This window comes from Parasteatoda tepidariorum, chromosome 6 (genome assembly GCF_982258835.1).
Source record: "Parasteatoda tepidariorum strain Cologne lab strain chromosome 6, Ptep-v5.0, whole genome shotgun sequence".
NCBI lineage: Eukaryota > Metazoa > Arthropoda > Arachnida > Araneae > Theridiidae > Parasteatoda > Parasteatoda tepidariorum.
In genome coordinates, this window is record NC_141760.1 from 84,589,616 (window position 1) to 85,054,113 (window position 464,498).

The window sequence follows — 464,498 nt, forward strand, 5'->3', positions numbered from 1 at the left end:
AAATTGTAAATGTTCTAGTTAGTGAGTGATAATATTAAAAGTGTATAAAATTTTTGCGTCAACGTAGTGATGATGAAATCTATAGTGACAGCTGGCACTGTAAAAAAATAATACAACTTGTATGCATGCGTATAGATAAAATCGATGATACCAGTAGATAAAATAATATAATTTAAACACACCGTGACACCATTGTAGAAACCTTAACATAAATAATAGAGATTACATATAAATTACAGATTTTTCCTTCTCTGTTAAATGAGATTTTTAAAGAAACTTAGATATTTACATAACGCTGTTTTCAAATCTTCAATTGATTTATTTTTTACTGGTCTATTTTCTGTTGAAATATACAAGCTTAAAAGCGTTATATATAATAGGGCGTTGATTGAACATTTCAGCAAACTTCTAGGGGAATTTGGGCATATTATCAGGATTAAAAATGCATAGAAACCCATGCCAGGAAATATCGTCATACGCCGCTAAAGGCGGTTCCCTATTACGAACTTCATGTGATTTTTGAACTGGTCATAATAGAGAAACCTCTTTATCTGCTTGCTACTACATTTCCCGACATGGGCTGTTAAGCAGTTTTAATCTTGATGATGTACCCTAACTACCCTAGAAGACTTTCCCTACATTTACCCAACCTCCTGTTAAATGCAACGTTTTTAAATTAGCTTATTTCGACAAAAAATAGACAAAATATGCCATTTGCAAAATCTGTAGCTTTTGGAGTAGCAAAACTAATTTTAAATTTAAAGTCTCCATATCCAAATCATATAAGATTAAGTATTTGTATAAATGCAGCAAAAAATTTATCAACTTATTCTTGAAAACTTTACTGAACACCATTTTCTCAAAAACGAAAAAAAAGAGGTTTAGAATAACTTGAATTAGTGTTAGCCTTCAAGATATTTATCAAATAGTTAATTATTTCTACTCTGCTTTCCTTTTCCATTTATAATACAAAAGCAAAATTAGTTTACTGTGCCGGAAAACATAATGGTCAAAGCATTTATTTTCACGAGCAGGTTACTTAGAAGATTAAATTAAAATGAAAGATAAATACTTTTTTAGTAAAAAAATACTGAAACAAGCATTGATAATTTGAAGAAAAAAAAAACTTTTAAAAGTATTTTCTCTTAAAATGCTAAATATATTTTGAGTTATTATTACCTTCAAAACGCTTTTTCAAGTGCCTAGATATTGGATAATATTTATCTCCAATTCACCCGTTCTATTTTAAATAACGTAAGCAGTATTAGTCTGTTGTGAGAGGAAATATAGAGATCGAAATACCTTTTTTTTTGCAAAAAGTGTCTTGAGGGTTTGTTAAAATATGGACATTTCTCTTAAATCTTAAAACATCTTTTGGAAAAAAATAATTAAAACAGGAATTTAAAAAATATCACAAAAAATATTATATCTTCAAATGTTAAATATATTTCAAATATTTATAATTTAAGTATTTTTTTTTCAAATACCTAATAAAATATTTATTCCTAATTCCCTCATTCTATTTGAAATAGCGTTAGCGAAAATAGTTTTTTGTATGAAAGTATGGGGCAGTGGTTCCTATTTTTTTCGCCTATGGAATCCTCGATGATCAATCATCATTTGATGAAGCCTAGTGACTTGATAAATAAATTTATAAATAAATAAAAAAATTGTAATGCTTGAAATTTTATTAATTATTTTGAAAATATTTAAAGAATGAATGAAAAAAGGAAAATGTTTTCATCGTATCGTTTTATCAATACTATTATGTCAGACAATTAAATTATAAGGTCTGAAGCGGCATGCAGTCTTCTAATTCGATTTTAGTGTATGTTTAAATTGGATACACGGATGAGATTTGGTTCTCCTTAAAATAAAGACGAAAAAGGACCGAAATAAACGTTGGAAATGCGTATTAGAGAGACATATTTTTTCGCTGAAGAATTTGGTTATTTTTATTCCATGCAAAATATTAATGCAAATTTTCATAAGCGTGTCCTTCTCATTATTGATACTATATATTGTTTTAATTTTGTTTTTATTTCTTCACAAGCATTTTAATTAACTTCATAAAAATAGCGAATATATCAATTAAACAATTTGTCAAAATCAGATACAAATTTAAACACAGGTTTCGAAAATCTTAACTGGTTAGAAAGTCTCGAAACCCTTTTGACCCTTCCACGGAACCTTATTGTTCCGCAAATCACAATTTGGGAACAGCTCGTAAAGAGGTCAGAATAAATTTTTTTCATGCAAGCTCTCTAGATGGTTATATTAAATGTGATTAACAGCAATTTATAAGAGAAAAATTAATAAAAAACCGCGTAAAAAAGTTTAATCTCAGTTAAAGTAATATTTTCTCCAAAAAAAAAATTTTTTGTATATATTTTGAAATATTTTTACTTTCCCAACGATTTCTTAAATAGCCAAAAATCTGAGATCATTAAATTTTTAATAATGCAATAGAATTGCTTTGGAATGCGGGTACGTACATTCGAAAATTAAATTTATTAAAACTAAAGTATATAAGTTAAAAATTCGAATTAAAAACAATATTTTTTATACAAAATGCTTATTATAGTTTGAATAAGTATTATTTATTTAGATCTTTCTCAAACATGGAAGTCATACTAATTTTCCTAAATACAGCATCAATAAAGTAGTACTTTTTCAAAGTGGAAAAGCGTCAGAGAGTTAAATGTGAAAGTTTATTAGATGAACATTATTAAAACGAGTTTCGATAACAATTAGATAATTAGATATTTAAAAATTAGATATTGAATAAAATTTTAAAAATGTTAACTGTATTCAGAACTAGTATAGAAATCTATAGGAACTACTATCGATCTAGTATAGAAATTGCTTTGGAATGTGGATACGTATTGAGGTCGAATTGCCTTTTCTACGAAGAAACCGTTAAAAGTTTGAAATAAATGTGAACACTTTTACTTTTTAAAATTAAAGTTATTGAAATTAAATTATATATGTTAAAAATTCGAATAAGAAAACAATATTTTTATAAAAATGTTTATTATAGTTTGAATAAGTATTATTTATCTAGATATTTTTCAAGCATGGAAATGATACCAATTTTCCTAAATACAACATCAATAAAGTAGTTTTTTTTCCAGAAGAAAAAGCGTCAGAGAGTTAAACGTGAAAGTATTTTGGATGAACATTATTAAAACGAGGGTAGGTAATTTACAAATTATTTATTTAATTTGAAAATTCGATATTTTGAAAATTAGATATTGAAAAAAAAAATCTAAGAATTTTAACTGTAATCGGAATTAGTAAAGTCCCTACTGCGCACTATCAAACACTCAAGTATTTAGGAATATTTCTCTCCTTCCTTTTGTAAAGTGAAAGCAAAATTAGTTTGCTGTGCGAGAAAGTATAGTATTCGGAATACTACGCACGAAATTGTTAGTGAGTTAAATATGAACATCAATACTTATTTAGAAAAAAAAAATATTAGAGGAGAATTTAAAATAAAAATCTTTTCATCTTTGATCGAATTTTGTGATCTTCTTTTCTCCGCTGAAACCGAAACTTCTGAACATCCATCCCAAAAAGATCTTCCGCATCTTTTCACATCCCGCACTACTGCCACCTACTTCAAATCACCTTATTTCTACTTGTAAAGATAGGGTAGAGGGAAAGGTACAGCAGGTAGTGAGCGCCATCTATTACGAGTCGATCGAACGAGCAACTCCGCCCCTTTCAAGAAGAACAACTCGGACCTCCAGTAAATGGAACCTTGTGGAGCCGGCTGCAATGGCAGACGATATTCTCAGTCTCGAAGCAGCCTTCGAAGTTAAAGGAAGCTCGAGTTGAAGAGTAGAATTTCTAGCCCCAGGGTAGGTGGCTTCCCATCGCAAATCCACAAACCAAACGATCACAAGGAAAAGTCGCTTGCAGTGGAAGGAAAACTAAGAGAAATCAAACGATCTCCGTCCGTTCTCCTCAGAGACGGCGGGATCATAAATTGTTTTGATATTTTGCTTCAGGTACAATTCAATTTTTTGTTGTTTTGGCGAACAATAAAGTGTAGCGATTCTTTGGTTGTGAACTGAACATCTGATATCAATGCAGACGAAGTGAAAACAATAGATTGAACATCTTTTCTTCTTTACATTTTTCTTTCTTTTCACTGAAGAATATTAGAAAGGATGGGTAAGTTTGAGATCTTTTTGTTGTTAGTTATTTTTTGAAGCACAATTTGACTAAAGTTAACTAACATTATTATTTGATTAATTACATCGACAAGTATTCTGACTAAAGTTCTTTATTCCTGAATTAATGTAGTTCTTCTTTTCTTTTTTGGAAAGAGAAATTATCTCATAAAGAATCTTTTTATTAGGCTGCGTTTAAAAATAGAGGCGAAATTTCTAAATAATTTTATGAGCCAAAACTAATGAATAATTCCTCCTTTAAGCCTAAAAATATAAATTTAAACTCGAAATATTTTGTTAGTTTTTATAGGTTTGTTTTTGCATAGAATTTTTTTCAAAAATACTATTGAATTTTTTTTCCTTCAAAAATACTATAGAAATAGTTAAAAATTTTTAAGAACTCTTCGAAGATTGAGTACGACTCATTGGTTCAAATCAACTCGTTAATGACTAAAAGTAATCTGTATATGAAAATTATTTTTTTGAAAGTAATGGCAGTACATATTTATTTCTTTACAAATGAATAACTTTTATCTGATAGCCACCAATTAGCTGTAAAGAAGCTTTTTGCTATGACTTCAGGTATAAGAATGAATCTTTATACCATTTATGTATTATACTAGACTTTTTCCCTTAAAATAATTTCTAATTATGAAACCATAGTACTATCAAAATTATAAATAAAAAAACTGATACTAGACACAAATGAATTAAGCGCTCTTTAAAACATGAAAGAAATTCACACTTCACTCACCTTTAATACCAACACTGGCAAATCTTTCCGAAATTTTGATAATATAACTACTATAGTACATATTGACTTATAAACGCCACAGTTGTTTAGATTATAAATCGTACAAAATAAAGTATTAGCTATAAATTGAACTGGTTATCGATTATTAAACATGGTGGTTAGTTTTGATTAAGAACTATTTTAATAGAATCGGAACGCACTCTTTATAACTTTTAAACAAATTGAGCTTTTGCAATAATGCGCAATTTAATTAAGGAATGAGAATTTTTATTTTAGTATAACCATTTCCGTTTTAATAATATAGCATACATTAAAAAAGCAACCGATACATTTGCTATTTTTGTTGATAATGGAGATAAACTAGGAGATATGAATAAAAATTATCAATGAAAATATTTCTTATGTCTTTTTTCTTTTTCTTTGAAATTTTTGCTGAAGTTTGAAGAGTAGAACTTCTTATTAAGACGCTTTGTACTCTTATTTGCTGCTATTTTCTACTTTTCAAAGTAATATAATGACTAAAGTTAAAGTAATATTTCAAAAGGATCAAAACTTGACATTTATGTTTGGTATAATTTAATGCAATATAACTGTAAGAAATGATCAAAAATTTAATATTTTTTATAAATAGTTAGCAACATAATTAAGAAATTTCCTTGGACACAAAACAATTGACATTTACAATGTTATTGGATCAAAAATTTCAATATTTTTTATAAATAGTAAACAATATAACTAAGAAATTTCCTTGGACACAAAAAAATTGACATTTACAGTGTTATTGAGGGAATGAATATGCATAATATTTGTTTCAGAATCATGCTACTTGGTTGAAATAATAGCTAATTGCTAAATTAAATTCAGTAAAATCCTAAGCATTTTTATGCGTCTTAATAGTTCAAGACATATTGATTTCATTCCAGAGATTTTAATTTAGGATTAGTTAGCTTTTAATTAAAAGAAATATAATTACTCAAAACATTTTTGATTTATTAATTCTGATTGTGAAGATAAGATGATAAAAATATGATACATATCCATGATTTAAGTGAATGATTTCAAAAATATTTTGATTATATGATATCAATATTTTCCACCAAATAAATTTTTATTCAATTTCAATCAAACCATACAATTATTATATATTGAACATTACAGACTTTATAATAAAAAATTGTTTTTTCGAACATGGAATCTTGTTTATAGGGTCAAAATTAACATACGCGATGTTTTTTTCTTCTTTTTTGCATTTCTCTACCTGGGCAAACAAATCATTTCCTTCATTAATATATTGGAAATAACAAAGCTTCACTGAAATCTTTTGAGTGAATTTAAATTGCTTGAACATAGACTGAGTCATAAAATTATTCACTCTTTAAGACATAGCACATTAAGAATGAATGATAAATCTTTTGAAATAAGTGATTTTTGTTATTTAACAAGAAAAACACTAAAATCAAGTATTTGAGTCTTTGAATTAACAAATAAATTCATTTAGATCAAAAGTAAAGTAATGAAACTTTATTTATCTGCCTTTAATAATTGTGAATTAATTCAACTATGATTAAGTCATAAAACTATTATGTATTTAATATAACAGAAAATAAATTTCTCTCAGAAAAACTCTCTCAGAGCATATGGTTTTTCATTATAATTCATACAAATAAATTCCATATTCGAGTACTTCTACTACTTTTCCCTGCGGGCAAAGAAATCAATTCATTCAGGTAGTACACGAAGTAACGTAACTTTAACTTGATGAGTGTATGTTGTATTGTAAGAAAGCGCGAAAGCATTAAAAATGGTCTAAAGGATAACGAAGTTGAAAAGTTTAATCTATTAACTTATTAGGATTTTCTTTGAAATACAGTTACCAAAGGGATATATTATTTTAATATAAACTAGTTGAATTATTAGATATTTTGAGACAATTCTAAATATTTTACTCATTTTTTTTAAAATCATTCAAAGAGTTCTTAAAATGTAACTTTATTGGTTAGAATTTATTCTATAATTTTAACGGAAATAACAGATTAGCAATTTATGAGATCCTGTTTTTAGAAATTATTTAAAAATTTTCGATAATCAGTTTGTTTTTAGGAAAAGCAAACACTTTCCTCCCTAAATTGCATCAATTCAACATTTGATCCTTTACTTTAAAAACAAAATATTCGGTTTAAAATTTAGGCTTTTTATGCTTTTCGTCTTTGATGTGCATTTGAATTTATGTTTTTTTAAGCTAATAGCCTTAGAAATAAAATCAGTTTTGAAGTAAAGTGACAATAAGCAGTTTGTAACGTTTATATATTGTAGAATACATCAATTTTCATTTTTCATTTTTTGCTTATTATTTTCTAAAATAAAATAAAAACGATTTTAATGTAGGGTGTATATTATGTATTTTTGCGTTAGTTATTATCCGCTGAAACCATACTTATTATGGTGTTTACTAAAAACTTGAAAAATGAATATAGCAAACAGGAAAATTATTTTATCAATGTTTCTCAAAATAAGGAGCTCTCTATTATGTTAGAAAAATTATATTTTAAATACATGAAATTATAATAAATTGCAGCAGACGAGTAATTCAAGTACGAATAATTAATGAAATATATTAATAACATTAATTACTAATAACAATTAAGAATACACAGTGCACGAACCCTGTAACATAATAATGCGTTATGGTTCAATACCTTTTTCGTATGATTCTTACATAACTCCATTTAAACAATTCTCCACAAATTTTATGCGTTATTTGGTTTATGCGTTAGATTAAGGTTTGGGCTCAAAATGTTGACGTTTTTTCTTCAAAAAAAATAAATAAATAAACGACATGCATAGCTCATGTACCACATAAAGAAAAAATATTCAAAATATAAACATTTTCATATAAAAGTTATCCATAATTACCTCCCAGCTTTTCGAAACGTGAAAATTGAATTTGTTTTATTGAGTCCTTTTTGAAAGATCGAAATGGAATTTGAGTACATTTACTTTAAAATTTATACGCTGACTGACATTTTAATATTTTCTAAATATATAAATAAATAATATGTATTAAATATATTGAGTAAAAATACATTGTTACTTTTTTGTCGTTTGCATCACTCAAAAAAATTTATCATAATTATAATACTTTTTTTTTAATAATTTCTCATTTTTTTTCATAATTGTAATTTAGAAAATTCTTCCACTAAGTTCATAAATTATTTTCTGTTTTTTCCCCCACAAAAGAAAAAAAAACATAGCTTAAATTTCAATATTTTCTAAACATATAAATAAGTAACATATATCAAATATCTTGATTTAAAATGCATTGTTACTTTTTGCTCTTTATTTTAACACCACTCACAGAAATCGATTATGCTGCCCGCCAGAAAATATTTTCCTCGAAGATGGAGAAAAAGTAGAGTTCATTTAAATAAATTATCAAATCCTCATAGGTTAGTAATGAATTACCATAAATGTTTGATCATCCACCCTCTCTGATAATTAGTCTTCTAAAATGGTGTCAGCAATTTTTTTTAAATATAATGTTAGTTTTTAGACACTTTGAACTGTTAGGAAAGATTTGGTGCGGGGTAAAAGAAATTTTATAAATCAAAAGAAGCCGATTCAACGGAGCGGGAAAGGAAAAGAAAAATTGTAACCATTAATCTAGTTCTGATAATCATCAATCAAAATGGTTGACTGAGATCTGAAGTTTAGGATAATCAGTCTTTTAGTGTAAAAATGTAAAAAAAAAATAAATAAATATAGTCGGTATTGATGAACAAGTACAGTTAAGAATTGGCGTTTAAATAATTTGAAAGGAAAAGTGTTTTCACGAAAATTTTGCTTCAGTGCTTTTCTTCTCTATAAATGTAGAAAGATTGAATAGAGTAATCAATTTCGAATAAATTTCAGTAGTAATTAATTATGAATTAATAATAAGTTTTCGTACTTAAGCTTATTTATTTGCTCTAAGTGCTTTTTTTTTCTTTTTTTTTTTTTTACTTTTAGTTTTTCTGTTTATCGAAAAAAGACAACAACAAAAAAAAAAAAATAGATAATCCACAAAATGTTTGCTTTTACGTGAAGTATAATTTTTTTTTAAATTTAGATTTTTTAGACTTTTAGACTGAAAAATTGCATAAGGTTAAAAATTAAACATAACTTATTACTTTACGATAAAAGATAATGGAGGAAAAAATTATAATAATAATAAATAAAAAAATAATGGAACATTTTCATAACCTTTTGCAGTAATGGTCAGAGATGGTCTTGCTCTGAGATGAAATCTTAATGGCTTGAACAGCTAAACTTAAATATGCTAACTTATTTTCGCATACTGTATTTAAACTTATTAAATCAAATACAAATATAGTCATCGAAAAATCGGTCACTAAATCCAGTTGTATTCTTTTAATAAATATAATTTTTTTCCTCGGTAGTATTAGATTCTTGACTGTAAGAACATGAGGTGTAGCAACATTCTGAAAAGTACAGTTAGGATAGTTAATGCCAGAAGATTCGGGGAATCGAGCATTCACTTCCTAATGAGGTTAAAGGTTCGAATCCCAGCGATGGCTGGTTGATACGAATCCTGCTCCTGTCTTGCACCAGCCACAGTTCTGACGCAAAAATATTCTCTGGGAAAGAATCCCTTTGTCGTCGGATTAACCAGGAGATGTTTCCGTGGTTTCCCTCACCATGTAACGTAAATGTGGGATAGTTTTATCAAAAGTTCTCCACGAGCTTGATTCAGGAGTCCCCTTGTCTTCTGGATTGGGTTCATAATTACAAGGCTACATAGTTGAACATTGTTAGAAGTGAAATCCGAATTGGGTCGGCTGTTCAACGTCGGTTATAAAATAATTATGGCCGAGACCGGTGTCTTATGGGATAGAGAGCTCACCTCCTTTTGAGATGACATGGATTTGAATACCAGGTTTGGCTAGTTGATACGAATTCTGCTCCGCGCTCATTGGCATATTCTCATTGGCATATGGATCATAGATTAGAATCTTCTTGTCATCGGGCTAACCGTAGGATGTTTTCACGATTTTTCCTCCAATTGTAAAGCAAATTCGAGATAGTTTTATCAAAAGTCCTTCACGAAGGCTAAGTTTGTCCCAAAGTTCCAAAATTCAGGAGTTTCCTTGTCTTCCGGATGTGGTTCATAATTACAAGACTACAGAGTTGAACATTGACAGTCGTAAACTCAGAATTAAGTCAACTGTTAAATGTGGGTCATAAAATAAAGTAATTATGGCTGAGACCGGTGACTCATGGGGTAGAGTGTTCGTTTCCAGTGAGATAACCTGGGTTTGAATCCCAGCGTTGGCAAGTCGATGCAAATCCCAATCCCGGCTCACACCAGCAACAGTGTTGAGTTAAATATTCTTACTGGTATTCGGATCATAGATTAGAATCTCTTTTTAATTGGGTTAACCGTAGGTTTTCATGGTTTTCCTCTCCATGTAGAGTAAATGCGGAATAGTTTTATCAAAAGTCCTCTACGAAGGCTTAGTTTGTTCCAAGGCTAGATCCAGGAGTCGTTCGTTAATGGTCGTGTACTCATAATTGGGTCTGTTATTCAATACTGGTTATAAAATAAAAATAATTTTGGCTCCGTAAAGAAACCTTTCGTTATGAATCAAATAAAATTTCCAAGAAACATTTTGCCCTTGTGAAAATAGTATATTAGAACATGAAAAAAGTAACAATGCATTTTTATTAACATTACTATTTTGTGTTATTTAATTTAAAAATGCATAGAAGATTCGAGTTATAAGGTATACCAATTGTACACCATTTTCAGAAATGAAATTTAAAAGACCAAATTTGGACAGAATTGGTGAAATAGTTCTAGAGAAGTGACTTTTTGAATTTTCATCTCGAAGAATACTTGATTTCATGTAAAAAGAAGAAGAATCTCTTGTTCTTTTTACATTTATAATAATGTACTTTAAAAATAAATAAAAATGTTCGCTTTTACCAGAGCAACCTTTTTGAGATTTTATTGTGCAATCACAAAGTAAAAGCACTTGAACAAGAATTTGAAATTTATCAATTGCGATTGACATAAGTTAAGTGAAATCATGATTATTCTAAATTCAAATATAACGTATTTCAACTGAAGTTTATTTGTTTAATCATTGGCTTAAATAGTGGTGGAAATAATATTTTAGTTAAGTTGCAAATTTACTTACAAATGGAAAATTTAATTTGTTTAATATCTGCAAAATACATACATTTGTGAAGTTTAACGCTTTTTTTACTATTAATTAAATGATAATTAAATTATTCTTTTATAGTTAAACATACGAAGGATTTGTCTTAGATTTATTTTGCTTGACTGAGCACAGTTACAACAAACCATATTTTATTTTTTTATTAGATTTTTTCTAGAGGAATTTTCTGCAATAATATACTATAATACAAGCATAATATTAATGAAAAACAACAATAATATTAATGTCAAATAATAAGAAGCATATTTTGTATCTAGTATCGTGCGTAAAAATAAATATTTAAACTCACCCTTGATTCAAATGTTCCAGGTTTTTTTTTTTTTTTTGGCATCCCAATTTGAACTGTGGTCATGTCTAAGGCAACATATAAATTGGTAGATTCTAATATTTTCTCATCTTCACTCTCAAATATTCACGTTTTTATGTAGTTTTTCGTTCAAATTGATGAAATTAATTTCATTTCTCATTAGAAAATGTTGAATCAGCCTGGGATTATTTTTTTACGTATTTTAAAATTACAATATTAAACATTTTGTAGAAATGTTTTGTAAAAACCGCATATTTCTTTTCGGCTTGGGAAATTAATCCATTTCTTTCTGCCCGCAGTGAACTGATCGTAAAGACATGGCTCCCAGTAGAACACCGAAATCAAGCTGTGGTCAGTAAGCGGGTGGGTGACTACTTTGATTAGCCTGCGTAGTGACCAAATTTGCACGGTTTCGGTCCTAATTAAACTGTTCTACCGTGAAGTGCTCGACTTCGCACGCAGGTCGTCAGGCTACCAATACAGGGAAGCTATCCTCTATATAGAAGATCAAAATTGCAATAGCATGTTTTCGGATCATCCTCGGGGATGTTTCCCAGACCACAACCAATAGCCCATTGTGCAGCTCTAGTGCGACGTAAATAAAGTACCTACCTACCGTCCCGCAGTGGACTGATCGTTAAGACACGGTTCCCAGCAGATCACCGAAGTCAAGCATCACTGGCTACGGTCAGTGCGTGGGTGGGTGACCACTTGGATCAGTCTGCGTGGGGACTGAGGGTGTGCGGTATTGGTCCTCGTTAAACTGTGCTACCGTAAAGTGCTCGACTTCGCGCTCAGGTCGTCGGGCTACCGAAGCTGGGGTGCCATCCCCTCCGAAGAGGATCAAAATTGTGATGGCATGTCCTCGGATCATCCTCCGGGAAGTTTCCCAGACCGTCGCCAATAGCCCATTGTGCAGCTCTAGTGCGACGTAAATTAACAACAACAACAACAGAAAATTCTAATTTAGTTATGTAATTATGTCCGTTTATAATTAAGTACTTCTATTTTTCAAGAGTTTATTAGACTTTTTTTGTATTAAGTACATAATTTAATTTATAAATAAATAAATTAACGAGATCCTGGGAATTAAAATTTTAAGTAAATTGTGGATATAGCGTGCTGGGTACTTTCATTTCTTAATGTTTCACAGTGGTAAACTAATCAGCCTTTAAAAAGGCTCAAAATTACAGAATAAATTAGTTGTCACATTGGTCTTTTTTCAATTAAATGTTCGTATAACATTTTTTGGCAAGCTCTGAGATATATTTTAGTAATTTCAATAATCGAACCTACAACCTATTTTGGTCATAGGCTCGTAATATTATTAAAAAGGCATGTAATAAATTTTAGCGATCATTTCATAAATTAATTAATTTTGTTTGCTTATTGAACTGCAAAATACTTAAACTACTCACTTTTAAGCACTGGAATTCTACACATATTTTTGTCTGTGAGCCAGTTACATTCTGCATCGTAATCAGAGCCATAATTTATAGGCCATTCCAACCTCTATTAAGGCTTATCTTATCAAGGAGTCCCGATAAATTACTTTTAATTGAATTTTGTAAAAGTTAAGGACCTAGCCAGAAATCAGAATTGCTAAAGTTACTTTCTAAGATTCGTAGAAACTAATGGAGTAGCTTGTAATTTTAAATCTTTAAACATAAGTATGTAGTTGGTATTACGCTACAGTTGAGCTCTATTGTTTGCGCTTGAATTTGTACGATTAAATACACGTTTTTTGAGTGGCTAATGATTGAAATAAAGAATTCTCAAAAAGTTTATACCCCAAGCTTAATGCGGAGTTTAAAAGAAAATTTGCTGGTGAAGGTTTCGTTACATCACTAATATTTGAATTATTGGATCTCTTACCTCTGGAATATTGTGCTTACTCAAGCTTATTCAACTCTGTCCAAATAGCGGATGGAGTCTATTGTCTCTTACGAATGGAGTTCAATTTTCCGAGTTAGTGTGTTTTTTCGAATTGCACATCCGTCGGTGGAGGGTTAGTGCTTCGGAATACACTGTAATGTAATCTATCTTGACGTTTCCGAATCGGTAAAGTACACACACGCTTACGCGGTTGAACAGTTATTACTATCTACTCGCTTCTCAAGATTATTGTTGTGTACTATATGCATGTACCAGTACTGTCTTAAGATCATCCTTTTGAATTTACTACTACTGTTGCTACTAACCCATCGGCCTATCTCTAATGCTACATTAACTATCAATCAAAACTATTTTAAGTCTCGTCAGTCCCAATGCATGTATGTTAGGAAAACATATTTAGAGGAAATAATTTAAAGCATTTCACAAGCACTATTCTCAGATAATATTCGCCAGGATAACCTTATACTGTTATAAAGAAAGGGAGAACAGCGAGTATAATAAATCTTAAAGATACTGTATGAGGCTGAATAAAGTGTTAAGTAACGATGAACATTTCTGCGAATATCTAAACTGCATCTGCCTCAATACTATCTTTAAAATACCTTCTAACAATCTGAATAAGAGAAATGTGAGAAGAAAATAAATTTTCTCACAGTTACTCTGAATACCGCCAAACGGCGTTTGTGACAGAAACAGTTCTCCCAAGCCATTAATAACCTTCCATCGTACACCCAAAACCACACGCAGACGACTCGAAAAGCGGAAGCCAACGTTTTCCCCTGTACCCATCGATAGAGAAGAAAAATGGACTCGGTCCACACATCCAGCCACCCATCCCACGATGCATATTCATCGTTGCACATATACATTACTCCTTGGCGAGTCTAAGGTAAGATGGAGTAAAGTAATGTCTATCCTCAGAGGAAATTTGTAAACAAACAATTCTCTATCATCTTGTTTCTGGAAGTAGAAGCGTTTTTCGCCAACCCGAGAAAATTCGTTGTCGCCAAAAACGAATGAATCCGAAAATATTTTCTGACACTGATTCACACTTCGCGTGACGAAAAGGGTGCGTGAACGAAGGAAACGAAGAATAATGGGAAGTAAGATCGAAAAAAAGGGAATAACACATAATTTTAGATAGGGAAAAAAGGAAATTAATTCCTTTCTCTAGGCATTTTTACCATGTTTATATTTTAGCAGGTGTTGATTTGTTTCATGTTACGTTAAATAGAAACTAAGTATTAGGATGAGCAGCATATTTTAAATTGACGAAAGTAGAAACTGGAAGTAACTGAGACTCAGTATTCTATGGTACCTACGATGCAATACGATCGGTATTCCATAAGTAATGTTTGCTTTTGTTTATTGGGATATAGACTCTTTGAAATTTAAGAAGTACGAACCTGTGACCTCCTCTGGTTTACGAACTTCTATTTTAATTCAACATTCGTTCGTTATTCGATTATAGACTCTTGATAATTTAGGAGTGCTAATTTGTGATCACCAGCGTTTATACTTTATTCGATTATTGGAGCTCGGATTGTTAAATGATTTCTGAGTACTTCTCCTATTTTGATTCAACGCTTGTACGTGATTCGTTTAGAAGAACTGAGATTCATAAATTCAGATTACGAATCTGTTACATCCTCTGGCTTACGATCTCCTATTTTAATTCAAGTCTTGTACGCTATTCGCTTATAGGAACTGAGATTCTTTAATAGTTTAAAAATACTCATATTTTGATTCATTACTTTCACATTATTCATTTATAGGAACTAAGAATCGTTGATAATTTCGGGGTATGAATCTGCTACATCCTCCTGTTTACGACCTCCCATTTTCAATTCAGCGCTGGTACTCTATTCGATTATAGTCCCGCAGTGGACTGATCGTTAAGACACGGTTCCCAGCAGATCACCGAAGTCAAGCATCACTGGCTGCGGTCAGTGTGCGGGTGGGTGACCACTTGGATCAGTCTGCGTAGGGACCGATGGTGTGCGGTATTGGTCCTCGTTAAACTGTGCTACCGTAAAGTGCTCGACTTCGCGCGCAGGTCGTCGGGCTACCGAAGCGGGGGTGTCATCCCCTCCGCAGAGGATCAAAATTGTGATGGCACGTCTTCGGATCATCCTCCGGTATGTTTCCCAGACCGCCGCCAATAGCCCATTGTGCAGCTCTAGTGCGACGTAAATTAACAACAACAACTATTCGATTATAGGAGCTGAGATATTTTAATAATTTCGGAGTAGGAACCTGTGTCCTCCTATTTTGATTAAACGCTTGTGCGTTATTTGTTTAGAGGAACTGAGACTCTAATTTCAGAGAAAGAACCTGTCACCCCGTCTATCGCAGTGCCTTCTAATGGAAATTTCAGCAAGATATATTTGATGGTCATTTTTGTTTTTGATTTGATGTTGAAAACAACGAGTATTGTTCACATTTCAGCAGATGTTTATTTGTTTTACGTTTCGCGAAAACCAGACTAAGTTTCAAGATGATTCACCTTGAATCATCCGTTAAATACCGTGAACTGAGATTATTCATTTTCTTCGGAGCATCTCATCTGCCATAACATCGGGCCCTGCTTTAACTCAAGAGAGTCGAATATTTTACCAGGTCAAACTGTCCAAAAACTGAATATCACTGATTTGAGGGTGAGTTTTAAATTCCAAATATATATTTTCATCAACATAAGTCGAATATTATGTTAAATAGCTTTTTTCTGTTGTGATTTTCAAATAAATCAGTAAGAATTTGTTAATAAACAGTATTAGTAAGTAGAACATAAGTTTAAAGAACTATTCAAATTTGAATAAAGAGAAAAAAATTCTGTTTTTGAAAAAAAAAGTTGAAATAAGCTCTGATTTTAATAGATAGATAGAATAAATAGATAACAAAATTAAATAAAAATTTAAATTACTATGCTTCCCAATTAAACTAAAAAGAAGAAAAAAATTCTACTTTTGTCAAAAAATTCAAATAATTCTTAAAATTCTATTCAAAATTTTATTTTTCATTTCATGGTGAAGGATGTTTTATCGAAGTATTCACAAATTTCACGCATTATTCTGTATATCCTATGCAATAGATACATAATTTTAATTATCATCGATAAAAATATTGAAAACAAATTAAATTTAAACTTATGTAATTAAACAAATTTTAAAACTCTAATAAAAGAATAGAGCATATGAATAGTTTTAAAAAGTAAGCAAAAAATTATTTTACAGAAATTCTGTCAAATTCCAGTTTTAAACCCTGAAATGCTGAGGGAATTATTCACGCGTTTTCACTTTATAACAACGGAGCTTCACAATGGCTTTAATCTTTTACTTTCCGTTCTAAGCGGCACAATTTGTTTTATATAAATATTTAGAAACCATTCAAATGGCATAAAAATAAATAAGACTTTCAGTTCAGCATCCCAGAATGTTCTTTTTTTTTTTACATAACGGCAGGCACTGAACTTTTCGTTCTTCGCCATAGAAGATGCCGGAATAGTTACTCATTTAGCGTTACCCAGTGGGCACCTGTGAACCAAAGTCACGGAGGCGAGCAACGTTACCCACGCCATACTGCCACAAACTCGTTCATAGGGTGGGCCGCATTCACTCATTCACACAACAGAAGACAACACAGAGAGAGAAACATCCATGCCCAGAGCGGGATTCGAACCCGCAGCCATTGGCTCCGCAGTCAGACAAGCTAACCACTCGGCCACCTGGCCGGCGCATCCCAGAATGTAAAAAGTTTAGTTTCAAATAAAATTTGTGTTACATTTGGTAAATTTTTCTTGTTAATATTCAATATCTTAAGTTAAATATTACATTGTATTTTAAAAATATTAATTCCTCTTCTATGACTAATCATTTTAAATGAAGAAATTAGTTTTTAAAAGAAAAGAAAATGATGAACGGCCGCCACAGTAAAGGAATAATAAATAACACGTGTTTTCTGTAAAATATCTCCCTAAGTTCCTATCTTCTCACCTTAAAACAAAACTTGCTCATATGAACGAAAAAATTACATTTTTGTTAAGATTTTTTACGTGTAAAATTGTATAGTTTTTCAATTTGATATAACATATTTGCTTAAATTTTAATATTTTATAAAATTGATCAATTTCAAAGTTTAGTGATTAAATAAAAAGCAATTGGTTTCAACTAACCAAATTCATAAATTATCTTTAACTAAAGCTCATCGTAATTAAATTAGTTGTTCTCGAGAAATTGGTTCCCAAACATCTATTTTTTTTAAATAACCTTTCAGATTATCTATCCTAAAATTGAATTTCCAATTGAGTAAATTATTTCAAGCAGAGCGAAGATTCAACTAGCTAAAAAATTGTTTATGTTTTTTAAGAAGGAAATTGCTTACTTTTTTTATTAATTAATAATCATATTTATATTTTTAAATCTTACAAAATTGTTATTAGGTAACTTTTATTTCTATAACAATATAAATAAAGAAACAAATTATTTCATATTTTAAACAATTATAATGAAAGTTCTACAATATTTATGACAATGTCTAATAGAATATTATCGTATTTCATTCAAGCAGCAGGGTACCTATTATTCTTGTTATTTTTAAATTCTCTTTCAGTTCAAAACGGATTTCCAAATGAGTAAATAATTTCGAGCAAAACCATAATGAAACAAGTTTAAGCGAGTTTCTTTTTTTGGCAGAAAATAGCGAAAATAGCAGGGTATTAAACGGAAATAACTGTTAACTGAGCACAAGGTCAGGGACGCCTGTTACGGACTTATTATTTTCCTTCGGTCAGATGAATCGGTTAGGACAATTGTTTAATTATCCAAAACCTATTTCGGAAGATTTGTAGAATGGTTTCCTTTGTCCTCATGAGGCTATAAATTAGTTTTTTATTCACGCGTAGTAATTTCTTATTTATTTCCTTAAAGGACAAAGCAAACGAAAAATTGGTTTTCTTTTTTGTGATACAATTAGATGTCTTTACGGTTTTTTGTTTTCCTTACTAAATAATTACGAAGAAATTACTTGTATTTTATGTGTTTACGATTATAATTGTTATCAAATAAAATATTAATTGCAAGCTTTATTAAAGTAACACCTTTTATGAAAAAAAAATATTGATTTTGTTTGTAAAATGAACATTTTCATTTGTAGATGTTAATATTTTCAAATACATTTATTGTTTACATAGATAGTTTAATGACTGAAAAAATGCTAAGAGGTCTAAAATGTTTGAGAATTTTAATGTTCCAAGAGTGTTGAATATCTAATTCTTTGAGATTAAACTTTCATGACTTCCTTATTTGAATTTTACGGAGAGGAACTCGCCTCTTTGTGTTTGACTTGCAAGTGTAAGTGTAAAAAATTTCAGAAAAGATATTTTATTTTATATTATTTTATAACCGTCGTTGAACAGCCGACCCAATTTCATGAGTTTACGACTACTTACGTTCTCAGATAGAGATTAACTTTAATATATTTATTCACCATCAGTTTCAAATTTGTGACTCAGTGACTCATATTTCAGTACGCCCCAATAAGCAAAATACAATTTAATACACTTGAAGTCAGACTGTTGTATTTCAAATTGCGTAGTGGGGAACATCTTAGTTTTTAGAGTAATAATGTTTTTACATTTTTTTGCAATAACGTTTGCCTCCCAATAGATGAGCAGGGTTCGAATCCCTGTGATGGCTGGTCGATACGAATTCCACGCCCGGCTCGCACCGACCACAGTGCTGACGTAAAGTATCCTCAATGATAGAAGGATTATGGGTTAGAGTCCCCTTGCTGTCTGGCTTACAGTGATATAACGGATGATAATAGAGTACTCGCCGCCAAATGCGGTACTTAGGTTCGAATTTATGTGGTGGCTTGTCGTTACAAATTTCGCACCCGACTCGCACTGACCACAGTGCTGATGAAAAAAATCCTCAGTGATAGATGGATTATGGGTTAAACTCCTCTTGTCGTCAGGATAACCGTGGGAGGCTTTCGTTACTTTCCTCTCCGTGTAACGCGAATGCGGGTGTTAGTTCCCTCAAAAAGTCCTTCACGAAGTCACCCAATACTTGATCCAGGAGTTTCTTGTCTTCTGGATTGGGTTTAAAATTACAAGGCTATGAAGTTGAACATTGATAGTCATAAACTCAAAATTGGGGCAGCTGTTCAACGACAGTTATAAAATTAAAAAAATACACAATTCCCAAAATATGTTTTCTTCTACAGAACTGTAATGTGTCTTCATCCATCCACAGCATCATACGTAACTTTTTTTAAAATTTTATTAGTCCTTCTTTTAACACAGTCCTTCTTTTTTTTCTTTAATGTTTGATTCTAAACGAGATCGAATCTATAATACTATTACGAAATTAGTTTTTTTGCTTTGTTTTATTTAGACACTTTTCTTAAATTTAAAAAAATAACAATAATTCTGAGCAGCGATAATTCTACAAACAGAATTAAAATATTCAAGAGATAGGAGAGAAAGAATAGCACATGCCAGTAACATACATACAATAAAGCGCATATCAACCTAAAAGTTTTCGCTTCAGTAGAAACTCTAACTTTCTAAATAAAAGCAAACTGTTTTCTTCTCCTACAGCACTACAGCCGGTTGTCCGCCTTGGATGTTTAAAGTAGTCTATGCAATCTTAATCTATCTGATGCCAGCACTCTCCATATATTTAAGCTAACACATTTCATCCGCATTATTAACACATTAACACATTTTATCCGCATTTAGTACTTGAACTATCTCTTTCGATCTGGCTCATAAAAACTTATATATCTGACTGGGTTATTGGCATATCTATAGATATGACCACATCGCCGGCCAGGTGGCCGAGCGGTTAGCGTGCCTGACTGCGAAGCCATAGGCTGCGGGTTCGAATCCCGCTCTGGGCATGGATGTTTCTCTCTCTCTCTCTTTGTGCTGTCCTCTGTTGTGTGTGTGTATGATGTGTGAATGTGGCCCATCCTATAAAAGGGTTTGTGGCAGTGTGGCGTGGGCAATGTTGCTCGCCTCCGTGACTTTGGTTCACAGGTGCCCACTGGGTAGCGCGAATTGAGCAACAATTCTGGCATAGTATAGGCAAAGAATCAAATTCAGTACCTGCCATTGGAAAAAAAAACAATATTTGAACGCATGCCACGTCAATATGTTAAATTAACTTAACAACCAAACATCTAACTTTATAGGAAAATTGAGGAATAAAATTGAGAAATCATAAAATATTATCCCCGAACGAAATGTCAACAGCTAAATTGTTTCATAGGTTAAGTTCAACTTCAAATAATTGTGTGTTGTCACCTAGCAATGAACAAACAAAAAGTAATATTACAGGGCATATTGCACAAACATATTACACAAACATATCACACGACATACTACACAACGCATTAAAGTCATATTACACAAACAAGACCCAATGGGATATTTTGTTCCGTTTCAATGCTATATGGAAATAATAATAGTGGGATTTTAGGAAAAAAGAAAAACAAAAAAAAACATATGACCACATCTATATAATATGCTGTATTTCAGTTATCTTTACCGTATTTAGCTCTTTAAATTTGTTGTGTTATTCAAATCTGTATCTTTTTCTGCATACTCTATTTTTCTCAACCACACCAAAGAATTTTTTCAATATCTATCGTTCGCAAATAAGCAATTTATTGTTTAATGATAAGAAATTTATTTTACCATTTTTTTTTTTTTGCAGTGAGTCAAGCTTTTTTCTTCTTACTCCCGTGAATCAAACAGCTCTTAATGGCTTCCAGGAAATAGATAAATCCCAAAATATCCTGTTTACTATACGCAACTGTAATGTTCTTTCATTTAAAACATTATACATTAATTATTTTTAATTTTAGTATACAAACCATTCCTACAAATCTGTATATCTGTTGAACACCCGATTCTAAATGCGATCAAATCTCTAATTCCATTAAAAGAATGGTTGAAACTTCCCTTTTCTAGTCAGGCACTTTCGTTAAACTTTGTAAGAATAACAGCAATTCTCAACAGCGATATTTCCGTCAATAAAATAAAAATATTCAATAGATAAGCGAGGAAGAATCGTTGGTATCTATTTAGGAAAGCGCATACCCACCTACAATTTTTCCCTTTTCTCTCCAGTAGAAACTCTATTACTTTCTAGGCAAAGGCAAACAGTCCTTGCCTGGAATAAAGATCGATAGCTCCCATTATATCCTGCAGCTGTACTATTTATTCTATTTAATGAATGAGCCTCATTTCCCTCAGTTTAGTATATCGTTGCATGATTTAATTTAGGACAAAAGGGATATTTTCCCTAAAAAAATCCTTAAGCTCACATTTCGATGAGATATCGAAATATACGTTTCATTTCTAACAAAAGAATTAATTTAAAATCATGAGGTAAATGTTTGGTTAGGAAATTGTAATTTAAATTATTTATTTATCTTGGAAATTTTTCCGGTTAATAAAGTTAACATTTGAGTTATTGATTATAAACTAGTAAATATTTTGTCCAAAATTAACTAGTATTTGTTTTAAATTTAATAATAGTTTTCATAATTAATAGGTTTAATTATTTTTTTTCTAAGGTTCTAAATTTTTTTTTCTATGACATTTTCTATAGTACTTTCGACTAAAGTTGTTGTAATTAGTTTATTTACAGTTAAATTTGGATTCCTCTGAGGTATCCTAATTTTTTTCTCCTCATTTTTCTCATTTTATGTTTTTTTCACATTTTTAATATACAATTTTGTAAGTTATAAGTTGAGCATATTTTGTAAGTTGGGTTATAGTAGAATTTGTTCATCGTGTTTTTGAACTCTACATTCTATAGATACCACATTCTTATTCTAAAAATACAAGGTATCCTAATTTTTTTAAAATTTTGTTTCCTCATCTTTTTCTAATTTTATTTTGGCTTTAGACAAGGATTTTAATTCCATTTGATTTCACTTTCTAAATGCACAATATTGAAATTTTTTTTTATTGAGTTGGGCTTTGTTGCTCTTTGTTGCTTTGTTGGGCTGTATTGGTCCTATAGTCAAATTTATTTCTTGTGCTCGACAGTTAATAAGTTCCATACTCGAATTCTTATAAAACCGAGGTACCTTAGTCTGTTTTTGTTTCCTCATTGTTAGCATTTTATATTTTTTTCTTCACTTTTTTGAATACACAGCAATGTAAATTATTTTTTTTCTCACGAGTTTGGCTTAATCTTGTTATATCGTGTATCCGTCGTATAGTAAAATTTGTTTTTTGCGCTTTTAAACTCTACATTAAATGAAACTCTTCATTAAATTAATTTCATAGTAAAGTAAAATTTGTTATATTTGGATTGTCGTATAGTAAAATTTGTTTTTTGCGCTTTTAAACTCTACATTAAATGAAACTCTTCATTAAATTAATTTCACACTCGTATTAAACAAATCCAAGGTATTCCAGTTTTATTTTACTGTTTCCTTATTTTTTACCCCTTTTGTCTTAGCGTCAGGCATAGTTTTTTGTCTCATTTGATTTTGCTTTTTTAAACACACAATACTGTAAGTTATTTTTTTTTAATCTGGAGTTGTGATTAGTCGTGTTATATCGTGAATTGAACGTATAGTCAAATTTGCTTCTTGTGCTTTTGAACTCTACATTTAATGCAACTCTACATTAAAAAAAATAAGAAAAACGATGGAAATTTACGAATTTTTGTAAAAAGAATAAAAAGAAAATTATTTACTTAAAGACTGTTCTTCGGAATCTCAGTCACCCTATGAAATAAAGATTTTTAGTAAATGATCTGTTATTTTTCTAACTGTTTTGCGTTTGTAACAGTTATTCATGAGTGTCAGTTTAAGTTTTGTCTATTTTAAAACAGCGATTTCTATTCTATGCTAAATTTCCTTAAACGTTTATGTGAAGAACAGACAATTTTTAAGAAATAACATTACTTCAACGCTGCATAGGTCATAAAAATATGTAATAAAATATACAATTTTTGAAAGTAAGATTAATATATATATATACCTGTATAAGTGTATATATACAATATAGATAGATAGATATAAATTTAAGAAATTTGTATATTTCAAATTCTAGACAATTCTTTCTTCAAGTTAATTTGCATAGTCGAAAATTGAATTTCACAATTCGACTTTTCTTCTTCACTTTCCTTTGTGATAGAGCTTTAACATTATCTTACAGGAATGAGAGACAAGAATATACGAACTATTCGCTTTAATCCTTCCAATTCCTTCCGACTTATTACTCGGCTTGTTTTACCTTTTCGATGTCCACGCAAACGAATTTTTTTCTTAAGAAATTTGTAAAAATGTACATTTACGCTTTCATGCTTATGACCGTTCACATGCTTGATATTTCAATTCTTTGTTGCCAAAGAAATGAGGGCTTTCTTTGTCACCGTGTGAGATAAAGATGGGACATGTAGTTTTGATGCTCTTGAAAAAATACAATCATTTTGGTTAACAACACTAATATTTAAACAAAATGTATTCAATGAAACTAATCAATATTAATTTTTTTTATCAAAATATGCAAACTGATTATCTCAACTTATTTTTAAAGCAGTAAAACAATATCTAAGGTAGGTACAATGATCGGAGCAGTTTTATTTCAGAATTAAAATTTAAGAATAAAAAAAAAAAAATCAGAATTAGAATATTTTAAACAAAATCTTTACGTTTCCAAAACACAATACTAATTGTTATTCATTGTCCCCTACGTGTTTTGTATTACAAGAAACTCTAGGTGCGAAAATCTGGTACAATTTTCCCACGAAGCCTTTCCTAGTGAACCTCGGCACTTTTCCCTGATCCTTATCGGCTATATGTCACCGCTTACGTGACATTGCAGATTAATTACATCATTTGTTAATATTATCTATCTCGTATTGTGAAAAGGTAAAGACGCAATGACCTCTAAATATGCAATTATTTATTTCTACATTTGTTAACAAGAAATTCCTTTAACATTTTTGGATGTATGGTTAAGAGAACTGTGTTTTGTAGCTTAATTAAATTTGTTTATACAATGGTAATTTCTAACAGTTTATATTTAAAACATTTCTTATGTTTTTTTTTTTAGTGTTTTTATGATATAATTAATTTATAGGTATTTTTATTTATTAGTGTGCTTGTAATTTACTTTACGCTTTAGATATATCATGAAGAGAAGTTTTATATATAATTAAAATTTTTGTAAACTTTGTTTTCACATAGTTTTTCTTTCGTATCATTATTATAAATTTATATTTTTCAATATTTTTATTTTAGTCTTATTGGTACATAATTAGTTTATAGTGTATTTATATTGCTAATGCTTTTGCAATTTATTTTATGTATTAGATGTAAAGTAAAGAAAAAAACTTGTGTATTAAATCAAAATATGTTTTTACAAAAGCTTTTCTTCAGTAAAAATAAACCTTTTTTTCAGTCTTATATTTTAGTGTCATTAGAATATAACTAGTTCATAGTGTAATTGTAATTTATAATCCATTTGTATTTTATAATCCACTTGTATTTATTATCCACATTTGTAATTCCTATCCATTTGCAATTTCGTTTATCTATTTTTGTAGCTTATTAAAGTTTGTTTCTTCAATATTTTAAGTGCCTTTAGTGCTTGAATATATATTTTTATTTTCATGTATTTTTAGTGCTTTTCTAATTTTTAAAGTCTTAAATGAAAGATGAATAAAAAAAATGTAGCGTATTAAATCAAATTTTTTTTACAAGAAAAGAAAAGCGTTTTTTTAAGTTTAGTTTTGGCATTTTTTTGGTCTCTTTTAGTGTCATTAGAATATAATTAGTTTATATTGTATTTGTACTTTTAATGTATTTTATAATTTCTTATACCCTTTATTCTATGTAGAGAACTTTTTGTAACTTATTAAAATTTGTGTAAAATTTCTTAAGAGTTTATTTTTTAGAACGTTTGCATGTTTTTGGTTCTCTTTTTAGTACAATTGCAATATTATTAGTTTATTCATAGTGTGTATATATGTACTTCAGAATATTTGTAATTATTAGTTTCTTTTTTTGTGTTTATAATTTTGAGCTAGGTTTTTCCATATCTGTATCGTTTAACTTCTTTTTATTCTGTATGTCTTAGCTTCTTTTTAGGGTATTTTCATTTGCAGCATAAACAATTAAAATTAAATTCGCTATAATTTTTGATAACCTATTGCGTTTCAATTACATATCACATTTTTAATTTCGCTAACAATCGCTTACTAATTTTCACCAAAAATTCTTAAAATCTCGGTGAACTTTCTAACCCAGTAATTAAGCATGGACAATTTTTTTTTAACATAATGACTTTACAAATAACAGATTTAACATAGAAATTTATTGAATCAATGTGCATAATAAGGTAGCGTATTAGAGTGTAAATTCTCATACCTGAAACCCGATCTTGAGGTGTTAAAATGAGTTATGATTAAAAGTACGCGATCGTCTAAAATCTCAAAAAGCATGCAATGTACGCATATGGGCAAAGCGAGGACAGCCAATTTAGCGTGAAAACGAAATATCAGCCTTCTCATAAACATAGGTTGTCAAAAAGGCGCCATGTTCGATATATCACAGTACACTGTTACTAGAGATGGGAGGGCCGTTATTCCGATGCCAAGCCTCCCTATGTGAGCCCAATTTAGCACCGGTACTAGATGATTTACGGCCAAGCATTAGTTCTTCCTAGACCGTGGCGTAACTTTATTAAGAGTTGGAAATTTTCGGTAATAAAGCCTCATTGATTAGCTCGAACGCTGTTGATGGCAAAGCATTGATTTTCATCGGTCCCCGGCTCTTGGCGATATTTTTTTATCGTTTATTTCTACCTTGGCGGTGGCTTATACTTATTTTTTATATATATTTTTTTATATATATTTTTTCATATCGAGTTTGTTTCTGTGTGTGCGTCGCTCTGATAAGAAGCTATCGGGCACTGAATGGTTCACCTGGAAATAGTTTTATTACCCGTTATCCGGTGAAGCATGTATGATAGAATGTTCTGTCGGGGGATGTATCAGGGTGAAATCCTCAACCTTCATTGATGGAATATGGCGCAGTATCGAAAGGTCATGAATATTTTAGCGGGAATGTGGAGTACGAGTGATTTCACTTTCATTTCGTCGCTGCCGGAGGCTTGTAAAAGTTGTAAATATGGAGTTGGATTTTTGTTGTTGTTGTTGCTCTTGCTATCATATGCTTTAGTTGATAGCAAAACAATCCCTCCTTTTTTTTTTTATTAAGGTTTTTTCTTTATTTTAACTATCGAAGACATTTGGCGACGTATTTTTGATAAATTTTTCGTTCGTATTTTATAAAATACTGCAAAAAACTAAGGCTTTACTTTTTTTGATATCATGCGTTTTCAATGATAGCAAAACATTTCCCTTGCCATCAATTTAATAGTTTAAACTTTATTAACTATCGAGGCCTTTTGACATAATTTTGATTTTTTTTCTCGTATTTCATAAACTACTACAAGAAACTAGTGCCTTTTATTTTTTTATTATTTTTTATCATACGCTTCGGTTGATAGTAAAACAATACCTTTTCAATGTTCGATATTTTTTTCCGTATCTATATATATATATTTCTCTTACACGGCGACAAAAAAAAAAGCCTCATTACAATTCCCCGAATGGCAACGCTACAAAATCGACCAATGATTGCTGCTAAGAATGTCACATGCCAAATCTAGCTGAGCTGGCTCAACATATAGTGCTTTTAAAAACGGAAACTGAAATAACCAGAGAGAGCATTCTCACCAAATGTGAAGGTTTAACGAATTACATGTCATTTATTTGAATTAAAATTTATTTTAATGACTTAGTATTTACTAAAAAGATGTAATTTTTTTTTTAAAAAAAAGAGTTGTTATATGGATTTGAATGATTATTTTGAATTCTTAGAATTCTGTGCATTTGCAATGTACCCAAGTCAGTAGCGAGTGAAGCGAGCTTGGTTTGCGAAGCAAACCATATAAGATTGCGTAGCAATTTTCGGGGGTTGGTGAGCGTTAGCAAGAAGAGGAGGCGCAGCCCACTAGTTTTGTAAATTGCTACAATAAACTTATAAAAGCTATTGCTGACTATTCAACTAAGTGACATTAATAACTAATATACCTAGTTAGTTAGAATTTAATTGATTAGCTACAAGGTTGTTTCAGTTTTTGAGTCATGCTTAGTTCTGAGCACTGTCTGATTTTCTTCCTTTGTCTGATATCGAATAAGCTTAGCTCAGCCAATATCAACTGTAGTGCCATTAAATTCGTCTTTAATCTCTTCATCCAATGAAAATAATTACATATGCTAATAAATGGAATAAGTTTATAATAAGACACACGTTATTTTCCACCACTGTATCAGACAAACTGTGACACAGCAGGAGATGCTGCTGATTATCAGAATATTTGAAGATTAATTTTCATCTCTGCTTTAAAAACAAGTCTATAATAATAGTAGAGAAACAAAAAAATAAGCTATTTTTTAATCTCAAAATTTTTCAATTCAAGGTTTGCCAATCTGCAGACTTGTAAGCAAAATGAAAATGATGACTGAAAAATTCTAAATGATGTTTTTTTTAATTAAATGAAATTCTGAATAATAAAGAAATTAAGAGATAAAACAAAATTAAAAAATGAATTCTTAATTTTAGAAAACTAATTACTTGTTTGTAGACTGTACAGGGACTTGTTCCATTTTTTAAATGTAACCTATTCATTTTAAAGTGCATAGAATGTTTTTATTAAAATAACAAATTTTCAACCATATTTTTTGGTGTATAATATTTAAATAGTTATATTTGCTTAATTTGCTCCTGCAGATTAAGCCTAATTTTTAAAATAATAGACTGTTTAACTGAGTTAGGCTCACTGTTAAATTTGTATTTATAAAGATTGTTCTAAAAAATGAACTCCGTACATTTTGTTATCAGGTTTTCCACTAGTTTCTAACAGAAAAGTTGGTTTAGAATGCGAAAATCGTAAGGCTTTCAGTCCCGCAGTGGACTGATCGTTAAGACACGGCTCCCAGCAGATCACCGAAGTCAAGCATCACTGGATACGGTCAGTGTGCGGGTGGGTGACCACTTAGATCAGTCTCCGTAGGGACCGAGGGTGTGTGGTATTGGTCATCGTTAAACTGTGCTACCGTAAAGTGCTGGAGTTCACGCGCAAGCTGTCGAGCTACCAAAACAGGGGATCCATTCCCTCCGCAGAGGATCAAAATTGTGATGGCATGTTTTCGGATCATCCTCCGGGATGTTTCCTAGACCGTCGCCAATAGCCCATTGTGCAGCTCTAGTGTGACATAAATGAACTACAACAACAACAACGTAAGGCTTTCATAATAGTTGAAAAATAAACGTTTTAATAGAAAATTAAATTACTTTATATCGATGCTTTTTGTTCCTTCAAGTATTATTTAGTCTTTTAACTTTCATTAATAAAAAAATAGTTTTTTCTACTATTCTGTAATTTAAAAAAATTCTGCAAATCTCCTGCTTTAGATACTTTTGAATAATTTTATAACTCCTACATTAGTGGCAGCGAAGTTATTACTAGCTTGTCATGTTTTTGCTTAAAATTTTAAGTCTCTACTTTTGCTTTATAGTGGGAAGTGATAATGTTTCACGCATAAAAGAGATTATAGTTCTCCTCTTTTGCTTCAGTAATTGTACTTCTACTCTGTAAAAAAGTAACAATTTGCTAGTTCGCGCTAAGGCTCTAAGCTTAGGAAATACACAAACATTAATTAAACTTGGCCGTTTCCTTACACCAGGCATCATTTTTTTAATACTCTTAAAATCATCTTCTGAAAATTGTGCACTCTTAAACAGATGCCACAAAACTTTAAAATAATAATCCGAGTAAAAACTAATTAAAAAAATTCACAGAAGTAAGTTGAATTAAAATTGGGTGAAGCAATCATGGAGTATCTTGTTTTTGTAATAAGTAGATGAAGTAGTATTTTGACAAATCCTTTCACTTGATGTATTTTCTAAAATAATACTTTTTTTCCCATTCGGTTTGACAAATCATTTCACTTGATGCATTTTCTAAAATACTTTTTTCGCATTCGGTTTGATAAAACATTTTGCATGATGCATTTCCTATAATAATAATTTCTTTTAGTATTCGGTTTGATAAAACATTTTGCATGATGCATTTCTTATAATAATAATTTCTTTTAGTATTCGGTTTGATAAAACATTTTGCATGATGCATTTCCTATAATAATAATTTCTTTTAGTATTCTGTTTGATAAAACATTTTGCATGATGCATTTCCTATAATAATAATTTCTTTTAGTATTCGGTTTGATAAAACATTTTGCATGATGCATTTCCTATAATAATAATTTCTTTTAGTATTCGGTTTGATAAAACATTTTGCATGATGCATTTCCTATAATAATAATTTCTTTTAGTATTCGGTTTGATAAAACATTTTGCATGATGCATTTCTTATAATAATAATTTCTTTTAGTATTCGGTTTGATAAAACATTTTGCATGATGCATTTCCTATAATAATAATTTCTTTTAGTATTCGGTTTAATAAAACATTTTGCATGATGCATTTCCTATAATAATAATTTCTTTTAGTATTCGGTTTGATAAAACATTTTGCATGATGCATTTTCCATAGTAATACTTTTTTCGCAATCGGTTTGACATAACATTTTGCATGATGCATTTTCTATAACAATGCATTTTTCACATTCGGTTTGACAAATCATTTTACTGTATGCTTTTTTTAATTTTATATATTTTTTTGCGTATTCGGTTTGCAAAACAATAACGGTCATCATCCATGACTTTTTTATTAGTTTCAAGAAAATCAAATCCAAATATGGTCTTGAATATTTGTGAAACTGTATTAATGAAAAGAAAAAAAAGGATCTATGCACAGTTTGTTAGTTATAAAATCTAAAAGTTAGATCCAACGATTCACAATATCAGTTTTTTTAATATTTATAGAGATACAAAACAAATCTAGATACATTTTAGTCACATTTTAACTATTAAAAATAGGTATAATTGATTACTAAGAAAGCAAAGGGCTTAAAACCGTCTAGCAAGTTCTGAAAATGAGCATCTATTTTTCAGCGCTGGAAACATGTCGACTGTTATTTCCAATTTGTATATTTTTGAAGAGAAAGATGTTTTTAATCAAGTAAAGGGCATAAGTTCAACGATGTTCAAATTCATTTTATTCCTTTTTAGAAAAGCGCAGTATAAATCTGTATATATTTTAATTTATGTGTTAAACTGTAATTAAAAATGCAAAATAGAACCAGTTTGGTGGAACACAGTATAGTTGCAACAACTAAATTCACTAAATAAAAAGAGGTTAAAATGGTGTGGTTAAAGAGGTAAAACAATGAAGAGCTTACATTCAAATCTGTTCAATACCTTTTTTTTTACTTTGAGATAAACTGTTTATATTCTAAATCGTTTGTAAAACTTAATTAAAAAGCTAAATAGGTATAGTTATTAAGCAATATTTCAAAATCTCGATTTTAATGATGAATAAAAAAAATCTCAATTATTATGTTCTTGTTTCTAACGCCACTTGCTAAATACCAGCAAGCCTGCTTGGTGAAACTAAGCAAACCTAAGGCAGATGGTGCTTTTAAAAAAAGAAAAAAGTGGTGGTATCTATGGTCAAGAATACGGCACACGCTTCACAGCCCGTTTATAGGGCGGATCCATTTATTCAACCGCAAAGCGTAATTGTGATCTTAACCAGAGAACTATCAATCACTTATTCAGAATACTTTGAGGCATTGATTTGTCATGGAAACATAGAGGACTGTGTGATTCGTCAGATTTAACGTGTAACAGTCACCATTTACTGCACGGTGAGTCTACGGCTTGCGGAGATCGAACTCACGATCCTTGAACTTCGACCTAACGCCCTAACTACCAGTTTATCCCGACCTCTCATTTATTGTTCAATACTCTAACAGAATGGATATATATATATATATATATATATATATATATATATATATATATATATATATATATATATATATATATATATATATATATATATATATATATATATATATATATATATATATATATATATATATATATATATATATATATATATATATATATATATATATATATATATATATATATATATATATATATATATATATATATATATATATATATATATATATATATATATATATATATATATATATATATATATATATATATATATCGCAATAAGCACAAAAAGAAAAGAGAGAAATATGAAGAAAATTAAGTTTTATTAACTGCGCATAAGCTGCAAGCATATAGAACTCATAAAATACGTTAAAATATTGAGAAAATATGGAAAATAATAAAAAATAATGACAAGAGAAGAAAATTATTAAAAATATTTAAAAAAATATTTAAAAAATTTTTTTTTTCTAAATGTCTTAAAAAATATTGAAAATCCAGAAGACAAAATAAAGAAAAGATATAATCTCTTCATCAGCTCACACGATTACATCCGCTAAAAGGAGTGCTTTCGAATACTGTATCAGTACAGCCAAAGCAAAATATATCAAAACAATAGTGTGAGGAGCACTAAAAAAATGGAAACGAAAATAGAACACATTAAGTAAGAAATATATACGAAATAAAGCATATTGTATTGATCCTCACACTATTCTGTTCCTCACTTCTGTTCCTATTCTGATCCTCACACTATTGATCCTCACACTATCTGATATATTCCGATATATTTTGCTTTGGCTACATTGATACAATATTAGAAAGCACTCCTTTTTGCGGATATAATCGTGCGAGCTGATGAAGAGATAATAGCTTTTCTTTATTTTGTTTTCCGGATATTCAATAATTTTTATTTAAGATAATTAGAAAAATATTTTTTTAAATAATTTTCTTCTCTTGTCATTATTTTTTTTATTATTTTCCATATTTTCTCAATATTTTAACTTTTTATATATATATACATATATCTATATCTATATCTATCTATCTATCTATATATATATCTATATATCTATATATATATATATATATATATATATTATATATATATATATATTCATCAGATTGAATAAGTGATGCTAGATTTTTATCCTGTTTTTAATCGCCACTTCTGATCTAACAGCTATTCTCTGAATATACGAATAAAATCATGTTTTATCTCTAGAGAAACTCCTTTTTTATTCTTCAAAAAAGAAGACTAATACTTCGTTCATTAAATGAAAAAAAATAGAGTGGAAGGGAGAAAAAAAAGTTACATAACCTTCAGTGATAGCGCCCACTTGAATAAAACTCAGAGTTAAGAGAATCTAATGCATCGAAACATCGCCTTGTTGTTTATTATTAAGGAGAAGAAAAAAATGTTCTTAAGGGAGAGGGGATATGATGGAATCATTTTCTATGAAGGTATAAATCGAAGGTTGTTAGATCCTTAGGTAAACGCTAGGGTCTTCTTCTAGAGTTTTATGGACTTAGATGATAAAAGTGTCTACTTTGCTGAAAGACCTAAGATCCCCTTTGTTGTTCTCTATTTTTGTAATAAATGCTTCCGGGCTCTGAGAACTTAGAATACAGCGATGAGAGTACATTGTGAGAGATAATTCTTTAGGTCTTAGAATATTGAAAGAAATATGATGTATTTTCTATCAAATTTTTATTCTTTATTAATTTTTCTTAAATTATTTAGTTATTTTCTTAAATGTATTTCTAAAAGTATGCAAATTTGATGGAAAATTCCAAACTATTAAAATTAAGAATCACGCTATATTTGTCTGCTTTTAGAAATGAGCGATTTTCGAACCAAATAAAAACTATTAAGGAAATGAAATTATAATAATAATAATAATAACAGTAAAAAAAATAATGAAAATGGAGCCACGTGATTTTTAGAGATTATGTCTACGTGAAAAAAAAAAACTCAGAATTAAGAGAATCTGTTACAGTGCAATGTTACCTGTTATTTACTATGATGGATAACAAAAAAATGTTTTTAAAATTTTTTGGATGAAAAACAATATATATATATTTTGAATTTGCAGTTTTCTAATGCTTCTTTTGTACTAATAATAAACTATTAAAATAAACACACGAATTCCATTATCTGAAATGATTGAATAAAATTAAAAATCAGAAGAATTATACCGTTTCAGTGCTACATAATTAAATTATTATGAAAAGAATGTGAAACTCTTTTTCTACGCTACATAATTTTGAACAGATGTTACTGAGCTTTAAAGCTTACAATACTGAGATAAAGATGCTTATTTTTCTTTAAAAGAGCTTTGCGTTGACTTTGAACTTTTCTTTTTCCTTAAAATGCTTCTGCTAAAAATTTATTCTTTTGTTTATAATTTTATTAATTTATTCCATTAATTATGCTATTTGTAATGAGAAAAATCTTTTACTGTAGACGTTTTAAGCTTTTGTATTTCATGTCTAAAGTATTAAAATAAATTTCGATTTTGTTTTATATGATAACAATTTTTTTCGAGCATTTTCTTAGATCTATGTCTAAGATCGATAATTCTCTATAATAAAAACTGATAGAAAAACTAAGAAAAATACTTTATTGATAAAAAATAATTTATATCAAGATAAATGTTTTCAGTGAGAAATTAATTCTGTGATTAGATAGGAGATTTATGACGCTCTAAGATAGATTTATGATTTTCTAAGAACTATGATTCTTTAATATAAAAACTGATAGCAAAACTACGACAAACACTTATGTATTGATAAAAAAATAATTTATATCAAGATAAATATTTTCAGTGAAAAATTAATAGTGTTATCAGATAGGAGATTAAAATAGCAATATTTTGTCTACATATAATGAAAATAAACAATTATCGTTATATTTTATGTTTTGCATCTGTCGTAAACTTACTAACAAGGCTCAGTACAGCGATACACTTATCTTTATGGTAGTTAGAATAAAATATTTTACGCTGCTTATTTAACTCAATTTTTAGGCAGTTTCGAAGAATGAAGACTAATTGTAAAAAGCCTTATTGAAAGTTTATTGCCATAAATACAATCGAATTCCGTCTGAGTAATTCTTGTAAATTTTCTTATTAGCTTAAATGCATGTATGTTGATTGTAATAAGCCTAAAAAGTATTGCTCCATTCCCTTGCTTGTTTTAATCAGTTTTCAATAAGCCCAGAGTGTGGTAAACTAGATATAAAGAGACTTATTAAAAGGTTTGAAACAAATCTAATCAAATTCAGTCTGAGTAATTCTTGTACATATTTTCATTAGCTTAAATGCATGTATGTTGATTGTAATAAGCCTAAAGAGTATTGCTCCATTCCCTTGATTGTTTTAGTCAGTTTTCAATAAGCCCAGAGAGGGGTAAACTAGATATAAAGAGACTTATTCAAAGGTTGTAAACAAATCTAATCAAATTCAGTCTGAGTAATTCTTGTACATTTTTTCATTAGCCTAAAAAATGCATGTTGATTGCAATAAGCCTAAAAAATATTAGATTTGAATGTACTGAAGACTTTACACATTAGCCTAGCACACTGAGCTATTTTTTTAAAAAAAATCTAGTTTTTCACGAAAATTAAAATATTTGATTAAAATACCTAGTTAATTTAAAATATCACGGGACTTAAGTGCGTTAAAAAAATCCCTTATCAAAGAAAAAGCAAACTTTCTTGAAGAAACTCTTTGTTCACTTTATATCTCTCCTTTCAGCGACGAACAAAAGCGGCAAAAATATTAAAAACCGCAGCGTCGCCCACAAGATCTTGTTCTAATATTTGAGCTTAGGTCACAAAACACTAGAGTTTCCTTTCTGCTTCTTATATATCTATTTTACTTTGCTTCTTAAGTCCCGAGACGAAAAATGTATGGTAAAAATCCAGCATGTATGCGGGTCTTATAACCTCACCATACACCTCACTCTCTTGCTGTGAGCTTAAGTAAGCAATGGAAAAGCGTAAAGCATGTGCACACGAATGTGTAAAAGTAATCTCCTGTGTAAATATGCATCAAGTTTTCGCTGCTTTTAGTTCTTACTTTTCTGTGTTCCTTCATGTTCAGGCTTTCCTTTTTCTTGGCTCTTAAGAGTTGGGAAGAAGGAAAAATATACGCAAATTTAGTTCCCACCAAAATTCCTCCAGAAAAAGGGTCTGGCAAATATGCTCGTATTACTACCTTTGCCTCTTTTTTTGCGTTTAAAAAATATTGAGTTCAGCATAATTTTTTCTTGGCAGAAATGGCATTGATTTGTATGGGTAATTGTATAGTGTACAGAATAAAAATTGGAAAAGCTGAATAATCTTTGCTCTAGTGATTGGATTTTCACTTTCTAACATGAAATCTTTAATGGCTCCAAAGATAGCCTTTAAATAGTAAGAAAAAATGTGCACAGACGATATTGTAAGTTACGTAGTAAGAAAAATCTGAATAAACACTCTTTTCTCAGTAAATTTGAATTTTCCACATTTAAGAAAAAGGGGAAAGGTACAAAAATTTGGAAGATATGGTCCTAATAATTTAATTTGGAGGATTATTGCTTACTTTTCTGGACTAATTTAAATAAATAAAAAAATTTGTACACGGCAATTATTAAATTCGTGTATACAGAAAAATCCCTATGAAAAAAAATGTGTTAAACGGAAAAATATGTATATTAAGTTTTGTGTAGATGTATACAACCAGTTAAGGTCCAATAACAATACTTAATATCCTTTCTATTTGCATGAATTTCTAATTTTTAAGTTTTTTCGGAAACAATTTGTCTAAATCTATAACAATGTAAAAATGATTCTCCGAAGCAATGTACCCTCTTATTAAATAAATAGATACATTTATAATATTTTATTTATAATTTATTATTTGTAGAATTTTATTTATAATTTATTATTTGTAGAATTTTATTTATAATTTATTATTTGTAACATTTTATTTATAATTTATTTGTAACATTTTATTTATAATTTATTTGTAACATTTTATTTATAATTTATTTGTAGCATTTTATTTATAATTTATTCGTTTAATGTCTTATAAACTCAAAGAAAATCTTTCGAAGCAAAATATTCCTGATCATATATATTCATTGCCATTCTACGAGAAAGAAAAAAAAACTAAAGAAGGAAACAAATTTACAAATAACTGCAATTCCAGAGCAGTTTCAAATCGATTGGTTAACATTGTACTGCAATACGTTAAAAATAAATACAAATAGGAAGTATATAAAAATATTCTAAATAAAAACCCATTACATGTACGCTTAAATATAAAAGCGTTGCATATAAACTCGTGCAAAACATGTAATTATTAAAACACTACAGTGCGTCGAATAATTCGGTCTAATTATTATAATATACTAAAATAATACCTGATATAATAAATATTCTCTAGTTGTATAATATATCGTCTAATTTTTCCAGTCTTCGAATTTATATTATAAATCGTCTCATTTAACCGATTGTATATATATATATATATATATATATATATATATATATATATACATATATATATATATATATATATATATATATATATATATATATATATATATATATATATATATATATATATATATATATATATATATATATGTATATATATATATGTATATATATATATATATATATATATATATATATATATATATATATATATATGTATATATATATATGTATATATATATATATATATATATATATATATATGTATATATATATATGTATATGTATATATGTATATATATATATGTATATGTATATATGTATATGTATATATGTATATATATATATGTATATGTATATATGTATATGTATATATGTATATGTATATATATATATGTATATATATATATATATATGTATATATGTATATGTATATATGTATATATGTATATGTATATATGTATATGGATATATATATATATATATATATATATATATATGTATATATATATGTATATATGTATATGTATATATGTATATATATATGTATATATGTATATGTATATATGTATATATGTATATATATATATATATATATGTATATATGTATATATGTATATATATATATATATATATATATATATATATATATATGTATATATGTATATATGTATATATATATATATTATTCTAAATTTAAGGAAAATAGAAATAATGGGAAATTAATCAAAAAATTTTCACTTTTCATAGTTAAATGAAAGAAACTGAAAACTGTGAGTTTTAATATTCGAGCAATAACTAAGGCAAAAGATCTAGCTATACAATAAATGATACAAAATGGTACGTTTTGTAATCGAAGTAGAGTTCAAACTGACTTTTAGCTGGAATTCTGAACAAGAAGAACAAGGAGAAATAGAAAAAAAAATGCATTTAAGCAAATGGCAAAGGGAGAAACGCAACATATGAAAATTCCAACTGTTTTCTTCATTTTATTCCGAGGTTTTAATACCATAAAGAAATATCCGAAATGCCTTTGATATTTTGGAATTTTTCTTCAACAAACTAAAAAAACAGAAAAGCAAAGCATTCCATCTCTTTATGCAGAAGTGGCGAAGTTTATCATTTTACTTTAGCGCGCGTTTCTCAAATGGAAAGAACAGAAAAGCACATAAAGAACTAGAAATGAAAAGAAAAACTCATTTTAGTAATTCGAAATATTTTTACGAACAAACATGGTTGGAAAAAAGCGGCATTATAATGGATTTTTAGTTAATGAATATTTTTGTTAAAGGCAGTGTATCTGACATTATTTTACTTTCTTTTTATATAATATCACAGAAAAATTAACTTTTTACTAAGTTTTAAGAAAGTACGAAGCTTCGAAACATTGTTTCTATTGGAAACATTAGTATTGTTGAAAGCTATGCATCTTGTTTAAATAAAATCTGAGAAAAATAAGCTGTTTATAAGTTAGAGAAAAGTAAAAAGTTTTAAAAATATTATTTTCATCAGCTGCTAAATTACTATTCTTATTAAGAGTTATATATCGGCTTAAGTTTGTCTTTTTTTAAAAAAAATATCATCGAAAATTCTGCTGTTTATATGTAAAAAAGAAAGCAAAAGCTTTGGTGTAAACGTTAAGTAAAGCTCGAAAACATTAACGTGTGTTCTTGTATTTATGAATTTAAGAGATTATATTATAGCCTGGGCTTGTTTAGGTAGCAATATCAGATGTGTAAATCGGGACAAGTACAAATTTGTACTTTTTGTACGTAAAATGCTTATAACTTCTAAACTATTTATTCAAACATCTTGAGATTGCTCTCATTCAGTTTAGTGTTAAAAATATTCTATCGGAGTATATATCTCATTTGCTTGTCAAGAAGAAATTAAGTGCTCTTTTCAAATCACCCTCATTTCCTTCAAAAAAGGGGGAGCTCACTAAGAAAAGTGAGAGTTTTCATGTATCTTTTATAAAAACCGCTTTTTCTCAACACAAAAAAATGTCTTGGGTAATAATTTTTTTAGAAGAAACACCCTTTTTTTTCTAAGTACTGGACTATTAGATTTTGAATGTAAATTGTTTGTTTCCCCTATAAAATACCCATGGTTTGCTCATTAATAGATTCTTAGTTTAATGTATTAACTACATTTAGATCTAAGAAATTTTTAATAAAGTAAATGTAAACATACAATATTTGACTCGATTTATAAGTATTAGAAAATACTTCGAGAATTTAATAGTTCATAAAGATGAAAATATAATGATTTTTTCGAAAAATCATTTTTTATTTTTATTTCTAACTTCCATCTCTATAAAACCTGTTTTTTTTTTATTCGGACATCAATTACATCACCGTAAATCTTTTTTTACTATATTTCATATTTTTTTGGAACTTATAAAAAAAGCATCGAAATTCAAAGAGCTTGCATCAAACCGATTGTGATGTTTTTGTCATATTTCTCCCAAATATATAACGGTCGTCATCTCTCATGTCATTTGGCGAGAAAACGTAACAAAGAAGGTCATAAAACTAGGAATTATTGTCGGAAACTCATAAATCAGGTTAGAAAAGAATTCAAAAATGAATTGTCGTTAAGCATCCCATCAATTAAAGATCTCTGCCAATATCAGGGTGGAATTTCATTATTTTTCTTCAAAACTCCTGTAACTGATTCTTGGCGTGATGAATGCCAACTAATTTATCCCAGCGTGACTTCCAGGCTTCATTTTTGAGTTTTATATTCACCCATTCGCATATATTTCACAAACTTTTGTTTTGACGTTCAAATTTTACGCCGTGGTGGTTGTGATTACACCGCCAAAGTTTCAAAATATGAAGTTACCGCATTAATCAAAATCCTTATTAAATTCCTAAAATGATAATTTGTCGGGTTTATTTTGGTTGCTTTCTTCTAAGAAAATGAAGCTAACTTACTAAGAAGCATTGATTTAATTATAATTGTGCATAAAATAGATTTCGATCAATGATAAATGAAAATAATGAAATGGTAATGAGTGTGTAAGAGATATTTAACGTATATTTTAAATACATCTTTATACGTTAAATATATCTTTATTTAATCGTAATCGAATCCAAACTAGACATAAAAACATAATTCCAAAACAATATTTACGCACGTTGCAACAAGTCATACTTATGCTCACCCTTGAAAATTTAACTGCTTACAAGTGGATGATTTATAATTATAATAAAGAAAAATTTAATTATTTTAATAAACTAATTTTAGGATTTTTAAGTAGGGAGTATATAAATACTTCAAATAATCAGGGTAATTTTAAATATGATATTTCTATAATTGACTCTTGTTTAGGTATTACCATTTCTCAATTCAAGAAGCGTCTCATTCTCAGTTATTACATAGTTTTTAGTATGTAATAACATTTTTTAATGTGTTTTTTTCAATTGAAACTTCTAAAAGTATTAGCATGATTCAAAGAAATCAATTTCAATCATTATAATAAAGTTTCAGAAAAGAGGTAATATAGTTCAACTTTTTTATTTTTATTTTAATGTAATAGTTTTTCCTTAATTGAATCTCGTATTGCTTGTATTACCATGTTTCAATTCAATTTTAATCATTTCAATTCAATTTTAGCCATAAAGTTTGTGAAGTGAGACAATATGAGGGTTCAACTTTACTTTCGTTTAACATAATGAGTTTTTTTAATTGAATCTTACATAAGTATCGCCTTGATTAAATTCAATTTCAATCATTTCAATTCAATTTTAGCCATAAAGTTTCTGAAATGAGGCAATATTAGGGTTCACTTTTATTTTCATTCAACATAATGCGTTTTTTAATTGAATCTTACATATGTATCGCCTTGCATTAATTCAATTTCAATCCTGGAAATAAAGTTTAAGAAGTAAGGATTTAACTTGACTTTATAATAAAGTTGAAGCAAGTTTAAATTGTATTAGCTCAACACGCTCTAAAATTTCTAAGAGTAAAATATTAAAACTGATGAAAAAGCTCAAAACCTTAATTGAACACATTTTGATTTTCTTAAAAAAATTCTGTTAAATAGGAATTTATTTTTAGTAGTAATTTTTTTCAATATAATATTTTTCATTCTTCTGACGTTATCTGTTATTTAGTTATTTGAAACTAAGGTTATTAATAATGTATAAATTATTTTTTATAACAAAAAGCATTAAAAACAAATCAAACTTTCAAAAAAGTCTAAAACATTTAAACTTCTAAACTGTTCTTACAAAAAAATATTCCAGAGCTATTTCTCTTTTAAGAACGAGTTACCAAAAAAACTCACGAGAGCCAAAATTTCAGTTTTCTCATTTATATCTTACTCTGTTTCTTTTTCATGCAAGGAAAAAAAAGAAGTAAAACTAATGTAACTCGACCATGGAAAACAAGCACACACACTTCCATTTATTTCAACCATAGAATGAAGTCACAGGGCTGTTATTGACAAGTCAGACTTTAGAAGAGAAAATGGAACACGAGATTTAATAACAAAATATAAAGAAGGAAAATAACTATGAAAAAAATATCATAAGGCGCATAACAGTTGTAGCTGGGTCACAACTTTGGCTTGGTACATTTAAAAAGTAATGACTAAAAACTCTAATGGAGTTTCGATTAGTTGAAAGAAATAAAAATAATTTTATTTTTATACAAAAGAAGAAACATGTTATTTTCTTTAGTGAAGTTTTGAATTAGGGCAAAGCTGTCTAAGGTAGAAAAAGATTTTAAAAAAATATTGCTGTGGTATTTGAAACAGTTGTTCCTTATGAGAATTTTTGTCCAATTTCCCGGGAATTTTTTGATTGTTATTGATCTTGAATCGTTTTGAAAAGATTTAAAGTATTGTTTGTTAGAAATCAGTAAGTTGTATTTGAAAATAATTTGGGAAATAATAACGAGTTCCATAATGATGGTTCTCTGTATAGTTTTTTTTAGAATCATTTTTAGTAAATGAAGTCAATAAGGTATATTTCTAAATTTTTTTTTTAAACATTGTTTTGTTATTTTACGTTTTTGACTTCATCTACTAGTATAGCATAAATATTGTATAAATAAAAGGTAAACTTTTTTTATACTAAACATAACTAAATCTTTTTCAAACGGAAGAAAGTTAGAATATACTTATTTAAAAAGTAGGAGATATATGTATTGTAACCAAAATCCTTCCTGTGTGATAATATCTTAAACAGCTTTCCTTTTTTAACATTATTTGTAAGATTTTTCTAACCATGCACAAATTGCTCTTAATAATAGTATGTAAGAATAACTAAATGTATGTATAACAATATTTTACAACACAGCACTTTCTTGATGTTTTTAATCATTAAAATTTCAAATTAAATCACTTTTTTTTAATCTGGACTGTGTGCAGATTTTTATTTTTATTTTCCGTGAGTTAAGAGCAATAAGAGAAAAATGGTTTTAAGTTTATTTAATCTTTTATTTTTAGTATGATATATTAATATTAAAAAAAATAGGTATCATTAAAATAGCGTTTAAGATTTAAAGCAATCTCGCTTCTATCATCGAATCCTTTGTTCGTTATATTAGTTAAGCGAAAACTGAATCGATAAAACAAATAAAAAATAAAATAAAAAACGTGAACTGTTAAGTTAACATTCAATGATTAATTAATAAAAAGAAGAAAGAAATTCGAAACAAGGAAGCTACTTTTCTGTTATCCACATCTGCTACCAGGTGCAAAAAATTGCACCATGCGCCATTAAAAAATTCCACGTACACAGTACTACTTCGATAAACGCATGAAAGATACATAAGCCAATTACACGCACGTCTTATTAGGGATGCGACTAACCAGTTTGCGGTACATGTTATGTGTCAAACTAATTTACAGCGCCAGTAAATAAAAAAAATTAATCAAAGAAGAAAGCTAGGCTCTCGGTTATCTTCCACAAACGAACCGATAATCGACACAAAGAAAAAAGAACATGATTATGCGTGGAGCATTGCGAATTTTGTTAGGCCTTCTGGTGTTGCGTTGTTTTGATTTTTGCTTCGTATCTATTGTTGAATCCGTAGAAGGCAATGATAATGATTTAGCTAATTATAATTATTATTTTTTGGCCATAAGGGAACAAATATTTTTTTCTTAAATTTTCTTTGATTTTTTATTTTATTTCTAAATAATTATTCAAATAGTAGAATCCCTCCGTGTGCCATAGTAATATTTTTATTTGTCTATTGTTTCTGTGTGTTAATGATTCGATGGTTTGGTTTGATTGTTCAAGTCGCGCTAAAGTTGCATTAATGGACTATTATAATAATTTGTAGTTTGAATTTTTTAGTTTAACAAAATAATTTGCAATGAAGGGACACTTTTATGCTTTTATTTGAAGACCTAAATCAATAATAAGATTGAAATGAATAAAAATGTTCGCTATTTATAAGTTGAAAACAAAATAAACTCTTAACACTCAAACAACTCTGCCATAATAAGTATCATATTGTTCCTTGCTTAACTCGGATTGTTTTTAAAAAATAGTTGTTTCTTCAAAAAAGTAAAGGCAAAAAATGAACTGAACTAGCTAAAAATGAAACTAGTAAAATAGTCTAAAAGGACAATTTCTTTCCTGTATTTTGTTCTTTAAAGAAACTAATAAAATATTATTTCAAAATTTAATTTGTTCGTGAGGATTTTTGACCTTTCACGTCAAAAGACTACATTAATGTGTTCGTAAAGTCAAAGGTTCACTCACATGTAGACCCTTAACCTGCGAAGAACTGAACAATTCATAATTCATCTTTAAATTCACGTGTTCCACTCAATATGTAGACATATCGCTATTTATTATATGCTTCTAGTTATTCGAAATATTAAAACAGTTTCATGGGTAGTGAAAAAAGGTATATATGACACACATAAATGGCAAGAAACTAATAAATTTAAATTGATTAATGAGTTTGTGCTGTTTTTTATGTAAGTTTTGTCTAAAAGAGTTTAAAAGAATAGAATAATTTATTTGTAGTATTTTTTTTAATACTATATCGTGAGTGTATTGCTAAAGTAACCAAGTCACTAATTGGAAGAAAAAAATAATGTTAAGTCATTTTTTGGGAAATAAAACTATCAGATGATATCCAGAGCGTTGCTATATACTGTAATGTCTTAAGCCACGGGTGATTAAGCATCTCAGGATCATTAAAACATTTTTTTAATTACTGCCTTGGTCACTTTTGGCGGCATATAGATGAACAATTGCTCTTTTAAACTATCTTACTGCTTCGGTGCTATTCGATAACTTATTTCAAGTTCATAATCTTCAATTATCTTCTTATTGTTTCGTATCTTATAAAAAAACATCTTGTGAAATATTGCTGGGTGTCAAACAGTGACGCCCACAATCATTCTTAAAGGTTCGTGACATTAACTCTGTAAAAGGTCAATATTGCGTGGATAAAGAGTACAAATGCGTGGTTCATCTTCGATCATTTTTCTTTTTAGATTTCGATTGATAAAGTTTGAAACCGATATCAATCAAGAACAACACCTTATCTGATTGAGATTTTTTTTGAAACTTTCAAGAACAAAAACGACCTTCCCGAATCTTATTATACACGTTTATGGGGAGGGGGGAATCTCAACGAGCATCTAACGTGAGGTTCTGAATGATCAATACATTACGCAAAAATGAGGTGCTTACGATCTTCTCTGTCCCCCAATAACTGAAAGGTCAAGTTCATGTATAAATATCGCCTCCAGTCTATATTTTCAAAATACAAGAAGGGAAGAAGAAAAACTCTCAATTCCGGTTTGCGGAGCGCTGTGATTTTATTACAGGTAGCGAAATATCTTATCACTTTTCGCGTCACGGTAGCTACTGGTAAAAACAAGTATGATTTAACATTTCCGCAACTGTCGATAATAAGGTAATTAAACTCGTTAAGAGAGTATTAAGAATCAGACCAATTTGCGGTATAAAAATTTTCTTATTAAAGAAATAATAATATTAGAAAATGATTTAGTTGACATTTTTATTATCTTCTTTTGGTTAATTATTTTCCGCTTGCTGTATTATGATCAATAAATCCACACTTTATCACGTGCAAATACGAGAGTAAATTTTTATTTTATAACCGGCTCCATTTTAGGGTTTACGGCTCTTAATATTCAATTCCATTTCCTTGTAATTGCGTACCTAAAGCAGAAGACAAAGGAACTCTATCAACTCGAATTTATTTTATTCAATTCAAAATAAAAAGTTTCATCTGAAAATCTACCTCATATACTCATATAGCCGTATAAGTTAAAAGTTTGCATATTTCATGTCAAAAATACTACTTTTTGTACTTTAAAACGTTCAAAACTTTTGATTTTATAGATCTAAGGACTCGTTTACAATTTCTTACGATTCAGCGTATAGAAATACACAGGAAACAATGTATCACTCGGTTAACAAGACAAAGGAACTCTTTCAACTCGAATTTATTTTATTCAATTAAATATAAAAAGTGTCATCAGAAAATCTACCTCATATGTTCCGATAGCCGTATAAGTTAAGAGTTTGCATATTTCGTGTCAAAAATATTACTTTTCATACTTTAAAACGTTCAAAACTTTTGATTTTATAGATCTAAGGACTAGTTTATAATTTCTTACGATTCAGCGTATAGAAATGCACAGGAAACAATGTATGACTCGGTTAACAAGACAAAGGAACTCTATCAACTCGAATTTATTTTATTCAATTCAAAATAAAAAGTTTCATCTGAAAATCTACCTCATATACTCATATAGCCGTATAAGTTAAAAGTTTGCATATTTCATGACAAAAATATTACTTTTTATACTTTAAAACGTTCACAACTTTTGATCTTCTAGATCTAAGCACTCGTTTACAATTTCATTCGATTCAACGTAAAAAAATGCATAAGAAACAATGTCTCACTCGTTTAGATTTTATCAGATTAGTAAATTTGTACAGGTACAAATTTGTACTTTTTTAAATTTCACTGAACTTTTTACAGTTTGATTGTCTTGTGTTTATTCTCAATCGATATAGAGTGAAAAATACATCAGAAACATTGCATCACTTATTGCCCACCCAGAAGAAATACAATGAAGCCTTCAGAGAAATGTAGGAGAGTTTTCAGGTATCAGGAAAATTTTCAGGAAAGTTTTCAGGATCAGTTTTCAGGAAAATTTTTTGTCATGAAACGCTTGAGTATGTCTGAGAAAATTGATATGCAGTTTACCTTAAAATAGTTTTGACAACAATATTTTGAACAAAGATATTTTTTAAAATTTCTTTTTTCAATTGTTATGTTGATAATACAAAATGTAATTTTATATAAAATTTCTTTTACTTTAGTTAATAAATAAAAAAAAAAGAAATATATATTTTTAAATTAACCTTAATATATTAATTAACCTTAAACCTTAAATTAACCTTAATATTAATGTTTACGTGTAATTTTGTGAAAACTTTAATTGCCTGTAAATCAGAGTCTAACTCTCGAAAAATCTGTTACTTTTAGTCGTATAGTTCAACAACCGACTCCAGAGTATTGGTTTCAAGATGATCAGGCATTGTGGTCTAATGAATTGGCCGAATCAAAACATAGACTTATGGATTTGACCTTTCTAGTCTAATTCTGACCTCATCCAATTTCAACATTTAAGTCAAAATATTATAGTTACAGTTGGCAAAGTACGTATTCTAATTGCACACGATCTGATATTATGGTTTAACCATAAGCCGTTACATTGGCGGAATCAAAACATTAACACTAGATTGCCCAAGGAAGTCTTTTTGACTGCTTTTTAATTTCAATTAGAAAAGCAATAATGTATATAATAAAATAATTTTTTTTGAATTTTGTGACATTTTGTACAACATTGTTAACAAATTTTTTTATTGTTGATATTTACTAATAGCTTGTTATATAACTGTAAATAATATAAACAATATTAAAAATTAATTTTAAACAAATTTCTTTACAAATTAGTTATTCTTTCACTATACAGTCATTGTGACTGCTTTTGGGCAATATAGATATATACTAAGTTTCAGTCTTTCTAGTGTTAACGTATTTATTTGACCATTCTAGTTATTGTCGACTTTGACGACTATCCCATTTTATTTATTGAATTTAAACATTTAAGTTAAAATCTTATAGTTACAGTTGACGAAGTATTTGAAGGACTGGAAAGTAATGTCGTTTCGGTGCATTTGATATTTGTTATCAAGATTTTATTTTTAATCAATAATGTATTCACCTTCGTTAGCAGCAACCTTTCAATGCCGGATCGTAAATGAATGGAAATGGATTAAAAAAAATGAATTGGTTTTTAAGACTAACCAATATTTAATGATCCGGAACGACTTTACTTTCCTGTCGTTTCGGATACGTATTTTAAAATAATACGTATTTTAAAGTTCTAATTGTACAAGATCTGATATTATGATCCGACACTGGTGAAATCAAAACATTGACATATATGTTTGACCTTTTCTGTCATTGCCGAGTTATGCCGACGGTTGTGCAATTTTATTTATTGAATTTAAACATTTAAGTCAAAATATTATAGTTGCAGTTGACAAAGTTCGTGTTTTAAAAACAATCGGTTGTCTTTTTGTTGAAATCTTTTTCCGATGCAGGATTTTTCGACTTAAAAAGAGAGCGAAGAGAAATAAAACTGAAACAATTCTTTTTTACCCTTTCACCAAAACGTACGTTATAATTAAGGTCGTCATCCGTCAGATAAAATAAACTGTTTTTCATTTTCTACTCTATAATTTACTTTTCAAAATCAAGAGGCGCTTTAAAAACATTTTTTTTAGAAACTAAATTGAAAACAGAAAGAGTGTTTGGATAAAATTGTGTTTTTAGGCAGAGGGTAAAAAAAGGGGTCGTTGGTGGTGAACCAATCAGTGGAAAATAATAATGCAAATGGTTTTTTTGTTCTTTTAGTTTTGTTTTGGAAACCCAAAAACTTCTTAATTGTTTTTCGCGAGATAGGGATAAAATAGCAAATTGGAAAGCAAGCCTCATGGAAGAGTTTTTGCTTAGAGTCAATAATTGCTGAGTAGACGAAAAACATTTTATTTTAGATCGAATTATCTCCCCAAAAAATCGATGGGTGTTAACGATTCTCGCTTATTTCTTATGATTTTTAGCGATGTTATATATTACTTGTGTTACTATTCTGCAAATGGGGAAAGTGAGAGTTTTGAGTATATTTTTCAGAGATATACTACTAACAAAAACAAAAAATTATTAATCATTTTATTTTTTCAAACAGTTTCAAAGGGACTTGAGATATCAGAAAGGTGTGCCACTAGCACAGCTGTTTATTCATATCAGTGACGGTCAGGAGCTTTTGGATTCTCGGGTCTAACTCTTCGATTAGATGACCTGAAAAAGGGCAGTGTAGACAAAAGGAAGGCCGCTGGTGGAGACAAAAAAGGAAGAAAAAAACAGAAAAAAACCAATTTAGTTAAAAAAAATTAGAAATATATTTTTGGAAATCTAAATTCAAATTTATTAAGCATGTGTATTAAAAAATTCTTCTTTGAGGCCTAACAGTACCAACCATTTTTTAACTATTAGTTAATAATGGTAAGCTAATTTTACTTGTATAAGTTCTTTGGAAAACAAATTGATAAATCATGCCCTTTGCAAAAACAAAAATGAAATGGAAATTTTAGAAGAAATATATTAGAAGAAGGTAAGAAACATCATAAGCATGCACACCTTTCCTTTCCATTAAAAGCTTGGTTGTAAAAATTAAATTGCTCAGCTTTTTTGTCCCTATCTGGGACCAATTAACAAATCGGTGCTTTTGGACACGCTGAAGACACCCAAAAGACAAAAACCATTGTGAAATTAACCTAAAACACTTCATTATAATTTATTATTTCATTTTATTTTAAAAAGATTTAATTAAATTTGCTTGATTTTTTGGAAGCTAACATGAGAATTCTTATATAAAAAAGACCAATGCAATAATAATTGTACTTTATATTATGTTTTACCCTAGACTAGCAATTTGTTCCTCAACATTGACAAAAGTGCTATAAATGACCAATCCGAGTTTGATTACTAGTTTGAGAAAAAATTAAATTCATTTTGAAAACTCTCAAAATGTATTGAATATTTCTATTAAATGACCACCAGCGGATAAACTATCAAGAAGCATATAATGTGTGTGTGTGTTTCCTCCACATGCTACGATTTAATGATGGAAAAAAATTGAATCTTGACCGTTTGCACTTCCTACATTTTATAATAAATCTAATATAAATAATCTTCATGAGAATGTATTAACCCGTAACGGTAATACGAAAAATAAAATTAATAAAAAAGAACATTACTCAGTTACAGGTTGAGCTATATGGTCCGTTAACTCTTTCTAACTTAGTGCCGAATAAAAAGTTCCAATTTAATACAACCTCGTCCTTGCCGGTGTCATGACCCTCAAAAGGCGAAATGATATTTTGGAAACCGCATTTTTTATTTCCATATAAACGATTCAGGTGCGCTTTTTTCATCTGTGCTAGTCCCCCCTGCGGGGTTTCCTTCCTTATTTTACGTGAAATATTATTTAGCGTCACGCTTTCCGTATACCAGCCCCGGTAGATATTTATTTATTTGATTTACGGTAAGGTTGCGAACTCAATATTAAATGGAATAAGAAATAATAAAGATAGTACATCAAGACGAGGAAAAATGATTACGCTGGGGCTGAGATTTATATAAGCAGTTGAAAAACGTGCGCTTTATTTAATGGATATCAGCTTTGTTCAGTGTATTTATTCCTTTTTTATGAATTACTATTGCATTGAAAAATAGCTCTCTCGAAAGTTATATGCTTTAATTTGTTTTATTTTCCTTCTGAAATTAATGATTACATTGTTACTATAAATCAAAGATGACGTTTCAATTAGCATAATATTGCTATCGTTTTACGGTTTAATCGAAGGGTATACATTACTGATATGACTTCGTAATTTTGTATATATGGAAATTTTTAGTTTATTTTTCTGAAATATGTTTAGAAGTAAATTGTTAAAACAGCACAGTTTTATACAAGCAAACGAAACTATTGGGTTGGCAAATAAGATACTATCGTTTCTTTAAATTGTAATGTGCCGTGAGTCTTTAAATGCTTTTCGCATAATGTTTTAGATCATTTGGAAGAGAATATTCTATTCAACTGCAACCAGCATTTTTTAAAATTTATTAATGTTAATTTTCAAATTATTAAAATAAACGCCTTTGTTTTGTTTTTTATTAATGTTCCAAGTTAGCAACAGATTAAAACAACTTTTGAACTAAAATTCACATCAAACAACAAGGGAAATGGTATAAAAAATGAAATGCTGCCCCACTTTAAGCTTTAAAAATTTAAGGAAAAAAATATGAAAAAAGAACGGTACAAAATTGGTTCCCAATCCAATAGTTTAGCGATAAAAAAATTTTTTATGCCTTAGAGCCTTATTTTATTGCGTAACAGCTAAAAACGTTGTTCTAAGGATAAGGGAAAAACTAAATATTTTTGCAAGCGATTTTATAAACGTGTGAAATCTTTTGGAATCATTTTCTAATTTTGATTTTTGAACTTTTTTTTGTAAAATTAAAATGCATCAAGATAATTTTGTGTTAAATAAATTATTGTATCATAGCAAATTGTTAGTTAAAAAAATAATGTTAATTTTAATTTATTTCATTTAGAAAAGGGCGAATAGGAAATTTATCTTAAAATAATTAAATCACTGATACGCATTTAAATTCTTTTCCAAACAACTTGTTTTTGATTGGTTAAATATCGTTTTACCCGAATAAAATAAATAAAAATAATGCAATGCTTTTTTTTATTCTGAACAAAACAAACTTTGCATTCCACGCTGCCTCATTTTAATCTTTAGATGCCTTTCAATTAAATCTAATGGTTTCCATTTTCTTCAAATCGTTAGGCATCGCCCCGGTGTTGGATTCATGATCTCTGGGCGAAGCATTTTAATTTCTAAAGCATTCATTTATTTCCGAGTTAGAAGGCGTCTATCTTGGAAAAAGAATTGTAAATGGATCAGCGTTCTTTTGCCATTTCTTTCTCTTCTCATTCCGACCGGACGCTCCCGGACACCGAAAATCTCTCCCCTAATGAAATTAGGACAACGCCAACCAGACGGCCCGTGGCCGGACGGAAAAGAATCCATTTTACCCCTTTTCCCTAATCGAACAATGTTCCGGAGGAAAGAAAAATAAGTTCTAGAACGTTTCTTTTCTTATTCTTTTAGCATGATATCAATTTTTTTTTTGTTCTTTTTCTAGGACTTAAGCCTAGTTTCAACCAAATGCGTCTCGGATTGTTTTGAAAGATTAAAGTTTAAGTCTTTTTATTTTTTTAAAATCTTTTTTTAAGGTTTTAGTCATGTTCGTGCATTTGGTCCTTGCCATTCCCTTTTTTTTCTGGGTGTTGCTTCTTGTTGGTCAGCACGAATTCTCAACTGCGTGAGGACCTGATTGCAAGGTTTGGTGAGAAACGTGTTCGAATGTGTTTTTGACTTCAAGTCTCAATATTTTTTGCGTTTCAAAAAATGCTATTCAGCGAATCAAAGTACTTGCAGAATTGGAAAAATTCCTTTTAAGAATAATATGATGTTATATGTTATTCAACTTGGAGAAAGTATTTTTTTAGATATCCAAATAATACAAATTTTTTTAAAAAAAAATAAACTATTCACAACGTCAATATTCTCGAATATATTAAGAATTATTTCTATAGTTAAAATAGCAATCAAGGTACGTTGCTTTAATGGAGCGACATCTTCAGTGTAAAATGATAGCTGCAGAAAAGTGGTGTGACGAAAAGCCTCACAAACAAGCAATAAAAAGCATTTAAATGGCTTTAGATTAGAATAAAGGAAATTATATTCGTAATGTATCAAAAATACTAAAACCAACAAAGTTTTAGAAAAATCTGTCAACTTTATGAGCGTATCAAAATGAAGTGATTTGGATAATATAATGACAAGCCACATTTTCAAAATATTTGGGAAACAGTTTCTTTGAGACTGATTTTAGTGAAAATCAGGGAGATTGTAACGAAGACAAAAACTGGTTTTGTTTATTCTATTTTCATCCAGGAGAAATTCAATATACTAGTAAAGAACGCATTTAGAAACAATATTAATGAAATGTTTGATGTAAAAATGCTCGCCATATAATTTTGGTTTATCTCTATGCACATTGAAGACATTCTAAAGTCAAAAGTTTTGAAAACCAGTAAGTTATAGGATGTAATTACATGTGCAATAATAAATTATGTGAAAAAGGTGAACAAATGTACAGATTTTTCGGCTTACTATCCACAGTAGTTTGTTAATTTAATAACTAAATTCGCAATTTATAACCCTGGAATAAATAAAGTATTTATTAAAACGGACTCTTAGTTTAAATTTTAAGTAATGTTTTAGTGATATTTAGGTGTGTTTGAGTAGTTTTCTTAATTTTTTTTCAATAAATAACAGAGATAATTTCTAATTACTGCTTTCACTTATTACTTATTTCTCACAGATTTTTTTATTTGTTTATAAATGACCCATTTAATTTCGAATAATCGTTTTTGCTTATTGCTCAATTCGGACAAAAAAATCTGATTTAATTTATTTTTGCTTTAATTATTTTTTTTTTATTTATAAATAATCAAGGTAAATTCGAATAATTATTCTTCACTTATTGTTCAATTCAAACAGAAAAGTTCAGATTTAATAATATGAATCTATGCTTTAATAGTTTTCGTTAGTTTTTTTCACTAAATAACCAAATTTATTGCCAATAAATATTTTCGTTTATGGCACCAATTCAGACAGAAAAATTCAGATTTAATGACATTAGTTATTTTTTTTTTATAAATAAATAACCAAAGTAATTTTGAATAATCGTTCTCGCTTATTACACAATTCAGGCAGACAAGACTTAGCATTAAATCCTTCCACTCCTATAGCCAATTTTAAACGATACAAATAATTTTTCAAATTCAAAGAAATTTAAAAGATCAAAAGTTTCAGAGCAGAATTCAAAAGGAAGCAATTAAAGATTTAGCGACGCACATGCAAAATTTCATTTCATTCAGTGCAAGAAAAGGAACAGTTAGTTCTCTACGTCTGGAATTGGATATCTTTGTCGGAAAATAGTTTTATTTCTTTAATTTTTCAAAATGCAATGTTAAAATGATGTAAAGAGTAGAAAAAAAGATCTATTAAGGCACCTTATTTATGTCATCTTATCCGTTTCTAACGAGAACGAAGCAAGAATTTTTCGACATGACATCGTTAGTGAAATGTCATTTCTCAAGTACGCACTTTCGTACAGGGAAGAGCAACAGAAAATGTCATGCATAGGTCCTATTAAATCTTTTTTCCAGAAGAAAGTTCATCATAGAACTGGAATTTCTTTTTTTTTTTTTATCCAATTAGATGTTCTACTATTTTTCTATTCGTCATATATACTTTGAATTGTTTCATTTAAAACCTGTGAGAGAATTGAAACTTGAAATTTTCTTTGAAATGGATATTTGCGATTGAGTCGAATTTAATAACAACAGTGCTTATTTTCAAATAAAAAATTGCCACGGATTATAATGCGTTTGACAAACTTTAGTTTCTTAATTGCTTTTAATGAACTGAATAGCCTTTTTGGAATTAGCTTCTTTTTCTGTCCATTTTCAAGTGCAATTAACAACTGATTTAATCTGAAATATCTGGTAGGGAAAAACGATTGCCATTTTAAGACTTCCTAATTTATTTTTAATAAACTTATTAATATATTCATTTGAAATTATACTTCAGGATGAAAGTATTTTTTCAAGATGTTACACTGTCTAATGCTGATATAAAATACCCATATAGCTGAACAAAACAGCGAAGTGGAAAACTCACCTCTTTTATAATTTAACACGCTTATACGCGTGTATAGCGACACAAAACTGATGATATTTCTATTCTCGCATTGGTAACTAACCAAAATAAGCTGAATGAACAGATAGGGAAAAGTTTTTTTTTCCAACGGCAGGCACTGAATTTGAATCTTTGCCTATACTATGCCAGAATTGTTGCTCATTTCGCGTTACCCAGTGGGCATCTGTGAACCAAAGTCACTGAGGCGAGCAATATTGCCCAAGCCACACTGCCACAAACCCGTTTATAGGATGGGCCACATTCACACATCATACACACACAACAGAGGACAGCACAAAGAGAGAGAGAAACATCCATGCCCAGAGCGGGATTCGAACCCGCAGCCTATGGCTTCTCAGTCAGGCACGCTAGCCGCTCGGCCACCAGGCCGGCAGATAGGGAACAGTAGAAGTGTTCATATTGGAAAACCTTATGCTACCTTTTATGTACTTGTTAATGTATTGTGGAGGCTTATTAATTGACGCACATTACATAATAATTCAGAAATTAATTTAATTTTCATGTTGTTTAATAATTTGCACATGAAAAAGAGACGTTTATATGACATTGCAAAACAGAAAAAAAGTATGGTTACATGTAGATTTTTCAACGATGAGTTACCCTGATATTGCCACTTATGTGTTTTTTAACTCTATAGGGGAAATAATGCTTTTTTTCCCGAAAAAAGAGACCCAGGTTCAAATCTCAGCTATAGCAAATTGATACGTATAATCCTAGACTATATCGAGAATAATGCTAACCATGCTGGTAAGCGGATTGTGGTTTTGAATTTTTTTGCGTTGGAGTTAATCGTCTCAGGTTTTCGTAGTTTTCTGTTTCCATGTATGGGGTTTGGTACTACAAAATGTGTTATTTAAATTCAAAAAGCCAACTACGAAATTAAGTTTGCTCTGCTGCTTGATTCCTAGTCTTCTGGATGCTTTTTAAAATTACTAGTATTAAAATTCCTTTATAGCTCATACATCAATTTCTCTTATCAGTTATTAATACTAATAGTTATTAATATTTAAATTTTTTTTTTAAATAATTCAGTTGATTAATATATTCTTTACCCTAAAGCTAATTTTTTGTAAAATTAACGAGGCATTTTTTGAGACCAGCTTAGTCACCTTTCGAAATTATCTTATACAACACATAAATTATAATCTTAAACAAGTTAGTTTTTAATTATATTTTTACTACATTTTTCCAACGAATAGCTTTTGCGCGTGTAGAAGTACTTTAACTTCGATTTTAACTATTATATAACTGCGATATTTTTAAAAAGTTCTCGGTGTTTTCAATTCCATTACAAATTTTAAAATCTTTCCGGCAGAGCACACAAGCAACCGTAAGTATGAGTTCTGTACAGCATAGTAGGTAGCAGAAGTATTAAAATTATTTCCGTCTCTTTTGTAATATAGGAAAAAACACTCATGCGTTCCAATGTTCCTTTACGTGCATTACTTACTTCCTTTTACGCACAATATATATATATATATATATATATATATATATATATATATATATATATATATATATATATATATATATATATATATATATATATATATATATATATATATATATATATATATATATATATATATATATATATATATATATATATATATATATATATATATATATATATATATATATATATATATATATATATATATATATATATATATATATATATATATATATATATATATATATATATATATATATATATATATATATATATATATATATATATATATATATATATATATATATATATATATATATATATATATATATATATATATATATATATATATATATATATATATATATATATATATATATATATATATATATATATATATATATATATATATATATATATATATATATATATATATATATATATATATATATATATATATATATATATATATATATATATATATATATATATATATATATATATATATATATATATATATATATATATATATATATATATATATATATATATATATATATATATATATATATATATATATATATATATATATATATATATATATATATATATATATATATATATATATATATATATATATATAATTGTTTTGACACTTATACGTGGCACCAGAGCACCGTTTACGTTTAAAATGCCTACATGCATTTTAGAAAAGGATCAAGAATATATCTAAATAATTACTTCACAGCTTAGATTGTATTACTACAAAAATACAAACTTATTCTAAATAAATACCTTAAGTATAACTAACTATTCAGCACTACTCAAATTATTATTTAAGACAATCCAACAAAATGAATATAAATAAATACTCATCGTATAACTAATTCTTTTTACGCTACTTCAGCTATTAATTAAGACAACCTAAGCAAATAAATAAAAGCTATAGTGTTGCCAATAGATAGAGAAATACCCTAGTTTTTTTTTCATCGTACAACATATTAATTGCTATATATTATTTTTTTATTTTATTCAGTGACACTGATCTCTATATTATTCATAAATATATATTTTTAAGGAAAACATATTCATATTTCATATAAAATAGAATTATGTAGATATTGTTAAACTATTCAGAATTTTATGAACGACTTCTAAATAAGAGCTATTTAAAATTTTCCATAAGAGAAATTGATTTTTGAATGGTGAGAGAGAACTGAGAATAACAAAGTAAACTAAAGCCTAAGCCTTTGTGTCGCGACACATTATAACGCCAAAGGTCCACCTCTTCGAATTACAAGTTGGCTTAAAGTGCTTGTTGGAAGGTCCTTATCAGGACCAGCCAGCATTTCTCTTACAATTGTAGATATCCCTTGTTTATATGTCACTTCAGGAAAGCTGTAGTTCCTTAATGAAGGTACAGAAGAGGATTGGTAGTTCGGCCTCTTTTGGCGACCTTCTGGAGTAGAACACTGGTAAATATATATTGAGTTTGCGAGTTTAATCCAAGTGGGCTTGCATCGGAGCGTACATTTTCCAACTCTAATTTTGAAATGGACGTGGTGTTTGGCATTTGGAGATATTCAGAGAAGCTGTAAATACGTAACTATATACATTCGTTTTGAACAACGATGTATTTAGTCCAAAAGGCAATTAATTTATGTGTTTCGTTGTAGGCAAATTTGTTTGAAAATTAATCTATTTGAGATTCGTCGCTGGTATTGAAATGAAAATAATTCGCTGGAATATTTTTTTATTTAACAGAAATGTTCCTTAAGTCATTTGTAAGCCTATTATTAGTTTCTTATTGAAAGAATAATTATATTTTTGATATTTTAACTTGACATTAAAAATTCATAGTTTTAAAATTATTAAATATTTATTTAAGTTCCACAGAACTCTACATTCTTTATAAATATGTATAATAAATATTTATAAAGTGAATATATTTAATTTCATACATTTTCCAACTCTAATTTTGAAGTCGCGAAGTTTGGCATTTAGAATTATTCAGAGATGGTGTAAATACGTGGCTTTGTATATTCGTTTTGAACAACGATGTATTTTGTCCAAAAGACAATTTATATGTTTCGTTGTAGACAACTTTGTTTGAAAACGTATATATTTGAAATTTAACGGTAGTAGTGTAATTAAAATAAAGTTTTAAAGTATTTTTTATTGAAACAAAAAAGCTCCTTAAAATATTCGTAACCCTATCATTAGTTTTGTATTGAAAGAATAATTACATTTTTGATATTTTAACCTCCCATTAATATTTATTTTATAGCTCCATAGAACTCAGCATCATTTATAAATATGAACAATATATATTTATAAAGCGAATATATTTATATTAATTTGAAATGTTATGATGTAGACGTTATTAATTCATTCAGGATTTTATAAAAAAATATTTCATACGATAAGTTTATTTTTGAACGAACAGAGAGAACTAGGAATAACTTATTTTGCTTGTGTGATGGTGTACCATATTATAAAAACCCATTCCAAAAATTGCGTTGAAAATCACTAAATGCCATTTATTTTACTTGCGTGATGGTTGTGCCAGATTATAAAAACTCATTCCAATAATTGGGTATACTACAGCCTACGTCACAGGTCATGTTTTTCCTACTAAATTTAACTAGTAAACAGCATTTTCTGCGAACCTGATTTCTAGCAACAAGTAAACATTAAATGAAGTGTGTTGTTATAAGTCGCTACTCTGCAGGTTGGAATTGTATTAGTCTAGTTCCTTTTGAAATAATTTATTTTGTTGTTTTATCTAAGTTTATGAATTTAGTAAACATGTTTAAAACTCAGCTTATTAATTAAACTAAAAGGTAAATGTTATTCCTAGTAAAATTTTCGAAGTGGAAGTAGTTGTGTTTTTTTCATATTATACCCAATTGTGTCAAAAGCCGCTAATATCACTTATTTTGCTTATGCGAACCAGATTATTAAACCAATTCCAATAATTGTGTTAAAAATCGCTAAATGCCACTTATTTTGCTTGTGTGTTGGTGTGCTATATGAGTAAACCAATTCCAACAATTATGTTAAAAATCACTTAATGCCACTTATTTTGCTCGTGTACCAGATTATTAAACCCATTCCAATAATTGTGCTAAAAACTACTTAATTCCACTTAATTAGCTTGTGTTATAGTGTGATATATTATTATATCCAATTGGATGGGTATTTTAAAAACGACTTACAATCACACATTTTACTTGTGCAATAATGTGTCACGTTTATATATCCATTCCAATAATTTTGTTAAAAATCACTTAGTATCACTTATTTTGCTTGTACTATATTTTGTACTATATTTTTGTACTATATTTTTAGACCCCTTCCAAAAGTTGTGTTACAAAATCAATTATTGGTGTTAAAAGACTACAATAAGTACACTTTGTTCATCAAATTCCCTTTTAATGTTCAAACTAATAGCTAATACAGTTTAAAGAATTGTAAATTGGGAAGTTATCAGCGACTTAAACTTTTAATGTTTTCTTTCCGATTTGAGTTTTTCAGATAATTCTTTCAAACCAGACGAAGTTTTCAAAATTTCTTAATTTCGTTCAAATTTGCAGATGGCTTCATAACATCGCATTATCATATTAATTCACTTTACACTTTATTTAGATTGAAGCAAATTTCTACGATCTTTGAAACATTACGGGTCAAATATTGAAAAAATTTTTATTAGAATAAAGTTTTTACTCAAACATGCAGAATAATAGCAATTAAGTTATATAGGCGTAAGCAATATTGTTTTAATATCAAAAACATGCAATTTTAGAGGATTATTTTACCTTCTGATTTATCTTAGTAGAAGAATGGAAGTTTCGAACACTCTTCAATGAGAAACCGTAGACTGAACTTGAATTTTTTTTTTAATTAAATGCCCTTTCACTATGGTATTTGATGGATCGTGAAATTGCTTACGGAAGCCATCTTCAAGAAATCTCCGGACATTCTTATTAGTTCCTATCCCTTCCGAGAACATTTAGGGTGTCCTCTTTGTTTTTGATCGCCACTAACGATCCAGATGGGGTTGCCGGAGACGGTCATAAGAGGATAGACTTCCTCTGGCAGATTCTGTACTAAATTACTAAGCCTTCCTCCGTGTCTTATTTTTATGAAAGTAACGGTCTTTTAATTTTCCTCATCTACTTGTTAAATGAGCAGATTATAAAAAGTAATGTAGCCCGTTTTAACTTAAAGATAATTAATGGCGGCATTTCAAAGACTCTGTTTCATAAAAAGATATATTTCAATAGCTAGTTCAGTAGTAACTTCAACAGATTAATGTCCATTTCAAGAAGATGTAAATTTAGTGTCTTTGAGCAATTCTTTAAGGTAGTCTCTAATTATTTGATCTTTAATAATTAAACACGAGGTAAAAAAATCGATTTAGAATTTTATTTCTGGTTAAAAATTCTGTTCAAAATTTTCACTGTTGGAAATTTTATTGTGTTTCGAACTGTCATATTGTTTACATTTTCTGCAACATTTAACTGGTTCTACATTCAAAGAGAGTATTGAACCATGTTTTTTACTTCTTAATCTTGATTACACGATCTTATGGTTCAACTTACATGAAAACGTGGTACAATTTACCAACTTGTTAAGGTTGCTGCATTATAATTTAAAGTTGAACAGTATTATTCTATAATATCATGATTTCGCACTGTATTTTGATTCAAAGTTGAACCGAAATATTATGTACCATTGTGATTTAAGACCAAATTATAATTCCAAGTTGAGCCACTTTTTCTAAAAGGTGATCATCAGATCTGAGATGATGAGTCATTGGTGCGAAAAATGTTGGCATTAAATAAGTTAAATTTATACTCAAGAGTACCACAAAGGACAGCAATAGAAGATTTCTATAGTTCTTGATAACTTGTTTCATGTCAAGATGTTTTATATCATATTCTTGATGACTAGACAGAAATCTTGAGTCATTCATATGTATTCCGATTTTCTAGTTAATGATATGAGTTCTTTACCATACCTCCATAATGCTTGGAAATACATCCTTCTAACATATGCATTTCATGTTATGTACACCCTACTGTTATATGCCTCCTGCTCACGACAATCGTCTTTTCTCTTGGTTTCTTGTTTAATTCTTCCATCTTTATTTTATTCCCTTAAATTTTTTTGACAGTTTTGTAATTCATCTTTTCAATTTTTTTTTAATTATTTTTTTATTTATTTCTAAATTTTATTATTGACGTCTGGTAGCTCTTGAAGATGTATTTCTTGTTTTTGAGTTCTTGAAACAGTCGACTTTTCCCAACTCAAAGATATATTCATTACCAAGCACAACACTGTAACTCTTAGTTTAACGATTTTATTGTTTCATGCACGTTAATCTAGCTTTGCACTGTATGTATTTCAGCTTACAAACCTATATAACTATTTAGTTAAACTTTAACAGCTTATGATTTTGTCCCAATCGTTATTTGATTAAAACTACGCCTATTTTTGCTCCAATAACTTTAAATAACAAATTTGTTTCTACTAACTGTAAAATTTTTATTTTAATCATAATAATTTCAAGCTTGAAATAATGTTCAAATGGGCCATAGTATCCCAGTACATTTTAAAATCCAACCAACTTCTCTATAATTACGAAATTTAATGGTGCTTGAATTAGCAATTGTTGATTATAGCGTATGCAGACAGACTGTAATTTTAAAACCAAACTTTGCTTTTGTTTTTTCGGATTTAAATTAAAACTTTTTACGCGTGAAAAAAAACATGACACTATACATCTTAGAAATTCCCACCATTCCAATGAGTTTTTTTTTCTATTGGAATATTTTTATCCTCAAACAGGCCATGACATGTCGGAAGCTTTCAGCATGCATCCATGTCCACTATAATTATGAAATCTAAAAAAGAAAAAAAAATATTCACGGCGCGTGAACCAACAAAAGGTGACTATATACATAAAGAAGATAGAACAAAATAATAAAACAACTATAGAACTATTCACTTCACAGACCGTTCCCCGTGGTTGAGCATAACGTGACAAAATAACAAACATCTTTGCTTAAAAAATCTTGAAAAATACCGGGTGGGAGATTTTGAACTCAGGAGTGGGCAAAGGACGGGAATCTGGGATTACGAGATAAAAGAAATTTTCTATTTAGACTTTCTACTTGAGGTAAAATCGCTTTTTAATTGACCGGTTCCCAGGTCTCATCATGGGTTTGGTTGGTGGTAACCTGTGTATTTGTTTATGGTGAGAGGCTTTGACTTAGCTACAGTTACGTGAAAGAAATAATTGAAAAGCTTAAGGGTATTTAAAATCGGCTGAACCACCAAGAAATAGCTAATTAAAAAGCTATTAAGTTCCCGTCCTTTGAGGAATATATACGATTACGCCCGACAAAATCATCAAACCGAGGAAAGGCATCCGTTATGATTTATTTTTAAATTAACTTGTTTCTCTGTCGTTTGAAATTTTGTAACAAACTTATTAATTTTTGTATCTTTTTCATTAATTTATGCTTTGCTTATATTTTACTGTAAATACAATCGATATTTATTTATTATTATTTAAAAAAAAAATCTGGAAATTATTGTTCATATTAGAATCACAACTTCGAGAAAACATTTCAATTGCTTTTCAAAACCTATGTCGTCACATTATTTTTTTTTTCAATCGCGAGTAATGTACTAATATATATTAATGTATATTAATGTGCTAATATATATTCGCGAGTAATGTACTAATAGTACATTACTCGCGTATTCAATCGCGAGTAATGTACTATTTTTATAATTGTTGTGAGTTTTTTGACATTTATTAACACGTTCACACCGGGAATAGTGAAAATACCGGTACGGGAAAAGAGAAAATACTGGTAGAAGAACTATTTCAATATTAGATAATATTCGGGAGGAGTTAATCTATTCTCAACAATAACAATTTACTGTAAGGAAATTTATCATGGCAAAGAGGCAATTCAATATAAAAATTGCATCCGTTAAAAACAATTGGTAGTTAGGAATTTTTACTATTCCCGGAAAAAAACTAAAAAAATGAAATTTATTGTTACCAGTTTTTACTCCGGTGCGCTGCCAAGATAAGACAATCTAGCGTGACCCACCGGTGGGTCACCCCGGCGTGAACGTGTTAATTACGATTTCGATCAACAACGAATAAATAATCAAAATAATTTCTAAATCAAAATTTTAGAAAAATTTAAAGCTTTAACTGGTTGATACTTTAAAAAGCACTCGATAAATATATTTTGTTTTTGTTTGTTTGTTTGTATAAAACATGGATTCATTTTAGAATTAGTATTAATACTAATAGAAATAATAATTATCGAAATAGTAATCGAAATAATTCATTATTTTTTAAGTATGCTAAGACTTCAAAAATTTACTCATCCTTTTTTCACAAAAAAAAGCTTGACCACTTTTTGTATTTTGACGGCACACCCAAACAACTTGCATGCTAATCAAAGATGCTCACATTGAGAGTGGGACGGTCGTCATTTTTGCAGGCATTGTGGCGTTCGACATTCGTGACAAAAGCCTTGTCTACCTTCCCGAAGTTTCGAGGCTCTGGACGCTTTAGGATGCGAACTATTCCAAAAACCAATAGAAGCTTAGCAACCTTTCTCCAACGAAATTGTGTGCTATGGACCATTTCGGTTTTTAAATAGCCATTAAGCACTTTTTGTTTGAAAAGAATCGCATAGTTTCATATGAAGAATAGGAAAATGCTTAAATTTGCTTATAATCAAAATGTCATATCAAATTGTCATATTTGTACAGTATATTTCCTGTATAAGTATAAGCATACACTTAAACATTATTAAAAGCAGCAATTTGTCGCATAATTTTCACACATTTTATATAGTGACATGTTTTCTATTCCAAATTTCTAACTAATAGTTTATCAATTATAAATGTCTACTAATTCGCATATGTGCATTAAACAATTCCATATAAACATTTCTTTGAAATATTTCTATTTAAATTAGAACTGAAACAAAAATTAATCTTTCTTCCCTAAAAGAAAAAATACAATCCTTTTGCAAAAGGAATTCAAACAAATTCTACAAAAATGCGTTTTGCAAATATTCCATTTATTAGAGTGCCTAAGGTCATCTAGCTCCTTTTCCTTTCCTCAATTTAAAGAAACTAGTTACGGAAAGAAAAAAAGAATATTCCTTTTTATTCCATTCTAACTATTTTTCTACTTTTTGGAAAGCTTAAATGTCGGTTGGATTAGAAATCCCAAGTAGTGAAAGCTGAAATGGAATTGTAGGTGAATTTCCATCGTCTAATTGCGTAACATTATGCCAAAACTCTCCCTTCTCTTGGACTTTAAGTGAAAAGGACCTCATTTCAAGATCGGGAATTTCGTAAAAGCCATTCAAGTGTAAATACATTTAGAGCTGAGATTTGCATAAGTGCGCAGTTTACTGTTCGAGTAGGGTTTACTTTTAAAGTTCTCTGTTTAGCACTTTGCCCGATCGAAATCTTTTACCTTAACTACGTTTTATGGTGCTGTCTTCCCAGCTCTGAATGATTTCAGTAGATCCAGAGACCTCTTAGTCCCTTGCTTGGAGTGAATTTAGTGCAAATTGAAATGAGCTTGGAACAAATGAGCAACACCTCCGATAAAGTTGTCTTGGAAATTTGGAAATGACTTTTACAAGTCATAAAGAAGCTCTAGAGTGTAACACTTTATTCATTGTTGTGTTCGTCACAATGGTTAGTATGTTGCCTCGGTCTTAGAAGACTACACGTTTTATTCAAGGAAATATCTGAGTTTAGATAATTTTATTTGAATATCCGAATTCCTGATAATAATTTTGTTTGGATATTCGAATTTTGTTTAAATAATAAGATAAAGAATTTGGATTAGTTTAATAACTCCGCAACTATTTGATATTCTTTATAATTTAAAACTACTTTACACTAATAGTCTCATTAAGTTTCTAACATAGTGCACCAGTTTATTAAATTTAACAACTGGGAACACACATATTTAAAGCCGTATTTATTTATTTGAATATCCAAATTTTTGATGATAATTTTGTTTTGATATTCGAAATTCGTTTAAGTAATAAAATGAAAAATTTTATTTTATTGTTTAAACTCTGCAACTATTTGATATTCCTTATAATTTAAAACTTCTTTACACTAATAGTCTCATCAAGTTCATCAGTTTATTAAATTTAATGACTGGTAACACGCAGATTTAAAGCCGTATTTAAATATTGGTTATTATGCGTATTTCTTATGCATAAGGTTTTATTATTTTCATAAGAATTAACAGTAAACATTTTATATTTTGCCAATGGGATTTTGTGGATTTAGGAAATATTTAACGATATTAGCATTTTGCCCGATCGAAATCTTTCACCTTAACTGCAATTCATGGCACTGTCTTCTCCCGTGTCATAAGAATCGTGAACTACTATACATTTCCTAATCCTTATGATGCGCCTTACATCCCCTTAAAATTTGTACGTGGTGTACAGAAACACCCAATTCAATAAATTAATTAAAATATCTCGTTAGGCTGGGAATAATCAGAATATGAAAAGTTGCATTTAACAGACGTAATCAAGTTCGAATCTGAGTTACTTATAATTTATTTCACTATACTTATACTACTCATATGCTTCACTACTCGTACTCATTACCATATATGGCAGTACTTTTACTTTCGTTACTTGTACCGCCGGTACAAGTAAAAAGTACGTACTTTTACTTGTACTTCGTTACTTTTTAAATTTAGTACTTTTACTTGTACTTTCGTTACTTTTTTAGGGAAAAAGTACAAGTATTTGTAACTGAAATATCGAATGAAATCGTTACTTTTTTCTAAAACTCGGAAAGCTTTCTAAAAAAACAAAAAATTAAATTTAAAAAAAATGCTTATGTTTTTTTAATTTATAAAATTAATGTGCAATATATATGCATTCACAGCTAACTTCGTGTTTAAATACCTTCTGTTTCAACTTATACTGCACATTAAATTATTTTTTACTAGCTCAAAGATCACAAAGCTATCTGAGACCCCGTGTTTGCTTTGTTTATGTTTGTGCTTTTAAAACGCGTTTCTAAAGAGTAAAACAATTTTAAATCAATGGCAATTTGAATAAATAAAAATAATAAATTAAAAATTAAAATTAATTGATAAAATTTCTTTTTCGTGCAAATTCATGAAAAGTTTGATATTAAAATTATGTTTGATTTTAAAATTATATTATACGATTATATTATAAAATTATATTATAATATTCTTCCGAATTTAAAAATAAATTAATATCCATAACTTTCAAAATTAAAAATAATTAAATAAATAACAACAATTTTGTAAAAACATTAAAGAACTTAAGAATATTATTCAATAAAATTTTAGGTTACTTTGAATCGATTACCTAGAAATGTACTTTTAAATCGTTACTTTTTTTGTTTAGTACTTGTACTTTTACTTGTACTTTTTACTCGTTACTTTTTAAAATAAGAACTTTTTACTTTTTACTCGTTACTTTTTTTAAAAATACTTGTACTTTTACTCGTTACTTTTCAAAAGTAACGTTGCCATATATGCTCATTACTTATAATTCTTATAATTCATTATTCCTAGTTCTTGCTGACTACAGTACTTGTTGTAGGGTTAACTATGAGAGAATTTTTTGGTTTTCCTCACGCTGATTAGTTAAGGCCGAATCGGTACAAAAAATCTTCCAAATAACAAGGGCGTGATTATAAACGTTAATATTTCGGATCCAAATTTTGAATAGATTGTTCACATGAATGGTGATAAAATAAAGCTAAAAGCGTATAATTTTGAAATAAATAGAAATGCTATAACTTTTTATTCTAAATCATTCTTTTATAAATAGATAGAGAGAGCTAAGTGAAAAATTTAATCCCATTTTATTAATTTTTTTAAACAAATAAAATATAAAAAAGTGAATGATCTGCCATGGAATTGAAGAAACAATTTCGAGAAAAGAAGCTTGACAACTTTTTTTTTACCTTGCTAACGATATAAACAACAAAATAAATTTTCAGAAAACTGATGGAAAAAAATTAAATTTTGAAAAATAAAATTATTGCAATATGTAGCTAATTATACAGAAACGCCAAATATATAAAAATTTCAATTTTGTATTTTTTCTTTTTTATCTCTTATGTTGCTTTTTCTATTGCACGGCAAGTCATCAGCGAACTAATTTTTACCGAATTTATCTTATGATTTTTTTTCTGCATTAGAACTTTAATATAGGTAACACATTTTCAAATTTAAAAAAAAAAAAAAAAAAAAAAAAAAAATCGTTACTGATTAGTTAAAGTGAATATAATCTAAGAAGAAGAAGAAAAAAAAAATTCGAAATTTGAATATCCTGAGCTAATTTCCTCTTTTCAAAATTTAATCAGGTCTCAAAAACTTGTTTGCCAAAGCCCAAATTATTAACAATATATCTAAAATGCGGAAGCAAAATCTATCGCAAGTTTTAATTTAAAAAACAAATTAAAGTAATGCGCATACAAAAAAGCTATTTTTTTCCCTGCTTGGAACCATCCTAATTTTGAAATCCTCTCGCAGAAGATGCCGTCACCTGCAGTTTTCCTGTGTCAATCAGGGTATAGAAAGAACAAAGAAAGATTTCATAGTTTGCAGTTCGGAAATTTAGGAGGGGTGCCACGAACAAAAGCATCCCTTTTTCCTGTCATATATCCCTTAGCCTTAGGTTTCAGCCATCCATCAAAATGTAAGCATGGCCCCATCTGGAAGAAAACTTTCAATTAGTTTTTCCCGCCTATTTTTTCGCCAAGTTCTAATTTCTAAAGCCTAATACATCATCAACCCAGCTTCCTCGTGCCAATTATTGTTCGCAGTGACAGCTTGGCTTTCAAAATATTTCAAAGTTTTCACTTTTTTGTCTCTCTATTCTTCTTTCTTTTTGATTTCAATAGAATGGAGAGAAAAAAGAAAAACTTAGCAGGTGTAATAATAAGTTTTTTTTTTCGTGCATGCTTATAAAATTTATTTTTAAAACTTGACTTAATTTTTTTTTAAAAATTGAATTGGGTTATACATCACCTTGTCTTGTTAGCATCATAAAAAAATGGCCAAATGTTTCCGAAGTATAAGTAGCGTTGAAATAATGAATTGTAGATAAAATCATATGTTTAGAGATTATGAATAACGAATTGAAGTACATAGAAATTAAGTAGTAATTCATAGTTTTATATTTGAATGTTTTTTTTATAACAAGAAAAGTTTATTCAACTTATAATCTTATTGCTTGACAAGGTTAAATCGTTTATAAACTGATTTCGTTTAGTTAGTTAATCCAATATAATTAAGTTTGATTTTAATTTTATTTGCGTTCTATTTTTATAATCTATTTTTTTTAATGCGATACACAATAACGATGATTTTTTTGTAAAAATTTCAAAATATTGGGGCATTTATTAAGCATAATATTTGATATCTCATAATAATAATCATAAATCATAAGCATAATATTTGATGGGTAAAAATCCTTTTTACAACTGAGTAAAGATGGAAAAATGCTTTTTCCTTATACACTGTCAGCATAATATTAAGTACGAGTATAATATGATATAAGAATATAATATTATAGTATAATTTTATGTAAAAGTATAATATTATAGTATAATATTATATAAGAGTATAATATTATATATGAGTATAATATTATAGAATAAGTGGTCTTGGTGTGCGAAAAATTTTGAAGTTTGAAATAAGACCATCTCAAAAGGCTACAATTATCTTTCAAAATGTTTTTGATGTTTTAAAATGTTATAAAGGTAAACTGAAGTACTCCAACCACAGCCAGTTGTTAGCAAAGAGGGTCAAGGAGGTTAAGACTTTACGATTTCGTGATCTACGGCATGGTGTCATGCGGTCAGCTTTACACATTGCCAGTCTTCAATTCCCAGACAAGCTGGTTCAAGCAATTTGAAGCTAGGTTAGTTATCTGAAATAGGAGAATGAACCGTTGTCCTGCACAATGACAGCCCAGTAATTTAAATACTTTGCCATTGTGGCTTCTATTATAACGTTTAAACGTGCAATGAACAGACACATTCCAAAACTTTTTCGTTCTTTTCCCTCAAACTCTTTTTCTGGTCTGTTGAAAGTTTTCACAGAAGATATCTCACTTTTAATTTTAATCGCTGCCATATTGTTTAAACTTTTAATGTAGTTGATGAAGCCATTTTTTTCTTTTTAATTTCAAAAATCATCTAAAAATGTTGAAAAATGTTTTGCTTTGCCATACATTGTAACATAAACTTGCTTTATAAAAGTTTACTTTGTTTTCCTAGAAGTGCAGAAAATTTCTTACATTTTTTTGTGTCAATATAGATAATTCTAATTTGAGATAATTCTAATTTAAATATAGCCATGTTGTTTATATTTTCATGCAAAGAGAGCGTTAACTGTGTGCAGTCGATATTAAAAGAAGACGCAAGGGGCAAGCTAAAAGAAATGCAACTTTTTAATCAATTTTAAAATCACATATAGCGAATTTTAATTATGTGAAATGTTTAAATATCTTTCATTACCGAAAAAAAGAAGTTATTTACGAATTGCTGTTGTGTTACACTTTTAATTTTGCCAAAAATAATTTAAACTTAAATATTCTTTTATTTGAAACAATTTTATTCATATTTCATTGTATAATAATATTTCAAATATTCACCATTTATAAAAGAAGTTTTTTAATTAATTCTGTTTCGTAACAAAGAGAGGCTGATGCAAACTATTTACTAACTGTCTTCGTATTGTGAAAAAAAAGTACGTTATTGAGAACTTAGATAAAGCAATTTAAGTGCAAGAATGTATATCTTTTGTGAAGATTTGTAATTAAACTGTCAGTTCAGCTGTACATCTCTTCTCGAATTTGCATTTTTATTATGCAGCCACCATTTATTTTCAGATCTTGTTTTATCATAAAGAAACCACAGAGCGGGGAGAATTTAAACCAAGCCAGAGTTCCTTCGAGAATTCCTTTGGCATTGTTTGTTTGTCCTTTTATTAATGGTCCCTTACTTTATCTTAAAGTTTAATTTGAATGTGAAATCATTATTTCTTCAATCCCTTGGACTCTATGATATTATTTGAGTTCTATTCTAGTTCTCTTTTTTTTAACAAGAATATTCTGCACCGATATTTGCACTTTATTTGCCATTTTTAAAATGCTATACACTAGATTAATCTCCTGTGCCCGAAGTTATTGTTCGAATTTATATTACTCCCAGTCATTATTTCTTATTCCGATTGAAGTTTTGAAAGAAAGAAAATGAGGAAATACTGCAAACGATAGTTTTTTTTTTTTATTATTTTCTATTCGCAGTACTTTTTTATCGTTTGAAAATTTTTTTTTTCCATGTGTATATCTTTCCCCTGAAGGAAGTTTAATCGATTGGGATTCTGGGAATATCTTCATCGAAGTCAGATGTCGCGCGCCAATTTCATTACGGAAATTTCCCTCGTCGAATGTCTTTTCGTGTTTGCAAAAAGCGATTTCATTCTTCGAATTGAAAATAAATTTTATTTCTCGAACTGAAAATTTTTGAATATTATTTAGTAGACTCAAGAATATTCATCATTCATTTCATTATTCTAGATTTTTGTTCGAAAAGTAACATAGTTTAAATGCGTGATGGGATTTCTTATTGTGATGAATTATTCAAAAGAAATAGCTCAAACAGAATTGGAAAACTTAAAAAAAACTTTAGAGGATTAATAGGAATAAAGAAATATTTCAAATTTTTTTTAAATTAATGGAATTTGCATTTTTTTTATAAGGATTATTCCGAATGGAAAGTTTTTGACATGGAATAAATGAATCCCAAATTTCAGTAATACAGCCTCCTTTACTGACATATTAAAAACAAAATTAGAAACTTACTATAAACTCAGTAGGACATGCTGCAATATTTAATATCATTTATCTTATTAGTTATCTATAATTATTAACATAAAAAGAAAAGAAAATCAAGCAATAACAATCCAGCAACTTTTTGTGTACTATAAATGATTTATAAAAGATAAAAATCTAGATTGGAATTCACAAATAATGTATTACAACAGTTAAAATAGCATACAAGTTTCACACCAACATCTGAGCATCATCTTCAGTGCACAATGGAATATAGAAAAATGGCGATAAAAACATGACAAATGTTTTTAATGTGTAGTGCTTTTTCTTTGTCATTCAGTTCTCTATTATGCTCTGAAGATAATATAGAAGAGCAAAAAATGGCAATTGCTTAAGTTTTTAATAATGAGCGGTTTCTGATTGTTATTTTTCTGTGTCCTATTGTGCTCTGAAAGTTATGCCGCAGCGTAGCATTAAATCTCATATACTATATTAAAAAATGTTTTTAACGTTCAGTGATTTTTCTACTCTGTTAATCAGTTCTATATTGTGCACTGAAGATGATGGCGAGGAGCGAAAAATGACAATGTTAAATAGCTAAAGTTTTTGGTGATGAGCGAGTTTTCATCGTTATGTATCTGTGTTCTATTGTACACTGAAAATTTTGCTCCAATATAGTAACTAAACTTAGATACTATTTCAACAACGGCAATATATTATTTGTGAGTTTTAACACTGGATTTTTCACTGTCATTATTATCAACACAGATTTTATTCCTTTTTATACCTTTATGTGATGTTTAGAATGGAAATTATTTTCAAAGAAAACTTAGAAACATCAATAAATGCATGGAAGCTCTAAGATGTTTTAAAAACTATCCATCTTTAAAGAGAAACAATTTACATTTGTTTTCAAAGCAAAATTTAATTTGTTTCAAGTTTTTGGTTGAATTTTGGTAAACAAATTCTTGCTTCTTTTCACAAGTTCGTCAATTTAGAATATACGAGGCCTGTCTAAAAAGTATCCGACCTTAATTTTTCCTGCGCAAAGTAGTGACTCTAAGGCGGCGCCTTAGTGCACAGCGGAAGGAGGAACCTTAATGCACATGACTGAATTTTTTCACCGAGTTCGCTTGTGCAACTCGCTGGCTGGTGGTCGCCAAGTAAGGTGCTGTTCGTAGTGTTCGTCGGATTTAGTTTTCTCGCATGATGACTGAACGAATTGAGCAAAGATACTGCATGAAATTCTGTCAAAAGCTTGGTGATTCTCAAAGCCAAACAATTCGTAAGATTCAGCAGGTGTTTGGAGAAGAAGCAATGGGTGTAACACAAATTAAGGAGTGGTTCAACCGATTCAAAGAAGACCGCACATCAGCGAAGAGTGAGCAGCTTTGTGGCAGGCCTCAAACTGCTCAGAGTGCAGTTAATGTTGAAAGGTTGTGAAATTTGGTGATGGCAGATCGTCGTTTGGCAGTGCGGGAGATTGCAGAAGAGGTTGGAGTGAGTAAAGATTCTGCACATGCAATTTTGCGTGAAGATTTGAACATGAACCGAGTGGCTGCAAGATTCGTACCCAAGTTGTTGTCGCCGGAACAAAAAGCACGCCTCTGCACATTCATCCCAATTGATCCTTTCTTAGCCAAACATGGAATTACAACCGTTCGACAACCTCTCTACTCTCCAGACCTGTCTCCTTGCGACTTCTGGTTGTATCCAAAATTGAAGACGCCACTGAAAGGATCCAGTTTTGAGAGTAGAGAAGAAATAATGCTGAACGCGACGACGGAGCTGAACACCATTCCAAAAGAAGACTTCCAGAGGTGTTTCCAGCAGTCGAAGGATCGGTGGGCTAAGTGTGTGGAAGCACAAGGGGCCTACTTTGAAGGGGATTAGGGTCCCAACTCCGTCAGGTATTCGAAATATTTTTTCCGGCCAAAGGTCGGATACTTTTTAGACAGGCCTCGTATATCTCTTTTTAAATTGATAATAATAACAAACATTTTTCCAAAAATAATGAAAATATTTTTTTTTATCTTATGTTGAAAACACCATCTCATAAAATCAATATCACTAATCAAAGAGAATACTGAATTTTAAATTGGTCTTAAATTGCAGAAATTATATATTTATATACATAAAATTTTTTTTTTGATAGCTCAAAGACGATAAAAACTTCGACCATTGTCTTTTAGGTTATGGTCGATTACCTCTTTTAAGATGGGAATATGGGAAAACATGTTTTAGTCGAGTTTGATAAGATCGGTATTTTAACAAGTGTCCATCCCTAAAATAAAATTGCTAAATTGTTTCACTTTTTTCCCTACTTTTGCCGTAAGAAAAAATTTTGTCTATCATTTTATAATTGGGAATTATGTTCTGTGTTTTAACATAAAATAATTTCGTTGAAATTTGTCTGATGAGAATAGATATTTCAACGAATTTCCATACTTAAAAGAAAATTTTGAATTGTTTTTAATTTTTTAACTGTTCACTTTTTCTGTTGTTGCGAAAAGTTTTGTTTCTTAAAAAAGTTTTACTTTTTTGTAAAATTATTTTATCAATACTACTAGATTTCGGGATTTATTTCAATATTTATTTAAAATTTTTACATAAAAGAAATTTTAGTCAGGTAAATAATTCTGCAGCAAATTTTTAGTAAAGTGTCAAATTTTTAAGGTACTATGTGCATATGGCTAAATAATATAAAATAATAAGTCTGAGTTATAAAATTCTTTTTTTCTTTAATATTTTCAATATTTTTTTAATTAAAATATTAAAGTTTTTTCATATTTTAACACTTAAGTAAAGGAAGCTTTAAAGCATTTTTAACATAAGAACTTTCCAAGAACATTAGGAGAAACTAAAAATTGCTTTAGTTAAAATCATATTTCAGAGGAAGAAATAATTCTAAGACAACTGAAGAAAAGATGCTCTTGAAAATCAAAACAGAAATCTTTTATAGTTAAAAGAGAAGAAATAACGATTCGAATCCAAAGCCTAAAGCACGAAGCATGACGTAAGCACGATTCACATGTCGTTTATTCACGAATTGTTTTGACTGAGAGCATCTTGTTTAGAGCGCTCAGAAAATGTCTCTCTTTCTTCTATTTCAACTAAAAAGTAAAATAATATATTTTTTTTTAAATAGAAGAAAAAATGTCAGGATATTATCTTATGGAAAAAAAATCCGTAATTGGGAAGAAAATTTGTTGATCTAGTTCCTTTAAGTTTTTAAGAAATCTACTAAATCTTACAAATATGGATAAGAGTGTATTTAAGTCCAATATTTAGTAATTTAGTGTCCAGCGTCGTTTATTCACGAGTCGTTTTGACGGAGAGCGTCGTGCTTAGAGCGCTCAAAAAATTTCCTTTTTCCAATTTCAACTGAAGAGCGAAATGAATTTTTTTTAAACCTAAGAAAGCAATTTTTGGTTACTCTCCTTAGGAAATAAATCTATAACTGGGAAGAACATTTGTGCATCTGGTTCATTTAATTTTCTTAGAAAACAGATATATTGCATATTATTTTTGTTATATTTTTTTACGAAAATTGAAAGCAAAAACACAGCAATTATTTTTACTTCGTAGTTTCATTCATTCACTTACTAATTTAGAGAATTAGCTAGAGAACTAGTTAGATTTATAGAACTTTTAGAATTATATTAACTCATGCAGGCTAGATTTTATTTAAATGCTTTAAATTATGCAAATCAAAGCCTAACTTGGAAAAAATATTTCTAAATCCATCTTATAAATATGGATAAAGGTTAATTTAAGTTAGATTTAGTGTTCAGCTACCTAGGGAGAAAATTTCTTGCCCAATATGTTATCCTCGCTGAAAACGGTTTTCTTTTCACCGAACATAATTTTTCCCCTAGGGGTCGTAATAACTTTTCTTTACAGTTACAAATTACAACAAAAGGCTTGGTCACACCTACTTCTTCTATGTAATTTGAATAACATATCCGGTAATAGGTCGTTGGACTTATTCAAAAAATCCACTTTGCAGAATTGCAATCATACGTAAGTCAGCAACACAGACAATGGCTGAAACGAATGGCGTGAAAGAAAGGTTACCCAAAAAGAGAAATAAAGAAAAAATAAGATCAAAATTGAAGGCTCCGAGGGGTCAAGTAGGTAAGTCAAATCTGTCTGCGGCACATTCTACCGCCCACCATGGGGTCAGGACCTGTCTCTGTCTTCTTTGGCTAAATGACGGACATCATATGTCCATGCATTTAGTATGGGATTGTGGGTTGTTTGCTTTTTTCTAGAAAAATGCTTGAGGGAACTTCAGAATATTTTTTGATGAAAGAAATTGATAAAATGAAGTTATTTTTTTTAAAAAAAAATATCTGTATAAGGAATATAAATATAAAAAATACATCAAAGTAACAGATAATTTTAAATATACATATTTACTGTATTTATTCATTTATGGGAACGCATACACAGATGACGTTTAATCTATAATAAATTTATGTGTATATATTTTTTTTTCCAGTGATATCAAAGATAGTGCATTAAAATTTTAGTGCAATAGAATCTCAATTTCTTTCCTCCACTTTGTATAAATAATTTGAACAATATATTAAAGGTCTGATAGAGAAATGATCATGCTCTTATCATGTTCTTATTATAATTGTATTTGTCGTTAAAATGTCGGCTATAATTTACTATCACTGATAAATGCATTTCTCACAAACTCAAATGTTGAAGGGTACCAAACGTAATAGAAAGTGATATATTGATATTTTTGGTAATTTTTAAAATTGCACCAATACTGAACAGTTTTCATACCGATACTGCGGCAATAAGTGACCTCCAAAGGGAAACGAAACTGAGAAAATTAGCTTTTAGTGGTAAATTTTGACAATCATGAGTAAGTGATGCCAAGTGATGGACGCCATAGCATCATGCCAAGTGATGCTGAATGCAGTTAATCTTTATTCTGATGCGAGGGACTAAAGATAAACGTGTTTGCTTAATTTGTAACGTAAAATCACCTGGGAGGGCAAAAAATAATAATAAATAAAATAAAAAAAATTATTTTAGCTTAATTGCGTAGGTATATGCTTTTCAGTTTTTTGCATGATTTCGTAGTGTTCTTCAGCCCTTAATTATTAATTCTTTTTTTTTAATCACCCCGTATTGAAGAACGGATAATCAGCTGGTTAAAAAATAAATCTAGCTAGTTTCGCGATTGATTTTGATAGTAATTTTCTTTTTAAAGTTTCTTTAAAATTACTATAGCAAAACTTAACGCTACTTCGTTTATTTTGTTGAGCAAATTTTTATTTTTTATTTTACCAAATGTCTTCAATATATTTTTTACAAATGATAAAACTAATTTCCAAACAGAAATTAGCCTGTTTTCTGTCTTAGTTTAGTAATAATTGAATTTTTAAAGTTTCCTAAAATTTCCACTACAAAGCTAAAACTAAATTCTACTTCATTTTGTTTTGATATATACGTAAAAAAAAAAGACAAGTGCGTGGAAAAAGAAAACAAAAATATTTTTAGTAACTCTTAAACTAGAATGTAATAACAACAAAAGTAATCCGTGTTGTTATAAGCCAGGGGTGGCGAACCTTTATACACCAACGTGCCATTTTCTCTAAAAAATTGCCTAATGAGGTCATAGACGTGCCGTCAAATAATTTTGACCTCGTGATTATTGGGAAAATAATAATACTAAATACTATCAACTCAAAACTCTTTATTTACATTGAAAAAAAATACATTGTGCAATGTCTCAGTTATACAAGTAATTCAACTTAAAAGTAACATCAGTGTGACTTCTGTTGTTGCAGATTAGATGACCAATAACTTATATTAGGTTGTAAGATGCTAGTTTAAGCAGGACTGTTGATTTTTTTTGCTAATTATTTATTGTTCGCTTGTTTTTACTGTTATTAATTGTTTTTTTAGTGTTAATTTTTAATTTTTTTATTAATAATTGTTTATTATTTTGTTTGTTTTTTGTGAATTTTAATATAATTGTTACATATGCTTCATAGCGATAACATTTGTGTAATGACAATTCATAGTGTAACAACAATTGTGATCGGTGGAGTGCCCAAAATATTGTGTCGCGTGCCATAAATGGCACGCGTGCCATTGGTTCGCCATCCCTGTTATAAGCGATTGTGACTCTATGCACACACGGTTATTTTTTGAACAAGTTTAAGGTCATGACAGGAAAAAAACCTGACCGAAGGTGTCGTTGCCATATCGTGGAATATACATTATTGTAGAGTTTATATATGGGAAGAAATTAAAAAAAAAAGTATAAAATTTCTACTCTTAAACTGTACTCTAAAACGGTCATCTAGATCAATGCAAAATGAAAAGCATTTCTTAAAATGCATAGAATGTTATTTTTACAAATGTAACAAATAAAACAAGAGTTGCCAATTTTCAAATAAAATAAGCCAGTTTGGCATGAATTCTTTTTTTTTTAATTTCTTAAGAATCACAACAACCCAACAAAAATGAAATTAAACTCTACTTCATTTTGTATTGATGTTATATGAAAAAAAGTGCATGGGAATAAAAAGGAAAAAAAAATCAGTAATCCTTAGACAAGACAGAATTTAATAGCAACAAAAGTAATCCGCGTTGTTTTTAGATAAAAGATTGAGTCTCTATGCACACGCGATCACTTTTTGAACACATTAAGAACATGACAGGAAAAAACCTGCCCGGAGGTGGCGCTGTCATTTCTGTCATGTCATGGAGTGTAAATTATTTTAGAGTTTATGTGAAGAGACCATCGTTTTTAAAGGGAAGCTGCTTGAAGAGACAGGAAATGGCGTTTTTGTTCAGAGCGGAAACTGCGCTAAAAGCAGTATTTAATCTGGATTAATGGCAACAGTAGAAAAAGTTTTATTCTGGAACGGGATAAAATATTGCATCGTCGATGGAAACTGCTTGAAAACACTGTATGGATTGTTGATAATGTTTCATGCAAATGTAAATTAAATTTAGCGTATTTTGCTTCAGCAAGATTTAAAATAAAAATTAAAATATCATTGACATTTTCAATGTGGAGCTAGTATTTTAACATTTCATCATCGTTTTGTTAGCCTTTTGATTTCTCAAAGAAATTTTGGGTACTTCTTTGGACATTTTTATTTTTATTTTTGATCTTTTGAGATTTTCACATGCAACCCATTGATGCAGAATTTTTATTAAACACATCTTTTAGTAGTTCATTATTTTAAGTAGTCATAGAGTAGTTAAGTAGTTCATTATCATAAGTGAAAAGTCCTATTTACCATTTAAAAAAATTTATGGTTTAAAATACAGCATAGCACACCGGTATCTTTTTCTGCGTTAAAGGTAAATTTATTCCATACACGGTTCTCTTTCAAACAATATGTTTTCATTATTTGCAGTTATTTAAATCTAAGAGAACAATTATTCATCATCGAAATTTCTTTAATTCATAAAATCTATTATAAAAATATTTTTGAATATAAATGAAAAAATATCAGAATTCCTTTTTTTTATTTATTTAACATTTTAGTACAAATGATTCCGATATTCTAACAGATTTTTTATAGTAATTGTTAGACTGCTTTTTACAATTAAAAAATACTAAAATATATTTTTGCTTGTAGTTAGTGTCAGAAAAAAAATTTATATATAAAAGGGACTCCCTTGTCCCCTCTTCGTATAAAGGTTGATGACCTATTATATGACTATTGTACTGTTTAACATAATAGAAAATTAATTTGACTAAATTGAATGTCTAGCTCGCAATTAATAAAAGTAAAGCAATTCCGCAACAACTCAGTCATCAACGGTATGCTTGAAACGATGTGATCAGTATAGCTCACAAGCGACTTTCACTTCTCTGAGAAGCTTATGAATATCCATTTAACGATGCATGGGCTTTAAGCAGTCATTGAGTTTCGAACCCCACGTCCCTCAGAGTTTCGAACCCCATCAAAGTGTCAAGATAATAATTTTTGTTTTACTTTATTCTAATTTGCTAAATTAATATTGGCGCTGATTTGATTAACAAAACTATATATAAACATCATGTTTACATCAGAACAAATTGTCAAATATAAATCAATCTTTAAGTTATATACACGGAGGAAACGGTGGATCTTTTACAAGGTGCTTTGACGTGTAAATCAAATAACATATACATATTTTACTCTTGTTTTTAAAAATTCTGTAGATACATCGTCAAAATGTCAATATTTTTAGCGAAATTCCAACACACTCTATTCCAATAATACGTCAAAGAAACGTTAAAAAAAGAATATTTTCCTTTCTCGCCTGACTCATTCTCGCTTCTGGAAAAAGAGGCCAGAAAATCTCTTGAGCCGATAGAATAGGGAAGTATTCATTTTAAAAAAAGAACCTTTTAAACACGTTTAAGAGTAGATCTCCCATCCTCTGAGATTCCGTCTTCCATCTATTTGAAACTTGACTTTGCGACATCGACTTAAAAGGGAGCGGTTTATATATATATACATTTAGAGATAGTGTGACGTAGATGCAGTAGAAGTCAGAGGGCAATTTGAATGTCTTCTTGGAACTGATGGTCGAAATTGGAAATCACAGGCTCTTCTTTTATTCGTTCTTTCACTATTCCAGCATTTTCCCTTGAACTACTCCTTTCCAAATCTGATAAAAAAAAGGTAACTTTAAATCTAAGTTACGAATAAAAAAGTGCGGATTTTGATGTAAACATGAATACTTTTCAACCCTGTTGCGGAAATTCTCCGGGCGCTGCAGATTATCAGAGAATTGACAAATAAATTTTCATCTCAGATTTTTTTTTCTTTTTAAATTATCCAGAAAATAATTTTTCATCTCAGATTGAAGAAGAAAAAAACAAGGCTGAAACTATATTGACAATGAGTGAAAAAACACGAAAGTCATTTTTGATTACTAAACTTACTTATTTGCATTGCAAATAAAGAAAAAGAAAAGTGATGGCTTTCAAAAAGCTAAAATAATGTACTTTAATTAACTTGAACATTAAAAAATAAAGAATTTAAAAGAGAAAAAATTAAAAATATTAATTTCAAATTTACTATAATTGTTTGTTTTAGACTGTATAAGGACTAATTTCATTTTTTTTTAAAATTTTAAACATTTATTGATATTTAGTGTATAAAAATTTGCAATTAAAATAACAAATTTTTAACATTTGTAACTCTGTATGCATCGAACTTTTCAGTAGAATAATAAAAACGAAGCATGGTTATACAATTATTTGAAATAATGCAAAAATATATTTTTTTATGTAGCATTTTGCATAGTTAAATGAATTTTATCATAGATAAAATATTTGTCGCTTAACAAAAGGACCACACATCAAAAATTCCAAATTGGAAAAAAAATCTTGATATATTTTTCTTTAATTCGGTTCATTTTTACTCTAATGTGTCAAATAGTTACGAATTAACTCATATTTAAAATCTAGTCATTATCTTTTACTGACACTGCATATTACAATTTAATAAGAGTCTGTACAAAAGTACTTCTTTTTTTTGAAAATTTAACAATGATGCTCACTTTTACAGTTTTTATCTGGATATTATAACACATCTAAAATATATCCTAAGCACATAAAGCAAAAAAATAATAATAATAATTTAAAAGTAAACTAGAATAGTAATTTTTTAAAAATCTCATTTCAATTATTTATATTAATACCTCTTTTTTAGTGCTTTTAAAAATATCTTAAACACATAAAATTATAGTAATAATAATAATTTAAAATGAATCTAGAATAACAATTTTTTAAAATACCCTGATTTCAATTATTTGTATTTATGCCTCTTTTAGTACTTCTCTTTTATCTATTTTGTTTACTTCAAAAGGAAAAAATGTTTATAAGGACATTGAAATAGATTTATTCAAATCACAGAGTTATAACTATTTGTTTTTAAACTTAAGTAATTTTGTCACGCAATTATCGAGCAACATGCCTCGGTGATTTTATTTTCCTAAATCAATTTTTTCCCGACAAGCACTTTTATTTCTCATATTTAATAGATAAAAGTGTGGCGTGTATCTTATATTAATCATGGATACAATTTTATAGTTATACAAATAAAATATTAAAATGATTATTGCTTGTTAAAAAAACCTTGACAAAACCTTGTTTCACTTTGATATTTTGCGCACATCAGAAAAGTAATTTTAGGGTTTTAATTTCCTGGACTAATTTAATAACTCGTGTTTAAATTATCAGAATTGAATACCCATTTAATGTGGTTCGTAGTAACCTCCTCCTAATTTAATGTACTTGACTGATAAAGTTCACGAAACAACTTTTTAAATCCTTTCTTTGGAGTGCTCTTCTATTCTGGTGTTTGGCAATTTTTAACATACTTATACCTTACGTGATAGAAAAAACTTCATTCGCTTCAAAACTATACAGACAGGAAAAGACAGCAACATAATATAGCGCTCGAAAATAAGCACTCATTTTCAAGATGGGCAAACTTTGAACTAAAGGAAACAAGATTGATTTGAAATATAAGACGTCAAGTTACCAACAAAAATTGAATAAATGTTAGAAACAAAACTAAAAAAAACCTCAATAGCGGAGAGAGAATAAAAGGAAACATGAAAGATCACGGCTATTGAGATTTTTCTAGTCTTGCTAAGAACATCTAATTTTGTGAGAACTTCTAATTTTGAGATGATAGATATTAAAAGTTATCTAAAAACGTTCATCTAAATTGGCTTATCAAAAATCGATGATATACGGAAGAAAATATAATTTTCAAAGCAATTAAAATATTTAGCAATTTTTAATGTTTTATGCAAAAAATAAATAAAAACATGTAAACCATAGAGTAAAAGCGAAATAAAGAATGTCAAAATTTTTATTATTGTAGCATTAATTCAATACAATAAAATATCTTCGATTATTTATTTCAAAAGACACATAAATTTCAAGTAAATCAATAAAATTACTGTTAAAACTATAAAATGTTTCTTTTAAATTAAAATAAAAGTAAGGGTCGATGTAAAACTAATCTAATGCAATTCCTATTATGAAGTATTTACTTATTGAAAAAATGAAAAGATATTGATATGATTGAATATAACGATAAAAGACGTATCTAAATAACTTTTACTATTTATCTTTAAACTAGTGTTTGTTTAAAAAATTTTTTTAATACCTGGAACATCGGAACAATAAAATTCAACATTCGATTCCTAGTAAATACTTATATTATATGTCAACTAAAATAATTTTAATACCGAGTATAAAACCTATATTTGGCTTATTTCTTCTAACGTGCTTTTCTGTTTATTATGAAATTAGCTTTTATTAAACATTTATATTTATAACGGAATGTGGTGCTTTGTCATGAAAACCTCCAAATGGAAATGATTTTGCCATACGCAATAGTGTTACATTTCGTATTGCTTGTTCAATAATTATTAAATACGCAAGACCATGAGACAATAAAACAAGAAGATGCAATTCTTGAAAAAATTCTTGTATGTTTATAGTGAAGAGTATTCGTACAATATATAAGAAATCGTTAAATTTAAATCAGATTTATTACTTAGAGATTGGATTTACAGTAAATATCAGCAATTTATGTCTATAAAAATGACAAAAATATTTTTATTGTCTTACAGTGTTTTACATTAGTACCTGTCCCCATGCATTTTTTAAATTTTTTTTAGCCGAAACTGTATATATATATAAATAATAGCCCATGGCATTTATTTTAAATTAAATTTGTGACAAAAATTTAATTCGAAAACAAAGAAATATAAATTATTTTAAAATAGTACCAAGCCTGCATTTTTAAATACTTGTTACTAAAAAAAGCATTTTAATTAATAGCTCTCTAGAAAAGATACATGGGGTCTGCTTTATATATAAATGCATAAAATTGATCTAATTTTATATATCTATTCTATTTAGAATCGATTTTTTAGTACATAAAAGCGATTTATATCAAATTTACCAATTTTCCAGTCACAGAGAAACTTTATCATATAAAAAAGAAAATTAAGAAATGCAGGAAGTTGAATACATACATATACATAAATAAAAAATCTTTTTAAGTCCATGGTTCTTTTTCAAGTTTTGAACACAGGAATATTTCTTTATGTAGTATTTTTAATTATTGATTTGTGTGATTATAAAATTCCACGTTTTAACTCTCTCGAGAATTAAACGTACTGTAGTTTAATTCAAGCTAAAGTGCTGGCAAAAAGAATAATAAAAAACTTTGCACTTTGAGTCTGTATCTTTGTCAAGATTATTTTTTGCTGGCTATAAATTTGATTAAAGGAGTCTATTTATAAACTATTGAGTTTTCTTAGAAGACTCTAGTTTTCGAATTCTTCATCGGAGTTAAGGCGAGCAAATGTTTTTCAAAATCATTTGAAGCATCATGAAATGAAATCTTAAAAGGGTGAAAAGCTCCAGGAATAAGACGTAGGCACTGCTTCCAACCAGCCTTCATTACTTGTTAAAGAGCGATTTCTGCACTTATAGCGATTCCCTGCACCAAATATTGAACTTACAAAACTCCTGTTTGATTTCCGGAGCCTCTCACGAGGAAGTACTTTTCTGGAGTTTGGTGGGAGCTTCCGCCGGGAATCATCTTTAAGAGACTTTCCCCTCGAAAAGATTGAAAAGGCTGGTCGTTCTCGGAATATTCTCTGGAGACGATAACTGTGACCGTATCTGAAGTGAAAACATGGCGGGAAGAAGGAATACGTTATTTGGATCTTTACATTTCTATAAAACTCTCAAAGTATGTTGGAATCGGATTACTTAAAGGGAATCTTTTCATACTGCTGGTGGTGACTTTTCTATTAACATATCTGGCGATGTTGAACTGATAAAATAAAAATAAAAAAACCTAAAAAAACCCGTTTCGTTTAAGCTGAATATTTTCTGATCTGAATAGGATGCTGAAGATTGAAAAGTCTTTTTCCAACATTTATCAGTGGGAAAAAATATTATCTGAAGATTTAAAAGCATTAATTTATAGCTCTTTAGGGATAGTTAGTACAAAAGCTTTATGTTTTGCATAGAACAAAACTAAAATCTATTTTACTCATTCAAGTTTGTCTTCAAATTTTGCGCAAACGTAAATATTATTTTGTTTTATTCATAAATATAACGAAGTTTGATGCTAACATTTCAAATAGCAATAGGCTTAAAAAGATACATTATGTCTAGGGTCTTTAAAAATGCATGAAATGGGTTAAATTATTATTTTTAATTTTATTATTGCGAATATTTACAGTAAGATTTTGTGAGTAATTAAAATAACTATAAACAGATTTATTTCAATGGCATAAAATTTTTTTCAACCTTTCTCATCTTTTTTGGGTAGGTTTAGGTCATAAAAATTTGTTTTGATAGAATATTTTGGAAGGAACAAAACAGGAAGATCAACGGAAAGGAAAAGAATTTTAATTATATTTTTATTGCAAATTTTTTTAAAATTATGTTATTAATTTTTTTAGCTGTCGGGTATATACCTCTCAGTTTTGTTTATTATTTTGCATTGATAATAATAACAATTGATTAAATAATAAGGAGTTCTTATCCATGCTACGAACGTGGTTTGAAATAGTTTATAATAGATAAATTTGTGATGAATAATAGTTTGATATATTTTTTCTTTTCTTTTCTAAGCGCTATGTTGAATATGCACCAATTGTGATTACTGACTAATATCTTTTTTGCATTTTTTTTATTTAAGTTATAATTTTTTACTTTATAAAAACCAGTACAATTTTTAATTGTGTGTTGATAATAGCAGAAAATTGCTTACTATCCGTATAGAACCTTATTGATTGTATTCAAAATACCTCCTCACGGACCTGCAAATATTTATTTTTGTAACAAAATTGTTGTTGTTTCTAATTCTTCACAATATAGTCTCAGCTATATCAAATTCATGAGTCCAAAACCTCTGGGAAAGTCACGCCTCGAAATTGGTCACAAAAGATTATCCCCAAGGAAAATTCCAGAGAAAGCTAATGCAGCAAAAAATCTTAATCGTTACTTAATAATTATTTGTAGAGTCAATACTTAATTTGTGTTGCATTTTATTTTGATTCAGATATTCTAATACTAGCAACGTTGAACCACCTATGTTTGCTCACTCATCTGAAATGTAAATTTCTGGAATAACAAAGATTTAGGAAGCGAAGAGAAGTAATATTTATGCATAATCGGCATTAAATATTGGATATCTGTATTTTTAATAAAATCGTTTTGTGTTCCTTAATGTTATACCTACTACAATCAGTATGCAACCTTTCCACTTTCGAAATCATTTTAGTGAAAATTCCTTTCCTGGATAAATTAGCTTTTCAAATACAATGCAGGGAAATTTTCAGGAAGCAAATGTCAGATGAAAAAAAGATAAAAGATAATATTCTAAAAATGAAGCACCGATAGTCGGCAATACTTCAGTAAAATTACTGCTCTGTGGGAATCCAGATTGCATTACCGAAATGTAGCTATATTGAAAAAAAAAAAAAAAGAATTCAGCGATTCACCAAATGCAAATGATTGGCCCTGCCACCAGCTATAAAAAAGACGGCTTCAATCGAAATGATGAGTCGTATTCTAATTCCCCAACGCGAAATCATTTGCTTCTGTAAAAGCATTAATACTTTCTCTTTTGTGATATGGATTTCTGCTAAAATGCAAATCATTCCGAAGCATAGTTTCTCTCCGCGAAATGGCATCAGATCGAAATTTATGGAGAGTGGGAAGAAAGCGTTTGTATAGAAACACACTGAAACAGCTTCTATTATTCCATTAACCAAGGTTTTCATTTCCCCATTAAAACCGACTTCCCTTAAAATAAATTTTCGTTCGAATTGGGATGTATAAGAACTCGCGGGGGTGTTTGCGCATTTGGTAAAACATTTGCATTAATCGCAGAAGAAGATTTCACTTCGAAATTCTCTGCCGATTTACAAGTCAAACAAAGGTAGAAATAAATTAGGTTCCAACGATATATCAGTCGTATATAACTTCGAGAGTTTTAAATAAAATGAGCAAAAAACGAATACAAAAAAATGGCGCAAAAAAAAATTCCAAAGCATTCCATCTTCTTTGTGAATTTTCTTATTGATTTTCCCTATTCATTTCAGAAGAGTCGTTGGTGCAAAAATATTGGAATTCCATGAACATTTCCGGAATATTTTTACGTAAACAAAGAAAGGAATGGTGAATTATTGAATTCCTATATACAAAAGAATTGGAATTCTATCTTCATTTGCATAAAACTGTTATCGAACGGCTAATGGCGCATGTACTAAAATCTATCTCGAGAAATAACGGATAGCTCCGTAATCTTTTTTTTTTCGTCACAATAAAAGATAATTAATTCATAATTTCAATATGGCACAACGAAAATGAACGTTCTTTCCTTTGATAGACGACGTGCACAACACAATAAGGGCTTCGTCCTATCTTCAGACAGCTGCACAATAGATGGAAATCTCTTTTCGAAATGTATTCGATGGAATTAATTTGTTCGAAATTTGAACGATGTTCTTCAACACAAAATTAGAAGATGCGTTATTTTTCTTTTGAAATGTAATCAGAGTGCGGTTATAACCTTTTTCATTTCAACGGAAATAAATTAATCTGTCGCCTGACGTTATTAATGAAATTATTATGAACAGAATTTTATTGGACAGAAAGTTGATTATTCATGAATTGTTTGATGCTAGTTTTTAATTGTGATTATTTGAATATATTGAATTAAATATATTCTTGAAACTGGCTTTTCGAATTTATGTGCACAACGGTCTCTATTTTTTTTTAAAGAATTTGGAGTTTAAAAAAAAAATTAAAATTTTACAGGCATATTTGTTTATTAATGATACGTATTAACAGGGTGTACTAAAATCACTCCCTCTATCCTTAATAAATTAAACTTAGAAAGAGAAAATAAAGAACGAATTTGTTATCAAAGTTTGACAAATCATTGAGGAATTCATTTCAGAAAAAAAGAAAATATTTACAATATGAAACAGAAAGTTGTTCTTCTTTTGTTAAAGACAACCGTCTCCTTTTAGCCATTAAGAAATAGTTCATAATGTATTCCAAATTATTTATTTTAATTTTCTTCCGATTAAACTCGTATAATACAGCATTTATGTTTGTTAACGAATTTTTTATTAATTTTTTGGTAAGTTCCAATGGCTTTTTTCAAAATCGAATGAGTAGAAGGACATATTTTGGCAAAACACACCCATTGGTTTCTTTCTCTCAACCTGTGAATATCTATTATATTCATGAAATGATGATAATCAAATAAGAGAGGTCTAAAATGACGCTACTTCACCTACCAGTCCACTGGCAATCCATGGTTTCTTTCTCTCAGCCTGTGAATATATATTATATTCAAGAAATGATGATAATCAAATAATAGAGAGGTCTAAAAAGGCACTACTTCACCTACCAGTCCACTGGCAATCCATCAATAAATCAATCAGTTACAGATAGTAACTGATAGGAATACGTTTCGATTGGGATGGGTATATAAGTATGGTGCAAATGACAGTTGATTGATTTATTCAACCCAAGTGATATTGCTCGGCCTCTGGCTTGGACTTGTCTGTATTATAAATTTTAATAAAAACAGAAATAATCATTAACATTAATAAACTACTCTGCTAAAAACATTTAGCTTTTTGAACCATGAAACTGTTCAAATTAACTGCAACCATATGAGAGTGCTAAATAAAACCATAATACCGAACTTATTAAATTTAAACAATGCTATGGTTTAACCAGAGTCAAAACGTGTTTTTCAACACTTGCTGCAAATTTGCAACGTATTATGGCTCAAAATTAAACCGATTTTTCTGAGATTATTATGCTGATATAAACTATCTTTTTCTTGTCATCTTTTCACGCAAACAATTAATTTTTAACATAAAAAAGAACATGGTGAGAATTATCTATGAGAGTGAGGTCTTTTAATGAGCATCGCCTGGCATCAAAACTCCATTAACGTTGATGTTATCTGTTGAATCGTTTTTGATTTGGTGATCGATATCTCGATGAGGTAATGGCATTATCGATATAAAAAAAATCATATCAGAATCGTAGAACAACTATTAATTTGGCTTCCAAGTTTTTTTTTTGCCTCCAATTAATTATCCATAAATGATGACTTATTTCGAATGAATCGTTATGTTTTTTGACAAAAAAATGTCATTGGTTGGAAGTTAAATATGGTCATGCCATTATCATTAGCTTTGATTTATTTGAACATTAGAAGATAGAAATGATCTGTCGCTAGATTATAATCAGGGAATATTTCTGAATTCTGAAAATGTTTACGAATAGTTAGGTATGGATTTGATATAGCAATTCAATATGTGTCACATTTGGAAAATACTTAGAGTTAATATTTTATGTGAATGTATATTTTGATTTGTTTAAAAAAAACTTGAGATCATTGGTAAATATTGCCATTAGTAGTAAGTAATTGAACTAAGTAATCTCATTATCATTCGTTTTTATTTGATTTTTCAGAAATAATCTGTTGTATCCTTGTCGTCATCGTCTTTGGATTTCTCGTAATTTGAAAACAGTTAAAATGGATTTTTGAGTTATTAATTATGCATACTTATCGATTTGAAAAATAGTTAAAGATGGGTAATTTTTCGTATGCCATATATTTTATCCGTTTTCAAATGTTTTCAAATCTTGATGGCATTGTTACAAATTCTAATATGGATATCTCATTTTCATTAGTTTTGATTTATTTGGTCATTCAATCTTCTAAATATTATGACACATGGTTAAAATCATGGCTTAGTAAATTGGATGACAAACAACTATTATGTAAAAATTAATAAATTAATTATGAAATATGCTTAGTAATTGCCTAGTAATATTTTTAGAAGTTAGTAAAATGAATATAAAACACTGTTCATAATAGTTCTATAATTTTTATTTCATTATCACTGCAAAATATTTGATATAGAAAAACGTGAATTTAAGCACTTTCGTCAATACAATTAAATATAATTTTTTTTCTTCATATCTATTTTTTTTCTAAATTGTTACTTAAGTTTTTGCAAATAATTGCAAAGATCAATTTAATGATATAATAAAAAATAAAACCTTCAATAATATTGCATAATTTTGTTTCAAAATATATATAATTCATTAGAGTATTTATTGTAAGTCTTTATGAATAACGTAATATAAATTTTCGTAGTTACAATTGATATTTAAAAATAAAACCTCGAAATAAAATATTTATAAAGACATATTTATACAAATATTTTTTAATCCTTTTTAATGATTCTAGTACATAAATTTTACACTTTAAGTTGTGTATGTAAAAAATGTACAAATCACAGCTGCATTTGAGCAACTCAACCATTTCGAACTCATTTCACATTTGTAAAGAAAATATTTGGATTTTTTGCTCATGAGATATTTTTTCAATCCAAATCTATATCGTTAAATAGCTGATGAACTATTTTGTCTTCCCCCATCATATGTGGAAAAGACCATACATCATTTTTATAAAAATCTAAGCACACGTATTTTAAAATTCTGCCATTTTTTAAAAAATAAAAATATTTTGAAATGTGTTGAAAAGCTTAAATATTTATTACTTATTCTGTCTGGGCTGTAGTTTCTCCTGATCAGTTCCCCAAACTGCTAGCCTTTATATTTCCATTCCTTGTTAAATCAATTTGCTTCTCCGGAATCCTATATCTTCGAAACAAGTTTAAGATTTCGTCACTTTAGGACGTTATGTGATTGAGAGAATAGCAAACCTGCTATTGTCGACACCAGATGTTAAGAATAGGCAACAGTGAAATCACGTTAGCACAAAAGCTCTTTTCTCTAAATCGAGTTCCGAGGAAGGTTTATTATACATATATATATTCCACAAGAATTTCGAGCCCAAGACGCGCATTCCTATTCTAGGCACGGACTATATTAATTCCTAGCGCGTCGACGAAAAGTTATAATAAATTATTCAGATGCCGTCTTTTATTTGGTTTAAGTTTTAAAGGTCTTAAAGACGACGGACTCTTATTGGATTTAATTTCGCAAACTCAGTCATTCATTCTCTCTCTCCTTCATAACGCCATTGCACCATGTCTCGTGGACGAAGTGGTGCAAGTGCTTTAAGCCTTGGCGACGTATTAACGCCTCCGAGAAGTCACCCGGGTGATAATTGTTACATTTTAAATTATAAGAGTTAGATGGTTGAATGTGACAAGCTTATTTACTGAAGGCATATGGCAGATATGGTAACGTAGGACCAGTTTAAATATTAATGAAAATTATGTGTTAGTAAAAAGCGACGGAAGAAAATAGAACGCTATGAATTCTTCATGAACTCGTTATGAACTTCCTCAGATTTAGGATGCATATCTTATGGTAATTCAATAAATTACATTGCAGCTTGCAATTATTGATAAAGTTGCAGCGTTAGTAAAAAGTGGCGAGAGAAAATAGAAGGTTATGAATAGTGAACCACGAATTTAAAATGAATTTCTGATAGTAATTCAATCATATATATATTGCAGTTTTCTAAGTGTTCATCGTTAGAAAATTTTACGTTTTATAATTTGTATTAATTAGAATGTAATTTTTTAGTATATATATATTTATGTTTCAAATGTTTAATATTTGTTTGAACTCGTTAATTGTTTTCCATCTGTATAACGCCATTGCACTATGTCTCATGGACAAAGTGGTGCAAGTGCCTTGGCGACGTATTAACACCTCCGAGAAGTCACCCGGGTGATTATTGTTTTATTTTAAAGTATAATTAGATGGTTGAATGGGACAAGCTTATTTATTAAATATAGATATGATAAAGCAGGACTAGTTTAAATATTAATAAAAGTATAGTGTCAGTAAAAAGTGGCGGCAGAAAATAAAAGGTTATAAATTCTCGGATTTAGAATACATTTCTTATAGTAATCCAATCATAATTATATTGCAGCATGCAATTATTAATAAATTTGTAGTGTTAGTAAAAAGTGGCAAGAGAAAATGGAAGGTTATGAATAGTGACCTTCGAATTTAGGATGAATTTGAATTCAATCATATTTATATTTCAGCTTTTTAAATATTCACCGTTAGAAATTTTTACGTTTTATCACTTACAATGTAATTTAAATATATATACATTACGTTAAAAATGTTTACTGTTTAAATAAACTCGTTAATTCTTTTCCGTCTTTCTAACACTATTTCACCATGTCTCATGGACAAAGTGGTGCAAGTGCTTTAAGTCTTGGTGACGTATTAACTCCTCCGAGAAGTCATCCAGGTGATAATTGTTACATTTTAAATTATAGAGTCAGATGTTTGAATGACGAGCTTTTTAACTAAAGACAGATGACAGATATGGTAAAGCAGCACTAGTTAAAATATTAATAATAGTTGCAGTATTAGTAAAAATGGCGAGATAAATTAGAAGGTAATGAGTAGTGAGTGACCCTTGAATTTCGGTTATGACTGAATTAATAGTAATTCAGTCATAATTATACAACAGTTTTCTTATCGTTCATCGTTAATCGTTAGAAGTGTTTGAGTTTGGTAATTCTTCTTAATCACAGTGTAATTTTTGTGAATATTATAGTTCATAAAGAAGGTTCACTATTAACATAAATTGATTATTTTCCTCCTTCATAAAGCCATCGCACGATGTTCCATAGACGAATGGGTCAAACCTTTATAAATCGATAGATCCTAAAATCCCACTAATATTATTTCCATATAGCATTGAAACGGAACAAAATATCCCATTGGGTCTTGTTTGTGTAATATGACTTTAATGCGTTGTGTAGTATGTCGTGTGATATGTTTGTGTATTATGTTTGTGCAATATGCCCTGTAATATTACTTTTTGTTTGTTCATTGCTAGGTGACAATGCACAATTATTTGAAGTTGAACTTAACCTATGAAACAATTTAGCTGTTGACATTTCGCTCGGGGATAATATTTTATGATTTCTCAATTTTATTCCTCAATTTTCCTATAAAGTTAGATGTTAAGTTAATTTAACATATTGACGTGGCATGCGTTCAAATATTGTTTTTTTTTTTTTTTTTTTTTTTTTCTTCCAATGGCAGTCACTGAATTTGAATCTTTGCCTATACTATGCCAGAATTGTTACTCATTTCGCGTTACCCAGTGGGCACCTGTGAACCAAAGTCACGGAGGCGAGCAACATTGCCCACGCCACACTGCCACAAACCCGTTTATAGGGTGGGCCACATTCACACATCATACACACACACAAAACAGAGGACAGCACAAAGAGAGAGAGAGAAACATCCATGCCCAGAGCGGGATTCGAACCCGCAGCCTATGGCTTCGCAGTCAGACACGCTAACCGCTCGGCCATGTGGCCGGCCGTTCAAACATTGTTAGACATACAGTTTTACATATAAGCGATATAAAAAATTTCCTTATTATTCAACTCTTTCCTTGAATTTTTAATTAAAATTTTCATTTTCATTTTTTATATATTTATGTAATTTTTTTCCAGTTTAGAAATACTATAATTTTTACAATGCGCTACTTAAAGGCTAACAAAAATACGTTAATAAAAGTAAGCGTTTAAATTTTCACTTCGTTTCTATAGTTTTCTATCGATACAACGGTAAAAGAAAATTCAGAAATCATGAAAAAACAGAAATTATGAAATAATAGAAGTTATAAAGTAAAATTTGATGGTTAACTATAATCCAGTTTACTTAAATGGCATTAATATATTATTTCTATAGTATTTATCTTAAATTCCTAATCCATATATATAATCTATTCCTTCGATGTATTTTTGGTCAACTTTTTTAAGATTCTCTCAAAACTTGTTGAGGAATAAATTTTTAAACAGAACTCTGTTTTTAACGCATGCGTGGAAAATTTAAATCGTAAGTGTGATTCAATTCGATATATGAAAGTGATGTCACTCATGTGTCAGCCAATCATGTTTGATATACACGCGTAATGTCTCTTGCAGGTATCCAATTAAATCTGAACCGAAAATTGATTCAACGTGATTATAAACCCAAGCTATAAAACTATAATGTATACACGGTATGCACAACCACTCGATTAGATACAACCGTGTGATTAGTGGCAGGTACCCAATTGCTTTATCGTTGAAAAATTCAAATACAGGCTAAGGGTTTGTCTTATAACTCAACTGTTTTCTGGTCAATCGCTGATCACTTCAGATTTTATTTGTTTGCTTAATTGTTGTTAATTTGACACATTGGAAATAATAAGAAAAATCTTGTATATAAGACAGTAGGTAGATTTAGTAAAAGTTTTAAACTATGGGATTAATTTATTAGAACAGGACTGAGTTTTCCTTGGTAACTGAGTTTTCTGCATTCTGACGTCTTTTGAAGGATTTTCATTTATTTATTTATTATTATTATTTAAATAACGGTGAAGGAAAAGGAAAAAGTGAAATACTTTCATCTGCCAGTTGTAAAATGTAAAACATTTTATTGTTCCACAGCCCTTTTCATAATTTCGAATGGTTTTTTGTTTAAAAATTATTTTTCAAGTATTTTCAATCAAATTAAGCCTAATTTTTTTCCAAATAAAAATGTAAAAATAGAAAGTAAGGACTTTTCTTTTAAAATTTGATTTTTTTTACAACACGGTACCTAAAACTAGGTGACAAATTCCATGACATATTCTTTTTATCATCAGATTTATTCCCACTATTCTATCAAAGACAGTGATGATAAATGTAGATAATAATGAAAAATATTGAAAATAAGAAAAAAATATCGATTATGATAAGAAACATAGATAATAATGAGTAAGATGAACTTGTCAGGGTGTAAATGTTACAGAAACTCAAAGAAAAAAAAGATCTCACTATTTTTTAAAACTTACTTTTACTTCTAAGTTGGTTAACTCTATAATTCTACAAATATTTCGAGTAAGTCATCGCTTAAATCCATAGACATTAATAAAAATTTCCCCTAGGAATTTTGATACTTTTGAGTTTTTTCATAAGAATAATTTAAACAGAATAAATTATTTTATTATCCCCTCATCTAATTTTTATCACCAAAATTCAGTAAAAGTATTCAGTACATTTCGATATTAGCATATTATAATAAGTCTACCCATTTCGAAATTGACATGCAAAGAAAAGATTAACTTACAATATATTTAAATGAGGTGAACTAAATTCATATTTAAAATTCACAAAACTCAATTTCCCACAATTGCATCTATTACATTAAATCCAGTATGACTAACGTTGTCTTGAAAGTTAATTATAACAAAACGTCTCCGAATTTCTCATAATAGACCATCGAAGCTCTAAGCAATTTAATGCCCTTCGCAAATTTTAGACAGGTATTAAATATTTAAACACTCATTCTTGCGTAAATGACTATTTCTAATTTGTCATAAGAAATTTGTTGTTAAACCACTTGTCCCTTAAAGATGCGAAATAAAGGTTTTAAATTCAAGAGAACGCCTTTCCCTGTGCCTTCGACAAATTACCATAATTTAAAAGTGAAAAGACGGACTAATTTAGTTTGAAGTATTTAACGCGCTTCAAAAATTTTTAAAACTCTCTAGACTTTGCGTTCCTTTCTAACAATTTAAACTTTTTATACTACTTACTCCTATGCTGTCTACTGTTTTCTTTTATCATAAGTGACGATATGAAATTTTACGAACTCTTCTTTTGAAAATGATGCCAGGAGCCTTAAAATACTTTGACTTAATTTAACAGGTAAAGACCGAAAATGAAATTGTGGGGAACCTAATTGAATCAATAACCTTTCTTCGCCGGTGGATGGGAAGGCAGAAACAATGGGAAGAAATTAATTTATGTGTTTATTTTTTAGACTTAGAGAAAGTTTGGCAGAAAAGTTAAGAGTTTTGTTGACCTTCACTTTCGAATTCCATTCTTTTTATATAAAATTTTTATTTTGGTACTAATTGAATCAAATATTTGTTTATTATTTCAATAACTTTATGCATATAACCAACATTTTATTTCAAAAAATAAATACACAATTTTAACTTCTAATAACAAATATCATTGGTCAAAATCAAACTTCAGCTAATTTTATGGTTAGGTAAAATGTTTAAATTTAAAACTAAAATTGCCATTTCCTTTTTTTCCTGTAGGCATTCGAATTTTATATAACTTATTTATAACTTTATTCTTTTTTTCCATTATATTATTTCTTAATATTTAATATTAATATTTTTGTAATATTTTATACTATTGCTAATTAATAATAAATATTAACTTATATTAAGTAAAAATTAATTCATTGTTAGTCAGTCAATATCAGCTATAAATAGGAACCTGATTCTTCGTGATGGAAAGTTAGTATTGTATGGTTTAGCCACACAAAAATGTGTCTTAGGATTTCCTTGATTTCTCACTTTTTGTTTGAAACCAATTGAAATTAAAAAAAAGTAAAAAAAGTATCAGGAACTCATGCCCTTGGGAAAATATCTTGGAAAAATTTGCCAGAATACAAATTTAAAGTATACATTTTCTGATGAAAAACTATCCTTAATTATTTAAATTGCGTGAAGAATAGTTAACAATAAAAAGTGCGTGAAAAAGTGTCCACCTGCATTAAGTACAGAAAAAAAAGACTTTTTTATTAAATTAAAAGATTTTATGTCCTTAAAATACAATTTTCTCCCTATCTGGCTCATTATATCTCCGAAATGCATTGCACTGCTAAAGCACAGTACACCAGATGGTGCAATATAAAGTGCAATATAAGGTCAATTCCGGTGCGAGGACTCATTTTTCTTCTATCAGATAATTATTAAATATTTGCGTTTTTGTTATTGTAGTTTCATCAAAAAATCGGTAGTTTTAATCACCAAGGCAAAGCATCTAGTCTAAAAGTGCTTAAAAAATATTTTGTTCAATAAATAGCTGAAAATACCATCTGCTTTGCTTGCCTCAAAGGCAGGGCGATACAAAATCTTTATCGGGCCTCAAGTAATGGAACATTTATTATATTATCAGTTGCATCAATATCATAACAAATAAATCGTAGAAGCAATTTTAAGTCTGGTCAAAACAGCCCCTCTTTAAACACATAATAGTAGATTTCAATCAGAGAAAAGTTCGATAACCGAAAATTAATTGATACTTAGCAAAAGCACTTTTTTTTTTATGGATGAGTCTTCAGAAGGGTCAAAATCCACTCCCGGTTCTCGTGTCGCAACGTCTTTCTAATCAAACGAGCTCTAAGCTTATATTTCCCATAGAAAACAATAAATGCTCTAGGGCTGGACATACTTGTATCGAGATTCGTTGTTTCTCAAGCTGCCAAACTCCAAAATGGAATAAAAAAAAGTACGCCAAGCAGTTTTTGAGCCTCTGGCTGCGAGAGAGAAAGATGTTTTTTCGCCGAAAGATATCATTATACGGTGTATTTTTTATTTTGATATTGTTCTTTAGAAAGTAAATTGTTTCTTTAAGAGTGGGAAGGTGAAATAAGTTATTGATTGGAGGGAGTGCGAAAGATATTTATTGAATATTTTATTTTATTTTGTTACATATATTGTTATTTAAATAAGCATGATTAAGTAACAGCTTAAGAATAATGGAGCTGAGATACACTTTCTTTAAATATCTTACCCTTATGCGTATTTATCACAATATTTTACCTCGCTTTAATTGTTATTGATTTTAGTTAAATAAAAATAGGATGTACGAAAGCTTAATCAATGCTTTACATTCTAACAGAATTTTTTAATGAAATATAAAATACTTTCGATGCCTTCTTTAGTATCAGTTAAATTTTAAAGGATAGAGATTATTAGTTTTGTGATTTACATTGAATACTTTGCAATAATTTTTAAATTACATATTAAATCAAGCGAATAAACTTTTAAAAATTCTGAAAATTTTCTATTTTGAAATTAAAGCAAATGCAATTCTTGAATTTATCTACGTTATAGTTTAGTATATTATCCTACAACTTTTACATAACAACGAGACATAAAACAAATTCATTTGCATGGTAATCATACATTAAAGTATGATGGTAATCGAGCTAAGTTATATAGGTTTTAATGATTTTTTTTTCAGATAAAACATGCGTTGGTTAGTTTAGCATACTTTTTTTTAAGCAAAATTGTTTTTTATCTTGTCACTTTTTTTAAAAGCTCATGAGATAATAAGAAAACTGGCACCATACACTGTAAGGAAAAATTGTGTATATTTGACACCAATTTTGGTGTTGAGGAAAACTAAATTTTAGAGTGCATGTAGTTACGATTTTTATTTTCCTGTTATAGTTTTAATTATTCATTTTTGTTTGTTTTTAACGATAACTGATATTTTTAAGCGCATTAGAATCGTTTCATTGCAAAAACAATTTGTTCATAAAACAAGCATATTTATAGTAATATATGCACATTAAATCTTTCAAACAACTGTTATTTTGTCGATTTTATACATTATTTTGCACAGTAACTACAGTTTTGTACTTAAAAATGTATTTTGTTTACCTCAACGCCAAAAATAGTGATAACTATACTCCATCATTTCTCACAATGTAAATATACAATTCATAAAATGAAAAATGTAAATATGTTATGAAATTCTATATTTTTTTTTATGGAAGCACAAAAACTTTATCGCCATATTTGCTTTAATCCCTTAGTTGTGGGACCCGCATTTACATTTGCAGGGTAAATACAGGCTCTTTCACCCCGGGGTAATTTTCCAGGATTTTTTCTAACTCTGTACAATTTATACCGGCTTTTGTTCCATTGAACGTGTTTTGAATATTCCAAAAATCATTTTTTTTTGTGTCTGATAAAAAAATGCCCAGAATATTTTCCCAAAGTTGAGCGAAGTAAAATTCCAGAGAAAAGTCTAGAATCTTTTTAGAAGTTCTATTTCATTTTCGATTGGCTGGGAGCAAAAATAGAACAATAGATTTACCTCGAAACTCTATTTTTGAAAGCAATTTCTTAAAGAATAATGCACCAATAGCGTTAAAATTTTGCACATTTCTTTATAAAATTGCTTATTCATTGATCGATTGAAGTTCTTTGTTTGAGAACAACTTATTTCATAATTAATTGAGAACTTATTTCATAATTAATTGAAATTATTGAGAACAACTTATTCATGTTATAACTATCTTCAAGTTAAAGGAACGCACATATCTAAAACAGTGAGTATTAAAATTTAAAACAAATTACTACTATACAATATTAGAAAAAATTATATTATATATTAAAAATTGTTTTACTTATGGTTAATATTATAAAAATATTTAAAAAAATAATTTAACTTAATGCAAATAATGGTTCATGAACTAAATGACAGCATAACCAAATAAATAAGTATGTATGTTAAAAAAATCAGTCTTTACATTCATATGACACGATGTAATTGACGACTAAAATGGACTTTAAATAGCTAATCAGTTTCGAATAGCTTTTTTAAGCTCAGACGAAATATTTTTTGGAGTTAATTTTTTCCTTTTCTTAATATTTATGCCCATGATATAAGACCTAACTTTGCTTTAATGCTATCTACATAAGCATATAATTTATCTATGTTTAATGCATCTAACCGCTGTTAATGCGCCATTAAAAAGTTGCATTGCTTTTAAGTTTTATTAGATAAGTTAATTGAATACGCTTTATAGCATTTTCATTTAAAATGTAGCAATATGAAGCAAGAGAATTTAAAATATGTATTTAAAAAAGATATCAGAAATAATTATCTTTTACAATTATCAAAAATAATTTTCAAAAATATTATCAGGGGTGAACTTAAATACAATTCCTGAGAAATCGACGAATTTTTAAAGTACGACCTTTGAGAAACCCGATCTCTCAGAAACTATTTGACGGATTTCTCTCAAGTTTTATACTTTGCCATGTAAAATTATATTTCTTGAAATAATGTAAAAAAATTGTGTAGCGTAGAATTCAAAATTGTCTCGAAAAGTATTAAACAAAATAACAAAGAAACGGTATATTTCTTAAAAGTTATTTTTGGCATGGGGTTATCTTTGGATAAATAAATTTTATATTTATGTGCAAAAATTTTTCAATTCGCTTAAAAAGTTCTCGAGATATTTGAAAAACGCAAAAAGTAAAATTAACATTAAGAGTTCTACACTTTGGACCGCTCTCCTGATCATACTAAAATGACTCTATTTCCCAGATTGTGGCTACCATCTACACTTTAGAAATTCGAATCAGTCAAAAAAGGTGTGTTTATTCATAGAAGTACGTTTTTGTGCCTTATTTCGTAACTTAAAATATCATTTGCTCTTATTATCCAGGATATTTGAGGTCACCCCCCCCCCCCAAAAAAACCATTAAGATTGACTCCTAGAGCGTGAAGATTCAATCATTAGATCAAAAGTTATTCAGGTAGTAGATCACTGTGCATTATGTACATCATTGTACATCTATACAGACTTTCGCTTTTATATATATAGAAATTGTTTTAAAAAGATTTGTATGTTTTAAACTTGAATAAAATAATTTTATTGTATAAAAAATAAAGAATATTTTTTGCCCTCTTCATTGGATCCCTTAAACTATTCATACAATCCAACATCAACTGTTGCAACTGAGGCAATTGATATTATTTATAAGAAACTATAGTTTACAGAACATTTTTCAGTTTTAGGTATCCCATACGCTCATATTTGTAAGTTCTCTGGTAAATGCGCTTGCGCAACTGGCTATGAAATATGCTCTCTTAAACGTCTAAAAAGCAATAAATTAGTTCATCAGCATGCGCAGTTACACTAAAACTTACGTATGATGTGATTTGAGTAAAAATGTGAAAGCTCACTATATTTGTGGTGACAAAGGGGTCGGTTACCTATTAGAAATCTCCACCATAGTGAAAAAAAAATCTATGTATAAAAACATTTCTGTGACGATTGTTCACGCATACTTGCCTTTTTACTCAGCACGAAACTATTCGTGCTCGCACGATAAAAAAAAGGAAACTTCTATTGTTTATAAATGTTTGCTGAAAACTTGTACTTGATGGGCGTAAAGACACTATTGTACTTCGGATCTTTAGAGTAACTAAACATATGTGAATAAAGAACAAAATATAAAATGTATATTTAAAATTGCATTCGTTTTGGTAGTTTTTATTCTTTCATTTGGACACGCGACAGCTATAAAGTCATTACAGAAAAGGTCTACAAAGATCAATATCTTGTAGTCGCATTTAATGCCTGTAAAATATAAACAAAACAGTGAATTTATAAATGTTCCATGGAAAATGCGGAACTAATTTCGCCATTTTTATTCTGGCAAACGATTTTTTTTTCTCTCTAGTCTTAATAGAGATATCGTTATGACATATGAGCAGTTTACATAGAAACATTTGTGTATTGCGAAAAGTTATTCTTTTGACTTGTCATTTTCGAATTTCTTTGAGGTAATTATACTTCTATACTTGTTTTAGGAATGCTAATGATCCGTTAAGAAATATGGCGTTTTTTAATGATACTATATCTAGCTAAAGCTACATTTTAACGATATTTTAGAATTACGACATTAGCTTCCGGAAACTTCATACCATATTAGATAACTTTTATACGTATTTTTTCCTTTGCTTTTGTCATAAATTCGAAAGTATCGTTGCTTTTATGAGATTATAAACTAGATAAGCCTTAAAATTGCACTTTACAACGAAAGGATTTTATTCCTGTAGTTATGATTAAAAAGTTAGGATTTAAACAGTGTTAGCAGTTTAGTTTTATTTATTTTATTTCGACTGCAAGGCTTTGCCGTTTACAGCAATGTCATTAAATGTAATAAAATGCTATTTTTTAGAAAGTTGTATTACCTAGTCAATATTGCATTTTTACTAACATTTTGCGGAACAAGCTTTGTAGTAGTTCAGTTTTATTTTCTTCAAAATAGTTCTTCAAAATGATTGCAGTTTAGTGCTTTTTCTGAAATAATTAGTACTTACTTGCAAAATAATTCAGTCGCTTTTTTTTAATTTATTTGATAATGAGGTATTATAATTTCTTGTGGATTTTAAATACGTTTTGACTTTTGAATAACCCAGATTAAGTTGAATTATTATCATAGTTTGTGATTAAATTTGATTTGTGAAATAAATTATACAATTTAATATATAATGTAAAAACAAATGTATTGATTTTAAAGAATGGTATATAAAATTGGTATAAATCGAAAAAAAGTTTTTTTTTCTAATCGAAAAACATTTTAAAAAAATTTTTTCAAGAAAAATCTTTTGCATTAATTTATTTTAAAATAATTTTTTCTTAAAGATAAAAGTTTTAAATAAATTTAAATTGAAGATTGTGATGTGTTTAACTTCGAAAATTCTATAAATCCCGATATTAAGCTGTAGGAAAATCCGGAAATTATTTTTACTCAATATAATATTTGTAAAATAAATGCTACGTTTGCTCAAAGATATAACATAATAATTTTATATAAATGTAAACACCAGTTTTTTTTTATAAAACACAATGAAAAAACCATTAAATGATATCTTTGTAACCAAAAGTCTTTTCAGAAAATACTTACATAATAGAATTAAACGATCTTGTTCCTTTAAAAAATATATAAAAAGAATTATGTTCAACAAAATATATAAACTTGTGTTTAATTATTGGAAAATACCATTTGTGAGGGCTTAAGAGAAGTGCCATTTATTATTTTCTTAGAACAGATAGAATGACGCCCTTTTAGAAAATAAATCGCTAAAATGTTCTTTTAAACGATCGAAATGACCACTAAAATCTTTTTCAATGGCAGCCTTTAGATTTTCAATCGACCGCACAAATCTCATCGAGCAGAAAACGATAAATAAGAAAGTGACTTCCCAACAATAATCGAACGCACCAATTTTGAAGAAGACTTCTAGTTTCAGTCAATAGAGAACATTTAACTCGTCTTTTCTTTTTTTTTCTTCTTCTTTTTTAACTCCATTTTGATCTTTTACTACTGCTTCTAAAAGAAGAAACAAAAGCAGATGAGTAGGGTGATAGAGCTCACAGATTTTTTGAATTGTAACTGATATTTTTTGAAAATAAAGAAAAAAATCGTTTGGTAGTTACGAAACGATAAAAAATACTCTCGAAAGATTGCTTCAGTTTTAAAGCTAATAACAATTCGCTGTTGCTTCAGAAAAAGCCATCTAGATTCATATGGTATATTATTAAAGCATGAGCTTTCTTGCCGTTTTGTTTACGGGTAATTTTGCTTCTGCAATTCTTTTTTTTTTTTTAAATATTCACGAATGAATACAGATCTGACTGCTACTTAGATTAACGATTTGGAGATAAGAGAAAAAGTTCTCCAAGAATGGACTAGATTTACGAACGTAATTTAGTGGTGAGAGGCTAATTTTCCTTTATAATGGAGTAAAATGTTCGATGATGTTGAATTTAAATTAGAACTTTCATTCTTGAAATTACTTAATAAAGACTACATTGATTGCTAGCCATTAAATAAAAGTTCATTTCTTCCTATTAGAGAATTTTCAAAATGTGCTATTCAAAAAGACATTCTTGAATTTTAGTAGTCTTTTAATGTTCTTTTTTTATGGAACTCTCTTTTTCTTAGGTAACTATTCTCAAATAAATGATTAAAAACCTTATCTTGAACTTAAATTAAGTTTGACAAAATTGAGTAATAAAATACAACTTTGTAAAAATATTATTACTGTTATTAAATTGAACAACGAATTTACGAAAATCCAAATAAGGTATTTCATTTTTTATTAGCAGATTTTTATTAATTTTCTTCTTTGTGTGTTAATTTTAAACTATAACTATAATTTTAATGCTTGAATATAGTTAATGTTTGAATTTTAATGTTATAATTACAAAACTAATAATTTTAATGCTTGAATTTTGTCGTGTAATTAGACATTCTTGAATTTTAGTAGTTCCTTACAGTTCTTTTTCAGGTATTTAATGTCAAATAAATGATTAAAAAATCGAATTTAAATTAAGTTCGACTAAATTGAGTAATTTCGAAAGATAATCTAGTAAAAAATTTTATAACTTTTATAAATTGAACAACGAATTTACGAAAATCTAAATTAGATATTTCTTTTCCTATTAACTCTGCTAATTTATGAATGAATTTTAAACTATAATAGCTTTAATTTTAGCACTTTAAAGTTTCACTATGTTCTTTCTTATAACGTAAATAATTTCTTTTTTGTAAATTAGTTTGCAAGTTAACAATTAGACTACCAGTATTATTATACATAAAACAGACCTTAAGACGCATCTTCTTTACTTTCTTATGTTATGTGTTTGTTATGTTATGTTATGTGTTTGATTTCTTATTACAGCATCAGAGGAAGATGCATCAGAGGAAGAAGCATCATAAACTTATTACTGATTATGATGCATCTTCCTCAGGAATCGATTAAATTTTAAGCCATAATATCGATACATTGAACCATAATAAGATACACATTTGTTACTTCCTTAAAAAAGTGTTAAATTGAAACGTGTGTCAGGTCAAGTTCATTTAGAGAATCGTATAATTAGGTTTCAGAAATGCGAAAATATGGTTCAGACTAGCTCCTTAATAAATTTGCTGCAAATTTGAACAGTACTATGTTTAAGCATACTCCAGTATTTCTAACAGTATAGACACCTCTTTGTGCTTAGTGCATCCATTTCTAACAAATACACATTTGAGCTAATAAATGGACAAAGATTTGAGTATGATGGTCCATATACCGATTTGAAGGTATTTTTCCGTTATCTGAGAAATATAGTATGGGCAATAATGAGAAAGAAATAGAGTGCAATACATTATGCGCAATAATAGCAAGAAATATAGCGCAGCATATTATGCGCAATAATGAGCAAGAAATGTGCAATCTATTGTAAATATGTTATTATAGTATTCTAAATGCTAGTTCGTTAATGTCATATGTGTTAAATACTTTTCGACGTAATAAAATAATTTTGAATTTGGGTTCTCTCAAGGAGAACTCTCTTTTCTTTAATAATATGTTGCAAATTTTGACTCAAGCATACTATGTAAGCAAATACTATATATATTTAATAATTTCATGTTCGGTAAAGCTTTTCTGGATTTCAGATTTTGATTTTCTAAAAATGACCTAGAATTTTTTTTACTTGCAATTTATTTGCAAATTTTAGAATTATAGTATTCTGAATTATGTTTAAATTTAAATAATCATTGACTCAGTGAATGACATATAATTTAAGTAATCCTAGACAGAGTAAATTTATTCTTAATTTTAGGTTTGGTTGTTCAAAAGTGACATCGAACTATTCTCTAATATAAATGCATCAATGTTATTTCGGCTGTATAGTATTTTAAATGTCAATTCAATTATTAACATTAATACATTTTCTAAAGTTAATTGCTGACACTCCTGCAACGTATGGAATTTTTAAAACAGTGAATATTCTCCACCAAAAAGAGAATATCCTTGTAAATAAAAAGATTAGATCTGTAATGGCTGCATTTAGACGTATAAAAAACTCATATTTAAGTGAATGAAAAAAAATTATAGTTAACTAATGCAGTTAATTTAGTTTTAAAAAATATCAGTTATTTAAGATATCTGAAAGGAAAAATCTAAATGACTTTTTAAGAAGCTATAAATTTCTTATGCAGAGTCTTAAAAAAAGAAATTAGATGTGAATCGACGTCTTAAAGAAAGAATATATTTTAATTTCTTTTCTTTTCTTATCAAAGAGAAATCGGAAAGAGTTTAAGGTAGAAAGTAAAATTGTTCCTCTTCTCCAATCTTATTCGGATTTATCGGATTATTCTTCAATTTTAAATTGATTCTCCAACTTTTTTTTTGTTCTAAAAATTCTGTTTCATTCTTTTTCCCATTAAAACAAGAAAATGGAACAGAAATCGATACCTTAACCTAGAAGTCACCTCTTCGAATTTTTCTGTTTAGAAAAACCATTAAAAATTTATATAAAAAAATCATCAAAACTCGTTGCCACCAGAAGGAATTAAAAGTTAAAATGACACTGATGCGTAGTGGGAGATTCGGGAAGGTAGAAATGGGGAAAAAAATTGTTCCAAAATGGCTTATTTACGTGCTCATTCCAAGGAAATTCGTTTGGAGAAGAATTTTTAATTCACTCGAAAGCTGGCTTACTTACTTCGTTAGGAATGTTCACTAAACACATTACGAAAGAATTTTTAGTTTTCGAACACATTACCCGCTAAATGATAAGAAAACAAGAAAAAATGTCGGTAAAAGCTTGCTAAAAGCGAGAAAGTAGTGTTTCAGTTAGGCTTAACACAATTACGTTCCGATTCTTTTAATTAAATTTTCCCTTCTAAAGATATTCTAAAGTGTCTACTACATTCATAAAGAACAGAAATACAAGAGCGTCGCAATAACAAAATTACATTTTTTTTTAACACAGGCGGAATTTAAATGGGTATTCAAAAGTACTTGAATGAGAAAGTAAAGTTTTATAATTATTTCTCAAAGCATATTTTTTTTTAATTCTGAGGATGAATATTTATTATTGTTTTGTAATACCGCTTATCTTACATCAATGCAATGTTTGATATCACAGTATTTTGTGTTACATCTGGTCAATTAACGTCAAGTGTTTATTTTATTAACCAATAAGCGTCATGTAGCGTTCTCAAGTTCTTTAAAACCGATATCAACAGAGTAAATGTTGAATTTAAAAAGAACATAAATTTAGGACAGGCTAGAAATAAAATTAAAATTTCAAAGATGGAATTTAAACTGTAATCCATTAGTACAATTAGAGGTAGTTGATTTTTTTTCTACTAATTAAGTTAATACAGTGTTTATGCAACTTAATTTAGTACAACTGCAATGTACTGGGGTATTAAAAGTAGTGATTCATTAAAAATACACTTTTAAATTACTATAATCTCAGAAAATACAATTTTGTCTCCTATAAGTTATTAATTTCAATAATATAAAAATTTATTTATTTATTAATGCTTTTTGCAATTACTAACTTTAAATAATTATAAAAAAATTCACAAAACTTGAATATGAAAAATACATTATTTATCAATGCACTTTGGAACTTAGCATGCTTCTGAAAATTGAACAGCATCGGTACGGAATTTTTTTCAAGAAAAGGCATTTATTAATTCAATATGATACAAATCAAAACAATACAAAATAAAACAAGAAGCAATATAACTTCTTTATCTTGTTTTATTTTGCATTTCTTGATTTGTTATGTATCGAAAACTTTTCTTTTGCTTTTGTACAACAAACAACAATGGATATTAGTAGTAATACTTCGTTAATGTAAAACAAAAAGCGTAATCAAGGAAAAAGGTTCGGAAGATTGACACAAATTAGCTTTCTGAAAAATTTATATAGCGAATTTGTGTTAAATTAATGTCTTTAGAATTATTTCATATTTTGCGAACTTTTCTTTTCTTGAATGAGTCTGTAGAAGTTATATTTTCAAAATCTAAGTTCTCCACTTCCAATGAGGAAAATAGATCTGCAATAATATATGCTTTTCTATTTTTTGTGCTGTAAAATTTAGTGTCATAAATTACACTTTGGATGCAATAATCGTTGATGTAAGTAGCTACCATGGAAAACAATGTAAAAAATTTATTGTTGGAATTGATATCAATTTGACGATGGGATTGACAAGCCCTTAGCAATAAGTAATAAAGTGATAACATAACCTACTTTGATAAAGTGATAACCTGGTTTTAAAATGATTACCTACTTCGTAAGAGATAAACACATTTTCCTGTAACAGATTTTGTAGAGATGTGTGACTTCTGATGAAAATGAACCAGGATTGTGTTTCAAAGATTTCACTACTTGAACAGAGTTCAATCTCTTGTTGAACACATTTATTTACGACAGATAAAAAAATAAATAAAATAGGTGTGAATTATTACTTTTCACTCCCTACGTCTTCATATTGGAATGCTGATTAATGATATTCAATCCAATTTAAAACATATGCGAATACTAAGGAAAAACGATATATTTCAATTTTCCTAAACTATGATAGTTTGGAAAAAATATCGCACAAACATCTACTTGACTAATAAACAACCTTTATGGTAAATATTTTCTTCTTGAATCACTATTCAAAATTTCTTATCTTACGAGAAAGTAATACTCAATTTTACTGCCATTACTAATCTTAAGAAAATGAAATGGATATTAACTGCCAAAAGCGAGAGGAAATTCCTGCTTTCTTTGTTTAATTACGCCAATAATCGATATCTGGCGACAAATAGGAGCAATTTTATTTTTAATCATCCTCATAACCTCTTCCTATAGAGTCATTCCATTAGAGGAATAGCTAACAGTTCCAAGAGGCTTAGTTCCACCATACTAATGACTCAGTGCCATGTTCCATGCTCTTTTCTATGTTCCCAAATCCAAAGATTATGAACGCCCTGTCATAACTCGTGTTTTTGTCTTTATACTCAAACTGGATTAATCCGCAGTAACTTTTGCGGATTACTTGAAGCCACCTCGCATTTCATAACCAGAACAATATTTTTCCCTAGACATGAACTATTCTGAAGGTGAAGGTGGCAACGGTTGATTCGACTTTCAGTTCATTAAGCGAGACAAATTGAAACTCTATTTTCAAAAAGATCGCAGGCATTTGCAAAGGGAGTTTTAATGCCCCTTCGGAACATTAACTCTGATTAGTACAGCCGTTGCTTCTGGGGGATCAGCATTACTTTCACAATTTATTGTGGATATTATATTTGTATTTTTCTCTATGCCAATGTACATATTTTAGGAGTTCCAAAGCAAATATACGCTTAGTTTATAAATATGCATTTCATGAACATACTGCTAAGTAATTGAGACTCATACATAAATAATAGTGTTTTGAATTTAAAATCAGTGAAAAATTCTTTAAGCTGTGTTAAAGAAATATTTCGATATCAAATAAACATTTAATATTGATATTAGGAGCTGAATTCAAATATATCTTTTATAGTGAGTCATATTAAATAATTTATAAGATATTTCAAAAACAACAACAAATAACGTCTAAGTTGCACTAAAAAAATGCAGCTGACGTGAAAAGTCAAAATCGAAGTTCCAAAGCAAATATGCTCAGTTCATGAATATGCATTCTACGAGCATAATGCTTAATGTGTTCGACTCATTCATAAATTTGAGTATTTTTAGTTTAGAAGCAATTAAAATTCTTCAATCTCTGTTAGAGAAATATCAAAATAAAATATTAAATAATGTATATCAAATCAAAATGTGCTATAGAATCAAATTTGTAGCTGATCAAATTTGCAGCTCTATTCAAATTTGCAGCTGAATTTAAATATGCATTTTACATTGAATCCTATTAAAGATTTAAAGAGATATTTACAAGAAAAGCACACAAAAAACGTTAGATTTACTAATCAAAAAAATGCGTTCTGCGTGATGTCAACTTAGAAGTTACAACGCAAATACGCTTAGATTATGAATATGCATTTTATGAAGATACTGCCTAGTGTTTGAGACTCCATTATAAATAAAGGTATTTAGAATTCAGTATTAATGGAAAATTCTTCAATTTAGGTTAGAGAAATATTTGGATACCTAATAAAAATTTAAAATATATTTCAACCAGCTGCATTGAGATACGTCTTTTATATTGAGCCAGCACTAAAAGAATTTTAACTAGCATGAGTTTAAATTCACAACACATGTTTTTACTTTCTGTCTTCAGGGTTTCAAGTTCAACTACCGCGTATAACAAAAATGCTTTTTAATTCATTGTTATACTTTCTTCGACAATTCATTATCTAGATGTTTTTCAATGCATTCTTGAAGTTTTTCATTTACTTTCCCAGTAGATGGGTTTTAAGAATGTTATTTAGAAATAGATTTCCAAATTAGTTACTCTCCAGAATTTCTCTTTTCACAAACATGAACGATTTTATATACTTAAGTTTTTGAGCTGTTCTCTTGTGGTGAGAAGAAGTGGATATTTTTTGGGGTCATAGAATGCCTCACGGAATACCCCACCACAGAATGGAATCTATATGCTTTTTTATATTCAATGGGTATACATGTTTTTTTTTTAAATATAAATAAATTCTTTAGATGTTTCAAAGCAAACAAAATATTATGCTTTATCTTCTCAAAATCTATATTAAGAAAAACATTTTGTTTGACAGCTTGTGTTAAGTTATAGTTTTGTTAGTTAGTCTCATTTTCAATTAGACCGTTTCTTTTAGGCGTGTGTGAAAGCTTATGCGATAGTTTTCTTTCTTTTTGAATAAAACAATCCAGTTAAGTTTAACACGCTTATTTAGTTTAATTATCAATACGCCATATTTGAATAAAGAACAGTTTGACGTCCCTATTAAAGGGGTTTTTCCCTTTCACGTGAATACAGCTAACACGAACCCTAAGATTTTTTTATCTGTTTCTTGCGCCAGAGCTTAGTTTATAGCACTGTTCGATCATGCTACTCAAATTGCGGAATTTACTTTACTTTTTTGTAGTTTAACTAGCTCCAGCCTATTTTTCTTTATAACTTTATACTTTATATTGAACTCTAATAACAACTTCATACTATATTAACTTTATACTGACTTTATCCTATATTAACTTTATATTCATCTCTACTTAATTTATTTATCCATTCATAATCTGCTCTATTGACATTGAATTTTTAATTTTAACGATAAATGCTACTTTGATCAAAAATTTGAATCAAAACTACGTTTCGTAATAACAAATGAGCTTTCTTTTTTGTTTAGAATCTAAAGTATCTTTAACTATGTACTTTTCAATAATTATTTAAAAGTGTATTTTAAAGCAGGTACATAGTAACGTTAGTTCAATAGAGTTAAAAAAAGAGAATAGAGTTGAGTGAACTTTTATGATTTTAACAAAAATAATTATTATCTGTGCTTAAAAAATGTGTATATTATTATTCATTTCTTTTCTAGGTAAAACTAAAGATCAACCCTCTTATATGTGGCCCATACTTTCATATTACATCTTGTATTTGCCTATTGGTAAGGAACTTTTTTTGCTTTTAAAATTTCTTATTATTAACATGATGCAAAGTAAAACTCGATTCTAAAAAGCCTTATAATGCAATCACAATTATTACGAAAATGCATGCATGCAAAAGCATACAAATTATAGCCATGATCACACCATAACTAATATTAACACGCAATCACAAATAATTAATATTATTATTAGTACTTCGTAAAACACAATTACATTTTGTGCAAAAATTACTTACTTTAGAAACATTTCAGCAAGAATATAATGAGCAAAAAATCTTTTTAGTGTTTTATTTATGCTTGGTAGAAATATGATTTAAAAAAAAAAAAAAAAAAAAAAACATATACAGATAAAATTTCGATTTTTGATATTTTCCTAAAATTTATTTATTAAATATTTATGAGAATACTTGTTCCTTTTCGTAACGGGAACGTCCATAATTAGAGAAAGTAGTCATATTAAAGAAGATTCGCAATTTCGCTGTCGTACATCAAGTTCTGAAGTACACTGCTAGAATTTTCATTCTGAAATTATGGTAAAATGACCAGCAGCAGTTTGTCCATCCAAATAACCATAAAGTTAATGGTTTGGAACATTTCTTTACCTTTTACGGTTTAAAACCAGTTACAGCCGGTACTGTTAAAAATCCTCGAACAGAACACGAAACTGTACGGTTTTTATAACCATTTAGAACTAGTATAGTTCATAAACCGTAAAATAAAACTTTAAGCGTACATTTTTAGCTCTGTGGCCATTTATGTGTGAATGATAGTTTCCTATTCTAATAGTCTAGGGTCACCGATTGAAGTGGGCAGGACACTAGAAACTTTTTAAAAATTCGACGAAGTAGTGTGGTTACTACTCTGGGATTCGAACCCTTTTCAGCCGGTCAAGAGATTGACCGAGTTGCCCTCTCAGCTACTGTATGTACCCAGTTGCACGGAGCAAAAGGACTTCATAGGGCGGGCATAGTTGGCGAATTGAAGAATTGAACATAAGTTTGCTGCACAAAACTAGTCGCATTTTAAGCTTAATTTTGAGATGCGATGAATGAATGGAAAAATAATCATTCCATAACATGTTTGGAGAATCTTTCATTTGCCTTTGTCATTAAATTAGAACATCCCCTTTTCTTAAGTAAATTTGTCATGCGAAAGCATTCCCTTGGATCAAAAGGAAATTGGAGAAATGTAAGTTTTGACAATGCTGAGAATTTTAATCATGATTTACCTAACTAAAATAATCATTCCACACACAAAAAGATACCCAAGACGATTTTCCAATTCAAAACAAGGAGAAAGTCTCGAAATCAAATTTTGAATGAACGTGACGTAATGAGTTAATGCAAGAAAATAAAATTAATTTAGAAACTAGTTTCTCTCCCACGACGTGTGAGTTAGCTAGGAATTACAGAAATTAGCGAAAGTTTCAGTTGAAGATATCAAAATTCCTGAGCGTTAAAATTAAAAATGCGGTTTGAAATTCCATTTGGTGAATTTGTAACATTATATGAATTTATCGCAACCAAGAATCAGTTTTGGATGATTCTCTAAAATCTGCCCGAGATTATATTTATATGTTAAAGAAAAAATGTATAGGGAAAATTACAAAAGAAACTTAAAGGAATTATCTTCAGATTCAATTTTATTGTTTTAATTACTTTTTTAGATAGTTTAACTTTGATAAAATTAAGATAATGAGACAATTATCAAGTAATTTCAAGGATTAATTCATTTTTCTGGAAATATTTAAAATTAATTCTTCGAAATATTTAATTGTAACAAAAAATGTCATAAACTCTTTTAGAACATGGTTATTTTATTATTTTCACTTACAGTGTAGTTTGCTAGATAACGGCCGTAAAAATTTATTTTTTGAAAGGTGATAGATACATACTAAAAAAAATTTAATCTAGATCAATATTACTATTGGTTTTAAATTCACAATTCATGAAAATTGCACTAAAACAAGATGAATCCAAATAACTTGTAATAAAAATTTGATAATTTAAATTAATATTTTAAATGATTAAAATTAATGTTTTCAATTAATGTGCAGTATTGTTTTAAGAGTTGTCTAGTTCTGGCACTTTCCGCTAGGTGGCACATATGGTTTGTTGCATAGTCTTTTATTATATAATTTGAAATATATAGTTAGATAATATAATTATAAAAAAAAGGCGCAAATAACTTAATATCAAAATATATTAAGTTAATTTTTTTTCTTCGATACATTCATTATACCATAAAAGTTTGGAATGCATAATGATTATAGACATTACAAACAAATTGCAGACGAACGTAAATTATTTTAACTTCGTGTTACTCCTTAAATATTACTTTATTCCCTCTAATAAAAAAAGGCACGACTCCATATAATATTACCGCCGTGTGATTTAGCGGACAGTCATTGTTGCATAGTTTTTCAGTAACATTATTTCAAAGTGAGAACTAGATAACTCAGCTCACATTTCAGCCGAGCATAAATTTATTTAACTAATCTTTTCTTATACACTATCCTACCCAGCTCAACAGAAAACGGAGTGATTCCATGCCATTACAATATTATCACTGGGTAACTTATCAGACTAACTTTGTTGTGTTGTTATAGCATTTCGAATCTATGTCTAGAAAGCATAGTTATAAAATTTTTATACACTTCATCTGGGCATAAATCCATTTAACCAAGTTTTGCTCCTACAATACTTTTTCATCTTCCTTAACGACGGGCATAAATCCATGCTATCACAATGTTATCAATGCGTAGCTTATCGGACTACCTTTATTGCATTGTTATTTAGTTATGACACTTAGTTATAAAAGTTCCGCATAATTAAGCCGAAAATACAGTTCATTAAACTAAGTTTTACTCCTACAATTCTGCTTTATAAACTTTAATGAAAAACAACCTATGTCCATTCCATAACACTGTTATATTTGTATGATTTGTCGGACTACCATTGTTGCATAGTTAATTAATTATAGTATTTCAAAACTGAAACTACGTAGCTCATATATAAACAATGCACACTGAACACGAAGAAGAAAAAATATTGATTTATCTTGATGTAATGTCTAAGATATCTTCATTATACCTAATTGTTCAGGATATAAAACGAATATAAACTTTATAAAGCAGTTTCGTCGGAGCGTAAATTGATTTAACTAAGTTTTACTCCTTCAATACTGCTTTATCCACCTTAATGAAAAAACGGCATGCCCCCATACCATTACAATGTTATCGCTGTATGATTTATCGGACTATCGCCATTACACTATTCAATAAGACATCACAGACCCAGCGGGTAGCGGGCCATAAAACGGGACTACGTCGGCAATAAAAACAAAATCGCCCGAAATACCTTCAGGGGTGATTGGGACGTGGGGTAGGACAACTTGATTGCTAAAGACAAAGGAGAGTAGCATGAAAACCCCAGTTCTTCCGTTGGCGTCACCTTCCCGTTAATGCAGTAGATTGAATTTGGCCCTTGGTGGCAGGGTGAGCAACAAAGCGGGCAGGGAGCGTATTCTCGTCGTCTGGAAAAAGAAATCACACTTCTGATCAAATGAGAGACTCCTGCTGCATTGGAAGATTACCCGGGTACGAGGGTGAGGGTGGATCGTTCCTGCTTCCAGGTATCCGGCACCGCCCCGCGTAATCCTGATTTATTTCCTTCACTGGAAACTGCGCTGAAAGAGTTCACGGTCTTGGTAATTTTAGTTGGTGATTTTTTTTTTCGCTTCTCTAGTTGGTGAGGTTTGGTGGTACAATTTGGTCGTTAACTGCTGCTAGGGGATGGAGGCCGTATTTATCAAGGTGTTCTTATTAGATTTTAAGATAATTATCTTTAAAAGAATCGTCTTCAGTTCTTGGCTTGTAAAAAGTGATTTTTGTTTGTTAATCTTATAAGAAGTAATTTTCTTTTTAGCTGTATAAAATAATGAGTAATAACGATGATATATGAGTTAAAAAATGAAAATTGAGTAATGAGCTGATAAAGGAGTTAAAAAAACATACTGTTTTACAGAATAAATAGATAATTATAAAAGAAATAAATAGATAGAAAATTAATATTTTGGCTTTTATTGCATTTAATTATATGCTAGTAAGGATAATATATTAAAGTTTTATTTTTAGTTTAATAAAAAAAATCATAATGTGTCAAATTTGTATAGATTTAAAGCCTGTCAAATACAGGATAATATAGTTTGATCGTTAAGTGCTGCTAGGAGAAGGAAGCCGTATTAATCAAGGTGTTCTTATTAGGTTTTAAACTGATTATCTTTAAAAGAATTGTCTTGAATTTTGGGTTTGTAAGATGTGTAAATAAAAGTCAAAATTTGTCAACTTCCTATAATTCGAAATGTAGTAAATACTTGATACGCTTTAAACGTTAATTGTTCCTATAAGATGGAAGACGTATTTCTCATCCTGTTATCTTGCTAGATTTCGAGATAAGTATCTTTTAATGAAAAGTCTAACAATCATGACTTGTAAAAAAAATGTTTTTGTTTTTTAATCTTTTTAAAAGTGGATGTGTATATATTCCTTCCTAAAAGCAGGAAGCTGATAGACAGATAAGTTTGAAAGGTAATTTTTTTTAACTTTCTAAATAGGTGATTATAGAAGATGGTATTCTACAAAAACTAATTTTTGACTCTCTAAATTTTATGTATTAATAATAGAAATTTAAATTTAATTTTTAGTTGAAAGATAAGGCTTGAATGTTCCTACTCCATCAATGCTTACTCGATTATTGCTTGTCTCGATAGGCAAACTGCATTACGATGAAATTTTTATTTAAATGGAATCTTCTCTCTTATGAGTATTAAGATTAAATAGTAACATACCCTATCGGAATTTTTACATGACCCGGGCATGTCGAATAATAAAATTTTCGACCCTTGGTATGCATCGTATTATCAATCTGCGTAAATGTCGATTGAGCTAAATTTATTCTTAAATCTTGGTTCCACCTCAGATGGATTGCTTTTTTCAAATAAGGTCTCTTAATTTCAAGGAGCTCCAACGAACTTCTTGGTTCATTTTTTTCGTTTTTAGTTTATAACATATGAAATTTCATTGCTTGAAATATGTGATGATTGAACATTTTAAATTTTAAAATCATTACGATTCTTGGATTGCTAAACTACGCATTCAAACAGTTTGTTCCATTGACTAGTGCCGTTCTTTTATATTCAGGATTTACGGTGTGGTAAAAAAACAGTAGAATTAAAAAAAAAAAAAACTTTTTTCCTAATGAAACAATGCTATGGTGCGGAGAAATACTTAATTTTTGTTAAAATCAGCTTGCAATACATGATATAGAAACCAGTAAGTTTTCAGTGTATATTAATAATTCGTAATTATAAGACAGTTAACATTTGTAATTTCTACGAAGTGTTTGAGAACATTTGTTACTTATTTCTTCCAAAAAGATATTTTCTCTTAGAATGCATTGACATGCGCTTGTGAAACTTGCGATAATCTGCTGTAAAATAATTATTACTTTATAGAATAACAAGCAGACTATGTGAAAAAATAATCATAATTTTATGATGCAATTTCTTCCAAACAACCCGTTGCTTATTGATTAAACAAAGTGTCCAAAAAAATATGGAAATGTTCAAATACGTAGATAAATTGGAATCGATAAATAGATCTCAATACAGACGAGGAAAACCTTTTTTAAAGATACATTCAATTTTACGAAACTCCTCCCCCTTCGCGGTGCCATTCAGACCTCAGGTGGCGTGGCGGGGTATCTAATTGGGGATCGAGTTTTTTAAAACATCAAACTCAGCTAATTTTATATTTTCTATCTGACATGCACATTTCGAGATATGTTAAAATAACTTGCATCGTAATAATTTTAAATAACTTGTATCGTAATGCTGTTTTTTTTTATTATAACTCCATTGTTAACCCAATTACTTTATCAACTAGCAAGTCAAATCAGAATACATTTTCAGCAAAATCCAAAGCTGCAGTAAAAAATATAGTGTCTCTGACCCCGGGGGCAGGTTCGGTATTTCATTCGTGTACTCTTAAATTCGTGATTCGATGAGCATTTCTCAAAAAAATTTATCATTTTCATACCTTTTTTGACTCTCTGCATATTCCATTCAGAGTAAATTAGATTTTCTTAAAAATTCTTAATATAGGGGTCTTCTGCGCGTGGACCACGACTAATAGTTCTCGTGCCAACAGTGATATTATACTGGTATTTTAGTGGCTCGCTGAATCATCTCATTTCATTTATAATAAATGTTTGATAAAAATATGATCAGCATCAGTGCATAATTATTAGCTGTTGCTCTATATAAGATTGACGAAGTGTAAGCTGTATATTGTTTTATTGAGACAGAAAAACATACATCTGACTCATATGGTCAAGTTTGATGAAATCGAAAGCAAGAACACGCTTGACTTTTCAGCGTTTAGAGCGTACTTTGAGAATTACAACTATAACTATTTTGAAAGAGCAGATGATTTTCTTGATTTAGTTTAATAAAAATTATGTTGAAATCATATTTGGTTTAAAATGACAAACATTCTTTTTGTGATTTTGGCATGTGTTATGGTATGTTTAGTGTTTCAGTATCACCATATTTCATCTGTTTCAGACAGCAACACATATGTATATAATAAATTTATTCTTCGCTTGTTTCATTTTAAATATTATCTAAATACGATCGTGTAAAAAAGTAAATCACTCTAAACTTTTTGTATTAATAAAATTATAAATTTCTATCACTTAATTATGTTACATGGCAAATGTGGAGTCCGTGGTGATTTTTTGAATTATTGTTGACGCGAAAGATTGAAGACCACTAACTTTAAAGGAATGTGTACATATACAAAAACTCAATTTCAATTGATTTTGTCCTTTCATGAACATTTTGTTCTTTTCGAACATTTTTCGAATATTCCGGAAATATTTTCCTTTTCTTAAAAATGAAAATTTTGAATCTCATTTATGAACAGCCCACAAACATTTACTGAACTAAAATATAATCCTACAGGCAGATGGCATAGTATTTACTGCTCTTTTCATTTCTTCCTGTAAAAGGCGCAATTTGCTTCCAGATTTATCTCAGGCGAGAATGCCAATTTAATTTCAAACCCCATCCGCGAGCTTTTATGCCCTCTTGATTCTCATCGACGCCAAATCAGAAAAGGCTCTATTCTCTCGAATCTTCAACGGACGTCTTAACTTTTAGGATTGAGGTAAGTTTATCCCGAGATCTTAGTGTCATTGATTAAGAGTCCCTACTGGTAGGGGCAGTGTTCCGCCAGGTTCAAACTTTCGGTTTAGAAAAAGAATAGAAAAAAGAACAGCAAGGCAAAAGCAAAAGGGGTGAATTGCCGTCGAAGTTCTGGGGAGAATAGATTAACTTTCTAATTGAATTCTCCGCGTCTCACTTCGAAAAGAGGAATGGCTCAGAATAAGAACAAAAGAAAGAAATTCGCAATTGGAACCACACAGAGTTTTCTACGGATGAGGAAGATCTTCATTTTCTTTTACGTTCTTTTTTTTTCTTCTGGAAGAAACTCGTTACAGACTATACCGCAAAGCCTCCCCTTCCCTTCATTCCCTATTCTAAAGAATAAATCTGCTGACTTCAAGTTAATCAGATATGTGTATTGTTATATGGTACTTTTGTCGTTGTAGGGAGGTGGAAGTGGTACATCCAGAAAGACAGGTAAATGAAAAATTCAAATGATTCGTCCATCTTTCTAGTTGACTTTCACTTTCCTCTGTGGGCTGATTCAATCTGTTTGGTTTTCGAGATGTTTCGATTTCATTGTTTGTTTTTCTTCTTTTTTATGGTCATGCAAATTGATAGTAAAATAAAGATTGATAAAAAAACAACAACTTTTCTTAGTAAAGTATAATTTTAATTATTATACCATGATTCAGATAAAAAATGTTCAATTGATGGTTTATTTGTTAATAATAAATCTGGCTCTTTTTGAACAATGGACTCAAGTGCAGTGTTAAAAGTGGGGGGGGGGGCATAATCGGGAAAAGAAAAATTAAAATTTTGTCCATAATTGAATTTGAGGTTTATTTCTCTGAGCGGGCTGATTCAATCTGTTTGGTTTTCCAGATGTTTCGATTTCATTGTTTGTTTTTTTTTCTTCCTTTTTTTATGGTCATGCAAATTGATAGTAAAATAAAGATTGATAAAAAAAAACTTTTCCTAGTAAAGTATAATTTTAATTATTATATGATGATTCAGATAAAAAATGTTCAATTGATGGTTTATTTGTTAATAATAAATCTGGCTCTTTTTGAACAATGGACTCAAGTGCAGTGTTAAAAGTGGGGGGGGGGGGCATAATCGGGAAAAGAAAAATTAAAATTTTGTCCATAATTGAATTTGAGGTTTATTTCTCTGAGCGGGCTGATTCAATCTGTTTGGTTTTCCAGATGTTTCGATTTCATTGTTTGTTTTTTTTTCTTCCTTTTTTTATGGTCATGCAAATTGATAGTAAAATAAAGATTGATAAAAAAAAAACTTTTCTTAGTAAAGTATAATTTTAATTATTATACGATGATTCAGATAAAAAATGTTCAATTGATGGTTTATTTGTTAATAATAAATCTGGCTCTTTTTGAACAATGGACTCAAGTGCAGTGTTAAAAGTGGGGGGTGGGGGGCAAAATCGGGAAAAGAAAAATTAAAATTTTGTCCATTATTGAATTAGAGGTTTATTTCTCTGAGCGGGCTGATTCAATCTGTTTGGTTTTCAAAAGGTTTCATTTTACTTTTAAATTTTTAATGTTCATTCAAGTTGATAGTAAAATAAAGATAATGAAAATTAGATAAAAAAAAAGACTTTTCTTAGTAAAGTATAATTTCAATTAATTATGTGATAATTCTTATAAAAAAATTTCAATTGAAGGTATATTTGTTAATGATAAATCTGGCTCTATTTGTGCAATGGACTTGAGCGTAGTATTAAAGGTTGAAAGTGGTATCTCAAATAATGAAAATTGGTACCTCAAATAATGGAAATTGGTATCTCAAATAATGAAAATTGGTATCTCAAATAATGAAAATTGGCATCTCAAATAATGAAAATTGGCATCTCAAATAATGAAAATTGTTATCTCAAATAATGAAAATTGGTATCTCAAATAATGAAAATTGGTATCTTAAATAATGAAAATTGGTATCTCAAATAATGAAAATTGGTATCCCAAATAATGTAAATTGGCATCTCAAATAATGAAAATTGGTAAGAGAAAAATTTTCGTCCATAATTTGAGTTTCCTTTCTCTCTGTTTGCTGATTCAATCTGTTTGATTTCTGAAAGGTTTCACTTTCACTTTTTTTTGAAATTTTTTATTTTATACAATTAATTGTAGCGAAAAGAGAATGAAAGATTGATAAAATGGGAACATTTTTCTTAGAATAGTATAACTTTAATTATTAATTAAATTAATTTGTACGAAAACTGATTTCATTGAAGGTCTATTTGTGAATGATAAATCTGGTGCGATTTGGCAGTGGACTTAAGCGTTCCAATAAAGGAAGATAAAAAAGGTATCTTAGAGAAAATTGGTAAGAGAAAAATTAAAATTTCGTTGCTCATTTAATTTGAGTTTCTGAGTGGGCTAATTTAATCTGTTTGGTTTTCGAGAAGTTTCGATTCCACATTTTTTTTAACTTCAAAGTGTTTGTAAAGATAAAACTTTGATTAAATGAGAATTCTTTTCTTGGAAAAATATAATTTCAATTATTACGAAATAATTGTGATAAAAAAATATTTAATTAAAGGTCTATTTGCTAATCATAAACCTGGACAGACTCTCGCAGCTTTTAGTGTTGCAATGAAAGTTGAAGTGGTATCTCATGGGAAATTGTAAAGAGAAAAATAGTGTCATTCCTGATATAATTTGATTTTCAGGACAGGCTAAATAGGTTTGGTTTTCGAGAAATTTCACTTTTTTTTGCTTTCAAATTTAGTCTCGAGTAAATAAAATATTGATTAAAAAAGATTTTTCGAGAAAATTGCACTTTAAATTAATTATACACGATTCGGAAATAAAAGTATTTAATTGAAGTTTTATATGTTAATGATTATGTAACATTGTTATAAAGCTAAAAGATTTTTTTTTAAAATATATTTCCCCATTTTTTTAAGTTTCTTTTGGTTTCTTTTTACGGGGTGACTCAATTTGTTTAATTTCAATGAAATTTTCTTTTAAACTTTATATAAACTGCATTTAGAATAAAGACAATTTTTCAGAAATTTTTCATTTAAAAAACATGGAAAATATAGAACTCTCGCTTCAACCTATTGAGGACTAAGAGGGTCAGGTTAGTTAAGGCTTCACAATTTTGAGATCGACATTGTAGAAATATGGTCATCATTGTGCACCAGCCGCTTTTACTTCTCAAACGCGCTGTGATTGAAAGACTGTTTATTCATTGATTAGTATAACTACCAAAAACAATGTATTTTGAATCAGAATGATAAAAAATAAAACTATTTATCACATAACGCTAATTACAAATATTGAAACGGTGGAAAAACTGTTTTCATCGAAATGCTTTTACAAATAATAATCAAAGCTGTGTAATATAATATGCTAAACAATTCGTTAAATATGTTTTTTTCTGTAAAAATTATGCTCTTTTTTTATAAAATCTCAAGTTAAAATTTTTTTTTTAATTATATAGACATATTTTATTCTAAATAATAGTATTTAACAAATGTTACTAATTAGTCGATAATTAACAAATTTTAAATAATAAAAGTAACAAATATGCTTCCTGTTCCTTCTTGAGTCTAATTAGTCGTCCTCCATATTTTTAATGTCTAGCTTTCTTTTATATCTTGAAGATATTTGAAAAGCTATCATCAAGAGTTTTGATTTTGTTAAAAATACTACAATCAGCCAAACTTAAGAATTTTTAATTGGTATACAATAAATAATTTCGCGTATTTAATTTATTTATTATTCGGCATAGTATGTATGAAATAAAAGGGGTTTTTAATTAACAGTCTATGAAGTACATGACTGAAGTATTGCTATTCAACCAAAAACTAATTTCCTTGTAGTTATAAGTAGTAGACATATTAATGAAATTTGTCTGGTTTCTGTTTCTTAGAAAAATATTATTTTTGTCTGGAATTTCTTGAGTATGATGAATAAAGCAATCACGACATTAAATATATTAGACTTAGTTTTGTAAAAATAATAATAAATTCCATTTAAATATATTCAAAAGAAAATATGACAACAAAATATGACAAAAGATTCATTTATCAAAAATTCGTTTTAACAAATAAATGTTCGCTATTTCATCATTCTTTATAATTTATTTAAAAAGCAAGACATTTGTTTTCCTCGAGGAGATTTGCTTTTGCTATGTTTTTGAGTTTCTGTGTATATTTATATTGTTTATTATATTTCCTTATTTAATAAATAACGACATTTTGTTAATTTATAATAATAATAGTTTGTTTATTAAGCAAATATGTGCTCAATATGATAAATTAAGTATTTAGTGCGAAAACGTAGTCAATATCATTTAAAGAACCTCAAAATTTTCAATGTCAAGCAAACACAAAGTTTAACCCTTTGACGCAGAATGCTTATCAAATATATTTTTTAAGCTTTTTCATTATTTTGTTTTAATTAGTTGAAATATTGAAGTTAGCGTTTTAATACATTATGGTTATGAGATTGTGATATACCATGTAACACCAGTATCTTTTTCTGCGATAAAGATAAAATGTTTCAAACCTGGTACACTTCCAAACAAGTTTTTTTTTTTCAATTGCATTCTCTTATTTCATTTGCATTCTTTCATTTGCATTATCTTATTCGCAGTTTTTCAGATGAAACAGTTATTCATCATTAAAATTTCTTTAATTTATAAAATCAATATTCGATACATTTTTTGGAATATGATCGAGAAAAAATGTCATCAGATAATCAGAATTATATTTGTACTACATTATATAAAATCGAAAAAACTACTTTTTTTCGGATTTTATAATGTAGTACAAATATAATTCTGATAATCTGACAAGATTTTTTTCAGTAACTATTAGACTGTTATTTTATCTAATTGAAAAATGCCCAAATATACACTCTATAACAAAAAAATCGACGCATCAAGAAGGAGTTGTCCGATTAAAACGAAAATTGGTGGATAGGAAGACGACGTACAGAATAGTGAATGATTAAAATTTCAGAACAATTGGATAATTTATTGTAGAGTTACAGTAACAAGTTCAATAAGGTGTTGACCCGTCTCTAGCCTGGATGCAATCTGCCACACGGCGTGGCATAGACCGATAGGGATCCCAGATGGTCTCTAGCGGTATTTCCTGCCAAATTTGATCCAATTGTCGAACGAGGTCATCAACATTCCGTGCCAGATGCAATCGCCTTCCCATCATATCCCAGGCATGCTCGATGGGAGAGAGATCCGGTGATCTGGCAGGCCAAGGAAGAGTTTGACAAGCTTGCAGACAGTTCACAGCCACACGTGCCGTATGCGGTCTGGCATTGCCCTGCTGAAAAACCAGCCCAGGGCGCTGCAAAAGGAACGGTAGCAAAACAGGTCTTAGGATGTCGTCAACGTACCGCTGTGCAGTAAGTGTACCTCTAATGACGACCAAAGGGGTCCGGGTGTCAAAGGAAATGGCACCCCAGACCATAATGCCTTGTTGAGGACTGGCGTGGGGTGCAATAGTGAAGGCAGGATCCCCCTCTGCCCTGTGCATCTCCAAACACGTCTTCGATGATCGTCAGGACACAGTTGGAAGCGGGATTCGTCGCTAAAGACTATACGTCCCCAGTCGGCATCATTCCAGCCATATCTGTTCAAAACATTCAAGCACACGAAATTTCAAAGCAATCGGATGATTGCTTCTTGGTGCGTCGATTTTTTTGTTATAGAGTGTATTTTCGGTTGTAATTAGAGGGTCAGAAAATATGTATGCAAAAAGAACACCGTTGTCACAATTGCGGCAATGAGTTAAGCAAAGCTTTTGAATAGAATGAAAGAAAATTCTGTATGCATGTAAGTTATTTTTTTTTATTTAACTAAAAGAAAAAACACTTTAAACAGAAAAAAAATAAATTTTAGTTATAAATTTATAGCGAAAAAATGCGAATCCCAACTGAATATTACAATGAAAAATATAAAAATCACTAAATCTTATTGCTTTAGGGTTATAATAATGTCCAAGCATTCCTAACTGGATCTCGCTCTCTGTCTCCCCCCCCCCCTCTCTCTCTCTCTCTCTCTCTATATATATATATATATATATATATATATATATATATATATATATATTCACAACTTTCTGTATTTTCTAGCTAGGTACGTCATTTTAGTAAATTTCGAATAAAATTTGCGAACAAAGTTCCAACATAAAAAAATTTTAAGTTTAATTAAAAACTATAGCATTGTGTGGAAAATTACAAGGTGTTCTAAATTCTATTTTAAAACAAAACGATAAATTTTTTTAAGCAAAATGCCATGTTTAAATGTATACAGCCTCTTGAAACCTCTGAATTACTGATGGGCAAATGCAGAAATTAGACGATGCTTGATGTGGTATGCATTCTACGATTATAGTGCACAGTAGCGTGAAATACCCCATTCTGTCCGGTTTAGCTCGATTCAGACATTTGCATATTATCATGTTCTCTACCGCAGGATACAATTCTCATTCCATCAAACCATCATGCTCCAACCGTTTTAGACTCTGCTCGCTACTACTAACTATATCGCATGCTTATTCATGATTATTTTATTAATGCTATGTCCCGATCTCATCATCAATTCTCTTCCTAACAGTTTCATCATCTGGCAACTGTACCAGTGGGCGAGTGACGTTTGAGAGGACGCCTGGACTGAGGTTGCCAGGCAACGAACTGGACCATGTTGGCTCGTTGGAATTCCTCTCCAAGACAGCACCGACAGCTTGTTACCGTAAGTGTCTGGAAAGTGACCTCTGTGAGGGTTATTTCATTGACCATGAGGATCAAAAGTGTGTCTTATTGCGGGGGGACGCTCGGACCCTGCCCCTAATGGGACCTTTGGAACATAGCAGTGCGTGGAGTTATCACCGAAAGATTTGCTTAGGAGGTAAGCTGATTATATTCTTAGTAGAGGATTAGGATGTAGTGGAGTTTTTCTTATCTAAGTAGTAATGTTTTGTTTTTATTAAGCATGGGAATTAGTAATGTATTAAATTATATTATGTAGTAGGTATGAAGGTCTTATCATGAAGGATTGGCTAGCTGCATGTGTATTTTTATTATTAGTTTTGAAGTTTACATCAATTACAATAATGCAAAGTGTCACATTTATAACAAACATCGGGATAATTTTTTTCTAGGTTTAGTTTTATAAGATACCAGCTAAATATAACTTCTAAAACATGATAAATATGCTACGTAATTCTATTAATATATATATATATATATATATATATATATATATACATTTGGACTTTTGAATTACCTTATGTACTTTAACATCCACCAACTATTATCCAAAAATATTTCTTTTTCAAATTTTTGTACAACGTCTAAAATTAAGTTTATAGAATTATTTATTTATATAGATATTATGAATAAAGGACTAGAAAACTTTATTTAAGTGATTCTCAATATATATGAAACATTCAAGGGTTGCGCATAAAAAAGTGGATGCCATGATTGTATTAAAAAGACAGTAGCTATAGCTGTCCCCCATTAAAGTTTAGGAATTTAGGTAAGAGAAGAAGCTACGGCTGTCCTAACATTGAGGGTTAGGAATTTAGGTAAGCGAAGTGTATCGCAGACAGCTTTGCCTGATTTATAAGTTCTCATGAAACCATTAAAAGTGTATGGAATGTCACGTTAAGATGGACCCGAAGAACAATGCACGAAATAGAATAATTCTCGAAATTTATGGAACAATTCACAGAACTTCGATTTCAGGATGCCAGAAAGGGAGCTCATTGTGGACATTTTTAGATGAGTGCCTGATATTACGAGACAAGCGGTTATGAACAAACAGTGTTAAAGCTTTCGTGAGCCGTGGTCTGCTAAAAAACAGAAAAGCTAACTCCGTGATCTGCAATGAATCAATTTCTTCCGACTATTGAATTTTAGGTTTACTACTTATGATATTTGTACTGCTCAGTAAAGGGACTGCGTAACCACTTACGTCCACTAAGAATTGTAATAGTTTGCGCACTGGATGCATTTTTTTTTTTGTACGACTTTACTGTATCCCACGTGAAAAAGCTAATCTTTCTTCTTACATTCTTAACTTTACATTCTTCTTACATTTCTTAATTATGCTGAAGTTTTGGTACTTCTGTCGATGACATACTTCTTTTGGAATCAAATGTCTCCATTTGTTATCTAAGCAACCCTTATATATTAATTTAAAGTGTGAAAGTGTAATTAAGCTCTTCATTACTTTGAAATGTGTTTTGAAGTTTGAACACAGAATGAAACAAAGGTAATAATTTTTTTCTTCTAAATTCAGGTATTTGATAGTATTTTACAGTAATTAAGACACTACTCCTCACACTACAGTATTGATATATTTTGCTTTGGCTATATTTAGATAACATTGGAAAGCACTCTTTTTCACGGATATCATCGTGTGAGCTGATGCCGAGATTATATATTTTCCTTATTTTGTTTTCCGAATTTTTACTTTTTTTTAAATGTTTTTTAAAAATGTTTTATTTTAATAACTTTTTCTCCTCTTTCAAAAAATCTTTATATTTTATCCGCGTTTTCTTTCTTTTTAGTTTTTATATATATATAAGATTTTTTTTAAAATGAAACACAAAATCATTTGTCGTAAACCAATTTATATTTGAAGAATATATCGTCAATGACAATGTAAATACCATTTTAAATTCCTGAGCATTAAAATTCAACTAAACCAAAAAATCTCCCCTTCTGATATTTCAAAATCATACCCAATACTGCAAATCCAAACAAACCTGAAAACTGCCTGTAAGTCTTGTCCAAAGTTTGTATTTTCCTTCTTCATAAGCATTGGTTAAACACTTAAGATGTCTCGTGAAAAGAAGGAGACACCATAGTGCCTTAAGGCTAACGGCTTTTTGAAGAAGTTTCATGCAGAACGTTCTGTTTATCTTCTTGGTTTCCATTGAACATTGTGTGTTTGAGTTGTCTGTAATAGCACTAAATGGACGAAGAATTCTTTTCTCTTCTTTTTTCTTTCTCAAATACAAAACTCGAGGGATTATCACATTTAGAGTGTGTCTTTGATTGTTTGTTTTTGTCCTCCCTAGCTGTTTTCTTTACATTACAGGTTCTGTTCTCAAGTTGTCTTGCGCAAAGGAGGATTAATTTGTTTGGGAGACAAAATGGTTTTAATAGTTTCCCCACTATCAACAAAAACTTTTAAGTGAGAAAATAGCTTTAATGAGATAAAGAAATCGTCGTTTATGTGCTTTAAACTGATTTTTGGTTTAAAGTAATATTTGGTTTGTTATCCAGCCTTATCGTTGTATTTATGGAGAAAGTGATTTTGAAAAGCTCGATAAAATCAAGTTATTTTATTCTTTTACTGCTTGAAGATGAACTTGTAAAATAAGACAATGCACAGTTTTTGTGTCTGATATAGATGTGACAGGTTTGGATCTAGCCTATGGAAGTTTGTTCAAATGAATTTAAACTTAAACAGAACAATACTGGGCAAAGCTTTAATTTTATATATTTCTTGAGAAGGGCGGAGCGATTCACGAAATTTTTTCTAACAGGTTTATCTCTTTATAACTTTTGAACGTTCTATATTTGAGTTTTGTGTAGCAGACTAAATGGACAAATAATTCTTTCTCTTATCTAAAACTCATAGAATCGTGTCTTTGTTTTCATTAATTTTCCATATCTGATTCAGACAGCCCAGCTTAGATACCTGGCTATGACTGATTATTCAAATGCTGGAATCAGACCACTGCGCTAGCATAAAACTTTATCTCACCTGAGAGCTCATCTCCCAATGAAATGTCCCAGGTTCAAATCCCAGCGGTGGCTGGCTGAAACAAATTATGCTTACGGCATGCACCGACCGCAATGCTGACTTAATATATCCTCAATCTTGGGTCAGAATCCCCTTGCTTTCGAGCTAACCTCTAAAGAGGTTTTCATATTTTGCCTCACCATGTAACGCTAATGTGACTCAAAGGATAGATCGGACGTTTCCTAATAAGATCACCCAGGTTCGAATCCCTGCGTTGATTGGTAGATACAATTTTTGCTCAAAGCTTGTTGCTCGCCTTCGCCTGCTCTCGTTGCTGACTTAAAATATTCTCAATGGTAAACGGATCCTGGTTTAGAATCCCCTTTCCAGCCGGCTAATCGGCTAGGTTAAATGTGTGTCCTAGATAGTCTTTTTTATCCTTCCGTCATTTTCTTGGATTTTCAGAATCCATTTTTTTTTAACGGATCCAATTTTTAACATAATTATTTTTTTGGAAGACAAAATGGTTTTAATAATTTTTAATATCATTAGGAACTTGACTTACGGAAATAAGAATACGAAAAAAATAGCCACTTACTGGTTTCAAATTAGGCTTTTGAAAAGATTTTGGCTTGAATTCAAATTTTATTTGTTACAAAATAGTGTAAAGTGATTTCGAAGTGTTTGATAAAATCTAGTAATTTCATAACGGTATATCTGAGATATCAGGAAATGTAGTGTTCTCTTTTAATACCAATGACTTAAGTTGGATTACCGCAATGCGGATCAATCTGGATAACTTTGTCTCGTATCTTAAAATATCATCTATGCTAATTAATTTGCACATTTGAGGCCAGATTCTTGAACCATTAAGATAGGATCTTAGTGCTAGATAACGAGATTTATAAATCAGAGGTTATTTAAGTTGTAGCACTGCTCTTTTTATCACACTGTATACATAAATATTTAGAATGGAGTTTTTAAAACTACAGTATTAAAACTTTGTGTACAAACAACCAACAGTATTGAACATTTAGGAGAAAAAAGGATCCAATTAATTAAAAAATTATTCCTCAGAAATGCAAATTCTACAGTAAATTCAAAAAATTGCAATCCTGTTATTGTTAGAATTTTTTTATTGTTTGCATTACTGTTCAAAGCCAAACATTAATATTTTTACTATGAAACATGTTGTGAATTGGGAAAATCAGCTTAGTTTGATTATAAAATGTAGTTAAGTGTGATAGCGAGATGGCGGGTATGTGTTTTTATTTAGGGTTGTTGGGGAATATTCTAGGAAGTTGCTTCATGAATTCACGTTCTCCCTAATTTTTATTTTTATTTTTTCCCAACTAAGCTATTTCTTTTCATGCTTATATTCTTTTGAAAATTAAACGAATTAAAAATTATATTTTATTCAACAATGATTGATGTGGTTTAAAATTACCCTTAGCAAATAGAATATAAATATGTAACTATGAAATTAGTTAAAGTGCTCTGATTAAATTGTTTGCTTTAATATGTTTGTTAGAGTTGCTGTGGCACTAGGGATAAACCAGATGCCAAGGTTCGATTCCCAGGGTTGATTGGTTGATACAATTTCTGCTCCCAGCTGTTCCTGGGCCCTCGCATGCTCCTGATGCTACCGAAAAATATTCTCAATAGTAAAAGGATCATTTCTTAGAATCCCTTTGCCATCTTTCAGGTTTCTGTGGTTTTAGTGAGGATTAGTTCCATCAAAATATCCGGCACGAAGGCTAGCTTATCCCAATGTTTGATCCAGGAGTTCCTTTGTCTTTTGGGTTTGGTTCAAAATTATAAATCTAGGGAGTTGAAGATTGATTGTCATAAATTCAGAATTAGGTTGGCTGTTCAGCACCGGCTATGAAAAATAATAAACTATGTTGATGACCGTTTGTTATGTGATGATCGTTACTTTCGATAACAAAACTAACTTGATCAACTACAATTTTTGAAACTATCTTTCAATATTTTCATGAGATTCTGGATAAAAATAGTTGTATATTATAGTTTATTTTTAATGTCTCTTTAATATTAAAAAAATTAATTTCTCTTTTAAATTTTTAAATTTCTTTTCATTTTTATATTTTTTTTTCTTTTTCTTTCTTTGAAAACATTAACAAAAAAATTTTTTTTTGATTTTTTTTTGTTGATAAAATAATGAAAAATATACCACCCAATCTTAACAAAACCTCTTCACGTTTCAAAATGCATTTTTCAATAAAAAAGGTTTGGTAGAATTAAAATTGATTTTAGTTTTGACCAAATGACAATCATTCATGACAGTCGTGGTTTTTGATACTTTGAAAAAAAAATCATCTAGTATGGAATTCACAGTTGTAAAAAGAAGTGTTTTTTGTTTTGTATCGCATTAATATCTTAAAATGAGTTGATCCCCAAAAATTTATTTTCAACTTCGCGAAACATCTTCAATAGCAATTTTTGTAACACCACATTTAAAAAAATAAATTTAAACCACGAAATGTGTTTATGAAAAAAATATTTTCTCATCCCTTAATGAAATTTTGATGTCTTTAAGTAACATTCAATCATCTTTGCTCCACACTGAAACATCCACAATTGAGCTCTTTATTTATTTTAATGGAATCGTTTCTTTTCATACGCTTTATGCATCTTTACGACAGAAAGAAAAAAAATACATCTTCAATACCCTCATGAGTATCAACCGGTGCATTTATTTCAAGAATGGCGAGAAAACGCAAAGCTAAGAAATGATGAAAAGCTATTTTTTGTGAAAGAAACCTACCTCGTGTTTCAGCGGAACATCTTGTCCTCGGTTCTTCACTTTTACTTTTCCATCAAGGCGTAGGGGAAAGTGGGGATTATTTACTTTCACTTCTGTAGTCGTGTTGCTTTCTATGTCTTGGGAAAAGGGAAAAATAGAACCACTCGGGAAAGAGAGCTCGTCTGCAAATAGCAGGCAATCTTTTATTTTTCTGGATAAGAGAGAAAGGCTTCATCTCCAAGAAGTATGTCTTGATGACGAGGAGGTGGTTGCCTGTATTTGATGAACGATCAGAAATCAGAAAAGGCAGTTAAGAATATTTTGATTGTCCACGGTTGAAGGGATGGAGTGTTTGTAGATGTTTAGAATTCTTTTAAAGTTAGAACGTATTAAATCTTATTTTGTACTAATGGTAGGGTGATGGTCTTTATATTGGGTTGTTTGGAACATTATTCCATTTTTTTTACAATATAGGAATTTAATTATATTTTTTCAGAGCTAATTTCATATTTAAGTCGCATAAACCTTTATATATTTTGATCGCTGATTTAGCAAGACTTGTTAAAAAGTTCGATTCATAAAGTAGTTTTTAGTTATAGCCCTTTCAAATATGTAGAGCCATATACTAATCGTATAAGTGAAAACCGGAATTTTCGGCATATTTTACTTTTTTTTCATTCAAACTTGATCCAGACTCCAAATTATGTAGAAAACCGAAAGCAAGTTTATTATGAAATGCTTTTTTATGTCCAATTTCGCATTTTAATACCAACTAGTGAGCATATTTAAATTTAATATTCAAAACTATTAATAATGTCCATGTTCGTGACAATATAAATACTAATTGAAAAGTTCTTAAATGTTTTGATTTTATTTAGCGCACTTTACGATTTATTCAATGATGTATAAGTAATTATTTATACGCTGTGTTGATGGTATTTCTGCAAATTTTCTTAAAATTTTTTTTAAAATTCTTAATGTGGTTAATATTTTGAACCATTATCGAAACGGAAATCAGGATATACGTGTGAATAGTCGCAAATTAATATTTAGGAGAAAAAAAACACACTCACTCTGTTGAAAGCAGACAAATTAGTATTAAAGAGGTCTGGTGTATAAGACAGCAAAAATGGTTTGATTGCCTCAGGAATAGAAAGAGGAGTTGAGAAACAGAAATTTGAAACACACCGGTATATCTGTAAAACTAGTTTTGATGTTCTGTACTGAGAACATCAAAACTAGAAAAAAGAAAGAAAGAAAATCGTATTTTCAAAATTCAATTTCTCAATTACTTTTTATTCGATTTCGCTCTAATTGTGTATTTTGCCATGTAGAATTACATTATTTAAAATAACGTAAAAAATTTTTATGCCTTTAATATTCAAAATTTTTTTTACTAAAATTAATAAATAAAAAATAAAAAAATATTTATTAGAAATTACTTAACTTTTTGCGTGGCAAAAAATCTCGAGATAGGCGAATTACGCAAAAAATAAAATTAACCTCTAAGCTTTCACTTTGTCAGGAGAGGAGTTCTAAGATTTCGACCAATCTCCATCCTCCTCCTCCGCTTTGTTTACGTTTACGAAAAATATTCTTTTCTTAGTCTGATTTTAGGACTTAAAATATAATCTGCCCTAATAATATATATATATATATATATATATATATATATATATATATATATATATATATATATATATATATATATATATATATATATATATATATATATATATATATATATATATATATATATATATATAATGAAGGCATATATATGCCTTCATTTGCGAAAAATTTACTAAAAATAAATACATAAATACTAAGAGTGGTCTTTAAGAAATATTCTGTACAATATTGATAAGGCTCTTGATATTTCTTTAGATTCCTTTTTTCTATTTTTCTTGGAAAATTTTTTTCCTTTTATTTATATTTTTATAAATAATTAGATTACAATTCAAATATCGGAAGATACATTTTTAAGTTAAATAATTTAGACCCAACAATTTACGGCATGATTAGTTTTAAATAAATAAAGATTATCAAATATTTACTGCCCTATTTATTAAATAAAGTAAAGTAGCACTTGCGATTAATAATATTTTCATTTAAACCTATTACTCCTAACTTAAATTAATAATGAAAATACATTGCTTTTTGCTAATTAAATTTATATTCATAATAAAAAAGTACTTGTAAGAAAACTGACGAAACGCAATGTTTGAAAAAAGCATTCCTTATTTATATTAATGCAATGACGTTTTCATCGATGTTTCGGTTCTAATAAATAAATCGCATGTACTTTATATATGTACCCTTAAATAATTAACCTTGCGAATGGATAGCTGTAATATTTTTCTTAATTTATTCAATTACTGCTACTGCCTTTTAATTAGGTAAATAATTAATCGCGTTATATATTATAATTAAGCATATTACCAGGATGAAACGTCGACATATTTCTGAACTTCTTCATATATATTGTTAAATGAATTCTTAGATATACTTTGAAATAAACTAATTATGAAAGTATTTTCTTCCAATCCAAATTAATTTACTTATCTTGGGTAATTTAAGTTTTTATGACAGAATTTCATAAGTAACATATTATATAACTAAGTTTGTAACATTTAAAGTATCGTTAGTTTTTTTTTCTCTTCATACAATGTAAATAGTAACATACGTATGGTGTATACGTATGGTGTAATAGTACGTATGGTGTATTTTACCATCGTAAAAATAGTTATGATAAGATGTGTTTAACAATCAATGTATATACATACTTTTAAGTTGCACTTATCATTAACTTATCAACGAAATGTATGATGTTTATTGAAAAAATTACTATATTAACGGGTATAAAAAGGGCAGTTGTGAATTAAATTTATTTACGCGCTAAAAATATTTTTTGTTTATTATAATTGTTCTCAAATTCAAACATTTTAAAATGCTGTTATTTAGGATTATTATATTCCCTTAAAATTTTAATATGTGTTTTATTTTATTTATTTATTTGTAGCAGCAGTACTTGATGTGTACATCATTCGCGATGGAGTGTAAAAACTCCGCACAGACCAGTAAGGAATAATAACAAATTAAAAAAACATATTTTAATGTATGTAACCAAATTTATTTACCAAATGTATGTAACCAAATTAAAATACTAATGCCTTTACTGCAAAAATTTAAAAACGAAAAGAAACCACGAAATGCCGCAATTCTCTTCTGAGTCTGATTTTGAATCCACATCAAAATTTAATTTATGTAGTTAGTTTTTATATGTTTCAATTTTTCTAAATGTATCTAAACCAAAATATTAATTCTAAAGGTAAAAAGTTAAAGTAAGAAATGATGGAAGTTTGTAGTTCAGAGCCTTGCATTGATTCTAAAATAAAATTTTATTTATTTAGCGCTCTTTATTATATTTTCCCTTAATTAATGATTTTTACTTACATATATATATATATATATATTATGTACACCAAAGAGAGAGTTCACATATATATACACGCGTATATGTATGTGAAACATGTGAGACAACAGCCTCTCTGTTAGTACACCGGATGTCGTTATTTTCCTAAGATAGAATTTCTTTAGATAGAGTTATTTTCTTTTTCGTATATTAGAATGCTTACTTGTACAAATCAAAATTTAATAATTTTATGAAATTAATAAAAATTAAATCTAATAAAAATCAAAAATTTAATAAAAAACTACTAGATTTTTTTTATCAACGTTTAGAAATTAAAATTTCTCCATATATAAAATTCAGAACTGCAGAGCGCAAATTTCAAGGACTAAGTTTTCATATAAGTTTCAATGAAAGAAAATGTGTAAGAAAAAATTAGTTAACATGTATTGAGTGATCCTTAATAATCATCATAATCATCGAGAATGAGATTTTACAATATTTTGAATTAAAGATTTATTTGGGAATATTACAATTTTTGTAACGAAAAAATATCTCGACTCTTAAACAAATAAGAGATTATATACATTTTTAAAGTTGCAAATAGATATCGTTGCACATACTTTCTATGCATTATATGGTAAAGATAAGCTTCATGTGTATCATATAATGTCATATGATATGCATCTCTTTATATGCATCATTATAGTTATAAATATATTTAAATACTTATGTTTATATTGATATTATGGTTTAGTCATTTTTCTATAAGTTCTACTACATAAATAGTAATTAATTTGAGTAGAAGTAACTTTTTTACATAAAAGCAACCAGAGTTAATTTGTCTTTACAGAGTTGTGTTTACAAATATAAAAAATAAAACAGAGAGTTGAAAGAAATATTTTTTAAGATCAAATTTCAGGAAGACATTTGGCGTTTATATTTTGGAATCTTCCTAATGAAACGAGATTTGATAAAAGATATTTTTTCAAAACCATCAGAAATAACAGATATATCTCCCTATTTTTCGATTAAATATTTTACAATAAAAACCAATACGTTTTTATGTTTGTGTATATTTTCTTTTCATAAAAACTAAATTAAAACTTCACTCTGTATGTTAAATGATTCTGTTTTTGTTATTTTCCACAACAAAAAATAAGTTTTAGTTATCGAAGTAATTTTTGTTTCAACAAAAGAATAGTTTTCAAATCAATACAAGGAGTACATATTTCTGGGAAATGTCTTCGGAATATCAATTTCCCTTATGTTATTCATGAATGCCATGCTTTTTTTTTCCTTCCATTTTTCCTGTTCATTTGAATGAAAGCATATCTTATTCTTTTCAAAAAATCTTATTTTTGCCGGTATCGATATATTTTTGGATTTAAATCCAAACATATATTCATCGCAAAAAAGCAAATTATGCAGTTTTCTTTTTCAGTTATGTTTCGATAGAATAGTAAAATATCTTGACTCTTAGATAAATAAGAGATTACACACATTATTGAATTTGAAAACATATAAAGTGTGTATTGATACATTGTTTTACATGCATTATATGATATCCATCTCTTTATATGCATCATTAGTATATGTGTATTTAATATTGGTATTTGAAACTAAGTTTTATTAAACTGTATTAAAGTTATTTAAGTTTATCATTTTTGTTTAATGCATGGACATGTTTTTTCTGTCGTTTCACTCACCTACCCCCGTGATTGTTTTTCAGTCATCATTTGTTTTTTCATTATTCAATTTTCATCATAATTGTTATGATTCAAGAGAAAAATTAACTGAATTGTAAAATAAATAATTGCTTGAAGAAAAAATAATTAATTCTGAAAGTGGGATACAAGAGGAAGAAACTTTTATTTATATAGACAGAAATGATTGTGCTCTGGAAAAAATCCGGATTTCCGTATTTTTCGCTAACCGCGATCCGGAAGTTTTCGGAAATCCAAGGTCCAGAAGTTTCAAGAAATCATCGATCACATTTATGTATAAAAATTCTTGTATATTTTATTTAAAAATATTAGAACTAGAATTTACACTTGGCATCTCTTTCATTTGTAAATATTTTTTCTGGTATAATAATAAATGTGATTAGAGATAAAAGTAAACTTATAAATAATTATTCATTTAAATTATGCTGCATATAATTTATTTAGAATTTCATGCTTTGAAAATATAAATGATTTAAATTTATAAAGGCATTAATTTTTTGAAATGCGTCATTAATAATTTTACTCAAGAAATTTTCACTATTTTTGAGTTAGGCTCACAATCACCCCTGTTTAGAGTTCTGTATCGTTCAGCAGTTTAATCATTGATTCAAATTGTTTTTAATAAAAATTGTATTCCTAACATGTAGAGTTAAGTTTAATGTAGAGTTAAACCGTAGCTCTCAATACTTAAACCATTGGTACAAACTGTTCATAGTGCATAATTTCAATCCTAATACTCTTAAAAAGCCGTGTAGATTTAAACTGTAGTTCTTAAGGGTTAAATCGTTGCTTCAATCAGTCCTTAGTGCATAATTGCTATTCTAAAACACTTATAAGATCCTGAAGAGTTAAACTTTAGCTCTGAACAGTTAAATCACGGCTTCAAGCTATTCTTTGAGCATAATTTCAATTTTAAAAATTATGGTGTGCTAGACTTAAAATAGCTATGAAGCCGTTCGTGAGCGATAAAACCGTGTTAATTTTTGGCATTTTTAATTTTGGTTTTACGCCAAACTTCTTAAACTTGATTATAAGGTACTATGGTTCAACTTATACGGAACCGTGGTTCAGTTGACAACCTTCTAAAGTTTCAAAAAATTTGCGCCGTAATAATGTTCAAACGACCAATGAATTATTTTTGGTTATGGTTCAATGTTGAACCTAATCTTCTAAGTGTGTACTTGGTAATTGGGAAACTGAATTTTATTTTTCCTTCCTGCAGGCAAACCTTGTCACAGACAGTGGGCCTTTGATCGAATACCCGGAGTTCAGCTATTCGGATATGATGATAAACCCCTCACTGCAATAGAATCCAGGGACATATGTCTGGAGAAATGCAGTGTGGAAGACAGTTTTGTATGTCGGTCAGCCAGATATGACCGACTAAATAAAACTTGTATTCTCAGCAGGCATGACCGAAGGACAGCACCTGAAGCCTTTCGTAGGTCACTGCATCAAGTTGAGTACCTGGAAAATCAATGCATTACAGGTGAGTTACTGTTATGCATTTCTTGCTTAATTTTTTCATTTAAATTCCATCAAAATAATGCATATTTTAAGAAAAAATTTACTAAAATTTGTAAAATATTGTTTCAACAGGTCGCTTATATGTACGTCTTCCTTAAGACTAACTTTTAACTCCTGAAACTAGTTAAAATTTATAGGGCTTTTGAAGGTAACTTGATCATGTACAGAAATAACAGTGATAGAACAAGAACATGTACAGAACTAACAGTGAAACTTTTGTAGAATCTACACACTTTTAATTCTCGATAAAAAATTTTAGTGATTGCATATTATATACAGATCTTATGGGCTGAATCTCTATTAAGTTTTACGAAATAATTTAGTGTACTTATTTCACCATCAAATTCCGTATGTTATAAGTATCTATAATTTATACTATACTTGCGATTTCATATCAACGATTTTTTATTTTTACTGCGATTTAACAACATAATTGAAAAAGTATTAAGCTTTTTGTTTCTCAGCTAGTTTTATGTTGGAACATCTTTCATGCAAATATCGATTGATTTAAGTTTGGTTTCATAAGTTTAGATATTCTATTGCAGTTTTAGTATTGAAACTATCAATATAACTCCATAATTGAAGAGCTAGGGTCAATATAGTTCTTAAGCCACTCTCTTACTAAAGGTTTTCCTTAGTATTGTTCCTTGATAGATACTTGAAACACAATATTCAGAGACATTTTTCTTACCTACCGAAAATTCGCAATGTTTTTTACTAAAAACACTCTTATGAAGGCTACAACTGATCAATTTGAAAATGTGGCTTAATATTGTTATTGCACAAAGCCCTTAAATCATATCACGTTTTCACGATAAATTAGTCCCCTTGAGTAAAAGCAGAAATAATCTGAAGCTGTAATAGTTGAGCACTACTCAACAATAAGGTTTGAATAGTATAAAACTTTACCAATATGCACTTTTTAAACTCCACTGTATCTAATCTGGTTTAAAACTAGTATTGAAAATGTGGGGGAATTCAACTTCAATATATTTTGAAGCTGAAGAAATCAATGAACTGAGCATTGGAGGAATTACAGAGTAAAAATTTAAAAACCTTTAACATTAATAACATTTAACATAACATAAGTAAAATTATACTGATGTAAATAGATTGGTTTATATATGTTACATACAATGAGAGAGATACTGGTATTATCTGCAAGGCTTTGAGGAGTTCAGGAACACTTTTAAATAGGTCAATTATTACCCACTTTATAATAAAAATTATTATTTACCTAAGAATTTCATACTATGTAAAAGCTCTATAAGCAAATAATAAAATATGAGAATCACGAAGAATGGAACAGACGACTAAGGAAAAATAAAATTTTTTATTGAGTTATTTATTCTTCAGTAACTCAATTTTTTCTTTAATCACCTAATTTTGTTATTGATAATGTATGTTTGTGTGCAACATCACTGTAGAGAATACTAATGGCTCTTTATTTTGAAAAAAAGCATCAGTTTAAACGTGCAAGAGTGTATCAGGCAATAGACTTGTTAAAAAAAATCACCTAAGTAGAGAATACCGGTCAATGTTCTGCACATCTCTACTAGATTATTAACTCGGGTGCATCAAGTTCCTGTTTCGGCCATAAAATATTTTTAAGTAACATTAATTCATTATAATCATACTATCTAAAATTGTTAAATAATTGCATTTCCTCTTTGAAAGTTTAAGAGTTTATTTGAGAGTTAAGTCCCCTTTGAGGAAATGTTTAATCTCTTTCTGATTCATTTATTTTTGAAAACAATTTCATATTTCCTACCTTGTTAACAACATATGCATAGAACCATGTTATTAATTAAAATCTGAACGGCGAGTTTTCTGATTACTTTTAACTAAATATCAAAAAAAAAAATCTCACATGATAACAATCAATTAATTCTACTCGTGAATAAAGTCAGATAAGCACACTTTGCGGCTAATGCAAGCTAAGAAAAAAAAGTAGTTTTAACCACCGAAATCAAAAATTAATGAAAGTTAAGGGAAACAAAATCAATAAAACTCTGAGAAAATAAATTTTCTCTTGTTATAAAGAGAGAAAAAAATTAAAATATCGTGGGGGATATCTTAACAATTAATTTAAATCCATCATATAGTTTAAGTAAAGAGAATCGGAGAAAAAAAGAAATCAAATAACAGTTCATTAAAACCCTTTCCTTAACAGCCTTTTCGTAAGATAAACTTCAGAATCTTGAGATCATAAAATAAACAGAGATTATTCTCAGTTGTGCACAACTGCAATTAAGGGGGAAGCAATTACTTTTTCGTGGTTTTAATTTCCTCGTAGAAGGGATATCAAGCCAAATAGCTTGAAGCTACGACTGACCAAATGCAGATCTGGAGTTGTGGATTTGAGGGAAAAGATAGCTATTACACGCCAATGGGGAAAAGTTGGAGAAATTTTTAGGGATTTTTTTCATTTCTTCGGTTCAAAGAAAGGGAATAATTAGCTCTTTGAACTCAGTTTTTGATTGCACGTACTTAGTAAATATTCTTTAGTTCGAATTATACCCAATAATTAGGAACTTTCAACAATGAAATGAAATATTAATCAAGGCTTAGGGCAGTGTAAAGAGACGTGATACTTTGTTTTTTTTAATCATTCAATGTTTTCTCTCAGGAATTCATTCCATTTTTTAATTAAATTTCATTCGCGAAAGTTTTGTAAAGAAAAATTGAATTGTAATGAAGGAAGAATTGGAAAGAATAAGGTTTTTAATCATCAATTTTATTTGTTTTAATTTATGTTTCTTTAAAATATGGATCTAGAGATTAATATTTTCTACTTATAATAAAGTTTCCGAAATTTATTGGCTTATTTTACAGAAGTTTGTTTTAATTATCTGTAAAACAATTAATTAACCCCTTTCTTAAATGTTTTGTTAAAAAATGTATATTGCTCTTCTGATTAAATTAAGCAAGCTATTTTTTTTAAAAATATAATTAAAATAGGAAAGAGTTTTACCGTTTTCAATTAGGGAAAATATTTTTCTTTTAATGAATTTTTCCAAATATCTATAAAAAGCCTTTAGATGTATATGCAGCAAAATTAATTACGTTTTTTTCGTGTTTATAGTAATTTGAATTATAAAAGAATTTAAGTTCGCGAAATACGGCTTTTAAATTCCAATTTCCTGTTGAAAATTGGTTTTCTCAGAAATAGAATTTCATTGAATGAAAAGTTTACTGAGAACTATATTGATTCAGGCGTAGAATTGAAACATAGCAATAGAAAATACTAATTTTTCAGGCAATTTTCTTGCTTGGTAAATTTTAAAACAATTTGTTACTGAAATGAATTTCATAAAAGTTTTGTGTTTCATATGTTACAAAGATGAAAGGCTTTTATAATGAAATATTTTTTTCCAGTTCCAAGTTAAATTATGCTTATCATTAAAAGTAATTCTTGATGATTTCAAGCATACAGATCTTTTAAAAAATACTGAAAGTAATCTTTTGAGAGGAAATTGAAATTGATTTAAAACGACGTGAACATTTAGTAAGACAATTAGTAAAATGTATTAAAAACTGATGTGAAAAAATAAATGATAAGGATGGCAAAGTAAAGGTAACGACACACCACGAAGTTCGATAAAGATACAAATAAAGACTAATAATATTAAATTGACAGTTAAAGTAGAAAAAAACTATCCACTTTTAAATTAAATGGTTTTTCTTACATTATAAACTAAAAGAAACTTGTAATGTTCTTCTTTATTAGCGTAGAAATTATTCTAATAATATTGTGTAAAATATAATGGCATTTTTTACTTGTTATTGGAATAAAAATTTAATCCACTCTTTAATTTAATTGATAGCTATTATTTTTTAAATTAATAAGTTTAATATTTTTGTGAACTTTGTTTTTTTTATTCATGGTGTTTATTATTGAAGACTATTATTATTTTGGTTTTTATTATTTAAATTTGTTATACGTTTTAGGTGATGTTAAAAAATATACATTTATCGACTATGCAAGTTCATGTACTTTATTTAAAGAAATTGAATTTTTTTACCGAATTCAGCAAAAAGGTCATAAATTTTTACTTATCAATGGCTTTTAAAGCAAAGAAAGTTTTGCAAGTTCGTCTATAGAAATTTGACAAAATATCCATGAAATGTTAATGCGTATTCGCATATTTCCCATAAAGAAAGGCAGCTTTTCAACCAAGTTCAAGAAACATATGTTCAGAAAAAAGAATAAATTCAATAAGTTCAGTATAAATAACATATATAATGTATTGCTATGTTTATTCACATATTTAATGTAGCAAAATCTCAGTTTGCTACTAAGCCCAGTCAAAATACATTCAGCAGAAACGTTATGAATAAAATTAAATATTTATCATATAGAATTAAAAATTTATTAAGTAAAATACAAATAGGTCAGCACAAAAATTTAAAATCCTTCATAAATTGACTATTTGCATTTTATGTAACGAAAATCTTTACTTAGTTTAGGAAAAATAATATTTTAGAAGAAAAATTATAAAATTACTTCACGAATTGTCTATGTTCATTCACATATTTTAAATTGTTTCGAAGTTTATCGAAAGATTTGTAAATATTTATCGATCAATGACTTCTGAAGCATTAAAAAATCTTTCATCAAAAAATTATTCTCCCATAAACCTTAATATGCAAAGTTTTGAAGTCAAGCATTTCTAATTATCTCCATAGACATTTACATATTTTTCGTACAGGCACGAAAAATAGAACTAGGATGTAAATTCTATCTCTTTCAAGGCCTTGGGAATTTAAAAGAAAAACGGGTTAACTAAGTACCCTTGATTGGCTGATTTCACATTCTCTTGGGTGATTTATTCGAGATAATTGCGCCAACATTTTTACATCGAGGATAGTTAAAGTACAGAGGCTAACACAGATCAAAGATCAAACTACACCACGTGGAGGCGGAGTTGGCTGGATATTAATGTCTCTAAAGATTACTTCTCCAACAAAATATCTTTCGGAAAAAAATAATATCGTTGATCTAATCATTTTAAGTACGGTTGCTGACTGCGGTGAAAAATTCTCGTAAAATAAATCTACATGTGAGTTGTAAGCTGTTATTGTTTTTAATGAGTACTTATTTAAGGTTCATTAGAGTAATTAAGAAAGTTTGATTATGATTTAAATACTCGTTGCTGAATGTATTGTTGATAATTTTTATGAGCAAATATTTTTTTAAGTTGAAATAAACAGATTTGGTTTTACAAATGTAATAACGTATTTAAAACAATATGTTCAGCAAATGAGGATTTGTTAAAGGTTCATTAGAGTAATTAAGGAAGATTGATATGATTTAAATACCTAAATACTTGCTGTTGAAGATATTGTTAATACTTATAAAACAGCTAAGATTTTAGTACAGTTAGAACAAATAGATATGATTTTAGAAATGTAATAATTTGTTTAAACCAATATCTTTAGCTAACAAGGATTTACTTATAGTTTATTAGAGTAATTAAGGAAATTTGATGCGATTTAAATACTCGGTTCTGTTGATTTTCTTATTATTTTTAAAGTAGTTAGGATACTTTTAATTGCAATATATATGCTTTTCCATATGAAATAACGTTTTTATATCAATATGTTTAGCAAATGAATATTTATTTGAAGTTATTTTTGAGTAATTAAGGTATTTTTTTATGATTTAAGTAGTTAAATACACGATGTTGAAGGAACACTTGATATTTTCAAAGCAGCTAGAATTTTTATGTAGTTAGAATAAATAAATATGATTTTAATTAAGTTTTTTTAATATTTTTGAATTGATGTTTCGCGTATGTATGTAACTAATCAATTTTTTAAAATGATCAAGTTCTAGCGCAAACATAACAGAAACTTTGAAATGAATTTATTAATAAATATACAGTCCCTGGAGAAATGATTTGATGCACTATGAGATTCTATGTAAAATCTTATTTATCAGCTATATTGTTTTTAATCGCTTTCACTAGTTTGCGTTCGTGTATCAATTGGTTAAATTAGACAATCAATAATATAAATTCAACTGTTGAATAAATTAAACGATATATTATGTAAATATAGCATTAGCACATTATAATAATTAGACCCATTGTAGTTTTTTAATGCTTGCATGTTTTGCACGAGTTTATATGCAATACTTTTATATTTAAATATACATGCAATGGGATTGTATTCATGAAATATTTTTATACACTTCCTACTTGCATTTATTTTTAACATATTGCATTACTATGTTAACCAATTGATATACGAACGTAGACAAAGGCAAACCGTTTTCACTCGCGTAAAAATAATAAAGCTTTTTTTTTCCTCAGATATTATGTGTTTCAGCTAGCTAATTTTTGTATGCAGTACGTTTAGTAATATTGATAGCCTTGATTGATAGTATAAATTTGATTTATATTATTGATTTTATTGATAGTAAGAACAGTTTTTTCATGTAACTGTCTATACCATCAATAACTAATTTAACTTGTTCAATTTTTATAAATATATTTATTTAAGACAAATGTGTGCTAAAAAATATTACTCTAAAAGCTAAATTGCAATTATCTGCAAATAGTCTTGTGATTAATAAGAAAAAATGCAGTTTTTAATTATATATTACAAATATTTCTAAGAAAAATAATTATGAAAAATATTGACTTATAAAAGAAGAAGACTATAAGAAAAACAATAAGACTTATTATTGATTGTAAGAAAACGTCAAGCGGCAACGCTCAAATTTAAAAAAAATCTATCACATGAAAAAAAATCTGTTCTAGTAATTCAATGAATTTAAATCTTAATAAATTTAAATTATTAAGCCATACTCTTTATTTTTCGTAAATTTTTTTTTACAATATGTACATTATACTCAAGTATATACCAATATATATTTGACAAGCTATTTCTGTTTAGTAAAGCATTAAAAGCTTTGGAGCTTTTAAAGCAATTCAAAGCTCCGAAATAAAATCTACTAGCATCTGAAATAACAACTTAAATATGTGTTAGCATTTCAAATAGCATTTCTTTGATATATTTAACATTTTTCTAGTTTAATGCGTGATAAAACCTATATATTGCCTGTTTAATATTTTCCCCTATTTATTGTTGATAAATTACGAAAAAATTTAAAAATTCCCTTAACTCTCCTGTAAATATTCCCTTTAATCTAACTGTTTTAGTACAAATATAATTATTCATCATAAAAGTAAAAATATTTTTTGAGAGAGTACTTTATTATTTCTCAAATAAATATGAGAAGTAATGATTTCACTACGCTATAAATTTAAAACTTGGTAATTTGAACATGTGCCTGCAAAATATTTGAAAAATAAATTTGAGTTTTATAATTATTCGCTTTTCCTAAGGTGAATTTAGGCAAGGCACTTAAAAAGCGTAAAATAAAAAATTTATTCAAAAAATGAGCACAAAACTCATTGAATTCGTAAATTCCATTTCTTGCTTACACATTAGCATTTATCCAGTTCAAAACGCATTTAAGTCCATTAATAAATACGAAAAAAAAAACTTACTGTAATAAAACATATCACGTATGGCGGGAGTGATATTTTCACCCATTTTGTGGTTGTTAATTGCGAACAAGCATAAAATGAACACTTTTAACTGTGTCATAAAAGTTGCTAATATTCCTCTTTAATCCGGAAACACTATTCCCAAAAGTAATTCATACAAGTGTTGAAACTTGTAAATTTCACTGTAAAGGTGTATTAACTGCGAAATGCGAACTTCGATTATATTTTTTAATGATTCCATAATTATTAAAAGGGGAAGAAGACATAAATGTTCTGCAATAATTACCCAGGGAAAGTAATTTTTTAGCCCTTTCCTAAGCCTTATTAGAATGAACTAAGTTGAGGAGAAAAATATCCATTTTTACACGATATCTACATTAAAAATTAATCATTAATGGATTCTATAGTTTTGCTGCTTCATTTAGTTCGGTAATTAAACTAACAGTCAATTTCCTCTTCTTTTTGGTTTATTATTATTTTATTTATTTTTTTATTGCTCTCAATTTTTCATTTTCTTCGGCTTGCGGGTATTTGGAATTTTGATTGAGAAATACACTCTGTGTTCGTAAAAGAGTTACCCAGTAAACTGAAGAGTAAAAAAAAAACGAGTCTTAAGCCGATTACACTTGAAAATTAGAGTTGGAAGTTTTTTTCTTTTATAATTGAGGTAGAGAAAAAAATATTTTACACATCGCTAAACAATTTGCTTCTCAAAATTGGAAGGTGGATATATTAAAATGAGCATTAATAAAACATCAAAAGTAATTTTCTCAGTTCCTCAAAAAAATATTTTAAGACTTAAGAGAAGATATAATAAAAATGTAAATGTAGTTTTATTTGTTTATATTTTAATTCTTTCCCATTTAGTATTGTCCTGTATTAATGCACATAGTTGGAGCTTCATTAAAAAATTTGCGTGCCAAAAGTTTAAATTATGAAGTATATGTGACCAAAGTTTTTTTTAATGAAAAAAATGGTTTTATTAGCATGCATTCACTAAATCTAGCACCGTTAAAGATTAATTTAAAATTTTTAATTAAAAGAGGGAAATTAGTTTATTTAATCATTTCTCTAGCACAGTTCTAGTTTATATAATATAGCATGTATCGTTTAAGTATTGTTCATTGAATTATTTTTTAATTTATTGTGTGGATTAAGTAATTAACTGAGTTTATAATGATTTAAAAAATGAATCAAAAGTGAAGATACTTGTTATTTAAAGTTCTTTTTATTTTTGAAAACTAAAATATAATTATCTCATCTTTTTTTCTGTTTTTAATTATTTTAGTTTTAAGGAAAACAATCACCAGAAAGATAATTTACTTTTTTTTTTGATAAAATGGAAATATAAAAAATATGAGAATATAAATATTTTTTTTTTAAAAAAAAGAAGTTTATAAGTTGAAACTTTACAAAATAAAAGGAGAAAAATGTTTAATTACATTTTCACTTCGATTTTCTTTTAAGTTTCCACATTGAATAAGCAAGAAATATAAATAAGGAAAATTTAGTAAATATTATTTTTTTAAATATTATTCTATCACTGGTATAGTTGCTTTTGTTATTAAAAATGCAAAATTTACTTGGAAATGTTGTAACAATTTTGAAATTTAATTTAAATAAGTAAATGTTATCTTCTCTTAGAAGTATGCGCCAATTTGACAAATTCTTGAGTTTGTCAGACTCAAAACTTAAAAATATTCTTTTTCAGTTCCTGCCATACTATAATTATCTAAAATATAGATATTATTTGTCATAAGTGTTCAAAACTTATAAATCAAAAAGAAAACTGAAAAAATAGGTTTTTACAATGCTGTTTTTATATTTTCTAGGATTACGATTACTCTAACAATAGATATACATTTCTCTACAATTACCTAGTGTTTTTTTTTGTCAAATTTCTTTTCAAATTATATTTATACGTAAAAATGTACTTAACTCAAACATAGAAACTTAACAATTGTGGATTGATGTTTTTTCTGTGTATATCATAATCGTAGTTAGAAGTAGCAAATATGTAAATGCTCGTGCATTATCAGAACAATGAATTAAAATTTATTCAAAACTTTCCGCAAATTAATACGCTTCAAACTAAATTCTTTAAACTTTCATCCACTCTGATCTTAAATTGTTAGTGCGACTGTGATTTGTTTTTAGTTTCACTTTTTATCAAAGTTACTACGCAGAAAACTATTTTCTTTTCAATTTTAAATAATATAAAGGTAAACCTATTAAACATTTTGCGATGTTAAATTAGATTATTAAAAAATATATGAACGTTTTTAAGAAGCAAAAATTGAGTCATCAGAACAATGAATTAAAATTTATTCAAAACTTTCCTCAAATTAATACGCTTTAAACTATATTCTTTACACTTTCATCCACTCTGATCTTCAATAGTTAGTGCGACTGTGATTTGTTTTTAGTTTCACTATTTATCAAAGTTACTACGACGAGAACTATTTTCTTTTCAATTTTAAATAATATAAAGGTAAACCTATTAAACATTTTATGATGATAAATTAGATTATTAAAAAATATATGAACATTTTTAAGAAATAAAAATTGATTCAAGTGTTGGAAGCATTCAAGAGATGAATGTTCGTACACCATCAGAACAATGAATTAAAATTTATTCAAAACATTCCTCAAATTAATAAGCTTCAAATTATAATCTTAAACTTTCATCCACTCTGATCTTCAACTGCTAGTGAGACTGTGATTTGTTTTTAGTTTCACTATTTATCAAAGTTACTACGCAGAGAACTATTTTCTTTTCAATTTTAAATAATATTAAGGTAAACCTATTAAAAATTTTATGATGATAAATTAGATTATTAAAAAATATATGAACATTTTTACGAAATAAAAATTGATTCAAGTGTTGGAAGCATTCAAGAGATGAATGTTCGAACACCATCAGAACAATGAATTAAAATTTATTCAAAACATTCCTCAAATTAATAAGCTTCAAATTATAATCTTAAACTTTCATCCACTCTGATCTTCAACTGCTAGTGAGACTGTGATTTGTTTTTAGTTTCACTATTTATCAAAGTTACTACGCAGAGAACTATTTTCTTTTCAATTTTAAATAATATTAAGGTAAACCTATTAAACATTTTATGATGATAAATTAGATTATTAAAAAATATGTGAGCATTTTTAAGAAGCAAAAATTGATTCAAGTGTTAGAAGCATTCAATAGATGAATGCTCGTGCATCATCAGAGCAATGAATTAAAATTTATTCAAATATATGTGCAGGCCTAATGAACATTTGAAGATGATAAATTAGAATATTAAACTAAATAGGAACATTTTGAATGAAATAAAGATTTAATAATTAATACCAGTGTTAGAAGCATCCAATACATGGTAACTCACGCACCATCCGAACATTGAATTAAAATTTATTCAAAACTTTCCTCACTTTAATGCACTTCATTCAAACTAAGTTCTTGTAGAAAACGACAGAACACCGATTGATAAATGACGCAATATCATCCTAAATTCCCATAAATTACCTTTACGAACACCCACTCTTTTCTAGCCTCTGCTAAAGCAGTCAGCCAGATTCAATAATTTCATGAGAAATTGGTTAGGGGGATAAAAATTATGCATCTTCCCTTTTCTCGCTTTAGTTCAGGGACTTAATAAGAAAAATCCCCATTTTCTCATCTCACCAGTGAGAAGAGCCACTGGAAATTTAAGATGGGAAAAAAAAGGTGATATCGAATATTGAAATATTACCTCCAGTAAAATCTCATCTTGGGCGACAGTCTTGCCTATAAATCTCATCTAAGACTCATAAAATGAATAGAGTTAGAGAGAGGAGGACCATTTACCTTTTTTTCCCTCAACGCAAAGTACCTCTACCTATTTTGGAAAGTTCCTTGTTTAAATTATTTTTGCGTATATATATATTTTTTGTCACTCTGCATTGAGAATAATTTATGCATGAAAAACAGGGGGGGGGGCACTAAAAAGTAATCTTTTGTAACTACTGCTTGGATGATTTATTTTGAAGTTTTGAATTTAGTTGAAGTTGTTCATAAGAAATCCCTGTGTGTTTTCATTATTTAAGTTCCAATCAATTTTCTTGAAAATGTTTTTAACTATTAAATAAAGTGTCTCCGAAATTATGTATTTTTTGAAGGTAATAAATGGGTAGCATAAAAGTTATTAAAAAGTCATATTTACAATGGCTTAACATTCATTATGAAATTTTAAATTAAGTTTATAAACATCAGATGCTTAGTCTGATGATTGCTGAAGAAATGTGCTTAATGTTAAGTCATTACCCGTGTTAATAAAAACTGGCTCATTGCGAAAATAATTATGGAAAACTGGAAATCGTTTCGAAAATTACGGCCATCATTTTCAATTTACTAAACATAAAAGTACTTTAAAAGTGTGAGAAAATTATAAAATAAAAAGAATAAGGAAAATCATTTTACATATTTTTACTGTATTTACGCACAAATTCCCGTTTACGGCCTGCAGAATACTAAGATGTTCGAAGTTATGACCAGTCTATTGCAGAAACACTATGAAGGGATGCATACGAGATACTTCTGGTATTACGCGATTAAAAATTTCATTCGCTTCAAAAATATACAAATTTGAAATAGCGACCAGCATGCTTCAAAAACAGGCACCCATTTTCTAGACGTGAATGAGAAGAAACAAAAGTGATTTGAATTAAAAACTACATTTGTTTCTCACCACCTCTCCATAGTCGCATCTACTCTAGTATCAATTTAAAAATCCTATGTCAGGTCATTTTTAGCATATAACAAAGAAAATTCCACATAATTCGCATGCCACACAGTCTACATAATGGTCCTGAATTAATAAAATAAATTATGTTATTCTTAAAATGTTCGATGTTGAGGCCTTACCTTTTGTTAGGACTCTTCATATTCATTAGTATTCAAGATTTAAGAGAATTCTCGAATTTGGTCGATTGAACTAGTCCTTTTATTTGCTCTTTTTCCAAAACTATTGAACTGACTTAATCTTTTTTTTGGTATGGACATAAGTTGATATGATGTAAAGAAAATGAAATAAAAAAAGAAATACTATTAAATTGATGAAATACAAGCGTATATTTATACAGAGAATTCATTTATGTCAAAGGGTATGAAACAGTGATTACCAAGTTAAATAAAAACTAAATAAATTAATAACAGGGCTGATTGTGATCCGGAAAAAATCTGGATTTCTGGAATTTTCGCTAACAGTCATTCAGAAGTTTCCGGAGATCGAAGGCCCAGACGTTTCAAAAAATCATTGATCACAGAAATTTCCGGAAATCAAATTTTCAAAGGTGGAACTTAAAAACACAGTTTATTTTATTTGTTTGTAAGGGAGAGCCAGAGAGATACTTTATAAGCTTATATTCATGATTAATATTCATTTTTTATCAGTAAATAGTTGTTATAATCATAAACTCCAGAAAGAAAGACATATTTGTATATTTTAATTACTTCTCCAGGTCATCATAGGTATGTGTAAAATTTTAAATAAACTAAGAAATATTGAGAAAAAGGAAAAAAAAACTTGTTTAAATTTTTTTCGAATTTTTAAATTTAAACTGTTTTTTTTTCTTCCTTTTTTTTCAACTCAAGAAATTTTCCGGAATGTAGACTTGGGCTAATAGGAAGTATAGTATTTTTCTTACGAATATACAGGTTCTTCATGGTGCTTTAACTATGCTTTTTTCAGTGAAATGGAATGGCGTGCAAATATCCAAAATACAAACAATCCTCCGCTGCCTTAGTGGTTAATTTCTTGAACGTTTAGGGTAGATAGTGAGCTCTTTCGACCTATATGAAAGTATGAATCTTATAAACCAACCCGCTGACTGCCACAAATTTAAACTAAGAAATATTTAGAATCTACCACATTTAGTGACCTTTTATTTATTAGTCTTTAAATTCAAGATTAGCCTCTAGGCTCAAGGTATCTCTTATGTTAGCTATTAAGTTCAAGGGATGCTTTAGGTTTATGATGTAGTACTGTCCTATAATGAATTTCACATAAAACCTATGAGAAGTTTTTAATTGAAGCATATTTCTGAAGCACATAATTTTTGAGAGACACTTTAACGTATCATTTCGCTGATTGATTTACATAAATTCTGTGCCACGCATTTATTTCAGAACGATCTTAATTCTTTACTGAGTTTTTTCAAAACGTAACGTACATCAGCATGCTGGACGATACGTAAGATTACTAAATCTCTTTTTTTTAATTTGAAATAGTGAGATGCACTTACCACACATTGATCCACCTAAATGTTTTTATACGTACACAGGTTCTGCCCAACCTTCGCAAAAAATGAAAGCTGTTTTGCGAAATGGAGAACTGCGCTTGCCCTTGATTACGCTCAAGGGCAAGTTAGTGGCTACTTGAAAATATTTTTTTTCTGTCTGTTTCTGTCACCCAGACTTATAACCAAATCAAATTACAGAGGAATTCCTTACGAATTCTTTGAATATTTCTTTCATTTGCATACGTATTATAATCATAAATACATACCTTATACATATTAAATTTAAAGCCTCAATTTAGATTATTCTAACATTACATTCGAAAATTCTAACATTACATCCAAAAATAGCTTAATCTAAAGTAAAATACGGTTACAAGTTAAAGAAATGTACTTTACATGAGATTTGGAAATATTTCCAGCAAAATTATTATTTTTTTAAATTTATTTTTTCAAACTAATGCATTAAATATACATGTTTTAGACATTTTTACCGACTTTTCAGACTAGTTTGCTCGAAAGTGAACTAGAATTACTTTGAAGGTAACGCAAAACTCTTGCATAAATGCAGGAATCAACATTTTTGCAAGGAAATTCAGTCATATAAAAATTAATGTAAAATCTTTGTTTATACGCGTCTAGACATTCATCATAAATAAAATTTACCTACATGTAACTTTTGAATGTTTCAATCTAAATTATTAAATCATATTCAGAATTTTAGAGTACATGATTCTTTTCTACTTTGCTTAATATTCTGGCAAGATCAGCTTCCTGGTGCAGTTATCGCATCTTCAACGACTTGTTTTCTTATTTAAAATACATTAAAACATTTTCTTGTTTTTCAAAAACATAATTCATTAGTATTTTTTTACCCACATCAGCATCTTCCTTGAAAGAATTGCGACTTAAAAATGAAAATTGGAAGTTTTTGTATTAATCGTACGAATGAATAATACTATTGTCATCAACTTTTTGTGTTTGCTCACAATCGTTACTGTTAATATTCTTGCGTCTTAACTGCCTCGTATGTGTCCATAGGACATTCTTGGAATTTGTCTTCATTTCTCTTAAATTGTCTTCATTTCTCTTAAATTGTCTTCATTTCTCTTAATATAATTTTGACGGTCCTCGATGAGAAGGTACCGAATATTCGGAAAGTACGAGGAAATCCCATTGTACCATAGAATTGTTTATTGGAGCTAGTTAATCCCATCAAAATCACGTTAAATCCTTCAAAAATATCAGTCTTCTCTTTTTTTAAAATAAGGGGATTTGTTGGATTGCAAAATCATCTTTACATTTATAACCCCAAAGTTAAAATGAACGAATATTATTATCATTGATATTACCTCTCGCAGGGTAGAATAGTAGTCAGGAATTTCCTAATATTATTGTTTTTAGTTTCTTTTATCCGGTTTATTTGTCAATTGTGTCATGATTGTACATCAAGGAAAGAAAAGCAACGCATATTTTTTCCCGATGGAGTATGGAAAACAGCAGTTATTTAGCTGGTGGGAGGAAGATAGTGAAGTTCAGCTATACACTCAAGCATTGCAACTGTTTTGTTGGACAAGAAATGAGGAAATAAAAACAAATTTTGACAGTTAGTAGACATTAACGAATCCCGGTGGCTGAGTGGTAGCGCTTCGCGCTCTGCTCCTGCACCCCAGAGCCCAAGGTCAAGAAAACTGAGATGGGCACAATAGGCTTTGGCCCTCTATGGGCTGTCACGCCACTGAGTTTAGTTTTTTTAGTTTAGTAGACATTAACAAACGCTTAAAACTTCGCTACTGAAAAGAAGGGTGGATCCTAATTAACACAAAAGGAATTCTATTTATCAATTACATAATGTTAAGTTAGATCAAGCGTAGAATCTCCCACGTTAAAATTTTAGAACCCAAAATGTAAGGTCAAAGACGTAGTATCTAATAAAATAAAATAAATAAATAACTGAAAAGGAGCATCTTAGTTTTTATTCTCGTTTCCATTCGATCTTTGTTTTTATTTTAAAAAGTCATCATGGTTTTGATCCTTATCATCATTCGATCTTTGTTTTTATCCTGGAAAATAAACTTGGTTCTGATCCACATCATTATTCGATCTCTGTCTTATATCCTGAAAAATCATCCTGGTTCTGATCCACATCCTCATTCGATCTATATCTTAAATCCTGAAAACTCATCCTGGTTCAGATCCACATCCTCATTCGATCTTAGCCATATATCCTGCAAAGTCATCCTAGTTTCCGGAGGACATACTGACCTCTCATAAAAACTAGCATTAATGAGATGATTTTACATTTGAAGTTTCATATTTACTAAGTCTACTTTTGTATGCTCGTTTCCAGGCACCTCTAATATAAAGTCTGTTGCAACTGAAAACAACGCCTAACATCTTTTATAGATTTATAACATAAAGATTTCAATGAAATGGCGTGTTTTACCTGGATTTAAAGCTCTATTATATCCGAAACGCATCCAACCTTCTTTAAAATCTTAGAAATTCCGTTTTCCTGGGGGAAAAGAGTTTTGGAACAGTTTTGGTCTGGTTATTCTGTAGAAACAGTATTCTACTAAAGATTACCCAAGCTATACTCAAAGAGTTAAAACTTGATATTATAACAGGTTTTTCGGAACATCTCAACTACATAAAGTTGTTACTGGTTTATTAAAATAAAAATCTAAAATCTAGACAAAACTACTTGTAAAAAGCAAACTACATTTCCAAAGATTTCCTCGTTTTTCATGTATTTATTCCTGAGGGAATAAAATGGTAGTTGCGCAACCTTAAGTAAATAAAAATTCGAACTTTTCCACCTTAAGGTTACGACAAAATAAACAGGAGCCTTTCATGCGTATGTCTTGTTGAGAAATTTCGGAAACTTTTATATTTATATATATCATCATAAAAAAGTTCAGTTTTTATTTAAAAGCTTTAGAATACACCCATACTGATAAAGAAAATAAAAAATGAGATTTTTGAAAAAGTTGTCATAAAAACATGAGATACGATTCTGGAAATAGAACATAAATAAAAGTAGCTCAGATATTTCTTCTTTTTTGAAATGATATCAAATTTTCGAGATCTCCGGCGGTCTAACTGGTACTCCAGATTTGAGACGAAATTCCATTATCTACTCTCTAGGCTGCCGTAATATTTACTTAAAGTATTTTTACTTTCAATTTTGTTTTATTTATTGGAGGTATATATGTGCTTTTGAATAAAGTGAAGTTTATAAGATTTTTTTTCTGAAGAAAAGATTCCAGTTGGATGCTTGTAGAACACACAATATTTTGCTTGTTGCAATTTTACCCATCAGCAAATGCTAGTAAACATCTTTAAGAGATTTTTAACATTATCTTGTTACAATTTGACTTATTTTTCTCTTTTTTTACTATACGTATATTGTTGTCATTGCCAAAAAAGTAGTACCTAATGGTAAGATAACTGTTGTTGCGGTCAGAGAAATACATATTTACAGAAAAATTTTTGTCTACAATTTAATTAGAAATAAATATCTTAAATAGATTAATAAGTATTTTTTTAAAGCAACTAAAAAATGAGTAGTAAATAATTACTGGTATTTGAACAGCACAATTATATAGCGATTCCGCTCTGAATTGCACTCCTTTAAAATGATTATAATTTTCAGAGATGTCAAGTAGTAAGTAGGATCGGTACTTACAACTCTAAATGAAGTTATGTACTTATACCTAATCATGTCATTTAAATCAAATCAAATTTAATTGGATACATGTAAGCCAAGCCACGCGAGTGTGTCGAACCTGATTGGCTTCTGAATCGACAAGTGCCGCGATTTACCTACGACGGCGTCACTAGTTGGTGCTCCATTATTTAAATATAAATTAAAATAGTTAAATAATATGCCAAAAGAAAATCAATGTTAAAAAATTCAAATGCTTATTTTTTTACTCGTTGCTTTTTAAATATTTCCTGCCATTTTAAAACCTTTCAGAGGGATAAGTAATAATTTAAGTTAAATCAGAAAATGACTCCAATTTACAAAAGCAAAAAAGAGATAATAAAGTAAATTAACTATTAAAACTTTAAATCAAAATGGTTTAATAATAATTGTTGCTTAAAAAATTAAGTTTTTATAATAATTAATGTTTTGGAAACCGTAATTTGTGGAGTATCGTCCATTACCTTCTAATATCGCAGAGAAAAGAAACGATTTACCAACAACATTTGGAATTAAGGCTAATTGATTAATTCTTTGACCATGTAATAAGTGCCTTCATTACAAAGTTGCACATTTTATTTACTTTTTGAAGTAAATAAAGTAAATAAATGTCAGAAAAATATACACATGATGCTATTTTTCTGATGCTATTTATCCCCGAACTTATATAGCTTCTGTAAATAACGTTCACAATCTTTACTGTTTTTTATATTTCAAATCTGTACGCAGATTAACAATGCCAACTTTTAATGGTTACAATGTTTTTAATTTATTTTATTTATTTTTTTAAGTTTTTTAATCTTGTGATGGAGCTACTAAAATTGTTTTTTAACAAAAGTCTGGGTTTAATTCTTAATGGATGTACTTACATATTACTGGTACAAACACCGTAATATGTTACCACGTTTTTTTAGATTGAGAAGCATTACCTTGTAGCAATCAACCGGAGTCAATGCAGAGCTCCCTAGTCTCAACCGTTGCATGACCTATTCGAATTTGAGGACGGGAACATTCCGTGAGAGAGTATTCTGAGTGAGAAAAGATACGATTAGACGCCCAGCCTTTTTTTTAGCACGAGAATCGAACCCTGGCCCAATCCGTAGTACGTAATGAAGTTACTTTCCACGCTGTTAGCAGATATCTAAAAAATTTTGAAAAAGTTTCTTCAGTATATGACTACGCTTTTTAAAAGAATTCTTTTAAAAAAAGATTCGTAACTGCGTATTTGCTACACATTTATATATTTTTCCAACACAAAAATTAATAAACTCATCATCAGTAACTACTGTATTAATATTGACTTTTTTAGTATTTTGATTATATGTGACGTTTAAAAATTGTATTTTCTGAAAAAATACGTTTTATATTAAGAAAAATCGGTATGCTTTCATGACGGTGAGGGATTCTGTCTGATAATCAGAGGTTTTCTTAAACATATTTAGATAAATGTAAAATAAAAATGTTTCTTTGAATTTTTAAAAGATAGAAAGATACATGCATGGATATTTGAAGCAAATAACTGCTGGTTTATTCACTGTTAAGCATGATACTACATTTTATTTAGAAGCTTCAAGATCTTTACAAATTTTCTTTCAATATTTGATTTTATGCTTGTAATAAACATTTATGTGTTTCTAATAAATGTATTTTATTTTAGCATCTGACTGTTTCCCTCTGAATCACAATTTCTATTTTATAAGTTATGCTCTTCTATGTTGATACGCATGTTTTTTATGTTGTATATATTTTGCATGCTTTCGCTTCTGTGGATGGAAGGAGAATAATTGCAGAACATATTCTTTGGTTGCAATGCTTATTAAAAATTACAATTAAAGACAAAACGGAAAGATAAAAAAAAAAGTTTTGAAGTTACAATAGAAATTATGATTTTATTTATTTTTAGTTTCCTTAAGACGCCTTCAAATAACTTTGTGTTTATGCTTTTAAATAAATTAATATTGAAATTTATTTCTAATTAACTACAAGAATTTTATTTTGTAATTAAAACTAGGGCAGTAAACTATTGCGTTTTGCTAACTAAATGTTTATGAAGCTAGCTAAATGCTTAGCAAAAAAGAAACAAAAAATAGGATTGTTAATACGCTCAATTTTTACAGTTTTTGTTAGAATGACAAATTTTTGTTTTGCTGCCATTAATTATTAGTTTTGTATTATCAGTTGAGAATTGATAATGAAGGTTTAAATATATATATATTTAAACTGTGGCAAATACTGTTTTTTTCCAGATTAAAAATCGCATTCCGCCGCACCACCGTTTCACAGAAGCGAAACCATCACCACCATTGACCTTTCAACTCTTCTGAAGCTATTTCCCCTTTCTTTTCGTTTTCTTTTCTAGAACCTTCTCGTTGCATGTTCCACCAACAGAATGGTCGGACTCTGGTGCAGGGTGGGCATGTGCACGTGCAGGGTTCCGCAATCACGAGAGAAGAGTGTGAAAAAGCCTGCATCCACCATTCCGACTTCACGTGCCGCTCGTTTGAGTTCGATTCCGGGTCTAACCTCTGTCTTCTAAGTCCAGATGATTCTTATTCCATCACAGATGGCCTCAGGGCACCCAGTGCCCAGGGACGATATTTCTACGAGAGAGGATCCTGTATTGAGGGTAAGGTTTATTGAATTATACGAGCGGCACTCAGTTTATCCGCATTATGTTACCTAGAACAATATCTGATTTCAATATTAAAATTTTTATATATTTACGTGCATATATGTACAGCTTTGGGCAATATAATGATAAAATGAATTTTTATACAAAACTTTTTCTTATCAGTGGTTTGATACAGGTACTCTACCAGTCCCTCTATTTACCCAATGCATAACAGCACTAAACACAGAAACGCCTTATTGTCTAAATGGAAGCTGTGGTGTTTCTGTACACCAAAAGCACTGTCATGAGAAATTGGAAATTGTGGTTTAATATTGTATTGCTCTAAGCCAATCATATATATACAGTAATAAATAAAAATTGTCTTGAACTTGCATGCTTATTTAGCCGATTCATTTTAAAAAAAGAATAAAAGTAAATTAAAGAAACTACTTTATAACAATTTCTAGATATAAGTGATAATATATAATAACTAGATCTAGATGTAAGATATAATGTATATAAAATCTCTAAACATAAAATCCTAAACATCATTTTTTAAGATGGAAAAATCGGGCCCAAGGTAAAAAAAGAAGAAATAACGTTATTATAAAAGATTTAAAACAATGATATGTGAATAAGAAACAGTATCTCCTTTCTCGCTATTTTATTTAGTCAAAGTAGTAGCGTTATTTTGTTTAGTCGAATCATTTAATGTCTTATATGATCATATTACAATGAGTTATAAAACTTCTATAAAATGCATAAAACTCCACTGATTAATCAAAAAAATTGTCGGTTTCTGCAAGTCTTTATAGCGATTTAATTTATTTAGAAAAAAAATATTTTTGCTATAATAACAATATTAATGGTAAGTTTTGCGTATGATACGGTTAAAAATACTTATTTATACTCTTTTAATGAATAAAAATTATTATTATTTGTTTTATTAAGGGGAGAAAAAAATATTTATAAAATGAACAACTTTAAGTTAATTCTCTTCTATTACTAAACAGCCAAAGTAGAAGTCCAGTGAAATAAAATAAACACACGATTGTTTTGCATACGTTAAATAGTTTTTTCAAAAGAACTTCCTTCTGAATTTCTAGAGAAATCTGTACAGATGATGTAACATATGATGAACAATAATATATGATATGATAATATGATATATGACATATAATATGATCTAAGATACATAATATGATATTATCACATATGAAATAACACTACTAATTTACTTTACGTCGGCCAATGTTTAAATATTTAATAATGCATCTTTCCTTGTACTCGTTTAATTATCTAATATCTTAAAAATATTTGCTTTGCAAAAAATCATATTAGTTTAGATTTTACTCAAGTCAAAGGATTAAAATTCTTCATTAGAATAAGGTAATAAAGTTGACGCATGGCTATTTTTACGAGCGACTTATATCTATTCAATAAGCTACTAAAATACATTAATTTTTAATTAAAATAAACATAAAAATCACTAAGCTTTACTATTTATGTCAACATGCATGCTGTTATTTCCCATTGTCTAAACTACACTAATCATGACCTTAAGACTTTCCATAATTGAATATTGTTGTTTCCATTTTAATAAATGTGGGCTTTAGACTATGAGACACAAAATATACGTGCTTGAAATAATGACTGTGGATGGGAAAAAACAGCCAAAGTAAAACAGTACTCGGCATTACTAAACAGCTTGAATCTGTTCTAATGGCACGGAAAAATTCGAGTTTTCCTCCGAAAAGAAAAATAGTACAGAGATTCACTAATCTCTTTAATTTATCCGCGGGCAAATACGCGGCGAAAGAAAAAGAGAATAAAAAATCACTCCACACAATAATGCCGCTAGGGACCTTACAAAATAAATTAACTTGTAGCTGGTGATCTCTTGCGTTTCGAATGTATACCCCGCACATAAGTCTCTTTCATTAATAATGGAAGTCCATGTCTTCTGTCCCTTGGGAATAGCGCCAAGATACTAAGTCTGAGTTCATTTCAGAGGTTATGTAGAAGTGATCAAAGTATCCGGAGGAATGCTGAGGGATTGTGGAAGCTGGTGGAATAATGCTGTTAAGTTCCGAAACATTGTTTGTTTTCAAATGGAACAGTGACTGCAAATCGACGAATTATTTAAAGAGGTCAATTGACAAAGAGTTCGAGCAATTATTCATGATGTCACTGTAAATTAATTTGTATCCCGAAGTTCAAATGTTTGCTTGCGCTAGAAAGTACATTTATAATGTACTTCAATTAATTTAAGGCTGAATGCCCATTTGAGGATTTAAAATTACTAATTTTATCAATGGTTTCTCTTTTGCTTGATTCAGATTGTTTATGAGAATAATCTATTTTGTCTACATTATTTTTTATATTGGGTTGTTCGAAAAGTAATTTCGATTTTTGTTTTCTTCATGAAAATGATTTTCTTGTTGTGGTTAAATATTTTATTGAATTATACATTGTCCATCCTCATTCTGAAACTTTTGCCGCTTGTCTGGCAGTAGCATTGCTCCAAGCTTCTAAAGTTTTTGTTCCTTTCTGAGAAAAAACTTGTTTTGGGTATTTTTTATTTCCTTATTTTAAGTAAAAAAAAAACAATTAGAAGAGATCCAAAAAATACTGTAGGCAGCTCATTTTTTGTACTCAGAGATGTTGTACTTTTAAACTGAATCAGTTTCTTGATATTTCAGAAGCAAATCACAGACGTGAATATGACGCACACATTTCTTCCGTAAGAGCATGAAGAACCCAAATGTCGAACGTCGAGACCAAACTTAAGCTTCATGAACGGTCGAATTCGAAAAACTGTACAGGTGTCTTACGAGTTATTCGCTGGTTTAATTTTTTAATTGCTAGCTTTTTAATTCCACAACAGCTATCTTCGCTTACCTCAGTATCTTCATTTAATGCCTTTTTGCATTTAATGCCTTCATAACGTCTTCGTCAGCTTTGGATATCCTTCAAGAAAGTGGTGTATCTTCTACATCAAAATTGATAACTAGTTTTTGATAACTACTTAATAAAAACTAGTAAACAAAATTGATAACTAGTAAATAAAAATTTTGAAACCTAGTTTAGGCATTAACGTTTTGTCACTGCGTTTCCCCCTTACACGTTGGGAAATTTTTTTTCTATTTCAACAGTATTTTCTTCTTTTCAATAGTGGAAATTAAAATCTGCTGAAAATGCTGTTTTACACTTTCCCTGTGTGAAAGTGCATCAACCAAAAACTACTGCATAGAATCAATCTAAATTATTCATATACAAGATACATAAATGTAAAATGACTATTTGTCTTAAGTGTGACTTTGGTTGTGCGAAAATACAATCAAGGGAAGCATTTGTTGGGAAAGAACGAAATTACTTCATAACAACCCAATCTACATCGTTGTTTATTTTTAAGTGAAGCATCGTCAGCTATTTGATGAATTTTTAAATGTGGTCCATTTACAAAGAAATTTTCACTTTTTTTGTACAAATTCAGATTTGCATGCTTCAGTTTGTGTCACACTTGAGTTGTTAATTCAATGTGGATTGTATCAATTAATTTTATGTTCTATGTTCAATTGAAAGTTTATAATTATTAATTTTATCTGCGGTTCATTTTATGCTGGATTCATATATCACATGAAAAAGAAGCAAAGTTTTAGTCCAACTATATTATTGTGATAATCACTCTACAGAATTGAGGCATTACAAAATAAGTCAGTTTGTAGCTTCAGAAATTTCGAATATTAAATGTATATGCCGCAAGTAAATCTCTTTCAATAATATTAGAAGTTCGTGTCATTTGTTTCCTGGGAACAATGTCAAGGCACTAAGTCTGAGGTTATTTGAGAGGTTATATAGAAGTGATCGAAGAATCCGGAGGAATTCTGAAGGATTGTGGAAGCTGGTGGAATAATGTTGTTAAGTTCTGATCATTGTTAGTCATAAAAGGGAACAGTGACTGCAAATCGACGAATTATTTAAAAAAGGTAAATTGTCTAGGAGTTTGAGCAATTATTCATGATGTCATTGTAGATTAGTTAGATTTCGGAGTTAGATGTTTGTTTCAGTGCATATTTATAACGCACTGTAGTTAATTTTATTCAAAACGTGCATATAAGAATTTAAATAACATTTGTTTTGCACCTGGTTTCTTTTTTGTTTAATTCATATCTCTTACGAGATTGTCAAATTGAAATTCGTATATTAGACTGGAGTTGCTCCATTCATATTTCATGTGAGCTGCTGGCCATGTGGATAAGCGGGGAGCATGCCTGACTGACAAGCCAATGGTTGCGCGTTCAAATCCATATCAGGGCACGTTTTACTTTGTGTTGTCCTCTGTTTTGCGAATATGGTCCACCCTATTACAGTGGCATTGTGTTGTGGGTAATGTTGGTCGTCTGTAGTTCTTACTGGATAACGTTAAATTAGTAGCACTTCCTCTTGCATTTTCCGAGGGGAAGAATGACAAGTTCAGTGAGCGTCGTTAGAAAATATTTCTTATGAGAATAAAACGCTTGTATTAGCTTAGTTATGCAATTGTTATGCTTAGTACAGTTCTAAATGACCAAATTTTGTCTAAAACACATGTATGATCTCAATTGCATAAGTTGGTTTAATAATGCAATAAAATTTGAATTGTTGATTGTTTTCAAATGAAACAACAGCAGCAAATTATTTAAACTAGTTCGGGGAGAAAGTTTATGAAATTATTATTTTTTTCATTGTCGATTCAATTATAGTCTGAAGGATGGAACGCTGTTGTTCATGTCTAAGACATATTTATAAAGCCTGCAACCAATTAAGTTCTTTAAAGGAAAGTTTATTTGTTTATCTTAAAGTAAATAAATCTGTCGATAGTTTCTCATTTGCTCGATTCATGCTTTTTCAGTGTATAAAATCCATGCATCGGCAACAATTATTTTTCCTTAAGTTATTGCGATTCATTCAGAGTTTTTACTTCATAAAATGTTTTCATTTCGTATATTGTGAACTATTCATTCACAGTTCTTGAGCTGTGATTATGGCTCGTTGAGATAGAAATATCGCAGATAAATTAAGAAACATGGTTTCAAGTCAATGTCTATGTCCCTATCTATTTTCAAGGGAAATAGAGACTTCTACTGGAAGAATTAAACAAAAAAGGCAATTTTAGGAAGGAAAAATTCACGAAAATACAAGCAAAATACTAACTTTGGTTTTAATGATCCAATTTTTATGTACTCAAGTTCAATCTTAATGATCCTATTTTCACATACTGAAGTTCAATCCAAATGATCCTATTTTCACGTATTCGAGTTCAATCTTATTGATCCTATTTTCACGTACACAAGTTCAATCTTAATGGTACAAATTGTTGATCCAAAATATGGTACTTAATTAGTTTGCTAACGGCTAATGAAATAACAAAATGAGACAAAAAAGTACTTTTTCATAATATGCACACATTTTTATTTACAATTTTAAATTTTTGACCATCAAAATATGGGCAGAGGAGGGTAGATGTAATCTGCTAGATAAGGACTCAATAGTTTATTGAAGAAGGTGCTTCTACGTATATATGCTTTTAAAGCAATAGTAGTACTTTTTAAACCAATCTAGAAATTTTTGCTTACATGTATCCATCTCCTTTATATGAAGATAATTCCAAGGAAAAATAATAATTTCAACAGTTATTTATTATCTTTATTATTATGATTTATACAGTGTGCGGCGAAAAAACCTGACGCGCAATTTCTAACATAGCTTTATTTTAAATAACATAAATTATCAAATAATAAGAGTAGACATTTAATAAAAAAAATAAATTTACTTGTTTTCAAAATGGCTTCCGTTTGCAACGATGCATAGGTCAAAGATTTCAGAAATGAACCGAAAGTCGGAACTGTAATAGATTCCCTTCACCGATGAGATGCTCTTTACCGTCTGATAAGCTCATAACTCCCAGAAAAAGAGGATCAGACGCTTCAAACATCTCAGCAATTATTGTGCATCACCAAAATCGAAAGTTTGGCATGGTCTGGGATGGAGTTCGTGGAAGCAGAAAAGCATCTTTCTTTTTTCTTCTTTTTTTTTAGAAGATTAGGAATCAATAAGTGTACCACCGGGAGATTAAAGCAGCTGTTTCACTTCCATTGGCTTTCAACAATGTAAACTGAAATCTTTAACAAGACCAGCTTTCAAGGACAAGAAGACACAGAAATGGTGCGAAGCGCATTTTCCGAACATAATATCAACTGAAGTTCGGCTGCCCTATTCTCCAGACCTCAATTCCATGGAGTACTGTGTTTGATCCATTTTGAAGTTAAATACCCTCATTCAAACACATATATTTTTGATAACTTTTTATAGCAATTTTTTCGTCTAGAAAGGAATAGATTGAATATGGAACACTTGCTGCCCAAGGTTGAAATTTTCAATGCGCGTCGGCCCTTAGCATCATCGCTGCGAAAGGCGACCACTTTGAAACCATTTAATTTATTAGTAAAAGTCTAATAGTATTATTATATGATATATTTTGCTAATTTATTTAATTTTAATAAAGATTTTTTTTTTGCACTTTATAGAGATCGGGAAAAGTTTGGCTTGAAAGGGGCATGCAAATTTTACATAATTTTAAATCGCGTAATTTTTTATATTCTTAAAAACTAATTAAAATAGCTATATTCTTGTTTTTTCCCTAGCTGATGCGTTTTATAGCGAAAATTCAAAGTTATAAACTGTACTAAGAATCAAAACATTTGTGAGATTAGAAATAAATTTATATATATTTATAGCATAAGTTGAAAATTATAGTCATTCACCATCAAAGAAACACTTTTATTTTTTCTTGAGAGCTAAACTAAACTCAGTGGCGCGACAGCCCATAGAGGGCCAAGGCCTACTGTGCCCATCTCAGTTTTCTTGACTTTGGGCTCTGGGGTGCAGAAGCAGATGTTCCGGTCAGGTGATCAGCCGAATGCGGAAGCCCCAGTGTTTAGTTCCCAAGCATGCTTGGTTCTCATTTATCGACCCACTGAAGGGATGAAAGGCTGAGTCAACCTTGCCCGGTTCGAGGATCGAACCCAGGACCTGTGCAGGAAAAGGCGAAGAGCATAACAATAACAAAGAAAGGATATAAAAACAAGTGATGTAGGAATACATTTATCTATTGACTTCAAACTTTTTTTATTTTGACCGAAATCTGGAATGTCACAATTTCTAATTCACAATTCTTGAGAGCTACTCCGTCGATTTCTAACATATTTAACGTTTTAGTATACGAAATTACGTTGATCAAAATTACATAATCCTATTAAACTACAAATTAATGCTATAGTTATCCTTTTCAAGATTTTAAGTAGGAAGCGAAACGAAAAAATGCATCCTCATTTTTTTTACATAAGATTATGCTAAAAATATTTTTTTTCAAAAGCATATATATTTTTATCTGCTTAAAATACTCTTATTAATATTTTATTTTATAAATCCCACATGTATTTTTCTTCGAATTTGCGTTTCTAAGCTAAATTATTCATATATTCTAAATTAATGGAGTCTAGGCTTCAAAATATCCAAGCCGAAACTTATTTAAGTAAATAATTATTTTTTTTATCAAAGAATTCATAATATATTCATTAAAAAGGTTCTCATTAAATTGAAGTTAGGTTTTCACTCTCATGAAAAAATAATGATACCCTGTCCCGTAGTTCAAAACTAAAAGAAAAAATACTTATATTTAATAGATAATTAAAACTTTTCCTCGTTATGAGTTTGAAAAATATATCTATATATTTTTTTTAGGATTCCATGTTATAATATGTAAATGTATTATAATCAAATTGAAATTCCATTTGTATAAAATAAATGTTATTGATATTAACAATTATTCAATAGCTTTGAAATTAAGCTGAATATTATTAAAGAATATTGTCAGCAGCTCAAACATTTTTCTTAAATATTTAAATAGTTGATTTTTTTTCTTAAAATATGAAGAATAATGAAATATGGAGAATAATATATTTTTAATGAGATATTAAAAAATATAGATAATGGAAAATTAGAAAAAAATGTAATTGTTTTTTGAAAACATTTATGCAGTTCTCAGTGTATTGCAGTTCTCAGTTCGGTCTGCTTATGAAAGAAAAATGTTGTACATTTACACCGATGAGCCATTACATTATGACCACCCTCCATCTATAACAATGGGCTCGCCCAGGTTTTCATGGTTTCTCGCCCAGGAACAATGTTTTCATGGGGCACATTAGGACCCATAATCCTCATAGAACAATCCCTGACGTCTGTAAGCTACTTGGACATGGTTGCAGACCAGGTTCAACCATTCATGGCAACAGTTTTTCCTGCGGGGGATGGTGCTTCCCAACAAGATAATGCACCATATCATAAGGGTATAAAAGGTCGAGGAACATTCCAGTGACTTTCAAGTCATGTCTTGGCCCCCAAATTCACCTGACCCTAATCCAATAGAGCATTTGTGGTCCCACTTGGAAAACCAAATTCGTACTGCAACGCTACTCCCTCGCAATGTGAGGGAATTGCGAGACCAGTTGATGAGCGCTTGGTACCAGATACCTCAGACAACCTATCAGCACCTTGTGGAATCAATACCATGGCAAGTGCTAGCAGTTTTGAGGGCTAAAGGTGGTCCTACTTGTTATTAGCAGGGTGGTCATAATGTAATGGCTCTTCGGTGTATATGTCGCATATTTAGTAATTCAATTTGAATTTGTGCGAACCTTTGCTTAAATAATAATTTAAAATATATTTAAGATGGATTAATATTCTCTTCTAAAGCATTTCATCATGTTATTTGAGTTGAAAATACTTATGCATATGGAAAATTTTGATTATTTGAGTTACTATCATTTTATCAACGTGTTTTATTCGATTAATTTTTAATATAAGGGAATGGAACGTGTGTGAATGAATTTTAACTTCATAAGTTTCAAACATTTACAGTTACAAATGTTAAGCTATTGAACCAAAAATAGTTCGAACTATTTTCATTTACCTTCAGTATAAGAAAATAAGCATTTTATTAATTAAAGGGTGATAATTTTAAGGTTTCTCTCAAGTACGAACAAAACATGAATTTCGGAGGTAGACCATGTCTTATATAACACATGAAAACTTATTTTTCTCAAATATTTCTTTCCCTGGCTTACACATGAAAACAATTGTATATCAGAAAAACATTTCGGAAAAAAATTGTTCTCTAAATAATAAACTAATTATTTCGTATATTTGCGAAAGCTGATGTTTTAAAGTTTTTATGTATCTTTTTAAATGTCACTTTATTACATTTACATCAAAAAAGAACGTGTTAGTTGCTGTCAACATGTGCATAAATGAAATTTAAATGGGTGTAAAAATTCTAAATATTCGATTAAAAATACTTTTCTTAGATAAAATTATTTTTGGACAGCTTTCACGGTGTTCAAATTTCAAAGAAACAAACAAACATTCAGCAGCGCTGACAGTTTCATTAAAAGCTTGGATTCTTGTCTAGTAACATTAAAAAGCTACATACATTAAACGTTTATGTTTTGACATAAAACATACTTTATATGACATGTGCGCTAACTTTTATTTCTTTCATTTAAATGTAAATTTAATTCCGTTATTACAACTAAATTGCATCTTAACGAAACTAATAAATGAGTAGAAAAGTTCTATAATCAGAATCTAAATAACTTAGAGAGATTAAAAAAATTGCTTGAAAATATTTTTAGAAGGTTATCACAGAAATCTTAATAAAAGCATTACAAAAATCTAAATAAACTATCAAGAACCTAAAATAAACAAAAACAAAAATCTTTAAAAAGAAATCTAGCTCAGTATTTAAATTTCAATAATCTAGCAATATAATTTCAAGAGAAATAAAACCACGCAAACGTAATTGCACTCGACAAATCTTCAAGAAAATCTAAAACTCAATTAGACACAAGCTCCTTAGAGATTCTTGTTAAAATGAGACAAGGTGAATTCAGACTGAAGTCTTACATGCGTAAAAGATTCTACGCGTTCCTCTTCATTAATGAGATCATGTTTCACCCCTAACGCCCAACGTTAACAGCAAAAGAGATGCTTTTGTAGAGGCAGTGGACACGATTCAATTTATCTGCCCTATCCTAGTGGTGGAAACTGTTATACTCATTTACAACTTGCCATAATGAAAGTATATGGCCATAAACGAAATACCACTATCTAGACTCAAAACCGAGTTTATGTTCTGCACCCTTCAAATACCTTCAGAGGGTTTTGAAAATTATTAATGTATGACCATATCTGATCTTTTGGAGCATTCCTTGTGATAAGATAGTTTCTATCCAGCAATGTTATAAAATTTAAAAAAAAATCTCTTTAGAAATTGCTTTCTGCTTACTTAAAATTCGAAGCATTCAATAAACATTAATTTGCAGTTCTTTTTGCCAACCATTAATGTTGTGGTTGTAAGATATTATACTTTAGATGATATTTAGAGTATACCATTCAAAGTTGACCGTACAGACCATTTAAAGTTAAGTTTAACCCTAATATTGGTTCTTTAAGCAAGTGGTTCCCAAATAGTAGTGCACCGCGGAACCCAAGCGTTTCGAGGAACAGTTAGAAGTTCCTACAGCTAAGATTTGTTTGAGTCCGCAATGATTTTGGAACTTTTAATGAAATTTAAATCTAATTAATAAGTCATTATCAAATTAATATTTCGGTTGTCTTTATGAAATAATTAAAGATGAAATTCCAATATAAACTAAATGACACGTTTTTATTTACAAAATATGTATTATTTAATAACAATATATATTGAATAAATTATGAAAAAGACATGCTTTTAAAAAAATTTATTCAGATCTTCCACTGGTTTTTAAAAATCAAAAATTAACTAAATTTTCTAATGAACAAATGTGCAGCAATGTGGTCGGTCCGAATCTGGTGTATAGTTCGCATTGGCCAGCCATCGCTGGGATTAAGACCTAGGTCACCTCTTTGATACCAAATTTTACACACAATCATTTTATTTTATAATCAGCGTTTAACAGCCGACCCAATTCTCAGTTACGAATATAAATGTTCAACTATGAAGCCTTGTAATTTTGAATCCAACTCAGCATCCCTGACTCAAGCATTAGAACAAACTAGCCTTCGTGGAGGACTTTTCGATGGAACTAATCCGCATTTACGTGGAGAGGAAAACCTTGTAAACCTCCCATGGTTAGCCTGATGGCAATGTGACTCTAACCAATGATATGTCAATCACTTAGGATATTTTATGTCAGCACTATGGTTGAGGCGAGCCGGATTCGGAATTCGAATCGGCCAGCCATTGCTGGGATTCGAATCCGGTTCGATTCATTGGAAGGCGAGAGCTTTATCCTCTCAGCCACCACTGTTCTCAGATCCAGATTTGTAGAGAAATCAATTTAATGCCCAGCGTCTTGTGCAATTTAAGGAAAAATTTCAGGACATCGGATGTGTCGTGAGAAAACCTGGTCAAGGTCTAGTTTAAAAAGGATTATTGTGAACACTTTACTAGTATGGTTATGCAATATAAGGATGGATGCAATTTAAGGAATTAATAATATGGAAATTCAATTTAATTAAAAAAATTCAGGATATCGGATCTGTCGAGAGAAAACCTGGTCAAGGTCTAGTTTAAAAAGGATTATTGTGAACACTACACTAATATGATTCAACTATTTAAAGAATTAAGGGTTTACAAATTTTGAAAGATATTATAGTTCAAAACCCTTCAAAACTTGTAACATTATACGTAGTCATTTATTGTTTAATAGTTACGAAAAAAATAATTATAATCATCTGAAACGAAATCAGTAGTCGATTAATATCCATTATCACTTTCAGAAATAACATATATATTACAAGTTGGTTATAATTTTCTTGATATGTAAACAGAAACGAAACTAAGAACGCACCAAATACCAGATTAAAAAACATACTTAATGGTTAAGAATATACATCCCATTTTAAAAAAAATCAGAGGAAATTTTAAATTTTTTTCAAAGCGATATCAGGCGCAGATCTCTTTTCAGTTTTAATTACTTGGAATGAAGTTTAAAAAAATTTTGTCGCTAGTGCTCAGTCAAAAAATTAATAGTTTTATCTGTTTACGTAAGAAAATTTTTATATTTAAATTTAATATATTTCATTAAGGGTTTAAAATTTTCTAGGATTCTCCACTAGGAAACTGCAGTTTTACAAAAGTATTTATCCGTGAATTCACGAAGAAAAAAAAATCTAAATTAATAAGATGCTAAAAGGGGTCATATTATCACACGGTCCTAGAACTCATTAGATTGGTGTAAGATGCAGTGAGCTTCATTTTTTCATGACTTAAATTATGTGCAAAAAATAGCATAGCATATTAATGATTAGTTGATGGGAGTTATGAGACCGCAAAAGGTGTATGCTTAGAAAAAAAAAGAGTAAAGCAGTTTAATACATATTCATGTCCGTAAAAATGACTTTTTTTGTTCCTCCAAAGAATGTTTAATATGCTCGGTGAATGTCGGTCCTTGTAGTTAATGGACAAAACTAAAAGTTAAAGCCGTAGATGGAGGTGAAAAAAAATTCACTGAGGACTGTGATTTTTTTAGCAGTTTCTGTCATATTTTTCTTTCATTTTAATATCCCTCCTTGTAGATTATTTTTTTTCTTTTAGCGCCAACATCTCGCCAAGTTTTTTTTTTTTCCTTTCTGTTAGAAATGATAAATAAAAATAAAATTCTAACGGCATTCGTAATAGCTGAAGTGTAAAATCCTGTTTCTTTTGGCCCTACGTGCAAATGATTAAAGATGGAGAAAGAAAAAAAAAACAGAAGAGAAAAAGAAAAAAAAACACATTATCTTGATTTTTTTGAAGCTCGTGCGAAAGGGTGTGAAAATAAAAATTAAAAATTTTCGGGTAGAAATTAATGAAATGGTTAATTCTCCGTGCTTTTTTATGAAAAAATATTTTTTGTCTTTCGTATTTTTTTTCTTCTTTTTAGCTTGTTCGTTTTATATTGGTAGGATAACTTTTAGCGGAATACTTAATTTGCTAAATGAAAAAATATTCTGCCGATAAAAAAATGGCAAAAAAAACTAAATTATAGAATTATGATTTGTTTTTCTTATTGATTTGGTTATCGGCTTCACAGAGATGTTATTGAAAAAGGAAGGAATTCGAAGCATTTATTTTGTTTTATTGATTAAATTTCATTTTGAAAGTATAAGAAATGAGGCTTGCAGATTATTGTTTGTTTTTTGTTGCAGTTTTTTATAGTATTTATTTCTGAAAGACATTTACTTTTAATCCTTGAGATTTCTTTTAAGAAATAACTTTTTTTCATAACTGTTTAAATGAATGCTATTTGATTCATGAATATGTTTTCGTTAACTATTGGTGTTGTTTTATTTTCATTGCAAACTTTATATTTTTTTATTTTATTTTTATATTTGATAAAATTGTTTTCTCTTTTCTTAGAAGTATTTTCATTTTGTTTAAATTTTAATTAAAAATCAAAAAGAAAAATTAAATCTTAAGTATAGTAAGGCAACTGAGTAGGACTTATAAACTTGAAAAATAAGAGATTAAATTATATGATAGTGTGATAGAATATGCATTAGTTCACATGTTTTTGTTGGTTTTTAATAAATCGTTGAGTAAGATAAGTAAATTTAGCTAGCGTAAAAGTTTTATAATGGAACAATTTATTTTTTCCAAGCATCTAAGTTACATCATTAAAGAAGTGATGTATGGGAATGTTTAATTCAGTATTTCTGTTATTTTTCTCTTTTTTCAATTTTATAATGATTGTGCGTTATCTATTCAAATGCATCAATTTGATTACGTAGAGTACAAATTATTCTATTACAAATATTGATTAAACAAAAAACCTATCTTATGCAGACATGGGAAAATATGATTGTTTCTTAATTTTTAGTTTTTATTTAAATTTTCGTTACAATATAAAATGAGACTCTTTTAAACTCTCTTTGTCTTAAAAATATTATGAAACAATAGTCTATACGCTGTTCAAACGTTTCAAGTTTATCAGATTACAGTTTTTTTTAAAAAGAAAATGTGTGAATGTAGTAATCACAGAATAAATGTTTCTAAGTTGTTGCTACTTTAATAAGATGCAAAATTGAACCATATTTTCCTTCAATTTGAAACGTTAAAAAAATTTATCACTTCTAAAATAACTAGTTGATGGTTAATGGGTCCATGACTTTCTAAGGGTTTCCGATTTTTATATCAATCGCGTTATGTACGCAATGTGGTCATTTTTGCGTATTAGCTCCGATTACTTTTCCAGAATAACTGGTACCAAAATCATCTCAAGCTGTTTACCAGTATGTTTCAGATGAGTGTTCGTGCTACCACGTAGAATAGAAATTCAGTTCTTAACACTTACTGCTCATATTTTCTTCGCTATAGAAATACTAATCGGGTAATAGTTAAAAAATACAAATTGCTTTTACAAACAAATATCACTGTGCTGTAACCACTTTGCTGTTGTGGGTCTTTGCAATTATACAGCACTCTGTTAAGGGGGCTACAGCTTTAACTGATATTATTGTTCAAAGCGTATCAAAGTTTTTGACTTTTGTATTTAATGAATATAAAATGATCATCTGTTGTTGTTGTCATAGGCTATTAAGGCAAGGGGGCGGCGATTGTTCTTGTTTTCCAGTGGCGCCATCTATGATCAAGAATTCGACTTCTGCCATTACCATACATCACACCCGTTTATAGGGCAGACCGATTCATACATGTATTAATTTATCCACAGATCGCAATTTTGACCTGAACCAGAGAACGATCAATCTCCAATTCAGTACTTCCAGAGGTTTCATTTGTTATGGGAACATGGAGGACTTCGTGACCCAACATATTTAAAGTACATCAGTCACCATTTACTACACGGCCGGCTGGATTCGAATTCCCGTTAGTCCAGCGCCCTAACAACATTTTTTTCCCGGCCCAAATGATCATCTTAATACGGTTATTACAAAAATATAGGTGATTATTATCATTCTGAGCATCCGTGAACTTAAATTGCGAAGAAATGAACCTGAAGAATTATTCGTTTTCTAATTGTCTCCATACATTTAGCAGCAGTAACGATGTCTTATAATAATATAGGAAATCATTATTATTCTGCTACCCAATGTATTAAAATTGTATGAAATGAAGTACGAGAATTATTCCTTTCTAAATGTTTCGATGCAATGAATAAATATACAGAAATATAACACTGTCTTATAAGAATGTAGAAAATCATTTTATTCTATTCTGCAGTGCACTTAAATTGGCGAGAAACGAACTTGGAGAATTATTCCTTTCGAATTATTTCGACGCATTGTGCAAATCGACAACAATATAGCAATACCTTATAATAATGTATGTAATTATTATCTTCCTGCGACCCATTGCATTTAAACTGCAAAAATGAACTTAGAGAATTATTTCTCTCGAATTGTTTCGATGCATTGAGTAAATAAACACTTCCGCTTTGTTATTGTTTTAAGATTCAGTGCGCCATTCTTTAATTGAATATTGTGGCTCTTTAAGTTGTTAGCTTTGAAAGAAAATTGAAAAAAAGGGGGGGGGGTAAGAAAAATAACTTGGAATACGAGTTAAAACAATAAATCAAATTAGCATTTCATTAAAAGGACTTCAAAGAAAGTTAATTAGCTAAATGTCAAGGACGATTAAATAAATTCAGTGCGAAATAAATAAGGAATAAATAAATTAAATTTGTCGAGAGCAAACTGCTACTAGCATCAAAGTAAGTATTTATCTTTCCGTATTTGTGAATTTGTTTAGATCAAAAAGTAAAGTTTAATTTTCATATGCTGTGAGAATACAAAGGTTTATTTAATTCCTTTGTGAAAACACTGAAAATAATAATTAAAGAAAAAGTTCAAACGAAGGTGTCAAAGTAAATTGTAGATTCCTTAGTAACATTTCGTGGCGGAACTTTGAGCCTAAATTATTCTGGCTAAATATAAGTCAGTTTATTTTTATTCAATTTCAGATGCTTTAATTTCTTAATTTAAAGTTTGTTCATTAGTTGAAAAAAAATTATTTTATTTATGCATTAATCAATAATGAAAGATAATTAGATAAAATGAATTATATTGTTGATTTCAATTTACAAATTACTTTTGTAACTCTCTAATGTGGCTAAATGTAGAAATACCATGTATACTGTTCTAAGTTTCCTGAATAGAATAGAAAGAAAATATTCCCAGTTTTTTATAAGCTTCCTGGTTGTTTGTTAAGAAATAACTTAACCACAAGAAAGAGATGAGTTATAGCACTTTACATATTGATCAGGAATTGAAAAATAATTTTCAAGCTTTAGAAAAATTGCTTAATTTTTTTTTCTTCAAAAATACGAAATAATTTTTAGCACCGTATGCGCAAAACAAAATTGTGGAAAAAATAAGGTAGGTAATTACTAACTAGGTAAGGTAGGTAATTACTATAGAGAATTTTTATTTCTAGTAATTGTTTTTTCGTTTTACTGTTAATGTTACTCTATATTTATTCTTCGTAACTTTAAAATTCTAATGCTATTTAAATACACGACATTGAAGATTTTGAAGTAAAATTACAGCTAAATTATTTTAAAAAGCATAAAAGTTGAACATTTAAAGCAATTTAAAACATTTACGAAAAGATCAAGTTGAAAAATAATCGAAAGATTAAAAAAAAAAATTACAAGAAGATAATAAAAAAGAAGTCGATTATTTTTTTTTTCCCTTTGCATATTTTTCTTATAAACCTAGCTTAATCTCAGCTCCATGCAAACAAAAATAAGCTGACCGAATTTTGAGATGATTTTAGCAAAAGAAAATGAAGTTATCGAATTTTAAAGAAAGCAAAAGTTGAGAAAGACAAAGAAAAAAAAATGAAATTTAAAATCGATTTCCACCCACGTGCAACGCTTAGGAAATAACTTTTTATTTAAATTGTCAGAACTCAAGTAAGTACTAAGAAATGTGGAACTCAAATCCGGGCAGTCTTAGAAAACAAATAACTTCAGAAAAGGATCAACGAGTGTACGTTCTTTTTTCGTTCATAAAAGTAGCTGCTAGTAGGTCAACTAATTAAGCCTTTTTCTCAGATTATTTTTTCCCGTGATTTGGTTTTTACATTGTATATACCGAATTTCAGTAAAATGTTTAATTCAGAACGATATCTATTGATTTTAACAGGGTGATACCACCTTAAGGTGAGAGCATGATGCCGGGGTCTTGTAGTGGTTTAAAAACTACGCTATAATACTCCTAACCAAAATTTTATCTGGGATAGAATTCGACTGTTTTGTGAGACGCTGGGAGAACTGTATTAAGATCACGACTGTGTCCTTGATCTGTCCTATGTTGTTATTAACAACCGTGTGTGGTCAAGACTGAGTAGTAATAGCGCGAGGGGAACAAGGTCACAGTTATAATTAGCATGTCAAATGTTCACTGTGTTCCTTCCCTTAAAGTAGGCGTGTTCATATCGAAGTGGGCGTTTCTGTTGAGGTAGGCGTGTTAAGATCACGTCCGAAAGTTACCAATGTGGGATTGGACTACCGACAATATCAACGTTATCTATCTAAGGGTGCACCCAGATCATATCTAGTTAACATGTGTCATATACTAGTGAATTGGAATTGAATAATTGTAGAGGTAGCTACGCTACACACTGATTCGAATTTTTTATAATATTTAACTGCGCATTAACCTCAAAGATAACAAATTCCATTTCCACAAGGAAATCTTCTGATACCTTCTTTGTAGGGTGTAGACGAAAATAGAATATTTTACATTATAATTAACACATTCATGTAAATTACACAACTGAATTCTTACACCTGTTGTTATGCTTAGTTTTGTAATTACATCAACAGCACAATTAGCATGTCATTAAAATTGTTCTAAAGTCCCGCAGTGGACTGATCGTTAAGACACGGTTCCCAGCAGATCACCGAAGTCAAGCATCACTGGCTACGGTCAGTGTGCGGGTGGGTGACCACTTGGATCAGTCTGCGTAGGGACCGAGGGTGTGCGTTATTGGTCCTCGTTAAACTGTGCTACCGTAAAGTGCTCGACTTCGCGCGCAGGTCGTCGGGCTACCGAAGCGGGGGTGCCATCCCCTCCGCAGAGGATCAAATTTGTGATGGCGGGTCTTCGGATCATCCTCCGGGATGTTTCAAAGACCGTCGCCAATAGCCCATTGTGCAGCTCTAGTGCGACGTAAATTAAAGAAAGAAATATAAACTTGTTCCAAATTCTAGATTTATCAATCCAACCAAGGGAAACATTCTAAAATGAAATGAATGAACGAATCTCAAGGAATTCTTTTTTTAAAAAAAGAAGATTATATATTTTATTTGAAATTTCATTTATACTAGTATTAAAGTAATTGCAGAAATATAAACTTCGCTTGTTCTAAAAGTTAAAATCTTATCTTATGTATTTTCTTTCAACTCGGAACGGAATACTAATGAAATTTCTAAAAAAGAACGTCACTCTGTGTCTGTGCATTTAATAGAAAAATAAAACTTTATACCAAACTTTTAATCGGGATTTATTTGTATATAAAGTTAAGAATTTTTAAAAATCAGAAACAAATCTTATCTGACGAAAGTATTTTTAATGATCTTATAAAAATAACTATTATTCCATGTTTTTAAACAAAGTATAAAGCAAGAAAAATTTTTTATAGCTAAGAGACTTAATAACAGCTATAAGAGAAAAATCTATTTTAAAGAATAATATTTTTAAGAAACTATAATTTCTTAGTAAAACAAATCGTGGTAAATTAAAATTTTTATATATTTGATTCCATCGTGTTTTGTATCGTCAGATTGTGTACAGAATAACACGAAGTAAAAATAATTAACTATATTAAAATTCTTTATTTGGTTAAAATATGAGATACTACACTAAAAATTAAAAATATGTTATTGTTTTGTTTGAAATTAAGATGAAGTATTTTTTTCCTTTGTGTTTTAGTTATTTTTCTATGCTAGTTTTTTTAAAGCCAAAAATAAAATATGTCAAGATGCTTGCGCAATTAGCACCAATAAATGAAAGTTAAAAAGTTAGATTTAATTTAAAAATCTTATCTTCTCGTTACGTTTTTATTGAAGATTTAAAAATTTAATTTACTTAATTTCATAGATTTTAAAAGTAACGTTATCTCCTTGCAAACAGGTTTTGATTTAAAGAGGATTTTGAGAATTTATGAGTAGGAAATTAAATACAAGCTTCATCAATTTTATCTTCTCTGACATTTTTTTTAACTAAGCAGTTATAGGACTTTAGTTACTTAGGTTATATAATATCTGACTTTATATAATATCTGATATCTGCTGTATAATATCTGACTTTGGTCATGTAATATCTGAATTTCATTTATTTTAAAAGTAACATATCTCCTTGCAAATAGGTTTTGATTTAAAGGTGAATTTGATAATTCATGTGTAGGAAAATAAATACAAGCATCCCATCAATTTTATCTTCGCTGAAATTTTTTTTAACTAAGCAGTTATAGGAGTTTAGTTACTTTGGTTACATAATATCTGACTGAACATGATAATATTAAGAAAAAATACATGTTTGATGACTTTACAAGGTTAGCGAGACTTTTAGCTGTTATGATGAAGAGCAGTTTTTTACGCATTTATTAACTCTTAAAGAAAGTTTTAATTATTATAATAGCTTATTATTTTATCTATATCTTAGGTATAATCAAAATATTTTCAACTTTTTCCTTTCTGTAAAGAAAACTAACTGTAAATTTTTCTATTTTTAACTTTGCATTTTTTGAAAATACGTAAGTAGCTATTATTTTTTTTTCTTTCAAATTGCGTAATTCTTATTTGAATCTTATTATGAAACGAGATGAAAAATAAAATACGTAACGTAAATATTTGTAACGTATGATAAGAGTTATTTGCATCATTATCTTCATAAAACTATCTTTTCCCTGTAAGAAAATGAATTTAAGTCTTAGTTTTTTTTAAGAAAGTTCATCATTGTAATATAGTTATATTATTATATATTTTCAAAAATGTAATTTTAAAGAAAATGCTTTTTTTCTTCATATTTTTAATATGTTTATTCACAACTTTTATTGTATTTGCTAATTAATTTCACTAAACCTACGGACAAATAGTGTTTTCCCTCTTGGTTTACTTTGTTGCATAGCTAGGAAATGCATGTTATAATTTTTATAGAAATTACCACACCTTTATTTTTCTTTCGCATGTTTATAATCGTTATAATTTTTCGCAAATTAGAAAATGAAAGAAAGTTATTGTTACACTTTAATTTATAATTACGTAAAAGTGTTAACTTATAACATTCCAAAAACAAATAAGAGAAACAAATCTAGAAAAAATTCTCTTTTGGTTGCAGTGGTTTTTTTCTGGGTTTGTTTCCCTCCATTCTTTTTCCTTTTTCGTTGGCAACTTTAGATTTTATATTTTTAATTACTTTTGTTTCATCTCGTTCACGTCTGTCAAGTTTTGAAAATGGAAGTCTATTTTTGAGCGCTTGAGACACGTCAACTGATATTTCCTTGTTTCATATTTATGAAATAAAATTTTTAATTTGGTAATACTACTGTAATGTCTATCTATGCGAAAGAAAATTGTTGAAAAAATCATTTGCAGCAAAATTGATGATAAATTCAAAGAGCGATAATTTAAAATCTGGCTTCAGATTGTGAATGTATTGTACGATCACAAGTATAACGTCCTATTATAAAACAGTCTTTTGGTAAAGCACTAGTTAGCAAACCTGCAATAGTTAGCTTATATAAAACAGGTTTAGAATGTGTTGAATTATCCCAGGTACAACATCAAATGATGAAACTGTCCTTTGGTAAACAGCTAGGGGGCCGTTCAAAAAGTACGTACATCCCGAAGGGGGGGGGAGGGGATTTGCTATTATGTACGGTTTTGTACGATGGGGAGGTATTATACAAAGTACGTACTTTATAAACATACACCAAATTTAAATTTGACTTTATCCTACACACTCCTTAAGTAAATATTTAATTTTATTTAAAACATAATTATTTTAATTTTTATGAAAAAGGGGGGTAGACTAATAAAATGTACGTACTCTAAGGGGGGGGGAGTAAGACCGTAATGTACGAAGGGGGGAGGGGTTTAAAATTTCTCAATTTTTGTGTACGTACTTTTTGAACGGCCCCTAGTTAAAAAACTTGAATAGTTAATTTTTTCAAAACGTTTTTACTTAAATCAAATTTTTCAAACATTTTATTCAATGTGATCTCTTACACACGTTCAAATGCGATATTTAATGCTTTATTCAAACCTGTGCAATTTTATTGCATATTACATTATGTAATGAAAATACCTGAAACTTTTTTTTTTGTTTACGAATTACTTAACCTCAATCTAAAATGCATCGTTGTATAACATCATGAAATATCTATTCTGATAATTCATTCCACACGGAGGCATTTATTTATTCAAAAATATCAATTCAAAAGCACGCCCCAAGCCTTTTGATTAGTCTTTATCTCACAGTTTTCTTGGACAAAGGTTATAGGAAGGTCTTCTGAAAAAAAATACAAATTATATCCACTCGAACTAATTCCGTGATTGTAAAACAACAAAAAAACAGAAGTAATATTTGCCATGGTCTTGAACTTGAAGGCAAAGCGAAAGTATTTTACCGATAAGCTGCTACACGGTGCATCAATTACAAGTGACAGCTAAATGAACTCATGGATCACAGAGTCAATGAGCGATCATTTAGAATCTTACTGGCTTCAGGTATCTAGTTGATTGTGTAAGATAACAATGTAAAGACTCAACCATTTACAGCTTTATGAAAGCTATCTTTGCTTTACTTTGTACTTCTCATGGTAGGGTGAATGACATAATATAGTCAGGGTGGAGTTGAGGAACTATCTTTACACTTTGGAATGCATCACTTGTTGTTGCTGATACAACTAAAGCCCCCGGGCGAGGTCGTTTCGGAAGCGTGTACCAACTTTGCTTCATTTTTTGAGTATTTAGCAGCGACAGGTTGAACTAATGGTCTTAAAAATGACAGGAGGGAAAAAAAAACGAAAGGAAATTGGGAAAAGTCAAGTTAAAGATTCGGTAATGATGTTGCGTTTGAGTTATTGTACTTGATTATCTAATGATTTGTGCGTTGTTTGTAGGAAATGATTCATATTGATATATCATAAGAAATCCTCATTAATGCACATAATCAAAGCATAATGTGCAGAATTTGTTTTTTAAAAAAATTATAAAAAGTTAATTGGAGGGCATTCGAATTTAAAATCACGCTTTTATATAAAAGTGTCAGCACCAGAATATAGTTCAGTATGTTGGTATGCTTATTTTGGCAAAATGAAGAAAAAATAATCATTATTGCATGCGAAATTAAATTGAAAATTGCAGGTATTTTAAAAACATAATGCCCCTCATTGGTCTGATTGTGATTAAACCATGCTACTATGTTCTCACTCAATGTAATGGTAAATCTGTAGTCTGTACACATAGTTTAAATACTGGGGACCCATTTTATAGTCCTATTTGTGACTTAAACAACATTATTTAAAGTGAGTCAATGATTTTACCCCTTTGTATGAAGGTCATGAAAAAAATATATTTGAATATCGCAGCTAGAAGATGTTGATTTATCATTCACAAAAATAATTTCAAAAGTTTCATTTGGTTTAAGTTTTTCATTATTGTAGAACATTGAGTTGCATCATAAATTTTTGTTGCATTTTAAAGTGGATACGATCTACGTGCGTCTTTAATACAATTTGCGTGACTTGATTCCTCAGTGGTTAAAGTACTAAGCTGTCATTGTAAAAGACTAGGGTTCGATCTTCAGTGGCGGTTTGTACGCAGTGCTGAACACATTTCTGCCATTATGCCTTTTGGTCACAAATAATCGATTTTTTTAGCCAACATGACCAAATGAACTAAGACTGTCTGCTCTAGAAATGATTTACTTTAATTGAACTCGCTATTGTGTAAATCGTTATTTTCAAACTTTAAAAGCCTAGTATGATAACAAATATTATTATCAAATGAATTGAAACATGCTTTATGAGATTAAAGTTTAATTATATCAAAAATATGAAAATGGTCATAAAAACTGGCATTTTTCGAGTGCTAAAAAATAGGGACACATTCGTAAAACTCGTTCGATTATTTTAGACCTATTTCGAGCACTGAAAACGTGTATAACTCTTATTACTATTTTCATATTTTGAAGCAAATAAAGTTTTATATCATCAAATATTTCATCCTTCTTCAGCTTCTTGTAATTGTTTATTTAAATTGGAACATGATTTTTCAAATATTTATCTCGTACTTCAAACATGCATGCTAAGAAGCGTTTTTATGCCATGGTTGCAAAATTTTTTTCATTTTCTTTTAAACGGAATCGTAGATAAGCCCAGTAAAAATCATTTCATTCAAATAGAATCTTAACTTTTACATTAGCATAGTAGATATGAAAACAAAACAAGAAACACATTCGAGCACGAACTATCACTTATAACAAATATTTCAGCCACTCCATTAAGTAAATCTATATTATTTTTCTTTTTCTTTTCATTTTACACTACTCGTATTTACTCAGTGGTGAATATTATACTGGCTCAATATATAAAGGCACATAAACAAACATAGGGAGTGGAATAGAATGTTGATCAGAGTTGAAAAATTCGCTCGTAATACGATCTGGCCAGAATTCTATGTGGTTAAGAAAGTTGATATATGGTTGGGAAGGAAACTCCCGATTCTGAATGGCCATTTTAGTCAAATGGCTGTAGGTTAGCAACATAAGGAATGAACCCTATTTACTCTTCTGACAGAAAAGAAAAAAAATTGAAAGGGCGAGTATTTCTTATCGAAATGGTTATACATTTGATTTGTGTTAAGAGATATTTTTATCCATTGATCGAATCAATACCAAAAGATATTAGATAAATATTAGTTTTATTGGTAGGAAAGCCGTGATTTTTCTAAAGTTTACTATAAAAGCTTTTGCTGAAAATTCATTTTTAGTGCTTGTATTTCAATAAAAAGAAAAATTATTAACTATCGTAATTGGCTTTTTCTTTATAATTCTATTTTATTCTGTAACCGGCTTTGGGCAGCTGACCCAATTCTGAGTTTACGACTACCAATGTTCAACTCCGTAGCCTTGTAATTTTGAGCCCAAACTCAGAAGACAAGAAAATTCCTGGATCAATTAATGCAGTGTTTCCCAAAGTGTGGTACGCGTACCCCCAGGGGTACGGGAACAGTTTAGTGGGGGTTCGCGTTCCTATGCGAAATATCTTGCAACAAACGAAAATTTCAAAATTTTTTATAAAAACAAAGCAGGCCATGAAAATTACGATTACGTATTTTTCTATTGGCTATTTTTTGCAGAGTTAACAGTTAATAATTAGTTGTGTCAACAGCCAGTTGTGATTTTTGATTTTTGAAAAAATTTTTATGGTAAAAAATACATTATTTTTTTTACTAGTGGTACACAGCGTTAAGAAAAATGCAGAAAGGGTACACAGAAGTCGTAAGTTTGGGAAACACTGAATTAATGAAAGAAATTTGCCTTCGTGGAACTTTTGATAGAAATAACCCGCATTTGCATTACATAGAGAGGAAAATCACAAAAAAAAACATCTATGGTTAGCTTGATGATAAGAAGAATCTTACCAATGATCTATCTAACACTGAGAAAATTTTACGTCAACAATGTGGTCGGTACCAGTCTGGTGCAGATTTCGTATCGACCAGCCATCGCTGGGATTCTAACCTGGGTCACCTCTTCGAGAGGCGAGCGCTCTCATCTCATGAAAAATATTAGTATGTAATGACAAAGAGCTTACTTAAAATAACTTATACTCCATTATTGTTTCCTAAACGAAGAAGTAGCTTTGGATTGTAGGATAAATTTAAATAGAATAAATAAAATATACCATTTACTTAAAAGGTATATTGCTTTTAAAATAAAGTAAGTACATTTAATGCAATACATACATTTACCGTTTTGCAATAATTATTTTGTGTCAGGTTTTTTTTCAAACAAATATTTAGTTTTTTGTTCGAACTCGATCATTTTAACGAAAACAAATAAACTGTTTGCTTTCTTAATTAGTTAATTGCATACACGCATCATCTATTCCCAACATTTGTGTGGTTTTTAAGATTATTTACTCTATTTTTTTCGATCCGAAGTAATTGATAAAAAAATACCATCTTACTTTGAATCATCTTTAGATGAATAACTTTAATTTATTTAGACATTCCTTCGAACGTTTTTCTTGTTATCAGCTTTGTTAAAAAATACATTAGACTTACGATAAAAAATAGATTTGATCTGTAGAAGCCGTGCTCCGAAATGATCTTCCATTATTCCTAAATTTAAAATAGAATAATTGCGCTTGATATGCTTAATTAATTACGTATTATAGACTAATTGAAATAAAAACTCAATGTTTTCACATCTTTAAATCAAAATTTAAAATTGTTCTTTTTGTTCAATATTATTGCGAAACTTTGTAGGATAATTTCTTTAAGAAAGTTTCATGATCTTAAAATTTTTAATGGGAAATGTTGCTAACTGAAAAGCAGCACTGACATCTTATCAAAATCAAAAAAAAAGTATCTTTTCCAAAGAAAGATCATTTATGGAAAATCATGAAACTTAGATTGTTCATCTGAATTATAATGTAAGAAGTTTTTTGTTTTATTTTCAAAATTTTAAAACTTTTATTATTTTAATACTCCCAATATTTTTTGTTCTTTAAAAAAGAAAAACAGTTCCAATAACGAAAGAACAGCTATTCAGCAATGGACGGTTAAAAAACGTAATAACAGTTGTTAAAATTATTAAAGTAGAATAAAATGACGGAACAGTATACAGCACCGTTCAGTACAATGAACAGAATTACCGTACAATGAACAGAATTACCGTACAATGAACAGAATTACCGTACAATGAACAGAATTACAGTACAATGAACAGAATTACAGTACAGTGACAGAAAGAAAAACAAAGTTCAAAAATTAAATTTCAGATTATGTAATTCCGAAGGAGAGAGTATAGAAAGTCGGAAAATCAATAGTTAGGTTAGATTTAGGAAACAGATATGTTTACATTCATGAATTATTAAGGCAGACACATGCAGCAGTAATACTAACTTTTGACGCATTTGAAAAGAAAGAAAAAAACATGCAACAGAAACTCCCACAACAGTAGAAGAAAATTGAAATAAACCATCAAGATATGCGCAAGGTATTTCTTGCTCTTGTTTGTTTTTATTCTCAAACGAAAAACTCATGGTAAAAATGAATGTCCATGGAGACTAAGGGTTACCACCATCCAAGTCAAAGTTAAGCTAATGATACATTCAGAATATTTGTTTGTTTATAACCGCAGAAATATGAATACGTAAGCAGTCGGAAAGTCTAGATAAGCTAGTAATATCCTTTAAGCTGAATTTGCATAGGAATAACGCCTTGCTTATTGGAAAGCTCAGAAAACAATTCGCTATGTTCTTTTCAGTTTTTAGAGAAATCCCTTTCTCATCCATATTTACGATTGAAAAACGAAAAATGTTTGTAAATTCAGTCTTTGGTATTGATTTCCACCTGCCTTTACGAACGAAAAATTTCTTTTCGCTTGCCGCCGCATGCGAATAAAAGTTGTTCCAGATAAATTGAATACAAAAAATAAAGGGGAAAAAAACCGAAAAAAATGTACGCGTATACAAAAGAAACAATAAAATCACACGAGGCATAAAATATGGAAACTGAAAAAACGACCAAGTTATCGCTCAATAACGGTTAAGAAGAAAACTCTATAGATGCATTTGCATATAGAGTGATTCAGTAAGTTTTTTTCTTTTATGTTCGTTTGAAATCGCGTGGCAAAAAAGAACAAACTTATGTGTAAAAAATATTTTATGTTGTAAGGGGAGGGATAAAACGCTTTTAACTGTGTTAGGATAAAAAGTGAGCATACTACAAACAAAAGGAAAAGATTACATGAAACCAACAAGTTCAAAAAAATTGCTTTCTCAGATTTTCGTAACTTTCATGCGATGTGCTTTTCGATTTGGTTGGAAGTGAAAACAAAACAATTAAAGATAATTTTATTCGCAATTTTCTTTTTCTGAAACCTTATGTGTGAAATTGTGAAAATTATTTGAATTTATTTTATTTTATAACCGTCGTTGAACAGCCAATAAATCAAGGAAATCAATCATGAGTCAAGGTGAAGATTTAACGGCTCAAATTTAAACTGTTTTATCTTATTTAATTTTATTTATTTATTTATTTATTTTGAAGGGAGAAAAAGGTCAGAAATTTTTCTAAATAAATTTTTTTAAATAACTTTTTTTCCCCTCCAAATTTAACTCAAATTTGTTTGCAAAATAAAAAAATCAGACTTTACATTTACGTATAATGAATTTAATTTCTTTTGGGTGCATTATCTTGATTGATTATATATATATATATATATATATATATATATATATATATATATATATATATATATATATATATATATATATATATATATATATATATATATATATATATATATATATATATATATATATATATATTAAATAGAGAGGGAGTTCAAAATTTATTATGAGTTCTGAATTTTCCTTTTTTAGCAACCTTTTGTAACCCCAGCAAACATGATGCAATATATTGCAGCCATATTCACGATCAAATTTGATTTTGGGACGAGTAATATATTGTAAAATTCATATACGTGCTAAAAATAAACGGAAGATCAATTTGTCTACCAATTATTGCCGAAGGTATGGTGCAAACTGTCTAGACAAATTTGCATATAGAGTGAATTTCACAGAATTAAAGTTCCTGCTTTTGATAGACAACTTGAGAAAAAATAACAAACATAATAAAATTGATTTTTTTTTTGGTATTAAGGAATTATTTAAAATAAAAAATTAACTTAAGGATTTTGAAACTGCGGTAAAATTTTTATATTTTCGGTATTATAATTGAAATACTTTCTCAATTTTTTTTAAAAATTGCTCTTAATTTTTAGTTAAAAATAGTAAAGGATGTATTTATATTTCCAGAAATTATTTAAATGTGTGAAAATGTCTTATTTTCGAGTTTGTCGTAGTTATTGTATATTTTTTCCACAGCATTTAAATTTTATGAATTATTGTCTAGTCTACATTTAGTTAAAACTGTTTTTTTTTAAAGCTTCAAAAGCTTTTTCAGATTTTGTATTTGTTGTTCAATTTTTTTCGCAATTTAAACTTTTAAACTATTTTAGTTTTAAATGAAAAGAGTATTTAAAACTATGTTTGATTTTAAAATTTTATTTTTCCTTATTTTTTTTACCCTTCTGTTCGTCACGAAGTCTCTTACTTCACCTTATCACCTTTATTGTTATATACCACACTATATAATTTAAACTTACGCTATCAGTTCAGTAACAAAACACACGCTTTAGATAATATTTTATTTTGAGGCATTATTTAATTATTTTAAAGACATTTGCAAACACCAACAACAACAAGGAAAGGATATAAAAATAAATTATGTAGAAATATATTTATCTCACTTCAAACATTTTTATGCAGACCAAAATATGGAATGTCACACTTTCTAGCCTTACTTATCTTCCCCTCGTTATAAACTGTCACAATTTCATGAATACCCTCTTTTTTTTTTAAAGAAGTTGCGGATGACCCTTAAAATCCACTGAAAATTTTTGAAACATCTTTGTGTATTTTTCTTTAAATGGGAGGAAGGACACTCGAATCAAAAATCTCTTACCCTTTGAAAATGCTCTATCCACCATGGGAAAAAAAACTGTACACCCTCCACCCAGGGTGAGTAAGGAAGCATTATATAGTGACAGCTATACACTTCTTTTCAGTGAACGTGAAGTCTTACTTGTCAGTCGTGAGCTCTTCACGAAACTGAGAGGCTGCATGTCCGTCAGTGAAGTCGCTACTCCAGAGCAGTTCGGGTCTTGACGTAGCAAACCCAGGCTATTTGTTTAACGAATCAAGACAACTATGGGACGAGGCAAAGTAGTGCAGTGCTGCCATCTGTAGAGTGAAATAGCAGCGTGTTCATTGTTCATAGTCACCAAGGTAGAGGGAGTGAGTGTTGTTTGTTATATTTAGCAGAAATTGAACTAAAGACCTCTGGGCTGTAGAAGGACATTGTAACCACCATGGAAAAGTGTTTAAACCCCAATCCATGGTTTAACAAGATATAGATTAGAAAATTTATATAGTGAGCCAAATGTTTCCCAGAGTCTTAAATTAATTAAATTTAAAATATAATTTCTTAAAAAGCTTTAATGAAAAAAAAATGATGTTTGTGAAATTTTAGTGTGTATTTTAGAGCAATTCCGGAAAACGGGCGTAGGTATTAATAGATTAAAAACAAACATTTTACCTCCAGATTTGATAGATTTCCTGAAACTGCAATTTAAAAGTGCTCAAGGAGCCATGATTTTTGTTTCCATAAATGCTTACAATTGCTATGTATTTGGATAATTATATGAATAAAAGACTGTAATGGAGCAAACTTAATAGTCACGGGGAAAAAGCATTGTCAAAATTAAAAAAACAGATGCTTCTCACTAAAAACCCATATTTCCAATCCATTGGTACGGTTCAAAGGCAAAAATAATTCTAGGGTAGAGACGACAGAGGAGAAAAATGCTATTAGTTACGACCACAGGGATTGTGTCACCCTAAAACTGCTCAGATCAGCATCACCAAACACGGACAAGACCACCAATTTCTCAAATATGAAATAACAATAATCATCTTGAAGTTAGGTCTGCGTGTGCTCTCTCCCATGCTCATTGACATTTTTCGGTCGTCTTCCTCTCTTTAATTTATACCCCTTCGACAGAGAAGCCCAAAAACGTTCTATTCAGGCTAAGCGGGCCATTGATCAAACAATTAGGCCACGCCCATTTCCAGCAAACGATTCTAATGTTTTGAAAATGAGCGGGAAAACACTCTGCTTTTCCCTTTAAAACAAATGCGTCCTCTTTTACCTCACTCTCCCCCTGTCATGGCTGTCCGGATTCGGCCGTAACAAATGTTTCGCTTGTCATTTATCGAGACGATTTGGAAGGTTGCCAATGTTACGGACTCAATCCGGCCGCATTTTAAATCCCATACTATCTATCTATCCGGAATTCGGGAGGTTTTTTTAAACTGATGGAACCAAGTTTTGGTTTTTCGTGTCCATTCCATCTGCACGCAGCGCTGCCGTTTAGAGCAACGAAATCGCTGTTTTGGCGGTTTATGGATAAAGGCTTAAAAATCGATGATTTAACGTTTCCTTTTGAAAATCCATTTATCTGGGGCTATTTTTGAAAGTAGTTTTCATCTACTTCATTCTAATTGCTGAAAGGTTTCTATATAAATAAAGAAGAAAATATAAAAAAATTGCTTTTAAAGTAAATACATGATTTTCCAATTTATTGTTAAATTCTATTGTTAAATCAATTTAGTAAAAATAAACTAAAGTTATAACAAAATTTAAATATTAGACGGAATAAATAACACACATTTTTTAGTTTTTCACTCATAGTATCAAACACTTGAAAAAAATGCTAAAATAATGCATTAAATTATAAAAAAGTTAACGTTTAATGCACCGTAACTAAAACGAATGGTTCAGAAAATTGATACCCAAACTCAGAAAATGAAAAAGGTTGATTGAGCTTAACTAAATTTATCACTGATGCTCAAGATTAGGTCCTAGATTTAAATTCTTCCGAGGAAATAACGAAATAAAGGTAGACATTGCGTTGAAGATAAAAATTTAAAACAGCTACTAAAATGTTCAAATTGACCAATTATATAACAACAGATGCTTCGTTTTAGGAGATAGTTAGTATCATTATCTATGTCAAAGTTGGATAGAACATCAAGATCAGAAATAACAACATCAGGATAGTTTCTTGCCTTAGGATTTTTAGTCGGTGCTTCCTATGTAATTTCTTTGTAATTTGTTTCCCTTTTTTTATATTTTTTCCCTATTTGGAATACCTACACTCTAATCTATCTTCAAACGTAGAAAATCATTACGAAGATACACTTTATTTTTTTATATGTTACACGGTTATATTATATAAATTAGCATATAGTGTATTATTTACATTATAAACACTATATGCTAATAACATTTTGGGACTTATTTTAGCATTCATTTATTTCTCTGCCTAATATGTTTGCACTGTAAAACATTTCACCTTTAATGTACAGACAGTGTCCGGAAAAAAGTGTTCTAGTCACGGACCATAAAGATAAATTTATGTTAATAAATCTATAATGACCATAAAAATTCTTGTCCTAAAAATTACTTCCGGTGAAAAATGTGGCTGCTGGCAGAAAATTAACATTATGCTCGTAAAAATTATAATCAGGCTTTCACATTGCCGAAGAGATTTGTGTTTTGATTCAAAGTCAACCCTATAAGTCAAAGTTATATAGTTTATCTTGTTGTCACTAAACATGGAGGGAAAACGAGAGATGTTCTTTGGTGTCAACATGGATCAAATCTACGACCTTTGGGACTGCAGCATTAAGCTGCACTCACCATAGAATGAGGTGCGAATACTTGAATTGAGTTTTGAAATTTTAATGAGCTGGCTGTTTAATTTATCAGTCGACTCGACTAATTTTGCTGAACTATTTTACAGTAATGGGTATTGAACTTTTTTTCTCGAAAAAATGGATCCGTAAATTAGCAGAATTTACGGAAATCTCTTAGAGTGCGTAAATGTTAAACAATTTATAAATTATATTCCTAATCAATCGCTTTGCTAAAAATGAACTCTTCTTTTTTTCTCAAAGCTTAGTGATAAAATGCTACTCAGGAACCATAATAGAAATATCTCCTCAGTCAAACTTTTCACACCAAAATAAATATTTGGCGATATTCCTTTGAACTGTCTCATCCCTTTTCAAAACTTAAATTCCGGTAACCCTTTTCTCAGTGAAGAAAGTCTACTATCGCTATATCGCACCTCGATATCGTTATTCATCGGAAATTCTCTAAGCGCGACTATTCCGATTTTTTTTCTTTTATTTATCCTTTTCCTTTTTTCGGATTCGATTCCGATTATAGAGCGTCGCTCAATCACTCTCGGCACAATGGATTTATTTCACGCATTCCAGGATTTTTCCCTGATCCCAAACAAAAATATTTCTAAATGGATTTTGACCTCGGCTTGAAAACTAAAATGCAACTTATCTCTGCTTTTACATTCTCGGATGGGAGATAGGGAAATTACAGCAACTAAAACGGAGGAAACTGTCATTCGAAAAATCCCGCTTTCCTTGTTAAGGATCAAAAATATGAGAGGAATTGCGAAAACGGGAGTCCCTTTTTTTATGTTTTTGCAAAATAAATAGGCTTATCTTCATCCGGGTGCTTATTGGATTTCGCAGTCCATGACATATGCATGAACGAAATATTATTTCCATTCGCAAAGCAAGCTTAATGTTATTTAAATTCATATGCTATATTTGGATCAACATTGGAACGAAACACTGATATTCATATTTCAGTACTTAAATTTTGAATCTGAGTGAAGTTTTATTACAGAATTTTGATTTATTATTGCTCTTGAGAATATATTTTTTAATGTGTTGTAAGCTAATTGAATAAACCAGTTTTTTTGCAACGTCTACTAAAAATCTCCAGTAATTTCTAATCATCATGGCACTTTTTAGACTTATTGTTGTGAGCCTGAATAAATTAAGATTAATTTTATTTTTTAACCGTCGTTCAACAGCCGACTCAATCTTGAGTTTACGACTATCAATGTTCAATTCCACAGCCTTGTAATTTTGAACTTAATCCAGAAGACAGAATAAACTCCTGGATCAAGTAGTGGGAGAAATTTGCTTTCGTGGAAAACTTTTTGATGGAACTACCCGCCCCTGTGTTACATGAAGAATAAAACCACAAAAACCTCCCACGATTAGCCTGAGGACAAGGAGACTTTCACCGATGATCTGTCTACCACTGATGATATTTTACGTCAACACTGAATTCGGAGCGAGCCGGGTGCGGAATTCTTATCGACAATCCATTTCTCTGATTCGAACCCTGTACACCTCATTGGGAGGTGAGAGATTTATTGCCTGAACCACCAAGGCTATTTAAAAACATATCATTGTGCAATCAACCTTATTTACTCCAGCATTTTCGTGTAGGCTTATTATAGTTTAAACTTTATTTTAACATCCTTTATATAAAGTTTAGTGCAATTAGCCTAACTGTATTAAATTAGAGTGGGTAATTCTTCGTACACATCCTAATCACAAAGGCATTTAGATTTGTCGTAATCAGCCTATAAATGGTCAAGCATGCTATTAAATACTGAAGAATTTTTGCATGAGCTTGTTTCAATGCAACATACCGGTAACATTTAAATTTTTTTTCTTTAGCCTACGGTACATATTATTTTTATAATTACATTACATTTAAATGTTAGAGTAAAAATTATTTTATTGCATTAAATATAAGTTATTCAATTTGTGAATATTACTCCTGCTTGTTAAATATTAAGTATATTGAGGAAAATGGCGAACTCTTTGCAATTTTTTCAACCACTTTAAAGGGCATTTTTGTGTTTAAATATACTACATTTCACTGTAATTTAATGTCAAAAATTTACTGACTATTTAAGTTAAGTTTGATTTTTACATTGCCATTTAGCAATTTAAATATAGTTTAACTGCCGTAGAAAGAACCGTTGATAGGGATAATTGAAAGAAATTATTTCATTGTTTTTTAAGTACAGTAAATAGCGTATTTTTTTAAAACAAGTAAAAGTTAAAGAGACGAAAGTTACATTTTGAAAGGAAAAATTCAATCGTTATTTCTCATTTCATCAGCTCCGAACAACTGGTCTCTGTTTTCAGCTTTACTGGTTATTTAGTAACTATTTCGACCAAAAGACACATGAAAAAAAAATGATTGTTACATTAGCATAGTTCTCCTCAGAAAATAAATGAATTACCATTTAAATCTAATAATTATTTTTTTTAGATATTTGAGCAATGAATTAGCATTCTCTACACATATTTAACAATGTACTTAGTAGAAAAAGATAAACAGTACGCCTTTCCATGATCAAGCATTAGAGTAACTGTAATGTGACGTTAACAATCAAATCAAATCAAACTTGATCAAGCAAAGCTTTTAGCACTCGTGCTGGGAAAGTAAATCCTTTTTTTTTCTCATTGTTGTCCTAAGGAAAGTTGATTCGATGAACGAAAGAACAAATGCGGAGGAAGGACTTTTATCCAGTTAATGTATGTTAAAAGCTAACCGATCTGTAAAAAAGAAGTGAAAGATGGAGATATGTAACATTAACGAAAAAAACAAAACATTCCTGGATTTTGAAAAAAAAAATCTATTGCCCTATTTTAAGAAGTTATTCTTGTTTGAAATAAAAAAAATGTAGGCTCTTTAAGACTGTTTTACGAATGGTCTGTCGGCGCAAGAATTAAACTTTTTTTTGTTGCTATTTTCATAACTGTTACGAGATTGCCACTGTTATTCTCTACTAATAGGCGTAGTTAAGCTATCTTTAGCTAGCGCCTTCTCTACTAATTCTGAAAATTAATTAAAACTTCAATATAAAGAAAAGCTATAATTTTGTGAAGTGGAAAGTGATTTTGAAATAGTTTTTATCTGTTACATATGAATTTGAAAAGGAATTAATAATCATCCTGAGATTTTGAAATTGGAATTTTTTTTTGCTATTTTAATAACTGTTGCAAGATTGCAACAGTTATTCTCGACTAATCGGCGTAGTTAAGCTATCTTTAGCTAGCGCCTTCTCTACTAATTCTGAAAATTAATTAAATCTTCAATATAAAGAAAAGCTATAATTTTGTGAAGTGGAAAGTGATTTTGAAATAGTTTTTATCTGTTACATATGAATTTGAAAAGGAATTAATAATCATCCTGAGATTTTTGAAATTGGAAATTTTTTTTTCTATTTTCGTAAGTGTTACGAGATTGCAACAGTTATTCTCTACTAATAGGCGTAGTTAAGCTATCTTTAGCTAGCGCCTTCTCTACTAATTCTGAAAATTAATTAAAACTTCAATATAAAGAAAAGCTATAATTTTGTGAAGTGGAAAGTGATTTTGAAATAGTTTTTATCTGTTACATATGAATTTGAAAAGGAATTAATAATCATCCTGAGATTTTGAAATTGGAAATTTTTTTTGCTATTTTCGTAACTGTTACGAGATTGCAACAGTTATTCTCTACTATTGGCGTAGTTAAGCTATCTTTAGCTAGCGCCTTCTCTACTAATTCTGAAAATTAATTAAAACTTCAATATAATGAAATGCTATAATTTTGTAAAAATGGAAAGTAACTGCGAAATAGTTTTCATCTGGTACATACGAATTTGAAAAGGAATTAATAATCATCCTGAGATTTTAAAATTAGAAATTTGTTTTTAAAAAATGTAAAAACTTTTAATATATATAGGTTATTTTTTCGTTCTGAAGTCAAGGTAATTATTTATAGAAAGATGGTATTTTGGTTTGAAATGATAGCTTTGCCTCAAATTTGAAGCAGTTAAATATTGTTTTTTTTTCTCTTTTTAGTTTTCTTGGCAAACGTGTTTGCAAAAACACTTTTAACGTTTTTTTCTTTGCACATTAAAAATACCCCTGAGACAAATATCTCGAATCAAAAACATTTTGTGGGATTATATGGAAAACTCACCGTCTAAAAGAAAAATAATTTCTGCCTCCAAGACAGATGTTGAACTTATTAATCTTTTGTTTACATAGTACTAGATAAAACAAACATTGAGTATACTCATTTTATCGGAAAAAATGAATCCATTTTCGTTTGAAAGAACTGACAAAGCGCAGCAAATTTTGCAACAAAAAAAGAAACGTTTGCAAAAATTAAAAATTTAGACGAGGGAAATAATCATAAGATCAAAGTGTATTTTCTCAGAGCTTATTATGCCCTAAAGAAAAGCAAATAGGTTTTATCCAGCATTGTACTTTTCGTTTTGCTCGAATATGTCTTTGAACTATTCTTAACTTTATCAATCAACTTACAGTACTTCCTGTGTCCCTCTTGAGGGACATTACTTACAGTACTTCTTTTTTCTTTTTAAAAAGAATGGACGTAATATTTCGCCACTTCAATTGTGTTACAACGTCAGAAGCAAATATAGAGAAAATTCTCTTCTGCGTCAGGAGCAAATAATCTAAATTACGTTAGATTTCGTGGTAGAAAAAAAAAGGTTCAATTCCTTTAAAGTTTTCTTGCCTACCGCAACAAATTCAATTTGAGTTGGGTTTCAGCTTTATTTTTATTTTTTTACTTTCTTTTATAAAAAAAAATATGTTATGAGAAATAAGAGTTGTTCGACTCAATATGATTTCTATACAAAGTATCAAGTGGGACTAAGGTACAAGATTCTCTTTATCGAATAATCTCAGATTTTTTTTTCTCTTTATTCAGGAAAAAAAATGCTTTATTCTTTCAGAGTAAAAATGTGTATACACCAATCACATTTAGCTTAATGCTCGTATAATTGTAAATTATAAAATTGCCTTTTGGATGGAGTTTAGTTTTATTAATACCAGCACCTTGAAATATATCCAAATCTTTTAAAAGAACTGAGGCTGTTTAAATAAAATTATGTCATTTGTACGCTTTCAGAAAATTCTATTCAAAGTTGTACCATAACCTTGAACCATAATTTCGAACTAATTTGCTGCACGTTAAAAAGTCTGGAATGGAACTATGTTTTCGTTATATTTAACCTAAATTCGAATGCTTGTGATAAAATTTTAGATTATATTTGGAAAAGTAAAAACTATATGATGATAGTAAATGGTGGGCCAGAACACAACACATAAAACCGGTGTTGCTCTTTCTGGCTCATCATCCTTATCGCAAATTGCAACACAATCTTACACTTTACACTAAGTATAGTACTTAAATGTAACATCAAAAACTTGTATCGTATATTAATCCTTTTAACACATTTGTGGTATCTTCTATATTAGTGTTAATTGTTAGTAAGTTTCAGTTGATTTATTTGGCAACATAATCTGACTCAAATTATTTTTCAATTTCAAATCAAATTTATTCAATCAATATTATCAAATTTTGCATTCGATCTTGTTGTTTATCGTGCTCTAGTAACATTGTATTTTTCAAAAAGTAGAATCCTACATAATAATAGTTTATTATTTCGTACCGTAAAGAACAGGCATTTTTAGCCCTTTACTTTCAACCCGGTACCAACCGATTGTTCCGCTATACACTGTAAAAATTTCTGGAACAAATTACGGTATAAAGTGCCGGTATTCTAAGTGCATCATCCGTAAAATCCTTATTTTCGAAAAATATTATTCCACTATTTTTGCAGTACTATTCATTTAATTAGAGTGATTCAGTGATTTTACTGTAATTATTGCTGTAAAAGTTACTGCATATTGGATTTTTTGTAACATGTTATGGTGAAAATGTACCATAATTTGATGCGTAATTTCTTATAGCGTGAAAGCACTATAATATGGAATAAAGTGGAATTTAAAAGTATGAATTCTAACTGCAAATTCAGCTTGAAAAATAAATTATTCTCAAGATTCAAAATGTAGTCTATGATGTGATTTTAGGAACTCGAACGTTAGGTATTATTGGCTTGGAACATTACATATTCTCCCTTTCGTCTTCAAATCTCTTACATCTACAATTTTTAAATATCTGTAACAAATTTTCTTTCATGCATAATTGTACCTTTTCCTCGTCAATATTTTATGTATTTGATAATGTTTGATAGCATTAAAGCCAATTTACAAACTTTATAGAATGTGGCACCAAGCATGGTCACTCATCACAAGGATACAGTGTCAAAAATTTAAAAAAAAACGAAAGGAAAAATTTAACTATGTTATGGTTGTAAAAAATTTGTACGATATTGTGGTTTACCACGCTCCAAAATTTCCGATAGTGTTCTGTTATCAAGACGTTATTCCGTAGAACATAGCATAACCTCCCCATTAGTCTTGAAATTTCTTACGTTTATAATACCTCTTAAGTAACAATTTTTTTTAATAAAATACATTTCTTTTATTAATATTTAGTAACACTAAAATAAATTTACAAACTATGAAAAAAGTCTTTAATTGCTCCATTTTCTTGATATGTTTATTTCGTGGAACACCTACGCTCCAATATGGCTCCAAACACGGAAACTCATTATGAAGACACATCGTTAAAAAAGTTTTAAATACAAATAAGGAAGAAAAAAAAACGAATTCATCACTATTCTATGCCTCCATGAGTGCTGAAAAAGTAATTTGCTGTTCGTTTTATTGTCAAGGGGACATCAGGAAGTAAGTTGTCTACTGTTGTTACTCTAAAAAACCAAACTGAATTCCCGGTGTCAAGCTAGTAAAGGTCAGTTTACGACCGACGATTTTCTTTTTCGAATATTAGGAACAAAAAAAAAAAGGAAGAGCTTAAGGTAATTACAAGCTCTTGATAGAAGAGATTCATTAGGAAGCAAAACTTACTGGGAGTGGCCGTAAAGTTAATAAAAAAAGAGAATCCTGTCTTTAAACATTTGACAGTTGATGAGACTGTCTCTTTTTTGCTGCCAAATATTCATTAGGCGACGGATGATATCTTTTCAGCATTCATTGGATGGTCATCTATCATCCGCAAGACATCTCAATCATGGCATTTTAATATAGAAATTATATGTTACTTTATATGCATAAACTATTGTTTCAAGACATTGAAATAATACCCTTTCTTTAATAATTAAGATACTTCGAAATGCTGCTTCTTCCGCATTTTTCCTAAGTCGTCATATTTTTAAAACAATGTTTTTACCTGCATTAAATTGTCGTCTTAAAGATATTTTTATGAGAAGTTTGAAAACTATGACATCATACTGTTATTTATTTGTAGATTAAAATTTCCGCACGATTTTAATATTCATAAATGATCAAACATCTTAAGAAAAGTTAAACTTGACAGAGTTTCTATGGTTTTAAAATTTGATTAATAAGCTGTTTCAAGTTGCATTTTAATATCTATTTATTTGATTAATAACCTGCTTCGAGTTAAATTTTGAAATCAAATTATTTCATATTGTTATTTGCTATGCTATTTTAAAGGTATTGGGAAATTAATGACAACATTGAAAGGAGGAGAAAAGGTGTTTGATCCCAAACTCAACTTTTTGTAGTAGTAATATTATATTAATGACTTTAAACAACTTTTAACTTTTAATAGGCTGCCCCACTTGTACGTTTTTAAAACCATACTAGCTCAAATAAAAAAGTGAAAAATATAAAGTGCTTCTTAAATTAAAAAAAAAATACTTTTTTGATTTTTAAAAAAAAATTTTTTTTTTGCTTTTTTCTTAAAAAATACTTTTTTTACTCCCTTAGAAATATAAAATATTCACCCCAAATGTTTGTATAAGCTAAAGCAGCAAGCTCAAACAAACTACCAAGTATTAACTTAATAAGTTCATTAGCAGTAGAGTAATTTGAAAAAAAAAATACAAATTTAAGGAAAAAATTTTGAACAAAATACTTCAGTTTGCAGTTGATTCCAGTTTAGAAAATACGTGTATTATTTTCTGTTTTCATTGAGTTGTTTATTATTTTAAAATTACTGAAAACTCCTTACGAGTCCCAGCCATTGTTTGGAATATCCTAAAAAATCATCTCCAATTATTTTCATAAATATTGAATAGAGTTTTCACAATGAAAACAATGCTGATCTTGTTTCTTATTCTCTTATCAACAAAAGAGCGGTAGTCGTTCAAAACATATCTTGTTCACATTTAGAACCGGCCTACGCAGAACTATGTTTCCATGTATCGACTAAAGGTTGACAAGAAAAAGTTGTTTGGCATACTTAAAATGCAGTCAACTTTTCAGTTGTTTCATTAGAGATTATAGACACGTAAAGCGGGATGCAACACAATGGGTCACTTATAGAAGCAGGTAGGCAGTCTTAGCTGTATGCATATTTTTCCAAGCCGCACTGTCAATGACTTAGTGACATTCAACTTTCAATGACCCATGATCATGCTTAAATTTGAAATTGAATTGAGATATTGTCTGGTTTGTTAAGAAAAAGTTAAGGTTTCGTGCAGTCTCAATCACTAATGACCGATAAATATTCCTAGCATAAAATTTCTTCAAAATTGTGAAAAATTCCCTTGAATTTAATTACTGTGGAAATTAAAGGCTGATATAAATCTTTTGTAATTCAAGCGAAACAAAAGTGGCATGTACTACCAAATATTTGGAGCGTTTTGTTAAATAAATAAATCTTAACTACTTCAAATCAACTAAAAGCGTGAAAAAATAATTATTAAATACCATTAATTACTGGTTCATAACTATAATAATTAAGAATAAGTATTTTGATGTGGTTTATTTAATATTTTTTAATTTGATTACAGTTTTGTTCTTTTTGAGTAGTTCGAAATATAACTTTATTATCGTTATAATTTGAACCGAGTTAAATTTTCTAGGTGTATCTACAAATATAAGTGACGTGTGGATTAAGGTAAACGTGATAGTTTTGCTAAAAGTACATATTTTCCAAAAAAGGAAAATAACTGTTTTTTAATAGCTTTGTTTTAGAACTTTGTTTCAGTTACTTATAAATTAAAATTCACAATAAATTACATTTTGCTCTGATATAGTGAAACGACTTTTAGAGCTGATTTTTAAATTCTTTCGCTTCATAAAATATATATTTTCTAGATTATTGATTTTTTTTAAAAATTTTCTTAGGTTCGAAATACTTCTGGGCTAAATTTGTCATATCGGTTACTTTTGCAAATAGTAGTATCAAATTTTCAGACATTTTGTAAGAACAAAAGTTATAAGTATGATCTCTTAACAGTTTTCTTTAGTTTATGATTAAACGAAAACATATAATGCGAGTAAGCACTCTGCGATATTTAAGATAAATTTTGATAAATAAATCATTTCTCTAATGCAGGTCTTTGACCATTTAAGGGCAACTGAGAAAGTTTTAGATTAAACGTTTGGGAATTTTTTCCTTATTATTGTTGGTAATTATAAGAATTATTGGAAGAACTCACAAAACATGCATGATAAATAAAATGACTTTTAATCTTGATATACGTTACGCAAATTAAGAATTCGATTCGAAAGGGACACAATGTAGCGTTTAAGGGAGGTTTTGACTATTGTTCCAAAGAAAACTCTCACCTATTAAAGGCCATAAAGGCAACTGAGAATTGATTTTCAGGCATTGCTATCCCTTTGATGCAGCTGGGACTCCGATGTTTCATATATTTTTGTCTGACAGACTAATTATAAGTAAAACTATATTTAGATACTTTTTATTAAAAAAACAATCTAATAGTTACTAAAAAAATCTATTACAATATAGAAATTATAATTGTACGAAAATGAAAAATTAAAAAATAGTAGTTTGCAATTTTCTTTTCATTCATATTTAAATATTTATCACTAAGTGGTTTTTGTGGGATAAGGAAATTTCAATAATGAATAACTGCTTCTCTTAGATCTAAATAAATAAATAATTGCAAATTTGGGAAAATTATTGCTTGAAAGTGAGCCGTGTTTGGAAGATTTTACTTTTAATTCAATCGCCAGTGTTCCATGCTATTTTTCGTAACCATAAATTGTTAAAATGTTAAATATATTATTTTTCACTAGTTATGACCCAAATTTCTACAAAATAAAAAGAAACAGCTTTAAAAATATATTCAATAAAAATTTTGCTTCAAAGGGTTAGGCTGATTAAAAAAAAATATTTGTCACTCTCGTAAAATTTACGCAAATAAAATGTTTAAACTCCAATTTCACAATGTAAATTAATATTTTATAGTCTGCTACATTTAAATGGAAGTTCGGCAGCGAAGTTGTCCTGGTGAAATATTACACAGTTCCCAGGCAACTGAATATAAATGTTTGTTACTAGAATTTAAATGTTTGATTTTTTACGTTCTTCTAGATTGTTGAATTGTAACAGTTACGACGTGCACTCACAAAACTTTGATAGATAAAAAGGAGGTTTTAACTTTAAAAAAACGTTATGTAGATTAAAATTTAATTAAGAAGATTTCGATCTTTTCTTTTTTTAGCATCTTTAAATAGCATATGTACTCTAAGAAATAAAAGTCTTGTCAAAACAGCCGGAATCTGGTGAAATTTAATGTATTTCTTATTCTATACGAAATTCTAATACCAAATAGTAAAGTAACGTTTTGGAGTTTCGGTTTTGATTTTGGTAAAATTAACAACGAAATATGGTTTTAATATACTTTATAAAATTTGGCAAAATCGGTAATTTTTTCATAGTACCTTAGATCATGGCACAAAAACTATTAATTTGGTTAAATTTACCTTTAAGTTTTGTGTTTTTTACTAAATGTGTAGTGATCAGAACTATAAATTTGAAATCAGGAATTTTCGGTAAACTGTTGCCAAATAAGCGGAAAAATTAACCCACTGAATGGTTTAAATATCACATATTTTGTTTTCTATTACGAGAATAATGATTTTTTTTACCAAAAGTTTCATTATCATACAATTCGGTAATTTTGAAAATTTTATTTCTTCGTGTTATTTAACACATCCATGCATTTAAAAATGAGCATGTTTTGTGCAAATACTAACTTAATTGAAATATGAATTCAATACTCAAAACAGTTCAATAAGCATATACTAAATTTAATCTTAATACAATTCAATATTAATTGAAAATAAAGTGAGGAACTATAAATTGAATCATTTTATGCAAAATAATTGAAGGGGAACAGCAGATGGACCAGATATATTGTCGCATACATTGAACGCATACACGTAAACATATATCAATTAATGAAAGCGAGACCAGATCTATTAAACGGGGTTTGACAACTTTTTTGCCTGCCCCCTTCGATGTAACATGTCATTCACCTTTTGACATTACCGCTTTTATAAATATGTTGTTTATTAGAAGCCTTTTTCAATATACTTCGCATGGTTTGTTACCGTTAATTATAGAATGTCAGTTTTTTTTTTAGATCATAAGGTAAATTATATCATTAAATTTTACAGTTTGTGGTTAGAGTACGACTTAAGCGTTAAAAATATTTTTTTATAAAGTAACTTTTTGGTATTTTTTTAAAAATTTTTTGTTGTTTAGGTTTTAATAATTTAATAAATTGAAGTAGTTGAATTTAAAATCATGTAATGTTTTGCAGTTTTGGCAGTCAAAGAAATTATTTTCTTTTTATTGGTTACACAGACTTCTTTTCTGTATTGTAAAAAATAAAATTTTGCTACAATTATAATATAATAATGATTAATGAAGAAAATATTGCTTAGTTGTTTCGTTTTCTATATTTAAAGAGTAAAAAATAGTTGAATCAAAATCATGCAGTGTTTAATACTCTTGGCTGGGGAACTATTAAATTAACTACTAAAACCTTAAATGATGTTGAGAAAAATCTACCCTTAATATAAGTATTCTAATTTTGTTTGAAAACTTCAACAAAACCAATGAGATTTTTCTTTTTCTGTTCTTTTCCCTATTTTTTAGTAAAAAGTGTAATATTTTGAGCAAAATCATTTCCAAGAAAAGTTCATAGACTCGAAGATATGATTAAGAAATCGAAATAAAAATCGGTATTTAAGGTAAAATAATTGTTATTGATAAACTGAAAACATTAATTTGGATAGAAATGGGATTTAAGTGGCTTAAATACTAAAAACCGCGTAAATCTCACTAAATTTCTCGTATTAATGCTACGAATGGTCTATTTCGAGGGCCAATATTCTAAATCCGTTGCAATAAGCATGCTTATTCATATAAAGTACGTTTTTTTACTTGATTGCTTTTGTAACTTAAAATATCGTTGAAAATAGTTCCTTGAATTAGAAAGATTGCATCTTTCTAGAAAATCCAGTCGTCAGATCAAATTTTTTTAAGATACATATTTTTTTTTATTTTGCGCATAATACATCTTCATAAATAATTCTGAATTAAAGTTCATCTCGTAAAATTGCGCAAATTATACAAATTACTCTAATTTATTTTTAATGTTTAACGGTAACACTCGTCTATCAGGCGCACCTACCTGTGAAAGCAAATATTCTAATATTCACTCTATCATCCACACCCACTCAAACTAGTCTTGAAATGTGTGAGTTTTATTCTTAGTTGTGATCACCTCTCCTCTATAAATCCATCACTCGCAAAATAATTGCCAAATTCGCCAAACTAATGTTTGTCTTCACTTTTTGCATTCAAATGATGCCGGAAGAAATTTGAAATTCTATTGCAGACACGTTTTCGCCTTATAAATCCTATATGTTTTCACACCTTTTTTCCGGTTTCTTTGAAGTTAATGGATGACTACCAACTAATTTAAAAGTTAATAAATAAAAAGTAAAGCTTCGGAGATGAAATTCTCAAATCAAATATTTATGTTGTTAAAATTTCTTAGTAGATCGGATTTTATATCAGGGCATTAGCTATAGAAGATTTTAAATGTTAGCTCTTAAATGTAAGTAGAATTTAGTAGCTATGTAAGCTATTATATTTATTGCAAGTACCTGAAAATATAAACTGTTGAAGTGCAGATTTAGAAATACTTGAAATTTAATTTTTAATGAGGATGTATATTTTGTGCCATGTAGGAGTCAAGTAAAACAATGTGAATGAGGCACATATAAATGTATAGAATTGAACATACTATAATTTCGGTTCGATAAACAAGAACCTTCCTTAGCATCTGACGGACAAAACGTCAGTAGAAAAATAAAGAGACAAACACTTTGTTATAAGAAAATAAAATTTAGAAATACCTAACTTTCAATTTTGAAAATTGGTTTTTATGAGGATAAGTATACTTTGTGATAGGTATGAGTAAAGAAAAACAGCGTGAATAAGGCACAAATACGTGTATAGAAGAAATGGTCAAAAGAAAAGTAAAGGGAGGAACAAGTTGCAATCAAAAAAGTGAATTAACTACTAAGGGCAGTAGGACAAGCTTACTCAAATGACAAAATAAGTGATATAATAAAATATAGAAGAACTAAACTCTACCACAAATTACGAAGATTTCGAATTTCAGGTTAACGTTATTTTATCCCTCTAAACAAATTAAATTTCACTGAACGTAAAGATCATATTACTATTGATAGTGGCTGGAATTCGTATCAAATTTCTTGCCAGTGTGGTCTTGTGCATATTGAACAAATTAAACATACCCTTTAAGTTCAACATAAGGAACATGCAACAAATTCATTACATTTGCATATTTGGTGTCATGTAACGATTCCTGCAATACTTTAGTGCATTAAGTACTAATTATCTCCGCATTTAATACCACAAAACCAGTAGAACCTATTACCACCAATACTAAGCATCACATGCCGTAATAATAGTTACGCCAATTTATTACACCCACTTTCAGGAAATAGTACCTAAATTTTAATAAGTGTATTTTATTTGCAAGTATATTTTAATTTCAATGCATATTTCATTGATACAGCCTGATTTCGTTATGTTTTATACCAAAAATCTATGCACCATTTAAAAATATTGAATGATATGGAACTATTCATATAACATTTAGATTTCTTTTATTTATCAGAATAAAATGTAAATGCTATATATTCTTGAATTTTTCTACGCGTTAAGATTGATAATGTGTTAATATTATATAGCAGGGATGGCGAACCAATGGCACGCGTGCCATTTATGGCACGCGGCACAATATTTTGGGCACTCCACCGGTCACATTGGTTGATACACTGTGACGCATATGTAACAATTAAATTAAATTAAAATTCACAAAAAATAAACAATTATTAATAAAAAAATTAAAAATTAATGCTAAAAAACAATTAATAACCATAAAAAACAAGCTAACAATAAATAACTAGCAAAACAAAAATTAACTATCCTGCTTAAACTAACATCTTACAACCTAATATAAGTTATTTGTAATCTAATCTGCAACAGAAGTCACACTGATGTTACTTGAAAGTTGAATTACGCGTATTACTGAGATATTGCAAAATGTATTTTTTTTTCAATGCAAATAAAGAATTTTGAGTTGATAATATTTAGTATTATTATTTTCCCAATAATCACGAAGTCAAAATTATTTGAAGGCACGTCTATGACCTCATTAAGCATTTTTTTTAGAGAAAATGGCACGTTGGTGTATAAAGGTTCGCCACCCCTGTTATATAGCATGAAATGAGCTCTTAATATTTGTAATATAACATTCGAACCTGACCAATCAATCGCCAACTGCAGCCAAATTGCTACAGTTCAGTAGAATTGATTTATCTTCATAAGTAAAGGAAAGAGACTTTTGACACTTACAGTTTAAATTTTGACATTTATTCTTATCTTTTGACAGCGAATTTTAGGATCATTCTTCCGTAACTAACGTAGCAGTTTTATTTTTCTTAATATTTCTATAAATATAAAAAAAAATATTTCGACCCACTTTTAAGAAATTTGGATCAAAAAGTGATTAGTATACAACTGAAAAAAAGGTGCAATTTTATTATTAATTAGTAATTGTTAATTTTCAAAAATTAAACAAGCGATAATGTAATATTTCTTTTGCTTAGATACACATTCCTCGTCTCATTTGATTTATGTACAAATAAATAAAACAATTTCTTCCGTTTTTTCTAGTTACAATAAATTGCGTTGGTAAATAAAATATTGATAAAAGATATCTTTTGAAATGAAAGCAAATCATTAGGAAACTGAAATATTGCGAATGTTCAAATCTAGAAGCACATTTTTACTTCTATAACTTATTTTTAAAATCGAAGTATTATGTCAAATTAGATCTTACTAGTTGTTGCTTGTTAATGTAGTCCTCGCGTAAGGATTTAAGATTCTTTTTAAATTTCACTCAGCATTCAATTAGCGAGTAGAGATGAATTTTCCTGTAACATTTTGTTTTGTACCCTAGTAAAAGTGTAATACTGATTTAATTGAAAATATGGAAATAAAGATATTTATATTGATGTTTATTTTATTTCTCTTGCTTTTATTTATCATTTAATGATAGTCTTGTGATGCTCAGAACTTTCTAGTTTCTTAGAGAAATAACTCAGAATTATTATCAATTTTGCACAGGCCTATATTTTGATGTCTTATATGATCTGATTTATGTTATATTCACCCGTTCATTGTAAAAAATTGCGGTATAAAGTACCCATACTTTTGATGCAAGCAAGTTATGAAAAGACCATTACGGCATAGGATTAAAGTAATTATCCGCGACTATAGATTTATTTTATTTCGTTATCAAATTATACAAATATGCTTTCAGAACACTATAAAAGCTTTAAAAAGTTATACATGTCAAACAGAAATATAATTTGCTCTGTCTTTTACGATATATATCAAAGAATAATTTAAAAAAAAAGATTATAATTTAGTTTCGTAGTGTTACTGGAATTCTAGACTTGGTGACAAATTTCGATAAACAAGGAAAACATTCGCTCCTCAAAAAGAAACAACTATATGACGTTTTAAGAGCAATCGTTTTGATTGGACAACTGAAATGATGACATGCCCTTAACAAATTAAGTGCGAGTTAAAGAAATTTTATTTTTGTTTTGCTGAAGAAGAAAATCGTCTGCAAGAAAAATGTTTTTTTCTTTCATCAGTTTCTTTAAATGCAAACAGAAAGATGTACATTTAATTGATATTTAGATATAATTTTAATTTATTTTTATTTATTCTTATTACTTGTTAATTGACTATTCAATAAGTTTTGTTTTCCTCATTTCACATGATTTAAGAGTTTCAAAAGTCGATGTTGATACCCTTTCACTCCGGGAGCTTGGTGTCCATTTGGTGTGCACTTAAATGCAAACAGAATCTCTCCATGGGAATAATGTTGTTTTTTTTAAACTTGCAAGAGTATAGTTTATTTTATTTTGGTATAGTATATCTTAAAATCTTTGTTTCAAAATACTCTCATGTTGTATTTTCTGAGGACCTTATCGGACGCAATTTTCTAAAGAACATTCTTCATTGTAATTTCATATTTTTTTTAGGGTTTTTACAACTATATACTCTATTAGTTAAATGCATCTCAACAATTTTGAAACTATCCAGTAAACAAATCAACACTTTTGTTTAATGGTCTATGATCAACGATTTTATTACTTTCCAACTTAGAAGTATTTAATTACTAAGATACAAAACTTTGTTTAGATTTTATGTTTATTTTATTTAGGTATCCCTGAGTAGACCTCCATTAAACTTTCAACACAAAAAAGAACTTTTCAAATTTAGCTGTAAACAAATTAATAACAATAAGGAATTCTCACTAAAACCATCTTCTTTAATTAATTGTTCGAGTTATAGCATTTTTATAACTTATAATGTATATCTAAATAATGTATTAAAAAATCATTATTAGAAAAGTATACCTATTTATTAATTCATTAAGCAGAATAAAATTATAGAGACGCAGTTCCTTTCGCCTTTATGATACCGCATCACGCCTAACGCATATAAAACTAATAATGTAGTTTTTCATTGAGCTATTTATCATTTAAAAAAATGTATTCGAATATAATAAAATAGAACATTCTCCTCGTCGAAAAGTCGAAAAGAAATCCCATAAAAGCCAAATATTCTACCCTTTTATGTACTTACCAAACAAGAACACCTTTAGCCATAAAGTGCACTTCATTTGAAATTCACGGAGTTCCTTATCGCAACATAAGATCACTCTTAATTACACTTCCTTATTAATGTATGCATTACCCTTTTTTTTCTCTACCCTTTCACCCTTTACTTCGCCTGATGGCAGTGGTAGAACAAACCTTCCTGATCTAAACCCGGAATTTCTGCATATTTCATCACCTCCGTGAGACTTGAAGATTAAAAAAAAATATACTGAACTTTTCCATTTTTGATTATTAATGACTTCCTTTATGTGACCTTTAACCCTCTTATACTCTGTCTGCTAATTACATGATTTGCATATTTCAGTATCGCTCTCTCTCCATATCCAGGGTTGTAATAATAGGTCGCTTCGGGACATATTTTTCTTTACTGTTTATTAACCCTAGTCATTGCTTTTGGAAATAGGGTTGTTTAATATTCCGGGAGCGTGCGCATTCATGGAACAATGGGTTCACTTATTGGAAATTAGAATTTTGGAGAAGTTCTATAAACTTATCATGAAAATGGGGTTCATTCGGGAGGACTAGGTTGGGGACGGAAATTGAAGCCCTCTCTTTTTTTTCACCAGTGTTATATTTTTTATAAGAAGAATTTGACATGTTGTTGATTGTTATTCAAGACCAAACGATAGAGTAAAATGCGTGAAATATCTTCTAAGGAACAAATTTATATCAAATTTGAGTTTTACATAGTTTACAGTAATGGAATAAGTAATATACTCTAGGGAGCAAATTTATATCACATTCCGCTTCGCATTGTTTACAATTTTGAAATAAGTAATATATTCTAAGAAACAAATTTATATCATGTTCAGCTTCACATAGTTTACAATGAGGAAATAAGTAATATACTCTGAGGAACAAATTTATATCACGTTCAGCTTCACGTAGTTTACAATGTTGAAATAAGCAAATTTATATCAGGCTCATATAGTTTACAATGTTGAAATTAGTAATATATTCTTAGGAACAAATTTATATCACATTTGAGTTTTGCATAGTTTACATCGATGAAATAAGTAATATATTCTAAGAAACAAATTTATATCACATTTGAGATTTACATAGTTTACAGTGACAGAATAAGTAACATACTCTAAGGAACAAATTTATATCAAACATTGTTCAATAATTTGTAATTAAATTGCTTGATTTCTTGAAAAAAATAAAGCCACTGTCGCCACTTTTCCGTAGAAATTTCGCCCAGTTTGCAACTTACGGCCATAAATCAGGCAAAATATGTCTTAAATATGGCAGTGGCTTGAATAACACCCCCGCAAGGGTGGGGCACGAGGTTTGAGGGTATACTTGTCAGAAAAAATAACATTGAGTTAAAAATAAAATTATTTTTTACTTACAGAATTATACTGTTAACTAAATATAATATTACTGAATGTAGTGCTTAACGTATTTAAGTATTTTCATGTAATAAGTGGCAATATGAAGATAAGTTAAAAACATGGAGTTTTATTACTAGGAAAAATGCTAATTCGAGTACTACCTAATTTATTAGACAGACGTGAAAATTTATTAAAAACATACCTTAGTCGACGGCAAATTTACGAGGTTTATAAAATTGGTTTTATAGGTTTTTCGTTGAATTACAAGTTCTTGAACGAAACGATTATAAGACAGTTTACACAAACCCGGTTTGAAATGTCATTAAAAGTTGAATGTATTGATAATAATTTTTTTTGCCCTAAATTGCCAAATCTGAAAAACATAAATGTTGCATCTTCTAATTTCAAAAAAAAAAAAAAAAAAAAAAAAAAAGATAATGACTTAAACCAGTATCTGATACAGTTTCAAATTTTCTTACAATTAAATGATTTAAAATCTCTATCTTTTATCACAAAAATGTTTCTTTTAATTTCAATTTAATATTTTATTTATTTATTTCACCCAATCCAAAAATGTGTATTTTTCAGAGATTTAAAATAAACATTTATTGTTTTTTTTTCGTTTAACTTGATCTAATATTTTTCGATTAGGTAAATTTTAAATATATATGATAAACCAGCTTTTTTTCTTTTAAATCAACAAATTATGCACCATGGAGCGAAACCTGTTCATAATCCTGTTGCCATTATTACTCAGTATGTAACAATGTTGAATGTTCCATTAACCTCAAAGTCGCTTGCTTTGTTTTAAATCATGGAATTCTCCTTTCTTTCACAAACACACGAGTGGTGGTAGAAAATGCACATTTAAGGAAAGTGGTCGTTAAGACTTGACTTAATCAACAATCCTAGGATTCAGAAAGTATCCTCGTAATGGTGAATTCGCGCTGTGATTCGCAATCTCCAGAATAAAACGAAGAAAGGAACAATGGGAACATACTCGATTTCTGGAAATGGCAGATAGAGTGAAAAGTTGAATGAGATGATTAACAGTTAAATGCGTTTTGTTTTCTAAGTGAGAGTCAGACTGGTACAGTCGTTTCTTGTTGGAGGGCACTGGAAGCGTAGTTTATAGCTACTTTGGAGAGAAGGAAAAGACTGTTATTTCCTGGTTTTCCTCTTTATCAGGTTGTAATTGACTCGTAGAATTGTTTTCATTATCGTTTGCATTTTCTTGATTCATAAGGCAAATTATATACAATCGTTGCTGATTTTGTAGCGTGCATTAAAACAATCTGAAGTGATTTTTAGTGAATACAGTACTCAAAATATTTATGATACATAATTAATTATATAAAATATTAACACGTAAGTTATCATTGTAGAATTATACTTATTTTATATTTCTTGCCGTGAGTTATGAACTTGCTAATCGTATAACTGTTCCCATTATCGTTTGCGTTTTCTTGCTTCATAAGGCAAATTATATACATTCGTTGCTGATTATGTACCGTGCATTAAACCAATCTGAAGTGATTTTTAGTGAATACAGTACCCAAGATATTTATGATGCATAATTAATTTTATAAAATATTAACACGCAAGTTATCATTTTAAAATGAAACTTATTTAATAGTTCTTGCCGTGAGTTATTAACTTGCTAATCGTGAAACTTTTTCCATTATCGTTTGCGTTTTCTTGCTTCATAAAGCAAATTATATACAATCGTTGGTGATTAAGTCATGAGCATTGGAACAATCTGAAATATTTTTGGTAAATACGGTACTCAAAACATAATTAGTTATATATTGAAATATTGACACATACGTTATCATTTTGAAATTATGCTTATTTTATGATTCTTGCCGTGAGTTACAAACTTGCTAATCGTATAATTGTTTCCATTATCGTTTGCATTTTCTTGTTTCCTAAGGCAGATTATATACAATCGTTGATGATTATGTACCGTGCATTAAAAGAATTTCAAATGATTTTTAGTGAATGCAGTACTCAAAATATTTATGATAAACAATTAATTATATACTGAAAAATTAACGCTCAAGTTATCATTTTAAAATTATATTTATTTCATTTTGTATTTCTTGCCATGAGTTATAAAGTTGCTAATCGTATAATTGTTTCCATTATTGTTTGTATTTTCCAGTTTCATAAGGCAAATTATATACAATCGTTGGTGATTATGTCGCTTTCATTGAAAAGAATCTTAAATCCTTTTTAACTGATGTAGTTCCCAAAGTATTTGTGGTGCTTAATTAATTATATATTTAAATATTTACCACGCGCGAATGTCATTATTTAAAAAATATATTTAGTTTGTTTTATATTTCTTGCTATGAATTACAAAGTTACTAATAGTAGATTTGTATCCATTATCGTTTGCATTTTATTGTTTCGTCAGGGAAATTGTTGTCGTTGGTGATAATAATGCTCAGAAAAGCACATTCTAAATCCTTTATAGCCGATACATGGTCTCAAAATATTTATGTTGTATTATTAATTATGTACTGAAATATTAAACACAATGCAGTACTTAATATATAATGATACGTTTTCAATTATTTATTGAACTGCTTAGTGCGCAAGTCATCAGGTTAAAATTAAAATTGTTTCATTTTATTTTTCCTGCTATTCGCAAAGACATGAAAAGTAGAACAGTTTTCATAATTGTTGGCATATTTTGTTTCATGAGGTATATTCTACGGAAGGTAATTAATAATTCGTGTATATTAAAATAATATAAAATTATGTATAACCAATACGGAACTCAAAACATTTATGATGCATTGTTAATATTTTAGGAATAAAAATTAATATAAAATATTTAACAAATAAGTAATTTCAGAATTATATTTATTTTATATCACATTCCATGAATGAAAAAGTCACAATAACTCAGAAAGTAAAAATTTAGTTTGTCTAAGAACATAAATATTTTTATATAGATCATTCAATATTATCGAAAAAAATGTTGGCAACGTATGAAAAAATATTAACACTTCCGCAAACGCTAAAAAAAAACATGTCTTTATATCTGTATTATTTTCAAAAAAGTACGAAAGGTTTTAGACAAATATGAAATGGTATTTCAGAAAAGAAAAAAAAAAGAGTTGAAGAACTTTTTCTTATGGATGACTTTTTAGTTTTAATATGTTATTCATATACTTAAGGATTTTATTCACCATTTATTCTCCATTTTCTCCTTATTTATTCCAATCTGCATTAAAAAAAACTTGGAATTAAATAAGGGTTTTAATAATTAATAAACTAATTGTTATGAATATTTTTCTTTGATTTTTCCCATTAGTCACATAAGAAAATGTTCTAATTTGTACATAAATACGTTTTAAGCAGTGATCATTTTAATCACAGAGTGATTTTTTTAAATGATAAAAATTTCTAAATGTACTTAAAAAATTGCTGTTTTTTAACTTTCTAAGTTTTTAAAATTTAAAAAAAAATGCTAAATAATAAGAATTTTTGAGCTTTCAATTAGATTTCAAATGGAGTTGAGTGCTAAATAGCCAAAATACTTTTCTTGAAAAAAATTGCTCTCTAGGTACTATGAAGCTCTTAAAGAACTTTAACACCATTTTTAGGGAATACTCTAATAGAAATATTTGCAATACTTTAATAATTATGTAGGGAAATATATAAATATGTAAGTTATCATTTCTATCATATACATGAGTGATGAAGTCACAGCAATTTAAATTGATTTTTGCTCTCTGTCTATCGTATAGCGAAAGAAATAATAGCACTGTAAAAATCCGCTTAATTATTAAAAAAAACATTATTTTTAAGAATAGTCATTAAATAGTTATTATTTTTTACTTTGTATACCAAAGTTTGAACTTACATGTACATAAATAACTATCTGAACAAATAATATCTACGCAATAATCATTTAGTAGTGCATTGAAATTAAAAGCAAAGTTTTGATCAGAAACTTTTTGCAGATCGAAAAACATATTTTGGAAATATTTAGCTTTAAAACAATCAAAAAGTTTCGCTTCATAGTTGTTTTTAAATAATTCTTCCTTGCATAAATTTTATTAAATGAGTTGCATTCAGCAAAAAAATTATGCACATAACATTCAGAAAAAGGAAATTTAAGATAAAAATATACTTTATACTTTCCTACGATTATGCATACTACTTTAAAGACTTTAAAATATAGAAATGCTTTAAAATAAACAAAAATAATTATGCATTAAAATGTGTAAATTTAGTTCATTAAAATTAATAAGCGTTATACTTTTATTTTTCGTATAAAAAATAAGAAAATGTAAAAAATTCTCAAATTAAGCTGTTTACATTAATGCAAGTACTTTTCTATTCGTTTGTGGCATCAAGCATCAAAATAATGTGTATAAAAAATAATGTTCAGTAAATGCTATTATATTCAATTTGTAATCTGTATACATTTTTAAAAGAATAGATATTATTTCGAATTCAAAGTGTACTTCGAACTGAAATAATTTATATCATCAGTTTTATTATTTATTTAGGAAATTTGTAATATAAGCTATCAATTAATTTCTGAGCAGTGCGAGACTATAAAATGGTAAAAGCTTAAATAAGAAGCACTTAATCTTTAAGGGCAATTCAGAAACTTAAAATGGCTGAGCATTTTATTGCACTCGTTTATCTTAGAGTTAATAAGTTTTTAAATATATTTATCTTTATGCTGATGTTTGTCTTTAAGCAGGCCTATTTAGTCGAAAAATAACATTAATGAAGCAAAATTTATTTATTTAAAGTTAATAATGTAAAATTGTTTCCGAAGATCTTTTTAGTTAACGATTCACTCTGCGCTTCCTGATTTTTATAAAATGTTACATTTGGAGATAATTGTTTTTCGTAAAATATTTTCTCTGCCGTATGTTTTTGTTTGCAAAAGGGAAGAATAAATAGTTCAATAGAAACAACAATTTATTTATTTCAGCGACTTATTTTAAAATGCCTTTACAAATCCAAATTCGCATTATAATTAAGAATTATATCTGTGAATAATTAATATTCCTCAATAATTTATTATGATTTGACTTAAAGGGTTAATTTTTGTAAATTAAAATTAGAAGTAAGTTTAAGTTCGAAAACTTCATTTAATTTACAATTATTGATTAACTGTTTTAAATCTATTATAAATTGGTTAACAGATTTAAGATTTAATCAAGTATATGTCTCAAATGTCAATCACCCTATATAGCTTCAAATGAAACATACAGGAGGTATTCATAATGGAAAGCGTTCACTCTGATTGAATTACTAATATTTTATAGATGTCCTCAAAGCCCCTAACAACAGCAGAAAATTAAAATTTGCAAAAAATATAGCCACAGTGTTAGTAAAAAAAATTATTGAGAACTACTCACCTTTGGTCGAAAATAAGTCCAGAAGATAAACCTTCTTTGCGGTAAATATTTGTATATGCGTTCATTTTAACGTTATTAAATTTAAATAAAAAATAGTAACACAATCACATTAAAAGATACATCATGGTTATCATATTCAACAGTAATGGAATTATCTATCAATACTTTATACTTTAATAGAGAAAATAGAACTCCAAACGAAGGATTAAAATTAAAAGCAAATTTATTTTACTGTCTAAGAGGAAAAGTGCTTCCATATATTAACCTTCTGTTTACATATGGTACAACATGTGGACCACATGTGATGGTGCAACATGGAACACCATAAGCAAAGGGTCAATTGGAACTACCTTTTATCTTTTCTTGAAATGTATATGGCGTTTTGATTGTTCTAATTCCTTTCTTGCTCATATTGAGCTAGGGGATGATACGTCATTCTTTGATAATTTTTTTCTCGTCTAAATAATTTTCAAGTTTGAACTGGTATCAATCATGTTACTTTACTTTATCAATCTTGAAAGCTTCTAAAAATATCAATTTAACATATTTTTGCATACATCATTGCATACATCATTGCATACTATTTAAGACAAATTTAAGAATTAATTACTTCTTATATTGATGATGGTTCTTTTGTATTTACAGTCCATATGCATTGTGAAGCCACGTCTATGACTGCCATTGTAAAAGTAATAACTCCTTTTCGAGGTAGACTGTATGCATTGGGTCACCCATATGAATGCTATGCCGTGTCAGTGAGATCAAATGGGGAAGTGGCGTTGACTATGCCACTTCATGGAAGGACTTGTGGCACAAAAAATCTAGTAAGTTTTATTCTTTCTTTATTTTCTTTTAATTGAAAAAATGCTAAATAGCAATATATAATTTTATTGGATATGTTTTTAGCACATTTATACATTGATTGAACTTAAGATGTGAAGTAGTTAATTACAGATGTACAGTAGTTAATTACAAAAAGGTTTGAACAACTTAGAATTAGAAGCATACTACTAACAAATTAAGCTCACTTAAGATGTGAAGTAGTTAATTACAGATGTATTGAAAGGCTTGAACAACTTAGAATTAGAAGCAAACTTCTAACAATTTAAGCTGACTTAAGATGTGAAGTAGTTAATTACAGATGTATTAAAAGGTATGAACAACTTATAATTAGAAGCATACAACTATCAATTTAGGCTCACTTGAGATGTGAAGTAGTTAATTATGGATGTATTAAAAGGTTTGAACAACTTAGAATTAGAAGCATACTACTAACAATTTAGGCTCCCTTAAGATGTGATGTAGTTAATTATGGATGTATTAAAAGATTTGAACAACTTATAATTAGAAGCATAATAGTAACAATTTAGGTTCCCTTAAGATGTGAAGTAGTTAATTACAGATGTATGAAAAGGTTTGAACAACTTTGAATTAGAAGCATACTATACAATTTAGGCTCACGGGATGCATTAATTTTTTTTGTTATAAAAATCTCAAAATAACATCACAGAATTGATTAAACCAACATAATACCCATACAAATATATTGCGATTTTTATCTTGGAAACTATTTTAAATTCTATTGTTATGTTACTCTTATGTACTCTTATGTAATGTTCTTAAAACATGAACTTTAGAAATTACTTATAATTTTAATTTGTTCTATTGCAATAAAATTTAGTAAAGATATGGACTTCTGAACAAACATTTATGCAACGTCATTAATAACCTGTTTTTAAAAATACCACTTTAATGAAATACTTATTTAAATTGATTTTTTAATGTAGCTTAAAAATTAAATATTTTTTTTAATCTTCTGGTGCTGAAAGTTAAATGTGTTTTTATGGAAAAAAATACACGAAACATATTCATCCGTTTCTTTTAAAGGTTTACATTTTTTATAACAATTACCTCTTTCTTCACTGCTTTGAGAATGCATACAAAAAAGCGTTTATTAGCTTTTTTAAAGGAAGAAAAGTTTTTATGTTAAATTTTTTGAGATAAAAATAACTTAAGTTAATGAGTAAAAAATTGAATATATTTTAAGATATTTCAAATTAAAAGAGGAATGCTTCAATTAAATTAAAACTTGCTTAAGGACTGTATTGGTTTTAATTTATTTTTAATAAGTGTTTTTCTGTTGTTTTTTTTTATCTAAAGTGAGGAAAAAAACTTTGAAGTAGCACCTTTTAAGGTGGGATTTGATTAGTTTTTGAGTTATTGTTTTATTTTTACTGTAATTATAAAACAAAATGTCCCCAAAGCAACTAAAGGTTAGACAAATCAATTAAATTGTTTTTTAAATCGGTGGTTTTCTGCTTAGGAATTGCTGCGTTCTACAAAAGAAACCAATCATTAACAGTGTTTTTAGATGTTTTTGCACTAAAGGAAATATAACTGCCACATTTTAAGTGTTTTACAGTTGTCATAAAGCTATAATTTTAAAATGTGTGCACCATCTTGCCAGATTTATTTAGGCTATCGAACGGGCCAATAACTTATATATTTAAAAAATTATTAAATTTTGAGAAGTTATTAATTTTTTTTAGATTTTCGTCAAGATTTTTCCATCTTAATGAAAATTATTGAGAATATCAAAAGCAACAACAATACTGCTAAGCACTGACATGATTCCGATATTTTATTGTACAATGTAAGCTAAAATTTTGTTATGAGTGAAGGAAATTTTTTTCCATTATCATAGTGCATGTAAAATTTTAATGTTTTGTAATTGCTATGCTTATTTTACCTCCAAAATAGCCTTACAGCATCATTTTTATTCCTAGTAGTGATAAATTGAATTTTTCTTTTAAAAAATTCCAATGATCTAAACAGCATTTATGACAAACTTAGACTAGTTGGATTCAGACTTTTTAAAATTTTTTAACTTTAAAAAATTTTACTTAAATGATAGTTTATTAAGTTTAATTTCCATTGTTCTGCGTAATTAAATACTATACAGTTTAAAAAAGGTCTGCACAACTCATTTTATTAGTTTCAACATATGTTTTTTAAATAAGATTTCTTAAATCTTTCTGTTAAAATTCTTTCAGTTCCTCTTTTACGTCAATATTCTTCAAACATATATATTTTATTCAATAAATTTTCTTTGATCCCACAATATTTTATTATCAAATTTCCGAAGATACACTTTCAACAAAATTTTACCCATGTTCAAAGCGCAAATAATCTGAACGTTATCACGTGTTCTATCCACATTCGGCATCGAGCGAATATGATTGGAGAATGGCTTTTTATTTTTTTTTTATTATTTTTTTTTCTTCTTTTATTTTTTACACTAAAACAATTTTTTTTCTCTTTTCCTAATATTTCTCTTTTTACTCTATTTATTTTTACTCTTCGTTCTCTAAGCAGGGGAGCAAGAAAATTGTGTCAACTTGTTCGGGCTTGGAAGAGCACCCCCTTTTCTAGAAGCAAATTCACTTTCCGAATCGTCGAACCCTACCCGGGTCTATTCCTGCACATTTTCTTTTTTACCATTCAGATAGTAATTCCTTTTCAAAAGTTCCTCGCTTTATTTTTTCCCTGAAAAATTTGAAATAAATACTCTTGAAGAAATGCAATTTTGCCCTTCCTTAACTTTCCAAAGTAGTCGCTTCCATTTGAGAATCGCATGTTTATTTATTTTTTTAGTTTTAACATTTTGGAAGAACACGAAATATAAAAGTGGGTCTCCAAAGACGGCAACGTTTTGATGGTGGAATTTTCTTAGTAAAGACAATATAATAGTTTATCATTTGAACAGAAGCCTTAGAATGATGAAACTTAGGGACGACTTGATAATATATTTTTCAATACGCTGCGAAAATTGTAAAAGACTCGTTGAAATTTGCACCCATTTTATGTTTCTTATGCGCTTTAACACTTTTTGGTTTTCTCTCAAAATAGAATTTCAATTTTGGAAAAAAGTAACGGAATTTTTTCTCTGCAAAAAGATAGTGAAATTTAGAAAAAGTAATTGCATATTGTAAGTTATTTTGAATATGATGTATTTTATTTTATCATGGTAGATATCAATAAAAATGACAGATTGGATAGATTTTTTTCAGAAAAATAATGATTTTCCAAGGAATAATATCCTCGAAGTTCGATTTCACTAGTTTATGAATATTATAAAAAAAAAAATTTTTTTTTTGACAGGAACGTAATAAGAATTTGTTTTAGAAAGGGTTTCTTTTTCTTAGAAAAATTGGCTTATTGCGTTCCTGATTTATAATTGGTTTGTAAAAGATTTGTAATTAATTTATGTTAGAAAATGTTTCATCCAAGAACATTTTTCATGCTGAAAAAGAAAACTAAATGCGTGAAGTAATCAAACAAGGAAGTTATTATTTATTAATTGATTTATTAAAAATATTTCCTGCATTTTTCATTTTTCTGCCCGAATGTTGTTATTCAAACTTGTGTAAAAATTGGTAATATTGCCTTTTTGCACCGAGTTAATATTTTAAAACCAGGAGATAAACGGAACTTCACACCATATTACTGTTAAAAGAATTTGAACTAAACTTCTTCTATGTGGCATTACAGCTCATTGTGGACTCTGACTTGATGAACAATACTGTTTCAAACCTTCCTGTTCTTAGTCTTGTTTTTCCAGTAAATAATTTAAATTTTGGTTAAATATTTTATTACGTCATCTGAATTCCGCAAAAATTAACATAAAAATTTACGCACTGGCTTTTATAGTATAACACGGAGTTGTTTAACTTGAAAAGATTCCTGGTTTTCTGAGTTAAAATTCAAAATTGTAAGGTCACGGTAATAAATTTTTGTTTGTAATATGGAACTGCTACATGTAAAATAAACATTCATGGGATAAAAGCAGGAGTTGCTACTCTAAGGTAGGACCCAACAAATCTTTCTAAGATTTAAGAATACTTATTGACTGTTCTAACTATATTTATTTAAAACTAATGTAATATTTGTTACATAATAATTAAAACAAAATGGTTAAATAAAATGGATATAATTTTTATATAAATGAAGCTTATTTTCCTTTTCAGTAGCTATGAGAGCGTCAGAAAAAAATTATGAAATTGATACCAATCAACCACCTGCTTCAAAAGGTTAATTAAACTTGAATCAGTCATATTTATGCACTGCAAAATGAGTTTTTAAATCCCGATTTATGAGCGCAAAATTTGAATTTATAAACTATGTTTCAGATTCATAAATTCAGAAATTTATCTTTGATTACATATTTAGTAAATAAAATTTTGCCGTGACTCACAATTTCAAAGTGAATCAAAAAGAAAAATTATTTCTTCTTTTTCAGTATTCTTTTCATAACTAAGGCCGTATAAATTATGCCGAAATATTTGAAAAATTTTAAAAATTATGCAGATTGGTTACGGCTGACCGTAATCAATAAAAGCAGGAGTTGCTACTCTTAGGTAGGACCCAACAAATCGTTCTAAGATTTAGGAATACTTATTGACTGTTCTAACTATATTTATTTAAAACTAATGTAATATTTGATACATTATAATTAAAACAAAATGGCTAAATAAAATGCATATAATTTTTATATAATTGAAGCTTACTTTCCTTTTTAGTAGCTTTGTTGGTCATCCGTAACCAATCTGCATAATTTTTAAAATTTTTTAAATATTTCGGCATAATTTATACGGCCCCAGTTATGAAAAGAATACTGAGAAAGACGAAAATATTTTTCTTTTTGATTCACTTTGAAATTGTGAGTCACGGCAAAATTTTATTTACTCAATATGTAATCGAAGACAAATTTAAGAGTTTAGGAATCTGAAACATGGTTTATAAATTCTAATTTTACGCTCATTAATCGGGGTTTAAAAACTCATTTTGCAGTGCATAAATATGACTGATTCAAGTTTAATTAACCTTTTGAAGCAGATGGTTGATTGGTATCAATTTTATAATTTTTTCTGACGCTCTCATAAGCAAGCAAAAATATATTTTATTATTTTTGAATTACAAATAAATAGTCTAATAGTTACTAAAAAAATCCGAATTGTTATAAAATGTTCTAAAATGTAAAATCCCTAAAAAAAGTAGTTTATATAGTTTTTTTCTCATCTACATTCGAACATTTATCAATAAAAGATTTAGTAAATTAAAAATACTTCAATAATTAATAACTGTTTCTTGTAGATCTGAATGACTACAAATTAGTGAAAATTTAGAAATTTATTGTTTGAAAGTGAGCCGTGTTTAGATGAGTTTACTTTTAACACAGAAAAAAATTACCTTTGTTTAATGCTGCATTTCATAGACATTAGTTATTAAAATGCTGACTATAATATTTTTAACTTATTTTGGCCTAAATTAATACAAAATAATGAAAAACATTATAAAAAACATGTTTAATAAAAATTCTGCGCCAAAGGGTTAAGCAATTATAAATCTAACATCAATTAATGTAATTCAAGTTTCAAATGATATTTTCGGACAAAAGTTTAAACTCAATCGATATCAAAATAATATTTATAATTCTGTTTAATTATTTTTTTTAATAATATGTGTTTCATTATAATCAAACTCCAAAAGGAAACTAAATATTAGTTAAATAAACTTTACGAACTCCATATTTCTAGAATATTTCTCTTTATCAAAAGAGAGAAAAATCTATCCTTTCTTGGCTCTATTTCGATCAAACCTTCATTCATTTGGCGTTCTGACTGCGTTCTGACACGTGAGTAATGTTTTGTTCCTACAAATGGCTTTTACATATGTATGACTGGTACGTGCATGGGGGTGAATGCTTAATTGCCCCTGAGCGTCAACTTCAATCATGCAACTGCGAGAACTCGTAGTGTTTTGGGAACAATGGAGTCATCAGTTTTCGGGAAATTTATAAACCTTTTGGTCTTGGAGTGCATTAATTTAAGAAGCATATTTCTTAAATAGAGTTTATAGTTTTCTTACACTTTAAAGCACACTCTTAAATTAACAGAAAAAATTCAAAAAATAACAAAAATCTAAATAAATTTAATGAAGTAAATTATTGCATTTTTTGAGGGATTTATGTTGCATTTTTTAAACACATTATAGCAGTTAATTTAATTATGTACATAAACTTGTTAACTAGTTTTTAATTATTTTAATATTAACATTTTTATTAAACACTATTACGGTTGTGAATTTAATTATGTTTCATAGTTAAATACAAAATGTTTTAGGTTAGAAAATAACAACAAAATAACATAATCTAAAATAACTATTAAATAAAATTTTTACAAATATTTAAAAACAATCCCTACTTAAATAGTGTTTAATTTTAAATAGTGTTTAATTTTAATTAATTTTTTCATGAAAGATTAATTTTGATTTAATTCTAAATTGACACTGATTATTAGTAAATTTAAATATACAACATTAAAATATAGAGTTTTTTTCATGAAATGGAGAAATCTATATTTCCTTCGCTGCATTTTGTCCAAATTTTTCATTCATTTGGCCATCTGACTCGTGAAAAATGTTTTGCTTATGCAAATGCTTTTCACGCATGTATGAGTGATACGTGCATTCGGTTTAATACTTAATTGTCCCATAGCGTCAACTTCTGTTAACTGGAAGTGCTTTTGGAACAATGGAGTCATCAGTTATCGGTTATCAGTTATTAGTTATCAAATATTTATCTGAAGTTTTTTTGTCTGGAAGAGCTTTAGTTTAATAAGCAAGTTTCTTAAATAGTCTTTATATCTTTATTTTATTTAAAAACTAAACTTTAAGTCACAGTGTAGTCTGTAAAAATTACTATAAATTAACTGAAACTGAAGTATGTGATTTCATTGGTTTGGCTTTTCTGTTTATTCATGCAATTTTTATAATGCAAATTTATACCAAGCACTTTTACAATTTAAACTATTAGTTGATTGTGTTTGTATTGCTGTAGATTATGCATATTTAAATGCACTTTTAAAAAGAAATCTCGTTATTTTACATTTCCTGAGTCATTAATACTGGATGATATATTGATATTATATATAATACAGGATGATATGATGCAAGGTGAAAAAGAATAAGCCAAACTTATCACTATAATTCTAATGATAATTGAAATGCCACCTTTATTCGCAACTGTAAGAGTTTCACGAAAGTTTGTGCAATGTACCGCCATTCACCTTCTAATATTCCGTCCACTGTTTGTACAAAAGTGTTTTTTTATTATAAACATAGTGATCTTATGATAAGAGTATACTTTTATTGAAAAGATGAACCAAACAAAAATATATTTTGGATTTAAGTTTGGTAAATAAGGTGAACATCTTCATAGTGTGACAAAGACCAAAAAATTTACTTTTCATACTTCTTGGGTGCTCTTAAAAACAACAAGGTTATCGCAGAATTCTGTTTCAAAGACCATTTTTATAAATCGAAGAAGTCCTGCGTTCAAAGAAACATCTTCCGAAATAAGTTAGCGATGTATTATAATAGAAATATTTGGTTTGAAACGTCAAGTTATTTATTGTCACACAGTCTATCGTACAAATTTGCATTATATCTAACGAATTTAAATTTTTATTCATTTAATGAAGAAATGAACTCAAATTTATTTCAATATTAATTTACTGAGATATTATAATTTCATGTATAAAAAGCGCAAACAACCGAGTGTGGGTTAAAGCGATAAAGCAACAGCAAAATAATGGCCATTTTATGCAACAGAATTTTTTAAAGGTTTCGCGTCTGCAATATCTTTTCAATGCTTGTGTAATAAACATATAAATTAAGTAGTTTGAGATTGTAGATTCGTTCTATTAATCGTCACATGTTTCATGATAGGTTTTCTTTGATCTAACATTAATCGAATGTTAACTTCATACAACTGTTATTCTTCAATGAGAAGATATGATTGAAAGTCCCTCGACCTTTTCTGAAATCTTAATTTATTTTGTAGACGAATGCGGATATAATTGAATGCTTCCCAATCAACTTCAAAATCATACCTTCTCAATCGAAAATCGAATTAAAACTCGTGAGCAGTGAGGTGCCAATCGTATTCATTAATCAGTGTAGTCTAATAAAGTAAGGGCAAAGGAATTCAAAACGTTGTGGAAATTTGGACGGCGCGTCAAGTAGATGAATTCATGATTTTTGTTTTGCATGAAAACCATAAACACGTGAAATTCTTTGCCTCATTTTTTCAAGCATTGTAAAAAAGGCAACTGAAAAATACCAAAAAAAAGAATTATTTTAAAACTTTTTTTAAAATTTAAAAAAAAAGTAAGAATTTAGAAAACTTCTTCTAAAATTCTTTTTAAAAAGAAATACATTATTAAAATTTATTTTATTCTTGTCATTTTTTTTTAACTTTAAGAGAAATTTTGAAATTTGTTATTTTTGTTAGTTTTTCTTCTCGTTTTAAATTTTTTTTTTCCTTTTAAAAAAATTGATTTTCCTTTGGGTTATTTGTACGATATGCAATCCAATTTAGAAATTATTCTTGCATTACTATTGGATACTAAATTCATGAATCAAAAATTTTGAATAAAATAATCCAAAAATACATTCCTTTTTTGATTTATTAATCTGACAGAAAATTTTGAATAGCTATAAACCATGGTTTGAGCAGCATTTTAGCTTATTTTTATCCAACTTAACAATTATACGTAAATTACTTTATCAAATAAAATTTACAAAACCGAAAATACGACTTAAGTATGTTCTGTGAACCAGTTTTGTATATTTTACGTCGCATTTAAACCAGGAAAACATTTACTTTTTGATTTGAAAGTTTGATTGAAATAAAGACTGTAATTCATTGCTTAATGCACATTTTTAGCTATTTTTTTATAATTACAATTTATACAGTCTAAAGTGTGATTGAATGCTGCACATTTGCATGAGTTCTTCCGACGTTTTCAATGATCCCAATCTATTTTGTATTTGACATACAAGCTGAATGCGAATAATTCCCGGATGCTTACCAATCAACTTCAAAATCACGCCCTTTCATTCAGATGTCAAATCAAAACCCGTGCGCACTCGAGTGCCAGACGTTTCCATTAATTGCAATGGCTTAATAAAGGTTGCGAGAGAGAAAGATTTCAAAACGCTATGCAAATTCGTAGAGTGCGACATGTCTGGCGAATGAGGCGGATGTTTCGGCTGTTGCCGCGTGAGAAATCATCCGGTCTTGAAGAGTAATTTTCTGGCACAATTCTCGCAAAGTTCGCTTTTCGTCCCAATCTATCAAAACGAGACCTCGGAATGTCTGCGCCTGAGATCTACCACCCAAGCCACTCGGATTAATTTTAAAATCGATGCACGCTTTTGAAGATTGGGACTTGTGCTTTAAAGTGGACGTTCATTATAACCCTGCGAGACAGCTCTGTTAAATGATTGGTCTGCGAGTCTCGAAGCGAATCTGTTAAATCAAAATAATGTAATTGCTGGGCAGCAAAGGATGAATTCTGATTTCATGGAGATGTTTGATTAATGGGGGTCTCAACGGGGAATAATTCTCTTATTGGATTTTCTAAGTTACTCGGCTTTCAGCTCGCAAAATTGTGATGGATTTGGAGAATAAAACTACTGCTGTTTTATGGATTTCTATTTTTCTAAATATTGAGTTGGTAACATTCTGCATGCCCTTAAATGTTTTCTGGCGAAATGAATGTTTCTAGAATGGCTCATAATGAATGCTTTTGGCATAATATTTGCAAGCTTTGATGACTCAGCAGATAAAGCGCTCCCCTCCCCATGAATTGACCTGTGTTTGTATCCCATCAATAGTTGGTAGGGACAAATTCATCATCGACGCGCACAAAACCAAGTGTCTCTCACTGACCCTCTGTGGTAGTCGGGTCGTGGGTTGCAGTTCCCATGCCGTCAGTCTAACCGTTGGAGGTTTTGTAGTTTTCCCCTCTCTGCAACACAAATGTGATTTAGTTCCATCAAAATGTCCCCCTGAAGGCAAACTTCTCCCAATACTCTTTTCAGGAGTTCCCTTGTCTTCTGGATTTGGTTAAGAATTACACGGCTACGAAGTTGAACATTGGTAATCGTGCACTCAAAAATTGGGTCGGCTGTTCAACAACTGATATAAAATCAAATAATATTTACACATATTGGCATAATATTGGCGATTATTTGGCATATTTGCTTCCCAGGAATCTCATCTTTTATTTTACCATTCGAGTAAATGTTGGTTAAGTCACTTAACTTGGTCATTAAAGTAGAATGACAAATTGATTAAGATGATCTTTTCCACTCCTTTCATTTGATTTCAATCAAGAATATAAGAATAAAGGCAGTAAGAGCTCATCGTGACATTTAGTGCTATATAAGGAGGAGATAAAAGTAATTAGTAAAGTAGTAAATAGTGATTAGTAAATAGTGATAAAAGTAATTTACCGTCCAAATTAAAAACGCTAAATTTAAATGTATGTGTTGTGCTTTTAAACCTAAAAAAATAGTTATATTTTAAATATTTCAGTACTTAAAGAATTTAATAATCTTGATTAATTATAATAAAATCCTTTTTTTTTAGATTTAGTTCAAAAATAATTTCTTGCTTTTTTTATACGTTTTTTTATGACTTTTTGAAAGATTTGTTCCTTTCATGGATAATAAAGCCTCAAAGAAAAAAACATTGTTCAGCTAGATTATTAAACATTTCTGAGATTTCAATACTCTACCAGATCCTTAGTATGCAAATCTTGGTTTTTTTTCCTTATTGATATAAAATAACTATGAATTACTAAGTTTTAATAACGCTTAAATTGAAATAAATAAAAAACTAGGTAGGTGTAATTCAAACAAATTCATTTCCAGCAAATTATTAAGCTAATGAGAAATTATTATTTAGCAATTTCAAGCCTCTTATCCACTTATAGTCTCTAATTTTAGTTATTTAATAGTCCATTTTGAAATATAATAATATACAAACATTTTCTTTTCATTATTTCTTTTTTAAAAACCTTCATTATCAGTGAAATCAGACTTTGAAAAAAATTACACCCTAAATACTATATTTATAAATAATAGTGCATAAAAATATTTTCTCCCTTAAGATTTATTGAAAAGAACCATTTGATTTAAATCAATGATTTTCTTAAAAAAATCATAGTTTGTTTAAATCATTAAATATTTTTAAAAAAAAATCAAGTGAATTATATCACGATTTTAATCATGATTTAAATTGATTAAAATCATGATTTTAATCATGATTTAAATCATGTTATTTAAATCATGTTAATTAAATCATGCCAACCCTGATATACACGTAATGTTAAATTGTTATTTTGAAATAAATTTTAATAAACTGTACATCATTCACAAATTTAAGATGTGATTATAATATTCTATTAGGGAGCTTTCTTTTCGTCTTTAAGGCTTCTGATAATAAAGTTTCGTTCAAAAAACGAAAAGTAACTTAAGTCGTTTTATTCTAAAATCTGAATAAAAAGCATAAAATAACGCTAAGATAGTTAATACTACTGTATCAAAACACAAAATGAGCCACCACTATCTGCATATCTGTTATATTTTAACTGTTATACGTTGCGTTACCTTTATTGTTTGCATTTTTGTTTCTTAGTGCATCTTTGAAATTCAAAATGTAATGGTGTATTTTTCACTTAAACCACAAGAGTATCTTTCTGAAGTACGTACTTTCACTAATTTTTGAAATAGTATTTTAGAAAATTCCATACACGTAATGCTTTTTTTTTCCTTCAACGATTCAAATTTATGATTTAAAAGAAGTTTTGCAATACCTGCAATTCCTCACCAACTATTAGCAAAACGAAATGTTTCTATTTTGCATAATTACCATTACTGGAGCTTCCATAATTTATATCTTCAATCATCAGTATGCTTTGTGATGGGATTTAGTACAAGTCTCAAAAGGATAATTTATTACTTTGGGAAACTGAACAATTCTCTTTTACAGAATGGTACTCAGTGGCAGATTTTTCTCTTTAATTCTCATCACGTCTGAGGCAGTTCTTTTAAATATTCAAATTAACTTTTCCAGGTAATTTTATTATATCTAGTTAACTTTTGACAAAATACTTTACAAATTAGTTTTTCCTATTTTGGTTATATAAGTATAAAAGAAAAGATCGAGTGAAAGTTTTAAAGAAAAATATATCAACCGGCTGAATGGCTGAAGATCAGTAAGAAATAAATATGTACTGTCCTCAGTCGATCTGGATTTTATCATTAGACTACGTTACAATAATACAGTCTTTCGTAGTGAGTTTGAAATCATTGTTAAAGAATTAACTTTAATTAGCGGCATCAACTCTTGACGAATTTTATTACTAATTTTAAAACCTGGTGGAGAAAAAGAAACAAAAAACGTGTTGTTATTTTGCTATTCTCGAACAATAATAGATACCGAAACTAAAAAATAAAAAATTATATATATCAAATGTGTTTTGAAGTAAGAATGTTTCAGAATTTCATGTCAGAAACCTTTCATTTATATAAATATTAGTTTGCTCTAAATAGTCAATATGATTGAATAAATGTAATAACTATGCTTCTTGCTATTGAGGCAGGATTGTACGCAATTGAAGAGGATCCGCTGCTAGACCCTATCTGGATCCTAACGGATAGTAGAAGCTCTATCCAATATTTGAGTGCATGGCTCAGAGTGGGCAATAGGGCTGGAATGACAATCCTTCAACTTCACAGTAAACTTTCCGTGAAGCGGGATATTTATTTGCTGTGGATTCCGTCCCACGTTGGTCTATACGGGAATGAGATCACTGACTCGCTGGCAAAACTTGACACAAATGAACCTCTGCCGGTAAGTTTGGCACTCACATCTTCGGAAATTCACTCTATTAGAAAGAAAGGTGACCAGCTAGCCTGGAATACTCCCCCAGTACATATCTGGTACTCTGGGGACAAGCCGCGTCGTGCTTTGGCCTTCAGAGGTAATAGAGGCGACCAGACCGCTTTCACTAGATTCATCAGTGGTCACATAAAGTGCATGAGGTATGGACAGAAGCGAAAGGTCTATTCCACCAGCAACAAATGTTTCTCTAGTGTAGCCAGCCTGGCCCACCTCCTTAGCTGTGTGGATTTCGAAAAGGAGGATTTTCTGCTCGACCCAATCTTGTTTTTTGATTTCCTGAGGGTGAATGGACTCATGGACCTGGTCTAGCTCTGCTAGACCAGTGGGGATGACAAACAACAACAACATGTAATAACAGATTCAGTGAATTGTTGAATGAATACATTCATTGAAGTTATAAATTGAATACTGTATTCAAAGTTATAAATTGAATAGATTATTATAGGTTTTAAATGAAATAATAGATTTAATATAGTATGTGAAGTTATACATTGGATAATGGATAGAATACATTGTACTGTTCTGTTAAAGGGGGCAGTAGGAAAATGCCAAACCGCAGTAACGAAATCGAGAGCTCAAAGGCCACCCTTCACTTCTCTGGCCAGGTTTAAGGAATACCGGCAAAATTCGCACTTAAACTTACAAAGAAAAAAATCAGTGTTTGTTATACCGGACATACGGTTAGCGGGCAGTGGCACGTATATATATATATATATATATATATATATATATATATATATATATATATATATATATATATAGTGTGTGTGCGTCACATTCCTTGATTAATCAAATTTTTTAAAACATTAAACTGCGATTATTATTGATTGATTATTATGTTTGATATAGAAAAAGAAGTTTATCTCTCGGCAAATGCTCCTTTTAACGGAAGAGTACCAAAAACGAATTTATAAATTCAATAACAGATTGAAAAAATACAAACAAATTTAATGATCAACTGCTTTAACTATTCAAATTTTAATGTAAGCTACGATAGGTCTAAAAAAGCGTCGAGAACTTACCTCGGTAAACACAAATGCACTCTCTGTCGTTATTGATTCAAGTTCTTGGAAAACGAAAACTAAGCAAAAAAATAATATGGACGGAAGAGTTAATAAAACACATAAAGATGAAAACAAAGTTGATATATGATATCGTTCCATTATGGAATTTTTCTGTTTCATCACACTACAAAAGATTCTTAATTACACCCATCTAAACAACCAATCAATCTTCAAAGTCAGTAAAAGCTCCCTGTACCTTATTTTTTTAATTAAAATCTGTAGTTAGAAAGTAATCAATACTTCACATCTGACAAGGCCGTGGCCACGATTTAATACAAAGACTACCGCCATAGATTGTAATCTGCGCTTCTATTGTACAGTTTGATTCATGAACGATCCTGAATATTAATTAAGTGTTTTAAAGATATTCCATCGTATGCCATTGTATTTTATTGTCGCCAAAACATATAGCCAAGCTTATGCTTTATTTAATGAAATAGTTCCATTATATATAACCGTTTTCTTTAAAAAAAAATGGCGAAATCCTTTCAGATTTTTGCAAATGGACAAGTTACCAGACAAAAGAATGTGTCTTTATGCGGCTGCAAGATAAAAATCTCCACTTCATTAAAGTTAAATGGTGATCCATTGTTTAAGAATTGATACCCTTAGGTAGGGATAAATTCAGCGAATTGATGATTGTTTTAAAATTATTTTTTGTACTCATATTTTACTTTTAAGATATCACAGGGGAATTTTTCGAATGAATAATCTTTTTGATGAAGGCTTAATTTGCTTATGAACATCCATAAAGAGCAATTCGAATTGCTTTACCCAGAGAAATTATTAGCTTTTGATTCAAGTAATTAGGGAGAACAGATGATGAACATTAAATATCTTACGTGATTGGGGAATGGGTGCATTTTGTTTTGGTCATGAACTTGTTTTGTTCGTGTGAGTAATCTATTTTTTTGCGTTTTGCATAAAATCAATCTCAGTATATTACACGAGTTATTGCATGTATTGAAAACTTATAGAATAAGTGTTACTGAAAACAAGGTCCGCTAATAACATCTTGTTATTTTTTACTGGTATTAAAAATATAATACCAATGAAATTTGCTTGCATAAATTTAGTATAAAAAAAAGGATTTTTCATAGCCCAAGTTACTTTTTATAAAACAATTTTCTTCCATTTTCCTTTCCTAACCATCACTATAGTATTTACTTGATCATTGATAATTGTTCGCATTATTATTCGCATTATTGTTAGTGTTAATTGTTTGCATTTTTACCAATAAGCTGAACAGGGTTCGAATGCCAACGATGGCTGGTCGATAAGAATTCCGCTCCCGGATCGCACCGACCACAGGTGAATACATTAAATCAGCCACCACACATAAAATCTGCCACCACTAGAAGAAAGTCTAACAAAAAGCGCAGAAAGCTGGCATTCCTGTTAAATACTCATACGTGAGAAAATAATATTTTTTTTTTTGCACAAAGATGAAGTATGAATAAATTAATTAAAATTTTATTAAATTTTTGCTCAGCACAATATTAAGTCTCTAGACTTTTAAAGTTATAACATGAAGTTGTAGAACATAATAGTCGATATTATGAACAAAAATATGGATTAGGACGATAGCCGTATCGTGATCCACAGCAGAATAATCTCAATCTAGGCAATTTCCAGGTAGCAACCCGTGATAAATTAAAGCAAAAAACTTTACAGCAGGGGGCCAGCTGAAAGAGTATAACTCGTAGCTAAAACGGGTAGACTTTTGTTTAAATCCTTTAGGTGCCTTGATAGTTGCAGTTGGCGCAACATATTTTGATACGAAAATATCTCCAAATATGGATTTATGATGCTAAATAAATAAATTATGTAAAATTAGATAGCTATCGAATTAAAAATATGGTTTCATTAATAGTTTTACACGTTAAATATGTAAAAAAACATACATCTATGAAAATTAAAAGAAACAAGTATGTGATTGATTTTTTCCGAATCATTTCTGGAAAAATTTGATTTAGAAGTTATACAGTATAAAAATATATGTATACTATAAACTAGGTATTAATTTCAAACTTAAAACTATTGACTGTTTTGTTTTTAAAATGATAATTTAATTTTACTATAACTTCAGGGTATCAACAGTTAATATAATCAAAATCACATTCCTTTTAAATTATTAAAATAAAATTAAACATTAAAACCAACAAAATAATTTGTGATTAATGCTTTAGATATAATGCCACGTTGAAAAATTACATATACAAATAAACCAAGGATTAATTTGTTAATAACGATTAAATTAATGCGAATTTAAGTAAATATTATGTGAACAAAGCGTTTCTGTTAAATACTAGCGTATCTATTAAAGCGCTTCTATTAAATTCTATTAAATACCAGGAAAGAAGAAAAACATTAAATAATACTTTCTTTTCATGCAATTAAATCTGTATTAAACGTACCCTACATGGAATAATAATTCAAGAATTATGTACACGTCTTAATTATATGAAATATAATTAAGATTAATTACTACTCAAGAATATGCATTTTAACATTTCTGTAACTGACAAAGACGTAAATAAAAGCAAGAAATAAGCAGAAAAATACCTTTACTAAAATATTTTGCCAGTCTTTCTATAATGCTCCATAGCTTGGAGTCTTAGTTCCAAATGCAAACAAGTAAACTTAAGTCGAAGAAAGCAACTTACATGTGATTACCTGTAAATTGAAACTGAGAAATGGAAGGAGATGAAAAAACTGATTGACCATAACATTCTCAAAAATTGGAGCGTTTGTAACTAGTTATAGATTTAACAAATCGTTAAAAATCGATTCTCGTCTTTTGCGTGGTTCCCTTTTGTTTTTGAATTAAACGCTCTTTTTGCTTTTTTAGGGTCAATTGAAAATACTGCTAACTGTATTGTTACAAAAAAATTATTTATTTCATTTAAAAAGTTTATTTTGCTTTTTGATCAAAATTTATTTGAGGCAAGTTTCAAAAACAGACTGAAATTTACAAATTTATGAAGGAAAGGTTAATGTTTGAAGGTAAAATGTTTGATATTTTGTATCAATTTCTAATTTATGTAAACAGAATTTTTTGCTCCTTTTCAAATTATTTGAGGCCTAAACTAATTAATTTATTTTTATTCAACGGATCGATAAGTTTAGTTTCAGTTAGGAACTACATAGTTACAGTTCAGTTATAGTAAAAACTTATTAATAGTATTAATTAATATTTTATTATAGCATTTTTTGTCATGTTTTCGAGTGAAGGTAATTTTTGTTAAATCAAAAAACAAATAAAAAAAATAACGATTATTTTATTATTAGATTGCTTTTTTTTATTAAATTACTTTCATTTAAATACATAACTTTAAACTGATTTTAAAGTAATTAAAATGTGTAGCAATCTTACTCAAAGGTTTTCTTCGCTCCGATATTATAAAACGATTTTAGTAATTACAAATATGCATTTTTTTAGTTAATGCATGTATATAAAAAGTTGTCATTATCACCACTCGTAATATATATGATAATAAATCCTTATCAAAATTTAGAAATTAATTAGCAGATTAATAATGACGAATTATTTGCGCGAGAAAAGCTTGTTTTTAAGATGTCAAATCCTGTTTGATTACCTGATGAGTATGTGCTTCCTGAGAGTTTAAAATAGTATACTGCTTAAATGCTCCCTAGTATATTTTAAAACCATTTCAAAATTTCCAACATGCTAATAGTTTTAAAAATTTCCAGTACTTTTTTATACTGGCTTCAAATTTTCCAGTATATTTTAAATATGGTATCAAAAGTTCCTGTTTGATCCATATTGGTTTTAAAATTTTTAGAATGGTACCATACTAGTTTTATAATTTTTAGTATGGTTCTATAATGATTTTAAAATTTCCTTTTCGGTGACATACCAGGTTTTAAATATCCAGTATGATTATGCTTGTTCTGGCATCATTTTTACTGGTTTTTGAAATTGATGTTTCGATTTTTTTTTCAATGGTGAAATTTTACTCACTAGGGCTATTATTTTATAACAAATACTCATAGCAAATTTTAACAAGTTAAAAGGAGCATTTAAATAATAAATATTAACATAGTTTTTTTTTTAACATTAAAGTTATGACAGAATTTTACAGAGTGGTCGACCGAGTGTTTAGAGTTATGAGATAGTGTTTACCAATTAAGGGATAACGGGTTTATGCGCATCTATCTTTATGAGAGCTGTTGTATGTTTACTGCCAATTTCCTAGTCAAGATATTTTTCTTTCTAAAATTTATGTTTATTAATAAAAAATGCTGTTTTTATTATTTAAAAGACACCTTGACTAAAATGTTGTCAAATCACTTTATTCAGCACAAAACGGGCACTGTCACAGAAAGAAAATTGGTCCAAGAATATGGAAAACAATGCAAAATATACAAACTGCGCTTGAAAATATAGCAGACAAAACCGCCATCTCTCTATCGTTGCTCAAACCAACTATCGTAAGCTTTTATGCTAGAAGAAAAAACAACTCTTCAAGTTTTAAGAGATAAAAAAATGAAGGGAAAACTATTTCCCCTGTGAGTTATAGAGAAAATATTTATCAATCCACATAAAATCTGGCTAATTATAAATAGAGCATTTCAATAAAAAAATCGGAATCATCTTTCATGCGTCTTCTAAAAGTTTAAAAAAAATGTTTATCAAGGGAAAATATTTTCCCTCTGAAACTATGGGAAATGTATTACTTAAAAATAAATATCCATCTCAAATCAAAAGACATTAAAAAAGATGTTAAGGAAATGTAAAGAAAAAATGGTGCAACAATTACCTGTGAATCAGTAACAACTAAACAAACAACAAATCGCTGATGCGGAAGGAAGAATAACCAATGCACCATAAAAATTATTCTTCCATCTGATAAACTTGTTGAAAATTCGTATAACATCATTCATTTTATAATCTTGCAGCCCCATCAATCCAATGTAACTCCCGTTCAATTTAGCATTCTTCAACGATGATCTACAAGTTTATTCCCTGTGGTCATCCTGTTCCGTAATTCAGATTAAAATGTCTTAGATTTTAATATTCTGATTTCGTGACAGAGAAAACAGACACTGGAATTACATAAAATTCTTGGTGATTTTCTAGTCATGATTCTTCGATAGTGTTTGAAGTTGCTCGCGGTGTATTTATTTTTTTTTTATCTCGAATTTGCATATGCGGTAGAGTTTTATTTGCTTTTGGCGAGATTTTCGCTCAAGGACACGGAGAAAATGGCATTATTACTTGCTTTTGGATTGAGGAAATGCTTTGGAGTTACACATTTAAAGTTATTTGAGAATGAGTTATGTTGCTTGGAATTAATTTTTGATTTTTGAAAGGCTTGAGATTACAATCTGGAATTCAGTAAAATCTCATTATTCTTTTTCGTTTGACGATAAGATAATTGTGATGGATTACCGCGATGCAGATAAAGAAATGTTACATTCAATATTTCATGAAAATTTTGTGTATGAGTTAATAAAATAAATGAATGGAAAACTTTTGAATACTATTGTTTTTTATGAAAATACCGTTTATATGCCTTATAAGGATTAGGCATAATTTTAAGCTGTTAAGAAGAGACTGTTTACATGATTCTCTGATAGTGTTTGGAGTCGCTCACGGTGTATTTTTTTAAATTTTTTATCTCGAATTTGCATATGCGGTAGAGTTTATTTGCTTTTGGCGAGATTTTCGCTCAAGGACACGGAGAAAATGACATTATTACTTGCTTTTGGATTGAGGAAATGCTTTGGAGTTACACATTTAAAGTTATTTGAGAATGACTTATGTTGCTTGGAATTAATTTTTGATTTTTGAAAGGCTTGAGATTACAATCTGGAATTCAGTAAAATTTTATTATTATTTTTAGTTTGATGATAAGATAATTGTGATGGATTACCGCGATGCAGATAAAGAAGTGATGCATTCAATATTTCATGAAAATTTGGTGTATGAGTTAATAAAATGAATGAACGGAAAACGTTTGAATTACTTTTAAATTTTATGAAAATACCGTTTATATGCCTTAAAAGGATTATGCATAATTTTAAGCTGTTAAGAAGAGACTGGTTACCGAAAAACTCCTTGAGTGGGAATAAGATTTCACTGTTTATTGCTCCGCCACCTAGTATATATTCTGGGAACTTGTTAATTACTTATTTCGAAACAATACAAAAGATGAATTTGATGCAAAAAGGCTTCTTATGAAAAAAGGTATGGCGTATTGCTATGTTGCCCTTTTTGTTTGCTATTTTGCAATCTAAATTTTAATACAGCACTATTTTCTCTAGAATATATGTTTTGATTTAAAATAATATTAATTTTGAAAATTATATTACGATTCATTATATTACTATTTTCTTATGCATTTTGAATCTTTAGGCGATAGATTGCATCTATGTAGATTATGTTCTAATTAAATAAAGAAAACAATTTTTAATAACTTTTAGCATCATAAAATATCCCCTTTGAATATGCATTCTGAATTGAACTCAAGGCACAATATTAACTTCATATTGTTTGAATTCCCATAAAATGACACATTTCGTATCAGTTTAGTTCAAAAAGTACAAAACAAAAGTGAATGTTCTGGGCAAAAGTATCTTGAGCTACAATTCAAAATTGTTCGAAAGATTGATTTGGGTTGAAAATGCCTAGTAACTTGATTAGGCATATTTTACTGGAAATTTCGTGAATTTGACAAGTTGTAACTTGACATCAATATTAGGGAACAGTTTAATGTTAAATAGCTATGATGCTCTATGCCCTACACTGATAGAAATTTTTAGGAAAAATTGTTTAAACAACAATTTAGATGGTAGTCAAGCTTTTAACTGTGAGAATAACCTTTTATTAACTGCTTTCCCCTAATACGATCAAAGAAACAGAATTTTATACCACCAACTAATGAAGCTACTTATTTCCTTGCATCTGGGCACACATAATAGATGAGAGGGCTAATCTGCCAATCGCATGAAAAAAAGAATGGGGGTTCGAGTCTCAGCGATGACACCACAATATTTCCTCATTCCCTTCAGCACGCGATGAGTTTTCAGTGTCATGCACTTTCCAATTTGTTACCCTGAGCTATTAGCATACGATGATTTCATTATTCTCATTCACGCATAGATGGCAGCACTGTAAAGTTGCTTAAAACAAAGAAGTCCAGTATTACCATGCCAGTTGTAAATGGTTAAAAAAAACTTATAATTTCCATCCATGGCTTCTTTCTTAACCATTCTAGTTGTATACGGTTTCAAAACCGTAACGATACAAAATGTTCTGTCCATAAACTTTACTGTTAATTGGATGAAAAGACTAATGTCGTTTATTTTTCCGTAATTTTAGTATGGAAATTCTAACAGTGTACATGCATGCTGCAAAAAGCTTCTTTGAAAGTGATACTTAATATTGTGCAATAAAAATTATACTGTTTAAAAAAATTCTAGAATGCTTTTGTTTAAACTTAGAGTACTAATTTTATAATTGTATCCATTTGTAGGGAAATGGCACATTTGTTAATAGCGTGGTCGTTCAGCATCATCCTTTTGTTTTACGGAGTACAGACAGACGAATTGATGTAGCATGTGATTACGAAGAAGTACAACGCAAACTTAGAGGAGGAAAACAGGTCTTGGAAGGGTAAGGACATATATAGAACATACTATAATAATATAGATAAACTCTAATTAATTTCTAAACTAAAAAAATTGGAAACATATTGTAACAAAAATACTGAATAAAAAGCAGTTGCATTGATTTGCAATTCCAAAGAAGAAAAAAAACAATTAAGACATTTTTATATTGATGTGCTACATAATACCACTGCCGCCAAGTCCCGTCGTCGCTTTACGCAATAGCTTGCAAATATTAAAATCGCTAATTCATTTTGAAAAGTACTGACATTTTCTAGGGAAAATATTGTCGATTTTTTTTTAATTATGTTGATTTTTTTGTATCAAAAATTAATTTTACTAATAAATAAGTTAAATAAAATTTTATGATTTTAATATTTGAAAACTGCTTAATTTTTAGATTTTCAAATTGGTACGATTCTTGTTCTTGCAGAATTTTCACTAACAACACAATCTCTAAGATTCTACTAATCTCTAATATTAGTACCAACCTCTTTTTTAATAACATAATTTTTTTAAATCATACTCATGAGGATTTCATTGACAAATTTTTCACGAGGCAATTTTAAATATATCTTTTTTATTTAGTACTCTAATTAGTAGAAATTCAATAGTATATACAAAGAGATTTTTTAATGAAGTTACTGATCAGGAAGTTTCAAAATAGACTATAAATTCAGACTGATCAGGAAATTTTAAATAGACTAACATAGATTTTTATGAATATTTCTAACGTTGTCCTATCAAGAGCTTTTGCGAATTATCTCGAAACTCAAGTTTAAGTCATTAATTAGGTTATAGTCTATTGTATACTGAACCGATGACATACTAAACTTGTGATTTTGAACTACAATTATGAAACTATAATGAAATAACTAAACAATTTAATATGTTGTTTTGAACTATAGTGAACTAAAACTAAACAGTTTCATACGTTTTTTTGAAATATAATGAACAAAATCTAAACAGTTTCATTCGTTGTTTTGAAATATAATGAACTAAATTCTAACAGTTTCATACGTTGTTTTGAATTATAATGAACAAAAACTAAGCAGTTTCATGCGTTGTTTTAAATTATAATGAGTTAAAGCTAAACAGTTTCATGCGTTGTTCGTAGATTAAATTTCTGAGCTAGTATATGGCATGTTTCAAGTTGATTTAAGTGAAAGGAAAATTATATTTTAATTATTAACCTTATAACTAAATTTTTAATGCTTTCATTTCAAAGAATAATTATTCAATTATTGTTTTTCGGCTTCCAAATTTAAAAACAGTCCCGACCCTAGAATCTCTGTGACTATCCATACCATCCTCTCACATAAGCAAATGTAAGACAGTCAAAGTCTTTGATGTTTCGAAACTAAAGTTTCAGACTTTATTTATCTTTCATTCATAGATTTAGTTTTTAAATCGATATTGCATTGACTTTTTCCACTCCGTAGCAAGTGAAAGCTTAAACATAAAGAAAGTGTGAAATATGATTGTTTTTGTGCTTAGTTGTTGCTGAATTTATCTCTGGCTGAGAAAGTATTTTTACTTGATCGAATCGAGTAAAAACAGCTGATTACTCTATCAGATTAATATCCGAAAGAAATTTCCACTGTTTCATCACGGCTTTTTAAAAAATGATGAAAAGATGATATTCGATATCGGCGCTATCCAACTTTAAAGGAATGATGAAGAAAAAAGAAAATGAACTAGATTTCTTTTATCTATCTTGCAGTGTTGTTTTGATTCGCCATTCTCAAGAAGCGAAGGCAATATCGTCGAGTGGCAAATTTATCCTTTTATCTCCAACGAAGCTTATATCGATATCGATCCATTTATCGTCATCGTTAGCTCATCGTCAACGAACCGTTAATCGGTGAATGCAAGCCGTAAATCTTTGAAAAACAACTAGACGAAGATCAAAATCAGTAACAGACGATATCTTGCCATAACTCATTTTCATTTTTTGTTTTTTTTTTCAAAATTCATTTAGAAAATGGAATTACTCTGCCTATTATAAAGACGTTAAAGATTTATTTAGAAAATTTTGAAATGAAAATTGAGTTCCAATTTCGGAGATATGTCTGCAGTTCTAATTTTTGAAATCCGTGAAAGGCTTATTTTTCTTAAAGATTTAAATAAATTACATTTTTCTACTTAATTAAAATAGCCATTAGATTGGGAGATTTGGAGTTAAGATTTATTAAGAAATATTTGGCCTGAAATATTGGAATCCGCTTATTTTATGCAGAATTCTGTTTCATTTCTCTACGATATATTTACTTTTCATTAATTTTCAAAAATTAAATGACATAAGAATAAATCAGCATTTCTTGGGAGTCTGAAAATTAAAAAGATGCGTAGTTTCTAATACACTAATACTGATACTAATTTATATAAATATAACGATTTCAATTTCTGCAAAAAAATACTCTTTTTTAATATGATAAAATAAAATAGAAGCTATTGATGAAAAATAACAATACAATAAATTAAATTCATTGTGAAACTAATATTTCTTTAACAAACAATAAATTTAAATAGTGATGTAGAAACAAGTAATATGTATAGATTAAAATTTTTTATTTTAAATAAAAATTTGTATTTGCATTTACAATTGCTATTATATGAACGTTAAAATGCGATATAATTCTAAAAAGACTTCAGATCAATTGCAATTTTTTTGATTAATAAATATTTAATTCAATTTACATACTATGCAATTTTATTCTTTCAAAACTATAAATTCTAGCCTTTAGAGATTCAGGGGATGATTGCGGGTGCTATATTTTTACGTAAACGCGTACATCTTTTTTTCTAACAAAAACTCACAAAATAAATAAAAACCTATGAGAAAAGATAAGAAAATGAAGAAAAAACATCATATCAAGCTGATCTTCGTTGATAAAACGTATCTTACTCCCACGGTAATAATTATAAAGCATCATTAAAACTGAAATATGTAAATATGTACATCTAATTTATTATTAAATTTACGTAAATTGGCAAATATAATTAAATCATAAATTTAGAACATTTCGTTTATTCATATGAATCGTTTGCTGTAAACTTTTCATGTTTTCCCAATTTATAACTCAGTTTGTTTCAGTTGAATTAGAAGAATTTCCATTCATAAATTTGTAAACTTGTATATATATATATATATATATGAACAAATACTTAAAGTATAATTATTTTTAAACAATTGCATATGAAGTTAATTTTAAGCATACTTCAATTTATTCTACTCTTAAAGACTAATGCACTTTGATCTATCTCGAAACGATAATACTTACGCAGGACTTGTAGTATAGGTAAGAAAGCAATATGTCGTCTTAAATAGCATTTAAAATATCATTAAAGTGATATTTCTACAGAATTAAACTGAAACAGAAAGTTAAGACATAATTTGAAACATAATTTTAAGAAATCATCCTAAAAGTCATATGTAAATCGGATAATTAAGTTTCACAAAAATATTTTCCTATGTAAATTCTTATTTTACATATACATTTGTAAAATAATTTTAGAAGATTAGAATTAAATTCCAAAAAAAATTATGACTTTAAGTTTTGAATTCTAATAAGTCCTTATTAGACAATGAAACATCCAAGTATTTAAGATAATCCTTAGAAAATTATGAATGCTCAGAAAAGATTTTCTCCTCATTACAAAAGGAATTTAAGAATTTGCTGTAGAGAAAATTATTTTTAAAGGTTGCGTGTGGTATTCTTCAGATTATTTCAGTTAGACTTATAAACAAAAGGCTTTTCCTCTGTTAAGGAACATTTTTATTCTAAACATAGAATTAAATACTTTGAAAACTATGTATTTCTGAAAACAAATTTGAATAATTGCTTTAATTTTCCTTATCTGAATCTTTCTTCATTATATTTTAAAATTTCATAAAAGAAATAAAGTATTAATATTTAATGTATTAAGTAAAATGTAAATATTGAACTTGATGTGAATAATAACTTGAGTCTTCTATAGAGAGAGATACAGGGTGTCATAAATGAAAACAGCAATTATAAAAAATTTATGACTAGAAAATGGCTTGGGTTAAAAAAAAGTTCTTGCAGCAAATTCATGAGACACAACGCAAATTATTTCACCTATAGATCCAGGTTTTAACTCAAATAATTTACGACAGATGGCGTTTTATGAAAATCAATATGTAATTGAAGGAAAACTAATTCTCAATGCTTCGATATCTTCAAATGATCGATATTTGAATACGCAGTTTCATTCCATAATTGGTAAAAAGAGATTAACAGAAAACAACGGAAGAAACAAAAGAATAGATTTGTCATCCCTGATCCATCTGTCGAATATTCCTTTGATTAAAATTATGAACTTAGGGGGGAAATACTACGATCTGTCCCATTCATTGCTAGTTTCTTTATTCTTATTCATTTTTCTGTAGCACAATTTGAACAACATCTGTCTAATTCAAACTATTCTATATTTCCTAACTATTAAACTATCTAAAAACAATTGAAATTGCATAAATTAATATGCAGTTTTTAACATATTGCCTGTACAATTTTGAATTTGTTAAACATTGCTACTACAGCTATTATCAACTGAGAATTCATATCAGAAGTTGTCATTAGTTTATAAACAGTACTAGTCAAAGCCTGAAATAAAAGTATGACCTTTATTAATAATTGTGTAATTTGTACATTAAGAACAATCGATAGACTTTTAAATAATTGTTTTTTTTTTTTAATTTTCTAAAGTGATTTTTATAACACAAGAATTAACCTATGACAGAAATTATTCAATTAAATAAATACACTCGAAATTAACTAAAGTATAATTTATTACAGTAAAGTGCGTACATTATAGAGTGCAATATATTTTTTAAACATATTGAAACTTAAAGTACTATTTTATTTACTTCGGGAACACTTCTTAAATACATTTGCCTTTTTTTTACATTATCGTGTCTTAATTTATGGTTTTTATATAAACTTTTAACTTCTTTTTTAATAAAATTGATTACTATTACAAATTAAATGTAATTTTTCATTCGCTATCAGTAGATAAATTTTAGTTTATAAGCCGCTTGTAAATCAGGAATAATTTATATATTTATTTATTAAAGTTTAAGTACTCTTATATGTTGTATTGAATCATTTGAAAGTAATCAAGAATTTACCATAAGAATCTAATAATTGAAAAACAATATTTTTTTCTACATATTTATTATCAAAATGCCTAAAATATTTAAATAAAAACATTAATATCATATTTAATTTTATTTATATTTTGTAGAACATTCATTAGAAAATCTACAAAGTTTTAACATCCATGTACATTTCAAATTAGTTCCAGAGTTAGAATATGCCTCATCTTTATTAGATAAGTCATATTTTGGAATCTTTTAAATAAAAAATCCTTAAAAATTTCGAAGTAGATAGTGATATAAAATTTATAAAAAACTCCGAATTTTGATGCAACAAATATTAGAAAAATACTGGATTCAGAAAGAAGGCTTGGAAAAAAATTCTTCTGGTATCATTTATCCATATCTTCACAGTGTTGATTCAACAATCAAAATCAAGTCCTGAAATAAATCAAAAACATCAAATTTAATTCCTACTAATCCCGGATTTGTGTATCTGTCAGAACTGACTGAATGATGACACACAGTAAATCACTTTTACATTATTATTCAAGATGCAATTTCACTTTTCTCAGCTGTTAAGCACACACTTAAAAGACAGTCCTCAGATCGTTATTTATCAATTCAAATACAAAAAAAAAAAAGAAGTCTAGCATTTCCTAAATGTCTCTCCAATTTTATTTCAATGCATGGCTAAACATCCGTAAACTGGCCAGTTTTTATTAAAAAAAAATACTCTCCTTTACTGCGTCGAGAAAAGAGTATCCACTTGATTAGAACTTTTTTATTCCATCGCACTATTTCAGCTTCAGTTGATAAACACCGTGCAACAAGCAAGTCATGTCGTCAGTTATTTTGTGCCAATATCCTTTCGCTTCAGCTCATGCGAGCAAAATTTGATTCGGCGTCACGTGATTTGCTTGAAGTGTGATTGCTAGGCGGTTGTTCTCTTTGTAGTTTTTCTAACTTAGGATAATCGTTACTAGATGGCGCGTGCGACTTAAGATAGTTGATATATGACGCCACGCTACGTTGATGATGTTTCATTTGTCCACGGTTCGTCGTTCCATTGCATTTAGTAACTAAATGTTTTCTTTGTTATTACTTTTGCTATTGCTGTAGAGGTGAAGATAATTTCATATCTTAATCATCGAACATACCGATTTTCTTAGTGTATTTAGAATTCCAATTATAACGATTTGGATTTCTAAATTATTTTCTTAATCATAACAATATTGATTGTCTTTATGAAAGTTTAAATTTTAGTAGTAATTTTTAATAGTGTGGCTTAAAGCTCTATCAAGAAACACGATCATTTTTAAACAACTGATATTTCGTGATGCGTCATTAACTAATTTATTATTAATATTAGTGCAAATCTAATCAGAAACATTACACGTATTATATAATTTTTAAGCACATTTAATGAGAAATTAGATTTGAAACAAATACAGTCATGATAAAGTTTTGTTGGCATTTTTTTGCAATATACAAAATTAAAGTAATATATTAATTAATATAAGAGTTAATATAAGTAATATATATAAGTATATATATATATATATATATATATATATATATATATATTAATTAATATAAGTCATATAAAAATTTAAGTAATACATAAATTTAAATTGCTAAATTGAATAAAGTTTTTGAAATATAAAACCATACAATATAAGGTCACAATGTTCGTTTTCTAGTTTTTTAAACTTTGGTATTATCATTATCGCTTCATAAAATGTCAAGTATTCTTTAAATTTTAGATATTAGATTATATTTAAAAAAAATATTTCGCATATATTTCTGTCATAAAGATTAGTAAATTAGATATTAGCAAAATGATAATAACTTCTAAAGTTTGTGAGCTTTATAATAACTACTTTGTTTCACAAAAATTTAACTATATTAAAAAATACTATTTTGATTGCATGACTATTCTTAAAAATATGTGAATATATAAAATTTAACATCTCAGTGAAAATCTTATTACACTACCAGTCAAATGCCACAGTAATAAAAATAAAATCAAAATGTAATTTTGAATTGTTAACAAGTTTTAAAGAATAGTTTTAACTAAGCCTTCTACAAAATAACATTTTCGGAATAGCTGTTCTGTAACGCGGGAGTTATCACAAAAATTGAATTTCGCTAATCCTCGAGAGGTTTGCCGTACCTAATCGGATTATATGACTAGAAACATAAAAAAAGCAAGAAACGGTACGTTAAAATCAAGTTCTCAATTTACATTGAAAATAAACTTTTGAAAAAAGCATTTTGAATTAATAAATTCATAACAAATCATATAAAGATTTTCTAATTATAATTTTTTTAAAATTTTTTATTTAGATGAATGCTTATATAGAATTTATTCCGTTCAAATTAAGTCTACTATAATAATGCTTCAGGCATATCAAACATTCTCTGTTTTAGAAAATCTAAATTAAAATAAATACTGTTATGTTTAACTATTATTCGTAAAAGAACTTTGATAAAATTTTGGCGTCGAAAGAACTGAAGTGGAAATTGTCTTAGTAAAGTAATTTCTATTCCATTTCAATTATTATTCGAGCATAAATAATTAGTTAACACTTTTTTTAATTTTATCATGCAGTTGTTACAACTGTATAAATGTATGTATATTCGCTTAAAATAGTTAATGGTAATTTTCACCGTTCTTAAAATGCTACTGATTTACTGTTTTTGTAATGATAATTTCATTTTTTGTTAAGTACTTCGTTGAATCTTAAGTTAAATCGCAAAATGATGAACACAATTTTTAATAACTAACCAAAACTATTGAATTAAATTTAAATAAACACAAAATTTAGTAAAATAATAATCTACTTCTGTATAGAGATATAAAGTCAGTATAAGCCATTTTTTGAAAAAATTTAAATTTTTTTACGTAGACGACATAAGCACGCAGTATTTCTATAGCTTTCATTCTCATTTTAGGAATCATATAATTTTCCTGCATGAAGAAAAGAGAATAATATTCCAATTTTGAATCGGAGTCAAAATTTTTAACTTACTTTTTTTAAGAGAAATGCGATATAAAGTAATTGTTTAAAATGTGAAATTTATACTTTTTTATAATTCGCATTAATATTTTAATATAATGATATCTATAAAATTATTTAGAGATTTTTATTTATCTTATCGTTTAATTGAGAATACAAAGTCTGTCGTATAAATTATGATATCATTAAATTTTATTGTTTTAGATAGTTAATATCCTTCTACTATTGCAAAATCTCATTTTATTTTAATTTTTTTAATACAAAATTAACGTTATGAACTTTATAAATTTTTACTTTTGTATTGGAGCTCGCAGGAAAGTATTATATGTAAGGCATAGTAAATAAAATATTTAATACAGATGATATATAGCTTAAAAATTTTAATATATCATAATGAATAAAACGATATTATATAATTATATTTAAAATTATTTAAAAGAAAGTCTGATCGTATTGATTTTATTTGAATTGAGCCCCATCTGCAGTTATGAGAAAAAGACGGATTTAGCCTAACCCTCATGTTCTTACCGATTTTTTTCATATTTATTTAAATCTCTCATACTTCTGACATCTTTTCAACGGCCAAATAGATTGTTCCACAAATTAAACAATATAAGAAAAACAAAACTCTCATTACAATGAACAAGAATACTATTCGAAAAAGGTTTCACGTTTTATAAAGATCAATATATTATTCATAATGATACTTCATTTTTATGTATCATTTTAAATTTCGTTCATTCAATTCATTTTAATTTTATATTCTATCTTAAAGGTTGCTAAAATCCATGCTATTTTTTTTTTTTTTTTTGATTACGCAATAGCTAAATTTTATAAAAGTTTATATAATTATCCTAAATATGTTTTAGCTCAATCAAATTTTAATGTTTTAATTTTTTCATGATACCAAGTGAGATAAATAATAAATAATAGGCATCCAATTATTCAAGGATGAAAGGTGATAAAAAAATTTTATTGACTGAACTGTATACTTCGATAAGTTTTTCATTATGATCAATGATCCTCAAATAAAAATTTATGTTTTGCTTATTCTTAGACTAAGAAAATAAATAATATGAACTACTGATAAAAAAAGATAATGTTCTTCAACCTATTTTAAGGAGCATTACCATTTTATCTCATCATCTTTTCATATATAATAGACTAATTTCTTAATATGTCTATGTAAAATTTAAATGTAAATTTTTTACCTCAAAATGGACAGCTGGTTAAGGGCTTCTATGCTTATGATGTCTTGCTGACCTGTGGCATACGTTTGTGCAATCACCATGCTCCAAACCTTCAACTAAATGTTTTGCATGAAAACTTTTCAACCAATCCTTTTTGCCCAACTTGTTGACAACTGTAGCTATATTCTTCATGTTATTTTTACCTCCATGCTGTAATGCAAGTTCACAAAAAGCCTTTTGAAAGCATTCACCTTTACTGAAGGCTTTTTCTCCCAATTCCATCAAGATCTGCAGAGTTGATTCCAGATTTTCCTTGTCAGTAAGAGCTCGAGCCATTTTGCTGTTGGCTATTGTTGTGATTGTTGATGGCATTCCTGGAGAGGGTTTGATGTAATTCATTATAACTGGAGCAAAAGTAGCTAACATAATAACCAGAGGAAACATCGCAGCTAGAGCTACTATTTTAGGCTCCGAGAAAAGTGTAGCTAAGATACCCTTTTCTTCCTTCTTTGAAGAACCTTGAAGTTTGTTTAGGGCATTCATCATTTCCATCATGTCCATCATTTGGTCTTTTGGCATTTCTTCTGTATTGTCGTCATAATAATAAGGTCCATAGTAGGGAAATCCTTTGAAGTTATAAGGTACTATTGGGTATCCCTTAGTGTACTCCGGAAATTTATAGTCGCTTTTGTCGGAAAAGGTTTTGTCACCCTTAGCAGGTGGCTTGGGAAGACCAGAATCAGAGTATACAGGTTTCTCTTCAGGTGCCTCGGTTGCATCGATTTTATCATCAAAATTTAAGTTGCTGTAGAAGCTAGTGTACTTTCTTCCATTACGATCAGGTTTCTTCTTTAGGTTTTGGTCGCCATTTTCACTCGTTGAGTTTTCTAAGGCAACTACAACTGCCAAACTGACAAAAAGAATGATGAATTGATAACGAGCCATTGGAGAGCTTTGAACTGCTGTAAGAAGATCGTTTCTGATACTGTTAATCGAAAGAGAACATATGTTTATATACATCAAAGTGCATCCGCTTTGTGTTTCAGTTTAAATTCTTGTTCTAAATTCCATACTTTGAAAGTGAGAGTGGAAGAAAAATTTAGGGTGTTGTTTGGTACTCACGAACATGAGTTTACTCATGCTTTGCAGTTTTGTAAAGTGTTAAAGTGCGTTATTGTAAGGATGTTTCGCAACCAATTTTTTGAATTTTAATCTATTATATCCTTGAATACTTTATCGTTTGTAATGCACAATATGTAATAAACTAATTTAAATACGAGATGTATTGTTTTATTTTTTTGCTGCAGTTAATATTCACATATTTGTTCACATCAGAGTGATTTTATCTCTTGAACTAAATGTGCTAGATCAAGGTGTAGCATTTACTTTTTTTGTTGATATGGCACACATATTTTATGGATAGTATGTATTACCTTTTAGTATAGGTAGGAATTGGTTTGGTAAACCGTTTTTCTGATACTACTTTCTTGAAACTATTTCTTGTCGAAACATACCTTTAATATATTTTAGGTACATATTTCTGAACTGTAAGACACCTTTACAGTAAACTAAATTAGCAACAAGCAAGGTAAAAAACAGTAAGGTTTGCTCTTCTGAAAATCTATTTCCTCTTTCCTCGAAGAGCTGTATTTAAGACGTCATAAGTTTGCAAAAAGCTTAACACAAATTTGAATGTTATCCTAATTATATTGACAAATTGTTTTTAAGTCTTAGAGTTATATTTTATGACATTTGTCAAGATATAAATTACTATTTTAATGCAATTTTACTTAAGTAAAATAAAACGTTACTTAAGTAAACTTTTATTTAATTTTTTTTATTGAAGCTTTATTGAAGTAGTAATAAACATAGACATTTTTAAATATGTTGTAATTCTTTATTTTGGTTGTCCAGTTTATCTATTTATTTATTTTTTTAAATGAGATGCAAATAAGTAAATTTTCGTTCTTTAAAATTTGTAATTAATCTTCCAATCTAATTAAATTTATTTTTCCGGTAGTAAGACATTTGCCCATAGTTTTTAGATAGAAATTAGACTACTTTTAACGTAACTTTTTTATTAGTAAGTTTAATAAATTTTAAAAAAAGCAGTTTTTTTTAATATAATTAGTTTAAAAGTAATAGTTAATACATAGACAATGGTGTAAACTTCATTTTGTAAAGAGTATCTACAAGTTCATTGGCGTATTTTTTTTTATGTAGGAAACGTTTTTCTGTTAATTTCCAGAGCAGCTGTAAATAAATTCGGGATTTCTAAACTAAAATAGTGCTAACTATTTACATGAAATTAAAATAAAATGTAATATATTTATTGCTTGATTGAAAACTTCATTGATTTAAAAAAAAATATATGAAAATTGCAATGAAAGTCAACATATTTTAAGTGTTTATAAGTTGGCACCCATTTAAGACTAGTCAGACGTGAATAAAAAAACCAAAAGTCATTTGAAATATAAAACGTTGAGTTGCCATCGTAAAGAGTAAAACAATTGTGAATAGTAAAAGTAAATAACGGTAATTGTGAATAGTAAAGATTATGTAAACTCATTTCTGTAGTTACTGACATTGACCTGGAGAACCAAAAGTGACTTGATCAATTTCTGTTTTTTGTGTTTGTTCGTTTAAAGAAATGAAGATGAAGAGACAAACTAGAAAAAAAAAACTCGTTACCGAGAGAGACAAATAAGGGCAAAATGAACTTCCACTCGATATGGAGAGGTGTTGCGATAGCTTGCTTAAAGCTCTTAGAAACAGCGCCCTTTTTACTTTTGTCAAATTTGCATCGAAAAACATGAGTGCAGGGAATTCAAAGATTCTTTCCTCATTTGCTACCACTATAATGCTAAAAGTCTTCTGATAAATGCATCGTAGCCCTATATAATGATACCAAAATTGCTGACACCAAAACTGGAAAAAAGTTACTAACTTCCTTTCCTCATTTTGATCGATCTATACTTTGAATGAATAAAAATGATATTACTTTAAAAATTTCAAGCATGATCTTTCAAATGCTATTTTATTTTTAGTGTACTTATTAATATCGAAGAAACATATCTGTATGAATACAATATGGTTTAAAATAGCACAATTATACAAAAAATGATGGATTTTATTTGTATTTATTTATTTAAACTCACAGAGCAATTAACACTTGAGCAATTTTGTATAGAAATTTCTCCTCAATATATAATTTTCTGATTAAATAAAAGCATCATTGTTTTTAGTTGCAACCTTGCACTCTTTATTTAAAGAACACTTTATTATAACAAAATATTTCGATCAGAAATATTTTGTTGTAAATTTAAAGGATAAACCTAAATGAGGAAGTAAATATCGAACCTTATTATCTTCGCAATCAAATCACCTTGGATTATTATGTTTCTCGAACTAAATTTATTACCAAATTACATTTGTTCATTTTTCTTCAGTTATTGCGATGCAATTTTTTACTGCTACTGAAAACTGTTTACGCACAGATAGTGAGTAGCATTGTTTAAACGACACAGCGTTTCGAAATTTATATAGTTCGTAGATCATTTTCTTCTCAGTAAATAATAAGAAAAAACGAAAAAACATTTTAACAAAACATTGTGAACACTCAGTGATGGTAGTTTGATTTTTAGATGAAAAGCCTCATTTACATCTTAATGCATTGCCTTAGAAATATTAACCTGAGTGTATTCTACGCTGAATATAACATAAAATATAAAATTTTACTTCGCTGTCAGAGATTTTGAAGTTTTGGTGTACGTTGAATAAAAATATCGAACAAATATTTTGAAATCTTCACACGACGGTGTTGAGTTGAGCAAAATAATTACATAGATTAAGCCTCCCAAAATATAATTATACAAAATATAGTTATGCAAAATAATTAAACACTTTGAACAAAAATATGGTTCGATTTAATACCTTTTTATGCTCGCTGCATATGTTCGATGTTCTGATTCAAACTTTCGATAATAGAGTTTAACGTTGTACCGGTGATTTTTCTGAAAGTGTGATTTAATAATTTAAGTACTTTAATTAGTTGCATCTGTTCATCTGGGGAAATTGTCCTATTAATCTTCTTTCTGTAACCAGATTCAAAACTCTTTTTTTTTACACGTCAGGTGATTTCGTAACATCTTTCATGTATTGAATGAAGCATTGCAGCTACATAATCATTACATGCATGAACAAAAAAAATTCCTCAGATATGAAGTATACCCAGAAGTATCCAGATACCGCAAATATCATCGATGATTCGAACAATCAAATAAAGAAAAACAGATGATATTAATGTACCGTTTCTTCGTGTTTTGTAAATGAATCCAGGAATTTTTTCACTTTAGATTTCAAAATAAATATAAGTTCAACAGCAGATGGCACTGCTGTCAGGAAAAAAATTAGCCGCTTTTTCTGCTGCATGTCAGAAATAGTTGTTATTTTTGTCGTAGGAGGGCACCAGTTTCTTGATGCAGGCGGCTATTATGAAAATTTCATTTTATATATTTTGTTTCTCAATTTGCAGTGCCATCATAGACGAACTATAAAATAATTTTGAAACTTGATGAATATTTATAATCTAGTTTTGAAACTATTTAATATTTCAATTTTGAGTTACTGTTTTACTGTTTTAATAATTAGATCTAAATTGCTTGTTAATTTCGGAAAGACAAACTTATAAGATACTCAAAAGCTTTATTTCCTTTCTGATTTTTAATATCACTTTATACTGTTTTTAAAACTATTTCTATACATTTTTAAATGTTTTCTTCCATCATTTTTAAAAGGGTAAAAGTCTTTTTCTATCTTTTACAATTTTAATCCATTCAGTCAATCGTACTTGGATGTTTTCCGTTGTAAGAATATAAATTCCATTCGTAAATCTTTTAACAGGATTGATGTTCGTAAACTATTTTTAAAATGTTTTGTGAACTCATTTTTGTGAAATGTTACTGTTTGACAATAATAATCTCTGAAAGTTACTTTTCTTCTAGTTCTTTTTAAGAAAGGAATTGAGAAATTTTAAAAGTAACACAAATTTATTTTATTATCAGCTGAAAGCATTTAAATGCATTTGTATTTACAGCAGAAAACTAACAATTTCTTCGAATTTTTACCCCTAAAGCGGACGAACGATCAAACTTAATGGATTAAAAAGTGTTAAATCAATGACATCTAAAAATTTATTTTTAAAATACATAAGTTACATCTTTAAAGTTAAATTTAAGTTAGTATACTCAAAAAAAAGTTAGTGCCATTTTCTTGCATGTAACTTAATATATTGTCTTAACAGTAATGAAGTTAACTTTGACTGGTACAATATAAATTATCTTAAGTACTTTTCATTTTAATATCAATACATAAATTTATGAAAGTATATCATTTTAACCACTTTGGTAGCAGATGAAAAATCAAAGTACTTATCAAATTTTTCTGATAAAATTATTTTATTTATTTAAGCAACAAAGGTATGATGTACAAGAAATGGAATTTTAAAAATATGTATCAAAAATCGTTGCTAATTGTAGGTGATAGAATTTAGCATTAGCTACTACTGTTTCTTGTTTGTGATTACTGAATTTTGAAGCATATTTTAAACACAAAAATTATTTGGTCAGTGCACCAAGAATTGTTAATAATATTCAAGCATAGCAAAACATATATTTTTTAATTGACATTAATTAAGTGATTGTGATTTGAACAAGCATAAATAAATTGTATCATTTCTTAAAAAAACAAACATAATTTTTTAGTTTATAGATATTATTACTGAAATTAATATACCTTTAAATATTTTAGCATTTTTTAATCATCATTTAAATAAATTATATGAATTGTTATATTTATGAAATTTGATGTTATAGTTAGCGCACAACAAATAGAATAAACATTTCTTAGTTAACTTCAGTAATTATTGTAAAACTTAGAAAAAAAACTGGAAAACAAATGAGAACACTATGTTTTTTTCAGTTTTTAATGCATTTAATATGTACATACATTTAACATAGTTAATCTCTATTAACTTCGAGCAATTAGAATATGATTCAAACAATTTAAAAATCTATTTTTGAGGTAAAATATAAAGTCAGAATAAATTATTTTGTAAGGAATTCTTTAACGACAAAATTGAAACATTATATATGCATTCTTTTTTGTTTCGATAAATTTAATGTTAGATACATAATTTCAATCATTAGCTTGCATACCAACTAAAATGTCCTTTGAGCCTTTACCATTGTTTCTTTACTTTAGATCTGTTTCTTTACATTGTTTTCAAAACCAGGCAGTTAAACCACTTAACTAAAACTAGTAGTCAAATCTTGAGCTAGTCCACAAATATTCTATGTGGAAAGAACCTTGGCAACATTTGAGAGATCTAAAATTTGATAATTTTAAATCTATTTTCTATTATTAGGAGTTAATTTCGCTCTGTTGCATACGTTACTGCAGTTTCCGTCTTTTATACCTTCTAGAATGTCCTTCGCACCTATGCTATTTATCCAGTCTTCCTTGACAAATCCAGAAACTGCATTTGCAGCTTTTTTTATGTAATCTACTCCGGGCATATTAGCATCACTAGAAGCCACTCTGCACAGAGCCATTTGTATACATTCATCCCCTTCTATAGCCCTGGCAAACTCGGCTATATTTTCCAGAACTTTCTCAAACTTGCTTGAGGCATCAATAAGGTTCCTGGCTTCCTTGTTGTTGGTGGCAGTAGTTGAAATAACCTGTTGCGATGGTGACATCCCGGTCATCATGTAATTCATGACAACAGGAACTACTGAAGCCAATATTAGTCCCAATGGCACGATGGCTGCTGTGGTCAGAGTCTTAGGGTCAGAAAATAACTTGGACAAGAAACCACCCTCTTCATCTTTAGAGTCTTCAGGATTGCTTATCGCTGCCATCATGCTCATTATTTGATCAGGTGTCATTGATGAAAGATCTGCTTGAGGTGCACTACCTGGAAATTTAAATCCTCCTTTGAAAGTGGGATAATGAGGGTATCCTTTGTAGGCTGGTACAAACGGTGGATAGTTATAGCCAAATCCCTTATATCCGTTGTATCCATTTGGGGGTTGTCCAGGACTTGAATCAGGCTGATAATCATCTTGATTATCCTCACTGTCATCGCCACTATCCCCGTAGTTCTTTGGTGATTTATAATACTTGTCATAATTGCGGCCAGATCGGTGTAGTCCAGTTTTTTCTGTTGAATCAGTTGAATCAGTTTTTGAAGAGTCCGATGCAAGACATAAGTACACAAGGGTACTTAACGTTACGATTAAGCACAGATATGAACTCATAGCTGGATATATCCGACTAAGCTGATTATGAGAGTGAATGTGATGGTGTAACTGAGGCTTTGGGTCTTTTTATACATTAGATGACATCCTATTTAGTGCATAATTTGTTCTGGGAGTTGCTGAACATTGAAGTCGTGACATGTGCGTTTCATCTTTCACTTAATTCATTCTTTTCAATAGAAGGTGACAGAATCACGCGTGTGAAATGCGAATAAAAGGAAAATTTATGGTCGAACGAAAAGAAATGTGGTTTCATTTAGCTCATGACCCACATGACAGATGAGTTAGTTGGCAAGAAGAATTCTCCCTGACATAATTCTGTTTTATTGTTATTATTTTGCTGGAATCCGTCGGAATTTCTTTTTATTAGGAAGCGATAAAGGCGGAATATTTTTATTTCATTGTTAAAATACTTTTAATTCTAGTTTTTCGTTGATTCAAAGGAAAATAGTAGAATACAAAGTGTTAAAGTAATTATGGTTTTTAAATTTCAAAACCTTTATCGGTTTAAGGATTTCGTTCATTAGATTTTCTTAAAGTTTTTCTATCTGATTAAATTTAAATTTTTCATTTGTGTACATTGTATTGTCCTTGTAATTAAAATTAGTCTTTTGGGTTAGTGTTTTTCTAAAAGAAAAAATTGCAACCAACACTCAACCTCAATGATACATTTAATTCTTTCGATTCCTTTTTTAACTTTTTCAATTTTAAATTTATTTAAATTTAAGGAATGTTTTATAATTATTTTCCAGATCTTTTTTTCCCTTTTTATGTTTAACAGGAAATAAATTTTCAAATGCGTGAACATCGATATCGAACAAAATGTTAATTTTTTCTCAATGGATGCCTTCCGTTTACAGCATAAAATTTAAAATGTACGTAATTTTGAAATTTTTTTCAGTATTAATGATCCACTGTATATAATGTTAACAATTTAGTATCAATCTCAAATTTTATAAACTTAAATTTTTATTTTAAAAATATTTTAAACATGTTCATAAGTGACATTTGTCTAGACTGTTTTGTGCTGTTAGTTAAAAAACTGTAAACTTATTTTTTTTCTGGAGAATTTTCAAAATGGTCATATTTTAAAGAATATAACCATCAACATTTTCTCTTAGATATTTTAAAGAATATCTTTTTGTTACTTAGTAACTAGTTTCTTTAGTAAATATTCTTTTAGTTTTTAGTTTTTTTAGTAAATATTTTTCTACTTAATCATAAAAACTCTCATTTAAGATTAACATTTCAGAGTAGAAAAGTAAGTAGTATAATTTTTAAATTCTTTGAATTATAAATATATTTTTAATAAGTGTTTACTTTCCATGAAACTGAAGACTCCAGAGATATATTTATCAAAAATTTTAATGGTTCAATAAAAAAATTTGAGCTTCTAAATTGAAGTTTTTCAAACTTTAAATTAACGTTAATGCGCAATTTTTTATTTTGTGTAACATGGTGGAAAAATATTCATGTTCAATATTTGAAAAATAAACCATTAGTATACTATAATAAAAAATGATAAATACTTAGATTTTATTCTACTAGTTCTAGTTCTTGAAATTAGTTCTAAAGATATAAGTCAGTATGCAAAAAATAATAACAAATTTCTGTAACAAATACAAATAAAAAAGTAACGAATTTCTGATCTCTGTATTGGCTAAAATATTCAAGTCACTTTTTTTCGAGATATCTATTCCTTCCCAATATATATTGAAGATCGATAATCACAATCCATTTGAAAGTAGATTGCTTTTGGAAAAAGTTAGTTTCCGATCTTGGTTTCGTACTTCATAAGTGCCTAACTTTAATTGTTTAGCAGGCTTAAGTTGCTATAAGCAACGTTATAATATCTTTTGATATAATTAAGTTGCTATAATATCTTAATAAGTGAAGATATAAAAATTAGATTGTGCATCAGTTATTTCATGACGTAAGTATAAAAAATCTTGAGACTTGATTACTGAGAGTATAGTATGATAGATACTATTGTAAATAATGTGATCATTCCATAGTGAAAAGTTGAAAAAATCAGTCAAAAGGTTTCTACGAAATAAGGATCGATCTTCTGAATTTTGTTTATTTATTTATTTATTGTTGAACGAGTTTTGTTTGTAGACAACAGTAGTCTTTAATAACTTTTCTAGGAAAAAAATTGCTGTTTTAAGAAACCAAAATAATAAAAATTTTATGCTAATGATGTTATTAAAAACCAAGCAAAATTTTGTTTGGTTTTTAATAACAGCAATGCCAACGTAATATTTAAATCAGAAACTTTAATTTCAGTAAAAACTAGATTAAGAAATACATTTTAAAAATTGATCTTAAAATTTTTATTAAACTCTAAATCTCTTAAAAGTGCTAAGATAAGAATGGGGTTTTCCGCATTTGACATATTCCACTTTACTTTCATCCTATTTGAGGCGTTATCGCGTAAATTCTTCAACCTGACTTCGACATCCTAGGATATAATATTATTCCGAATAAATTGGACAAAATATGGGGTGGAATTTTCAAAATCCATCTCATTTTTATGCTCAAAAACTGGAAGAAGAAAAAGAACTTCGCAGAGGAACTTCGGGATTTCACAAACAAGATTAGAGGGGTGGTATCAGAATCCGAAGGAAAAAAAAAGTCCCTGAAACAGGGCCTTCCTCGCACTGATGACTATCGCGGTGTCATAAATATTTATTTATTCTGTATCCCTGATATGTTAGTAAATCCGCATTCTGCACAAATTGAAGTCCTGGTAAGAGAGCGGATGAAAAAACAAGTTATTTTAACCATATAGGAAAAAGTGACACCTCTTCACTGGTGGTGCAGATATATGGGTAAAGAATTTTTCATTGAAGATAGTGAAGCTTCGAAAACGGATTACTTTTGATATGTCACTGATTTTATGCAGTTTGAAAATAATTTTTAATGCGAAATATTTATTTTCGTTGAGATTATTTTTTTCTAGGCCATTACAATGGACATTAACATAGAACGGATACTTAATTTACAAACCAGTGGCTTTTAACAACTCTCTCGCTTTTGGCAATTTTCCTCTTGACTGCAGTTGGTCGCATATATAATACAAGCTTTTATTTATTTTAAGACTTTCAATCGAAGCTTTTAGAAAATGTCAAGAATTTTTTTCATATACTTCATTCTTAATTAGAATAAATAAAAAGTGCTTAACCTACCAGCATGTTCAAGACGTGCAAGGTTTCGTTTTTACAACATGACGAAGAGCAAAAGCTGTAGATGATATTACAATTCGCTAGCTCTTATTCTATAAACTAAAAAAAGCATTAAACAAGCTAGAAAATGAAATTAAATATACGCGCAAGAAATATTAATCCGAGTTCATTTCACATCCAATTACATTACAGATCGCTGAACACACATACTACAACAGCAACAGTTATCCTTTCAACTCATCGGATTTAAGATAGTGTGTCATTAATAATAATAAGTCCCAATTACAGTTTCAGGTATTCTGGACAGTGAAGCAAATCTCGGTGAAGCAAATGCAAACTTAAAATTTATAAATGGATTAAAATTGAGTGAACAAATTGTTAATGGCATTAATTGGAAGTTGATTATTATCCAATTCGGGTAATTATCATCCTTATTATCTTCCAAATTAAAGTTGGATTTGTTGCTTTGATTACACTTAAATCATCTAATAATTTGAGAAACTTTTTTTGAACACTTTACTGATGCAACTAAAATAGTTTTGCAGACGGAATTTCAAATTTGAAGTGTTTACGTTCTTCATGTGCAGAGATCGTAGGTTCGTGGACAATAACTATGTAAATCTAGAAAACTAGTTGAAAAATCATTTTGTTTAGTTTCAATAAGATTTAAATAATTTGGATAGATTGGCTGATGTAAAAACTGGAATTTAGAAAAATCAGTACAAAAATATCCTTAACATAACTGCAATAGAAAAAATCTTGATTAATTCCTTAATAAAATTGTTTTTCATAGTAAATTTAAAAAAAAAATTATTAGCTATAGTTAACCCTTAGCTAAGTTGGTTTCCTTAGAAAAATATCATCGATTTGTATAAGCAACCAATATTTTTTTAATGTTATTTTATAAGCAAGATTTTCAAATCAATATTCACGTTGGATTTAATTCAAATAATTTTAGAATCCATTTAAAAAAATTTATTGTTACGGTAAAAGTTATTCAGCAGCTTTAGAGCTAATCTTTATTACTTATTTTAATGTTAATTTTTTTTTTTTTTTTTTTTAGTTTTTATTGTTCTCTTTTTTTTTTTTTTTTTTCTTTTTGCAAATATATATGCATGTGTGTATAATACCATACCTCAGCTTTTGAAATGCATTGCAAAATTATATTTGCGCAATGAAAAGCTCTCATGCTTCTACAATAACAACAGCTCTTTCAGGGAAATAGTAAATATATTATGCATTTTAAAAGCCGGAGAAATAGCTATGCATTATACCTCCATTTTTCAATACTCAATTGAATACAAAAGATGATCTATTCAAATTTTATGCCAATTTCCAGTCCACTATGAAATTGATTCCAAGTGAATTCCTGATACTTTCGAAATTGGAGATGAAAACTCCGAACTTTGCAAATGGAAACATTTCCCTGCGGGGGAAGAAATTGGCTAGTATCTCTAGTTTCCGATTAAAAGAGGCAAGCTCCAGCACAGAATTATCCCTCTTTGAAATTAGCCGATCCATTAGAATACAACTCTAAAACCATCGGCATGGAAAATAATGACCCCTCTTTTCCCTCTTTCCCTCATCCTCATCATTCCGGAAAATTTCCTGGGAAGGCTGGGAAAGTTAGCCAGCCAGCCAGTACAACCACCATACCAACTCATCGCCACAAACCACAAATCGATGGCAATCATTACTTTGAGTTGCTGGCGATTTAATGGCCTGTACCAGAGAACAGTTTTCACGCTCCTGATCACTAATGTTCAGTAATGAGTAATAGGAACTGAGATCAGGGGGTGGTGGAGGCTCCTGCTATTAATTTTAAGTTCCCCTTGCCACACCCCCTTACATTCCAGTCGACACCCATCTCAAACTCGTTCGATTTAGAGGGAACGATACTTTTCGATTCGATTTTGGAGAGTGGGGTTTAGATAAGATCGTGCTTAGGACTAAGCTTGTTGAACAATAGGAAATGATTGTTTACCAACGATGGTGGCAACATTTGATAAAAGAAATTTTTGAAAGCATTGTTCGATTAATATTCTGAAGATTGGGGATCTCGATAGCTGGTATTTGCAGCCATGTGTAGAGATGTAGGAATTTAATTAATTGCAATCAATTATTAATCAGGGCACATTAATATCTGGAAAGTTTCAATTTTATCAAAATATTGTTCAATTTTCTCCTTAAAATTTTCACTACCCATACCATTGTTTTCATAAACAAGTCATACATATGATGAGGATAAGAAGATTAAATATTTTCATTCTCAAATTTTTTACAATGATTATCATTTAAATTATTGAAAACTGGCTTAATAGCTGTTCTTTTTACTGAACGAAAAAAGGGAAATATTTAATAAAACAGCATTGATCAACACTACGAAATCATGCTCAAAGCTTAGACACATACTGGCAAAATAAATTAAGTTTAAACAATTTTTAAATTATTATAACTGAATTTTTAAACTATTAATACTTCCCGATGGCTCGACAATGTTAGATTAAGTTTACTTTACTTTACTTCTCTTACTTGGGATTTTAGCTGGCGAACCGGTTTTATAGTAGGTAGTTTTAAAATAGACAGTTACGTCCGGTTTGTCTTTGAACGTATGAAAGTCAAATTTGGTGGATCGGTTCAGAATTGCAGATTTGTATACATACCTGCACACACATAACTATAAACATCCTGCTCCATTTATTACATGACTGAAGTTAAATCAAATAATTATTTTTCTAATCATTTAATCGAGTTCAATAATTTATTATAAAAAACATATATATAAAATAACTGAAACAAACTCCATGTAATCTCGAAAAAAAAGTCATTAGAGACCAATTATTTTATGGCGATATATACTTCGTTTGCTTAAAACAATTTCAATCAAACTCTGAAATTCCAAGGTTATATTTAAGACACAAGACATATAGTTTTTCAAATTGAAAGAAAAAAGTGTTCAAAACTTTATTTTAGATTTTTGTTTTTTTCGTCTGCTGTTAAAAATAATATAAAACTAGGTTAGAAATTCATAGGAAAACATTCTTTTTGTCTACCCTTGGTGATTCAATTGTATTTTTTTAATTTGAGTCTATAAATATATAGATGTATAACCTCTTCTCGTCTTTTTCAATATTAAACTCAGTGTTTAAGCCAATATCTTTCTCCAAAAAGAAATAAGAATAAGTGAAATTACTTAATTAGGATTACTGTAGGATTACTTTTTTAAAAAAAATTTTAATTTTTGTACGAACTGTACATTTTTTATCGTAATGTATTGTATCGAGATTATTTTAGTTTTTAACGCTTTTTAACTGACTGTTGCATTTACAAAATGAAAACTACGCAGTGGAGATATTTAAAAAAATAGCAGGCTTTAGAAGAAAAAAAAACTAATGTTAAACTTTCCTCTGAACGATTTTCAAGAGATGTTTCGGCTACATTTTATATATCGGTAAAATTTTTATGTTCTTGTACCTTAAGGTTAGGGAAAAGGTGATATAAAATGGGGGAAAAGTTCTCCATTATTCCCCTAATCCAGTAATACCTCTTGAAATATTGCTTCTATCCTGTCTCTATCCGCTTGCAACTTCAAAATACAAGATTAATGTTTCTTAAAAGAGTGTGTCCGAAAATCTTCTTATTTATCTGTTTTTTTCCCCTATTTTTCTCTTCACATCTGTTCCCAAAACTCTTGCAGCCCCCCGTGTATACAGGGAAGACATACCTATACAAATAGAAAAGAGATGCTTTTTTTCTCTTCTCTCTCTTCCAATTTCGGTACTCTTCTTTTTCTCCTTCCTTTTTCCCTTTTATTTTTCCCTCATCCTTTTCCATAGGGCCTTGCCCACATCCCAGATTTTTCTACCAATAGGATATAAACTTGCTCTGAGATTACAGCCTTTATTGGTCCGCCGGGACGGAGCTAGACACGACTCACTGGTATGGCAATGGGGATATGTTTGGGGAAAAACCATCCAAAAATGCTCTTATTCATTGAAGATACATAAAATTAATCAGGTACGATAATCAGAAATTGGATAAGGATTTTATATATGTTACCCACTGATAAGTTGGAGTTAATTTACCACGAAACCAATTTCAATAACATGCATTTTTTTTTCTTCAATATTTTCTCGGTAATAGAAATAATTTATGACGTTTTTAGCATAGTAGAAATAGAACCGCGAATAAGTATTCGGTATGTAATTGAGAAAACCACGAAATGCTGGCGCTTTAACAAAAAATAACACATTTGTTGTGTTATTTAAATCAGTTTTAAATCCTCAAGGAATTTTCCTTCTTTAGCTAAAAGAGTGTTTCAAGTCGCCGAGGTAGTTCAAAAATACATAATACATATTTTTTCGAGTTTTTTTTTTTCACTGGACATAATTTAAAACTTCTTTTATTTATTTCGTAACAATAAGTATGTCATATCTTTTCAGTATAATGCAAAATAGCTGATTCCATATCTCGTGCTCTTTAACTTTTCATTCAGCACTATCTTTTCTGAATTACTCATGTTCCAGATATCAAAATGTATCTAGTAACCGTTTACTTTATTCTCTTTTCTTACCCGAGTCAGAAAAATTATTCACCCGTTAACTTTAGTTTAACGCTGGCTCTTTGTTCCATTCCTTCTATCCAATGTGATTCTAAACTTTATAATTTGAAAACATTTTGAATTTCATTTTAAAACTCTATTTTAAAATTTATGCATCTTTGTAATTTTTTTGCTTTTATTTTTTATTAGTGGAACATTGTTTGGGGCATTTTTTTTCTTCAAATTTAAGTCATGTATTATTAAAAAAAATTCAAATAAATGAGTTTAAAACTTTTTTTAATTGTTTTAATCAGAATTATAAAAACTCATGGCTGTGTTTTAAATTATTATGTTACAATCCTATAAAGTAAAATTTATGTTTTTAACCAATTTTTTTTGCAAAATTTCTACCAAGGTAATTAAAAAAAATTTTTTTTTTGTTTATTTTAAACATACTTTTTCATCTTTTTATATTTTATGTTAATTTACTTTACTCCAATGCAAATACGACCTATTTTTTGAAACATAATATTATTTTCTTGTCAGGAACATCTTTATTTTTTTATAAATTGTATATATAAAATATTTTATGTATAATTAATCACAAAAATAATTTTCATTTATAATTTATTAATTAAATATACTGAATATTAAAATTTAATATATCATATATAATTTTAGAGTGATTTTAAATTATAACCATGAATATTTTTTCCACGTTTCTTCGGGATAATAATTAATTATTTAACGAAATGCAGTTATTATTATACTTTTTCTAAATTTTAAAATTATTCATATAGTTATTTAAACTAAAAGTTTTGATTAAAAAAATTTATGTGTCTAATACGAAAGGTAGGTTTAATAATTTTGTAACTTCTCAGATTCCTTTTTACTGAATAAACTTCGACGGTAAAAGTTATTTATTAAATCTAAAAAAAATGTTTTGATTAAAACTTTTATATGTTGTTATTATTACTTATATGCATTTCATAATTAAATGGAAATAAATAAAGTATAAAACTTAATTAAAATATATTTTTTCTATTGCTCTCAAAATTTTGAATTTTAAACTGAGTTCAAGCTTTAAAATTAATTATAAAGCTTTAATTGAAATTTCACGCCTTTCGAAATTTAAAGCTGTAAATTTATTAGCAGCATTTTTATTCATAAATTTCTTTAATGTCGATTTTAAATTTATATAAATTTACGAAACAATGTATATTTTAATAACTAGTAAAATAGTACCATTTTGCAATACTATATTTAGTTAAATAAGCAATTTTGGATTATCTAATTATACCTTAAACTTAATTAATTCCTTATAATGAATTAACTGAACAGTGCTTAAGAACATTAATAAGAGAGTTCTTTAAAATGTTATTTGAAATATATCAGATTATTTGGGATTTTAATATAATATTATGACAACACGTTTCAGTGTTGGTAATATTATCAGATCATTTTAATAATGTCATATGTAAACCTAAAATTCCACATATATTTTGTTTTGTTCCAATTTGTTATTTTAAATGCACGTTAATTGTAGTAAAAATTACAATTCTGCTATTTTTTAAAGTGAAAATTCCAGTTTACAGCTTCAATTAAATTCATTATTTGTAATTATGGAAAATGAAATAACAAAAACAATAATTAACTTGAATTTTAAGAAATGAAATAAATGTTAATTTCTGTGCCTCATAAAAAAATTTTAACTTTAATTGTCATTGTATTTTATTTGAATGTGTTTTATTTTAATGTATTTTATTTGAATGATTTAGCCGCAATTGCAAACAATAAAATTTAAAATAAAATATTGACACCAAATGTGTTGAGATTGCGACCCGGCTATCATAATTTATGCAGAAAAATTAATTTGATTGTTTAGTTTGATAAGGGCTTTTACTGTTTTTAGAGTATTAAAAGGAAACTCAAATTTTAATTCGAATTATTACATGTAGATTTAAATTTTTTGAATAATAAAAATTGAATTTTATCCTACAAATTCTCTTTCTGCAGTCAGTCTCTCTCTTTCTCTCTTCAGTTCTGCAGTCAAATTCTCTTTTTTAATTCTTCAGAATTAAAAAAATAAATTTCTCTGTATCTTAAAATTGCAAATTAAGATATTTTTCTTGAATATCTTAGTTTATATTTAAAATTACTAATATTCCACAATTTTGTGTTTATTTTTCTGCTTGTGTATAAAATTTACAATGAAAACCATATTTTACTACAAGAAATAGGCAAATAAAGTAATAAATAGAATAGAATAGAATAAGAGTTAAATAAAGGCAATTTGTACCATTCCTTTTCAAATATTTATTTAAAAAAATAAATAGTATTTATATTTAATTTGGTACTCAATCTTTATTTATAATATAAATGTATCAGTATGTTTATTATATTTAAAATATTTAATAGTAAAAATTATAGTACGCTATGTGCAAAAGAGTACAAACATTTCTGTTGCATACATCGTTCAGAAGTTGTGGATGATTTATAGATTTCGTAAAAGGATATATATAAGGATAAAGGATAGGATATATTCCTACCATTGATGCCTAAATATTTATTTTACAAAATGTTTTAACAGACTACTAAATAAAATTTTATTTCTGTTGCATAAAGTGTTCACTTGTTGTGAATGATTTATAGGTTTCTGGGTGAAAAAAAAGGCACTAAACTTTATTACAATAGTACGCTCACTTTCAGAAAAGTGGTTAAGTTTGAAAATAAAATAAAAAAATGACTTGGGTTATTGGATGTTGTCGTGTGCTTTAAAATATACTTCTTTCCCCTTATCAATCGAGACATAATAAAACTCCAAATAAAGTCGCCCGCGTCCTTTACTCGCATAAAAATGCAAATTTTGTGCTAAGGCATATTTTCGAAGCATCCATCTTTCGTCGCATGCAAATTGATCGGGATTATCACCGTCCCGATTGGACGACCACCCCTCCTTCCATCACCCCTTTTTTCTCTTGATGAAGTTCAGCCTGAAGTGGAAGAATTTTTTTTTTTTTTTTTTTGATGGAGTCTCCCAACCACTCCCGATGCAAATCGAAAGAACCGACTAAAAGATGGAGAATGAGCTGGAAGTTGAGAATGAAGGATAACCATTTCTTGGGGGTCATACACAAATTCCTATTTTTTCAGTAGCCTTTTTTTCATGTTTAACATTACTACGAATGTGTTTAACAACTTGTTATTCGGGTATTGTGTAGCTTAGAAATAGATCTTAGAAAAAAGTTTCTGAATAAATATTAATTCATTTTTAGAGAACAAATCGATGAATGATTTATTTAATGATCAATTTTTCGTTATAATATTCATCATTAATATTTTCGGTGTTCAAAAAATAAAAGAAACATATTTAAAATAATTTCTAGTAATGAGACAAAAATAAGATACTTCTAGAAACTAATAGTATTGAATATTAAAGAAGGATAATATGATGGTATGAAGCTAGCCGTAGTTCTACCGTTATAGTTATAGATATGAAACTGCAGATCAAGCTACTTTTGCACGATAACGGCAATAGCCGATCACACCATACGAAAAATAATTATATTTAAATATCCATCGATGTTTCTACTATCATGAATGTAACGTATCTTTGTCTTCTTAGAAAGAATATTGATCGGATTCTTTTTTTTCTTTTTACGGAACATATTTTTTTAAAACATATTTTTTTTAAAAAATATGTTCAATGATCAATATTGCTCTATAATATTGATCATGTTGATTTTTTTAACGTAACATAATTAATACATTAAATAAACAGTTCATTATTGCATAAACAATACTGTAACTTTTGAATACCGTTAGTTTACCGGTTTTAATATAAGAATTATTTCGTTTCGTCCCAGTGCGAAAGATTCCTTTATTGCCCTCATAGTGCAGTTAATTTTGATTCGCGACAGTCCGAAACCTATCATTTTCGTCGCTGTGCAAACATTTCGAATCGTCATCATGCAAACGATTAATCGTTATTTATAATGAAAACGATTGAATTATTTATAATGCAAACGATTTCGTTACGTGATAGTAGGTTTCAACTGGGTCGTCATAGTGCAGACGATTTCGTTCCTCCATAATACAAATCCTTTCAACTCCATCACAGTTGAAACAATTTCGTTTCGTCCCAGTGCGAAAGATTCCTTTATTGTCATCATAGTGCAGTTAATTTTGATTCGCAACAGTCCGAAACCTATCATTTCCGTCGCAGTGCAAACATTTCGAATCGTCATCATGCAAACGATTTTCTTCATTTGCAATATGAAAGCCTTTTTACCCGTACCATATTATCATACAAACGTATTCGATCAGTTATATTTCGTTCACATTTTAATTGTTCCCTAATTATTTTCTGGCGGAATATTTCCGATTCGAACTAAGTAAAACGTAAAGTTTTTTTTTTTTTTTAATTATGAGGTTTTTTTTTTTAGTCTGCATTTAAATAAATTAGAATCAAGCACTCCTAATACAAACACGAACTATCAATTATATACTATTCCGACCTGAAACAACACATTTCAATGTATTTACCTACCCCTGCATTCAATCACTGTGAAGGAAGAATACCACAGAACATTTCAAGGCGTTTAATCTAGCAAAAGACCATTTTGATATATTCACGTGACGAATATAACATCACTCAAACGATTTCTCTTAAGAACACATTTAGAATAAACACCCTTTTTATTCCATAATCATTCACATTCCCACCGTCGAAGTTATCAAAACACATCATCTCTCTTTCCATGAGGTATCAGAATCAGATAACTTTGGACATTTGTTATTAGAACCGAGTTTTTATTCGAAGCAACCAGGCAAGAAATGTTAAAAGTGCTCAAATTATATTCTTTAACTCATCACTTACAAACATTGTTACTTTTATTGCTTTGTGTTTGTACTCACGGAAGTTCTTTGATGTTGTATCAGCTAGTAATTGATACCTTTTAAAAATAAATTCCATTGTTTATCTATTTCTTTTATATTTCAGTGTCAATCATTTACTTTAACTGTTTGTTCGGAGGGTATATTATTTTATATAAAAGCAACGCTTTTTTTAAGCGCGTAATTATTGACGCTACAATATATGATTTTTCATAAACAATCATCTAAACTTCAATAACATGACGTGTTTATAACAATAGCTCATTGTTCTGATATCCATACAGTTTGTCGAAATAATATGTTATTTAGTAATAAAATTACGATTGTTGAAGTGTTAAACCACTGTTTTTAGGCAGTGAACTTATATAATTCAATTTCAATAAATTGTTTTAGCATTTGTATAATTGTAACTCTTTGTTGCAATTTTTAATTTAAAATATAGTAAGATTTTTTAAATGGTGCCTACTTTATAATTAACAATTTCGTAAGTGTTTAGTGATATGAATCATATTTAAACTTGCCGTAGCTGAGTTAATAAATTTCCATTTTCTCTCTATTGTTTTATTTTCATTATCTCCGCGTATCTTTTTTATATCTCTGTATCGCACGATCTTTTATCTCTTTGAAAGATTGCAAGCAATGCCGCTACTATCTTTTGTGTTGTACTTAGCGTTACATTTTTCTTTGTTGCACGATTTTCATATGATTATGAAACTTGAAATTACGAAGGTGTGTGTAAGAATGCACAAGACGTATGATGAAATAAAAAAAATTAACATCCAATAATTAGTTCCAAGGTTTATTACATATTAAACTTGATGTAAAAAAATACTTTTCGCGCTGTAGACCTCGAAAATTCAAATGAAGTTTAATTTGACGTGTTAGAGTCCATTTTTATTTATAATTTTAACATTTTTTTGGAAATTTTAGCAAATTAGAAAATTATTACAAAGTGTTTTTTTGCAATTTTTTCTCACTTTTTCTCCCTACTTTTTATAACTTTAAGCATTAACTTTAAATTACATGACTTAGAAATTTGAAATTGCACAAGGGTACAGAAAATGCATAACGAGTACGAATCAATGAAAAAAAATACGATCTGATATTTAATTCGAGAATTATTCAGTGATAATACCAAATCTTGAATCTTAATATTATCAACCGTAACATTAACATGTTGAATGCCATGGGGGTCACCAGTGACCGGCACTGAGTTTGTTCGTAGTACCACGGGGGTCACCGTTGACCGACGAAGCCAAGATTATTAGAAACACATAATTCGAGTAAATTTTTAATTTTTTTGCATTATTATCGTTACTAAAATGGTTTGAAAAAATTAATGCAATATAGAACGCACAAAAATAGTTTTATTTATATACACAGAGATGCCAACTTGTTTCGGACAACGAATAAATATTTTCAAGTGGTAGTTCATTAATTGTGATTCTTGGTTTAATAAATTCAATTTAGTTGATTTTTATCCACCACTATTTTTTAACAGTTCGTAGGCTTATATAATTCACCACTTTTTTCGGATAAGTCATGCTAAACCTTTTAAAAAACTAGCAAAATCTGTTTTTGCAGTTATTTACCGTTTGACCAGATGGGCAAGCCATGTAAAATTAGCGTGGCATTCAACATGTTAATACGGAATTTCTTAAAAATAATTTTAAAAAAACCTCCCCAAACTTTTAAGTCTAAATAAGTTAAAGTAAGGGTTTGCTTGGCATAAACTAACATTTACAAGATTCTAAATCAATCATGGTTATTGACGTACAAAACGTTTAAATGGATCCGAGTAATCAAAGCTCTTCTTCTGTCGGAGTAATAGTTTTACTCTTTATACTATCTTAATAAAAATTAACTGTTCTAATTATTGAGTAAAGTATAAAATTGTTTATATTCATTGTACATTTTCTGAAATTAAATTTCTTATTTTCAGAGACCTAGTGAGCTTAACCCAAGTGATTACAGGTCTTGCAGCTACACCACCAGTTAGATTAAAGGTAGTGAATGCGTCTGGATACGAAGTACACGGAGTTGAGCTAGGGGAACAATTGTATTTAAAAGTGGAAATGTTGGATGAAAGTAAGTGGAAAACGAAAATTATTTTTAAAATCTTCATACAAGTCATTCTTTTACACGTTATTTTAATTCAAACTGTTCTAATAACTACATTTTTGATTTTATAAGAGTAGAGATGATTTACAGTAGAATTTCAATCGACCCTTTTTCATGAGAACATTCATTACGAACGATAAATAATCAGCAAATACTTGGAAATGTATGAAAAGTATTAACGAAATAATGAACTCAAAAACTAATAAATTCAAATTAGGTCTGAAAAATATTAATCGAAAATGTATGCACTTAATGTTATAATATTTATGACGCAAAATAAGATGAATAAACACATTTATTTATTTAAAATACTTGAAAAATTGGGCTTGAATTTAATTATTTTCTTAGCCCAAATAATGAATTTTGCAACAGATTGCTGTTCATTTTCTGTTTCTTCGAAAGACTATAGAAAGCTCCTCATTCATAGGCTTTGAGGCCTTCCGCAAATGTTTCAACATTTGGGATTGAGTTTTTGTTTTCATCGAAATCATTTGACACTTCTTTAGCTTTTACAACCATTTCTTGAACTTCAACTTTTTGAAGTTTTAACATTTTCATCAACTGATGCATAAATTAAAAACCTGATATCTGAGGTGATTTTTTAAATAAAAATAATTGATGCCTGGAATTTATAAGAACTTTCAATATTTAATTAGTGGAAAGAAATTAGTGGTTTTTGCAAAACTTTGACGTTGTATTTATATTGTATTATTTTGCTACAACGTAACAGTTTTTTTAGTTTTATTTGCAATATGTTTAAGTTATTACTTTCATATTCATTCAAGTATTGATTAAAATTAAATTTAAAAATAGAGGTAGAAATTATAGTGACAGCACTCAAATTATGTGAGGAGGAAAAAACCAAAAGAATTACCAAAAGAATATTTGAGAATAAGGATGTGAACAATATTAAAATTTAAACGATTGGTTAAAAAAGGTTTAAATATTGAAGGTTTATGAATCTCAACGATAAATATCAGGTTTCCCTCACAATTTTTGGATAGCAAAAAATACTTCATTTTAAGGTTTTTATACTCGTACGAATTAAACACAAGTAATTTTAATAAATCCTATTAAATGCGTAGAGTTATTACAATTATTCAAATAAAATCTTTTATTAAGACTTTATATTTTAAGATCTTAAAATATTTAATAATTAAAGACTGCACCCCATTTTATAGGTGCAAATCTTATTAAAATGTTACACTTTAATTATAAAAATATCATTACATAACGTATTCATGGGAAGTTTACCTTTATTAAATGTTATAAATAATTACAAACAATAATAATAAACAACAATAGTAACAACATTCAACATTATTGAATGTTGGAAATAAAAACAAATACCGTTCGTAAAAGGATTCAACTAGAACCTCTGGGACTTTTAGAATCGAAAAAATAACAAATAAACGTCTTCATACGATTATTCTTCTTTTTCCCCTGTTTATCTCAAATCCCTATTTTATTTTAAACTTTACGAACAGATTTATAGATAAAATTGAAAACAGGAAGAAAAAAACTTTATTTAATCCAATGTTATCCATACTTTAAAATATAAGTAGCAATACTTAATGCATGAATCAACAAGTAAATTATATAAGGTTTAGGAATACTTTTACTTACATACATAGATATGAAAACAACTGGGATATAAAGTAATAGAAGATGAGATAGTTTATTTATTTCACATTGTTATATTATCTCGATAGACATATTTGCATGACATGGAAATTGTTACAAAAAGGATTTTGTTAAAGTTTTCTCTTAAATTATACCTTTTTGCTTACGCATGATATAATATTATTTTATATAAATCGTAGGCAAAAGAAAGATCTGATATTTTGCAATGCTATTGGGTTACTTTTGCAATGCAAAAGTGCCTTTTTCTAGGGTGATTGAAAAACTCTCTAGTATTTTCCATTAAGCCTAAAATTTTTATATCTCCTTGCAACGAGACTAGATGCTTTTTAACTAAATAGAAAGCATATTTTTCATAGCTCAGTTCGCCTTAAATCAGACCGTTTCAATAAGCCTGTAATAGCGAGGGCTGGCCTACTACTATAAGCCTAGAGTAAATTCAATTTCATTGTGTTATTAAAGTTTTTTCTAATCAGCCTCAAGTCACCTATCGTGAAATTACTATAAGTCTGAAAATATCAAGCTAAATAAAAATGGGGGCATTTCCATTTATACAAGCTCATTGCTAAACACCGGTGACAATTGTAAAGTGCACGATTTTGAAATTCGTCCACAACGTATGCATCCTTTCTCTCATTCTTCCAGGTTTTGAAAAAGAAAAAAAATTCTTAACATTTCTGTACATAAATCATCTTTAAAACGAAAAATAATAACAATTTAACCTACCATTAATTAAGGCATTTATTTTTGAAAGATAAATAAATCTGAATTTAGCGAATAAAGAATCGATTTCGTTGATAACTGCCAATAAACTAATTCTTAGTATTGTTTTCAGATGAATACTTAACAAGTTTCCGAAATTCTAACACAACAACATATTATTGCCCACATGGAAATACGGCATTTTCTTCCATCAACGCTTACTTGAACAATTTAAAAAAATTTCTTATCGTTACATTGCTCCCTTCATCCCTGATGTAACTTCTTACAAAATCGATTCTTGAACGACGTGTCTTCCTTTGATGTTTTTAACTCGTTCTTTTTTTTTCTCACCCCATAGCCACCAAAGTGTTTAAGTGCTACTTTTTAAGTACATTTTGATTTGTCCCGCTGTGGACTGATAGTAGAAATACGGTTCCTAGTCGAACACGAAGTCAAGCATCACTAGTTGCGGTCAGAGAGCGGAATGGTGACCACTTTGATCAGCCTGCGTAGATCCAAATGCGTGCAGTAACGGTCCTCTTTAAACTGTTCTACCGTAAAGTGCGTGACTTCGTTCACAGGTCGTCGGATTACCTAAGAGGGGAATCATTCCCTCTGCAAAGGATCAGATTTGTGATGGCATGTCTTCGGATCATCCTCAGCTTTGAGGTGTTTGCCAGATCATCGTCAATAGCCCATTGTGCAGCTTTAGTGTGACGTAAATGAAGTACCGACCAATCTACGGTGTAATTTAGCTAATTATTTAAAAACAAAGATTTTTAGAGATTACTAGTTACTTTTAGAAAGCAAGAAAATTTAAACAAGAATTTTAAGATTTTGCAGCACGACAGTGATTTGTTTGATCCATTGACATAATGATTTATTTTCGAAGGTTCATCATAATTTTTCCTGTCATAAATCTTCATTACTAACACAAAATACATGAATCAATAAAAAATAACGAATTTTAATTCACTAGACATTTCCCTATTTTAATGCCTTAAATTATTTGTATTTTTTCCTGCATACTGGGCCTTCAGATACAGGTATTTCTTACTTAAATGACCACAAATGTTTAACAACATTTCTGAGAATTTTATAAAAAGCGTTTTTACAAGAGAAATTTATGTAACCTACGCGATAAAAAAAATAGAACGAATTCAAAGTAAGCAAAAGCACTTTCCTTACGACCATTTCTTACCCCTCCCTCCTGTTTATATCAAATCCCCAACCTTATTTGAAACTTTCCTCATCCCTTTACAAATAACTTCAAGCGGATATGGTTAGATAGAACCCAAAGAAAAAGCTATCTTTAATTCTATGTTTCCCTTACTTTAAAATATAAGTAGTTTTGGCGTTCTATGTAGCTTTAAGAATCCAAAAAAGGAATATGGGATTTTATATATACTTTTATATATATATATCAACGGCGAGATGCGAGTTATAGAGAGCAGAGATCGAGCCATTTATTCCGTGTCAATCTGCTCCCCGTCATATGTCAGATGACGTGGGAGGAGGGTATTTTTTGACAGCCCGGGTAGTAGGAGGGAATGGAAGTACCCGTCTACATCGAAAATGGATGTAACACGCCCTCTACCCGAACCGATATACCTCATTCTTCTTTACCTCAAAGGAAGAAAAAGAAGAAAAAAAATATCCTGCTACCTCAATCACCGCAAAAAGTAATATTTCTCTACTCTCAAAAACCGGCTGCCGGTTTTTATCCTTAGGAAAATGGAAGCGTCGGGTGTAGTAGGTTTTCAAGGGGGAAAAAAAAGAATATTGATCGGTTGAATGTAGCTTAGATTTTTTTTATTATTATTTTGTATTTTGGGTTGAAATGTTGAAGTTTTTTTCAAGGACTTTGAATTTGACAGTTCTTTAACACATTAATGCAGGGTCTATTGAAAAAATATATATATATGAATTTTGAAAAATCAATTAGAATTGTCAATATTCTGCTTGGAAATTTTTGAAAAAAATTTGAACATTTGAAAAGTCATATACAGTGCGCAAAATAATAGAAATTACACTTCGAATAATTTTTGATCTAATGATCGGATTCTCAAGTTTTAAATCTCAAACTGAATGGTTCGAGGAATTGACCTCAAATATGATAGTTTAGTAGTGCAGACAATATTTTACGTTGCGAAATGAGACGCAAAAACGTACTTTCTCTGAATAAGCATACGTTTTTTTCTCGATAGATTCGGATTTCTGACCCTCGAATATAAGGGGGAGGTGGTAATCTGGGAAATATGATCCGCATAGTTTGGTCAAGAGGGTAGTCAACAGTTTTGATCCCTTATTGTTAATTTTACTTTTTGCGTATTTCATCGTATCTGGAGAACTTTTTAGGAGAATTGAAAAAAAAATTACACGCAAGTATAAAATCCATTTATTCAACGATAATTCCATGCAAAAATTAGCTTTTAGTACATATTTATTAATATTTTATTGACATTATTTTATTGTTATTATTATTTTTTATTATTATTTTGTTATTTAATATTAGACGAAAAAATTAAATTAAAATGGTTTACATTTTTTTACATTTTAAAGACTGCAATTTTTCAAGGCAAAATAGAGAATCTGACAGAATTTGCTGGAAGAGTCTATAAGAAAAGGAATTTTAAAAAGTCGTTTTAGAAAAGTATTTTTATTTATTTATTTTTTTTTTTTTTGAATACTGCAAAAGTAAAAAATCTATGTAATAATTAATATCATATGAATGGATAGATAAGTACTGTGAGTTACATAAATACTTCAAATTAAATACTTAAACAAAATGAAACAGATGCTCTGTGAATTAATGTCGATTTATTATTTTATTGCCTCGCTATTCACAAATATTAAAAAATGATACAAAAAGATAAGTTTTCAATAACTTTCAAACAAATAGGAATTACGAAAAAAACTGAGTCAAACTCATTAGGAAATGTGGTCCTTTCAGCATACCACATTTCTACTCTTTAGTTGTATTCCTGCGGTCTGTTTACTATTGTTTTCAACATGTTTAACAGTTAATAACAAAGTATCGAATGTTTTTTTTTTTTTTTTTTGTTGTAATTCTTGTACATTTTTCAGCACACCTCAGTAAATTTTATTTTTTTTTATCTTATTTTGTAACCATCGTTGAACAGCCGACCCAATTTTTTGGGTTTACGACTACCAATGTTCAACTTCTCAGCCTTGTAATTTTGAACCCGATCCAGAAGGCAAGGGAACTTATGGATCAAGTATGTGGAGAAGTTTGCCCTCGTGGAAGACGTTTTGATGTAACTAACCAGCATTTGCGATACATGGAGAGAAAAACCACGAAAACCTCCCACAGTTAGTCTGACAGCAAGGGGACTCTAACCCGTCTACCACTGAGGATATTTTACGTCAGCACTGCGATCGGTGCAGGCCGAATGCGCAATTCATATCTACCAGCCAACACTGGGATTCGAACCCGGTTCCCCTCATTGGAAGGCGAATGCTCTATCGCCTGAGCCATCACCGCTCACCTTAGTAAATTCAGTTTTTTTTAAGTTTCATAAATTTGCACAGCAAAACAATATGTAACATTAAGTTGAACATCCGTAATAGCGGAGTCGGCGGAAGCCGTTACTATTTTTTAATATTGACTAGACTTTGAATAATGAACCAAGATAGACTTTCAATATTGAACACAGACTCATTTCTATCTAGGACTTATATTACAAAATATAGGCTACCCAATATCTATCTGGGACCAATAATATAAGCCTATAAGGACGCGATCTACCCGGGTGCAGTCAACTGAGACTTCTGTCTGGTATAATCATTGGCGAAAACAGAAATGTCATTTCTTATGTCAAATTTTAAATGTGATTTTCAAATGAAATTTTATGCATTCTAAAAGAGTTCATTTTTGAGATGAAATTCAACCATATTCTTTAATATCTATGCATTGATAGATTTCGAAAGATATAAGCGAAAGAGAATATTAATGTTACAAAACACAATTTGCGTTATCCAGTTATCAATAGAAGCCTTGTTTACTTGTTGAAGACGATAATAAGACAAGTCATTATTGACTTTCAGGACCAAAAATCTATGACTCATGTGATCTCATTACAACTTATTATAGTTCGATCGCTTGGATACACTATGAATTTGACTTTTACGCGTGTCAATCTCAATACAAAAAAGACGGAGAAAATTGCGACAGGTAACATTTATCATTCTCGCTGTGGTAGCCAGATCCAGAAATGAACAGCGGGAAATCTCCTTATCTTTTTTTGGGGGGTAAAAATGGAAAATGAACATATTGCACGCAATATTCGTCTGTGAGAAGGAAAAAAATATAAAGAAAATCGATGAAAAATGACAAAAAGTTGAAGAGTCGTGGGTGAAATGTTTCATGAACCACGGGAAAGAGAAGGCGCCAGTTTAAGGTTAGCTATATCCTCTGTCATTGGAAATCGATGCAGTTTGAAATGAAATTGGTAACAGCTTGTAGAAAATAGATGACATTTTGGTTGATTTTTTTTATGTCTAATGTGACACGTGTACACTAAAATTTGTGCAGTTCTAAATAGCAGTATTTGAAGACAACAGCATTTTACAGTTACACAATTCTACTTTAGTGCTTATAATAAATTGTTATTAATTCTTTAAAAAAGAAAAGTTTTATTAATTTGTCTAAAAATGCAATTGGTGAACATCTGGTTCAATTTATTACTCTTATTAAGATTGCAGCAATTTTACACATTGTTATAAGAAATTTGAATTAACGATTGTTAACTGAAAATTTTTATTTTTTTATTTGCAAGTATATTTTAAACAAAGATTGGGATTACTAAAATATAGCTACTTTCATGGGAAATTTGAAACGTTTTGATATTTTTATGTTAGCTATAATTCTTACGTAATGCTAAAATGTTTTGGACGAATAGCTTATTATTCCGTAGCAATAGTTATTGTACTTAAATCGCACTGTGTCAGTATTTATACATATATATATATACAAAAAAAGATCTATTTAAAACATAAACAAAATGTAAAAAGTTTTTATCATATCGAATTCCCGTAACGGAAGAGCTTAAAATATAATTAAAAAAAGAAAAAAACAATCTCAACAAAAAATCAACTACATCCGATGTTTCAAAATTTGTCTTTTTCTTTCTTTTTTTCCCCCATCTCGGCTTTTATCTTGTTGTACCGTTTTTCTATTATTTTTTATGTTAGCTGGTAATTTTTAGACTCTTTTAATTTATTTTATTTATTTTTGATCTATTTCATTTGGGATTTTTGGCATATTTGGGCATTTTGAATCAAAATATCGTTCAAAATTTTCACCTTTAATGTGGTGCAGCAATTGAACCATATTTTCGTACTAATACGTAAATTAATTTAATACCCGTAGAATACCAGCAGAAATTTTGCTTATTATTACGGTTTATATTCCCGGAATTATGGTTCATTGTTATGGTTCAATTTTTTGGGAGCAAGTAAATGCATATCATTTAGATTTATACGTGTTTAGATACCTCGATTATTAATGCCTTAACAGAATTAGTAACTAAATGAACGTTTGATTTACGTACGCTAAAAATTTTGATTTCAAAATAATTGTAGAAATTGATTTTTCAGTTGCGTTGCACATTACCATTTGATAATTAAAAGTAAAAGTTTTAATTACTACTTCCAATAAATTAGAAGAAATATACATAAATTCAAATAAAAGTACATTTGAGGAAAAGAAAATGAATTGTGATGAAATGAAAGTCGTTGTTAAAATAGACTTAAAAGATTGTTTGCGGAATGGTGAATCTTCATAACTTCCTTTCAATTGCTTATTTAATTTTCATAATGCAACTGCAACAGCAACACTTCTCTTCTTCAGCTGCACTTGACTCGAGTTATTCAAGTGAATTAAAAAGCCAAAAACTCTCCTCCGGACAAATCTCACCCCCTGACTTCTTCCCTAAATATCCAGTTTTACTAAGTAATTTTCCGAAATTGCTTTTCCCGAAATGATAAATTTTATTCCCTTTTCCCTAATAAGGAAATAAAAGCCTTTTCATTTAATCCCCTTCCATTCATATCTCACCCCCAGGGGTCAATCTAAAAGGGAAAAAGGGGGGCAGAGATGGGCGTGAATTTCATTCCAGGAACAAAGAAGAAGGCGGTATAGCGGGAAACGAAAATGGATAACTTCTGGAAAATGGATAACTCCCTTGTATTCGGTGACAGGATAGGGCAACAGATTTATCCGATGTACTCAAAGTAAGGAGAATTAACAACACGTGCAGCATACTACCGGGGTGGTTAGAGAAGGAAACGTGGAAGAAAAGAAGAATCAGTAAAGATGCACACGGCGCGGCGGGAAATGGCTGCAGTTTGAGGTAGCGGCTTATGGAAATGATCGGGTGAATACAGGGGGTGGGGTAGGGTATCTGGTGGAGAAAAGTTCTGGAAATGTTGTATTGAGTGCGGAAATGTTTTTCACATTTCGAAAGATACAAAAGGATTGAAGATGGAAATACATATATATTTAGATTTACACATAATTTCATTATTTTTTTACGTTTTTTCATTCTAACGTAATATATATATATATATATATATATATATATATATATATATAGTATAGTACAAAGCAAGTTAATTGTTAATAATAATTAAATAATGTAATTAATAGAAATAATTGTTTGGTACTCGAACTTCATCCGATAAATTCTGTTTCCCATCTGGAGGTTTTATGCATTTCAACTTCTATTTTCAATATTACGGTATATAGTCTTCGTCTGAGTTGCTGTTGGTTTGTTTTGTTTTGTTTTATATTGAAGCAATAGAGAGTATGGTTGTTTGCGGTAATATACCGCCAATCGCTGAAACTGCTCTTGCACTTTTTGAATGGTAACGCCTTCTTGACGATACTGAAATGTTTGTCAGCGCATCTTAATTTCTTTTTAATATTTTTATTTTGATAGTTAAGTTGCTATTTCCAGTAGTGCTTTCACAAACTGATATGTAGTTTTTTATTTAGTTTTTTTTTATTTCTTGCAAATGATTTTGGTTTCCCTCTGCGGTGCAGATACTTTTAGCTCTCTTATGAGGCAATAACTTATTTCATTTCATCTTAAAATATTTTTCTTCTAATATCCATCTGTGATATTAGTAGCTTGGCTCTCTTGCAACTTGGAATTTAATATCTTATACTTTTTCTTCAGTTTTCATTGTTATTTTTTTTATTTGCGTCCTAAATAGTATTATATAAGTGCTTCTCTTTAACGTTATCCGGTGGGCATGTGTAAACTTAAGAAACGGAGGCGAACAGCATTACCCACACCATACTGCCACTGATACACGCTCATAAGGTGGGGTACATTCACACATCACAGAGAAACATCCATGTCCTGAACGGGACTCGAACCCGCAACAATTGGCTTCGCAGTCAGGCACGCTAACTGCTCGGCCACCAAGCCGGCGAAATAAAAATATAAATATCGATTTATTTTCACTTCATTAAAAAGACCGCATTATGCAGTAAAATCCCTGTACCCGACATGTAAAAAAGTGTCATGTTTACTGAACATTTCTTGTAAAGGTACAAAGCACTCAAGTTGCACTATTTTTCTGAGTAATTCATGCACACATGTTATTAAATTTTATGAAAGCTTTTTTGATAATATAAATTAGAATAATGTTAGTAAATATTTGTTTCGTATCATAAAAGGTGTTTGAAAAAAAGCCGAAAAAAGCATCACATTTTCGTTATTAAAATTGTTTTCAAATAAATATTTCTCTTAAAATCTCACCTTAAATTAATATCAATAATGCAAGGAGTATCTTTATCAAAATTAATTTTTCGGAGTAATAGCTTTATGGAAAATGTTCTTTTTGTCTTGAAAATTACAGTTATGCGAGACAGCAACCAAAAAAGAATATGGAGCAACGTTAAATAGTGGCACAACGAAATTTGATAAAGTGTGAAGATAAATTTAATGCAGACGTAAATAAAACTAAAATTATTTTAGAATCATTAGAAATGTATCTTTGTTATGAATAAAAAATAAAATACACTGTTTTTAGTCAAAAGAAAATAAATAAAAAACTAGAAGTATCTTCTATAATCATTCCTAGAAAAGAGCAACCAATTCCAACCCTTAACTATTTAAGATTACAATTAAAAAAAATAAGTTTAATACAGACGTAAATAAAACTAAAATTATTTTAGAATCATTAGAAATGTATCTTTGCTATGAATAAAAAATAAAATACGCTGTTTTTAGTCAAAAGAAAATAAATAAAAAACTAGAAGTATCTTCTATAATCATTCCTAGAAAAGAGCAACCAATTCCAACCCTTAACTATTTAAGATTACAATAAAAAAAATAAAGGCAAATAAAATTTTGTTGTATGATATCCGATAGTTTATTTCAGGCCCCATTTACAAATTAGTCCAGGTTTTGACAAAAAAGAATGTACTAAAAATGAAAATATTTATTACTGCACTATACTATGAAAAGCAATAAAATGTTCAACTTCGCCAAATGACATGTTTAATTAGTGAGAAAGCCTCATTTGTGATTGTGTAGCATTAAATATTAAAACTTATGTATCTTTCATATTGAGCAAAGCTTTATTCAAAGTAAACCCTATTAGTCAAATATGTTTTTTCCATTTTCTCTTTTCCATTCAAACAAAAGTTTTAGCAAATGAAAAATAGGATTCAGTCAATGTGCATATTTTTTCCCATTCATGTTTCTGCGTGATTGGGCGTGAAATAGTTGATGACTAAACACGCACGATCACATGATTGGTAAATGAAAGATTGATTCTTTTTTTTTTCTAATTTAATTACCACTCAGCCATTTTTAACGGTAAACTTGTTAAAGCTTGTCAAAAAGTGAGTTTAAAAGTGTGAGAACATGATAGAGACATTAAGCTTAAACATTCCAAACACATTATTATGCACATATTTAGTTCTTGAAAAAGTACAAACGGTATCTTTTAATTTTTATGTTATTTAAATCCCCCAATGGTGTCTTATAGTGGTCATTTTCTGTTGCTAATAAAGTTTTTCTTCATTTTTTTTAACTTAAGGACTTGATCATAATAAAGTAATTTAAACGGCAAATTCATTTATTTTCGTCAAAAAAATGAGTTTAAGTCCATAGAAAAACTTAATTATTAACCCTTTTCTTCGAAAATTTCTTTCAATTTTCGTAAATTGTAATTGAATTTTTTTAACAATAAGTACCGTATTTTAAATAATACTCAAAGAAAAAGGTAAAATATGTTGAATTTTTACCATATTACTTTAATATATATGGAACGAAAAAGTGCTGAAAAACACTTTTTAGAAAATGAATAGCGCAGACGTAAAATACATAAGATACTCATGAAACTATTTTTTAAACATGTTGGCCACATCATCCCCAAATTCAATGTACCTTACTGGTTTATTTATTTATTTTATTTCACATTTTATTTTTATTGTTTTTCCTTTCCGTAATTTTTTTATTAATGATATTTTTTTTACAAAAAAAAATAGTTGTAATAATATAAATATGCTAGACTTTCTCTCCAAATCTGCACATCTGTATTATTACAAAACATATAAAAACACAGACGTAAATATTGTTTAAATATAGAGCCAACATCATCACTTAATACAATCCTCACATTTATAATAAATATAATCCAACAATATGTGCCGAAGTTTCACAAAAGAAGAACGATTTAAGGAAAGAGTAGAAATATAGAAATCGAATCATTTTTCAACACATCAAAGAAAGCAATCCATGGGGGAATCCTAGCTGGTTATTTATTTTTAAAGGGTTCTTTTCAAGAGTCTGAAAAGTATGGGCATAAGAAAGAGAAGATTCAGTTGGGTTGAATGATTTGGCGATCTTTGAATCTAATTTTGCAAAGAATTTTTCTTATTTATGTTCAATTGGGCAATAAGAAACGCCGCAGACGATCTAAATGAAAAATGGATTTGGATAATTTTTCATCCGTTTTACCACAAATAATGGAATCCAGTTATCTTTGCTTTTGTAGGAATCGTTCCGCTTAAGAACTAAGCTGTAGGCATTTCCCCCCCCCAAAAAAAAAAAAATAAAAGACGTTTTTACTTGTTTATTTTTTAGGAAAGAACGGAATTTTTATATGGAGTTAATTTATTGTGATATGTGACATATTAGAGCAGCCTAGATTATTTCAATTTAAGATTATATATTTTTTTGGGTTGAAGAATATTTGTTCACTGAAAGAATCATTATGTAAATTTCTTTCAAAGATTAAATCAAGTTATTGATTCAAAGCATGAACTCATATAAAATAATTTTTTTTATTTCCAATCTTAATGATCTAACTTGTCTAGAAATTTTTTGACAATTTAATTTTGAGTTCTCAATTTATTTTCTTTGTCTTAGAATTGAATCTTTTTCATTCACTTAAATTCAAAAGCTAAACTATAAGTTTTAATCAGAATGTTTATAATATTGTTTATTTTTGGTAAAATATTTATTTCGGTTTAAACTATAACTGAAGCTATTTTGACTATTTAATTTAGCTTTAGATTGTAATAAATTTTCTTAAACTGAATCTCCCAACTATGGGGCATTATTGCAAACGAAAAAAAAATTATGATCAATTTAACTGAGACTAAAATGGGAAGAGGGAAAACTATTATGGTTGAATTTTAATTAGATTTAGCTTAGAATGTATTAATAAGTGTTATTTATTTTATAATATTTTTATAATTTAATCAAAATAACCTAGAAAATAAAATTCATTACTTACTCTAATTAGGAAACAGATATCACTGATTTATCAAATATTAATTCAGAAAACATCATATAATCGTGTTTTTATGACAACTCCGAGCTTTAATAACGTTTCTTCTTTTTGCTCCATGATTTGTATGAGACGTAGAGTATGACGTAGAGTATGAAGTCGTAGAGTTGTTACAATATTTTACACTATTTTGGCATCAGTATGCGACATCAAGAAACTACATTAAGTTAAGCGTAATTTATACACATCTATCCCTACTGCAATTCAAATTTTACATACGTATTATATGGAAAACTTTGCATTAAGCTAATGTTATACCTAAGATCGAAACACCGAATCTCTTCATTTTCTCTAATATTTTTAAAATTAAACCCTTTAAAACTTTTAAATGTCGTATTTTTTCTTATACTATAACCCATATATAATTTATAATTCCTTGCTAGTCTGGGAAAAGTATACACGAATTTGAGCTAACGACGTGCTATGATAGCACGTTGTTATGACAACCGTTACTGTGAATGGTTCTTGATATGGGTAATGTATAAAACAAGAAAAATCACGGAAAGTAATGAAACAGCGTATTTCGAAATAATTAAATGCATAAATTGGTTTTTAAATTTAAAAAAAGTATAAAAAAACTATATGTATAGTATGGCAGACCAGGACCTTGATTTCGTCTCAATTTATTTTAAACTTTGTATGACTGATCTAGTTTTAAATCCATGAGATGAGACTATCGATTTATCCATCAATAAACAGAATGAATTCTGTCACTTTTATAATTCATTATAAAACAGGATTTTGGAAGAAAAATTTACTTTTACATTTTAAAAATCTGTCTTTTCAAAACTCTTAGCGTCATGAAAGCTTCCAAAAACAAACAGAGATTAACTGATTCAAAACTTTTAGTGGATCTAAAATAAATAATCTCCTATCTTGGATTTCTCGTCTTTAAAGCGTTCTACTTAAAAATAAAAGCTTCTCGTGCCATTAAAATAATGGTTTAGGGAAAAAGGTTTTTAAGTGATTTGTTTTGCTAGCAGAGTAGGTGTTTCAGCTATTGATTTCGGAAAAAAAAAATGAAAGTTCTCCATATTTCTGCTAGAATCAAACGAAACAAATCTCAATTCGCATTTTGTCACGGACACTATTATTTCCCATTTTAGGACTATGAACTGTTTTAACTCTATTTTTCTGAAATACACATGGATTCAAAGTTGGCGATATATTCGTGCCGTATCCAGATCACGTTTCAATAATTTCCGCTTGAAAAATATATGGCAAATTTTTAATATCCTCTTTTATTTTGAGTGGTCTGAGTGGAGAAAGCATTTCACTGTTGGCGCGGTAAATTGGCCGTAAAAATACGAAATTAATAGACAGGCTTAGAATAGCTGAAGTGCAAAACTTTCAGTCTATGATTTTGAGTTCGTTGTCTTTTTATTTTTAAAACTTTAATTATTTATGTAGTAGAGACAAAATAGCTCAAATGTACACAAAGAATCAAGAAACTAAATCCTTTTCAATCATTATGAACGATTTTTAACAATTTATTGACAGCCAAATTATTTTTAGTTCAAAAAAAATATTGGTTTTAATGATTTCTTTCGTAAGTCTTAAACTGAAAATAACTTATAATGACTCAAATCTTTATATAGCAATATCAATTACGTGCAATAAATTATCAAGGACGAAGATATATAATTATAGATTAACTGAGAGAATCTTCTAATTATTATGCCCAAATCACGCAAGTCATTGTACAATAACTACTAAGTATATAGCGCTCGAGGATTATTTTTCTTTCTTTTTTTTTATTAATCCTCATTATCGATTATAATCAGAAAGAGTTTTAAAATCAACCCTTGGGGAAAGGGAACCAATAATAAACTTACATTTTTAAACAGGATTAGATTTTACAAAATATTTTGAAAAAATATATACTAAAAATGTAAAGTTTAATTGTGCTACAAGAAAATCGCTAGTTGTCGCGGCAATTAAACTTTTAACTCCAACTTTATTAAACTTATCTTAAATGTCTATTTTTAGGAGTGTTGAAAATACTCTTTTTATCATCACTATTCTAAAAAATTTTAACATTGCTTCATTAAATTATAACCCACAGAAATTTTGCACACTGTTTTAAATCGTATCAAAACATTAATATTCTGCTTAAAAAAAGTCAACTGTTTGGACGATTGGAGGCTTGGACATATGTGTCTCACCAGGTTTTCTCGACCCGACACATGTGCTCTAGTGGTGTTCTCGTCTACTGAACATATATGTCTTAAAGTGGATAAAAAGGTTTTAAACAGTCAGATATTATTCAAATAAAGCCATTTCTTTCTCCCCTTGTTTTCTTTTCTTTTTTGTTTCATAACAGCAACTATCGAATTATCAGCAATAGCACAAATAGTTACGATAGAAAAACGAAAATAAATACTTCACAATATTTTGCTCTATTTTAAAACATGCAATTTGAAATATCTAATTATTACAAAGGTTAAATTAATAAATTTCAGTGTAATAATAATTCAGATTTGTGCATTATGTACTCTAAAAGTGTGTAAAAACTGTTACTACTCATTTTTTCTGAACTTGAGTACATAATTTCTTCAAAACTTTCAAAACTCAACAATTTTCTTATTCATTAATTTGTCCTTTATAGCAGTATGAAACCATATAAATATAGATCAAAATCAGCAGTAAAACAAATATTCATTTTGGGTTTTTATAATAATGCGTGTATTACGAAATGCTATGCTGATAACGACGATAAATGGTACCTGATATCTTGTAGAAAATACCAAGTCTATAAATAATTCTAACAAACAAACTAATTATTTAGTAAATAAGCGAGCTATCTAATTATTTATTTTCTTCTGATGCAAGCTATCTAATAATTAATAAATGTAAATTAGAAACACCTTTCATAGTATTATCAACCATTATTTGTATTTTCTTTATAACGAACCGCATCGTTAGAAAGAAGTTGAAAAATTTATATAATTAATTTGATGTTAATGACACATACACTACCATTTCTCCGAATACTTCTCTTATGAGTGATATTGGTTATTTACCAAATAGACTAAGTGTAAAGAAAACAATGGCAAAACAGGATGTGCCTATTACAGAAAAAGAAAAATAACTACACCATTAATATCTACCTGCTTTCATTACTGAATTGAATTACATATTCAGGTCACGTGCATAGACTCTTTCTTTCTTTTTTTTTTGCGAGGTATTTTGTTAGAATAAAATTCAATTTATAGAATGAATAGTGATCTGTTTAACGGGTTTTTATGATGCAAGAAAAGTCGTTCTTTTCATTTTAATGAGCATGGGTATTATTAAATTACTCTTATGTAATAATAAATAATACAATCTTTCATTTAGCCAGATATATTCGGCTTTGAATTAATATTTTCAGTTTAATTATAAGTTAGTAGCATTTATTTTTAGAAAATGACCTTTTCATATATATATCACTAAAAATAAAATATTTCTTATTTATGTTATTAATATTTTGAGAAAAAAGTAAACTTGTTTGAAGCATTATTTAATCAGTTTGCTTTATTGCATCAATCATGGTTTCTTAATTCTAATAGAGTTTTAAAGAAATATTCTCAGAAATGTTCTTTGTAATTTATAGAAAAACTTTGCTTTCGACATAACATTTTTTTTTTCCTCATGCCTCAAACTATTTCTCGGATAATTAAAAGTATAATGTTATAAAAAGGAGAAAACTAATTTGAAACAGCATTCAAAGAATAAGTTTTAAATAAAAAATTTTACTTTCCCAATAAGTTTTAAATAGTCTAATGAAAAAGTTTTCTCACTTCAAAGTGAAAATTTATGACAAAAATAGATATGCGTGTTTCATATTCAAACCTGTAACATTTCCAACAAAGCAAACATTATCTGTTTTTTATTGTATATTTTATAGTTGCTCACATACAATTTATGAAAATATCCTATTAAAAGAAAATTTGTCAAACTTTATGGTATTTTTTTATTCTTTACTCTAGTTTATTTTATATTTGGCTTTGAACAACCCAATTTGAGTTAGCAACTATGAATGTTCTACTCCCTAGCGTTGAAAATTTGAACCTTATTCAGAAGACAAAGAAACTCCTGACCCAAGCATTTAGCCTTCTGGGAGGATTTTTTGTTAGAACTAACCCGCATGTGCGTAAGATAAAGAGTAAAACCACGAAAACCTTCATGTTTAGTCCGATGACAGGGAGATTCTATCCCATGATTCTTTTACCAACGATATTTTGCATCAGTATTGTGGTCAGTATGAGCTGGAAGCAAAATTCGCATCAACAACCAACCTCTGGGATTCGATCCTAAGTAATCTCATTGAGAGGTAAACGCCTTATCATCTGAGCCAATTCGGATCTCTTATACTCTATTGAATATAACTACAAATTAATGTACTATAGACTACAAGATGTACTATAAACTACAAGATGTACTATAAACTACAAGATATACTATAAACTACAAGATGTACTATAAACTACAAGATGTACTATAAACTACAAGATGTACTATGGAATTAAAGTACTATAATTAATGTACTATAAACTACATTAATGTACTATAAACTACATTAATGTACTATAAACCACAAGAAACTATAAATTAATGTACTCTCTAAGAAATTTCCGTAAAATTCTTAGAGTTGGCCGTTATTTATATCGTCATCTCCCTTCTTTTCAGAAAAGAAAAAGCTGATTGCTCATAAATGTAAAACACGTCAACACATTGTAAAAAATTACAAGAATCGACCGCTAATTGTATGGATATTGTATAAAACTTTTCTACTTAATATGAAATTGTTCACTTTTTTAAACGATGTTTGCAGAATCAGTTTACGGACACAAAAATCTCGGTTTCGATACCACCTGGTACCAGGGTCCGATTATCACCTAAGGCCCATGCTTTCTGGGGTTTTATATTTGGCTTTAATATATAGATGCGAGAACTTTATCTTAAAAAAATGATCTTCAATTGTCTGCTTTCAAAATGTTTTAGAATGTTTCTCTTGAACCATGCAGTTCAATAGATTCTTTTTTATTGTTAGGACTACTCTTCAGAAACTTAATTTCAAAATATTTTGTAAAAGGCCCGGAAAATTTGGTGGGCCTTGGGCCTTAATTTGTCTTGATCTGTCCCTGCCTGGTACAAAAAAACGTCTCTCGCCCTTTCTCAAGATTGGTGGGTAACCTCGGATTTTCGAAACCACCAGTCCTTTTTTTTTCGACGTCAAACTTGCAAACACAACATTTTTATCAAGTTTCTGAAATAATAACAACAATAATTATTTTATTTATCTGATTTATGTAGAAGACGTTTTGTACATTTTGAGTCGATAATTCCCATGTCTTTTTTTGTTACATGCAACATTAGATTTAGGATTTATTAGCTTCATTTTTAGAAAATTTTAACAATAGGGTGCATGCAAGAAATTGTGAAATGCTTTTAGAGACACAACAAAGAGTAAAATAACTTTCTAACGTTCTTTTCACGACTCTAATTATTTGCTCAGCATTTTTATTCCTTTCTCTCTCGGTGAACTAAACAATTTACTTTAGATACCGTTTTTATTTATTACCAGCTATGCCTTTACTGCGCATCGTGTTTTTAACTGCGGCAATATATTTCAAATCATTTTGATGTTTATGTAATCTCACAAGATAAAACAAAATATTTTTTTTCAAAGAAAATTTACCAAGTGTTTGAGAAAATATTCCTTTTGAATTATTGCAGAAGATAGGAAAATAATTCTCCTTACACAAGAACTCTGCGATAAAAATTCTAGTCTTGAAGTATTTGGTACAACGATTTTACTCGCTTCTAAAAATCCTTTAAGCAAACAAAACTCCATCTATATTACGGCTTTTAAAACACTAAAAACTTAGATAATACTTATGCTTCTTTTGCTTGCTTAGCTTTTATTTACGGGTGAGGGGTCTTCTAAATCAAATGTAACGTATGTTTCTACGATCGTTACAGGGACTAGGTGGTCGCCCCGCTGCAGGTCATAATTTAGCTCGTAAAAGCTTCTTTTGGTATGTTCGAAGCATTCAATTTATAGCCAAGACATGCCTACTTGGCGAAAATGTCATTAAAATTAAAATTAATCGTGAATGCTTTTAAATATGCTGAGCAAATTTTTAACTCGCTACTTGTTTACATTCTAGTCTTCAGACTTTTTATGAACTGTGTTTGATTTTTCTGTCCACACAAGCCTTTAAATGATGGAAGTGTGTTTATCATAATTATTGTATTTATAATTTATTTTAATATGAAATTAAAAATTTTAAAAAAGTAAAAAATAAGCTTTTTTTGATTTGAAAACTGAAAAAATCTGCTGTGCAATGTTCATCTAAATATGGTGTAGAATAGCGTAATTGCGTAACGGAACACTTAGTATCGAGTTAACGCCAAATCGACCGTTATTTCTATAATCTTTAAAAGATGTTGTTAAATCTGAAGAAGAAAAAAACAATCATGGCGAATGCTTACACCAAGCTCAAGCGCATTCACACGCTTTGTGAATTATTTTCGCGTGTGAATTATTTATTTGTGAATTTATTTATTTATTATTATACGTACTCTTTGTGAATTATTTATTTACTATTTTGAAAATATTGAAATTATTTAATTTCTATCCGCTTGTTTAGTTAGCCTACTTTGATTCATCTTGATGTTCCCTCTGTGCTATATTTTGATGCACAAATTAATTTTAATAATGCATTTAGCGATTTATCCTTTGTTTTAAAATGCAATGCAAAAATTCTAAAAAATAAAAATATGGTTTTTTTTCGATTTGTAAATTGCAAAGTCAGCAGCATAATGTCTCTCCAAATATGGTGTTTAATAATATAAAAACTTGTGCAAGGAAACACTTAATAGCAAGTTAATACCAAATAAAAAATAAAAAAAAACATTATTTATATTCTCTTTAAAAGGTCTAGCTTGAAAACCATTAAAGTACATATTACCTAGCTATTCGGAAAATTAACTGATGTTCTGAATATTATTTAAAATTAAAGTTTTAACACCAAAAGTAAGTATATTAACTTAAATAGTAGTATATTAACTTAGTAACGTCATTATAAAAGTAAATCTATCATAGTACCATAGTGCACAACACATTTGTTCACTTGTTTTTTATTGAACAGTTTATCAGCATCAATAATTATGTTGTGCCTTTTTTGTTGATCTAGGTTTCATTTGAAAAATCCAATCAGTAAATGAATCAACAACTTTTTTATATCTCCTTCAAAAAAAAAAAATTCCAGAAAAGGTTTTTCTTTTTATCAAATTAAGTGCACAATTTGAAACAAGAAAAAAAAGTCTCAAAGCCTTTAAAGAAAAAAACATTCTTAAAATCCTTGAAAAAAATCTGCTTACTGCCTTGCAAGGATTTCTTTTCGTTATAGTCTCTAATGACACAAATCGAATACCGCATTCGTCAAGATCGCTATTATACCTTTTAGCCTTACGTTAAAGTAAACGGATCTCAACCGATTTAGAACAAATCAGAACAAAGAAACTAAACATAGTTTGCTCGTATATTTTCAAAATAAATCTTATCGGCAAAGGACATTACAGGCAAATGAAATTTATTTAGAAACTACGTTTTCTCGCATTAACTCGTTACATTTCAAATAAACTCATTATTTCTCTAAAGGTTAAAAAATAATTATTCAAATATATCTCTGGAATAGTAGGGGAGAGTGGGGTCAATTGTAACAGGGTACGATTGTAACAGAGCAAAAATTTCGAGTGTCGGGTTCTAGATTTGGTTCTTAGGTGGCGCACAAGGTGTATTTAATAAATCTACATGTGCACCCCTGCTGGCAACCATTTCTAGGTACTTTTGAAAGAGTTACATCACAAAAGATATTTTCACGCTACGTAAGTAATTTTTTTGGTTTTAGAATATTATATTGTAAAAAAGTAATTTTGTTTAAATAAATAAAAATTATTAACCGAATATGTAAGTGGACACCTTAATTAACATTTCAGAAAAAAAAAGATTAGTTAAGTTAATTAACTAGCATTGTTTTTAACAAATGAAGCTGAAATGGCGTCTTGGGGACAATTGTAACAAAAAGTAAAGGGACGATTGTAACAGCTGAAAATAAATAATCTTATGCTTACAAACAATTACTTAACTCTTAAAGAACCACCAATAGTTTCCTATATCATTTATATTATGTTGTATGCGCATTATTTTATTTGTCACCTTTTACAGCATAAATTAAAATTTTTAACCCCTTAAAGTTAAAAGTTTAACCCTTTAGGCCTCTGCTCATTATTATTTTTACTCCTAAAATATCACTACTATTTTGATCAATAAAAAAATATATCACAACTATGATAATATGTATAATTAACTATGTTTTAGTTGAATTTATGAACTGTTACAATTGACCCCGTAAGTGGGGACAATTGTAACAAGTGCACGACTGTCGAAAATTGTTAATTACTAATATAATAACATTTAAAATAAGGTATTTATTTTTTTTTCTAGTAGAGAATAGTCTACTTTACTCGTCTGTCAATTAATACTGATAATATATTGGATTTTTTGTTAGTTAAAAATAGTTAAGTAAAAAATGTTACAATTGACCCCACTCTCCCCTACTAAATATGCCTCTAAAAACTCTTCAAGAAATGAAAAGGTGTATAAATCACACTTTTTACAAAGCGAGTACATTTAACTAATATAATGATTAAAAGATTTTTTTTCAAAACTTTGATTTTCCTTCCTTCAACTTATAAGGTTAACGCCGACCACCTGTGTAGGGGTCAGGGAACTAGCCTTGCCTCAGAAAGGTTCTGGGTTCGAATCCTGGCAAGGCATGCATGTTCTTTCCTTCTCTGTATCCTTACTGTGGGAGCAACGTTGACCCACCTAGTATGGTTCCCCTGAAAGAGTGGTCAACAAATATGCCCTTCAGGTGACTGTATTGACGAAAGGTCATTCTCCAGGTGGAAATCGGAAAGAAACTTAGAGTTAAAAACTTTTTATTTTTCATTTTCCCGAGTCATATTATTAAATTACAATATTGAAAACTCAGTTTTTTTCCCTAATTAATATCTCTTTACTTATACTCCTTTAATTATGCTTCTAAATAGTAACAAATAAACAAAAATTTAGAACAATCAAGTTATAAATTTAAACTGAATTTTGCTTTACTTTATAAATTGATTACACGCTGTTATATTAGCTAGACTTCAGCATATACTCTAATGTATACTCCTCTCAATGAAATTAAAATTTTCTTTAATTTTTAATCTTGCAAGATAAATTTAAACCCAATTTTGTTTTAAACTATTAACTGGTTGCATGCTGTAATTTAGTTAGTGTCTCTAATATACCATATACTCTAATGAATACTCCTATTAATAAAACTATATTTTCCTTTAGTTATTACATATGCAAGACTAGTTACCTATAAAGCCTAATACTTGACTTAAATGCTAAATAATATAAAAAAAAAATATAAATAACCTTGGTTTTTATACATTTTTTAGAAATTCAATTTAAAGCATTAAAAGGATATCAATGTATACTTATAAAGCAATGAAATGAGATGTTTGCATATACGTTAATAATGGATATTATCCATGCAAATTTCGCTTTAAGAGGTCTGAATAAATAATGGAACAACAAACAAAAATACCTCGTCAAACATTTTTTATTCTAATATTTCTTTTAAATTCTCACCAAAAAAAAGACAGAATACCTTTTTTTTTAAACATGATATTTAGAATGTTTCGTGTTATTTAAATACACCTGCCTGGGGTTATTTTTCTGGAAAGAAAGAAATAAAATAAGTAGTCAGCTATTTTAAATTTAAATTCACTCTCAGCTTTTGGAAGATTTGGGATAATTCGTTGCCGACGCTTTTTTTTTTTTGCAGTCTGGAAAACTGTTTTTAAGCAAACCAAAAAATGTTTTTCAGTGTAATCGCTTTTCTTTTAACTTCAGCTTTGACAACTTGTAGCCAAAGGCTAGAATTTCTTTCCTTTTTTTCTGTCTTCACGCAAGATGAAATAAAAGAAGAAAAGAAATTCAGCCTTCAAAAACAAAAGACTGCATGAAACATACTCTGCAAGTTGAGAGGTATTGGCTAGAGGCGCAAAAAAGACTATCAACCTGGGAATTAAAAAGTGATATTTAATTTATACAGAAATACTTTAACCCTATGTAATGAGAATATCCTTTAGGAAAATGTTGCTTTTTGTTTCATTATCTTTGCAAAATTTATATTTTGATAAGGTTTATAGTTAATGATTTGAAGGAACGCGCAAATATGCTTATTAAAAGAAGAGGTATGCTTGTTTAAATAATTTGTCTTAACACAGAATGCAAATATTTATGTATTTATTATATGCTATTGTAATGATGTATTAAGTTTTTATTTCTTTTGAAAGACATTTTTATCACGTAAAATTCATTTATGTATACGATGTTTTCTTTCCATTATGTTTCGCAGTTTCTTAAGCTTCTTTATCAATGTCTGATTTTAAATTTTATTGTTTTCATTAATTATTATGACAAAAATATAGTTTTATTATTGAGGTATAGTCAAATGGTTTAGTATTTTTTTTTTTTGGAAAATTAGATAATTGACACTTTTAATTTTGCAAACACATAAATTCTCAAAATTATAAATCGTATTCATTGTATAATAAGGTTTGGGGTTCGATCCCAGTGTCGGTTTGAAGCCCACCTAACATCAGATCGACGAGTACCAGCTTGTCTGGGAAGTTAAAGCAGCCTGTGTGTATTGATGGCCACATTATCACAATTATTCAGTTGGTAACGAAATTGGGAATATTTAACCTACATGACCCTCCTATACTACAACAGGCAGAAGCGGGAATGCTTTAGCAACTCATTGTATGATAATCGTATCGTCGTATAATAAATAAATAAATAAAAACGTGTTAAATCGATGGACAAGGAAACAGAAAAGTATAGAATCTACGAGTCCTCAAAATGTCACAATTAACGATAAATTTGTTTTTCTGAATATTTTGTTATGATTCTTTATAATAATCATGCTGTCGTGTAATAACTATATAAAGCAAGTGGGGCAAATCAATGGCGAAGAAAAACTGTGAATTATTGGATCATCGAAACATCATAATGATCAAGGGCATTCTTTTGAATGTTTACGATTAGGGCCGGAATAGCCTCTTTGGTAGGACCCTGGGCTCGTGTCCAAGAGATCCTAGGCTCGATTCCTGCCTCCCGAAGACTCTCCGTGCAGTGAATGGTAACTGATCCACGTTAAATCTGTCAAGTCACAAGGTCATCCATGTTTCCAGAGCAAATCATACCTCTGGGGATACTGATACAGGAGTTTACTTGTCTTCTGGATAGGTTCAAAATTACAAGGCTACAGAGTTGAACATTAGTCGTAAACCCAAAATTGAGTCTTCTGTTCAACGATGACTATGAAATATAAAATAAAATTAAATGTCTGCAATTAATTCAGTTTTCTAAATCTTTTGATGTGAATTCTTTTTGTGTGTGTGCATGCATGTGCACCTTTTTTTAGCCAGTTCAATGTAAAATAATAACCAATAAACTATGTTCAGACAAGCATTAAAAATCCCATATAAAGTACATCTATAAATTTAAAATTTCAATTAACTAGTTATTGACGCTAAATTCACTTTATTATTTCCATAAATTGAAAATTTTTCTCCTCAACTGCTGTCACCTGTCTAACAAAACAAAGTAAACATCATTGATGGTATGTTTAAATTGGCTCATTAAACCCGCCATCGGCATGCTTATACTCAAAGCAAAAGGATAATCACAAAAAATAAGAATATATCACTGTGCTTGCCCTGAAGACATGATGCCATTGTTGGCTAACGCGTCATCCCTAATGTCTAGACCCATTACCAGTCCTGACATAACCACTTAGCATGCTTGGTGGGTCTTTCACTTAACGCATTTAATACCTGTCAAAACGCATTAATGTAAATTTCTCTTTGTTGTACCGCATACTGATGAGAGGTTCTTGGTGTGTTTTTGCAGCTGTGTTTGGAATTTTCGGAAGTGGACTTTTAGCCAGGAGCGGCAAGGGAACAGAGACAGTCATGCTTATAGACGACAGAGGGTGAGTTGTTTGATTTTCTTTTATTCGTTTCGAGGGGGTTTCTGCTCCAAAGGTTCTTAATTAGGACTGCCAGGTACATGGCTTCTTCGAAATGCATGCAAACGTTTATGGCTTCTCTAAGTTAATAAAAGAGGTACCTTTGAATGTGTTTTATGGCTATTTTAATTCGAAGATGTGTTTTTTATGATGTATAATGAACGTCCTGGTCTGAATTTTTTTTTTATTAAACTTTATTCTAATTACTTCACTTTTTAATTATAATAAATGAACAGGATGGTCATAAAATTATGCATTTACGAGATAATTTACATTTATCACAACGTTTTTCTCCTTTGGAAGACGGATGTAATTAGAAACTCCTAATCTCCTGTCAACCCTCACCACTCCAGGCTCATTACAAACGACCTGATATAAATCAAGTTAATAATCGTTATATTTTCGAAATAGCCTAGGAGCATGCATGTTCCGTACAATAAGCCTGGAAAATAGCAGGCAATAATGGGCAATACTGGAGACTCTTCAATTAGTCTGACGCATCGTAAAACGGCGGCAACGTTTTGGAAAGAGTTATATTTTCCAATTATACTACGACCTTAAGATCTGTTCATGGGTTTAAAATTGCAATGTAAAAGAATTAAACATTGATACCAGTAAATCCACACAAAAAATCAGGTGTTCAATGTCAGTTATAAAATAAAATAAAATCCGCCTAAGATATATACAAAGTTATAAACTCAATACCGTGCTGGAGCAACTTGCATCACATAGTTGGTTAATCACGATAAAAAGGAATTAAAATTGTACATCTACTTTTTGTAGCAGAGTATTTAATTAGAATGGCATCGAGCATGGTCGAACTGAAACCAATTTTTGAGTCTGCTTTATATTCTTTCTAATATTTTGGTCATTCTAAGAGCAATTCCACTCTGAATGTGTTCCTGATTAGAAAGATAATCGCAATTGTTTATTTATTTATTCCTTTTTTGTAAGGATTGCCAAAAAATGCATGTTATGAATGTTATAGTCTAAATTACCCAAATGTTGCCAGTTTGGGTAATTCAAGCTATGCCTTTTATATGATTTTCTACTTAATATATCGAGTTTTTATTTAATTTATTCGAGGAAAACTTCCGTACCATACAAAACGAGGTTCAAGAATTAGAAAAATTATCGATCCATAATTTTTTTTAAAAAGAATTTTTTCAAAATTGTCAGCAGCTTTTTAGTTTCTTCAAGGAAAAGAGGCAATACTTTGCACGAAATTTACATTTAACCATGCTAATTTTTCTTCTTTAATTATGCAAATTTAAATATAACCGACGCATTTTAGTTGAATAGCTGATAGTATTGAAAACATATTTATAATAAATAGAATTTAATTAATGTGTTTAAAAGATTTATCTGAACAAATTTGAAATTTAATTTTGAGAAAGTTACTATATACTTACTTAACGTTGAGAAAGTTACATATTCCAAAATTCTGAATGAAAAATACAAATAATTATCTGTTTATGAATAATATTACCAATTAATTTCTGAATTCCGTATTTTAAAATTGTTTCTTACTTTTTAAATTAAATAATTTATATGCGTTTTTTTTATTAACTTTCAGATGCCCAGTTGAGCCAGCAATATTTCCGGCTCTTGAAAAGTCAGGAGATTCAAAATCTTTGGTGGCTCCATTCCAAGCTTTTAAATTTGCGTCTGAAAGTACAGTGAAATTTCAACTCACTGTTTCTTTTTGCTTAGATATGTGTTCTCCAGTAAGTACCTATTTAAAATACTATAAATTTATTCATAGTCAGTTTTTTTATCATTTACACATTTACATTCTCCAGTAAGTATCTAATTGAAATAATGTAACTTTATACACTGTTAGTTTTTAATTAACAAGCCTAATTAATTTGCTATATAATTTGGATAGATGGCGTTAAAACGAATTAAAAAATTTGCTTCATAATCTCTTAAGGACCCATGAAGTGGAAAGAGACATAACAAACAAAATCAATAGATTTTTTCCATTGAATATGAAGGAAATTATAATCTTGCAGTAAATTTAATTATATGAGCTTTCCAAAAAGTATTTATTTTACAAAAAATTCTGAGCGTAAAGGGATTTTGTGCATCATCGTGTTTATATCTAATTTTTTAAATCATCAAGCGACTGTTTTTATTCATTTGTCATTGATTTCAAATTCATCGTTAACATGAAATATTTCAATAAAAGTTATTTTGATATTTAAAAAAATTATTGATAAAATCTGTAGCGATTAAAAACATATTTTTTCTTCTAACTGAATATTGTGGAAATAGTGCATATTCTTTAAAAATTAAAACAAAATATAATACAAATCAATTTTACGAAAGATTTTTGTTTGATAAATGAGTAATACAGTTAAAAAAATAATAAGAATAAAATGAAATCCAATCACGCTATATTACATAAATATATGATAGCAGTTAAGAAACAAAAAGCATGTTTTAAATTATATTTTAGATCTTATTTTTAAGCTTTAAGAATAATGTGTTCTAAAGACATTTGAGATTAAAGTAATAGTTAGATGTGTACTTATTTTGATTAAAGATATATAAAAGCTAATTATATAAAAATATTGAATCTTCTGATTTTATATATTCAGATTTTTACCAAAATGTGCAATGTCACACTTGTTACCCTTTCCCTCCCTCTTGTTGATAACTGTCAGAATTTTCAGAATCCCCTTCCCTTCCTGAAAGCATGATTTCATTTATTAATGGCTCCTAAGCATAATTTTAGTCTTATTTTAATAATACAGCTAATTTACATTATTTCATTTATAAATTTTTCCAGTTGCGATAACAGTTATATAGATAAAACAGGTATATTTACATAACATGTACTTCCAACTTACTTTTCAAAATCCGATCATTCAAATTTAGCTGTCAAGAATAATTGAATAAGTTCAGAAAACCAACAATAACAGTTGGCAATAGCACCACTTCAGAGATTTAAATCCCCATTTTGTTACATAAATTAATGACATTGTTTCACTATAACGGAATAAATTCATTATCATGTCAACAGCGGATTGGGGAGAGGCTACCGAAACAAATTAAATGTAAACATCGACAGCACCATTGGACATTGATGTGAGTGCTTGATATAATTTAATTGCGCTCATCGGAAAATCGCTTTGCATACATTGAAAGACATACCGCGCTGTAATTTGATTCACACAATAACATCGTTGAACTATTGAGAGTGAAAACAATAAAGAACTCTCCGTGAGTGAGGACGTTAATGCTGGACATATCACCGAATAGTCTTTTGTGCTTAGATTAGTTGGTGCTCAGCGATAGTCTGGATCTTTTGTATTATACCCATCTGGATGTATGCATTTAAAGTAAACATTTCAAACCTGCTGTATTAGCCGGTTTTAATCCATTATTTGGTGTATATTTAAATATATATGAAATAGGCAATGCATTCCGAAATGAAATTTTTATCTCGCTTACAGTTCTTTTAATTTCAAATATTGGATAATGTCAATTAAAACTAAACTTTTAAAATAAACTTCGCCTAATCAAGTTGGAGATTCTCTGAAATACATAAATGTATCTGTCAATGATTTTTATTAATGCTATTTTTAATGAATCATATCAATACATTCTTAAGTTCATCGCCTTTCGCAGAGCTTTACATTATTACACTTTTCAGTGATTCAAACAACTGCATTTTAGTTAGATTCACATCAACCCTAAACAATCTTGCTATTTTAAAGAGAACGGTCATTAAAGTGCCTATTTTTTATTTAAGAAAAGTATATACACAATGCAAATGTATTAATTTTTGAATTTTTGCAATTTTAGTTTGAAATTTAAAGCTTCATATGTACTCCAATGTGTCCATGCAACTCTGACTCCATAATGTACTCAATATTAAAAAATATTTTATCACAGAACACAAACCACGTGTATTGACAAAGAGCATATGTAGCTGAGCTAAGATTACGAATTACATATCAAAAATACATGTACTTGGATAGTACTGACATATAGTTTAAAGCAAACAATCTCTGATTATAATAGAAATAATCTGTTACAGCTGATCTTTCTGAGTAAAATAGGAAATAAAAAAAAATCCAAACACAAGAGATAGCTGTATTTAAACCCTTTTGGTGCATTACTTTTGAACGCTTTAGCCGGAAATATCACGGGCATCAGAAATAGAAGACGATAGCTCACCACGGGATTTTGACGGAAGCCAGAGGGAAGGAGTTTATACACTCTTCAGTTATTCAATCCGATGCATTATGCAAAATTCACAACAATTCTCTTTTCGGTGATTCAAACTAATGCATTTTGCGATACGAACCGGTTTCATTTTTCGGAGCACTCATTGATACATTCCTAAATCACATCAAATTATTCTCCGATGATTCATACAGTGCCGTTCCTGGCGGGTATGCAGCGAATGCCCCGCACGCAGGCGCCCAATGTAAGGGGCGCCAAATTCAACTATTCAACTATATACATAGTATATAGGGGCGCACAAAATTATTCTTGCACGCAGGCGTTCGCCACCCCAGGAACGGCACTGGATTCATACCAATCCATACTTCAGTGATTCAATCCAATACATTATTTTATGAGACACAATAATACATTAATTAGTTAACCACATCATTAAAACTTCAACGACTCACACTAACGCATTTTTAAATAATACACATTAGTAAATACTTTAATGTCTCACATCAAGATATTCTTCAGTTTTTTACATTAATTCATTCTTCAGTGGGCTACAACAACATATTTTCCAACAGTCCTCACTAAAATATTCTTTAGTGTTTCACATACATTCTTTGGTTATTGAAACTAACACATTCATTAGAGATTCACATCAATCGTTCTTTAGTGAGTAAAATCTGTAAATTTTTCAATGATTCATATTAATACATTCTTCAGAGATTCACAGCAATATATTCTACATAAATTCACATCAAATACGAAATATATAAGTCATTCGGTAAGAGTAAGCAGTTAATTTTAATAATTACTTTTTTTTTTTATTTCCAATGACAGAAAGCTTGACAAAATGAGTAAAAACACAAATTGAAAACACAATACACAATCTCTAGTAGCAAATTTTAATAAGAATAAAGGAATTTTACTAAACTTATTAATTATTTTTGTTTTGAAACAAGTGAGAATTAAATCATATGTTTTAACTTCATATATGCTATAAAAAAATTCTCTAAACCTATTACTATTTTAAATAAAAAAATAAACATACTTATCAAATATTTAACATGCAGTTTAATATTATTTGCATTTTTACACCCATTATTTATTAACACACACAAAAAAATTTATTTTTATAAAAATAAATTTTGTTTTAATGAGAAACTAAAATATTCGTATTTCTTAATTTTAAAAAAAAATGTCTGTGTAAAATTTTATTTAGGGTGACATTCTTTGTTAAATTTAGATATTCAATTTTTTCAAAAAACAGTGAATCTTCTGTCACTGTTTATATTTGTTCAATTCTGTTTCATACGTCTATATACCATTTCTTTCCTCAGCTCTTTTTATGTGTAGTAAAGTTTTAGGAAAAAGTTTTTTCTTCCAATATCTAATTATTCATTTCACTTAAGCAACCAGCACTTAGGTTGAGTTTCTCCAAACTAATAATATTTTCCCATCGCTTGACTCGCTAAAAGTGTTCTATCAATTTTACTCATTCCATTTCTTGTCTGGCGCCTTAAAACTTTCGAGCTGCAATAAAAGGTCCAAAAAACTACAATATCCATGCCAAAGACATCATCTTGGCTCCCTTTTCTAGAGCAAAGAAGCGTCCTTTCATGAAAGAAGGGCTTCGGGCTTCTTGACTCATCCTCTGAAAAAGCATATAAAATTAAGTCCAACCCTCTTTCTGGAAAAAAAAAGATACTTTGAGTTGAACAGTGATGTGAGAAGATGAAGAAGAAGAAGATGATGAGATGAAGGGGAAAAAATGTACCTAAAAAAAGATCGCCAAATAGACTATGCGTTTCCGATTATAAATTGCTGCTTGTCGTAGTAAATAAGCATAAATCATGCCAAGCAGCAAGAAGTCACTTCTTAAAAATCCCTGCGGGCACGATTTTGAGGTTATAGGGAAAAACGGTTTATGTCTATACAATATTTGCTGCTAAAAACTTTGTTTTTTCCTAATTAAGTTTGAATACTTTAAACACTTTTGTAAGAATAAAATTTCATTGATTTATGCACTGTATTCCAATTCAAATTTAAAAACAATTTGATATTAATTTTTATTATTTAAGTATTTGAATTTTTATTTTATTGAGGAGTTAATACTGAAGAGGAGTTACCACAAAATGGAACAACAATCGTTTTTACTTTGAAACTCTGATTTGAAACCAATACTATTTTACGGGATTTAAAAATAGAGCTTGTACCTTTTAGTTTGTACCTTAAGTTCTTCTGAAGGAGGTGTTGGTAGCAACTCATGACCTTTCCAGCAATCATTTTTTTTCCTCACCAACTTCTAATTTGCTTGAAATTATAGTGAAAGAAAAAAAATTTAATGCTTTTTTGCTAGATTTAAGTGTTTTATGTTCTTTTATAAACAGTTTTTTTAATATTTTTGTGGTTCTTTGAAATCCCAAATAATCATCAATTAAATTTGAATTAAATATTCTTAAAAAAAGCATACATGGAAATCTGAATGTTTCTGGATTAATTTTTTTGGTTGAGACTAGTACTTTATTTATAAATAGTTTAATACGTTATAATATCAAATTACTTTATATTTGTAAGCATGAACATGATCCAAAATTCCAAGTAGGTAACTGGAAAGTAGTCTGCTAAAGGTACAGCAGCAGCAAATGTGACGAGTGGCAATGATAATATTCAATTCCTGGAATGAGAATTCTACAACAAAATTGCACTTGCACGTGATGCAGGCATTTTTTTATACTGTCAAACACCTAATTATTCTACACTGAATTAAATAATGACCAATCACATAATGTTAGGTAATATAGCTAAATTACAGGTCTACTTTTTATCGAGGTAAAAATATGAATTATTTTAACTCTAGAATCGGAGGGTCGTCACGTTCTAATAATTTAAACTGAAAGCAGAGTGGCCTAATAAGTGGTTTTTGACTTCCCCATTACTGGAAAAAAAGAAGAAAAAACAGTATATTTTAAACAAACAAATTAAGGACATTTTAAACCCACTTATAAGCATGATTGATAGAACAATCAAACAATTTTTTGTTGTTGAAAACCTTGGTATTATAATTGGATTGTTAATAATAATAACGTGAAAAGAAAAATCAAACATTGGTATTTGCAAAAATATGTATTCCACGAAATATTAAATTGTATACTGCAAACATTTCCTTGTGAAAGTCGATGCTAGAGTCTTAATTAATAGGATTTTTTTTTACAATGAGTGCAAAAATTTTTTGTAAAGCATTTTTGATGCAGTTTTAGAATTTTTCCAAATACTTTTATACATGTTTTGTTATGTTGCTTTGCCCCTATAATACAACCATGCATTTTTACTCTGTGGAGAATTCCTTAGTGTCTTATAAGGTATACAAAATTATGGTACTTAGCATAGAAAAACAATTTTACTACTATATAAGACACAAATGTAGTGAAATTCAGTAACAAAAAATGATTTAACAACTTTCTGGACATCTCATCAGAGTTGAAGAAATCAAAAGTGCCAAAAACCCTTTTAGGGCCAAATCATATGGTAACAAGTTAGAGGAAGACCAAAACTACGATATACTGATTGTATTGAGCAATATTACAAGGAACTGGAAAAAAAGGCGCCAGATAGGTCAAAATGGAAATCTGCTATTGAGAAAGTCATGATCTGCATGGGAAGAATTCTTTTTCGACTTGGTCTTTGGTATTGGTCAATTTGTGTTTCTCACTATGATTCATGAGTCATCTGGATAATTCAACCGTTTTTCATTTCACCATCATAGAATTTTTTTTAAGCTAACGAAGAGTTTTATTTATAGGAGTATTAACAGAAACTGACGGCTTTTAAAAATATATAGATAAGAATCAGTTAGGACCAAAACACAAGTCTTATAGCAAACTTATCTGACAGTACATAACTTTTTCTTCCAGAATTCTTGATTTTAATTACAAAATTTACCGACAGGTGGCATTTAAAATTCTTTCAACCAGTTTTCTTTTTCATTCAAAGATATTAAAAAAAGTACCCTCGCAATGTATTTAACAATACGCAAAGCCTAATAAAAGATTATTTTAAATTTTTTTAACATCCAAGCGATTAGGCTTGGTTAGTGTTTAAGTTAAAATACAGATTTCTTGACTACGTTTGTGTTAGACGGTCAAAAATCTGTTCAGCATATTATTTGAATGTTATTATAAACATAGAGTAGTTCCGCTTCAAAATTAAAAAATGGTATTTCATTATTAATAATTGTATATTATTTTATAGTATTAACCTTTAATAACTATTACTGATTATTTTTTATGTTGGTGAATCATACCAAACTTTAAGCTTCATAAAATCCCATTGTTACTTTAGTAATTTTTCGAGTTTAAATCTATCTGTATTGAAGATATTTAGAAATAATTTTGAGACCATTATCTGATCTTGTCATTATTATATTGCTATTCCTCTATTTCTTAGCTGGCTATGATCTTTACCCTTCGTAGTTTTTTCCTTCTGGAATTCCTTCTTTGAATTTGCTTTAGACTCGCTCAATCTATTTTTTTACATCAGTAACATGATTCAACCATTTTGTTTTGCCCTTCGAAAGCATAAAATTAAACAAAATAAAGGTTTTATTGTAATGTATTACCTTAATGTATTACTTAACAAACCAAGACCAGATTATTTTCAGCCGAATCCGTTTTTTTATTCAAATTTTCCGTGTTTGTTATAAAAAAATATCGCATAACTACTCTATGTAGCACATTGAGCCACAATTACCTGGGGGCTAACGGCTGGGGTTCGATCCTAAGCGACAGCTTGAAACCCACATATATCCTAATCGATGGGTAACAATTTATCTGAAAAGAATATATGGCTTTATGCGCAATGATGAACGCATTGTCACAATCATGTTGTTGATTACGAAATCTTAGATCCTTTAAATTCTCTTAGCCTACAATGGACTGTTATGGAAATTCCTTTCTTTTGAAATATTAGACCTTAAAAATTCTATTTGGCATGTTTTTTAATGTTATGATAAGCATTGAGTAGTTCTGTTTTAAAAGAAAAATAATTGTGTTATTTAAAAATAAGCATATAAATTTTTTATTATTAACTACTACTTCTTCATCTTGTTAGCAAACAATACCAAACTTAATGTTTCACAAAATCCCATTGTTAATTTACTCATTTTTCAACTTTTAAAATCCTTCTTCTTAGAAAAGATTCGGAAGTAATTTTGAGGTCATTATCTAATGACTTACTCTATTCTTCCTCGACTTTTCAGCTTGTCATGATCTTCACCCTCTGTGGTAACATTCTCACCCTTTCCGGAATCCCTTCTTTGACTGGGCTTTAGACTCTCTCACCCTATTTTTATCCCTAGGCGTTATTAAGCATCATTTACATGATTCAACCATTTTTCTTTTCCCGTCGAAGGCGTAAAAAAAAAGTGAAAGCTTTTTCAGAATAATAATTGTGTCTGCAATAAGTTAGCAGGAAAGGCCACACTGTGAAAGTACTAGTTGATAAAAATGACTCCTGAAAATGAAGAAGAAAGCATAGAGGAGAAGAAGAAAAAAATCTTATAAGCTGTTCTAGAATTTTAAAGACTTGCGGTTCTTTGAAAGAAATTTGTTTGAGAATTGATGATGACTAGATTTTGGATTGAGGAAGAAAAAAAAATTTTTTTTACGCCCTAAATCACTGACTTTTCATTTTAAGAAAGAAAGTCGAATTGTTAGGCAACTCGCGGAGGCGGTAATTGCCTTATTCGCGTCTAAAGTTCTTTACAACTATTTATTCACATTAACTTATGTATTTTTGCTCGGGTGTTAGTTTACTTAGTATTTCTATAGAGAGAATAATTTATTTGTTTAGACGAATATAATTTACTCTCCTTTCAGTTATAAATATAAATGGAATAGTTTTCTAATATATATATATATATATATATATATATATATATATATATATATATATATATATATATATATATATATATATATATATATATATATATATATATATATATATATATATATATATATATATATATATATATATATATATATATATATATATATAATAAAAAATAAATACAAGAAAACACGAAGAAAATTAAGAAAAAAAATAAGACAATAAGAATAACAAGAAAACAAGCCTTTGTTAATCTATACAGTTTTTCCATGTGCAAATCCATTTCGGGCAAATCCGTGGGTAAAATTGTTTGCTAAAAATTTCTTTATTAATATAAAAAATTAAAAATTTATTTTATAAAAAAATTTTTTGAGTGCTCCTCTATACATTACTATTGTATTAATATATTTTGCTTTGGCTTTATTGATACAATATCAGAAAGCACTCTGCTTTGCGGATATAATCGTGTGGGCTGAAGAAAAGATTATATCTTTTTTTTTTCTTTTCCGGTTTTTTTTCCGGTTTTTTAAATAAAGTTTCATCCTTTTTTTTTTTTTTTTTTTTTTTTTAAATATAAAATATAAATTGTTGTTTGTTATTTTTTTACTTATTATTTTCCCCCCTTTTTTTCATATGTCTATAATTTTTCTTTGTTTTATTCTTCAATTTGAACTTATGTATATATGTATAATGTTCTTTTTTCTAATTTTTCTTTTTTTATATATCTATATATATGCAAGAAGGAAAATTAGTTAGTTTTTCAGAATTGATTTTAAAAAGTTATTGGTTATTGAAAATTTGAATTTTTCTTTGAAAATTAGATAGTTACATATCAGTAATTCGAAGCAATACCATAGTTTCAGCTTGTTTATAAAGGCATTTTTAAAGATAGATATTAAATATCATGATTTTCGTATAAGCAATAAGAGGTTTTTGTGTGTTTATAATGATATCTAGTGAATGATATCTATATCTTTCTATCTTCAACCAGGAGAAAGTGAGATGTAAAAATGATACCTTTGGAAAACTGTGGTTTACTATTGTAATACGCCAAGCACTTTGTGCAAACTTATATATCAGTAAAAAAAACAATTCAAAACTTCTAAATTTGTCTTTGGAAGTTGACATGTTTTACACTTAAAATAATATTATAACTTATTTATAAATTTAAAATTATTGTTTTCTGGGGAGTTGTATCTAATGTATTCTACGAAAAATATGAAGCCCAATCACAAATTGAGAAGTATAGTTAGTTACATTTTGCATTTTAAAAAAACAAAATGTACGTCCTTGCCTATTAAGAGTGAGAATAACTTGTCTAAGATAACAGTTTCAACTGTTCAGTTATTCCCTTTTTGTTTCTGAGCGTATATTAATTTAAATATTCATTTAAATATGCTTTATATAATAATTTTTTAACACATATTTTTATTTAATACTTAAAAATATTTACTTAAGTCCTACAAAAGCAAATTTTATTGATATAATAAAGCCCCAGTACTGAAATCAAATTTTGTACGAGAAATTATTTTCAATCTATTGAGTTTTACTATTGGATTTGTTCAGAAATGTTTAGGTAAAAAATATTTATATATAATAGTTTCTTTTAAATGTTAATTGACATTCTTAGGTGAGATGCGAGGATGAAGGAACCAAAGAAGTTCATCAGTCTTACGGCAGAAGAAAAAGATCCAAGGATCTGCCTGAATCCAAGAACCTAGAGCTACAATCAGGAGACGTTGTGACTGATATAACCATGGAGACGCCTTTATTTGTCGTCAGCAGTGGAAAACATTCACACACTTCTGATATTGATTCTCAAAAACACAAGTTCACAACTTCAGGTTAGTCCGTTTTCTGAACTTAAATCATATTTAAATGAATTAAGATTGTATCAAAACACTGTTTATAAAACCTTTTCTCCATTCGAAACTGCCTAAATTCGACAGAATAAGTTTAATCTCAGTTTTACTTGTCCCATGGGAAACAGAAAACGAGGAAGATCACCAATTTGGTGGCTGGATTTGGAGTAGAAGGACTTTCATATAGTAAATGAAGGACACTAGAAGAGTCTTGCAATCGATAGAATCAGGAGGCAAAAGAATTTTCGGGATAGTCTTGGCTTCTACAATCTGTTATACCATGAAAGAAAACGATATTTATATTCTTTACATGCTTTAAACTTGATAAAATTTGAGAGTTTAATATCATTTGACGCGCCTTTGACCCACCTTATTTAATCTAACCATTGTTGGACTATCATAGCTGAGCTATGTGATTTTATCATTTAAAAATACAGCTTATTTGAATTTTTTTACTACACCCAACATCGTGATATATTCAGTGAGGTTCAATATTTTTCAGGATTAAGTATTGCCTCTGAATTTATTGTGAAGCTTATATTCGTTACAGCATGCTCAGATCGGTTGGTGGTATTAGGTCTTCCGATCGTTTGTGATCGTCCGGGAATCAGGATATGGCCATGGAGGATATAGCACTATTGCTGTGTTTAAATGTTTCGAAATGATGTTTTTTAATGTGACTTTTCGAAAGCTTGTACAAAAAATGCCCCCGGGAAACTCTCGGGAAGTAACGGGAAACTTTAAAACCTATGGTAAATGATTGGTATCTGTTAGCCATCCCGGAAGTGGGTCACGAATGAAGTGGAAGTATGTTGTCCTGTTCAATTAACCTGTTGTATGTTATGTCGAGCTGGTACATTTCGGATGCTTACACCATTAAAGGAATTTTTAAATGATCCTCTGATTTCAGTCGCACAAGTCAAATTTTCATTAATGATGGTCATTGATCGAATTTACTCGTAAACTTCATCCCTGATATCTTCCTGATCATGAAGAAGTCTCTTATGCCACTGATAGACTTGACACTCAGGCAAACAATCAGTATTGAAAGCTGGAAAAAGTTTAAGCTACAAATTTGCTGAGTTTCACATAAAACTTGATGGCAATTTATTGAGGGCTGTATAGCGGGTTCAACAAGAAGCGTTTTGCGAAAATTCCTTTCCTTACTTTCCTCATAGTCTGAAACGATTAAGTAAACCACGTTTGAATTAGATGATCATTCCCATTAGTAATCGCAACCTGTTTATGTATACGTTTATAAAATCAAAGACGAAATTCTTTATGCTTATAAAATCAATGACTTTATACTACTTACATAAGTACATGGATGCCACGCAATGTAAATTATGGTGTAAGCATAGTAAAGTTTATCGATGCCAAGTTGCGCTGATTCAAAAAAGAAAGAAAAAATTATTACTTTTTAACGAAATAATTATTCTATTGTCCTACAATCGTATACCCTGAACAAATATATGCAATAAATTAGTACAATAAATAATATTTTGTAGGATAAATAATTACTTTAGCAGAATAAATAATTAACTACAAAGATACTGATAAAACACTTTAATAATTGACGCAAGTTTTTATTTAAAGAATCATTTTTAAAGAATTTTCTTTATTTTAGCAATACCTAATAGACGAATTATAATTTGTCTCTTTCCTTTACATGCATTCTTTATCGCTGATGTGCAACACAATGCGTTGTTGAGCTTTTGAAATATCTTCAACCATTAATCCTCAAAATAATTAACTTTCTTTTAAAATTGGCTTGCATTTAATAAAATAAAAATTAACGACATTAGTTAATTTTAGTACCCATTTTAAATACCGAAATTTTATTAATACCTTTAGTCCGCTAGAAAAATAAATTCATTTCCTTAAAGTTTATTAAGATTATTTTTTAGCAAACATAAATTCTATTATCAACCTTAAGATAAAGTTATTAACTTTTTTTTCATGCGTTAAGAATAGCACCGAGAGGTTATTATGTCTGCAAATGCGATTACTACCCTTTGGTTGAAAAAAATATATAATATCCATTTGGTGCTAACACGATAATTTTTTAATCTGATAATTCAATTACAAAATAATTCCAGACCGAGCTATAACCAATTACTTGTTGCTTCTCCTAAAAAAATAATAAAAGAAAATTCGATATCTAAAGAATAAATTAAGGTACTTTTACGTTAATTCGATTACTTAAGACAACAAAGCAATGCATAAACAGTTTGTAAAAACTACTATTTTGCTTCGTTAATCAGGAGAAAAAAATTCTTTAAAAGAACTTTTAGTTTCACACATTTTTCCGAAAAGAATCATTGCGATTTTTCTATCACAATAAGCAATGGCACAGAAATCTATTTTACCGTTAAAGATATAATTAAATACATATTTTCTACGCAAAAATCATTGCTCCACGGTACATTCATTCAAGATGTTCAACTAAGTTTTTTAAAAAGCCATTTCAGCAAGCAAATTTATCACGTGATTATTTTTTCTTTTCCTTTGCTGAGATACATATGAATAAGCCTTCTTAACTTTAACCAGTTTTTATGAGTCAATTAATGATAATTATTGGCATTCCGCTCATTTAGGCATCAATTAAGATTATTCAATTACATCTGCTGCATTGTGCTCACTTTTGTTGAAAAGTTTTTTAATAAATTCCGGATTCTCAATGGAGAAGAATTCAATTTCAACCGTTGGGAGCATCTGGAATTTAATTATTGTGCAAGATCGTTTTGAAAATGAAATAATATTTTTCGTTTAATTGCGCATTTCTGATTGTAATTAGATATATCTAATGCAGTTAATGAAACATACTTGATTCATTTTTAAACATGTGATTATTTCGTGCTAACTAAAAAAAACTAAAGTGAAACTTTGAAACATATTGGCAATTAAATAATAAAATTAAGGACAGATTTGCATCAAAAAATATTTTTTTCGATACTAGAAGCTATGTTTTCAAGCTATGTTTATTAGAAGCTAGAAGCTATGCTTTCAATGAAAAACATTTATCTTTAAAAATTACTTAAAAAATACTTTTAGAAATTGTAAAGCCTACTGAACCATAATATCATCAAAATTTTTAGCAGCCCTATTATTGTTCTACGTTTAAATAAATGAAAAACTTCTGAAAGTTCATCGCATTATACTCTATGGTTCAACGCAAACGAAAAGAGATTTCTATTTAACTTCGTGTGAAGATCTGAGCAAATTTGTACCGGATTATACTTAAAGCTATCAATATTATGGCTCAGCGATGGCTTGCTTTTGTTTCGGACTTAATTATTATTATTTAATAATTTAAATTGCGAGATTTATGAAATTTTTGCACTTGACTATTCTATTGCTTCCATTCTCAGAAATGCAACTCTCACTTTTGACAATTCAACAATCATTGAGCAGTGTGTTGTTGATTTTGAGAATCATTTCATCCCGAAATCACTTGATTTGTGCCGAAAGGCGAACTCTCAAATATATGACGAAAATGTTTCTTCAACTTGGAATCTCATCATAATGGATTGTGAGATATTCTTAAATAGAACTAATACTAGACGATCGAAAATAAAGTGATGAAATATGCCGACCGCTCAAGGAATTAGCTTCGTACTAGGACGATTCCTGTTTCGAATCCCGCTGACGTGGGTGTAATTTGTCTCTCTGTTCTGCCTTTCTTGTGTTGTTGGGGCGACAGTGATCCAACTATATGGAACCCACGATAAAGTGATTATTAGACCAGGTAGAAACATTAGGCACTGCGAGGTTGTTGTTTTTGTGTGTCTGTGTTTTGAAAAAAAAAATCGTATAACATCGAAAGATTTCTTTAATTTTGACTCAATGCGTTTCCTTGAATAAGTGGAGATAGCTATTTCGTCACTTAGTCATTTCTTCACTTTTGTGCTTTGAGCAAGGGGCCCACCGTAAATTTCGTCCTGGGGTCCATGAAACCTATTTTCAGCCGTGGATGAAGTTATCTTCTTTAATCTGGTGTAATGCAGTTTAGTGGTGCCTAGCAGATACCCGGTACCCGGTCTTAGCTCGAAAGCAGAGATTATCAAAATATAACAGAAGAGTGGTATTATTAGATCAAACCCTTATTAATTAAGGTGGATATCCTTAGAAAATGTATAATAAGCTAGATTTAAATAGTTTTTGTAACTCATAATCTCCAGTAAATAAGGCTAGTTTAAGAACAGAAGAACAATAAAGAGTTGACATAGTAAAACAAACTTATTTTCAAAGAAGCCGTGAATTAATGTACAATAACACGGCAATATTGTTGGTTATTTTTTTTCTTGACTAGTGAAGTGTAATTCAAAGTTTTTCGGCTAGAAAACAGAACTAATTTTGACACATCCACGCATACTCGGTCTTAATCTAGTCCCCCCTACCAGAGAGAGGGTGGGGTACAAGGGACCCATTTCGCGTTCACTGCACCTAAATTCGTCAGAGTTTTAATGTGTTTACATTAACCCTTTGACGCAGATGGGATATCGGTGTCCTTTAATATTTTTTTTCTGTCGCTCTAATAACAAGCTTTTTTTAGTTGTAAAAATCATTCTTTTTTGCATTTTTTTTTTCGAATGGCAGGCACTGAACTTTATTCGTTTCGACGTAGAAGATGCTAGAGGTGTTACTCATTTCGCGTTACCCAGTGGGCACCTGTGAACCAAAGTCACGGAGGCGAGTAACATTGCTCATGCCACACTGACACAAACCCGTTCATAGGGTGGGCCACATTCACACATCACACACAACAGAGGACAACACAAGAGAAAGAAACATCCATGCTCAGGACGGGATTCGAATCCGCGGCCATTGGCTTCGCAGTCAAGCGCGCTAACCACTCTGCCACCTGGCCGGGGTAAAAGTCATTCTAATAGTATCTTGATAAAAATTGGCTAAATTATCTGAATTATATTTGTACTAAAATATAAAATCCCAAAAAAGTAACTTGAATTTTTTCCCCCTTTATAATCAAAAAATTATCAATAATTCATTTTGTAAATTAAAGAAATTTCGGTAATTAATAAATGTTTCTCTTAGATCTAACTAACTTCAAATATGCGAAAAAAAATTTTAAAAATATAGTTTAAAAGTGATCCGCGTTTGAAAGATTTTAACTTTAACGCAGAAAAAGATACCAGTGTTTCGTGCTGTATTTCACAACCATGAAATATTAAAATGCTAACTATAATATTTTCACTTATTTTTATACATTCTGGTCAGTGCAAATTTTCTGCAAATTTTATAAGGAGTAAAATAAATCATGTTTCTGTTAAAGTTGAACCACAATGTAATGTAATCAAACTTAAAAAAAATACGATTTGAATGTTCAATTTTACTCCATATAATGATTTCAGCCAATTTGTGTAACAATAGGTTGCTTTGTTAGCTGTTAGTATTTGAATCTTAATTTATTTAAAACACTTGTTTTATTATTTTTTTTAAAAAAAATAAAGACATGCATGCTTTACTTATTACATGCGATGCATCTATTGAAAAATGCTTTTGATTGCTATACCGCCAAAAGCATTAATCACGTGTTTAGATAATTTGATATATTTTATCAATCAATTTTAGAAAAAATAATGATAAGCATACAATCATTATGATCTTTATACTACAATACTAATGCCAATTCGAAAGTTACTTTTTTACTACCAAGTTAATAACGAATTAACGCTATTTCAGTTTCTAAATATTTTCCTTCTTTTTTAACAACGAAATCATATTTCTTCTAATTCTTAATGCAAGTTACTTAACGAATTGCACATCCGTAATTCTGATTTATGAAGTGAGCTCTTGCTCCTCCGAATTCATTAAAATTAGGGATGGAATGTAGAAATGAACAGCGAGAAAGCTTGAGAAATGAGAACAATAAAAATACGGTTTTCTGCGTATTTCTAAGGGAATTTTGAATGATCACCAGCTCATAACGAACTTGCTTTTTTTTTCTCCTCAGTTCTTTAAAACCGGGAATAATTATTCAAATATATTCGGTATTTTATCACTTCGTTCTAGAAATGAATTGGTGCTGGTATTAATGAATTAGTTTTATGGAAGTACCAGAGTTCTTTGTTGTCAGGGAAATAATGGAAGAAATTTTGGAGTCTTTGAAATTTTTATTTCAGAGATGAATTTAGTTGAAATCCTGAATTATTTTTTTAAAGTTAAATTTGTATAAAACATTAAAAGAAACTGTAACTTAGAGTTAAAGCTATGCAACATTGTACCCCTTTGTTCTAGAAATGAACTGCCAACAATATCAATGATTAAGTCAGGGGTGATTGTGAGCCCAACTCAAAAATCCTGAAAATTTCTTGAGTAAAATCATTAAAAAAATTTATATCTTTATAAATTTAGATCATTGAAATTTTCAAAACATGAAATTCTAAATGAATTATATGCAGCATAAATTAAATTAATAATTACGTGTAAGTTTACTTTTATCTCTAATCTCATTTATTATTAAAAAATATTTACAAATGAAAGAGATTCCAAGTATAAATTCTAGTTCTATTATTTTTAAATAAAATATACAAGAATTTTTATATATAAATGTGATCGATAATTTCTTGAAACTTCTGGACTTTGGATTTCCGAAAACTTCCGGATCGCGGTTAGCGAAAAATCCGGAAATCCGGATTTTTTCCAGAGCACAATCATTTCTGTCTATATAAATAAAAGTTTCTTCCTCTTGTATCCCACTTTCAGAATTAATTATTTTTTTTCAAGCAATTATTTATTTTTCAATTCAGTTAATTTTTCTCTTGAATCATAACAATTATGATGAAAATTGAATAATGAAAAAACAAATGATGACTGAAAAACAATCACGGGGGTAGGTGAGTGAAACGACAGAAAAAACATGTCCATGCATTAAACAAAAATAATAAACTTAAATAACTTTAATACAATTTAATAAAACTTAGTTTCAAATACCAATATCAATTCAAATACCAATATTATACCAATATTAAACCGGAAAGTTTAGGACCGCGGATAGCGAAAAATCCGGAAATCCGGATTTTTTCCGGAGCACAATCACCCCAGTTAAGTTATAAAATTAGTACATTTGTAAGTATTTTGCGCCTGTTTGGGGCTACTTCCCTGCTAAAGTAAAACGTGTTATCTTATTCCTTAAAATTAATTGGACAAAAACATGGTTCATTTGGAAGAAACCTGATTTAACCTAACACCTTACTAAGTTTGCAGAAAATTTGATCCGAATTGTACTTTACGGTACCGACGCTAAATTTCAAAGATAAATAAATTCTTTTCTGATACTGCGGTGTTTTTTTCTCATTGCTAGGGAAAAGGAATGTATTATGGTAAAACTTTGGATGAAACTAATTCATTTAAGCAACGTAATTTCATCAGTACACCTGTGAATTACAATTTTTTAGAAACTGAATATTCAACTTGTTGACAGTTTGACATATCTTGGTTCAAATATTAATGCCTGAAACGATAAAAACACAGAAATAAAAAGACTCATTACAACAGCAAAGCCGGGCTCGTTCGCTGGGAACCGGGTTCAAATCCCTGCGATGGCTGGTCGATTCAAACTCCGCACACGACTCGTGCCAACCACAGAACTGACGTAAAATATCCCCAGTTGTGGACGGATCATGAGATAGAGTCCTCCTGCCGTCTGACTAACCATGGGAGGTTATCATGGTTTTCCTCTCCATGTAACTCAAATGTGGTTTAGTTCCATCTAAAAGTTCACCGTGAAGGCAAATTTCTCCCAAAAGTTGATCCAGGAATTTCTTTGTCTTCTGGATTGGGTTCAGAATTACAAGGCAACGGAGTTGAATATTGGTTGTCGTATACCCAAAATTGGGTCGGCTGTTGAACGATGGTTATAAAATAAAAGAAAATTTAAAAGTGTAAGAACTTATGCTACTATCAGCCGTATTTTGTAATGTAATTTATAAAGTAATAATAAATAATTAAATAGATACATAAATTATATTTTAAGCGAAAAAAATTTTTTCTCAGAGTTTGAAGCTTGTTTAATTTTCTAAGAACTGTTATAGTTCATGAAAACGAGAAACTGGTTTCTTTTTTTTATCGTAGGAAATTGGGTTAGTTTCACTTGAAAAAACATTTTAATATATTCAATGATGCATTAATAAAAAGAACATTTTAATAATATTCAGTAATAGTAAAATTGTATTTTAAATGTTAATGCATTTAATTTTATAAATAATTTAATTTGCAGCTAAATTTATTAATATTTTACAGTAAGCATGTTCAAAATTGTACACAAGCATGCTTATCTATGCACTTTATAGACTTTTATTAAACTAGTTTTAATGCATTATTTCTTCTAAATTTAAATAAAAAGAAAAATTCTTAAAAAAAAAAAAATTAAGAAATTTTCTACATCATTTACTTTTATGAAAATTTTTATACAAATATCGATTAACCAACAATTCATTCGAATACTTTTTAAAAATTAACTTAAATTTATCTTTATTTGCAAAGATTGTTATCAGCATGCTTAAGTTTACATTATTATTCAAAAATTGTTAATATACTATATATTACAAATTTGTCATAAAATATACCGCTAGATTTGACATGAAATGACAATTGGAATGCAATAATATTAGATTTTTGGTTTCGAAAGCATCTTACTCTTGATAAAAAGGAGCTTGAATTTGTTAAAAAGAATAATGGATATTACAAACAAAATAGAAATTGAGGTTTTCTGTCTCAAATCTTAGTTCGAGATGCATCTTTGGAACCATAAAATTATGAAACGAAACGTATTCAGGTTATTGTGCTAAAATTATTGTCTTTCTCTGAAGTAATAAATATGGAAACCGTGACAAGTTCGTTTCTCTCCAGTCGTCCTATATTCTGAAGGTCATTGCATGTGACATTTCAATATAAATTCGTGGACTAGTCAACTAGTTGTTGATTGTCAACGCGACACTGTTTTTTATAAAAAGAAAAATGTAATTCTTTAGTTTCAGAAATATTAAAATCGCTATCATTTACAGTTACTAATAACCTATCTAACATTTCCGATGTAAAAAATTAATTTTTAATAGCGCTTACCATAGGTTTGAAATAATGGAGTAATATTAATTTTAGTGCATCAACTTAGTTTTTAAGCTCCGAAACAATAAAAATGTGAATCAATAATTTACTGAGGTTATTGTTCTAAAATTTGTACTGGCGCAATAAGTATATAAATAAATAAACAAACCACCATGAATAACTTTTAATCTAATCATCGGATCTTCACGATGTTGAACTCTATCTTAATGGTTCGAGGGAGTGACGGCATATGTACTAATTAATTAGTGCAGACGATATTTAAAGTTACGACATTAGTCACACAAACATGATTTCTCTTAATAAACATACCTTTTGTTTGATGGATCTGGATTTTTGTCCTCCAAAATATAGGGGGTAGCAGCAATCTGGGAAATATGTTCCAGTAGTATCAGGACAGTTGTCTAAAATTTGGACCCCCTAATGATTAATTTCATTTTTTGGGGGTATTTCGTCTTCCACCGAGAACTTTTTAAGCGAAATGAAAAATTTTAGTTCAAAAATTATTTATGGTGGTATGGTAATTTTTTTTTCTCAAGGTAAACTTTCTTGGAACATTAAATATGAAAGATCTGTCATGCATTACAACTGACTTCATCAATCTGAAAAATAAGTAATTCACATTGATTAATAACTTTTTATGTTGTAGTTTATTTAAATAAAAATCTGCATTAAAAGTTGTTATTAGCATTAACGAACTTTACTAGCATTGCAGAGATTCAAGATTACTTTAGAAATGGAATAAATGATTTCTGGCAAAAGATTCGTAGTAAATTTTGGATGATTTAGAAACTTTAGTTTCAGTACTGAATTAAAAGCAAAGTTATATTTTATGTGGAAAAACCGAAATCAGCTAATCAGTAATTCAAATAACTTTAGTTTTCAAGACTTTTGCTGGTTAAAAAAAATGGAGCGTGAATTCATATACTTACATACATGAATTTGACGGGGAACACAAAAGCAGAACTTGGCGAGCAACCCAAGTTAAAACCCAATCAAATATCTTACTTTTTTGAGTGGGTTTGAAACTACTTGTCACAATTCTTTATCTACGTCAGATACGGAAACTTTATCTAACATCAGTAGTAGAACTATCAAGATAATTTCTAGAAAAAATTTGTCTCTCTTAGTGGTTTTCAGTGGTAAAGGCTGCGACCAGTCAAAATAAAACAAACTTATCCGTGTTAATGCACAGAGAATGTAAAAATTCAGTTTAGAAGTATGGTAAAATTAGAATTGAAATTTAATACAACTTTAAAACAATCGTTTCTCTTGGGAAAATTGTTAACGTCTTATAGTATTCGATAACGAAGTATAAAATTTAAATTGTAAAACGAATCGGAAATCATGCATTAAAAAATGCTTTGTCTTAACTGTGACTTATTTATCCTTCAATTTTCCAAGCAGTGCGTTTTTAACTCCTAAAATAATAAATATCGGGTAAAGAGAAATACTTGTGTGTCGTGTTTGTGGACGCGTCTGTTGTAAACTACGTGTTTGTGAAAAATGCTATGAAATTGAATATGAAGATAGGTGTTAACCAAAATGTATTCCCTTTTCAAAATCTTAGGGGTCTAGGAATGTTAAAAAAGAGGGTGTTAGTAACTAGTAACAAAGCCCGCTTGTAACTAGAGCTGTTCAAATTATAATTCCTTAAGGCATACTTAAAAACTGAAACAACAGATGACAGTCCACAAACAGAAACTCATAAATTACGTGATATATTATCATAAATATATCATTATAAACCGTGAACTTTCATGAAATCCGTGAAATGTATTATTAGAAGATGGACTTTCAGTGCAAATAACTTATTTAGATTTATTGTGTTAAAATTATCGCTTTTCCTGTGGCTTCGAATATAAAAGACGTTGCAAGTTAATATTCATCTCTCGGTCTACATTATGAAACTTTTGTTTGAAACAATGTTAAAAAAATTATTAAATAAAACCTGTCGCTGTCAAGAAAATTTCTAATCAAACTACGTTTTAGACTTGAGTTTACAAACCAATAAAAAACAAAAATGATTTTGAATACTATATAATTTTAAATTTATTTTAATTTTTTTAAATCATTTTTGTTTGAAATTTTCTTATATTAAATATGATTGGAGGCTTTCAGAAATACCATTTGATGTGCTCTTTCTGGATATCTTTAAGAACAAAAAAGGTAATACAGCACCGACCAAATGCTTGACACAGTCAAGTGTAAAGAGGTCTTTTTTTTCGACACCGTTTCTATCAATTTTCGACTTCTTGGTAAGAAAAAAGATGAGCTTTTCAGTCCCACTGTGCAAATGACTTATTCGGGTTATTGTGCTAAAATTATTGCTTTTCCCTGAAGCTATAAATCTAAAAGACGTTGCAAGTTCATTTCTCTCGGTCAATCTACATTGTTAAAGGGACATCAACATCTCGTTAAACATCCATAGTATTTATGGCAATTTCAACAATTCTGGAGATCAAAGGTTTGAAGAGCGAATGATTTTCTACTGCGCAAACTTCCTGCCGTTAATAATTGTGCACACCTCACTCATTCCATTGCTGTGTAAAAAAAATAAATATACCTACCGGTAAAGATCAAGAAATGACCCCAACAAACCAGTCAATAGCAACGAATTGAAGAGGGAAGGTGATAAACCCAGTCATCCATCCCGACCCTAAAGACGATGTCTAATGGATATCCAAGAAGGTACGGGGTCATGGTATTTTAGGCTGGTTATCGCAGCTCGCTAAAGCGTGTTTTAGTGCCCTAAAAAAAGTAAAAGGTGAAAATAAAAAAAAAGAAATAATAAATATGGTCCAGATGATGCAGTGCTGGTCTTTTATATCAACCAGAGGTTGGGCAAAATGCAGGGGCTATTTTCTTCTGTGGAGAAAATGATGTAGGTGAGGCTCGGCTGAATATAAAAAAACAGGATTTAAGCCCAAAAGCTTTTCTGTTTACTGCTTGATGAGCCATATAGGATGAATTTATCTGGAGATAGCTCGAACGACCCTTTTTTATTTACTTGTAACGTTTCTTCTTTAATAGATTTTGGAAATGCTGATTTATCTCAGACGGTGGCATCTATCAATTCTGTTTGCTTTCTATGCGTAAATAAGAATTGAAAGCCGATGAGCAATTGGGGTATTTTTAACAAATATTTATGCATTATTTTTTATATATTATTTTTATTACTTATTATGCATTTGGTAACACAATAACTAAGAAAGACGTTATTATGATTGTAGATAATTTTATATGTATATAGCATATACTGTTTATGGATAAAATTACGCTATGGATAATTCAATATTTTACGATTTTGAGTTATTACTGCATTTTATTATAATAAGTTATAGATTTGAACTGTTTTAACAATGTATGCTTATGCATTTTCGAATTTGAGGGAAATCTAGAGGTAGAATTAGAGTTTTTTTAAACCACTAGCTGTAAAATATATTTAAATTTGTTTATGAATTACACTACTAATTTAAGTTTTCGATAAATATCTTAAAAACTCAAGCATGTTTGTATATTTCCATCAGGTTAATTTCCTAAAATTTTCTTATCGTAAATCTGTAATTATTCGCTTTCCTTTTCCGTTCAAACAAGTTTATAAAAAGTAGATTTTGTATAATTACTAATCTACATGTTCTTACTCGTTGATGATATTGTATTGAACAATTTCACACATTGTTAAGAAACTAAAAATGGCTAAAGACCCTAATATCAACGTTATCAAATTGCATCAAAAACAGTACAGTCAGGGATATTATCTTGAAAAGTCACGTGTAGTATTTGCAAAGTAGATCAAAATAAGGTATCAATGTTCACCAGTCGCGACGTCACATTTGGATGTCTTCAGACGTTAATATAAGACATAACAAGTTAAGGTACAAAGATCAGTTAGAGCTAAACGGTTCTACTTAACTGCCATATTTTATCGAGACACTTCTTATTTAATGGTGTAATATATATCATTAGATTTATATATCATATATAGAAACGGCTAAAGAGTTAACTGTTCCCATAGCACGACGTAAAGAGAATATAATTTTACAATTAAAAAGAATAATAAATAAAATTATGCACTAGTACAACCATCTATAACAAATTAAACTGCTAATTATAATTTTCTTTTAATGTGGATGCGTCATAGAAATTCCTGATTAAATCTTACAAAATACTTTAACAACACATTGAATATAACTTGTAAATAAACTGCTAAACTTTACAATTAAAAGTTGTTCTGATAGTTCGAGTTTTTGATGAGCGTCTTTAAAACCGGAGCACGTTTTCAAATTCAAATCTGCCTAATCCCTTTACTTCGAGTACTTAACGATTACAAATTTGCAATATGTAAGTAAATTTTAACTTTCTTATTCTGTTAAAACAAGCTTTTGAAAAGTAGATTTTACTTGTTACCAATCTCTACGCTTTCACTCATTGATGGTATTGTATTACATAATTCCTTGCAATGCTTAGAAATCGGGTGAAGAGTTAACTGTTTCCAAAGCATGACGTAAAGGAATATAAACCGATTAGAACATTCATCCGACTTTAGAATCGGAGTAGATTCTGAAACAAAAAGTCTCCCATGCGGACATATTTTTGATAAGCCTAACTCCTCTTTTCAGTTAGACGTCGGAGGAGTAGCCTCTTTCTCAAATAATCCGATTTTTGGAGTAATCGTATTTTATGATTAATACCCTATTTCGAAGCTGTGCCTGCTTCTTTCGGGAATATCGGAATTTACGACAGTGTTGCCAGTTGTTAAAAGATTAAAAGAGCATCGATATGCGTAGGGAGAAAATTATGAGTTAGAAGATATTTTTGGAATCAGCAGTTGCAAATTCCCTTTAGGGCTGGTGTAGCAATAGTGGTTCTCCGAAACTTATAATAATTCTTAATTTCCCCAACCAGAAATCGAATTCATTATTGCATATTTAAAACTAAATAACATGCGTTTTGAAGACATGCGCTTGTTTTCGAACATAATTATTATTCTTTTGAGATTTCGATGACTTAGGCTTGGAATTTAGAAAACAAAATTGGTGATGAGTAGAGAAATAGACGTTCTTGTCACTGTTATGCATTCATTATTTAAAATGTGATCATTTACTAATATTTTTAAACACTAGTTTGGAATTTAGAAAACGAAATTGGTGATGAGTAGATAAATATGTTTTTGTCGTTGTTATGCATTTATTATTTAAAATAAGATAATTTACTAATATTTTTAAACACTAGTTTGGAATTTAGAAGACGAAATTGGTGATGAGTAGAGAAATAGATGTTCTTATCGTTGTTATGCATTTATTATTTAAAATGTGATCATTTACTAATATTTTTAAACACTAGTTTGGAATTTAGAAGACGAAATTGGTGATGAGTAGAGAAATAGATGTTCTTATCGTTGTTATGCATTTATTATTTAAAATGTGATCATTTACTAATATTTTTAAACACTAGTTTGGAATTTAGAAGACGAAATTGGTGATGAGTAGAGAAATAGATGTTCTTATCGTTGTTATGCATTTATTATTTAAAATGTGATCATTTACTAATATTTTTAAACACTAGTTTGGAATTTAGAAGACGAAATTGGTGATGAGTAGAGAAATAGATGTTCTTATCGTTGTTATGCATTTATTATTTAAAATGTGATCATTTACTAATATTTTTAAACACTAGTTTGGAATTTAGAAAACGAAATTAGTGATAAGTAGAGAAATTGATGTTCTTGTCGCTGTTATACCTTTATTATTTAAAATGTAACAATTTACTAATATCTTTAAACAATAGTTTGGAATTTAGAAAACGAAATTCATGATGAGTAGAGGAGTAGGTGTTCTTGTTGTAGTCATACATTTATTGTTAAAAATGTGGTAATTTGCTAATATTGTTTAAACAATCTTGTTTAAAATTCTTTAAACATAGAAAATTCCAAAGTAGAAAAAAAAATGTTTTATTTTAAAGACTAAAACTAATTGGGACTTCCTTGTAGAGCTTAAAATTTCATAGTTCGTCATACTATAAAAGCAAAACCAAAGCAAATTTACAATGAGGCACTGAAAATGTTTTTGACTCATATTTTCAAAATCAATTTACTTTGAAAATATTAGTAAATAGTGCGTAACGAATCATCAGAATATTTAAGGCATTAAAAAGTGCATTTTTAGAAACGCTCATGTTCACTTATGTTTATTTACAATCAAATAGATAATTATTAGTTAAGTGCCAAATGATCACTGATACTATGAAAAATAAGAAAAGTATATAGACAGAAATTCGATTAAAACATGCTGCATCTTTAATAAGGCATTTAAATAAATCCTATTTCCATTCAACTAAAACCATTATATCGTTTTGTTATATTTAACAAAAATTAATTTAAATTATGATGTATTTTTGTTGGGGTCATGATAAATTTGGAACAAATTTAGAGAATACTATGGTTTACTGTGCTTGAAAATATTTCCAACAATGCAGGATGTTTCTTAATCACCACTCTTAATGTGTAGATAGTAGATAATGTTTAGAATCCTTGTCAAAAATAATGTCCAAAACGTATGCAAATGTTTGAAAATTTATATCTGAGCTGGAAAAGAGCAAAAATTTTATCGAAATCTAACGAATAATCAAACAAGGCAGTAATAGACTGACTAAGATTTCTTAAAAAAATAAATAAAAATAACATTAGTTCTGCGAGTAAGCAAAAGCATGATCCACCTATCTGGACCATATTTTCCAGATTGCGTACATTCCTTACATTTTGAGTTTTAGAAACGTGAATCTTTTGAAAAATCAAAGTTTTATGTAGGTTAGTTTTTATATCAGATTTCACAACGAAAATTAAAATCTGGTCTTATCATAGTTATCATTATTAACATATCTCTTGGTATAAAAATTTGGTAATGAGATCAAAGGTTGCTTAAGGTTATGTGTTTTCTTCTAACTCTCTATACAGGGCAAAGTGGAAACACAGGGGAGAAACGTTTCATGGCAAATTCCGTTGCACCTCCATTGGTATTGAAAAATTTGGGAAAAGTAATTTCAGATGAACCTAGAGTGAATCATAAAGTTTCAAATGTTTTTTTTTTTTTTTAAATCTCAAAATGCGAACAAATTTACTCCACTGCGTAATTCTGAATAATCCTGTCTGCTATAATTTGTTTGCATATTTTGGAATGCAAAATATGTGGGCATTTGAAACTTCATTGTTTACTCTAGTTATACCATAAGCCACTCGTTCCAGGCTTTAAATTTTAAATAATTTTTTGAATGAAAAAAGAACGTGCCAGGAACAGTTTCTTCCGGTGTATAGCGTTCTCTTAGTGAATTCGAAAAAATTAACTTCAGAATCTAAGAAAGCATCGAGAAAGTTCTTATAAAACATTGTGTTTCGATAAAATCTTAAGTCATTAACAGACATCTTATACTAAACTCTAATGGCGAGACATTGGATCTACAATATCTCTTGCTCACGATACGTCGTAACTCACATTCCATCACGCATAAAATAAAATTTATATGGAAATTTTCGCATCGACTCAATACAAAAAGATCTGAACGTTAAGAACCCATTCCCTCTAAACAAAGAAAGAAACTAATCCTTCTCGGGAATGATCCCATAAACATCAGTGGTCCTCCAACGATGCTTAAGATCACTCCCTGCATCATCCTCTTCATCCTCCGGCATTAAGTTTTGCTGGGGTAATCAAAGGATTAAGCCTTCCAGTATCGGTTATTACTGATGTAAAGAAGCGATGAGGACGAGTCCTGATAATCAGTCATGCCTCTATGACCTGTCATGGCTTAACCTTGCTCCAACGTTCTATCTTTGGAACTTAATTTGGGGTCGTTATCGAATTGGAAAAGGGAATAGGGCGGGAGTTTCGCCCCATCCCCTCATCTGGAAGATGATTCTTTAGGAGACTGAAGATACTCCTAGATGATTTTCACCCTCTCCAAGTGATTAGGAGTAAATAAGTATTAGTCGAAATTCTCGAGGCGGTTTGTCATTACTTATTAAATGTCATCATCTAGTTTAATTCCGTATAGGTAGATAACGGGATCGATACGTAGCTCAGTTGTAGACACTTTTGAAAAAATAATTTTATATGAGTTCCGTATCAATTCTTTTTTCAAGATGAGTTGTAAGTTACTTATGTATTCTGTAAAACATATATGCCTTTGTGACCTAAAAGCTTGTTTTCTATTTTAAGAAAATACTAAATACACATGCAAAAATTAATAAATATGTTCCTTTTTAAAATATTTCTTATTGATATTTATATGAAAATTGCTAAAATATATCATGGATTTAATTTACACCGTTCATATTAATATGAGCTTCTTTTGAAGTTTCATATCCATATCCTGTATAAATGAATAACAATAAAAATTCAAATCTGTAGGAAATCGTCAGGAGTCTAATAAGAAATTGGAGAACATTAAAAACATAAAGTGACTGTAAAAATAATGAAAAATATTCACAGCAGAATCAGAAATTTTAAAGATATTAAGTCAGTAAAAATAAATAAATTGCTTTGTTTCTCTTAGACATTATTATGTTTCTTAACCCGCGTTAAACAGCCACATTTGCGTTAGGAAAAAAAAACGAAAACCTCCCACGGTTAGCCCTACGGTATAGGATATTTTACGTCGGCACTGCAATCAGTATAACCCGAGAGTAGAATTCATATCAACCAGCAATCGTGGGATGTTCTATCCCCTGAGCCACCGCGACTCGCTCTTAGACTTTAAACTTTTTTCCGGTTCTCATATCACCGGGGACAAAATGAACCCAGCCTAAACTGTGGTAGTTGTGGTCTCTACCCCCTCGTATGTGCGCAATGAACCTATTTTTCTTAAAAAGTATAGTATCTGCAAAAATTTTCATAACGTTTTTTTTTTAGATTTTATTATGGCTTTAAGTCAACATACAATTAAGAAACTTACATGCATTTTTTAATATACTAATAATTATTATTAACAATAATTTATATTTTTCAAATGAGTGGCTCTGACATCTATACATGGGTTTCTGAGCCAAGGCGTACTTTCACGCATGCGGTGCTCTCCTGACAAACGAAACGCGCACCTTTTTGACTTAATTTTCAAAAGGCTAATGGCTTACGAACTTGGATTGTCCTAGTGTCATTAGAAACAATGACATCATATTTTTCAAGCATGTATTAAAAATGTAAAATGTTTCAATGTAAAATGCACTGAAAATTACTTTTTTCACTACATTACTCTGTCAAGAGATAAAAATGGCTCTTTTCCTTTTAAATATGTAACAAATTGTATAGTGAATTGTTGCAAAACTCAGAAATAGGTCTCTCTAATAATGATTGATATTTATTCCGCTGTGTAAAGTATTCTGCTGTTTACATACAATTATAGAAATTTAGTATTTAAGGAAGATTAACGATCTTACTATGCAACTAATCATTTTAAAACTAGAAGGGGGCATTCATACCTTCCGAAATTGAATAAAAGCAGAACAATTTTTCTCCACAAATTAATCCAGTTACCTTAATTGAATTGCGACACTATTCATCAAACGATAACTTCAAACGGGGGGGTTGGTATGTCAAAGGATCTCAATCGATCAACATTTATTTGCACTATTACGTCATCTAGGACTTTGTCCGAATCAATTAGTCTGTCAGAAGAATCCACTGCTAAAAATTTAGAATAATCGAATACGCTGAAGAAGATAATCCATTAAAGGAGAGTAAAATAAATTATTTTTATCCAGAAATACAAATTGAATTTAGAAAGAGACTTGAATTTGATTTTTTTTTCTTCAATTCCCGTCAGATTGGAGTGTGAGATGATAAATATGGAGATTGCCAGGGGTTCTTAGTTAGTTGCCATTTCACATCTTTGGGCCATCAATAAGAAGGCAAAAATGGTCGCTTTCCCAAATTATTTCAAAATATTTTCTTTCGTTATTTTAAAAAACGGATTCATAAAGAAAAATATGAAAGTGATTAGTAGGTGATACCTTTTATAAAGTTGATAATCAATGTTTTTAATTTTCAAGATAATAATTATGAAAGAGTTCTTTCATAGGTCTAGAATATTTTTATGTTTGGAAGACTTGAATTTTTTTTTTTCAATTCTCGTCAGTGTGAGTGGCTGAATATTAAGATCACCAGGGATTCGTAGTTGTCATTTTACATATATGTGTACATTTTACATTAATGAGGCAGATAAAAATAGTCCCTTTTCCTTTTATTCCAATCTATTTTTTTCTTATAAATTGGAAATGCAAATTAATATAGGAAACACTGCATGTGATTAGTTGGCAGTGCTTCAATCTCATGTTTAGTAGGTAATCAATTTTTGAAAATTAATATTCTAGGTTCTTGAAAAACTCACCTTTTCGCTAAGTAGTACGCTTTCTTGAATTTTCCTTGAAGGGAGGGGGAAAATAAATTATTAAGTATGATTTCTACCTCTATCAAACTTCTTTAGGGTAGGCAAGGCTTTATGAGCAATTATATATTTTTGCAGAACTTAAAATTTTAACGTTTGAGCAAAAGTTTACATTTGTGTCTTTTTTAAACTCATGCGTTCAAATGTACATCTTGATTTGAATAATATTTAAAAAATGCAATAAAGTATCTATAAAAAATTATAGGTATAGGGGAAACTTAAAGGATACTTTCACATATTTTTTATTTTAAGCATTTTTAGCACCATCTTGTCTTTATATTATTTAGCACCATATTCAGCAGTTTGATCCCTTTTATAAGAAAAAAAAACAATATTTTCCGAAACATGTGATGAAAAAGGTACCAAACTAGTAATGGCAGCAATAAATAGATCAAAAATAGACATAGATTGAAAAAGAGGAGAAAAAAAAATTTGTTTGTTATGAGCATATATGGCAGTACTTTTACCTTCGTTACTTGTACCGCCGGTACAAGTAAAAGCCGGTACTTTTACTTGTACTTCGTTACTTTCTAACTTTAGTACTTTTACTTGTACTTTCGTTACTTTTTTAGGGAAAAAGTACAAGTATTTGTAACGGAAATATCGAATGAAATCGTTACTTTTTTCTAAAACTCGGTAAGCTATCTAAGAAAAAAAGAAGAAGAAAAATTAAATTTAAAAAAAATGCTTATGTTTTTTAATTTATAAAATTAATGTTCAATATATATGCATTTCCAGCTAACTTCGTGTTTAAATACCTTCTGTTTCAACTTATACTGCACATTCAATTATTTTTTACTAGCTCAAAGATCACAAAGCTATCTGTAACCCCGTATTTGCTTTGTTTATGCTTTTAAAACGCGTTTCTAAAGAGTAAAACAATTTTAAATCAATGGTAATTTAAAAAAAATAAAAATAATAAGCTAAAAATTAAAATCAATAGATAAAATTTCTTTTTCGCGCAAATCCATAAAAAGTTTGATAATAAAATTATATTTGATTTTAAAATTATATTATACTATTATATTATAAAATTATATTATACTATTATATTATAAAATTATATTATAATATTCTTCCGAATTTAAAAATAAATTAATATCCATAACTTTCAAAATTAAAATTAATTAAATAAATAACAGCAATTTTGCAAAAACATTAAAGAACATAAGAATATTATTCAATAAAATTTTAGGTGACTTTGAATTTTCGATTTCCTGGAAATGTACTTTTAAATCGTTACTTTTTTTGTTTAGTACTTGTACTTTTACTTGTACTTTTTACTCGTTACTTTTTAAACTAAGAACTTTTTACTTTTTACTCGTTAATTTTTTTTAAAAATACTTGTACTTTTACTCGTTGCTTTTTAAAAGTAACGTTGCCATATATGGTTATGAGACAAATATTATTTTATTCAGTATACCAATTGAAAGTTTAGTGGTCAGAAAAAATAAGACTTTTCATGGTCAAAAAATATTTTTGTACAGTGATTGTATTTAATTATACTGAAAAACAAGAATAAATTAAATAAACAGCAAGTAGGAATGCAATTAAGGAGAATCATAAGAATCAGGAAGAGGTCAATCAAGAAATCACATACGAGCGTGATAAAACAAATAAGAAGGTGATTAGCAAGGACGGATGAAAGAGAAGTACAAAGAGAGAAAAAAAGAAAAAAATATCTTGGTCGGTTAACAAATGATAAATTTCATTTTGTAATTTTTCTCAGCGAATAATTTATTGATATGGAAATTTGCTAACTTATAGATTATTTTAAATTTGAATGACACTTTTTAAGAATTTAAACTGGGGAAACATTTTAGGTTAAAATACAAACTCTTGCAGCAAATTAATGCGATAGGGTATAACTTTGCCTCCGATAGCCATTGTTTTTAATTTAAAATTAATTCAACAGATGACGCTGCAAGCAGTACATTTGTAGAGTAATATTGAACAATTGAAATAACATCACAATTTTCAAAATCTTCCAATGTTTGCAAAAAAAACTTTTAATTTATTCGAAATGTTCCCCACCAGCCACAATCACAATTCTTAATCGGAGAACAATTTTTTGTTATCAAAATATAACAAAAAAAACCTCAAGTGCTATTTACAACGGCATCTATCGGGAACTGTTTAAATTAGAACAAGGAACTGTGGGAGCAAATTTGTCTCCCTTGTTACATGAATTACACGTTTTGTTTTTCTAACCTTATCAGTTTTTGTGTAGTTTTAAGACACTCTATATGAAATAATTTTATAATAAAGAAAAGGTACAGCTATATTGCTTTAAGTTTAAAAAACCTTGCGTTTCTTTTATAAGGGGAAATCAAGAAACATAATTTATTAAGAAATGAGATGTACATAAAAATTGAAGTACAGAGTTGAGAGAAAGGCTTGATTTTCGATAGCAGTAAAAAAAGTAAAACAAGTTGATGGATACGTTGATTGTCATGGGATTTCTAGTTGGTGGTCATTTCACGTATCAATGCCATCTGTAAGACTGGCAAAAGTGGTCCCTATTGCCTCTTTTTCTTCCCAATATTTTCTCATATTATTCTCAAAGGAGAAACGGAGAGTAGAATTTTAAAGAGTTATGTGTAGGATAAAGTCTTGAAATACATCATATATATATATATATATATATATATATATATATATATATATATATATATATATAATTTAAATTAATGATCAATTAAAATCTTTGTTTAGACCATTAAAAATGAATTTAAACCATATAATTTGAACAATGCAAAAAGTAATATTTTTTGTAACCTACATTTTAAAAATAGTATATATATATATATGTTTGATATTTTCATTTTGTTGAATTTATTAACTGCAATTTTAACTATATTTTCTTTAGATAAAGATTGCCATTGAACTAAATATCCAATCCGATGTGATCATCTTAATTTCAAATTTGTTTAATTGGTAAATTCCAGTCACCAATTTAAAAATTTAATTTATATCTTTAAGAAATTATTTAATATTTTATTCTGAAATTTCAAGCTAATGGATGGTAATAAAATTTGAAAATAAAATAATATCGATGTCTTAAAATGACTCTCAATGTTACAGTTAAAGTAAACGTATGTAACACAAAATTATATCTTAATTAAGCGTTTTTTAAACGTTAGGGTGAAAAATATGGAATGTAATTAGTCAATCAAAATCGTAAACATTTTATTCGCAAATTCAATGAGCCTAATTATTGCAGATACAAGTTCCTAAATTAAGTCAGTGAAAAACTCGTTTTTTTTGCATTTGCCATATTCAAGTATTAGTAAGGTTAAAACAGTGAACAAAAAAAATCTGGACTTACTATTTTATTTTGTTTAATTTATACAATATTAGGAAAATAACTTAAGTTACTGAAATGAATACACTTAATCTGATGCATTTATTTTCTTTTCCTGACAACATCTAACAATTTAAGAAAACACTTCTTTAATAATGTATCGCCAAAAAAAAAAATCTTTCATGGATATTCAGTGGATGATGAAATTGGAAAGTCCAAACATTTTTCTTCGGATTTCTTTAACTTAACCCACATTTTGCCAGGTTAAGAACCAATAAACAAAACAAAATAGAATAGTGAACGGGGAAAAAAAGCTCGAATGCATCCTTTATCTCTGATTCAAGACTTAAGATAAAAATAATAAAAGAAATCTCTCTCCAGATTTATAATTCTAGTCTCTACTTTTTATTTACTTACCACAAGTTGTTTCCTATGCGGACAGCTTAACTCAAAGTTACGAGTTTTTTCTGAAACTGTATCCTAGCTTCACAAAATCCCATCTTTCTCCCTACTTTTTCCGTTATCAACTTCTAGGATATATATTCTTTCCTAGCATCTTATCCTAGGATAAGTACAATGAGAAAACGGGAAAAAATATATAACTTCTCGCGTACAGCTGGCGTTAACGTGTCATTTTACTGGTGCTTAGGAAATTTAGGGATGTCTTTTTTCTTTTTTTAACTCTCTTTTACTGCTAACATTCTTTTTTTGTTGTCTTCTTTTATTTCCTTCGCCCTGAAAATATTACACTAAATCTTGTTTGCTAGGTTAAATTTCGAGTTAAGACTTTTTTGAGAATGTTTGATTTCAGTGATCTGCACTAATTTTTGGTTGCGTCCGATATATTTCATATTTAAATATAAGGAGATAATATTGAACAAGCAGTTTTAAGAAGAGAATAGGGCATACTAAAAAGACTTAGTTCTTTAAGAAAAAATTACGTTCAGAGCTCAAAATTGTATCATTTAAACAACAAAAAGTAATAAGATATATGATGCAAGAAAAATAAAAGTAAGATTCTTTATTTCTATATCAAAAATCTCAATTAAACAACATTAAAAAAAGTAAGAAAGTCACTAAATAGTTGATTCAACTACGTGACATCTTTAATTGTATCGTATTTTCTTATAAAATATTAAGAAATAAAACTGAAAAATGAACACATTTTTTATGAAAGGTTTCTACGAATTTCACGAGATTTAAACAATATTTATTTATTTATTGCAAATTGTTTGACGTTTCTTTTATTTTTCCAAAATCTGAAAAAAAATTGTTTAGTCTAGAAATGTTTGAAAGGTTTACAAGCCTAATTTTATCTAAGAGAGAGAATTTAACATAAACCTATTATTTTAGCCATTGGATTAGTTTATTTTATATGCGACTATTATTGAGATTGATTGCTAATATTTTTGAACACATATTATTTATAAATAGTGGGATAATACGTTAACCATTACTGATGCAAATTTATGCATCAGTGCATTAATTTTATTATCAGAGTATTCAATTTTAGTTCAAACATATTCTAGCAGATGTCGCTACAAGTAGTGAAACATATAAATCATGGAAAAAATAATTTAAAATCACGTCAAAATGTTTTGATTTCTCCTCAGAAGTTCAAATAACAATATTTTTGAAATGAAGATTGTTGTAATCGGAGGACAAAATTAGTAAACGCAACTGAAAGATCAATAAGAGAGACTTTCATCGCCATCTATCTGAAACTTCTTGAACTAATTTCGAAAACTCTGGGAAAAGTAATTACACCTTGACATTTGAATGTCATGTCATATGATGTAAATTTATTCCAAGATTTTTTTTCCAAATTTTTTATCAGTTTTTGAATTATAAATGTTTGAAAACCATCGGCTTACTTGCTTTGTAGGTTAAATCAGAATGTACTCGCGAACAGCTTAAAAATGTTTAACTACAAATCAGAATAGTTCACTAAATCTGCAGGTAATAAGAGGTTTAACTCTGCTTTTCTGCAAAAAAAAATCTTCATTCAAATTAAACTTGAGCCAAAGCCAAGAGTTTGAGTTCTTTCATTCTAAACGTGTTTAGCATTTGATAGGATACATCCTTCATATATGAAGATCTCTACTGTAAATATTTTGCATTTAAAAGAAAGTGTAGTTTGCGTCATATAAAACACTCTGTTTCATACATAAAAATATATTTTTAAATCTTTACATTATAGATTGTATCTCAATATTGTGGATTATAGAATTCAACTTGATTCATAATAACAAAATAGAAGTGAAAGTTTGCTATATTAAGAGCTAAATATTCATGGAATAGATTATTCAAAAATCATTATATATTTGAATTTCACCAACTCTATTCGATGAGTTTAATAAAGTGCGACGATGATTAATGCCACATTATTTGAATTTTAAATGTCAATGACTTCAAACTGATAAAATATTCAACTCTCGTGTCTAAATACTTTGCAGTTTTCCAATAACTATTCACCAATTTAAATTTCTCTTCACGGCGTCCTTTGGCGCAATACAGTGGCATCCATTTTTCCCTCTGACATTTCTTTCAATTGACAGAAACGTGGCATAATGAGATCCGCAATAAATCCCAAATTTAATGCAAATAATTGCAAAAGGCCTCCCTTGGCGATTATTCTAACCCCATGTCAATACTTTGTCATTCAAACCGCAGCAGTTGTAATTCAATATTTTGAGACGATTTCCTAGAATTTTACCGATTGCCAATATAAACTCCCCTATGGGACAGACTTCTGAATTTGTTTTGAGCAGCGATTCTAATATATATTCAGGAAGCCGTGTTGTAGCTATTGATTTACCTACACTTTCTTAGTTCTTGTATTTGCATATCGTGATAGACTGTCATTCTGTATACCATTTCTAATATGTCGTTGGCCATCGATCTTCAGAGTATTCAAACTAATACACAAAAGAACTGTTCAGTGAATGAAATTTTATGTTCGATTCTCGTGGAAGAGACAACATTTTAATTATTTATCACAGAGTGGTGGCAATAGCGAGGGATGTGTCACAAACAATTGAATTTTGGTTGTCAACGTCTTATTTGAAACTGGTTTATTGAGTTGTGCAATAAGCTGTTATTGGTAAAAATTGTTTTGTGTTACTTAGTGTTAAATGAGACATACGTTGTAATGACAAATAACTTAGGCAAAACAGATTGATTTTTGGTGTTTATGTTTTGCGTGAATGCGAAACAATTCGAGTTATTTACTGATTTAAAGTTTGCATTCGTAAATTACATTTTCTACAAATGTAATTTTGGTCTTAAATGTAATGAACTATTAAACACACAATCTTTTTTAAAAAGTAATGTCCATTTCAAGTATGCTAGTTAATATTTACAGTAAAAATAATTTTTTATCTTTGATCGTTTAATCTTGATGTTTTTTTCTAATCATAATATATCCGCATTTACAAAAAGTTTGCCGCAAAATACATATATAATATTCATTACGTATCTTTTCAAATGATATCATGATTTATATACATGTTGTTCGCAACATGTGATCCTGTATTTTATGTAATTCATTGTATACAATGCCTGACATGTTTAGGTTAAGTACTCATATAAAGGTGAGAATTATAAAATACATGTTATTAATAAAAAACCTGTTATTAACACAATGTTTTCATAAATAAATTAGTTCTCGGGACATTGAATTTATGAACTGTAAACTAGAACAAATAAATGATTTTTAAAATTACACAAAATATTCTACGTATTCCGAATTTATAATATCAGCGTTATTTTTTTAATATTTGGGGAGTATAGCTTGGTTTTTAATAAGTGAAAAATAAATTTCAGCAAATGAGTTTATAAAATGAAGTAATAATATGCGAAATAAAATAATTATATAAAACAAAAGAAAGTATATTAATTCAATAGCGCTTGAATTTTTTTTTCTTCTAAATAATTTGAATCGGGGGATTAATTGAAAGATTTGAGGCTTATAAGCCAATTTAATTGAAAGACTTGAGGTTTATAGGCCAATTGCTCATTACTGTGTTTTTAAAATTGCGTTAATGCTGGTTATAGAATGTTCCCGTATATTATACTGCTATCTAGTTACAACCACTTATAGAAAAGTGTATATTATCACTATATTTCCTCAAGCCATTCAATTACATATTATATGACTTTATATTCCTACATATCTTGTACATTTTCCGAAATAAAAAACGGTCCACCCTTAATAGCTTTTGATCAAATTGGATTTTTACATTCTGATACTCAATCTTAATGGTTCGAGAGGGTGACCTCAAATATACTAATTTATTAGTGCAGACGATATTTTAAATTACAAAATTAGACACAACAAAGCACTTTCTCTGAGTAAACATACTTTTTTTTTCGACGTGATCCAGAGATATAATTTCATGCAAAATATAACTTTTAGTATATATTTATTATTTTGTATTATTTTATTTAATAATAGTCGAAAAAGTTTTGAATTATAAGGTATACAATTTTTCACATCATTTTAACCAATGCAAATTTAAATGACACAAAAAAACAAGTGTATGAGCGAAACTGGTCGAATAGTTCCTGAGAAATCAAATTTTGAAAAAGCCGTATCTTTAAAATTCAATTTCTCAGGCTTTGCTCAAATTTTGTGTTTTGCCATGCAAAAATACATTCTTTAAAATTATGTAAAAAATTGCGTAACTTACAATTCAATTTTTTTTCAACTATTATAAAATAAACTAATAAAAAATAGTAAATACTGTCTAAAAGTTAGTTTTCCACGGAATTATCTTTAAGTAAATGAAGTTTATAATTGTATGCATTTTTTATTGTTATTTTGCTTAAAACATTTTCGAGATATGCCGAAATACGCGATAGGTAGAATTAACATTAAGGGGTCCAAACTTCCCCGCTTCTGACCAAAGTCTTGAAATCATATTTTCCAGATTCAGACTACCTCCTATATTTTGGGGGGTCAAAAATTCGAAATCCATCGCAGCAAATGTAGTGTTTTTGTGTATGATATTGCAACTTAAATCGTTTGCATTAATTAACATTTGTAAGGTCACCCTTTTGAACGTTTAAGATTGAGCTCTAGATCACTGAATCAAAATTATTCAGGGTGGCTCGTTTTTCATTTTGCCCACTGTGCATAGGGTTGTCCTAAATCTCATCAGGGCTATAGAAGTCTGAAGAAATATATGAAATAAAATAAATAAATACAGTAATAATATTACCTTGCACTTAATACAGAAAAAAATAAAGTTTTTTTTTACACACCTTACATGCATCCTGTGTGTGAACACTTGCTCACACGCCATGCGTAAATGCGACTGACCAGTTCTTACCAAACTAACTCTAATTTTATTTCATTCCTGGCGTTGAATAACAGACCTAATTCTGAATTTACGACAATCAATGTTCAATTCCGTAATTTTGAATTCAACCTAGAAGGCAAGGGAACTCCTGATCAATTATTAGAGCTGGCTAGTCTTCGCGGAAGACGTTTTGAAGAAAGTAAACCGTTTGTGTCACATGGAGAGGAAAACCACTATGACTACCCACAGCTAGCCCGTCGACCAGGGTATTCTCACCCGCCTATCACAGAGCATGTTTTACATCAGCATTGCAGTCGGTGAGGACCGGACACAGAATTTATATCAACCAGTCACCACTGTGATTCGAATTTGGGTCACGTCATATGGGAGGCGAGTGCTCTATACGCAGAGCCAACACGGCTCTTTGTGGAGCATTTAGCAAAATTGTGTGAGGGAATTCAAATATATTTAATGCCATTGATAGTCATTGATTCAAATATGCAACATTGATTCATTGAGCAATGCCATTGATTCAAATATATTCAAGGCCATCATACCATAGTAATGCGTGGTAGAAACTGGTCTATAGCATTAATGTTAGCCTCGTGATTGAGGATTCACACATTGAACAGAAGCAAGTTCTGTAAGTGAAACTGAATTACTTCTTTATTTAGTGCAAAGTTTATTTTCGCTGTGCTTTTTTACTATAGTCTTAAGAAAACTTGGAGAGAATTGTAAGTAACCATGTATGTGCATATCATATGCATTAATAACTTAAAATTGCATTGTTTATTGCAGGTGAGTTTGAAACCATCCACTTCTCAGAGAAAGGATTGTGTTTTACAAGACCAGTGCTGTACACAGTGGCAATTGTTGGAAGCGTGGCGCAAGTAGCTGTCTTCGGATCGTGTTTCCTTCTTTTTATTTTCGTTCGCAAATGCAGAAGAATTACTCAACAACAAGTTGGGTACATGAGCAGTCGCAGTTCCGTGTCCAGTAAACAGGAACTTTGTCCAAGTACATAGCCTTTTGGAGAACAGTCAGTGAGGGAAAAAGGCTTTAAAACGTTGAGAATCAAGATTCCCTTGTAAAATCGGGACTCAAGGATATGTGCAATTCTACGATAATCCTGACTGATAAAAATGAGGCAATATCGCCCATAAGCTCTACAAGAACGCCTATATTGAACCATCTTATGGTTGGTATTTACTGCGAAACTTAATTATGTGTTATCTTTTAAATATCTAAAATGATTCATGAGTTAAACTCATGTTGAAGTAGCTAGCTCGGTTCATTACCATTATTTGTATTATTACGCTAAAAATGGTTGGCCTTTTTTGGTGAGGAAATATATTTTTTAATTCTAATTTTCATTTTTTTAATTATTTTTATAAGTCTTTTTTACATTTTAAATCTGCAATACTTTTGCTTACTGTAGTATTGTATAGTAATAAGCATGAGTTACTTTTTTTCACTTAATTAAGATTGAATGATAAAAGAAAAAGGCTGTTAAGTTTAAATTGAGGAATTGAAGTTTTATTATGAGCTTTATATAAATATGGATTTGCTGTTTGAAATTTAAGTTCTAAAACATTTATAAATTTAATTTAGAAAAAAAAATAATTATGTCAATGAAAAATGCAACTTTGAGATCAATAATTTAATGACAATTCAAAGATCTTAAAGTTTGTGATATAACCCAGTGATGAACTGAGCATTGGAAATTGCCTCTTAAATGTGTATCTTTCAGGATTATGCAGATTATGAATATGAAATGAGCATCTGCGATGTAAACAAAAATACAAACTGCTAGCAAAACAATCTATACAATCTTGTTTTTTTCAATTCTTTTGTAAAAACAGTGTTAAAAAAATTAAGGTATATCGGACGCAAATAAATAAGTATTTCATATGGTCACAGACTATCAAAACCTAGTCTTATATTTAATAATAAAAGATAGTTTTTTTCTGGTATTGAACTTAATTTTAAATTTAAAGCATGCAATTTCTCATATGAATATAAAGATGTTTTTAAGTATGGTTATGTATACATTTAATTATTTTTATAACTAATTTAACGGGGATATGTGATAATTATGTTTCTGTAAAGTAACGAAAAATTAATTAATTAAAAAGAAACAAAGAGTTAGTTAAAATGTAAAAATATTAATTAAAATAAACCTCGATAAATGACTTAATTTTTTACGAAATTAATTAACTTTTATAATAAAATATACGCAATTATAAAACATCCCTTGTAAGTTTAAAGATTAATGTTTTTGTAGAAAATTTTATTTTATTTACCTGACAGAGTATCATGTAAGTCAAAAACTTCCTAGACAGTTTGTTGCAGGCTGAGACAGCAGATTATAGATTAGATGCATTGTAAAAAGACCGCACTTTAATATTTCATAAACAGCTTTTAAACTTGATAAAGATTTATGGCGCTTAACAGGTGACAGTCTTGGCGAAGTTTCTGTCAAAAGGAAAACTAGTTCTCATATTACTTGGAAATGGTATTATCATGTATCTAAATAATCAACTTTGTTGCATGTATCTTAATTGTCCTTAATAAAAGCAGTTCTTCAAATTCTCTTTTACCTTATGAAATAATATATGAATTTATATCGAATAATATATAAATTAAGTTTTTATATTTATTAAAATTGCTTTCGACAATTTTGAATTAATGATATTTTTATCGTGATTTTAAGTATATTTACTGTTAAATGACAAAGCACTGAAGCTATAATATATTACTTGATTTAAAAACTTTATTTGCTTCGAAGATATGCAAATGAAATAAAAATCGAGATGTAACAAGTGCTTCAAAATGGCGGCCATTCTCAATTCGTACCAGAATTCACGTTTGATCTTAAGAATAGGAGCCTATTTCGGATTTTTTCCGGCATATTTTTAAAGCTAATGAAAAAAATTTTCTCAAGTTTATGGTTGCAGTTATTAATGATTGCGAGGAGGAAATTTGCTCACCTGATTCGGCATTCTCTGTGCAAATTCTGAAAATTTTCTAACTTGTTAATATTAAGAAAGGTTCATTAAAATCCTTAAAAATAAAATTCATAGTGATATATATTTTGTTTTTATTTTTTGAAAAGTTACAATTAAATTTTTAAGGCTCATAAAAATCTGCTAATATTAACAATGATTGATTCGTTTTAATGTTTTTCATTTAGGAGGGAAAATCTCGTTAATGTGGCAAATTTTTAAGATATTGCCAACTAAGCTAGTTTTGAGAATTTTATATTTTTTGAATCTATGAGAAAATTTTTGTTTTTATAGTTTTTATAGCTTTGATGAACACCTTACACGGAATTCCTCTTCTTTGCTTATTCAAAACTAGACCATATGAAATAAATATTTATATATTTTCAATGAGTGAAATAAACTGGTTAATAATATGCAACTAGTATTTACATTGTTCTAAATGCCTAACAAGGTGTATTTTTGTTTGGATTTATGAAAATCCCTTCAGGGATTTTTGTCAGGTGGTTTTTTGTAATTTATGTATTATGTGTTTGGTATTTGTGTTTTAATAGCGCTCATCAATATCCTTACCATTAATTTGGAGGATATACTTTTTTCTGTGAATACTGTAAACTGGATTGCTTCATATCGTGAAATATATTCATACATGTTGTGTTCTGGAATTTGTTTTAGCAGTATATTTCTATAAGAAACTTATATATTGTTCTTATAGAAATTAAAAATTTTTTATTGTGATTAATATTCTAACATAATTAAAAAAGTTAGTCAGTTCCATTAACTTTTAAAAAAAATGCACTTTTTTTTCTATAAGAAAATAAATAATTTTGAAAAACTTTTTAAACAACTGTTATTTCTTATAAAATAGTTTTTTTTTAATGTAAATTAAGAGAATTACCATAAACAAATTCCAACTTGAAATTTTCTCTAGTATTATACAAAAAGAAAGAATTATATATTTCTTTTGAAATATATTTCATACCCAAAGAAATTGACTGTTTAATATGTTGAATCGGTTTAATTATATTTTAAACTAGAATCCAGAATGAGTCTTACAAATTCTAACAAAAAAATGTACTTTTGAAAATATTTTAATCCTGCTAAAAAATGCGATTTTTTCTTTAATATTTTTCAGTATTTTTTTTTCTACGTCATTTCTAATTTTTTATTTTTTGTAAAGATGAGAATAGCTTTCACTAATACGCAGTTAAGTTTTAAAACATGCATGGTATAAAGTTACTTTAAATAAACAAAATTATAGTAAAAATATTCACCTGCAGATGGCGCCTTGCAAGCTAATAATCACGTACATCTTTGAAAGCGTTGTTGACTGATGAGTCCTTCATCCATATCCCGGTTGTTTTCTATTTGGCTTCAAAATATCAATCTAAGTAATAAACCATATCTTTCAGAATGCGGCTCCATGAAGTAATTTATAATGAAAAAAAAAGAATAGAAATTTCTTAAATATTTTAATTACATAAAATTATAATTAATGCTGGTTTTAAAAATAGGGGGAAAATACAGAGGAATAATGAGTTTCCAGAAATAAAATTTAATAGATCATAACAAAAATTAATAATAGTTATGATAGATAAAAGATGATACCGTTATACACCACAATGAAAAATATATTTTTTTTAAAGTTTCAAAATAGTAGACCTCGAACTCTTAATAATTTAAATTTTCGTTCTGACTAATAAGGTTCTTAATTCTTCGTATTAATATTAATAAATTTTAGCAAATTACGATGCATAAAAAATTATATTATAACAAACCATAAGCAACGAATACATTTCCTTCAATATTATACAACAGTAAACCTCAAAACTCCTGGGTGAAAACTTAATACATTGTAGTAAATTACAATACTTAAAAGATAATACCATAACAAACAATGAATACAATTTCTTGAATATTGTAAAACAGTAGACCAGCGAAAGGAAAAAAACTCGTATTTTTGCATTTGTTCAGATCATTGTTGGAAGTATTCTTGTAAATCGAATAGAAATCAATACAAGGTTTTTTTCCCCTTTCTCATGAAGTACATGCAGTACTACGCAAGTGAACGAAGCGTACACAGTTGGCATTGTGCTTCTCTAAGAAGATTATAGAAGTGCAATAAAAGAGTTTCCCCAGAGTTCTATAAGTCCCTTTTATATCTAGAGGGAGATGAAACAGGACAGAAAAGGGAGAATCGGACAAAATATAGACTTGTGCCAAAAACTATCTCAGTATTCCTTATTTTTGAAAAAAAAATTATTTTTTTCGTGCAAAAAAAGAGAAATAAATAAGCATTTTATACAATGATTTCTGTTTGGACCGAAGCCAAGAGTTTGAATTCTTTTACGGTAAAACTGTTTAGTATTTGATAGGATACAACAATATATGAAGATCTCTATTGTAAATATTCTGTATTTAAAAGAAATTGTAGTTTACGTCATATTAAAAAAAATAATACTCTGTTTCATACGTTATACATTTTTAAATCTTAAATATATATTTATTATATATATATTACAAACATAATTTTTAACAAGTCAAAAAGTACTACTTTTAAAATCAACCATTATCCAGAGATCTTCGAAATATATTGTTATAAGTTATTGATATAAATTATTGATATAAGCTATATATTGTTATAATTGTGTTTAATATCTTTAATTTGTTGCATCTATAAAAATTAAAATTTTGAATTTGAAGACTTTTGTACTGAGCATCTGCTCATTAAATAATAATTTTAAAACGAAACATTTATTAATACAATTATAAAATGCCAAGAGACAATGTTTGTCTGCGAGTACTGCCAGTAAATTAAATATTTCCGTTTATTATTTTTATCAAATTTCAAATACATTCTGTACATTGTATACAACGATTTTTTTGTTTAAGCTTCTTCTATCTGATGTATTTTGAAGAAGGAAAACAAATCAATCTAAAATAAAATCTTATTTATGTATAATTTTTAAACGTCGATAACTGTTATTTTTTAGAGATAATTTTTAGCGATTTAAAATAAATTTACAATATCCCATACCACATACCCCATCATTAATTAATTTTCACTTTTTTAAACTAATTTTAACCATTAAATTTTGGTTTGTTACAAAAATTAGCTAAAGGAAAAATTGTGTTTACAGATAATCAAATGTGAAAAGAAAATGGTACATCTAAAATAGGAAAAGAGTTTAAAAAACATATTTCACATATCAAGTAATGAAAAGCAGTAGTATTTGCAGATAATCCTGCTGAAGGAAAAATTTTCAATTTCAAATTTTAACCAATTACGTTTCACTCTTCAAACATATTTTTGTTATTTTTCAAAACTTTAACGGAATATCGGGAAACTCATTATCAAGCGGGTGCTACTCGCATCGTCTATTAACGCGAAAAGTAACAAATTTGAGAACAGTTTGTACACGAAAAGTGGAGTTCGGGTAAACGCTTCGAAAGTATACGAACGAGTGGTGTTGCGTGGGTGAAGTGAGACTAATCTTGACTAAAAACTTAGGGTGCGAAAATTTTCTTCTCTACGGAAACATCCAATGTTAGCAATATGTTCGGTGCATTAAAACTTTAGCGCTATTGATTTTCGATCAAAAATAAATCAAGGACCATTAGTTCAAAGCTTTTTTTTTTATCAACTTTCTTTAACTTTTCCTCACTGAGAGCTTCCTGTCGTCAAGTTTCACGATAAGACAAAAAATGGAGAGACTAGTACATTTTTTACTATAAAAAACACATTCACTAGAAAAATTACTTAAGTTACGTTAATTTTCGAAGATTGTTAGTTTTTAATTTTTATTATTTTAAAGCTAATTTTTGTTATTTAGTTTCTATAGATTTTAATAATAATCAAAAACTAACAATATTAGTAATTAACGTCAAAAAATACTAAGTGATAAAAAAAAGAAAAAAATTGAAGATACTTGTGCATTTTTTTTCTCATAAATAGCACTGAAAAAAATTAAATAAATATTTTTAAAATTACGTAAATTACCAATATTGTTAGTTTTTGATTATTAATTCAATGAGGCTAATGTTTTCTTTAAGTGAATTAAAGTGCAATTATTTTTTCTTTAACTCAAAAAAATTGCAAATTATTGATTTATATGTTTACGCAAAGACAATTGCACAAAATAAAATAATTGAGAGACTAATGTATTTTTTTTACTTGAAATAGAATATTTTTTTCTATACTTTATTTTAAATTACGTCAATTCCGAACACTGTTAGTTTTTAATTTTTATTATTTTAAAGTTACATTTTGTAATTTTATCCTAAGAGTTTAAGAAATCAATTGCTAATTGAATTGTTATGGCATTTTTTACTATTAAGAGCACTTAAAAAATTTTAGTGTTGCGTAAATTAATATATTGTTAGTTTTATTATTATTATTATTAATTCTATGAGACTAATTATTACTTAAAGCGAATTAAGGAACAATTTTTTTTCTTTGAGTTAAAAAAAAATATTAAAAAATAAAACTTTTCTACGTTTTTTTTTTTTTTTTTTTTTTTTTTTTTTTTAAATTACGTAAACTCTGAATATTGCTAGTTTTTAATTTTTGATAATTTCATCGTCGATGCAAGGAATCGATGTTAGGTCTTTGTAATGAAAATTTTGAATCATCAAAATCTCAGTCATTATTAAACAATTCTATTTTGACTCATATGCAAGAATAATAAAAGATAAAAAATTTCTCTTCGAAATAAATTTCATACAAATTTATTATTTAAATGTCGCAGTTTTTAAACAGACTACTTTAAAAGTGAACACTCCAGTTTGTAACAGGTATGAGTATTGACATGATAATGAAGCTTGCTAGTTTTATTTATTTTTTCTTGTAAATACATTTATTAATTAATTTATTACTTTTGTGTGATTTGAACATTTGCAATTAATGTACTTGTTTATTTTTTTATTGGCAGCTATGTTTGTTTGTCTTATTTATTAATGAAGCTTGTTGAATTCTTCTCCTTGTTAAAACTCACAAAAAAACAGTTGTTGAATATTTCATTTCCGCATTTTTCAGAAATGATTTACACCTTAAGTTTACATAAATTAATGAGAGAAGAAGTTAAAAAGTATTTAATTAGTTCATTCTTTACATAAACTTCTCTTCTCTAGTTAATTTTTGAAACTTCATTCATCATCATAAACTGTTTTGTTATATAAAAGATCTGATCTTTATATTTTTGTTCAACACTGTCTCACCATTTCATTATGACTATCTTACATCATCGCTGGCTACCATTGGCGAGCTAGAGTAGTTTTTGGCATGTTTTAGAGCGTGTATTTTATGTGCATGGAGCTCTAAATAAGTCATCACATGTTAATCAGTTGCTGATCAAGCACATTTTATAATAATGATGATTTTTCTCAATGGATTAAAACTCTTATTGCAGGAATTGTAAAGGATCAACTTAATAAACATAATGAGGACTTAACTTTGTTCAGTTGGCCCCCAAAATAACCAGACCTCAATTCTATTGAGCTAAAGTGAGATGAAGTTTAAATACCCATCCACAACCAGTCTGAAACTTCTGAAAAATACCATTCAGCAATATGGTCTTAGATGCCTCAAACGCTGTACTAACTTCTCGTAGAGTCCATGTCAAGAAAAAGCCAAAGGTGAAAGGTGGCCAAACGAGATAATGGAAGTGTAGTCATAGTAAAGTGGTCCCTTATTGTTTCATATATTAGCTGAGAGTTTCTTATTAACTTTCTGTACAAGTTTCGCTCAATTGATTTATTTTTCTTTAATTTGGTAGTTCAAATATTATCAAAATATGTGAAGTGTATCTGCTGCAATACGAATTACTTGTTGTATACTTTATGACGTGAGGCATGATTTGTCCAATCAACTTGAGAGGTTCGGGATATGCGGGAAGGAGGATTACCTTGTACAGTGGCTAATTTTCTGTTTTAAGCTTTGGAAGTGGGTTGAGTAAGAATTGTAAAAAATAAAATGCTGTTATTAAAATACCTGTTTCAATTAATTCTGCTGAAGTTTCATTTTTACACCTTAGAAAATGACACCTAAATATAAAACCATATACTTAAATGCTCTTTAAATAATTTTTATTTCAAAGCTCTACTATTAATATAATTATAACTTAAAAGCTAGCTCTACTCTTTCTATACTTATTATTTAAAAAGCCTACTCTTATTATACTTATTACTTAACAACTCTACTCTTATTATACTTACAACTTAAAGGCTCTACTCTTAGTATATTTATTTAAAAGCTCTATACTTATTTTATTATTTAAAAGCTTGACACTATAACTATAATTATATAAAAGCTCTACCGTTACTATACTTAATCGCATTAAAGTTCTACTGTCACCACATTTATTACTTAAAAACTAAAATACTTTACTTAAAAGCTCTTTAGAGATTATATGTTTAATGGTATCTTCATAGTAAATAAAAGGACTTATGATGATAATCAAAAATTTTTTAAACATAATAATTTTTAGTTTTATGTAACAGTTTTTTACTTAAAACGTTACTAAGTAATTTGTTCGGAGAGTTGTATTAACAAGTTTCTAAAATTTTATCTAGATTTCAGTATACTACAAAATAACATATTTTCACTTGTGAAATTGTTATGTTTTTTTTTTCAAAAGTATTTTTCTGATCAATTTCAAAAGGTGACTTAAAAATACATTAGTTAACATTATAAACATTTGTTTTCCAAAAAATAAAAACAGTATTAATAATCACATAATTGGTATTCACATTGCTTAGTATTTATACAGAAAGGAAGAATTTCGAACTAAAATTGTACTCCAAAAAACTTAAACGAAACTGATAACGACAAAACGTAAACGATAATAAAATGTCAACAGCCATAATGTGCAAAAATTACACGAGCTCTTGAAATTGAGCTCTATCTGTGTACCTATACATAAGCTCTATCTCTGTACCTATACATGAGCTCTATGTCTGTATTGAAATAATATTCTGTACAATTCCTTGGAAGTCATAAACAGGGAGTTCTAGATTAGATGTTTAAAACCTGTAGAGTCATTTTTCTAAAACAAAATAAACTAAAAATGAGAATTCCAAAAAATTATTTTTTCTCACTAACATTTTTTACACGAGTTAATTTCGAGACATTAATCCATTCATGAACGTTTTTTAAAAAAAAAAAATTCAACTTGTACTAAAGCACTATTTTTTTACAAAATTAACACTAGATTTGCCATAAATTTTAATGCAAAAGTCAAAAACGTGTAACTATATTGTTTTTTTAATTATTAATATATTTTAGAAATAATAAATGAAACAATTTCGTTTTGAATTGCTTCAAGATGACTAAACGTGACTAAATCAAAAATTGCTCCAAAACACGAACCATCTAGTCAAAAAATTTAACTACTGGGAGCGGTGAAGAATCTATATCAAAGAAGCAGAATGTTTATATGTATTTTTGTATAAACAGTGGGCAAGAAATAAATAAATAAAAATAAAAACGGACTACCCTGAATAACTTCTGATCAAGTAATCGGATCTTCATGTTCTAGGACTCAATTTTAATGATTCGAGAGGGTAACCTCAAATATACTAATTAATTGGTGCAGACGATGCTTAACGAAACCAGACACTAAAACGCACTTTCTCTGGATAAACATACTTTTTTTCCGATTTTTGACCCCTTCGATATAGAACTTTTGCTAAATTCTTGACTTGACTAATATTTCAGATCTATATCCATTAAAATCTTGCCTAGATCTAAGATCAAAGAGCACATCTACAATTAGTACTAATTTATACTTTGAGTCTAAACTAATAAATAGTATAAAATAGAAAAATTTTAACTGCCGAGTTGTAGATCTTTGTAGTTCATTTTACAATGATTTAAATATAAACTTAATCCATTTAAATGAACAAAAACTGATATAATTTTTGTATAAAAAGTCAATTCATATATGTATCAAGTAAATTCGCTGCTTGTATTTCCTGGTGCGTTAGATCACATTATACTTTATTTAGTATTAAATATTATTTTTCTCAACACCGAATGATTTTTTTTTTAATTTTGCTTAAAAAGAGTACTGCGATATCAAAAACTTGATATTAAAAGAAAAACGAATGAATATGCATCGCTTTATTCTTAAAAAGATTTATTTCACTACCAGAGAAAATAAGATTAAAATCTTTTGACGTATTTCTCCATTGTTATATGCGTACAAACCTCATTGCTTTTATGGGTTCTTTCTTTATCAAACAATATACTACGACGCTAAAAATGTCGGTTGTAAAGTTCTAATTTTTACTATAAAACGAAAAAAAGAATTTGTGCACTTAAAAACTGAAATTAAACTTCTGGTTGATACTGAAAACTAAATGATAAAGAGTAATAAAAGACCAGATCACTTAATCTGAAGACACTTTTTCAAATAAGAGTAGACTCTTTCTCAAAGGAAATAAATAGATAAAACAATACCATCATAAAATTTTAATGTAACATAATTCTATTTTCAAAAAAATGGCGATCATAATAAATTTTAAACATAAGATTTCGAATGTTTTCAACCACGTAACAGCTTTATAAAGCAATTTTGTTTTTAAACCATAATTTGGATCGCTAAACACAGCCCAAATCGCTTTCTGCTTTAGCGCTCAAAATAGCTTCCTGTATTCGTATGTTTTCCTAAGATTTACAGGACATAAACGATTATAGTTCTCTACATTCACGGAGCAGCTTCATTTTAACAGCATATTTACATTTTCTACCAAATTTTGATTCACTATCCACTGTATAAATCCTTTTTCTTCTTTATCAGTTTTATCATTTGCTACTTCTTTAACTTTAAGTATACAGTCGTTTTTTTTTAATTCAGTTATTCTTGCTCTTTGACAAGTATTCTAGAAATCTTTGTAATAAGGAGACATGATTTACAGGATAAAACATAACATTTCTCTTAAGCGGCCGAACAGCTTCAGTACATAAACAATTTAATTATAAGCCCTATTTCGGATCACTAACCTAGTCTATAGTTTGAATCATTAACACTAATACACATCGTTGCATCACACATGGTCTAGTGATTACTTGGCTCTCACACAGGAGGTCCGGGTTCAATTCCCTGCGTGAGAATTGGCATTCGAGCCGCGATAACTCAGGGGAAAGAGCGTTCGCCTTCCAATGAGGTAAACTGAGTTCGAATCCCAGCAATGACTGATCGATATAAATTCCGCATTCGGTTTGCACTTACCACAGTGCTGACGTAAAATGTCAGTAAAACTTCATTAGTGGAGTCACCTTTCCGTCAGACTAACCTTAGGAGGTTTTTGTGGGTTTCCTCGCCATGTAACGAAAATGTTGGTTAGTTCCAGCAAAAAAGTCCTCCACGGATACAAATTTCACCCAATACTTAATCCAGGAGTTTCCTTGTATTCTGGATTGGGTTCAAAATTTCAAAGTTACGACGTTGAACATTAGAAGTCGTAATCCCAAAAATTGGTTCAGCTGTTCAACGACGGTTATAAAATAAAATACATATCATTTGCTTTCTTTATCAATTCCGTTTTTTTTTCTCTGACTTCGTAAAAGTAAACTTTACATCAATTGTATTTCTCTTAAAACCACTCGATTGCTTCATGAACCAAGAAATATATTTTTTTTGCCAAATTTTCGGATCGAAACCTATTCTAAACGGTTTTTTTCTATATTAATTCCATCATTTGCTACTTCTCCAGTTCTCAAATTTCAGCTTTTTATTCCGAGATTTTTAATACTCAAAAGAAAAGCGAATTTGATGGAAATATGCTAAAATAACATACCAATAAAATTTACTGCCCAAAAAGTTTCTTTTTTCGTTATTTGTCGAATAATTTTTTTAAAAAAATGTATCCGGTTTTGTGCTGCAACCACTAAATTATTTCTTTTGGTCTGTTTTCTTGAAAGCCTTTTTCAACAAAATTTGATTATATGTTGACTGATGCATTGCAATACTTAGAAGTCTTCTTACTGCAGTTTAAAATAAACAAAATGCTGCTCAAAGTAAAAGATAAAATTCTGTATATATTACAAGAGATTCTTCTTATAAAAAGTAGTTTCACCCAGCATAAAATCCGGTAAGCAATTATCTAGCAGGAATTCTATTGTAATAGTCTGTAGTCCCTCCTGTTCTCTGTTTGCAATATTCCACACCGGCTTCCCACTGTGATATTTTTTTTATTTATTTATATTGAGAAATGCGAACAAAGAAACGACATAGGGAAAAAAAGCTTATTCCTAAGACTTTCCCAATATATCTCTTTGAAAACCTAGTATTTTGACAAAATCAAAAAAATCTGGGAACTGTTATTTTTTTTTCTCCATAGAATTGTTATGCAGATTTCTTCGCTTCGAACAGATAAAGAGAAACCGCTGCTTGTGATTATCTCAAATTTCTCGTATCCAATAGCAGCATAATTTCCATTCCCATTTCTCACATTTTAAATTTTTTTTTTATCGGAAATAAATGATATCTTTTATTCGAAAGAAACCGCAGAATTCCCACACTGTTTTGAAATTTGGGTATCAAAAACGATAGATGTGTGTTTTTAAACATTCCGACAAAAGAGAAAAACACCCGAATTCGGAACCTGATTTTTAAGATCTAGAACTTATATATCAGCATTTCTTCAAAGGTGTTCGGAGGGGTATATTTCAGGAAAGAAAGACGATGAGAACAAAGAGGAGAACCAAATTTATTTCTCCCGTTTTTTTTTTCTTCTTTTTTTTTGAAGTTCTTTTTATTCTTGTTCGAAATTTCTTACAGAGGCACGTCTGTTTGCACATCTAAAGCTATGGTGGAATTCGTAAGTGATTGGTGTTTGTATAACGCCTTCCTACGATTCCGTGAATTTGTCGCTAGTAAGACACCCCCCTCGTTCGAAGTTTTAAAAAATGAAAGGAAAAAACACAAGTGAAATTTTTTTGTTTCGTTTTTTAGAAAAGAAAAAAAGTTTCTTTAAAGAGAATTTTTTCCGACCTGTTTAATATTCTCACTTCTCTTTTGGCCCAGAAATAGAATCATCAAATTCAGAAATGTATCAATATCAAAATCTGTTTTCTTTCTCTAGATTTCTATGTCACTTTTCATATCTAATACGATTTTAACAAATAATACATAAAATAAATTGAATTTTCGAATGGAAATTCTTTTTTCGCTTGGGACACAAAAACTGAAATAAACTAAGCTATAAGTTCGACAGAAATGAAAGGTTAAAAGCGAATTTTATTTATATATATATATATATATATATATATATATATATATATATATATATATATATATAACCTAACCTCCTGTTATGGACACTCCAGTAACCGGACGCGGACAGTCATTTTTGCCCTGAAACGTTGTTTCTTACTTCTTCAAACCCGACACTACTTGAAATTAAATTTGAAAACTAAATTTGTGATGAAATTTAAGAAAAAATTGCCTCTCTCCACCATTTTTTAAAACATGTAAATTTTTTGCCTTATCCATAACTAAAAACACTAAACTATTTCAGTTCTAAAGACTCCTGTCACCTTTCTTTATCTTTTTGATTTCATCTTTGGCAAGAAAGAAAGGAAAATGATTCTGCTCATGTGAAATATTTCGGACAGCAGCATTTTTGTGTCTTTTTATCTGGACTACACAGCTGTGACCCCACATGCTCAGGCTTGAGACCCCACAAGTTACAGATTAATTGCTATCAATTCCTCTTCCCCACTGAAATTTCCTTTTCTAATCACTTTGTACCCTGCACTCATCTCAGCTGGGTTAAAAGAATTGAATAGAAATCTTAGTCATGAAGTTGTTCATATAAATCAAACTTTTTTTTAAACTCTAGACAAATGATCGATTATGAGTACAATTCCATATGGTCTTACAGGTAAGCATTGTCTTGTTCCTTTTTCTATGCATTACTGGAGGTTAACTTTCAGGGAGGTATTACTACATTTCTTATCAAGTGATGGGGGGGAATGAACGTATTGGTTGAAACCGAGTGTGGTCGTGACGTAGGGATATAAGTGTCCATTCCGTATCATATGATTAATTTGAATATCTGCGTAGTTATGAAAAACATTTTCATTTCTTTGTAACTACATCTGTTGAAAGAGTACTTGAGATAAAATTTTTAAAAGATCTTTATTCTTGAGTAAGTCTCTTCCTGTTCAACTATGCTCTGTTAAGTTTTAACTTTCATGGAAAAAATTTAACTTTTAGACAGTATTCCAAACATCAAAAAAGCAGTATCTGAAAATTGGCCGAACACTTTTAAATTGAAAAGACTCAGACAGCAGACATCAGAAAAAATAGAAAAAAACTTATGAAACTTTGGTGGAAATAAGAACCAAATTAAAATATCTTCGGAAAACGGACCTGGATTTAAAATTAGCAGATGCGGTTTTGAATGGTTTTCTAAAGTTAGAAGTAAAATTTATCCAGTATCAGGACCAATGTTACAGGAAAAGGCTACAGAGGTAGCTGATAAATTAGGGATAAATGATTTTAAAGCTTCTAATGGATGGTTAGAGAAATTCAGAAAAAGGCATATAATTTTTTTTAAATCAATAAGCGGAGATTCTGCTTCAGTGGATACTAACATGGTTAAAGAATGGCTGAAGAAACTACCTTTCTTATTGAAGGACTATGTATCAGATGACGTATTAAATGCTGATGAGACTGGTCTTTTTTTCAGGCATTTACGGAAAAAACTGTGTTTAAGAGATGAAAAGCGTCAAGGAGGTAAAATGTCAAGCTAAAGATTGACGATTTTACTTCGCGCAAGTATGACCGGAGAACAAGAGCACCCGTTGACTATAGGAAAATCAAATAAGCTCAGGTGTTTTAAAGAAATGGATTTATTTAGGCTTGGAACACAACGGAAAGAAAATCGACGAGCATGGATGACCCAGGATTTAATGACTGAGTGGTTGTTTGAACTTGATAGAAAAATGAGCCGCAAAAACAGGTATGTTCTTCTTTTTCTTGATAACGCAACGTCTCAGCCTAACATTAATCTAAAGAATGTAGAAATTGTATTCTTTCCTCCAAATGTAACGTATGTTTACTTGATCAAGGTGTTATTAAAAACTTCAAAGTACTTTATCGCGAACTAAATTTACAACAATTGATTACGAGCTTAGATGGGCCAAATAAAGAATACTTAAAAATTGATGTTTTACAAGCTTCATTGTAGATTAAAGTAATAAGCTCAACCATTTTAAACTGTTTCACTACAGGGACTGTCCACAGTATGTTAGAGCGGCTAGGTATCAAATGAAAAGAACCGACTATGGTTTCTAACTCCACACATTATACAATTCTGGGACACATAAACCTTCACCATAGTTCAATTGCAAACATACAATTCAGCGATGACTTCGTTAATAAACAAATTAAAATAGCAAGCCTAAATGAACCTCATTATAACAACGATAGTATTATTACCGGCATTCCTAACAGTGTTAGATTAATTTATAAGAAAGACAAACCTAGAGCAGCGGTTGCGGTACACCCCGATATATGTGATATTTTTCCTGTCCTAGTCACCAGGGACATATGTGTAATAGATTTTAAACTTGGTTGTCATAATTATATTTTCTTCTCTGTATATTGTCCTCCGAACGATAGAATTGACTTGGTACTGAATGTTCTCGAGCCAATCATGGCTACCTCTCGGGGAAAATTTGTGGTGCTGTGTGGGGATCTGAACGCGAAATCCACTGTCTGGGGCCCCAAGAGAGATGCCAGAGGAGATGCTGTCGTGGAGTTTCTGCAAAAACACGACTTGGATATTGTTAATAGTCCAGACTCTCCCCCTACTTTCAATTCAGTACTCGGGCAGAGCTGGATAGACATTATTGCCACCAACTGCAATAGTATTGGTAATTTTGAGGTCCACGACGGCGTCTCATGCTCTGACCATGAATTAATCACCGCAATAATTGATACCAGTTGTCAACAGAGCAATGTAAACAGACAACATCACACTATTAAATATAATAGCATTAATTGGTTGAAATTGAGACCAAAGCTCTATGAAATTACTCAAAAAAATAATTTTGATAAGCTAAACGACTCAACAACAATTGATCAATTTATTGACAAAGTAAGCAATGAAATTATTGCGGCCTGCCAAGAGTCGCGAATTCGAAAACCAATCTTAATCAAAAAGCATTGTTCCTGGTGGACACCAGTTCTGGGACTCCATAGAAAACAAACTAGGGCCTTACGGAGGAGATTTCAAAGAGAGGAAAATCCCGAGACTAGACAACAGTTCATGATTAAATTTAAAGCTTCCCTTGCTAAATACAAGAAACTTATCAGAAAAGCAAAGGCAGAAAACTTGAGAAATTATATTAACAACCTCCCAACGGAAAATGCCTTTTCCAACCCGTATAAAATAGCTAAGGGCACTTTGAATGAGAAACTAATCATAAATCCAATCCTTATTAATGGAAATGCAGCGGAGTCCCTCCAGGAATCAGTTCGGGGAATCATGCAGCACCACTTCCCGGAGACGAATTGTGAAAAAATTGATATTGTGAGAAGAAATGTAAGTGAGCCAAATTTTACTGTAAGTGAGCTGGAGCTGGTTATCAACGGTCTTAAAACAGACAAGGCGCCGGGCCCTGATGGTATACCAAACGAAATTTTTAAAGATATTTATTTTACAAATAGAAATTGGTTGCTAACTCTTTTTAACATTTGTTTTATGAACTGCTATTTTCCAAGACCATGGAAGATTGCCAGAGTCGCCCTGATACCTAAATCAAACAGAAATTTAAACTTGCCAAACAATTACCGTCCAATCTCGCTCCTAGCCGTCTGGGGAAAAATATTAGATAAAATGCTTACAAAAAGATTAACATATCATCTTGAGAAAAGAAACCTCATCAATGACAATCAATATGGCTTCAGGGCTGGGAGGGGAACGGACGAGGCGCATAAAAAAGTTGTTGATATCATCTGTGAAAAGAAATCAGAGAATAAGCATACCATTGGGGTGGCTCTGGACATCGAGAATGCGTTCAACCGTGCAGATTGGACAATCCTGAAGAACGCAATAAACAAATTGGCATTGCCCGACAATTTGGCCGGTTGTGTCTTTAGCTTCCTAAAGGATAGAAAGGCTAAATTTTTAGGAGATAACGGCGATACTCTAGTAGAAAGTAACTTAAACATTGGTGTACCACAGGGCTCGTCGCTTGGACCCATTTTGTGGTTGATCTTGGTTAATGACATTTTTAATTTAGTTCGTAATATAAATTTTAGCCAATTTATTGATTTTAACCATGATGATTTCAATATCATTGCATTTGCAGATGATATTTTACTGTTGGTAAGTGGTCCAATTTTCTATAAATTTGATAAACTGGCGACTCATATTCTATCCCACATGTCAGACTGGGCCGAGAACAACAAATTAAATTTTTCGAAAGAAAAAACTCAACTTATTACATTTCCAAAAAATAAAAAAAAGATGGGAAGACTCCCCTGTATTAAATTTAGACCGGATGATACGAACAATATTAAAAATGTAAGTACGATGAGATACTTAGGGGTGACCCTCGATCCAGGTCTGACATGGATTCCACACTTAAATGATATTAGAGACAGAATTACAGGTTTTAATCAGGGAATTAGGAGAGTCGCCAGAGTTACATGGGGTCTCAGACCACAATTGTTGAAACGCATATATCTCCAGGCAAGTGAAAGAATTATACTTTACGCCGCCAGTGTCTGGTACAGAAATACTAGGAGAATTAACGAAAAATTAAACAGTATCCAGCGAATACCACTCTTAACCATCACGAAGGCCTATGCTACAACGAGCACAGAGGCAATCCAGATACTGGCGGGTGTTATGCCAATTGGTTTGAAAATCGTGGAGGACATCTTTTGCAAAAGGGTGAAGTGGGGCTGGAGACTCGAGGACATAAATTATACTCTACCAATTGATCTTGATCATAACATAGATTTCGAGAAACCAGCCCTAGGGCATCCTTCAGATTACATTGCTTTGCCCTGGGGATATAGCAGCCCTAAAGATCAGGGAGTGGAGATCTACACTGATGGCTCTCGGATGGAGGCAGATTATCCGAATAAATTCAGGACTTCACACGCAATGATAGTTAAGAACAACGGTATCACGATTTTCAAAGCCTCCACCAGAGTCACTGATAACACCAACATATTTATTGCAGAGCTTTTGGCAATCAAGTCTGCCCTGATATGGCTACGTCAACATGATATTACACATGCAACGATTTTTTCAGACTCACTATCATCCCTCCAGGCCCTGGCTGACCCAGAACCCAGTTCCAAACTCATAGAAGAGATCAAAAAAATTTGGAATAAGAACACTATTTTGAACTGGGTAAAAGCACATGTGGGGATCCAGGGCAATGAGGAGGCAGACAGGGCAGCAAAGGAAGCCATTGGTTCTGACAGTGTGGATCTCCAGGTTCTGAAGACCCCCAAACAAGCTAAAACCGAAATCAAACAATATTTAATGGCAAGGTGGAAAACCAATTGGGAAAATTCTGAGAAAGGCAGGCATACATTTAAATTCATTAAGACCCCGTCAACTACAAGGTTGCAAACTAATTTCTATTTTAACCAATTTCTAACGGGGCACGGAGTGTTCGGAGTACACCAAAACAAATTTTTTAATAAATCAGATACTTGCTCTAACTGTAACCAAAGACAAACCATAGAGCATCTTTTATATTATTGTGATCGGTACCGAACACTCCGAAAAAATTATTTCTTCCAAAAAACAGACCAACAAATTTTTGCAGACAAGGTTTGTAGAGAAATTATCAAGATTATCATTAAAACTACTCTTGAGGAACAAATGGAATTAATAAACAAAATTGACAATAACTAAAATTTTAACCTGCTTAATCTAACCACCTTGCCAAAACTTTTTTTTGGACCACATTGCCATTTTAGTGTTTTAATTTGACTTTTAACTTGACTTTGCATTTTATACATGCTTTAGGTTTGTTTACAACCTTTGGATTTTAATACATTTGGTATTTTACATTGCGATTGTATTTTATACATGGTTTTTAGATTGTTATACACCCCTTTTAACTCTTACCTTTTAGTATCTATTGGTATTTTGTCCTCTGTTTTTTTGTACTTTAATTGAATTTACTCTGCTTTACTTGTTGTTCTTCATTTTAACTACCTGTTACTACTTCACCCTCACTATTTTGGTTCCACCAGCAGGATTCAAGCTGGCTTGATTGCCTGGATCCTTTCAATGCCCTATTGGCAAGTGTATACATCTGTGATTTTGTCTTAGTTTTAACTTTTCAATTTTAGCACTATATTCATTTATGTCATTTTATCCTTTCACCTTTTGCCGGTTTTATGAGCTGTATTTACGGCGGTTTTTGGTAAATTGTTAGATTTTTTGTCTTGTATTAAGGGTTCCACCAGCTCTGGCTCACAGCTCACTCAGTTTTTACTGGTTGTCTCAGGGTTCACAATTTTTGTATTATATATATATATAATTTTTGTATTCTATTTATATGAGGGTTAATAAGTTTTGTATTGTATATATACATATAATTTCTGTATTTTATTTATATAAGGGTCTGTTGACCTTTTAAATGATTCACTGTATTTGGCGTATGGGCCTATTGGCCTAGGCCGCTGTATATATATTAAACTGTTTCACTAAGGCTGGCTTCAATAAAGATACATCAGAATGCAATATCCTTACAGATGTCGTGGATGACGCAAATTCTGATGATTCCTTTTCTGAATTAGCAAATTTGATTCGCTTCATTGGAGAAAGTGTTGCCAACGGTAATGATTTTGTAAACATAGACGAATATATTGAATGTCAAAAGAATGATTTAAATATGGACGAAATTGTTGAAATAGTTGCAAATAATGATGCCGAGAGTGAAGATGAAGATACTCAATTGCTTTCTGAATACGAACCAAAAGTGAAAACAGTAAGTGATGCTCAGACTTCTATTGAGGAACAGAGAAATTTTTCTTTAGAAGTTTTTTATTATTTACAGAAGTTTTTTATTTATTTGTTTTCGAGTGATAGTAATACTTTATTTGCGCCACACTGGACCTGCAAAATGCGCGACGGTTTGGGAATCATTCCTGAGGTTGAATCTGAAGATATATCATAGCCATTTTGAAATTCGTTGGAGGGGATAGCTATCTAGCTTTGGTAGCCAGTAGGGCTGGGCGATATAAGAAATTTTATATCGTGATGCATCGTCAGTATAGCGATGTATCACGATATAGTATTATTGAAATTCATTTACTTGTAAGGCGCAGAAAGTCGGATTTCTATCAAAACTTCATACTCAGATTGATTTAAATCAATTTATGAATTTGATGTATGTGTTTTGCTTAAGAAAGATATTAATGTTATATTTTCTAAAAATGATCGCGCAAATAACGAAAGATTTCTTAGTTTGAAAATAAATAATAAAAAAATTAATGAAATTGAACTTTATCAATACATTTACCTAACAATATAGAAAGAAAATTTAAAAAATAAGTTCGTTAAAAATTATTTGTGTGCTTAAAACAAAGTGCTAAATAAATTAAACAAAAAAAAAACACTTTTAAAACAACACTATTTTTTATCATTATTATTTCACATAAATAATAAAGTTAAATTGAATAATTACCGAATTCTGAATGAAAAAACAAAGTAAGGTTTAATTTCTTAAAAATAAAAACAAAAGAATTATGATATTCGATAATATATTCAACTGACAATATTGAAAGAAAATTAAAAAACACGATTATACTCTTTAATAAAACGAAGTGCTAAATGATTTTAAAAAAAGAAGTCGCAATCGCAAGCATTACTAATTTATTTGAATAAACATAGTTGATTGACTTATGTCCAAATTCAAAAGAGGAAAAATAAGTTTTGTTATAATTTTATTTATAAAAATGAAAACAACTAAAGATCTATAAATTTAAACTCAGTAATAAAAACCCATTAAATTATTATTTTATCCGAAACGTTTTTAATAAATTAAAATAAAGTAAAAAATAACCTAACAAATTTAATTACTTTTTAATTTAATTCTTTATGGGCACCTTAAATTAGATTTCCGTTTGTAATAAATTCAAAATTGTAAAATAATACTTAAACATATAATATCAAAATTAATTTTCACATTTAAAAATAAAAAAGAAAGTTTCGTTTCAAAAAAAAAAAATTACCTAATTAATTAAGAAACACTTCTTTATATATTCTTTTTAATAATAGATTACGTTCAGAACAACGTAGCGATCACAAAGTCAGTCCCACTGAAAATAATGTACAAGAAACGATATCAAGTCACGACAAAGCAGAAAAAAAAACTAAGAGGTGCGGAAGCGAACATGCGAAATCACGATATATGTTCTCAAAACTGATTCTGATTCTACCGCTCATCAATCAAGGCCGTTTCAATATAACGATACGTACATCGTCTTCCCCAGCGTGAGTTGGCATCGGAACGTAAGAGATCCTTTCGTGTCTTGTATCGCTATATCGTATATCTAATATCGCTATATCTAATATCGCTATATCGTATATCGCTATATCGTATATCGCTATATCGTATATCGTATATCGCTATATCGTATATCGCTATATCGTATATCGCTATATCGTATATCGCTATATCGTTCGTCTTCTTTACTCGACGGCTTAAATCAGATTCCTGATGCATCGCCTGGAACGAAAGTCGCTGTATCGGCCTGCCGATACAGGTGTTAAATCGATATGTCGCGATATATCGATTTATAGCCAGGTCCTAGTAGCCAGGCTACTTGCACGCGTAGACGACCACTTTACAATATAACAGCTAAGCAAGGACCGATACCTCACACCATCGGTCCCTTCTCAGGATGAACAAAGTGGTCTCCTAACCACTTTCTGACCACTGCCAGTTATGCTTGACTTCAGTGTTCAACTAGGGACAGTAACTTTACAAACAATCCACTGGGGGACATCGCTCGAAGGTAAAGCCGGTGATGTTTACTAGCTTACAGCTCTATTCAATTCGAAGTAAGTACGCTGATTTCCTTCGTAACAATCTTTGTATCCTTAGATGAAGTAAGCACAAATAAAATCAATGTGGAAAGCCTTCATGTCTAGTGTGAGTGTGTGAGTGAAATCTATATATATGTATATATATATATATATATATATATATATATATATATATATATATATATATATATATATATAAATATATATATATATATATATATATATATATATATATATATATATATATATATATATATATATATATATATATATATATATATATATATATATATATATATATATATATATATATATATATATATATATATAAATTCAAAGTGAGTTAGAAAAAATAAAGTACAACCCTATAATTTACCAGTGCTTATAAAACAACCTCCAGCCATTTGGTAAATTCAACGCTAGTAGACACACTATGTTTCTAGATTTAAAATAAAATGTAAAATAAAAAACCACAAGTGATATTTTTCTTGATTCTAAACTAGAAGAAAAAAAGAAAAACTTTTCCTCAAAGAGAATTTTTTCCGACGCGTTAAATAGTCAAGTTATTTGCTTTTGCCTTAGAAAAGAAACCATCAAATTCAAAGATATATAAATTTCTCATAATTTCTTCCCTTCATTCTGTGTCGCTTGCATTCTTTTTAGAATGTCGCTTTGAATATAAAGGGGGAGGGGGGAAAGTAACAGAAGAACTTCTCATCTAATAAAGTTTTAACTAATAAAATATTTGTTAAGAATAAATGTTTTTTATTGCTATTAAGAGAAAAAAAAGAATGGATTTTTTTTAAAGATAGTGTAAAACGTACGATTTTAATTGGATTTCTGAGAAAAATATATTTTTTAATAAAGGCACTAATTTTGAAAACCACAAATATAAGAAACGATAAACGAAAAAAAAAATTGGGAAATTCACATGAATATCTAAAAATCAAAATAAATGTAAACGTACTTGGTTTTGTAATTTTTAAAATGGCTTTGTGGTTTCCTTAATTAATTTTTCCGAAAAATATAGTTTTGATGTTATTTAAAAATATGTTCTGTTAAAGTAAATTTTTAAATTAAACAGAGAATTTGTTGTTTATCATTATTTTACAGCGAATTCTATCTTTAACAATCACACAAAATGCTACTTTCGATGCATTTGCTTTATAAGGTACCTATGAAAACAACAAAAGGAATCTAGATTTTAATTTACACAGAATGTAATGTTTATCTCATACAAATTTATATACTTTTTTTCATTTTGAATTTTTCATTGTAAATTTTTTATATTATCTATCCAGAACAATTAATCTTCAACAATTTTTCTGCTTTAGAAATCAGCATTTAAAAAAAACTATTACATATATGAAACATCTTCAAGTTTTATTATTCAATTAAACTAGTTTTCATATTTGCAATACAGCCGTCTTCACAAGTCATTTACAGATTTTGTATTTTACTGACTCTGTAACAATAATTTAGGACATCTAACAAGCATGCTTAATTATTTTATTTAAAACTATGTATATTAAGGGCAGCAACTATGGTAAACTCTTTATATACCGCTAATTAGGCATAGAAGAAAAACTAAAGACACAGGCATTTTAATATCTTAATAGCGTTTGATTGGTATTTTATTAAAAGTATTCGTCCGAAAATAATTTCCGGATTTTTGTTTTAATTGGCAATTTTTAAACTGCTCTAAGTTTTAACCTTACATATATTAATGTATTAGCAGTATTAATATATTAGAATAATTTTAACCCTACAAATATTATATATATTTATTAAACATAAATTTTCTAAAATTAATTTGAAATTGAAACAATAATTCGTCTCACACAATACAGTCGAACCTCTATTTAACGAAGTTGCTAAATCCCGATAATAAGTTCGTTATATGGAAAGTTCGTTAAATACACAATCGCATTTTGAAATTCTTAAACAATACAAAACAGGTTTTAAGTTCATAAACACTAGACATAATTAAGAAAAGCAATGGCTAAAAAAGCACTTGTAAACTAGTATCTACGATTTATTTTATAAATCTCAGCCATAAAAGAAATCTACATAAAAAACAAAACTAGAGCAAAACATTATCCAGTGTTACACTGTCATGCTAAATACATTTTCAATTAAAAACAGCTGAATTTACGCATAAAATTTTAACTGGATTTATTTACTGTATAAAATTATTAATTTTAAATATTGAAAGTGGAAGTTAAATAGGGAAGTGAGAAAGTGGATCTCGAAGAATATTTCGTTAAATAGAAAATTCACTTCGCTATTAGTAAGTTATTTTACGAAGAAATTTCCCGAAAATTCGCAAAATGGAAGTTCGTTAAATAGAAGTCCGACTGTATATTAAGAATAATGTTTTAGCAAATAAAAACATAACAAAAAGAATTATTTTAAAAGTAAAAACAAAACAAATTAAATATTTAGAAAGAAACTTAAAAAGAAATTTTTTTTAAAAGTTATGTTTATGTTCAATCAAAATTTAATCCCACAAATCAACACGAATGTTCTTTCACGTACTTAATAAAAAATGACATTGGTTTTCCGCGATACTTTCCAAACAATGACACAATTGTTTACTTCCCGCCATTTCGCACCCAACGGAATTCAACAATGGTGTTAACTTTCGTTGGTATTTTTATTTAGTGATTCTGCAAAAGGAAACAGACATAAAAATTACGAAAAAGAAATTTAACTCCTTCAGAAAAAAAACATGAGGCGAAACAAAAATGTCTAAATAAAAAGTTCATGGTAAAAGCAAGAAATAAAAGTTAAATAAATAAACAACAGAGGAGGAAAGATCTTTGAAATGTTTACCGAAAAAAGAATGTTAAGGAATGTTGTTTTGATTTAGTTGAATCACACAATTCAGCACTCTTTCTCTCCCGCGAAAAACGAAAATGTTAAAACACGATGAGACATGTCGGTATTAGAATCGATTACGTCAACTTTATTTCATCGAATTCACTTAGAAACTGCCAAGCTACTAGAAAAATAACAAATTATTCTTTTTATTTTAAGAACTGCTCTAAGCAAGATGACATTTCTTTGTACGTTTTCATGATGATTTCGTTTCTTTTATCAATTTTTTATCCCAAAAATAATCATGACGTTCTGTGCGTTTTTCATATAACTCGGAAACACGCAACGTTTGGAAACTTTTGCGTGCTTTTTTTTTTCTCTTTCGTTTTTCTATCAATTGAAAAAAATTGAAAATATAATACATTCTGGAATTCATTGTCCCATTTCGATTAAAGAAAACTCTTATTTAAGTAGAAAACGGCAGATTGAGAATTCGGCAGAAAGAAAAATGGAATAGAAGATAACGCTTTCACGTTTATTTGTTTTAACAAAGAATAGCAATATTTCATTCCTGCTTTTGACGTGCATCTATTTGTCCACTTTTGGAGAATGGAATTTTTTAAAAGATTAGAAAAAGATAGTCCTCAAATCAAATACGATATATGTCATTACGTGGTAAAACTAACTTCAGCTGAATTTAGCATTTTCAATGTCCTAGGTTTTTCCTTTTTCATTAGATTAAAATATTCACTTAAAAATTCATATTTATCTTCCAATAAAGTAAAAAATAAAACACTTAGAGCAAAATTACTGTAATATTATTGAGTAACCTATTTTTTTTTATTTCTATAAAATTCATCAATATGATTCCAAGAAGTCCTTTATTTCGGTATTTATTCTTCTTAAGATATTTATTGTCCTCTTTCGATTAAAAGAATGTCTTATTTAATTCGAGAATACACGAATGAGATTTTCTTTGGGAAGGAAATAGATATCTGATTATCAATCTCAAGTTCTCTGCTTAAAAAAGAAAAGCTATAATTCATTCCTGTTTTAATATGCATTTGCTTGCTATTATTCAAATTCAAATTTTTTTTAAAAAGATTAAAAAAAATTGCCTAAGATCTAAATTAGTTTATTACGTAGAGAAAATAACTTCAGTTGAGTTTTCATTGTCAATAGTCTAGATTTTTAACTTTTTCTTCTTCTTAGATTAAAGCACTATTTTAAAATTGATATTGCTTTTCAAATAAATTTTAAAAAAACCATTTTGAAAGGAAAAATTTAAGCGATTTGAGTTGTAATCAGTTTCAAATACATTTTCATAATTATGCGTTTAAACGATTCCTTTGGTTACATAAATTTGGAAAATTTGTTTTTTCAGTAATGTTTTGTGAACTAGCAAACTCAATAGTCTACAGACTATCCACTTCAACTGTCTAACATAAAACCTAATTTTAAGACTTATTGACCAAACGATGAAAAAATATTTATTCACATTGAATTTTTACGAGTTAATTTGAGTTCCCCCAAAGGAAGTTCAATGATTTTGAATTCCGTGGCTGAAAAATATTGGGAACCGCTGCATTAGTGGGTTATAGAAGACAACAAGACAAGCACAAATCACCATACAATCCATGGTTCGAACGCAAGTCGTAACGCGATGGAGGACACGGAATTTTGTTCTGGGTCTGAACTTTTTCTTTTGGGGTGATATGAAGAGCCTCTCTACGACGATTGTCCCATAGATTCAGCTGAAGACCTTGTCGGCCAGATATCCATAGCTGATGTCGCCATAAAGAAAGATGCCTGGTGTTTTAACCAATGTACAGCAATGAGTCTTTAAATGGTGTGAAGCTTGCGTTAATGTTGGTGGCCGAAATTTGAAACGATTCCTGTGATGGTGGACTCAGTTTTGTCCAATTTCATTTTGTTTAATAAAATATTTCTCTTCATTTATCGGTTTCTTTTCAATCCATCTCTGCCTGCCTTGCTTCCCATCGTTTCGTGACACAGCATGTTTCGTGTTTTAGCTCTTTACGACTTGCGTTCCGACCATGAATTGTATGGTGATTTGCGCTTGTCTAGTTGTCTTCTGTCCCCTCTTAACGTATGTACCATGAGATTTGGGACACCCTGTATACGAAACATCCTCTAATAACGGCATGTGACTGATGATGATAAACTTTAAAATGGTTTTCATTCCTTGAAATATTTTGATAACTATTGATATGATATTCAATTGTTTTTTAAATTTTATTTAAATACTGACTTACGACTTTAAGAGCCTTCAGTTGAAAACACGTTGACTTATAAGTTGACAATCTGGGATTGAAAAGAAAGTATGCCTTATCACAAATTTGTTGCAAGAGTTGTCTTCTAAGTTTTACAATTTCCTTAATGTAAATTTTTAAAGCAACGTCAGTCTAATTAAAATGTGGTATCATTGTATTGTTTCTAACGGAACATAACTGACTTTGCTAACGCAATAATTTATGTTTGGTTTAATCAATCGAATTTATTATCCATGGTTTACAAACATATTTTATTCTTAAAGGTTATTCATACCCATGGAAAGAAATATTATACGTGAAACCGAATGAACTTAATTATGAATACTTTTTATATTATTGAATATTTTTATATTATTAAATACTTTTATATTATTGAATGTTTTTGTACTATTATATGACTATGAATATTTTTATACTATAACAGTGGTGGCCAAGCTCCTTGATAGACGAGCCATTTTCCAAAATTTGAAATTTTTCGCGAGCCGCAATTAAATACGTATTTAAAAGGTATGCGAAAGAGGTATTAAATTTTCTTTTACATAAATTATATTTATTGAAAACATATTAAAAAAAAGTAAAAGTACAAAATATGTGCATTGAATTTAAATTTTAAAAATTAAACAAATTTATTTTACTTCTCTTCATAATTATTTAAAATTTGGTGAATAATTGGTGACAGCACTTCTCAGTAATTCGTTGAGATGCTGGTTAGTTTATACTGATCGGTGTTTGGATTTCACGAATTTTAAAGTGGAATAAAATGATTCACATAAGTACGTTGGTCCAAATATTGAAATAATTCGACAGGCAGCCTTTTTTAATTAAGGATACTTCGATTCTGGTACAAATTTCCAAAATTCAGTAATCGACGTCGATTTATATTTTCATTGTAGAGCTTGATCTTCTTGCATTTCTATTAATTCTAATTCTCCAGATACTTTTTGTGTCATAATTATATTAGAGATGGAAAACTCACCTTGAATTGAGCAACGTTGCACTTAGTCTTTCACATTTGTTCTCAGTAATTTAAAAGATATTTTGAAACACATACGGAATGATAATAATTTTTTTAAATGTAATAAGTAAGAGCCACAAATAATTCTTCAAAGAGCCACATGTGGCTCGCGAGCTGCAGGTTGGCCACCCCTGTACTATAACATTGTTAACACAACATAACAACACAATAAGTCATAGTTGTTAAAATAAATCAAATCTATCATCCATATTTACCTAAATGTTTTATTCATTAAGACTATTCATATTTATGAAAAGGGAAATTATGTGTGAAACCAAATGGTAACTATGAATACTTTTATAATATGCAGAAACTATTTTAATCTGAAACACGGAGACATAATCTTGTAATAAAACTTAACTTTACTCATTCATCGCTGCAAAAAACGAGATAGGGAAAAGAAATATACCTACATAGAAATCCTAGTGGAGGAAAGATAAGAAACAAAATAATAAAAAAAAGGGAACATGCGGAGAAAAAATGAAACCCAACCAATATTGGTACAGGTTAGCCGTAACCGTAACTCCCACTTAGACTCTCCCTTTGGGGTAAGTTAATATCAAGGGATCCGGAGTTTTTTCCTTAGTTATTAAGCAGTCGTAACTTCTCCCACCCAGAAAACTGAGAATACTTCTGGAGAAAAAAAAAATAATATAAAAATGGGAATTCCGTGTTTTATTCTCCCAGACATGCTCTGGAAAAATATTTACCGCATATTAATATCGGACTTCATATAACCACCTGTCATATAACGTATGATATAAATTGCACTTCTTCTCTTATTAAAGTTTGCTTGGGAGAAAGTTTTTCAGGAGTTTATGTCTGATTACTTATTATTTAAATATTTTCCCCCAGTATTTTTTCTAGTAAAGGGTGTGCAAGAATAAGAAACAGGTATTTAATCAAATAGTTCTTCTTTAAGTTCGAAACGAAAATTTTATTTTAAGTTGGAAACGCTAGATCGATAGTTGTGACTTAATTAAACCCAGCTGAATACAATATATTTTTTGAGCATTGTTGAAACGAGATATATATAAAAATAATAATATGCCTTCAAATGCTAGATAATTCAAGAGACTTTGGCTAATTCAAATAAATAGGCATCTTATTAATTTATATTTAAGTTTGTTTACCAGCTTACGCTGGATTTTAGCATGGATTACAATGTTGGGTTTCCATGGCAGGAATGTTGGGATTGGCACAGAATTATCTAGCCTTGAAATTATAAAAAGGCCATGCATTTTTAAATCCTCCTGCTATTTAAACGGGGATTCTGAAAAGGGAATTGGTTGCAAGAAATTAATCAAACGTCAGTAAAAGAGGAAAATTTAGAGATATTGATATGTTCCAAAGATGACGTCATTCTGACGATAGGGCATTTTTGGGATTTTCTTAATGTGTATTTTTTTAAAAACTATTACCCATTAATTTTAAAAAATAATCTTTTAATTGGCATTTTGACGTTTTATGGCTCTTTGTGAAAGAACGAAGATATATATATATATATATATATATATATATATATATATATATATATATATATATATATATATATATATATATATATATGTCAACATCAAACGAAATTTAATATGCAGTATGTTTTAAAAAAATATATCACCTGGAATAATTTTTGAACTAATTATAGTATCTTCACGTTCAAGTACTCTATATTACTGATTCGAGGAGGTGACCTAGAATATGTGAATTAATTAGTGCAGACGATATTTTAAGTTAAGAAATCAGACATAAAAATTCTTTTTTTTTAAATCAACATAGCTTTTTTTTGATGGATTCAGATTAAAATAAATATAGGCGTAAAAGGTTAGTATAGGCTTGATTTAAAAATATAGGCGTAGCTGAAATCTGGGAAATATGGTCCTAATAGTTTGGTCAGAAGAGCAGACCCTCAATGTTAATTTTAGTTTCTTCATGTTTCGCCATATCTCAAGAATTTTTTTAGAAATTTGAAAATTCTTTGCACACTTTTAATTTGATTATCCAAAGATAATTCAATGCGAAAAAATAAATTTTAGTAAATATTTATTATTTTTTTTAATATTTTATTTAAAAACAATCGCAAAAAATTTGAATTGTAAGGTATATAATTTTTTGTAATATTTTAAAATATCAAATTTCACATGTCAAAAATGTAAAATTTATGCAAAACTGATCGAATATTTTCTGAGAAACCGACTTTTAAATATTCGACTTTTTTAGAATTCGATTTCTCAGGAACTATTCAGCCAGTTTGGCTCAAATTTTGCATTTTGTCATATTAAATTAGATTTAAAAGAAAAATTAGATTAGAAATGATGTTAAAATTGTATATCTTATGATTGAAAATGTTTTCCACCATTTTTAAATAAAATAATAAAAATTATAAAAATGCACTGAAATTTATCTTTTGCATGGATTTTTGGGTCAACGAATTTTCTAATTGTGTGGAAAAATTTGTCAATTCTCTTATAAAATTCTCGAGATATGGCGAAATACGTAATAAGTAAAATTAATCAATTCAATAGGGTCATAATTTGAATCGAAATTTGGATTCAAAATTTTATTTCGACCCAGCTTGCGTCGAATATGGTATTAAAAAATTTCGAAAACTATTTTTCAATAAATTGTGACTTGGAAATGTAGAAAGTAGATGAAGTAAATTCATATAAGAGATAAAAAAATCACTTAATATTATAATTTATTAAACTTGATTTATTTATAAATTTTAATTTAATGCATTAAAAATAAAACATTTAATTTTTCGCATTTTTTTATACATATTTTAGGTTCCAAAGTAATTTTCAATCCTCATAATGTGTTTCATCTCCCTCACTGTTACAACAATTTATTTTATTGCACTATATCTTTAAACTAAGGAAGGCAGAGGTGCCGACGAACCTTGCACCACCATCACGCTTGCAGACGCAAATGCAGTTGCAAGACGCAGACTTCTGCCCCATTCCTTCAGGAAACCCCTCATTACTGACTTTGATTGTTCCAGAATCTTAACATAGACAATTACAAGACTAAGAACAAACCACTTTAAAGGGATGAAAATTCTTCCCGACAAAATAAGAACTTATATTCCCTGCAAGAACTGCACCGATGTCCAACTTACCCGGGATCACATTCTTGAGTGCCCAGCCCTTACCCCATATGTTTCACAACTGGGTATGGTGCCACTGGCTTCAAAACTTCGTGAGATCCTCTACAGCATAGATTCTCAACCTTTTCAACGTTGCCGCCCCCTTAAGGAGCAAAAAAACACAACAACGCCCCCCTTTGTGAAAATCCAGTTATTTAGAGCTTGGTGATGGAGCGAGGTGTGCTAAATTATAAGAGACAACATTAAGCAATTTTTTAAGAGTTAAATTTGTTTGGTTTTTAAAAAAAATAATGCGCACATTTATCAATACTTTTCTAACGGCAAGTATTCGCAGTCTATTTGCATTAATTAAAATAAATACGGTAATGAAAAAAATACAACAAAGAAATCTATGCTTAAAAAGAATAATTTATTCTTATCTAGATAATTAAAAAAAACACTCAAAATATTTTTCTTACACTAAAAAGTAGTATCAACAAAACATTAGTCTCTTAACGTTCGGTTAAATTTTTTTAGTGAGGTGAAGACGCAAGTCCCCTTGTTGCACAATTTCGAGTTGATTTCTCTTTTTTTCCGTAACAGCACTGAATCCAAGTTCGACAAGGTAGGAGGAAGGGAAGGTATTTAAATTTTTTTTAATGATAGTCCGCACTCCAGGGTAGAGGCGACTGATGTTACCTTGAAGCCAAAATTCTCTGAGACGATCACCACTTCAAATTTTAATTTGTTGAAAGTTCGACTAATACCTCATAAATCTGAACCTCTGCTGTTTCAATATTCACAAAAAAGTTCGTAAACCATTAAGAGACTTCCAGGGAACAAAACAGCTTTAAAACGGTCAGAAAAATCTTCGTGCAAAGAGTCAAGTTGTTGACAATATTCTTGTGTATCATCAGAGCGAGTTTCATCTGCTTGGCTGAACTCATTCCAACCAAAATTCTGCTTCCACAAAATGAGTTTTTTCAGAAAGGCAGAAATGACTGATTATGTAGGGATCAAATTGAGCTCGTTGCCTTGAAGTAGTAAATTAATGCCATTAAATTTTACAAATAAATCCACCAAAGTCTTTCTTGAATTCTAGCAATCTGTCTCTCAGAGCTACATCTCTTTTTTAGAGGAACTCAAGCACAGAGTCGAAAAGATTACAACACCTATTGAGACGGGCGCCTTTGGATATTCAGAGAATCTCGGAGTGTAGTAGTAAGTGATTGAATTCTTCAATCGTTGAGAGCATTACTGTGAATTTCGTACACAGCAAATATGACATATTGCAATAACTGATGCAATCGGTCGCTGAAATTTTTTCCTACTAAATGCTGCCTGTGATTCACGCAGTGAACAGCTAAAATATCTGTATTTCCCTTTTCAAAAGGGCGATAAACCCACGATGTCGACCCACCATTGCAGGAGCTCCATCAAAGGCAATCGACGTAATATTCGCAATAGGAATGTTTTTCTCTGTAAAATAATCTGGGACAGTATTAAAAATAGATTTACCTTTGGTATCTACAATCAAGCTTCTTGCAAAAAGCATCTCTTGTATATTTTTTTCTACCTTTACAAACCAGACCTACGCCTACAGTAAAGCCTACATTGCTTGGCAAGGTTGATTCATCAACTTGAAGGGAAAATTCGTTGAATATCAAAAGTTTGCATAAAGAAACTTCAACGTCTTCAGCAATCTCACCATTTCGTCCCAGCACTGTATCGTTGCTTAATGGGATATTTTTGATTACATTGGATGTGGCTGGATGGTGTACAACTGTTTCTAAAACTTCCTTGACAACCGTCAGTATCAACTCAGCGTCGATGGTATGAGCTTTCTCAGAATTGGCAACAAATTTTTATATATTATAAGAAGCTATCAAACCGTCGTCGCATTTATGTGATGATGTTGCTAGTAACCCTGAGACTGAAGGTGCCTTCAGAAACTTGTCTTAGATGTACACAAAAAATTATATATCTTTATTTTGTTTGTGAGTATGAGTTTTTTTGCAAATGCTCCTGTTAGCGGAAAGTTTTCCTTGTCTCATTAGATAAAACTTTATTACAAAGAAAACACATGGGCAGTTGAGAGTTCAACAGCGATTGAACAAATACAGAATTCAAGTACGTGACACGGTATTGATGACACTTCGTTTTGCTTACCGACATTGTTGGTGGCAGCAAAATACAAACGATGAAAGAAAATCAACTATTTCTCCAAATTAATAGATAATTTATAGTAAAGTACTATTTCGCGCACATACCTGGCAAAATAAATAATGAGATCGAATCGAGACTGGGGAAAAAACTGTAAAGAAGGTAACGAAAATCATCATAAAAAACACGGGTCAAATCAAACATTCATACCGAAAGCTCATGCACTTCGATTTCCGCCAAATGGCTTGAATGAGTCAGAGCCATTCGCGAAATAGCTTGAATAAATCAGAGGCAAAAACTACTGACTAATGCGCTGTGCTGTGTTGGTTCGAAGAATAGGTGTCGTATAAGTTCGTTTCATTGATGGTACAAAAGGTGCATATTATAATTATAATATTAATTAATTTTATTAACTTAATCTTTTTGTAATTATTAATTTTAGATTAATTTTATTTACTAAATAAATTTAATTTAATAATTTTTTTGTAAGTTTTAAAATTAAATTTGATTGACAAAACATGCTCATCGCCCCCTTACCACCCAAAACATACCCAATGCCCCCCTTCCGCCCAAAGCAAGTTCACCGCCCCTCAGCATACTCCCAACGCCCCCAGGGGGGCAGTATCGCCACCGTTGAGAAACAATGCTCTACATTAATGATGTATTGGAGCTTGCGGATGCAGTTTTGATGGCACACGAGGCCATTTAATTGTCCATGGACGTGATAAAAAAATATCTTTAAACAAAACAGTTTATAATTTAAAAGTTGTTAGTACGTACCTGGCAAGTTAATCGCCAAATTATAAAATTTTTATTGAACATCTATTTTTTTGCCAAATACAATTTCTACAAGAAAGATTAGAAAACAGAAGCTAATTTAAATGGACTAAAGTACGGTTTCGTATGGGTCCAAATACGCAAGAACAGACATTTAACAATGGGTAATGATATTTTCAGCTCATGGTTTGATATTCAATTAGCATTACTTAGTGTTATGCCCATTAAATATTTATACTCTGAATATAAACCAAATATTTTATTAATAAATAGCATGCAGTTATTTCTATAAAAAATTGATATTTAATTTGATGTTTTACATATCTTTCAAATTACTAGATTGCTTGCGAATTAGAAAAATATAATCAATCTATTTCAAAATGTTATTAAAAATGTAATTTCCCATTTTTCTTCTTCTTAAAACAAATGATATATTTTGAAATTAATTAAAATCCTTTGTTACTCGTTACATAAATATTAAATTGATTAATAAATCATAGCTAATGAGTCTGTTTCACAAAGTCTTGGAAAATGTTTTGAATCAAAGTCAAAGTTAATGAGACTTTTTGTCGTAATAATACTTTTATGAATTATTAAAAGTTATACTTAAGAAACGAAAATAAAGTACAACTAAAATATAAAAATACCGAACAGTTATTTTCTGCGAAGTAAACAAGGTTGCGATTTTATAAGACAAATATTTACAATAACTTCTACAAGAAACTAATCATGTTGATTTTATGACTTATTGCCTGTTTAAAAAGCCTTCAATCAGATATGAAGACCTTTATTTAATTAGTTCTTAAAAATGATTTTCAGTTCATTAATTTTACTCATGGTTTATTAAGATGAATATTAAAAAACCCAAAGACTCTTTTAAGGGTGGATAATTAATTTGTCTTAACTTCCTGGCTTCGGAGAAAAAAGTAACAGTAGAAAATTAAGTTTTGAAAATGAGTACTTGTTATTAATGAAGAAAAATTTCAGTCAGGGCCAGATTGTAAATTAGCTTCTTTCACTTTGGTTTGGAAAAATTTTGGAAGGCAATTAATTTATGTTATTGCAAATAAGGATATTTTAGCATAAACTTGCAATTTAAATTCATTTTAAAATTATATTGTAAAAAGAACGAGCTGGAAATTTTTGAAAGAAATTGACAACAACTTAATTTTAGTTTGATTAGGCTTTGTTATAGGTAGCATCATTTAAAATTTTAATAAAACAAAATAAAAAAATGATTACATAGATGTATATTTCTATATTATTTATTGATCGAATATTGTATATTTGTCTTTTACTCATTGAATATTTCTATTTCATAAAAACGAATTTTTTTTACAGAGATTTAGCATTTTACAGTGGATAGTTAGTTTGGAACAGGACAATTTTCAGTGGTTTATTATTCCACAAAGGATAATTAATTTACCAAAACTTCGTAGCTTCGGAAAAAAGATACAGTGGAAATTTAAGTTTTGAAATTTTAATTAGCTTATTTTACTTTAGTTAAGAAAATTATTGGAAAGCAATCAATTTATGCCATAACAAATAAAAAAGATACTTTAGCATAAACTTGCAAATTAAATTTATTTTAAGATTTCATTATAAAAAGGAGCAATTAATATTATTTAACAGAATGAGACAAAGACTTAATTTTGTTTTGGATAAGGCAGTATTACGTATAATTCGTAAATATTCAAATAATTCTTACACAGCAACAGTTGAATTATTAATTAGCAAGCGTCAGCATAAAAGGTTTATTGATAGACTTGTATGCTTCTTTTTCGAAAAAAAAATATATAAATTTTTACAGTGTTCAGTATTTTTAATAAATAAACAAAATAAATACTTTTTTCGTATTCTTATAGGAAAATTAACTAAAATTGCTTCTATTCTTGGAAGGCAAAACATAACGTTTGCGCTTTTACCAAACAAAGCAAATCTAACTGCTTCTAGAACTATAACAAGACAAAGCAAAAACGAATTAATTCAACTCTGATCATAACCTCCAAGCAACCATCATGAATTGGTACTCAACTTTCTTACAGGTAATATGGGCTGATTTTTAAAAGCTTTTGAGGAAAATAAATTTTGAAGTTTAAAGTCTATGTCTTAAAAAATTCTTTCTCAAGATTTTCTACAATAGAAATCAATTAGCCAACGTATCACTTAGAAAAATTTTTTTTCCTCAAATCTGACGTTAAATGTTTATATTAAAGCATTTTAATAATTTCATGTGCCAGTTTCACTTTCTATGGTAAAATATTAGTTTATTAAAAATCATTCTTGGGCCAGTGTCTGTTCCATGAGTAATAGGCCCTGCACCACTGAATAAGGCTATCTTCAAGCAATGAATTTTCTGGTCTTAAAAAAACGTATAGATTAAATATTTTTTTTAAAAAAATAGTTAAATTTAATTGAAAAATTGCCAGTTTGAAGATATTTTCCCACCTGGATGAAAGTAGTTAAAATCAATTAATAATTTTTGCTATTTTAGAAATTTCCTGAATCCAGACAATAAGCCGTTGAAGTAACAGATATCATAAAATTAGATCACAAACACTTTTCATTTGCATAAAACTCGGAATTTTTTTTCTTCATATTGACATTTTGCTCCTGTGATGTAACTACCACTACATATATCAAATACCAAATCACTAGTATACACTAGGTACCTTTTGGTAGATGAAGGTTGACATAGTCTAAAAATATAAAATTCCATTCATTGGTGACCCGCGGACATGATTTGAACTTGTAAATAATGATGGATGGTTCACAATAAAAAACAGTTGATTTGCTTAGAAATATATTGCTCAAATAAAGAGAGAAAAAAATCCGGTGAGTAAATGAAGTCTCCCAGTTAACAAGCAACATTGAGAAGAAAAAAAAATGAACGAAATACTATAAATAAAAAATTTTTTTAAAAAAATGAGCAAAATTCTATAAACAAAATAAAAAAGGTGAAGGAAAGAAAATAATGAGCAAAAATTATTTAAAAATAAAGAAAAAAAAAACACCACGAATCAACTAGTGGAGTGTGTTCATCGAATTCTATCACAGATAAAATTCTGGAAGGGGAGTAATGTGGCGTAACTACCACTACATATATTAAATACCAAATTACTAGTATATAAGACATGTTAACTTGATTCTGTCACGAGGTACCTTTTGGTAGATAAATGTTGGCATAGTCTAAAAATATAAAACTCCCCTCACGCCATTTTATAATTGCCACAGAGGGCGCTGGTTAAAGTTAGGGAAAATTAATCCTCAGTCATGAATAACTATTACAAACTGACAACAGTTTAAAAATTGCGTATTATTCTCTTCAAAACGTTATTTTTGATGCTAACTGAAACTTCTAAAACCAGCCTTAAAAGCATAACAATATCTAATTACATAATGATATTAGATCTATTTATGTGCTTCTTTTATTAGTCCTTTTTCACGAATGAAAACTTTGGCTCCGAAGGTCTGGTGCCAGTTTTCCCTTTGCTTAGATACATTGTCTCTCCACTATCAAACAGACGCATAAAAATATCAAAAGATCATTTGGCTTAGAAAAACAACTCATATTTCTTATTCAGGAATATTTTATTACCAGCTAAAAGCAAACCAACTCAATAAGAATTGATAAGTAAGAATTCCTTTTTATGTACATTTCGTGCAGTGCTTGTATGCATTAAACTCTCAGGATACGTACGTATATTTTTGTATCATAAAACATTGTTCTTGATTTTATGAGGAAAGAAGAAGTAACCTCAATAAAACATTTATATTTTTATAGAAAATGTGTAATGATACAACTATAAAGTATTATATATTGATTTCATAAAACTAATAGATTATCGATGTGTAAATATCTTATATAATCTTTGAGAGGACTAAGCAATTTATTGAATAAAAACTGTGCAAATATTTTAGTAAAATATTAGGTGGACCGAAGACTAATGTGGGTTCGGTGTATTTGATATTTGTTATCAAGATTTTATTTTTAATCAATAATGTATTCACCCTCGTTACCAACAACCTTTCGATGCCGGATCGATAAGGGATGGAAAAAAAATGAATTGGTTTTTAAGACTAACGAAAGTGTCGAAATGACAGTACTTTCCGGTCCATCTAATAAAAAGCTGCATAAAGTTATTATAATACTATAATTGCTTTGTTTGCTTTTTATGATTACTGCGAATATTTATTTATAATTAATTTATAAAACACGTGAAGTCTGATATTCAGAAAGCTGTATGAAAATTGTCATTTGCCAGAATGATCTGAGATGTTGCGGACGTATACACTCATGACAAAAAGAGAAAAATATAGCTTGAAGAAAAATAGTTAAAAATTTAAACTGCAGATGGCATTAGGCTTATTACACCGACACAATGAGATACAGTTGCGCATGAGTACTATAGTATTGAGAGGAAAAAAATTGAGAAGCATTTTGGCAATAGAGTTTATGAATCGACAATTATTTAGCAGTGTGACAATCAAGATGACTTGATTTAAATCACGTGATCCCAGTGCCGGATTAAGCGCACGCGGGGCCCTAATAGGCCTTTCAAATATTTGGGGCCCTTAGATTAAATTTTTTTTCTCGTATATTTTTTATTTATTCAAATATAAAAGTATTTATATATCTTTTCATTTAAGAAGGCATATTTAAAATAAAAGTAACTAATAATAAATTGTACTTTATTTTGTTAAATTAGAACTAAAAAATAATCATAACATATATATTTGAAATCGATTTTTTTTTAAATCAGTGTTTCTCTTAATTTTTTTAAAATTTATTTTCAAAAAATCCATTTTAAGAGGACCCCTAATCATTGGGGGCCCCAGGCCATGGCCTAGTGGGTAATCCGGCGCTGCGTGATCTCTGGCTCTGAGAGCATCTAAAAGGAGATCTTTTTTCAGTTGGCTTACAGAAAATTTATTTAAATTAAAAAATCTAAGGCACGCAATGCACGAGCTTTTATTATGTCCCCACTGGTAGACTTGGAATACGTTGCAGTGACATGCTTTTTCCCAATTTTTCCAGAAAACGACATCTTAGAATAACAGTCTCAACTGTTGAAAGCTATTTTCCATGTAATTTCCTTTCATTTGTTCGAATTTGAATGTCATTAATAGCCGAAACCATTTTATGACTAAGCGCCATCTATATCAAAAATATTGAACTGCTTCGTATTGAACTCTGGTCAATTTTCAGGCCATTCTCATAAATGGTTAATTTTTTAAGCTTTTTGAGAAGTATGACAGTAATTAATCTTAATGTTTGATATATACTATAAATTGTTAAAAGATACAATTTATGGCTATCATTGATACCATTTTCTTATATATAATATAATAGACTTATTTTATAGATAAAAGTAATTAGTTTAAAGTTAAAGAATGAATAAGTTATTCACAATAATCTAATTATCTGTATAATAAAGATATTTTAAATAACTTATTCGAAACGTCATTGATTCTAATAATTATTTTTGCACTGTTTTCGAATTTTTAAGTTGAACTTATTGATTCACAATATTTAAATCAATTTTCTCACTCATACGAATTGATTCTTGCACTCACAATATAACGCTTAAAACATAACACTTTATTTACTCACCCATACAGATTAGTTATAGGCCTTAAAATATAACACATACTCGTTAACTAAATATTTATTCGGTAAACAATAATAAGCCAAGAAATAAACTAATAATTTGTATAATAAAAATATTTTAAGTAGCTTATTCGAAACTATTTTTATTAATTTAATTATTATTTTCTTATTATTAAATAAATTATTCGAAACTCGTTGATTCTAATAATTATTTTTGCACTGATTTAGAATTGTTTAGATTGATTTTTAAGTTGAACTTATTGATTCAAAAGATTTAAATCAAGTTAATTTTCTCACTCATACGAATTGATACTTGCACTTACAATATAGCACAATATAATAGTTTATTTACTGACCCATACAAATCAACACTTACCCTTAAAATATAACACATACTCGTTAACTAAATATTTATTTGGTAAATGATACTAAACTAAGAAATAAGCTAATCATTCGAATAATAAAAATATTTTAAAATAACTTATTCGAAACTATTTTTGTAAATTTAATTATTATTTTTCTATTATTAAATAACTTATTCAAAACTCGTTGATTTTATTAATTATTTTTGCACTGGTTTAGAATTTTTAAGTTAAACTTATTGATTCACAATATTTAAATCAAGTTAATTTTCACACTCATACGAATTTTCACATACAATATAACAACTATTTGCTGACTAGTTCGTTTTTTCGGTAAATGGCTCTTTGGAAAAGTCATTCTCTATTTCATAGTGTTAAAAAACATATTCCAAATTTTTATTGATTGAAAACTTTTTTTTAATCAACCAAATAGAATGCCTCTCGAAAAAAGTACCAAATGCTTATTCATTTTTAAACTAACAAAATCACTTTATTCGAAGGAGTTAATTCGAATTAGTTTATTCACTCACTCATACAAATCAATACTTACTCATAAAACATAACACATACTCGTTAACTAAATTTTTATAATACTATTGATAAAACAACAATTCATTAAATAATATTAAAAAAACTTTACAAAATTTCGATTAAAGAAATACATTTTTAATCAGTATAGTTGAATAATATTTAAAATAGTATTTCGTATCAAATAGCTTAGAACTGATAGAAGAACAAAACCTGTAGATTCGAAAGATCTAATTCACATCAATAAACTTATTCAGCCAAATGAGTCAATACCTTCTCTTAAAATATAACAGATATTTACAAAGTTTTTGTTTGGCAAATGGCTTATCAAAGCAATTATTTATTACGTTGTCTTCTAAAATTAGCAATTTTCAATCAGTGATTTTAAACAAAGCAGAAAAAATCAAATATGCAGATAAATTATCTGAATTGAAGAAATTTAATACTGATCGAATAAATTCTATTGGTTTTTAAGATTTGAATCAAAACCATTTATTTTCTCAGCGTTTCGAATCAACATTTACACTTAAAATCTTAGACATATTCACATAAAAAAATTTTTATGCGTGCATTAAATGGCTCATTGTTAGAACAATAATTAATTGCATTGTGCTTCAAAACCTTTACGAAATATTTATTGAATAGGCATCTAGTGAATCAGAATAGTGAAATCAGAAAAAATTAAAGCCTCTCAAAACATTAGTATTTCTAAACTACAAAATTTACAATCGATAAAACAAAATATATATAATCAAAGGATTTAATTCAAATTAATAAATTTACTCAACCATATGAATTAATACTTACTCTTAAAATATAACGGGTATTTACAGACAAAGTTTTTTGCTCGGTAAATGGCTTATTTTCAAAGCAATTATTTATTACGTTGTCTTTCAAAATTAGCAATTTTGAATCAGTCAATCAGAGATTTTAAACATGCTCGAAAGAATTAAACATACAAATAAGTTATCTGAATTGAAAAAAATTATTACTGATAGAATAAATTCGATTGGTTTTTAAGATTTGAATCAAAATCATTTATTTTCTCAGCGTTTCAAATCAACATTTACACTTAAAATCTAAGACATATTCACATACAATTTTTTTTATTAAATGGCTCATTGTTAGAACAATTATTAATTGCATTGTGTTTCAAAACCTTTGCAAAATTTTTATTGAATAAAGACTTCTTTTTAATCAGTGAAATTGAAATCCTCTCCAAAAAATTAAATTAGGAACATAAGTATTTTGAATTGAAGCATAATACCAAAGAATCAGCTTATTATTGAATATCACCTCGTAACAGAAATTCAAAACCGTTCGAGTAAAAATATCGTCTTACTTACCTTAATTAGTTCGTTTAAAATAAATTCTTGCTTCACTAATTATCGCGAGGTTTTACAACCACAGAAAAAATGGAGAGGATTTTAATGAGGGACAGTGAAATTAAACTGACTTGACAAAATTTATTTGAGCGTCATAAAAGTTGCTCCAACTTATTCTCTTGATAACACAATCAGTTTTTGAATTAAAATCTGCAGTAAGCTAAAAGAGTTAAATTACCCTTTTATATTTTCTTCTTGCTATAATCAGCCGATACTTTTGTTTTTATGCCTATTAAAACAAAACTTTTTACAATAAATCTTTGTTTTAAGCATTGTTGTAAAGGGCTTTAATTAGCAAATGAGTTATCTAATTAACTACTTCAAAAATGTATGTAGTTTCCGAAACATCTTTTTCACTTGTACTTAAATACGTTGATTATTAGTTTTTCCAGTTAACTACTAAAATGCAATTAATTAAAAGCTTTTATGCGGAAATTTATTTTTTCTTCTGATGGTTAAAGTGCAAATGTTTTTTTTTGTTTAAAATTCAAAATGGGTTTTAAAGTTTATTATAGGGATTGTACATTTTGTGCGGGCAAAAAAAGTAGTTTAAACCGATTGAGTTATTAACAAACAAAATTTCAAATGTTTTTTAATGGCGCAAGAGTCATGGATATACAGTGTAAATTTAAACGACATTAAAAAATAAAAGAGATTAGTTAACTTAGTCTGACGCAAGAACAAAAAAGAAACGAAAATGGTAATGGACAAAAAGGAGGAAATAAATAACTAGGAGTAAAATTTAGAATATTGTATAGAATCTTAACGAAATACATAGACATTTTTATAATAATTTACAGCGTATTAATGATGCCTGTTTTCTTTTTTTTTAAACGTATTCAAATTACAATTAAAATTCAATTTTATAAAAAAAAATGTTTTCCTACCTGTTCTTTATTTTTGCAATTTAATTGGAAGTCACTTTAAATAAAAAATGACAATTTTAAATGAGTTTCATTGGTTTAAGCTGTTTTTCGCATTGTAAGCATAACGATATTTATTAAATCATAATAGTCACCCCAAGCAAAACAAAATAAAGATTTAAACAGCTTCTTCGCCATATTTTTATTAATTTTCGCATTTTTTATCAACTGTCTTTACAAAGCAACCTTGATGAGGAAAAACTTTCCTTAACGAATTTGATGCCAAGATTAAAGTCTTACAAGCCTTTTTTTTGCGTAAATGATCAGATGTACACGATATATATACGTAGAAGAGCCATTGCATTATGATCACCCTCCATTTATAACAATGGGCTCGCCCAGGTTTTCATGGTTTCTCACCCAGGAAAATTGTTTTCATGGGGCACATTAGGACCCATAATCCTTATAGAACAATCCCTTACGTCTACAAGCTACTTGAACATAGTTGCAAACCAGGTTCACCCATTCATGGCAACAGTTTTTCCTGCGGGGGATGGGGTTTACCAACAGGATAATGCACCATTTCATAAGGTTCGAATCGTCGAGGAACATTCCAGTGACTTTCAAATCATGTCTTCGCCTCCAAATTCACCTGACCTTAATCAAATAGAGCATTTGTGGTCCTACTTGGAAAACCAAATTCGTGCTGCCACGCTACCCCCTCGCAATGTGAGGGAATTGCAGGACCAGTTGGTGAGCGCTTGGTACCAGATACCTCACTCTACCTATCAGCACCTTGTGGAATCAATGCCACGGCGGGTGCTAGCAGTTTTGACGGCTAAAGGTGGTCCTACATGTTATTAGCAGGGTGGTCATAATGTAATGGCTCGTGTGTGTGTGTGTGTGTGTGTGCGTGTGCGTGTCCGTGTGTGTGTGCGTGTTATGCGTATGATGAAATATGGTTGGTCCTAGTGTTATATGACTTAGTACGAGAACTAAATACTTTTTCCCGTAGGTTTAACTTATTATTTCCCATTAGATTTATAAGAAAACTGTCTACAAAATATTGTTACAAAAGTAATTCCTTTCAGTTGATTTTCAGATTTTTTTTTCTCCAAAAAAGATGTCATAAATATATGGAAGAAATCGTCGGGGCAATACATCTGGAACAAGTCTGCAATCAGTTTATATGAGAAATGACACTAATTATGGTCATCTCAGACACAACAGAATGTAAATTTGGATAGATACTTCGATTTATTTCATTACATTTTGCATTGTTTATTGAGTATCCACTATTCCTAACAATGTACTAAAGGTGATCTTTCTTAATCAATCCTGGTACGGGGAGCGAACTACATTTGTATGTTGTTTTTCTAGGATGTTACTGACAAAATAAATTAAATATGTTCTGAAAACTACAAAAGAAAACTATTTCTGTTAAGTTTACTTTTCATTGTTTTATTTTAGACTTGTAAGATTTTTTTCTAGCTTTAGTACGGCTAATACTAAAGTAATTCTTATAAAGTGGATTTTCATACTTTATTTTTTCCAAATAAGATTACATAAGCGTATCGAACAATATCAATAGGAAAAGAAATCAGCGGAGTAAAAGATTTGGAATAAGTCTGCAATTCGTTTATAAATGAAATGAGACTAAATGTCATTATGGTCATATCAGGCACAATAGAATGGAGACTTGGATAGCTACTCCCACTTCTTTTATTACTTTTTGCATTGTTTATCGACTATCTACTATTCCTGAAAAAGTAATATAGATGAAGACCCTGTTTAATTGATCCTGATACTGGGAGCAAACTAACTTTATATATGTATGAAGATTTTATTTAAAGTTGGTGATAAAATACATAAATAAATTCAGAAATATACAAAAAATTATTTCTATTAAGTTTACTTTTCATTGTTTTATTTTAGATTTGCAAGATTTTTGTTCTTGCTTAAGTTCGGCTAATACTAAAGTAATTCTTATAAAGTGGATTTTCATAGTTTATTTCTTCCAAATAAGATGACATAAGCGTATCAAACAATATCAATGGGAAAAGAAATAAGCGGAGTAAAAGATTTGGAATAAGTCTGCAATTTGCTTATAAGTGAAATCAGACTAAATGTCATTTTGGTCATATCAGGCCCAATTGAAAGGAGACTTGGATAGCTACTCCTACTTCTTTTCTTACTTTTTTCATTGTATATCGACTATCTTCTATTCCTGAAAAAGTAATATCGATGATGAAGACCTTGTTTAATCGATCCTGATATTGGGAGTAAACTAAATTTATATATGTATGAAGATTTTATTTAAAGTTAGTGATAAAATACATAAAGTAAAATAAATAAATTCAGAAAACTACAAAAAACCATTTCTGTTAAGTTTTCTAATAATTATTTTATATTAGATTTCTAAGAAAATTCTTTGGTCTAGCCCGATAATACAAAAGTAATTTTTCTCAGTAGATTTTCATATTGTATTTCTTCCAAATAAGATGCCATAAACTTATCGAACAATATCACAGGGAAAAGAAATCGACAGAGGAGTAAAAGATCTGGAATAAGTCTGCAATCCATTTATAAGTGAAATGAGACTAAAAATCATTATGGTCATATCAGGCACAACAGAATGGAGACTTGGATAGGTACTTCCATTTCTTTTATTACTTTTTGCATTGTTTATCGACTATCCACTATTTCTAACAATGTACTATCGATGATGAAGAACTTTCTTAATCGATCCTGATGCTTGGAGCGAACTACCATTCGGTGTATATATATCTATATTCAACACACATATAGTTTTTCTATGTGTGATCGATAAAAAAAAATCCGAGAAAAGAATAGAGTTCTGATTAGCCCCAGTTGTATCTAGGAAGAAGGCTACAATAAAACATCTTTTTTTTCCTACTCTTTTACTTTTTCATTGTTTGACGTTAGTTTTGTTTCTTCAGGGCGACTTTCTGTTGATAGGTAAGACTCCAATTCCCATTCCTCATCCCCTAGAAATCTTGCTATTGATTATTTTTTATTGGCTTTTAAAGTAAAAAGGGGGATTTGGGTTTATCTTCCTCCAAACGAAGTGACTTTCGAGAGAGTGAGGGCAAATACGAAGAGAATAGCCCTTTTATTTTGGAATGATTACTTTGCTGGCTGTAACAAGAAGAAAAGAACAACTTTTCGGTGTTTTCCTTTGTTTTTAGTGCATTTCTACTTCTTTTCGTTGTCTTTTTCTTCTTCTTCTTTGTTCTTGCTACTTTTCTTATCGTATCTACTCGGCGACATGTTTACTGTGAACGCCGTTGCAGAAGAATCATTTTCAATTTTCTGCCTCGATACCTCCCATTCCACTTAGACCAGAATTGAAGAATGGGTGGGTTTTAGTCCACCAATCCTGTCTTCCAAACATTTTTCTCCAGATTTTTTTTTTAAAAACATTTATTTTATTTTTACAATCTTCTGTCGAATCTCATAAAAGTGATGAATGTTACGACTATATATCTTGAGAACTGAGTTAAATTCTGTTCGGGTATTAGATAAAGTTTTTATCATTTTCTCAGAAAGTATTGCTTTCATTTTTTTCTTAATATTGTGAAATAAAGGGATCTCAAATTTATTTTGAAGCAATGCTTGCATATATTTCTTTTTTACTTCCGTGTCTTTATTTCCAGCGGAATTAAATTTCTAACTTTGTTCTTGAAAGGCTTTAGAAAAACAAGTTTATTTATGTCTTAAACCTCATCCCATGTAGAGTGTTTTGCGTGAATATATATATATATATATATCTATATATATAGTATTGCGTAGTGTGTATATATACATATATATAACATCTGAGCAATGTAGGTGAAGGGAAACTCCTTTTATATTGGAGCGATAAAGGAATTGTGATTTCCAGACTAGGAATCCAGCACTTGTTCATCTGGTTATAAAATTAACAGCTTAGTCTTATTTGCTTAAGTTGGACTAAAACCCTGCTTCAAGGAACTAAGTGGCTTCATATGGCGTTCACATCAGCACATCAACTGCTAAGCGAAGGGAATGTTGATTAGGTCTTGTATTTTATACTGCAGTTCAGTTACTTGAAAAATGGTTTAAATAGCGGTAGAAATGTTTTTTATTCTGTGTGAAGTGAACCTTAATTATTTGATATAATTGCGCCCTCTAGCGTGAGAGATGTAAAAATTGGATTTTTTTTTTTGTTTTTTTGTTATGGGCAGAACTGCGGTGTTGCTGTTTATGCGAGAATAAGGGAGTTGGTCGAGAATAAGAGAGAAATTCGGGGTTACCAATTGAGGAGTGAAGGAGAATGAAAACTCGTCTTAATTTAAAGGAATGGGGGAAGTATTGTCGTCCATGCTGGAAGTCGAAGTTCAGTTCAGCTGACCATAAAATTAACGGCTCAGGCTTCTTGACTAAAGTATATGCCTTGCCTCAATGAGCTAAGTGATTTCATAAATCGTTTAGCACACACCGCTTTTCCATTAGAATAGGCTAAAGAAGCAGACAGATCCCAAAATTTGTGTTTTTGAAGATCACTCAAGAGACAAGAGAACGCGATATCCTGAGCACATTCCTTTTACCTGTGACCAAATTAGTGTGCTGGATGGGTTTTATTTTGTCAATCATATCTTCCAAACATTATTGTTGTGATATATGTATTACTTTTCAATATTAACCACTAAAAAACAATATATATATATATATATATATATATATATTTGCTCTTCCCACAAGACTGAATTTAAAGTTGTTTTGAATGCAATGCTCAAAAAAAAAATGCTAACATATTTACGTTGTCTTAAATGTCGTTTGTCTCAATATATGCAATACTTTTTACAACCACAAATGAAAAGTTTATTCATAAAGAAAAGAGATTTGGCAGAATAAATATCCGTATCAGAAATCTTGAAATTTTGAAGTCCTCTCAGAAGACAATAGAATTTTTAATCCTCGGAATACTTCTCTTTAGTTTTAAACCAGAATATGAAATGGCAGTTATTGCATCCGCGACTTCTCTCTACAAATATTTTTTTACCGTTTTCGTTATTTTATGTGTAACGTATTTAAAACCTCTCTCATTAATCAGAACATTATATGCTTTAAAAATGTAAAAGGAAAATTATTGTGAAATAAACGTTTTTAAGCTTCTCTCTTAAGCTTCTTTCATCTGAAAAATGGGTTTGCATTTCCCTTACTAAAAGAAACATTTAAAAAAAATTTAAAATACCTCTCAATGTATCTCAAGTAGGCAATGTTGCAGTAACTTTGCTCAAGTAGTATTTACGACTAAAATATTTCGATTTACTTTATCTGAAAAAATCAGGAGAGCCAGAGTGAAATATGAAAAAAATCGGAGAAAAATAGTATTGGTTCCAATTCTCAATACATATTTTTAAGTTATGAAAACCTTACTTTTGGTTCAATATTAAATAATTAATTATTTAATATTGAACCAAATATTAAATAATTAATTTGGTTCAATATTAGAGAACCTTAAAGGTTGAATATTAAATAATTATAAATAATTTTAATTTGAAACAGTGTCAAATATAATTGCAGTACATTTATTACATGTTTATTTTTGTGTATAAAAATGAAATAAATGTATACGTATAAATGTATCCCCTTTCATACATGAATAAAATCTGATTACTTGTAATTGAAAAACTCAATGGTTGAAGGTTTTAAGTGATGTTTAGGAAGTGCGAGTAAAAATAATTTAATGTTAATACGTTGGCAATGGGGACTAATTGAACGTTTGTTTACAAAAATTATTGAAACCTTCATCAAATTTTATTGAATTGGCGTAAACTAAATTTAAAGTATATATGTTGACAATGGGAACTCGTCGAATTTCTATTACCAAGCACTTAAAACTTTCTTCCACTTGAAGACCACTCATTTATTTTCCTTTAATATCTTCATATTCAATAATTTAACTTAATTGTGTGTGATTTAAGCTTTCACCATTACTCATGAGTTTATTCCTATTGCATAATTATTAATTAAGGAACTTAGTGGATAAAGGTTCTAAGCTAAATTTTAATAAACTTGAGTAAATGAACTTAACAGTTTATACAATGACAATGAGAAGTAATCGGTCATTGCATTAAGACCAGATGCTATTAGAACCCTCTTCCACTTCAAAAATACTCTTAAGATTGGCCCTTAATATCTTCATTTAACGAGGTTTTCAAAACTTAAAGGGGGATGGTGAAATGAACTAATATAAAATAGCCAAATGAAATTAAAATAAGATTTTTTTTCATGCGAAATCTGTCTCTTTCAAAAACATTTTATTACATTTTTCTTCCACTAACCTTTTTAAATAAAGGACATTTTAAAACTAGAAACAAATCAATCGCTTTTATTTCAAGGAGTAACCCAAGCGATTTTTTTTATCTAGGTAGCAATCAAACAATTTCAAACCTAGAAATAAAAACGATTGTGAACATGAACTAAACTATTTTAAGATCAGGAATATACCAAACGATCTTAAAACCTATAATAAATCAAACGACTTATCTTTAAGCGATGTACATTTTTTATTCAGATTTTTTCATAATGATAAAAATTAATGTCTTTCCAAAACTATATTATTTATTGCCAAACACTTCCGTGCAGATTCGCAACATTAATTATTTTAAAATCGTGAGAACTATCTTAAGTAGTAAGTTGTAAGCAAACTAATTTCGAATAGTTTGCTTGCAAAAATAGTTTCCGTGACAATGAAAAAACTATTAGCACTTCAAGATAAATGCTTAAACGTTCAATGAACCTTTGTTTGAAAGGCTTCATCTATTACCAAACAATCTATTCTATCATTTCTTATGACAAATCACCTTTATCTGGAAAAGACCTTCTTATAGGTACAATAAGAATTAGCGGCATTCTTACGCATGCATTGTCATTGGGGAATAAGAAGAGTCGGTTATCGACACTGGAACTACTTCATCATTTGCAATGGTCAAAGAAACGAACTTCTGATAAAAATGGTTCACCAGACACAAATCATAAGATTTATCGAGGACGGTTTTTCTTTCTTAGAAAGATTTTCATCTATAAGCTATAAAAGTCTTATTACATTAATATCTAAAGAAGAATACTCAATATCTATGGATGCGTATGAAAAACATCGGTTAACCATGCAGAAACTAATGTTTTATTTAGTTGTCAGTATATATTTGGTAGTTCTTTTCAATTTAATGTTTCTTCTAACTCATAATAAGAATCCGTTATAAAGGTAGATAGGAATTTCTGAAACCATAATAAGAATCCGTTAAGAAGGTAGATAGGAATTTCTGAAACCATAATAAGAATCCGTTAAGAAGGTAGGTGGAAATTTTTGAAACCTTACTGAGAATCCGTTAAGAAGGTAGATAGGAATTTTTGAAGAAGCACGTTCTGAACATAAAACAGAATTTTGTCTAAAAATCTTCCTATATCTCAAATGCTCAACAGGACACATTTAACTTTTTTCAGGAAAAATCCAGTGTCTTAACCAGTTTTTTGGTAAATGGAATTAAGCGGATCAAATTCTTAAACCCTTAATGTTTAAAAGAGCCATTTCAAAGGAGCATTTTCAAACATTTAACAATATGAATTTATCCAAAAATTTTCCTGAAAAGTTTATCCGGTATAGAACGAGGATATCCAAAAAAACATAAAAACGCATAAAACATAGAAAGCATAGGTTCAGGAAATTTTCACATTAATATTTAGACAAAAGCTCACTTAAACTAACATCAAATATATATTACGAAGCTGGTAATGTAGCGAATTTCATAAAAATTCTTTGAAAAATCATAAAAATAATTCTAAAGCGGCAAAAATAAAAACAGTTATTAAAAAAAAGTTTTTGAAAACCATAAAAAAAATATCTATAATACAGCTAAAATGAAAAATTGTTTTAGAATAGTTAGATTTTGTACTATTTGTATAATAAAAAATATACTACCGGAATTTTTTTTTTAAACTACCAACTTTAAACATTACGAAATTTTGAAATAATTTGGAACAAAATGTTTAGAACATTTTATCTTAATGTTTAATGTTAAACAGTTATATATCTCTGTGATTGCTTTTTACATAAATTTTTTTTGATTGATCGATTGATTTTGTATCTTGTACGTAGCATTTAAATGTTCTTCTTATTCTAGAAAAAGCGTTATTTTGAACTAGGTTGAATTAGTTTCTGGTAAAGGAACCAATGTGTTTTCAATACACGTGAAAAAGAAGAATCTCGAAAAGAGTGCTCCTGATTTACTGCATTGTTCTCGCTCCCTAGAGACAGATGCTGTTATACTGCATCAAATTCTGAATAAATTGGTGATTACGTTCGTAAAGTCACAAAGATAAACAATGCTACAAACTATGCCTGACGCAAAATTAAAAGGGAATGAGATTACAAAAAAGGAAATATCACTGGAAAATATAGTTATCTGAAGAAATTAAACATTCTGAAGAGGAGGTGCCTCAATAAAAGGGTGTAGACAACATTGAAGATTTTTTTTCTTCATTTTTTTGATCAAGAATTAACATATTTTATCAATAGTTTTCATTATTTTAAAAACATAAATATGACCCTATATAATATACAACGCATAACATTTTACAGTAAAAAAAAAAGGTTTCGATCTTATAAATTTTAATTTGAAAATATTTGTTGCTTAAGTAACAACCAAAGTTAAGCCAAGAAATAGCATGAGCATTTCTGCACTGATTGTGTGTATAGCGTAGTTCTAATTCAGGAATTTTAAATTCTATTTTACTGTAGGTATATTTTCAAGTCCATATGTAGAAATCATTTATTACCCTCTTTTTTTATCATTTCAACATAAAAATTTTTCTCTGAATTACAAAATGAATAAGAAAGAAAAGAAGATCAGAAATATGAGAAAACTTTCAAAACCTACATTGTTTGCGGACATGTAACAAAAAATAAAATGGAATGTCAATTTATTTTTTATTTGTATCCAAAAATTCTCTCTCCCATTCTATCCCAGAAACGCTGTCACTTAACATTTGAAGTTAACTCCAAGTTAGCGTTAACTTGCTTCAGAGCAGGTTGAATCTTGAATGAAATTTTAATTCGAAAATATTTGTCACTTTTTGGTATGCTATTCACATTTTAAACATTTTGTTTTTGCCCTGAAGTAACAACCAAAGTTAAGTCAAGAAATAGTATGCGCATTTCTACATTTATTGTGTATCAACGTGCAGCAGACAAGTAAATATATCGTAGTTCTGATTCAGAAATTTGAAATTCTATTTTACTGTGGGCATATTTTCAGAAATCCAAAGTGAAAAATAAATTATAAACATATTTTATATTATTTTAATATGAAATGTTTTCTCTCAATTATAAAATGAATAAGAAAGAAAAGAAAATCGGAAATATGAGAAAACTTTCAAAACCTACATTGTTTGAGGACATGCAACAAAAAATAAAAGGGAATGTCAATTTATTTTCGATTTGTGTCCAAAAGTTCTCAAAATCCCATTCTATCCCAGAAAAGTTGTCATTTCACTTTGGAAGTTAGCTCCAAGTTAGCGTTAACTTGCTTCAGAGCAGGTTGAGCCTTGGATGGTGGTGTCTCAATAACAGCGCCATCTGTCGTCCATGCTGGGGCTTCGAAAAGAAAAGACATTAACGCTTTACGTCGATTGGTAAGAAAATCCGTCGATATATCGGTTGTTATAAACGAGGAAAATCGTAGGGTCGAGAAACAAAAGGGGAAAAGTTCCGGTCTTTCGAGATCTTGGAACATCCATCAATAATGTCGACCGGCTGATGATCCCACACTGTCGAAGCTGAATCCCTGCTGTCTTTAAAGAATTCTCCAAGGCCCGCATTTCTTCCCTGATTTCCGGCGTTCTTTTAATTCCGAATTTCTAGGATTCGGAAATATTCGATTGTGGAACTTTTGCAAACAGAAATTTAGCATGACGCTTACCTTAATTGCTATAATTAGCATATGAGATAAATTTTTCTAAAGTTTGAATTAGTTCTCCTGATTTTGTTGTACGCGAACAATTCAGTTTAATATACATGTATTTTTAGAATGGAAAACAATAAGACTAATTTGTAAGCATTAAAAGCGTAACTAAAAAATAGTTTCATTTATTAATTTACTTTATTATGTTTTAGGCCTTCTTAAATATAGTTCTTAGGCCTTATATTTATTTTCTTATTATGTTTGCGCCAAATTTCACAAAGACTGTTTAGCTTTTATATGGATTAATAATAATACAAATTTAAATCTTTTGGGGAATAGGACATAAATTGTTTGTTTTCTTTTAATATTTGCTTAACTATTTGAAAAAATAGACAGAGTAGCACATAATCACCACTCTTATCATATATTTTTTTTAAAATTCTAGTAGATTATAATTGAAGCAAAATATTATTCTACTTGGGGATCACAAAAGATGTTAAATTAAGGAAAAAATAAAAGCGTTACACAAAAATTAAAGAATCATTAAAAGGAAATTGAAATTTAAAATAAGTAACGAAGGAAAAGTGAGCAAACTAAAAGCACTTATTAGAAGCACCTCCAAGCTTAATACGGCAAACGCAGCGGTTTTGAAGCTTTTAATCCCAGCTTCCTCAATAATGATTCATTAAATTTTGTTAGATTTTTTTCCTCATTTACATATAAATATAGGACGCCAATATAAGTAATGTAAAATATTTAAACTCTTTTTTACCTTATTTTTGATGAGGATTCTAAAAATATGTGTTAAGGGCAATAATTTAGGAAATCACTTATTCATTTGGTTAATTTTAAATATTTATAGAATAAAATTCATTGTCCTTTTCCGTAAAAGAGAAATTTATTTCTCAATAAAAAAAAATTGTAAAAAATTAAATAAATTATAAAGTGAACAAAAACGCAACAAAAGTTTCTTGCAGAGAAAATTTTGAACTGAAGATTGAAGTTTACGCGTTTTGAAAAATAATGCGATAAAATAAATAAAACTCTTTTTATAACATAAACAAAATAAATTATTTCAACACAGACTATAAATTCTTAGAGAAAATTAGTGATATTATATATGTAAGACTCTGAGTAGTTTTCAACATGAACCGAAAATTATATTCCTGTTAAAAAATAAAGACAAAAAACTAAAACATTTAAAACCAATCCTTCTCACATACAAAACATTGGATAGTAGCTCAATTAGCGACATAAAACTAACAAAAAAATCATGAGGTTTTGTTAATGTTTTCACAGATCAAGTACAATTGAATCGTTGGATTTGGGCTGAAACGGCCAACCAGTGTTAAACAGTAAAATTAGGAATAGCGTAATAAGACGAAACAATATAAGCAAATAAAAGACCAACGTGGACACTTTTGAAATTCTGACACCAAAGAATTTAATAAAACTTACTTTGCTTCTTCAGACAACTCATCACAAACTCACTACATAAGTCACACTACCTGCAAAATAACAACAGAAAGCAATTAATTTCCCAAACACACCTCTACAAAATACAAACGAAGTTACAAAATAAATTTATAATCCTAGTTCCACTACCCCTCCCCCCTTCAATAGCTCATATTACTCATTTATTGGAGCTGATTCAAGACTACCCATTGCAGAAAGCGGATTTAATATACTTTTATCACGTGAAACTTCCCTTTGTCCACCAAAGCTATCGAAATCCAGACGCCCCTTTTACTTAAGCTGACATAAGCAAGGTATTTAGTTCAAACAAATCAATCCTTTGAAGTTTCGATAGCAAGTTTACATCACTGGTACAAGGAGTGGGGAATTCGGACTGTTTTAAACCGGACTTTAATGCCCACTAATGAATGAATAAGGACAATGGGAAAGGATAGTGGATACTTTGATATCACTGGGGTCCTTGTCCCTGAGGTAGGGGAGATAGCTGGAGAGTAATGATGGAGTCCACAATAGACATCTGGAGAGTATCTTTGAGTCCATTTGTACGATTATGTAGGGAACGAAAATGGCAGTATTGTTGGGTTCTCAAGGAAATGAGAAAGCTTTTCTCTTCAGTTTTGGTCGCCAAGTACTTTTGATGTGATTTATTAAGTAATAATATGAGTAATATTACGTGTTGATATTGCCAGTTGGCTTCATTTTATTTTAGTTATTATTTTTTGAGATAAAAAAAGAAAAAATAGCAGTTTACATCATTGCTCAATGGGAATGGGAAGCCTGAACTGCTTTAAACTGGACAATGTCCTCCAATGAATAAATAAAAACAACAAGAAACGTAGGGAGTGTTTCGGTATCACACTCCTTGCCCCAAAGGAACAGGCGATAGCTGGAGAGAAATGAAATGTCCCACAATGGACATCAAAAAAGTATCTTAGAGTCCATTCGTATGATTATGTGAGGATTGTATACCTATTTTGCTGTAATATATGATGTATTAATATATAATGAGAAATGCATAATAATTTAATTTTCAATATATTTTTTGAACAAAGAACATTTAATGTGAAAAATTCTAAGTATTAAATAGGAAAAATAAGTTGAAATGATGCCCGTTGTGTCGGCGAATTTACAAAAAAAATAGTGCATGGAGTCCCTCCGCGCGGAAGAAGTTAAACTTCGCAACGTTAATTGTAGAAGAATCAGCAGTCGTAGAAGGATCACTAGTTCTATCCAACGACTCTTTTTCCTACTCCGCTCGCTTCCGTGCTCTGTAATCACAGTAATATTGTGCATTTTTCCCTCGTGGACCTCTTCAACCACTTGTGGTTGCCTCATCGTCTCGCCCTGGAAAATGTATTTGTATTAATAATGTATGTGAATGCGTCATAATGTAATTTCAGAAGAAAAAACCTAACAATCAATTGATATTCACAAGAGACGTACCTTGACATAACCTTAAATCCGTCGCATCGTCCGTGGGATTGTTTTCACTCATTTTTTACAATTGTTATCCACTAAACTTGAAAATTAAGAATACTATCCTATTTAAATTATATGTGTATCAAAACAAACTAAAAAAACATTTATAGAAAAACAATACTTTTATGACTTTTATTATTTTTATGCTAGTGAGAACCAAAACAATATGGAAATGAATGAGGGAAAACTGGATCCTACCACATGATTTCTCGGCCAATAAAAATGTAGCGTTAAACGTTTAACGCAACCTTGTTGGAAGTCGCATAAGAAGTATAACTTCAAAAAACTTTTTGTAAGTATATGTTTTTTCACGAATCCAGTTATACTTGATACCATGAAATCCGAATTTCTTCTTTTTTTCTAACTTGCACTTTTTTTAACTAAAAAAATATTTTTACGCTAATAAGAACAGCTAAAAATTGTTCTTTGCAGCAAGTGACAAAGTCACAGTTAAAGTTAAACTGCTACACTTCAAATGAGCATACCTTAAATGCTTCACATTTAAATAGAATGTTATAATTTCGAAATAAAATTTCTGACTGCTTCCTGACAAAATCATAAGAAAATGAAATATTTATAAAGGTGAACATTTTTTAAATATGCGTATAAAATGCCACCTAATATTTAAATTTATGAATAGTAATATTATGCATAGATTAAACATGAATGACTAACCAAGGACTACTAAAATTTCTAAATATGAAAGGACAACCAAAGAGAACAACTTGGACTAAACATGAATGACGAACCAAAGAAGACCCGGAATTAAAAATTATTTTATTTCAATTTTTTTAAAAATGAATTTGTTCTTACTTATTCAGAATGTATTTATATATATATATATATATATATATATATATATGTATGTATGTAGGATACAGATCCGATCTACGAAGCATTTATCCTATCACGTGATGATACCAAGGACAACCTACGTTCTTTTGTACCTTTACTTTTACACCATATAGTTGGAATAACTGGCACGAGAAGGATGCCAGTGGAAATTGTAGCTTATTTACTTATTTTTGTTAATACAACATCTTATTAAGTTTAGCACGCCTTCTTTATTTTTTGAAACCCTCTGTTCACCCCCTTTATTCCACATACATATATATTAAAAACAATATTAAAGACAATATTTAAAAAAAAAACTATTTTTCTAAATCGCTAACTATTTATTATAACGTTAATATGTTTCTCATAGTTAAAATTATTGGAAAAACTAAAATAAATATTGTCTAGTTTTGTCTGGAATAAATGTCTTAATAAATTTATAAAGTAAACCCTGATTAAAAATAACAATTATATAGAGAAAGTCATTTGATAATTTGCTTTCTTTTCAATTTACAAACAAACGCATCGTTCAAATCAATACGATTCCTTTTCAAAAGAAAAAAGAACGAATATATATATATATATATATATATATATATATATATATATATATATATATATATATATATATATATATATATATATATATATATATATATATATATATATATATATATATATATATATATATATATATATATATATATATATATATATATATATATATATATATATATATATATATATATATATATATATATATATATATATATATATATATATTATTAGATTTCTATAGATTGACTTTTGTTAAAACTTAGAATAAAGATAGGGTGATATTTTTTTTTCTATATAAGACACATTATATATATAATATATATATAATGTGTCTTATATAGAAAATTATTAATTGTCTTATATAATGTGTCTTATATATATTTTTTCTATATAAGACACATTTTTCTATATAAGACAGTCTTACTAAATAATCAAAAGAAAAACTCCGAAAGAGAAGAATGTTTCCAAATGAGATCCTTGATCTTAGAAAAATCACCTGTCTAAGTAATAGGGTTATTCGGACTTCTTATAATTTATTCCCCAAGTTTATGAGAACGTTGGCTAAATTTATACAGTTCACGAAAAAAAATGGTGGTGCGATATTCGGGATTAAATCTGGCGATTTTTTTCTCTTAAGGAATCATTTTCGTTTTTTTTTTTTTTTAAATAAATAAATACTTATGGAAGTGTGAATATTTTCTCTATCCTATGGTAGTTTTATGGATACACAATATATATATATATTCCTTTTTTAAAGAGAAGAAAAATTTTTGTAAAATAAATTGCTAATTGCAAAAATTAAAAATAAACTGGAAAATAAAAAAAGATAAAAAGATAATCTCGTCAGCTCACACTATTATATTTGCCAAAAAAAGTTATCTAAAATTGTATCAATGCAGCCAAAGCAAAATACATCAATACAATGGTGTGAGTATCAATACAATAGTCCTCATACCATCGTATTAATATATTTTGCTTTGGCTAAAATATTAGAAAGTACTTTGATGCTGATATAATCGTGTGAGCTGACGACAAGATTATATGTTCACCTTTTTTTTTCCTTTTTTTTTTAATTTAAAGATTTTTTTGTAAAAACAATTTATTTTGCTTAAATTTTTCTGCCTCGCTTTAAATACATATTTTATAATGTTTCTTTCTATTTTTAACTTATTTTACGAGTTCTATGTACTTGCAGTTTAATAAGACATATAAGTAGCGTAAATAAGAAGGGCCTCGGGCACCGTCAGTTTCTGATTGAACCACTGACTACAGAAAGGCTACAGTCTGTTAGCAGTGTATCCCCCGAAGATGTACTGTTTTTACTGACATGCTTATGTTTTAAATTTCGTTCTACAATATTTATTTAAATTTTGTACTAAAGACAATTTCGATTTTATACTGCTTTTAGAGCTTTTCTTTGACTTCAAACTTTCTTTGACTTTGTATTCAAATTTTGTTCTTCATTTTTTATACGTTTATTAGCTTATATTGGTGATTATAAAGTGACTGCGTTAAAATATGACCCCCTGAAGAGCATACAATTTAAGCGGGGAAAAATATTCATTATATGAGGTCAAGAATAATGTTATAAACGGTCAAAAATTTTGGAAACATGAAATGCTTTCTTGTATCTTTTTCTTTGTTTTCAGATGTTTCTTTCTATCACACTCTCTTCGTGTTAGTGGTTCTGAAATATGGTGATCGCACTCTCTTAGTGTTAGTGGTTATGGAATATGGTGATCACACTCTCTTCGTGTTAGTGGTTATGGAATATGGTGATCACACTCTCTTCGTGTTAGTGGTTATGGAATATGGTGATCACTCTCTTCGTGTTAGTGGTTATGGAATATGGTGATCACACTCTCTTCGTGTTAGTGGTTATGGAATATGGTGATCACACTCTCTTCGTGTTAGTGGTTATGGAATATGGTGATCACTCTCTTCGTGTTAGTGGTTATGGAATATGGTGATCACACTCTCTTCGTGTTAGTGGTTATGGAATATGGTGATCACACTCTCTTCGTGTTAGTGGTTATGGAATATGGTGATCACTCTCTTCGTGTTAGTGGTTATGGAATATGGTGATCACACTCTCTTCGTGTTAGTGGTTATGGAATATGGTGATCACACTCTCTTCGTGTTAGTGGTTATGGAATATGGTGATCACTCTCTTCGTGTTAGTGGTTATGGAATATGGTGATCACACTCTCTTCGTGTTAGTGGTTATGGAATATGGTGATCACACTCTCTTCGTGTTAGTGGTTATGGAATATGGTGATCACACTCTCTTCGTGTTAGTGGTTATGGAATATGGTGATCGCACTCTCTTAGTGTTAGTGGTTATGGAATATGGTGATCACACTCTCTTCGTGTTAGTGGTTATGGAATATGGTGATCACACTCTCTTCGTGTTAGTGGTTATGGAATATGGTGATCACTCTCTTCGTGTTAGTGGTTATGGAATATGGTGATCACACTCTCTTCGTGTTAGTGGTTCTGAAATATGGTGATCACACTCTCTTCGTGTTAGTGGTTCTGAAATATGGTGATCACACTCTCTTCGTGTTAGTGGTTATGGAATATGGTGATCACACTCTCTTCGTGTTAGTGGTTATGGAATATGGTGATCACACTCTCTTCGTGTTAGTGGTTATGGAATATGGTGATCGCAGTCTCTTAGTGTTAGTGGTTATGGAATATGGTGATCACACTCTCTTCGTGTTAGTGGTTATGGAATATGGTGATCACACTCTCTTCGTGTTAGTGGTTATGGAATATGGTGATCACTCTCTTCGTGTTAGTGGTTATGGAATATGGTGATCACACTCTCTTCGTGTTAGTGGTTCTGAAATATGGTGATCACACTCTCTTCGTGTTAGTGGTTCTGAAATATGGTGATCACTCTCTTCGTGTTAGTGGTTATGGAATATGGTGATCACACTCTCTTCGTGTTAGTCGTTATGAAGTATGGTGACGCTTGACAATAGCCGAGAATTTCAATTTCGAAATTATTTATAGTTTCCAAATTTTAGTTTTCTCAATTTTAACTCTATTTTTGTTTTTAAACTGTAAAGTCTATAGTTTTGATCAAAAAATATAGCTGTTGCCATTTGAAAATTTCGAAGATTTGTTATTGTAACTGTAACCGTGAAAACTGCGGATTAATTTTTAGCATCATTCTTGAGCGTATAGATCATAATATCTATGTAAACAATTTTATTCTGTTCACTCAAACGGTATGCCCTTCAGGGGGACATGTTCGGCAAAGTTATTTATTAACCACCCAGCAATATGCCGTGACATTGAAAAAACAACGCAAGTGTTTACCGATAAATTTCAAGAAAAATGGCTTGATAATTAGTTATTTCTTTTTATTGCTAATGTTATGAACACTAAAATAGAATTTCAAAAAGTTCATAAAAGTATTATTTTTTAAAAAGAAATGTTTCTGAAATTACCAGCGTATGATAAATATACTTCGCATGATAAATACTAACAGAAAAAAAATATTAAAAATTGTAATGTTAGTTTTTTTTTGTCGCTTACGTTGATTTTTCTATAGCATGACAGTATACACGTCGGCAATAGTTGAGCTATTAAAAGTTTCCAGAATATATAATATGTATTATAATATTATATATTATAAAATATAGCTTATACAAATATTAAAAGCAACGTCTCAAGTTCAAAACTATCGCCATCTTTGACAATGATTTAGAGCAGACATATACTGCAAAGATTTCCACATGTCAACTCTTTTTATGAACTTCCGACTGTCCGTTAAGAGTTATAGTTTGTCTATACAAGGAACTCCCCATGCCATTCGTTTAGAGTAATGGCGGTGACTATGGTTACGAGGTTTAACTACTTCAAGTGGATCATTATTTAAGCCAGGCTTTGACTCGGGTCCGTGAGAGAAAAAGAATCAAACCCGAAAGAAGTTCCCAGCTTTTAAATGATCTATTTCCTGTTTCCGTAGCAACAGACGACCTTAGACTTCGAGACGAGCGAGTTTTTTCCATAGATAAACTATACCACCACATGATGCACTTCTAACTATGCATAGAGAGCAGGGCTCGAAAAAACTCAAAAATTTTACCCGTCCCCGAGGACAGCTTGTCCAACAATGTACCCGTCCTCCTGTGAAACTAGCCCGTAGCTTCTAAATAAGTAAAAATATAATTTTCTCTTATTTATTACAAACATTTATATAAATTGCACAATGAATTAGTAGTTGCTAGGATTACAAATTCTAGGATTACATTATAAAGTGATAAAAGGAATATTAGGTTACTAATAGTAACCTAGTATTTCTTTTATGAAATAAATTATTTCTTTCACGAGATAATTTAAATAACAAAGGTCAAGTTATCTGGAATGGCAATTTATCCGTTATTTAAATGAATCAAATATTAAATATGCCAGTTCCACAATCAAGCCAATGATTTACAGAGGCTTCTGCACAGAAATCTGAAAGGGGTTTTCCATTTAGGTAGATGTTCATAATTGCGTTTAACGCTTCTTGTTTAAGATCAGTACGTAATGTGTTTTTTTTCTCTTTTTTTTGTAAGTTCATTGCTAAAAAGCCCCTTTTAACCTCTGCAGTACTCCCAAACAGAGAAAACAAGAATTGAAAATGTATCACAAACATTAACGGGAAAATTACCGTCCGCGCGGACGTCGGATTCGAGAAATTCGTTGACGGCGGGGAATTTTTGACCGCGGACGGGCGGTTTTTCGAGCCCTGATAGAGAGTTTAGACAATGTTCCGAAGTGAATAATATGATACACATGTCAAGTGAGGTAAGCAATTAGGCTCAAAGCCGGCACAAACTTAAAGCAAAATATTTTTTAGTCGTGCACCATCTTTCTCTACAAAACAAATTAATGCAATTTTTTCATGAAACTTAAGGTACATTCGAAGTTAACTGGACAAATTTTAATAGTAATGCAGGTATGCAAAGACAAGTAAATTTTATGATGCAATTTTTGAGCTACACAAGGAATGTGATCCCATAACTGCTATATGTTTGAAACTAATATAAACAAAAAAGATACCAAGTAATGAGAGCAGCACAAATTTAACAAAAATTATTTTATCTTGAATAACTACATATTTTGGCATGGTAAAACATTAAATATAAGTTAGTCACTTTCTTACAATGTCTAAGCAGAGTTTGTCTATCATACGTTAAATTCAAAATAGGAAACTATTAGACATCTTCCCCTTTTTTAAACTCTACATATCTTCACTATCTATTTAGAAACCAGGTTTGCAAAATTCTAATGGATGGTTTAAACGGTACAGTGATTCCGTACATCAAGTTTGCAAGTCTTAAAATGATTTGGGATTGCGAATGATTGTTCTCCTTTTTTTTTGTTCAAGAAAAAGAAGCGTTTTACACATTCTACTACATCAATTTCTATTATTATTATTTTCTTTTTTAATACTGTTTTTATTTTTTCCTTCTTTTCTTCCACTCTTTTTTCATTCGAAAATTTTGGTCTATGATTTCATTTATTTCCGTTTACGTTCCTATTTTTTTTGTAAAATAAACCGCTTTTTCATAATTGAATATTTTAGAAAGCAAAGAATTCAAAATAAAAATATTTTGATGTTTTCTAAGAAAAATTACCTCAAAGTTAATTAGTGTAATATTAGCTTCGAAGAAACGGAACATTCAATTTAAGTGTAGTATATTGCATTGCGATCCAGCTTTTATTATAGTTATCCTTCATTCAATTGCTTTTCCTTAATTATGTTTCTTTGAAATTATCTTGTTTTTTAGGTTATTATGTTTTTTGCCATGGTTAGCGTAATATTTTTAAATTATTGTATTTTACTATAGTAAGTTCCTTGAATTTTATGTTTTTACTATAATTAGTTCTTTGAATTTATATGTTTACACCATAACTCTCATGTTCTTTGAAATTTTATGTTTCTACTAAATTCAGTTCCTTAAATTTTTATGTTCATACCATCATATTCTTTGAATTTCTACTTCCTCAATTATGTTTTTTCAAATTTGGTTTCGCCATAATTATGTTCTTCTAAAGTTGTGGATTTACCATGGTTATCAAGTCTCTTTAAATTGCAGTGTTTACACAGAGTTAGTTCCTTGAAGTACTTTTACTATGGAGTTAGTTCTGGAATTTTTATATTTATACCATAGTTTTAACATAGTTGTTTGTTACGTTTTATGCTTTCACCATAGTTATTATGGTGCTAGCATTGCTAAATTTTTAACATAGACATTTTGTGCTTTGACGTATTGCGCTTCAATCATAATTAGCTTCTTTGAATTGTTATTACAAAAAAATATATATTACTACAGTTATGCTTTATGACAGTTATGTTTATTTTAGGCTAATATATTAGTTATATTTTTTAATGATATATTTTTACCATATTTTTGCCACTGTTCCTTTTTAGTCATTATAATTTTACCATAGTTATCATGCTATTCGAACTGCTATATGCCTTTTATTATATTCCTCTTCTGTTTTTTAACAGTGATATAAATTAATGGAAAATATATTGAAGTTAAATATCAATATTATAGAAGAATATCGAATAGAGATTCATGGTTTATCCCCAACCGAGAGAAAAAATACTTAATATTTCTTAACAAAAGTAAAACCGTATAACTTGTCTATACAATAGTATGGCTTATTTTAATATATTAAAAACTACTTTCGAAACTACTTTCAAGACATTCAATTACAATCAAAATCAATACTAATTTGGAATTTGATTGAAAGCTGACACATTTATTCTAAATCAATAAAAGCACTACTGAGTCTGAAATGTGTTATTCTATTAAAGCGAGTAAATATTTTACCTTTTCCGATCTTTAGAACTTATTTCAGTGAATAGACCTACTTATGATACCATTTTATATGCATTACAAAAAAAAAAAAAAAAAAAAAAAAAAAAAAAAAAAAAAAACACTTTAAAGATTTTAGATTTTTTTTTTTGTAAAAGCAACCATTATAAATATTCATAGCACGAGTTTTAATGATTAATGCCTTATGAAACGCAAAGTAAAACAAGATGAAATAAAAGCCCCATAAATTTATCAATTGGTTCCCGTCTAAGAAAATTAGCTAATATTTGTAGAATATTCCAATCATTAGAGTAGAAAGTTTTTATAGCGTATTATGCTTTTTTTTCTAACGTAAGTATATTAATATAAAACTTTTTACTCTTGCAAAAAAAATATTCTCTGCAAATTTGCTGTGGAAACTTTTTTTTGGAAGTTAAACATGAATTAAATATATTTAAGCATTATAGTTTTGTTAACTATATCAATATTTTATAAAAATGCCGGAAAGAGCTTTGGAAGTGTAGTGAAAAAAGTATATTTAATATACGTGCATAAATTTTTAATATTTCATTTTAAAAGAGATTTTTCTATTCCGACATGGTACATAAAGAACTAAAGTAAAAAGAGAAAGTTAAAAGCTTCAAAACTATAACATTAAAGGGAATAAGTATATACTTTTTTGAAATACGTCGTTAGCTATTAAATATGATTCAACTAATTTCTGAAATTATAATTTCATTCGATATATTTGAATATTTACAATAATTATTATCAACTAGTAGGCTGCACCCCCTGCTCGCTAAGGCTCGCCAACCCCCGAAAATTGCTGCGCAATCTTATATGGTTTGCTTCGCAAACCAAGCTCGCTTCGCTCGCTACTAACTTAGGTACATTGCAAATGCACAAAATTCTAAGAATTCAAAACAATCATTCAAATCCATATAAAAACTGTTTTTTTTAAAAAAAATTACATCTTCTTAGTAAATACTAAATAAATTTGAACTCAAATAAATGACATGTAATTCGTTAAACCTATTAGAAATTTTCTATATAATTCGTGATATAAATCAAAAATCGTCAAATAAATTCGTAATATTCGTGAAAAAAGCGCTTTCGACAAAATACTAAAAAAGAGATCTATCAACAAAGACTACTCACTTCTGCCTAGCTTAATAGTATGAGATTGCCGCAGTTGATGCTCTCTGGTTATTTCAGTTTCCGGTTTTAAAAGCTCGATATGTTAAGCCACCTTATCTAGATTTGGCATGTGACATTTTTAACGGCAATCATTGGTCGATTATCGTGTAAGAGAAATAGTAACGTAAACAAAACAAAGCAAACGTTGCCACCGGCGGAAAAGAAATACAGCCAAAATTTGAGAGCCACGTAAGAGAATTATATATATTAGATACTAAAGAGTGTCCCAAAGTTTACGTTTTAAATAAATAGAAAATTTATTCACTATTTAATTTAAACTTCCATTAATATTTTAAAAATATTTAAATACTTTTTTTAACATTTAATTTAATATAATTATAATAATATCTATTTTCTAATTAATTCAAATATCTTTTAACTCTATTTTATTTTGAATTATATACATTTTTATTAAAACAAAGAACATGGGATAAAGGGTAATGTATGGAATTGGAGATCGGGCAAATGACATCCTTGGCATCGCTGCTTCATACGCATTTTTTGGTTGAAATTTTCCATGACCATTTTGAATAAATAAGGCTATATATAGCCTTATTTAACTATAGTATTTAACTACAGTATACCTTATTTAATTATACTTACTATAGTTAGTTGATGCAGTGTTGAATCTGCTCTTACCAAACACGTTTGGATATGGACTTGTTGACATAGACCATTGACTTCAAATGCTCCCATAGAAATAAATCCATTGGTGTTAAATCACGCAATCTAGGTGGGCAATTCTGATTCCTAAAACCTGAGATTGCAAGACCAGAAAATGTCTCATGCACTAATTGATTGTTTTATGGTCATACAACAATGTAAACGAGTTGTTCTTAATTGCAGTGCTGCCCTTTTAATAAACCTAAACTGTCAGCTGCCTGTTTCTTTCTTCTTTTGTTTTGGTTTCCAACACTAAATAATCAGTTTTCTTTTATATCTTCCTCTTTATCTTAAGCAAGATTTAATAGAAAGTTATATTTCAATTTTATAAATTTAATTATAATGGGACACCCTTTATCACATTCAGTGAAATAAGTTCCTTGCGCGAACTGTCTTTAGCTTTAAAAATTTCCTTCAAACATTTCTGATAAAACAATGCATTTTAATTTCATATTATAAATTTAAAATATTTAGAAAAAAATGTTACAATTACTATTACATTTGGGAGAAAACAACTTACGAAAAATGACTTTAGCAATAAAATTTTACATCGCCCACTTCTGATAATAAATACATTTTCATTTTATTCGATAAATTTAGAATATTTAGGAAAAGGTAATTGTTTTGAAGGTAAGATCAACTCTTTGATGTATAATTTGCCCTTTTAACAACTTAAATACTTTAGAATAAACGCAGCTATTAGCTTTTCTACCAAGGCATTAAAAGCCGATTTAAGACATCGCGAAAATTTGCATTATAATAAAAAGGAATACATTTTGAACAGCTTATGGTTATTTTCTCACAAATTCTTAAACAAACAGCTGCATAGAATTAGATAAAATTAGTTTTCAAATGTTGCATAGCCGTAAAACTTAAGCTAGAACTATAGTTGTCTAAAAAAAACAAGATTTTTATATGCTTTATTTTATTTGTAATACAAAAGATTAAAATTGAAAACAGTTTCTGTCGGGGCAATTATTTTTGATACAATCTTGCCTAGTGGCAATTAATTCATTCGTAATCATTCACTCAAAAAGCTTCATTAAATTTTAAATTTAATTTCATCCAAGACTAACGTATAAAACGACCCTTTAGGGAATAACTGAAATTTGAAATGCTTTCATTATTGCTATTTAAATATATAACTAGCTTTTAATTTGAATAAACAATTTAAATTTTAAAAAATGAAAATTATTTAAATATAAACACTTGCGAGTTTAATGAAAATTCGAAGACTACATTACAATTGATATATTTATAATTAAACCACTGAAGTTTTAATTCCATACTTATGTACTAAAATTATATACATCTGTGTCGGATCATTTTATGGCCTGCCTAAAATCAATTTAATTTGCTAATTAAAAATTTAGACGATAAATTTTTAATTAGCCCTTTTTTGCTCTAATTGGACATACATACATACATATATATATATATATATATATATATATATATATATATATATATTATTGTATTTAATTAATGTATTCAATTTCGATAATATTATTAAAAAAACCATTGATTGAGTACATTGTGGAAGTCATTTTTCGAACATAAATTGTACTGATATCTATTTACTATAATTGACAAAATTCTGATACATGACTGACAGTTTTAACTTGCATAAATGACAAAATTTTTATTACTTGTATAAATTGTTCCAATATGATTTCCAGAAATTATTTTATTGAATATTTATTATAAATAAATGCAAAATCAGTTTTGATAAATGTGTAATAACTATTCAGTGGCAGACTTTTTCCATTATTTCAACTATGGAGGGGTATAGCAAAAAAACAAAGACGTAACGTCAACTCATTTAACTCAACAGCGAGAGGTAATAAGCAAAACATTTCTACGAGTTAAGCAATACAAGGAACAGTGTTCGAGTTTTGCTCTTCCATTCCAAGATGACACCAAGTCACTAATTTCATTTTAAAATCATGTTTCTATTTGATTGATGCATTATAATTTTGTTTTTATAATTTTGATAACATTTTAAAAATCTTTGATTAAGCACATTATGAAAGCCATATTTCGAACAAAAATCGTACTGGTGTTATGCATCTATTTACTAACTTGTAAAAATGACAAATTTTTATTGCTGATATTATCCAGAAATTAATTCTTTGAATATTTGTCATGAATAAATGCAAAATCAATTTTGATAAATGTGAAATAACTATTCAGTGGCAGACTTTTCTCATTATTTCAACTGTAGCAATAAAACAAAGACGTAAAGCCAACTTAAACAACAAAAGGTAAAAAGAAAACCATTTCTACGAGTTAAACAATACAAGGAACAGTGTTCGAGTTTTGCTCTTCCTTACCAAGATGACACCAAGTCACTCATTTCATTTTAAAATCATGCTTGTATTTAGTTGATGTATTATAGTTTTGATAATATTATAAAAACCATTGATTAAGCACATTATGAAAGACATATTTCGAGAAAAATCGTACTGGTATTATGCATCTATTTATTAACTTGTATAAATGACAAGTTTTTATTGTTAGTATAAATTGTTCCACGATAATATCCAGAAATTAATTCATTGAATATTTTGTCATAAATAAATACAAAATCAATTTTGATAAATGTGAAATAACAATTCAGTGGCAGACTTTTCTCATTATTTCAACTATAGCAATAAAACAAAGACGTAACGCCAACTCAGTTAACTAAACAACGAGAGGTAATAAGAAAACCATTTCTACGAGTTAAGCAATACATGGAGCTGTGTTCGAGTTTTGCTCTTCCATTCCAAGATGACACCAAGCCGCTCATTTCATCTTGAAAGCATGTTTGTGTTTCATTGATTTAATGCATCTCAGTAGCAAGCATGGAAGGCGAGGATATAATCAGAGAGAATGGATAGGTACAAGATGAAATACAGATCCTTAGCAGATGTTGCCATTCCACGGAAGAGAAATTCTGTTATTATCAGTGGTGGGGTTGAGAAGAGGAAGGAAAGAGCTTCTAATTGGAATGTCTTTCCTGGATTTAAGTAAATATGTGTCGGCTACCAATAAGAAAGAAATACAAAAGTATTCACAGAGAGTTATTAAAAATTTACGCTTAGTACAGAATGAATATTTTCATCAGTCTAGAGCTGTTTTCAATATACTATCTCTGTATCTTAAATACACAATTTGAGTTGGTTTTGAACACAGAATATCGAAAATTTATATAATTCATTAAACTAAATATAACTATACATTTAAATCAAATTTTAAAGAAATGAGTTTAATTCTTACTAAATATTTCCTTTTTACTATAAATTTTAATATCAGATAAATTAGTTCTAAAGTAGTTGAAGAGATAGATAATAAACCAAAGAAAAGCACATTACAATCAGTCACAATACTTCCATACTTTTGCTTAATATTTACACTTTACAGATAAGAAATCAAAATAATCAAAGGAAAGTGAAGTATATATTCTGATCTGAAGATTAGTTTAAAATGTTGGAATGCTTGCTGAAACTTAACGTCTTTCAAATTTATTATAAATTTAATGGGATGTAAGTTAGACCGTGTTATCGTAGTTTCTTAATTTGATGGCATGATAATATAAGCCCAGCTTCTGCATCATTTTATCGGCAGAAGTAAATTCGCCCTATTTTCTGTTTTAAGGTTCCGATAGTATTTCTCAACCTTCAATAATTTTTTAAAACATATATTATGTATAAAAACTTAATCACCATATCACATTAAAAATTCCCAAGATCATATAAACTGCTTAAATTGTGCCAAACATTTGGGGAGTGACCATTCTAACATGTTAGATGCAAAACGTAATCTATTTCAAAGAAAGTTCATTTTCCATTTCATTGAAAGTCCATTCATTTCAAAGTTCGTTTCCCATGAAAGTCCAAGGACCTGGAATCCTCACAGCCAAAAATATATAAAGTGGTCGCATTCTTGAAAATTTGAGGTCAGTAACTTAATTACAAAAACTGTCGAAATATTGATCCCCACAGTGACATTTTTATTTTTTACCCAATCTCCTAAATTAATAAAAAGTATACAATTCCTAACTTAATGATTGAAAAAATTAATTTTACTTAACACTAACAATGGATACAAAATTAAAAGCTAATAAATGCAAATAAGAATAATATATTTAAAAATTAATTTCAGAATTAATTTTAGCTATATTTTATTATTTTAATTGTTGATTTCTAGTGCTTGTACTTATATTCTGCGAAATTTTATAAACCCAAAATTTAAAGGCAATATCTTATTTTATTCATATGAATGTTAGCGACATTAGTTCATCAAAAACTTTGGTTAGCGCATAGAAATGCATATTACCCTCAGTTACCTTTTTGGCCACAGGCGGTTTTTTTTTGCTTTGTTTTTCATCTTTTTTTCTCTCTCGGCTACTGTGGCTTTCCCAGTTTTGTTTCTCATCTTTATTTTTCCATTTTTTGTTAAAAAATTTTTGTTTTAAGTTTCAAATTACTTTTGTTTCTTCTCATTCGCGTCTGCCAAGTCTGGAAAATCAGCGCCTATTTTTAGAGCGCTTGAAACATGTCCTTTTTTTTTTACGAACTTTTAAAGCAGTTGAAGTCTTTAATCAGGTAATCTGACATATGGTGTTAGGAATTTTATTATTTATGTATCGTTAAACTGAAACTTGAACTCAAAAACAAAGTTTGTTGCAGAATAAAGGAATGTTCCACGAAAAAAAAAAGATATGACGCATGTGTTAGAAATTTATAACTTATGTTTGGTTAATAAATAAATAACAAGTTGCCTACTTAAGAATATATCAACTCACCGTAAGGCTATATGTAAACATTGAACAAAGCGGGCAATTTGTGTTTTTACTAGTTTACTAGTATTTTTTCTTAGAAGTTCTTGACGTGATGCAAAGTTTTAAAATGTTTCCTCTTCTTATACTTTAAAAATATTGGCTCATAAAAATTTTTCTATTGCATTAAACTAGTAAATAGCTACTTTTTACAAAAAGAATTGTCTCTAAAACAAGTATCCAATAGAATTTTTTTCTCTTATCATTATTTACCTACAAGTTAAAAACCATTTAATCCGCATTTTCTTAGTAAAAAAAAAGACTTTATAAAATTGTCAGAAACTATTACTTCGTTTTTTTTTATAAAATACTTCAAAAGTTTGATAATCTAGAAAAATGCACCGTACAAAACTTTAAAACACTTTTTTGTCTTTAGTGAAGTGGATATTTAATCTTAGAAAAAAGTTACAAAACGAAAACTAACAAAAATTACCTTTCTTTTTTCCAAAGAACATTTTTTTTCATATCCGTCTGAAGCATTTTGTCAACATCAACGCATCTTGTTATGCTAACATTAAAAAAAAAAAATGTTCTTTGAAACAAGAGATACTGAATTTTTTCAACAATTTTTTTTTCTCTTAAACTTATATTGTTAGAAGCTGTCAGGTGTCTCTTTTAAAAATACGCAATTGTTTAAAGCCATGAGTTTTACGCTCTTCTGAACATAATTTTTATTTGTTTTAAAGTAATGTATCGTTGATTTTGTTAAGATTATGTTCTTTTTCAGTTTTGCAAACTTGTGTGGAATAATTTCCGTTATAGTTTTATCTTTAAGAATTTCATCTTTTGTTAAGAAAATAAAGCTTGCCACTTCAACCTTTAAAATTCTTTTAATATCTTTCAAACAGAAGAATTTGCCTTAAACAAGTTGGCTTGTCTTTGTTTAATTATCCAAATATAATTAAAATATATTTTTTTTCGAATTCTTTTTTTATGAAATATATATTAAGTATTTACTTTAAGAGTGTATAAACTTAAAATGTTCTAAAAAAAATCAAATTAAAGTTTGTTTAAATTTTAAAAAGTTTATTAAAGATAAAGAGATTTTTTTCGTTGTTAATTAAAATAAACAAGATGACGAAAGTATAAATTAATCATGGTACAATATTTTTATAATTAAAAATAATGACGTTAGAATTTAAAATTATAATTTTTTGTGACATATAATGTATGAATGCATCTGTTAAAGTTACTCATTTCAAATTCGTAAATATTTATTTCCCTATCTATTGATTCAAAATTACATAAATGTAAAACTAATAATTAATTTTTTAATCTAAGTCTCTTATGTAATTCAATAAAATTTTGACAGATCAAAAAAAAAATCTTGTTTTTTTCAAAAACTAAGTACTTATTGGATATTTATTTCTATTCTGCTGCTTAAAATTGATAACAAAAAAGAAAGTAATATTGTCAATTTCAAAATAATACAATAATGCTCAAAATGAGATAGCAATAAGTATTTCTTGCAGAAATCGTTAAAGGAACAGCATTCGCTCTCATACGACAAAAAAAATGTCTTAAAGATTTTTCATTTTATGTATTTATTTACTTTTTTTTTTAAACATGTATTCTGCGTCATCACCATCATCATCATCGAAAAACGAATAGCTTCAGTAGCGAATGGAAGATAATGAACACCCGGCTGTTTTCCAAACGATCGGTGTTATATTTCAAAAGTGTGTGCAGACGAGAAAAAAAAAAGTAAAATGAAAAGAAGTGAAGAAGCTTCCAACACGAGAATATAAGGAAGTCATCGGTCCTTTGTTACGAACCAAATGGAGGGAAAAAAGAAGGGGAAAAGATGTCTCTTCGAGTGAAATGGAGAGGGAAGATTTAAGAAGTGGATTCCCGAGGCTCCGCTTTGCTGTGACAAGTGGAGCGGTGAATGGACGTCAACCTCAATTTTCTCTCGCTGTTCTCTCAAACGCGTTGGAAAGGAACACGCGGGATTCTAAACTTCTTTGACTTGACGTTCAATATGAAAGAGGACAGTCATAAATTTCTCATGAACGAGTCTTGGAGAGCATTTATTTATTTTTACCTGAAAGGGGAAAAATTATTGTAAATTTTAAAGTATAAAACAATAAAAATGTAACTTTAAAGAATAACATTGCATCTATACATGATAAAATGTAAAAAAAAAGGTTGACAAATAATGTGATTTTACCTATTTTTCGCAAGAAATTTATTTCTTACTATGATGTTCCGTTTTGACATTTCTTTTCGGTATAAAAAATATTAAAAAAAAAAAAAAAATTCTTTTTTTTTATTTAAAATGTTAAATAGATGAAGGGTCAGTAATAAAAATAATTATAACCTCATTAAGTTTGTTTTTGTATTTTGTTAACATATTAAGAACCAACAGGAACTAACAAAAACAGGCATAGGTTTCTTCGAGTGAAATCGAGAGACTTCTTTCAATAAATGATAATAAAAATAAGATTGCATCAATACATTGAAAAAATGTAAAATGGAATCTGCGAAATAATGTGCCTCTACCCATTTTTCTTAAGAAATTTATTCCTTACTATCATTTTTCTTTTTAACATTTCTTTTACATGTAAAGAATATTTAAAAAAATAATAATATTCCTGTTTTAGTTAAAATGATGTTAAATAGTTCAAAGGTCTGTTATAAAAACAATTACATCCTTATTAACTATGTTAATATATTTGATTCACTAAATTTTATTAGCATATTTAGAATTAAATGAAAGGAAAAAGAAGCCTCTTCGAGGGAAATGGAGAGGGAATATTTAAGAAGTGGATTCTTAAGGCTTAGCTTTACTGTAACATGTGAAGCGGTGAATAGACGTCGATCGCTACGCGATAATCTCTAACGTGTTGGAAAAGAGCAGCCAGGATTCTAAACCTTTTTGTCTTTATGTTTAATATGAAAGAAAATAATAAAATTTCTCCTTAACAAGTTTATTAAGAAGTGTATTTATTTTTACTTGTAAAAGAAAAATATAGTAAAATTGTTAGAGATTAAAACGTTAAAAATCTAATTTTAAAGAATAAGATACATAATAAAATAAAAATAAGAGTTGTAAAAATGATACTCTCCATTCATTTTTAAGAATTATTTTCCTTATATGATGAATTTTGCACGTTTTTTTTTCTGCAGATAAATATTACTATTTTAAATAAAATGAAATTTCTTTTTTAAATAAAATGAAATTTCTTTTTTAATTAAAAAAGGTTAATAAATAAAAATTAAAATTATAACAAAAACAATTCATGTTCCAATTTCAGTAAGTTTAACTCGAAAATTATCTTCATATTAATATATTACATACAACTTGTCTTTGGTTGTGTTAAATAATTACTTAACATATAAAATAATTATTCAAAAAAGTATTTACTGTAAGAGTTTTACTGCCATTTTAGAAAAATAATTAGGAAATGAAAAGTATACAACTCAAGAAATAAATTGACAAAAATTTTGGTTAAATTTTTATAAATTTGTGAAGTTAATTTTTCAAGTGTCTATTTTTAGTAGACAATTTTGGAAATCAACTTTTGACTACTCATTTCGGAAAAAGTATCAAGTTAAATTTTATTTAAAAAAAATAAACAAAATTCAAAACATATATTTTTTTATAAAAATTAAGGTTACAATGTGGACAGTATCTATATATCTAACATCCAGCATCTTGAACAATGTAAATATCCATACTAAGAATTTCTTTAAAAACTGACACACGCATGAACTTTTTTAATAATAAAAATATAGGTTTCCTGTTGCTAGTTCGTGAAATTAACTTCATATGAGACTATGATATATTTGCAACTTCGGTACTTTTCCACAAAAATAAAAATTTTTGGCCAGAATTTGGTAAAAATTTATAACTTAAATGCGAAGTCAATGGCACTATTTCAGAGAATAACATGTGTAGCAACATTTTATGTACTAAAAAAATATTATATACTACTATTCATTTCAGGAAGCAACTGGTTTAACATCTTTCCTTTTTTTTCAAGTCTAGAATTATGATACCTCATAACTATTCAACACGCTGTTGTTTAGTTTAGTTGAAAAATATTCCTTATGACTTCTTGTCATGTAATGCATTTTTATTCATAGAAATATTTATAACAGTTCTTTTTTTTAATTTTACAAAGATCTTCGATTTGATTTCATAAAAAGCAACAATAATTGCTATTGATTTAAATATTGAAAAAAATTTTGCATATAATGTACCGTTTGGAAATTTCAATATAGTTAAAAACGATATCTTTAAATTTCGTTTCTTGTTCATAATTTCTACCTAAAATTTTAGTTATTGTATTTCGTATTATATTATTTTTTTTAATAGTTCAACAAATCGGTTTTTATTCATTTGTAAGCAAAACAACAAAAATTTTTCATTTTTTTAAGTTTTACATTGAGTTTCATTTATTTTAAAATGTATAAGGTCATTTAATTATCTGAGTCTAGTAAACAATTTCTTTTGCCCCTATGATTTATTATTAGCAGACTAGCTAAAAATAAATCAATTTGTAAATGTTAATTAAGTTTTAATAAAATTATATGGCAATTTTAACTTCAATTTCATAATAAAACTTAATAACAATTTATTTTTTCATTTCTTTTTAAGCTTATGATCAATTCTTACAATTGAATTTTATTTTATAACTGTCCTTGAACAGCCGACCCAAATTTTGAGTTTACGGCTACTAATGTTTAACTCAGAAGCCTTGTAATATTGAACCCAATCCAGAAGACAAGAGAAATCCTGGAGTGAAATTTACCTTTTGATGACACTAACACATAAATGCTTTATATGGAGAGGAAAACCACGGAAACCTCTCACGATTAGCTTAAATTAAGGGAGCTCTAGCAAAGGGAATCGAACTGCTGATATTTTCCATCAGTGCTGTGGTCGGTGCAAGTCGGATGCGGAGCTCGTAACCACCAACCATCGTTCAGATTCGAACCAGGTTCACCACATTAGGATTGAAATTAAATTTAGGGTTATGACAGTAAAATTAATGACAGTAAATTTTCAAATATTTTTTAGAATTAAAGAAAATACAGTCATTGCCATAAAAATTAGCGCCCCTAGAAAAAGATGTCAAAAAGAACCGAAATTTTACATGCGTAAGTACAGCGTTGACAAAAGTAAGTGATAAAAAATTCAAAGCAAAATAATCTTTTATTCCAAGAAAAAAAGTACAAATGAATGGAAATTTTAGTACCATGTTGAGTCACTTCTAACGTAAATGCAGGATGCGATACGGACGGTTTTAGAGGCATTCAAGTCCCTAATGATATCCTGCTGCGGCGTCTTGTTTCACGGTTGTTGAGAAAACACCTTTAAATCGTGTAAACTCTGTGGCAGCTAACTTCTCATTGCAAGTGGTTCCAGATATTCTTGTTCGGTGTCAGATATGGGGATCGAGCTGGCCAGGATAGGGTTGCAATGCGACGGTAGCATTTCTGTAATAGCCTTGCTGAGGGTTGCTGAGCATTGCTTTGCTAAAATTGTTTCATCACTTATTTATATCAATGGTGTACTTGCTCATTTAGAATCTCTTTTCATTTTGACAGCTCTTACTAGGTGCTCAAATTTTTCAGGCAATGCGTGAATTTGAAGATGTTTTAAAACACAGTTAAACCTCACGTTATAAACATACTTACAGTGAGGAAACTTACTCTATACGTAGTAAGAAAAATAGGGCATTTTAATAACAAAAATGGTTGCAACTATTTTAAGCCAAAAGTGGTGCAAGAAAAAAGTGAAACACCAGAGACAATTCGTGGCATAGTCAAACACCAAGGATAATTCTTAGTGTAGTGAAGCACAAAGAATGTTACGACTGTACCCTCCTTTTGGTGTAATATAGTTGTCGGTATGCTTTGTGTTTACTAATACCCAAACTCATAATAAAAAATAATAAAAAAAACTCTCAAACTATAGGTTGGGGGTAACCGCAGTCTCTAAGATAAGGTCCAAATAGATCATTCAGGAAAGCAATCGGTTACTTAAGTATCTTAAAGTTAATTTCACTTTTTGTGTCTTCCGTCCTCTCAAAAGAAGAAATTTCTATTGCTTAGAAACCATTTGCAGTTTTTCCTCTGAATTTTAGATTTTGCCGTTTAAAAATACCTTTTCTAAAATCACGTAAAATATTGCTCACCTTAGTATTCAAAATGTTTTTGTCAGTTATTGTAAAAAGAAAAAAAAAAAACATATAGCAAATAAAGATAATACTGATCAAATTTTCTAAGATTGCGACCCTTATATCGAGCGTTAAAAATAGAGTTCCGCAGAGAAAAAAAAGAATGCTCATTCAGAGAAAGTAAGTTTTTTCTTGTCTGATTTCGTAATTTAAAATATCGTCTGAACTAATTCCTTTTTGATAAGGCACTCGAACCATTAAGACTGAGTCATAGTAAGTGAAAATCTAATCGTCAAATCAAAAGTTATTTGGGGTATTATTTTCGTTTTTTGTTTTTACAGGAAAAAAAGAACCACTCTTTATAACTTTTGATCTAAAGATCGGAGTTTCATAAACTAGGACACAATAAAAAAATTTCGAGGAGGTGACTTCAAATGTGCTAAATATGTTGTGCAGACGATATTTTAAGCTGAGAAATCAGACAATAAAACCTGTTTTGTGAATAAACATACTTTTTTTCAGCGTAATTGGATTTCTGGCCATCAAAATATAGGGGTTAGCCGCAATCTGGGAAATATATTCAAAATAGTTTGATGAGGAGAGTGAACCAAACTTTGGTCCACTTAATGTTAATTTTTCTTTTTGCGTACTTCGCGATATCTCGATTTTTTTTTTTTTTTTTAGCGAATCAAGAAATGTCTGCATACAATTACAAGTTTTATCTATCCAAAGATAATTACATGCAAGAAATAATTTTTGCAAATAATTTTTTTATTATTATTTTATTTGATAAGGGTCCGAAAGGTTTTGAATTGTAAGATATAGAAATTTTTACATCATCTTGCGAACATATTTTTGTATGCTGAAACACAAAATTTGAATGAAATCGGTCGAATAGTTCCGGATAAATCGAGATTTATAGATTCGACTTCTTTAAAACTCGATTTTTCAGGAACTAATGGACCGATTTTGTTCAAATTACGTATAATGACAAATAAAGTTACATTCTTTTAAGCTGTGTAAAGGTCTGTATACCTTACAGAAAATTTTTTTCAACCATTATAAAAGAAAATAATAAAAAATAAGAATTATTTTTTTGGGCCTGGAGTTATCTTTAGATAAACAAAAATTTTGCGTGCAAAAATTTTTTGGTCCAGGTAAAAAAAAATTGGCGTATCGTGAAGTACGTGAAAAGTCCGATTATTAGAACAAAGGTTACTCAGAGTGGTTTGATTTTTTTTCCCTTTCGCACTGTACATTTGGTAACAAAAGGGCAATATACGCTGTAATTTTAAAAAGGGAAAAATTTGAAAATAATATAAATATTTAATTCCAGTTCTAAATATTTTTTCTTGGTATTGGCATAATATTCTATTTTATTGTAAGTAATATCTATTGACTCAATATCGTAGAGAGGAACTTTTTGGGAATATATATAGTTAAGAAGAAGCTCCTGGCGCTAAATCGGCCGTAGAAATTGTCCCCTGCTTTCCATTAACCGCCAAACGCCTTCAAACGCCCCTCGATCCAACGGCTGCGTCATAGAAAAAGAATTCCCGTCATTTATTTGCCGGAACTCATTTTTTCCCTCTTGATTCTTTATAGCTATTATTAAAGTTATTTTAGAATTCCAAACCGATCGCCGGAGCCCATCTTTGGTTTTGAATTTAATTTGGTTTTGAAATTTTTTTTGTTCTGTCGTTGAATTATTCATATTTTGTTTTATTTATAAGAGGACAAAAAAGAAAACGACTGAATCGCAAACACATTTCTTTTTATTTGTTTTCGTTTGTCCAAAAATTTTTTTTTTTAAAAAATACCTTCATTTAATTGTTGTAATTGTTTTTAGTTGCGATTTTATTATTTTTTTTGGTTCGTTGTTACAATAAAATATGACAGATCAATTTAAATTTTTATTTAAAATGCAGATTCGTGGACTTGCATAAACAATAAAAAAAAATTATACCAACTACAATAATAGATAGTAAACTTCAAAAATCATGTAAGCGATTATTTTTGAAAGTGGAACAAATACCATTTAGAGCTAAAAACTAGTTTTTTTTACGATATTTATAATTATTGCTAGAATTTGATGTTTCGTAAATTTGTAGTGATAATACCATTCCCTAAATTTATTGATGTTTCCCAAAATTTTTAAATTATTCAACCATTAAACGTTTAAAGCCTCGGGCTTATGCCATTTTCTAAATGAACTTTCAAAAATAACGGGGCATATATTAAAAGATAATGTGCACTCGTATGTTGATAAAACGGAGTGACTACATATTTGATTAAACAAAGATAGTAAGATTTAAAAGTGTTATATTAAATAATAACGTATTTAGAAACAAACAATGTCGCCAAACAATAAGTTGACACTAGAAGTTTTCCGTTCCAGTTTTTAAATAAGTAAACAATGACTTTTTTTTTTTATTGGGAGATAATTTTTGTAAAATTTTTCATGGGCTATTAAAAAGTTTGCCGAAGCTACTATTGCTCAATAAGAAAATGAACAATAAATTCAGCATCTTGTTTATGCCAGTAGCTTAATTATAAGTGACGATAATTAAAATAATTGTTAATTAGCAACTGAGCTCGAGAATTTAATGAAAGTGGTAGTTAACAGGAAAGTAATGATATCGAGTCGTAAAAAAAAGAGGAGAAAAAAAACAAGAAAATCGAATGAAGCTTAAGCCTGGAGCAAAAGAAAAAAGGGGTCTGAAAAAAAAAGGAATTTTTAAGTTGTAAAAATGATTCGTTAGTTGTAATCCACAAATAATAGTTGTAGAACAACAAAACTTTTAGTCTTTGTTTCGATACCTATCTCTTAATAGACTCGGTTTTATCGGATCTAATTTGATAAAAATCGACTGTTAGAATTCTTTCAAAGCATACCTTGCAAAATGCAGTTTTTCCATATTAAATAATGAATATCATTAGAACTATTAACTTGTACATCATTAGAACTATAAAGAGCTAATATCATTAAAATTTAAACCATTTTATTTTCGTAACAGAGGAAATGAAAAACTTTAGGAACTGGTTTTGACCATCATTATTCCTTTTTTTTTGTAATAAATAAAACTAGAGTCGTTAAATTGGGAAAATTTTTCATGCTTTTTTCTACTATCTGTTCTATAATTTTAAGTCATACATTATAAATCTTGTTTGTCTTTCAAGTATACTTCAATTCTAACAGGCATTTAAGCTTATCTAAAATAATCATTAAATAAGCTTTCGAACCTATAAAGTTTTTGTCTTAAATAGGATGATTGCAAGTACCACTCCTCAAAAAACAGCTCCATTATTCATGAATTAATTATTCTTAAACGAAAATATTTTAGATAAGGAAAATTATCAGTGATAAATAATACCCTATCCTACAATAATGGAAGAGACACTGTTTCGGACATTTTTTTTAAATTCCTCAAGAACTATTAGATGACTATTTCGCAACGTTTCAGGTGTTTAGTGCAAACAATTTTTTATACTTAGCATTAAGGCTTAGAGCTTTCGAAGACTTGAGAAAGCTACAATAAACTACGAAAGATAACAAGCATTTTTGAACATCCTATGCCAGAAAATTAAGCAACAAACTCGTAACTTGCATCGATTAGAATAGTTATTTTTATTTGCAATAACTGCATAAAATTCTGTTAACATAGTTTAAATATTTGTGGAAATATGGATATTTTTATGAAAAAAAAATATTTTTTCTTCCTTTTTTTGCTGTAACTTTAAAAATATTCAAAAAAATTAAACAAAAATTTCGGTGCAATTCAAATTTAATTACAAAATTTATGTCCTAAAATTCATTAAAAACTGTGCAAGATATGAGTAAAAGTAGTTAATGGGTAAAGCGCATGAGTGGAAAAAATGGCGTTTTTTTCTTAATTTTGTAGTGATTCATATTCGGGCACAAACGAAAAAGGTCTAATATTAACATTTTACAAATTTGAAAAAGTTTCAAAAATTTTCGAAGAAGTTTTTTTTAAAGCTAAGTTCATAATAATCAGAGTTTCCCCACAAATAGTATGGTATTTTGTAATATAACAAATTACAGCAACCCTACAATAACCTATAATGAAATTTGTAAGAAAAAAAAATAGGTTTTGAGTTTCTTTAAAAAAAATACAAAAACTACTTTGCAGTTAAATTTAAATTTCTCTGAAAATTTGTTTAATTTCATTGAATATTTAAAGTTATAGGAAAGAAATGTAAAACATTTTCTTTATTTTATAAAAATACCCATATCTTCATCAATATTTAAGGTAGGTTTACGAAATTTTACGTAATTATTGAAACTAACAACTAAAGCAATCGCTACAAATTACAAGCTTATTGCTTAAGTTTCTGGAATAGAGCGTTCAAAAGTACTTGTTTTTTTTTCTTAATTTAATTTAATTTTGCCCAAAACATTTAGAAGCTTAAAACCTCATTGCTAGATATGAGAAATGGCATGAACTAAGCACCTCTAAAATTACAGAATAGACCATTAATTATTTCATGAGAATTTGAAGAAAAAAAAGTGCCAAAAACTGAAAGTGTCTCTTCCATTATTAAAGGGTAGTAGTGTACATCAGTTGCTTTACCAGTTCAGCAACAACTACAATTTTGCCTCGAAATACCCTGCAATGTCTGTTTATCAAATAGATCATTCTGTATAATTATATCATTTTATTTTCGACCAAAAAAGTGAAAACAGAAACTTGTAAGATTTTGGATGTCTAATTGATCTACACTCAAACAATCTGGAAAGGGTCAGACTGGACCTTTCAAACTTTCAGGACATCAGTAATGTTCTGTTAAATTTTAATTAAGCTCTTAAAAATATTTAAAGAAATTAATTAAGTTAACAGATTATAGTCTGACGTAACTCATGAAAAATAATTGAATCTGTTTTCTAGCGCTGGTAATTACAATGCCACAACTGTATTAGTTTTGTTAATAATACTACAACTATCCAATGTTATACAACAATCATCTAATAAACGGAGTTCAATTAGCAACTGATCTATTCAGTGCTTCTCAGAAAAAGATTTTTTTAATTGAATATTAAAAGAAATTGTAGAGTTTTGGTAATTATACAAGAACTATACATTTAAAATTTTTCAATGAAACACACTACTCTTGGTAAGTCGGTGCTTTAGTTAAAGAAATTTTACCCGTCTGGTGGTTTTAAGACAAAGATGGCGACCAGGAGGGAAACCTTGAATCTGTGAGTTAGTGGTGCGTATCTCCGAAAGATAGGACCATCATCACTGGCTTATTTACATTTCCACGGAACTTTTGCAACTCATAACAGTTTTCATAAACACCGCAAAAGCTGATATTTAGTGTTTATTTTCTTTTTGCGTTTCCCCCCCCCCCTCTAACTGGAGTTAGGGGAAAATTACTTCCGAAGATTGGGCAAAATTGGAATAAAATAATTGCGCTTATTTATTTGTTCCGTGAAAAGCATCAATTGTTTCTAACTATAAAAAAAATTTCTCCAACATATATTTAGTTTATTAAATAAATTTTGGAAATAGTTCCTCGAAAATAACATTATTTTAAACATATCACGAATTTTAATACTGTTTTAAACCTGAGAAATATTCCATAACAAAAAACAAATCATATTTTTTAGTATAGATTGCTTTTTTTTAAATTTAAATAAATATTTTTAATGGCTTTATTGTATGTACATTATTATTTTATACATTTATGTCTGAAAATTTTTCTTCAGAAGTTTTATAATGTCATTCTCAGAATAAGAATAAATAAACGTAATTTACCATGATACAAACCCTAAACATAATTCATTTATAAAACCTTTCTTATCTGTCTTTTAATGGACATGCGTAATGTTTTATTTCTTAACATATTTTAACAGTGTTTTTTTAACAGTATATAGCATTTAAAAGTCAGTTTAGTTGAGGCACTTATGCAAGGTTGAATATTTAACATTCTGGGTTTTGTTGAAATATTCAGGATATATTTATTCTTCATGTAAAACTATTAAACACTAAACACGATTTTTTTTATTAAAAAAGAATTTTTTTTCGGTCATTGGGATCAATCATTAGTCTACAAGTGACAATAATTTTTGTGTAACAAGCAAACCACGTATTCATGTTGGACTACGTTCACACAAACTATAACGACATATATATTTTCAATAGACCTTAGCATCGAAGGTCAAAGGTCATTCAAAAATCTTCGAATAAAGGATACTTTCTTTGATAGTCAATATGTATTCGTATACCTTTGTGGTTCAATGTAAGTACATTTCTGTGAAAGAATATCAATGTGTTGTGTATAATGGTGAATATGTGTGTGTGAAAATACACATGTGTGATGTATATTTGGTGCAATGTGAAAGTAGCAAGAAACTGTAATTTTACGAAACTTTCCAGTTTATTAACTGCTTTCGACAAAACTAAAAAGATAAAAAAACGATCTACCTTTCTCTTTCAAGGAGAATAAACTACAAGGACATCCCAGGAATTCACTTTTCATCTAATCTCAGCTATCATCCAAATTTTCAACAAAAACGAACATCTAAGCTGACGAAGCTCAATACACCGAAATGCAGTGGTTTGAAAGTAGCGCACTATAAGTAGTAAAACTACTGTAGTCGATACTTTTTTCGTAATTTTTAGTGTAGTGTGCTACTTTTTTTTTAAAAAAGCGTAGTGTAGTGAGTAGTGTGATACAAGAAAAAACAGTAGTTTATAGTTACTTCTGGCAACTACTTTTAACGTTTAAAAATAGTAACACGGCTCTAAGGAGTCCTAGTACGTGAAGATCCTATCTTAAGTTAGAAAGTTATCTAAGGTGTTTCATTTATTTTTTGAATCAGTTTTTATTTCTGTGAAAACCGCCTGTGTGTATAGAATGCTGTTGTGACCAAAAGATCTTGACGTCCATGGCATGTCTTTCATTGCAAGTAGTTTAAAAACTCTCCTTAGTAAACTGCTATAGATTAAAAGTGCTATTTTCGTCGAGCTACCCATGTAAAGTTTTTGGTGTTTTCCACTTTAGCAATGAAACTAATCTGAATCTCATTTAAAAAAATTTTACTAAAAATCATTTTTTAATAATCACTTTTCATAAAACTCATAAAAATCACTTTTCATCCGAATTAAATTTTACTAAATTACAAAATGGAATATTAAGATCCATTACCAGCTGGTAATAGATGATGTAAAAGTGAATATTTTTTTCTTAATTTATTTTCTAATTTATACTTCTTCAAATTATTTCGATCCTATTGCACGTTTACAAATTCAACACTATCTATACCCCATAGTCACTTCTCATCACAACAAAATTTAGCAATTTATGAAACATTTAGGTCTTTATGTGTTTTATGATGCCTTATTGAGTAACGTAATTGCTTTCAAGTGTTTTCAAATAAGCATGACTCTAACCTATTCTTTTAATAGCTATTCAATTTGTAAAAAAATGATTTTTTAAAAAACTAATTTTTAAAATGCCAAAAACAGATCTCACAGTAAATCTCAATAATCAAGAATTTGAAAAATCAATTAAAGAAAAAGATTGAAAATTATGGCATGCTGCCTTCTGCTTAGTAAACCAATTACATCGACTTTCGACTTAAGAGGCGAAGTTCTTTAAAAGATAGCTCTTTTGACTTAATCAAACAAGCAACTTTTGCCGCGAGTTTGGTCATTCGACCAATTTCCAATAAACATTTCTACTGACGTAAGTTAATTTTACCCTCGAAGGGCAAGCAGAGGTTGTTTTAGTCAGCAACCCCATGTTCACGTTCTTCATAACCTAGTTTTAAATTTCGGTGATTTATTTTATAACCAACGTTTAATAGCCGACCAATTTTTGGGGTTAACAATTATCAATAAAAACTCCTTAGCCCAGCGTTTCCCAAAGTGTGGTACGCGTACCCCCAGGGATACGGGAACAGTTCAGCGGGGGTACGCATTCTTATGCGAAATATCTTGCAACAAACGAAAATTTCAAAAAAAAGTAGAGCGAGGAGTCCCTCAGCGCGGAAGAAGTTAAACTTCTTAGCCTGTGACGTTAATTGTAGAAGAATCAGCAGTCGTAGAAGGATCACTAGTTCTATTCAACGACTCTTTTTCCTACTCCGCTCGATTCCGTGCTCTGTAATCACAGTAATATTGTGCATTTTTCCCTCGTGGACCTCTTCAACCACTTGTGGTTGCCTCATCGTCTCGCCCTGGAAAATGTATTTGTATTAATAATGTATGTGAATGCGTCATAATGTAATTTCAAAAGAGAAAACCTAACAATCAATTGATATTCGCAAGAGACGTACCTTGACATAACCTTAAATCCGTCGCATTGGATTGTTTTCACTCATTTTTTACAATTGTTATCCACTAAATTTGAAAATAAAAAATACTATTCTATTAAATTGTATGTGTATCAAATCAAACTAAAAAAATATTTATAGAAAAACAATACTTTCATGACTTTTATTATTTTTATGCTAGTGAGAACCAAAACAATATGGAAATGAATGAGGGAAAACTGGATCCTACCACGTGATTTCCCGGCCAATAAAAATGTAGCGTTAAACGTTTAATGCAACCTTGTTGGAAGTCGCATAAGAAGTATAACTTCAAAAAAATTATTTTAAAATAAAGCTAGCCATGAAAATTTATGATTACGTATTTTTCTATTGGCTATTTTTTACAGAGTTAATAGTTAATAATTAGTGGTATCAACAGCCAGTTGTGACTTTTTACCTTAGTACAATTTTTTTACAGTTAAAAATACATTCATTTTTTTATTAGTGGTACACAGCGTGACGAAAAATTTAGAAAGGGTACGCAAAAGTCATAAGTTTGGGAAACACTGCCGTCGCCCTTTACTTTTGAATCCAACATCCGGACCAACTAGCTTTAACGAAGGACTTATTGATAGAATTAACAATAATTTCAGTTGCATACAGAAAACCGCGAAAACCTTCAACCCGGGTAATTCAGAGATAATTTTTCTCCTTGATCCACCCACAGCCCATCCGTCTACGTTCTTGAGGGTATTTTGCGTCAGACCTATGGTCGGAGCGAGTCGAAAACAGAAACCTGGGTCAACTGATTAGGAAGGGGCGTTCTATCTCCTGACCCACTGTTCCTCAAAATGTGCTGTTAAAAAAAAAAATAATAACAACCAGCTTTCAAATTTTGAAAGCAAAGAACTGTGCATATTTTTCTTCCGTTCTTTCGCTCAACTTTACAGCACGTTGATCATTTTTGTGTTGCCCGGATTTTTAATAACACTTTTGACTTCTGAAACAGAATGTGTTTGCGGAAATTGAGAATATTTATTTATTCTAACTAATGTTTAAAAAAAGCATGGAGTTTCTTCTAAATATTTTTACTGCTCAGCGAGAAGTAATCTATCATCTCAGCACACATTACAAACAAAAATACCACGGTAGAAAAATTTAAAGAAAGTGAGATAGAAATCAACAAACATAAGCTTCACCAGAAAAACAAAAAATATTTTTAAAAAAAATTCGAATGTAGTTCACGTTTCAGTTAAAGAGAAAACAGTCATTTGCCTGTTTCAATTTCCTTGGCGATTCTCTGCATTCCCAATAGCCGCACGACCACAAACATGTATTCTTCAAAACATTTGCAACGATGAGCTTTATCAAAGTGATTCTAAACACGTTCCTTGGCGTGAAATGGAAAGATGTCAGCGCGTTTTTTTTTTGCCAAACATAAACATTCAATTCCGTCTAGTCACATATCGGTGGCAATATTACTTTTGAAATGTCTTTAAATATACCCATCCGAATTTTAACGGCACGTAAACAACATTTGAAAATGGAGAATGTGTCATTTTAGTGATAAAAGTTAAATGTTTGTTGGAATTGTTTGTTTGATATTTATTAAGTCAACATTAGATAAAACTATATGCTTCATTAGATGAGACAGTTATATTTTTTTTCCAAAATATTATAAGTTGTGGAATTTGGTATTGAGGTTTTACTTTTAACCGACGATTAAATTTAATGAATTATTGGTTTAAATACTTTTCATACTAATTGGTAAAGTTTATTAGATTAATTTATTATAACTGTGGCTAAGCAGATTAGTACCAGTTGATAAATTTCAATTCCAATAAGTAAATTAATTTGTACCCATTCGCTTCATCAAAGTGATTCGAAACACGTTCCTTGGCGTGAAATGAAAAGATGTTAGTTTGTTCTTTTTTCTTGCCAAACATAAACATTCAATTCCGTCTAGTCATTGGTGGTAATATTACTTTTGGAAGTCTTTCAATATACCCACACAAGTTTGAACGGCACGTAAACAGCATTTGAAAATGAAGAATGTGTCACTTTAGAGATAAAAGTTAAATGTTAGTTGGAATTGTTTCTTCGATATTTATTAAGCCAATATTAAATAAAACTATACTTCATTAGATGAGACGGTTATATTTTTTTGCAAAAAATAAGTATAAGTTTCTCTGGAATTCGGTACTGAATTTATATTTTTTACCGATGATTAAAATTTTTGAATTATTGGATTAAATCTTGTTTCATACTGATTGGTATAGTTTACTAAATTAATTCATTGTGACTGCTAAAAAGCAAAATAGTAACAGTAAATAAACTCCAAAAAAAATAGGTAAACTGATTTATCATTGATTCAAACCATGTTCGTTTTCAACTGAAAGATGCCGTGTGTAATTTTATTTTTCCTTCCCAAACATAAACATTCAATTTTGTCTAGTCACATATCGGTGGAATTTTACTTTTGAAAGCAATCCGAATTTCATCCACACTTAAACACATTTGAAAAGAAAGAATGCGTCATTTTAGGGATAAAAGTTGAATGCGTCATTTTAGGGATAAAAGTTGAATACTATGTAGAGTTGTTTTTTCAATATTTTATAAATCAACATTAGATAAAGTTTTGAATCATTAGAAAAAAAATATATCTGAATAAAAAAAAACAGGTTCTAGAGTTCAAAATAGATTTATTTTTTTTAATTTTCAGGATTGAAAAATTGTTGTATTGATTTAAATACTTTTCAGACCGACTGACATTGGTCAATAAATTCCTTTATTTATGCTTGGTTACTAATTAGTTTCAATGGATGAAATTGACTTAAAATATCAATCTAAAAACTAATTTGCAACGATGAGTTTTATTAATGCAATTTGAAATATGGCATAAAATATACTTTAGCATAAAATAAAAAAGCAGTTTTTTTTTTTTTTTTTTTGTCGAAACAGATATTTAATTCTGTCTAATCACATAACTGTAGCAATATTTTTTCTGAAAGCTCCTTACATATACCCAGTCGAATTAAAACGACACGTGAACAAATATTATAAATTAAGAATGCGTCATTTTAGTGACAAATGTTGAATGTTAGGTGAAATTTTTTATTCGATACTTAATAAACCAGCATTATACAATATAGATAAAACTTATATATAGAAAGCCACATTATATATTTTTTTAATTTTCTATGAGCTGCACAATCGGTCTTGGCGATGAGCAGACCTAGTGCGTTCTCCAGAGGTGGTATCCACTCTTTCAGGACCACCACAATGGGTGAGATACCGTTGATCATGTTAATTTTGACGTCTAGTTTCTGCCACACTAGATGGCAGCTCCGAGACTCTATTTGGATGCTAAAGTGCACTAGGAATTTAATTTTGCCGGTAATGCCAAGAGCCAATAAGGCACTCCAGGGATCTTTTACTTGTCGCATAATTAGACGACATGGCCGCTGAGGATTTTCTGCATCCCGAAAATCCGGTGTCTGAGCCGGGGATCGAACCCGAAAACTTGTGCTCAGAAGGCCAATGACAAACCGACTGCGCCACCCAGCCACAATATATATATAAAGCCACATTTTATACAAAAAAAAACAACAGATTCTGGAGTTTGGTACTGAATTTTCATTTTAATTTGTTGATTCGAAACGATTTATTCAATTAATTTTCGTACTAATTAGTGTTGGCAAATATAGTGATTTATTGTATAGGTGGCTAACTAATAAGTTTAATTAATTAGTATTGATAGCTAAATTAATTACTATTAATAAATAAACTACTACATTGAAAATATCAATACAAAAAATAATTTGCAACTCTGAGCTTTATAAAAGGGATTCAAAACACTCATAAAGTGGAGAAGATGCCAGCTTCATTCTTTTCTCCAAACATAAACATTTAATTCTGTCTAGCTATATTCTGCCTGGACAATATTAAGTTTGAGAATATTCTGAATACACCCATCCGAATTTACGTGCACGTAAAGAACATTTGAAAGGGAAAAATTTGTCATTTTATTGTGTCAGACAGAATTTTTTTTTTCAATGTTCAATAAACCGAAATTATATGTAAATTTAAACTTATTAGATGAGACAGCTATATTTTTACCAGGAAATTATGGAAGTTACTGTGTTAATACATTTCACCCATGCTCATCACTGATAAAGTATTTTATTGGTTCATGATGATAAGTATTTTATTACTTTAAATTATTTTTATCCTCATTCGTATTGGTTGCTGAATTAGCTTTTTGTATCGGTTGATAAAATATTTGAATCTGTAGATAAATAAATTTAAATACCTTCTCAATATATATAAAAGCAGAAGTCTGACTGCAGAACGGGAGCGCCAATTTAAATCGTGTTTTTATGGGGTAGTGTGTAAGCAAGCCCCGCTTTTCTTCATTAATTAGTTCAGAGCAATGTATAGAAAATTCGATTTTACATTGTTAAAAAATATGGGCATTTTTACAGATTGCTACTACTTTTCTTTTTAATCATTTTGCGATAGTTTTCATGTCTCTACATTAAGTTGACCATATGCAATGTTGAATAATGTGTTTTTTCATCGTTTCAAGTTGAGCTGTCATTGAAACAGCATTGCTATGAAATGTTTAAACAAAAAAAGACCAGGACTCTATCTCTTCCTGGTGACAGGCAAACCAACACTTGCTTATCCCGACTGGCCAGTGGACACCTGAAAAGTCTCACATTTTCTGCTAATCAAAAGATCTTTCCTCTTTGCCCTAAATGCCAACAAAACCAGGCATCACCTGAGCACATCTTGAACTGTTTAGGGCTGGACTGGAACGACATTCATTCCTCTCCCATTCTGGTTTCGGATTTTCTTAATGTCAACGGATTTATTGATCTGGTCTGACCCCGTCAGACCAGATGGGAATTAGCAACAACAACAACAACATGTTTAAAAAGGAAAGCAGAAGAATCTTGAATAAAAAGATATCTTATTAAAGGTCACTAAGATCATAGTTTAAATGAAGTAAAAACTTGTTCTAAAAATAAATACGCAGGGAAACATAAGCTGTCAAAAATTATAGAAATACTACATTAAGTAATTCGAAACTGCATTTCAATTTCAGAACGTTAAAATTTCAGGGCTCATTCACTGGGCTATGCTGTCTTTTAGTTCTTGAACAGCGCCATACAGCTAAATTATTTTTAATTAACTTATAATTATCATATTTTTATTTATATAATTATCATATTTTTATTTATATAATTAACATATTTGTATTTATCTAATTAACATATTTGTATTTTTTAAATGTAGTAAGGAAAAAAAAATTTTAATAAAATTCATCATAGTTTCTTCACAAACAGGAACATTAAATCCACTCTCACGTGAGCAATATGACTTTATCTTGATTTTTGACTGAACTATTTTAAAGCTCGAAATACTTGAAATTCTACTCATTTAAAGAGTTGGAGGAAAGCTGGAGGTGGCTAGTCAGTCAATAAAATAATTTGCAACTAAGATTCTTCATCAAAGTTATTCGACAAACGTCTCTTGGCTAAGTTTTTTTTTTCTGTTTAGTCACATACAATTCTGTTCTTACAATACAATTCTGTTCTTACAATTCTGTTTAGTCACATACCGGTGGCTATATTACATTTTAAAGCTCTTTAAATGTACCCATCCGAATCTTAATGCCACGTAAACAACATTTGAGAAAACAACAACGTGTCATTATAGTTAGTGATAAAAGTTTAATGCTTTATGAAAATGTTTATATCGTTCGACAGACAGAATGTCAGTCGAAATGTCGAATGTTAAAATTTTGCCGCATTAGTTCAAATAAATCTAATTTTATCAATTACTTATGGGTTCTTGATTTTAACAATTCGATTTGGTTTGTTCAATTCGAATTGATGAAGTGATTTGTTGATTCAAATGATATGAATGAGATTTGTCATTCTTTTGATGATAAATTTAATTAATGATATTAAAAATAAATATTTGTCAGTAAGAAGTACAATCTACCTGATAAAAGGAGAAATTAAATTGCCTGATCTAAATTTTAGATTTATTAAATTAATTTGATTTGGTTATTTATTTTGGAATAATTTAAAATTAGTGACTTTTTAATTCGATAATTATCACTCACTTTATCACTATTTATTATCATTTAGAATTAGTGAAATTATTACTCATTGAGATACTTAAAGATAAATTACATGTCTGAGAGTTTCTTTAATTTTATTTCCATAATCTTATCACCGATTTAAATCAGTTTAGACGTAGACTTGAGGCAATTGACTTGAAGTTAATACAATTCCCTGTTTCGATTTTAACATTTAAATTATTTGCTTGATCCCAAGTTTCATTTAAAAATATGGACTAAACACTACTACACTATTGATTATAAAAACTAATAGACTCCTGAGGGTATTTCAGGCACAAAAATATTAGACGGAATAAAAAAAAATCGAAAGAATCTTTAAAATCTCAATTATGTTGGCTAATAAGTTAAAAGATTTAATTAAAATTTTGAATAATTTTTACTTTCTTAGATAAATAATTTCAAATTTTTGCCTGCTTTATACAAAGACAAATAATTAAGCTTTATCCAAAGTTCAGATTTATTAAATTAAAGAATAGTTTCATCTTTGAATTTCGTGTTTTAAAAAATTCAAATAATCAGGATTTTATTGCGATTATGCTCTTATATTAGATGATATAAAGTGCACCATAATTATGTTAAATGCATGAAGGAAAACAAATAGTATTTAACAGTAATAGTATACTGCCGTTTACAATGTACCCGTATGTTGAAGATGCTTACAATTAATTTATAGCCAACGATAGTTAATTATGTAATAAATATTTAATAACATCCCGCTAATCCACACTTTGGAACAACAATCTAAAGTACTTATTTTAAATTCATCTTTTGAATTTTTAGGCATTAAAAAATGTTCAAAAATTCTAGACTGATGAAGCATTTTATATTTCGTAAATAAAGAATAGTTAACTTTTCTTGGAAAGTCTAAGTTTCTTTATACACAATTCAAAACTTAAAATACATTTTTGAAACGAAATAGTTTAATTTGGATAAAGCTGAGCATTCAATTTTCATAAATTCTTTTGAAAATTGTTTATAACAACTCCTAAATATTTAAATAGCGAGATGGTTTTGAAAAATTAACTCCAATTTCAATTTAAGTGAAGACAATAGATTATAAATAAAACACATTTTTTAAAATGTTCAATCACAGAATGTAACAATTTTCCTGATTATTGTGCTCAGGAATTAAAAAGAAATTTCCAGCAAACAAGTATTAAACTTGACATTAATATATTAAATTATTTTCTCTCAAGAACTGAATAAAAAAAATTAAAGAAAAAAGCATAATGCGTATTTTTAATGAACCTTAAGGATATATATATTCAGAAAAAATATTAAACTTCTCCATTACGTCTCAAATTTTTTAATTTTAAGCAAAACTTGAAAAATTATTTAAAAAAAATGCTTTTTTCATAAGTAATACCAATTACAGGTTCATGAAACTAATAAGAATCGCTGAGTAAGTAATATAATTAAACTTACTTCTGAAGTCCATAAAGCCCCAGTCCTTGATTATTTAATTTAATCCGAACCTATTTGGAATTAGTATGAAAATATTGTCACTTTTACTCGCCGTTCCAAACAAAAGTTATTGTACACATTTTAACAAAAACAACTTTCACAAAACATATTGACAACTTTTTTTTTAGTTATTGTCTGTTTAACGCTTCTTTTGTCTGAGTTAATATATTAAATACCTAGTTATAATAATGAGGAAAAGTCTAACTACATATTTGTTTATTAAAATTGTTACATATGTTATTGGTTATTGGTTATTGCAATTACATAAATTTTCAGGCTTGTGTGCTCAAAATAGGCTTATAAACCTTCTTCAAGTAGAAGAGGACAGATAGCACCAAGTCTACATGTGTTTTATTGCTTATTGGAATTACATACATTTCCAGGCTGGAGTGGACAATTTAAGTTTAGAAACTTTTGTCAAATTGAAGGAGAGATTACACAATACAGAGATGGGAAGCATGAAAATACATCCAGGGTAACAGAGGGACTCGAACCCGTTACCTCCAAGGTCTGTACAGCGTTTGGAAGGTCAACCAGGGGAAACCCCATCATTGGTTTATTTTTGCAAAATAGAAATCAAAGAGACAAAAGAGTAGGGTTGCAGCTTGTATAAGATAAAATAGGTCTTGAATTTATTGCTTTATTGAAATTATATATATTCGCAGGCTTGTGTGCTCCATTTAGGCTTATGAACCTTGGTCAAGTAGAAGGACAAATAGAACAATTCAGAAAAGGACATCACGCAGAATACATATAGGTTTACAACGGGATTTGAACCCGCCATCTCCACGGTTTGCACAGCATTTGGCCAGTGATACCGCTTGGGCAGGGAGGCTCAATCTTGAATTTATTTTATTTGTTTTATTGGTACACGTAATATGCAGGCTTGAGTGCTCAGTTACATAAGTACTGTTTATAAGCCTTTGTCACGCTGTAGATAATTCTAGAGAGAGGCACATCACGAAAGTACATCCAGGGTTAAGGTGGGATTCAAATCTGATTGATTGATTTGTTCATTTACGTCGCACTAGAGCTGCACAATGGGCTATTGGCGACGGTCTGGGAAACATCCCTGAGGATGATCCGAAGACATACCATTACAATTTTGATCCTCTGCAGAGGGGATGGCACCTCCACTTCGGTAGCCCGACGACCTGCATGCGAAGTCGAGCACTTTACGGTAGAACAGTTTAGCGAGGACCTATACCGCACACCCTCGGTCCCTACGCAAACTGATCCAAGTGGTCACCCACCCGCACACTGACCGCTGTCAGTGATGCTTGACTTCGGTGATCTGCTGGGAACCGTGTCTTAACGATCAGTCCACTGCGGGACTTAGAAGGAAACACATCACGTAAGTACATCCAGGGTTACGGTGGATTCAAATCTGATACATCTACGCTACAGAGTGTATGGGGGCTGATACTGCTCGGCAAAAGTGACCCCTAGGTCACGAAAAGCAGTAGATTTACTCATTTAGTCATGTACATAGGACCCTGGATCATGTACATAGGACCCGTAACCCTGGATGTATCGTCGGACTGTCCTTCTCTGAATTGTACTATCTCTCTTTCTACTTGACAACGGCTTATAAACCATACTTATGTAATTGAGAACACAAGCTTCCATGTATGTGCACATCTAAATAAACATATACATATGCGGGCCTGTGAGCTCAATACAAATATCGGCTTACGAGCCTTTGTTAAATAATAGAGCATGTAGTACGAATGAGAGAAGGTTAGTAAAAAAGTATTTCTAGGGTTAAGGTGGGAATCAAGCCCTCTATCTCCACGATCGAGGGTTTGATAGATTTGAACCTTCGATGGATCCTTTGATGGATTTGAAGAGTGATGTATAAATTACATTTTTTCTACATTTTTTATTAAAGTTCTGATTTATAAAATAACTGTAATTTAGATATGATTTGCAAATAACTATTTTCCCCCCCAATTAACATAAAAAAAAATAAACACAGAAATTTATTTAAATTAAGGAATACTAGACGAGATAAGAGACATAACAGAACATGTAATATTATTGAAATTTATCAATTACATTCAGAATGTATAAATTTTATATATTGTATTGTACTGCATTTTTTTGTTTTATTTATGATTTTCAAAATAACAGTGCTCACTGAGGACTGATTGCAAAGACATGGCTCTCAGTAGAACACCGAAGTCAAGCAGCACTGGCTGCGGTCAGTAAACAGGTGGGTGACCACTTTAATCAGTTTGCGAAGGGACCGAGGGTGTGCGGTATTTGTCCTCGATAAACTATTCTACTGTAAAGTTCTGGAGTTAACGCGCAAGCTGTCGAGCTACCAAAACAGGGGATCCATTCCCTCTGCAGATGATCAAAACTGCGATGGCATGCCATCGGATCATCCTCAGGGATGCTTCCCTGACCGTCGCCAATAGCCTATTGTGCAGCTATGTGACGTAAATGAAGTACCTACGTACCTACCAAAATAACAGTAATTAAATAGGCGTAAAATAGGCGAACTTATTTATGAAAACACATACTATGCATACAAAATTCATAAATAATCTGCAAAAAGAGACCTAAATCAAATTATGATTTAAATAAATCTCTTACTGCAAATAAAATTTAGTCTCATCTAAATATAATCGAACCGAAAACTTTCTTATTTAAAAGAGAAAAAGTAACAACTGGATTAAATTAAAGTTTATTTCATCACCGAATTTATTTTCCTTTAGGATAACAAAAATGTCAAAAGAATAATAGAAAAGCATAATTAAATTTTATTTGCAGAAAAAGAGAATTTTTATCGCTAGATAACAAAGATATTATTAAATCAGAAAGAGATTGTAAAATTATCAAAAATAAATTATAAATCCGAAAGTAACAAAAGAAAATGTATCAAAGAAACGTGTTATAATCTAAATGATGATAAATGATAATACCCATTTACACTTATATATTTTTTTCTTTTCATTTTTTATAACTATGCCTAACGTCGTTAGAAATCAGTTTGCAATTCGTATCACGTACATCTTCGGTGGCGGGACTTATTCATTGCTTGGCATAATGCGTATCGCCTCGCCGATCACGTATTACAAACAACTTTCTCTTGGCGTATTTATTCTTTCTTAAGTGCAATGTTTTCAAAATAAAGAGAAAACTACACTCTAAAGAATAAGGAGCAAATCTCTTTACGTTTCCTTTGTAAAGAAAGATATGAATTTATTAAGTAACCGAACAACGGGTATTCGATTTGAGATTATATATATCCCGTATTTTTATTTAATAAACTCATACCAAATAGCAAATTTGGATGTTTTTTAAACTTCACATGCGTGACATCAATTTGATTAGGTTTTGTTACTTCACATACGTGATATCAAATTTGATTGTTTCATGTAACTTTATATGTGTAATACCATGTTTGATTATTTTATGTTATTTTGAAACTAATAAATTTGGTAGAGACCTGGTATAAATTTGATAATTAACTTCGGTTAAACTATCAATTTGGTATTTAGTATAAATTAGGTAATGAATTTAGTTAATTCCACTAATAAATTTGGTATCATGTATGTAAATACATGATAACAAATTTGATTGTTTTATGTTACTTTATATGTGTAATATGTTTGATAATTTCCTGTTGCTTTTAAACTTATGAATTTGGTAAATTCTCGGTATAAACTTGGTGAATATCTTTTTTAAACTATAAATTTGATAATTAATATAAATTGAATTTGGTTATTGTTACTAATATATTGTTTATCATATATGTAAATACATGATACAAAATTTGATTGTTTTTTTACTTTTTACGTGTAATATCAAATTTGATTATTTCTTATTATTTAACACTTGATATTAAATCGGAATATTTTAGGTTTATATGTATGATACCAAACTTGATCATTTTATGTTACTTTACTAATGAAATTGCATTTCGTAATATCTTAAGTAACAAAATTGGACATAAATACTTTATTTCGCTGAATAAATATGACTTTTATTTTTCACAGGGATATAAATTTTTGATCTTGAAAAATATGAGGCGACTGCAGTAAGAAAAATAAACAAAATGTCTATCGCATTATGCTAACAAGTATAAAAAATATTTATTTTTAATTAGGATGTTCTGTTTATTCAGAATTCAATTTTTTACGCAAATTAAAAATATTTCACACTCACCTGAAGGTTTGCATTATGCAACTTTATTACAAAACTTCTCAACAAAGAAGTATAACACTACATACACTGTATACAGCAAATTTGTCAATTTTTCTGTCTTTTAGAGGAAGTTATGCGATTCTTTATTTTAAAAAAGATAGTACATCTTGTAATGTTATAGAAGAAGAAAAGTCTCCAAGTTTCTAATAAATTTACGGATATCTCTCATGCTAATGTAACTAGAGCCACAAAACTTCGGAAAGGCAGATTAGGCTTTTATCCCCAAAAATGATGGACAGCACGCTAAAATGTTGGCCTAGTTAGCGATAGCCTTACTCTCAATGAGAGTGCCTTTCTTTTACCTCTAAGTTAATATTGCCTGTTGACTATGTGGTAATGTTTCACGCACCAGTGCCACAAGTCCGGGTTTGATCCTCTGACTGGGCCAAGTTTGCCTCAGCCTTTCATCCCTGCTGTGAGGCAATAAAATGAGTACCATGCTTGGGGATAAAACATTGGGGGTTCAGTGTTTGGTTGACCTCTAAACTGGAACATCTGCTCCTGCTTCCCATAGCCCAAAGTCAAGAAAAGAGAGATGGACACAATAGGCCTTGCCTTTCCATATGCTGTCCTGCCACTCAGTTTATTTTATTTTTATGTGCTGTTAAAATATGCAAATTTGTTGTTACAAAATGTTCAATTTCGGGAAAATCGAACTTGGTAAACAAAAAATAATTGTAAATTTATTTGTTTAGACAAAATTTTCAAGAAAAACATAATTGCATTTAAAAAAAAAATCAACAGACAAAAGTGAAATTATACCATTTTATTTTTTAAAGAAGAATTTTCTTGTAGGTTTCTTAAATGAGCAGATAAAAAGTTTTGCAATTGATTTCTTTATTAAATTTACAAATATCTTGTAAAATAGAGAAAAATCCATAGAAACATTTAGAATTAAAAAAATAAAACGTTAAATATCCATTGAAAAGTTAAGTGTATAAGTGGATATATTTTTGCGAGTAAATAACAATTATTTTTGTGCAATTGCAATTCTTATTTACAAATTCATATATATTCAATCGATATAATTGGGATGGTTTGTAAATGGTTAATGCAAAAAAATTTAGGAAAGTAAAATTAGGCTTCGTAAAATGTATTTAGTCGAAAATTTTTAAGAAGCTTTAATTTAAATCATTTGAAACATTGACAACCCCATTCAAACCTTCATAAATGAAAATTACAGAAACGAAACAAAAATATTCTAAAAAAAAACTCATTTTACAAAATAAATGTTTATTTTATCCTATTCATAAAAATACTCTTTGATCATCTTTTCAACCGAATTTTTTTTTCATCTCAGAAACTAATGTTTTATAGACAAGATATGAACATTTCATTTTCTCAACGAAATAAATAAAAGAAGTTTACGAACTACGCCTACTTAAGTATACACTGATATTTTTATAGAAGATTTACACAAGAGAAGAAAACTTTTTTAACGAATGTGCTTACTTTTCTTGTGATAAATATTTATTTTATTTTCACCCGTACACTCGTATTGAAAATTATTCAAAAGGAATCTTTTAGAAGAAGCTTGTTCAAAATAAAAAATATTCTTTAAGCCAGAGTAAAAATCTTTCAAGTTAATGATAAAAATTCACATTCGAAGTTATGTGTTTTTCATTAAAAACGTTTCAATTGGATTATGACATTTGTTTAATGGAAATAAAGTATTGGCTTTAAATAATTAGTTTTTTTTAACCGAACTTCTGGATACTTACAATCCAGACTCTAAAATATAAATTTAAACAAGCAACTAGGCATTTAAAAAGAATCTAAAATCTGTATTACATTCCTGAATCGATATTTCAACTAGTAAAAATTTTAAAGGAATAAGAGATTATATAAAGGCAAGTAAAATAAGAGTCAGACAATTTAATGATATTTTCTTCAAACGCTATTTTACTGTTTCTTAGTTCAAACTTCCTCTTTAACCAACCCCAGGGGGCGCGGGTGAAGGATCGAGTTTTGTATCATTGAATAGCTTTTAAAAAATATTGATTGAGTATATATATATATATATATATATATATATATATATATATATATATATATATATATATATATATATATATATATATATATATATATATATATATATATATATATATATATATATATATATATATATATATATTGTATGAGAATTTCCATTTATCTGATGTATTCAAAAAATTGTTTTTAAGAATAGGGAGGGAAAAAATCCATCCACACATGCATACTGAATATAGCAAAATTCTAAACTTTTCGAAATGAAACAGTTCGGTAAATTCTGTTTTCCAGATGCTAAACTAGAATCTCCAAAATGTATTGTATCTTAATTCAAACAACGTGTACCCGTGTCAATGAAAAATTTTGATCAATTGTAGTTTCAGATCCTATTTGATTCTCAAAAGCTTAAATTTTTTCTCATGGGTATGGTATAAAGATTGTATTAAATAAAACATGCTCAATTTTAAAAGTAACCGACTTTTTTACCTTCTTTAAACAATACCCTACACAGATAAATAAGTGAGATTGATTTAAATGTCAGCAACAACCTTTATCACAAAATCCCAACAAGGTTTATAAATGATTAGCAAATGGAGCATGCAAGCTTGAAACTATGTTAAATTTAACTATGGTAGTTTACGCGCAATGAAGTTCGCATTAAGCGTGCATAAACAACCCTTTTATATCAAAATTTAATGTACCTTTACAAAAAAAGGCAAGAAAAATCTCCTAAAATGTAGGTTGAATTAGCCTTTGCAAAAAAGAGCGAAACGGAATTCTCAAATCGGAGATGACCATCACCATCTCAAAGTTAACTTTAGATTTTATAACCATCATTGAAACAAAATTTTTTGCGCAGGGATTTATTATTTTTTTAACATTTTAGAAGTGAAGGTTGGCTTTATTATTAAGATTTCTACGCAAACAAAATGTTGTGTTGAAATTTTTACGAAGCAATCATGAAAAAAAAAAAAAAAAAGGTTTACATCAAAATCCAAAATTTGTGATATTTTTTATACATTTTTTCATGACTTTATTCAATCATTAAGGAAGCAAGCTTAACAGACTTTTCCTTCTACTAAGTTTTAAAAAAGGTTTACTTAATAAACCTCTCTATATCAAGCAAATGGAAATACAACATTTACTGTAAGGTTACCTGATATCTGTATATTTCCTAAAACGAAATTAAACTTGCATTACGAGTTTCTATTTTCATTATACATTCTAAAAATTTAAAATATGCATCGAGAAAATAGTTTTTAAATTAGGGAGCAAAAATAACAAGAGAAAACAATCCAAATATGCTAAGGGAATGTAATAACATTTAAAATGAAACAGTTCAGTAAATACTATTACTAGAAAACCTAACTAAATTCTCTAAAATACATTGTGTCTCAATACAAACTACAGAAACCCCAGCCAGTGGAAAATTGAGATCAAGTGTTATTTTAGACTCAAACCGATGCTCCAAAACTTTGATTTTCCCATGGGTAAAATCATCCGCTTTCTCCCTTCTAAAATGCCTTCTATTTTATTTTCCTTTATTATTTCCTTCTTTATCTATTTTTTTCTTCTTCTTCAACAAGATTCTATCGTCCTGAAACGTAGTTTAAACTTTTCAGTCGATTTTCCGTTTGTTTTTGAAACCATAAATCTTTTTTCAGCTTGACAAGTCTGTGGAACGTTTTCGATATTTTCCTTTTTTCCATTCGGTTTTCGAAATTCTTTCGGGCTCTGGTGATTAGATTAGCATCCTATTACGTAGAGAAAGAAAGAGATGCATGGAATAACCCCATGAGAAATGGATTCCAAGAAATCATTTGAGTCTTTCTCATCCGTCAGGAGGTCGGGGAAGATAGTGTATCGAATATTGCGGTGGTCACTCGTTCCCCGACTCCATTCTTCTTTAGATAGTAGTCTGAATAAATTCCGAACGACTATTATTTATAACTGTTTACTTTTGGAAACCATTATGATTGAATTCACGAAATCGTAAAATGCAGATTTTATGGGATTGTGGACCGCATCGATCGATTACTTTTTTCCCATTATGTGTTTACATATTTGAATGGCTATTTTATGACTAGATAGCTAATAATATCAGATTCAATGCAGCATTGCTTTTGCATTTAGTTTGCTTATTGATGTAAGATTTATTTCTAAACATACTTTTGAATATCGGAGAAATATATTTAAGGATATATATTGCTGTATTGGAAAAGGGATATTGTGTAGTTTATTGAATATTTTGCAAAGCTAAAGAAATGGATAGGATTAGAATGTAAACATTTCTATTAAAAGATTTTTTTTTATTTCCTATGAGCTGCACAATCAGTCTTCCCGATGAGCAGACCTAGTGCGTTCTCCAGAAGTGGTATCCACTCTTTCAGGACCACCACAATGGGTGAGATATCGTTGGCCATGTTAATTTGGACGTCTAGTTTCTGCCACACTAGATGGCAGCACCGAGACTCTATTAGGATGCTAAAGTGCACTAGGAATTTAATTTTGCCGGAAATGCCAAGAGCCGATACGGCACTCCAGGGATCTTTTACATGCCGCATAATCATACGACATGGCCGCTGAGGATTTTCTGCATCCCGAAAATCCGGTGTTTGGGGCCGAGGATCGAACCCGCCGACTCTATTGATTAGTTATAGTCACATTGAGATTTTCAGAACTTACAAGAAAATCAAAGCAAGTTATCGTTTCGATTACTCTCTCTGTAGACTCTATAAGAGTCATGTTTTTACGAATATACTGTTACGCTGTACTGTTATGTTTTTACGTTATACTGTTAAGGTTATGTTTTTACAAAACAAAGGCGAAAAATAAAGGAATGTTCAGCTTCTGGAAAATTTTACTTCAGTTTAATTATCAGTAGGATCACAGCGTATAATCACTGTGGTTTTGAATATGAATAAAATCATCTTTGTTAAAGTTTTCAGACAGAAAAAAATTTTAGCTTAAATTGTCGTACTGTATTGTAATGACGTTCATAAAAAAATATAATCCATGTGAATAAAACGAAAATATATAGTATTTAAACCGTTCATTCGGTCATTTGTTTGGTTCACATGTTTGTTATCTACTTTTTCAAACTTATAGCTTTACTACAACAACTCTTAGTAAAAACTACAAATCTGAATTTACCCAAATAATTTACCAAGTAAATTTATCCAAATAACGGCTCTAACATATCGTGAAAAAATTGCCATATTTTGAAACATTTACCAAATTTTTATCCACATATAATAAAACCATATTTTGCTGTTAATTTTACCAACTGTTTTTCATTGTTTCTTAATGTTAATTTTGACTGCTTTTTTGTTTCTTATTGTTTACCAAATCGCTTCGGCAATAATTATTGACCTTTTTTTGGGTTCCCATACAGTCGAAAACCCAATAAATCTTACCATATTCTAGTAATTTCAACCGTAATTTTTTTTCCCTCAGTGTTCAGTAAAAAATGAGAAAAATTGTAATAAACGAAAGAAAAAAAGAAAAGAATACGTCTTTCCAAAGTATGTGTTTTTTCTGTTGTTGTTTCCAATCCTAGCTGGGATAGCGGAGCTATACCGGATCCACGAGGCCGCGAGTCTTCAAAAAATCGAGGAAAAGGAGAGGTTTCACAAGAACCTTTTCCATGGTGAAATCCAGGCAATCAAGAAGATGGTGAGGACTAGCCTAGCTGGAGTTGCACTTTTTACAAGATTTAATTTGTCCACTGAAAATGAGGCTCTTAGTATGCCCACTGACAAATCTACAGGTAGCGGTTTGGACGGCACGTGCAACCTGAAGGTCAAGGGCTCCTCCAGGATGCTTGCGGGAATACCAATTGTGATCCGGTGAAACAAGCAAAGCTTTATTAACTCTAGATTTGAGGAGAGAAAATAATTCAGTATAAGTGAGGGCCGTGTTTGGAGAAACTGGGAGGGAAGTGCCTTCTTTTGCTAACTGATCAGCACGTTCGTTGCCAAAAAGACCCACGTGTGAGGGTATCCATCCACTGAATATGGATGTCATGGGAGGCTGAGAAGGCATTTAATAAACGAAGTATAGAGACTCCAGGCCGGTCCGTTACTCTCTCCCAATTGCTCATGTGCTGAATACAGCTACGACTGTCCGTGATGTGATTTTTCCTTTCGATTTCGGTTGTTTTCAAGGTCTATCGCAACCTAACCACGTAAAAAATTCAGCCCCCTTGTTACATAATTTTAAAAAATATTTCTATATAATAAATGAGATCCTAATTTAAAGTGTACTGAAAAAAATTATTTGAAGGTGGTTCTTATTTTCTTTCTTTCTTTTTGTAAAAAATAAAAACAATACGTCGTTGAGCTTTTAAATTTGGACATAGCTCAAAATGCATGTTTACAAAAATGAACAAAGCTCGAAACGCGCATGTACGAAAAATGACACAGGTTGAAATCTGCGTTTACAAAAATAAACACTGGCAGACATGCGTATTTACGAAAATTGGCATATACTTCGAAATGCGTATTTACGAAAATGGACACTGCGAAAAATGCACACAACAAGTATCTACAGCAAAACATCTGTAATACGTATTTATGTATTTTTTATCGATCAGAAGAAATGTTTGAGAAATATTATATATTAGAGGAATAATTTTGTTTGTGATTATAGTGCATAATTTAAATAAATGCCTGTCTGTGTCATTTTTAATATAATTTTTATATTCTGATAATAATTAGCTCGAAGCGATAACGAGAAATCTAAAATTAATTAATTGCTGAGGAGAAGACGAATAGCTTCATGTTATTCTTTGAACTAACGATATAATCCCAAAAAAGGAAACTAATTATTTTAACTTAAGAAAGATAACTAATCCATAAGATTTTACTTTTAAAGCATTAACTACAAACTCTTCTACTCTTTTAAAATAAGAAATTTCAAATATCTAATTAATTCTTTCAGTACAGTTAATTCTACATTTTTTAGAAAATGAATGATTTATAATTTAAGTGTTTGATCTACACATAAGTATGTCTAAATACTTTATTATTTTAAATTAGAATCCATTTTACGGAATTATACAAACCAAACTGAATTGAATTTATTTTATTTAATCTAATTTAGAAGTTACGTTTCCAAACTAATTCATGATATTCATATTTAATCACAGTTAATTAGAATTCTTAATCTTTTAAGATCTCTCGTGAAATATGAAATTAAGAATAAGCTCGTACAAAGTTATTAGAAATTCTTTGATTATACATAATGATTTAAGGGTTTAAAATGTAAAACTGATAATGTTCTCTCATATTAAATTAATATCCTTAAAGATTCGTTATAATTATTGTCTGAAGTCTTAACCGGTTTCTTAAATATTTTGGAAACAATTCTTCCATTTTAAAAATGCAATTCAATCAGTGTGACGGGTTTAGAGTTTTAGATTTTATTTCTAATACTGCTAGTGTTGGGGTTTTTGTACCTTGTACCAAAAGCTGGTAGTCAGATTAAATTAAACTTTCCCAAACGTGTCTTATTGTTCGATATAAACTCTAATTTATTGTCGCTGGTGGTTCTGACAAGATTGAGTGGTTGGGAAGCATGGCGCAGATGTCAGTTGATTACAACCACCATCTGCTTAACAATCCTAAAAATTAAACTTCAAATTAACATTTAAGCATAGCTAAAATATGTTCATGAAAAGTGCTCAATTTGTTTACTAAACCACCATCTTTTGACAACCATTGTGAAAACGCCAGGTAATTTTAAGTCCCTTTAGACTACATGGACAGTTTTTCTCTAATCTCCTATGACTTTTCTCCTATGGCAGACTTAGTGTGCACCTTTCTAAGTATACACACCTGCTGTCTGGCCAGCAACTTAGATTGAACTCATGGCCAAATGCTAGAAACCAAGCTTATGAGTAGCAGTCGAATCGACTACACCAACATAACGCTTTCTCCGATGTGCAGATATCCCCGAATTTAATGTTAATCTTTTTTTAAATATGCTATTTATTATCGGGACTATGCTTAGAAAATCAGACCTCAAATAAAAGGAAGCTCGTTCATGTTAGTTTAAAAGCGAAGTAAAATTAATATATTTAAACTTTGAATAAATTTCTGAGCTCATTTGGAGTAAAATTACTAAATAAATAACTACTCAGCTTTGTTTATTGGAATCCTATTTTTGAGTAACCATTATGGGAACTCAAATAAATTTTAACCTCATATAACGACATGGACAGCCTACACTCACTAGATGACTTTCAGTAATAAGAGATTTAGTGTGCACCTTGCTACATATATCTTACATCTACTATCTATCTGCGTGACTATCTACTATCTATCTACATGAAAACCTACTATTTACACAAGGGAGTATCTTTCTTCGGTCTATAGTGTTAGTCTTAGAGGGAAGCTACCCTCCCTAAAATGCGCTATTCTTGTTTCCAAAGCACCAGACGGCCTCAGACTTTGTAGCGGGAGGACTTCTTAGCTTAAATAAACTATACACACAGATATCCGCTGTTTAGTCGACAACTTGGACCAAATTCACCACCAATAGCTTGTCACCAACTGTGTTGGAAAAAGTCGAGCTCACTACGCCAATTTAAGTCCTTTTTTCGAAGCATAATATGTTCTTTTCTTCTATTATTTAAAAATTTCAACGAAAAAGCATTCCCTATGAACAATATAAAGTGTATATACGAGTTGATGTATTCACATTTTACAGATTTAAATATGTTTTGAATATTATTTAAAAATATAAGTATACAGAATTATTGTAATATGGATATAACATTATTTTAATTTGAAATTTTAGATAGTCTACAACACTTTTTATATTCAGTTTGCTTTCCTCCAATTTAACACCTTTAACTGCCATTAATAACTAGGTACATCGTGCGGCTTACCTTCAGAAAATATTAAGCTTTAGAATCTAAATCTATTTCATCTCCTGTCTAGACAATCTGCAATTTAAATTAGTTGATAGCGTTAAGCATTTTTCTGCTTTTTGACGTGAAATTGCATTTTATAAATTAGAATATCACGACTTAAAAATTACAAAACATTTCTTTTAAAAGCTTGAAAATATGTTGCATAATATGAAATGTTTGAATTGAAACTGGAAAAAAAATTTTGATATTTTGCATGTTCGTATAAATTTTAGGCATAACTATACAAATGGAAATTTTTTATCTCATATTTTCAGAAACGTACAATTATATTTCAGTAACTTTATTATAATTTTTAAACTTAAACCAAGACATTATTTTTTTAAAAAGCTTTGCACGGCTAATTGTATGCTTTTTTTTTATGCGTGTGAATGAAAAAAAAAAGAACATTGCTAATCAAAATTATGGACAAAGTTTTTTTTATCAGATATACAAATTTTAACTGAAACTACACGTTTGCGTACAAGTTTTGGAATTTATTATTAGCTTTTGAAGTATCAGACGTACTACATAGAACAATAGTAATATTTTTCAAGATTCGATAAAAAGGTCTGTTATTGCGAGATGTTAAATAAAATAAATTGCCTGTTTGATTAAAAAAGAATATAATTTGAAATTTTAGATCAGACATACGAATTTAAAAATATGTTTTAATCAATAGCAATCGGGGCTGCTAAAAGTCATGTTGTTGAAAGTGCTAAAGATAAAATGTGTTTGGGCATAACGTAAAAAATTTTATTTAAAAAGTACTGGAAACCTGAGAGCAGCCTCTATAAAATCCGTTTTCACCCTAATTTTCGTAATAATATTTAATTAATTACAGTGATTCAGTAAACATTACTATAAAAATTCGGTATGTCTGTTTTTTTTATTTTTTGCTGAAATTTTACGGTAAAAATGTATTTATCGGAACAAAATGGAGGGACGGATTTTTAAAAATGGATTTTACTGTAAAAAGTACCAGCACCTTGAGTGCCGGTACCTTTTACTGTAATTTTATCTAAAAGTTTTTGCTTTATTTTGCTTTAGCCTTTTTTCTTTATTTTATTTTAGTAAATTTCATAAATTGTTAAGGTCTATGTTATGTTTCTGTGTAATTTTAAATAGTTTTATTAATTTTGATGTAACTCTTGAGTAAAACCAATATTTTGGCTATCATTTTATCTATTATATTGAAACAAGTTATCACTAGTTCATTTTAAATGTCGAAACTCTCTTGTTATATTGTTTATTTACAACTATACAAAAATTTGAATAAGTAAATAAATAATTATAGTGCAAAATAATTTTTTTCTAATTTTCTTAATATCTTTTTTTGTCTGAGTCTAACTTTATTTATTTTTTGTTGTCTTGTTTATAATATGTGTGCTCAAATCTATATATAAACACGATTAGTAAAATATATTAACATGGTTTGATTTCATTTAATTTTTCTACGATTATTATTGATGATCTCTTTATTTAATTTTATATTTTGGTATTTTTAAGAGAAATTTATGCCTAAAATATTATAATGACGAGTTTTGTAGTGTGTACAAAAAGAAATACCGTTAAATCGTGCAGGAATTTCTCAATTCAGTACAAAACTTTAGGTATAACAGAAATCAATTCTTGATACATAAGAACTTGATTCATTGAGCCACATGCTGGTTAAAGAAAATTCAATTTATATATTTTAATATGCAAGTTAATCCAAAGGTAAAATAAAAAATGTTAGCGTAATGTAAATTAGTATGCAGGATTATCTGTTTTTGATTCTTAGAATATATGCTTTTAGTTTTGATTATCTAAGCAACTTTCACCCCTTTTATTTGAAAAATTATTCTTTTTCAATCTAAACTTTGGTTAGGTGTATATATATTCTAGATTCTTTCAGCAGTTGTATGCAGATTTTGATAAATGAAGAAAAGATGCTTTTGTTTTCTATTATCTAAGCAACCTTCACAGATTTTAGTTCAAAAATTTAACCTATACGGTTTTCAATTATAATACTATTTTTAATCTAAACTTTGCTTAGGAGTAAGTATTCCAGATTTTTTGAATAAATTTATGTAGATTTCGAAGCATAAAGAAAATAAATTTTTTTTAAAGCACCGTTCACAACCATTTGTTTAAAAATACAACCTGCACAGTTTTTCAATTACAATATAATTTTTAGTCCAATCGTTGCTTATACTTTACATATAATCTATAAAACTATCAAAATAAAATAAGTAAAACAAATCGCATGCGATTATGCATCTAATCATAACTTTCCCGAACCAAAATACAATATCCAGTCATTTCAGTTTATGTTTGAAATGTTGAGTAAATTAAATTATTATAATCTAGGTATTGCACTAAAATAGTTAATTGAAGTTGACACAACATGATATGTTAGTAGCCTTTCTAAAAGAATAGAATAAATTAATTAACAGCCTCTCCATTAGAAATTCCATTATTCTTATTTTTAGAAAGTTGTAAACTAGTTTCGGAATACAATTTGCAGAGTAATCCATTTATATGTTCCTCATTCAAACTAAGCAGTAAATACAGTTGGCATTTTCAAGATCTGAAACCAACCTAAGATTATCTTTTAATTAAGAGAAAATGTTTCTAGAACGTAATCACTTATGATTATTTTCTATTCCAGATATCGTAATTTTGCATAATTTATTTCTTTTTATTACATAATGAAACATTATAAGGTAGATGATCTACCATAATTTATTCAGACTTATAGGTTTTGAAAGCAATTGTTTGAAAGAAGTATGCAGCATTATTTTAATATATTGGATTAAGAAATTAATGTCTTTGTAATTTGTTTACATTTACCTATTTTATAATTAATTATTATTATAAATTTTAAAATTGTATCTGTACATTTTTAGAATCTCAAAGTTTAATCCGATTCTTAAAAGTATTTTTAATTATTAAATAAGTGAAAAATATGAAAGAAAATTCCTTACATTTAAAGTTATAATGTTAGCAATTCCCTCTTTTGAAAATAATTAAAACATACAACCTGCAAAAAAACGGATCATTTTAAATAACTTTAGTTCTAATGATAGGATCTCATGTTTTAAAACTCAATCTTAATTTTTCCGGGGTCTCTCGGGGGGTTGTTTGTCTGTTCACTTATATTTAAAATGCATTTTTCTATGTGTGAAAGTCTTCTCAATTAAATTTGTATTTTTTTCCTACATGTGTAAGTTATTTTTTCCTATATATCTTGTTCCGCTCATTTATAGAGAAAATAATTTTCCTTTATCTGTTGGTCTGTTCATTTATATTTAAAACATATTTTCCTATAGTTGTCATTTATATATCGAAACAAATTTTTCTTATCTTTGTTGGTCTGTTTATTTATATTCAGAGATATGTTTCCTTTCATCTTTTTATATTTTTTGGTAGATTCATTTATATTCAAAACCTATTCTTCATACATTAGAGTTTGACTTGCAGAAGTGCTTATATTAAAAAGCATTGTCCCCCTTATATCTTCATAATAAAAAGTGCTTGCAAATAATAAATGATATTTTGTTGTCAAATATTTCCAATTTGTGTCATTGTACAAACAATATTTCTGTCTAGAGATTTCGTTTATTCTCCTAACATTAGAAACCTAATGAAAGACCATCGACCCTCTGCAATGTAGACATAAAAATATGTCTCTTGGCAGCCATTCGACGAGACGGCAACAGTTGTCGCTACGGCCACAATGCCATGAATGTTCCTTTCTCAGCTACCAGCTCCCCAATGGGTTGTCATCAATATTGCCACTTGCCCAACAGGGAGTCTTAACTTTCACCAAAGGAGCCAGAATCGAGAACATAACCACGTGAAACATTGCCAGTCGAATGACCTAACTTTGGTAACATCTTTGGCATAAGAATTACTTGGGTAAAAGACTCTTGAAAAAAAAAAGGTCTTTATATATATAATATAAGTATCACACTATCAGTCGGGAAACTTTACTGCATAGATATCATTATTTTAACAAAGTAGATGTTAAAAGATTGTTAAGTAGTTTTCTTACATAGTAATAGTTTTGTTTGATTAGTTTCATGCTTGTAAGGTATTATTTTATACATTTTATTCCACGCACTTGTAAAATCAAATATAGGAAAATGGTAAAGAGTTGAATACATTTACGACAATGAAGACATATATGTTTATTAATTAATTATTATCAATTTATCATTATTAATTTATCATTTTTTATCATTATTAATCGAGAACATAACCACGTGAAACATTGCCAGTCGAATGACCTAACTTCGGCAATATCTTTAGCAAAAGGATTACTTTGGTAAAAGACTCTTGAAAAAAAAAGGTCTTAATATATATAATATACGTATATCAGTTGGGAAACTTTACTGGCATAAATATCATTATTTTAACAAAGTAGATGTTAAAAGATTGTTAAGTAGTTTTTTACATAGTAATAGTTTTGTTTGATTAGTTTCATGCTTGTAAGGTATTATTTTATACATTTTATTCCACGCACTTGTAAAATCAAATATAGGAAAGTGGTAAAGAGTTGAATACATTTACGACAATGAAGACATATATGTTTATTAATTAATTATTATCAATTTATCATTATTAATTTATCATTTTTTATCATTATTAATCGAGAACATAACCACGTGAAACATTGCCAGTCGAATGACCTAACTTCGGCAATATCTTTAGCAAAAGGATTACTTTGGTAAAAGACTCTTGAAAAAAAAAGGTCTTAATATATATAATATACGTATATCAGTTGGGAAACTTTACTGGCATAAATATCATTATTTTAACAAAGTAGATGTTAAAAGATTGTTAAGTAGTTTTTTACATAGTAATAGTTTTGTTTGATTAGTTTCATGCTTGTAAGGTATTATTTTATACATTTTATTCCACGCACTTGTAAAATCAAATATAGGAAAGTGGTAAAGAGTTGAATACATTTACGACAATGAAGACATATATGTTTATTAATTAATTATTATCAATTTATCATTATTAATTTATCACTTTTTATCATTATTAATCGAGAACATAACCACGTGAAACCTTGCCAGTCGAATGACCTAACATTGGCAACATCTTTAGCATAAGAATTTTTTTGGTAAAAGACTCTTGAAAAAAAAAGGTCTTTATAATATATAATATATGTATCACAATATCAGTCGGGAAACTTTACTGGCATAAAAATCATTGTTTAAAAAATAAATTGAAGTTTAAAGTTTATTAAGTAGTTTTTGTTACTTAATAAAAGTTTTGTTTGATTAGTTTCAAGCTTGAACGGTATTATTTGATGCATTTTGTCCCATACACTAGTAAAATCAAAAGTAGAAAGAGGTAAAAGTTGAATACATTTACGACAATGAAGACAGATATGTTTTTAAAAAATATTATTAATTAATTATTATCAATTTATTATGATAAATTTATCATTATTTATCATCATTGACCGAGAACATAACCACGTGAAACATTGCCAGTCGAATGACCTAACTTTGATAACATCTTTGGCATAAGAATTACTTTGGTAAAGGACTCTAGGAAAAAAAAAGATCTTTATATATATAATACACGTATCACACTATCAGTCGGGAAACTTTACTGCCATAAATATCATTATTTTAACAAAGTTTATGCTGAAGGATTATTAAGTAGTTTTCTTTCTGGATAACAGGTTTGATTAGTTTCATACTTGAATGGTATTATTTTATGCATTATTTTCATACACTTGTACACTTGACACAAGTCAGAAAGTGGTAAAAGTTGAATTTAGTTACGACAATGAAGACATATATATTATTTAATTATTTATTATTTATTCATAGTTATTAATTTATAGTTATTAACTTATTTAGAAATGAGATCATATTAGATTAAATAAATTCCTAAGGAAGTCTAACCCTACATTTTCGTTTCGATTTAAACTGCAACAATTAAAAATCGTTTTTCTTTTTAATTTTGAATGTTTCACAGTGCGATTCAACAACAAACTTATTTTCTCGTGACAAGAAAAATTACGTTTGTATTGGGGTATAATTAAATGATAACAAGCCTATTTTGAAACACTCGTGTCGTATGATTTAATAAAAACAATCAGCTTAACACTATTATTTTGAGGAAAGCACGACTTTTGAGTACCATCTAAAGTTAAAATGCTGTTAAACACCTAACGCACGAAAAACAAAATCCATAAATTAATTCACATTAAGTTCACATTAAATTCACATAAGTTAATTCACATAAATTAATTCACATTACTTGAAAATATGTACTTCCACAGGATTATTATTGACTCTACTTACTAAACTACAACTACTAAATGCTCTAACATAAATTCCCTTAATGTATATTTTTATAATAGTAACGTTGAAAATAATTTAGCAAAAAAAATCATAAATAATAGTTGAAAATGGCTGCTAGCAATAGAAAGTTTGATATTCAACTTATTTTATTGGATTATTTGAAGCTTTTAAGGTAATAAAATTAATAACTATCAAAAAATAAGAAGTATATAAAAATGAATTATTATTCAAATCAAAAGTTGGAATAGATATTTAAATGAAATCAGTTTTTGTGATTTTTCCATTACTTAACTGATTCCAGTAGATTGTTTGTAACAGTAAAAATAGTTTCGAATTTATTAGTACCTATGTTTCAGGTCGATTTATGTAGTATCCTAAGAAGCATGCGTATCCTAAAGAAGCATGCACGACGTTATGCATCTTTTATGATGAGTTTTGCCATGGATGATTAATTTGCCTTTTTGAAATTATTTTGAATAGCAATGGTAATGTCACTTTGCCAACGGAGAAAGAACTGCTTAACTAGTTACGTTTTAAAATTAATAATTTTAGTCAATTCCGGGAAAACCCTCTCTTTTTCTTTACTTTAGGAGGAGACAATAGGGCATATATCAATAATGCTAAAACTGACCTTTTTCAATGTATCTTTCTAAGAAACGAGGTATGATATCACTTTGAAATTTTTGGGAGATATTTGAAATTATATCAGTTGTAAGCTGTGATAATGTTATAGCATTAAAAGAATTACGTTTTGACTTATGAAAGATTTTTAATGAAGCATTCTAAAAATATTCAGTGTTCTCAGTTCATAAATTTTTAAAAACAATGTCCGCGAAAGATATATATTAACAGTTATCACAGTGCAAACATGTGTATATATATATATATATATATATATATATATATATATATATATATATATATATATATATATATATATATATATATATATATATATATATATATATATATATACAATATATATATATATATATATATATGTAATAACAGGGCTCCAACCCTGTTATCAGTGTTGTATTTACCTTGAAATAATTGCATCCATAAGCCATCAGACGTTCTAAACAGGTTTATTCAAAGGTAGGCTGGTATTGCTAACAATTCACGTCCCCGCTCCTGCAAAGGAGGGGGAGTGGACAAGACTCCGGACAATCCCGGAACAGCTTATCAGGATCACATAATTATGAAAAGGACACGCAAAACTATGCGTTCTTACGTTTTATACCAACATAGATTTGAAGTAAAAAGACACATTCGTACATTCCTTGTAACCTTACGCATTAAGGAAAATCATTTCTGCTTCCTTATATGGAATTGAAAAAGGGAACGATTCTAAAAATAACTCTTCCTTTGAAATATAAATCTATTTATATTTCAATGGTATGTTTTTTTTAGCCTTGAATTCCCAAAATAGAATCTCTGTACGCTTATTCTTTAACAAAGACATTTTATGAAAACGAAAGAGTTTTAGTTCTTTTATTAATACAAAAGTATTTAATTCTTGTATTACATATATATATATATATATATATATATATATATATATATATATATATATATATATAAATATTCCGTGTAAAAAAAACTGAAGCAATATTGTTTAAACGCTAAGAAAAGGTAAATCGAAAAAGGTCAGTCTTAGCATTATTGGCATATGCCCTACCCACTTCCTTTAAAATAAACAATAATCTTAGTGGTTTTTACAATTCATGAGATCCTAGCATATAAAATAAGGTTTTAATCAATGTCGGAAGAAAGCAGCTAAGGCTAACAGATCGAGATATTTTTTGTAAGAGAAGCTTAATTAAAATACATTTTTTAAAGTATCAGCATGAATTAAATATGATTAGAGGAACAGATTTTGGTAATTAGTATTTTTCCCAAAACGCAAAACATTTGAGAACATTTTTCCAAAAAAGTATTCTAAAAAAATGGAAGAATTTCAAAACGCTTTGAGACGTTTCCTCAGTAACCAGATTTTTAATTTAATTACTCGAATAATGAAATCGTAATAATAAAATACGTACAACAATCGTACTAGAGCAAGAGGAATAAAATTAGAAATGTCTTACATTTCTTGAAATGATTAATAAAATAGGTAGACATCGTGTCTGTGAGTATGAAAAAAAAATGTAGACATCTTGTCTGTAAGTATGAAAAAAAATGTCTGTTTGGCAAATAAAAGCAAAAGGCCTAGAACCCTTCTTCTTTTTTACTAAATTTTGAATTTACCTTTGTATTTATGTTGATTGGAAAAATATTAAAAATTAAGAATAAATGAATTTTTTTAATAAATTTTTCTGTACTTCTTTTGATGATATTTAGATATTTTAAAAAGTTCAACAGTGATACATTACTAAATATTTTTTAATGACTTCGAATAATCAAACACCATTATTTCTAAATAAGTCTCATTTATTAAAAAATCAAAATAATGATTAAAAAAAATAAAAAACCTTTAAACAATGTATTGAAAAATAGCAAAACTAATTAGAAGAATCACAAAAAATATATATTTAATGTAACAACATTAAAATGTAAATTATTTTATGATTCGTATTTGTTCAAATAATTATAGGATCTACTAGCATTTTTTAACAGTATAAAAATTTCTTTTTCATAATTTCAAATTACTAAAGACAATTTCGATGAATATCAGATGTAAGATGGTTTATTTAAAGTTCGAAAAAAAAACTTATTTAAAAAATAGATTATTCCGAAAAAAAAATTATTCCAAAAAATATATAGATTATGTATTTTTTCGGCGGAGATGCAATAATAAAAATGTTTAACAGTTCAAAGTAATACAACACCGTATTTTGGGGACGAAGAACATTTTTTTAAATTTTTAGTAAATTTTAAAAAAAAATACTTTTATCTAAAATATATTGATTAACTGAAAATTTATTAAGTAAAAAAAAAAACTTTTTGCTCGTAAAATCTGTACTTAATGTATAATTATCATTATAATTAATATTTATATAAGTAAGACGTTAACATAAAATTATAAATTGTTTTATGGTATGTCTTCTTTCTAATAAACTAACTCGAATTCAACAATAATTACACAATTGTAATGATTAAGATGATTTTATTCCATCGTGGCTCAGTGGTAAAAGTAAACTGAAACTTAGGAAGTGCATAAAAAATAATAATAAATTGTTTGCGCTCAGCGCCATCTGGTGTTATAAATCTTGATAGCAAAATCATCTACATAAACATAATATTACTAGCTATTATTTTAGCAGTGGCACATTGAAAAATAATTTTAGCATCTTCAAATAAAGGGAACAAGGGACAGTATGAATTCGAAATATCTGACTTTTGAAAACTGTTTAGTTCAGCCGCGGTGGCTCAGAGAATAGAGCGTTCGCCACCCAAAGAGGTACACCAGATTCGAATCCCAGCGATGGCTGATTGATAGAATTCCGCACCCAACTTGCACCGTCCACAGTGCTGACGTAAAATATCCTCAGTGGTAGGCGGATCATGGGTTAGAGTCCCCTTGCCGTCGAACTAATCATGGTAAGTTTTCATGGTTTTCCTCTCAATGCAACGCAAGTGTAAGTAAATTCCACAAAAAGTCCTCGACGAAGGCAAAATTTATCCCAATACTTGATCCTGGAGTTCCCTTGTCTTTTGGATTGGGTTAAAAATTACAAGGCCACTCAATTTAAACATTGGTAGTCCTAAACTCATTATCGGGTCGGTTGTTCCAGTTATAAAATAAAATAAATCTCTATATATTTAAAAAATTAATAAAAAAGAAATCATTTTGTATAACTAATGAAAGAAGGACAAATTGTTGAACTTAAAGAAGATATTCAGTACATGTTTGCTATTAAAATGTAGATATTTATGACATCAGTGCTTATGACATCAATTGATTTTGCATGTAGTATATGTTAATATTGAAACACAAATCGCGTTTATTCAATTATAATAATAATTTTTAGATTTTTCATTTAAATATTTATTTTTATTTATGCAATACACATATGAGCTTTTGTTAATACTGTATGATTTAGACATTTTTAGTCATATAATTTCTTAAGAGATATACATGCAAAATGAAACTACTGAGAAAAACATAAAGCATTTTTTATATGCGTTTGTGTATCTTTTAAACTGTTATTTCAAAGTTTTTTTTCAAAAGGAATTAAAACCTTTGTAATAAAAGTATGTTGAAAATTTACGTTTATTTTTAAAACAATTGTTCTATAAAAACAATTAGGAATTTTATCCTGACTTCAATAAAATTATTAATTAAAAACAACAATAAATTTCAGACTGAGATAATATATTTGAGATAATTATCTCTTGCATTTGAAATAAAAAGTATTTCACTCATTAAAACCCTCTGATTTGGAGATTAAAAATATGAAAATTACATTTCTTAAAATTTAACTAAATCATGGCTAACTATATTTCATATACTATTTAGCAATTAAATTCAGTAGACAGTATATTTTCAATTAAATTTCCATCCAATCTAAATTGAAATTTTTATGACACGCAATTTTTAAAAATAAATTTTATATAAATTAACTTGACTAATTTCCACTAGATTTTTATAATCTCTTGATAGCGAAGAAAAAAAAAACACTGTCTCGCCAAGTATTTCAATATCTGATTTTAGTTTATATATTATATTTTATTACAGTTGGTTTGTCATAGTTTATCAAGTGATAAATTTCTATTCATTAAAGGAGGATTATAGATACAAACGTTTTGTAAGTCTCCTAAGAGGAATAATTAAATGAATAAATATAATTAATAAAATCACGAAGCTTAAATTATGTGAATTTTTTAGGATTAATTATTATGCCCTCCGTATAAAAATGATATGTTATTCACACTAAAAGAAGTAGAAAATCAGTAATAGTTAGTATCGCAAAAATGTTAATTCAACAAAATATATATTGTTTTCTGTAATCTATACAATAGTTTTAGTTATATATTAAAAATTAATTAAAATAAACTTGAGTACATTTTTCAAGCCATTTTTAATTTAAAAATTAATAACAGATGAATTTAATTTCGCGATGTAAATAAGTAAAATTAGACTTTTATTTCTGAATGCGGATTATTAATTGATACTTCTGTCTAAAATCCAGTCATTTGATGCAATTGGGAAACACTAGTTGAATAATTTACATTAGAAATTGAGAGCACACTAAAATCTAAATTATCCCTTATGTCTAAATTGTAGATTTAATTCATCTTTGCTAGCAATATAAATCTATTTTACCACTTTCGCAATAGAAACGGATTTTATAATGTAATTTTACACAAAGGAATAAAAAGCAAGTTTTTTTCTTTTCAATTAAAATAAAACTTATATAAGAAACTAATGTATATATTACTACAAAAAAAATCTTTTTCGAATTTAATATTTCACCCTGCTAATATAAACATTATTCTTATAAATAAGTTATGTATAGTAGCGCCCTCTAACAATTTTACCTACATTGACAGGTCAACGTTTGATAATTTTACCGCGGACCGCTGAGGAAAGGTAAGGACGTTGATTTTTTATATTTTGGATTGTTTTAAATTAATAATTTCAATTTAATTATAATTAAACACTCCTCCAAAACAAAATAGAATTACGTGCTTGGTATTCCTGTGGCCTTAGGTGACCGTCTCTCAGTTCCCGGTTTACCACTCCTCCCTACAAACCCGAGAGAAACACAGTACACAAAATGATGCTCCTTCCCAAGTCAACATTCTTGATGGTCCATTCAAAAATTTTGATGGTTTATGTTGATTTCAGTGCGATTCATGATGATCTAACATGATGGTCTAATAATTTGAGGGTCGCCATCATCCAACATTTTCCATTACGTGTTCATGAATTTTGATAAGTGAACAAACTTCCATCATCTCATGGTGGAAAATTATACCTTAATACTATGATGGTTAACCATCAAGAGAAGTTTGACTCTCATGGACTAAAAATCCATGATGATCCGAGGTGGCTTATGATGGTTCCAACTATACATTTTCATGATGGTTTAATAGGAATTCTTGTTGGTTCTCAGGAATATACCATCAAAACCATCATGGTATGTTGGACCATCATAAATCAGTAGTCCGAATTCCTACATTGGGATCATAGTTGTTTATCATTGTTCCAACAATTGATTTCTAAGATACTATGATGGAAATTCATGATGGTTGAACATAAACAAACCATTAAAACAAGTTGCTATTCTTATGTTGCACCATCGTAAATCAGTCCGAATTCCTACATTGAGGTGATGGTTACTTATGTTGGCTACCATATATGGCAGTACTTTTACCTTCGTTACTTGTACCGCCGGTACAAGTAAAAAGGACGTACTTTTACTTGTACTTCGTTACTTTTTAACTTTAGTACTTTTACTTGTACTTTCGTTACTTTTTTAGGGAAAAAGTACAAGTATTTGCAACGGAAATATCGAATGAAATCGTTACTTTTTTCTAAAACTCGGTAAGCTATCTAAGAAAAAAAGAAGAAGAAAAATTAAATTTAAAAAAAAAATGCTTATGTTTCTTAATTTATAAAATTAATGTTCAATATATATGCATTTACAGCTAACTTCGTGTTTAAATACCTTCTGTTTCAACTTATACTGCACATTCAATTATTTTTTACTAGCTCAAAGATCACAAAGTTATCTGTAACCCCGTGTTTGCTCTGTTTATGTTTGTGATTTTAAAACGCGTTTCTAAAGAGTAAAACAATTTTAAATCAATGGTAATTTAAATAAATAAAAATAATAAGCTAAAAATTAAAATCAATAGATAAAATTTCTTTTTCGTGCAAATCCATAAAAAGTTTGATAATAAAATTATATTTGATTTTAAAATTATATTATACTATTATATTATAAAATTATATTATAATATTCCTCCGAATTTAAAAATAAATTAATATCCATAACTTTCAAAATTAAAATTAATTAAATAAATAACAGCAATTTTTCAAAAACATTAAAGAACATAAGAATATTATTCAATAAAATTTTAGGTTACTTTGAATTTTCGATTTCCTGGAAATGTACTTTTAAATCGTTACTTTTTTTGTTTAGTACTTGTACTTTTACTTGTACTTTTTACTCGTTACTTTTTAAACTAAGAACTTTTTACTTTTTACTCGTTACTTTTTTTAAAAATACTTGTACTTTTAGTCGTTTCTTTTTAAAAGTAACGTTGCCATATATGTTGGCTACTATCAAAAAAAATTGTTTATGATGGAATGGTTACCATCAAGATAATGTTGGTTCATCAATGAAAAACCATCAAAAATTTTGGTTTGGTTTGGGTGGCACGGTGCCATTTGATCCACTGACCGGTTCCGTTCCGCGGCCTGGGATTTGGAGACCACTGATGTAAATTAACTGCATTACATATCAGTTCCTCAAGCTAAACCTTTACTAGGGTTTTGAAAGAACTAAAACTGATTGAGTTGAAATTTCATCAATTTCTCTTTGTATAACTTAAAGTAAAATGAAAAAACGTAATAAAGGTAATAAAATCAATAAGCTGGTGTTTAATGATTAACTTGTATAGATAACAAAAAGGATATATAATTTTATATTTAAAAGAAAAAAAAGTGTACCAATTGCTTTTTCGTAGCCCTATTAGTGGTTTCGCATTTATGTTAATGATCAAGGCAACAAATTTTAGATTTTTTTAGAAATTCTTTTAATTTGTTTATTATTTGCTTTTCATTGTTTTGATAATTTTATTTTTCATTTAAAATAATACTAAAATCAATTGAAAATCACTGAGTTGATTTATCGTCAGACAAATTCTCGTCGCATAATTTGGTGTGTAACTGTAGCTATTGTTTAATCCATTTATTTGCATACGCTAATGGCATTTTGTTATGGGCCAGCCCTAATCAAAAATCTTTATTACTTTGTAATACGCAAAGTATAATTTTGCTAATATTTGTGCTGATTATAATCACCCCATATACACGCAGAAAATATTATGATAGAATTTAAATCATTTATTTGGTAATTTTTCCGTTAATATGACATCGGTTTACCGGAAATTTTGGTTTTCAAAATTATGGCTCTTACTACCAACGCGTTTAGTGAAAAATATAAAACTGAAAATTGAATTGTTTCGAATAAGTTAGTTTTCTAAGTTTTTATGATAAAATTGCGAAGTTTTACTCCGTTTACCTAATTTTATCACGTATTATAAAACCATACTTTGTTTCAAATTTTGCCAAAATCATTACCAAAGCACTTCGGTAAAAATTACTGAGAGTTTTTGGGTATTCCTATAGAGCCAGTAACTTGGGCAAAATTTTGCAATATTCTGGTAATTTTGACCAGGTTGTTTTCTCAGTGTAGCTTCAGCTCAGCTAGAAAATGTGCAAACAATTACTCAATGAGACTGAATATGCTTAGGCTTACTGTAATAAATTTTAAATAGGGCAATTTACAGTAATCCTTCGTTTCATATTAACATAAAGTTCTGCACCTAAATTAGTCTAATTAAGCAGTGAACGCAATTAGCAGTACCAAAGATGTGTGTGCTCATTATAATAACTAAAAATTGCCAAGCTAATTAAAAAATATTAAAGTCGCTTAGAATTAGCCTAGTGCAGTGTTTCCCAAACTCATGACTTTTGTGTACCCCTTCTAAATTTTTCGTAACGCTGGGTACCACTAATAAAAAAATGAATGGATTTTTTACTACAAAAACTTGCACAAAAATTAAAAAGCACAACTAACAGTTGACACCACTTATTTTAACTGTTAACTCTGCTAAAAATAGCCAATAGAAAAATACGTAATTTAGATAACTTTGTTTTTAGATAAAACATTTTGAAAATTTCGTTTGTTGCAAGATATTTCGCATAAGAGTGTTTACCCCCTCTACAATGTTCCCGTACCCCTGTGGGTACGCGTACCACACTTTGGGAAACACTGGCCTTGTGCTTTGAAAAATAGCACTGAAAAATTGCTAAGTCTGACCTTCCAAATACGCAAGTAAAATCGCCTTTAATTCATGCTGAAGTGAAAAGTATTCAATATATTTTTCACGAGTGTTATTTAGCTATATATAATGCGACAGAGTGATTGGTTTGTTATTATTCTTATACTACATTTTTGTTTTCCGTTGTTCTGCCGAGCATCTAATCCAGTGTTCCCCAACCTTTTTATCATCGTAGACTTGTCGACGTTTGATAAATTTACCGCGGCCCGCTGGGAAAGGGGGTAGCATTACATCATTTTGATTTATTAATTTTAATTTAATTGTATTTAAACATGCCTTCAAAGTAAAATACAGTTGCATCAAAAAATAAATATAAAGTATTTAAAAGTTTAACTTACTAGAATGTTAAATCAATGAGAACTCTGAGCTTGTTTCGTTGCTATGAGACGGTTCCATCTGGGGGTAATCGGAGACAATGATACATTACAAACATTAAAAAATTTATGTCACCACCTTCGGGAGCCTCCTTTATTTAAATAAAAAATTTTTTAATGGAGCACTGATATTTTTAATTAGGGGCATAAACCTAGGAATTGAAATTCAGTTTCAAGGAAATGGGCGACCCGGTACCATTTGATCCACGGACCGGTACCTGTTCTCGGATTTTGGGGTTGGGGAACACTGATCTAATATATCCATTCTTTATCAGACAATTGTGTAAGCTTTTCCTTACTGACAAATTTAGTCTAGCATATAGTAGTTCTATGTTCTGTTAACTTTTACATCTAATTTTCATTTTTAAATCAAAATTCAATTGTTCCTTTTTAAATCAACTGTTCTTTTGAAAACCATCATCCCTTTTAATAATGTAATCTTACATTTTATTTTAAACAGTTAAAGAAATATTTTTTTAAAAAATAAAGGAGAAATAACATCTAAGCCATCTTAGAATCAAAAATATTTTAGAGCAGTTTTGAAAAAGAAACTGTTTAAACTATCGTTCATTTAAAAATAATTAGATTATTATATTGAATAAAATTTTAATCACGAGTCTCATTCGTTTCTTAAAGCACCTTTTAGAAAAAATCATAAAAAAACGGCTTAATAGCATTAAAAAAAAAAATGTTATACTCGAAAAAATATCTTTTGCTTTTAAGATGTCAAAAAGACAATCGCATCTTCTTTTTGGGGACCATGAAATAATGATCTTACACTGTAAAAAGAAAGCAGTATTTTTTTTATCAAACTCAATACCTCTTTTATCATATCTTGAGAGCTAAACTCAAACACTAAGCCGCTGAGGTCACAATTACACGTGTAGAAAAAAAAAGCAAGCGATTTTTTTCTTCTTTTCTACATATCGTCTGCATATTATAAAAGAGTTCTTTTGGGACGAAGAAAATGAAACTAAAAGTAAGCAAATTTATAAAAAATAAAATAAAATTGCATCCTAGAATAGTGAAGAATTTCGAAATTCTATTTCTAATTATTTTAATTAATACTTTTCCGTAATTAGTTCAATGCTTCAACTACTTCGTTCACTTTGTCATTAATAAGGACTAATGGTACTTTTTGTTTCTTTGCGAAAAAAAGATTTTAAAAAAATTGTCTGAATGAAGTGAAGCAAAGTAAAGAGAAAAGAATTTTATTTTTTGGTGGATATTCGAGAACAATTCTGCATTTTTGCTTGAGACTGTTTTTCTGAGAACTCGAATTAATGCTAATAGAAGAATGCGATTCGTCTTTGCTCTATCTGATTAATGAGCTATCAATTAGAGCGTCTTCACCGAACTATAAAGCGTTGAATTTCACCATTATTTTCTACTATACTTCTTTTTCTCCTCTTTTTTTTTTTTTTTAGAAAGAAAATTGGCTCCCTTTTTTCTCTCTTCTTTCGCCAACTTAATCAATCAAATTAAATTCTCCTTTGTCCTATTTTGGATTCTATGCGTATGCTTATTAGTTTCTTCAAGTAACAAAATTTACGTGAACACAATAAAGATATTTTGCAATTTTTTAAATGTTGACATTCATTTGAACTAACTACTTTGAATTGTATGCTAATTTGTAATTCATTCACAATGTTTATTCTTTCTGGCAGATAATAACTTACTTATAACCTTTTAGGGAAAAGTCCCTTTTGTTTTCACTAAAGACGTTCTGCACTGATTTATTTAACTGATAAAATCAGTGAGAACATGCGTAATATTTTCAAAAGATTATTCATGCTGGATAAATAAGAATTTCAATGAGCTTTTTCTGCGTTAAATATGAATTAAAAAATTGCCTCCAATTAATTAAAAAGATTATTTAAATTATATCCGTATTAATTATTAATTATTTTCGATTTTAATTAGTTGTTATATAAGTAAGAATAAATAAACGTAATTAAATTACCCACAGCAAGCCATCTGTAGCAAATAATTAAAATTAAGAGAATAGCTCTGGTAGCAAAATAATGCAACAGTCCATACGTTTTTCTCACTGAACACACAGTTACAGTTCAACAAGTTTTCAACAGATGGCGCTGCTTATAGTAAACGTATAAATTAAGGAAAAGAAAATTTTGAAAACTTTTAATGAATGAAAATTGCATTACAATATTTTTGAAATTGCTATCATTATTGCAAGAAAAGTGAGTGCAAAGCATTAAATAACTGAGTGCATGACAAGAAATTTGGATTTTTTTTCATTTTTTTCAAATATATTTTACTATTATTTGCATTTTTACTCATATTTGTTTTGTTATGCATCTTACCATGATTATTTATAACAGAAAAATATTAATGGTAGAAAAACTCTATATACAAATTCATGAAACAAGGAATAAATTTTCATCTTAGTTTTTGTTCAAAATTTTTCCGACAGGTGGATGTTGTTAATCAATGCTTCTTTTTTTGTGTGTGTGTGTGTGTGTTTTATTGTAGGCTATTTTGTTCACCTCTTACGTAAACGTTTATGGTTGATGGATTAATTTGGAAACATCGTTATTTCTGTTGCATTTACTGAATGATTTCAGAAAACAGTATCGTAACTTTCTTTTTTTTTTGTTTTGGTTTTCCGATTTAGTAAGCGCATCTCCATCTGTTGAAAATTTATTGAACAGTAAACTGAATCTCAAAGCAAAAAAAGTTTATTGTATATTCTTTCACATGAATTTGCTACAAAATTTTATAACCCTAACAATTTTACTGACATATATATTTTTAAACTCCCAGCTTAATTTCGAACAACTTAGGTAAAATGGACGATTTCGTACGTACCATTATCAACAATTTACTTTAAAGGTTATATCTTATTCACACTGATATTGTTTTCATTTTCATAAAAAAGATAAAGTTTAAAAAATATAGCTATAATTCAAGGCAAGGCATATAATATATTTATTAAAAATTATTTGGAACACTTTCAAATATTTTGAATCAGTCTTTTAGTATAATAATCTTTTAATAAAATAAGTCTTTTAATGAAATATTTCAGAATTAAAAAATATGAAAATCATTTTTAACTTGAATTTAGTATATAACTAAGAAACTTTGTTCTAAGATGATGAAGATAAATTCATTTAAGAAAGTTGCAGTTTTAGTGCAGGAATTTCATAATATAAGAAAACAGCATAAAACTTAATTACTTAATTACTAAAATTAACTTAAAAATATAAAGAGTTGCTGTTTTAGAATAGTTTGTTTTTTACTATCTATGCTAAAACACGTAACGAATATATACAATTATTGTGGTACTATAAACAAGTGCTGTGTCATAGAAATTGTTTACGTCTGAGCAATTCTAATAGCTCTTGTTTATAAAACAAAATGGCTACTTTCTTTCACTTAGTTACTTTTACTTTTCCCTCCGTCATTATCTTTTGTTATGCTATAATAAAGATGGTCAGTTTTTGAAAACGAAACAAATTGCTACATTTAGTTAAAATGTTTTTCCTTTCCTTTAGTTTCAATGTTGTTGTTTTTATTAAATAAAATAAAAACGTTCACGCATGAAACTTACTACTGTAACATTATTTAAACGACAAATATTTTTCATCACAACTGAAAACGAGACAAAATCTAATAGAGGCAATATGCAAAAGAGCTTCTGTTGATTATATAGTTCAGGTTCAAGACTGGGAGAACATATCGAGCTTACATAATGTCAAGTTGACTTTTCTTTGTGCGTGTTTGTACATTCATAGAAAATGACAGAATGAAGACGAACCGGAAATAACATATTTACTCAGTGCCTGAAGACACATTTCCAAAGAGTATTACAGGAAATAGATTAACTTGTCTTTTTTTTATTTGGCGAAGCTTTTGCCAGAAAGTCTGGTCGACATCAAGAAAAGTGAGATTGACTTGTGATTCATTCACTAATCCCATCCTTCTCTTTGGCTTCTGGTACCGAAAACAAACATAAGTGATGTGGCGCACGTACAAATCTACTCAGTCAAGAATTGATCGTATTTCCTTTTTGTGATTGCCATACTTTTATTTTCTACGATCTCTATGCTGTTCCGGTTAAATAAAACGTACCAGTCTCACAATGAGATTTTTGTTTTAGGAAAATCTTAAGACATTTTGTTGAAAAATAATTAAAGTTGTTGTTAACAAGTGCATTGGTCTCATTTTTTTTTAAATTTGCTGTTTTTAAAATTCCCTTTTACTGTCTTAAGACCAAGATCTGTTTTGTGTCTAGTTCTGTCCCTTAGCTACTAGTCTAAGCTCAATTATTTTCCTAGACAGCAAATTATTGTCTATATTTATTTTTAAGATATGATGTAGTTATGCAATTAAAGTCAGCCATCATGCTCTTGGTAAAGCAAAGACGCAACGCTATGTGATAACATCTTTCATAAGATATGGAACTGCCTTTACGCTACTCTTCTAAACTTCAATCTCTTTCTGAACCAGAAAGTGCTGTTTATCTTTGTGTATAATATGTGATGTAGTGTAATTTTTAAATTTAACATGAAATAGAAGTAAGCCATGCATTTAATAAAGACGAAATGCAGTAGGGTTAGCATGACATTTTCTTTCGCGAGATTACGGTTTTTAAAACTTGAGACAATAGACAACTCTTTCATTGTAAATGTTGGTGTAAAAGAGGATAGAGTATACTTTGAGATGCGTATGAATGAGAAAAACAATGTGGATGAAATTTGAATAACAGCAGAGTTTGGTATACTACAATTTAATTCTACAAAGTGGTTTAACCAGTAGGGGAAGAAGAACGAGCTTGAATAAGATAATAAAAAAAGAAAACAAGAAACGTGATTAAGGGGGTTTGGTGAGAACATTAGTGTTAAATTAAAATCGAATATAAAACCCAATATATATTTCTGAATATTGGGTAAGGATGGGACACTAGAAATGTCAGTAATTAAATTATTAATATTTTGAAACTATGGAGTGATTCCCAAAGGTCAACGTCACTTAATGAATATCAGTGTTGAATGATTTTGGCAGAAGTAACCTCAAAGCTAAGATTGGAATTAAAATTATGTGGGTGAGGGAGGATCGTTTACTGTCTAGACATCAAATCTATCTTTTATGTTTTCTAAGTTTTAAGTCGAAGCTAAAGGGTAAGTTTAGTTTGCCCAATATGCACAAGACCAAACCGGCATGATATTTATTTGGTAAATACCCCAACTATTAATATCAGCAATAGGGATTTTTTTTTTGAAGGACACTCAATCTAATACCTCTTCGAAGAAGAAAGAAGGCCTCATCACGGGTCACCATAAACAAGAAGTGTGATCCTTTAGTAGTCCAAACGTAATGACATCTTTTTTTTTCCTCTACTGCGCAATTTATGTTCATTACGTCGAAAAACTAAATTGATCTGAATTGAGGCCTTCTCTCTTCTAGGTGGCGTTGCTCAAACTTGGCAACCAGGACAGAGGTTATGCGAGTTCTATAACATATCGAGTTCCGCAATCAGCCTCCTGTGTCATGGAAAATTCCAAGAACAAGTTAAAAGAAATATATATGTTCAGATTGATAAGATTAATTACAAGTAAGCTTTGTTACATTACAAAAATATTAAAATAAGTAAGCGTGTTGTCCATTCTTTCATTCAGCAACAATATGCAAAAAAGTATTATTTTGTACTATATCAAATGAAGTTCAGCAACTTTTTTTTTTTTGTGTATTCCACAATGTTAAAAAAAAACTCATGGAGATTAGGATATCAATAGAGTTATGAAGAATGTACTCGTATAGCAATTAAAAAAATATGTTTTAATAAAATTTTTCATAGAATTTTATTTATAAAATAGTGCAGGACGTTATTATCGCGATGTGTTTTACAGAAATCTAGTTTAATTTATGAAAAAAAGACATTATTTCTGCAAAGAAATTAAAATTTCGAACTTAAACGAATTAAATTTGAGGAATTTCAAGGGTTTAATAAATTCAGAAACAGGAATGTAAAACAGATTTTAATCCGTTTATGTGTCATTTCTCTTAAATAATAAGCTCTAATTTTAAAATTCAACATTAAAAAGCAGTAGTATTTTAACAGTAATAGTTTTTATAACTCCATGAAATTATTTAAAATTTCAATTTTTAAGACATTTGATACAATGCACATTGCTTTTACAGGTGGGTTAGCATTAATAAGAGTACAAGACAAGACATTCTGTTTAACTATACATTCAATTAAATTTCCTTGGTTTACCTATACTTATATTTAATAATTTTACTTATAATTAAAAATTAATTAGTTTATTTATAATTTTTCTTCTCAAAAATAATTATGCCGCCCCTCATTAAAAATTGAGGTAAGGAAGGAAAATAACATGACTATTCCCATGCATGATTATAAATTTAACTAGAAACAAACAAAGTAAATTCAGTATTGATGTTTGCACAACGAATTTTACGAAATCCCAAATCAAATTACTCCAAACTAATGAATGGGCACTAATGCATATTCCAAAGTGCCGCTTAACATACAATGTTTGATGAGAAAAGCTCAAAGAGCTTTTCCAAAATCATCCTAAAGCATAAACACTAAGTTTAAGACAGTTGGGGTACACATCTTAAACCCTATTATCAGACCGAATGCGACATTTATTAGCTAAATAACGGCCCGCGTTTCTCACTAATCGAGCTGCCTAGGTTGAGCTAACTCAATTAAGTCTCAACGCGACAGTGACAGTTCGACTTTCGCGATGCGTTATTATTAATCAGCTGCGAGCTTTCAAGAGATCAGAATAGTTTTGCTCTATAGCAAAAGTTGTTCTTTTAACTGTAACAGGAATTGTTATTAAATGTAAAAACCTAATGTTTTTTGACATAATGTGATTATTGAATTTGTTTGAGCATATTGCTTTGTTTATATTTCAGTTGTATTCAATTGATTACCCACTTTTACACAGAACATATCTTCAAAAAGGCCTTTTGCTGAAAATCTCTAAATGCAATTAGCAAATTAGGAGTGGGTTTCTAATCATTCGAACATTTTGAGTGACCTATTCAGATAAAAAAAATAGATTGTTAAATTGATATATATTGATGATTCAGTGAAATCTATCGAGAGCGATCACTCTCTGTTCCACAGTAAAAAAGTTTTAAAAAAATGGCCGTTAATGAAGGTTGGCCACTCTTAGAGGCTACCTCCATGGACTTCAAAATGTTATCCAAGTTACATGATTTTTCGTTAACTATTTTAATGTTAGTTTAATTTTAAGAGTCATTTTCTTGGCGTGGAAACGCCACTTGTACTGGTGTAGTGAAAACTTTATAGATGGATAAAGTTTAGGGTTAATAAAAACGATCCTGACAGATGTAATTGTGTGTAAAAACAAGTATTTCAATTAGGAATGATCGAACTATTTATATAAATAAACAATTATATTTTTTTGTTTAAGTTTGCAATTAATTAGTTAGCTTTACAAATGAGAAGAGGTTTGCTTGTTTGACATAATTAGTTTTTCTTCAAAAATAACTTTTCTTTTCTAATTTAACTTTCAACTCAAAAAATAAATAATTGATAGAACAGCTTTTAGAGCACTCTGACTGCTACAGGAGGTTGTAGAATCTTTTTCAGATATCGTCAAAAAGAACTTTAAGAGCCTCACACAAGAATTGGAATGCATTTTAATATACCTATTTGATATGTTAAATTTTTTTTGTTTTGATATTTTCTGTGTTTCCTTATATATGACTTGTTCTGCATTTGGTGCAGAGATTTGCCCGGTCGCTGGTCTCTCCTTCAGGTTCTCTTAGACACAAAGTTGATGGAAAAAATTCCGTTCCTCCTAAAAGTGGTCGTAAACAGAGGAGGTGGCTACGTAGAGGTGGTCCTTCTTGGAGATTTTACTGCGTGTGTATATATATGCGAATTAATGGATGCAATTTTCAAGATTTAAAGTTATTTGATCTTAAGTTTTCTAGGTACAATTTTATATATTTTTCTTTAAATATTTCCAATTGAGAAACCAACGCATAACCAAACTTCATAGGCCTCTCAAAGTGAGTGTTATCGTCCCCCAGAGGGCGGTGAAAGCTTTTGGGCAGGCGATAGAAAAATCATGTTGAGAAGTCTCAGGGATTTTCAGGTGTCGTTAAAAAACTATGGATGTAATAATATCTAATTTTAAATCTGATGTAGAAGAATGATTGATGTTTTAAATTCGCCGTATAATCTCTGTTATTAATCAAAGCACTTATGCTATAAAAATTATTTTCTTTAAAAAAATCTTTTTAAAAATGTCAAGAATATTCGTAAAACCCCCCATTTAATGATTTTAGCGTTGAACAACGGATTTTCGTTTGAATTTTCAAATAGTCTATATATTTTATTAATAGACAAAAAGACTAAAGACTTATAGACTAGAATAATAGTCTCTTTATTTTAGTCCATGAGCGTAAATTTTGGCAGAAATTGCTTATATATTCTTTAGCTTGATTAAACATGAAATTTTTTTTAAATAATAGGAAATAGTTATTCAAGAAGTTTTTTGAATTTTCGTTCTTTTTTTTTTTCTTTCCCTCAACTCATTTTATACAGGGGTTTCTAATACACTTTTAAATAAAATCTCACATTGTCTCCTTTAGTCAATAATTTAAACCGATATTATCAAAATATTGTCAGGTTCACATATCCTATTATTAGCTTATCTAACAAACTGATTTGGCTTTGCTGTATGGTTCACACTGAAGTAGCTGTACTTAAAGACGCAAACAATGTCAAACTGATTATACGTATAAACGACCATATTTTTTTCAAATTTTTTTTTAAATGTATGAAAAATTATCTTTAATCAAGAATTTAATTTAGAATAAAAGCTGATCAATTGAATTTATTTTTTCGCAAACATTTAAAAAATTTTACAAATGACTATATACATTCAAATTTGTATAAAAATAAACTTTTCCAATATGAGTCATATGATTTATTTTCAGTAACTTAGAGGTATGATTCTTGAAACGTAAAAAATTTTAAATACCTAAAATGGTACAATTTTTTATTAATTATTTATTTTATTAATTATCTATTTCAATTAATTATTTGTTTATTTTTATTATTATTACCACTCTTTATTTGCTTATTTACTTTCAGGAGAGGGAACATTTAAATCCTTTGACCTGTGGAGTGGGTGATGACCCTAAAAGGTTGTGATCCTTTGTTCTAAAACAAGATAAGATGGAATAAAGATTAATGAAACATCCAATATGAATTTTTCTTCTCAAATTGAATACTACTTTCACTTTTTTTCTCACATTAACTGAAAGCGATTTCGACTTGGTCAAATATGTTTTATTAAGAACTTGTTTAAAATTAAAGGAAATTTAAGAACTGTCCCGTAAAACATCAAAAAATTTGAGAACCATTGCTCGTGGTTCCGAATCTGAATCTCTTCTCTGAAATTATTCAAAAAAATTTTGAGAATTCGGTGTGATTAATAAAATCAAAATAGTTTGACTTTCTAAAAAAAATATATATATATAAATGAAAAATAATCTTGATAGTCAAATATTTTTTTAAGATCCTCTGATCAATTACGTTTTAAAAATTTTTTTCTTTTGTTATCAAGAATTTTTTAAGGAGCAAAAAAAATATAATTTTTTAAAACAATGGAAAAATAAGGTGGTATAATAAGTTTACAAAACAGTAGCAAAAAATTGTAAAAATTTGGCTCCCAATTTTATTATTTTCTAATAGAAAGAAATAGTAAAAAATACCACGGTTCTGAATCGTAAGTTTACTAAAAAAAAAATTTCGTTTTTAAATTTCAGAATTGTGCTAATTTGAATCTTCATTTTTTTGTTTAAAAACTATTTATGATTCAATTATGATAAAATAAGTGTGAATAAGTAAGAGAATACAAAATTAAAATACGAAACTGTCACAGTTATAAAATTTTCTTAATTTCATTTGGTAATATTAAAATCAGTAATAGCCCTACCATTGACTATGTGCTGAATGTAGCAGATTATTACAAGTAGAGGATTCAGAACTGTTACAGTCAGTTCTGATACTGCTGGAAGCCTCTGTTATTTTTTGGTTTTTATTTATTAATTAACTTTATTTAATCCTACAATTGTGTAAAAATTATTTCACCTATCGAAGGCTTCTGGTAAAAATGCAGTAAAAATAAAATTCAGATAGAGTGCAGTTAAAATAATAAGTAAGTTAAAATATTATTGTAGTAAGTAGAAAAGTAGAAAATAGTAAGTAAATAAGAGAAAGCAAATTTTAATAAATTAGTTCTGCAGCTTATACTAGCCTAATTAATCCATATTTGGCATTATAGTGATAGATTAATGTGCATAAATAGTAAATTTGTATCTTAAGAAAATTTGTGCATTCGGAGAAAATAACCAAATCAATGTATTACAGCTTTATATGCACAGTAAATTGAAAATAAAGCTACAATTTAAAGTTCAATCTATATAGGAATTAATAACATATATACCTCAATATTTTAGTTACATGGTTGAATATAATTATATTTGCGATTTTTTTCTATTTTATACTAATTACTTAAGTTGTCAAAATTGACTACATCATGAAGAAATAAAAGAAAGTTGAGCCATTTTTTAAGGAATAAATACATACTGATGAGTCAATTTTCTTTCATTTGTACTATTTCCCGGATCACGTAAATTTCGTCATGCAAACATCTAATCAATTTTTATCAAGCTTCTTTTAATTTTTACTAATCGATTAATCCAAGTTTTGTATACAGATAGCTGTTTTTATAGGTCTCGAGTGAAAAAACAGTCACATATATGAATTGCAATTTTTTAAATACTGTTAATTAAAAAAAATCAAATTAAACGTCAATCAATATCGATATTAATACTATAAGTACCTAAATATTCTATTTATATGATTGAATCTAACGATATTTACGTTTTTTAAATTTTTGAATGTTAAATTTTTAAATGTTAAATTTAGAACATTTTGAAATAATAGTAGAATTTGCGTCATTTTATGAGGAAAAAAGACACACTTATAATTCAATTTTCTCTCATTTGTACGAACCAGGATCATATAAATATCCTCATTTGACTATCTAATAAATTTTGATCAAACTTCTTACAGCTTAAACTAATCCTATAAATTCATATTTTGTATAGAGATAGCTGTCTTTATAGGCCTCGTGCTAAAAAAGAATAAGATCTATGTATTATTATTTTCTATGTACTCTAAGTAAAAAAAACAAAGATACAATTTGAAGTTCAATCTATGTCGGTATCAATAATATATGTGCTTTAATATTTTATTTATATGATTGAATATATTTATGCTTTT

General features: G+C 29.0%; 1 protein-coding gene across 3 annotated transcripts; it reads left to right on the top strand.

Moving 5' to 3' along the window:
• The first annotated feature begins 3,651 nt into the window (after positions 1–3,651).
• LOC107443874 (uncharacterized) lies at positions 3,652–332,690 on the top strand. 3 transcript variants are annotated; one of them, XM_087166130.1, is made up of 12 exons: positions 3,652–4,179; positions 109,124–109,192; positions 123,029–123,319; positions 135,298–135,564; positions 155,464–155,730; positions 211,917–212,095; positions 233,654–233,793; positions 265,001–265,146; positions 290,387–290,468; positions 292,081–292,231; positions 302,212–302,425; positions 331,370–332,690. In XM_087166130.1, the coding sequence occupies exons 1-12, from the start codon at positions 4,176–4,178 to the stop codon at positions 331,594–331,596; spliced, it is 2,037 nt and encodes a 678-aa protein (XP_087022256.1). In that variant the 5' UTR covers positions 3,652–4,175; the 3' UTR covers positions 331,597–332,690. The 3 variants fall into 3 exon arrangements, with proteins under 3 accessions (XP_087022256.1, XP_087022258.1, XP_087022257.1); XM_087166131.1 differs by lacking the exon at positions 3,652–4,179 and adding an exon at positions 15,911–16,031; XM_087166132.1 differs by lacking the exon at positions 155,464–155,730 and having other exon boundaries at positions 3,729–4,179.
• Positions 332,691–464,498: the final 131,808 nt, after the last annotated feature.

What these genes read in the sequence shown, in the direction of transcription:
- LOC107443874 (XM_087166130.1), top strand. An exon ending in GAGAGGATCCTGTATTGAGG is followed by an intron (nt 155,731 to 211,916) that starts GTAAGGTTTATT and finishes TTGTATTTACAG; the next exon opens with TCCATATGCATTGTGAAGCC. An exon ending in ATGCTTATAGACGACAGAGG is followed by an intron (nt 290,469 to 292,080) that starts GTGAGTTGTTTG and finishes ATTAACTTTCAG; the next exon opens with ATGCCCAGTTGAGCCAGCAA.